The following is a 576,716-nucleotide window of genomic DNA, read 5'->3' on the forward strand; positions in this document are numbered from 1 at the left end:
ATACTGTCACTGCAATTGCATCTACAACATTAGTTATCTCCAGCCTTCTCAGCTATGAACTTCCTAAGCTTCCTGAACCAAATCCTACCCCCACTCTCAGAAAAGGATATTCAGAAGATATTGAAGGATGTCAGAGCAAGAGATAAAGACAAGAAAGAACTGGTTTGTGTTTCTTCTCCAGTGCAGAAACTACATTAGTGTTTTGCTATACCTGAAAAAAAGGAGCAACAGAGTGGATGAGACAGCTTTTAATGAGATTGTATGATGTAAAACATTATTTCAAGTCATGATTTTCCTGTTGCTAGACAATCTAACACACTTCAAAACATTTTAGACATTAAAACTGGCATTTCTTTCACATTTCTATCACTTACTTGATAAGAAGGCCAACAAAGGGATCTAAACTTTACGAGAAACACGCTTGAAAGCATTAGTTCAGGAAAAGCGGTAGAAAAAAGGACAGAGTGTCTACAATGTGCTGAAACTCAAGTAACAGGAAACTGCAGTTCGTGGACTTCTAAGTTTCCAGGGAAAAAAATATGATCCAGTTCAACTGAAACAAGCTAGTATATCTTCAGATAAGACAATCCGAAAACTTAAAAAGTCAAACAGGAAAGTTAAAGGAACATCTGGTATTTGAACTCTTGCAGATATGAAGATATTATGACACCATTTTTCACAAATCGTATGTCCAAATAAATCCTGTCCCTGTGTTTTGATAGTCATTACGCTAATTTCTGATATAAAAAGGGAATAAAGCCCAAGTTGCAGCATACTCAGAGTCTTCCAACACCTGAACATCAGACTGAAGTCACACATACAAGCGCAGGTGCCTTGGTGGTGCCTCAGCCCGTGTGTACTGGCACGGCTCCTGCCTCACTCCAAACCACCACAAAGCCCTTGAAAGCCAGCAGGAACCCGCTCCTCTCTGAGCCAGCACAGCTCACAACGATGGAATGACCTCTCTGTAACCATCAACCTCCAATATTCAGAAGTAAAATCCTCTTCTTTCCTTCTTTCCATGTGTGTTTTTTTCTTTTTTTTTTTTCCTGAAATAAATATTGGAACATTAATTAAAGGGCAAACTATTTCATTGATTTACAGCCTGTATGGTATAAATACAGTTCCAAAGCTTAAGGGGAGTTTGATACCCTTCTCACACTCACACCATTCTGACCATATGTGCTTCTACACCAGGGGTGAATGTATGCTATTAATGACTAAAACATTAAGAAATACAAGATGAGCAAATGAATAGCTACAACTAGGGGTTATTAGGTCAAATGTTAATTATGAAAGTTACAGCTCATTGTGTACTCATTTTTTTCCCCCAAACACATTTTAAAATATATACAAAACTTGTATTTTAGAGGCTTAGATATTATTTCTACCCCTCTGGTTTGCATTCCTAGGCAGAAATTTAAACACAAGCATCATCAAATCTATCAGGCACCTATGATGCTGATTTGCAGAAGGGCTCCACTCCCAACTGATATTAATATACCTTTTGCCCTGACAGTGCTATTTAGCTACAATCAGAAGGCACTTCTACTAAAAATACAAGTCACGGGGAAAAACACCACCACCCAAACCCACCACCACCAAAATACCAAACAAACCAAAACCCCACAACCCCAAACCCACAGCACAGGAAGGAACTCTGATTATGCTTTGATGGCTTCAAAGCGCACGCTGCTCAGTTCAGGAAGCAGATGTCCAAGCAGGACTTTCTCCACAAACAGCCCAAAGAATGAAAGAATAATTGGCAGGACTTCAGTGACAAGACTGCTTTGAAAAGACAACTATACAACATACACAAAAACACCGAGACCCAGCCTAGCAGTTTTAAAACACCTTGCAAAAAGCACATTTGCTCCTTCTCAATGTCTAATCCATCAGTTGTGCGTTCAGAGCATTGCACGATAATTCCAGTATTTCTCTTCAAAAAATGTGTTTATTGCAGAAGAATCTTTATCTGTGGTGCCAGGCTTGAATAGCCCAGCAGTAACTAGTTTCCCTTTTGAAGACAAGAACAGAGAAAGCTTTGTTCCTGTGATCGTACAAATAATTTAAAGGCAATTTCAGGGCTTTTTCTTAAGAAGGTTGCACAAAACCATTTACTCTTAAATTTAACTGCATAATATTGAGAGGTGCACTTCGATAATGTAAAGATCGTAGAATTACTTTTGGGCATGGCAGCCCCTTTCCAGCGAAAGCTAAAAATTAAGCAGAAGTATATCCTGTGTATTCCTTTTCGCCTTCAGGGTTCAAAAAGTAACTGGATCTTCAGAAGATGATTTCATCAAGTCTATTTATTAATGCATTTCAAGTTTCAAAAAAACCTTACATATCTTTGCACAATACTTTATTTTTTGCATTTTTAGTAAAAATTTCCAAAGTGAACAAAAAAGATACTGTATAAAACACAGTGGACATGAAATCGACAGTAGTATTCCTTTTCATTGTCTTGAACTTCCTTTCGGTTTTACCACATCTTGACTTGCAGTGGAGAGTTCAGTGCACATTTCTGTTTTCAGAAAACATTTAACTTAGACTTAAAATAAAACCGGGCAGCATTTATCTGCCAAAATCCTACCACAGGATAACATTACAGGCAAAAAAATTTACATGTTCCAAAGTCTACCACACTCAAGAAGTTACTAAGAACTCTTGCTGAATAAAAGTCACCATTTTAGAAATGCAAACCCACTTCCAATCTTTGCACAGTCTTCAAACAAATGTATTTAAAATGACTTAAAAGCAACTACATACACTTCTAACTAGTTAAGATCATTTAGAATTATTTATAGAATCTATCAGACTTGGGGTTTCATGTACAAAATTTGTCTCTAAACCATGTACAAAAAGCTGTATTTTGAAAAAGTTACCACATACTGTACAAGTTTACAAGGAAGAGATCTCATTATATTCTGTAATATTTTTGGCCTTGCTGGCTTGCGTCACATTATGAGAATGATTGTGTAAACCTTATACTCTTAAAAAACAAAACAAACAAAGGAAGCCTGTCCAACCCTTAGTAAATTTTCTCCTAAGCAAAGCCAGGAAAATTATAGCCATTTGCATCTCTAATTAGCTCGGTGCTTTTGGAAAACAAGCAATAAATATATCACAAGCTTCAACATTTTGTAATGCCCCCTTTCATCTCCTGCATAGCAATAAGCACCTTAAGACATCTTTTGTTGCCTCTTTCAAAAATGCCAATTATTACATTCGTAAGAAAAGCTTCGGAACGGGACATCGCGCTGTTGGACTTCGCTGCTGTTATAAAATGTGGGGAAACTGGTAGTCCTAACTACAGTTTTAACTCTGGCACAGTAGCTGGGCAAATCACTCTACTTTAGTGGTTATCAATCAACAGTATCATGCTGAAAAGTTATTCAAACATCTGATAAATTAAAAAAGAATATAAAAAAAAACCCCTACAGCTTCTCTTTCTTTCCACATCCCATAGACCACAAACTTAATTATCATACTGTAAGAATATCTGAACAGCCCGAATAAACTGGTTGTAATTTTCAAAACAAGTTGAATAACGGGCAGAATTTTCTAATACAGCATGGAAACATTTAATCTAATCCCTTGTTTAACTGAATAATCAGACAAATTAGAAATATTTATGCTGAGTTACAAGGAATGAGACACATATAAAATGCTTTTGAAACATTCTGGCATTTGCAGAGTTTGCAGAACACCTGTTATTTCTCCAAAAGACCATTCGATCTTGTATGCTGTGTCTTAGCAGCTGTTTGATAAAGATGAAATGAGTGCTTGAAACAACTCGGATCATGATAGAGAAGTTCGATTTGATTCGAAATTGCTGTGTAAAGCATCACAGGATCCTTGACCATCATCCTCTGTTATCCTGAGTATGTCAATTAAATGGTAATTTCTTCATTAATAGCGGAAAAGTTTTATAATACAAAGAAACATCCATATTGCAAATCTCTTGTTTACAATTGCACACAAGTACAGGTGTACGTTAGAAATACATGTCTGCATATAACAATGTATATACATTGACAAGTAATGTCTCCAATGCTGAGGTGGTCTAGCTTCCTGGCCTCGTCTGGCAGTTGAAAAATAGATATTTTTTTTTCAATTATTGAGTTAAAGTTTTACTACAGCCATATCTGCCTGCAAGTGAAGAAAATGCAGCAATGAAGAGCACAGAAGGGGGAAAGAATCATGATACTCTAAGGACTTTGTGCCACTAAATTAAAAATACGCAAGAAAAACACTTTTCTTCTTTTTGCGCTGGAAGATTCGCTCATTAAAAATGAGCCATTTCCACTTGTTTCGAGGGCATACAATGCTTTTTTTTCCTCTTCCATTTTTGACAGTTAGACTGGGGACAATGACTTATTAGGTTTTCTTTGGAGTGAGTTTTCCCATTGTAGGCACTAGGAAGAACCAAGGCAAAAAGCTGCAGTCAGCGTCTCATATGTCCCATCTGATAACTCTCTCGGGGCCTTTGCCGCTGTGGTGGCTGAGTGGTCTGTGGCGGTCTCCTCCTTTTTAAAGTGCCTGTTTCAAATAAAGGTACACATTATTAACATGAATAATAATTTAAAAATATTTCTAGAAAAGTTGCCCTGCCCACGCAAATGAAATATAGCTATTTTTCTGAAAGGTTTCAGATTTATACCCGCAAGCTTTTAAAAAGATGAGTACCTGCATGGAGTATTTACAGAGTACATTTTATTATCCAAACGGTAGTTCCTTAAGCAGGCTGATCCTTACAAAATACAGCACGGAATAAGAAATAAAAGGAACTCTGACTTAGAAAAAGCCTTCAAAGCTTTATTTTGATTTGCATATTATATTACAGGAAAATAAGGCAACAGTTACATTTTTATTAATTGTTTCACTGGCATGAATTCCATTCGCAGTTTCACAGTGCCAGACTAACAACTGTAGGTTGAGACACCTGCATTTTCCCTTTAGAATGAAACACCTGAGGATAAAACATTTCTCTACAAATGTAATAACCTGGTGTACTCACCTGGAAGTGGTTTATGAGGAGGCAACTTTGGATTACTGCTTGGAGTATGAACACTGCATATCTTAATGAAACCAGCCATTAACATGATCAAGGCAATTCCCATCAGCAACACTGCCCACCAATAAGCCTAAAAATATGGAAAAGTGAGTTTTTTGGTGTCTGGTAGACATGCACAAAAGACAGAGGTCACTGAAGACAGCTTTCGTTTGCCTTTTAAAATTCATCAAAAAGCTGTTCTGAAACATCGCTTTAAAAGACCATAACATTCTAAAGAAAAACATCCCCAAATAACTTCAGGTTCTTTCTATTATCAGAAGAGTATTTCATAGAAGATATATTGCAACAGAGCTATATAAGCCTAAAACAATTAACAGCTTACACAAAACTGACTATGCAGCTCTATAATGGTGTTTCACTGTAGTTCTCCTCCCAGTCTATTATTAGGAAAATGTCATCTACTGCAATAAAAATAAGAAATGCTGGAGATCAATGTATTTAGTTCCTTGAAGAAATCAGAGCATTCAAATATGAAGAGTTAAAGTAGGAAAACCCAGTAACTTAAAAATGTGAACATTAACACCAAAACAGACAGCAGAGTAAATAAAGGTATTAACACAGAATATTTACTTGTTTGTTTCCATTCTCTTCAATCTGTCAAACTTATTTTGCTGCACTCCGGGTGATTACAGAAAAACTAGTAAGACAAGGACTGATTGTACTTTGAAGAACGCTGAAGTACTGTGTATATACAGCAACACCTACCAGCTGTGATTAATGATTAACAAGAACATTTTCTATTAGTCTGCTAAGATAAAGAAAATACTTACCACAATCCATTCTGCAATATTTTCATATAGCTCCGGATTAAAAATGGCCTTCTTTAATCTAGCTAGAGGGCCATCAGCGTCTACCAGCCGACACCTCATAAACACATCACAGTAGCCTTTGAAATCATTACAAGGAGATCCAGGTTGCAATGTAATAGTTTTACGACCGAAGTGTTTCTCCCACTGGCTAGAGCCTGTACTTGCACAGGTAGCTGGGTCCACTGGAAAGTGAATACAGATCAATCAAACCATTATTGTATCAAAACATACGGGCATTAACACCTTGGTGTTCAACTGTTCAAAATGCTTTTGAAAATTTTCAAGTTTCTATTGATCTGTAAAAAACCCCAAATATATTATTAATTTCCTACAAAATACAATGCCTACCTCAAAATAAATATGATCAAAACTGCAGTACGCTCTCAAGTTAACAAAAACTAAAATATAAACACTGTGAGAAGATTAATGAGATACCTAGCGCTATGTTTACGCTTACAATTCAGACCAATCTTACTTTTTCTCATGCAGCAGACATGACACAGTTCTCTATCGTCCTTGCCATCTGAACTAGCACATGTACATTCTTCCAAGCCATACTTTTCACAGATAGAGCCAGCACATTGCTGTTTAAGACAAAAGCACAAAAACAGAAAAATCAATTTCACTTTTAAGCACACTAACATTAGGAAAGACATTAATTTTTAATAGCTGAAAGCATCACTGTAGGTCTAAAGATGCTTATCAATAAAAACAGTAGCTTCAATTTCTTCTAAACTTTATAAAACAAATGTATTAGTTATTCAGTTGCAGTGTTCATGCTCACTTGATATATTTTAAAGGTGATTTACCTGCTTTTTTTTTTTAATACTATCTGGTTTTAGGGTCTCAAAGTACCCTGCAAAACACTCATAGCACTGCAATTCACTCTGAAACCTGATTACTCAAAACCGTGGTTAAGAAAATAAATCAAAAGCATGTCTTCAAATATATCTTCTCTCAGAAAATAATAATAATTAAAATTAATGGAAGGAAAAAACCTGTGTTTAATTTCACTGTGGGAAGACCCTTCACATTTAGAAAAATCAGTGTATTTATAATCTTGCTTCAAAATCAAGTAACTATATAAAGACAACTCCTCTATATCTAAGATGACTCTAAATTAGCTAAAAAATTATTACATGCAGTATCATTTGATTAAAAACCTGGAGTGCAGAAAACAGAGACTTACAGCAACACAAATTCCAGCTCTTTAAGAGGATAACTTGCTTGTTTCTCCTTCCAAGTAAACATAGATCAATTTATAAGAGACTTCCCATCAATATTTCATAGTAACTGCCCTGGACTCTTTAACGCAGGGAACTAATGGCAGTCCAGAGTAATTCCATATGCGTGCACATCTGCACTACATGCACATGGGTGGAGGAACCACGTATTTTCATTAAGCCAAATTCAACATGTATTGACAGCATATCTAATTTTCCAAGCCAACAACATTACTTGACCAGGACTGAAAAAAACCAAACCCCAAACAAGCAGATGGAACTAGGAAGTAACACACTCTCATATTCCTGATTTTTACAAAATCTTTAAATTGAACTTTCTCAAATTGTAAAGCTAGCTTTTTGTTTGTTACTTGCTTCTTAATATTTGGTGTTCCTTCACAGTCACTTTGACTGAAACCAATAAATGGAATGCTCTTGTTGAACAACAGATTAATCTTACACTCTCCTCCGTTAAGCATTGAAACCATACCACTTCATAACACAGTGCCTTGCAATAAATGAGCGCGGTTGCATGCGACTGCAAAAAAACATACCCCATTTATGCAAACTTGTGTGCGTCTGTTGCAATCGGTGAAGTTCTGTTTAGGCTCAGATGGTGGGCAGAGAGCGCTGACCCCATTGCACATCCCTTCTCTTGCACAGTCAGAATCATTTCGACACTTATCAGTCTTCAGTTTGAAATTACACTGTGCAGTACAGCAGGGGCCTTGACTAGGGCTACGAACAAACAGAAAACGTGGATGAAAAGGAGAAGCGTGAATGATTCCAGAACTGTTCATGCTGCAACCTGCTCAAATACTCAACATAATTCTGATTTGCGCTAAGAAAAATGTGGATTGAAAATAAAAGGTAACAAAAGGTTACCGCACCGAATACAGATTTCTTCGTCATTGTGGAAACCAATTAAACTATTTGCATTATATTAGAAAAACAGTACATGCTTTAAATTAAAATATATAGAAAATGGGAGCAGAAGAGTGAAGAGCAAAGGTTATAAAACATAGTTAACTGCTTGACTAAAGCTAAGCCTCCTGAGCTCTCATCTCAACTGATTCTGTATCTCACCAGCCCTCACAGTGTGCTCGTTGGCACTCAGTGGACATCAGACCGCGCAGACCTGCAGGTCAGCATCTCCCGATTTCAAAACTATTGCATGGTGAGAAAAATCACTCTTCCATCACACATAAAAAAGTCTAAAATACATGTAAAACAGCTGGACAGGTACCACAGTTTTCTTAAAGTGTATTTTAACATGTCATTTATGTGATCCATTCTTAAACTTGGACTTTCTTTACATGTGTTCGGAAATGTCTTTCTACAGCAACATTTTTGATCTTAATAGAACTGGAAGAAAAGGGAATCCTAAATCAAAAATGATGCAGCAATTCATATTTAAGACTGTTCCAGCAAGACAGAAAGTCAGCGACAGTCAGCTAAGCACAGGAGAGCAAAGAAGGGGGGTGGTGGTGGCACCTGATGTACATGGAAACAGGTCCTCAGCACAACTGCAACATGGAATATAAAATCTCAGAAAGCACTTATAAAACAAGACAATGCAAGGCCTATATTTTGGCTGAAATAGTAAGAACTTGCAAGGTGTGGGGAGGGGCACAGAGACACGCAAAATCATTGCAACTATGAATTCACAGGAGATGGTCCTTCTACCATGTCTACACTGTCAAATACAATTTAACAGTAGGTACTACTTTTACTTCCACTCCTAGGATGACAAAGAACATTTTCTGGGCAGGAAAGCTTAATGAGAACAATATTGTGTATGTTGTATTAAAAAGCTGAGCTGGTTTAGACCTAAAAACAATAGTAATTTTCACTTAATTTTAGGCAAAGAGTCTAGCCAGACATTAGATTTATGTCTGTCTCTAGAAAGGAACAAAAGCTCATGCCTTTCATGTGAAAAACAAATCCACTTAACTTCTCAGATGAGGTAAAAATGTAACATGTATCTTAAGTCATGGAACTAAAAGACAGAAGTTGACTTACTTCACTGTAAGTCTTATGACCTTTGAAAGTTCCTCTTATAAATCACTATGTACACAACACTGTCAAAATACAAGGTGCCTTAAAAGCATAGTTTAATTTAATTTATAAAACAAGCATTAAAAAAAAAAATCAACTATATCGTTCAGTCATCTTCTAGTTAGGCAATGGCACTAGGATGGGATCTGATTTCATAATATCCTCCATTATCCTCTGGGCAATTAATACTTTCCAGCACCTATTGTAAAAACAACATCCTGGTCATGTTTTTCTGAATCATACAGTTTTTGCAAGACTTCTGCACAATACATTTGTAAGAAAGATAACAGAACTTCAACACATATTGTCTGCGCTATTATGGTACGTTAGCATTGATACAATCCAGCACCATATTACGTTTTTTCAAAAGCTAGAGAACAGTCATCTAAGGGAAAACAAGCTACAGTTAATACCAGTAACTGCACAGCATAACTGTGCTTATGAACTTCTCACACACTTTGAACAAAATGAAGACTTTAAGAGTAACGCAAGTAAACAGATTCTGAAATACCAATTATAACTGCCAATAAGCACCCCAAAAGAAACGTATTGTAACAGACACACACAATACCTGCAGTATTTGCCTGGTTTTAACTTGCATTTTTTATCTTCTGGTTGGTTTGCATCATAACAGCATTCATCTTTACACTGGTCACTGTATCCACAGTCACACTGTTCTCCTACTTCAACCAGTCCGTTACCACAGATGGGTTGACCAGACTCTGAAAAATGCCAGTAAATTATGTAAAAAGCAGTATAAAGAGCATGCAAAGAGCCGTGTAAATGTTAAAACTGACTTGCATCAGCATCCAGCTAATCGTGGCTGAAAACGCCTGGTCAAGATGGACTTCAGTCTAGGGCTCAAGTCAACTTACACGATTTGCTTCCCGCCCAGCTTAGTCACTTCTCATAGAATTTCAAGCCTCTGAGTAAAAGGTTTCTGCTGATAACAGCAGGAGTTTCTTACGTGAAGAGGAAATGAACAGTGATAAGAGGAAGCTCCCTGCTAAGCTTCCACTGGAGCAGCATCCTTTCTTGCACTCCTCCTTGTCTAGCAGAGTGAGGACCTTAAGGCAAAAGCTGATGGTACTGGGGTGAACTACTGCTACTCCAAAATACAAACCTACTTCGCTGCGCAATCTCACAACATTTGTGAGAACTCACACAAAGACTCCAGAAATAAATTGTCCTTTTTTTTTTTTTTTAATGTTTAAATAGATTTTCACATATTTTTATTTGTGCTCCTTACTTCTTATCCTTTCAGTGGCTGTAACTGAAAACAGTCAGGCCTCGTTTTCTTGATTCCCTACCCCCAGGCATTTATAAAGAGACACAAGAGCCTTCCCCACCCCAGCCTAAACAGTCTCAGTTCTCACAGCCTCTCCTCATATGTCAGATGCTGCAATCCCTTAATAATCTTTGTGGGGCTTTGCTGGATTCACTCTAGTACAGAATCACTGAATTGTGTTGGTTGGAAAAGACCTTTAAGATTTCTTGCCTGTACTGGGGAGTGCAGAACTCGAAACAGTACTCCAGATCTCAAACTCAATTCTTATAGAATCTTTCAGTAAACGAAAATGAGTAAAATACATAAAAAAGTGAAATAAATACTAAAATAAATTTCTAATCAAGCATAACAGCTTAGCCACTTTGCTATCAGCACAACTAAATACATACCAACGAAACAATTATTTCTCTTTTTCTCAAGAACTTGGCTGATATTTCGAATGCTACAGATAGAGAACTTGTTGTTGTTAAGTTTGTCCCCAGATGTGGCTCGTGCATACATTATATAATTGCCGTTTTCTTTCTGCCCCAAGTTCTTGGACTCTCCTGGAGTGCACTCCATTCCTGAATCGTGCTGCAAAACAAATATTTTAAAATTATTTCTATCAAGACAGCTTCTCTAATTTCTTGCTCTCTTCTATACATGTGCAAAAGTAACCTGTCTTGGAAACTTTAACATAGTGAGAATAAAAGATTCATAAAAACTAAACACTATCTTATACTCTAAGGTTTCTTGGAATACAAAAAGTATATAGAAAACAAAGGTGATTTTAATTTATTTATTTACCCCCCGAAACAGTAGCAAATATCTAATTTCTTAAGTTTCAGCTTATTTGCATTCTTGGCAAATGTGTAACCCAAGTGCATGTCCTGGAATGAATACTGACTTGAAAAAGTTGCCATCTCCTAAGAAGAATGGCTTTACGATCACCCAATGGTAGTAAGTATTCTGTGGAGTAAAAGCAGGAGTTAACTGGAATAGCAGTTCATTCTTGCTGCCTGTTTTGGGGGAGGTACAAAGAGATGTCCAGAACAGTGCAGCAGTCTGGTTCTGTCAGCCAGTGACCAGATCTATACAACAGCCAGCGTGATTAATTAAATGCATTACAGGTTGGCATACTAGCAATTAGCAGACTGACAACATACTAAGTTGTTAAGTGTAAGAGGAACTCTTACACTGTTCTCATGCATCCAGCCTTCCAGCAGTACAAACTATGTCTCAAAAGTAGGTACATTTAAAAGTTTTCAACATAGTTGCAAGAACTATATCATTTATTACAGTTTGGCAGAACCAAACATGTACTTTCACATACTTCCCTACAACAAATGCAACTTAGGAGTAAAATTAGAAGAATCATCTTCAAGGCTGGTCCAAAAGATGTTTCACTCAATGGGAGTGGTTTTTCAGTTTCATGTCCTCGTATTTTCAGTTATACTTGGAAGGCTTGTTCCCACTGAAAGCAGTGGCATTAGGGATTTTCTCAAGGCATGTGAAGAAAGCATTCACATGTGAACATCTGTTTTGGAAGAACTCATTCCTGTCATATCTTGATTTCACTTCACTTCCAAGAGTAGAAAGCCTGCATACTGAAGTTTAAAAATAAAAAAGCCAAACCAGAAAACTTTGTTCTCATCTCCAGCAAAACACATAAGCCTCACACCTTCAGCTTGCCACAACAACTTACATCCCTAAATGACTGGGAGACAGTTTTGCTCTAAAATATTGTTCTTGATACCTTAATCCTCTCAAGTAAATTTGTAATTGAACATAAAAAAAGAGCCAGCTGTATCTTTGCTTGTTGAATAAAGTGTCATCTTAATTTTGCATTGATTCTTTCTCCTCTCTAGGATAAACTAAAATATATTTAATAGGTGTGTGACCCTAGTCATCAATAAAAACCAGGGAAGTTTATAGGAAATAATAATATAGCCCCTCTATAAAAGACTGAATTAGTAGAAATAAAAATTCACAAATTCCACTGTTGCACCAGTGTTGACAAATACTCATAAAAGGGGCTCTGTTTGGCAATCTGCGCTTTGTTTGTATACAGTGTGAGCACACACACGCACTTGCAGTCATGATCTTTTTTTCTTGTTCATAAGAAGTAAAAGCACCATTTGCAAATCATGCACTTCAAAATGGCGTAAAGTGAGTTAACAGATGAATAGAGATACTCACAGGTGAACCGAAGTTATGCCCAACCTCATGAGCAAAAGTGATATGAGAAACCTTGGGAGGAACATGAGAGCCATAGTTCTGAACAGTGATGATCCCAGTGTTCAAAGACTTCTTCTTACCATCAGAATACAGTTTGCTCTTCTCACATATTCCACCAGAGCTCCCTGCGTTTAGACAAAAGTACAACAGTTAGTCATTCAAGAAATTACTGTGTTACTTTTCTAGTGACATTTAGAACAAGAAACAGCTTGCCTCCTCAGTAGACAGTTAGACACTGAGAGTTCTGTATAATTAATATTAAGCCAACTTTGAAAGTAGATTAGATTTATCCACACTAATGCTCTCAGCACGGAATGGATACATTCACACAAGTAGTTAGCTGTTCCAGAATAGCTATTAAGAGCTATTTTGGGCTTTCACTGCACAGACCAACCCTGATTTCACCATCCCTGTAGTACAAGACTAGCAGGGTGCAATGTCCAATACAGGAAGCTTCAATATACATCCCATTTACATTTCGCTAAGTAAAAAAAAAAAACCCAGAGTAAAAATCACAGGAAATCCTTTCTCACAGAAAGAGCATTCATATAAAATGGCTAGGATTAGCCATATATTCTTGTCAGCAAAAGTGACTCATTTTTCCACTGTACAAACTAAAACTGAAAATGCTTTCGATGTGTGGGTTAATCAAACCCATACTTAGAAGGTCAACAATCAAGTGCACCACTCTTACTGTTTGGAAAAGTCTCAGAATTGTGACTTCAAATTTCACCAATTTTTTCCACAACTTGAATTTGTACTGAGGCATTATCAACATTCTAAAATTCAGCTATTCTGTTGACAACATAAATGGTGTCTAAAAAACACTCCTTGCTTTCTGAAGTAAAATTTCATTTTAGTGAAGTATTCCACTCAATCTATGTAAGTATGTGTGTTAAAGATTAAACATAAATATATACAAATCAAACCGTACCTAACCAAAATTGTGAAGTGTTGGTTATGAGGTTTTTGTCTATTTGCTGGCAATTCAAATGACATTGTTTCTACCTTTCTTATTTGTACCTACCTACAATACTTTACCTCACAGTGCTGAAGGTTTGGACATAATTACCTGAAGGGGCTCCAACCCAAGCCAGACCAAGGACTCCATCATCAAAATCACGGTCTGTAAACACATAGGCCAGGCAATAGTCGTCGTGATTCTGTTCAGAGTTCAGTTCCAGAAACTTTTCCACACCAATGTTAGGAAATCTGAAGGGATTGGAAGAGTCCTTCTCATCTACGGTTGTATTAATCTAAAAGTAAATGGAAACAAACTCTAAGACACAATTAATTTTCATTTGACTTGTAAATACCAGCTAAGAGGCTTACGGTTGTAATGTCACCTTGTTATGTTAAATAGCTAAACAGGTTCCTGAAGTTTTATATGTCTTGACAAATTACCACCCCAATATTTGGAAAACCAAGTTCTACAATAAATAATTGCATTTGGGTAGTAAATCTCCACTCTCTTTCTTCTTCCTTTCCATCAGTACCCAAAAGTTTATATCTATTCTCTTAAATCATCACTTTTAGAAGGACCATTCAACCTGGATAGCCATTATCTGTTTCACTATTAAAGTTTTTGGAGAGCAATACAGTCTATTTGCCGCACAGTCAACTCTGATGAAATATAAGAAGTTGACTGCTATAAAAATTGACTATCGCTCAATAATGGAAGTAGAGGGTTTTTGACAATAAACACTAAACCCAAACAAATAAATGGGTTAGGGAACCATTTACTACAGAAATTACTAACAATAAATAGTTACAGGTGAACAGCAACGGGACTTTTGAAAAATACAGCATCCAAGAAATACGAGTGAAGCTAGAAGTATTTCAAAACAACTTACTCTTATTCGTTTCACCATGAAGCTGATGTTACGGATTCCTGAGAAATCTGTTGACTGGTAAATTGTGTCAATCGCTTTAACATGGCTGGAAATCTGTCAAAATTAAAGTATTTACAGTTCAAAGATCTATGCAGTACGCTATAGCTAATCTTCAGTAGCAACAACTGCAAGGCCTATATTTTTAACGTATAAGATATTGTGCCATATGAACTCTAACAGGCCTTATTAATTGAATGCTGATGGCAAATAATGGAAATAAATCACTACGTAACCTGGTCTTTACATTGTCACCATGCCAGATAACAGCAAAATATTTTACCATTTGCTTTTTTATAAACATATAATTTCAGGAACTATTCAGATACCTGTTTGTGATAGTCATTTGACTCATTACTATAAGAGAGCATTGTAGTTAAAATTCTATTCAAAGCACCCTTTTTTTTTTGAGAAAAAATTTACTTGTTACAGTATTATTCTGTATTTTATTTCTGGTAGGAAAAAATTGATCATTTACTTTTTCCAAGAGCACATAGAAACGCTAACTCATTGAAAACCCGATTTTGAAGGTGACTTCAGAATTTTGGAAAATGTTATCTGAATTGTGTATGTACAGTGTGATGAATAAATAGTAACAGTCAGATTTGCAAGTGACAGTGCAACTTAAGACTTCAAGAGAAGTATGTTAATGTTAACTAGTTATATTTTTAGCTAGTTATATTTTTAGGAATTTATCAGAAAAAAAAAGTTTTCCACCTAATAGCATATTGACAAATGAAAAGCATCTGCCTTTAGTTGCCATTGCATTTTTAGCCTTCCACTATATTTTTAGCCTTCCACTACATCAGACACTACAGGAACAGTTCTCAGTGTCATTAGCTCACAGTGTTTTGAACTAAAATTTCCAGCACAAGGCTATGTGAGTGTTAACACAGAGGCTTGCCAGGCTGCGAAACAGAATGGAACTCTTTGGGAAGTATCATTTTCCTGAGGAAGAACTGAGAAAAGTCGGACTGCAGTCTTGCTCAGAGGTGCTAACCAAACCACAGCTGCCATTATTAACTAAGGGAAGCACAAATGCCCAGGAATTTCGCCACAGACACATCGCATCTTTTTAGTGAAACAAAATCTGTTTCAATAATATCAAGATCACTGTAAAACATGAAACAAGACGTTCTAAAGTAAATAAGCAATAACATACACAAATTGCATGAAATTTATCACAAAAACACAAATAAAGTAAAACAGATCATATAAGATAAAGGGATTGAAAGTACCTGTGCAATTACAGCTTCCCTTGTTCCATAATGCTTGTAGAACAGATGATCGGTCTGGATATACAGCTGACAGGTATTTTTTTCAGCCTGAGTGGCACGCTTTTTTCTTAAAAGCTGTGGACCGTTGTTCTTGGGCTCTTCAAAAGGCTTCTACGTATACACAGGAAATAAATATAGTAATTTTTTAGATCTACATGCTGCACGAGATTACCCAAAAATAGCAATAGATTTGTCTATACATACTCCACTAATACAAACAGATTTTCATTCTTCCTTAACCCACAAAGTTTTATGAATTTTGAATTAAAACTAAGTGTGTTATAGCCAGTTTTCAAGTATGCATTCTGTTTTTAATGATACCTCAGTGAAACCCTTCTGTGCATTTCATTTTATATTACAAAAGGCAGTCGATGTGAAACAGATTTTTTCATTCATGTGATCTTTGGAATTTTTCCTTTTCATAATCATTTTCTAAGATGAACAAACAGTTTGTAGATTAGAAAAAAATCGCCAGTGCTATGGGACTTAAATGTACCCCCCAACACAGGTTATTTCACACTGCAGTTACCTTCGTTAGCTGTCTTGGCAAACAGAAATAGTAAAGCACTTCAGCATGGAACAAGTGGTACACTACACGTGAAGTTAAAATAATGCTCATTAGTCAGAGCAGTATCTGCTAACGCATACAAGGAATAAGACGTTATTACACGGATTTCGAATCAACATAACCCATTAGCCTGTGTTATACCTCTGTTGTTGGTTCTTCTATACCAGTCATCTGGTACTTCTGCATTCTTTCAAATACCGAGTGATCTGCACAACCTCCTTGTGGTCCATATTTATGTGGATATCCTAAAAAGAAAGAGGCCGGGCTGAGTTTTCAAATTCCAAGTGCAAAATACGGCTGTATCTCTGCAGTTTCTTCAGTGTGTCCAACACTGCTCATGTAGTTTGAGGGAAGCATTCTAACATTCCAGCTTTATGCAGCTGTCTGTTTTTATTAAACATTTCTACTAAGATACATCCTTAGTTTTACAAACAGAACAAAACTGACAACTGCTTCTTAACATTGTTTTCTTACAGACAGCAAAATAAAATACGATGAGCAACATCTGACATAAGTACAAGAGCTATTATTTACACATTTGTACCCATTAGCTTGATAATGAAAAGCTATGGGAAAATTAAATAGGTATTAAAAAAAAAAAAAAAAACAACCATATCCTTGGCATACAGGTAAGTTTAGTTCTGAAAAAAAACCCAAACCATTTGAGTTTATACTCCAAAATACCCAGAGACCAGATTCAGTGGATCCACTGATAAGCTTAAAAGGACTGATCAAGAAATGAGTCTTCCAACCCTCACTCCTCTCAATCACACATATTTACAAGTGTTTAAAGAGGTCACGTTTAACATCATTTTTAAAAAAACTAGTTAAACACAAATGAGGCAAAGTTAAACATAGTTAAAATGTTTTTTTTTCAAATTGGGTAATTTTCCAGGTACAAAATATTGTGCAGCTGCCTGATCACATTCCTCCCCATATGGTCAGCCCTGGCGCAGTGCCAGAAGAATGAAGAGAGACAAAAAGAGGGGGCAAAGCTCTTACTGTAAACCACCTCAGCCAACGTGATTAGCAATGTAGTGGAACACAGGCTTTGCTATACACGATATTAAACAAAAAGCACTGCTCATTCACTGATGAGGTCATTGCACTTTTGGGGATGCTGTTTACTAGCACTAGATTGGAGTTCAGAGCAAAGGATTATAAATATGATCCTTCCCTTTTCCATCTCCACCACCTTTTCTTTTCCTCCCACCATAGTATTAAAAAAGAAATCCGCTATATTTAATCCAACTAAAATTCTCATTACCCACCACCCAACTTCACATCGCCAACCACTTATCTCTGCAACAAAAGTACATTACACAAGGGTGTCAGGAATGGACACTACTGTCCCACCATCAGCACGCTTTATGTACATAAAACCATCATAACTTTAAAGCAGCCCCTGCAGGTGGTAACTGCAGAAATCCACAGAAATAACTGGAAACTGCACAGCATATTTTGCACCAGCACAAAATGTCATTTTCTGCTGTCATCACACTTCCATTCCTATCCGGTGGTGTTATGACAGTTGACAGAACGGTACTAGAAATAAGTGCATTACACAAAATAAGCAGTCTTTCCTCTGTATCTTGTTCCCTAAAGAGGTTAGGAAATCCCTTAATACATTTTTAATACTGATTCCCTGCAATTCAAACAAATATTTCTCACTTCAAAAGTAATAATCTGGTAAGAAACACCTTAAAAGCCTGACAGTTAAAATTACAGATAATTGATCAGGAAACAGTCTGCACCAGCAAATGCCAAAGTTTTGCACATGCTGGAAAAGATAAATCCCTCATGGACGGATTTGCATCCACCCCACTAAACACAGGAGGCAGGTAATACAGGATGGTTCACTTTGGAACCATGCCTGGCTTGCTGAGCAAGTTGCATGCAAAGCTTTCTTTTGCTAAATGCTGCAGCACCCCCAAACGTGCAGGCACTGTTCCCCCTTCACCTTCCCAGCGTTCTGTTTCCTCTGTCCCCTGTAGCAGTTCCATTCCTGGAGCCAAGCAGGAACTCCATGGGGGCAGAAGCCGTGGACGGTTTTGAACCACACCTCAGAGGTCTGGTCCGTGCTCCTGAGCTGGTTTTAAACAATTTGAGCGGTCCAGCCTTCTGCCGGCTCTTTGGGATCATGAGCTTCCCAGCCTGTCCCCACCGCAGCCCCGTGGCTGATCCAGGGGAAGCAAACGCCTTCACCGGGAAATTACTGTTTACAGCAAGTGCACAACTGAGGAAAAACTAGAACCCCACTTTCCATCAGATCTATAGAAGAAGAGTTTAATTACAGGTTCAATTCTGTAACTACAGAAAATCCTCAGGTGAAACACATATTTTATTTTTCTTTTCCTGTATTGCCCAGTTTCCCATTTTCCACTTTGAACTTTTGAACATCTTGACAATAATAGTAGTGATAACAACAACGAACCTAAAAAAGCAACAAAAGAAACCCTTGTCATTTCATACTTTGACAATGATATCTTATTGTAACCAGATGGCAGACCATTATGATATGTACAGCTACAAATGCTCAAAGTAATATTTTTTATCCTTTTATAAAGGCACTGCCTACCACAAATATACTCCTGATCACATTCATATTTTTCTTCTGCTTGTCAGTAAATAGGATGATCTGTTGAGCATTTAAGTTAACTACTTAATGGATACTGGATTTAGGCATCTGGGGCAGGGATACGACACCAAACTTCCATTAAAAGTGATGAAAATTCAGTTCTTCAACAGCCATAGAGATTTGCCCAATACTAGCAAAAGCAATAGTGCCAGAGCAAAATTAAAATTTCACCAGTTACAAAGAAATCCTTATTACAGGTTTCATTCTAAGCAGCCTGTCACTGTGCTCCCACGACAACTGCCAAGTAGACTTCATTATTAAACGGACAAACACAACACTAACACTAACACAGAAGAAACCAAGTTCTCACTAATAATACATAGTTTGCAGTGCTCAGTTCATTCAGCAAATCAGGCTTTGCAAAACTACAAAATACTTCACTTTCTGTTCTCAGTTGTACAGTTATTCCAACACCATAATGACAATTACATGACTGTGTTCGTTTTCCTGAAGGTAGGAATAGGATTTTCCTGCCTACTGGTGACCTGAGAAAACTCAGATTGTCTATTTTACTGTATGAACTCAGGGATATATTTGAAGCATATGTGATTTAAACAAACACAGTTCCAATGAAATCCTAATCCTTAAAGAAAAGTGTCCAAAATATTTTAATGAAAATATCAATGTGTATCTTTCTAGCACTAAATTATAAAACAGTTTAATTAACAGTGGCTTAGAAACTAAAATCATTCAACTTGTGTTTCAAGTCATGAATAGAAAGCTGCCTTCCACTGGTCACCACATCCACTGTAACAGACAAAAGCTGCCTTATGAAGTTGACAATATAATCCCCATTTATAAAAAAATCTTTTGTTTAACTACTGAAAAAGAACTCATTGAGATGCTAATCATATGTTGCATTGTGATTTCTGAAAAGCACCAAAAAGCATATTGTTTCAAAAGGCTGAAACATGGGTGACCAGAAATATCCCAAATTAAAGCAAACATGACTTCTTCCCCAGTCTATCCTTATTTAGAAATATGAGTATTTTTGTGGCTTCTGTCCTGTGCAAGACACTTGTTGTTTTACTCTGTTTCACAAGAGTTTGTTTTGGATTAGAGCAATAACAACAGATTTGCATGCCTGTTTTAATTTTCAAAGCTACTGTAAATTTTAGCTTTCTTCATTGTTTTGGGGGGTTTTTTTGAACTGCGGTTCAATGCGAAAAACAGCTCTCATGAGAGGCAAAACAATGTAGCCTCAAAAGCACTATTCAGGAAGTGGCAGCAGCAGTTCTACACTACAGATATTTCAGACCAGAGAAATCCTAGAGGCATCTTGGATACCAACGGAAGAAGTTAAACTGCACAACCAGCAGGCGCGCACATCAGGCTCTGCGCGGGCAGCGGCCTCGGCTCCAGAACGGCTGTTTGAGCCGCGCTCACCCCCTGGACGCTTCGGAAGCCACGCTGCACCACTGCGGCTTGCATGGGGCTCTCTGGAATAGATTCAGACACTCCTCTCTGATAATCTGATTTTGTTTCTAACTCATGGTTTTGATGCACTAGATTCAAGAGGAAAAACAGTGTAAGCCAACATACCATCATCTGAATAATTGAAAGTAAGACATATCCTGCTCCCAATCACTTTAATAAGTCATTAATATGAACTGATTCCATCATTCGCTTTTTCCAGCTCTCAAGTGATCAATTTACTCCCCCAGCAGAGATCATTTCTACAAAACAGCAATACTAACTTCCATAAAATCAAATTATCTGCTTCTTTAATGTAGAGTTCTATTTCTGTCATTAGTTTATAACAGTGAAGAGAGTATTTTTAGTCACCCACTATTTACAGCATCAGGAACTGGGACATGCAACAATCTTCCTGCTTGTCTCGCCCCTTGGAAACTGGGCAAATCGCTTTACTGCCTTGTGTTGCTTTTCTTTCTTCCTCCATCTCTTTTCTACAACAGGCTTAATAAACCCCTTTGTAAAGCAGACAGTGACTTGTTGTCTAGTACTCCCACTACCAAGCAGTGACTTGAACTGTTCAGTGAGACCTATAAAACACACTAAAGAACTTAGAAGTATGTACAAATTATCCATAGAAATGTTGTTATAGAAGACTTCTTATGGTTTTACACCAGGCTTTTGTGATTTTTTTATTACTTCCCCCTTCTGTCGCAGCAGCAAACTCTGCAATACTCTGACAGCAGCCAGCAAGGGAATCGGCCTCCTCAGACCTCCACCCGCAATGCTCTGTACAGCTGAAAACCCAATGCACACTGCAGCTTCTCTTTGAGAATCAAAACCAGTCTGTGGAACGCTGTCCTATAAAGTAACTTCATTCTCAGATATGGGTCTTGTAAGCACCAGGAAGATATATGTTTAGTCAGTCAGAAGACAAGCGTAGCTCCCCATGTACATAAAATTCAATAATTGTATTCATTCAGAAGCTGTTTAAAATTATGTAAATTCTATTTGATCTTGGGTTAGTAATCACATTTACAGAATGGGATAACAGGAAGGACTAACACATCTACTCGCTCACAATTTTAACATACTCAAAGACAGCCAAATAAAATAAAGCCAAATCACAAGTAGAGATTTTCCTCATCTATCTACCTATCTTTGACATTTATTTTCACAATACAATCTCATAATGATGTATTTTGAAAATGATTTATACATATATCGACATAAGAGTGGTTCAACTAATTTTTAGTGATCTAACCCAAGACTCGTCATTCAATTCCAAATGACATTTCAAACTCAAGTCTTCTAGGATTTGCACAATGGCCTGATGGGACAAGTTTTTAAATGAAGTTCCAGTTTAAATTGATTTTTAAGCAAGATTGATGTTTTACATAAAGTTCATTTGCAACACACAACTTGTTAGCTTCTTTAACCAAAAGGTAATCTTAGATGTTGGCAGAAAGTCACTTTATTTGGAAAGACTGAAACTTGGTATCACAACTTTATTGCAGCAGGTTTTGGGTTTAGCATAAAGTTACTTGAGCAGCAAATAAAACTGATTTTTATCACAGCTGAAGACTGATCATACATAAAAAGGCAGGTAGAGTGCAGGAGAATTCTGCTGCATCAGTTCTGAAGATTTAAAACTATTCCATGGTACTTTCTTGTCTTTCTGGGTGTTTAAAGCTAAACTTAGATTTCTGGGGCTATACTCTTCAAATTCAAGTAGTACTCCCTGTACACTTCCATCAGCTACTGTGTAAATTGGAAAATACTGGGTGCCACCACACCTTCTAAAGAGCTCTCTGAAGGCAGCTGCAACCTGTGCAAGCAGGGGGGGCTTTTATTTCCCCACGAGTACCACCTTCACTAGATGTAGGTAAATGCTGAGTGACTTGGACTTTAATTATCCTTTACTTCGCATATCACAGGGAAGAACAATCAGTATATTTTAAGAATTCATTTTTCAAAAGAAACATGTCTCCACTGAGAAAATACACTGCTTATACACTTAAACCTGACTGCTAAGGATGCCTTACCATGGCAGAACAAGGAAGACTCACGTTGGTTTGCCATAAATTTCTTTCACGCCGTAACTGTATATGAATCACCTCAGGACAGCATGATTCACAGTGCCATACACAAGCCAAAGTCACATTTGATGCTTACAAATGGCTTACAGTTTTTGACATTTAATACAAAAAATTATTTCATCTGTAGCACAAAGTTGAAGTACTCACTGATATCATCTTCATGATAAATGACAGAGTGGAAGGGTAGAGTTTTGTCCTTAATATATCTCTCTGCTGGCTCAATGTAAAAGGTCCCACTGTGAGTTTGGATGAATCCTTCAAATTTTCCATCAATAACAGATCCATGGCTAAGACTTCCCTGCTCACCTGTTAAGGAGAAAAAATGCATTAGTTTTTCTGTGACTTTCTAAAAGCTTTCAGTCCTCTGCTAAATTTCAGCTTACAATCTACCCAGGGTATTAAGCAGACAAAGCTAAAGCATGATACTTGACTAATTATTCTGATTGTGCACCAGTTTCCAATAGCTATAAACCTATATGAATTATACAGTAATAAGATTCTGGATAACAGCCGTAAGACATTCTTGCAGAAAGTTTGTGTCTGAATTTTTAAGACTAAGATTATTCAAAAGCAAGACATACAGTTATTCCAAATCATAGTTACCAAGTTGAATAGCTTCCTATTCAGATGCAAAAATAACAAGTTTTAAAAGCATACAATGAAGAATTCTACTCTTGTCCTGGTTTTGTTAAAAAACAAGTTTCTCTTTTAGTGAATTTGCCTGTCAGCTAAAGCTTCATTTTAGCTGCATTTTCCTGGAGAACCAGCTACATGTTTTGGTAAACACAGCAATGGAATGCAAAGTTATTGATAAGAACAGCTCTTGTGAGAGGAGCAACGAGAAACAGGTGACCAAGAAACTGACCAACGAAGTATAATATCCCATTCACATGAATATTTCATATAAAAGTGGGAGATCACGAGGATCTCATCCCTTTTCCTTTTGCTTATGGCTGACATTAGGAGAGGACCTTGCTAGTCATCCCTGTGAACTGAGGCCTGGTGAGAGACTGAATCCAGCTCCGATTGGCTGCAGAGTCCAGTCCAGGACTTTGGGTGCCAGCTCTGCAGTTGCTGAGTCTTTCAAGACTGGTTTTGTATATTTTGTATTATTTTCTCTATTCTTATTAGTAGCATTAGTAAAACATTTTTAATTTTTCCAAGTCTCTTCTCTCTGACCTTCTTTTCCTCCCGATCGCCTGTCCTGAGTGGGAAGGGGGGAGAGGGAGGGGCAAAAGGGGGAAGGGGAGGGAGAGTGGGTTAACAATATGTCTGCCAGGGTTTTATTGTCACCCCGCAATCTTAACCCTCGACAACTCTGTAGTTCATAGCTGTCACATACGCAGCATGTGATCCTATATCCAAGTCCTGTCCTTATATATCTCCTTACACAATTACTTAGAAAAACAAACAAAAAACAACACAAGAAACCCTCACAGTATGTATACTGAATTTTGAAAGCTTCTTTCAAAGATTTCCCTATATTCAAAACATCCATTTTTCTCTTCAAGCATAAGCTCCTTAAAAGTGTAGCTAGGTTTAAGTGTGGAATGGAGTGAATTTGAAACAGTCACAATCTGAAAAAGTCAAAGTGTCCAAGTTTAATCATTAAGAGCTACAACATGCAGCATCCTCAACAAGCCTTTCCATAAGGAGGATTAAAGATTACTAAAAAAATGTTTATATGCTCCTCACTGAGGAGGGTTCAGAATCCCACTATCAAATTACCAGAACTGAACTCATTCCACACCACAACAAAAAGCCCCACACACCTTAAAAGTCCTCTGACCTGCTGAAGTTGACTGGTAAGCTGGTCTACCTAGATGCATATAAAGTGCTAAGAGTGTATATTTTTCAGTTTAAAACTGTCACTTCAAGACTGTAGGACGTTACTAATAGAGATCTTCAGGAAGCAGTTAGATTCCTTTCAGAACCAAACAGACTGTATAAGAAAGGACAGAATAAGTCTTAAGCCTTTTCTTTTCACCTTTTAATTCCTTAAGTCTCCTTCCTTTTAAATCAATGTTACTTTCTGTATTTACTGAAACTGGGTATACTATGTTTAATGATGGTAGCTCTATATTCCTTAAATTCCTTTAAGCTAAGACCAGTTCCTAATTATTTTTTTAATGCAGACAGCTATTTTTTAAAATGCAGATGAGTATGCTCATAAACAGAGTTGAACTTCAAGTTTATGGATATGAAAATTATTAGGTAAAAGTACTCATTTGTTAAGTGTGACTGTTAAATGAGAATAAAAGCAGATGGAGTTAAAATGCACTAAGATGAAATATCAAAGTTTAGTAATGAAGATAACCTAATCACACATATATTAATTTTCTGCGTGTACAATTAAAAAAATCTCCGGTTTAAAATTACTGCACTTTAAGCCATTTTGAATGGTGTACTTACCATAAATGTGTCCAGTGTAAATATGGGAGGTATCATAATCAATAACTTGATTTGATATTTCTACTTTAAAGTCATCACTAAAAAGAGATGTATCTCTCTTCATTCGAAGGTTGAAGTGTCTAAAGTGAATAAAACAAGATAGTAAATTGGCTTTGAGCTTCAATTACAAGAGCACTAAGCTAAGCCCTTCTAATCAACATTTTTGGGTAAACAATTTGCAGACCCTGTAAAATCTATAGAAAATGTTTATACTGTAGGAGAATTAGACCATAGCCTAGAAGGATTTTCTCAAGCAACATTATTTGGACACTTTTAATACAAGTAGTTTGATTTACAAGATTTAAGCCAGAAACCAGGGTTAGACTCAAATGCATAAATCTAGAATTCCGACTTTGACTATACATTTGTTCCCATTCCTCCAGAAGACACAGATGTAGCTTAAGGGAACAAGCAACTATTTTACTCCACAGCACTGTGAAGCAGAAGAGGTAAGAACGAGCATCAGCTTATTTTATTTTCATTGCCAACATTTAAGTAATGTAAATGAAATGCAGATGAACCAATTACTGTTCCAACTGAAACTCAAAAAGTAAGACGGGCAATAACATTAAGTAAAATAAACTGGTGGAGTTCCATGCACAACTATGCAGACTACTCACTGAATTATCTTGTTCAAATTACAACACTACATTCTTTGATTAGGAGTAGGATTTGCATCTTTAGAGAAAACATATTACATTGTCTTTGTTCAAATTAAAAAAAGTTTGGTTCAGTTAAGTCAAGCAACATAACTGAAGTGTTTTAAAACGCCTGATTTACATGAATTCACTCCTGTGACAACCGTTAGCTTACTTTTCAGAATTTCATTTGGTACTATCTTAAATTTTTTACACACTGTGCAAATACAGATCAGTGAAGTTGATGAAACTTCAGTCATTCAAGTTTTACTCTTGATTTTCTTCCTATATTTTTCTCTTTCTGCACAACCATGAAATTGAAGGAGTATTATATTTATGTCAACGATTTGTTACACAAGAGTAACTGATAACAACTACATCTGTGTCAGTCTTCATCTAAAAAAAATGTGCCCAGTCTCTCAGTATACAAATGATAGAGTTTCCATAGTGAAAGCTAGTTTCCATTTGTGCTAAAAGAAAAATAACCAAAACACTAAGCTCCACAGGGTAAAGTCGATCAAATCTAACTACTTTTTAGTATACCTGAAGCATATATATCCTCAGTTTTCACTTCCACATTAAATAATAGGACACTACAGTTATAAGTACTTTGAAACAACTGTACATTAAAATTCAAGATCAAAGAAAAAAGCCACTTAAAACCTGGTAAGGGCTCTAGTGACTCATGTTGACTATTCTGTAACGCAAACCCTATTTCACAATCAAACTATATTTATTATTGTCGTCACAGTGTTAAAAAGCTTCAAAGTGAGTATCCTCCTCTGGTGATGCATTACTTATCTACTACGAGGTTATGAAATTCTGTGATGTGGTTGGTAGATGGGGAAGATTAAACTTCAGCAATTCCCTGTAACTCTTGTGCCTGGTGCCAAGCCAACCACTGCTCCTACCGTAGTTTCAGTACAGATGTATTACATTTGTGAGGGCAGATTCTCTTGTTAAAAGGGAAGAAGCAGTTCACTACAGGTGTGTTTGAGAATTGGAGTCAGGGAAGAACACACACCAGCAGTTAGTAGCTACTCATACCCAGACAGAAAGGCACGTTTTTTGATAGATAGCTAGTATTTATAATACACAACATAGAGACAGAGAATAAAAATTCTTCTCTATGTTAGTCTCTATACTAGCTCTGTAAAACTGTCTTTTTGGTAACATAGAGGTTCATGAGGCTGAGTACATAACATGAACAAGCAATCCAGAAAAACATCATAGGACAGAATGCTACAAGATTATGCAATACATTTTGCTATGAAAAACAACAACAAAAAACCCCAAACCAAAACAAAACCCACAAAAAAACCCCACAAGCAAACAAACAAAACCAAACATAACCCCAAAACACCAAACAAAAACAAAACACACAACAGAAAACAAAAGCAAAAAAGAGACTAAGCCACCTTGTGTGGCTCTTCTGTGCAGAAGTTAGAAATGAACGAGCAGAAAGAAATTAAGACCAGCATGGATAAGAATTTGAAGAACTTCATTCAAGTACTTCAAGAAGTTCTCCTCACTTTGGTCGTAACACCCTGCTCAAGCTGTTCCAGAGATTCAAACTCCATTTTAGTTGGAGTTTTCCCTGTGCCTGAGTTGCCCGCAGTTACTGTGGATGAATCAGACTCTCCTCAAGTGCATCGGAACTGCCGTTCAATGACAAGAGATATTAGACACTGTAGAACAGCTCTCCTCTCCTCTCTAATATTTGATAGAAGACTTCTTACAGCAAGGACTCTGCGATTCTGTCTCTGTGATGAACTAATCTGAGCAAGAGCACCTATTATGGTAAAAATTACATTTTCCTGGTAAGAAAAAGAAGTAGTTTTTCTGAAAAAAAAACCCTCAATCTACATAGCACTTTTCTCTGAGAAGTGCAAAAATGTTAGTTTAAAATCAGATTTTTTTGTTGTTGTTGTATTTATGTAACTTTCAAAAAAAAATGAGGAGCAATTACCATCTCTGATACTCAATTGTTTTAGGAATTTCTTTATTGTTTTGAAGTACACTATATAAGACGAAACAGGACTTCTCATATAGTAACTCCCATCTATGTCAGTGGAGTGGGGAAAAATCCCAGACTTCTATCTCAGAATGAAAGTGAGTGATTTACCAAGATTAGCCTAAAGTAACACCAAGCAGATAACTGAACCAGTCCTAGGCCTCAGTTGTGAAGCCATCCAGGGTATCCTGTCCTCAACTGCCAGGTCATCTACATTCTCACCCTTACAATTTGGCATGACATTCAACACTGCTTTGGACTACCGCTGTTGACCATCACATAATCGCGCTTTAGGATCAGTTTTGAGGTTTGCCCAGGCGGGCTGCTCCGCAGGACTGGGCTTCAGGAGCTCAGTAGGGTCTATCAAATCTGGGAATGGTTCTTCCTTCTGGATGGGACACCCTTCCACCAATATTGTCTTCAAACCGGACTGTTAGAAGCTCTATGTACCAAATACAGTTTCATTAATTTTCAAATTAAGACGCCTCTATTTATTCTCCTTTAATTTTCCCCCTCTTCTTCCCTCCCGCATTGGTATATAACCAACACTACAAATTCTAACCCATTATGTTAATTATCTATAAATAAAATTACCTCTATTTGCAGAATTAGAGAACTGTTTCAAATACAAAATAACACAGCTGTGTTTCACAATAATAATTCTCTGACCACTTGATTTCTTAATTTAGTTAAACTATTAGATAACATGATTGTCTCAGAGCTATTTTTAAACAGGTCTTTTCTTGGTCATTCAAACATGCTCGATAGGAACAGGATTATCTGGCTGGACTGTTCACCATTTTAACACTGAAAAAAAGAAGTGACAAATCCTCCTTTACTTGTCCCCCACCAAAAAAAGTGAGGGGGAATGAGAGGCGCATGCAGGGAACAAGCATCTATTAGTCTCTACTCCAAGAATTCACAACTTTAACAAATCAGCAAACTTTAAGCAATGGCAATCACAAACTCCCACGTATTACATTAAAAGGCACATGGCTTTTTCCCTTTCCTCAAATTGCTGTAACCAGTGGCAGGTTGAGCAGATAGAATCACTCAGTGACCACGGGAGATTATTGGGAAAAAAAGGAAAAAAGGCAAAAAGGAGATGGAAGAGTTACTCCACAGCTGGAAACAGCGGTTGGAAAAAGGAAATGGAAGGCGCTGGGATGGCAGCAGTGTGGAATGTGACTCCAGTACAAGGAGAATCCTTTCAGGTTCTTACTCTTTTCTTCTCAGTAGGAACCAGACAAATCTTTGCAGCTGTACCTTCATGAGCATCCTCACAAGTCAGGATCTAGAAGATACTGCTCTGCTTGAGGTGCAAGTCTTTTATACTTACTTCTGCCACTTCAGAAGTCAAAGACTTTCTTCCCTGAAAAATGGATGAGGATTTATAATTGGAAGGGGAGAATAATTTGAGCCCTTCTAACTGTTTCCACATGAGGCATCCCAAAGTCTAAACTTGGTTCCCACAGACTGTAAGACTCATTCCAACCCTGAAGTACATTAAATAGAAGACAGCTCAGTAACGTAATAGTGGATTTAAATTACTCACAATCTAAGACATTCTTACTTTTCACACTGTTTTCACTTACTATTAAACCCACGTAACATACTCCATCGTCATTTAACTGACAATTCCCATGGTCCCACTGCTGACACTGAAGAAAATGTGTCTTTGAAACAGCACATGGTGGGGTCTCCAGGTTTATCATTCTTTCTACTACCCACCTAGATGCAGATAGAGGGTATCATCCTCCAGTAAGTATTTATCTAAAAACCAATCTCTACAGCATGGCAACACCTAGCAAGCCAGCCAGACCGCTTGCAGCTCATGCTGGTTTTCTATTGGCACCTCTAGAGCAGCACTCGTGATTGTTCAGAGATTTCTTTCCTCACCTTCACAAGTCAGACTTGCTAAGCTTGTTAGTCTAGAAAGAACACAACTGAGGATGGAGCCTCCATCCTGAACAATTTGCCACTGATTATTCTTGATATCCGGAGTTGCAAACACATAAGCTAGCCCAGGTAACAGAAACCATCCAAGTAGGATTGCAAGTAGCTACATGTTGGTTAATTTACATGTGAGTCAGTCAAGTATCTCTGTCCTGAACACTATGGTTTGCAGATTTTAAAAGCAGAACAGTCTCTACCTAGGGTTGATTTTTTTTTTTCCTTTCAGTAAAACTTCTTTGGGAAGTTAAGTGCAGATTCTGTCACTTGGTTTCCAGTTTTCCAAAATAACCTTCTCATTTGTATTTACATAAAGTTGAATATTTATATGCAGCGCCGTGTTCTAACAATTAAAAAAAAACTTAGATCAAAAAAACAGATAAAGATGTACTAGAAAAAAAATCACAAGGCAAAGTTAGTACATGAATTCAAACTAAGAAACTAGAAAGATGCTTTCCTAATGAAACAAATAAAGACACAGAAACAAACCTGCTAGCTGATAATATGAGCACATGTGAAGCATGTAGCATGGCTTCCACTGAAGTCTACTGCTTTTCACTTTCAGAACATCACTTTTTGAGAACATGGCTATGCCTACTAAAGTTTGTTGGCCAAGGAGCAAAGTCGTATAAGCATTAATGTCAAGTTTAGCTGTGTGGCTGGGAAACCCTGCGCCCAGCAGGGCAGCCTCACCCGACCAGCACTGCAGGGCCGGGGTCTCCTGGACGGACGGCACTGAAACACCAAATGCCTTTTTAACCACAAGAGCCACCTGTATTCCAGCTCACCGTATTTAAGCTTATAAACTGCAAGACATTTAAACAACAGATCCAGACTCTAAAATATTTTTAGATGAAAACAATAAAAAAAGATTACAGATTACTATAGAACTGAGAATAAAAAAAAACAAACCAAACCAAAACAATATAGTTCATTAAGGTCAAAATTTTGTGGTCCACCCCGCCATTCAAGACTGTACTAGAAAGTTCAACTAATGTATGACAGATAGGTGCACAGAAAATCAATATTAAAGCCAATCAGCAAACAGTGCTTCACAAATTTGCCTTGTCAAATGGTATAGTGAGCACAGATTAAGACCCAAAGCCACACAATTTCACAATATACATTCTCATTGTTATAAAAGTTCCTCTGCTTAATGCAAAGCACTGTAGAAAGTAACAGAATACTTAATAACTAATGAAGTTCCAAATTAGGTGACAGTTAAAGCATTTTTACCTGGCAGCAGAATCATATGGTCCCTCTGCAACACATAGCTTTACACAGCATTTTCTTAATTATAAAGACATTGCAGAAAATTTGCTCCTTAACTACAGGAGACAAGAAGTCACATGCCATACCCTACTAACAGCAGTAATGAGGCTGATGCAAATGTTTCCAACTGCTTATTGATCTGAACGCCACTCTTGGCACTTTGACCTGAGCAGGCAGAACTGCCTCAGGCAGCAGCTTGTCTGACAGCAGCTGCCTGGCTCCTGGCACTTCACCTGCCAAGTTATTTGAAGTAATCATAACCAAATCTTGGCGCCCACTGGACTCGCCACATCAGGCACAGGCATACTGTTACCTTTTGATAGAACCATGAAGAAAGAACAACAACTCCCGCCTTGCCTCCCCCATACAAACCCAAGAAGGACTGGATAACAAGATTTTTCTCAACTTCCTCCCCTCCAAAAGCCACTTACTGCTGTAGTTCTAAAGCTAGAGAGCGGAGCTGAGTGTGTGCTCTTTCAGATACACAGCGGTATGCTCTTGTAGTCAGGCACAACAGTAGCAAGAACATTCTGGTAAACAAGAAAACGAGAAGGAAAATGTCTAATGGTCACCAAGGGCCAGTATCACTGATTTTTAATGGAGTGGAAGAAAAACTTGTTTTTTACCCTTGGTTAGAAGATATCCCAGTTTCTGACTATCATAATGCAAACTAATACAAGCATTTATGCAGACTGCTCTGAAAAATATAATAGCCCACTATATTTTGGCACACAGTAGAAGAAAATAAGTACTTTTGAGTCCAGATGAACCATATAAGGTGGTGGAGACTGAAGAATAGGTTACTCCAGGTGCAGAAACTGGCATCATCATCTACTGTTTACATGATTTTAACCCTACAGTGAAACAGTTTTTAAGATTTGAATATGCTCAGCTAAAAGCATCTGGATTTAGCAGCCATGACTTGTAAGCCCAAATTAAAACATGGAGAAGCATTTATTAGTGAAGCCCGCACTTTTAAACTATCTTGGGTTTCACAGAATAATCTAACAATATTCAACAGCTGAATGTTTTAATATTCTCAAGCATAATCACATGAAAGGTCTTTTTATTTGTACGGCCTAAAAAGAAGCGATGGTGCAAGCTTTCCATTAACATTTTTCTTACTATAAGGATCATGTATAGACCATATATTACAACACACGTCTCAACAACTTACAGTATTTTTTTAATAAAATTTTAGGCAAAAATCTAAGGAAAATTGTAGCTAAATTGCCAAACATTTCAAAGAAGCTCTCAATGCATCTTTGATTTAGTAATAAGCAGGTGTTATCATGTGCTCAAGTACCACTGGAAAACTCAACTGTTCACTCAAGTTGCATGGGCAGCTTTCCCAAGCGAGACTCATGGACTGATCCAAGAGAAAGAGTGACAGGGGGTGTGGATAGGTGATTAACAAGACAAAGTAAGAAAAATTTAGAAAGCCTAGATTATTAGGAACGCATTAAGTAAAGAGTTGATTGACAGTACAGTTTAATGCTACATTCCTCTGAATGCATCAGCGTCTCAGGAATTCAGAGTTTTGTCATTAGGTAAAAAGGTACAGTTCAGAGAACAGCAGATGGCACGGGAGCTTTTCAAGTTCTCTACTCAAAATCACTACGAATTAAGTATCCAGTGTATTTCTGACAATCTACAGTTGATAGGAGGAACTCAGTTTAAGATGGTCTATAATTAATATTTTGCAAATGTCTATACTGAAATGCCTATAGTGAAAAAGTGAAGAAAACTTTCCAACTCCTCTGCATGAGAAAGACTGTGTTCAGTAAGTGAACAAGTGCACATATGCATTTTGCCACTAAGTCAAAAGAAAGTATAAAATACAACGTCAGTTTTAGCGATGTTATGCCATATTAAATTCCTTCACCATAGCCCAGGCTTGTGCCATAGCCACTGCTCTTCTATGAATAATTCCATATATTTTTGTTTGGTTGGTGTGGGTTTGTTTTTCTGTGTCGGGGGGGGGAAGGAGGTTTGGTTTGTTGTTTTTTTTAATTGACAGGAAGAAGAGGGGAAAGAGCAGAAGCTGTGCAGTAAATTCAAAAGCTACTTTATGCCAAGAACTTGGTTGGATAATATTAACACTGTGCATTCATTAACTTTGCACAAACCTTCTCTGGACTCAAAGGGCACCTTAAATTAACTCAAACACTCAATAAAAACTGGCAGGTGGAAGAGCTATGATACATAACCAGGATTGTTTTAAAACTTCCTGTTCCTTCCAATTTGAAGCATTATAGAAATGAGTACATTTTGCACCACAGGTGCAGCAATAATATCGACTCATCTAAACACCACTCTCTATGATTTAGAAGAATTACTAGGTATTCATAGGTTAGTTTCAGCAATTTTAACTGCCCTATTAAGCTAGTGTTTTAGCATGGAATAGTGGCTTGTTTGGTTCAATTCAGGCATTGCATTGCATTGATCTGCCTGATACAAACTGTATTTTAGATTACCCAACAGAAGTTTTGAAAAATTACTGTTCTTAACAGTGTACTGTGTAGCATTTAACTTTCAGATGAAGGTTAAATAAAGCAGCATTTTCTAAACAATGATGTTATACACCCATTTGTAGAACTACTTAGTTTTGTGTGAAAAAAAAGGTAGCTTTGGGTTTAATTCCATTATTGCAGTATCTGTTTCACTATTAAACTGTTACTAGCCCATGATTAAAGAGCTACTTTAACTTGGTATCAATATATAATATTTCTATTAATGTTTTTTTTTCCTTTTTCAACAAAAGAGTGCTATGAAATATATTTCTTAAATCCAAACAGTCTACTGAATAGTTGCTACTTACAAGTTCACTGTCCAGAACAAGACTGGCAGCTATGAGTATTTTATGATTGTGTAAGTTTGATGAATGCTAATCTGGCATACATCAGCACTGCCACTGAAAAGGCATCTTCCCTCACCACTTCTGCTTATTCTGCACCCTTTCTTCTCGCAGCAAGTTTGCTTATATACAGAATTAAACAAGAAATGAAACTGATCAAAAAAGAACCACCCAAATCACTTTCCCATCCTGACTGGCCACGTGACCAACAGGTGCTTCCTCTGGCCCAGACAGAAAGATGAGGTTGATAAAGTCCACACTGGTACCAGAGTTACAGCCCAGGAACTGCTGTGGCCCAGCGAGCTGCACTGGGTGTTTCCAGCGCTGAAGGGCAGGAAATATCACATAGCACTTCCACTGTTTCCTACAGAACACAGACACTTCTGCAGAAGTCAACTCAGACCACAAGATACAACTTCAGTACTTACAAGTAGCAGTAGTTTAGTATTTTTGCTAAGGAGATGCAAGTGGGGCAGCTGTGTGCCAATACACCACTACACCTGGACAAAGTCCTAACTAACCATTCAGTGTAATATCATTTAAAAAAATGAGGTTTAAATCTTCAGAATCTCAAACCTCACATTGACTGAATGCCTTTAAGTTTCATCACCTGTATATAAAAAAACCAACACGTTAAGAGTCCATGGGCTAACTCTAAATGGTTTAAGTATTTTGCAAAAGCTTTACCTTAGCACAAAGTAATCAGAATATCTGACAGAAAGGTTTTAATGTTGTCATTCTCAGTGATGACAGATATTCACAACAAATTAGCTACAACTATAAAAAGGCAATCCTGTTTATACAGTTTTTCTAGCTGCTATACATCTTCAAAACTACTAAATAGACTGTATGAAGCAAAACAATTAACTTGATCCTTCCTAGTTCACATTTAAAGAAAAAGAAATATTTTGTAAGAACATACTCCGATGGATAGACAGGAATTTGTGGATTGAGTTTACAGGCTGTCAGCTACCCTCTCTTTGGCAGGAAGTGTTAGATGTGTCACAGGAAAACTACCAAAATCCTGAACTATGGACTGGTTTGACCTTATAGTAAGTTTCCATTCAGCTTCCTCAGTTAATGATGGATTTGTGCCTTGGAGCATAGGGACTTCAAATCAATTCCACATACAAACACCAACACTTTCCTTCATGAGTAATAGCGGCTGCTATCAAAATCTTTACAAACCTGTTTGTCTAAGGTCTGGTGTGACTAAGAGCCATAAAGCAATAGAGGAAATATTTTTTAGACCTCATTATCATAGGTACAGTTAACATTTTTATATGATAAGGATTTTCAGGCCACCTTATTAACACAGATAGAATGTACAGGGAAAGCTAGGGGCTCTGTTTTACATCTGAGTATTATGGGATCTTTACCAATGACAAGATGACCTGCTCAAACAGACTGCAATGTAGAGGGCTCCCAGAAAAAATTGTCTCCTCCTCCGTTCATCACCCCTTGCAGTCAGAGCAGGGCTTTTTGCGAAATAATTTTCAGCTGGATCAGTTCCCAGAGCCTATTCCTTCCATGGTTTTAAGACTACTAGTGCTAGCAGAAAGCTGATGCTGGGAATGCAGTCGGGCCTGTTCCTCTCTGCAGTAGTACACACTTTGGTAAACCAAAATTAACCATCAGTCTGCAGCTTACAAGTAGCAGCATTAGACCGAACCTAATCTTCACCGTCTTGCAACCTTCCTGGAGATTTCATTTAAAAGTAGAGAGGCTTACAATATGAGGAGCCTTGAAACACCATACTCTGCAGTCTGGTTTATTAGAACAATTTAATAGCAAAGACTAGAGATTGCCTGTGAAGCTACAGCAGACAGCAGCAATATGGCTCTTCTTTATATAATAAAATTCCCTGGACTAAAAAACCCACAAAATGTTACTTTAAGGACTTAGAATTCAGAATCTGGGTTGCAGTTTTACAGCAGTTACAAATACAACGCCAATGCTAACTTTTTAGAAGCATGCACTAAAATTCAGTCATTCTATTACACACCTCCGGTAGCAACTTTACTCCCTGAAGAAATTACAAGCTGGCACAGAAGCAGAACACTTACCCATAAGACAATGTTCCAAAGAGATTCAGAGGACCTGGTTTTACCTTAGCTCTGTCAAACTTCCTATGTTTTTATATATGGCTAGCAATTATTTATCAAGGTCTAATTATTTAAATTGTAACTGAAATAATTATAAAAGCAAGGGCACAACATATTCCTCAAATACATTAAGACAGTGGTGCTGCAAAGGAGGGAGTCAAAGAAACAAAGATACAGACACAAATATTTGAGCTTTCTTACTGCTTCTCCTCAGTTATACAGAATGCAGGAAATTCTGAAGTACAAAGAGACCTTCCTAAATGAAACCTACAAATTATACTCCAGTTGCTCACATTGAATATCTAACTTTTGTACTGGATCTTACAATCACATGACAAATGCAAGGCAAATCAAGCCTTGTAACAGCAATTATGCTTTCCCCATGTCAAATAATTGCTAAATTCCACAACAGAACAGAAAATAGATGGCTCCATTACACAAGAAGCAGAACATATTTTTTACCTACTTTGTAATTTCAAATACAATTTGAAATTTTACTTTTCCTCAATTGAATCTCCTCAGGCAGTCTGGCATTATAAACTCAGAACCAACTTCCATTCTGTTCCCAATATGATTCCACTGTTTAAGCTTCGAAGTGCACGAATAGTTACCACCAGAAGTTTGAATGAGTGATTACAAGCAACAATTTCACACTTATACTGGACTGTGAACACTTCATAGAAACTCTAAGCACTGTATTTTAGTGTATTCTAGCCAACATTAGTCTGATGACTGTATTTCACCATTTACATTCCACTATATAATTAAAACACATAAATGAATAAAACATTTTAAACAAATACCTTTAAAAATATTACTAACCTTCCATGAGCATGAAAATCTAGGCGCAAGAACTGATCTTCATGCGATACTGCTCTTTTGGCACGCTGGTGTTTTTGGTGTAACAGATCCACATCGTAAGACAATCCTTCATAATGTCTAATGTACTTATTCAGAGGATTTCCATACTGGCCTGAAAAGATAAAAAAGTAAGGTTTATCAAGTCTGAGAAATTTCTAAGGTTACAACCACACTACCAGGTATGGCAGACCTGTGGTGCAAAACAGTTGGTGATGAGGCCCCAACTTCCACATTATATGCAATTTAGCTCTCCTTTTTCTCCCTTGTACGCTTCAGATTCATCTACTCTGGTCCCACAGCCTGACTGCACACTAGCACTCAGTGTCTCAGGTGGACTCGGAAGGTGTCTTCCATTTTAATTTCAATCAAAATGAGTACAGTTAATTTAGTCTAAAACTACTTGGCAATGCAAACTACAACATCGTAGACAGGAATGATTGAGACATGTTTCAGAAATGCACTCCTGATCCAAACATGAAAAGTTCAATAGCCGAACATCTTTCTTCTGGTTCCCTATAAGGACTGTATTTCCAGCCTCACTCTGCACTCATGACAACAAAGCGTCTGCTCAGGTTGCCAAATATCGAGAAAAATGAAGAGCAAATCATGCCAGCCAGCAACAGAACATTTTGTATCACATGGAATGTTCTATCCCATGGAAAAGTTTTATTAAACATATATCTCCAAAGACACAGATTCAGTTCAGTCTATTTTGGACACTCCTAAGGTAATATTTCTAACTCACATTAAGAGTGCCTGACAGAAAAAAGGGAAAGATTTTGGTCTTCCCATCCTAACGGAGGAAGGGACACGCAGAACTGAGCAGACGCACTAGCACTTCAGAGCTTTTCACAGATCTATAATACACATACAGAGGACCACCGTATCAGCTCTGCATTTACACCAGAAATTGAACATTTCACTATAAGACAGTATTTTCCACTCCAAGGTCAGCATTAGTAGGTCAATAACAGGAGAGCAAATGCCTTGTGCTGCCCAGACACCTGTCAGGCACACTGCTGAGAGGCACTTTTGCCTACCAAACAGCCAACAGGACAGCAACTGCAAGAACTGGAACTGCAAAGAAATTGATATAGCACTATTTTCCTTCCGATGAGGAGCCACTATATGCGCTACAGACATTTGGTTAATTCTGACTTTGGTCACTTCTCCCAATTAAGTGCAGAGTTTTTAGCCAGGATTCATCATCTTACTAGTTAACACATCCCAAGCAATCATATAAATGTGTGCACAATAAATCGACAGCACCGCTTTTATTTCATGAGAAGGATATTTTCATAGCCTGATCACCAAAGCCTCCATCCCCTGACTCGGCACATTCAACACTGATGATCTTTTCAAGTCTTACCACATTTTTATCTTAAACACCAGTACTAGAACAATACGCACGAAAAATACTTCATCTACCTGCCAAAAGTAAACACAAATGTTATGGAAGGAATTACTAAGAGGAAGTGATTCAGCAACTGTGATCAGAAACCAAAAATGACAGAAGTTCCAACAGTAGAAAATAATGTGGATAAATAGAAAAAAACCAAAACACACAATTCATGGAGCAAACCACCGCATCTTTGCAGTGGAGACAGTGCACACAGTGTTTTACATACACAGTGAAAAATAAGTTTTAAAACAGTTTCTATTTAAAATATCCAACCATAAGGAATTAGTTTAGAATCTACAGTCAAAAGTGAGATCATTTCAGTGGTTCTGGTTTCAAAGCCAGGTTATATATGACCCAAATTACGTCATGATTCTTGATGTACCAAACATTTAAGCCAGTAAAGAATTAAAGATATTAAGTGTATAGTTTCAAAACTCCAAGGAGTAATTGTATGTTTTCATACATAACTTTTATCAGCACCTAGCATGCAAACATTCACCCTATTTGAAACAAAGCCTTGCAGTATTCTACACAGTTTACCCATAAAAACATCCAATTCTTTTCTCTTGTAACTCTACAGAAGCACCTGTTTGATACACAAAGTAGCTTCTGTAACAATCACTTAAAGGCAAACACCATCTCTTACAGTTTTATTATGCAAAAAGTCTAATTTTCTTTTAAGCAGCCTGTGACAGCAAGACATTGCCAAATACATATGGAGAAGGAATCTTTCAGCACGGTCAATGTTTAGTAAAAATTTCCATACAAATTCTTACCCACATGGCCCTTTGATAAAGCAGATTCCAAAATTTTAGGTGTTTCAGTGAACTATATGTTTTTACTGAAATATATCAGCCCTAACTTTTTAGTTCACCGAGATGCAATGTGGTGATACAAAGATAAACTCAGTGCAGCAAATGTATAATAATTTTTACTAGCTGTAACACCTCTTTCACAAAAAGGACACACAAATTCAACTGTCAACCAGTTCACTTAAGAAGAGACAGACCTGACATAAAACCAAATTGTCTGTTGAAAGGTGTGGTATACAAACACAATCTTATCTACACTAAGAATACAATATTAGAACACAGAACATGCAAGTTGCTTGTTTTCCAGTTACAGGTTGAATCAGTAATCTTCAGATGTGTCCTCATGAAGAGTAGAACATTTGTTTCCGTGTCATAGTAACAGCATTTCATAGTACTTACTACTACATTCAAGGTTGGGCAGCCACAATCAATGGTATAACACTGTGCACCAGTTCCTGTCTCAAGGACGTATGAACTTTTTGCCCTTTCATTTTCTGTTTCACTTTGTTACTTTTTCACTGCATGTTATTCTTACTTGATTGTACACCAGTGTTTGCCCTGTTGTTCCTGGCTCCTCACCTGGCTTCAAAGCCCTCCTTCCTCTACCTCCTACTTAAGGAAGGGAAGAAATCATTCAGTTCATGCATGATTTTTCAAGAACCTGACTTGGGTTATCATCTTTTTTTCCCCAAAAAGAAATAACAGAATGCAGCATTTGAGAGATCAAATCGAAAGTCAAATCTCCAATTTTCTCTAGAATTCTTAACTCTGTAAGAAAAAGCAGGATATCTCATAATCAGTGTAACCTCAGATCAATCTAAATGTGAGAATTTTGGGAGATTTCATGCAATATTTTTCTTCAGATATCTATACTGACAAGGTCCAGAGAGGCCCAATGAAAGACAAGTGTATCCCAAAGCTCTTCCTCAGCAGTGTCACATTTGTCAATGAAAAAAAATCTTGGTATTGTACCCAGAACACAATTTTGTAAGCAAAAAATACAAATTTGCCTTTCCGTGTATTTATTTTCATGAGCTTGTCTTTAAATTAACATCATAAATTTCTCAGTAGCCATTTCTTTTCAATGGATTTGAATGTCTGATCACCAATAAGCTCAATGAGCAACATGAAAGATCACTAAGTAAGTAAATTAATACTTCCAAATGCATCACTTGCATTTAGCAGCAATGTGCACAAGATGACACTGCCATATCTTTTTAAAATTCAAGTAATTATATACCGCAGATAAACCACATTCAAATTTCCTCACAGTACTGTAGGCTTCTGCAAATGTTGATTCTTCATCATCAACTGCAAACACAGTCCAATAACAAAATTTCATTCTAATTTCCTCTCAGTGTTCTTCTCAAAATACAAGTCCAGCTTTGCAGAAGCCTCCTAGCTGTCTTAAACATTTATAAAATTTGTGACTTACACATATCAACATAAATTCTAATCCAAATAAGACACAGGATGAATCCAAAGTTTCAGCAACCAGCATGAGGAACTGAGGATGAAGGATGTTGTCCTTCATCCTACAAAATGAAGCAGAAACACCTCTATGGCCCAAGAACTCCAATAAACCAAACAAGATTAGCCTGAGTCCACTGGTTATACCAGACTAATGCACAATATACATTAGCCTGACTCCATGTACATGCCTTTCAATTCCAGGTACACGACCCTGAAGTGGCAACATTAAAGCTTCAAAATTAACCGATACAAGTGAAACTCAGTTAAGGTTTTAATTTTAAAATTAACCTAGATCTAGAATATGATACTAGCCTTTACTAAAACTAAGGAGTTAGCATGCTGCAGAACGCGTAAACTTCTGTGCTCCATAATCCAAAGGCTATTTATCAAGTTAAATTATCTTCAACTTTTCAGTGGTAGGAGGCCTCTAATAATGTATTCCTTAAACTGCTATAGGCCATTTCTTTCTTAGTATTGCAAGGTACCCTTTGAACAACTTCAGGCACCTACAAAAAAAGTTGTAAAGCATGACAACTTTCTGAAGACCTAGTAATGCCTTGCACCTGATCCAGGCCTCATGACCATGGGAAAAGCTGGGAGACTGCACCCAACCGAGTCACAAAGAATAGTTCTTAAGTGCTAGCCACTGTGACAAGACAGCAGAAGACCATTGACGCTAAAAAGTTGTAAAACTGTTCTCTGCTAAACAAAAGCAGAGAGGGTTTTAAGAAAAAAAACTTGTCCTTAACCAAAACACGTATGCTTTCTGTGATCACACTGCCAAACAATGCTATCTCCTCTTTCTCCAAAACTTAACTCCTTATGCTTTAAGTACTCTCATAGTGAACACTTAACACGGACACCCTTGCTGCTCCCACCTTCCTAAACCCAACAGCTGCATAACACCTACAGGATATACCACTTCTTAGGTTTTCTAAAAAGGGACTTCAGACAGGGTTGAAATCAAGCCTTCAAAATTAACATTCACTTTCACCTCCAGAAGCATGTAGAACATCAACATGGCTATAGCATTCAAAATCTGCAACTGATACACAATCGCCTTCTAATAAAAGCAGCTACATATCAAAAGTTTTACCCTATTCACAAAGGTAGCTTAAAAAGTAACTCAACCTTGGTAACATAAGAATTTACAAGATTCCATGGTGAACATTTGTTAAACTGGAAAGAAGACTTCACTGAGGTACATGAAGCAGGTCCAACTGCCAGCTCCAGCTTTTGTAATTAGAAGATCCTGCATCAAAAAGGAAGAAGTCTACCACAGAAGCGGAGTAGTGCACCCCAATAAATCATTACAATAGCATGAACACAGTTCTCCGTGGCAAACTACTGTGGTTATTTTGTTGTCCCTGGAAAATTAGTGTGGTGGCTTTTTTAATAGAGACTGCAAGACAAATATATTTTGAAATAAGGATAGGACCAGGAAGCCTGCAGTAAAGAACATGGAACCATGAGCATCTAGATATAGTTTAAGGGAACTTCTCTACAAATTTCATGTATCATGTTGCCATCAATCAAATATCAAGGACAGCATCACACCTTTCCAAGCAACCTAGTGGAATAAGCCAACATTATACTTTTCCTAAATGCTACGCTAGTGGACAGGAATCCTTTAGGATACAGGCATCTAAGAGTGACAATAGGATGGCTTTTGAACCTGACAGCATAGTCTTCTAAAGACTTGCTAAACTACATGTGGCATTTCCTATGAAAAAAACCCTCCAGGAATGAAGCTTTATTCTCATGGGCTTAGAACCAAATACAAGGAAGGATTTTAAAACAGAATTAGACAGAACATTTAGGCAAACACCTGAAGGCAACAGTCCCTGTGAAAGATATTTGTGTATGACGGTTTATATCTCTTCAGCATCCCTAGAGAGCTGTAAATAAAGTATCTACAGTCGCTGTTCTGAACAGACAAAATCCCACCAGACAGGCAGGAGTCTGAGTTATACATTCTCACCTTCTAACAGAGCTTATACAAAGGGTAAAATGCATCACCCACGGGATTTTAGCTGTGAGCCTCCTGGCACACCCTGAGCAACTATATATAACAACTGTTTGACGAGGCAGTACCTGCAGCAGAGGAAATGAACACTTAAGCCAATTGCATATAGAGAAGTCCACAGGATCAGATGGGATGCAGCCAGTAGTGCGAGGGAGCTGGCTGATGCTATTTGGAGGCTATCACCTTTTTGAAAGGTTATGGTGACAGAGGCAGGTTCCTGACAACTGGAAGACAAACATCAACCCTGTCTTCAAGGAAGAGGGCCTGGAGACCTACGGGCATGTCAGACTAACCTCAGTACCTGGGAAGATAATGGAGGAAATCCTATAGGAGCTAGCTCTGTGCACATAAAGAAGACTGGCAATAAAGAGTACTGAAAATCTGGCAATGTAAATACAAACATCTATTAAGTTTATGCATATTGTTGTAAAAGATGACAACATTTAAGTTCCCATAAGAGGATAAATGAAGCATACACTGTTTTAAAAGGTGACAAAAGCAAATAGTTCCAACACAAGTCAAGCTTGCTAGGGGCAAAGAAAAAAAAAAAATCACAGAATATGTCTTGATAAACTATCAGAAAGTGTTCGGCAGCCAGGCTAACTTACCAAACAACTCTTTTTACTCCAAGTGTCTTTACTGATTTGCAGATTTGAAATGCCAGCATATGATAAATCTCTTTAAGAGAATTATTATTATAATTTAATTATCAAGGCAAGTTGTACTTCTTCAAGCTGTTTCCAATGTAGAATTTATTTATCTTAAAAAATGTTCCCTTTACGTGGGACACTAGAGAGTGTACACAGCACTCAGATTTAGCGCTTTTGTGCTTCAGTACACCGAAGGACAGTTACCCTACCATATAGCTCCCAACTTGAATTTCACATTCAGGTTGTAGTTTCATAATTGCCAGCAGAAGGGCAGGTCCTTTTTCATCCACTCCCCTTCTGCTCTGCCCTTGTGCTGGCACTGTAACTGATACAGCCGAAAAACAGACTTTCTCCACTGATCAAGTTAGTTTTTGGTGAAAGAAATACATGTAAACAAAAAGTCAAGGCAGGATCATTTCCATTCACTGCAAACTCACACCTAGGGCACAGTTAGGCAGTATGGCAGCACCAGTGTAAGCAGCACACAAATCTCCACCTTTTTTTTTTTACCCTCTTCCTCCTCACCCAGTGCAAGTCCCAGCTCTTCCTCCCCACTAGGCTTGGGTCTGCATAATAAACGAATAGAAGTTATTAATACATGTCAGACAGGAAATGATTAATTTCTTCTGCTTAAATTAGCAGGTTGAATTGGCTCTTCATGCCGCCAAACACCAGAAGCGGTGAAGAAGGAGAGGTGGGGACACATGGCCAGGGCAGGACTGCCAGACAGCAGTAACTCATTACAGTGGCTCTGCCATACTGCACAACTAAACATTTAAATCCATTTAAAAGCCCAAATAAACTGCAGTCTTAGGCTTCTGGGCAATGGCATTTCAAAGTTACTATCTAAACACTTGATTTTATTTACTTTTAACTACCATGGACATTTCTGAAACAACCATCTGACAGCTGCCTTTACCAGACACAGTCTCATAAAATTCGCAATGCTTTTATTTTAAACCCCAAATAAATGCTGGAGGCTGAGTGCAATGCTAATGAAGGCTAGTATTCTTCTCAATTTATAGCAAGGATGCAAACTAAATCACTCAGATGCTGATAGCTCATAAATGCCTTCCCAGAACTCCCCCATGTGTCCAGAAAAAAACAGAATTTCTCCCATGCTCTTTGGGAAATAGGTAGTTCAATATCCAGCAGCACAAGACACTAAGATACAACCTGCAAGTCCTTGCAACATAGGAGAGTGTGCTGTACCAGTGAAAACAATTGATCAGAGATTTGCAGTGATATTCAGCATCTGATCAGCCTAGCCAAAGTATGTTCACTCTTGTTAAATCCAAGATTTTTTGGGACCTCATTAGTTCTGTTTTCTGTATTTTCTATTTCCCTTTCCCCCTACCCCCCTTTTTTTTAAATGATGCTCAGGGAGAACGAAAGGTTTTATCAGTTATTTCCATTCCTCAAAGAACATCCTTATGTACAGATAATTAAGTACTGTTTAATATATCTGCATGCATCTCCATCATATGCAACAAAACACACTATTAAAAGCTGCAAATAATATTGCTCAAACATGTCAGAATTATTAACAGACCCAGCCAGTGAATAGATCCCTTAAGCCAAGCAATTCCAAGGATATTGGGGAAAACGCTGAGACTCGCTTTTTATTTTTAAAGAATTCTTAAAATTCAAGGCATTATGTACTAGAAGCTAAGATACATGCACCTACTTGAGATAAGTTCTACCTTTCCCCAATTATATTAGAAAAATTGGCATGGCTTTTTCTTCTCACACTATTGAAACTGTATTCAAACTGACCTACTGGGTCACTTGTTTTGTGAGGGCTATATTTATTCAGCAGTAGCAAAGAAACGTGTCTAAGAGCACCCTAAAAGTGATGCAATAGCAAAATCTGATTAAGCTTGTGTTTCAGGGCCTATTAGACCAAACTGCTGCTAACTTCTTTGTTTTAACCATAAACAATACAGTGAATTGTAAAGCAGCATATATACAGACATTGCAGTATACTTCATTAGTGCAATGCTAGTGGTCGCTTTTGATTGCATTCCTTTTACATAATTTTAAGAACAATACAGACTACAAATGAAAATGATTTTTTCTATCAAAACAAAGATATTTCATTCAGGCATTAAATCACTCTAATCCTTCTCCTCAAATGAACCATCTAAATTATGCTATACGTTAAAATTCTAAATTGTTTATTTTGTGATTCATACCTAACTGTCAACTAAAGGTACAATTGGGTCTTTTAATCTATAATATATCTTTATATCTAAAGTGTCTGAAGACTATTACAATAGAGTATAAATATGGTATACAGGGAAAAAGCCTGGCATAATTCTGAAAGCAGAGTTCAACAAAGAGGTATCCTGTAAAAATATTCCAATCATAGACTCAACACACAGAAGAGCATGTTAAAAAGTGTGGATTAATGGATTTTTCAGAATTATTACTATTTAATATCTATATAGCTTAAAACTAGACAACTTCACAGGTAAGTACGACTTAGCTTCAAGATTTGTGTAAAATTAGTGAGCACAAGATACACTTTACACAAATGAAACAGAGGTAACTAGCTGGGGATTTTTCAGTTGTTTCCAGATTGCGCTGCTCTCCCATCATCAAGAATCATGAACTTGCCCTTTTTCACACAAATACTAACGCCCGCCTAGAAGAAAAGAATGCAAATGAACAATTCTGTTTTTCAGTAAAATAAAAACATTTACAGTAATTAAGGAACTCTGGAAAGCTGAACACAGTTAAAATGAAAATTTTTAATATTAAAAACTAATTCTAATTCAGCATAAAGTTATGATAAACCTTTCATAATTATGTTGAGACTTCTACCAAAAAAAGTTTCATAGGATATTTTGGAGATGTGTATCAGCCATATTTTCTAGATTCCTACCCAGCATTATTAAGCTTTCTTTAAAGATTTATCTCTACTGCTAAACACCAAAAGACGCATGCTTCTGTTATCTGCTAGTGAGGTGTGCTTCCTAGTGCCAGAAATGTTGAAGGTGCCCATTCTTCTCTCAAGGAAAAAAAATAACAAGCATTTCTAAAATAAAATACACTTCATGAACTTGCTGCTGTATATCCAAAGGACTGCACCTTACATGCTTACTGTGATTTTAACTTAAAAGGCCTATTTGCCTGTCTAGAATTAAAGAGTAGAAACAACCATCACAACTGGTTAATGAATCACTTTGAATTAATTCTGTGCCAGCACAGTTCAGTTCAGAAAACAAAGAGGCCTTGAAAAGTATGCCAATAATTATGTCTGAAATATCTTGATTGTTTCCAAGAATTTATGACACAAAAGTCACCATCAAAATCTTCTGTGTGTTGCAGTCCTAATGGTATAAATAACAGGATGAGATCTAACTACAAAAATCAGCTCACTTTTTACCTCACAGCTTAGTCACAAGTACAACCTGCTGAAGTTTTCACGTACTTTAATGTTACTTTTTGAGAACGTGTAAAAGACCAGGACTTAGGGCTAGAGCCTTTGTTAATCTACCTACATATTGATGTACACAGGCATGGAGCCCAGATAAAGAGAACTGCCAAACGAAACAGAGGAATTAAGTCCTTATCAGCTGCTCCACCCATTCTTCCCCAGAAACACCCCCAGAAACCCACCTTTACTTATAGAAATTTGAAACTACTTCCCTACCATAACCTGACCAATTGAACATTATCAGACACTGTCAAGAAACTGCCTCAACAGTTCCCTAGGGCTGAAAAACAATCATAGAACGTTCTGAGTCGGAAGGGATCCCCAGGACATAACAGGAGCCGTTACAGAGTTAGACGCCCCCGGTAATTGTTTTTTCTCTGGCCTGGAGGAAAGCGAAGACCCTCCTTGAGGCCACAGTCACGCTGCAGGAGAAGCCCGGGCTCCTCTTTCATTTCCTTGAACTGAACTTTCCGTCAATCCGGGTTCCTGGTTTCGGGGGCAGGGCCGGTCTGTGCGCTCCGCGGGCAGCGGGACACCGGCGCGGGCACCCGCCCCCCGCAGCGCCCGCCGCCGCCTCCCCCTGACAGCAGCTCCCCGGAGCCGCCGGCGGCTGCTCCCGCCCGCGGAACGGTAACCGGGAAACGGCTCCTGGGACCGCGAGCAAAGTCCCGAGGGGCTGAAGCGGAGCTGAGAGCAAGGAGCTGGGCAGAAGGGACGGCCGAGCGCGGTGGGGGAGAGGGACCGGAGAAGAAAGGAGCGGAGAACAGCTGACTCGATCCTCAGCGACAGAAAGTCCCGGAAAGGGGTGGGGGCGCCGGGGCGGCCCAGGCGGCGGGGAAAGAGGGCCCGGGCAGGACGGTGAGGACCGCGCGCGGGAGCGGGCGACGGGAGGGAGAGCCCAGCCGGCAGCCTGCCGCGGCCTGCCGCCCCGGGAGTGGGGCCCGCCGCCCAGCCCCGAGCCGCGGCGGGGAGAGAGGGAGGGAGGGAGCGAGGGAGGTCGGTCGGCAGCCCCCAGCCAGGGCTGCAGGCCAGGGCCCCGCGGAGCCGGGCGGGCCCAGCCACTCCTCACCTCCGGCGCCCGCCGCACAGGAGCACAGCAGGATTATCGTCCCCGCCAGATCCATCTTCGCCGGGCCCAGGCCCTGCCACCGCCTACCCACAGCACATCCGCCCCAGTCGGCGCGGGGATGGGGAGGGGCGAAGCTCTGCACCTCCCTCCGCTTTGTCCCCCGCCGCTCTGCAGGACCGTTTCCGCCCGCGGCTCGGCCCGGCGCCCCCCGCCCGGCAGCGCCCCGCTCCGCTCCGCTCCCCGCGCCACGACTGCCCCGGCCGCCCGCCCCCGCCCGCGCGACGCCACCGGCGGGGCGGGGCCGCAGGGCACGCCCAGGACGCGCGAGCCGCCCCGCCTCCCCACGCTGCGCGCAAGGGGCGGGCTCGGCGGAGCAGAGTTCGGCGCTGCCGGGCGGGGACGGGGCTGGGGGCCGGGCCGATTGTGTTATGTCGGCAGCAAATCAGGGCGGGCCCCGGCCGCCGGCCCGCCCGAGGCACAGCGGCAGGACCGCCCCGGCCCGGCTGCGCGATTTTTCCCAGCTGAAGCAGCCGGCGCCGCGGCTGCCGCTGCCCTGGGGCTGCCTGCGGAACAGAGCGGCGGCGGCCTCCCGGGTCCCCGAAGGGCCCTGCCAGCGCCGTTTGCCATCATGAAGTCTTACGAAAGTGTAAACGCATCGCATCAGCTGGGTTCTTTTATCCCTTCGTCAGGTGCACGTTTTTCTTTGCAGAAACTAATTTACTTACTTTTCGAGTTTTATTTTAGGTCACCTATTTCTCTTGGTGCTCCGTGTGCTGCGAAGCATTGCAGTCCGCCCACGGAACAGGCTTTTCTCCATTTTGAGGCTGCCTCGAACAACCTTCACAAGTGTAAAGGAAAATCCTCCAATGAAGATAAAAACGTGAGCCGTTTAGACAAAATGTTTCATTTCGTATTTGCTAATGTGCTAATTTTTACATTCGACTATGATAAATATATTTTTATATTAAGGTTTGTGATGAGTTTCTCAGTTTATTGTCACTCCACTTCTATTTGTGCTTTTCCTTTCTGATTGCTCTTACAGCACAAAAACCCCTTACTCTGCTAACACTGTTACAGTAAAGTTGTTAAGCAAACACATACATAGGAAGCACAATTACAATAGTGGTACTTGGGATAAGGCTGGTAAAGTTGATGCAACTATTTACAAAGAGCTTACACGAGAGAACTGCTAAGAACAAAAAAAAGTTGAATTCTTATCTTCCCAAAACTGTACTTAAAGCTGAAGGTTTCTACAGAAGGAAATAGGCTCATTAGGTAGAAGAATAATATAACTGCATTAGTTCTTATCTGTTACACTCACCACGATCATGCTTTTATAACATAAACATCTAACAAACGGCAATGAAAAGCACTGAAAACGTTTAGAAAAGCTGCCCCCTCCCTGAGGAGCGCTCGTCACAGGAGCCGCCCCGCTCCCGCCGCGGCACTCCTCAGCGCCGGGGCACCTGCCGGGCGGGGCGCTGTCCACCGCCCTTCCCGCACATGCGCGGCCCCGCCCTCGCCACCTTCCGGCAAAACAGGCGGGCGGGGCAGTGTCGCGGTTTCCGCTCCGACTCCCGTTCGCGGCAGCCCCGAGCACCGGGGCGGGGGCCTGTCCTGCCCGGGAGAGGGTTCCCCCGGTGCTTGCGCCGCTTCAGCCGCGCGTCCTGAGGCGGCCGCAGCCGCTCCGCGCGCCCCGGGACGCAGGCACGGCCCTGCCTTGCGGCCGCCGCGCCCCGTGCTGCCCCTCCCGGGCTCGCGCCGGGCTCCGTACGCCTTTCACGCGACTCGCGGGCGCTCTCCACCTGTTCCCCGTCCTCCCGCAGTCACCGGCGGCCCCGCTCCGCTCACCGCCCCGCCGGCGGGTTCCCCGGCCCCGCCGCCCCGCCCTCGGGGCGCTCCCCCGCCCCGGGCCCCGCCGTGACCCGCGGCTGCTTCCCCCTCCCGCCCACACGTCCCCGGCGGGGCGGAGCCGTCGCTCCTATGATGGCGTCTCGGGCGCTGTTGGCGAAGGCTCAGCCGCTGCAGTGCCAATAGAGAGCGAAGGCGCCGGGCGGCCGGCGGGCCGGCCATGGAGAGCCTGGCGCAGCCCCCGCCGCCTCCGGGCTCGCTGAAGAGGGGCGGCGGGGGCGCTGCCAGCCAGCTCCTCCTGGAAGAGGCGGCGGCGGGCGAGGGCGGCTGCAGGGACGGGCCCGCGGCGGCTGAGGAGGGCGGCGGGCGGCGCAGCCCTTCCCCTCAGCCGGCTCCCGCCACGGCACCTCGGACGGCGTCTCCCTCACGAGCCGCGGAGGACAGCCCACCGGCGGCGGACGGCGCGGGACTGGCGGTGCCGGAGAGCCCCGAAGCGGCGCCTGCCTCCGAGAGCGGTCCCGCGGGGGCCGGCTCCGGGAGTAGCGGGGCTCCCAGCCCCCCGGGGGAGGAGTCCCGGAGCCTGGACTCGCTGGAGTCCTTCTCCAACCTGCACTCCTGCTGCCCAAGCAGCTCCGAGCTCAACAGCGACGCCGAGGAGGCGGTGGTGGCGGGGGCCGCCTTGGGGGGCCCGGCCCCGGAGCCCGCAGGGGACAGGCCCGCGGGGGGTTCGCAGCTCCTCTCCGCCTCCAAGGAGCGCTTCCCGGGCCAGTCGGTCTATCACATCAAGTGGGTCCGCTGGAAGGAGGAGAACACGCCCGTCATCACGCAGAACGAGAACGGCCCCTGCCCGTTGCTGGCCATCATGAACGTGCTGCTCCTGGCCTGGAAGGTACGGGCGCGGCGGGACGCCGGCTACCGCCATGGCGGGTGCGCGGGGCGGGCGGGGCCGCTGGGGCAGCGCCGTGACCTGGAAGCGCCGGCGGGGGGTGCGGAGAGCGTGCGGGGGCACCCGTGCCAAAGCCGCCTTAGTACACCCCTGGAAGTTTGTGCTGGTGAAGACGCAGGCTTGTTCTTGCTGTTCAGCACGTATCTCGCATAGGGAGCTCGGGAGAGAAATAAATAATGGTTTACAGTCTATAGCCAATATACTGTCTAGATGCTGCTGTATAGAGACTTTGTTGTCGCCTTAAAACAGAAATCAAAATCTAGACGATACTTTACTAAACGGAGCAATATATGGTTTGCAGATGTGTGCAGGTTTCGAGTAAGTAAACGTTACTATTTATAGCAGTGAAAATATAGGTGGTATTTTGAGAAAATAGGTTATTTTTGTGTAACAAAGTGTGTATGGAGTTGTACAAAATACAGACTTGTACAAGTAATTGCCTGAATAATAGTGATACATTAATGTAGTTATGTAGCATAGATTGTATTTAAATTAACGAGTAAATCAGGTCATGATCAGGTACAGCTTTGAGACCTGGAAGTTCTCGTATTCTGATAGCCATCATCGATATGGGCCTTCTGTACTCTTAAAATAATTCTTCTTTACTTTAAGTAATCAAAATATAAGGCATAATGTGATTATTAACATTTATATGTGAAAGGGATATCTGTTGGAGAAGAGCTATGAGGTTGTGTGCATTGCAAAATGAGGATGAGGAGTTACTTATTGAGAAATGCTGGCAATTCAAACCCAAAAGCTTGATGAGCTGATAGAATGGAGTCACAGAATAGGAAAGCTTTATGGGAATAGTTTTTGTCTTGTAGTATTAAGCGGAAGAAATTTGCTATTGAAAGAGTAGAAGGTTGTTTACAGGTGTAACAGGTGATGTAGGAAAGGGCCAAAGTGGAAATAATATTATAAGAATAAATTTGTTTATAGGAAGGTAACTTCCCAGAAGATTAATGATTTGTTTCGAGTTACAGTGTCTGTATGCTTTCCTGAGCAGAACAGCTCATACATCAAGTTCAGGAACACTGTGGCTACAGTGATGTAGCTAGTTAGCTATTGGTGAAAGCACTGCAGGGAAGTTGTGTGTGATTTTGAGGTATTGCCTCATGTAGGTTTTGCCATCGTCAAGAAGGTGTGAAGGTTGTCTTAGACTTCAATATTTAACATTTGCTTTCTGTGCTCCCTGTAACATCTATTGCTGAGTGTAAAGCTTTGGAGAACTTATTCCTTATTCCTTGTGCTGATGTTTTAAAAGAAATAGCTAGTTACAGGATTTTCCTTTTTAACCTTTCGTTCAATGAAAGCATATCAATGGCACACCGCTGTTCTTGTTATTTGAATTTAAGTTTTTGGAGGTTTTGTTCTTTAGCATTCGTCCTTTGCGCCTTAAATATGATTGCTTTCTTCTACTGTCCTCCATCCAGAATTTTAACTGGCATTCTGCTTTGATCAGGTATTACATCAGTGAGAATTAAGGTGATATCCAGTTTTATAAGTAGTTGAAAATCAGAATGCCTCTTGGGAATGCTCTACCGTGTCTTACTGCTACAATTACAGTATGGGTTTTCTGTAATTCTGTCTGTGTAAAACTTCAGCTGAATTTACATGGGTTGCAGACAAGCAGCTAAATTGGTAAAGCTGCCGTCACAGGACTTATTATTTATATGTTTGAGGGTTTTCCTGTTAGCTGGTTGCTTATAATTGGCTTATCCTAATTAGTGCCTCTCCAGATTAGCCTTTCTTTTCCACAGTTTGTACTCAAGAGCCATGTTGGCATTGTTTGGCATGGCAAGCTTATTGGCAGCTCATCTGCACACCATTGACGGTAGCTGGCTGCATACTGAGGCTGAGGGCGGACATCCACATCCTGACACTTCTCCTGACCCAAGATCAACACTAGGTTGGGTCAGGTAACTATAATTTGGCAACAAGGAAGCAGACCAATAAATTAAAATATGTGAAAGCAGAGGAAGAATACCATAGTTTATGTTGGGTGAAAAGAAGCTATGTGGCAGGGAAAAAAAATGGAGTAAGGAGAAGATGAGGAGGGGAAGTAAAATCACAACAGAGAATAAGAAGGTGAACAGTGAAGATTTGGGCTCTCTTCCTTTTCATCAGCCACCAACTTCCTTTCTCAGAACTCTGTCCTGACAAGGTTGAGAATTTTGGTCATTTGTAGGTAGATATGGTCTCAAATAACTTCAGAGAATACATGCAAGTACTCAAAGTTGAGGAACAGTAGTTACAACACTAGTTTTCAGGTTGTCATGAACACTTCCCTTTGTGTGGCAAATTACATGCTTCTCTTATTCCAGAATGGGAGTGATAACCTTGAGATCAAATACTGTGTATCAGCAGTGCTTGTGCAGAAGAGGAATGTTTGTTTATGAGAAATGGCACATAATCAATTTGCTTAGAATCAAAATCTTTATTTACTGCCTAGTAATAAGTGGGAAGCCTTCAGAGAGGGTATGTGAGCAATAATCACAGAAAAGTTTATGCATAAAAACTCAGATTGACATTTGGAGATTTTAAGGAGGACTCACCTTTTCAGGTATTTCAGCTGCTCAAGATGCAAGCTTCTTACCTCCATGCTAGAACATTGTTTTAACTATACTAACATTTTTGTGACCGCCTGTTTCTATGTTCCAGTTGCCCTCATTCAAAACAACTTTTTTTGAGATAGCCCTCACTGAGTAAAGGGAGACTATAGGTAGCTTGTTAATTTGCTTAAATGACTGCAATAACAAGAAGACTTAAGATGTACTGTACCTTAGGTAAGTGTGCACTCAAAATGTTTCTTTTTAGTGGTTATGAAAATCTTGTTCATTAATGGAGCAATATTCTCTGCTTGTAGTCATGATTTATTTTTTATTATGCCTTTTGGAGGTATTTTTTATATTGGAGTTAAGACCTGTATTTAGAGATACAGGTAAGAAGAGTACTTGAACAAATTTGATTCTTTTAGAGGGTATGTTCTCATCTGTGAGATACTGGTTTGGCAATACTTGGGCTTTTGGAAATTCTGAAATAGTAGCACCTGTTGGGACTCTTCAAATTCCTTTTTGATAGTACCGGCTTTTGAAACTAAACTTGTGATAAAACTTCTACTCCTCTACTATCTACTACTTTCAAAGGAGTCTGGACATATAGCTTTAAGTTGGCAGGTTATAGGAGTTGTGCTTCTAAATGTTACAATTATGAAATCGCTTTTCTTTTGAAGTGTTTTTGCAGACTGCCTGTATAAGCTTAACTTGCAGTTTAGCCTGTAGGCGATAGAGCCCAGGAGTTCCGCTTACAGGGAGATACAGAAATGTTCTTCTGAGTAAAAAGAAAACAAAAGCAGTATGATACCAACTTGAAAAAGTAACTTTTGAGCAAAACAATGTGGTAACTATTTAGGCTTCTGTGATGGAAATGAAAGCAGGAGTATTGAAACAAAATTTAAAGATGTATGTACAAGCATGGGTTGTCTCTTGGAGTAGCATAGGACACTGTATTTCAGCTTGTTTAAATATGAAGACTGCTCAGTTTTTCCTCAGACCTGTGGCTCACTATGTAATTAAGGTTAGCAATGCAAAGCTTGCTTTTCTCAATACTTTTTGTGGTCTTTCTTAGGTGTAGTTCATGCACCACTTTCTAATATCTTCCATCGTTTTGTTAAACTGTAATTTTATGGGGGTAACCTTTTTCAGGATGGACTCCATGGCCGCTATCAAATGCTAAAAGCTTAATAAGGGTGCCAGGTAATCCTGCTTTGTGTTTCGTAGGTAGGATGCTATGTCATATAGCTGAAGAACTCCATGTGCCTTAATGCACTGCACAGAAATTACGTACCTGAAATATCCAGGGAACAGAAAAAAACATTGTTTGGGACCATAAAATAAGCCTAAGAGAAAACATAATGTGATAGAAATCTAAATAATATTACTGTTGTCTTGAGAAGTGAGTGCATATGGAATATCTTGACTTTACAGCCTTTTATGTAGGAGAATAATCCCAGTAGTGTATTTGGCAGCATCTTTAAAAGTTTTTTCTGTCACAGTCCTCTCAGCCAATGGAAGGTTTTGGGAGCTGTGTTCCCTACGTGCCTAGTTCTACTAGAATTTCGGTAACTTTTAGAACTGCATGAATTACCTCTTTAGGTGATTGTAACAATTATGTAAGTAAATGTTATATAGACATTTATGCTTAGATCTATCCAAACTGAGGTGTAAATAAGAGGTAGTGTAAAAAATTTCTAGTTATAAATTTTTAGTTTGAGGTTATAATAAAAACAACTTTTTTTTTGAGGCACTGAGGACAGTATGTTCCTGCTGATATCCATTTGATTTGTTGGAATCTGCAGAGGTAGCGCCTGGTCTGAGTTCTGGCATTGGCTCTTCGCACGTGATCGGCCTTTTCTTGTTACTGAGCTAACCCTCCTTATGGCCAGAACTTGCACAGATTGCTCAGATGAGCTGGCTCAGCCTCCCAAGGTGAGCTGCTGCTGAGCGGCTGCTGAGCGCTCCGCAGGGCCTTGGCCCATGCTGCCCGGGCTGTGGGTGAGCAGCGCTGGCAGAGCAGCCGGCCCGGGCCGTTCAGAACAGGCGGCTTGCTCTGGGGCACCCAGGAAGCCTGGGTCGGGGGACAGGGCAAGGTTATCGCGTGGCAGCACGTACTGTCAGCCTATTGTGTGATAAGTTGATTAAGCTGTTCCCACAAGGCAAGAGGTAAGTATTTGCAGGGAGTATTAACTGTTTTTTGTCCAGAGTGCTGAATTCAGGGGAATTGTATATTTTAGATCAACATGTTCTGAGCCTATAAATAATAAGCCATTAGAAATTTGCATGGTCCATTTCCATATGCATAGTATTTTTTTTAAGTGTTAGCTTCTATGCAGGACTATATCACTTATTTTTTTTTAAGCCCTTCTGAAGAGTGGGAGTTAAACCAAACCCCGGAGATGTGAGCGCGGGATGGGGCTGGAGGTCATTTCCTCCTGCCTGTGGGAGTCCTGGCTTCCCTGCCCCAGCAGCTGCTGCACCTGATTCTCTACAGCCTCTTGCCTGTATGCAGGAGTTTTGAGTTAGAACTTGGTTAGGGGGTATAATGAAGGCATGGAGTCAAAGACTTTGCTGAATAAGGTGAAATTTTCTTAGCTAAGTGTAGCTACAGTTTCCAGTCTGCTCATCCTGGCTGAGCTGGTGCAGTGAGAACTGGAAAGTTGAGGGGGATGCTGGTGAGATGTTTTGGTAGGAGTAGGAAGCACTACGCAGAGAGCTGCAAGCAAGAGAAAACACTGTGTGTGTGTGGTTGATCTAAAATCCAAAATGCCTTTTTTTAACCTCTTCTTGTAGCTGTTGTTTAGTGTAGGTCCTGGGAAGGTTCTTGTCCAACTATGCTAATGCTCTTCTAAATTGGCCAGGCAAATGTGATCAGAAGAATTCTGTCTAGAAATACCTTATTGATACTTTCTAAGTTGTATTGTTTTGACGTTTTAAAGAGGATGTACTTTTGCTTTCACAGATTAAGCTGCCACCAATGATGGAAATCATAACAGCCGAACAGCTGATGGAATACTTAGGTTAGTCATTTTCAATTATATGTTATGCTTATTAGTGAGTAGTATAGGAGGACTGTTTTATTTACTTATTGTTTTATTCTGCTTTACTTGAATGCATGCTTCAAGAAAACTACTTACGGTATTCATTTACTCCTGTTTTTCCTTAACTGCTTTTAAAAGTTTTCTGTGCTGCTTTCCTAAGTGGTTAGTCTAGTGATGCAGTTGATATGGCTTAGTCCACCAACACATTAATAGATTTGAACTTATTTATGTCTCTTACAGTTTTTTTTGTTATAATTCAAATAGTGTAGTAAGTCAACTGTGCTTTTGTCAGTAGTAAGTAATCCTTAGTAGCATAACGCAACTAAAATAACAGGAAAAAGTTAACCTAGTCATCACAGTGATTTGGGCCTCATTTGCAGGTGCTACTCCCTTATCAGATTCAGTGTTTAGCAAAACTGCTCCTGTTTCCATCTGACAAGCCTGTAACTTCAATAGCCCACAATGATCTAGTTGCTAAAAGTGCAGTTGTGATAGTGCTTGAGCTACATGTACCACAGCCTAAAAAATAGAAAACATTTGTGGTTAATAGACTAGGCTTGTTTTTTCTTAAACAGGAGAAAAAAAACCTTACTATATTTTCTTTTTATTTTTTTTCTTGCCAAGAATGTAGCTTGTTCTTTTCAAAAGCGTGCCACTCAGTCTTTCAGTGGAAGAAAAAGTTAATTACGTAATTTCAAAAAAATAAGTCTTAAGATATCTCACTGTCTGTGTCTAAACATTTTGTCGTATCGATAGAATAATACTGCCTGAAGTCACTGCATACTCACAGTTGGCTAAATGTTTGCATTTTTTTCTTGAAGGTGTATATTAGCTTCTGAAATTACCTTATTAACTTGAATAACAAAACTACCATCTCAAATTAGTTAGGTTTCTATTCAGTTGACAGGATTAGCAGTTGCCAAGTGGTTCTTCTGCAGCTTAAGAAAATGAAAAAAGAAAAGCTTTTCAACCATTTGAACAATCTTAAAAGATGGTAAATTAGGAAACCTGAATTGGTATTTTTCTTGGAGTAGAAACTTTTTTTTTTTCAGGAGTGGAGCAAGGGAATTAATATGAAAAGCATTGAAGTGAAAATCTGAAAAAATTTGGAGAGGCAGCTTATGGATAGTAGTCACAAAAAATGCTATGAATCTTGAACCCCAGTATGCTGATTAACTGATTAATTGCCTTTGTGTTGTAGACATAGATGGAATACAAGCATTTCAGAATTATTGGTGTGTGGAAATGTTTGCCAGAATATTCATAGTATCATTCAAGATAAGTGGTTGCCTTTTTAAATTGTGTTATGCAGTTACTTATCTTATTGTGAACAGTTTGACCTTTTTGGTTTTTTATGTTGAGGCACAGTGGGAGGTAAATTTCTGACTAATTAAGAGATTGGTATGATACCCCAAGAGATTATGAAATGCTGCTTTACTAACAACATTGGCCATTTGCATTTTGCTTTTTTAATATGATCTTACTGTGGTTTTTATATATTTTAGTCCATAATTATAACTCAGGTTATAAAACAAAGTGTTCTCATTACTTTGATAAAAAATTTCAGTGGTTATATTTATGATCAGTCAGCTTCAGTCAGAAGTGTTCATAGAAGTGTTGACGCTTTGTGGAATAAACTTAATTTTTTTTCCACTTTTTTTTAGGAGACTACATTCTTGATGCCAAGCCTAAAGAGATATCTGAAATTCAGCGTCTAAATTATGAGCAGGTGAGGAACTGCTCCTAAAATGCAGTTGCTTATGTCTGAAGGAACTAAAACTTTTTCTTTAATGCTGTGGTTTAACCCCAGCTGGCAACTGTGTGCCACACAGCCGCTCACTCCTCTCCCTCCCCCTGCCACTGCCTTGGTGGGGTGGAGGAGAGACTAAGAAGAGTGAAAGTGAGAAAACTCATGGGCTGAGATAAAGACAGTTTAATAAGTAAAGCAAATCAGGGGATTCACTCACTTCCCAGGGGAAGGCAGGTGTTCAGCCACCTCCAGGACAGCCAGGCTCCATCACATGAATGTTCAAGTTAGTTTATTGGTTATGTTGTTGTTTAACAGATCCATTTATTTGTAAATTTCCTGCATTTCATCAGGTGCTTTTAATTTGGTAAAATAACTCATCACTATGTACCCCACTTAGGCCTTGTTGGCCTACTTAGCTCTTTAATAGTTTTCACATTATTCATTTTTTATAGTCAGTCATCCGTATTCTCAGTTTTTTGTCTTCCCTTATTGGTTCCATTAATTGGGGTACTTGCTGTTAACTGTCTTATCATTAAAAGAAGACAACACAGAGGCAACTGTCTCTAACAGTCAGTGCTTTTAGTCTGTGAGTCTCTTCTGTCTCCATCTCTGTTCCAATCTGTATTTCTGGTTTTTGTAATGCTTTTTTTCCCCCATTGTTGCAATCCTGAGCGAGTTCCACTTAAGCAACAGAATATTGCAAAAATGAGGAAAACAAACAAAAAGAACAAAACAAAATGAAAACCAAACTCGCCACTACTCCCCCCCCGCCAAAAAAAAAGGCATTTCAATTTCCCTGAATCTTTTGCAAATACTGCAAATACTTTCTGATGATACCTTTTGTGGATTCCTTCCACTTAGTGGAAAAACTAGTTTTCCTGCGTGTCATTTCAGGAGAACTGTCTCACAAAGCACTTCTTCCTTGTCTCATCTTTGCTTTGTGTGATTGGATCTTCATAAATTCATAATTCCCCTTAAGATTCCATTGGGATCACTACTATAAGAAGTGCTTCTTTCATGACTTGTTTCCACAGTACAATCTACAGGCCATTTAAAGATATCACCAAAATAAGATTGCAAAACTTCTCTTGTGAAACAGAGAAACCCAGATTCTTCATTGCTGTTCACCACTTGAAGTACTGAACCTTCAAATTAGGGTTGGCAAGTAGAACTGTGTAGATCTGTTGCTTCGTTTATTTATGTAGTGGCAATTACTTCTGCCTGACTCATCAGGCAGGACTTAAAAGGGGAGAAGAAACCTCAAGAGAGTCCCGTAGAGATTCCTTTATAATCCAGTTCTTCTTGCAAACATCTGGTTTGGGGCTGTGGTAAATAGAGCTAAAAGAAATAGGCGCTGCCTAAAAGCAGCTTAGGAGTGTGGAAGAAGAAACAATCAGATACAGCTGATTGGAAGGAGACTTATTTTGTAGATCTCTTCTGGCACAATGAGGATGATTAATTTGAATATGCACTGAAACAGTTGTTTAGCTAATTTCTGCTTTTATGTATTTTTTTTAAATGTTGGATTGATGACTACAAAATGATGAAGGGTTACAAGAGTAACCACCAAGTATACAAAGCTCTGTTTGGTCATCTGTGGTTTTTTTTGTTGTTTTTATGCTGCTTTCAGAATATGAGTGACGCAATGGCAATTCTGCATAAGTTACAGACTGGTCTGGATGTCAATGTGAAGTTTACAGGTGTACGAGTGTTTGAATACACGCCTGAATGCATAGTGTTTGATCTTCTTGATATCCCCTTGTACCATGGATGGTTAGTGGACCCTCAGGTAACTTATTTTTTTAATAATTCGAAACTATAAAAGTTATTTTGAATTTTATTGGGGGGAGGGGAGATACTTCAGAATTTTAACTGGAGTAAATAATAATAATAATGGATTTTTAAAATGGAGTCAGAAAAATTGGATTTTTCTCAGAGAGGGGTGAATACAGGCTGTAATGTTTTTTAGTGTGGTAGCTTTACAGAGACTATGTCTATAGTCATGCTAACTTTCAAAACCTTCTGTGCTGAATTTATGACCATGTAAATAAGAACTGCTGTTCTGAGGAAGGTAGGAAGTTGCCAGATATGGTGTCCCAGTCATTGTTTCTGAAAGCTTGGTAGGGAACACTTGGAAGGAATGCAAGGTTACTTTCCTCCTTTAATTTTGATTTACTAATCACTGCTTTTGAGAACTGAGGATGTTATTATAGAAGCAATTAGAGAGAACTGCATCTTTAACAAGCATATAATTTATTTTTAATGACATTATTTAATAAACAGTAAGCTGGTACTGTTTACTTAAAGAGAAACTGTCGAGTTTGGCTGGAATAGTCGTGCCTTAGGTTGGTTTTTCCTTTTTATGCCTTGTTCGTGAAAGTTGCTCTTCACTTATCCCCTTGGACTTCCTCCTGACCCACCTGAGCCAACTGATGCCCCATTCTCTCCTCTGTCCACTTCAGCAACAGTTTTTGATGTTAAGCATTAACTTAAGGATTTAAAATGAGATCCAAGACCACAAAATGTGTAATAGTGTGGGCTAAAACTTCTTGGCCTACTATTTCTAGGTTGATAATGTCCTCTCTTTGAAACTCTTCTTATTTTCTTATGAGTAAGTGCCATAGGCTTACAGTTGTGTGTTGTTCTTCACAAAGGTTAAGTTCTCTGTTTTGTGTGCTCTTCCTTCCTGCTCCAGGTTGCTGACATAGTAAAAGCAGTTGGTAACTGCAGTTACAATCAGCTAGTGGAGAAGATAATTTCTTGTAAACAGTCAGACAACAGTGAACTCGTTAGTGAAGGTGCGTAAATGTTTTCTATGCTTTATCAAAGTATCTTCCCTGTCAAATCTTAGTTACCTATTTTGTATGTGGGTCTCAACGTGCAGAGATACAAGTGTGAAAAGCTGCATTCTGTCTGCTGAACTTCTTTGCCTGGGCAAGCTGACAGCGCTGTGCTTGTCTTCTAAACTTCTCTGATGTGATTTCCACACCAAGGATCAGCCTCATTCTCTTGGTCCATTAAATACACTTTTTAAAAAGCTGAAGAGAACTTCCTTTTATGAAAAAGTATTACGGGCAGCATTCACATTTCTACTTTGCTATATGCTATCTACTATAATTAGAACGTGAGTTATATACTACATGACAAGGAAAAAATCAGTAATGTTAGAAGTGGCTATAGCCACTTATCTATAACGCTGAGGGTTTAGAACTTTGAACTTGTTTTGTCCTCTGAATATGTTGCCTTAGATTTGTGGTAATAAGGGGGCATCTTGGTAGGGAGAAGGTAGGAAAAATATTACCATTGTAACAAGATTTTCTATATTAGATGTATATAACTGTGTATTGCTTTTGTAGGATTTGTAGCTGAGCAATTTCTAAATAACACAGCTACACAGTTGACATACCATGGACTGTGTGAATTGACTTCAGCTGTCCAGGAAGGAGAACTTTGTGTGTTCTTCAGGAACAACCATTTTAGCACCATGACCAAATACAAGGTATATTCAACGTTTTTGTCTTGACTGTTGTTGTTTGCATTCTCATTTCAAAGCAAATTTTGGTTTTCACCTGTTTTGAAATACAAATTCCCGTTGTTGAATGTAAGTATGGCTTATGGTGAATGTAAGATCTGTAACAAGTGTTATTTGTGAATTATTTATTACAGTGTTTTAGATATTAGGATCCATTATCACTGTAAATCCTCATGTAGCTCTTCCCTTTATGTTCAGTTTGCTTCTTGTGTTAACTCCCTTTGTGGTTATGTATAATGACATATGTTTCTTACATGGTTTAAATTGACTTGCAGGTTGTGATTGGGAATGATAAGGTTAATGATTTTATTTAATTTCATGTTTCTCGGAATATTGAACTTTGCTTTACACTTGGGGCACTAGATGAGCAGCTCCATAATGGTGTACAAGAAACCAGACATTTGAAGTAGTTGCGATGAGCTGTCATGTTGGTTCCCTTTGTTAGGGAAGATTATTTTTAAAATCTGAAACTAGGGAAGCAAAATGGTGAGAACTGTGAAAGTAGTATTTACTTCAGGATATGAAAAGCAAGTGACAACTTGGTTAATGCTTCTGAGACTCCTTCGTTTGTGGAATGGAGAATCTGGCTTGGCAAGTTTACAGTCACAAAGCACCTTCATTCTGTGACAACTTTGCCTTTACTAAGATGACAGTGTACTTTTATGTATCTGACTTAGGTGGAAAGGGGCATGGCCAGATTGTCTCCTAAGATTTAGTCATTCCCTTGTCTTCAGTGATAAATGTGAATATCTTGTAGTAAACTTTTCATTGGCTTGCAATGTCACATCATGCTTAGACATTTCTCTCAAACATATGTATGATTTTTTACCTTTGTATAGAACTCTTGAAATTATAATTTGGTTATCTGTTATATGAACACTTGCATTTATGAATAGTGGTAATAAATGCAAAAAAAAGGGCATGTGTGACATACAAAAATGTTAAGGAAGCACTGTTTTTGCCATCTGTTATATGGTAATGTCATATACTTCATGTGTATTACACTAAGCTTTCCCTTTGGCAGTGCTAGTCCTTTTTTATTCCTCTGTTAATCCTGACTGTCAATGCTTATCTTCAGCAGTTTGAATAACTACCCATAAGCTGAGCTAAAGCTCTGAATAGTCCTGATAAATAGTGATCAACTCTACATATAGGTAACACATTTGGTTTCCTAATAGCTTCGTAGAGCACATCTAAGATTTGTTCTAGATCTATGTACAATGATATTCTCTTAAAGCAGTAGTACAGGTGAAAGGATCTTTCTCCACCTTCTGTTTAGAAAGCAGTTATGGAATATGTGTGTTTATGTTTAAAACTACAATTGTTATCCTTCCTGATGAACCTCATTATGTCACAATTTCAAGAGGTATAGTTTTGCTTGTCTCCATTTTTCTTAATTTAGCTCTTGAAATAGTTGGTAGTGGTTTGTCCTGTAGACTTGTACATTGTTTCATGGTTGCTTTCATTACAGGGCGGGGCTGGGGGAACAATCTCAAAAAAAAAACAACCCAAAAAGCCTTTGAAGTATTTATGATTTGAAACACAGTGTCAGTTTGAAAAGAGAAGATGTACTAACACTGGCAACACTTCATCCAATTACACTGAGTTTAGAGTGGCTTTCCACTGTCAGATCAAAGGATCTTTACCTTGGTTTGGGATTGCTTATTATAGAGGGCTGTTTTACTGAAATGAGAGTTACATGAAAGTGTGGATAAACAGTGCAGTATTCTGAATTCCTCCATCTGTGCCTTGAAAATTTTTTCATAGGGTGCTCTTACAAAATGTTGCATAGTGGCAAGAACCTCTTGGAAGCACTGGGTGTACTGGTGCCCAATGAGGTTGGTTGGTAGGCTGGTTAATCTGCTCACGCTGCCTTTGTGTCCAGTGGCTCTGACTCCAATATACATAGTTTTTTTTTCATGGAGAGTAAAGGAATTTGTAAGGAAGGGAGCTGGAGTGACTCCTCACAAACCTGTCTTTCTTTTTAATATTATTTTTAAATTGTTACTAAATTAACAATAATAGTGGGGTTTGTTTTGTTTTGTTTGTTTTTTTTACTCTTAAATACTTCTTGCAAGATGAGCAGTAGAATGGTTATGAACATACAGCAATATCCCAAATACGTGGAGTAGATTATGGAGGTATCAATGCTGTTATATACTGTAAGCAAATTCTTATTAATAGTCTCTTCTAGCAGGTATTTAAAAGGCATTTCTACACTAGTTGTGGGGATGAAGATATTAATAATACTTTGGGCTTTGAGTTGGACAATAATAGGAGAGAAATTGTATTAGAACACTTTCAAAAATATTTATTTTAGAATGTATTTGACTAATGAACAAGAGAAAGAGCAGAAGGGGAAAACTTTTTATTTCACTGTCACTGTATTTGAAAATATTTGTTACTGGTTTGAAATATTCTCATTCAATTTAACACCTGAACGCTTCTAAAAGGTTAATCTTCAGGCAGGTAGCTATTGTGCCAGTTTTATGTATCTTCCAAATTCCAGACTGTGGGAGTAAGAGTTAAATGGAAAGGGCTCATTCAGAAACAATTTATCTATTTTAGATACCACATTCACTTTAAAATTATGGAAGTTGAGGAATAAAGTGACAATAGAAGAAGAATGATGGCAGTGAGGTTTTTCAGAGATTACTATGAAAAGTTTTGAAGTAATCTTCCTCTAATGACTTCACTGTTGCTTTTTTTGAAGCTGCTGAGTTGATATCACAATATGATTATGAACATTCACAGACTGCGTTTCAGAATAGACCACCAGTTCCGTTTTAATTGTTTACTCAGTTTATATTATATAATGTAGTCTTGAGTAATTAAATTATTCCTCTTCTGAAAATTGAATGAAATTCGCATAATACAATGTTGTAATTTCTGTATTAGGATTGTGTTTATATTAAAATTATGTAACATTTTAAAATATTTCTTTATTATATATGAAAGAAAAGCAAATATGGCAGTTCCGTAATGTATTACACATCTGTTTAAGTATGGTCAGTGCTAGATAATAATGGCAGTTCAGTTATTATATTCTTAATATCTTTCACTATTCTTTGTCTGTTTGCCCAAGTAGACGTTTATTCTTTTTCCAATCCCTTTAGTTGCATATTAGTAGTCTTGGCTGGTGTGATTACACAGTAAGCATTTTCAGCAGTTAAAGATGTGATTTTTTTTTTTCTGCCTTTGCTTTTCACTACACAGATAATAAATACATGAAATGATAATTCCCTAGATCAAGGAAAAACAGGACTGTAAAGAGGGGATCAGTTTGGTAAGAATAACTTAGTTCAGTTGGAATGTTTTTCCCCACTGATGTGACTGTAATGCAACCTATTTTCTTTATCAAAAAGTAACAAGACACCTGTTTAGATTTTTAAGTATGCGTGTCGCAGTTATGTTTTCTAGTTATAAATGTTGGGTTTCCGTTCCAGAACTCAACACGGATTCTTATCCAAATACAAAGTATATTTCATAGCAATAATTGCACTTTTTCCTTGGGCATTTAAGATGATGTCTGAGTTTGGCATAGTAGAGGCAATGTGTTTAACTTCTTGAAAACATATTTAAATATTTTTTTTTCCATTTCTTATTGAGTGTCCAGTTTTTATTCTGGGGGGTTACTCTGTTGCATCCAATTGTGTGTACTTTTTAAAAAAATGCAGACTTTTCTCTGATGGCTAAAACATTCAGTTACATTAGACTCATGTCAAAATAATAGTGCTCATTCACATCAACATCAAACACCTTCATAAAACCCAAGGGGTCTGATCCAGAAGTCCAAGAGAATGTTTACATAGACTTTAAATGAAAAGGCTTAATCTGTTTGTCTTTACTGTATGAAGCTATTGGACAGGTGTTTGATTTTGCTTTTCAGTTTTCTAAACGGCTTTAAACTTGGTAATTGGCATCAGAACAAGTAGTTTAAAAGCATTAATTTTAATTACTTAATCTGGTCATTAAATTAACCCAGGAAAGGAGGTCTTGTAACCAGTAACATCACTGGCATCCTACGTCTGTTTGCATTTCAGAGAGGTTTCTTTGTGCAAACAACAAGACTGAGATCATTCTTCAGGAGAACAGCCTTGCTTTTGTCCTTGACTTTATCTCAAGCTTTTTATGTGTGAAACTATAAAATCTGGGCATTGGTCTGCAATATCTAGATCTTTATTCTTAGGATGAATAGTTATTCTTAACAGTTATGCACTTGAGACTTTTATTGTTTTACTCCCTATTAACAACAGTTATTAGTAGATATTATTGCTATATATTATGTGCTAGCATTTTTGGGGGCAGTGTTAAGCCATCAGACTGTGTGTTTTTCAAAAAAAAACACCCAATCAAATAAAGAACAAAACCAAAAAAAAAACCCTAACCGTTTAAAAACAAAAGATAAGCTGTTAGTACTGTAGAAATGCCCAGTTAGGATTTTATGAAGTTAGGAACCCATTTGTTTTATAAAGTATGGTATTGTTCTTGGCAAGGTGTACTTGCAAAGCGTACTTACATACAGTAAATTGCATGACCTTAGTGTGCTGATTGTCCTGTTTTAGCTTTAATTTTATTAATTTAATTCCTACTGATCTGTCACTCTGGTCCATCTTTCCCTTTCTGTCCCTGTGTGTTGCACTGTGTGGAGCTGAAGTGCGGGAGGTAGGCTACAAATGTGGTGTAAAACTGCTCGACTGATCCTCGTCATCTGGTACGTGCTGGAGAACTGTGCCTGGTTCCTGACACCAGGCGTGTTGGTACTTAGTGCAGCTCAAATTAGGGGCGGCATGGAGGTCATATGATAAACAGATTTTCTCATATCATAGATCCCCTCAGTGGAATTTGGGTGTGCCAGTGAATTTGGCCTGTGAGCCTTTCAGGAGACTGGGAAGAGAACATGCACGGCGTTAAAACACTGCCTGGAAAACCAGTCTGTAGATGTGGCCTCAGTTTGCTTGTTGCAAACTGTTTGCTTGGAACAAAACCGTTAAGGTTCGAGGAAGACAGATCTTTTGCAGGGATGAGTAGTGATATTGCACCTGATACAAAAAGGGCTGATTTGTTTTGTGTATGAAACTGGGAGTTGTCCAATTATTACAAAAAATTACATGAATATTAGCAATATTATGAGAGCCCTTGGGAATATGGGGTTGTTTTTTTTTTTTGGAAAATTCTATAAAATTATACCAATGTGAAGTAGAGATAAGAGGATTTGATATAAAACAAAAAGCAAAAGGTGACTTTGGATCTTTGATCTGTTTTTTCCCATTGTTCTTTCATTCCAGTAAAGTGCAAAGGAACTCTGTCTCTTTGCAAGCACTGAGGAGCCTGTGGCTGTTCGTTGATTAGGTTTTGTTTAAGTGAAGCAGTGTGATTTTAAAGTACACAATTGGCATTGGAATTGGGATGGTGATGTGGTGATACATAATGCAGTTTATTGCCTTTCATTAGGGACCTGTATTTAAATGGTGCTTTTATTTACTCTAAGACAACATTATAAAAATAAGTGTTTAGGTATAGTTCAACTGAGGAACTCCTAAAAACAGAAAGGAAGAATATGAGTTTTATTTAAGATTGAAACAGTTGTCTATTCAAACAAGTGTTAGCTTTAAAATGTTTTTGAAGGACACATATTAGATTCTAATCCCATCAAGGTAACAATACACTTCAATATTTGTGTGTGAAAAGTTCAGCTCACAGTAGTTGGGAGACAAATCATTAACATTATTACTAAGCTACATTCTTTAGGAGTTGTTTAAAAAGTAATTCATAATGTATAGCATAATATAGGAGAATTTGACACTCCTTCCTTTTTCTTTTTAGGTTTTGTTTGAATCAATGTACTGGTCAAAATAAAATTTCAGAGGTTTCACTTACTTTCAAGATCCTATGATTCTTTTTCTTTTTTACATCTTTTTAAAGACTTCTGATATATGAGATGCTGTGAAGTGGGTGTTCTGTGCAAATTGGAAATGTTATGGAATTATTTCCTTTAACTTTCTTTGGATGATTTTTAAGCATCAGAAGTAGCATTCAGTTCTTAGGCAGGTTTCTGAGGGAAAGATGGTTCCTTAGATCATGTTGTATGACTAGACTTGCTTCTCACTGTTGTATTTATGTCTGTAAGCCCACCTGTGCTGGGGGCACAGCCATTCCAAAGCTTGAACATATAGTAATGTCCTTTGTGAGTCTTTTATCTGTTCTTTTTGGCCTTTTGTATAAGCGCATCTTGTGGTATTAGAGAAATTGCTGCATGTGAATCTTCAAATAGTGTTTTTGTTATATTGTATGACCTACCAGCTGCAGAAGGGATGGCTGGAAACTTAGTAGGGCTCAAGAGATCAGATTTTAATTTCAGCATCTCTTATAGACAGTCTTTTAATGACTTGAAAGAAATCAGTGAGATGGTTCTGGACTTGTTGAATAGGGTCGATGTTTTCATTTTTTGCTTGTTCAGTCTATGAAATCATTAGCACAGGAACTGCCCCTTGTGTTTTGGCGCAGTTTGGCACATCTTTAGCATGGTCATCTTTGAGAACCCTTTCTCTGCTGTGATACAAATAGAAGGGTTTTGTGGATGTCACAATAAACCGCTTTGTGGTTTGTTTTTGTTTGTTTGTTTGTGTTTTTTTACAGCTAAAAAATGTCAACAGGTTTTGTGTTGAATATCTTGATTTGGCACATTCAGTAATATTAATGGAAGCTTCAGTCTGAGTGTGCTGTATGGCCGTTCTTGCTTAGTATAATTCTAAAAAACATTATAAAAAGGGTAAGATAAGATTAAAATAGAATTTAAATTGAAATTTAAACATGGATTTTTGTGCTGCTTTGCTCTCCCTCAAACATGCAGCACCATCTCTTGTAACTTGAAATCTGCTTTCATAATTTCCTTTGAATTCCAGCTCCTCTCCCATTCCTTCAACCTCAGCTTGTGTTTCGCCCTTCTTGTTCCTTGGCTTCTGGGCTTGTTGGTATGGTCTCTCTCACTGCCAGACCAGCCCATTTTATAATTTCAGAGTTTGCAATCAAGAAATTTGGCCTTGTGGAATTGTAAGAAGGCTAAAATCCAGCAAAAGTAGTTATTGGTGACAAGTGATAGCAAGAATATTAAATTCAGTTTTTTCAATTGAAATAAACCTCAAATTTCATCAAAACCCATTGTAAAACATGAAGTCTGAGATGCAGTTGTTTTGAGGTATTGCCTCTTGGATTATTTGGAAAGATCACCTTTGTCTCCAGATCTTGCCTTTGGAATTTAATGTGATTTGTCCTGGGATTTAAAATTTACATTGGCACTCTTGACATATACTCTTTGGGTATGTTTCCAATGAGTTATCAAGGTATATATTAATGTTTTATATGAATTTTTAGTCAATATGAACTTGCGTTAATAATGAAAAATTACAAGGTGGAATACAGAAATTAAGTGTGGTTATAATTTAGCAATGAATACTAGTATCCAGTGTTTTAATGCTGTATACTGATTCATTTAAATTTTAAACTTGCTAAAAAAATCTGAATTAATGTTTTTCTGGAATGCAACAGTTGTATTAGCCAATCATTTATGCTAATTACATCAGATTAAAAAAAAAGTTGTTTTAGTTTTACAGGTTTTCTTTGTTCTTCTGCATAGGGTCAGCTTTACCTGCTGGTGACAGACCAGGGCTTTCTTACAGAAGAGAAAGTCGTTTGGGAAAGCTTACACAATGTGGATGGTGACGGAAATTTCTGTGATTCTGAATTCCACCTACGGCCTCCGTCAGACCCTGAAACTGTCTACAGGGGGCAGCAGGATCAAATAGATCAAGTACTGGATTTCTGTCTCTCTGTTGTATTCTTCTGTTTGCTTGTGACTATATATAACAATTACTACTTATTTTCACTCATATGTATACTGAGACAGATGTGTATGTGTACTCATGCATATATAGGACTATAAAAAATTCTTTAGCTACTTTGGTTGGGGTTCTCAAAAGTGCTACTTTGAAGTGTTAGCATGATTTTAAGGGAGGAAGAGTAGGACCAACCATGAGTAGTTTGGAAAAGAACTCACTCAGGTAAAATGTCACACCTTGTATATGGAAATATTTTCGTAGCCGAACTTTGTCTTCTGATGCTCACTTTGCTGAATGTTAGACAAAAGACATAGCAGATTGTGTGTAATGGTGGTTATTTGTTATTCTTAACTACATATGGTAGTTTCTAGAAGTCATGTCTGAGACAGGACTTATTTGTACCAGTTAATGCGTAAGCACCTAGCAAGAAATCTTACATTCTGAATAAGCAAAATAAGTTTATAATAATTATCATTTATGCTTTTAAATATTGGAGGAAAAAAAAGAATAAGCAGATGCTTTTTAATAAATTCAAGCACTGTCTGGTTTGTGGAATAAAGAATCTGGCAGAGATAACAGGGCTAGTAATGTCTGGAGTTGTTCTCTGTTTGGATATTTCTGAAACTACACTTTGATTATTTTCTCATCTGTTTAGGAATTAGTGTTCCTTATTGATGTACTCTCAATACTGTTCAGTACAGTGGGGACAGATACTCTATCAAGCATAAATCAGTGTTAATTAGAAATAGTAAATTACAAAGAGACAACTTCAAAATCTTCTACCTAGAGCTGCTATGGGCTGACACACTGCTGCCTCAGTGATGGAATTTAAACCTGAAAGCAGTTTTTTTAAAAATCAGCTTTTGTGGTTTTGTGCTGTGTCATAGGCACTGTGCAAGGAGGAGTGTAAAGCAGCTGTTTTCAGCCTTTCCGCAGTACAGGTAATGAACAGGTTCTGAAACTAATTCCTGCTTTCTGTGGGTAAATGTTTTTGCTTTCCCTGAGGTCAGTGTATTTGAGGCTGGGGGAAAAGGTATGGTAATGCTGATAAATTCACTTGATGTGACTTGGCTACTTTCTATGTGAAACAGCATTAATAAACAAGTTTATTGTTTAGGATTATCTGATGGCATTGTCTCTACAACAAGAGCAGCAAAATCAAGATATTAACTGGGAACAGATCCCTGAAGGAATCAGCGATCTAGAGCTGGCGAAGAAGCTCCAGGAAGAGGAGGACAGAAGAGCTTCTCAGTACTATCAGGAACAAGAACAAGCAGCTGCTCAGGTCCAGGTAGGAAAGCATTATTACATAGTATGATCACGAGTTTTAGAGAGTATTAACTTAATAGTTACATAGACACAGCTACATTTGTCAGTGTTTCAGACTGATAAGACTGTTGTTTACAGCAAGTGACAAGATCAACATAGGAGTCTTAAGAAATACACTATACTGTTGGAGTATGTATGCAGATAGGGCAATTGCTGCCACTTTGATACTTCAAAGTGGGCCTAACCTTCGAAAGTAGGGTTTCATTCATACTTTTTAAATTGGAATGAGTTAATACATAAGGTTACAAAGATTGCATTAGCTAATATTTTACATTACTTGCAAAATAGAATTCAAACAAGAGCTTTTTGATAATAGTCAAAGTTTTGTCTTTGTCTTGAAGTTTGCTTTACATTTTTAGGTGTTTCAGTCTATGATATCATGTGAGTCCATTCAGTCCTGTTTCAAATGAGGAAATTAACAGTTTTTCCCAGTGTATCTTTCTGTCCCCTCTCCATTCCCATTAAGCAGTTGCATTCAAAATGCTGGGAAAATGTGCTTCATGTGCATGTACACAAATTGCCATATAACTAAATCTTCCGTGTGAAAGGCAGTTACCGAAAGTTACTGTTCTAGATTCAGGGAGTTCTTAACCACTGGAGACTTTAACAACTGCTTTTATTTACAAATATGTACAAAGTAATCTGCATGAAGACACTATCTTTGGCCTGAAGCAATTCAGAGCCATTAACTGATGTGCTTGTTTGTGGCTTAACCTCAGCCAGCAACTAGGACCACACAGCTGCTCTCTCAGCTCCCCCCCTGCCAAGTGAGATGGGGGAGAGAATCAAAAGAGAAGGGAAAAGCTCTTGGTTGGAAATAAGAACAATTTATTATTACAGCAAAGGAAGATAAAATAATAATAACAATAATGTGTGTGTGTGTATATATATATCTATATGTGTATATATATATATAAGTGAGACATAATGCAGTTGGTCATGAACATCAGTCCCATACAGCTGGTCCCAGAAGAGCAGAGATCCAGACAGCAGTTTGCACTTGAACACAATTGTGCCAAACAGCCAGTCCTGGAAAAGAGCGCACCCTGGTCCCTAATAGCTGGTCCCGCAAAGAGAGCAAAGTGGCCAAAGGCTGAGCCAGCAGGGAGCGTGAGACAGCTCATGGGAACAGCTCACTGGCCAGCCTGGGTGTCAGTCTAGCTGCTGTCCTGTTGTGCTCCCTCCCAGCTTCTATCTGCACCTGCAGCTGGAAAGTTGAAAAATCCCTTGGTGTCTCCTCCAGAACAGCCAAAACATCACTGAATTCTCACATTCTTTTCATGCCAACTCCAAAACACAGCCCAGGTACTGGAAAGGAAAAATTAACTCTGTCCCAGGGAAGATTCAACTATTTCCCATGGGAAGTTCAGTGTGTTATCACATTATTCTCATACTAACCCTCCCCCCCGCCCCCACCTCAAAGAGACTCTGCTAGCTCCTAAAAAGAAAGGACTCTAACTACTATGAAGAAAATCGATCCCAGCAAAACCAGCACAGCTTGTTAAGCATGAAACAAGAATTTTGACAATTGATAGTTGTGTTATTTCCGCTGCTTGTTGCCTTAATCAGAATCAACAGTAGCTACTTCTAAAACAAAGATTCACTACTGCTGGCTGCAAAAAGGCAGAAGGAAAAGAAGAACGTGCTTAACAGGACTGAACAGCATGCTCATTTGCAGCTATGAATGGGTAACAGCTGGAATGGATGGTAAAAGGTGCTTAGACAAGGCTGAGGGACATAGTTTAGTGCTAGAGTTGGTTAGGTTATAGTTGGCCTCAATCATCCTGAGGGTCTCTTCCAACCAAAACGATTCTATGAATTAACAAAACCCATGTTGCTTTTGTATACCAAATGCCTTGCTAAGTTCTTATCTAGTTTCTAGTCACAAAAAGCTGCTCCTTTGCCATATTTAGCTGTCAATAACAACACTTCCACTTGGTAACGTCTGTAATGTGGATTATGTTCTTATAAAACAAACAAGGAAAAAAATCCAGCACAGTAATACAGAAGTGGCAGAAAATGCTTGAAGACAAATTTTATTATTGAACCAACTAATCTGAATATGTTGACACATAGGAGGGACACACAGGACTTGAAATATATTTTTGACGGACTTTGTTTTTTAGAAATAAGAAATTTTGTGGCAGTTCTGGAGTGTTTATATTTACCTGAATTCTGCTGTTTGCATACCAGTTAAACTTTTGTTTGTGAACTTGAATGCAGAGTAATAATTCAGACTGCATCTACAATGCTTGCTTTATTCAAGCTGTTATTTTTTCTACATAGCAGGTGCAAGGTGCTGCCTCTCCTGCAAGTGGAAGACAATCTGGGAGTAACGAACGCAAACGTAAAGAGCCTCGAGAGAAAGAGAGAGAAAAGGAGAAGAATAGCTGTGTTCTCTTGTAATAGAAAATGGATTTACTCTGGAGCCAAGTGCATGTCCTCAGAAGCAAAAACAAGGAATACAAAGGAAGACAAACCTGTTACATGCCGCCTGTGCCTGATTACCCCATGGATTTTATTCACGTTTCAAGAGAGGATGGATGACTTTGTTACAATCATACAGACTTCTTTCAAAGTCATAGTGCGTGCTGCTCAAGATGGAATTCCAAATCACAGTTGGATGCGCTGTGCTTTGAGTTAGTCATAAGAAATACTGCACCTTGTAGCTGAACACACAAATCATGGCAAGTTTTGTGTCATAGTGACATCCATTACTCGTTACATCAGTTAGTAAGCTATTTTATCTTCTACTTTAAACAAAGGAGGCAATTGGTTTTGTGTAAGGCTTTTTCCTGAAGTCTGTACACTAGCACAACGGAATTCTGTCTTACTTACATGGTATGTAACTATATCTTAGGCTGGGTATAGTCTTCATGACATGAGAGCCCAAATAACAGCTGGGCACTGCCTCCTCAAAGTGTCCAGATTTCTTTGCTTCTGGATCTGGTATGTTCACTTTTTTTTGAACCCAGGTTTATACTGTGTTACTGCGATCATTGCACCTCCTGGCCAGCTCTCTTGCCCCAAGAAATGTGACTTGATAGGCATCATCCAAAAAGTTATTGAAAATGGGGCATTTATTAATAGCAAGATGAATATTGTCTGCTTTTTTGCGATTACAAACTGGGCATGGCAACTCAGATGTTATCAGGGTTAAACAAGTAATTTTATAGGTAACTTTTTCTTTTAGTATTTTTTCTCTTGTAGGTAAACTGGACCAGATAACTTCTTATTTATTGACCTCTCCGTATGACAGGTGAATGATGAGAGGAAATTAAGGTCTATAATAACTGTTATGCTATGTCAGAATGCGGAGTTAAAATAACTATCTGCCTTTTTTCCAGAAGTACCTTGAACTTTAACATGACTTTAATAAGTCCACTTGTATATTTAAGCAAGTGTACTGTAGTTAAAAAACACACTGTTTGTTTTATAAATCATGTATCCTTAAAAAGCACACTTCTGAAGGGTGAGAGAGAAGCTAGGCTGCTCTCTGAGGTTGTTTGGAAAGGTGGTCAGGTGTAACATTTTGGTTTTTAAATCACTAACTTAGATTTTTTGGAAAACAGACTTTTCTAATTTATGGGAACCAAATAAACACGTTGCGTCTTGTAGTATTTATAGAATACAGAAACAGAATACTTGCTGAATTTTGAGGGAACCACAAATCTTCCTCCACTTCCATTACCCCAATAACAATTACCTTCTTGTTGAACCTTTTTGATAAAAATTTCTATCTAGCAATTTGTAGATACTTTTCAAAAAGGCTGCTTTCAAAAAGCTCCTGGACACATGACGTATTCACGCTGTACGCCTGGGTAAGTGCATTAGTATACAGTAACCTGGGAAGCCTAGGGCAGCCAGGTGGAATACGACATTCCTGGTTTCAGGTGTTTGGAGAATGTCAGTAAGAGAGGGTAGCTCAACACAGGTCCACTGCTAAAAAGCTGCTTTCAAGTTATTTCAAGCAGACTTGCTGCAGTGATGGGAGCCAGTCATCACATAAAGCTGTTACAAGCCTAGGATGAAGTTTAGGTGGATAAAGGAAGAATGTCTTATTAAGTAAAGGGCCAGTTTGTATCACTTTTTTCTTTCATGCCTTTTTCTCCCTTTTTTTTTTTTTTCCCACTTTTGTTACAATTTCCCTTTTAAAATAATGAAGTAATGAATGGTAGGAGGGCTCTAATATGCAGTGTAAATTTAAAGATTTCTCTATTCTCTAGAAAAGTCATGCCCAGGAAAGTAATTTTAATACTTAATGTATAAAATTCAGATAATTTTCTATGTCAAAGCAAAGGTTGCCGTCTTTTTTCCTTTGCAGCAGCCTAACTTCTTCAAACAAATTCATATGATGGAGGATCACCAACATAATGACTTATCTACATTAAGCAGATCAAAAATATTCCAATAGTGTCAATAACAAAGACTTTAAGCCAGAATGTTGTTTAAAAACATTCTGTTACTAAGATTTTTTCCAAATTTGTGTATTTACATTTATTTATTGACCTTGAAAAATAAATATGTCAAGCTAAGTGTTCGTTATCTTATTATTTTCAGTGACAGTATTGCCACTCTAAATTCCTTTTTGAACAGATTTAGCTGGAGCAGGCGTTGTGACTATTCAGTATATTTTTTTGCCTGAGATACTTGCTCATATTAGGAGGATTCATGTAACATTTCCAGCTTCAGACAGGTGTGCCTGAAACCTAATATGCTGTAGTTACAGTAATATTGTCACTTGGTCACAAAGGAAGAAGAGTTAAATGTCAATGCTCATGGTGAACTCTGAACTCCCAGATAATTAATTGTCTTTCAATGGAGGACTAACAGGCCTCAGGTTATTCGAGATGCTATTCAAACATTTTCCTGTTAATATCCTTTTTTCTTTACAGGTTTTGAAGCTTTGGAAAAAAGGTAAAGAATTACTGAAATCTAGACCATTGTTCTGCATGAGTTGGGCTTGTTAGTGGCAAATGTTATAAGCAGATGAGCCTGTTGATAGCCAGAAGGAAATACATCTGGAAGCTTAATTTATACCCTACTATGACTAACCATTCCAAAAGCAACTATCACAGTTGGTATCTACGACACTATCTGAGGATCAAAAAAACCCCAAACAAAACTGAACAGAATTGCTTTTATCTGTAATAGTAAGCTTGGAAAACAATATTACAAAATATTCATGGAGTACCAGAAAGATGATGTCTACTTCTGACCATTTACTTCATTTGCCTCTTTTTTTTGAAGCTCGTGTTCTGCCGAAAGGGTACAGATTTATACTTTAAATCTGTGTTTACAATTTAGCATGCACATGCTTCAAATTCTTATATAATATATATGAAAGTGTCCAGAAAAGTAGCGCATAACTTGTTTTCCACTAGATAAAAGCTAGCACAGAAAACGGAATCACAGAATTTTTGTTGCTGCGTTGTAGTTATGAAATAAAAAAGCTAAATACAAGTATGCCTAAAATTAGCAAAAAAATTGAGCACTGCCATAGTGATAAATGTTTTTCTAAAAGACACTTTGTAAATACTCAAATATCCCACTTTTCTTGTGACAGTCATATGGACTAAGACCCACCAAAGCAGATCCAAAGTAAGACTGTAACACCAGAAGATGAAATTATCATTCCTGAAAATTCACTTAAACATAATGCAAAAGAATATATTTTGTAGCTAGCCAACTAGTTAATACAATAAAGTCCGTGTTCAGCTTGTCTTTACAGAGCTCTTGTGGATCGAGACACACAAGCTAGAGGTGAAGCACATGCTCTTCCGTGTACACTCGCTTGCAGTGCCAGTCAATCTCTGCACTCATGTGATATTCTGTGTTATTGTCAAATGCTTCTTCAAACTTGTATACGCAAGTTCTTGAAAAAATTTTCCAGTATGTAATAAAAGGAATTTGAATTCTTGATACTGAATTTTTTGGTGTATTCAGCAGGAAATACTTGAGTAGAAGGTAAAGCTGATGTGTTTTAACTGAACCTTTCTTCTTTCCTGCTCCAATAGATGTGTAACCCAAACTGGGTCATCACTTAGATCAGCTTTCTTACCATTTGGATGCTTACCACAGCCAATCGCTGAAGCTTAGACAAAGTACATCCTTAAATACAACATACTGAATTAAAAGCTGTATTTATTTTATATAAAAGTAGACTTTTAAAGTTTGTAGTCTTAAACAGCAGGTGACTCAGGAAATGCAAGTTAATTTATGCAGCATCCTCATTAGAAAGCATATTAGAGAAAACAAAACAATGACAAAAAACCCCCAACAAGAAAAACAAACAAACAATCCACTCAAGCCTTAGTTTGGTTGCAATATAATGCTCACTTTTTTTTCCATCTGTGTGATGGTAGCAAGAAAAATGTTCATATAGTCCCATGACAGCAAATGTCACATGCAAGAACTTGAACTTTGCCATTTTACCTTGTGATTCAGTGCAGTTACTTTTTATTTTTTTAAGCATAACACTGCCAGTTGTTTTGAGGCGGGAAAATATGGTGAGATGAATGAGATGTCTGTGTTGTTCATTTCCATAGTGTTTCCATATAGCTACTTCTTGTTCCCAGCTTGTCCTTGTAGCTGTCCGGTAGAAATGCAGTGTATTTATTGTTGTCCACTGGTCCATTTTGGTCATTATGTCAGCTCTATCACTATGAGCTCTCTTTACATGGAGAGTTTGCTCTAGAGAACTTGCTGATGCCTGAAAGCTTTTTCCTGCCTTCACAGTTACTTTTCTGATTTGTAGGATTACTTGTGCTCACGGGGAAGCTTCACGTGTTGAAATGAGCATTTCCTTGTTATTGTGAGGTTAAGAACTTTAGTTAATTACATTTAGAAGTCAAGATCCCATGTTTACCTCTACTTTGACAGCATAGAAGGATTTTCAGCAAAAAGTTGTTAGGTTTGGGAAATCCATAGGGAAAAACTGAGATTCGTTTCAGTACTCAAATTAATGGAAAACTTTGCTAGCTTAGTATGCTTGCAAAATACTTTATTGTGACAATATGATGAAAATAAAGGCATCTGTTTCTCTAAATGAGATAAGGTACTGCAAGTGCTTTCCTTGCTGGCTGAGTGCTGCGTTTCAGGAGGCAGGTGGTGGTGTGGCCAAGGGTCTTGCTGTGGCCACGGCTGAGTGACAGACGATTGTTTGGTACAGCCAAACACTAAGACAAATGTATATAGATCTTGAGGGTGGACAGGCACAAAACATCATGTTTTATATTTCTTTAATTAATCTCTTGAGAACTGTCCTTTAAAGTAAATTTAAATCAGCTGAGTCACGGGTACATCCTTGGGTTTTTGCGATCTCTTCATTTGAGGAACTCCAACGTTACATTATGAAAACAGACTTCCCGCCCTTTACATGAACTGGCCACATCTGGTAATTAATACTTGCACTGAATGTTTTTCTTAAGGCTTGCTTATGTGGTCCAGTGGGTGAAGCTGATGAGTTAATGTTGATGCCTGTAATCCAGTAAGCACTGCTGAGCTTTCAGACACTGACAAAATTGGTATTTACACTTAGCTCTGATGGTTTTAAATACAGGAGCTGTAGAAGAGTTAAAGTAAAACTCTAAAACCTTTCTACCCTTGCCAAAACAGTCTTTTTTGCAATGGTAAATGATAGAAGGTAATAGAAATTATAGGATGCTAGTGCTTTTCTATGTTGCATCCCAAGGAATGCAGAGCAGGCAGTTTTCCAGGCTGGGCTGCGTGCGGCAGCGGCTGCTCCGAGGCAGTTCTGGTTTGCTGCCCAGGTCCTTTGCTGCGGATGTCGCAGCTCATGGAGACACGGTGTAGCTGACCTGGACAGACCCGTGCCACCTTTGCCTAGCTAATGCCAATAATTGTAATACTGAGGACATGATATGGATTTACTTCTCCGTGTAATGTATGAATGCCAAGTACGTGTTGTCATTAAATTCATATTATCATCTATTATATGCGCCAGCTATAATAGAGCTAGCGTGATTCTTTCTGCTCATGCTATAAATGCACATACTTTCTGTGAAAGAAATACAGAAAATTAGGTGACTGCTTTCCTAATAGACTTTGAAACTACCTTGAAATGTTCTTTGTAATACTATTTTTTGCAGTTTGGGGAAATTAAAGAATGCACGACAGTTTCTGGAGAACTGTAATGATTTGAGACAATGTTTTTCTTGTGTTCTAGTACATATATATGGAATATTATAAAAAAACCCAACCACCTTAACATTTGATTTTAAAAGGGAATGTTGTATTTAGCTATATATGCTGCAGTCACCTTTTAGAACTAACAAACCGCATTAGTAGCAAACGTATGCTGTAGAAATTTCACTGGAAGGATTTAATAAATATCAGGAACAAATATTTCTAAACAAAATAATGTAACTTTATTTTTACTGTGGGCTCTTGCGAATTGCAATAGCGAGCGGTTCAGGGCTGCCTTACAGTAATTTGTGGTGGCTGAATGAGTCCTAGGATCCTTTTAAAGTTCCAGCGCCGCATTGCAATGCTTAACGCTTGTTCTAAATATTTTTCATTAAACGTCTGTCCAGTCCACCTCCAGACTACTAGACACAGCCATGAAGAGGAACATTTCAGTGTAGACTTACGCAAGCCAGTTTCATAATTCTGCGTAGTTAATTAGCAGTATGTATCAGCTTTGCAAGTACAGAGCTGGGAGAAACAACTGAAATAAAAGCCTGCATTTCAGCTGGAGCTTCTAAAGGGTGCAGAGGAAGCTTATGACCAATACTCTGAAAAATCTGACCAAATAAGAAAGCTTAATTGTGCTGTTTCTACCTTTTTTTCTTTTTAGGAAAGCTAGTGTTAGATTATTCTGTGTATTTTTAGAGAAAAAACAAACAAACCTCAGTTTTGAACTTCCCTGTGTCTTCAGATTTGCTAGCTCTTCAGCATGTCACCTCTTCTGTATTTTATGCTTATTTCCAACAGAACTTTGTTTTCTCTTCAGTATTTTGGTGTCAGGGCATCGACTGGCCTCTTAATTTTAGAGCTTTTGTTATTGCAGATTAACCACAGTCAAAAGGAGCTGGTTTCTATTAATTACTGGGTTTGTTTACAGATTGAAAGTTGACAAACAGGTTCTATGTGAGGTGAATAAATAACAGTATGGGGGTTTTGTCCAATTGCATCCCTAGTATACTTTACCATTGAGTTGTATTTATTATAGGAAAAAATACTGCTGTGAAAATAAAATCCTCCTTTTGCTTGGGAAAGTATAGCAGCTGGTCACCTTCAAGGCTGCAGTTGGATGCAGTGAACCAATAAATCTGCTCGTGAGTTTTTAAACTACTTAAAATTCAGCATTTGCATTTTTTATCATGAAGAGTTGCCATAATTACGTTTGCATTTCATATACTCGGTTTAGAGCAGTATGCTTGCACTTCTGGATTTCTTACATGCTTTCTCTTTCAGGCTGGCAAGCAAAAGTAAAGTGACCATAGGTACAATGATTTCAAGAGACAACTCTGTTATAGCAAGTGTTTTTTCACCAGTATCTTGGTAACTCTTGAAATGCCGAGTGCTGTTAGATTGCGTTGGGGAGTGCGACGGGTGACCCGCTGACAGCACAGACACCCCCAGCTCAGCAGGACTCCGTGCTTGCCAGAAGCCAGCAGGGAGAACTTGCCCAGGTGGCTGTCGGATTGTACTGGACAATGATGCCACTTGTGAACGGCTTCCTCCCCTGCGTTTTTGCGGTGTATAATCACTGCTGCCAGTTCCAGTCTCGAAAAATTTGCTAGTGGTACTAAAACTATAGTATAGTATCAAGTATTTTGTGGTGTCCCACAGAAATAAATTCTAAATCTGTTGCTATTTGCACAGTACTAATTCTTGCATAAGAAGTCACAGAATGTTAATACGTTACTGCTACTTTCTTTGTAAGGGGGTGAAAAATACTGTTATCAGTTCCCCACAATAACCTGGTAGAGCTTTAATGTTAAATGACAGAGTTCTGGTTTATCTTTCGTATTACAGCTTTCAGGGAAAGTTCTGTCAAAGTTTTCACATGTAATTTTTGATTATCCTTTTATGTGGTGAATAGATGCATAGCTGTGATTGCACAACTTTTTATAATCACCTTTTACATATACATGTAAGCTTATTCAAGAAACTACCACTGAAACTGATGAAACATACAGAAATGAATCCTACAGAAGTTGCCATTAATTCTCCAGTGTTATGTTCAATATTTGTTACCACATTAACTGTGTTGACTGAGTCTTTTTACAATGAAATGATATCTATATTTTAAAAAAGTATATATTTTAGGGAAGTTCCAAGAGAGTTCCAGATTAGTAACGTCTTCAAGATGCCACGCTTAGACCCACCGGATTTGTGCAATTGGTGTGTTAAATCAGTTCAGTTGTGAGGCTGTTTGTCACCTCATGTTCACTGTCATCTCTAAATCTAGTTCTAAAGGGTAATGCAAAAATAAAAGCTAATGCAAGCTATGGTAGATTTACAAGAAGTTAAAGTTTTAGCAGCTGTATTTTAAAAGTGCATGACATGATTGAATCTAGTCATGCAGTATTGTTCCTACTGTTGTACGTGACTGAAATCCTTTACATCATGTTACACCATTATCCAACGTTGTAATGGCATCTACACGTTCAACTACTGAATGTTTTGCATTTTTAAAGCCTTAATTGTTTATATTGTATTAATGTGTTTTTAAAAGACTATAAGGAAACAACATTTTCCTTGTAAATTGTTGAAATAATTTTGAACACTTAAATAATTTCCAGGTAAGTCCAGTTCTGTATCTCAATACCCCATTTTGTGTGCCACGAAAGAAACACTGTTAAATTCTGTTGTCTTTTAAAGTGTCTCCACTTATCACCCTCTCTGTAGTTTAAGATCTTTACCTTATTGAGATATATTTTGGTTAACAGTCTTCTGAAATTCAGTGCATGTAAATAAATTCAAGTGTGCAAACTTAAATAAACATGTCATTTAGGTATTTAAGTTCTTTCCCAATAATAAAGGTTGGATGAAATCTGGAAAAAAAAAGAAAAATCTTGCTCTGAAAAAGGATGGACTTCTCTGGATCTAAATATTTTATAAATTCAAAGTTTCTGGCAAATGGTTTTAATCAGATTTTTTCCGTATCATCCTAGTTTGTTTCAATATTTTAAGTGAAATATCTACACATGCACAATCACATTTTCATATAATTAGACAAAAAAATGACAGGAAATATTATTACCCTTACTAGTTGTGCATCTAGACCTGTTTACTGTAGGCAAGTTCTCAAGTCACATCTCAGGTTTTAGTTTGGTACCTCTTTAGAGCTCAGTCTTTCAGGTTAGACTTCCATTTTTCCCATTTGATCAATTAGTCACTACACATTCATCTTATAGCAAATCCTTATTTTATATGTTTTCTCACACCTAACGAAGCACAGACTGCAGCCACACAGATAAATACTTTCTCAAATGCACTCCCTTAACTTGTGCTTTTCTCTTCGAAACTCATGCAAAAAACACTCAGTAAATTGAATTTCTTAGGTTTTCCTTCTAAGAATTGAACAACATGAGCAAATTTATTAAATGCGTCAAGGTAAGCTACTTATTGGATAAATGAGTCCTGACACATTTGCTGATACAGCATATTTCTTTTGTTTAAACCTAAGTGTTTGTCAGTTGTGAATATTCACAAAGGATTAATTAGAGAAAATGCTGCTGTCCCAGGTTTGTCTCTCCTGCCATCTTTCCAGGAAGGCTACTGGCTGAGAAACAATTTAGTTTAGGTTGTTTTCTGCTGCTTCATCCCTCTGGCCCGCTGCAGGTAGGCAGCGGTTCTTCACTGCGGCTGGGGGGGGCAGAGATCCGCGGGCACCATCCGTAAAAACTTCCAGCTCTTATTCAAATACTACTTAACAAGTTGGGGTTTTTTTGAGTTGCTGAAACAGCATTGTAACTATATACTTACAAGTCTTGGACTGACTACCTTTCTGATCTGGCCTGGTCAAGAGAGATTTAGCATAGGCTAAACCAAAAGGTTTAGAAAGACACATCCCTTTTGCTTGAGAGCACATCAGTGAACAGCAGGGGGCACCTGAGCAAGACTGCAGCTATAGGATTCCCCAGCCACTACAAGCAACGTTCATTTGTGGTTCTCTGGTTTAAAATATGCTGAAAGTTCTGCCAGAGCTTTGCTAGATCTAAGGAGTGAACCGTGTAATTATTTCTTTAGGCCTCCCATGAGTGTTCCTGTATTTGTTGGTACTAATCTTCTTGTGCTATCAGAGGTGTTTCTCCATAACAGTGAAGGAGACAACTAAAGAAGTTGTAGTTGGAAGTTAAGGGCACTTGTTTTGATTTGCCAACATGTCTGTTTCATTATGTCTTCCTTCCCCAAGGACTTTCAAAGACTTACTAGAAGCTATACAGAATATGAAGGTTTATTTCAAAAGAATACATTTCCAAGAATACACATAAATGCACTCAATGTAACAGTACCTTCTGCAAAAATAGGTTACATAATACCCAGTTAATGAAAGAACAATCTTATTTCTCTACAAATTAGAAAGCAGAGATAAGAGTCTGGACAACCTTCCAAATGGAGGTTATAGTTGTGTATGTTGTGATAACTTTAGCTAACTTTAAAGCATGACACCACAGAGCTAATGTTGGTAAATCAAACTACTAGCACACAGCCGCAACCTATTCTTTTATACAGAATTAACAAATATTTTGGTTCCAATTTGTTTTTTTACACAGCTCTAGTGCCTCAGGGAAAATGCTTATCAAAGATACACAAAAAACTATCCAAAATTACAACGTAACTATTAAAATGCCTCCAAAATTGAGAGGAAAGTAATCATGTTAAATTAAAAAAATTTAACCAGGACTTCCAGACAAGATTTCCTGTTTTTAATCAGAGAAAGTTTACAAGAGATTTCAATAAGTTATCTTGAAACCAAGCAGCTGTAGATCTTAGAATCTTCGTGGAGGTCCACCTTCAAATGGCTTAAATCCTGAGCCACTTCCCCTCTGCATGGAATTGCCTGTGATCTGTACAACTCTATTAATTGGTGAAGAGTTACTGGAAACAAAGGTTTTAAAAAAGTGTTAAGTTACAATAAGTATCTAAACTCTTGGTGTACAGGTAAGAGCATTGTTACTTCTCAAATCACTTAACTGTTAAACTCTAAGTCTCAAACCAGACTTGAAACCATGCACAAACGAGACTTTGCAAGAAGTGCCTCACTTCTGTGCAGCTGAACAACACTGCCATGAGCAACGTGACAACTGTGGAGTTGTGTGCTGGCCTGGAAAGCTGTTTTTTGGATGTTGTGCAGCAGCAACCCTTCCACAGAGAGTCACGCTGCTCACACCGAGGCTACCGCACTTCCTAAACAACCACAGCTTGGGCAGCTCAGTAGGGAACGGAGAGGAAGGAGCAGTTTTTGTACCTTGTGTGTGGAGACATCATGCCACCTCCACGGCCGTCTCCCATTCTCCTTGTGTCGTGATACCCGCTTCCTTGAGAACTAGGTCCATGCCATTCTTTTCTTGGTCCAGTTTCACGACTGTGGCGTTCAACTACATGTCTGTCCTCATTATAGTGCTGGTAATAAAGCGACAGTCATTTTCAGAATGAAAAGCATATTTAATTATCAACAGGAAATGAGCTTTTCAAGAGAGCTAAGCTTACAGCTTATTTATATAACATACAAAAGTCAAGCATCTTTTAAGATTTCAGGCCATTGGCAGCTAACCCACGCTTACAAGAGTCCTATTCAAAATAACTTTAGGTAACAAAAATGAACTAATCTGCAATAATGACTGGGGGGCATGCAGAGAGTGAAGCTCCATGAACTCATACTTCATTCCCAGGTCTGCCCTGATCTCACATGATCACTGACAAGCATGTTCCATGCAGCCACAGGAACTTCTTTTTTCACGGCTCAGGATCTGGTAGCATGGAGCACTTAGTCTGTAGACTTCAAAGACAAGTCTTACAGAAGATTTTTCTCAGCACATCACAGACTAAAATGACCAACTGCACCAAAAGTAGCAGGCAGTGTAAGATTAAGACCCTGAAAACATCAGATGACAACAAATTTTAATAGCCAAATCAGCAACTCATTCAGGTGGTGTTCTGATCTACTTGAAAGACGCTAGATCTGAGAAGAACTGGGTATGTTTTTTGGAATTTCTTGGCTTACTAAAAAACTCAACAAAAAAGAACCTTTAAAATAAAGTAATTTGAAAATAGCCAGAATGCTTGCTAATGGGTTATGTGATGCCATGTGGTCATTTTTCCAGTGTGATTTTGCATTTTCCAGTCCCTCGCTCATGCACACAAACACAAAAAGATGACTCACTTGTCCTCCACCTCTTTCTCCCATCACGCCTCGTTCTCCTTCCCTGCTTCCATAGCCAGAAGCGCCGCTGCGGCTGCCGGGGGGTGCACCTCTCACGTGCCCAGACACTTCTCTTCCCGATCGATCTGGCCTCTCGCCTCTGTAAAAATGGCTTTGATCAAAATTTTGGTTTCAGTATAACAGAATTAATACCAAATCATAGCACATGTAGACTTCAAAGATTCCTTTTTGTTTTTCTAGCAACTTGCAGTCAGCTTCTTAGAAACATTATTTTACATCTACGCTTCTCTCTAAATAATTAAAACTTCAATGTTATTTGTTTACATCTGCATTCTTACACAAAAGCCGCCTTACTCTATATTGCTACACATGATTAAGAACAGACTGCTGGGAGTCAGCATCAAGTTTACAGATGAGGTTTAGCATATGTGACAACCTACAGACAATTTTTTGGTAACGCTTTTGGAAAGTGACTCTGCCATTCTTGAGGAGGCAATCTGTTTCCCTTTACACATGAGTTCTTGAGGAACTGCTGCTACGGGTAAATCCTACAAGAATCAGCACCTTCACTGGCTTGTTGGTTAGCCAGCAAATTTACCTGCCATCCCGTTTGTCCGCGCTTATGCTTCCCTCGCTCTTCCAATTCGTTTGCCTGGGTGGATTTGAACCAGTCTCTCGTGGATGTCGACCATGTGGTATTTCAGGTCTGTCATGAATGATCACTGTTCTTCTCTCGTCTCTGTCTCCTCGCACTTCTCGTCTGTCTGTATCTCGAAGTTCACTTCTTGGTTGTGGTGGTTCATTTCTTCTGGACTCACTGAAGTTCTTGGGGTACCTCTCAAACCCTGGCTCTTCTCTTCGTCCTGTCGGCCGAGCCTTTTTTGCTTCACCTTGGTTTACAAAACGTTCTCGCCTAAGTTGGTAAAGTAGGAAAAATCATTTCCTTCTCTCCCATTTGCTCATTTAAGCACACGCTGAGTATACAAAACTATTATTAATCTTTCTGTTACATGTTTATTCCTCTATATGGGGTATATATCTCAAAGATTGTTCCCATCCCAAATTATATTTATTTCTGCAATTGTAATTTTGAACTCAAGTTCTTACAGCCAGTTTAACATTTCCTTATCTATTGATCTGTTTGCATTTTGGTCAGTATAATGTAAGCAATTGTGGGCCTCCCTTTTGCTTATTATCAAGCAGAGGAAATACTAGATTTCTCCAGTCAGCTAGAAAATATCATTCTGCTTTTATGCTGCAATGAACTAGAAGTCCAGCACCTACAACTACGTAGCCTTAATGGTTATTGGAGATGTTTAATGGAAACATGAAGTTGCATCTGTAACCAACATTTACTGCACAGTTGCACGGACTCTGAGGAACGTGACTCGTGCAAGTAACACTCATAACTCATTATATCAGTTGCTTTTAGGCTTGCTAAGTTACCAAGTTGGATATATCTAATCCATTGGAACCCACTTATGACTAGATGAGAAAAAGGAATAATTGCAAAAATTATTTCAAAACATCACCCAAAAAATATCACGAGGCAGCTAATTTAAAGTCCTTAGAGAAAAGTGGACTAGATTCCATTTCATAAACTGCCAGGCCTGAAGACAGAAGAAGTTTCAGAACACTGCTGCAATTCTATTGCATCAGAACTGTAAAAAGCCTTTAGCACCACTTAAATTTTGATTAGTTAAGAGTGGAATCTACAGAGATGTTGGCAGGCAAATACCTACCATATCATCTACACTTACCTATCAAAAGAAGATGATGGAACAGAAGAACCATCTGGATATCGCCCCCGTTCTCTGTGATCAAAATCATTAAACCTGTTCTGCTGGCGACTGTAATCTGAACCATGACTAAAACGTGCATCTGTATCAAGAGCCATCTTCTTATTCTCATTCCAGTAAGGGTCATCTCTCCTTTAAGCAAAACAAATGAACCCTCATCAGTTACGTGTATCCAAATCAAGGTCTAATCTGCAGAAAATTGTTAAGAGTCAGCCATCAGTTTTCAAGGCAGCCATTTGACCTTTGGGAAGCCACCGACAAAGGCAGACTCTTTACAGAGTAGTGAAGAAAATAATTTAAGAAAACAAAACACCCCTCTGAAGTGCAAAATAAGGAGACAAAATATCAATGAAACATGTAATAAAATCCAAGCAATAGTTTATCATGTTTGGCAGTTTAAAAAATAGAAAAAAAAAGACAAAAATATAACTGTAGCGAAATTTTGTCTTGAAAACGGCCTTCTAGGAAAATAAAAAGCCTTTTAGAAAAACAAAACCAAGACCAAACAAACACCAAACCAACCAACCAAAAAAAAACAAACCACGAAAACACCCACAAACCAGAACAGCCTTCTTGGGAAACAATAATGTAGGAAACGTCACAGCCTTGCTCACTAGAAATGTTCAGGTAAAGAGTGTCTACGATAAGAATGTGAGTAACTAAACTGTACGATCAATAGCCTTGAAAAATGAAGCTGTTTCTATTCATCTGGTAAAGAAATACTAATGTTCTGCTACTGTATCTACCCTGACGACTTCCATTTACCTTCCATCATACCACCGATATGTTGATTTTATGGCTAAGGTCTCTGTCTTAGTCTTACAATCAAATAAAAATCAAAGCCAGTTCAATTCATGTGGCTCAAACAGCAAACAATAGATGTCATCAGCTTCAGTAAAAATTAGAAGCCATCACATTGACATCCTGAACCATCCATTTACCAGAAATGTGAATTCCTTGTGAAGTCAAAGCTGGAAATTTCAACCATGAAGGCAAAAGACCGTCTTTTCTCAGCAAATGCACTGAATTGCATTATGCTCTTTTCGTACAATAAGAATTAATGAGATGCTTCTTATTTCAAAATTCTCTTCTACAGATAAGGTATATTTCATGCTTGGCATAAACTGATGTCAAAAACCAAACAAATAGCAGAAATCCAGTTCTTTTGTGAATGCTTCTTTCAGGTACAAAAGCATTTTCAAGTCTGACGCAAGACTTGTAGCTGTTTATTTTCACTGAATGCTGTAAGACAATGGTTTGAGAATTAGATTACCTGTGATCTACATCACGTGGACGTTTCAAAGAATTCCTCTTTTCCTGTTCATAACGAAGCTGCTGCTGTTGTCGACGAAGTTCCTCCCTTTCACGAGCAATACGCTCTGCTTCTTTTCGACGTTCCTGCAATGAAAGGGAAGGGTGAATAAATACAACAAATAAAACAGCTCTTTATTAGAGATACTTATAAAACTGTTAGCAAATATACAGAACTAATACTTAATAGTTTCTATTAAAGGCCATCTGATAGAATTCATCCTTGGATAAGCATCTAAGATTAAAGAGCATAAGAAATACTTCTCTAAAATTGTAGAGAACAGATCTGGAGAAGCTATTGGCTGTTAGACAGCCAATCTCCAGGCAATTTCTTGTATTGCTATTGTACTTGTTGCCCAGAAAAACATCTCATTAAGTTTGCAGTGACATTCTCTAGGAAAAATCTAGTAAAATTATGGAAGACTAGTATGGGCAATATGATCTGTTGTACTTCCGTTTGAGAGACAGACACGTATAGCCAGAGCATAAACCAGCAGAAAGAATTTGCCATCAAACTATTCCCAAGTCAAGCAAACAAGACAAAGATTACTGTTGTTGCGCTTGTAGATTAATGTACTGTAATGTTTGGTTGGTTCTTTCATGGTCTGGGCGGAAGGGTGAAGAGAAAAATTCACAGCAAGTGCAAACTGGGTTATACTCCAAAACGATACTGCACTATTGTCCACAACGTAAATATACACACCTGTTCAATACGAACACGCTCTCTTTCCAAACGCTCCCGTTCCATCCTTTCCCTCTCTAGTTTTTGCCTTTCAATTTCTAATCGTTCCCTTTCTCTCTGCAAGTATTCTTCTCGCTCGTGCATTATCCGTATGCGTTCTCTCTCACGACGCTCCCTCTCAGCAATTTCTCTTCGCCTAAAGAAAAAAGGTAGCAGAAACTCATCAGAAAAAGGTTCTCGTCCAAAACTAACATCAGCCTAGGCACAGACATTAAAAAAAACTATGAGAGTAAGGTCTTGACAGAAGTCTGGTATCAGAAGTCTACTCCTTTTAGCCCCAAGCAGCCAAACTGGTTTTAATATATTCTACAGAACCATTTAAGCAGACAACAGATACTAGGAAAAGTTATATCAAGAATCATAGTTCTTTATGTATATAACGTATATACATTATATTTCTTTGTTGTCATCTAGCAGACAGTAACAACAGCTTAGCAAAGAATATGATTTGGATCTTAAAAGTACTTGCTATTTTAGCTCTTGCCCTCTTCAAGCTAACAAAAAAATTACTTCTTGTTTTCTGTTCAAAAAGAAGACAGAATGACATGGCTGCCCCGACTTGCACAGGTTCGGTACACCTGGCAGCAGCTTCATTTGGATTTCTTCTTCCCACCTCCTATAGTACAGTTTAAAAGAAGCAAGGAAGGCATTTTCTCCCTTAAGCTTTATGCTTTCTGGGAATTCCTTTGTTTAGGGAAATCCAGCTAACACCACAAGTCACTTAACAATCCTTTGCAAACTTTTGGTCGTATGAAAAGAGCAGAATAGAACAGTGTAGCATTTAGTCCTTTTATTTAAAGGGACAAAATTGTATGCTGCTTGATCTGTCATTTAGAAGACATACAACAGTTCTTTGTTTAAAACCAAACAAACAAGAACCCCCTGAACACTACTTTTGGCCACATCTCCTACTCAACTTCTCACCTTTCAAAAAGAAAACTGGCATGCAGTAACACCTATGAGATACATCCTCCCCATAACAAACACTAAGCTACGTGTGTACATATATGGCTATTAAAACACTAAACAAAAATTTTGGAGTCCATTAATTCACATAAAGATACTGTTAGGTAGAAGCCCAGACTTTAACATCTGAGTAAATGTTTGACAGAATGCATTCTAATTAGATTTCTAAATATAGTATCTGATCAATTAATGCATGAAATAGCCTTTAGCAAAAAGCTGAATTACTACCTTCGGAGTTCAACAGCTCGTCGTATTCTTTCCAATCGAACCATGTGTTCTCGCATTCTCTGTTCCTTCATCTTTTCAAAAGGCAAGATATCCTTTCTACTCCTGTATTCCCTGAATTTCATTTTATCTTGAATAATACGCTCTTTGTTCCTCAATATCTGTGGCTATAGATAGAGATTACAATAGTTATTTCAGAAGTCTCATTCCTTTAGGGAGATTTCTGGATGCTAAATTTAAATATCATTAACTACTTAGCTATCCCAAAGCATACAAAACTTCTAAGCTTAACAGTCTGCAAGAGTTTATTGACTCTTCAATTAAAATATCAACTGTAAGGTAGTATCAAACCAAATAAGGATTGCATCAAATCTACAGATACGTACTTTATCAAACCTTCCCCTTCTGACTGTCCTCGTGTGGCCTTGGTCTCCTTTTGTTTGGTCTAAAATTACAATTTGACCTGGGCTTCTACCACCTAGTAACGGGGGTGAAGAAAGGGGGCGGGGAAAGAAAGAAAAAAGAAAAAAGGTTTAAAACACACACACATCCCTATTTGCCTATTACAGATTTTCCTTGGCTAAATTTCTATATCTCTAGATTGAACTGGTAGGAGCATACCAGCATGTCTGCAATTAAGCACTGATATAAAATATGGAAACTTTAACATCAGCTCTGAAGTAATTACATGTATGTTACTGGAGTCTAAAAAAGAACAGGTGTTCAATTGTCTGTTTTCCAATAAGAGCAAGAACATGCTCCCAAAACAAGTCAGACACACAGATTCAACAGGAGGAAACATGGCTCTATTGCATACTTATTCTTTTCTTTTCTTCAGTTTTTTTAGTGGATTCTTGATTAGGGCCACTTGCTCCATTATCACTCTTCTCATCTTTACCTTCTGTTTTCTTGGCTTCTTTACTTTCTTTTTTTTCAGATTTCTCAGATTTTTTTTCTTCTTTTTTGGTTGATGGAGTTCTTGTTAGGAAAGAAACACACAAATGCAATGAGGAAAATTCACCTTAAAGGGTTTTCACAACTTCAGAAGACAAGCGAAATTTCTTACTTGCTGGCTTTATCACTCGATGCAGTCTTCTTATCTCCCGTGCTTCTACTCGAACTAGATTTCTCATCACTTTCCTTCTTAAACTCCTTTTTGGAGGGATCGCCTTTCACCTATAGTTGTTTCCAGAAGCAAAGAGGTTAATACAGATTCTTGCATAAGATGGCCTATTTTGGTAAAAGTTTTCATCTCATTAAACCTACTTTCTCAACAGAAATCTGCTGGCCGTGCAGCTCTGTTCGATGAAGGTGTGCAATACATCTAGCCACTTCTGTGCTAGAAGACATTGTTACTATGCCGTAACACTTGGCCCCGGGGCTTCGCGCATTAGTGACCACCTTTGCACCAAGCACCTACATAAACAGATAAAATGTAGGTTTGGAGAGAGACATTTCTAGTCAGGAAGCAAAAGTATTCCCATAATATTTCTACCTTAGTATATAAACACCAAACCAAACACCACCACCCCACTAGAAGAACTGACACTCCAAGTTTTGAAATGCATATCATTGCACAGCAGGTTGCAGCATTGAGAACTTTATCCCAACTTTCACATCAAGGCATATTAATGCTCACATCCTGTTTCGACCAGACACAACCTCATGCACATTACCTAAATGCTTCTTTTGACAGTTACTGTCAAAATTCATTCACAAAACCACCACTGATCTGAATTTGACCATTTGTCTGACAGATGAAGCCCCACAAAAAAGTCAGCAGCTGCGCATTAATGGCAGGAAGGTACATAGTTAATACATAAGACTACTTATGAGAGCCAGTTCTTCAAAGGCATCTAGGAAATGTGTCAACAAAGCAATTTTAGCAACCGGCTCTTTGACACTTGCTTCCCGAGAAGGAAGCTTTGCGTTCCTGCTCCTCACTAGAATTTCTCTAACCACTGTAGCCAGTCGAGTCCCTAAAAAAACAGACAATAACTGTAACTTTTAAAATTCATAAGCCATCAGAAAACATTTTAAAAACAGTCTCCCAAAGCAGCAGGTTTTATAAAGACTGCTTATAATATAATTTTACTAGTTAACACATTATCTTACACTCATGGTTAAACACAATTGCTGCGGAAGAACACAGCCATTGTTATTTAATTTAAAAAAAAAATTAAAGCCAGCCCTAACCAGTCATATTTGTGATATTTCTTTTGCATCTATCTTACCTCAAGAGGAAGAAAAATTTCTTATAAAATTAACATATGGCCCTTCCTGTAAGCATGCACTCTTAGATTAGATGCTGGAAGTACTGGGTTTTTTTAGATTACAGTGGTTAGACATTTCATCTCAGACTTTTATTTAAATCAAGCGTCAAATCAAATCTCTGTAATTGAATAGAGGAGAAGAAAGAGACAGACAACACATGGTATCACACCCCAGGAAATACCTTTCCGTATTTGCCAAAGAGATTTTTCAAGTCGGCAGCTTTTGTGTTGGAAGACAGTCCGCTAACCCACAGGTTCCTAGTTGAACTTCCACTGCTACCACTAACACTGCTTGCACTTCCTGAAACAAGTTTTACAGAACAGCCGAACAATTAAGGAGACACACATACAGTGAATATTGAACTAAACTGTTGCTGAAAAGAGAAACTTAGCCTGTTACCTTTAAGTAACTGTTTATCCGGTTACCTTTCTTGAAAAGCCTTCTATATAAAAAAAATATAGGCCATAAGATTTCATTCATTTAGCCATGTATTGAGACCAACAGCTTGGCTAACTCACACCCGAACGACAGAACTAGAAAAATCATACAGTTCTTTGTTAAAGGCATGCTTTACCCCTCATTCAGGTATGTACATTAAGCTTCAACTTCTGGTTCTTATCAGTAACTTCCATTCGAGAAAATATTTTTAGCACCCCACATTTGTTCTTCATCAGCACGTCTTTACACTACTCACCTTACCGAAGAGATGGCAAAAAGGTAAATAGAGGAGACTTGGTTAATCCTAGCCTCCAGAATTATGTGGTTCATTTCCACAACTCCGTGAAGCATCTGCCCTCCATCCAGAGCAGCTTTTTAAAAATGCTGCTGGATGTAGAACTAGATGCAACCCACCAAAATTCGTTCCCACATGCCAAGGAAAATACTAAAGAAAAGCTGGAAAAACATTACATGCCTTTAAGACCAACACACCACCACTTCCATATAGTATCTCTTTTTGCAACAACTAAGAACTCCAGAGATTAATGTGATCTTATTCCCCACATCTTTTAGCCTTATATTATTTAGTTCAGCTTGTTGTTGTTTGCTGCTAAATGCATAAATAGCTTTCGAGTATGTTAAAACATAGCCAGTCATAGACCAGAACTGGATCTCCAGCTAAAGAGCTGGAGAATCTGGCAGTATGCAGTTTTAAAAGGTAATCACCTTGAGGAAAAAAAGTAGTTTTCCTTCTTCAATGCATCAAAACAAACCAAGAGCAAAAGGCAACAAAGCTCAGCTGTCAAAAAGGGTTATCTTGATAATCCTAGATATCTTGATAACCATGATAGACTTAGAGTATCATTAAAGAGCCACTCTGCTGGCTTTGGCTACGTATTTTAAGACAGGCTTTTGACAGTTGCTGTTACAGTTATCATATATGCTACATGAGAGCAGATCTGCTGCATCTTCATTTAATTTCCTTGTAAGCATATAACCATCATGAACAGACATGCATCTACGGAAGACTGAATTATGTCTGTCACTAAAATTTCTCCTCAAAAATCAATTTATCAGGTCAAGTTCCATTCATTCATCAGTGATAGGCAAGAGACTCTTGCAACAAAGGTTTTTGACAGAGAGCTAGCAAGTAAAATAAGGAGACACATGAGCTTATACAAATGCATTTGTTGAGCTATGAAGCATCAGTATTAACTGGTGACATTAAGGTGCTCTTAAGCTCCACTCTGTGAATTTGTAATCATAATACAGGGTTTTATGGTAACAGACAGGAACTCCAAGGCAGACAAATAGGTCCAACTTTAATGCACTAAACAGCCACAAGCACAATTTTGCCAGCTGGCATCTCAGTTCTTATATTTTGTTAAGAATTTACTTTATTAAAAAATGATCTAGAATTAGGACAAAAAAATTTCATTTGTGTTATGCTTAAGTACTCGCAATTATTTTCTGCTTGTTCTGTGTATAACATCAACCCAAACCATTGTATGTAAGTTACAGCAGGCATATCTGAAAATTACACCTTCACATCAAAATAAAGACTTAGGAAGAAGTAGAATTTGCTCCCAAAAGTGTTTTGAAATAGGAGAATGTGTTGCCTTTGAGTCTTTAGAATAAGTAGTTTTGATCTTACAAAGAATCTGGCATAAGGAGAAAAAATACACAGACATATACATACAGCTAATGACTACTGTGCCTCTAGCACAATTCACTACAGATGGATGATTTCAATTACATCTGCCATTTTAGTGTGGCAAGCAACTTATCAAAAATTCTACCCTAATTTGTAATAGTTACCTTTCTCTTCCTTCGATGTTGTCTTGCTTTCTTTAGATTCCTTAGTAGAGCTAAAGAAGCAAATTAAAAATCAGAAGAAAATTGAAAATACAGAATTTGGTAAGTATTGCATTTTATACTACTAATACTAATAGACAAGTTAACATTTCAAAAAATAAAAATAAAAAAGGGCTAGACTGTTTATCGGAACAAATGATTCCCTTATGGATTCTTGCACTGATTTTCCCCAAGATGCCTGAAGATCTAGATTCTCTGACAACTCTATTCAGTGGATATATGGCAATCTTCTCCAGATTTCAGGACGGGGACTTGACTTCATTTTGTGTTCTTAGAACTGATAGCTGTTCATAACCATCATCACAAGGACATTTAAAAAAATCGTCAAATTGAAAAAAATAAATAAATGCTGACAATTCGACAATGCAATCAGTAGGACATAGTGTCTATACGAAGATCTTGAATTTTAAAAAGTAACTTATGGCGGTCAAAAAAAATCTATAGGCAGGAGCATAGGATACTAATTATAAGATTCTTGCTGCAACCCCCTTAATGTAGAGTGATCTTATTGAATGCTGGTACTCGGTATCGTAAAGAACTGACATAGAAAAACAAACCTCTTTGCTTGACCAGAGGCCCCAGTAGACGAGGGACCTTTCTTCAAAGTATCCTTTTCTTTGTCTCCAGATTCTGCTTTCTTTGAACCTTCTCTGGCTTCCTTCTTGACGGGATCACCCTTCACGCAGTCTTCCTTCTTACCATCTTTATGGTTCTCAGTCATCTCATAGTCCTTGCTTTCCTTCTCCAGGCTCTGTGAAATGGTATCCTGCCCATCCTTTGGCTTACTTGCTTCAGAATCTGTAATTTTCACATTTTTACCTGTTTCTAGGAGGTCATCACCATCAAAATCCAGAGTGATGGCATCTTCAGCCTGGATTGTAACCGATATGTTATCATCCTCAGCTTCTTTCACAGAGGTGTTAGCTTCCATCTCTTCGTGAGCCGTGTGATCAGCCTCAGCTAGGCTTTCTTCTGAAGGAAGACGTTTAGATACTTCTTGTGTACCATCACCAGAACCTGCTTTATCTAAGAGGATTTAACAGGAATAAATACGGCAAAACAAGAAGTTTAAACAATTTCAAATGCATAAGCTAGAATAGGACCTAGAAAATACAAAGCCAGTTATTAGCACCCATGGAAGGTTAGAAAAAAACACAAAGTGTATTAACACAAATATAAATCCTTTACCCAGGATCACTTATTCTTCACGGCAAAACACATTTTCTAGAGACAAGTACCAAACATTAGGAGGGAGAATATGGTTCCATCCTGGAGATACCCGTTCTTCACAAGAAGTAACCATTTTTCCAGTTTAGGATTTAGCGTTCCAGAAGAAAAGAGTTGCATTGGAAGCTCACAGTTTGACTGAATCCGTCTTTGAATCTTCCTGGCTCTAGGACTTCTAGTCTTCCCAAATCCAAAAGAATTACAGTCTTGGAGAATTTCAGTCAGTCTTCCGTGCTCGTGTTCCCTTTTGCTTTTCCTTTCTAAGCAGTTGTTTGGCAGTCAAGTTAGCTGTACAAGGGTGCTGCAGAAAATGGACGAGTGAGCTTTAATCCAGAGTTCGTAGACAAAGGGTTCTCAGTCTTCATCCACATCCACTGGACAGATTTTCCATCTCAGTCCCACATCTCCAACCGTTGGCATCTCCAGCCGTGTTCTTGGATTTGTGCAGATGAGACATTCCAGCCATAGGGTTCCTCGTAAACACGGAGTCTGTAATTTTATCCTGTAACTTCAGTAATGTGTTTATTCCATCTAGTGTGAAGTGATGGTGTTCCATGTCCTTTCTAGTCCACCATACACAAAATCCTTAAGACTTCTCTCCAGGAAGTCTGTTTGCCCAAATACATTGCATTCCTTCTATAGTTTCGCTAATGAGCACAGCTTAAAAAAAAAAGGTAGCCACTGCAATGGTTTCCATACACTTGTTTTACCATCCTATATACAACTGGTACTCCTAAGTGACAGTAAGCCAAGCATATGATGGTCCATACATTTTTGGGGTGTTCAGGTCCAGTGTAAGGGTGTATGATTTTGCTCAATTAAACATCAGTTACTGCAGTGCAAGTTGGAAGTTTTTGCATCATGACTTACCGTATATAAAAATCAGAGTCCTTGAATACTATGTTTTTTTCATTAAGAATCATAGTATTACAACTATATTATACACCTACCACAGTAACTGATAAATGCTGTAATAAACTCTTAAGAGTAAAATAACTCTTATGAGTGAGATAAACCCACTGACTGCAATGATTCCAGGTGCTGAGCTTAATAAAGAGACAACTGATACTTAGTACTGGAGACAAGCTTAATATTAGTAAAGAGATTGAATATTACAAGAGAAAGTTGCCTGCTCTAGCAGACTAAAGACCTCTGAACTCCATTAAACTTTAAACATACCTTTCTCGTTTTCTTCATCTTCTCCATTCTGCAAGAAAAGGAAGTCAACACTAAATATCATCTACTTTAAAATTTCAGGCAGAACAGTTCATACTTTCCACAGAATTTCTATCATATGAATGCAAATTAATGAACTGAAAACCGATAAAGCCTGTGCATCTCTGTTGTCAAATCACTGAAAATTTGCACAAATCTTCACTCATATGTATCTGCAACACTTGCGGTTTGCTGTTGGTTGGAACACGCAGCTCTTTTCTTCCCCCTTAACTCAACAGGACGTTTCTAAACCGTCCTCATGTCTTGCTAAAGCTTTGAGAATGGATATCATGCTGCTGATTACTACTTTCAATGAAATGCAAGCAATCCATTATTAGCTTTAAAAACTTAGGACAGAAGTGAGAAAGTAGGTAGACTTCCTCCACTAAGTACTTAAAAATGAAACTATGATTTTAATAGGTATTTACTTGTTTATCATTAACCTCACCAAGCAAAACATGCTGTACGATATGGCCTTTTTCAGACATTAACTCCATGTAACTCAGAATGAATTTCTGAACTATGTTACAGATATAAGCATTAACAATAACAACAAAAACACCAAACAACAAACCCCAAAATAACCAACATTTACCCAAACAACCTACATCCCCCCCAAAGGCAAATTTCTGTATTAAAACAGCAGTTCTAAACCCCTGTACAGGCTGTATAGACTATGTTAGCATTTGGCATGGCTCTCCTAAGTGTTTTTAAGAGAGTTTGAAAAACATACCCTGCTAAATCTATGCACTGAATACTCCCAAATTGTAGACAGGAATTTGCATTTAAATAAGACACCTTATTTGGTAACCACAATTATCAGCATTATAAAAAAAATATGAATGAAAGCCTCCCACACTGTTTACCTGTACTGTATTACATCATCTGACTCTAAGATGCATTCTGGAACACAAAGCCAGTCTAAAGTGATCTTTTCCAACTGAATAGACATGAAAACCAGGTTAACAGAACTGATTCAGAACTTACATGTACAGTTGGAAAAGTGTAATCTTCTACATCTTGGCCTTCATTTTCCTATAAGAACATAAAAGGGACTTACTCAGCAAACTATTTGTAAGACACTTAAAAATTCATAGAGTCAAGAGATTCAATTAACTCAGAAAACATCTTAGTTAACTGGATACACACTCAATAAGGTGAACATCAACGAGTAGTTCTCATGACTTGCATCTTTCAGTTCACTATTCAGATTACGTATGTCACTACCAGCACCAGGGAAGAGCACTTGGGAACTCTGCATAGACTGTGGTAGAATTTTACCAATCAATGCCATGTTTGTTTCAGGACTATTCAAACACAAGTCAAGGAGAACAGAAAGTAAAAAGTACCAAATTATCTTTTGGAGATAAGAAAGCAAGACAAACTGAAAAACTAGTTCTGACGGTCTAGTAAGAGACACACCAAGAAAAAAATGCATTTTGCTGATAAAAATGCATGTAAAAGACAACAACGTACCTGGCTTTCCAAATCCTTCTCTGCTTCTTCTGTAGTCTCTGCTGGCTCCAGGTCGTGGTATCTTTTCTTTTCTGCAGATGGCAGTTCTTTAGAATTCAAGTTCTCATCTTCAACAGATTCTTTAAAGTCCTTTAACTCATCATTTCCATCTTGATCACTTGCATCTTGAGTTTCCAATTCACTTTCCTTTTGGTATGAATAAGAAACACTTGGCATAACTAAGGGTATTAGCTATATTCTGAAAAATCCACTTCCAGAATCATTGCTTCTGCAAAATACTGCATCACATCCATTCACAGCATTCAAAAAAACCCCACACCTTCACACACCTAGGCATCACAGCTGTGATGCTCCAAATTTCCACACAGATTAGTGCAAAGAAAATGGAAGTAGTGTTTGTTGGGTTTTTTTTTTTTTTTTGTAAATCAAGCTAAACATTGAACTTAAATATAAACTGGGTAAAAAATTTACATACTTTTATTACCTTGACAAAGGAATCGTCTTCAACTGAAGCATCACCAGTCAGTTCATCAGCTTCTGGCTTTTTACCTGAAATGACAGAACATGCTAATGACTGGAGCTGTTAGGTAGAGCAGACTTTCTTTCAATACTGATTATATCTTGGGTCTTAGTTTATTATTCTCTATATGCTTTAGTTTATCTGAACTGTTTACTGTAATATAACCCTCCCAAAATTTGAGTATTTTTAAGGTGACGAGAAAAAATGTCAGCTGAGCAATCAATGCTGTTGTATAAACAAGCAGTTACATCCTGGTTAGTGATATTAATACAAATCCTTCTACTTTGAGTGATAATGGACTTCAGGAGAACATTCAGGAGTGTATTTCTAGAATTACTAGAGTTAACTAGACTTTATGATTTAAGACTTTGGAAAGGCCTTACTCTACAGGAAAATTAGCATCACTGGGCAATTTTGGTTAAAAGGGACCTCTAAAGGTCATACAGTCCACCCAACCTCTTGCTCGAAAGCAGAGCTAAGTCCCAAGTATAACCAGATTGCTCAGGGTTTTATCTAGTTGTGTTTCTGAATAACCGCAAACACAGCATTGCACAGCTTCTCCAAGCCACTTTTTTCAGTGCTTCTCATCACTAGAGGGAACGAGCAGCCAAATAATTGAGTAAGGTGAAGCACTTGGGTTTTCTTCATATTCTTTTATTTAGTAAGGGCATGTACCAATGAAAAATTCTGTTCTTCTAGCACATGCCCACTTTTCTCCAATGAGGATGGCTCTGTGGAGATCACGACTAGACACAGTTCCCTTTGGAACTCTATGCATTTCCTTAATCTTTTGCAAAAACAAGACCAAAGAACATTAGATATAAACATCCCCATGCAAACACATCCTTTGTCGAGCATTCTGTCTCTTTGATTCCTTCTATCACACGTTATCCTATGCGATGGTTTTCAGCAGCTCAACATACAAAAGCACTTCTGTTAGGAAGCAGCTTCACTGTCTTCTACTGAAACTCAGTGTCAACTCAAGATGCAAATGGGATGGCAGTCATTGTCAGCACTTAATGCCTTACTTTTTGATATCACATCCTCCCTCATTCCTTATTCCTCTAATGAATGGCTACCTCAATTCTATAGATACTCAAAAGAAATAGAAAAGAAAAACATAAGCCCAAATCTGATACATTATAGACATTTCTGCTACCTGGAATAGTCAATTTTTGTCAGCAATGGTCTTACATACACAGTTCTTAAATTGCATTTCAAAGCTGGAAACTGCTCAACTACAGGGCAAGAAGAGACACCACTGTCTTGGTTTTAGAGTCCAATTGATTTTACTCGTTTCACTGAAAGACAGCACTCTGACAGCACTCACTAGACTCCAGCAAAAGACACATGACACAAGTTATTTCTACCACTGTGAAACATGAGATCTAAACATTCGGATCCAAACGCATAAAGAGATCTAGCCACTGATTTTACTTCATTTAAAACAAACAAAACATCACTGGTTTATATTTGTAATGCAATAGATTTGTGAGATATTGGTACAAAAAGCCAGCAGCACAGGTGTAGTTTGGGAAGCTGCTTTCCTCAGAAAGAGGAGCACACTTGCACTGGAAAGGACAGGTTTTGATATGTATCACCACTGATGCCTGAAAGCAAAACTAATCCAAATTTTGTATTACTATTTTAGTATTCTGTGATAGAGTCTACAGCCACAGATATCTTCAATATAAGTAAAACAGTGAGACAGCAAGGACTTCTACACACATTCAACTGTTTTCTGTTTTATCACTCTCAAATTTTAGTTGTTCAGTTTGTTAAACCTGCAAGTCCAAGGTTTTCCTGCATCCCATATTCAGCTAAGCATACAGAGACAGGCAGACACCCAGATGCTAGATGTATTTAGCAGCTACCTAGTGTGTACTGTCATGAAAGCTGTTTAAATTCACTCATCTTGCCTGAGGCAATCTGGCAGGTGAAGTAGAGCCCAGACTTTATAGGGAATAGCCAAAAAAAAAAGTGACAAAGTTCCCTCAAGTCAGGCCCATCATTCTGCAAAGGCAGCTAGGGAACTATATTTTATTGACATGTCCGCATCAAAAGGAAGATATACCTTCCAATAATGAAGCTGTCCATACCACTTATTTGCTGTTAGATCAAGGCAGACAGAAATACATGTGTTCATTAGCATTTTTTCAGTCTGTCTTTGCCGTAAGTGCCATTTACTCTGAGTACAGAGGTATTCCATGGCATAAGCAGACTCGAAAAATGACCTTCACTCTTCAGCTTTGAGCCAGAAAGTGGTCAGGAGTTTGCTTTGCCTCTCAGTTCTGTGTTTTGGGTTTACTTGGATCTGGTGAGAGTTACATTGCTCAAAAGTGACACTTCAAGGTTCTGAAACAGTTTTCAGATGTTGGTACAGTAACTTGCCAAAAAGCCAGTGTCCACAAAAATCCAACACTTTTCCACACTGATTCTCATCCACAAAGGCATACTTGGCTCATAATTTCACACAGTTAAAGTCAGATTGCAACAAACACCTCTCAGAAACTGTTTCTGTGAACTTACTCAAGACCAGTAGCACTTTGAGAAAAATAACTGGCATGAAAAGGTATGTTAACAATTACAGTCAGAACAGCTGGACTTTCTGCAGAAAACAAGCATAGTAGGTCTCAAGTCATACAAATTGTCAATACATGATAAAATGTATGTACAGGTTTATCCATGCAGTGGCTACCAAAACTGTCACTGGAGTAAGCAGCACTCACCACAAATCTGGGTGCCTGACAACACAAATACTAATTTACCTCGGAATGATGGCACTCCTTTGTAAGTCATGCTCAATGCCTTTTCTGGCAATGGCAATTGCTACGCACCATAAAATTGCAATGGGCTGTTTACATAAAGAACAAATATTCTTCTGAGAAGCAAGTAGAAGACTTAGAACATCTTTAAAATGCTGGTTTAACATCATGCAGGTGTAGTTTTCATCTCATTTACAAGCCTTGCAGTAGCAAGAGTCCAGCAGAATCTAGAGGGATGTTTAAGACACAAAGTAATATGTGCCTAACTGGACTTAGAAACTTGAAGAGCAGCAAATAAACATCGTCACTAATATTAATGCTCTGAGGTTAAAATCGATTGGTCTAAAAGCTGGTTTTCATCCACACTGATTCCAAAACTCGGCGGAAAAGTAACTTTAATCACCAAGTTATGATGTTTTAATATGCTACAATATTTTTGATTGCAAGTACTTCAAATGAATGTTCCCATCACAAACATTTGAAAAATACTCCATGCTACCAGTAAGGTAACTTCCTCTAGATATCAGAATAAACAGCAGAATGTTCAGGTTGGAAAATAACAGCTTTTTGTACAAAGATGACAGTTTTTGGAAAAAGAAAAACCTGCCCATAGCCACTAAACTCCAGGGTGGGGAGGCACATCTGAGGCGATGAAAGATGGAGCACTTAGTATTTGTTCCATGTTTGAGCTTTCAAACTTCAGCTGGCAAAACCAACTGTTCTCTCACATGTATGGCTCTTCCGATTAACTGTTCTTCAGTTCTTCTTTACCCCAAATATATTTAAATAAACTAGCTTCTGGAAAAAGTGTCAGATTTTGACTAACTTCGCATACAGGATTGACTAAGGATTTTTGTTGAATTACAGAACCCGTCTGCAAGCATTCTTTAAATCTTGATGCAAAATACTCCTATTATGCACTAATCCACACAGCTCCCCCTGTATTATCTCAATTTTGGGCAAGTCAGTAAATGCCCTATTTTAAATATGACTCCTTTTTCATACAGTATCTTATGCTGCAGAACTCGGTATAGGCCATTGGCAAGATACTGTTTGTTTTAATAGAGAAAGAAGGTCTAGGTTCAAACCAGTTTAGTCAAGGCCTTATTCTTACACTCACAGCATTTCTTCCGTAATTCATAGCAAGTTGCCTTTGTATCGTCGTCAAAAGCTTGTCACAGTCCAGTAAAAATCTGCAGTATGTACTGTACTCAGTTGATAAATCAATTTATCAGGCCGCTACAAACCCCAGTTCTATGAAACTAGTTTCACCCTTAACCTCATTCCTATTCTCCTCCATTTTTGTCAACATACACACAAAAAAGTAATGAGAAGGAAAACAAAGATACCACTCACACACACTTCCCCCTATAATTCAGCCTATGCCAACAATCCAGATCAAGTTTTTTTTCTGACAGACAGTGTTAGGGAATTAGACATCTCACTTTTTCCACAGACCTTAGGAGTTGCAGTAAAACTGGCTACAAAACACATTCAGATCTAAAGCTGATAGCCATCTGACAAAGTTTTTTACTTTTTTGGAAGAGAAACCTCCTTCCTTCTTCCCATTCACCTCCCCCTGGCTGCTGTGAGGAGGTTTATCCATTATTCCCATTCTCTGGTCTTTTCTGAGGCTGTACTTTCTTCATAACTCCAATGAATATCTAATATCCCCACCTTCCTTTGTACAGCAATAGCGGCATGGGGAGAAAAAATACTGTAGGACTAGTAGTGCTGTTAATTTTCCCACTGGACAGCAGCAAAATAATTAAAGACCCATTACTATTAGTCTGAAGTTGTGGGGCTGAGGGCTTAGCAAAAGGCCCACAGCAATCTGCTGGCAAAATCTGTGAAGGAGGCAACGCCACTCATGGTGAAGGGCATGCACCAGCACAAGGAGGACCAAGATAGCAAATTTTAAACAAAAACTCAGTCCTACTCAGTTGTGTCAAGGTTTAACCCCAGCTGGCAACTAGGACCATGCAGCTGCTCTCTCATCCTCCCTCCACCAACTAGTATGGGGGAGAGAATCAAAAGGGAAGGGAAGAACTTGTGGGTTGAGATAAGAGCAGTTTAATAGGACACCAATGGAAGAGAAAATAATAATAACAACAACAATATATATATACAAAATAAGTGATGCACAATGCAATTGCTGACCAGCTGGTGACCAATATCTAGCCCGCTACCAAGCAAAGATGTGGGACACCAGTCCCGTGCAGCTGATCCTGGAGCAAAGAAGACCCAGACAGCTGTTCGCATTCAAACATGATCATGCTGAACAGCCCCTCCCAGAAGAGAGCCGTAAAAGGTGGCTCCGGTGATCTATGAAGCATGAGACCAATGGTCGGGAACAGCTCACTGGCCAGCCTAGGTGTCAATCCAGGTGCTGTCCTGTTGTGCTCCCTCCCAGCTTCTATCTGCACCTGCAGCTGGAAAACTCAAAAAGTCCTTGGTCACCTCAAGAACAGCCAAAACATCACTGAGTTATGACATTTTTTTCATATCAACTCCAAAACACAGCCCATCTACTAGAAAGAAAAAATTAACTCAGTCCCAGGCAAAGCCATGGGAAGTTCAGTGTGTTATCCCTCCCAAGAAGGACTGTGCTAGCTACTAAAAAGAAAAGATTCTAACTATGATGAAAAAAATTAACTCAATCCTGGCAAAACCAACATGAAGTGGCAGGCGTGCATCTTCCACATGCCTTTGAAAGTTTCCTAGGGATTCATTAGGAATGGATTTTTTAAGTGCTAGATTTTCAAGCTTTGAAGGATATTTTCTGGTTATTAGTAATATATTTCAGCAGAAAGCACCAGAGAGGGAAACAATACCAGAATCAGCAGGTAAAACATACAAGGCATAGTTAAAAAGAAAGAATACACTCTTTCTTACAGTTGGAAGTAAACCAATAAGACCAAAAAAACATTTTCCCTATATGAATTAGTGAGTTTTTCTTGTTCCACACTTGAAGATTAATACAGCACAAATCTCTCATACTGTTGGCACAAAATTTGCTCATAAGACTTGTAATTCAAAAAGTAATGAGGAAAAACTCCTGAGCTTGCAAAGCGAGCAGATAAGAACTTCATGAAGCTTGTATTTTACTTTGAGGTTTACCAAGAACATACATGTTCTATCCACAGAAGAGGTGGCAGGGAACAGCTAGGGCAGCCCTGCCTCAGGCAGCAGCACCACTAGTACACTAACTGCCTTTGCAGAAGCAAAATAAAATAATGAAACAAGAAGACAGTTCAAGAACATCATGCACATCATATTAATTTGGAGAACAGGAGGATGAAAAGTGGCATATAAGAAATGTGTTCATCACAGCAGAACAAGTAATCATTTCAGTTTCTACATGAAAAATTGGAGAAGCATTTCCTTATTCAGCTTCCATGTAGCTTTCTTAAGCATTAGTTACCTTTGCAGAGTAGGGAATGAAATTATGTCACAGAAGAAAATGAAATCACATCGTGAAAGTTTACTTCCTTTCACTTTTATAGGGTGTCAAAAGTACAGATAACTCATTCAAAGTTTCTAAGCAGATAGACTTTATTATTAAATTCCCCATTCAGAGCACCAGAGAAAAGCACTAATAATCGCTTCCACCACAAAATTCAGCCTAAGACAAGTGACAGTGGTAGAGGATGGACCATTTCCAGAACAGGTATCTAAAGCACACATATGAAGATTCTTAGCACATATGTTCAATGAAGAATGCTGTGCATAAAACAGACATTTACTTTCCCAGTATTACTTGACTATGGATGCTCCCAGAACAGAAAACAAAACTAAACAAAAATCCCTTGGAATCCAAATTCACAAAACAATATTTAAATACTTACGCAAAAGAAAGCAGACCTAACATATTCACTGCCAAATAGATTTGTTTAGAATCTAGGTAGTTATTTTTCACAACAGAAAACCAAAAGTCTCCTAATTAGACATTTCACGGTGAACACTCAGAGTCCGTTCACAAAGTTCGTATTTGTAAATCCTGTCTTCAGCAAAAAGTATGCAAATAAACCCACACAACACAGTCCTCTTCAGGTGGTGGTCCCCCTACACATATTACAGTCTACTCAGCACTAGTCTAGGTCCAGCACTTCCTCACAGCAAAAGAACCTCTCAGTTCTCCCTCTGCTGTTGCACAAATACTCTTGGACGCTAGAGAGATATCCCTGCCCAGCACCAGATCTGCCCAGCAGCTCCTATACTTGCTTTGCCCCTGTAATACGCCTGAACATCAGGATCTCTGTTAGCATAGCATATTCCAAAAATCTCACAGATCACCTACACAGCCTCAGCACACACAGCACAAGTCTACAGGATCTGCAGGCAGTACAGCCTCATAACACATCTCTTAATCCACTCATTTTCCATGTATATATCCAACATCCCTATACATTGCCCATACACGGTGACTGAAAACAGATGAGCAAAGCAAAACATCTTACATTACAGTAGTCACAAACAGGAAAGTCACAACTGTATCCGAACCACATGTCACAGTTCCACACTCTTTCTTTAAGGTGATATACACAACAAAAACGGCTTAAGAATGTAACGTATATTGATAGATCTTAACCTTTGCCTTTAGCTGGTTTCTTGGTGGGTGTGTCAGCTGAAACAGTTATTTCAATATTATCTGGATCACCTCCTTCCTCTTCAATAGCCTAAATGGGAGAAAAAATGAATTTTTAAATGGATTTCAGTGGGAAGCTAAACAACTTGACTTCAGAAGAAGTCACTGAGCCAAATTATTACTTTTTTCTGCCTCAAAAGTATCTTATAAAATACTTCGGGTTAAACTTTTCACTTAAAGCTGGAGAGGAGGTAAAGAACGCTAGTGATAATGGCAAGAATTTAACCTGTTAAAATGACATTTTCACAGGACAGCTTATCAAGGATCAGCACATTTCTCTTTGAAACACAACACCAGAAGGCAACTACGACATCCGTGATGACATTAAGGGCAGTGCAAAAACAGGACGGAGGGAAGCACAGAAACCTCACGGCAACACCTGGCCCCGGGGCTCCCCCGTAGGCCGCCCGACGAGCTCCAGCGCCCGGGGCGGCGGACGGGCCGCAAGGCCGCGGGGCGAGCTCTGCCGGCCTGGGCTCCGCCAGCACGGACACGGCCAGCTGGAACACCGGGCTCCGCCGGCCCGGACACCGAGCACGGCCCAGGCCGGCCGCGCCCCCAGCTCGGCGCCCGAGAGGGTTGTGCCGGCCAGCCAGGGCTGCCCGGTCCCCGCGGACCCTCACCCCAGCACCGGCGGCTGCACAGAGAGGTCCCGCCCCCCGCACCGGAGGCAGCCGGCGGTGTCGCGGGGGCCCCGCCCCCGAAGCCTGGCGGTCGGCGGCAGCGGGCCGGGCCCCTCAGCGGGCCGGTCGGGCAGGGCCGGGCAGGGCCGGCCCCCGCGGCCTGTGCCGGCCTCTCACCTGCTTGAGCCGGGAGATGAGCACGGTCTTCACGCCGGTGATGTCCAGGTTGCGCCGTTTCAGTTCCGATTTGAGGTCGATGACGCGCAGGTCGGTGATCTTCTTGCTCTCGGTGTGAGGCAGCGCCACGGCCGTCGGGGCGGCGGGGGCCGCGGGAGCCCGCGCGGCCGCGGGAGCCGAGGCGGCGGCGGCCATTTTAGAGCGACTGAGCGCGGCAGCTGCACGCACAATGAAACCCCCCCCGCCCGCCCGGCCGGGCCGCCCAGTACCCGGATGGAGGCTGCGGCCGACCTGGCGGCGCGGCGCAGGCGCGCTGCGGCTCACCTGGCCCCGGGACCTCCCCGCGAGAGGTTGGCGGCGGGCGGGCCGGCCGGGTGGGGGGTACTGGGCTGCGCCTCGGCCCCGCGGAGCCCGCCCAGGAAGGACGGGCCGGTGCTCGGCTCGGCTCGGGGCTGGGCTCTTGCTTCTGCAGGGAGCGGCGCCGAGAGCCATGAGGTGCCCCGGGGCGGTGCGGGCGGCGGTGGGGCCGGGCCTGGCGGGAGGCGTGGGGCCGCGGGGTTGCGCTGCGGCGGGAGGGGTCGCCGGCTCTGGGCCGGGACTGGCCTGAGGAGCCGCTGCGCTAACCGCGGTTGTGCAGGCTTGTGTCACAGTCCGCTCTTGGTTTCTCTTGAGAACTTACGTTCGGAGACTTTCACTTTATGCAGCTGTGGGCCTGTTCAGGAGAAAGTAACGTTGAATAAGTGTGAGGTGACTGCGCGTGTGCCCCAGCGCACCGGGGCGGTGAGCGCGGAACGGGCCGCCCGGGGGGCTGGGGCCGCCCCTCCTCTGGCGGTGCCCAGGGCCAGGCTGGACGGGGCTCTGAGCAACCTGCTCTGCTGGAAGGTGTCCCTCGGAACCAGGTGATCTGATCTTTAAGGTCTGGGAAACGTGCAGAGAGTTTGATCAAGTGCAAACAGCGTCCGGCTCCAGCGGGGCCTACACGGGGCTCGGAGAAGCTGGAGGGCGGGAATTTGCGACGGGTGGTTTGTTTTGTTTGTTTGTTTGGGTTTTTGTTTTGTTCTGTGGGTTGTTTTTTGTTTGTTTGTTTGTTTGTTTTATTATTTTGGGGTGGGTTTTTTTGTGAGCTTTTGCAAGCTTTCCTGAGACTTGTCTACTTATCTCCTGTTTTGGTTTGTTAGCTCTTTTAATAAAGTGTTCATTGGATTCGTGTCAGAGTAATTATTAGAATTTTATTTTTCTAAATAAAAGCAAAATATTTATTTACCTGTTATCGGTGCTTCGCCATTCACATTAACGAGTTGGGTCGTACCTTCTTGTTTGCTCTGGACACTGACTTTTCAAAGTTTAGGAAATATGCTTAAATAATTGATGCTGGTTTTACTAATTTTTCCCAGGTGAAATATTAGCTCCAATGATTTTAAATATTAGAGGAAGAAGAATCTAGGAAGAAGTAGATCTGTTTGCCTAACGGTTTTTTATTGGAAGTATTCTAGAAGTACAATACTAATGTTTTATATTGTTAACAAATAAAGTACTTTTTATTATGATCTATTAGGCTGTATTTGTACCAGGTAATGGAAGGTGCGACTTCTTAATAACTATTTCATTTGCTTTCTGTAGAGAACACTTGAAGCTATTTTGTCAATATTAGATGCTACAACTGCTATTAAATCTTTAAATGAGGCAGAATCTGTGAATTTAAGTATGTCTAAACCAGTATGAGTCACAACAATCCTCTTGTTCCTTCTCGTCTTTCAGAAATTGCATATTGATAAAAATGAGAAATTGAATGAGAGTTCTATTTAATAAATAAAAGAACCTTTTGTGCAAATCAGATCCTGAATCCTGCAAAGATTTGTAACACCATCCTCTCTTTTCAACATGCACTTGAAGTATTTAAAGAATACTTTGCTGAACTAGATATCAGTTAATAAAGACTAATATACATGTATTTAAAAGTTAAGCATGCACAGAAGTTTAAAATAAAACAGTTTGGACTGATAATTGCATGTATATTTTAGAAATATAATGCTGCTGTTGCACTTGGTACCAAGATTTTATTAAAATAATGATCTTCAATAAGAAATTAAGATAGTTTTTCCTGATGCTGTATTCTGTGATAACATTTGCATTAACATCAAATACATTTGAATTGACCTTCAAGTTAAATGAACTCTTCAGCTTAACTTTGGACTACAAAACCAGATTTTTGTGAGCGTTTGTATAACATTTCAGCATTGCATGAAAAAGTCTTAAGTTTAATTTATTTGCATATTTTGAGTTTGGCTGCACAACAAAGTCTCATTCAGGACTGTCAGTTTTATTGCGGTAAACTGTTGTACAAATACACACAAATCCCAATGATTGGGCTCTAGTAGTGGTGAAGACGACTTTACTGTGTCCAGGTTGAGGAAAGATGAGAGGGGTAACAAATACAGTGCTCACGCTGTTTGAGAGGGGTTGCTTGACTTACCTAAACCTCACTGCTTGTTGGTTGATGTCATGTAGATATGAAAGCTGTACATCTAACCCAGCCCACCCCCCAAAAAAAACATCAGCCAACAGAGCCAAAAGTGACCTTAAGTCTATTCTCAGTCGGCCTCCTGCCTCGAGGCACAATAAGCTATTATGAAAATAACCTTGATGGATGTTTGCCTAATCTGTTCTTAAAGCCTTAAACACAGATTCCCCTCGTTCCTCAGACAGTCTAGTCCTTACCTATCCTTTTTCAGATGTCTAGATTAAATCCCTTTTGCTGCAATTTAGCCTTCTTATTCAAAGTGAATGTAAAGGATTATTCCTTTCTTTTCACAGCATTATTTTACATAAACTAAGACTGTTACCATATTTTTGTTCAGTTTTTTATTTTTTGATTAAAAGCATGGATTATTTCCTTTTTTTAAATCAGAGTTCAGAAACACATGACCTTTTGTCGTTGTACCCTTCTAGCTCCTGACCAATCTTTGCATAAGTTCTTGAAGTTATCTTGGTGACACCACTTCCAGTTATGCATCTCAGTAGGGTGGATGCCTTTTTCAAGCTCATGAACTAGTTGACGTGTTCTGCTTGTGATCCACTCTACCAATTGGTTTATTTTCTGCAAGTTTATTATGATATCTCTTTTGTGTGCAGTTGATTATTTCTGGCTAAGTGCAGAACTTTGCACTTATGCTATAGAATTGTCCCACTGCAATTATTTCAAACTCCAGTCTTCAATTCTGCTCTTTCTAGTACCTTTCAACCTGGTGTCAGCTCCGGGTTTATGAGCATAGTCTCTAAGCCATTACCCAAAGATTTTACAATATTGAAGTGTATGAGGAATTTTATTTGATATTACTTACAGTTTGATAGTAAACTACTAATATTGATCCTCTGGGTACAAACCAGTTTTGCACTGGATTTATGTAGTTTCTATTCAGATCAAATTTCCTTATCTTCCCTATGAAAACATAGATGGAACAGAATGTCAGAAGTCTCAGTGAAGCAAACCTCTTCAGTTTATTGATATCTGTGGAACCATAAATGGAAATTCAAATGATTTGATAGATTGTCATGAACAAATGATGTTGGTCATTATTTATCACTTTGCTATTTTCCAGGTATCTACAAATAATCTGAATTTGTCCCGGAATTTTAATTAGGTTGCTGTTTTCTAATTTTGTGGGGTGTTTTATTGTTTGGTCTTTTAAAAGAAAAATACTCTTATTAGTCCTTTTGTAGGCTCTTGAAACATCTGCTATTTTTCAAAGAGATTGTTTTATACCATTAGGTTCTGAAATTTGTGGTAGAATTTGATCAGGAAATGGTAATAGACTTTCAAAGAGCAGAAATGTTTGGCCCAGATATTAATATTTAAATGGCAACAAAGAAGTCTGAAACTCTGCTCCTGTAAATTCTTTTTTGTCTGTGAGACACCTGAAAGTTGTAAGCATTCTTCAATTTTTAATGTTTTCCCCAGGGTTCTGTAAGTTTGCTTTTTTTCTGCATAGAAGATTAGCCCAGTTTGAACAGTGCTGACCAGTCTACTGCTAACCTCACACAGAAGCCTAATGGAGGACCAAACAATGGCTATTTTACCTCATTTACAGCTTCACACAGTTGGTATGCTCTTTGCAGTTTTAACGTGATTTGGCTTTGTAAAAATGCTGTGATATTCAGTGTTTTTAAAAGATAAGAAGCAGTTCTTGCCTTTTTTAAAATTTATTTTAATGTAAGGAAGCCTCCTGGCTAGGGCATTCACCTAGAGCTAAAAAGGCTGCCCCAGTTTTCTCCTCTTCTGCCCGAGGAGAAACATTGGTTTGAGGAAAGGGGAAGGGCTGGAGTGCTCGAAGGTCACCTCCAAATGAAGTACCTACGATTAGCAGGATCCTGTCTCATTTGATACGCATTGCTCTTCCATGTCTCTTTATCAGCAAAACTGTGTGCAGTTCTCTGCTTAACAAACTGATTTCTGCAATGTGTATTTTCACTCTAACTTTAGGCTTTTGTTTGTTTGCTTCAGAAATCCAAGTTTCTAGTACAGTATTTTGGGTGCTGACTCCATCAAAGATAGTTATTACAGCAATTAATGATACAATGACTCAGTTTCTTCTTGGATCTAACCACCTTTTTTAAAAAAAGTGAGACATTGAGCTGATGCCAAATCAACTGAAATGAACAGGAAGAATCCCTTTTACTTCAAGAGGTGCTGAGTCTTGTCCCAGTTCTGGTGTTATGTTGCCTCGTTACTACAATTTCAAACTTTCCTTTTAGTAAATCTTGATATTAATCTGGCTATATTCAAACCTCCAATCAAGCTTACGTTTAAAAATTATCAGATGGTATGTTAGCTGCACTATTTCCCTCCAGAGAAAGCAAGAATGAATAATGCCATTTGAGACATTTTCAGCAAATGCCTGACAATAGATATATTTTGACATCAACAGTCGCTGATAATTTAATATGCATGACTGCTATAAAAAATAGCTTTTTCCACTCCAAATGTATAGTTTTCCTTTTGATGTATTATTGATACACTGTATGATAAGCAGTCAGAAGAAGGTTGTAGAAAAGACTTTCTGATTTTTAAGTAGCTCTTGTTATAATTCTACAGAACAGCAAGGAGAAGAACATAAGCTACTTGTAAATCAAACACAGATATTTTTCTTTATTTTACTACTTAAAGTATATATGTACATGCTAGGAAATGGCTATTGAATTTCTTAGTGTAAAATCAGATCATTAAATGCAGGGTACTTTTGTTTGTTTTAAACCTAATTGCCCTAAAAATAGCTGCTGATTCATCATTAAAATGCAATAATCTGTTTGGCCTCATTATTGTACAAGCACTGAAAGAATACAAAGGAATATCTCATGCGATCATTCTATTAACAGATTGGTGACATACTTGTTTTTTGACAAGAAAAAAAAAAGAAAACATTAAAAATACCGTCAACAAAGTAGCTATTTCTAAGTAATTACATATGCCACGCCTACTTAATTATATGACAACTTAAATACTTAAAATATCATACTTAGAGTATCTAACTGCTTGAGACCTTAGTAGGGATTTGCATAGTTTCTGAAGTAATGTGTTGTGAAAATGCTGCTTCTAACCTTTCACAGTCTTGTCAGGCTTTACAGTGTGAAATAAAATGAGTGACTGGTGGGTCATTTCTCTATCTGTGTTTTGCTCTAATGTAGGGGTTTTTTTTTTGTTCTTCCGTATATGTTAAAAACATACAGTTACCTGAGTGGTGTGTGTTATGTTCCAGAGCTTTTGAAAGCTCTTACATTGGTCACATTAGAAAATTTCCAGTATTTATAATCATAAAATGTATAACACAACAGCTGTTGAGTTGTATTTTTTTACTCTGCAAATGCATCCTTTTTTTTCACTTCCTATCAGCAATTTTTCATGTTACAAATCTTGCAGCATTTTTTTCTCCTCTTCCCTATTTCTCCAGTTTTCACCGGTAAGATCTTCATCTGGACCGGTTTGAGCTGTGACAATTTTTGTCATCTGAATATCAATCTCACAATTTTTGTGATTTTTTTTATTTTTTTCTCCTGTATTACCCTCACAACATACTGCCATGAAAGGCTTTACAGTTTAATAATAGTACTAGTAATTTCAATGTGACTCAGCACTTACAAACATTTAAACATATGCTTAAGAATGGTCCATTTTAAGTCTACAGGACTACATATGACATAAATGTCAAAGAATGGGCAATTTTCATCTGGATTAATAACCTGGTTGCAAGTAATTTTGAGCTCTTGCGGTATTTGTGACAGGAGATACATACTCCTGTATATAGACAGAAGGTTTATAAGTGTATATGATCCATGCTGTCCTGGGCTCTACCAGACTTGCAGTTAACAGAGCTCAGAGTGAAGACATCTCCTTGTACAAGTGTGCCCCTTGCACCTTGCCCATGTGCCCGGTGGGATGGTGTCCCAGAAGCTGGTGTTGGCACCTGGAGAAGCTGTGCTGGCTTTCCTTTGTGGGCGAGCAGAATGAAACACTGCTCCTGCCTAGCGCTGCGTCCAGCTATGAAGCCGAGCTGCTGACAGTACCTCAGCATAGGGGTTTGCTTTGATTTTTGTCTTCTTGCCAAAAATGTAAAGTGCAGACTCCTGCTGGTTGCCATTATTTTGATCTTAGATAAGACAGCTGCTTCTTTATGTCTTTAGTTCTGCCAGGCCCTGGGGTACATATATAAATGGTTTTGTTAGGCTCTACTTAGAAGTCAAAGAGTTTAGTATGAATTGATGACACCCAGCCTGAAAGCTATTCTGAAATTTGCATTAGTGATTTAGCATTAATTTATTTAACCTTTTTGTTTTCTGTAGCTAAGAAGTGTGAAAAGGAGAAGCCTTTGGTTTTGTCCAAGGAATCAATAAAATATTTTCAAGACAGCTGTCTATAACCTAAAAGAATGGCAGAAGCAATTTTAATAAATATATCAAAGGGCACAGATAGAAGTTAAAACTTTTTTTTTTTTTTTTTTTTAAGTGAGCAATTCCAGGCGTTGAAGTGCTTTTTCTCCATCGCTTTGCTTTAAAAATATGTTAATAACCAGTCAATAATAGACAAACTAATTTCTATCAAGTGTTAATTTAAGAGTGACGTAGCCCACAACTTAGTAGCTTATTGTCAGCTGGTAGCCCATAGTGAAATATGAACCGGGAAATCATAGCTAGTAAGAATGCTAGGAATTCTACCTTTAATTTACCCAAGGAGGAAAGGTCTACCAAATCATATACAGCTAAAGCATTTACAAATCATCTGGCCACTCTGTCTTTGCACTGGGAGAAAATCAAGAATATCCGTTCTTACCATGTGTTTCTTTTTATTTTGTGAACTGAGATTTGTAGCCACTCTGTAGCCCTTGCTTTTGGTTTTTGAAATGCTCTTTATATGTCTTTCAATTGGTGAGCATAGAGTGGCTCTACATTTTCTCTGCCAAGAAATACCTTTCTGTCATCTTTCATGTGAGTGTTCAAAACAATTATTAAGTAAACAGATCAATACATAACTAGTTGGTGTATTGTTTTTATTGGTATTAGCTGCTGTTCAGCTTATAAAGAATGTTCCTCTGTCTCATTTCTTAAAGTAATCCAGCCAAATTTCATTAGCTTCCTCTCATATTATATATGCTATATTCCCTTGAGTGTCCTGTTTAGAGTTCATCTTTCCAGAATAAATTTTTTAAAAAGCTGGATAAAGTAGTTGTAAGAATACATCAGGAATAATTTTTACAATAGCATTGAAACCTCTCTCTCCCTGGAAAATATTTAGATTAAAATATTGTACAAGCATGTTTGATTTTTTTCATGTCTACATCATGTTGTTGACTGTTGTTCATTTTCTTAATTACATAGTTTATTGAAGTTCTCATCCTGCTGCCTTCTACCTGACAAGTATGAAATATATACCAAAACTTTTAGTCATTAGTATTTAAGTGTACATTATTTATATTTTACTCTTTTTTTCACCTTGCTCACATTAGTCTGGTCTTCAAGGTCATTCAGTTCTTCCCATGTATTATTTTTTTCCCCAACAGATGTTTATTCATGTATTTCACCTTCAGTTCCAGTCATGAATGAAAAATATTAAGATTGCTTACATGACCAAGCCATTCGTGACCTCCATAGAATCTGATGTGACCTTCTTTCCACTGTCTTTTGCTTTCTTCTGTTAGGTGGTTTAGGCATGTTTCTTTTTTTTGGACTGCTCCCCATTCTCTCTGGTTTCAGTGGTTATTTCATATGTGGCCCAGTGTCCTTGTTTCCTGAAGTCTGGCTGCATGAAACGTATTGTATTCCTTGATTTTAAAAAATAAATAAAACCAACCAAACACCCCCAGAAAACTGTAGAAAAAGCTAGCAAGGTAATGCTGGATGACCTGTATTTTTGTCTTCATTGGAAACTGAAATGAATTATTATTTTGGTTCTGGAACCACATGAAATCATCTGGGATCCTTTTTTCCACCTTCACTGTATGTGGGTCTCACTTTCTCCTTTGCTCTTGTGTTATGTATAAAGCTGAAAAACTTGTTTATTTTCATATAATTTCCATGGTCTAGCACCTTTTGCACTTTGTTTCTACACTTCTTGACGTATTTGGACATTCCTTTGCTTAGTAATCCCTTTTCCTGCCTCAGAAATGTATCTTCTTTCGAGTTAGGCATTTGTTGGAGTCTCTCCTTACAGCCTTTTTTCCGTGTTTGGGAAATAGCTTCCGTGTTGTTTTATCCACTTTTGCTTTAAGGAAATTCCATTCAAATACTCATTAAATTAATAGTCTCAAAATGCATTTTTTCCCAATGACCATTTATTTTGTAATGATGCATGAAGGTTGTTTACCTCCTCCAAAACGTGTCAGAACTCTTGTATGCTGGTGTCTCTCGTGGCAGTGTGTTCTGAGTAATATCTTTAGCTGCTGGTAGATCAGACTACACCTTTCTGCTCCTGAATCTCCCGTGTATGTATGTGTTGCTCACTGACAGCACACAGCCCTTCTCTGCCCAGTGTTTTAAGCTGGAAGCTCTGCTAAATGAGAGACTTGTCAAAGTCGTGATGCTCACAGTGCTGGTGCGTTAACAATGAGCAGGCACAGCCCTCAGCTGGAGGTCTCACAAGGTCTGACTGGCAGCGTAGTGGTAAGAAGAGCGGGCAGGCTCACCTGTTCCTGCATTACTGCGGTAAATGCAAATTAAATCCCTGTTTCTCGGGAGAGTAGATGCGATGCGTGTGCGTTTCCAGGCGGGACCCGGCAGCGCTGCCGCCGGGGTGGGCCGGCCGGGCGCGGGGATCCTTGTCCTGGCCGCTGCCGGTCAGCTCGGCCGGCACAGCTGGCAGCGCGGTCACACGGAGCCGTCTCGGGGCGGCAAAGCAACGCGTTTGCATGAGACCCGCATGGGGAAATGCGGACACAGCAGCAGCGGGGCTGGCCGGAGCCCAGGCAGTGTGCGCTGCCTTCCCCTCGGTCTGCTCGGGTCCCCGTCCCGGGGCAGCCGCTGGGGGCCGCGGGCTGTCCGTGCCCTGGGGATGAGGGGAGCCCCGCGCTGCGCCGCCGCTTCCGCCCAGCAGGGGGCGCGGCCCCGCGAGCGGCGCCTGACGGGAGGCGGGGCGCGAGCCGGCGCGGCTGCGCTTTGCGGAGCGCTGTAAAGCAGCACCGAGTGTCGCGCTGCGGCTGGGGAGGGAGCGGGGGCTGCGCAACAACAAAACGTCGCCCGCCTCGCGGCGTGTCACCGGGTCCGGGCGGCGGCGGCCAGGCCGGGGGCAGCGGGCGGCGGGGCAGGGCGCTGCTGAGCTGGAGGCGGTGGCCTCCCGGGCCGCGCCAGGCACCGACACGGGGTCCCTGCGCTGCCCGCCGGGGCCGCTTCCTCCCCTCCGGCCCTGGGCAGGCGCCGGCGGCAGCCGCTTCTTCCCCTCGGCCTCGCTGTCTCAGGTACGGGGGGCGGGGGCCGCGGTGTTGCCCGCACCCCGCGGGGCGTTGTGTCGTGGCGGGTGGGGCCCGCGGGGGCCGGGAGGGGGGCGGTGGGCTCCCTCCTCTCCTTTCCCCAGCCCCGCCCCGGTGGCGGCAGCGCTGGCCGGGCCCGGCCGGCTCTCCTCTCCTCTCCTCTCCCGTCGTCTCCCGGCGGGGCTGGCCCGGCCCGGGGGGCGAGGGGGCCGTTGGGCGGGTGGGAACTTCACGGTGGTGGTTTTTGTTTTTTTCCAGTGCCTCGTTGACGCGCAAAGCAGTATCTCCATTGCGGGAAGCCGCAGCACTCTCTTGGGTTTTGTCTTCTTGAAAATTTGTCACGAATTTTCCCTTACAATAGAGAATTTAGTTTTATTTGTGTGCGTAATAGGGTTTATTACAACGTAATTTGTTTTGTTTGCAAAGTTGGTATTCTGTTTCTTAACTCATATTAAAAAAAAAATCGTTGTCAGATATTTTTTTCCTAATAAACAAGGAAGCACCGTTCATTCAGAAATGTAGGCCGCTCTGTTCAGAGGTGGGTAGGTTTGTACCTTACTGAAATGGACAGGTGTTAAGGATCTGTGTACTGTTGGAAGTGTCTGTGTTTGGGTGATTAACACTGAGCATAGGTTTGTGGAATTTTTGTTTTTGAGTAAGCTCTTCCAGGGCTTGAAATGGTTTTGTGAAATTATAAGCAAGTCCTGGTTGCCTTAGCTGATTAAATTATACCCTTAATTCCTGATAGTCAATGACTTCTCCAAAAGAAGATATAATGCAAGACGTAAGATCCTGCTGTAATAGTCCAACTTTATTTGATTTTAGCATGATTCAGAGGCAGATATTTGACAAGAAATATAAGAATTGACTGCGTAGCATGGAGACCTTGCTAGCATTTATCATGGTGGAATATCTGTATTATAAACTAATAAATAAAAACTAGGTTTTCAGGTGGTGAATGAAGCCCTTACGTTGTCTTTGTTGTAACCAATAGAAAATTCCAAAAATAAATTCTGCATACTTATTAGAAACTTTCTTGAGGAAAATTAATATTTAAAGAATCGGAATAATTTTGTCACTCTTAAAAACAGAAGTGAAAGCTGCTTTTACTTCACGTACCTGTAGTCCTTGCTATCAAAGTAGTTTTTCACCAATTTAAATGTTTTTAGTCATGTTTTCAGCTTTCTGTTGGATAGATGGACTACTGGCGGGGGGGGGGGCAACAACAAAAAAGGCTGTTAGCCAAGATGATCACCAGCTCAGATTTGTATTCCAGCTGATGTGCAAGGCTTGATAGGGAAAGATGAGGGCTTAGTTCGCTTGATAAAGTGAACATCTGGTCACCTGTCTCACACTGTCATCCACAGTGTAAAATGACCTATTGAATTCGTAAGACAGGAAAGGCTGTGTGCAACATTTTGCATTTCACTTCAGTTAAAGTGCCTAAGACACCAAGCTTCCCATTTTAAGACTGTTGAAGTCTCGCATCTGTTTATTGATGATTGAAGCCCTGGCAGCCACGGCTGTGGTTATGTCTGGTATTAGGAGTCCGGGGGTGAACAACAGCTCTTAGTCTTTATGCATATTTCACATGTCCTTTCAAAATCTGGATGGGAGCATTCTGACCTTTCAGAACTGTGTCTTTTATGAAGCAATGACTTTTTAAAAAGTGTATTAAGAGTGTATCTTAATATGTCTGTGACTTGAATTTTATCTTCAAATTAATAATATTGTAGACCTGCGGAACCAGATCATTTATAACAGCTTTGTCTTTCAGTGGAGGTGGCCATGTTGTGATAACATTTAGCTGACAGCAGTTACTGCCTTTTTTTCCAAGATGAAGGGTCTTTCAGTGGTTTATATTTCCTCTAATGGTGAGGACATTCTTTTGGGAAGATCGAGGTAATAGTGCCCTCTCGCTCTAGTTTATGAACTGTGGAGGCTTAAATGTCAGGCTGTTGAGTAGATGGGGAAAAAAATTGCTGGAAAGGGTGGGGAACAGGATGATTTACTTCACATGTAAACAGTGGGAATAGTACAGAGAGATGGATTTGCCAAAGGTAGATGTTGTATAAAGATTTCCCCACAGCTTTACTAATGTGCAACCTCCTTTAGGTCAGTTTTATCATCAGATTTTTAGTGTTTTAGCTGTTTGTATGTCAGTGAGGTTGAGAAAGAGATTTAGAAATGTCTATGTTGAGTAATGTCGTATGGGAGACATGTACAACATAGGGGTAGGATAATTACTTCCAGTCGTAGTCTCTTAAGTTTTGTCAGTGTGACAGTGATCAGCTGCTTCCAAAGCCTGCAGTTCTCTTAAAAGAAACATAAAATATATCTGCAGCCAGTGTTACACTAGTGAACTTCCTTCAGGCTTAAAGTTAGATGAGTGATTTTCTTGGTGGGCTGGTGTCAGGCCTAACAGAGACCCCTAATGGAGCAGCGGGGAAGGAAGAAAGCAAAATGTTTCTTTCACTAACCCAAAATTTTGCTAACAAGATTATTTTGCTGGTTTATATAGTTTATGCTATTTGGAAAAGTAAGTATTGTGAATTAAAGTGATGTCTTCCTTATTAAGTGTTTACCAAGTGAAATCTGAGAAGGCTGGTTCATGACTTTACTAGCAAGAGACTTTCTTCTGTGGTGTGTTTTACCAATAAAGTACGGTCCTAACACTTGGCTGCTGTCAAGTAAAATGTTTTATTTTACCCGCTGCCACTTGGCTCTACAGGGTGAAGAATACAGAATTCTGCTGTGCTGTCCTACCCTCTTAAACTGGTAGATCTACTCAGTTTAGTATCTCAAAAATCCCTTACTTCTCACAGGTTTTCTGAAGAACAGCCTAAAACTGTCCTAATGGTTAATTTCTTAGTTCTCAGTTGCAAGGTTCTTGTTAGCAGTTGTGGCAAAGATCATCTCTTACTTTGCTGCTCAGAGCTTTATCAAGAAGTCTTTGCAAAATGACTCTGCATTAAGAACAGTTACATTTACCTCAAAGGTCAAAACTGCCAGGGGGACTAAGAAATAATTTTTTAAATTATTTTTGATGGCTCTTTAGCTCAGAACTTCCCTAGCTGTCTCTTGAAACAATACTCTTAAAGTTCGTTGAAGCAGAATTTGTAGTTAAGGTCTTGAGCCCCAATAAAAAAGTCTATTTTGCCAGACTTCTATAAAGCTACAACTCCTTATTCTCAAGTTCATTGCTGTTATGTTTGTCTTGGAGTCCACTAAAGCAAAAACATTCTTGGTTGCCAAATCATAATGCTTATGTCTTAAAACCGTGATTTACATAGTGTTAATGTAGCTAACTGAGTTTAAGCGTAGGACAGAGCAAATAAATGTCTAGACTGAAGAATGTGCTTGTGAACACCGTGTTTGTCACATCCACCTGCTTGCATCCATTGTGCAAAGCCAAACATTCCTTGCCCAGGTGGGGATGTGCACACTAATGCTTCACTGATGCCTGGTTGATGCTGGGATTTCTGTGGGTGCCTTATGGTCTTGGCCTGATTCGTGGTATATTGTGCGAGAACTAACTTGTTCGTAGGGCTCAATGCAGAACTGCTCTTAGCCTGCCAGCTCATCTAACTGAGCTGCTTCCAGCTGCGCGTGCTCCCTGCGTTCTGTCTGTCCCAGCTGGAGCCAGGCCATAGATGTGCTCCTAGGGAAGAGCTCTTCTGTTTGTAGCTGTTCTGTGCTGGATGTGAGAGAAAAACACTTCCAGTAGTCTCTCCATGAGAACACAGTACTGGTAAGTCTCAGAGATGAATGATAACATGGCATAACAAGGGCATTCTGTAGCTGTTCTATAGGTGGCCTGGCATTTCTGTTGCAAGATAATTGCTTTACTGATCTGAATTGGCTTATGCGTGAAGAAACAAACCTTGAAGGTCTCAAAGGAAATTTTTTTTCAGAGACAAAATTAAGGAGACTTTGCTGGTCCAGAAGATGGATACTGTTGGTTACAGTACTTTACAGTACGGTTACTATGGTCTGACTTACTTTTAAGATAGCTTTGCAAAGGTAGTACTGTACTTGAAATAACATTGTTTCACTGTAGGAGTAGACATTCCAAGCTGGTGATGGCTCTTAGAATTGTCTACAAGGACTGAGTAAGCCTGCCTGTATTGCTGTGGCTCATGTAACTGTAGCACCTCTACAGAGCACAAACTTCTGTCTGGGCTCGATGTAAGGGAATGTCTTTGGGAGACTATAGGCAAGAACCTGTCTTCAGAACAATGTCATGCAGTTAGTAACTAATACTATGGATGCTATTCTGTAATACTGTACCTTTCCATAGAGCAAAGGGTAAGTATTCTGCTCTGAGAATTCTCAGGCAATTTTGTCTTTTCAAAATTTGGAGTGTCTGTCATCGCTGTGGCTGCATTAAAGCAAACAAAGGAAATTGAGAGTGCTTTGTAATGGTATTTCATAATGTCCTGTGAATAAAGATGTGTTTGATACTACATAATATCAGAGCAAACATAGTAGAGTTTCAGTTTACCTTCTGATTGTTGCTGTTTTATAAAGATGCATAATCTTTAACTATCAATTGCTTTATTTTCTGGCAAAGATTAGAAGACCAATATATAGTATACTAAAATGTAGTTGTTAAGCTTTAAAAGAGCACTGTTTGTCTCATGAAGTGGTGAAAATGAAGAGCAACATAAAGTGAAGAATAATGCAATAAAGTTTCAAAGTCTGCACTTGTTTTGCTCCTAGTGGAACTGAATGTTGCATTATGCAGGTTGTCCCCTGCTTGATAGAAATGAAATGAATAGGGCATGGCTGCCCCTTTTAGCTGAACAAGTGGTGGGGTTTGTGCGCTGCTCAGTGAGTTCTTTATTTCCCTTGGAGCAGGGCATGATAGCACTGAGACTTGATCTTCACAGGGTTGTGTTGGGGGTGCAGCTTCTCCAGTGGCTCCAAGTCCTTTGTCAGCCTCCATGGCATCAGGGTCGCGCATGAGTCAGTCCTGTTTGTCTCTCTGCTCTTGAGAAAGGGAAGTAGTAGTATGCAGGTTATCTCACTTTTGCTGAAGGTCTTGTACAAATTCTGTAAGCTTTTTCTGTATCCCATTTCTTGTTATCTTGATTCATCTGATGGAAGAGCCTTGCTGAAAGAACAAAAATATCATTTTAATGAGAGGAAAGAAACAACTGTTGGTGTTCCAAAATACAGCTTGTGCGATGATTTCATTCACCGTTTCTTTCTTTGGGCTCTTGATAGCCATGTTTGCCAGTTCAAAAAGTAGTACTGTGGTAGGAACAGCACACACAATGTAAGATTTCTTTGTGCATACCAGACATCAACAATGAGGTTTTCTTATGAAAATAACAGTACCAGCTTTAGCTTATCAGGGTAAAAATAATGTTAGAAGTAAAATCTAATAAAAGCCATGTATTAGGGAAGGGAATTACTTTTAAAAGTTAGTAATGAGTTCAGTTGAACATATGCAAAGACAAGAAAAGTTAGGACTGAATAAAGAAACTACCAACGCAACTGATAGAAACTTCCTTTCTGAGACAATTGTAAATATCCTCTTGCCTGATATCTTTCCACATAGGGGCATTTGGACTGGATACATAAATGGTCTAAATAGCACAGAATTTTTGTGGAAGTGGAACTGCTGTGTTCTTTCTGAGATTATGATGACAGCATGTTCCGTAAGCTGAGCTGTTGTATAGGGAAGAATTGTTGATTGCCCTGGGCTCAGCGCTACTGGATCGCCAAGTTGCCTGTGAGTGTGTTTGGGGTCTGAGTGGTGGAGGGTGCATCAGACAAGGGGAAATTTCTGGGTTTATCATGACAGAGGAGCAAGAAATCAAAAATGGAGAAAATGAGAAAGTAGACTACTAACTGCTTCGTAAATGAACCATTTTTTGTTCACTGCTTTTCATCAAGTTGGCTTGAAGTCTAGATATTTGATGAATAAACTATTTGGCTAGCTGGGTTGAGGTGTGTGTATTACACTAACAGGACAGAGACCAGTAATTTGGGGTTATGTAAGAAACATGTGCCTAAGATAGGCATTTTCTGCGAAGTGGTCGGTTGGTCTTTTGTCAAAGCACTGTGTGCTTGCTGGAGCCAAGCTTGAGAGAATTGATCAAAGTGCTTTTTGGCACCTAAAACTGAGATTTTTTTTTTATTTTTTTTTTCTTCAGGTTGAAGGGAGTCAACTGTATTTTAAAATGTAACTGAAAATACATTTTCAGAGTAATGATGTATTAGATTACATGAATTCATCAACCCAGTTTACACAACAAAATTGAGTTAATGCTGTGTAATGAACCATTTCACTGTTTTATAGTGCTTTAATGCTATCATACTTTTTGATTGCTAGTAATGAAATTAATTCTTAATGACAAAATACTTGCTCTGTCTTATAACTCAAAGTGTTCTGCTTTTATATGTGGACATAAGCTTGTCTGCTGTAAAGATTTCAGACTTAGAGCCCGTGTTTTCGACTTAGCTATTTTGAGGGACTTCCCCAGTTTGCATTTTCTTGCACTGCTCTGCGTCTTGGCATGATTAATATCAAAGGTCTTTTATTTGTGACATAAATGGGTAAGTGTTGTGTACAGTTAATGATTCTGAAGCGAGTTACATGCTTCAGGGGGAACTTAGAATAATTATTTATAGTTTTCAGGTAGCTGTCTTAACAGCTATTCATTGAGTCTTTACTTATAAAGATTTAAAAGAAGATATTACCCCATTTTTCCACTCAAAGTCTTGATTTTGAAAGTTAATAGGTAAATGTTTTTATTGGGAAGGAAGAACACTAATGCTGAGTGAGCATCCTGCTGCTTTTTGGAAAAGCTTGAGGACTACTTTTAATTACAGGGAGATTTTGTATTACCTTCTAACTGTTTAACAGCAGATTATCTCATTCTAATGTTTTAAATATTTGCGTAATTTTGTAGTCTCTCTTAAACTTCGTCTTCTGTGTAAAAGCATTTGACTTTTATGTAGTATGGGTATTTCTTATGCCCAACCACTGAAAATACTTAAAATGGATTGGAATCTAGTTAAATGGTAAGCTCTTCCAGATTCTTTTTTGGTCAAGTCTTTTGTTCAAAGGTTTGTAATAGCATTTCTAAATAGTGAACAAATGTATTATTGCTGCCATTCACTTTAAAAATATACTCACATTTTAGCTGTTGTATAATTTTTCATTGGAAGCCAGCAGCTCTGCCATGTGTAAGGAGTCCTTCAGGCTCTCTATTCGTTAGCAAAAATGAAGATTTCTTGATTACTTTGTTGAGTTACTGCAGACTTTTCCATGGTTGTAAGACTGCAAATATACAAAATGTTTGGATCTGAGTTAACTGGCTATTTTATCTAGGCTGCTTTTTGGAATAAAACTAAGCTAGTAATTAGTGTTTTAAGTGCTCTGGTTAGTTTTCATTGTGTCATGGTTTAGTTTTTTGTCATCTTAAAGTAGTTTGAGGTTTCTCAAAGTGTTAAGTTTCTTTAATATTTTTGCTGTAACTTTCATAGCTCTGTCTGTATTTCAGAGCTTATACAAAGATAATCACATTCAGAATGCAGAACTTTCATACTGATTGAGATTTCCATGCTAGAGTTTAACAGTGAAACAGAGGGGAAAGGGGGAAGCACTCCAGTGAGTAGAACAGAGTCCATTGGAAACCAGCCCCTGGCTCTGCTCACATAATGAGAAAATGTTCAGAGTTTTGTTTCTTAAGAAAAGTTCAGAACTAAATATAATTGTTCCTTTTATTTATAATGTTAAAAAAATGGGATACTATTGTATGTAGGCTGGACACATAGTATATAATGTTATGACTCCTTGAAGACAATAAGCTCTATGAATAAAATAACTTTGTCTTTTTTTTTTCCCAAAGGGAAATACTTTGTGGATTTGGGGGTTTATTGTGGGAGGGGCTGGCTTGCTTTTGGACAGTGGAAAAGATTGATTAGGTGTTGCGTTTCTGTAAGACAGTGGTGCGTAAATAACAGACCAAAAATACTGCCTTAAAGGTGACCTTGTGAGGATGAGAAAAAGACCAGGTACTGCTTGTTCTCTGTGTGCTTGTAACAGGTTTGAATTGTGATTTCATGCCCTCGTTGTAAATGTTATAAAATGGAAGTCTCAGTCTTAATTTTCCAAAGAAAGATGGTAAATGTATGTGAGGGTAAGTGCGTGCATAGGGAGGAGCATGTGAGAGCTGGCTTTTTCCTCATGAGCAGAGAAGGGTAGATATCAGAATTCTACAGCTTTAATAGGCGCTTCTTTGTTTACTACGTAGACTTCTTACACTCTTAATGTTTATTCCAAGTTTTTTTGCAGTTTTGCAACTTCCTTTTTTCAGCCCTAGAAAATAGGGTAACCTTATATAGTACATTCCACTAAAACTTATTGCAGTAAACAAGTATATATATTGTCCAGGATTCAAGTGTCTTCTGTTTAACACTTGAAAATAAGAACTATATCCTGCTGCGGATTGTGCTCTGATGAAGTGAAAGTAAGAATCTGTCCTCTTGTGTTCACAGACAAGAGGAGGTTTAGTCCCAGTTGCATGCAGTTATTGACCTACTGATGTAAAACATACCTATCTGCTGTAATTCCAGTAGAAATCACCAACACTTTCTTAGTTATCACAGGGTATAGGCCTCACATTTAACAGCCGTTGTTAAATTTGTAGCATTATAGGTGACAACATTCGAATGGATCTTCTCTGTTCTAAGATCCACATGTTTCTTGATATCCAGAAAGACCTGGTGAATTTATGGCTTCTGTAGATGTTAGTACTGCAGCATATGTGCTTTGTGCCAAATTTTTATTTCAAATTATGTCACTTGAAGAATTACTTTAGTTTTTTAAGGTTAGGAAGAGAATGCAGTCTGCCAGGGATAATGCGTAAGTTTATACCCATTGCAGACTGAGATAAGTCATTCTTCAGGGCCTGAGAGGAGCAACAAGCTCACAGCTGCTCCTGGAAGCATCATCAGCTCGTGAAACAGCTTCAGAATGGTTGAGTTGACTCTGTTCTGTAGTCTCAATCTTATAGTGATTTATTCTCAAACAAAAGCTTTAAATATTAGCACCTGATGTAACAACACATTAGCATTTTGAAGAACTTGAAGGTACAGGCAGAAGATTATGGACCTGAGTAGGCAATGCTACTTAACCTGCCATAAATCCTGCTGTTTCTACCTTAGACTGATTTTTTTAATAGCTTCAAGCATATTCCAGCTGTGCTGCTTAAGGAGCCTCATTTCCAGATGAGGCGGAGTTGCATGCATTTTTTGTAAGCAGCCTTCTGATAGTTCAGCACAACCTGCAGTGAGCCAGGTATGGCTGTTGGTGTGCTTATGTGATGAACTGGGTTGGTGTCTGATCTGGTTGGGAAATTTGTTTTACATGGGTCAGCTCTGCATTCTGGTGCAGTGCATAAGCATTCTAGAAGAACATAGGAGGTGCTCCTTCGAACAAGTGGCGAGGGAGGGAGAGAAGTGGGAATACTTCTCTGTTTAAGTAGTAGAAGTGTCAGATGTCTCTAGCCTTATTCATCTGAGGCACCAAAAAGTGATGTTAGTTACAGTTAAAAGCGCTTCAGTGGTTATCACAGTAAGAACCAAATTCTGTTGTCGCTTTTGGGAATTTAAATGGAAGGCAGAGATGCCAGATGAAGCAGTTTGGAGGTGAATATGTTACTGAGGTTACTGTTGCCTGTGTCTCTCTTTGAGTAGTCTTCCAGTACCGAAGTTTTTCTCTGAAATAGTCTCTAAGGCTAATGTAGCATTGTATGTTGACAGCCTGATATTTTGACAGAAAGGGGAACCTGCCTGGTACCAACTATTAAGGAAACATGTGATATATCACAGTATCTGTTGCAAGATAAAGTCGGAAGCAGGTGGACTGAAAATAGTTTTGTATGCTACTCCATGCTGTTCATGTGTGGTGTTTTGTTTTGTTTTTTTTTAAGAAACTCAAGGTAATAGATGAGTTACTTTACCTCAAAATAAGAAGATTCTAAATCTTGTCTGTTTTATTTATTTTCATGTCAGAAATGAACCATGAATTCTAAGTAACTGATTTTTATAGCTCAGTTGTATCCATACTGTACCATGTATTGTGTTCAAGGTATTTACTATCCATATGTATGGCTATAGGGGAAGATGCGGGCCTTTTTTAGCATGTAGTTTAGTTGATGGCTATTGGAGCTATTTAGCTGAAACTTCTGTAACTTCTGTAAGCCTGTAAACTTCTGTAGCCTGTAAAACTCTCATGCTTACGCATTGGTAGAACAAGACATCGTCCACGTATTTTGCAGGTGACATACATCAATACTTGCTCTGTGAAAGTGATGATATTTTCACTGACTCTGAGTTTCCTTCAATGCAAGTTACAAGAGTTCTGTCTCAATTCCAAATTACATTGTCAAGCTGTAGTCTTAATATTATGAAACAGTTACTACTGTTTTGCTTTTCCCATGGGGTGGTAGACTTAGTAATAAATGGATTTTCTCTTATTTCAGTTTTGCTCTCGAAAAATCTGATGCTGCTTTTTATTGATGTGTATCTATTTTTATTTCTAGGCCTTTCTTAAAACTTCCCATGTCTAAATGGACTCCTGAATGTAATATAGTTTATACTCTAGAAGCGGATATGAAGAGTGAAGTTCCTTCTGATGCACCAAAGAGACAGGAGAGTCTGAAGGGGATCCTCTTGAACCCTGAGCCTATTGGGGCAGCCAAAAGCTTCACTGCAGAAGTTGAGATGATTGCCAGTAAAGTAGGGAATGAGTTCTCTCACTTATGTGGTGATTCTCAAAAGCAGAAGGACATGAATGGCAACCATACAGACCAAGACAAAGGTATCGTGGTGCGAAAAAAACGCAAGAGCCAGCAGGCTGGTCCTTCATATAGTCAAAATTGTCCTGATAAAGAAAGCCAAGGAATCTTAGGATTGAGACAGCATCTAGAAACACAGAGTGAAGACAATGATTCTTCTTTTAGTGACTGTATCTCTTCGCCTTCATCTAGCCTACATTTTGGGGACTCGGACACAGTAACATCTGATGAAGAAAAAGATGCTCCTGTAAGGCATCCTCAGACAGTGTTGAATGCTACAAGTAGAACTCATAGTGCAAGGTCACAAAAGTGGCCTCGGACCGAGACAGACTCTGTTCCTGGGTTATTAATGAAAAGGCCCTGTTTTCACAGCAGTTCTTTAAGAAGACTTCCATATAGGAAGAGATTTGTGAAAACAAGTTCATCGCAGCGGACACAGAACCAAAAAGAACGAATTTTAATGCAGAGGAAAAAGCGGGAAGTGCTAGCTCGAAGAAAATATGCTTTACTACCCAGCTCTAGCAGTTCCAGTGAGAATGATCTAAGTAGTGAATCTTCTTCCAGTTCATCTACTGAAGGAGAGGAAGACTTATTTGTGTCGCCCGGTGAAAACCTCCAGAACAGTACAGCTGTTCCTTCAGGTAAAGCTGAATTCCTGAGGTACTTTTTGTTAATGAGCTTTATCATGTACAATATGTTTTTTATAAGTGCTTTGGAACAGTTTTTGTAGAAGTTCTATTACAAATAGACTTGCTGCAGTCAATGTGAATGTTACACCATAAATTCTTGTTGGGAAAAGTATATTCAGAGCTTCCAGTAAAATTAAAACAATGTAGAATCTTTGATGTAAAGGGTAAATTTAATGGTTTCTAAACAATGTACTGGAAGATTGCTGAGTCTGAAAAGTCACATGCTGTGGAGTTGTTCTGTGGGTTTTTTTTAGCTGTCGAATTGCATTAAAAATTTTATCTATTATAGCTTTAACTGATCGTGGGAATACCAATTCTGCCTGCTTTCAGAATGTAGAAATACCTGCTAATACACAATTAACTGCGCTTGACAACTTATAAAGATAAAAATAATAAAATGGGTCATTGTGATAAGTGCCTAAAACAGGATTCAGTTGAAGGTAGCTTTATTGCAATAAATTCCAAGTCCTGAAGTTGTGGAAAGCACGGTGTTTTACATAGCAAATGTGTTACCCAGGTAAACTAAATGCAATAGTCTTGGTTTAGATAGGTGTTTCTCTAGTATGTCTTAACACAGTATTTGAGGACATGTTTGAATCTTTGGAGTGGGAGTTGTTTTTGAGTTTCTGGGTTTTTCTGGTTGGTTGGGCTTTTTTAGGTTGTTGGGGTTTTTTTGTGTTGTGGGTGGGGTTTTTTTTGTTGTTTGTTTGTTTGCGCCATCTACCAGTTTTCCTGGACTTCCTTTCATCTTAAACTTGCCAAGTGAAAGGCAGTCCTGAACTGGGATCAGTAATGTTCACAGTGTTGTACTTGTGCCTTCTGTTTATCATTTCGGCTTTTTAGAGAGCATAGGGAAGTAGACACATAGAATACAGCGTAGTGTTAATCTGTGCAGCCGTGTCTTTTGCCTAGTGGCAAGTGTGGTTTAGAAAGTAAAACCATATCTCAGGCTGTGCTGATCATTCCTCTAAGAAAAAATAACTGAAAACACGAGCACAGGTTTTAAAAAAAAAAAAAAAAGTGTACAGTTTCATGTTAGGGCAGGATTTATGCTTGAACAGAACCAGAGTACTAAATGCTATTGCTTGTTATCTACTGCAACAGGAAATAATTTGTGTGTTGTTCTGTAATGTACTGTTTAAATACAAGAAATAAAATTTGTAATGCAAAAGTGTAGTGGCTAGAGGTGCTTAAATAACTCTGAAACAGAAGAATTATTGCACAGCTTTAATTATGTTCATGCGTATTTGGGGTGTCAGATGTAATTTTTTAAGTCTAAAAAAGTTACATTTGACATGCATGTTCAAGTATATCAAAGGCTATGATTTTTTTTAAATTGTCTGGGGATATGCATACGTTCATCTTAAAAAACAGTTTGGGAAGGTACTGTGTTAACACTTCTGTTTCAGAGTTAATAGTTTCTTCTCATTTTCAGAGAGAAAGGATTTTTATGTAACTGTAAAATGATGTCAGACCATTAACAACTGTCTCTCCACACGGAGCACCATGCAATGGTGAAATAGGTGTATGGGTAAAAAAAGTGTAGGTTATGGCTTCTTGGGCAACCATCTGTTTCTAACCATGATAAATGCATTTAAAGAGGGAATTTTCAATATTTTTTTTTAGTCTACTTGAACTGTTAAAACCTACTGCCCTCTTTAAACACAAATTCAATTAATACCACTTCTGTGCTTGTTTTTCCCTTGTACCGTAGAACAAGTATTTCCATGGTGAGGCTTTCCATAGGCATTTCAAAAGAATCTTTTTGGAGAGAGATCTCTTTAAAAATTGATGCAATGATCAGTCAATGTTCAAGCTGTTCAGGTAGCTTCTGATAATTCAGTGATTCAGCTTGATGTTATTTTTATGGTAGGAAGACTGAAACTTGCAGTTTGTTTCATCCAGTTATGTGGAAGAGTGCATTATCCAGTGGGTTAATTTTTACACTACTGGAAAAGCACACTTAATTCATTTCTGTAATTATGTTTCTTCTCATGTCATTAATGAAAAATTGATTAGCTCTGCACCAGTTAATTTGAGATTAAAATACTGACATAATACTGAAATAAGGTAAGCTTTAAAGAATGTGTATTGTGGTGGCTGTACTTCACCACGAGCACTTGCAGCGAGCTGAGAAGTAATTCTGGCTTATAGTATGTGAATATTATGGGGTTTTTTGCAGTGGAAATATGTATTGATGAGAAGGTTTTGAGCATTTTATTTACATTGCAGATAAAGTGGGAAGCTGAGCAGACTTCCTGTATAAAAGTCTCCTATTTTTAGTAAGATAAAAGTATGATTAACACTTTATGTACCTTTCTGCAGTTACATAAGGCATTTCTGGTTCTTGAGCTAATGAGGCAGAAATGGGGCCAGCTAGAAAAATAGCTATGCAACTTCTCCATGTAGTGAGCAAGCATGATGGTGCTTCTTTATGAGGAAATAGTTGTATTGTTAGTAATGCTACGCTAGCCTGTTAGGGAAGGATTTTTTTGCTCTAGAGTGGCACTTGAAGGTTATGTATGCATGTGCTGAAATTACTGACTATACTGAAGGACAGAGAACTGCTAGGAATATGAGACTTGCAGCATATATGTAAAAGTAATAAAGAATAGACTTAAGAAAGGAGAATAATAATGGCAAAAAATAAAAAGTTTAAAAGATATGGTAATAACAGTGTTTGATAAGCAGGCATCAGAGTGATCAGTCTTGTAGCCTACTTAGTAGCCATTTGTGTTAATGATATGTCACAAAATATTTCTTGGCTTTGAATGTTGACATTTATCTAAAGATACTGTGCATTTAAAGAACTAGTAAATTAGTGTATAATATTCTGAAAAATGTTTCTTTCTGATTGCTGTGAGAAATTTAAGTAACAGATCTTTTTAACCAGATCAGTGTTTAGTTGGTTAGTGCTTGTAGTTACTAAAGCTAACTTTGCTGTTTCTGGGAAATTATATGAATGGAGATCTGTGTTGGGGGTTTGTTTATTTGTTTACAAAACCAGTTACAAAACCTTTATAAAAAAAAAAACTCCAAACAACACTATATCAGGTTTTTCCTCCTTTTCCTTTTCTATCAGGGCATCAGCTGTTCTTCTGAGGGAACATTTTGCTGTGCGAGTGGGAGAGTATTGAACAAGTACGAAATTGTGACTGCAAATAGATTATATTGTTTCACCGTTTGCCGTAAGAGGCTGTTGTCCTCATTAAATCTGGGTTGACCAGATGAAGCTCATTCAGGAGACAGAGGAGAGTTGGGGCATAAGGATGATGGTAAAACAGCTGTGTAGTTTAGTGATTCATTTACAGGTGAAGGTGCAAGTGCTTTCAGGGGTATATATTCCAATCTTTTGCACCAGAGCGCAGATTCATAAGCGATTTGTCTATTTTTGAAAATTTCTCCCATCATGCATGTCTACTGGAATGTATATTTCAAATAAGTCTCAACTACAGAAAAACTGTTACCTTTTAACCTGGTGTCACCCAACACTAAGGGGAAAGGCAGGTTCTTGTCAGGATACTTGGTAGAATGGTGATGGCACTAAATTGTAGTTACAATAAAAGTTTTGTTTCCTTAGCAGGATATTATGATTAGTATAGCACAGAATTTATTATTAGAGTGGCACAGGACTTTTACAAGGAGAATCAATATAGTACAATCTATAAGTAGCATAATACAGAATTTATAATTTAACTAATATCTAGTTACCTGGGCCTCTGTGGGTCAGGTCAAATCTTAATATGTGATTTGCTGTATCAACATAACAATAAAATCATATAAAAGAATGGTTACTCACTGGGTCCCTGGAGGAAGTGGACAATGGTGGGGGTGTCCCGGGCTCTGGGGATCACAGTTCTCACTATTCAGCAGTAGTTCTGGTCCAGGTTCCCACTTACGTTTTCTAACTGCTAGATTTTATAGACCGTGTTCTGTGTGCTGTTACGCTCCCACGGGAGCATCAGGAGCACCTGGTTGGCCAGGTGCCCATGACCTTCAAGGCCAGCAAGGAAGGGAGTAATCGTCCTGGCGCCCAGGAATCTTGAGTCTGATAGGGAGGGGACAGAGAAGTCTGTCTGGTTTGTCTGCCTGGTTCTCGGGACCTTCAATGCCTGAGAATGAGGGGAAAGAGAAAACGTACGTGACCGGCTTGGTCCTAGGCAATGGCTGCTTGCCTCATAAAATGGCATTAATGATGCTAACTGTATTACCAGGGTTGGGAGCGGGGGGTGCTGGTCACACCTAGTTCAAGAAGTTTGAAAGCTGAAGAAGGGAGTGCTCATTAACACTAGTAGGATATCATTATTTTATCCATTTCAAGCTGAATTACTATCCAGGTAATTAACTCACCAGCACAAGGTGCTGTAGAGGCACATAATACCGGCAAGTTCAAAAAGGGATTAGAAGCACTTACAGCTCTCCCTGAGCAAGGAATCAACCAGAAAGTTCTCTCTGACATCTGTAATATTGTTGTGGATGCTGGGTTGTGCGAGAGGCTTCAGTTACAGATTGTACCCTGAATTTTCTACTCCGACTGCATAGTTTTGCCGTTTTGCCTCAGCCGGGCCTTGGTCTGATCCAGTGAAAGCTTGGAACTCAAAAGAAGTCATCTCTGTCCCTGGAACTTGGCCTCTTACTTTAAATCTCTTCTGTTTTCACTTATGGCTTGGTCAGACTGTCTCATTTGAAACTGTGTATTTTAAACCTCCTTCACTATCTTACTTGTAATATTTAAACTAGTTAAACCCCAAGTTAATTGCAAAATAGGTGTAAAACATCGTTCAGGAAGGACAACAATCAGCCAAACATAAATTTGGATATTGTACTAGTGTTATTTATGCCCTTGGTGGGGTACTTGGGTTGATGATGATTGATTTAATCTCTGAGTTATGCCATGACCTTTCAGAGTTAAATAATAGTATAATTATATCTGTTATACACAGTATAATTGTATATATTATGCGTGTTATACTGTGCAAAGCTTAGTGTCTTGCTTATAACTTCTGGATTGTTATAAGTATTTGATTCTAAAACTTGCTTCCCAGAACTACATGTGGTCTGTCAACAGCACCTCGCAGCTATAGTTCTGAAATAATCTTACAGCTTTCTGGGGAAAAGATATCTTCGTTTACTGGTGTAAATATTGGACTACATTGTATTAAATTATCTTAAAAGTTATATTCTGCTTAATAAAGTACTTCAATCTGACAGATTTACTGTCTTTGTGATGTAGGACCTGGAGGAAGGAGTGTTTTGGCTTTTAAGGGATGATGATGATTTTGAGCATGTGTAAATTTGGATTCAAGCCAGTATAGTTTACCCCTTCGGCTAGGTTGATTGAGCACTTGGCTCTATCATAAACTAGGCCTTTAAAAGAGAGAAGCTTCTGTAAAGAAGTTACTGCTTATTACTGATTTTCAGCTATGTATAAAACCTAATTACTGACTGCTGTGGATGAGTTTCATTTGTTTGGATATGCAAAACTTGCAAAATAAAATACAGTGGTTTGCATGCACTATAAAATATTATTTGTGGATGTGAGTAGGGGAAAAAAACAAAATTCAGCAGAAACTAATAAAATTCTTGCTGTAATTTTCAGTAAAGGTTTTGTTTTTAACCAACTCGTTTAAAATGTAGAATGAGTCTTTTATTGGTAGCCCAAAGGCTAATTTAGTCACCAACAACTGGAGTATAATTTGCTTGTTGCATTTTGTTATTCAGCAAGATGAATAAGCTGTGATGGAGAGAAGCTGCGTGTACCTGCAGGAGGATAATTTTCTGTTTGTTTTACAGCCATAGGTGTTCGTTATGCAGAAAGTGGTACAAAATACTACTCATAGATCTGCATAACTGTTTTGCTGCCAACAGTCCAGTGACCCTTCTCCTTGAAGGGGAGATTACCTTCAGCAAGTGTAGGATTAGTGTAGTCTACAGATTTAGCTGTTCTCTTGCAGGGTCAGGCATTTAGATGATGCATTGATGAGTAAGGTATCCATATTTGTACTTAAGTAAGATCAAGTTTGCTTCAGGTTCATTCCAGATGGAAGATGACTGGTACATGCATAAAAGAAAATAAATGAAATATTCCTTGTCATGGTGGACTATATAAAAACATTCTGTGTGGTGGACCACAGGGTGAAAAGTCATACCAAGAAAGATGTGCAAGTATTCTGTCATCTGGTATATTCCTGGATTTCTGTTTTTTTGTTGTTGTTGTTTTTTTCCTTGGGTGTTGGTATGTTTTGTAAATTGTGCGGTACATTAGAACTGGGGGTTACACGAAGACCAAATTCTGTTGGAATTCTGCTGTTCTTAAGAAATTCACTTTAAAAGTGTGTAAATATATCAAGTGTATTCTCAGGTAGACCTAAAGGTGTAGGCACCTTAAAGATATATTCAGCTGTTTACTGCTAATGTGTAGCCTTGGATTCGCCAGGTGGCTCCTAAGACTTACATATGTGGTAAATATTTGAGGCATGTGAGTGCCTAGAGCAAGTATTTTTAGAAACAGTATAGCAAAACCTCTGAAAATCCATTTGTTTTACTTCTGCGTGTCAGTCGTTTCACTAAAGAAAGTTTCCTTCTGCTTTACAGGGTTGTACACTCTTAAAATTCAAGTCAACCATCTTGAACTACTCCCACTGACATACCAGTAAAGTTCATCTTCAGGCACTAACTTAACCCACAAAGTTACATTATGTGGAACTGCAAAACATCGTGGCTTTGCTAGGAATAGGCTTGAAGTAGTTTGGACCAGCAGACTTGAATTTTAAGTGTATTTTTCAGGGAACATTTTTCTTCTTAACTTTGGTACTACAGAACATTCGAAAAAGACATCTTAAATTTCACTAGTTTTTTAGTTTTGTTGCAGTTTTAATTCTTAATTGCCTTGTAAATGAAATGCTCTAACGCTAGGATAAATGCCTTACACACGTGCTTGCTGAAGTTTCAGGGACTCTCCTCTGCAGCCCTGTTGCTGCTTGGGTGCTGCAGCCCGTGTCTTCCTGTTGGCCTGTGGAGGGGGCTGTCCTCTGAGACCTCATTTTGACAGAGTATTTCAGAGACTTTTCTTTGGTTTACTACTATCCATAGCTCTGCTTTGGAGGAGCTTGTCTAAATCAGAACAAGCTGGTGTGGTTTTGTTTGTGATGTTTCAAAAACTGTGTTAATCTTCCTTGTAGTAAAGTATGAGGAGAGGCAAAAAAAACCCCAGTAAATCCTGTTGACAATGAAACGTTGGGTCTTCGTACTTAGTACTGCCAGCTCTGTGGCTGATGTCTGACTGTGCAAGAGCTGCTCAATGAGCATTACTTCAGTGTTGCTTATGCTGCTGAAGTTTTGCTGTTCAGCTGACTTTTTATTGTTCAAATTATATATAATTAAGCCAGTTTGTATTGGCCAGCTGTCTTAATTTGCATCTGCTGTTCTCCAAACTACTGCAGTGTTCTTAAAACATGTACACATAGATGTACTTTTCCCCTTGGCATGCTTCTGATAGAACTCACTTGAAAGCTCTTTGTATTTAATAGAGGGTACAAAGTTGTGTATGATCACACCGTATTACACTGCTAACAAAACTACAAATATCTTACTAAATGCCTTACAGATATTTCCATAGTTTAGAGGAGTTGTTTTTCTGCTTCATTTTGAAGTAAGTGTGTACTGTGGGCTCCTTGTATAGGATGAAAACCAGATGAGTTTGTGCTTTTGACTTGAGAGGGCGCTATTAGAAAGCATGAGTAACAGGAAGCAGCATACAGTTGACCTATATGTGTTAGATCCCACTTACAGCAACTTTGACTATTTTCCTAAAGATTTTCTTTCTTATTTTGGAAATCATAAAACCTGTTCATTCAGTAACAGTCATGATGGTTAATACAGTGAAGTTTGTAAAATCACATCTTGGCTAAAGATTTGCTTAAAGAAAGCTTTAAGTAAAATGAACTCTCAAGCCATGACAAAAGTGAGTATCTGAATAGTGTAGCTGTTCAGTTGAGAATTCCCTTTGGTTTTCGTGAGATAAGCTCATGTCAGAATTTAGGTAGAGATGCACACTGAAATTACGCAGCATATGATTTCTGTCCTCAAGAAGGTGCTGTTTATTTTGAGAAGTAATAATCATACTTAAATCTAAATCTTCCTGCTTTTGCACTTGTCATAAATTTCAATAAATATTGAGCCAGGGGACATGTGAACTCCCAGGAGTACTCTCAAACTTACTGTAATTCAGAGAGGCACATATTTAGAAGCACAGAGAGAGGGGGAAAATAGTAGTTCTGTTTCTTTTTTTTCTCTCCCCTAACTGACCTAGCTGGCTGCTTGGCTCGCTGGTTTTCTCTGAGCAGCGGCTAAGACAGTGTTGCGTAAAGAAGCTGTTGCTTATTTGCCCATGACTTGCAAGATGTCAGAAGCGTGAGATTGACATACTTCTGAGTGCGATGATGACTTTAGCTGCTTTTCTTTCACTTTGAGTACTTGGCCTCTCTGTATTTTCAATTTTAGCATGTGACTTTATTTTTTAGACACACAAACTTTTTCATTTTTTCCTAAAATTTTCGTGCAAGTTCTGAGAATTAATTTAGTCATATTACTTCCAATTGTAAGAACTTGGTGAATATCAATATTTGGAAGCATCACTCTTTCAGCTTTGAGGATCAGTCTCTCTGGGATCAGTATGACCAGAAACAAAGGCTGTTGGAAAATAAGTATTGCAACTTGTTTTTTCAAAATCTAGAGATGTTGATACTTGGGTGGGGGGAAATAATCTGCCTTACCTTGTCACTGGGTGGAGAACAGCTGAGAACAGTCAGTCTGTACGGGATGTAAGTATTGACTTGAACGAAAACAAATTCTTCAGGTACCTTTCTTGAAGAAATTTGCAAATCTCGAAATGGTAGTTTGCTATTTCTAAGCTGTCTAGTTCATTTATTTAGTAAGTTCTTTGGTGCTCTGTGGTATTGCTCTAGTGAATAATCCATAGCTCAGTTTCAATGTTCTAGAAAGCTCAGGTTTGTCACTGTCAGTATTACAGCTGTAGAAGTGTTTTCCCATATGTCTGGGTATTAGGCTAGAACTTTAATTACATATCCGAAGTGGAAATTGTTTTCTATCAGAACTTGTCTCTAAATTGATTTTATGGGGTTTTGGTTGTTGTTTTACCATTGATGGTTTCATTTTAACTTGCTCTGTCTACTATACAATTGTGAATGCCACTGAAAGTGTAGGTGTAAAGATGTTTATAAACACCAATGTATTTGTGATCATTTTGCTGTAGAAATAAAATGTATTAGTTGGCGCAACATTTTTATCCTGATGCGCTGTTTAACAAGCCAACACTGCTTTGCTAGTTTAAGTGTTTTTTCATATTAAATTATTTAATGTCGTTGGTGTTACAGCTAATAAAATTCACTGTAATTGCTTACAATACATAGTAGAATGCAAGCTTGAATACCTTCCCCCATCTTCAGTCTCCTTCCTTTTTTACTTGTATATTTACAGCACAATTGCTGATTTTAATAACTACATCTTTTATTTGACAGTTGCAGCTAAAGTTTTGACATAAACTATTAAATGATCTACCTATGTGTATTTTAAGTCTAGGAAAAAAATGATCTTTTACAATGAGAGCTCCTGAGATGGAGTATACTAACTTCATTCTTCCTGTTTCCTCATTAGGAAGTATCGATGAAGATGTGGTGGTGATTGAAGCATCCTCCACTCCCCAGGTCACTGCTAATGAAGAAATAAACGTTACCTCAACAGATAGTGAAGTGGAGATTGTCACGGTTGGTGAAAACTACAGGTGAGACTTGCATCTCTTTGTATTAATACGATTTTGCTTTGCTCCAAATTTGCCGCAAGTCCCAACCCAAACAAAAAAACCCCACACCACACAAACAAAAACAAACAAACAAAAACCCCCAAACCAAAGCTTTGCCAAAGCATGACAATTAAACTAATCCGGAATTGTTAAGGTGGTTGTAGTTCCTGTGTGACTAATGAGCAGAATTTTGCGGAAGCAAAGCTGTACTGAAGTGGAATTGAAGTGTAAGCCAGTTGAGAAGTGCTTTTTGCCCTGCAGGAAAATAAACTGATCTTGTGAGTTGCACAGATAGGGTTGAAGGGAATACAGGCAGAACAGAAATGTAGACTGATCTCCATGGTGATTTGTGCAGTGGGTTTTGTTTGTTTTTAGTGAAGTCATTCCCTTTTCTTCACATTTTTCCTCTTCTGAGTTTCTGAAGTCTGAGTACATTGTTGTTCCAAATTGGAAAATAAGAGCTGCTTGATTTATGTAAATACTGGAGAGGCCAAGGTTTTTGAGAGTGAACTGGTAAATACAGTACTGTAAAAATATTTTTCCCTTAATTAAAGACAGTATCCTCTGAACTTAAACTCCAAAGCATCGTTGATTTGAGTGGGTTTGTATTGCTAAATTGAACAGAATGGGTGCTAAGTGTTAAATCCTTGCCTTAGGTATGGTTGCAGGCTTGTGATTTTTCTCTCCTCAAGCCACATTTCATTTAAGTGTTGCATAAAGCTGTATTCTCAGAGGAGATGAGGGAAATAAAATTCAAGAGAGAAAAGTCCAGATATTTTGCACTTTTAGGACATTTTGGAAATTTTAATTGAAGTATAGAAACTATCTTCTGAAAATATTCTGTCACAAAATAACATGCAAAAAGAGCTTAATGTTTACAAATTTTTGTCTTTACGCTTCTGTCATCATTCAGACACCTGCTCTTTCACACTGTTTTGGAGACTCTTCATTTACTATAAACAAAGTTCAAACATAACATCAGATATAATTGCTGCCTGACTGCAGTTTCAGGGTTTGACAGTGAATTTTTTTTATAAGTTACCTGTATGTATTTAAAGGAACGTAGTTCCAAGACATTTAAACTCTACCTATTGGTATTTGCCATTGTTACCTGGTAAAGGCTGCAGTAAGGTTCATAAGTACACATCTAGTGAATGCAGAGTAGTGGTGTATTTCAACGTAACAAAAATGCTTTTCTAATGATAAAAAAAAAAAAAAAACACAAAACAAACAAACAAAAAAAAACTTCAAATAACTTCTGAAACAGTGAGGGGGAAAAATTAATAGTGGCAAAATGTAGGTCAATATTTAAGGTGTTACCTTTTTTTAAGGTCTCGTTCAACACTTGGACACACAAGGTCACACTGGGGACAGAGCTCCAGTTCTCATGCTGCACGACCTCAGGAACAGCGGAGCCGCAGCAGGATCTCCACGGTCATCCAGCCCCTGAGGCAGAACGCAGCAGAAGTGGTGGACCTCACAGTGGATGAAGACGGTAAGTTGCAGTTGTCTAAGAAGTCTCTTCCTTTTTCAGAAGCGGTATGATCACTGTAAGGGAAGTAAAGTTAATTGCATCAGTTAGAGCAGCATTCTGTGAAAAAGTCTCCATTATTAAAAAAAAAAAACCAATGTAATTTCCAAGTCTGTCAGAAAATCCTCTTGCAAAGTTCCTTGTAAAATAAAAAGCTTAGCCATTTCCAGTGGGTCTACTAAATCTGATTTTTCTTCCAAAACAGACTTGGGTGTGTGGTTGAGGGCTGACTCATCAAGCAGAAATTACAGAACAGGTTGGAACTACTACTTTAAAAATATGCACTTCAATACAACACTATAAAAGGAAAATCACTGCCTGTGCTTTGGAATAGCTGCTGTTCTTTCAAGCCTTTGAGTAAAAAAGAAAAAAATAAACAACCCCAACCTAGTAAAGTATGTGAGGTTCCTGAAGCTGTAGCCTTTCATTGTTTCCTAATCTTAAAACCTACTGGCACTTAAGTCTATTCCTGCTGAAAAACGTAAGAGCAGGTATGGTCAGTTGTTCAAAGAAGGAAAAACAGAGGTCATGTACATTTTTGGAGGTTTATTTTTGTTTGTTTTGGGGATTCATTGGGTGCATGCCACTGTTATTGTTTTATAGAAGTTTGGTCCTGTTGTGGTTCCATCCCTGAGTGCATTACAAGCTAGTGTCTTGCAAATATCGTATTATTCCAGTTGTCTTGATTTTTGGAGTGTGTTGGAGAATTGGAAGGGTTTGGAATTGGTGTTAGTTGTTTGATCTTTTTTAAGAAAGGGGATGAGTTGATCTACAAATTCTTTTCTGTATGAATTAACTGTGGAATATTGCAACAGCTGTATCATTGAAGGGGAGGAGGCTTTAATTTACTCTTTAAATTAAAATTATAGAATTTAGTCTTAAACTGAGGAGCCAAATTCTTGTACCAAAGAATGAACTTTTACTTCTATAATGTGTATATTTAAGACTAGCTGTTTCCTCCCGGCCTGAGGAAATACATCTTTAAGATGAAGCTTCCAGGATTGCAGGGTTGTTATTTTGTGGTTTAGGCATCATATTTCACACATGAAAATAAATGATAAAAATTCTGAATTAACATTGTCACAAGGCACAAGTTCACTTTATCATAACTTTATTGATGTCTTCGAATATACTGATCTTAAAACTTCGCTTAGCTACTTCCATGAGCCTAAGGCTCTTATCTCCATCTGTCTTCCTGGATTAATGTATGTGAAGTGTGTTGAAATTAAGTTTCTGTTAGTTAGGAGTTGGCAATTGACCAAGCATACTGGCTCTTACTGGTTTTGAGGGGGAGAAACAGAACTGTCTGTATTGCTGGTGGTGAGTCAACACAGCTCACAGGGTGACTGCGACTTGTGTGGCTGCAGTGCTGCATTCCGAACAGATCAGCATCCTTGTGCCTTGAGCACAGGGTGATCACGTATCAATGTATACATGTCCTATATACTTGCTGTTTTTTTTCTGAATTTAAACATTAATGTATTTTTTCCAAGATGTTTTCCTTTAAATAAAATTAGTGTCTTGGAATGCCACATTAAAATCCAAAGGAGTTGATATGTAGGTGATCAGATCATGGTTTTTTAATGTGATGAGTTGGAAGACTTTGAAGCAGGGGATGTATGTTTATTCCCTGGCTCACTGAGTTTCTGATACACCTTCTAGATATAGAGAGAAATCTTGAAAACTAGTCATATTTTATTTTGAGACAGTGTAAGAGAAGTATTTGAAGTGTCTTGATGCTTTTTTTTCCTGATATCCATGCAGACGTTTTTACTAAGAAAACCCGAGCTGTTTCTGAAGATATTCCCTTCTATGGTATCTCATCTTCCTAGTCATGTCATTGCCTTGTCAACAATTAGAGACATTTCAAACTTAGAGTCAAAGGCAGACTTTTTCAAAACTAAATATAAATTGTGCCACTAAGTGTCTTTTAAAATTTTCATCTGTTAACGATTGTGTAGTAGGGAACAAGATTTATCAAGTGTTTGGTCTATTTCCCTGGATCCCATTAAATACATTGCTGACTATTACCTTTACAATGTGCAAAATAAACTTGTATGTACTTTTAACAGGTCTCAAATACTGATTTAATTAATTTAATTAATTTAATTAATTTAATTAATTTAATTAATTTAATTAATTTAATTAATTTAATTAATTTAATTAATTTAATTAATTTAATTAATTGAGACTAGAAATCAAGTTTATCTTGCTATAGCCTTTAGTACTAGGTATCTATAATGACCCAAGTTTGTAAAGTAGTACTGCTAGTTTAGATGTTATTCTGTTCTTGGTTAGTTATCTGTAAGTTTTTCTGTGCTTTGGAGGCATTAAAAAATGGTAATGCTTAATCATAGAGTAGCTTGTGGATTTATGAAAGATTTCAGCAAGAGTTTTCATCATAAAGTACCAAAGTAATTTCATTTCTAGTAGTGTTTTACTCACTAAGTCAAACTTGGTATGTCAGATTTGATTACGAATTGATTTTATATTAATTCTTAAAATTTGAGTTGATTTAAAAAGAAAGAAAATTATTTTTTTTTCCACACAGGAGTGAAACAGAATTAAAGCTTAAAGAACATAAAGGCTTTTTGTTTTGCTAGAGCCAACAGTTGTGCCAACCACGTCAGCCAGAGTGGAGCCGCAGGTGGTGAGTTCTGCTGCCAGTAGCAGTGCTGGTGCGTCTACCTCAGCGCAGGCCTCTGAAGTGGCTCCCAGCAGCTCCAGCAGCCAGCAGCCCTCTGCAGCTCCAGACACTGCGACCAGTCTTCCCAGTGGCGGCTCTGCTGGGACTTCAGCTGGAGGTACAGAATAAGAGACCTTTCTAAACTCTTGTGTTGTGCCTCCTGGTCCAAAAGAGCTAGAGGGACTCTCTAGATTAAATGGCTTGTTAACTTTTAGTACTGAACATAACAGTAATAAGTTGAGAGGACAGGAATCTGGAAGAGATCATTGATTTCTCCCCAAAGATGAAGGAAATTGTGCTGGAGCTTTCTGCCTTTGCCACTGGAATGATTTGGTTATACCTAATGAACCACATCCTTGCTTTTTGAGAAGGTAGGATGTCATTCACAGGAAATTGTCTTCCATTGCAGTGTGTTACAGGGATAGGGTTTTTTAATGTGTATTGTAAGGAAGTGAAGGATGTATACAGATTTCTTGAACCACCCCTTGCAGATGACTGGAAGCACACCTATACAGATCTGTATAGATACTGACCTATAATAGAGCTGTATATACAGGTAGTATTCATAACATCTCTGAAGCATGGATGCTCTCCCCCGTCTGCAAGTCAGGTGTGGTAGAAAACAGCTGAGCTGGCCACAGTTGCACCAGGATTTGAGGTCTCTGCACACTAACTACAGGGACAGTCTTTCCTCCTTTCCCTGCTGATTGCATGCCTCAAATCAGTGAAATAAGGTAGGTGTCAGTTTATGGCCTCTTGTGGTTCCCATGAGTACATAACTTGAACCATTCAGTTTTGGTTCATTTGGCAGACATAACTAAATGTTCTTTTCTGTATCCAGTTTGTTTATTTTTAGTCTAGATCTGTTTTTCAATCAGTTAATTATTTAATCATGAAGTACTGTTTTTCTATTTAAGACACTGCTATGGTGATCAGCTTTACTGATTTCTTTCACTTCAATATTGTCTTTCTTTATCTTCAAGATGAAATAAGAAGAACTGCATCTAATACAACACTGGAAGCTGGCCCTCCAGCCATGCCAAGGTTACCGTCGTGCTGCCCTCAGCATTCTCCTTGTGGAGGACCTTCACAGACTCATCATGCCCTGGGGCACCCGCATGCAAGCTGCTTCCAGCAGCATGGCCACCACTTTCAACATCACCACCACCACCACCACAACCCTCACCCAGCTGTGCCGCTGTCTCCTTCCTTCAGTGACTCCAGCTGCCCTGTTGAACGGCCTCCTCCAGTGCCTGCACCTTGTGGAGCGAGCAGCAGTTCTGGCACCAGTTACCATGACCAGGCATGTTTAATTCTTGTGACTCTCCCTTTGCAGTTTCAAGTTGTTACAGATATTAGAGAATAGAATAGGATGCTGAATTGTGGATTATTTATTCTCTTGTTGTGTAGCAGGCACTATAGAAGGGAACTAAAAGGAAAATTTGAGCTATAATGTATGAAAACAAAAAATTGCAATTTTGAAAGTCATAATCCAACAAGTAAGCATTGACAGCTGACATTCTCTTGATGACTGTAAGATGACAGTAGCTGTTAAAGCAAACCAAACATAAATACCTTGAAATACACTCTGCCAAGCATAACAGTTTTGCAATGCAAATAATCGAGTTGCTTTAAGGGAAGAAAAAAATAATCTCTAATGTTCTGTTTATAAAAGGTATGAAAGAGTTGCTTTTCTAAAAGCATTGGGTTTTAAGATTCTTTAAGTAACTAAAATCACAGCTCTAAAACAATGTGGTTATAACTAAGAACAATACTGTACAAACCTAATTTACAACATGCAGAACTATGAATCTTTCTGGTTTAAGTGTATTAGGCACAACTGAAAACACTGAAGTGTGTTTCTTGCCTCCAAGTATTTCAGGGCATGTAGCTGTAATATATTCACTGATTAATGCATCATAGGGTTTTTAGGTTTTTTTATACAATCAGGTGTAATGAATTTTGTGTGTCTCACCAGATTCAAGAACTTAGGAGTACAAGCTGTTAACCATATCTAAAGTATCTTCCAAGGTTGAGCCTTAAAACTTTAAAATTTAGATCCCAGTTGCTTGTGATAGTATTTTTTTTTATCACATTATGTCTGAGGGTGACTTTGTTTTCAATGTCTGAAGAATTGCTTGAAAAAAGGATGGTTTGTTTACGCAGCAGGCATTGCCAGTAGACTTAAGCAGCAGTGGTATAAGAAGTCATGGAAGTGGTGCTTTTCATGGAACATCTGCTTTTGACCCCTGCTGTCCTGGTTCTTCATCTCGAACTGCAATTTACGGGCACCAGGCTGGTGCTGGCCCAAGCCAGTCAATAACCATGGACGGATACGGATCGAGCATGGTTGCGCAGCCACAGCCCCAACCTCCTCCTCAGGCATCGCTCTCCTCCTGTCGGCATTATATGCATTCTCCTTGTAAGTACTGCTGATTACTGGGTACCTGGCGGGGGGAACTGAAGCATCTGTGTGAAGATACTTTTTAAGATAAATTCAAGTTAAAACCTGCTACTGACCAAATTAAAAGTACCTGATGTTTTCATTGCAGATGCTTCTTTGACCAGACCTCTTCACCATCAAGCTTCTGCTTGTCCTCACTCTCATGGAAATCCTCCTCCACAGCCACAACCTCCGCCTCAAGTAGATTATGTTATTCCTCATCCAGTGCATCCCTTCCATCCTTCAATCTCCTCTCATGCATCTTCTCATCCTGTTCCACCTCCGCCTCCACCACCAACTCATCCTTTAGCCAGTGCAGCTGCTCCGATACCACAGCATCTTCCTGCAACACACCAGCCTATATCCCATCACATCCCTGCAACGGCACCTCCAGCACAGCGGCTACATCCTCATGAAGTGATCCAGAGGATGGAGGTCCAGAGAAGAAGGATGATGCAACACCCAACGTATGTCACAAATGTACTCAGAACAATATCTAAACATGTAGTTCGTTTCCCTCAGGTTTGTAAAATATTGCATGTGAATCTCAAACTGTTAATTGCTTGGTTAGGAACGGTTGGTATGTAAAGATTCTTCTTACTATGGTTTAATACTGTCAGAGTCACATGAGCTTTAAGACTGAGCTTGTTCCATTACACCTCTCAACAGTGTCTCCAGGTAAGGCACGAATGGGGCATGGAAGGGAAGCTGATGTTTCTCTTGCCCATTACTCATCCTCCAGATAACAGGCAGAAATTCCTCTTCCAGCTGGCCAGCCTAGAAAGTACATCATAAGCTCCTTTCAGATGTTTTCCTTGACAGTGTGTTTTGCCTTCTCAATTCTGTTAGGATTCTTTTTATCTAATTAATGCTTTAAAATGAAACAAGCAATTTATCATAAGAGACAGCTTGCCAGGTTTAATTCAGATTTAACCTTAGATACTTCCCTAGCTTTACTATGCCTTTATGTCTTTATAAGAGAAGGAAGAAGCTGAGTAATATCTTCATGAGAATGTGACCAATGTTGAGAGGTAGCTTTGGTGATACTGTTTAAAAGGCGCTACTGTTGCTGTTGAACTAATTTGTGACACTAGAAATCAGGTCAGTACTGGCTTGGTATTCAATCACGAAGTAAATGAAGCTATTTTAATTCTGGAGATAATGCTTTTAAATCTCCAAGAGACTTTCAAGAATGAGCTCTCTAGTTGTTGCTCCTTTTTTTTACTGATAACTAGCTTGAAACTGCTCCAAATTTTACTGGTAACTAGCTTGAAACTGATTTACAAGTTTATGCATAAACAACAGTTTGCCTTAAATACAACTTTTGAGGTGGTTTGTGGGTAATTCATAGAAGTATCAATAAGCAGCAACTTCTCACAAAGTGACGTATGACAGACTTTGCCCCTGTGCCCCAGGAAAGTCAGATATAACCCTGCCTTCTCAGTCGTTGAAGGTGTGATCTGAACCTACACCTGTTCTTTTGTTATCTTTGCTATGCAAATGGTATAATGTCCAAACACCCTACCCTGAACATACAGGCGTGCTGCCTATGCCCATGGTTATGTAGTCATACCCAAAAATTAGTTTTGGAACATTCAAGCCAGTGAATGTGAGAGAGGAAGACAGCATTTACCAGTTCTGGGAACTTTCTGGTTGTTTGGGGATGGGAAATGTAAATATTGGCATTCCTTAGCCTAGTGAATCTTATTTTGTTTATAGAAACTGTAGTCAAATGTTGATAATAAGTTCTTCCTTGACATTTTTTCCGAAGTTGCCCATCTCGGGTTAGACTATGTCCATTTGCTCAGTATGGTTTCTCTTCTATAGTTGTTTTGTAATCTTATGAAATTGTTCCACCCTTAGTCTTTCTTTTCCCCTTTAATCCTTATACAAATTACGTGCAAAATCAATATTGTTGGTGTCTTGGCCCAACCTCTTATAAATCAGATTATACTCTGACAACTGGAAACTTGTGTATATTCACTCAGTTATTTAATACACAGACGGAGACTGCCAGCAGAGTTGCAGTTCCTTCTGTTCCATGTTGCACCCTCTCAAAGTGTTCTTAAGATATTGTTGCATCCTTCATTTCTAGAAATAACATATGGGATAGTCTAGCTGGTAGACCTTCTGTCTAACAATGTAGGACTTTTTCGGGATTGGAAACTGAGAATGGTTAGAGTCCTCACTGTCATGTCTCAAGTGTGGGTACAACAGGTGTAATCTCCTTAGGCTCTTGAAATCAGCCACAGAATGTGCAAAAGGCAGTGTGTGAAGGTGCACTGCATTTGTATAGCATAGGAATTTTCTGTTTATTTCCAATCTGATCACCCACTTTATACTAGGATTGTGGGATAGACAGCCTAGGAATTTTAAATTCACAGAAATAATTTCAAAGGTATTTCTTTTAAATTAAGACTAATTTTAGGAAAAATGGGCCGATATGACATTCAGTTTTTATGGAACTATGGAAGTTGGTTTGCTATTTTTAGCAAAAAAAATGTTTTTCCCCAGAGTTATTTGATAAACTGAAGGGAGGTGAGACTGGGAGTAGGTTCCACTGATAGGTCTGTTCATATGTTGGTCTGTACTGCTGCAGAAAACTAGTAGTTCTGACAGAATTTATCCAGACTTCACAGATTTCTCTGGAGAAGTGTCAGTTTACAGTGATCAGAACAGTGTGCTGTTAAGTAACTTTTTACTTCTTTAGACATGTAGATTTGCAAAATGTCTAGTTCACTTTAACAAGTATTTTGAGGTGGTACTGAATCTGAAGACAGAGTACTGCTTTGGGCAAAATGCAAGTTTCTGCGTTGAGAAAACAAAAAAAACAATGACAACAAAAACCACACAACAACAACAAAAGCACGCTTTCTGTATTGACAGCAATGGAAAGAAAAATACCAATCCATTTCTTTCTGTAACTGAGAAACGGTAAAGTAACAGAAGTCGGCCAGCAGGTATTTTTTAAGATTTTTTCCAAAACTGTAGTTATTCTATACCAGCTGACATGAAAGAAACTGTGTGCTCTTCTTAGCACTTTAGCTGTGATACAAACATATTTCAGGGTCTGATTAGTGTATTAAATTTCCTCTAATTGTGTTTGCTAGTATAGTTTTACTAGAAATAAACTTCAGCAAGCTGTGAATGACTGTGGATCTCAACATTACTGTCATGTGGACTTTGCTTTCCTACCTGCAGTTTGAGGTTGGGATTAAACACTTTGTCAGTCCTTCTGTAGTCATGTCTTCTAAGTGAAGGACAGATCACAGTTGCTGAAGCTGGTCTTGTCTTTGAATATGAAATCTGTATTATAATTAGTTTCTGACTCATATCTAAAGTTGGAATTGAAATGCTCTATGGGGAGTTATTTTTTTTTTATTATTATTTTTATTTTAAATGCACTCCACTAATTCAGTCTGTAATGTTTTGATTATGGGTGTTGCTTTCTTGATACCAATAACTACATTAAATTAACTGTTGCCATTTTATGTTGTTTAGACGTGCTCATGAACGGCCTCCTCCGCATCCTCACAGAATGCATCCCAATTATGGTCATGGGCATCACATTCATGTGCCTCAGACAATGTCTTCCCATCCTCGACAAGCTCCAGAGAGATCTGCCTGGTTAGTTATCAAATACTATTTTAGCTCTTTGGGACTCAGGACAAAAGACCAGAATGTGCTGATCACGGTGTAGATAATGCTCGCTGTGATTTTAGGAAGTGCTGCATGCACCTGTACTTTAAAAGGTGTAGATGTTCATATGGGTTTGAAATACTGCTTTGAGTACTCAGTATCTTAAATATATTTCGGGGGGGGTTTATCCATTGCTTTTAGAGTGGAATTGTGTGTTGCTGACTCTAGGTAGTTATTTCAATAATTTATTTTAAAATAGGCAACTAAAACACTGCTGAAGACTCTTCCTGTATTTATGTTCTTTGTAAAATAGAGGTTTGGATTTGAGTTCCAACCAATTTATTCTTTCTCCTCTGTCTGAACTTATCTAAAATTGCATCAGGCCCACTCATGAAAGTTTCATTTAATTTCTGTATTATATTTTTTATTAAAAACATTTTCAACCATTAGGGAAGAGGTGCATGCGTGAGAGCTGCTGTTCCCACAGCATGAGCTACAGAGAAGGCTCCATACTGATAATTACTGGGCACAATAATGGTAGAGTTGTCTCTAGCGATTTATCATGCTAAATCTTCACAGCTGATTTTAAAACAACTTTTAGTTATAGTAGGATTAAGATTATTCTTTAGTAAAGTTTAAGTAAGTTTAAAGAAATTCTTACATAAAACTGTTAACGGTAGGTGCGCTGTGTTGTATGCTTTCCAAAGCAGCGGAACTGGAGTCAGGATGTACCTTTACTGTAATGCCACTTTCCTTCATGTGACAGGGAACTGGGAATTGAAGCTGGTGTGACTGCAGCCACTTACCCTCCAGGGCCCTTGCATCCCCACTTGGCCCACTACCACGCACCTCCTCGACTTCATCACTTACAAATAGGGGCTCTTCCTCTAATGGTAAGGAGAAGTGATGATCATTGGTCATTGTAATGATTTTGTTTTTCAGTAAAATTATTTTAAGGTTTACTGCATTTAATTTGACATGTATACATTGCTGGAAAAGTTAGTGGTTCAACCGAAGAAGAAAATATTCCAGTGTTTCTCTGTGTGTTGCTCCCAGATGGGGAGCTAGAACAGGCTCACGTCTAATAAGAGAACACAGTTTAAGACACTAACATTTCTAACTTCAGCTCTTGTAAAATGAAACCTATTTGAATTAATTTGTCACTTGCATTGCAATGCATTGACCCTCTGCATCTGATTTTTAAAGTTCAGTTTTTTCTTAAATGAGTTTTGGATTGTTAAAGGTACCAACTTTCCACCCAGTGCATGAGGATTAGCACTGGAGCGTTATTTTTAAGGTGTGTATACAGCACAGCTAGAATTCCATCTAGAGATTTGGTTGTTTTCAAATTATATTTGTTATTCATCAACCTAATTCTGTGTGACTATATAGTTTTGTAGCATGGAGTGTTACAAGCAACAAGAAGTGTGAGGGTAAACTAGTCTCTTGTTACACATGATTTTTTAAATCTACAGTAGGAAACCAAGGAAAATCAGCATACTTTCTGACTTTTATGGAGTATTTATTTTTGAAAGAAAGTTTTGTAGATTCATATAAAATATTCCTACTTTTGTCTAATGAAAATTCATAGAGGCACAAATTTAGTTTGATGGAGCATGTTTAGTGTTTCTATGTGGTATTCTGTATGGCTAATCCATATTATTTAACCCTCTTAAAGCTAGATAATCTAATCAAAACTGTGGGCTCCTCTGTAAATGAATGCCAAAATTGTAATTAAAAAATCAGCCTGCAAGTCTTATCCATCCAGAATTCTTCTGTTAGTAGCTAGAATTAACATCTAGGGATTGAACTGTAAATTTACAATCAAAGCTGTAATAGCTGTCTATAGTCTGGTTTTACATTGCTTATTCCTTGCTGTTTAACTGAGAAATATGATAATAATCCTCGAGTAATTTCCTGATAAATCAGGGCTGGTCATTCATTGATGCACAGTTTGCATACTTAACCGCAGACTTTCTAGAGCAGCCTGTAGAGTTCAGTATTTTAGTTTAGCCAAAAAGGTTCTTACTGCATAACCATTTCTCCTGTGCATAATCTATTTAAATTAAGATTTTCTTCATTCTTCTTCAGTTGGGTGTCTGTTTTTTTTTCAAGTGGATGAAAAATGGCTTGCCTCTCTTACGTTTATTTCATGTGTTGTACTGTAACAGGTAACATCAGTTGCTTTAGATTCTCAAAGAGAAAGGTCCCTCCTTAACAGTTCAAGGAACTGCAATTGCATGAGGAGGCAGCAGGTTGAACGTGCCTATTTTATCTCATTTTCTATCAGAGCTAATGAGTCAGTTATGGGATTTACTTCCACTACTGCTGTGAAGTTTCTGGAAATGTCAGCGTTCACCTGGTCTTTGTATTACAGTACGATGAGAAACTTTTAACTGGGTTTTAATTTTCATAAGGGTATTCCTGCAACTAAAATGTTACACAAACGAGTAGTTGGGACCCCACTGTTTATCTTCTTTTTAGCAGCAGAATGGAAGAAAGTTGTGATAGAGAATCTTCAGAAGTATCTTCTGAATAATAAAATACTTAAAGGGGTCTTGCCATTCTGCTCAGTAGCTGCTCTTACTAATTGATAAAGGTGTCAGATGGAACAGGGTTTTTAACTCTAGAGTTACATTTGTGTGTATCTAACCCTTGTAACAGTAATTCATGAATCGTTGGGCAAAATGGAACAGAAGTTGTTTGTATGTAGAGTTTTTGTACACACTATGCTGACAGTGTGTTTTGCAGCGTGCAGACTGCTGTAAGCAGCACTTCCTCAACTGTTTGGGGGCTGTTTTGAACCTTGCTGTGATTAGATCGAGTGTTGTGACTTTGGAGTTGTGTTCTGAGACTAATTTTAGTGTCCTCGTATTACATGCACTAGAAGAACATAAAGACAGGTTAGAGCACTGCTAGAAGTTACATATGCATTGAGTTCAAAGCATTACAGATGCCTTTTGATGATTCTGCCCCTTCCGTGGCAATAATGATAGCCAAAGTTTTCTGCATTTGCATGTATGTAAGAATACGGCAGATCTGTTAGAAAAATTGACTTTGACTAGAGACCAAGCAGTCAGTGAAGTTTTTTATCTAACAAACTTAACCGGATATTAAACAAAAGTACCATTTTAGTTTTTATTAAAGAGCAACATTAATTGCAGCTGTTACCTGGGTTTTTCATTGTAACTTTTGGAATATGGCCAGGGGAGAAGAGGCTAAGCTATGATTAGAGTCCCTCTGCTAAGTGATTAATGCAAGGAGGAGTGCTTTCTTCCCTTCAGTAAGTATGGTACTAAATAGCCATTTACAAGGCTCATTAGTTGTATTCTTGATGCAAATGTCATTGGATGTTATATTCTCCATTCTTTATTGTGGGGAAGCAGTCTTAATGTAACTCATGCAGCTCAACTAAAAAATTCATTTGTGTTAAATCCACTTTCTGAAATACCATACTGCCCAATATGCACTGTGCATTTTTTCTGTCTGTTCAGGAGTACTAAAACCCCTTCAAACTACTGCCAGACCATAAAGGGCATAATGGATTATTTGGGCTTTAATGGCACTGGTACTGTGATACATCAGTTTCAGTTTTTAATTGGATGCAGATGACCTAATCTTCATCTAGTCAGTGGTTGGTGAAGACTGCAGTTTTAACCCTCAGGAGACAAAATGATAATGTTGGGGGAGAGAATTAGTGTTCAGCAGCTTTGGCAGTCCAAACAGAAGATGGGGGGAAACAAATCTCTTCTTCTATTACCTTGGTTTAAGAAACATTCACGTGTTTAAATGCTGCTTCAGGAGGAATCCTAGATTAAAAACAGTTAAAAATAACTTTCTCCATAGCTATGTAGAGAAGCATTAGACTGCTTCCTTGCTTGATCTAACACAAATAACATCAAGTGTGACCCTGGCTTAGAAGTAGTTTGTGTTCCTGTTGTTATTACTTTCCTCAGCACATACATGGTGTTAAAGATCATCTGTCAAAGTGGTTTTTATGCTGGATTGTATTCTGGACAAATACCCATTCTGTGAACTTGAACATTTTTAGGAAGAATCAGCTGAATATCAGTGCATGGCACAACTAATGGAACGTCTGACAAGACAGACCCGGGAGACAGAGGCTTTTCTGTGCCTCTGCTCTGCTGCTGGTCCTTGTTCTTAGATGCCACTTTGGTTTCTGGTTACTCTGAATGACTCTGGCTGCTGTTTTGGCACTGTTGATGAAAGGCTTTTTGACTCAGAGTGCCCAGCACCAGTTATCACGTATAGGTGGACAGGATGGGAATTTCTGTGATGTAATCAGTTGAGACAGCTGTTGAAAGGAATGTGACTTTTTCATAATGTACTATCTACCAGCCGTAATTCTGACTAGCCAAATCATACTTAGGGCTGTAGCACATATCCAAGCAGAATTCCTTTTTTCTGTTACTTCAGGAAAGAAAAGGCATCTTAATTTGTAGTGAAATCTGGAAGCACAAAAGTCCAAAAAGAAAACTTCAGATGTTTCTAAATTTGGCGTGAGGACACCCTGAAGGTGTCCCATCCTCTGTACTGCCATCTCTACTGTGTCTCATGGAAAGTCGGTTACTTTTTGTAATTTCAAATATGATCTTTCTGACATTTTTGAGGCTTCAAGAAATAAGGAAGAATTATAAAGTTTTAAAAGTGCAGACATTTATTTAGAAATTGTAGTTGAGCTTTGAAACAGGAACTTGTTCTGAATATGAGTTTGTTACTAGGACACCGAAAAAAAAATCAGGGCTTTATGGTGTAAATCTGCTCTGCTAAAGAAAGTGTTCTTTTATTAATGGAATTTGTTCCTTTATGTCATGTAGTGGGAAGGGGAGTGAAAGGTTAAAACTAGAATGTCTTATTTCTCCCCGTAAACTGATAACTAAATTTTAAACGGAATATAGAACTGAAGTGGACAGCGTTCCCTTTGTGACTTTTAACTTAGTATACTTTTACTCTTGCTAGGTGAATAACAACTTGTCTGGGATTGTGATCATTTAGAACTTAACCGACAAAATTGCCACTGAGTATTCTATCCAGCTTGTAGTTTTTAAAGCATGCAGATCTGTCATATGTACAGTTTTCAGATCGTATTATGCGTAGTAGTGGCATTTGGTGATGGGTGGTTTTTTGGTTTTGGTTTGGTTGGGTTTTTTTAGTTTCTGTTTTATTAAAAATATCTTAAATAATGGAGGCTACCTACATGCCTCTCAAATTATTTCAGTTACCTGTTAAAGAAGCTCCTGGGATATGCTGTTCCAGTCTCTTGACTCCAGCTGCTTCTGCCTTTTTCAATAGTGTTTTATTGATTGTGGATTTCAGGGGAGGGAAATGACCTGGATTTTACAGTTTGCTAGCTACGGTGCAATGATCTCTATAGGGTGATCCTTGAGAAGTCTCCTTAGTTTATCTGTGAACCTAACTACAGCTTGCATTTTAAAAACAAAACGTTACTTATTGTAACTTAACCTCTCTCAGGTGTTATATATCCAGCTTTCATATGCTGTCCCCCATTTTTCTTCTGTTTCATAGTCTTACTGTTTTGTTCCTTTAACTCTTTAGTAATGCAGAGTAGTTGAGGCTGTCTTTACACTTAGTTGTGAAAATTAGGAGGGATTTGGAGGTACTGGCCAATAGGTGCCAGTCCATTATGGTAGATGTGTGCTGGTCACAATATCATCACTAAGAGTGCAGTTGTGTGGGCATCACAGCTCTAAGAGATGCAACTGTTCCATACAAAAAAGATAGCAGACTTGTAAGATATCTGAACATTTAGTTAGCTTAAAGCTGTAACTTAAAGTAGCAATAGTAGTTCAAGGGGAACTGGAGGTGTGAAATAGACTTGATTAGCGGCCTCAACTGCATTTTTCAAATAAGAAAATGAACCTTTGTAATGCAGCTGCTGCTTCTTTTCTTAATATCAACGTGAATCACTGTTTTCAGTTTTTTGTAGAATATAGGCTATTGTAGTGTGTTCATTTTATGATCCCCTCAGACACAGGTACAGTTAGCTTTTAGCTATGCAGAACGCATTACTTGTTCCTTCGCAGTGTCTCTCTATGAATACTGCAACTTTACCTAGTTTGAATTTGGCTTATTAAGATATTGATGAGCTTTACTTCTGCAGTATTGATGTGGACCTAAGCAGTTAACTGGATAAGTTTATTGTTTGGATTTGTTTTAACCTGTATGAAGATCATACTTCATGTGAACCATTGAATAAAAGGTTGGGGTGAACAAGATGAGTAATTGCATACAGTGCAAGAATCTCCTCACTGACTGTGGCAACTGAAAGGCAAAAAGGTCCTGGAAAGATGGAGGGTGTTTAAAGGAAGGTACCAAGGAAGAAGATCTTTCCTGCAGGTTAGTTGTTGGAAACTGTTTCAGAATGTTTGTGTTGTAAGTGGTTCAGCTTTAGCCTTGAATAAGTTGTTGCAAATTTTTGTGGTAGTGGGAAGTGGTGATAGAAAGTGTAAAACCAGAAACAGATGATATTTGTTCTACAGGAAACAAACACTTGGCAAACCTGTAGTGGAATTTGCAGGTTCAGACTATGTCACTTTAAAGTATATGTTATAATTTGACTGTGTCCAAAAGACAAGTACTTAGGGCAGCCTGGTATTACCTAGCTCTTTTTTTCATTAGCTTTAAGCTTTTTCTTTTTTCTTAGGTTCAATATGAAAACTTACTGAAAACACACATCTGTTTGTGTGAGAAGCTGTTTCAAGAGAGCTGGAATCTTCTCTTTGCATTTGAAGCTTGAGAGTAGTTGTCACAGGGATTTTAGTTAGACTGCTCTTATTTGGGCATTATTGATAGTTCGCTCTTGCCTGGTTTTGCTTTGGCTTGTAGTCACAAATTGAACTAGTTAAAATCTTGCTGTGTGAGGAGAAAGCTTCTATGCCTGCAGATTAAGCAATTTTTTTCTTACAGAGACAAGTTTTTCAAAATACAGTGTTTCACTTGGCCAGAAATGTAAGCTGCACTCTCACAATATCTTCTAGAAGAGCCCGTGCATAATGTATGTTTAGATAATTTTGCAGAGATGTTAATGCCATTCCCCATCAGGATAATATGAAGGCAAATTTATTAGCATGATAATGTAGTGTCCCACCCAGTATTATACCGAATCAATATATCGGCATATGTTCTCTGTGAATACACTCTGCGTGTTGCATAACAATGTAGATCTTTAAATTCAGACACTGTTGTTTTCAGCAGTTATCCTGTCTTGCTTGTTTCTCATCTCCAGCTCTAATTAGTACCAGGCCAAGAGATACTGAGGCTGCTTATGAGAGAGGCTCCTCCTGTATTAGGATTCTGGAAATATTCTGAAAGTTTAACATTCAGTTTCTCTTATTGTGGTTTGTAAAAATCTAGTACTAATATTGTGGTTGTGTTTGTGGCTTATATTGGCACTACATGGTCATCATTTAACAAGCACCACGTAAACTGCTTTAAAATAATTAGTTTCTATTATTTTCTGAAAAAAAAATATTTAGGGCAGAGAATTTTTGTCTGTCCCTGTCAGCTTTTGGTTACCAGACTGGATTTGAAAAATATAGAAAGGTAGCGTATTGGTGTGTTATGTCATGTGAGTAACTGTGTAGGCCTATACTTCCCCACTATGCATTCATTCAGTTTTACACCCTTATATATGTTAAGCTTGGAAGTGCCTTCTGGAAATATGAAAAGCCACCTGACTTGACTAATAATATCTGGAATGTCTGACTTGTTGACAACCTCATGAGATTAATTTTGAACTGTCATATATAGCAGCAGAGGTGTTACCAGCTGATAGCACAGAAGGGAAGATAATACTTCTCAAGTGCTTTATTTCCAAAAGCACTGCTGCTTACTGTCCTCATATCAGTGCAGTCTACATGTTTAAGTCAACTGAAGCTGCTGATCCTTGGAGGCTTTTTTAACCTGTTCATTAAGAATTGCTGCTGGCATGTTTCTGACAAAAAGTCAATACCATTATTCACTCATCTTTCAGGGGTAAAAGTACAACACAGGCCCTGCTGTGAAGGTGGTACTTAGTATTTTAACTACCTTTCTGCTTTCCTATATAACAAGCACTGGTGCTTTACGTGCCTGTAGAGTATATCTGTTGACACTGATATTTTGTTCATTGCTTGTATCTCTTAATATGCAAGGAAGGCAGTGGATGCTTGAATATAGAGTGTATATAGAGTTGCTTGTGACTTTAGATGCAAGTCTTGAGTGTATTAATCTGCCTCTAAATTTGATTATCTGCTTCTAAATTCAAAGTGTGTCTGAGGATGTTCAGTTGTTTTGGGTAAGATAAGGATATTGGCTGTTTTTTCCTGGAATGAGTGATAGCCTTGCTGTTTCCGTGGTACCAAAAACTTACATTTGAGAATCTATAGCAAGTCCTTTTCATAACTTCAGATGTAGCATTTAGATGTTTTGTTTCCAAAAATAAGTGGATGTTTATGGCACTTTCTACAAAGTGGGTTGAGATTTTTGAGACTTGGGAAGCGAGACCAAGCAATGTATAAAGCAGATAAGGAGAGACTATAATAGAGGATCTAGTCTCACTTCTGTTTTGCTTCTGGATGTGTTTAGAGAACTCGGAGTGGTGTTGTGTTACCCGTCAGCTGGAATTGTATGCTCAAGCTGAGGAGTGTAAATATTAAGTGATTCAATAAAAGCAAAGGGATCTTAAATTTTACAAAGTGAACAGTAAAGTACTGAAACTGTTCTGAATAGGTTTAACTTAACATCTGCTGTTTGAATAGGTACCAGACATGGCGGGCTACCCTCACATCCGTTACATTTCATCGGGATTGGATGGAACATCATTCAGAGGCCCTTTCAGGGGCAATTTTGAGGTTTGTAATAGAATAAAACTAGATATATGTCAAAATGTGTCATGAAGGGAATATGGGGAGGGTGTATGGTAGAGCTAGTTCTACATGTAGATATGAAAGAATCGTAAAGAAAAAGCCCTTTATTTATAGAATGACCTCACTATCGTAAACTGGGATAAAAGTGTGTTGAAAAGTCAGTCAATAAAAGGTACCCTGGACAGTGTAGGCTGAGGTGGTTATTAACTGACAGTACATCTTGCTCTGCACACCAGCCCAGTTAGTCGGATGTAGCATTCACATGATATCTTAGTCAAAGCCAGTGGTGTCTCTGAGTAACTGTGCCAGGATCCCCCTTGTAAGGGTGAAACTTGGCAACTTCAGCAGTGCTGTCCTGTTTACCTAGTGCAGGAATTGAAATGGAGAGAAGGAAAAAAAGAGAGAAAATAACATGTATCAGATGCAGAGAGTTAATGATCTAGTCCACTGAAAACATTTTCAGTGACATCTCATGGTTCTAATAAACTTATTGCTGGAGAAAAATAAATCAGTCATAATATTTCAATTTAAGCAACTTTTCTTCTAAGCCTTAATGAAGGCAAATACAGTTAGAAAGCAAATATCTACGTAGTGCATTAAAATTGCATTTTCCTCATTAGACACACAAGTACATGTGAACATAGTGATAACCATTCCGAGGTGACAAACAAATTCTATTTATTTTTTTAGTAGTAAAATAGTGTTTCCCTATAACTTAAAATACCAGGCAGTGTTGTGTGGGTTTTTCTACAGAAACCGAACACTCTTCCCACACAACATATTCTTTTCTGCTTTGCCTGTATTTGAATAAGTTGGGAATTGGAAGTTTGTCATTCTGCAAATGGGTTAGAATAAAATTAATATTACTCAAGGTAGCTGAAATAACAGTTCTTATACTGTTTATTCCTTGATAATATTTTAGGAGCTGATTCACTTGGAGGAGCGATTAGGCAACGTGAATCGTGGAGCAACACAGGGAACTATAGAAAGATGCACATATCCACATAAATACAAGAAGGTGAGGATTTCTCAAATTGTGTCCTGTCTGTAATATTTCTTTGTAATAACATTTATGTTTAGCTTCACTCTGCAGAAATGGCAGCTTCAATGTGTGCATGTTTTCTGTATCTTGCAATTTCAAGGACTGTAAGCAAAGCTTACCATGATACTTCTTTCACAAAGATAAAAATTTGGTCCCTAGATTAAGAGCTGCTCGAATACGATAAACAACAGTGTTTTGCTATGATTTAATAGCTTGTCCAGCAGCTGTGAATGGCCTTGTGAGAAATGAAATAACTGTTGGTAATAGCCATATTGTCAACAGACTTCAGTGAGAACTTTATTAAACAAAGTAAAACTTTAGTTCTGCAATAAATTGTTCATTTTGGTTACCTGCTTGGTGTGTATCATTTTAACCTGTACTACAATCACATTAGGAAGATGTGGGACACTAGGAAGTTTTGAATCTGTCACAGAGTTTTGGCAACTTGTCTTTCAGTTGGAGTTTATTATACTGTAACATATAGAATCCCTTCCACGTTTATGTGGTGTTCTGTCACACTTGATAGTGACTTAAGATACTGGGTTTGGAAGGAATTTTTTTGCCTCTTCATGAATTAAATGGAGATGTTTATACATCTACCACACATAAAAGGACTGGTTGCAACAATATTAATATATTCACAGTTCAGTAGACTTTTGTTATTAACAATAGCTAAATAAATCTGAAATGTCCTGTGATTTTGCTTCAAGTGCTAGTTAGTAATTCATTTTGGTTCAGATACATTTGAATAAATATTATGAAATGTTTTCAAAGTAGTATGTGTTGAATATGTATTAAAAACAGATTTTACTCAGTTTGTCAATAATGTCATCTCTACTAATAAGGTAACAACTGATTGGTTCTCACAGAGGAAACTGCACTGCAAACAAGATGGGGAAGAAGGAACAGAAGAAGACACAGAGGAAAAGTGTACCATCTGTTTGTCTATATTGGAGGAAGGTGAAGATGTCAGGTAAATAGTACCACTGAATATGATAATATTAGTGTTCTGGATTTGAGACCATACGTACTTGAACACGGTACTCTACTCTTTGCAATACTCCCTAGGTTAACAGTTACAATTAAAGACTACCTGTCATTGAACTAATAAATAAAACAAGCTGCAATTGAAAATACACGTTTTTTTAGTCTGTATTGACACTGAGTAAAATGCAGGTTATTTTCTTATGGTCTTCCATAAGTTGACTGTCTGTTTTCTAACATGAGCCCACGCTGACATCCTGAATTAATCAGGACTGTCAAATTTAGTTCTTCTGTAATATTGCTACTTAAGCCATAAGAGGTTTAAAACAATGTAATACAGCAGAAGCCAGCTGTTGCTTGACTTCACTGCCCATATCTGTTTCTTCTTGGGAGCAGACAAAATGCAGGTTCAACTGGAAAGGCTGGTGAAACTTGTGGAGAAACGTGCATGTGCAAAAAGCAAAACAGCAAAATGCACGTTACCATTTTTGCAGTGGGTATGTTAGTGTGGAAATGCTTTATTAATACAGATATTTTTCTGTTCTGATGACAGGCGCCTTCCATGTATGCACCTTTTCCACCAAGTATGTGTGGATCAGTGGCTGATTACTAACAAGAAGTGCCCCATTTGCAGAGTGGACATTGAGGCCCAACTGCCCAGTGAAAGTTGACACTGCTTTCCAGAACTCTTGTCCTCCCTCTCACTCCCTCTCATCCTTCCTGGTACTGCAGTCAACCAAAGATGGCATGACTTCCCTGCGCAGGTTTGGAAGCATTGAACCTAGAGTGCTGGCTCTGCTATATGGTACAACTAACGCTAGACCTACGGTTTGTGTAGAAGACAGTTGAGTTTCAGTGTATTTATAAAACTTTTTTTTAGGTTTTACATTTTTTCTTTTAATTCATTACTGTATTTTTGCATGGTTCCTTGTATTGCGTTTGTTTGCACATATTATGGGCTTTGTGACCCCAAACTTGCAGGCAAGATTAGCTGCTTTAGTAAGTAGAATTGTGTGGTCTGGTTTTTTTTGTTTGTTTTCCATAGTATCGAGCTTTGAAAGTATGATTTCACTCATTACTAACCTCGAATTCCTTAATTTAATCAATCGTATATTTTAGTTTAAATGTATAAAGATCATCTAGAAAAGGATAATAATATGTATTGAGACATTCCTTAATTAGGAAAAAATGGCTGCTGTATATTTACAATATCAGTTCTGAGTCAGATAACATCCTTAATACTGGGAACAGAATATGAACTGTATTCAGTTTGACTGATAATAGAGCATACTCATCACCGGAGTTATTGTCTGATCAGATTTTTGTGTTTGTTTTTAAGATTTCAGCACAATGCAGATATATTTGAATGTCAATATTAAACATTTAGACTGCTGTTCGGATTGTATTTATCATTTTCTTCCTATGTCTAGAAATTTGAATCCCTAACTTAAATATTTGCTGCTGTGAAACAGCTCTAGTGAACACTAAATGTTGATTTCAGTTAGCTGGATTGTAGATACTTGCAGATCGAAAGAATTATTAGGGAAATGGAAAAAGAGCTTTGAATCTGTTTGGTCTTCTGCTAACTTAAGTTGAAGTATCTGCGCACATTGAGGGTGGGTGGGTCTTTTGGTTTTTGTGGTTTTTTTCTTTGTTTTTTCATATGAAACCATTCAATAAGGACTTAGAGCTGCAGGGGTTTTGGTCTGGTTTTCTTTTTCGTGGTTTTTTGTTTTGGGGGTTTGACAGATATACATGCATTCATAGAACTTCTAAGGATTCCAGGCTTGTCTTGGGATTTTTATTAGTTTCAAAGTTAATAAAGTTAGCTAAATCTACTTGTCTCTTGTTTTATTTTTCATTAGTAAATGGAAAGCCTGTAAATTTCTGTAGAAATTGAGACACAGATTATGTGGTTACCTAGTTTTTGCCTTGATCATAGATTCCCTCTTTATAAATTACCAACAGTCCATCACTGATTGAAATATTTTCTATAGTTAAGATTTGCTGCATAATATAGTATATAGAATTAAGTTATAATGTACTAACATTTTGCCTTTGGAGGAAGTTTTAGTCCACATCAGGATTCAAATTGCTCATCAACATTCTTTCGCATATGATAGATTATAGTTTATTTAAATGTGCTCAACATTGCAAAATGCAAGTGTGCAAAACCATTCAAGACAGTATTACTGTCACTTTGGAAAAGATGTTCCTCGGGGATCATATATGCACATGTCAATAAGCTTGCATTAAGCCACCTGCTTTGTAAGTGGATTGAATAATGAATACCTTCAGTTTCTCTTGTATTTGTCTTTCATAAGCAGATTAAGTGTGAAATGGTTTACAGTAAACCTAGAAGATGAACTGTTGTGTTTACACTAAAAAAGTGATCCATTCATAAATATTACCTTACCTAATTTGATGCCTGGTTTTGTCTGGTTAAAGCTGCTTCCTTTTTTTCAGTCAGGAGTAGCATTTGGTAGTGCAGTGTCTATTGCTGGCAACAACCACCACCTCTGGCACGGAGGCTTTAAGTGGAGATAAATGTCATTCCAGAATGTGTGGTAAACGGACATTTTCAAGCTTAACTGCGTAGCTAAAACTGAACTTAAAACCACTTTATGCTTGTACAATGGGCGATATGGGAGAGAAGCAACACATGATTTGACTGCTTCAAAACCTGACATGGTTTTATGCTAAAGCTTCTTGAACATTATGGCTGTAGGAATCTGAAAGTGAGTATGAAGTTAAAGCTGCATTGGTAAAAATGAATAAAAATAACTGGAAGGACTGGACACACATGTTCTATTCTTCAGTGGCTGGTGAAAAGGAGGGAAGTTAGTTGACCGCTGATGCTTGAAGTCTGATACTCACTTTTAAAAGTTTCCAAGAAGGTACTTGAGAGACACAGGACAGAAAAACCCAGGGCCTCTGTTATACTCGAGACCCTGGGTGTGTGATAGAATCTACTTCAGCTTCCTTACAGGACAAAGAAGCACAGGTTTGGGGGATTTTTTTGTTTGTTTGTTTGTTTAATGAAATATTTTATGCACCTGATTTGGGTGCCTGGTACTAGAGGTATTTTAGTGGTCCATGAATTGACTTGTTTTATAACTGCTACTGATATTGTCTTGCTTTTAAATGTGTGCATAACATTGTAATGTGATGTTGAACACTTAGGTATGTGCCAGGAATCACAGTGTTCTGATCTTACTATTGCAGGGGCTAATAAAGCTGCAGCTTACTTCTATTCCAGAAAGTTGTGACTTAAGAATAATATTTAAGGGAAGGAAAAAGAATAGGCTGTTGATTATGAGAATTTCCACCACTTACTGTGCTTTATATGCTTAGATGCATTGCCTTAAGTTTTCTGCAGCATCTTTGACTTTAAAGATTCTCAACAGTATGCATCAAATTACTTTTCATATAAAATTCCATTGTCAAAAGAAATCCTTTTGTATGCAATAAATAAAATGTTAGACTGGTATCATTAAATCTGTTTTACGTAAGTTTGTTTTTTCTTTTGCCTTGTTTTGCCTTTCCAAGTCTTGATCTGTAAAAATTCTTTTACACGTGTATTCTTACAGATACTGCCTAAGGAACAATTCTCTCAGTGGAGGATCAACATTTAGCCACTATTAAAAATGTTGGCAAACAAAACCATCTAGAAGCTAGGAATCAAGGAAAACTTCCCTTAGGAAGGATATAAAAATATTAACTTGTGCATACGTGAGTAAACCTAATGCTTCCAAAAGTGCAGATTTTAGAATAGTTGTTATTAGACTTTTCTGTCAGTGTAGAGTTCAAGTTCCTGAGTCTCAGGACTAGTTGTTAAAATATTAGTAGCTCATTACTGGCTAGCCAGCATGCCTTCCTCGAGTCGTGTGGGAAGTTGAAAATAAAAGCTGTGACATGCATCTGCCGGTTTCCCCGGTGCACAGTGCGGCTGTTGCTCAGTACATGCCCCTCCTGAGCCGGGCCCGGCCTCATCCGCCTCCCAGCAGCCGAGCCGGCCGTGGCCATGGCGTGTTTTCGCGGTAGCCGGCACAGCTGTCTCGTTCTCAAGGTAAAATCTCTTGTTTTGTGGCCTTGGGCTCGTCCAAACACGATGTGAAGCACCTGCGGCCCCCGCCCCTCCCCTGCTGCACCGCCCCTAACAGGCCCTGGCTGGCCGGAAGGTCTTCTAACCGTTTCCTGCTTGGGAGGGGCCTGAGAAGATGGACCAATCGGACACGTGCATCCTACGAAGCTGCCCAATAGGGAAGCGGGAGCGGTTTTAAAGGGAATCGCGGCGGCCAGAGGCAGCAGTTGCTGGTTTTGCTCAGGCGAGAGCTGGTCTGTGAGCGGAGTTGCGAGTGCGTGTGGCTGCCCCCACTGCTCCCCGTGCCCATGGCGCTCCCGGTGACACGCCGTGCCGCTGTGAGTGCTGCTTGCGGGGCGGGGACGGGAGTCGGTGCGGCGGAAGGGTCGAGCGGGCGAGGGAAGGGAGCGGGTGGAGAGGCGAGGGAGCGAGAGAGATGGGATGAGGGAGGGAGCGGGTGGAGAAGCGAGAGAGAAGGGATAAGGGAGGGAGCGGGCGGGTGAGAAGCAGAGGGGGTGTAGGAGGGTGAGGGTGAGCGAGAAGGAGAGGGGGCGAGGGAGGGAGCGGGCAGGCGAGCCGCCCCGGGCCCCGCCGCTTTTTCCCCTCGGGCGGCTGAAAGGGGGCCGCGGGCCGGAGCGGGCTGTGCCTGCGGCGGGGTGTGCGGGGCCCGCCCGTGCTTTGGTGCGCGCGGGCAGCGGCTGAGGCCGCACTGACCCCCCCGGGAGTGGCGCTGAGGGGGCGCGCGCTGCCCGCTCCCCGGGCCGGCGGGCACGTGCACGGCGCTGCCCCCCGCCCTGCCCTGGGCTCGCGCCTGCCCTGGGCCGGCCGCCCCTCCCCCAGCGCTGTAGGAGCGGAATCCAAGAGACCGTTCCGCGCCCGTGTCCCGGCTCAGACTAAACTCTGAGAAGCTCTCGAAGCCTGGTGGTTTCTTTGCTGCGTGCCATAAAGGATATTTGGGGTTTGTATGCATAACGTAGTTTCTTATTTGCGTGGTGGTACCTGTGTAAGGAAGAAATTGCTGTGTTCATTGTTGTGGTTTAACCCCAGCTGGCAATTAAGCACGGCATAGCTGCTTGCTCGGCTTCCCGGGTGGGCTGAGGGAGAGAGCCAGAAGAATAAAAGTGAGAAAACTTATAGGTTGAGATAAAGACAGCTTGGTAGGTAAAGCAAAAGCCGTGCACACAAGCAAAGCAAATCCAGGGATTCATCCACCGCTTCCCATGGGCAGGCAGGTGTTCAGCCATCTCCAGGACAGCGGGCTCCATCTCATCGAGTGGTTACTTGGGAAGTCAAACGCCATCACTCTGAGTGTCCCCCCTCTCTCCTTATTTCTCCCCTAGCTGAGCACGGTGTCACACGGCACTGCTCATCTGTCCCTGCTGTGGTCCCTCCCAGCTTCTTGTGCACCCCTGTCCTACCTGCTGGTGGGCTGGTATGAGAAACAGAAAAGACCTTGGCTCTTTGTAAGCACTGCCTAGCCATAACTTAAACATCCCTCTATTATCAGCCCTGTTTCCTGCACAAATAAAAAACACAGCCCTGTACTAGCTGCTATGAAGAAAATTAACTTTATCCGAGCCAAAACTAGCATATGAGAATACTGCTATAGTTATTAAGTGTGTCAATACAATAAATAGCTCAGTAGCAGGTAAGCAGTCTTAATGTTAGAAAGTTGTCAGTGAGGAATATCGAGACAGGGCGCATTGCTTTTGTCTTGCAGCAGAGTTTCAGAGAGTGCAGTACTGTCTAAAACCTACGCAGCAGAGGCTTCTTCCTCTGAACAGTGTGAACGGGCAGGACATAAAAACTGGTTGAGTAACGGATAGCGTGCACAGAGGTACACTGGTACAGTGCTGGGAAGCGTATAATGGAGTTAGGCATCTGAAAATATAGCTGGTCTCTGACTCTTAACCTGCAATTTTATTGTTTCAGCTCACTAGAGGGATGGAGAATGCTGTGACTGACCTTAAAAGTAAAGCCAAAACTCACATTCCCGGCAAAAGGGCTGCTTTGGAAGAAATAGGAAATAAAGTTGTCACAAGAGGAACACATATAGCTAAGGTAAAGCAACATTTGAAATCTATCTATAAGGAAAAGAAGGGTTATGACCTGCGTACTAATAGTATTTGTTTTCACTTCAGAAAACAGAACCCTCCAAAGCATCCCTGAAGCCTACAGAAGGACCTAGTAAAATGACAAAAGTAACTGTACCGCCTAAACCTCCAGCGGCTGTGAATCGAGCATTCAAAGAAATTGATGTTCCAAAGGTAGGAAGTAATGATACTGTTCTGATTCTTTATTTGTTTTGCAACTTAGAGCTCTAACTTTGTACTAGTTTATGTGTAGATGTACTTCATTTCTCTGATGATAAAGGGACATATATTTCCCTGCCTCTGTACTGAGGTTTTGGTTTAATGCATGTTGTGCTTAAGGACTAACAGAAGAGCGGCAGAAGTAGCTATTGAAGCTAGATTAAGTTTGTGCTTTAACTGGCAATTGCTAGAAGGTCTTGTGATTTTTGTCTGTACAGCATCTTGGTGAAAACTTGCTGTGTTAGAATGTAAGCTCGGTTTCAACTTTTATCTTAAAAAATTGTATTGCTAACAGGAAGAATGTGGAAATGAAGCAACATTGCAGCTTAAACGGTAGATAGATAAATAAGCACTATAATCTGTTCCTTAGGTTCTGTCTCCTGTCCCTATGGATGTATCTATGCAAGAGGAGGATTTGTGCCAAGCCTTCTCTGATGTATTGCTCAACAATATAGAAGACATCGATGCTGAGGATGGGGGGAATCCCCAGCTGTGCAGTGACTATGTAAAAGATATCTACCTGTATCTGAAGGATCTTGAGGTATGGCATACTGAGCCTGTGCTTCTGCAGCATAGTGTTAATCTCGTTGCTCACACAACTCTCTCTCCAACAGTTGCAGCAATCGATCCGCCCACACTACCTTGACGGGAAGACCCTCAATGGGCGTATGCGTGCAATTTTAGTTGACTGGCTTGTCCAGGTCCACTCAAGATTCCAGCTTTTGCAGGAAACGCTGTATATGTGTGTTGCAGTTATGGATCGCTTCTTACAGGTAATAAGTTTTTCAACTCGTGTTTGGATGAGGAGGCTTGTTCAAAGACTGTGCTTTTAAAGGAGTCTAGGATTTATCCTTTGTTTATAAATCTAAGAACCTACAAAATGTGCTCTTTGTGTAAGCTCTGTATAATGTAGCATCTTAACTCTGAGGCCATAGTCCTCTTTGAGCCTGTCATTATAGAGGCACTTCTGACTTGAAGTGGAAAATCTCATGTTAAAAAAATGAGCGCTGTCGTAATGGTGTTTTAAACTGATTGATTAGAATGTGTTTATCTGGAGTTTGACATTTTGGGGTCTGTTTTTTAAATTCCTGTATTGCAGAGTCACCCAGTACCTCGTAAGAGGCTTCAGCTGGTGGGTGTAACAGCACTGCTTCTGGCTTCTAAATATGAAGAGCTGTTCTGCCCTACTGTAGCAGACTTGGTTTACATTACTGACAATTCCTATACCAGTGATGAAATTAAAGAAATGGAGATTGTGATGCTTAAAGGGTTAAACTTCGATTTGGGACGACCTCTTCCGATTCACTTTTTAAGAAGAGCATCAAAAGCTGGGGAGGTGGGTACTTGTACTCATCATGTAGACCTTTAGTGTATGTGTAAAGTGTTACCAGGAATGCTTCTGGCATTTTTATTGTATGATCTTACTTTTTGCTTAGACATGGGATCAAGAAATACAGGGTGTTTCAAAAAGATGGACTCAATTTGAAATGGCTGTATCTCTGCAACCACAAACCGCCCATGAATGAAACTCTTACAGTCTGTACAGCAGGTGAACATGGAGCATTTATAAAAGGTTACTAAAATTGGATAACTCATTAAACAATTTGTAAATTTTTGTGTAGTTGTAATGTATTTGGTCTGTCGTTTTGAAATGCCCTATATTCAGCTATGAAGCTCCACCATGTGGAGTAACATGACAATATCACTGTGGTGGCCGGTAGTGGTTCACATTTGTATTTACTGGGGCCTGTGTTCAGTCCTAGTGGTGGTGATTTTACTGTTAGAGTAAACTAAACATACCTGGAACAGAACCCTTGCTTTTAGAGTTATCTTTTGGTCATCAGGGTATTCCCTAGTAAAAGGGGAGCAGTGTTGCACTTTTTCATAATTTTTGGATGCAAATATTGTATTATTTAAGAATCAAAATACATGCTTTCTCTTTGACGTGGCCCTTTTTCCCCACCTCAGTAGTTACACTTGAGTGAACTGCCTGTGCTTGAAGTGGGCTTCAGTTTCCTCAGCAGACCACTAGGTGACTCTTGAAGTTAGCTGACTGCTTGAATAGGGATCTCCTAAGTCATTTTACACTTTTCCCCTCCCCTTAGTGCGTTACAGAGGTAGCACTTCTATCCCTAGTTGCGCACAGCAGTGCCTGATACTGCAGTTTTCTGTAAAATCCCTTGCTTGACTTTGTGTTTAAATCCCAAACGGCTGCTAAACTAGTCTGGTTTGGGCTCTGGTCTCAATTTTGAGATGAGTGCTTGTTACAGAGTATGGTCCCTAGACCTTAATCAAGAGTTTGTTGGCTGTGTTTGTTTTGTTGGTTAATAAATACAAAACACAATCCTGAATTATTATACAGTGAAGTGGAACTTTGTGGATTAACAAACTCTCAATCTGGTAGGCTGACGCTAAGCAACATACACTAGCAAAATACCTAATGGAGCTGACGCTGACAGACTATGACATGGTTCACCATCGTCCTTCAGAGGTTGCAGCTGCTGCAATATGCTTGTCCCAAAAGCTTCTGGGACATAATGAATGGGTAAGTACATTAATCAAACTTGTTGTGAGGAGCTTTTTATCCTTCAGTCAATTGAATTGAACCGTTAAAACAACTACTTCAGAAAATTGTATTTAGGTCTGTAATAATGCTGGTGAGGGAATTGAGTGTACTATCAGCAAGTGTGCTGGTGACACAAAGCTGGGAGGGGTGGCTGACACACCAGAAGGCTGTGCTGCCATCAGAGACCTGGACAGGCTGGAGAGTTGGGCAGGGAAAAATGTAATGAAATATAACAAGGGAAAGTGTAGAGTCCTGCATCTGGGCAGGAACAACCCCAGGTTCCAGTGTAAGTTGGGGATTGGCCTATTTGAGAGCAGTGTAGGGGAAAGGGACCTGGGGTCCTAGTGGACAGCAGGGTGACCATGAGCCAGCACTGGGCCCTTGTGGCCAGGAAGGCCAATGGTACCTGGGGTGGATTAGAAGGGGGTGGTCAGTAGGTCAGAGAGGTTCTCCTGCCCCTCTACTCCGCCCTGGTGAGACCACACCTGTAATATTGTGTCCAGTTGTGGCCCCTCAGTTCCAGCAGGACAGGGAACTGCTGGAGAGTGTCCAGCGCAGGGCAACAAAGATGCTGAAGGGAGTGGAGCATCTCCCATGTGAGGAAAGGCTGAGGGAGCTGGGTCTCTTTAGCTTGGAGAAGAGGAGACTGAGGGGTGACCTCATAAATGTTTACAGATATATAAAGGGTGAGTGTCAGGAGGATGGAGCCAGGCTCTTCTCAGTGACAACCAATGATAGGACAAGGGGTAATGGATTCAAACTGGAACACAAGAGGTTCCACTTAAATTTGAGAAGAAACTTCTTTTCAGTGAGGGTGGCAGAGCCTGGCCCAGGCTGCCCAGGGGGGTTGTGGAGTCTCCTTCTCTGGAGATGTTCAGAACCTACCTGGACACCTTCCTGTGTAACCTCATCTGGGTGTTCCTGCTCCATGGGGGGACTGGACTGGATGATCTTTAGAGGTCATTTCCAATCCCTAACACGCTGTGATTCTGTGATCACGTGACAGTTGGAGAGCCTGATGCATCGTTGTATGTAGAAATACCACTAAAATCTGATTAACTCTTTCTATGTGAACCCTGTTATAAAAGGATTTTTCTCCCTAAAATATTGAATTACAGAAGGCCACACTGTAAATAAATGTAGATTTTCCTAATTCTCACATTACACATAGAATAATGAAATCACAGACCATGAATAGTGAATTGTAATTAAACTAGTAGCTGCTCTTGCAAGGGTTGCTTTCTTTATCCTCTGTGCAGTGTAGAAATGTGGTTCTTGGCTTTGATTTGTCTGCACTAGTACTACACACCGGAAGTTATTCTGGATCTGTCACCTAAACTGACAGTATTACAGTTCTAGCACTCAGGGCTAGCGCCTGAAGCTTCGGGCATGTGCTGCTTGAAGTGATTGTGCTTTGAACGGTGTTCTGCACTCCATAAATCTCGCATTTCTTACTATTATGCTGCAGGGTACAAAGCAGCAGTACTACACTGGGTATACAGAAGACAGTCTTGTGATGACTATGAAACATATGGCCAAGAATGTGGTCAAAGTAAATGAGAAACTAACAAAATACACAGTAAGTATAACTACCTAAATATTCTTTTTGATGTTTCAGAAACACTGTTCCTGCATATTGTGGCTCCTTAGGTAAATGTTCTGTATGCTCTGTTAAAGTATATGCTGTTCTGACAAGCCTCTGAGATGATGTTGCATTAGTACTAAAAAATATATTAGACAGACTGTGCTCCTGCTACTTTGCAAGCTGGTTCCCTTCTAACCTTGCTTGTTTTCCAAGCAGTCAGACTAATTGACCCCAAATTATCTGCCTGAATTTAAAAATACTCTGTGTAATCTTTTGTAACACTGTTCCTCTACAGGCTATAAAGAACAAATATGCAAGTAGCAAACTACTGAGGATCAGCACAATCCCTCAACTGCGCGGCGGGATAATCGAAGACCTGGCTTCATCACTCTTATCATAACCCTGGGCAGCCAAGTCCTAATGGTATATGCACTTCATCCTCGCTTGTTGGGGCAAAACTACTGCTCTTTGTACATAGCATTCCAGCCTTACCACAGACTCATCAGACTCAGAAGGTGAAATTTTAAACTTGCTTTGTGATTCAAGTCTCTACCTAAAAATAAAGCTCTTTTTTTTTTTTTTTTTTTTTAAGGAAAAATGAGAAAAAGAAAAAAAAAAGGAAAAAAAAAGAAAAATAAAATAAAAAAATAGTAGTACTGTGACTGTGAATCTTAAAGACAACTGCTTAGACATGTCTGCAGTCTAATGTCAGAACTGGACATTTGACTAAATAGGTGATTGATGCAACTTGCAGTGAGATGTGGACGATTATTCTCAGTGGTTGTTTCTGATTAAAGTCTTCAGGCTTTATACTGGGTTATTTTAGTAACTTAAGAAAGCATGAGCAGACAGTTTGTCTGTTATTGGTGTACCTTAAAGGACACAAAATATGTACTTTATTTCAGTGCCTTGTCCCAAAGAAGTATACAGGAATTTCCTTTTTTTTGTAGTTTGCCTTAAGTTTGGGGCGAGTGGGCTGGCTGTGACAGATATTAGCCTGGTACATCTTTGTGTTTAGGTGAACACAGGACAATGTGTTCTCTGTCTTTGTGTACCTAAACAAAGGGAGCTAAGGTAAGAAAACAGTAAATCTCCTGTGATGCTAACCATTGTATGCAAGGGATGTGGGTGTGGAACTATAGGGATGAGATCTTTCAAACCATCTCAGCTCTTAAAACCTGTTCCACTTCTTAGACAAAATAACCCATAGCTTCTCATTGCCTGCTCACTCACACACATCCCAAAAATAAATCTCTCTACCTGATTGAATACAGTCAAAGCCACCATAATCAGATTCTTCCTTATCACGTAACATTTTGATTTCCTTTGTTTCTAATAAACATTGTTATGCATATGGTCAAGGAATGCAAGTATGTAAGTAATGTGACACTACTGCCTCAATACTTCATTTAAGCCTATTTGTTAACTTAGTCCTGTGTAAGTAATGTTAAGTTACAGACCCTCAGGTTTTCTCTAAGTTATCCTGAACTCATTACCCCCCTTCTCTCTGTCTCCTCTTCATGGGTGTGCTGGCCCTGATGTAGAAGGCAAGAATCCAATACTACAAAATTGGCCGAGACCTCAGTGCTCCCTCTGTGGGAGGAATGTTGAAGCTCCTGATTTTTATCTTCTCAAGCAGGAGACTCTTCTCTCCCATAGGATAAGTAAGCCTAGCACTTACTGTAAATGGTCTTTTTAGAAACATGCTTTATTCCTTTTGTGGGTATCATCCCCCTCCTCCCCTCAGATTGAGGCCCTAGTTTCTAGCTTTCTGAAAGAGCTGCTACAGTCAGTCATCTCTTCATGGAGATGGAGTTTAAGGGTGTCTAAGTTAGGCTTAGAAGGGGATTCAGGACTTTTAGATGGATCTTTAAGCTTATACAACTTAATATCAACATATGCAAGGTTTTTGGGTTTGTTTTTTTTTTTTTTTAACTGCTCTTGACAAGAAAAGATGTGATACACAGCACTTCAGCTGGGCACAGTGAAAATGGTTTGGTTTGCAGCAAAGTGATTCTTTTGATGTGAGTGCGGTAAAATCCAACAGACATTGTTGTGAAAGGATCTGTTAGTATATGTAACTGAAAACAAGCTGCGCAGAGAACAGACCTGTTCAGCTAACTGCTTCTTGTGTTTTATTTTATGGAGGTTCAGAAGGCAAAGCATGAATGCTGATAAACTGTATGGCAAGCAACAGCCACTCTGGTGTGGGAGGCAGTCAGACTTAAGCAGTAACACTTTTGCCATATAAAAGGAGTAGTGCATATCTGTAAGTACCGGGCATAAAAATCCTAGTAGAACTACTTCATGAATAAGAACAGTGGAATACTACATTATACATTCATACATATTTCTATCATGTTCAGTTTTTATATACAGTATATGATCTGTTTCTATAAATGTACAGCTCTGCATAAAGACACTTCTTATAACAAGTAGAGCATCAAACATAAATCCAACATGGGCCAGCCATATTATAATATAAATCTTGAAGAAGGCAACATTGTTTAGCATGTAGCACTGCATGGTTTTCTGTTTTAACTTCTTACAGTGTCTGTTGGAGCCCCTGAACACTTCAGCAAACATAAACCAGTTCCATTACAACTCTGGACACAATTACTTAAATATACCTTTACAGTAGGGTTTTAGATGGTAATATGCGCCTAAATCTTTTTGACATGTAGCAGCATACTTAACGTGTTCCCCAGAATCATCTTCATTGGAGGAAATGTGCATTTAACATTATCTTCAGTCCATAATTAAAAAGGTTACTGATATTCAGCTGAAGGCACTTACTAAATACACCCCTTTCAAAGTCCCTGGTCCCAGACTGCAAAGCACCTTTCTGTTTCAGGAAGAGAGTAGCTTTGAATATTCCTTACTTACTAGGTGTTAAAACCAGGTTTTAAATATAATAAATAATTGGTAGTATGTCCACTGCTGTGTGCTTCTGAGACAAAAGATCAAAGTCTGTACAGCGGGTACTTTTCTTCCTGCTCATATACAACTTTACTGGTGAAAATACTGCTGAGAATAGCAGATCTTGAACAGTGTCCCGATGGCAAAGGAAAACATCTTGAACCACTGGTAACTTCATGCAGATTTTTTTTTGCCTGACAGTCTTTTAAATCTTGGTGACATAATTGTTTGGAAACAGACCTTGTTTCCCTCGTAGTCTTCCTGTCCACCAGCCAGAAGGATCTAGTGACAAAGAAAGCAAAGTCAGTAGTGAGGTTCTGTAAACCTGTTTGTGTGCTTTTTTTGAGACACCCTTGCAAAGCTGTTTGACATGGTGAGAAAAAGCCTTCTTGTGAAGGACTGAGGAGAAATGGAGAACCTGAGCTTGAGGATCTTTTGGTAATGTCCCTGTGCCTTATGAGGTTGCTTTGGAGACTCAAAGAGTTGGAACTGCTTTATTTTTGGTTCTTGTGCTATAACTGTGTTTTAGGCCTATTTTCCACCAGAGCCAGGGATAGAATTGGTCTCTAATTAAATTTATAGATCTGCAGTACTAAGTAACACATAAGTGATCTGTCTCTGACATGCCTTTAAGTGAGCAGGTTTGACTGATGTGGGGACCTCTCTGCTCCCTGAGCTACCATAGAAATTTGCAAGCGTAATGAGGGAAGATAACTGGGGTGGATCAAAAAGTCATGTCTTATGACAGTGTACCTTCAAGATTAGTACTAAAGTAACAAAACAGTTTACATACCTTCTTTAATTATATCGATCACGTCGTTGGCATTAAAGCTAAGTTCATCTGTGTCCTGAGCATCGTATGCGTACAGTGCCCTGCACTGTGGTACCTGAGGCTTAGGTTTTGGCTGTGGTTTAGGCCTTCCTCCAGCTGGTGGGGGGCGGTTTGTTGTCTGCCTGCGAACACTAATGGGAGAAAAAAATGTTAATGTGCTTCAAAGGTTATGGCTTGAACCTAAGCTTTATCAACCCCTCTGTCCTAGTGGATTGATTTTAAAGCATATGACCAAACAAGGGAAAAAACTATTCTCTTAAATGTCACAACAATTAAAAATAGCAATGTAAGACTTCCCTGTGAAAGGCAAAGTTGCCATTTCTTTCCTACTGAAATGAATTATTAGGTACTTCGAAGCAGCAGTTCAAATGCATAGGAAAAGACATTTTAGTGTTCAGGGTGGAATGTAAACAAATGTGCACATGCAATTCATGCATATCTTGGCATCTGCACAGCTGATCTGTCTCTCCCCGTGCCCCAAGTTCAACAGGGATTTAGTTTGCAATATTAAAAACAAAGTTCTAGCTCACAGGCTTGCTACTTTACCATTCTTGTGACTAAGCTGTGAGAGAGACTGCATCTCTTTTAAGGTGCCTCAGATTCCAGGGCCGTCTATGGACTTGTTCTGTTCTAGTCAACTCTGAAGCAGCAGGGGAGATGCTGCACAAACTCTGTCACAGCTGTGACCACTCCAAAGATTAGGAAGGGGAAAGAGGGAAGAAATGCATTTTGCCAGCTCATCAGCTAATAAAGGCTGGAAGAGAGAACAGGTATTAGATGCAATATGTCAATTTAAAATTTATAATAAATGAATGCGCTGAATAACTAAAAATGTGGTGACGTGGAGGAGACTGAACTCTGATCATGTCAGGTAATGTCATGATAAATGTTACACAGCTCTTGCAGAAAAGGTTTATAGTTACTTTAACAGTCCTACACTTAATTTTTAAAGTATGTCTCTGTCTAGTTCTAAGTTTGTTTAGTGAACTGCACCAGAAAATCAGCTTTGAATTATGGGTTAACAACGTTCCAGTTCTACATTTATCTACTGGGAGAGACTATTTTTCTCCTGTTGTTGAGCATGTATTGACTTTGCTTTGGGATAGGACACATTGTGAAACCTAGACCTAGGTGTGGAAATGAAAGAATTCAGAGCAAGTCTTAAAAAAGAGCATTGTTTTTCTGCAACCACCTTAAATAAGATGGTTTGTTTGTGAGAGCATGATGTTTTTAAACTCAGGCTTGTATTGGATTGTTAGTGATGGCTAGAAATTAAAGCTGTGGTAGTACCAGTGCATCCTGCTCAGCAGCTTTGCTAAAAATGAAGCCAATTCTAACCCTTAAAAATTATATCTAGAATGGGTGTTTTGAAATGCTAAAGGCACAACTTTACTGAGTATAGTAATACTTTCTTTTCAGTACATTACTAAAGGCTCTCATCCTCCGTAGGAAGACAGCCTTGCAAATGTCACTTTTGTACAAGTACTTCCTTTGGTCTGTTACTGCTGTAAAACTCCTCTGGGATGTTTGTTTTTTGTAGTGGTGAATGTATTGGAGAAACTTGAAGATAGTGATGTTGGGACTGGTACTAAACAGGCAGAACCCCTCAGGTGTTGGGCATACCTGCCTCCTCTGACTCTGTTCTGGCTTTGGGGATTGAGCTATTTGAAAAACCATCCTCTACCTTGGCTAGAGTGGTCGGTTTGCTCAGTCTCTGTAACGCGCTTATGCTGCCGCTTGCAACAGGAACCAAAGGCAAAAGCAGGCCGGGCCGAGCCGGCTTGTGCAGTGCGCCCTGTGCTGGGGAGGGGGTGGTGTCATCGTCCCCCTCCTGTTTACCCCGAGGAAATGACCCTAGCTCTGTCTTTGCAACAGCTGTTCATAGAAGTTCTGCTTACAAAGTGATACTGTTGGTAGTGTTGCAATATGCTCTTTTGTGAAACTAGGCTATAAACCAGCCCTAGAAATAGCTACTGAGCTATGCCTCAGTAACACTTAGTACTGGTAAGGACAAGAGCCATGTCATATTAATACTATGGTGATTACAAATTGGTCTTTTGACTGTGTGCTCAGAATATGGTATTAGTAGTATTAACAAAGCATTTAATATGCTCTGTCAAAATACTCAAATTCCTAGACTAACCCATCACTTTCTGGTCACACAGATGTAAAATCAATTTATTACCTACTTGTTTCAATGCCTACCTGAAATTATCCTAATTGTAAAGCACTTTACACCATTTCTGACCAAAATACTAATTTACACTTTAGGAAACACAATTCAAAGAACTTGTGAGTTGTACCAGACAGGCAGCAACTTGTATATTAGAATTTCAAGGTCTAAGAAATTACTTTGCCAGGTCCTTTTTTAGATGATCCCTTACCTTACACATTAGCATCCATATTGCTACTGCATGTTGCCTTCAGCTATGGCTGTCTTTGAAAGAATAAAAACCAAACCCACACCAAAACAAACCAAATAACCCTCACTCCCCAACATCCTCTTCCCTCCCCACCTCTGTCCTCAGAATCATAAGCTATGTTACTCTTTTGTCTTAAGGCATCTTAGAGAGAAGCCTGACTTCCACAAAATCCATCCAGAGAGGAGCAATTGATGACTGTTCCCTACTTGTTCTTGTTGCAATTACTGCTGCGGCTGTTTGTAATTCTTTTTTACCAGTCTTGAGCAGTTACCAGCAGGAAAAGTCAAAATTTCCTTTTGGGTGTCCCCTCAATATTATTTGGACAGTGATATAAGGACTTTCCTACTTAGCAAGGAGGTATTTATCATGTATGTTTATTTGAAGAGCTGCAGACTATAGAATGATATCTGCTTTAGCCAGTACTATACAAAGTTATTACACTGTACCACAGTGGATTTTCATTCTATCTGCTAATGTAAATTTCCTTGTTGATTTAATATGCTCTTGGACAACCAGCTGTTACTGATAGAGAAATTTCTCTGAGACTTGGTTACATCAGAATTAAATCACACAAACAGGAAGTCATTAGCAAGGAGAAACACAATCTGCTTATTTAAAACCAGAGTATTTCTTTTTTTGTCTTGCTAGAATTGTGGAATAGAAAGCAGTCTTTGGCAATTAAGTGTCACTCAAATTCCACTATAGTAAAGATCCACTAACGTTCTATAAGGCAGTGGAATACAAGGGCTGAGTTAAAGTAGAAACTGCTCAGTCATTCAAAACCTTAAAATTCTATAAGGCCTTGAACATTCTGGAGCACTAGAGTCCCATAAATATTTGACAGAAGACTTCATGATTTCAAAAAATCAGAGCTGTTTTGCTTGCTTCTGGATTTTCAGTCAAGATCTGAAGCAGCTGTTTTCAGAGTCGAGAACAACTTGTTCTGCTTTACTAAGTCTCTGATTTCTTGGTTCTGTCTTTGCTACTTCTGGTGATTGTTTTGATGCTTTGGCTCTTGGCTGTTGGGAACACCTAGTTATAACCGTAAGACCCGCCCACCCCCAAATCTTGTAGGATTGTCACAGTAACATATCCTGGAAGGCTGCAGCTTAGAAGTCCAAATGATGCTGAAATAATCTTGAATGTCACACTGCCAAGCCTTCCTCCTAAAAAGAAGTACAAGTCTGGTATAGGAGTTCAGTGTCAAAGCTACAACAGAAGGACTACTAGCCAGCATTTCTGGGTGTTTCAGTTGCCATAAAGTACCACATCTACTGTTTATGATCTGTAAACCAGAAGTGTTTTAAAAACCTTAAGTAAAAGGTACCATGCAGATTTAAGATATTAAACTAGAACTGGTTCACCTTCATTCCTAAAGGCCTACAATAGAATATGTGTTTTGAAATCCTATGGAAGATCATGATAGCTTTGAGTGCAGCTGTACACAACATAAGTTTATCAGTCAGGAACAGTTTGAATGTGTGAGGCTATTTACAAAAATTGGCCCTTTTTTCTTAGATTTAATGTAAAATCTTACCCGGCTGCTCCTTGGTCAGGTACTTTAAGGAAATCCAAGCTTTCTGGTTGCTGTGAAATCTTGCTTGAGCCTCCTGAAAGTTGCCGTGGTAAAGTTGGTCGTGTCATATTTGCATACAGGTTTTTCTGACTGGCCCGTTGATTTCCTGAGCCCTGGGGAAGCTGTACGAACTGGGGGGGATTTATTACTCCGTTTAGCTGCTGACCTAGAAGTAAATAAAGTGTGAACACATTCAGTCCAAACTACAGCTCAATAAATGTAACCTCCTCCTTGTGTTGATGGCTCAGCTGTCAGTGAGACACTGCTGTCAAGGAACTTGAAAACAAATTAATGCTGAAATCTTGAAGTGTGATTTATACACAGTTTCAAGTCTGCAGGTGATCTGTTTTAGTTTCACAGCTTCAGGACTTGTTCTCAAGTTTGAGACACGTGCCTTTGAATGTTACAGGCAAACAGGAGGATCAACCTTATTTATGTTAGCTAGCAAGGAATCACCAAACCTCTGTTTAAAACACTGCATAGAATTTTATCCAGGTAAGAGTTGACATTAAGCTAGCTCTTAAAGTTCAAACTCCATCCAGCTCTCTGAATACTGGGTAGACTGTTTATACATTGCTATAAATGTCTATTTTAACAAGTAAGGTTTTTTTTTTCCTGTGGTTTTGTTTGGTTTGGTTTGTGGTTTGTTGTTTTTTTTGTTTGTGATGTGTTGTGTTGTGTGTGTGTTTGGGTTTGGAGGGTTTTTTTGTGGTTGTTTTTTTTTTAAAGCCTTGCTGCTACTTCGATAGCTCAACAGGAGGTTGAATTTTCCAGGTGATGACAAGGGTAAATGCCTTTAAATAATAGTTATGCCTCTAACAATTTAAAACAGACCCACCCATGCCTGAGCTAAGTGAAGGATTAGGGCCTAGGGAGTTCAGTTCTGCATACTTTACATTCCTAAACCTTCACTAAATGAAGTAGGAGTTATGCTTATATTGAAAATCAGTGGTTAATGCTGTGGGTGATCCTGTCCTTTTTTCCTTGTGAATATGCCTGTTGAAATTAGCAGAATGAATAGCTGTGCAGAGGAGAATTCATAATCATGATACTTTGAAAACCTTTGCTGCATTCAGCAGCTGGTCTTTGCTTCTGATATTCTCTTGATAATGTGGCACAGCTTAAGCAGTCAGAAACTCATACATAAAACTCACTTTGGGACCCAAGCCAGTATGGCATATACATTATGGTAATATAAGGTTTGTTTTATTCTGAACACACACATAACAATGTCTGTTCAGCTACTGGACCATTAATTTCAAAACAGATGTGAAAATAGAAGAATACATTTCAAATGATCAAGGATAACAGCCCACAGTGTTACTTCCCCACATTGTGAGAGCAGGGTGGAGAGAACTGTTTAAAGGAGGAACATGCCCAGATCATGCAATTGCCTCCTTGAAAGTCTCGACAATCTAACAGGGACTCTTTTGTAACATCTGTCTTCAGTCTTATTTTTCCAGCTATAATTGGCTACTTTACAAAAGAGTTTGAATTAAAACAAACATATTACAGGAATTGATTTCAGGTCTGTGTGAAGGACTTCTACTCACCTTTTAAACACGAAACCCTAACATGTAAGGGTCAACAGAGCATTTAACTTCAGTTGTTAGACTTACCCTGCCTGGACACTACAGTGTGGTTTCCCTGGTCCACGAACATCTAGTTGAGCTCCACAGTGGAATACATGGGAAATGGTGGGTCAGTATTAGAATATTGTTCTCTCCTCAGAGTTCATGGGCTAAATTATTTTTTTCTCTCTAGGGCAGAGGTGAAACACCCTGATGACATCAGTCCCATGCAGAAAGTTAGCCCACTGTCCTGCTGTACACAGAGGCATGCTCTTTTAATTATGACTTTCTGTTGCAGGAGCTGTTGTAAGCAGTGGGTGTTATATGATTACAAGAGGCCATGCTGCAGGCATGGGCATCCACTGGTGCCTTGGCCTTGCATGCAAATCTACATCCAAACTACCTTACCTACGTGAGGCAAGTTTGGGGTGGTCTGCATGCACAGGGCTTCTTCAGCCAATCATTTTGTCTTTCTCCTGTAGCTATAAAACTGCTGAGCTTTTTGAAAATACTAAAACAGACTTTCCTTGGTTTAACTTGTCCTGTATGAATATTTACTATCTGTGTTTGCAGACAGGTTAACTCCTTTAACTACTGTAATTTCATACTTTACTATAAGCAGTTCTTGCAGATGACACAGTCTTAGCTTGACTCATTTACTAGGACTGGGAATTGTCTAGTTAATTTAGTGACCAAGACGGGTTGCATACCCAGCTTGCACAATTAGCACTGTGCTTCTCACTAAACAGCAGCTGACTGAGAGAGAACCCTTTGTTAAGAGAAAAAAAAGTACTCTGGGACTGTAAGTAAAAAAAAAAAAAAAAAAAAAAGACCGGCACACACACAAAACAAAACAAAGCACACTTGGGAAATGTTGGATCAATGCAATATTGTTCTCCCCTCTGAGTTCACAGGCTAAATTAATCATATCTCTCAAGGGCAGAAGTGAAACACCCTAATGACATCAATCCCATGCAGAAAAAGCTGTGCTGCTCACTGGCACAGTTGATACTTCTCAGCATTCAGTGTACACAAAAGTTGATAAGCCACAGGGTAGGACAATGAGACATAAATTGCATTCTATTCTTTAATGGCACTGAAGCAGTTTCATTGCAAAGCATTAACTGTAGCTTGGTAAGTGTATAGTTTTTACCCTAGAAGGGAAAGTGAAGACTATGGGGTTAGTTTTAGCTTCCAGTGTCTTATATTAAGTGGTTGAATATGCCAGCATCCATGACAAACAGGGTATCTCTGGTGGAATACCAGTTTGATTGTCTGGAGAGTCCAACACTACACTTCATAAAATGCCTACAATGTATGGTTTCCTGACACAATCTTTTAAGAAGGATTTTAAACCTTTACTCTTGTCATCTGGTAATTTTTACCCATTAAAAATCATAGTAAAGTGAAAGCCTGAATTTGGAATTTTGTTTTGGCTAAGAGGACTTACCAGGAGGAGGCGGTGCAGCTCTCATAGGGTAAGTCTGACTTTGAGACCTGTTGGAATACTGTCTGCTTTGTGTACGGTTCTGTCGAGTAGGACCTAAAAGAAATCAGCAATATTTTATTACCCTTTCACAATTACATTCAGTAGGGAGATCATTCTGGCTGCCAGACCCCTACTCTGTGATCAGAAACAGCTGATCTTCAGGAACAGTAAATCGCACTCCAGTATTGGCCAGGCTGCGCTAAAGCTTTAGGTGCAACAAGGATGACTTAAGCATATTCTCCCTTTAGTGATCCAGTTCAGCTACAGTAAAGCTGTCTCAAAAGGCTACAAGAAATGACACTCAAAAGACTGTTAGCTTTATGAACTTATGAGCTTTATGACCATTAGCTTTATGAACTCTAAACCATGGATGGCTAGCACAGCACTACTTCTGACTATAATGTTTCTGATAAGCAATTGCTATAAGAAAAACGTAGAACATGAACTGGGAGGCTGGTATATTTGCAGCTCAGTCTTTGGTGATGTACAGAGGTTACCTCTTCTCGTATCACAGCCTTTCTTCATCAGCAAGACTGTAGGAACTGCAGGAGCTCAGAGCAGAGTGAAAGACTCTTCCCAAAAATGGTTGCCTCATTGTGCCCTTTGTATTATGTCACGTGATGAAATGCCCTCATTTCTTTTGCCACAGGACAAAGAATTTCAGACATTTCAGAAACAGTAGTGAAAGTAACAAAATTTGAGCATGACTGTAGTGCAGCAGGGAATTCTGTATCATTAGGATTCTGTAACTTGGATCTTCTAAGTGTTGCAGAATAATAAAGAACATGCTGAGGCTAGAGGCAAGCAAGGAGAGAAAGCATCAACCGTTCTCTAAATTTATAAACCAGTCACCAATTTCTAAAGGAAATTCATACTTACGGGAATTCTTTGGTAGCCCTGGTCCGATGCTGATCTGCAGCACTTTATTACTTGGCTTGAGAATGGCTATATCTCCTTGGCCTTGCATAAACTGCACTTGTCGAGAACCACCACTGCTCCAGGGCCCCCAACTCTCCTTCTTCAGCTTCACTTCAAGTCTAATATAAGCACATGAATACATGAATTAAAAAACAACGAACCAAAAAAAAACCCAAACTAAAAAGCAATTCCATGTCAAATCAGGACAATATCATTTGGCAGCAAATAACTTAGACATACAAAAATAAAAAGCTTAGATTGAGCATCTGTATTCCCTGAGTGACTTAAAGTTCCTTTGAGTAGCTCTACCAGGAAAGTTAAAATAGTAATTAAGAAGAACATTATTTTTAAAGCATGTAAAAGAGATTTAATTACAAGTTGCCCTGGAGAGGATGGAAAGTACAGCAAGCCTTGAGGAAAAATGTGCAAAGGTCTATGTGTCTGCCATCAAACATCACTGCCTCCGCAGCAGACTACTGCAGCAAGCTAGCGTGCTCCATTCCTAAACATTTTTCTGTATGTACCACTAGATGTATATAGATACATTAGATGTGTGTGTGTATATATATATATATATACACACACACACACACATATATACACTACAGGAATCGTCCTCCTCCACCCTTTCCAAACTAAAGTAATTTCTGTTACCTTTTATAATTCTTTCACTTTTTCAAAGGAAATAAACATACAAATGTAAGGCCTGCTGTTGCTACTCTGCTTAACAAGTAGGACTTACTTTAACAAAAGCACATGTTTGTTGGGATAGTTTCCAGCACGTCCTTACAGCTAAAATCCATATCAAACATTCTGTGGCTTTTCAGGCTTGTTTATAAAATATGTTCCCAATATCATTTACTTAATGAGGCTCCTTTAGAATTAACCTATTATCCTGCAGTCCCCTGTCCCCACAACAAACTTCAGAATAATCTTTCAAACTCTTCATGGTGACGTTTCCACTCGTAGGTCAAGGTTAAGGAAGAGGATGCTCCCTTCTCTTTACAGGAAGCAGCAGCCAGCACAGAGATGGAGAGCGAGCACTGCGGTTGCACATTAATTGTGCAGGGCCTGGCCTGGCCCTCGCCGTGGGGCCACGGCTGTGCTGGCACAAAGCAGCAGACCCTTGAGCCTCACACCATGTTCAGCAGAATGAAGGCAACTCCTCGGTGCACAGACAGGGAAAAGTGGCCAGCTACAATCCTAACCTATTACTCTGAAGAGCTAATCAGAAAGTCTGGTCTCGTTGCACATATAGATTTTTACACTGTGCTGCCTCTTACGGTTTTAAAACAAAGCATAGTAGCAGGAACTCGACAACTAGCACTCATTTGCCCTGGCAACAAGAACAAAGATTATTTCTACTTAAAAGTGCATTGAAAGAAAAAAAAAGCCATAACTCACGTATTGCTAAATTTCAGAGGTAGCTTTCTTTGTGTTTTCTCTTCGTATCGTTTTGATAAGAGGCTTAAAAACTCTGTTTTGAAGACCGATTCAAGCAAACTATCATATTCCTGTTCATGTAGAATGAAAATGTCATCCTGCATTGTACTGAAAAGAAATCAGAGCATATACTACTCAGATTAAAATTTCATCAGCAAATACAGCCAGCGTTATAGTGACATTTGCAGAGTACTCATCATTAATTTTTAAAAACATAAGAAAGTCCATGTAGCATTAATTATAGAGTCTTGCTTTCTGAGAACAGGTTTGGGTTTTTTCAGGACTTGATAATGGAATACCTGAAGCAATGCTTTTTGAAAGACAGGAATACTACTTAGTCATTTCACAGTAATTACTGCAACCAGAAGAACATGTGCTATTAAAGTTACAATTAAAGTCCATATATTGGGAAAAACTTGTGAACTGGAAACTTGAAGGTCACTAAGGTAGGACTGAAGCCCAAAGTAAAGCATCACTGTTTTCTGATCCTAATTACCCGGCAATCAACAGCTTTCCACTTTGAGCATGCTCCTGCCTTTTCCTCTCCCAGCTGGTTTGCCTGATTGCTGGCTCTATAAATCTGAAAGGAGGGGGCAGGCCTATCTTTCTGACCCTCATTTTGCATCTGGTTACTGAAGACCACAACTCCTTCTACAGACTGTGAGTACCTTTTTATGCAGAATCAAAAATACCTTCATAGTGCTGCTAGAGGTGCTCTTGGCTGTCATGTATGAAAATACCATTCTAACCTACTTGGGACCTTAGGTAAAGGATAAGTTTGTACACTGCCTGTTTTTCTGAAAATCTATCATCCACCTGTGCATTCCATAATCTCCTTTCAAATTCTAAAGTCTTTCTTATAGTTTGGAAAGGAGTGTATGAAACTACAAACTTACCTAAGTAGTATTAAAAATAGCAATAAGAAATCTATAAAAATAAGACTAAGAGCATGGACCTTCTTTCCTATCATCAAACAAATCTAGAGCCTCAGCAAGGTTCTCAGTGAGACATTTAGGAGAAGCCCAAGACCTACAGTAAATATTGTCCAGTCAGTGGTCTTATTTTTTCCGATTTGGTGAAGAGTCTGACTTCATGATACTGTTGGCATGTTCTGTGTCACTCCTCATCAGCTGAATGATAAGGCTCAGTTATTTATTTCTACTAAAAATACAAGAACATTTCCATGAGAGTGTGGGTTGTCATTCTCTGTACCCTGAACAAATTCCAAGTTGGGCATGTGCACTTTAAATTGTAACTCCTTCATCAATTTCAATTGTTATGTAGTGTTAATTGCTCTTAATGCATGTCAGTAGTGCTGATTATTCTGCCTTTAAGTGTATTGATACAAATTTACATCAATATATTGCACATGGGTTTCGTGGAAGATATTGTTTAGACAGCAATGCAAAAATACATTTATATTCTCTCTCTCTTCCATTTAAGATATATTTTATTTTCTATTGATTTAGTTAAAATTTAATAGTGCATGAAAAAATAGAACAAATAAGAATTGAAACTTTTAAAACTTTGAGAGTGCAATACAGAATAGAGCTAAATCTGTTCTGGATAAACTCCCAAAGAATGGTATTGCATTTCTTTTCTTCCAGTGTAGAGGTTTGAGATTCCCTTCAAAACTAGTCAGAACCAATTATCTTAAAGGTCTAGAAAATTTAAACTATAGAGACAACAAACTGGAGTTTTGAAAACACATCAGAGAATGCAAGTTAGAGCTAACACAACTTTTGCTTTGAGCCTGACATCTGAAAAGCTGTTTGCAGGTTTTTTTTGTTTTGTGTGTATTGTTCCCCCAACTCCCTTCCTTGCGCCAACAAGTAGGTAATACCTGTACTAAATAAAGGTTTCACTCTAGTTTTACTAATTGAGGACTATTAAAATATTACAAGCGCTAACTCTTGTCACAGAGATTATCTCAGATTCAACAGAATTGCTAACTTTTACAGCCTCTGCAGCCAGAGTGTTGTATTATTACTAAGCCACTTCAATATGGAGTTAAGAGATCCCTTGATTAAGACCCATTTTGAAGTTGGGCCATACTAACAGGGAAAAGCCCTCTTGCCTCCAGAGGTTTTTAGCGTTTAGTTTTGGAAGAATACCTGGACAGTTTGATAGTTTGTAATTCCAAATCTACTTTTAGCAGATACAAAATCAACTGTTTTTACAACAAAATGAAATCAATAGGCTAAATTTAAAACATTGTTACACATAATGCAATGTACATATTTCCTCTGAACTAGGCACCTTTGGTTTTGCTTCAGAAGGTTGTGTGCCACTGTTGTTTGTATGTGAGAGGAGTGCAGCAGCTCTCAGAGCCTTGGCAGGCAGCCACCCTTTCAGCGGGCTCCACGCGGCTGTGCCTCTGCAATGCCGCAGGCCCGATTCAGGCACCAGGCTGCAATCTGTTCAGGCTGCGCACAGCACACTGTCCAAGCGTGGAGCATTAAAAAGACAGGTTCCGCTCTCGTCTTCATCCTAGAGCTACGACAGTTATTTTCTCGCAACTTTGGTTAGAAAAGATGTATGGTAAATAAACCACAGGTTTTGAAAATGGTACTGTGAGCAAAAACATCTTGCAGACCTTTCCCTAATCTTGAAATGGCCATGAAGAATTCTGAAAAAATGTGAAATCTGCTGGTTTTTAAGTACTGGATACTGTCTGTGAGATCTCTGGCTATGCTAATGGGTACATTTTATAAGCATTTACTAAAAAACCTTTGCAGTGGCTATCAATACACAGTACTTAAGTGTAGGCTTGTATTATGTTAAAATTGTAATTTATTTCAATATTGAAAGTATACTTGTTGCCCCGGATCAGTATTCTTTTGTATTAAACTACACTCAGCTACCAGCTCTGATAAACTGCAGTAACAAATCCAGGTATCCAGAGACTTCGTTCACTCATCTTCAAAGGGAAGAAATTATATAGGCAAGAATCCTCTAGTCTTGTGGGTAGCTGCTTCCTGGTTTTCCTCACCTAACCTCAGGTATTTCCTGCAGTCTGGGATTGGCTCGACATCCAGTCAAGAGAAGTGATGTGAAATCCAACTAGAAATAAAGGTTTTAGTAGCTCCTCAGAGAAAGAATACCCCTTTAGGAAGAAGTGGACATGTACATGGCATACTTCTATAAGTAAGAATTATTTCTGGCATACAATCTTGAGCCAAAACTTACTAGTACCTGCTTGTGGATAGTGAATATATGCTTCATAGAATATACTTTGGGGGACACGATGGAGAGGTGTGACCCAGTACAAGATAAATGTTTTAACAACTAGTAAGAAAATGTGTGTTGGCTAAAACATAAACATCTATTGCTATAACACACTTACTAGGGCTTGGAGTGAAAATAAGGCTTCAGCTTTCTCTGTTTACATGATTCAATTAATATAGCTTAAGAAATTCACCTTTCATCAATCAACTCCTTTCCCCCATCCTACACAAATTTCTCTGTCAATGGAAAGATATTTTCAAGGTCCTCACCTTAGAGAAACAGAAAGAATTCTCTCCACTTCCATCCTTCGCTTTAAGACTTCCTTCACTTGGCCTTTCTCTGGACCCTGCTTTATCTTTTCACGCCCAATCAGGTATATGCACTTCGGAGTGAGGACAAGATCTCGCTTCACGCTCTGAAACACAAAATTGTTTGAAAATGCATAGCTACGTAGAGATCAATGCGCTAATGTTGTGATGCTGTTCCAAAGGTATATAATGTACTATGGTTTGTTGCCATACTGTTAGTCTTTGGTTCGAGTGAAAAGAATCTTGATGTGATTAATCACATGACCTCAGAGTCGGATTGCACAGGACAGAAAAGCAGCTTTGTTCTGCATTTCCTAACTAATGTAGCTTTCTGCCCAGCAAGTCCCATAAAACCTTCATCCTGGGACAACAGGTTTGACAATGGCAATGTTCCAACCACAAGGATGTATGTAATTGCTTCCCTGAAAGTCTTTTGGGACAAATACACTTTTTTCAAGCTGGTATGCTAGATGGTAAAGACATCTGTAACTCCCTAGCAGAATCATTAGTGCATGTTGCTCTTAAACCTACCTTAAACCGTCTATCATATTTAGTTACAGTGTCTGCAAAATCGATCTTCTCCCGTTTGCCCACAAACTGGCGTAGCTCTGGACGATCCTCCATCCCTATGTAATCTCCCACAAAATTCCTGTTAATGCTGTTCCGTCTTCTCTCTTTCTTGTTAAGCAATAGATCTGATGCTTAAATACAAAAAAAAATAAACATTTATTAATACTATTAACTACATTTTCTAAACTGATGATCTGAAAGGGAACTCTTTCAAGCAGAACTTTTTGGAAAGAAGTGATAATCAAATTGTCTAGAATATGGAAAAAACACCGCTACTAAGGACCCATGTGATTATTAAATCCATTCCTAGTGAAATATACTGATGGCAAGCTTAGCAGTTCTGATTAATTACAAGGACTTCTAGAACTAGGGAATTTTTCACTCATTGCTGGAAACTAAAGATTAACTCTTCCAAACTCAGAATGCTATTCATTCACATAACCCAGGTCACACATGCGACTAAGCATTACAGGCCTTGGATTGATCTATATAATCTATAAACCATTTATAGGTCCTGTATAACTGTGGGAAACTTTTCCTTTTTCGCTTCCCTGGAACGTCACTGATCTGTCCTACTGAGTCTGGCTTTGTTTTGAGAGCAAAACACTGGGAAGTCCTAGAAACCCCTGCATGCAGAGCAGCCAGCCTCATCGCTGGCACCTTAGGGCTCCAATAATTTGCAGTCATTCCTAGACAGTCATCTGCAATGCAATGGTTTGCTCTATGGAAAGGGGGATATTTCCTTCATCTCTTGTGGCACTTCCTGTTCCTGGAATCATCTGTGAAATATCTGTCATCAGAAGTTATGACCTACCTTCTTCTCTCATCTGTACGTATTTTTTCCTGGCCACGTACTTCCTCCATGCCTTCTGGATGGCCCTGGCATACCCGTCATACTTCCTCTCTCTCATTTCTTCTAACAAAAACAGCTGTACAAAGAGACAGTGGGATGGTCAAACATTTTACATGAGAAGTTCAGGAAAAAGCCATTTTTACTTTCAACAACTTTCCAGTGCCTTTCACTCTAAATCCAAGCTGGTGCCTGTACCCCAACCGTGGGATCTGGGAACAGAACGTTAAAGTAGCCTTTTCTGGAAGAAACATCTGATGCTTAAGTGGTTCTGACTCCTACCAGTCTACCCGTTGATCTTGATACCAAATGATGAAGGAAGAGGAATATGGATTCTCTCTGACATGTTCTACTGGTGCAACTCAAGGTTCTCCACTGGGCATTCACCCAGCCTCCATCTTCACATTCTCCAAAATTCACATTTCTCTTGTCAGAATGTTACTGTGTCTATGGGAATCTGTGCAATTTGTAAGACAATGCACTGTATTCGCATCCAACTTTCTTCACTGTCTGAATTTCATACTCGTGTCCACTGGCTCCATTCTTTGCCAGCAGTGAGGTTTGTTGGCTAGCTGCAGCATTTACAACTATGATCTTGTATTTCAGAATGACATAAGATTTTTGGGGTCTAAAATGCTGAGAGAAATCAAGAAGAAATGCTGATTTAACAAAACTGAAATGGAAGGTGCATCTCCATTTTTGAGAACTTCCCAGGTCCCACTAAAACATATGTAAAATTAATGCATTAGAACAACTTTGTAATTATTTTAGGATACCACATATTTCACTGTAGCCCTTTACATACTTCAAGTTAAATGTTTTCTTGTCTCACTAGAAGCACAAGAATTCGGCTGACTTTTACAGTACTACATCAGGTCACTGACCTGACAATATTTCCCTGTGTGTGTTAAATATTCATAAAAACATTGCTTCTAGTTTTCAACAAACATAAAATTAGTAAAAACCAGGTTCAGGCTCAAGAAGCAAACCTGGACCTTGGGACCCTTTTTATTTTAATTTGCTGCCTTAAACAATGCAAAGTTAGAAAAATACTGTTGTTCATATTGATCTTAAAAAGAAAACTTAGTCTAGTGCAGTCCATTTCCACAGAATCTCACTTGTTACTGTAGAGAGTTATTTATTCAGGTGTTTGATGGAAATGTAAATAATGAAGCCTTCTTTCTGCCACCTATAAGACCTTATTTCACAGTTGGCAACTTATTAAAACAACAACAACAAAAAAACCACACCAAAAATATAGACAGGGTTTCAGCACACAGGCATTGAGTGCTCCTGATGCAGAAGCTTCCTCAGCTTCAGCAGGGCCATGATCAAAACCCTCGTGCAGTTCAGGCTACACTAACAATATTGATGCTGTCTGTCATCAACACCTGTCATTTGTTTCTCTAACAATAATGCTAATTGCAAAATCTCAATGCAAAAAGTCTGTCACCTGCAGTTGAAGGTAACAATTAAGGAAGTTCAATGAAAACACTGAGTGCAAATATGGTTCATAAGTTATAAAATATATAAACAGAATAAATGCTTTTCTAAAATAAGTATTATGAAGCCTCCTCCAAGTATTTTTCATCTGATCAACCACAACAGGTGCTCTCTTTGGTGGCAGAAATAAACATTTTTGTTTATCACATAAAAAATGATTTTTCTCAAAAGTAATATAACCCTAGCCAATGCTTTAGTAATATAAGATGAGAGATGATTGTCTTTGATACTAAAAGATATAAATCAAGCTTTAGAATATCTAGTTCATAGAAGATTTTTCAACTTCAAATGAAAAAGGCCCAGACTATTTTTAGTACTTGTTTGAAAATGGATTTCAGGGCTTTTCAGAAAATAAATTTTTAAATAAAATGTAAACAGTAATTGAAAGCATAAATTTGAATTAAAATAAAACTTTTTTGGGTTGCATTTTATTATTGCCAGTCAACCTCATGTCTTAAATGGCAGAACTGCCCTTCAGTAAAACTCACAGATATGCCATCAAATGGCATATACATCAACAAAGACTTAATGCTACAAAAATGCATTAGAATGCGAAGATGCATCCATTGAGAAAGCGTAGTCTTCTTGGAAATGACCTAGTAGTGCCTGATTTTGAGGTACAGAATATTAACATCTTGGCTACTTCAGAGTGAAGGGGAACTAGATCCATCAAGCCTACACTAGCAAATTATTTCATTTCAAAAACAACAGAACAAAACAACCAGAATAAGACCCACCCACTGGCTGCTGAAGGGGCAAACATACCAAGCTCAGGGTATGTCAGCAGCCAGGAAAGGAAGATAATTCCTTATATGATTTATTACATAAAACTGAAAACGAAAATACTTTAAAAACTTGGATTTATCCGTAAAGTAGCATAACATCGAGAAAACAGCCACCACACAAAAAATATTTTGGTGTCTTCCCTTAATTGTTTATCTTCCAAACTGAGATTGCATTTGGTTCATAACTAACTGCAATGAATGGCAGGGATGCAAAATAATTTCACAGCAAAACCAAGAAAATCAGGTTTGCTACAGTGTAAGATAATGAACACAGGTCTGGAAGAGGTTGCTTAACTTACATGTGCTGGTCTCTTGTCATGGCAAGCAGCTAAATTGCCTGTATTAATTCAAATAGATACTTGACCAGAATGTGTACCTGCCACCACCCTATAATAAACTTGAGGTCATCAGTAAAAGGACTAAAAATCACAACTGTCATGCCATAAGAAGAGGTATCAAAGACATCCTCTGCTGCCCAAGTCTATTGCACTGACTTTGTAAGAAAAACCTCCTCAATAATCTTAGGAAATAAATCGTGGCCTGTGCTACAGAGGAAAGCAGATAAAGCTCACACTTCCTCATAACTGGCTGGCTACAGTGCCACTTGCAATGACTAAGTAGGATTAATCCTATTCCTGAATTTCCTGCTCTGGCAACATGCACTTAAGTATTCTAATAGCATCTTGAATGCTAAATGCTTTGTTATGTAAACACATCTCTCAGACAGCAGGAATATAAAGTCCCACTATTCCTGAACAGAGATGATACTATCTTACCCTATTTATGGTAGAAACAACACAATTTCTCTGATGATTTGGAGAAGTATTATCTTTTTCGCTTTCACAGAGATCTTACCATGTAATTGGGCACAGCAGTATCATTGCCTGAATTACTGTTGTTACACAGAGCAAAAAATATGTTTCTGGGAAAAAAAAATTATAGCAATACAAGTGTTCTGCTTTTATTTTTATACGTAACTTCAGGTAAAGCACCAAGAAACTACCTAATGCTCATCTGCAAGGTATGCTATACAAACTGAGCCCCATTGCTTCTGATAAACAAAGAATACATGGTGGTGAGCATAGTTTTTTTCCTTGACAATTTTCCTGAGTAGTGATATAAGAAATCTATTTTCCAACAGATTTTGTGCACTTTATCAGCCACAGGATAAAACCAGCCTGATGATGCCTCCCTAACATTCTCTTTGAATAGGATTTCAAGTTGTGGTCATTCTGGAACATTGATTTACTCAATGATACATAACACATCCTTACTATAACTGGGGACTATTCTGTTTTCATCAGTAGTTCTTGCGCTGAGAAGAGCACCTGTTTTCTTGGGCTAATGGTCATAGATGTGTTTTCATGCCATAATATTCCTTCATATGACAGATGCTCTGATGGAATGTCACAATGTGCAACCTGACACCAAAGTACCTTCATATCTCATCTTCTCTTCTTATGCATTTAATGCTCCTTGTATTAGTATCAAAATCATGCAGGGTCCTTCTGTACTGTGCCCATTATAACAGTGCCTAGAATCCCTGTACAGCCTTGAGGCACGTGACATAACTGCCCAGCTTGACTTAGATTCTTATGCTTCTCCCACCTTAGCAGATATCATGCTCAACTTCTGCATGGGCAGGCCATTTATTTCAGCAAAACAGTTTTGTATTTGAAGACTCACGTTCTGCCACACTTACAGACTCTGGAGCTTTGATGAAAACTTTGGATTTCCCAAGCTGGTACTGGTCAGGATCCATGTTGACTGACTGAAGCAGGTGGAGAACTCCTTGTTTCTCTTCTCCTTTCCAGGAAGGCCAGGTTGCTTTGGTCAGAATGGCATACCTTAAACACCAAGGAGAAGAGATTAAAACCTGACATCAAACAGCAGCAGAATACCACTGAATCTAAGTCAGTATTAACCTGGGGGGAGGGCTGACAATTCTGGTGGGACTTACAGAAGCTTGGAGTGTGGGAAGATGAACAGTATTAAGATATCACTTGTTTAGCAAGACCAAACAACTGCAATGAGAAGGGCAACAGCGTCCAGGAGTTGCCAGATGCTATGTTACTATTTGGAAACTGCAGTAGTTAATTACAGAAGGTTCTGCTCTCACCTCCTTAAGTTCAGGGCAAGCTCATTTACTAGCAATGACTTATGGTCCAGATTTAAGTACCTGCACACTTGGTATTTGAGACTCATTCCTAAATGTGTGGCCAACTTTCCACTTAATCCTTTTCTCTCTGACTTAACTCTTACAAAGGCCTTTTGTGTTTCCAAGCAAGTGGGCAGCTCATGCTCCTAACCCACCTGTTCAGCAGCTGCTCTGTGTTTAGCAAGGAGCCATTCTTGGCTTTATCACAGAAAGCCTTTGGCTTGCCCTCTGATACAAGGGGAAAGATACAGTGATGCTGGTGCTACCTGGAGGGAACACCAGAACCGAGCACAATAGGGGCAAGGGAAGGAGGCAGGAAGGTGCTATAATATCATGTCTTTGACAGTAAGAGGTGAGTAGTCTTCTGTCTCATTCTCTTTAAGCCTTGCAAATGAGGTGGATGCTTGGTTGCAGTACCTTTTAAACTTCACACTTTTTCAGGCTTAACTTGGGCTTTTGGAACTGCCAGGCTGGAGTTACAAAGCTGCCTTGTTCCCCTGCCCACCAAGGAGCACTGATGGGCTTTAGTGGCCTCAGCATGTCAATGGACAAGTAACCTCTCTAGCACAAGCTATTTAGATTCCTTTGACTATGAGACTGGAGAACAGCTAAAGATGTGACAAACCTCTCCCCAAAATGTTTTATTTTCTTTACTCTTGACAACTGTTTTTTAAGTGCCTTAAGGGTATTTGAGTTATACAAACTTCTTAGTAAAATTATTCAACTAATGAAAAAAGTATGTAGTTCAGTTTGTTGTAATTCCAAAGTTCTTGTTTCTTAAAAAGATTTAAGCAGTTCCTAATAAAATTTTCTCAAAAAAAACACACAAGGAATTGTTAGAAAATTAAGAGAATGGTCGTCACTCGTTCTTGTAATATCTAAAATGTTATCCAGCCAAGAAGCAGAAACAGTTTCATGCAACTTAAATAACAATACCACACAAAGAAAAATAGCAAACAGTTAACAGGAACACATCACACAAACCAAACAACTCTGAATAGCAAGTATATGAAAGGGAAAGTTAACTTATGAATAATTCAGTAGGATTCTAAAGGGTCTGCTGCTGCTATGTTTAAATCTATTAATAATTAACAAATGCTCAGGTACTATGCATGATGGTGTAACAAAGTAGCTCTTCTACCATGCTAAATATAGAAGTATATTATACATAACTATGTTTACAGCTGATGTGTATGCTTTTATTATTATAGCATAAATAGATGCAACCTAGTATGGAGTTGTAAATTCCAGTAAATCCCAACTTAGTTAATTAACAGCCTCTTTTGCAGGTTCACCACATACTGCCAGCAGTATAGTTGTACAGATGGGCCTAAGCAAGTCTGAATTTAAGGGAGCTGATGTTAAGAAAAGCATTTGAAACGGCTACCACCTTCCACACAACAGAATTTGATGCTACATTTCAGCAAGTTACAGCTCAGAAGATGTAGGAAATAATTTGTAAAGGAGGGCACAAGGAAAAACATGACTTAAGGCCTTTTAATATAAGTAAAGCTCTTGGGTTACAAAATAAGAATACATTTTAAATTCTCCTTTTCCATTAACTCTAACTTCATACGTTTTACTGGTGTGACAACACTACAGGGCAGAAGAAACAAGTTATTCTATAACATGCACCAATTAAGAATTTTACAAGTTTATAACATGACAATTCCATCATTTTTCATTGGCGTTTAGAAATAGCAGTTTAGTGTACTTACGCATGCTTCTCATTAAACTGGTCATGTCAATATACATATATCTAGGTTTTTCAGGCTTGTGTAATTTGATCTTACACAGGATTTCGGCACAAGTACTGTGATCTTAAAATGCTTCTGAAACAATTTCAAGTCATGACTGCCCCCCAAAAGTTACCTAGTATATATTTAGAGTGAGCAATTATGTCCTATGTCTAAATGTGGGAGTATGGAGTTGAGCTTTCAGACTGGTTATGCTCTGAAACACATAGGCCTTTTCAGAGACTGTGGCTTTTTGCATGCAAATGTAAACTTTGTACATAAAAGTACATAAAAGTCTATTCAGCTTCCACTTACTGGAGCTGCCAAGGAGCTCCCAATGCAAACAAGTGTCCAAGCATGCACTTCCTGGCCCTCCCATGCCTCAGCCCGTCTACTCACACTGACTCAGGCTGTCAGAACACAGCTTGTTCTGGATGCTACAGAACTGTGAATGGAAAGGTTGCAGGAAGAGTTTTACTCATAAAAAATCTTACATTTAAGAAGACTAATTTGAAACAAATGGATTAATTCCATAACAAATGGTTTCAGTTGCTTGTAGATGTCTACAGATAAAGCATAGAAATCTATTATGAGTACCAGGTAGCTTTCCTTTGTGCAGACCTCTCAGGCAGATATCTAGACCTGCACAGCCCTCACAAGCAGTGAGGCCTGTGGAGGCTTGACTTAATACACATTATTAACCTGCTATTCTGCATCACCAACACACTCTGTTAACTAATGCAACCTGAAGCATATAATGTTTATATGTCTGAGCTTGAAGATCATGAAGAAAAATTGATTTTAAATTGTTCCATAATTAAAATTGAGTTCACACTTGGAAGATATTTTAGGTCTGTCTATTGGTTAGAACTTTCTCCGCATTATAATGAAGTACTATCAATGGCTTTGTTCTGAGCTGTCTGATTAATTATACTCCATTCCTTGCAACAACTTATTGGGTTTTTTGTTTTATATTCTCAAACACAACACAAAGACTTCCAATGAAATCTGATTTGTCATGTAATTCCCCAGTTTGGGCATTTATTAGCTGTAGGTCTCAATTTTCTAAAAACCAGGATCTAAATGTTGTATAAATCTTGAAATTACTCTTATTTAAGAGGATTTAATTAGCTAGTGGAGGTAGTTAATCATCTTAGCAGCTGATCCTGAGATACTGAAAAAAGGATTGGTGGTACAGAGCTCTGACTTGCTTTCATTTAGTGAGCAGCTGCAGTGGTTTAAGTTGTAACCATTCTCAGCTGCTAGAACACCAGGGGAAGGACGTAAGGAGCAACTTAAGCTAAGGTCACTAGTTACATCTGAATGGCAGCCATGTTTTTCTTTACCTGTCTTCTGCCCTTGGGTGAGCAAGAGCAGTAACATTTTACAAAGGCTGGCAGCTAGGCACTCAGGTTCCAGGCTCTACAGCTCACAACTCTTAAGTTCCCCTAACTCTCTAACTTTGAGGAACCCTCCTATAACGCTACAAAAAGCACTGAGTTCTTATGCAGGTTTACAGAAATATGAAGAGACTTTCAAAGACATAAAGCCAATCTTTAAGACACTAAGAAATCTCTGTGTAACCTAGATTGTGAGCAAGGTAAATGGGAGAAAAAGGGTAAGTGGGAAATGAGAAGCTTTCAACACTTGCAACTTCTTGTTTTCCTCCTCATCATGTAAACAATTGTGCTGTAATAGTTCAAAAGGAGTATTGCCCTACCTCTGCAAAAACTTCTTGAACACCCGCCTGTAGGCATAGCCAGCTCTTCTTACGCGAATGTTTTCTTTCAGACCTAAGTATTCCACTTGATGTTTTACCCTGCGGAGAAAAACAGTGCAAGATTTACAATCCATTTTATTTCAGCGTATTTGTAGATTGAGGTATTCTTAGAAGTCTGTATCATGTTTAAAGACTATTGAGTTCTAAAATTCATACACAGGTACATCAATCTATTCTTGGGCATTACCATGCACACTGCATGGTAGGAAAAATATTAAAGGAGGTAGACTACATTACTGAAATGTATGTAGCAAGTTTAGCATTTTTATAGAGTTTAACTTCCCATCTAAGTTGTGTATAAATTTCTTGTCTATTATTATTACCCATAAAAGGCTAAATAACTACAACCTATACAATTACACCTGCATAGTTGGTATCTAAGGGTGCAGGAAATAGTTTCATGTTCTTCTGTTGTAGGTTTCACCTGTGTTTTACAAACCTCAAATATCAACAGTAGCAGACAGCAGCTCTTTTCTGTTTGTTCTGGAAAAGGGACCAAATCTGATGCTGGAGAAAGCCCCAGATGCCACACTTCCGTTACACAAAGAATGAGAAGGCCAGTATATTCCTGAAAAGCTAGCATTCCTCCTGACGTTACCATGCTGCACAGGAAGGATTTGTGGACAGGCACAAGACTGGCTGAAGCATGCCTGTAAGTCTGTCCATGGCACACTTCAATGACAAACACCAACTGAGCTGGTACCAGTCCCACAGAAAGAGGACTCTGCTGCACGTGTGAACTGAAACTTCCTTATCCCAACACCATTACAGTTCCCTCATGCAAAACATGTTAATTTAGGTTCTAAAAAGGGAACAAATATGCCCACATGAATCTCAAAGCAGAACAACCACAAGCAGAAAAAAAAAAGGCGGCTTCCTTCTGGCACCTTTTCCTCTTTCTGGAGCTGTGGTACATTATTTGATGTTCCTTCTCACATACCCTGCTAGTCTACTAGTTAATGTTTGGAGTTTTGATTTGAAGAATTTCAGTTTACTTCCTTAACAATGTATGACTCCTGCAGCTTTCCTTTGCATGTCCTTCATTTCCTCATCTAAGTCATGGCTGGAAGAGGCTATGTCAGTTTTTAACTGAAATGTGGTGTTCAGGGGCCTCTGCTGTTCTTTTAGAGGGCAAATTATAGAAGCTTTAGCTTTCAATAAGAAATATAGGAGTTGTTAAGACTTTGAGTTCTGCAAGTTTATAAAAGGGCAGTTATTTATATGTAATAGAAAAAAGCGAGCCTTACTATTTTGTGATTTTTACAAAAGATTTTTCAAATCCTGAAAAACTCTTGGTTAATTCAGTGTTATTTCTGTAGCTATTTTGAAATGTTACACTTCAATATGAAGTGTTTTGCCCATTGATTTTTTTTTCCCCTTTTTTTTTTTGGTTGAGACATTCTTTTCACATGACTCAGAGTATAAAGGGGAAAAAATTGAAATCCCATGCTGCAAATGACAAAAGCCCTTTAGTTATTTCCTTTTTTTTAAAGAGCAGTTATGAGAGATATTTTACTAAGTAAGTTATACCACTGTTTTAGCTTATAATAAAAATACTGCACATTTTAATCTTGCTGTGTTCAAGGAATAAAGAATATTTTGTACCCACTCCAAGAATTCTGGTACAGTAGAAAGTTGGTGGACAAAAATATATTTTCCTGTTTATAGCTTTCCCTCCTGTTCACATCTGGAATAATGCACTGGAGCAACAGTATTCCTCCCACTTTCTTACTGTCCTGCCAGTATTAGTGTCCAGCAACAGAGAATTTGAGACATTTTCCTGTTTTTCCTTTTCTTTCTGAGAAAAGGCACACTGAAATTCTCCTTCCAGGCATCAACCTCAAGCAGGTCAGGGTCTGGGAATTCAGCTAATGCAGCAATTTTGAATACAAGTCCAAGTGGCTGTGCCAGGACCTGAACAAAAACACATTTCAAGAACACCCTGATTTTTTGAATAACTAAGCTATTATCCAAGGTTTAAATATTACACAAGGTCTATGTTTCAGTGCTAAATATTATGGAATTATTCAACAGCAGTACAAAGCTGGAGGGACATGGCTTCTGTGAGCATGAAGTAAGACAGGCTTTGTGAAGGGTTTTTTTTTCCCATTTTCACTGTCTAGTAGCAGGCTACTACTACGCAGAGTAGATATACTGTGCCCATCACACTGGCTGTTGCAGTATTAAGTGATCACAGAAGAAAACAAAAAGCCCTAAACCAACATCCAGCAAAATATCACAAACTCAGTTTTTGTATTTCCCTCAACAACAAACTTTCTCACAGTTAAATCACAAAATGACAAAATTTAACTCAAGCTTCAGTTGTCATACACATACAAATTTCTCTTCCCCAGACATGTCACTAACTGTTACAGTGGTAGCCTACGTGGGGTCCCAGTATAACATATGGGAAATCATTATTTGAAATGGGAGAGAACATCAGCATTTTTAAAGAGAGATGAAGGATTACCATCATAAGAACTCCTTCTACTTGTGTCTGAGTTTGAGTACACAATCCTTGGTATTTCATTTGTTCTCAGTAGCTGCTGCATTTGCCAAATATCATCCTCATTACAGGAAAACGAAGAAGAAACCTTGCCCATTTTTGCTCCAAAAGGGGTTTCCTGAAAGCTGGCCTTTTCTCAGGACTACGTTTTTGTTTGTTTGTTTCACTGGTTTCCTAGCAACACCTTCCACAACAACTGGCTTGAATTCCAATATGTAAATGGTTGATTTTAAAAGCCCTTTAACTTACAGGTAAAAGTTTTAGACATACTTTTTCCGAGATTATTTACTTTCCTCTTTTGGTCCCCAGTATGGGTGGAGAATGAAGTGCTGCATAGTTGGATTTTTAGGGGTAGAAAGGCTAGAGAAAGATGGTCTGCGTTTACTGCCAAGACCCAAATGGCACTTCCAAGTGCAGCCCCAACTGCGGCTTCTGTAAGTGCTCTACATCTGCATGTCAAGTGGCAGGAAATGAATGCTGGTGTGGTGTTGATATGGTCAGGAATGCTTTTTATCAGACTTTTATCAGAGGAGTTGTTTCACTGTGATAAAATTAACCACTTGCTTTATCAGCACTTTTACTGATACCAAAAGTAGTTGGTAGATAGTAAGAATGTTATCTATATTAGGACCTCAAATAGTATACATACCATACTGATCACCTGCTTCAGTGAAAAAAGAGCATCTTTTTTCAGATAACAGGAATATGCTATAAAGCATCATGTACTTAAAGATGCCTCAAAACAGATGAGAGAAACCAAGCTGATGTTTTACACATCTATTCAATGTCTATATAACCACCTGATATGATATTCTAATGAATTCTCTTTGAAGAGCTGGCTACTGAAACTTAAAAGTCAACTGAAAAAGAAACCTTTTGCATTCTTGGGTACAGAGACTTTTTGGTTAGGTTGATACATAAAAGCAGATACAGACGTTCTGCTGGCTTTTTAGCTACATAAATAGAAGCTCTTTTCAAAGCATAAAGCAAAAGTTAGAATTGATATATAATGCATTTGGTGTGCAAATTCTACATGGAAGACTGAGTTTTTAATATACCCATTATGTTACTGTTAGGCAAATGTTGATTATTCATAACTGATACGAGAAAAGCCAAGAACTACATATACAAATTGCTGATTTAGACAAAGTGACCACAGCTTATCTTCAAAGTATAGGAGAGGTCATCCCAGATTTCATTTCTGAAGGTTTTATAGTAGCTAGTTCTGTTTGTCTGTAGGCAGTATGATTACAAATTAGGAATTTTTATGGCTTTTTTTGACTGTTTCTCATCACATACTCTGCTTATCCATACCTGCTCTCCTCCCAGTCTCGAGACTTCTTTGTTTCATTTGGTTTGATGCAGCGGATGTAATGGGGCGTACACTTCATCAGGGTGCCAACAAGGTCATTTGCTTGTTTCTGTAAAATAAAGGGAAAACAACAGGATCTGAGCTGGACAGGGTAAATCCTGTGAGAGAATTCTAAAATTATCAGCCATCTGCTGATGATTCACTTGACAGGATCCAGTTGACTTTGGTCTTTCTCAGGCAAAGTGTCTTGGGATAATATGCACCTCATGAAAAAACAATCTGTAATAGAAGGCACCGTTACCTCCAGCTACATAATACTATATAAAACTGTTACATAAAAACATGGAGTGACAAGGAATGCATCAGGTGGACCTGACTGTCAGGACGGCATGTGAGGAAAGAGGCTGATAAAATATCTATTTCCAAAGTCTGCAAATGTGTAATCTAAGAATATATTTTACAGCCAGCCCCCAAAAAGATGCTTGCCTTCTAACACTTGCTGCTTTATTCAAGGCACCTTATGGCCTATAGGAAGACTCCTGTTGACTTTGTGTGCGTTGGATCAGGTGCTGCCTCATTGCTGCACGATAAAGGAGACCAGTAGGACATCAAGTGGCTGAGTGAAGGGGCTCATTCGTTATGCACACGACAAGTACTGTTATCATGACTGTCAGTCGCTCATTTGGAAAATTCATTGCCGTAGAATGCCACTGAACAAGACATCTAATGGACAGTAATGCTGGGCAAAACACCATTCTAACAGCTGAAACAATGCATTGCTTCGCAGTAAAGACAGTCCTGATGCCTACCTTTACAAATGTCTGGACAGACAACTTTTATTTTTAGGTATCCACACAAAAACACACCCGCATATGCACATACTAACACAGCAAAACTAGACGTACTTTGATTTTACTGCCCGCAGTGGTAGGACGGCCCTTCTTGTCCACTTGAAGATTTTCAGGAAATAGAGCCTTTATAAAAGGCCTAGGGAAGAATCAATAAAATAATGTTGGCGTAGAAAGACAATTCAATGCAGGAATATCAAGGAATATGCTGTAAAAGTTGATAGTTGAGGAGAATATAAATGGCTATTTCTATTAATCTGGAGTTGTATCAAATCTATTTTAAGATTAGTATTTTCCATGAGCTTCATTACTCGTAGAGATCCCTTGCTATTTTAGTGAGCCTTGGAAGATGCGATACCAGACTTCTAGACTGGAAGAAACACGCACTTCTTAAAAAGTAATCTTCAATTAATTAAAATACATAACAACAAGATGTTACTTTATATGCTAAAACAGTGCCTCTTCTGAGAGAATGCCAAATCACTGATGACCTTGTTTGAGGCCAAAACAAATGGCTGTTATTACACACACCATTTGCCTGTGACACTGCAGTACCTTACTTTGTCAGATTTCCAGAAAATGAAGGTCAATATAATGCAAATGACACTATTCTACTGCAGCAATGCTTTATTCCCACTTTTATGCAAATGAGTTCACAAGTTGCAAAGGGGTGCAGTCAGGCCCTCTGTATCCATCTGAACTAACACGTTATTCCTAGCTTTAAGCAAGTTTTGCTTACGTACAAATCACTGCTCTGCATGAGTTCAATCAAGTCCATGAAAAGAACATCCCGATTTCTCTCGCAGAATCCATCCATATCATAAGATACCTGGGCCAAGGTGGAAATTGATTGTTTGTGGTAAGTTGAGAACCCAATAATTGAAGAAAATTGAAATCCTGTCCTCATCAGTAGCTGTTCTGAACGTTTCGGCTAGTCTGGTATAACCTAAAGATACTACAATGATCACTAAATCCTTGCATATATTATTAGTTAACTCTTTCACAACAAAGTAATCTCATCCACATATTTAAATTCAGTGAAAAGACTGTTATGGAGCTAGTGAATGAAATATGACATAAGTTAATTTAATATGAAATTTTATTGAAGAAAATTTTTTGCATATTATGGGTTTACTGTTATTAACTATATCTGCAGGAAATCATTAATAGTTTGAGAAATATACCCAAAGGAGACTGAACTGTACATTCTGTTCCCAGTTTTATTAGTATATCATCACCTACAGATCATCTTTATAACTGAATTCTTTAAATTCACTGCTAATATAACCAACAATTAAGATAATGAATAAAAACTAGGAGCATTTACTTATTACATTTAATACTAAGTTCCAGTTACTATGTTTGATAGCAGCAAGGCCCAAACTCATCTCTCCTAAGTAAAGGACATATGTTAGGGCATAGTTGTTCTAAGCTCCCTACATTGTGAAAGGTGGACACCATCTCCTGAGATAATCTGACTATTTGAAAGCAAACAGCCCTCTACATGGCTTCCCTTCCTTTCATTACTGTTCTTTTTCTTTATAAATACGTTACATAGAATTCAGTGATGATTTTCCGTATTACCTTTCCAGCATAATGATGAATGATAAATCCCTGGTTCCAGCTGTTGAAATGTTCATGAGTCCCAATCTGCATCTGAAGTTTCTGAAGCAGTGTTTGGTCAGCTCCTTCTCCCACTGCATGCATTGTAGCACACACATCATCTAAAATGCTCATAATCCCTGGGGGATTCTAATGCATTGGAAAAGAATAACAAAAACAGCAAAAAGTCAGGAAAAAATTATTATGCCAGTTTCAAAAACACTAGAGCAAAGTCAGAGCAAGAAGAATTCCCCCTCAGTGGAGTTCATAGTAGAGATTCATTTGTACACAGCATGCAAATAGTTTGAGACACACTACTTTTGTAGTGATAGTGACAGTAGGAAATGATGGAGAAAACAATGATTGCTGTTTAAAAAAACAACGCACAAAAAAAAACCAACAAAATGCCCAACATTTAAGTTTTTAATTCCTTCACAAAGCAACCTACTTTCTCATTCCACCAAAACATAAATGTATGTCTGAGGTAAGTATTTAAATTCACATGCTGTAGTTGGACAAATCTACAGCAAAGTATCTAAGATTGTGACAGAAAACCTGTCTTCTTCCTAGTTATTCTGATACAGGTAGGAGGTGGGTAAAATCTGAATGTGTATTCAGGCACAAGTCACTATAGTACTTGAGCTGCTGTTAAAATTATCTGGCCTACATGAGGACAAAGAATTAGCTGAAGAACAACCTACTTCTGCCCTAAAGGACAACTCAACATTTGCTGTCACCTCAAATTAGAACATAAAGACTTTAAATTGCAGAACATTCTGTGCAGCAGACACACAAAATTTCTTTTATCTCCAACACTTCCTATTGCTTCCTCTTCACTGGTTTTCGCTTTATTTGCAACAGTACCACAAAGGATGCCAGTGCTGTAGCTTCCCCAAACTGAAATATATCTTCCCAGGGACACAGAGAGCCTCATCCGATGTACAGAATATGTCGTGAAGTTCATGATAAATTTAGGTGGAAAAAAAGTTTAATTTCACTCCTTATCTTTTTTTTTTTAGTCACACATCAGTCATGCTATCTTATGCTTCTCTTTTTGGTCAATATCTTGGATAACATATATCTTAGAGCTCTTATAAGACATGTTATATAAGATTTATATATAGGCTTAGTATGACTCAGTAACTGAACAACAGTATTTGCATTTTTCCTATGAATGTTCTTGACAGCAAAGCAGTTGCCCAATTATTTTAAAGAAAATCTTGTTTTTTCCATCTGTTTGTTCTAAATACTTACCACTTTGTTCTCTATAAGGTCACACACGATTTTGTTGTTGAAGTAATCAATTGGAGTCCATCTAATTCCTTCTTGCACATATTCTTCCTGTTAAGTGAAAAGAAAGACACAAATATTCCTTTGCACTGTGGACGCAGCACTAGATTTACATGCACTACATACAGACGCACTCTGCGCTGCTTGTGTTCAGAAACACCTGTCAAACGTGTGACTGGGGGAAGGTGGAAGAAATGACCCTAATGATAGTTAAATCCAGCTCTCTGCTGCCTGAGAGATGAACTGGAATCCTTCTCCCCACACATTCTTTTGTCATTCATAGCCCTTGAGTAGTTACTAAGAAGAGCAAGAATATTTCAGCAGTGCATTCACTGTCAAAGCACTTTGCAAATACTAACAATGTGACTTTTACAGTATCTTGACAGTGCACTTCATCATCCATATCCTAATCTATTTTAAAAGTAACAATAGTGACAGGCGTATCAAGGGTCAGATCCCCAAAACCAATGTGTTTAGAAATGCATGTGAAATGGAGACACAACTCTGTATTTCTGTACACAATTATGGCAACCATAAAGACACCTAGACACTGTCTGGGGAAAAACATCATACTAAAAATTGATTGAACTGATGCACTCAGTTGCCTGCATCTAGCAGGTCATTTGTATGCTCAGCTGCAATCATCAGTTAGGTTTACACAAAGGCAATTGTGTAAGCGCATTCTTGAAAACATTGTCCTGAAGTTGGTGGCAGGCCTGAGCTCATGCTGTAGACAATGCCTCTGTCTCTGCTGCATTGTCTGCCCTCCCGTGCAGTAGCTCACATTTGTGTATAGTGAGGTTTTGCAGTAAGGCTATGGGCAGAGAACTGCAAATATTTTTGCAGAAGTATTTTTGCATTTGGCTCAGTAATCTATTTCATTCATATATCCATATATATTTTTAAAAAAGAAAAATGGTGTGGAGGAAATTAAGTATTCCCATTTAACTGTGTCATGTCCAAGAAAAGCACAGGAATGGAACCAAGCAGTTTTCCATTTCTGTCAATGAGTCAGACTATGCAGCAGTCTGGGCAGTCATATGACTGCATTAGTACGTTGTTTGACGGACTCACTTCTATACCACTGTATCACAGAATAAATGTCTGTAGCTGATGTGGTTTACAGTTTTAGGGTTAGCCAACAAAGGGGTTTTTTTTCTTTATCTTGCTTAACAAGGCAAATCTTATTGTTAATAGAAGATGAAACCTCAGTTTTTCCACCAACTAAAAAACTCATAGCTCACTTATGAATTCAAAAATAATAAATGTCTGGTTACCTGTTCTGCCTTCAGTGTCAGTTCAATAAAAATCTGCTGTAGTTTTTCATTAACGAAATTGATGCAGAACTGTTCAAAACCATTTTTCTATAGAAAAGGAAACAATTTAAAAATCAGTCTCATGCTTTATATACAATAATTCTTAGTTCTTATGCTGGCAATAAGCTTCAAAGAAACATGTTCAGTGATGGATGGGTTGCTGACTTTATGGACATCCTGTGTAATCTCAGATCTTTCTTTCAAGATCAATGACCTAATTTCTTTGAAGTTTCTTCAATAATTCATGTTTATTAAGTGAGACATTACCAGTGAGAACTCAATGTCCAGGAAGCTGGGTTGGGGATTTTTTGCTTTTATTCTGGCCACAGGATTTTCTTTTTTTTGTGTTTTGGATTTTTTCCCCTCTCTAAATAACAAAAACCTCCCAGGTCAGATGTGCTTAAACCCTGTGTATTGCATTGCCTTACCTGGAATATTTCAAAGCCATAAATATCAAGGACACCGATGTTATATTCTTCATGGTCCTTCTCCATAGCCTTATTAATAGACTAATAAAACAGAAACAAAATGTAAAACAAAGAGTGGTTTACATATTTAAAAGATATATTCATATCCTTAGATCTTTATATAAAAGCATTGGGTTTCTTCAAAAAGAACTTATTTGAATGGAATACAAATATATGTAATAGGGTATTTTACTTTCACTTTTAAATAAACTGTTATTAACAGCTAGGAAATGAACAACATACTATCCTGTTTCCCAGATTAGTGAGCCTTTGGGTCTACTGTCCTTTCTCCTTTGGTGTAACTGGCTCAGTTAAAGAAAAGGAGCCAACAATAAAGGTAACAGCTTTAAGTCTGATGCATTTTGCAGATAGTGCCGTGAGTCTTTTCACCCATTTCTGTATTACTCTACTTTGCAGTGTCAGTGCTGGTGCAGGCACACAGTGGTAATTACAGACCTGTCATGATGAGGGCGACTGTGCGGACACGCTGGCAGTGTCACCACAGAGGAGACTGTTCTGCTTCATCTGGCCCACAGCTGCGGCCAAAGGCGAGGTTTCTACCCCACCAGCCCAGCCCGGGGTCTCCTTCTGAACAAGAGACTACTTGAGCACGGACAATGGAATTTGACCATTTGCCCCAATGCCACAGCACTGGGATGCTGAAGGTGTTCTTCACAGGAGAGTGGGGTAAGAGAGCAGGGGACCCTAATTCACTAATTCTGCTCATCTGGAAATTCTCAGCTACATGAGACAACGACTCAGAGCAGTATGGATGCTGACAGGAAGATGTCATAATATCATATGGGACAGTTGTGGCAGGAGACTGAGCAAATATAGTGCTGAAAGCACAGCTCATTTGCTTCAAAGAAAGTGTAGCATTTGTCATACATTCAGTATTTAACATCTGTGGTCATGCTCCCACTGCTCTGCTCGGTACTGCTACTAAGGTTTAGGCAAAGAAACATGCTGGCTGAAAAATGATGGACAAGTAAGACACTGCAAGGAACATTCCTAGTGTACTTGTACTTGTTTTGATACCAGTAGACTCAAGCAAATCCAACTTACATCCACCAGGTAATCAAAAACACGGGAATGAAGGGCCTTGGCCAGTGCATCCCTGGTGTAGCAGGCTTGTTCCACATTTAACGTCACGTTGATAGACTCAGATTTGCCTCCCCACTTGCTCTCCATCTGTCTGCTGGTCAGTTTTTCTTTTAGGCGGTCCTGGTTAATTCCAAGGAGAAAAGCAGGAAAAGCCAAAACTGCAAGAAAAGTTGGAGTTGCTGGATTATGATTTACAGACTTAACCAATACAGAATGAAGGGGAAAAAAAATTAGCTGTATCTCTAATAACGACAGCAGTAAGGAACCTCATGGGGCATGCACCTTAAAAAGACCAGGGATTTATGTCTTTAAAATCTCCCTAAGCTCCCCAAAGACACTTTCAACTCTTTACTTACGTGGATTTCAATTAAGATAAACCATGTAGAAGCAAAATAATCAGCTATTTACGTACCTTCAATCCTTCAAACATATAAGGTAGCTTAGGTCATAGTTTTGAACTATGTGGTTCAAACAAGTCACTCTTAGAGGAGATAAAATAAAACATAGAGTTCAAACATTAAATAAAATTGAGACAATTTAAAATTCTTTGTGGAAAACATGAAAGGTTTAAAATATAATAATTTGCTATCTGCTTCCTAATATTCTTTACCTTTCTTCTTCCAAGTCAGGATATTGCAAAAAGTTTTCAATTGCCTTGCCATTTATTTGGTTTTGGTGGTTTTTTGTTTGTGTGACGTGCATTTTTTTGGTGTTTTTTGTAGTTTTGTTCATGGCTTTTGTGTGGGTGGGTGTGGGTTGGTTGGGTTTTGTGTGTGGTGGCATTTTGGGTTGTTTGTTTGGGGGTTTTTAAATCCCTTATTCTGGACATACTTTACAAATTCTGATTTCCCTTGTTTAAAAATAAAGCAGAAAAATACATCTATGCAATAAGCAGGCACAAGTCTAGTATTCCTTGTATTCATAGCACATGGTGCAGATGTTACCCGCAGGTGTCATACACCATAAGGAACAGAAAAAGAGAAACAGCTTGAAAGCACATGGAAATAGCTCCCAAGGGCAGCTCTTGGAGTTGGTGTTGCACCTCTGCTAAACCATCTCATCCTCTAACAATGTTTCCTCCATGTTCCATTGCTTTCACATCTACTTTACTGGTGTGAGGAGGATGTAAAACAATCACTAAGGCAGCAGCCCGTTGTGCTTTACACGTCTGTAACATCACAGCATGATTTCACTAAACCCTTCCGTACGTTAATCCAAAATGACTTTCAAAACTGCAAACAACTGTCACCTTTCTGGAATTTTATTTATTCCCATCAGCAAGCTGATTAAATTTACACTCTAGGATACTAGGAACCACACAATTAACCAAAGCTGAGTCACTGGCACCGTCTCTGCTAACTCACTGAGAACTCAGGTTGAGGAGCACATGAACAGGTCATATGCTTTACAATGGAAAAGAATGTAGGTAATTACAGACCATATATGCTCACATATATTGTAAAGATGCCAGAGTAAGTATTTAGCCAATACTGCTGTAAGAATTTATGAAGACAGTTTAATGGAATGAACCACCACGCATACCTCAGAAACTCTTCTTCACAGTGCTCGTGATTTACTGTAAAGGAAGAATAGCTGACACTATAGTAATTTCACATTCCTAAGATGCCTGGTTATTATCCCTGGGTAGGAACCATAGAGTTACCACCTAGAAACTACCATCAAGCAGGATATGCACATAACTGAAAAAATGATCCTCAAAGAGTAATCAGTAGCATTCTGTGGAACAGTTTCAAATACAATTGGTGAAGAAAAGCTGAAAAACACTAGGTTCACTTTGTTGGCTTTTGGAAAGTGTAAAACAGACCTTTCAGTACAATGCAAATGTAAAGACAAATGGCTCAAATTGTTTTCTGCATCCAGGAGAGAACAAGTAGTATTTCGCATAATTTGCAACATACAAGATTTAGAATAAATAATGACACTTTTTTCAACTATTAATATAATCAAGCACTGTAACAGATAATAATCACTAGCAGTTTTAAAGAAGTATTTGTCCAAATTTCTGTTAAGAGTGGGCTGTATGGATCTAATTCTGACTCAAAGACTAGAGTTTTTGGTGTCCTGAAGAATGGCCTTAGCTTGTTTTTGTGCGATTGACTATACAATAATAAGAACACTAGGGACAAAATTCTTACACTTTTTCTTATTTCCAACTTATGCAAAGCATGACTTATCAGTGGTCTTTGTGTTTTAGCTTTAGTGGCTATCCAGGCTATAAACTCTACTTAGTTAGCTAGGACAACTAGTAAACTGGGTGGGGGGAAGACAAATGGAAAGAGAAATGAACCCAACGTTCAACCTCATAATGCAGAAATTGTACGAGACATTGCTATTTCTTCCCTGGCGCCTTAAAAATGCAGCATGTTTATGAGTAAGTTCTATATTCATTCTGTCTGCTAATTTTTTCAATATAATAGTCACACACATATATTTAAGTATGGCGTACATGGCTCATCACAGAAATAACATTCACATTTACCAACTTAGTTTCAACTCGTGTCTTTTCAGTTTGTTACCTTTTCATACAACACACTCTGTATCTATCTTGTCTGGCTATTAAATGTCTTGATTTCACGGAAAGATTTAATGCTGTGATTTAAATGGAAGCACAGTAGCTCATCTGGAACCATAAGGCATATAAAAACTCCTATATTTTTATCTGGATGTATAAAATGCCACAAAATGTTTTTCTTTGGGTTCACTTACTATTCTCTCAAATTAAGAAATTAAGGTTAAAAATTAGTATTTTTATTTCCCACTTTTTTAAAACAAGTATCATACAGTTGAGTGGGAAGTTGAATACACAAGATAACTTTATTCATATTTAACTTACCTAAAACTAAATAAATGCAGTTTCCTAAACAAAAGGACCATTCTGACATAAGAGTTAAGAGAACAGACAGATATGTATAAGCTACTACATATGTTGTGCTTATCCACTCTGTCCTTAAATTATCAAGGTAGTATAAAATCAACATTAAATGCAAGTTTTATAAATCGTGACAAAAATGTTTAGAACTCAAGATCCTTTATTCTTTCAATGTCTTGCTGATGTGGGCCTAGCTGATCTAAGCCAGCAGCAACAGGTGAGGGTTGCAAGGTCAGTGCGTTGTCGGTAAGGAAATAGTAGATGTACCTAATGATGAGGTACAGGTTGAAAAATTAGGGACAGGGAACGTAGCAGTAGAATGTGAATTCTGCATTTCAATTCAAGTCTGAATTTCTATTTTCAAGGCACCTCTTCCATATACATATACATGTACATATACATATACAGCCTGAGAGCTGGCTGTGTACCTGAGACTGGGAAAACTCCACAAGTTGTTAGCTGCTTTCACATGGCAAGGAGGTCTAAGCACATAAGAAAAAGGTGCTTTTAGGAATGCATGCTGACAGACTAAAAGGAGCAGAGGTCAAGTTTGCCAAAAGCATTTCTCACTATTTCTATTATTTCATACGTAAAGGCTGAAAAATTTCTTCAATTCAAAATGCAAAATGGCACTCCTGTTAAGTCTGTGGCATTGAACAAGACAAAACAGGGACCTCAGCACCATTGGTTTTGGAAGAGAATCTAAATTAGCAGCCTCACACTGTAAGAAATGATGCGCTGTGTTTGGATAGGCAGCTCAGGATTGCAGTTCACCTTACACCATCTGGGTTTCAGCCCATTGCTAATTCTCTAACGGTTTCCAGAGGTACTTACACTCCTCACTCTCCACTCCTGCATAGTTGCCAACTTCTTTGAAGCTGATGTTTCCCAAATGCAGTATTCCTGCCACTATCTGCAGCACCAATGCCTGTTCCTCTGCAAAGATCCCAATCACACTCATTGCGTGCTGGGAAGAAAAAGAAAAAAAATGGAATCAGTTGCAGAACCTGTTCAATGACTCTTGTCATAGAAGTCCTTTTCAAATTTTGATGTTAAAAATTAGAGCTTTTCACAACAGTTCAAATACCTAAGGCAACCAAATTTTATTACAGCCTGGACTGAAGTTTCAAAAGGTACCAGATGTCCTACTTCAGCATTTTTAATTTTTTTTTATTTAATACAGAAGCATCTACACCATTTAGAAGATGTGTTAGCAAAATTAACTCTGGAAAAATTAAAGTTACTGAAAAACACGCATCTGCTCTGAAGTGTCACACTAATAATTAGCTAGAATACAACAGTAACTTTTTTTTTTTAGGCCTTTACATATGTGACATATATAAATAAAGGATGTGTTAATGTGCTTACTTTAAATAATAAATGGACATGACTTGCGTAAAGGTCACATAAACTGGCAACAGCAGTAGACAAAGATCCCTGATTTATGCTTTCTAGTCCCTTTCTCCAGCCTTTAAGTTGCACCATTTTAAATAGGAATGGAAGATGAGTCACCACTAAGAATTCAGCTAAAATAGGGCACTCTCTTATATTTTCTTTTAATGGAATTTCCTCACTGTGTTTGCATTTTCACATTTTTCATACTACAGATTATCTGCATTCAATTAAATTTCATTAAATTTGCACCCTTCTGAAAAAGAACAATCAGAAAACAAAACAACTTTCTACAGAAAGTATTTATCTACTTCAGATTGTTAGGCTGCAACACAGGACCTCTTCAGGGTAACATATTTAATTATATTTTGTGCTGAGGAGGAAGTAAGTTATATCTACATTCATTTCTCATTCTCACATTAATACATCAAGGTCTTTGCTACTAATGGACAGTGAAATGAACATACATCCACCACTGTGCAAATCATAGAGTAGAACACTCACCAGTGTTTCTTGGAAATCCAGTTTGTCATTGATGTCATCAACTTTGTAGGACCCAGAGAGACTCAGATAGTAATAGTAGTCCATACTGGTAATTCCAAGACTGCTTTTTTGTTCTGAGGAGGCCCCTTCAATTAGCTGCAGAATAAGAATCCCCACATTAGGCATCATACAACAGTCTTCAGGAGAGATGAAAGAGGTGACTGAGCCTGAAATTACTGGGAGGGACATGGCTAGTGTTAAACATATGTTAAGATATGGCGTATGTTAAGCAAGTTTTGAACTGCTTCAACACTATGGCTCAAATCACCCCTCTTTGCATCATTTAGGTCAACAGGGGCCAAGAATAAATAACACAGTAGTTAAAAAAGGTTCCGGTACTCTCTGTGATGCCAGAGGAGAGGATCCTCGGATCTGTGTGAAGTCTACACAGTTGTGCAATAAGAAGGAATGAACAAACTAACCTCAGAAGACTCAAACCCCCATGGTCTTTTAACCCCTGTGTCAAAATGCCTCTCCAAGCCACAGCAGGACAGTGAAAATTGTTAATAAGCCTCAGAAAAGAAGAACACACAGCTCCTGGAGCAATTCCAGCTCCAACTCAGCTTTCCATCCTGGCAGGGGCACTTCAACTTAATGTGAAGCTGCTTACAGTCACGATGCTGCCTTTAGTTTCATAGAGCTTGATCAACAGCACTTCAGCAGATACGGAACTCACATGTCAAGGACCAACAAAGGCCAGAAAAGCCTTCTGAAAAACTAAAAAGTGAGGATGTTTGTAGGATTCTATGAAGATATATTATCCTAAATGTCCTAGAAAACTCAACTGAGAATCAAATCTCTCTTTCACGAAGGTATAATTATACAGACCGGTTCAAACAGAAATCTGTTGGAAAGTTCTCATTTTCTATTATTGCTACTGGACCTTTCCATATAGAATTTCACACCGAATTTCCAAGCAAGGCCTTTGAAATATTGAAGCACTTTTGTTGTGGAGCTGGAAGGCAGCGAGGTAAGTCTATGTTGGATGGTGCCTCCACATGCTATCAAGCTTCCTTCCCACTGATATCCAGATTACCTTCTTGAGTATGCACCCAGTAATCTCACTGTGTTGAGAACGCCTTTTCAATCAAAAGGAAAAACAGGTCTTAGTTATTTTAAGTAACTCAGAAAGGAGCTGTAAACTTCTGACCTGGTAAAAAATGTGAAAACTCCTCTCTCCAGGATTCCTCATTACAACACGAGATTTTTCCAGTAGGAAGTTGGAGATTTTCCCTCCATCTGGTTCTCCACCTGGGCTAAACTGGATTTCAAAGTATTTCCCCTGCAAGAAACAATTAAAGCTGTTGAATGATTAGTAAACACAAATCTGAAATCCCACACTGGCACTGTATCTCAAGGAAGGTTACTGGGATGTTTAATCTTTGTGGATACAGTGACACAGCTGCCTCAAGGTATAACCTAAGCTTAGATTCTTGAACTTTTATTCTTTCTGCATTTACACAGCGCTAGACTCGGAATAATATGTCATATGTTAATGCCAACATAGAAAGGAAGTCAATGGCTTCTTTTCACTGCTGAGACTTTTGCTTAGTGTAAAGGAAACGATAAGGCTCACCTATATGGGAAGTCAATATATCAGATTTACCACCCACAGCAAACATAGTGTTCTGCTTGGAAGCAAGGTAAAGCAATTATCTTTTTCTTTCAGGGAAACGTTAATTGCATTAACATTCATGTTGGGTGAGGAACAATCTCAAATTTGTAAAACCTACATGTAACTTTTTGAAACAGACCCTTCAGTATGTTATCTAGCGAACTGTCATTGCGCAACATTATCTTGTGTATTTTATAATGACAGACTGAAAATAATTCCTGCCTGCTTTCTGTACATATTAGTAAAGGCATTTCCCATCAAACAACTCTAAGTATGGTATCATCTATTTTTTAAAAGCCTTTTTTTAAAAAAAAAAACACATCTATTACTGTGTATATTTTACTGATCTGGAAAACTGGACAGTTTGTTGCTGATAAATTATTTGCTTGCAGACTGAACATTTTATAAATTGTGACCAATACATATTTTAAGAGAAACAAACACACAAGCTATACAGAATGAAATACAGGCTTCTCAACATGTACTTTATGTTTTAAAACACACTTTATAAAGAATTTAGATTTACCTCATTTATAGTCAATTTATATTATACTCCTGAATAGTGTCTCTGTAACAGCACGGAAGCTGGAAGAATAAAGTAACCTCTAAGGTACAGGGACTTACAAATCTGCTGGAGTTGTTGTTCCGCACAGTTTTTGCATTCCCAAAGGCCTCCAATAAAGGGTTGGACTGTAGAATAATATCTTTAACATGCTAAAATTTTAGGAAAACAGGAGAGATTCAGAAATTGACATTTTAAGAGTTCTTACAGATTTTCTAGAAAACCACAACATCTGAATTATATATTAAAAAGCAAGAAAGCCTGCATCTGTAAGGAATCCTCTTGATTGGATAAGGAATAGAATCTAACCATATTTTTTAAAGAGCTTCTAGTTCCTGGTTTTTGAAGAAAATCCTACAAAATTGAACAAAATGCCTGAGGCTAAAACCTGGTCCTTCTGTTCACTGTACTACCAAGCAACAGAGCCAATAAATTGATTTGGTGTTTTTCATCATCTTGATTTTAAACTATTTCCTTCTTACACATGAGCATTTAAACCTTTTTGGGTCTGGAACCACAATCAATGAAGTCAGAGCAGCAGGAAATCTGCAAGTGCTTCAGCAACCTGCTGTGGGATCACTGATGCTGCAGCAAAGTGTGTTACTGTTGTCTCTTTGTATGGTCCTGGCTGCTGGAAGTGTGGGCAAGACAGCAGCTTTGGAATAAACCCAGTGCATGCTGGGTTGTGAAGATTTAGTTTTATTTCAAAAGGAATGCTCAAGGCAACTTATCAACTTCATCAACTGTTACTGTGTAATCACTAAGAATATTTTTAAATTTTGTACAAAACGCTGTAGTCTTTTAAACAAGCTATTTACTTATAAAGTATGATTATATTCATTCCCAAAATCACACAATGCATACTTTCTCTGGATCATTCTCTTGGTCACTGAATTATTCTCTGCAATGTTCCCAGTATCACCGTTGCGGAAAATTAAGTGGAAAGAACGTACTCAACATCAGAGACCGGAACGAAACAAAAACTAACAATAAGCCCTTAAAAAGAGTAAACTGATAAAAGCAGTTACTACGTACCTACCGCTGTCTGTCAGCCAGTGAATGCCGTTGTAGCCTCATTAAGAACATTTTTATGGCTAATTCGTTCAATAAGCTTTAGTTAATATGTTTCGGTAGATAGAGCAGACATTGCTAGTGTAGTTATTAACAAAAGCAACTATTTGTTGTTGCAGCTAGCTTGCAGATACTCTCATTTTGACAAGATAGCCTCATAAAACAAGCTGATGTTCCTGCTGTTGGCTCTCTGACAAATGCATACAAATCAGAGATTTAATGGTAATAATAAAAACGCCAGAAAGACAGTTCAGTTTTCAATAGATTGTCAACACAGGAGGGGAAAAACCCACACATCTACTAGAAGGAGACTGGTGGTTGTTCTTACTCTGGTTAAGAACAATAATTAAAGTACCTTTTACCCCTTAACTAAAAAAAAAAAAAAAAGGCCAGTAGACATAATTGAGCACGAGAGCTGCCAGACTTTCAGCACACAGGATTCTGGGTCTGTGGGTTTTCCCCAGGGCAGGTCCCCAGCCCCTCCAGCTGCCTGTGCAGCCGTGGCCTGTGGGCGTTCCCCGCTGAGCGCCTTCGGCAGAGCCGCGGGGCTGCTGCACAGACCCTTGTCCTTCTGCCTCTCTCGTACATCTTCAGACAATGCTTGTGCTCCAGTATTAACCTCCATCAACTCACCTGTACTTTAGGACCACCTCCTGAAATTTTTGAGACATAACTCATGATGTATTTAGCAGCTACAGTCTTTCCAGCACCACTTTCCCCACTATGAAAAAGAAAACACAGAAATGTACCTGTTAGTTTTAAAATAGTTCTAAAATGGAGTAATTTGAGGTTTATCTTGTTCAATTAAGACTAGGTACTTTAACAATGAATATTTTCTGAATTTTTGAGAATAAATAATTTTGAATACATCATTTTGCATGGACACCAGAGTTTCTATGGGACTTCAAAGTCAGAAAACTATGTAAATTGAGAAAGAAAAATATTTAAACTAAGATGCTCAAAAGAGAACAAGTGTGTTAAGAACTCAAAATTCCCATGTACATTTAGAGGAATTTCAGATCTTAACACAGAAACTCATCTGAAAGTCCAAGCTTTCAATGCCATGCCAGATACCTCCTTTATTTCAGGAGTCTTTTGGTTTTGGTGTTCCTGAATGAAATAATGAGACATTATTAATCACATCCTGAATGACGGAAGAACTTCCTTCCTGTTCCTGTGCCTCTTGACACAGGGTACAAGAAGTCTTAATATTCCATATTAGCTTTAACAATTCCATTTTGCTATTATAATATTTTACTTCAATGGTGAATAACATTTACAACATCAGTAGATTTGCCTTCTTGCAATTAGTAAGCTCTCAAGAGGGAAAGAAGACTGGCATGCCAGACAATCCAACCTCATGCTTTATTTCATACCTTAAAGCTAACTTCATTTCAACAGAATTCCTCCAGATTTACACCAATGTTGGTGCAAGTCTGCCTTGACCTTAATGAATTTACCTTGGCCTGGACAACAATACTAGTACATAAAAAAAACAACAGATGGGTGTTCGTTCAATGTCATAAAGATGCCTGACTTTTTTCCTTGTGCAAAATCTGTGCTCTCTTTAAGCTCCTGAATAATGTCAGTGAATGTTGTTGACTCTTCCATCCTGTGCCTACTTGTTCCTGGATATGGATCAAATACACATCTTTTCCTCACAAATTTAAGCTATGTTTGCCAGAGAAACATCAGCAAGTCCTGTGCAGGAAAAGGACTTGCTGAGAATGTCAACTCATAGCTCTTTATCAGCATGAATAATGGAGACGTTTCCAAAGGTTTAATTCTGAAAAAGCTCCCCAAACTGCCAGGCTGCATTTTACACCCTTAAAGCTTCCAAACAGTACACACATACTGAAAGGTACGTTTGTTTTTTTCCCCTCAGAAATGTGTTCACGCTTCTGCCTTCTCCTGACTGCAGTTTTACAGATCAAACAGGAACCTTGAAATGGTGAAAAAAAACCCAAAACCCCACAAACTTCTTGATCTCATCTGTGAAGTGTGGATTATGATTTTTATTATTCCAAGTCATCTTTTCCTAAGCATCAAGAAGAAAGCCTGTATTATTGGCATCTGCTGCCTTCACAGGGACAGACAAGTTTGCTGGATGGTAAACTGTTTTCAGAAATTCAAATCAGCAACAGTACGATAATTAAAATAACATTTCTTCAAAATTTGCTCACAGTAAATTTTCTCATCCTGTGGTAAAACGAGACAGACAAACCACTAACTGAATCATCCTCTTGAATTTCTATATGCAGTTTTCAACTGAATACAAAAGAGGATCCAGGGTCAAACACTGAATTAATTTCATCAGAGATTATATATCACACAATAAAAATTTAACACCTTTCTGTAAGATTTTCTTTGATGGATAAATTATCTTTATCCTGTTTGTTTAAGTTAAGGGTGGCTTATATTTCTCATTCTATTAGTGTTTGCCACAGAAACTGACCTGGAGGAATATAGTTCCATTTTAGTCTCTGTTTTGATCTAAGTGGTCCTTTATAGTAAGTTAACTTGGCCAAAAGACTACCTTTCAGAGTTTGCTTTAGAGTTGCACATGCATACATTTTTTCATTTTTAGGATTTTATTGATCGGGGATGAGTAAATTGTCCCAATTAAACTAGAATAAAACATGATAATGCATTATTTATGAACCAAAGTAACTTTATCTGATGGGATGGTATCTTGTCCCCAGTGAAAGCTCAGGTAGTCAGCTCTAGCAGGGAAATTATGGCATTCCTGCCAAATTATTCTCATACTGAGGCTTTTTCACATACATCTTACTGCTCTGCTGCTATTAAAACTATTTTAAGGAGAGGTAAGAACAATTTCTAGCTGGGTAGGTTTAAGAATGTTGGAAGTATAGAGGTTTTCGAAGGTTGAAAAAATGATTATAATGGTTTAAAGTAAGCAGGTTGTGGTACTGACAATTTTCTCAGACTTTTCTTACTAAAAATAGAAACAATACATAGTCTCAATCAGTAGCAAAAAAGATAATGCCTTGAAAGAGGTATTGTTTCTTCTAGCACTACTTGCTACTTCAGGAAAATGACATTTTGTTCAGCAAAGTCACATTTTGTTCAGCAAAGTCAATTAACACTTAGCTGAAATCAGAATAAGACTACAAATACAGAGGGAAAAGTTTTTGCTCCTTCCTTCCCAGAAGAAATACAATCAGCGATTAGAGAAGCAAGATGCAATAACTAGCCTCATCCTTCCCCTTAAAACTAATTTTCCAAGTGATGTTTAGTATAGAGTCCCTGGCTATAGTACAGTACCAGTAATACCTATGTACATCACCAGGACAATGTCGAAATTTGAATAACAAATACTTATAAAGAACTCTTGGTTCTGCCAGTAAAGAGCATTGCATATGTAAAATACTCTGATGTGTTTGGATAAGCTTTTTAGTTTGTTTATATAGCAAATTCACTTTCCCTAATTATGTTCGAGGAAACCTCAGTCGCAGAACCTCAGAGAAATGTTTCTCCCTTCTGAAGCGGAGACTTTAGCTCACTTTGCCTACGGCACTAGATTTAGGTTTCTGCCACCTCTCCATTAAAATTCAACCACATTTCCAGTTGGATTCTCTACAGATGTTTTAGAACAATCAAGTCATTTGAGTCTTCTGTAAAGCTGAGATACAGAACCTGACTAGAAATCTCACATTAAATTCTGAACTTAATAGACAAGATAGATGGGAGTTGTTCACAAAAAAACAGTTGGGGCGGTAAATGATCTTTCATTAACATATATTTGCAGTATTTTAAATGTATTGTCTTTTCAGGTATGCAGTCATCATACACAGCTTTACTGTACTCAAGCACTGCTACATGGATGTCAAATGTAAACTAAAATTACATATAAGAACTGAAAACCTGCTTTAAAGAAACTGCATCATCTCCTGGCAGAGATTGCAGAAAGAAAGTGAAAATAAAGTCCTCAACTTTATAGAAAAGTAAAAGTTTAAGAACACTCTGAATAAACACATTTATTGCTACACAACAGAAAAATAATAATCATAATCTCCATTCTCTTAATTAATGGCAATGATAGTCCAGAAGAAAGAAAAAATCACAACAGACAATCCTTCATAGTGAAAATCCTGTCCTTGTGGACAGTTTGCGAGGGCCGCCATTCCAAGTGAGGAAGAAATGTGAACACAGTCTGCTGTAACAGACATTTATGAGCTTGTTTCAACAGAGGTTTAAATATCACACCCCAGTAAAGCATAAACTTAACAACAAAATCATCTCCAGTCTAACTGCATTACTCATATGAGTAAACTTCCTTTGTAATTCTGCTCGGTGCCACGAAAGGAGGGCAGACAACTGCGGGCGCTGCTCCCTCCTCTCGCCTCAGCACACGCTCTGCACCCGCGCCCAGCCCGGCAGAGCCCAGCCTGGCAGAGCCCAGCCCGCCAGAGCCCAGCCCGCCAGAGCCCAGCCCGCCAGAGCCCAGCCCGCGAAAACCTCACTGTTGGCACCACCAACTGCCACTCCAAGCAGCTCCTGGCTCCTCAGCCGGAATTAGACACGCGTACATGTAATTTTTTTCATGCATATACATATACACTGTTGTTACTCTGCTAGTGCAACAGACTTCCTTGGCCCTGGAAATGCTGTTTGGTATTATCACCTAAAAAGATGAGTTCTGGTTGCTATCTATTCAGCCTTTCAGAAAACCGTATTTTCTTTTGAATCTGCTTTCCAGTTCATTCACTGACTTTTTGAAGATGAGCTTTTTCTATCAGTGTCTAAATGTGTTATTTAGAGTTCTGAAATTAAACGATCCTCACACACACCCAGGGTCCCGACTGCAGCAGGATGATGTGGCAGGAGACATGAAGCTAGAACAGCTACAACGTTCATTTCATTCAAGAGCGGCAGAACCTTTGGAGCCTCTAGTCTGCCAGCAACTTCAGTGCCTTCCGGTCTATGAAATAAAACGTAAGCAAACAAACCCCAAACTTCAAGAACTTCACTCTTATGCCAGCTCTAGTTGTTAGAAATAGTGATGACGTTAAAATCAGAAAATACAGGATGTCTCTAAAAACAGTTTCAATTCAATGCGGTCAAAAGGATTAAAGTATCAACCAAACAAAATCAGTTTTGCAAATGGCTGAGTTACTTGATTTTATAAAATAATTTCCAAGTGTCCCAAAAAATCAAATACCATCATGAAAACTACTTGTCAGTCTAGTCCACAGTTTTTACAGTGTTTGTAACAAGAATAATCATAGGAAAAATAAATGTGCAGAAAGGAAGAGGAACTCTCTGAAATGTCACTGGCAGACATGATTTTTCTTGTTTTAATTTTGCAGTAGATTTCAATTAACTCCAGATTTTGTATAGGCTGTGCACACACTGAGAGAAAATTCACTCTGCATATACAAAATGCAGACACTCCGAAGAACATGTCATCCATCATTCAAGCTCAAGAACTCTCACGTGAATTTAAACCCGTAAGTCTGCAGCTCAGATCTGCATCTCAGGTATCTGAACATGTGATCCTCTGCATTCACTGCACTTCAAGGCATTTGCAATGGATCAAAAAATACTTTTTTTAATCACAGTTCACCAGATCTTAAAGGCTTTTACTATGAATTTAGCTTCATGTGAAACATTCCAGCCTCTGGGATGTTACTTTATTCAAAAAGCAAAATAAAACCCAATTTTATCCATCCCTACTAAGTCTGAATTTGACTAAACGGGACTAGTAACTTCAGTATGGAAACAGGCATCCGTTTTCCAGAAAAGACAACTGAGCTCAGGGAACAATTCAGATCTATGACAGACAGGAGTACAAGCATCTTGTTTCATACGGCACCATGCTGTAGCCAGGGGCCCAGGAACAGGGAGGCCCTGACAGCAGTACAGCTCAGCACAGCAAACTCTTAATGCCTGGCTGACCTTCCTACATGTAAAATCAACAGTCTCCACATACCTACATACACTTGGCTGATGCTAAGAGGGACACACCTGTGCACTTTTCCACTGTAACATGTCACCTAGGAAACTCTGTCTGCACAACCCCCAGGTACAGATTCAAAGGAATAAAACAGTGAATGTAACTTTCAAACAATTATTCCTCACAAGCTTTCATGGCAGCTCATCAGTGAGATATATTAATATGAAATCCATTTTCACACTGGATCATTCAGGAGCGTACAGACACACTTGCAGATGGAGCACCGCCACAAGTAGGACCCACATACTGAGCCCAGTTCTTTATAATACCCCTGTGACAACAACAAATTAGTAAGTGGCTGCTGCAAGGACATTTAAGTTTAAACATCAGTGACCACACACCGTTTCCTGGCAGGTTGAGCCCAAGGGACTGGGCGCACTAGGTTACCTGCCCCTGATCGCCACTGCCAGCCTGCTCCCTTGGGCTGTGACACTGCGGGGCACAGAGCCACCGGGGGAGGAGACCAGACAGGGCCCCTGGACAAAGAAAACATTCAGTCTTGACATCTCTCTTTTGTTAAATTCAACAGCAGTTACATTCATAGTGCTGCCTCTCGGCATGACCCACAGACAAATGATGGGAAGCATAAGAAAAGCTGGTTTTAATAAAACAATGACACTTTCCCTTCAAAATATTTTTTCTTTTTCTCCTTCTCCCCGAGTCCTTGGAAAAGTCTCATAGGCCAGTGGCCTATGAATGCTTTTGATCACCCACGCCATTAAAAAACATGTTTGAGCACACACTCCCAATTCATGTACGCGATTTCTCTGTTTATAAATTACAGACATCTACTACTGAAGGTCTAATATTTTCTTCCCACATCCCAACGGATTTCCCTGCACAGCCCCTGTGATGCATGCACCCACCCTGGCCACCTCTGCCGCGGGTGAAGTGCAGTTCCAGGCGCACCACAGGGAACCTCTCAAGTTCTCCATGTAAGAAGGAAAGTCAGAAGAGGTACAATGTACCAGCTCAAACATCCTGCAGTTCTTGCTCTCTGCCCACTTTCATTATTATACTCCATCTGTAAACCCACAGCTGAGAACAAAGCATACCTCCACCCAAAACTCACTTTGTGACTTAAGTAATGCCTGTCATTAAAAAAGTTCAGTAATAGTTCCACAGTGAATTCCTTCCACCTAATAATTAAAATAGATTAATAGTGAATACAAAATTATTTTTCCTCTATCTCTCTCCTTTTGTCTCTGACTGAATGCAAGTAAAATTCCAAAAGGATCAACACTACATTTATTTTTAACAGGGGGGAAAAAAGAAATAGCACTAAAACCAGAGTATGGTAAATGCCGTCCATGTGAGAATGTTTGATTTAACAGTTCCTGTGGCTGCTATACTTGTTAATCCATCTCTTTCCTGTAGCCACTCAAGCTATTGCAGTTTTGGTTTGGGGCACGAAGCTGGCTATGTGACTAAGAGATTTCTTGTGGTTAAGCTATCGTCAGGATTTCACTGGAAAACAAAAGCGAGGGTCAGAAAGTACTTAGCTGCCCTAGAAAACCCCAAAATGTTCAGTGGGCATGAACACAATATTTTTATTGATATAACAAAAAATAAACTTTTCTGCTTTTTGAAGTTAAAACACCAAAGGAAGATGAAAAACATTTTTTCACAGATCTTTTTCTTACCTAATAATGACACACTGATTTTCTCTGTCAATAATCATGTTTCTGTACATGCTGTCTGCAAGAGCATAAATATGTGGTGGGTTTTCATATTGTGCCTAGAAGGGGAAACAGAGAATTATTTTTCAATACAGCATAAAATAATGCAGAAAGACCAATATAAATTTTTATTTCAACTGGACTAATTATTTTCCTGGAAAAACAATTCTGAGTCCCAATTTATACTGATTTTTCCCCAGGAATTTTTTTGTTTGTTTAATAAAAACAAATCAAAGTGTCTGGGTTTTGTTACTGATCTTTCTCTCATGCATAATTTTCTCCTAAAATGTTGTAAACACCCTGTCCTAAAAATGGTCCGTGCTTGAAATACATTACTTGTCCAAGAGAAACTCACATAATTTAAGCCTATTCCACCAGCAGTCATATGCTAACAATAAACTGCCCAAACCGCTCGGCAGAGCCTGCTGCTGCAGGTCTCACTTTCATCCAGAGCCCACCAAACCAAGCAGTTTCCCACATCCACAGATATGCCCAGCTCCAGCAGAGTGGAAAGCTGACTTCTAAAGCCCCCAATGTCCTTGTCCTGAGCCACTCTTCAAGCTGTATTTTCAAAAGTGGCACCTAATTTTGGCATCTCAATTTTTTAATTCTTCTTGTCCAGCTAGAGAGTTCTCAAGTCATAGTCTCCAAATGCACTAATGGCCATTTTGTATTGTGCAGCACACTTTAAGCATACAGTAACGTAAAAATGGCCTCTGCAGGAGGAGGGGTGTGTCAAAGACAGAAACCTGATATGGATTAGAATTAATCAATACGAGTATTTTCTTGAAATAATACTAATCCTGTGATCCAGAAAATTCAGTTCGAAGACCCACTATATGGTAATGGCTATCAGCCAAATCCTCCCAGGCTACTGCAATGCTACCAAAACCCAGTAACAAACGCTTCCAAGAGTTTAACCACGTAGAAAAATATTTACACGTCCCCGAATACAGCAGTACATTTTAGACTGCTTTACTTACTGCTCCTTGGTACATTTCAATTTCCTTTTCCCCAAAATATGGCATTTGCTTGAAAGGATTCACAGAGATTAAAACAGAGCCAATATATGTCTGTATTCAAAAGAAGTTAAGGTAACTACAGTTTCACAAACTATTATCTTACCACAAGTGACTGCCAAATAAGTTTTCCATCTGTTACATAACCCAGCACAGCTTCAAATGAAAAAGTAAAAACTCCACAGCTTACAACAATTGTTAATAAAAATGAAATTAGCAGGCTTGCCAGAATATAAACATATCATAAAATGGGATACTTTCATATTCTCAAAATATTTATTTTAGGAGAAGCTAAGTATAGAAATATGTATCAGAGGCCCAAACACAACACACCTTGAATCAAAATACAGAAAGGAAACGGCATATTTAAACTGGTTTGGTCCTTTGTAACTGAGGATGTTGTATTGTCAGTACTAGAAAAGATTGTTTTGACCTTTGCAGCACACAGTACAGTGATGAATTCTGATCTCATAGTCAGAGCACTGAGCACACACAGTGGATGGAAACAGCCACAGCTGAGCTCAACTGGACAGTCACTCAGCTGCGTGGGGCAGTGGGGGACTAAGGGATTAGGTAATTCAGTGTGTGGTGTTATTTTATGAGTGTAACTATTAACAGTCCCTAGAAGTCTTATCCTGCCGGCTGCCCTGGAAGACACTCAGTTTCAAGCCTTTATTAGTCACAGAAAGCTTTTTTGCAACATTTTGAATGTTCGTATTTCACTGTTCTGCATTCAGCTGCACATGTACCCTCAATTACAAAATACTTTAGAAACCTGTGGAATTAGAATTGCGGTGTACATACATGAAGCGACTGATGAAGAACTGACAGGTTCTTTGAGCTGGGAGTCAGCAGTGTGCCCACGCCAATGAGTGCAAAACACTTCCCTGCAGCTTTCATTAAACAATCTGGAATTGTTCACAGGCAAGCTTACTATCCAAACTTTCCATGCAAAAGCAGGAAAACTAACAAATTTATCCTGCTGGATTATCCACCATAAGAATCTCTTATTTTGGTGCTACAGCACAACATGGTAACATATTAAAGAAGTATAACCCAGAGAATATAATTTCTGTATTGTTAATTTGCAATGCTTTCTTCATACATTTTTTAATTTAATGCAAACAAGAGTGACAACATCTGGGTCTCAAATATAATAAATCAAGCATTCATTGTGTCAGTATAAACATCCGAAGTGACAGTTTTCTGTTGGTAAACAATAGCAGCATTTTCTGGGATGATTTGGTAATCTCTCTGCAATGTAGCACAGAGAAATGTTCATTCATGGGTGGACATACAAACAACTGAAAGATTCAAGAGATGATCTCCATTTTAGAATGAAAAGCCTTCGCAGAACTGCAAAAGGAGTCTTTTCTCCCTACACAAAGGAATTATAATGCTTTAAAAGAAGACTCTGATCCCTCAATGCGACCACAAGTACCCTTGGAAAACAGACTCATTCCTGCTTCAGTAGAAAGACCATCTCAATGTTAATCTCAGTTATTTTTATAAGAAAAAAAAAGCATAAAGCCATTTCTTCAGCACAGAGCACTGAAGACTTTGTGAATATACTGCATTGAAGATGCAACATTCCACAGGGACAAAAGCATTCGTGTTACTAACAGAAAAGCACTACAGTTTGCCCCAGTACTACAGTTTGGCAAATATTGTGCAACTTTACCATGTTTCTATAAGGCAAATTTAATAATGGCGTGGTCCTTTATTGAACAGAGGGTCCAAACCCTTGTGCACATGCACATTAAAAACCTCTGCAGTTTGGAACGGCAATGTTAGTACAACTGCAACATTAATTTTTGTCTATCAGTCCTTGCTAAATTGAGCTGCTACTTAGCTCTTAACCATCTGAATATATGGAAATAGCCAGATGTTATATTTCCTTCCCTTTCTGCTAAAAAAAGTTAAACTCGTCAAGGAAACTGTTCTCCAGAAACAACTAGGAAGTATGAAAACCTGGCTACAGCAGAAGAAGAAACAGTATCACTTTCTAGTGCACAATCATATTAACTAGTGTTACCAAATTCATTATTGCAGCACATGCTACATTGTGAAAGCTAAAAATGAAATAGTAGCCTTCTTATCTCAAATAATTCCTTTTATATGAAACAATATGAAAAATACCAGCAAAACTTTGGTGCTGAAATCTGATTTTCTTCTTAGGTTATATGTTCAGGTAATTAAATGTTTCATTTTTTCATTAATCATAGAATAAAAATGTCAAGTGTGAACACTGTAGATTTACAGATGTCCACCTGTTTCCACCAGCCCGTGATTCACAGTATTAACAATTCCAGAATAACTTGTAAATGGGGTTATGTCACAGAAGAAATACTATTTTGAAAAGCATTAGAATTTGGGAGGTATGGAAGACAACATGATCTCAAGACACATGTATACACCCTAAACCTATTAATTCTTGCTCTTAGAAATAACATTACTGCAGTAGCTTCAGGGGTCACATGGATATATAAATATATGGAGCTAGAGGCCTATCTTCAACAATGAGAAAAACAATTCCATATATCAAAAAGAATACTTTAAAATAATTTTTCAGATCTTAATTTCAACCCTCATAATTAGCTCAGTTTACAAAGCATTTTGTGTAATCTCGGGTGAACTGTCACATAAAATGCTCAGCATTTTTGAGAAATCTTCTTAGAGAGAATACACACATATAATTAATTTCTCACTGGCTCAGCAAGTCCACAGGGCCCCACTAAAAACAACACCATAAAGGATACAAAAATATAATCATCCATGTATCGTTTCTTCAAGTTCTCCACTATGGAATCCTCTGTGATTTTGGAAAGAAGGACCATATCGTCCACACCACTGTGCTTGACATTGTGGCTCTGCCAGTGGTATCTGTAGTGGCCTTTGCTGCCCTGCAAGAAAGCACAATAAGCATCAAAAAGGTTACTATGTTTCTCATTAGCATTAAATAACCAAACCAATCTATTCAAATTCCAACTTCCAAAATATTTCTCTTTCATTGAATTCTATTCCTTGATCCAGGCATCACACAAAAGCATACAGAAAATATGTCAATTGACTTGCCTCTGAACTACTTAAGAATCGCACTGCCCTCAAACATTAGAAGGTAATTCCATGGGGTTTTCTGAATGTCTGCACACAGAAGGGATTTCAGATGGCAGACACTTCTAAATCTAGCAGGGAAAAAAACAAATAAAAAAACCCAGCCAAACAACAACAACAAAAAAACCCAACCACCACCAACAAAATGCCACACCACAACCAAACAACACAACTATTCCAACTGAGATGCAGTTACTGGAAGTTAAGGATGCATAAATTACACTCCTACAGTGCAACTACTAGTAATGAGGATAATTCCCACTTAAATTGGGTACAGTGGATTCTCCACTCTTCACAGTCTTTTAAGTGAAACCTGCACAAATGGCAGCTGTGAGCCTGATCAGTAAGTATTCCATGACGTTCTGCACATTATGTTATACATCTTATCGGTCGCTTTTGATGTTAGTCACCATCCTTCACTGACATCAAATTAGATATTCTCTCTCCACACTTCCAGACTATTTCAGGATGCAACTGAAAACTTGTGACATTTCAAGCTCTATCACTTGAAATCAAAATCTGGGTGTTTTAGTGTTGTGGTTGGGGTTTTTGTTTGGTTGGTTTTTGTTTGGTTTATGTATATATATATATATAGAGAGAGAGAGAGAGAGTTATTTTTTTCCCGCAGCTGATTTGAATAGGAGCTAGGTTCTACGGATACACCAACAAACAAATTTAAATCCAGCCTAGATCAATGCTATTAACCGTCCTGGCAGATAATGCTAATGGAGTTCGACCTTCTTGCCTTTTTATATTTCAATTTTTGTTTACACAATACTGAAAATAGTGATGCTGGAATTAACACATTTTACAGTGAAAATTTACCAAGTACACTGTTAAGGAAGATGTGACCAACAAAATGACAATTGCGTGTATTCCCCTAATTTTTTAATACCACAATTTCAAACAATGTGATTTAGCTACATTGCTCTCATGTATGTTATGGGATCAAATCATATTCAGCAGAATACAAGAAATCTTAACTATTATAAAGTAGTTTGCAGAACAAAATAATGCATAATTTGTTACAGATTAAGTAAGAAAACACAGGTACTCTAAACACTTAGGCTAGACTCAACTATTTTGAAATGGGACATCAGTAACTTACAGAGGTGCAAATTTCCTGTGTACACACTTCCTATGCAACTACTAACGCAAAAGTGCATCTGCCAAATTGTTTCCTCAAATAAATAGCCAAGCACTTGCACCAACACCAGGCACAAGAGTAAGAACTACAAATGGGGTCAGGGGAGCACAAGGCTTTTATTTTAAGCTGAGTTGGCTAAAAGTGTTCATTTAACTAGCCTTGGACTATGTTTTTTCCACTGAACTCACTGCCCCTATTAGGGGGAAAACCCAACAAAACCTAATGAAGACACAGATTTAATGCATACTGTATTTGCAATATTAATATTAGCAAATAGAGTCGGGCCTATAGGTTAGCCTCACTTCAATGTGACTGACACACAAACCAAAGGCCAACTGGATTTTTATCTCAAGTTAAATTAACTTGCACTAAACCCAGACCATTTTACTACTGCAGACAGCACAGAACTTGCAGACTTTACATGTATTTTCTATGAAGTCTCCAGCCATTGCTACCACTGATGCAGCTCCATCACTGCAAACGACACTGTAAATTTTAATTAAAAGAATGCTTTTAAATATAGTATACCAGAATATATGTCTGAAAACACATAATCTCATCAATTTTCTTGAACATCCACAACCTTACATGAGTTTTAATAAAATAATAATCTCAAACAAGCTTAGTCTGTGTGAACATTGTCAATTTCATATTTGCACAATGGAAGCAGTGATCTGGAAACGCTGAGAAAATGAAGGAACCAATTAATGTTTGGAAATAGTTATAAAACATGTGACTGAAAGGAATCAGTTGAAGGTTGGGTTATTGGAGAAAACGGAGATCCAACACAGAGGCATTTCCTTCAGTGTACTCATCAGCTATTTGTGATATTACACTTGGAAAAAGGAACTGGCAGGATGGACAAAAAGATACAGTATCAATACAGATACAGTGAATTGCATTTTTCACAAAGCTCAACAGAATGTGCTTTGCTATCAGATAATAGAGTAAGCTACAGAAAATGGTAGTAAACGAGAGTGGGAAAACAATCAAGCTTCCCATTGGAAGCTACAGCATTAGACCTAGTAAATTCAATGAAAAGAGGACAAAGCTCACAAAGCCACGGGATCCATGGAAAATGTGCACACAGTCTGCAAAACAGCAGGCTTTGTACCAGTCAGCGGCTGCTGCTGGCGGTGATTAAGACACACACGCTGCCGGGCCAAAGGGTTCTTCCCCAAAGCCATGCCAGCGGGCACGCCAGGGCAGCGCCAGGAAACCTGCACTTGCCCCAGAGTGGCTCTGCCCCCCGCCCGCACACCGGTACAGCCCGCCCGCACACTGCTACAGTCCGCACACACACCCCGCTACAGCCCCCCCCAGCACCACCAGTACAGCTGACACACCACTACAGCCCTACAGCCCGCACACACATCACTACAGCATGGCCATCCAGGCTGAGTGCTGCAGGGTCACACACAGCTACATGGAAAAGGATGCAGAGAGATTTAATAAAAAGGCAGCAGCCTAAATATCCAAAACAGCAAAAGCATGGAAGACACCTGAAAGTGGTAGCACAAAGTAGTTCACATTAATATTCTATCACAGCTTAAACGGCAGTTGCCATCAGTAACTTGGGACTACAGTTTTTTCCCTTACAGCACAGTCTTATGTGCAAATGCACAGAGAAGCAGCAAATCCTCACCACATTATTGTCACACTTCTCCCTAGAATCTAGAAATAAGCCCAAGTACCAGTAGTGTCTCACTGCATCTGTGGTTAAGTTTTGCTCTCACTCTTGTTTCTCCAGGAACCTAACACCAGTAGGATGGCCTCACACAGTGGCTAGCACCTTCTTGGTCTGGGCAACCAAACAGGAAGTGCTGTTTCTACAGGATACCACCTACTCCCAAGTTCTTGCTCCTCCAAGCATGAGTGATGACTACAGAGTCTAACCTGAATTTATCAACTTCAGTCACTTTCAACTGGTACTATAACCATGTCCAGCTAACAGTTAACCAGGTTTTATATAGTTTTGAAATAAAAAGAGAATCTTCCTATCACAAGTCATCTGAAAAAAACTCCACATTATGAAGAGTTGTAAAAGCAACTCTATTTCTCCAGGTTGTGTATTTCCTAAAGGTCAAGGACATATGCTTAAAAATTACAATGCTTTTCAGTTACCCACATTGCAAACACTAATGATTTGTTCATATTGGATATTTCTTCAGAATTTAACCTTTATTTTAACATACACATAAAAATGCAGTACTCTGATCTGGAGACAATTTACACCCGAGCTAGTTACCTGGTGTCCACCTTAACTTGAACCTCCTTTGCAGGGGGGACTCAGACTAATTGAGTCAGCTGCTAATTGCGCTCTGTTGCCCTTCAAACAACACACTGTCCCGTCCACCTGCTCCAGGGAGAGGCTGGGTCTCCTGGGGCTCCCCCAGAACTTCAGAGCCAGCAGAGCAAGGGCCGGTGGGGATGCCCCATGCCAGCGCTGGCCACAGCGGAGCTGGAACAGAGTCCCCTGTGGCGTGGTCAGATCTGGGCACACAGAGGCTCGGAGCTTGTGGTCTGCACAGTTCACATGTCAGCAAACAGCAACTTAGCTTCTCTTAGCTTTTCTCAGGGAAAGATGTGGTCTAACTGTACAATAAATAAGCAAATGAAGTCTTTGTGTCAGCACCAACAATGCCCAAGCAGCTGAAAAAAAGATGAGCTGGGCAGATTAGGAAAAGTACAAAAAACAAAACCACAACAGCCGGCTAAACGCCACAGAAGTGGAAGCACGGGTGTTGAACAACCCGGCTGCCAGGCCTCCACCAAGCCTCCTATGCTCCCAGCCCAGCACCCAGCCTCACGCAGGGAACGGAGGCTGGGCGGGCCGGCTGGAGTTAAAGGCGTGTACTGCACTGCTGTCAGCTGTTATTATTCATTCGGTTGCTGTTTTAGGCTCAAAATCAGATCTGCTTTGCACTGACAAGAATAATATTTATGAGTCACAAGCTGACCCTGCAGGCTAGGAGCCTACTGTTTCTGAGCAGAATGGCTTCAGGAGCACACAGGCACCCTCCTCTCCACCTCGACAACTTCGTTATCTTCAGCGTCGAAACAATCCAGACTCTAAAGAATGTTAAAAATTCTACTCTCACTTTGTACATCTCCCTAACACCCACTCATTAACAGACTAAGACAATTGCTACATTAATACCAAGAGAGGGAATGTAAAATGCTTCCTATGTACTAAATACTGTCTATACTCTCTGTACTACTTTTGGTATGATATGGTTAAAGCATAATATTGTTTCATTTGGAGTCAATAATAAATATTAATGAGACTTTTTTTTACAGAACATTTTTGCTGCCCTTCACCTTGTGTTACAATAGCAACTGCTGGTTTCTTACTTTTTGTCTTTATTATTGTTAGTATATTTGTACATTATCCTAAGCAACACATATTTGATGTGGCTATAAAAAGATTGAGTCATGCTGTGTCACAACAGGGTTTTCTTTAAACTGGAAAAAAAAAAGCAAATATTTTTGTATTTCAAGCTGTTTAAAAATAGTACGTCTAAAAATAAAGGACTAAAAACAAGGGATCAGAAGACACTGTATATATTCTGTCCCTGAGAAAGAACCTTGTTTCTCTCTCTCCATCAGAACTCTGTCTAAACTATGACAACCTACATGCCATAAATAATCATTTGTGGTTCCCAAAAGGGGAAAAATTGCCATCCTGAATCTCTGACAGCTTTTTTCGGTAGCAAACATCAATCCTCCATCCCAGTGCAGAACGGATTCTCAGCCTCCACGAGGGAAGTAAGAGTGTCATATGATCACAAGCATGAGCTTTTACTTTTTTCACTTATGACAACATATTATTGCACAAAATCCTTGTAGTTTTGGAGGCATGTGTCTATCTACTCAGAGAAGTATTATGAATACAATACTAAAGGATACACAGCTATCATCTTAACCGAAGATGTCACAAAACGGAAAAAAACACATATCAGCTACTCTACACCTGACATCAACGCTTCTACCAATGGCGGCATATCACTAGTGTCACCCGTGCATAATTGGTATCAGGTTTTCCATCTAACAAGAAAAAGAAACACAATTTTTTGCAATGACATAATCCATCAAAATTGCAAACTTTTATAATCCACTTACGGGAATCTTTCATGTATTTCTATAAAGTTGGAAAGTCTGCTTTCTCAGTAGAGGATACATCAGAAATATTTAACGTGGTTTTTGGTCCTTGACTGGGATAATCAAAACTGAGAAGACATAGTAGACAAAAATACTCTTGTATATCTAGTGTTAGAAAAAACAGAGATATTGTCTGCAATGATGTGACCATATTTCAGAAAGAAATTAAAGGAAGATAGCAGAATCAGCTAGATCAACAAAGATAGAGGGCAAATTATTTAAATTTAACATGACAGAAATATTAAGGGAGACAAAAAGCAGAGCTTTAAGTTTTCAGGAAAGAGCAAAGCAAAAATACTGAGCATCTAGCAGCAGGACATTTTATACAGAGAACTAAAAATACCAAAATTGCATTAAGGACTGGAAACTACTAGCAGGTTAATATCCCCAAAACCACAGCTAGGGAAATAAAATACTTAAAAAATCACCAGTTCTCAGTGTTTGCTCTCGGAGCAGAGTCTGCTCAGGCCCCTGTGACAGAAGGGCTGACTGCCCAGCAGGGCCAGCGCAGGCAGGTCCCCACGTCACCCCCCGCAGCCAACGCCAGAGCAGCCGGGGCCGCGGGAGGGACAGGACAGAACCGAACCCAGAGCCTGCTCACCTGGGCAGCAGGTGCATGTTTGTAACTCAACACCAGCTACAGCAATGGGAGATGCCTACAGGCTACACACATTATGCTCATGTTCAACAGTCCGGGAAGATATCAGGATTCTTGTAAGATAAATGCTCTATGTAAGAATGTAAGAACATGACCAAAATAAAAGTTACTGCAGTGTTTCACTGTGAGGATCAGGTATTGCATCGGTATTTAATTTTCACTAGTATTTTTGAAAAAGGCACAGCTACTTGACAGAACACAGTAAGGATGGGAATGAGCTTAAGAGCAGATCATGCTAACGTGCACACGTTTCTGACACAACGTACAGAGAAAGTGGGCCGATAGCCGAATGTAGTTAATGAACTGTAAATTCATATTAACATAGCCACAGCTTTTTGGGCAGTTGTGGCCTAATGTTCCAAGAAACAATCTTCTCAAGGAAATGCAATGCTGCTATCTACTTAATGTGCTTGACTTGCTCTTAGACGTGAACGGCCTTCCTCAACTTACTGAGTAGTCTCCAGAACGGTTCTAAGTTTGACTTCTTCCTTCTCACACGGGTAGCAACATTTTTGGTGACTGTGGTGGATTAAGGATAAAACTTGCAATAGCAACGTTTAGTTGACGAGTGTATCTATATAAAAACATACACACATACACACATACACAGACCCCGTTCCAATTATTTAACTGAGCAGCATCTCTGCATACTAGCTCTTGATCTGTAAATTGTATATACAGTTTGCATCTTTATATGCGTATTGTGCAAGTTAAGGAAATGCAAGACAACAATTACAACAAACAAGTTTCACCCTGTCTATATCAGTGCTTAATGTATAATAAAGCTTTTATATCTGTCACTCTTCTCCACTAAAAACAAGTTTCAAAGAGGTTTGTACAATCATACATCTTACATGTAATACTACAAAATACCATATGTTTTAACCCAAACTTACTATCACAGTTTAGCTATAGAGTATTAAAATTCTTTTTGGCGTTTGTTCTCTACAATACAGGTGCATGTATGGGAACTTTTTCGTCCCTCTTTCATTGTCATTACAAAAAAAGGCTGAGTGATGGTTCCCCCTTCTGACACCTCCCTGGAAAAGATATGCTCTGACATTATTTGTATACCACCTTCCCCAAAATACAACAGAGCAACTAGATGAGAGGCCAAATATCACCGGATTTTCCACAGCTGCAATGCCCCCAAAGTCTCCTCCACCTCTTTGTGAACAAGAACATCATATTTTTTTTTTTCTGGCTGTTGTTTGTTTGTTTGGGGTTTGATTAGTTTGGGTTTTTTTCAAACAACAGGAAAAAAATTGTCTATGATGAATTTATTCTGAGTATTCCTCTGTGTATTGCGTTTACAGAAAAAAAAAATTGTTACGGTCTTTAATTATGTAATTTGAAAACTCTATCAGTAAATTCAGACAAAACACCGCTGCCTCTCCTACAGCATCAGACTGAAAATATTTTTCCTTGATCAGCCTGAAACCAAATAAGAAACTGAAGTCAACTGTGAGCTTATTATCTGGTGTCCAGAGAGCAATCTCAGAACAGGCCGACTCAGAAGCTCAGACACACGGAGCAGCGTCTCCACAGGCACTGCCCCAACACAGCGTTTTGATGCTACGCTGGTGCCAGCTGAAGAGTAAATCAATACATTTTGCAGGTATTAAAGATGTAGAAACCATTTAAGTATTTGTAGAATTTCAGGGAATAAAACTGCTCCTGTGAAATACCATTTGGTTACAACAGTTACAACAAATCCACTGTCTGTATCTACTGAATCAACTTCCAATTATGTCATTGGCGCTTTCAAGTGACTGAAAATATCTCATTCCCAACAACAAATGTCTACCTAATCAGTTCAATATTTTAATTATTAGCAGGAAGACACTATAAAATACTTATAGCTCGTATTTTTAGTTACATTCCAGTAAAGCGTGACTTGTCTTTGAAAAACATGCTCAGTACTGCCAGTAATCACAAAGCATGATGAAAAGAGATGCCAAACTATTAGAGTTTTGAATCTTTCCTTGAATTTAGTATAAAACTTTGTTAACCCTAACATTATTCTTGTAATAAAATATTTACTTTTCAGCAAATAATTTTATTGAAATTGCATTACCAAAGGAAAATTTTACATAATAAAATGAGAGTAAGCATCTTATATAGTGTATTGTACTGATTAAGAACTTACTGCCAGTAATACTTTTGCTTTGATTTTTTATTACGATCATGATATACCTGTACGTGTTTTAGCACACTAGATCTGTTAAACTTGGGTCATAACCTATTTTCCCCACACTGTTATAGCTTTTGGGTTATTTTTTTTTCTATTCTGTTTCAGCAAACGCACGAGATAGTTCTATTTTTTCATTAAAAATACTACATCAGTTTAAAAGCTTCATGAAATCAGAATAATCAAAATCTAGTAATTTACGTTCAGTCTGTAGTCCGCTAATTTTCAAAGACAAAGTAACTTTCTGTTACCGGTTAATTGATAGCAAAGCGGTTCACGCCAAACTCGGAGGGCCGGGCGTCAGGCAGCGCAGCCCTGCCCGCTCACCATGGCTTTTATTTCCTTTTTACGCATTCTAAAATTTTACCTCAATATGGCTTTTTTAAAGTCCCTGGGTATTGAACTCTGACCTACAGAAACACAATTTTTTACTGCCTGATCAGTCCAGTAAAAAAAGCATTTTAAAACTCCAGTTTAAACACAGCATACCAGCTCTCGTACACAGATGGCAGATTGTTTTTTGTTATTACTATATTACTTTAGGAAGAGCAAAACTATCTTGAATAAGTAAAGAAACTGAAACAATCTCAATAAATGGATTATTTTAGTTGGCTTAGACATTTAGTTAAAAAAATAAAGACATCTATGCCCCAACATGCCTACTTCATTAACTTAACAATACACTGCCTAGGGAGACACTATCACCTACCTGTCACCCTAAACCTCCTGTGTTTTCTTCTATATGCTTAGCACATATTCATAAGAACTCCAGATACAAAGCAATTTAATTCCAATGGGATGCACTAACACACTCCACAACAAAAGATGTTATGAAACGATATTATTTTCTCCTCAATAAAGTGTTGAACATCTACAGTTTTCCTGAGTGTATTTGTCCTCATCAATCGCTAATGGATCGTGAGTAAGACTACAGCAGATTGGCAGATTATAGAAAGTGGCGTGAACCTTTTCTTATTACTGTTGTTTTTAACCAAGAATACCAAACTACGTGCTTTCATGCCAACTGCTTCATCTAGTTGAGTAAAAGTATGTAGCGATTCCACAAAAATTGAGAGATTGATTTATAAAATAAGCACATTAGCTAAATCATCCCCCTGAATAACATGTAAATTTAAAATAATTTTGAAAAACTAAGTTGAGACTGTTGGTTTGCTTGTGGTTTTTTACATGTACTCTGTTTTGTTTTCCTTTTAGGTACAAATATAGCCATTTTCTGAACTGATATTCAAACAAGAGGGAATACAATCAGTTTTTGCTTTTTAACTGAAGCTTGTCATGTAGTCACATGCCTGTGGCAGGTCAGAGTGAAGAAATAAAACACGCTCTATTGTAATAGGCATGATAAACCAGCAAAAGCTGCAACACAGCAGATAACTGTGGCCAGACTGATTTTTCAACAGTATGTACCAGAAAGCACCTTTGTGCTGACACCACAAAACTTTATTAGTGCAATGCATTGCTCAGAGTTATAACATTTAACTGCTCAAATGCCAAAAACAAGACACACAATCAACTGCTCATTTAATGCAGGCACTGGAATGGTCATTGCTTTCAAATTTGAGATATCTGCTGGGATCTTCCCAAATGTCAGAAGAGAGACCTGCCCTCCTGTGTGCACCATGTTGTTTTGACTGGGATGATAAGAGATAATTACTGCTGTGTTGGACCAGGGTGGTACCCCATGATTACTGTTGATTTGCCAAAGTCCTGCTTGCAGAATCTCAAGGTATACTGCGTGGTTTATCTAGGATTTTCCTTATGAGGCGGCTTCAACAATGTCTACTTTCATGTTGGATTAAAGAGTTACATAATCTGTCCTTGGACTTTGCTCAGGTGTAGAGCTCAGGTGTCTGGATTTCTCGACAGGTCACTGTTGTGGGAGAACTGTGTGAACAAGGAGTCCTGCAGCAGGGGACAGCTCTGGCACTGGGAGGTGGGACATGCAGTGAAGAGCTGAAGAGATGTTATTGTGGTTCAGGGAGAAGCAAGAGCGCTCCCCCACATCAGTATCCCCAGTTCACACATGAGCTGTCAACTCCTTTCACTGGTGACAGCGGATGGAGAAGCTTCTTCGGGGGGACAGAAGGAGTTCCACAGTGGGGGAGGTACTAATGTAAAAATTGCTTTCTATGTTTATTTTAATTTCAGAGAGCGCCGAGTAAGCAGAGTAAAAGCTTCAGGACTACAGCAGTTCCTGTTTACCTGGGCAGCGCTGACTCACAGCAGCAGGGGAATGCTCCACCAGGGAGTGGTGTTACCATCCACAGCAGAGCCCACACCTGGGTGGCAAAATGCATGTGGCTCAACCCACACATTCCTTTTTATTAGCTGTCATGTCTTGTTATTCATGCAAGAAATCAGATTTTACTTCAGACATTGTGGTAGACAGACTATTTGATACATTGATTAAATCTTTAATTTAACTCTTAAAAAAATCCAACTTTAATATTAGATATAACTGCTTCCTTGTGTAATTATTACATAAATACAAACAACTCCTTTGAGCATTCCACCTCAGATATTAGTTACACATCTTTCCAAGGGATCAAATCTTCATGTTGACATCAACTCCCCAAAAGCGGCTATTATTCAAAAAGCAACAGGAAGCAAAGTCTTGAGAAAAGCAGTATACATTAGACCCAACAAACCTCATGCACTGTGTAGGAGACTCAAACAGATACCCCTTCACTTTCTCAGCTGCACATTCACCTCTGGCCTGGTCTGCAAAGTGCTTACTATCCGCTTCCAGCATAACGGTTGAGGATGGTTGCACAACTGACGTGCAGCTGAGGAGCACAGGGTTTCCAGAGCTGCCAGCAGCCCCCTCAGAAAGCACACTCCCCACCAGTATGACAGTCTCATTCCTCCCTCATCCTACAGCAAGGATCTAAAGGCCCAATACACAACACTTTGCAGACCACTCCAGGTTTTCAGTGATACACACAAGCACTAAACCTAAATATCTGGTGGCAAAGAGATCTTTCCACTGCAAAGCACATGGTGACAGCAGGAAAAGTCTAAACTACTCAAAGATACAGAATTGGGAGCTCAGTGAATGGCTAATCAAAGTGGCTTGGGGACAATTTCATGCACAGGTTCATTCATCCTTTGTCAGGGTTTGATTTTTACTTTAACCAATAATTAGACTATGCCAGGGCAAGCGGGTCTCATTGAGTGTCCACAAAAGAAGACAGTCTCATAACCAGATTATCACCCACATGCACATTATGAACAAATTTAATATTTGCCGTTGCGCTAATTTTCTAACAGTTTTGATTACCCATCTCGGGGCAGCTTTGAGAAGAAACTACATTAAAAATACAGCAGGTAATACTTTGATTGTATAGAATAACTGGCTTATTTTCATTTAATGTTAGCTTTACTCCATTGGCTTTTATTACAGTATCTTTCCAGTCGATATGAGAATGCTATTCTTTGAACATTTTTCTAAATAACCCAGCCTATTTAAGGTTTCATGAAGCAGTCATATCTTCTTCCTGTCAGACCCCACGCTTCATATTATTTACTCTAATTTGTATTAAGCTTGTATCCTGGTTCTATAGACTTTCATGTTTCCATAATAATTCATAAGGCACCCAACAAAATAGTACTACAAATTCATATACCTGGTCTCCACTGGCGAAGTAGCTGACTGCATTCTGCAAAGGAAGCTGATGGCCCAAAAAGGTGGTAGCATAGAGATACACTGGGAATACAAAGAGTTCCTTCTGCTCTAGTGGAACACCATGGTTATTAGTTGAATTACATAATGGAAGTGTCTGGCCCAACATTTTTTAATATAACCTTCAAGAGCTGGGAAACTGGGTCTTCATGGGTATTGTGCAGGCTGCAACAATGCCTGTGTGTGACTCCTGCATCTGTACTATCTTTGTTTTATTAACTATGGGCGTAAGTTCACTTAACAGGTAAAGTGATAGCTCTTATTAGTCTACAAAAGACAGGTTTTAGCATGGAAACAGTTATTCCCTGCTCCCTGCTTTTAAAAATACATTATATTGTTTAATGTTAATGTCTAGCATTCAAATGATTTCTGGAGCAAGAAAGATAACTGAAAACCACTTCAGACATCTAGCTATCTTCATAACTATAGGCTTTTACCAGATATGTGAACAAGCACGTTCACTTGCAAACTTCATACATTTGCTATAAGAAACTGATAGTATCAGGATATTAGATTAAGCGTCACAGATGATGCATTGGCATAATTCTGCTTTGCAGAGAGATGCCAAAGAAGCTCTGAATGCACTCCAGTACACTTCAATTGCTGCTGTTTCACAAACCTGTAATTTTATCACTGATTTTGCAGAATTATGCAAAAGACCATATTTAAGTGCCTGTTACAACTTGTAATTCAGTATCAGCATCATAAATAAACATCAGTTTCAAACCATTTCTGTTAAAAGGGAACCAAGTGAAAAGCTAAGGGTCAGCTTTGAAGAAAAACTGCTGTAAACCCACTGCAGATAAGTTACCCTGATTTTATTTAAAAGAGTTTCTGCAGTGAAGTGTGATGCTACATCTGACCCTGGCTTCCTGTCAGAAAATTATTCACATTTTCTGTTGAAGACACCTCATTTACCTAAAGGTCTTTTTCATTTGAACACTCAAGAATGGTGCTAATAGGACACAAAGCATCCAAAAATTGAAGCCCAGTCCAAATAAGCATTTCTCTCCTTCCCAACCATATTGAAGCAAATCTGTATTCAACATGACTTTACATTCTACATTGGGTTCTCTTCATCACCATCATCTGTATCTCTATCAACCCATACATCTCATGTATGTCTTCAAAGACTTCTGTTAGAGAACTTTAAACATTATGAATCCAACTACTTGTTTATATTCCATAACAGTAAAAGTTTAGCATTTTACCTCAAAAACAGAAAGCTAGTTAGCTTTTATCTTATGCAAAATGCTAAACTTCATAACGAAAACTCAGAAGAGGTGACATTCAAGCTAAATCACAATGGTCTCAAAATTGGGGGCAGGAGGAATTAAGAAAAAAAACCCTTAAGTCTCAGGTATTAAACCATGGCTGAAGACTTGGGATTGCAAGGCATCAACATAAAACCACATTAAACTTAAGTGTTTGTGACATACCTTGCCTTCAACCTCTAGGCTCATTCAAACTCCAAGATCCAAGTCAAACCAACATAAACCAAAAAAATAATTTTAAATGTAAACTAAAACCAGCTGAGTGACTTTTAATCTAAGCATAGCATTCTGATTCTACCAAGACAGCTGTTCAGTGAATATTGTTTCTTTCTCTCCACTCTTCAACAATCTGGACACAAAATGGATGCTCAGATCACCGATATCCTTTAACTTCGAGCTGCTGCAATTCATTACACCATTGAATCACTTAGAGGCAGCTTAACCTTTTTCTACACTCTATACTACAGCCAAGACTTGCAGTTGTTTAAAAATAAAGATCTGGCTCAAAACCCAACCTGCACTCAAGTAGCTTTCCTCTAAGCTTACATGTCATCTATTCCTTATGACCCCATCACAGTTACAGGAGTGGCTGTCTTTCACTCTAACATGCAGAAAACAAAAACAATTTAAGGTGATGTCCTAAAAACGTGACCCAAAGACACAAGCAGTAGCTGTACCCTTATGCTGTATCAGGTCAGTAAGAGTGTGTTCTGCCACATGCCCCTCAGCTGTGAGCCATCATCACCAGCGAGGCACACACAGATATTCCAGAAATACCCGTTAGAGTCCAGCTTGGCATTACTGCCAAGTACTGCATACAGGGCTGTCCTGAACTTTGACAAACCTTCCCAATATATTTATTCTTCCACACTGGTTTCTTCACCTTCCTCACACCTGACCTAGAAACACCATGGCACCTGTAAGTTAGATTGAGAACCATAAGGAAAAAAATAAAAGTACAGGAGCATTGCAAGAGCAATAAAAATAATAAAAAAACCCCACCACACTGCTTAAGAAAGAAATGTTGACACTTTCCACAGACTTCCCTGACGCTAACTAATGGTTCAGCATGCTGTATTAATCTTTGGATAATCCTAAACCTGCAGGTCCCCTTTCAGGGCTTTCACCACAGTTGCTGGAAAAGGCATACTGTCTAAGATCAGCCTCTAATTCTACTACTACACATCTACCTTGTTTTGTCCTTTTTCCTGTAAGCAACACTCAGCTGACGGGGTTTCTGAAGCAGATGCCCACAGCTCGGCTGTTCTCAAGAATGGTGCAGACCAGGCAGCTCCAAGCCTGGTGAGAAGCAGGACAGACTTTCAACCTCCCGCCCCTTCAGACAGGCAGGTACGTGCAGCAAAGACACTGCCGCTGGCTGCAGGCCACAACTACTGCATATTTTGTGTTTTCCCTAAATTTCATCTCAATGTGATTATGTGAGATTATATTAGATGACCAAGAATTTAAGTCAATGCCATAAACTTTTGGAGCATTGACCTATGATGTTGGAATGCACATGAGAAGATTCCAAGGCACTGATGCAGTACATGTTTCTATATTTATGAGACTATTTTCATTAAAATCTATTTTCTGCCTTTGAAAAAAGATTTAGATATGAACTTAAAGGCAAATTCTTCTGAGAAATTCCAGGTGAGATTTTTTTCCTCTCTATTTAATCTCAGACAATTCCTTGTGCCCTGTAGCAGCTACTGCATCTGATAATTATTCAGAGAGAACTAATCTATTCCTTGATACTACCATGAACCATCACTCTAGCATGGTCTGAAGAAGTCAGCGCTCAGAAAGTTTAAGGACAAACATCATTTTAACATCTATGAATAAACATTCCAGCACAGCTCATTTTCTAGTAAGCTGCTTGTCCTTGGGCATAGCATCCATATTAACCTGAAAATAAAGTGCCCTTACAAAAAAAGAAAAAGCCAAACTGGAAACAAATTTAAAGTCTGTTGGAATGTTTTTCGGGGGGGCAGAATCAAATGGGAAAGATTTGGGCAGCCCTCAGAATTCAGTGAGGAGGCTTGGCATAGCACCAGTCTTTATGTAAATTTTTCTAAGATTTTGGCAAGATAGCTGTGTCTAAATGTTGCTATTAACCAGAGGATAATTGCAAATAAAGGAATGCAGCAAGCCTTCTTTTCATCACTTGCTTAAGGTTCTTTGGTACCATAAACAATGCGTAAACAAAGTTTAGCATTAATTATTCAACACCTAAAATACTGAAACTCTCTGAGGTTTTCAAAAACAAACTACTTCTAATTATGAACATGTAAATAAAGAACAAAGAACCATGAAATATCCAGTGTTTGTAATAAGTTGCCAACCTATTCTTCCAGTTTTATTTATGCCTAGTTAGGTTTTGTTGAAAAGAAAACCATTCCCTTCTTGCTTCTGCAAGAAGTATCTCGGCCAATTAATAATGTTTGTCCCTGCAGGACTGTAAGGAAAGACGATTCTGAGGTAGCCTATCCATTTTTATAGATAGTGTCCTCTTTAAAAATAATAATAAAAACCCCTCACCACACACACACACACACGAAAACACACACAAAACACCACAACAACATAACCTACAGATCTTAAGTTTTCCTCCTTGTCTGTACATTTCTGGTTTTGGAAAATGAGCTGAAAACTTAAGTTACAGATTCCATCTAATCTGTCACACAGAAGTGACAGAAGTGTGTTGCTTATGGAATTGGAGCTTCAAACATCCTCCGAGGTAACCTTTCAGAGATACACACAAGAGAACATCAACAAACCTAAGTTCAATAAGACCAAATACCACAAGACCAGAGTAACTTAAACACAGATTTTTTTAACAAGCAAGATGTACAGCCTGCCAGCAACTAAACAAATCAGCAAATTTGTGCTATTTTGCTATTGATAATAAAATTTTTAGTATTTCATTGTTAATACATCCCATTAACAAAAGCTATTAGAATCATGTACAGTAATTAAGGAAAGCCTCGGGGTTTTTCTTTAGGTTTTTCAAAATGAAAAAGAACACATTAGTACAAACTGTTCTTTAGTAAAATTTGCAAGTTTTTAATAAGAAAAACAAAATGCCTCCTCTGTAGGTTGTATTGCATTCAAATGCAGAATACATGCATCTAAAAGCCTTTGTGCACTAGAATGCCTCATCTAGTTAAGTTTTTAAATACGCAGATGAATAACACACTTTATAGTTTCCTATTAAGTTATATAAACAGTACCATAAAATCTCATTCTATCACTTCAGATGTCTATTGATTTAGCTTCAATTTAATTTCTTGAAAAACTGTTAGGTTTTAACACACATTATCTCACAGTCCTTCAGTGTGTGGAAGTAGCTGCAGCCCTGGAGTGGGGTCAGGCAAGAGGGCCCAGTTCACAGCCACGGCACATCCCGCTTCTAATGCCGCTGGGGACAGCACTGGTGTTGGTGAGCGGGCACTCACCCCCACCACGGTCACCCGAGGGCAGCGTGCTGTCCTGTGATATGGCAGATGATGGAAAAGGGAATAAAGGCAAGGAATGCTTTAAGCATTTTAGCAAAGAGGTGGGATCATTGGATGGTCATTTAGTGATGTAGATTTGGAATTCACACTCCCACTCTCAAAACCCCCACTGATGTCACTATGCGCCTTGGTTTATTTGAAGTACAGCAACTGAGAGAAGCTTGTTTTCTAGAAGGTTCCTTTAAGATGTACAGTTCTATGTATCATCTAGTGAAGCAATAGTGGAAAAATACATCACACATCAGGCATGTGATCTTTACCCATCCCAGCCCTTTGCCTGTGCCTTTTTCTTTCCTCCGCAAAATGTTAATCCCAGAAACCATATGAAAAACTATGTTGTGCAACTAAGCATGCCTCATCCAATGAATGAAAGCACTTATTAAAATCTGTAGCTTAAGTAATTAAGCTATCAGATACGCAGATGTGCTTCTGCACACTCCTCGTGCAAGGTCTGACTGACAGAATCATTTTGTTTCCACCAAAACACAGTAAAGAACAGGAGGCAGCCTGCAGCTACCCTGCTTTGCAGTTTGCTCCTGTCAAATCTCAGTGTTTAGCAATGGTTGATTTACATAGTGGTTGCACAGGACAGCATCAGTTAAAGCCCAAATTTCTAAATAGAGCAAGACTAGTAATTCAGTCACAAGTCAATAACAGCCCAATGGTTCAGCAGAAGGGCTATCAAAAGGGACAAAACCTTTCAAATAGTGTCAAAGAGGTTTCAGTTATGTGTAGTGATTAAAAGTGCCGTGGAACATTTTGCAATAGTTTTTTTTACTCTGGACTCCACTTCTAAAGTAGTTGTATTGCTTTTAGGTAGTGTTAACAGCAGCTTCAAAAAATACTCTGCATTTTAAATCATATGATAATAGCTAAGCATGACAAAAGGGCTTTCCTGTATCTTTTAAACACACACGCATGGTCTGTGGTATACAGGCAATATCTAGCACCAATTATACCATAGATTCTTTTTAAATATTTACCCTCGGTGTTCTGCTAATTTAGTGGTAATGCATAAACTGAGTAGTGTATATATTTCATTGCACTCCTAAAAATTCATCAACACCCTGTAGCAATAACTGTAAGAAGTACTACAAAGATAAAAATTAATTTTCAATCTACTGTTAGTCACATGTTTCATATTATTCTAATAATAACATGACTTATTTATATAACCAGGTTCATGAATGGAGATAACATTTGTACATACATTTTCATCTCCACCACCTTATTGCAAAGTCCAAAATAGAACTTCCTTGCCTTTATGCAATGTATTTCATTGCAAGTTTCCATTTAGTATGTGCTAACATAGATAGCTGAACTTTAAAAGGGACCAAAGAAATGTTTCAATGTTTACACACACCATTTAAGAACCATTGTCTGGGCAAGGCTAAATCATTTAGAACTACTAGTAAATGCAAAATTGCACATCACATTACATTACATAGTATTACGGATAACATTTAAGTGAAAAAACTCAATCACACTGTGACAAAGTGAACATGGCCTTTGGGATTTGCAGCTGCACACAGAGGACCTCGGTGAAGGCTTGCTGAAAGTAGAGATGTAGAAGGGAAAGCTTGTGGAAGACAACTGCAGAAGCTAAGAGGTAAGACCACAGTGTCAGGCCGAGTATTTCAAAGTCACATGGCTGATCAGTGCCGAAGACGACAAGCAGAGGCTTCCTATACATAAGGTGTCACACACTGAACCAGTTCCATCAGCAATATTGAAGGCTTATGAACAAATGAAAAGAGAAATAAGGTACAACTGAAGGAGCAAAACTTCACATCAAAATTGGAAGCAGCTTTCCTGGATCAGGCAGCTCCCACCAACTTGCCAACCCAGACCATCCATCTATTCCCTCTTAGATTTATTCCCCTTATTCTCTTTCTTATTTGAGAAAGTAGGGTCTGTCACAGCCTATAGCAAACCAAGTCACACTTCCATTATGGAGGACACAACGTAGTTTGGATATACATTGTCTGTCAAAACCAGCATAGGATTCCAGCCCTCACACACTACAGATTATTTAGGCTCCTAGGAGAACTCCACAACAGAGTGACCGTGGCAGCTGCTAAGAACATGCCCCTTAGACATATTCCTCAGGACTTCCTTATTAAAATAGCAGCAGAACAAAACAACACCCACAGAGAGATTACTGAGGCTCTGCACAGCTTTGGTACTTCAGCAAGGTTGCCACACACTGTCACACTAGAGACTGGAAGAGAGCAACAGGAATAAGGGGGAGAATATTACGTTTTATTACAGCTACAGTTGCAAATGGATAGAACAACAGAAAGTACTCTCCCACCTGCCAGTTCTATTACTTACATGTCCTGACTTGCCCTGACCAAAAAAAAAAAGAAAATAAAAATAAAATCTGAGTAGTTCCGTTCTTAAGTATACTCCCAAGTCTTCAAAAATACCAATAATGAAAAAAGTTACTAGGCATCTCATGAAGACATCATGCCAAAAAAGTGGGTTCATTTAAATGAGGTAGACTTCTACCCACCTCAAGAGTTTCAATTGGTCAAAAGTAATTGCAAAACAAGCCCTAAAAGGACACATTTAGCTACAGAATGCAAAAAACATTCTTCATTGTTCACTGTATCCTGTTACCAGCTTGAACATAATTTTAGCTACTGAATGGGTGCTTTTTTGTTTTGGCAATCAAATGCTATTAACTTCCCCTTTTTCTTTTCCTGTTTGTACACCTGCACTCTCAATGAGCAAACAGCAGCAGGATTAGTATTTTAGAGTTAGCCTACCACTCCACATCTGTAAAGAGCAGAGTGACTAATTACTTTCAAACTCCAGGCGGGGGAAGGGAATAACCTTGACTTCTAACTTTCAGATCTCAACTGTAGTCTCCAGGTAAAATAATTCTGAAATAAAAATGGATATTCTTTCAAAATACTGTCTGCTTCAGATGTAAAATTCACAACCATAGCTACCTCAACAGGTAGTTAACAGTCCAATTACTGACTCTCCAGCTACAAATTTTGAAGTGCAGACTAGGAAGAATGCCACAAAGTCTTAAGTGCAGTCTAGAGCAATAGAAAGTTACCACTGATATTTTTTATTAAAGTCGCTTTTCCCCCATAATAAGTTATGAGCTATTTAACTGTTCTTGAGTATCAGAGATCCAGTACAAACCACAACGGGCAGGTTTACAATCAAACTTGCTTTGTCCCCTGCAGTCCCAGGCTGGATCTAGCCACACTCAGCACAAAGACAATCCCACCAAACAGTAGCAGGATAAGCCTGCTAACTGCTTTTTCAAGTTTAAATGTATTCTGGTCTGAGAACAGACCCACGTACTGGACAAGTCAGGTGAAAAAGTTACCTAATGGCCTCAGGTGCAGAAATGCCTCAGCCTCTACCATTAAGAAATTATCTGAACAAAAGAAAACCTGATTTCAGTAGGTGAACACTCTCCAGGTGTGTCAGGCTAAATAGCTATTCATGACTAATTCATTAATTGTGGTAACAACATGCTTCTCTATTACATTCAAACTACTACCTTCAGTACAGGTTCATCAGAACATCCTTCGCAACAACAAAAGTTTATGACGTATCTGCCTATAAACTAAGGGTACAGGCTGTACTGTCAATACAGCCAAATATATAATACTTGCTTCAGCACCTGTCATCTTTCACACAGTTAAGACTGTTTTCAGAATAAACAGCTCTTAAATTGCTTTCCACAAAAGCAGCTTTCAGGACTGGAAAAGACGTTAAGTCTATAAACTTACCCTATGTCACTGAAACAGGGACTTAAGAGTTTTGTATTATGTTCTGCTTCTCTGGGTGGTTTTCAGACATTTCTTTCCCAGCATGGGAAGTTTTTAGTTGCAATACTTAAGAACAAGAAGAGGTCAAGCTCAGGACTTCTAAACTGAAGATCAAAATCTGCTGTCACAGAATTAATTTGTATTTTTACAGGTGAATTGCACAGGAGCAGGTAAGGCAGCAGGAAGTAGGGAGTACATTTCTAGTAAACGCAATGCCTTTCTGAACTACATTGTATTTGCCTCTCCCTCAGTATTTATTAGTGACTGTTTAAGAAATCAGGTTTAGGCTTCCTCAGTATTTATCAGTGACTGTTTAAGAAATCAGATTTAGGGCTTGGGGTTCCCCTCCCACCCCCAAATCTGCACTGGGAATACAGAATACAACATGAGCCCATTCTAGTACAGGTCTCAAGAAAGAGAAAACAATGAGCAAGCAAGGAGGTGCAGCTGACATTGGTGTTCTAGTTGTTCTGCCCTCTTCCACTATCAGCAATTAAAGGATCAGTGTTCTTTTCACTAGAAGTACTTTGTAACCTCCAGTAATTCCAATTCTTTACACACCACTACTAACGTATAGACCAATGGAAGCTCTGCTGTAGAAAAAGGACTTGTAGCTATTTAAAGACAAACCTCTAGTATTGTGAAGCTGCAAGCCCACTTATTTTAATCCATTCCATTAGTGCCACCTAACTGCTTAACATCACTATAACTCCATGTAGAAAACTGCACTGGACACATCTACAAAGAAAATAGACCCCATCAAGATTAACCCATGGTTTGAAGAAGGTTAAATTGCCCAGAAACTCTGTATCATCCCTCGCTTTTAGTGAAGAAGGATGTTCTTTTTGCCTAGAACAATACCAAATATGGGAATAAGTAGCCACTGTTGTTCTGCTTCCTCTCAAGTCTTCCTAGAATGAAACTATGCCAGGGTGAAACTACTCACACACTTTGTTAAACATATTCCCGAGACTGATGCCAAGGGCAGTGGAGACTGGAGTAAGTTCTGCAGAGAGTACATACCCTGTGTGTTTGAAGGCAGCTTTAAGTTAGAACAGATTAGTCGCCATTATTGTATGTACTTTTTTAAACCACAACAGAACCCATTTCAACTGTATCAAATCAAGTTTTGTCAACCACATAGCATTGTACATGCAGATTAAGTTGTTATTTAAAGCAAGTATCAAACTGGTCAAGTTCTTATTTTCTCCAGTACATTGGATCTAGTCCTTTATTGCCATGCAGATATACATTATTACATAGTGCTGTAAGGCAAGACTGACGGTTATAGACAAATATCTAAGCTGCTTCAGAAGCCAGACTTAGTTACTAGCAACAGGTACTCAACATATCTCAAGTTCCACATATTGGATATTCAGGCACTGTCGAGTCCTCTTTCACTTGGTTAGATACACTTCTAATCTGCCTTGCTCTGCTAAAGACCTACCCCTATCCTCTCATCTGAAAACGATCATGCCTTGAACTCTGTGGTTGCAACCCAATGCTGAGACAAAAAAAAAGGGACACAGCAAAATAGCAAAAGCAGTGGCTCGCCTACAATGAAGTCATTCTCCCTTCCCCCACAGAACTCTGCTTTAAATGGAACTCAGGTTGCTCATTGAAGGCCAAATCTCAAATCAGACCTCCACAGACAAAAGCAGTGTCAAAACAGGATCTCCATTTGTTACAAAAAACACTCAAGTTCATTTTTTCCCATGTCAAGCCTAATTAATCTTAAAAAAAATAAAATAGCATAGTTTGTAGAAGTTAGCACAACACCAACTTTAAGAGCAAAGTCTATTTGCTGACAGCCTATCCCTACAACCTTGGTTCACCAACAGAATGGGATTTGGGTCCTTAGAGGATTCTGAAATGTTGTTCTTGCAGAGACTTTGCCTTCAGCTGTTGGGAAGCAGAATGTGACACTGACTGTCAAAAACTAACACCAAGGGGCCCACTGGGTCACATCAATTTGCTGGAAGAAAAGTGTTCTTCCCCATACAAGCCCTGTGTGCTTATGCCACCCCTTGATAGCACAGCTAGAAAAATGTGTGCTTCAAACAACTGTAATGAGGAACTCTTGGCTACCCGAGGAAGAAGCAGAAGAGATGCTTTGCAAAGCCCATGGCCACTGCAGAGCAAGTAAACAGCTAACGCTTTGGGCACAGACCAGGGGAGATTTACGCAATTTTAGCTCTTTTGCCACAGATACCTCTGGAGGTTTAAGCTGCAGCAGTAGGTCTGTAGTGCCCCTGACACCAGGGCTAATCCATTCCAAAGAGTCACGTTTTTCCAGTCTATTCAAGTCCTACAGGTTACACAGAGAACAGCCAGGATACCCTCCAAAACAGAAAACATCTGCATTGCCCTGCCCTGAGAAGTTATTTTGATTTTTCCACCACAAAGACCGTGTTTTTGTAGGAATCTTTGGTTTGCTGAATCTAGCAATTATTGACCAATATAGTAGCTCCCAGTGTATATTTAATGTTGAGGGGAAGCACTGAAAAAGGCTTTGGAGACTACCAACACTACAGCATCAAGTCCTGGAAACATGACTGTGCAGAAGCATGGGTCTCAAGTAGAGAAGAAAAAATCTAACTAAAGTAATTCTGTTCTCATTGGACTGCTGTATTTTAATTGATAAAGTCAAATATTTGTTTTTGTGGATTAAAGCACTTCAAAATTCAGGAACTAATCAAGTTTACACAAGAACAGCGTCAGCAGGATATTATATGGTATTCAAGCTATATGTAATAAAAATCATGCTTTATAATACATCAGTTTCCACACTAGCCACATTTTAAATTCAAATTATGGTAGGGAATATATGAGAAGTTTCCTGACATAAGTACTTTATCAGTCTAACTTGCTTCCATAAAAACTGTACTATCAAGAATCAACAAGAATTCTAGAACTAAATATGATACAATCATCTAATACAACTATGGATTCTTGTGATTAATTAGCTTGTTTCCTAGATTATTACATCCTTTCACTAAGTCCTTCTAAAATGTGATATATATTTAGATAACAATTTGTAAGTACCAATATCAAGACACATAATTACACAAAATCCATGTTTCATTTGCCTTACCATAAGATACTGCAGAATTATTTAGTAATTCAGACTCTGTAGCCAGCCAGTACCACTGTGCTCACAAAGCAACTAGCTGGTTTTGTAACTTAATCTCACCAAGTTTAAAATCGCCCATTGAATTTAATTATACCTGTACTGTGTGTTCAATTCCTGGTATAATTACTTTTGTATATTTCCCTTTCTTTAGGTATGTACTGCAAACAGTTGTGGACACAGTACAGGAAAACAAATTCTTTCATGACTGATAAACACACAAATTCTTCTCAAATACTACAAGAAGAAAAACAACATCAAACTTAAAAGTATGCATTTGCTTTTGAATACCATGAAATGGCCTTTAAGATCGGGTTTAACAAACGTGCTCCTTCAGTATGCCTCAAGAGCACAGTGCTTTCACTTAGCAAAGTATTTTCCAGTTCATATACCAACATCTGCAATAAGATACTTCAAAACCTGAGTGATCAACAGGTGCTCAGTACATGCCAGAAGAACCGTAACAGCTCAAAGCCCAACAGTTAACAGAATGCTAATTATGTACATATACATGCTGATGAAAACCAGATAAACTTTTGTCCTCAGAATCTTACTACTGAAGAGCTATCAAAGTGTACAGGGGCCACAATGCAAAGGATTTAAAGAAATGTGTTGGTAGCATTTGTTAAAAGCAATTCAAATACACTTTTTAGCAGTGTACTTCTTCACAAAGTTGGGAATAACATAGGGTTAAGAGTTACTGCAAAAGCAAATTTGGAAGCACTTAGGCATTTGTGCAGACTTGCATCCTTCAAGGCAGTAAAAAGAAGAAAGAACATACACAAGATGAGAAATTCTTGACTACTGCTTGGCACTGCAAATGTATTACTGACAAGCAGTCCCAGCTTCCATTTTTCCACATTTCTGCTATTAGCAATATACAACTCAAAGCACAGGAAAAGACATAAATCACTGCAAAAGATAACAGCATGCACTGGTAAACTGCCTAGAATTTAAAGCCTCACAAGTGCTGTGGAATGTCAGATTGGAAACAGAAGACTGTCCTAGGTGCAGGATAAAACATCTGGCAGCATATTATTTCATAAGACAAGCATGAAAGATTGAAATCCTGAGTGTTAAGAACATTTGACATGTTTTAGAAAGGATATCAGGCTGCACTGCTCAGACTCAAATACGACTTCAACACTTAAATTAGACAAGGCTGACCAAGAACTGGTTACAGACTCAGGCTCAGCTGATGAAGGTGATTCAGTGAGTGGTTCTGAGCTGGCAAGGAAAACCCCTCACGCTTCCTGTGCGGGGACAAGTGCAGCCAGTCACTGCAAGACTGCTAGAGCTGTCTGAATGACGCCAACAAAAACCTCACATTTAGACTTCAGACTGCTGAACAAAGCACCAAAATAGCTTCTAGAAGCGCATTCTTTTGCATAAACCATTTATGTTCCTTTTTTTGATGAAGCAAGCTAAAGAAAAATCTATCATCATCTCACCCCAAGAGCATTAACCCATCACCTTCCCTGACCATCCTGAAGTGGCTTTTGCCAGAAACACTTCTGGCAGCTGAAGAATCACCCAGATGACCGGAGAGAAGAACACCCGACCTTTTTTATAGTCCTTTTTACACTTCCATAATGGTGTTGATCACAAAGCATGCTCAACATCTGCTAGCACCTGACTTCAAAGTTCACATTTAGTTCTTGATATTAGTAAGTTAGGTTAGTAGGTAGTTATCTGTACTCAAAAGCACCTCTTAAGCATGCTTCCCAATAAGCACCACCTCTGATGATAACTCTGACTCATGATCCCATTACCAATACTGCTTTCCATGACAGATCTCCCATTTGTTTTATTTAAAATGACATTTTCAGTTTCAATTAAAAAAAATCAGAATTTTTTTTAGAAATACACTTTACAGTTTATGAACCCAAGTAACCAACAGTTTTAATGCAAATTAAATGCCACTGTGTCTTTGGAAAAATAATTTTGAGCTTAGATGTACTTGCTGTTGTACATGAAGCCAACAAACTCCAAAGCCATTTAGATATTTGTATGAAGCATATATAATAAAATAGGCAGAAAACACCTGCAAGGTTCAGTATGTGGAAATACTTTAGACCACGAAACCTTTTCCTACAACAGTAATGACTTAGTCAAGCAGAGAAAACAGATCTCATGCACTGCCAGAACATGACAGTGCACCTGGTCTGCCCAAGGGCTATTCTTGCATTTTTAGAGAGGTGAGGGTAGAAGAAGGGGAGGAAATCAGTAGGTGGAGGATAGAAAAGCTGGAAGATAAGGTGAGTCAGGAGATGAGCGACAGCCGTACTTCCTGGGCAGGTCAGTGATTAGCATCTCAGGAACGTGGGGAAGGGATCGGGAAATGGGAAAGACTGGCCTGAGCCCAGGAAGGTCTGACTAACTCCAGCTCCTCACACCCAGGCTCCCCCAGGAGTGCAACAGGAGGCTGAGATTGCACAAGAGTCCCAGTGATTGGGTGAGGTGAATGTCTAAACAACTTGCCAGAGACAGCTCTCGGTTCTGATCTTAAGCTGGGAAGAAAATTCTTGTTTACTTTCTGCCATATTTCTCTAATATTTGTAAATACTTTCACACCCATATAGTAGGAATAATAAAAGCCAAACAACATACAACACCTAACAGAATCCACAGTGCTTCCACAGAAGCACTGGAATGCTGGTCATCTGCTAGTGACCTGCAGCCACCAGAAAAATCTTCTTGGCAGACAACAAAATAGAGAGGAAATTAATGACATCCAACAGATGAGAAAATGTGTAAGAGAACCTTCCCCCAAAGGTTTCACCTTTTACACTGATGTAAACCATTGTTGCTCATATTCAAGGTGAGACTTTAGATAGTACAAAGTGGCTTAATTCAAAAAGTTAACAGCACAAGGTAACCCCTTCTTGCCAAAGCCTGGTGATTTCTGCATTTGCAAAGGGAATGAACTATTTTCCAAATCCTTATTTTTGTCAAACAAACATATACATGCACACTTCCCAGTTCTGAGAACTGCTGCTTTGATTTTACTCCTCCTGCTCTTGCACTGTTAACTCACAGAACAAAACCTGTTTTAATTAGGTGCAAAATATCTTTCTAACATAGCTCTTAATACTTTCCAGTAGCCATACACCATCTAGATCTAGAATCCAGCTTCCTAAAAAAAGCAGAGCCAAGTATTACATTACAATAGTGTTTTAGGAAACTGAAAAGCAGGTCAACTGGTCACTCATAAACCATGTTTTGTGGTAACAACCAGAATAAATGGATAAGCGAAAACCTGACAACTTACAGGCCAAGACAGTAAGCCAGATCCAGGCTAGTCTCTGGCAGAACAACAGCGATCTGCCTCAGATCTCTTAGTATTACCACAGTAAAGCCACTCCCAGGGTTACCCAGGTCCTTGGCAGAGCAATTCCTTAGGTTGAAATCGGGGAAAAATACAAAAACCTTTCTTCTTTGATATCACTTGGATAGAGCAGTGCATGACCATTTAGATCAGTCACTTTTACACTAAATCCAGGAAGAGATTAAGCTGGTATTTATGAAGGAAAAAAATACTTTAAATTATCACAAATGGAGCTGAGAAGACTTCTCTAAAGAGACGTGCAACTTCTTAAGGTTTCAAGCACAAAAACATACTTTCCATGTCAAGATGAAAATATTACTAAGATTTTACTGAGAACTCAGTAAAAGCTTGACTAGATTTCACTGGCTATCACAACAGCTCCAAAAAGCTTTTTGTAACTTCTCCCATTACACATATGCAACAATGTTTTAAGATGAGGCAGTAAAACTAGGGCAAGTTATCCCTTCAAGTTAAGAAAAAAATGACTGCAAGTAGTTTAGTTAAACTAGTAATAGCACTGTCACCCCATTTCCTTCACAAGCAGATAGTTAAGTATGGAGGGGGAAAAAAACAGTTCTGTAGGGCAAAAGAAATTATAAGAAAAATGTTTAAGATGTACACACGTACAATCATATGTTCAGCTTTCAGCTGCAAAAGCTGCATTTGGGCAATATTCTGCATATGCTATTGTTTTCTGAAAAAGTGCTGTAACATGCCCAATATATCCATAAACCATTCTAGAGGTCTAAACTATAAAGAAACAGAGAAAAGCATGCACACAATTCAAACATAAACAAAACACATCAAGTCCCTTGCTTTGCTGTTTAACATGCTACTGCGTTTTTTATATTTTATGTATTGGCCAGACAGAAACACCATATAGCTGGAAGATTTTTCCATTAATGCACCTCTAGACATAAATGCAAAGCACATGCTGCTAACCTCCCTACTATTCCACATTTGGCAGAGAACAAGGTTTAAGCTTATGCTACTGTCTGCAGCACCAGACAGAAAAGCTCCCTTCAGATATAGAAGCACCCATGTCTTCCTTGTGACTTTCTTGCAGAAAAAAACTTAAGATGGTATAAGGTCTCAGCTCACACCACACATTAGCTATTTTAGGACAAAATCCTAAAGGCTAGCAAGTCCTTCCAGGCTAATTGAGTCATTTTCATTTCTGCAGACTTTCACAGACACTACATGTAATCAAGAAATCCCTAGCATCTTGCTGGATTGGGCCATAAATATCTGACCTTTACTGATGTCAAGTTATGTTTAACTGCTATAAAAGGTTCCTTTTTAAGACTCAACCTTCCATCTTTGTTGTCGAGGTGGAAACATGAAGACACCAAATATGCCCAGACAAAATACTGACTGCTGTGCTACAAAAAATGCTTAGCATTGAAATGCTGGTTAAAGGCAACATATGAACACTTTATTTTCTTTTCCTTAAGCAAATTAGACAATCCTGGCTTGCTCAACAATTTGAGAGTTACTCCAGATACAGATGAATCTGCTTTCTGTTGGAACCTTCCCTCTAGAACAGAGATTATGCAAAAGCAGGCAAAGTTTATAACTGATGGGTTGTTGGAGTGTTTATTTGGTTTTATGTTTTTGTTTTCTACTTTTTCTAATAAATATGGTGCCAGTTTATGCCTCAGAAATAGTATTATGTTTGCTGATTAGTGTTCGATGTTTTACCCTTTAGAAAGTCAAAGCCAGCTGACAGTACTCGGGGGAACTATCTTTCACTAAAGACTAAAGAGCTGCTTTAAACAAAAGGCTGAAGATCACATTGTCATGTTACCGTGACAAGATTACTTTTGTAACATGATACAAATTCTCTATCCAACTCCACACAAGATCCTCCAGTGCATCTCCATGAACTACTTAATGACACCACAAAGGTCCAAACTCACATAATAAAAGCAAAAGTTGCATAAAGTTCACCTGATCTTACTTTTCACTCCAAGCAAGTTTCAGCTTAGTTCTGCTGAGAGGTCTCCTGAACATCAAGGACCCAGTCTTGCACTGGAGCGGTACTACTTTACACTTAGATAATACACATTTTGAAAGACTTAAAAGTTACAGCTGAACTATTAGAAGCTCTGGTTATTTTGAATGTTAAAAATCTAAATGCAAAGTTAATAAAATGAATGCAATTCAAGAGAAAAATTTCAGATATTGTATTTTTTAGAACTGGCTGCTTTAATGCAGTTTTTGCCCCACTGATGCTCATTCCCACCTTGTACTGCAGTGTATAGCCACAAAACAGCCCACCCATTCCATGTCTGCAGTTCTCCTCCTGAAACCACACTGTTAACCGGACACAGATCTTGGTCTGGATTAAAAATAAATTAGCAAAAAAGCACAAATGTATTGCTAAGTTGCACAGATCTGCACAATCTTGCCTGCAGACCTAAGCAAGGCAGCGTGGCACAGCTCAGAGGCTGGACAACGCGGCACATCTACACCAGCATCATCTTTATACACTCTGCTGTATCAGACTGCTTCAACAGCATGAAACAACCACAACCGACGGCAGCGTTATCTCAGCACTCTGCACTGTGGACACCATCAGAACAGGAAAAATTCACTGTGAGGCCTACGGAGATGATATGGCAGAAAAGACTCAATTTAGAGAACATAAAGCACACCTATGACATTCTGCTTCTCCATGGAAATCAAAATTGTCTAAACAAAACTAAGGGAAATCACGTGAATTTTGCATACAGAGAACAAGTATAAAGTTTCGGGATATCAGTAAGTTGACTCATGTTCATAAGAAGCCATTGCAAGTCCCACCAGGCAACCCTTCTGCCAGCTTTCTAAGTTACAAAATATTACCTTCTAACAATTATCAAACAATTGTTTGTGCATAATCCTTACAAAAAAAGCAGTACTTTAAAAACAGTCTTTCCTGGGTTTGTTGTAATCATTACTTTCAGACAATTTTAAGAAATAGAGTTAACACCAGCTTGAAACCTCACAGCGAAAAGATTAATTCAAGACTACTTCAGTAGCAAACTAAATCTGGAGAAATAACTGCCTGAATAGTTCCCTGGAAATTACATCTTGTGGAAGAAACTAGTTCTTTGATAACATAAAATTCATCTTGTATGTTACCAACTAGTTACGTATATTTACAATAACTACATTTTGATTAAAATCTTCCATTAAAAGGGAGTCAATGGAGTCCACAGCAGATCAACTAACAGACTCACTGATCTCCAAGTATTATTGTTAAGAGGCAGACATCTCAGAAGGCTCTGCACCAAGGACTTCAACCCCATTTCACATGGCAGCAGCACAGGCAATGACACAGTCTCTACCAGGAAGTCTGTAAGTGCCACAGGTGTGTGTAACCCAGCAAGTACTGAGCAAAGGTTACGGTTGAAGAGTTGATTTGAACCACCTGGCAACTCTCGGGGAACAGATGGACCTATCTTATTCAAAGCTCCTTACCAATAACAGGGCTGTATGATCTGGTAGTATCACTATCCCTGACTGTGACAGAAATTTTAGATTCCTAACCTCTACAATGCTTCATTTAAAGCACAGGCTTGTACTCAACACAGGTGTTAGCCAGGTACAACTGTACTTGCTGCAGGAAGTTGAAGCCCAGACACTGGTAATAAGATGAGCATCCTTTAAAACATACTGGGATTGAAGGGCCCAAACTAACATTCCACCTAAGTCAGCAAAGCTCTGAATACACATGACCTAGGTTGATGAGTATTTAAAACTTAACCTTAGTTAAGCTTCAGTAGGAATAATGCAAAAGTTTTCCAAGTTTCTTAACTCTCAAATCTTTAGCATTCCACTTTGGAACAGCTTTTTAAATAAATTACTTATTTAAAGGTTATGGATTTTAGCCTAGTTTATTACCACATAGGATTTTCCACTACTGACTCTTGGTTCTTGTATAACAGGTAGTCATAACTATTATTTGGATTACTTCAGAATGAAAGCTATTTTTTAATCATCAGGAGTCAATTACTAAAGGTAAACCAGGATCAGCCTAGCACTCATGTGTTTTACTGGTATCACACCCCTTCATCACACCAGACATTTAACAGACCCAGTATCTGCAGTGCCCAAATTCCCTGGCTTCGGTTGCTCGTTTGCCGCGCACCCAGTTTCCGTGCTGCCCGCCGCAGGCGGACCGGAGCCGACCCCGCTGCTGGGACGCGGGTGCCCGGGAACAGCAGCTCGGGGGGCGGTCTCACACAAAACCCCCTCCAGAAGGGGTCTCTGAAGCGGAGACGCGTCACCTGTTGTTCAACAACACCGTCGCGTTACCTTCCCACGAGACGTTTTCTCCTTGCGGACAACACCACGCAAAACCTCTTCAGACCCCAAACGGCGAGAGACGACGGGAGATGAAGCTTGCGCTCCGCCGGCCCTGCCCGAGCGCCGCGGGACGGGACAGAGCCCGGCCAGGGCAGGCTGGGGACGGCCCCGGGCTGCTCGGGACGCCACTGACGAGCGAAGCCGCCGTGCCCCGGCGGCAGCACCCGCCCGGGCTCCACGGGGCCAGCAGCCCCTGACCGGCTGCGCCCCCGCAAGCGCCGGGCACGGTCCCGCTCCCCACACGCCGGTTGCACAACCCCCCCTCGCCGCGGCCCCTCTGCAGCGCGGGGCAGGGAGCGCTGTCCGCAGCCCCTTCCCGGCAAAGCATGAGGAAACGTAGCAGACGGGCGCCGAAGCAGCTACGCTCTCCTCACCGAGAGCCTCCGCCGGGCGCCCCCCACCCACTCCACTGCCCCCCGCTCCGCCCGCGAAAGCCGGCCGAGCCCCGGCAGCCCCGCGCCTACCATCGCGGCTCCTCGGCGCTGCGCTGCCCGCGGCTCTGCCCAGACACGCCGGCGCCCCGGGAGGGACGGAGGGAGGGAGCGAGGGCGCGAGCCCGCCCTCCCCGCGCGCGCAGCTCGCGACCGGGGCGGGGCGGCGCGAGGCAGCCCCGGCGCAGCGGCCCCGAGCGGGCGGGGCGGCCCCGCGAGCGCTGCGGCCGGGCCGGCGGGAACGGCAGGAAGGAACGCGGGGCGGCTGCCCCGTGCCCATAAATGGAGAACTCGCCGCGCCGCAGCCAATCGCCGCGCGCCGCCGGGACGTCATTCCCTGAGGGAATCCCGTGCGCGCGGCCTGCGGGGCCGGTGCTCGCGACATTCCCCGGGGCAGCCGCAGCACCCCGCTCTGCCCAGCCCCCGCGCGGGGGTCCACAGCCCGGGCACGGGGCACCCGGCACCCGGCAAGCTGCTTCACACACACAGCGCCAAGGTGCTTCTAATGCCCGGCAATACCGGGCAGTACACAGCATCTTGGTACCAAACCGATACCGAAACCAGTCCCAGCTGTACCGCACAAATGAAAAAACCAAAAAGGTGCCTGGAGGATGGCACCTGCTCCATGTTGCCCGTATCGTCTTGATCAGAATACAACCAACATGATTTCCAGTGACTGTGCTTTCTGAGGGATGCATAAATTTACGAGACTGTGATAAAAAGCAGTGAAAAAACCTGTAAGAATCCAGAGAGTGCATATAGGCCCACAAAAGAAAGATAATCTCACAGGTTGTGTAGGTTTTTCTATTTGCTTTGTATGCGGGTCTTTTTAACGTCGATGTTCATTTTCCGAAGACATATATTTGTATGTGTGTTTACATAGAAAGAAACATCTTTATAACAAGTTGTGAAAGAAGTAGAGAAACTAGGTTGTGGATGAAGAGTAAAAAAAGTGCATTCAGACAGTATAACTAATTGAGAAACTAGTCCCGAGTTCACTGCATTTTATGTGTGCTACAGGGGCACATCTACTCTAGATGGACTAGAAGATGACCTTCAATAAAAATGTTAGAGCTGAAGGCATCAGTGCTCCGAGTCTGCAGGAACCTTTGCTAAGCACTGTGTGTACCAAGCACAGTCTAATTCACAATGAACTCTTTTCATGGTTTTAAACATAGTCGTTTAATTCTGCTTATTTTAATGATAAACATCTAATTCCCAAGCAGACTGTATTAGGTGAATGACACTTATTCAACATCCACGTCAAGAAGGAGGGGAAGGCATTTCCCTTCGAGTGTCAGCGGTGGAGTGCCTGAATGGTCTGCATGCCCAGCTCCTCCTGCCAACATCTAACAGTCACCTCTGAGAAAGGCAGAACCCACATTTTCATCTTGAGGAGCTCCAGCAGGGTAAAAAGGAATCTTTGTATTTTTAAAGGATGCACAAAACTTAGAAATGGTGACATTTCTGTCATAAAATTCAGATGGACAGGTTACCTTTAAGAGACCTAACTTGAAAATATCTAAGAAAAATTCCCAACATCAAGAGCTTTTATTGTTTTTTTTCAGTGCATGTATTGTCTGATAGTGTTGTGTTTGGTTAGTAACATCTACCAGCTCCTGCACACAAGTGCTAACATCAAGCATTGTTATAATTTTGAGCATTTATCATTTTGAGGATATTTTCTGGCTGCAAGCAGTTTCAGAGCTTGATCCTCCTGATACTGATCACTAGTGCTAAGCTTCAGCTTAGCATTTAAGGATGAGCTTCACTCCAGTGCCTGAGGAGGTTTATTGACTCAGCACTTGGGACTGGTTCAGAGGTGGGTTCAGGCTCCGTGTTGACCAAGTGATGACGGCCTCTTTGCCATGCCTTGATTCAGCACTTGGCAGCGCCACAAGGGAGAAGCTGTTGCCTTCACAATGCGTCTGGTAACCCACACGTGTGTTTCCACCTTCCCATTGACTGAGTGACACCATGTGTGACACCAACAGGCACCAGGCTAGTGCTGAAGTGTATAAAGATTAAACTGTCTGAAAAAAGAACATGGTCCTTACTCTGGAAGTACCACAGAGTACAACTTTCCCTTGCTCTCCATTCTAAAAACATTAATGTGGCTTCAGAAAGAAACAAGTCTTTAGAGAAGTCACTGAACCTGGAAAAGACTACGAATTTCAATGAAATAAGCACTGCCTTGACTGCTTTCTAATTGGTTAAAACTGACAGCAAAGGAAAAAATAAGGCATTACTGCTTTCCTCTTACTTACAAAATACATTTAGAATAAGTTTTATAACCCATATATTTGTCTTCTATTGATCAGAATAATTTAATTAATAATTTAATGCCTGAAAGCCACTAAAATAAGGCTTACTACCCTTAACAAGACATCACACTTTTAGTTAGAAAACCACACAATCTAGTATTTCTTAGAAAGATGAAGGACTTGTGTCACATAAAAACAAACAGTAGAAAATTAAGGAAACTTTAAAAATTCAGTTCAATTTTTGCTGTATCTTCTTTCCAAACAATAAACAGTCATTTTATAACCTTAATGTTTTCTGCTACAATGCAGATGGTTACATTCTGCCTTCAGTTACACTTGGCAAATGTAGAATTCTACTTACAGAAAATAAAAAAGGGATTCAGCCATTTCTACTTGTGAAATGTAGGGAGAAACACAAAGACATATAAAACAAAGGCAGAAGTTTATGACTTAAAAGGCGATGAAATCACTTCAATGATTAGGACTGTTTTCCAGTTATAGAAAACAGTATAACCATTTTAGCTTTCTGCCACTCCCTTTTTCTGTACCTGACACAGCATCTTCCTTCTTTCCTCTCTCGTTAGCCTTAAATTAGAGAAGCATACCTGTCCATAAAACATGCTTATTAACAGGTTCAACATGTCCATCTAAAATGCCACAAGAGTAAAAAGTACAGTAACAAAGTCAACAGCCCCTTTTCACCCACTGAGGCTGTTTTGAGGAAAAATAGCATGTAGCTCTTTTACTCTGGATCTGATTAAGAGAAGCCTCAGACGTAAAAGATACTCAGAATTCATGGAGTTGAATTTTCTCCAACTGCAACCCAGAATGTATGAATAATGTTGTTATTTGCAAGGCTGGTATAAATCTGGAAGAAGTCCACAAGGACTTGGTAACCGAGGAGTTTTGCCTCCTGCGTTCCTGTGACTGACTTCAGTTACGTTACGTAGGTTCACATCAAAAAAACTACAAGGATTGTATTTTTTTTCCTCAGAGGGAAATTTTTTGAAACATTACACAAGCTTTTAAGATTAAAACTTTATGTTATGATGAGCAACCTGATCTAACATCAACATTAGCCTTGCTTTGAGCAGGGAGTTGGACCAGATTCCCTTTTGAGCTCCCTTCCAGCCTAAATTGCTCCACTCTGTACTTCTATGATTATTTAAAATGGGGCTCCTTTCATGAGTGAGACAGTTCAACACTCCAGAATAAATAAACATTATTGTTAATCCTGTGCCTTGATAAGAAAAGAGATCTGAATTTGCCTTTAAGACCTCTGATGAAGAGAGTATCTGTGTGGGTCAAATCAAAGACCATCCACCTCCATACCCTGTGTTGGCCAGTGGTCAGGATGGGTACCTGGGAAGAGTGGAGGAACAGACAAGCACTTCCATGTCCCCTCCCACCTCTCAGCCCCCACCATGCTGAACGCTGTTGTCAGACAAGGGACAGGGAGCGAAAGCAGACCAAGACCTAGTATGGAGGTACCTTTTAAAGTTAATTTCAAGACTGCAGTAGGACATACAAATGGTGACCTGTTTTAAAATTAAAAGAACTTTAATCAATTTGCTTTAAATAAAAATTTGCTTTCAAGCCCCACTCCTGCAGATATACATTCTCAAGAAAACACTGAGTATCTGAGCAGTCCTTTAGAAAGGAAAATCACTTGACAGGTGTATGAAGTTAGTCTAGGTATTTGCTGGGTCAGAGAATCCAGCTGTGTACAGCAACAAACTAGAGCATGTTCAGCAGAGGCCAGTGGGCCCTCCCTGAGGGGAGGCTGAGGGAGCAGGGCTTGCTCAGCCTGACAAAAGCAAACTTTGCAGGACCTGACAGGAGCCCCCAGTACCTGTGAGAAACTCATCAAGATGGCAAAGCTGGACTCTTCACAGTGGTGCACGGGCGGAAGACAACAACAGAAATGCAAACAAGAGAGGTGCAGGCTGGGTACAAGGAAAATGTTCTTCCCCCAGCAGCCAATCAAACATGGGAGCAGGCTGCCCCGAGAGGCTGGATAGTCTTCATCCTTCGTGGTTTTCACAAGCAGGCTCTGTAACACTGCAAAAAACTGCATTTGGCCTCATCAATAACCTTGCTTGGAGCAGGAGGTTGGCCACGTGTCCTCCTGAGGTCCATTCTAACCTGACTTATACCACAATCCTATGACTCTCAGCTTGGTTACGATCCCATTTTGAAAGTACTTATGGCATATTTTGTTTCTGGCCCGATCCTTTGATGTGGGAATTGTTTTAAAGTAAATAGGTCAATCAGAGTGTGGATTCAGACCCCGCCTTGCTTTTACAATGGCATGTGCATGCTATAGTGCTTGTGTCCTTTGCATCTGCCAGATACCCAGGCCTGCAATAGTCTGCCTATACAACAGTGTGAAATGTCTATATTTTAAGCAAAATCAGAGACAATCTGCTATTTCAGATTGAACTGATGCAGTTAAGTTTGCTTCTGATTTCACTTACCCTTTGTTTACCTAAGGTGGTTGTACCAAAGTCCAAAGAATGACACAAGGAGGAAACAGCAGTGAAGGCAGACACACCCTCGATGGACTTTGTTTTTCCAGTAATACTTTCTCTTAGCTCATACGCCTCTGCTGTGCAAAGGGACAGATCATCCTTTATGTGATACATGAAGTTTTACTGAAGCTACGCGCTAGAACTTGCTTGAATATATAACCTGGAAATCTTACAAACAAAACTATTATTCACCATCAATTTTAACAATCTTGTATTCTGCCAAGGTTTGTTATATGCTCTGGAAAAATCCATACTTTCAGTCACACTCTCAGCTCTTCAGCACCATTAGAAATTGAGAGTAACCACTGTTTTGCCAGCACCAAACTTTCTTTTTGGAGGCCAACATGTGGGGTGAGGGGACTGCAGACACGGCCCCTGCCCCGCGTCCCCATTGCTCATCTCCCTCGCCGCAAGGAACGCCGCTGTTATTCGAGGGGTCCTTCCCTCCCTCCCAAGGAGCGGCCCCTGCTATGAAATACCTGCGAGGAAGCGATGACAACAGGGGTTTGCCCCGGCGGCCGCTAGATTCGCCGCCCCCCTCCCAGGGCTGCCTGCGCGGCGCTGGCCCCCGCCGAGTGGTTCCCATGGTGACGGCGTCCTGGCAACCGCGCCCGCTACCGCAGCCGGGCCTGCGGCCGCCCCGCTCCGGCGCAGCGCCTGCCACGCCGCGGACGGACGGACGGACTGACGCCCCGGCTGCGCAGGGGCAGCCACGACGCTTCGCAAACGGCCGCTGGAGCGGTGGCAGCGCGCTCAAGAGCGGGGCCCGGGCGGCCGCGGGGATGCAGGGGAGCGATGGGCAGCCCTGCCCTGCCCTGAGCCAGCACTGGTGAGTGCGCGCTGCGCCCCGCGCCCGCCGGACAGCCTGTCCCAACAACGTCCCTCCGTGTTGCATGGCCATAGAGTGGTGTCTGCGCTGTCATGTCCTGTCAGCTTTTGTATACCCCATGTTTCTACAGCCACCACCGCGTGTACCGGTGACCCCTCCGGGCTCCCGGGCCCGCCTGCCCGGCAGAGCCGCGGGCGCGCCAGAGCAGCTGGCACGGCGGAGCGCCGGTGCATCCACACGGCACAGCCCGGGCACGGATTCCAGCTGGGCTCTCAAGTGCTGCAGAGCTGCATTAGCACAGTCAAGCACCTGAGCTGATCAGACCTGTTTCTGCAGAGGACCCTCAGCCTGGGCTCGGCAGGCCGGCACGGTGACCGCTCCCTGCGCGGAGCCTCCTCCCGCACTCCACGGCACACCACGTAACTGTTCCCAAACGCCACAGAGCACAGAGGGGCTTTGCACGGCTTTGTTTCACACGACTCACTAATACACTCGGGTTTTGACCCATCTTTTTGCTGAGCTGCAACCCAGGGACTTTGGCACTTACTCCAAAATGTTGCCCCAAAGTGCCTCAGAGTAACACCAGGACCTTGCCGTTCCTAGGATGGCACCGTCAGATGCTCCCTGTATAGCAACCAAAGTGGTTTCTATTTTAAGAAGAAAAGAGTGATCAAAGTGTTTGCCTGGGCAGGTATTCAGTCTGCTTTGATTCCCGTGTGACTCGTGGCAAGTCACATAGTCCCACTCGTGCTTCATCTCCCTACCAGCAACAAAAGGAAAATAATATTTTCAGGAATAATAACGCTTTCCTACCCCACAGGCATATTGCAAGGATGAATGTGAAAAACGCTCTGAGGTGCACAGACATTAGAGCAAGTACTAGATGTAGGTGATAATGGAAGATGGAGAACTGAACGCTACAGATGCAATTATCCTTCAAACCCGGAGAAATGGAGAATCTGCAGAAAATAAACATGCAAGGCAGTCTGCTGAAGTGGGAAGGGATGCCACAGTACAAATAGCAAGGAGTGAACTTTGCATTGCTAAAAGTGTTTTTTCGGCATGTCCCATGTATGATGTTTTTTCCAGCTTTCACATGTCTGATGTCAGTGACTTAAAGAAACGATAAAGAAGTAGCCTATGTTTGCACGGAACAGCTGCCTTATGTATCAAGTGAACTGCTATTTTTGGCAATTGGGCATACCATTTACAACAGGGACAAATCTTTACCTTGTCAATGTGACAAGAATAATTGGAAATTCAGTAAATTAAATCAATCAATAAAAATTTACTGGGTTAATATATTATGATTTAAGTTGCTATAGCAGTATCGAGCAGGAAACAACATCATTTAAGAAGAAAAAAAAACCCCAACACTTGAAGCCAGTATTTCAACTGCGATCTAAGCTGATCCTAGTTTACTGCCACTAAAATTTGAGCTATGTGAAATTACATTCTCCTAAATCTAGGCATTAGAACAACTTTTTCTTTTATTTTATACTTATTAGTCTAAATAGGTAGAGAGGGAATTTGCCATTAGTTCCAACACCCATCTATTATTGTTTACTGAAAAAACCTGCCTCCAAACTGCAGAAAAGTTTTGTACAACTGCTGAACAAGATCTTAACATGTCCCTTCTGGATGTTGGATCAGATCAAGAAATCCGATAATTTATATTTCAGTGTGTACCGAGTGATGTGCTTAAGTTAGCAATAATGAACAAGAAGTCCATCTGTGTAACTTTTGTTTCATGTGCACAGTTTCTTCAGACATCTGCAATTAGCTGCATGTCTAATGGTAGTCTGGCAGAAAAAGTAAAAACCTCAAACAATCCTATGCTTACTCTGCTCCAAACAGTTTTTTCAATTGATAATAAATGGATAGTGTAGACTGTAAAATTAAAATGCTTGAGTGGAGGGGGTTTTTTGTTTGTTTGGCTGGTTTTTATAAATTGTATTTCAATAAGATACTGCTAGATGTACCTTACTTTAATTTGTTCTTCATTTTTCTAGGTAGTGTCCAGTGTTACGGTGCTGTGATATGCATAGCTCTTCTCAAATCAGTAGGATATTCTGGGGTTTACAGTTAAATTGTACTTAAATGCTTTGCTGCATGAAGATTAGAATATGTTATGGCCCAGAGGATGAAGAGTGAGCAAGCTCAGATGCACTGAGAACTGGGTGCCTGGGCCCTGTCTAACCTGGCGGTGCAGCTGGGGACAGCCCGCTGAGCGGGGAAGCAGAGTGTGAGGAATGGATTGCAGCACTGGACAGTCTGTGTCTGTGCAGGATTTTGAACGCAGAAATCATGATAATGATACCCAGTTCTTGTACCGTGCTTTTTACTTACAGGCATGTAGGGAAATTGAGTCATTAGAAATGGAAATAACTTGTCCAAAGTCATCAGGATCAGAAATCGAGCAAGGAATTAGAATCAGACCTTCTGAATTCCAGTCTAGTGTCATTGCTGCTCAGCAACCCAGTTTCTCTTAAAACATTTTTTTTTTTCTAATTTGTAGTTTCTGAAGCACTGTGCTATAAATAGAAGACACACACTGTGACAATGTTTGCTCTCTGCTTTTAGGCAGGGCTTTCATACATTTCTAAAGCACAATCATGCTTCACATTTCAAGATCTTGGAGGATGGCCCTATCACTGCTTTACAATCAATATTTGACTATTTTATTCCAATAAGTCTATTTTTCTGCTTCTATTTGTACAGTATATTGCACTGGATTTCATCAGCAATTGCAAAATTTTTTTCCTAGATCAGCCTTCAGTTTTTAGACTCCTTCAGATCCTTCAGATTTTAGGTTCCCAAGGAATTCAGGCTCAGGATATGCTCATTCATGCCATCTCTATCATGAAAAATGTTTTATATAGAGTGGAATAGCTGGATTTGATCGAGGCTACCATCTTCTTCATAAATTTAACTTCTGTCAGAGGACAAAGCTACTGAGCCAGGTATTGTTCTCACAGTCAGATATCTAAAATGTCTTTCTGAAGCTATTTAACAGTTATCCTGCTGCAACGTCTGTCACAGTCTGGCTGGCTATGTCTAAAAATTAAAGACAGAATCTATATTCTTACCACAGAAGAATTTTCTTAAAACATAAAGTGCAGTCATCTAGACTTGAAGACAAATTAATAAAAGACTCAGTTTTGCTAAACTATGCTGATGTCTAACACATTCTATTTATGTTTCCAACTGCCAATGCTTTTACCTGAAAAACACCTCACTGCTAACAATCTGCTGTCGTGAAATATTTTTATTTAATTCTCTAGCCAATATTTTCTTAAGCTTTATGATAATACTGCAGATTTTACTTTTTAAGTCATAGATTGATGATGTCTGAGGCCAGTAGACCAACTGGGGACAAGAAGTTTGTTTGCCTTTGTCCTGCCAAACCAGTTCTGTGGGTCCGCAGCAGATTTCAGTGTCAAGGCTGTCAACCTTGCCTTTTTTTTAGAGTATCATTTTCACTATAGAAAGCTTTCTACCAGTTTTCAGTTTTCCTTCTTTTGTTCTTTTGTATTGATTTTTATTTGCCTCTATTCTATAAGCAATATTTGAACTCCAAGATCAGAGCTGTCAGCGTAATCTTAAACTTTACTTAAAGGTTCACTCAAAGCAGAAGCATTAAGTTATTTCAGTGCCAGATATAAGCTATTAAATAATTCAATGTGTACTTTTTCAACAGACAAGTTATTGACCAGAAAATGGCCCAGCGAAGCCCAATCTTCCCAACTCTTGCCCCTTCTGAAAGGTACAGTTTGGAATGTAAAAAATAAAATCTTCATATTGCAGACTATTATGTGTCTCTCAGTTTCCTATCTATTGTAATGCTGTGACTTGGGACTTTGGCATTAGTATGCAAAGCAAAGTGAAATACTGTAGACTCATTCAAATCATGGCCCAAATCACAATTCCTTACTCAGCTTTTACTTAACCCTTTCCCAAAGAAATTAAATAGCTTAAACTGTAACTGAGTAGAGGTCCAAGACTACTATACTTTAACCAGTCTTCTAATAGCATGGAGTAAGGGTAAATACTCAGGGTCAGAAGTGACCTTTTTAGAGTCCTCATGCATCTCCATCAATATCACCATGGTGAAAATAAACTGTTAATTTGGCTCATCAACAGGAAACAAAATGGAGAATACATAGTAAAAGAAAAAGATTTTTTTCAAAGTGGGGTTGAACTTGTATGTTCCCTTCTGCTTCTGAAAAATTTCTTTATTCTTTGCAGAATATAGTGGCAGGAAAAGATTGCATGCATTAGCAGCCTAATTTTTTTCCTTTGAGCACCCATGAGCTCGCTTGCTTTCCATGGAAGCTATGCAATGCAGAGATCTCTTGAAAAATCTAGACAATCAGTGAAGGTATCCAAATGCAAGCTATTCTGGGGGGAAATTTTGACTACTAAGATTACAAGAAGCTTGTCATGATTTTGGTATCTCCTTATTATCCACACCTACGTATGCTCCTGTCTGTTCCATGGGAGGACAGGCTTCTGTATGGTATTACAGGATAGCTGTAGAAACTGAAAAAAGGAATGGGCACAAGCAACTCTTTTTTAATCTTGGTCTGGTTTCATTTAATTTGCAACATCTACCTTCTATATAGTTACTGCTTTAAGCCTGAAAACTGTAGAGACAAATAGCAGTACATTTCAAACTCAGTAAAGGGGTTCTGAATTTGGATTCTTAATCAAATTATAGGTCTGAATTGTAACTACTTTGGCAATGCTAATGTCCTTTTCTTAAGATCCTACACTTTTGTAAGCTTCCTTAAAGAGCCCGTCTTGTCTCTGTACAAGATACGCACAGTAGCAAACACAGCACCCACTTTTTTGTAGCAGGGGGCCCTCCCGCTGTGAGTACTTTGCTGCTTCTCCCCAGTATTGCTACTAAGACAGCATTGCACTGTCTCCAGGGAAAAGACATTGTGGACTTTTGTGTAAGACCTTCACAATATCTGGATATTCTTCTCCACTAGACGGGTTCGAAACATCCCGCTGCACAGCCAGGCGTTGACAGCGGTCCCGCTGGCATCTGCAAGCCTGGTGGATCAGCTGGAAGACAGAATCCTAAGCCATGAAAAAACAACGGCGGCTCTTGTGGAACACGCTTTTCGCATTAAGGAGGACATTGTTTCCACTCTGCACAGAATGCAGAACAAAGGGGGGGGCGACCGGTTGGCTAGGCAACTCTTGGAAGAACACATCCGAAACATAACGGCGATCGTGAGGCAGCTTAATCGGGACATCGAGGTATGTTAAGAATTTTTCACAGGACTAATGCCATTTAGGCTACTTATTCCTTCTAATTTAGTAAGAAAGTTTGCCAGAGGATAAGTAAAGGTCAGACAAGGTCTGAAGATCCTGTAAGCTTATAAATTGTTTTTATAACTTGAAACACTGTTCACAAATTACATAATTCCTTAAGTGGCTGTGAAAATAGCACAGGATGTCAGCATGTAAACACAGAAACTTTGTGGTACTAATAAGCTTGCTTTTAAAAGCTGCGCTGGAAAACCCTGAGAAAATGAATTAATGCGACACTAATACCCAGCTCAAGTTCAGTCCAAAGGCTGTCCTGTATAAACACTCGGAAATGCCTTAGATCTATAATAAACTTTCTTGCACTTCCGACTTACTGACAACACCAAGCAGCCCAACCCAACTGCTCATTTTTATGACCTAATCGTATGCAGATACGTACTTCATGTCTGACCTCTGCTGCAATGAGCAACAGGGGTGTGGTGGGGAAACCGAAAGGATAAAAATTAATATTTAAGCTTCCATTCGCTTGGCAGGTTATACTTTGTACATATTATGGTGTTTATGTGCAGACTGGATACTAAGAATAAGAAATAATAAATGACCTAAAAGTGTCTTGTTTAGTACAAGAAAAGGTTTTAATAAAGTAATAATCAAATAGTACGTGATGTTACTGAAAACAAACATGTGACATTTTATATGTACATTACACGTGACATAGAGTTTATATTTCCATATGAATGCTTTGTAGATGCTGCAGGAACAGATCCGTGTCAGAGACAATCTCAGCTACGGAACAAATTCTACTCTCAAGAGTCTGGAAATGCGGCAGCTTTCTGGCTTAGGGGATCTTCGGGGAAGAGTTGCAAGGTAAAAGTCAACACAGAAGTATGTTTTGGGGACTGGCTAATATTGCTGTAATCTTGAAGTATGAATGTTAATGATAATGGGCTTAATTCAACTTTGGCAAAATTCCCAGGACAATGTTGCTCAGTGTTTTCAAGAAAATGAATAATAATCTTTTGCATTCCAGTATTATACATTAAACTTAACAATATCACCCTTAATTCCTGAAATTAGTTTTTAATAAATTACCTCGGATTCCTTATGAATTTGGATTTGGTTCAGCTTTGAAAAGTGCTATGGTTAGAGCAGTCTATCTTTGAAACAAATTAATTAGCACAATTATAAAGGCAGCATGGAACAATCTGCACTTGTAAAGAACAGAGTAGCTGCACATTTTTGCATATGTTTTAGAAGTAAAAATCTGTGCATTCAGTAATTAGTCAGCCATATTAAAAAATAAAAATAGGTTACCTGACACATCAAGGAACAGAAATCTATAAACCAGAGATTTCATAAGCTACTTGAAACTCCAGATTACAGTTGTGGAACTACACAGACTTCACGTTGTGCCATTAATGACACATTTACAAACTCCAGTACAATAATATTTGCTTGAGTGTCTGTACAGTTGAACACAAAAGGTAGAGTATATGTACAGCTATAGAAAAATGACCTGATCTGGCCTACAGCAGCTTGGCTAAGAGCGTCAGTGGAATTATACTTGTCCTGAATTAGATCTATTGTCTATACGGTACAGATTTTTTTTTTTGGTACTTTGAGTGATTTAGTGATAACTAAAGTAAAGTTTTCTCACCAATTATTTGATTTTTGAAGTTTCCACTGTAACTTTCATAGCCAATTTTGTAAAGAATACTTCAGAGAGATTTTACTTATTTTTTTTTATTTCAGCTATGCACTGTCCTTAAGTAAACAGGAATGGACTAGACAAGCTTATTTTGTCAAATCAGAAAATTGATTGAAATAATATAGAGAGAGTGATATACATACACATTTATACCTATCTCACTGAGAAATCCCTGACAAGTGCACATGCTTCGATCTTCCTGCTTCTTTATATAAAAAATCAACTTTGAGTTCACAGGACATCCTGACAGAGGTCTGCATTTGGAGCAATAGAGTTATTGACACCTTGTGAAGCAAAATATAATGCCTTTGCTTTTCATAACAGAACTCAAGTGAACAAACACGTGCCAGCATGAATTTGATAATGGGGCCTTTGCCTGTCCCAAGTATTTGGTGTGGGGATTGGGAGGATTAGCACAGTCTGCAACAGGATTCCTCCTTTATTTACTGAGAGCAATGCCCTTGTACTGTGACAGGCTTGCAATTTATCTGACAATTGTAGGAGATTATACTAATCTGCCTTATGTTAGATTGTGCAATGAATGTTGGGTATTTGTATTCATTTCCATAAGAGAATCAGTTTATTGTCTTTTAATGGTTACTTTGATTCAACGTTATGTTCTTTATGGTAAATTTTCCCTGAATGAGGAAGAAAGTAAGTCTTCCTTTATCAGAAATCAAGTTAAAGCAGTGTTCCATGGAGAAAGCTATTTGCCTTCATTTACAGACATATTCTACTTTGAAAATTAGTGTTCCTGTGAATAATGACTATAGTAATATCTGGAGATCCTGGTCAAGCTGGCAGCTTGTGATGCTGTTGGCACTTTACAAATACTTAACCAGAAACTTGCCCTGAGACAAACACCTTCTGATTACTCTAGCCAATGTTCCTTAGAGAAAATAAGTAAAACTCACCTAATATAATCTTAATTTTACATCTAGTCCTGCTAGCTTTCAGATAAGTTCAAAGAGTGAAACCTCAGAAACACGACTGAATTACTGCAGGTTGCCAACTTACTGCACATCCGCTCTCAGCCACAGCCAAGGGATGGTGTGTGGCTCGGGCTGGAGTGACAGTCGGCTAATTTAACTCCAAGTGCATCACAGTAGCTCCAGGCTGGAAGTGTGCAGCTGGACAATCAGTGTCCATCAGTTTCTATATGACACATGATAGTAAATCACCTACTTCTGAGCCTTTTGGTCGTGTAATAATTTTAACATCGATCTCAGGATTCTGGCCAATTTTCAGTTCCAGTAATTACAGGCATACTAAACATCCTATTCAATTTCAATATTGGAGAGAGTGGTGTTTATTTCCCGATACCAACTGTTCTGTAACATGTCAATATATCATTGAACGACTGCCTCATTATTTCTTGAGGGCTGCTGCTTTCACTGGTGAGAGCAGGGTTCCCTACACGCACACACAGTTCTGAAGCACGGCTCCACAACCACGCTACCAACAGCTCTGGAGCAGGGAGATCACAATAGCCCTCACACTAAGCTCACCTGCATCACAAAATCAACTAATATCCCTAGCAGAAGAAGACTTGAGTACACATTACAGCTCATGTCTCTGAACCATTTCTCACTGAGCATAATTTACTGAGGAATTTGTAAAGCATGTTCACCATGAATGATGCTGTACATTTTCCTGAGAATCAGCATTAACTTTAAGAAAAATATTACCTCTATTAAATTCAGTAACACATTCAGCAGAAAATTAGATACATGCCAATAGATCCATTACTCCAGCCTCCTGTCCCTGATGTCTGCAATTTTACATAATGCAGATTTACCAGTTCTATTTCTAGCGATATTAGATCATAAAGCTCACGAGTAGTGCCCTATTATTTATTTACAGAATAACTTGTGGACTATGATAATTTGTCTGGAAAATTTAAATACAGCAGCCTGGTCAAAACCATAGCAGTAGCTGTCTCTAGAAGCTTCCTGATAGCTGAAACATCCAGAGAAATGGCAGCTATGCATGTTCAAATTGGGCCTACTTTGCATATATAGATGCATTACATTATAGATCTGATTCATTCCAGACGCTCTGGACTCATTACATGTAGGCAGATTTTCCTACACTGCACAGAAAATGAGTCTGATGCATCTGGGATGCAGTGCATTTATGAACCTCATCGGCACAACGGAAGTGCTGCACTCCAGCTGCGGAGGAGCCGCTCACACGGCCTGACTGGGAGCCCGCTCCAGGCTGCCCAGAATCCACCAGCTCTGCTGTCGCTGCCCACTGGGTCCCCTGAACACATCAACTTGCTTTTCACTACTTGTTCTTCAGCTACTTGTTTTTCACTGAAACACTGGTACTTTAACTGAAAAATCTCCTGCTATAATAAAACAGAAACATTAAAAATTTATATGTACCTTTCTACCGTATTTATGTAGCATCCTGTTGCAGAGTATTGGTGTAGTCATCAGCTTTATCTAGTACTTGGCAATACTGAATAGAGCAACCATTGTGTATTTATTTCTCAGAGACTGAAGGCAACAGAAATATTCCTCAGCATGCCAGAAAAATAACTACTGCTTTTGCTTACTATGACTTGCAAGGCAGCTGTTTGATGAATTCACTGCTTATATTAAACATTACTGGTTTATATTTCAGAATTATACTGTATTCTGAAACCAAGAATGATACTTGGCACTACAAGATCTCTCCATTTATTTGTAATTTCAGATAAGTACACAGCTTGGCAATCAGACCTTTCAGAAAATGTCCTCCAGAATCAAACAGAAGTAAAACGAACACATTCTAGTGCATCCTTGGCCCAAATTTCAATAGTGCATATGTGCAACTGCACATGAAAAACCACACTGGATTGTTTGTATGACCAGCTTCAGCATTTCAGATGTGAAGACAGAATTATTTATTGTGCATTTCCTGATAAAACATGGTTCTATATAGAGCTCTTATATTTTTAAACTAGTGTTCTTCCTAGAAAACTTAATGTTTGAAAAAGTTGTTTTCAACTTCTGTCTTTATATCCATAGTCCATTGGCTTCCTTTATATAGACGGTCTGATTAAATTACCCAGGAACTTAAATCCAGTGTTCAGAAACATTTGGTTCTATTTTTAAGAATTCTGGTATCATTTTATCATGATATTATAAAGAAGTATCAAACCAGGACTGTCAGAGGAAATTCAGTGGGGATTGCAGTGTGCCTTTTTTTTCTCCTCCTTTAAAAAAAAATAAATTACAATTAAATTAAAATTTTAAAATATTTTAATTAAAAAAAACAAGGAAAAATTCCAAACTATGATGTGCCCTTTCATTTAGATTACTGATGTTCTTCTGACCCACCATGCAGTAGAAGCCTGAATCAATAGTGGTAGAAAGCCCATGGTTTTCCATATGTTCATCTTATTATTACCTCCCCATGCATTTGAAAGCTAGTGGAAGCATGGACTAAAGTTATTTAATTGTTGTAAGTTTTTAACTCAAAATGCATATTCACATGATTAATATCAGAATCTAATTTGTGTCTGGAGCACTCTAATATTTTCTTCCAGGTCAAAACTAATCGGGTGTATGTACAATATATATAGCAAAGAGACTTCTCTTTGATTACTTCAACATATAGAATACTGTTTTTAAAAAAAGAATGAGGTTAAACACTGCATAACAACAGAAAATGGAATTTAAACTTTATTCAAACTTCGTTTAAAAGGGTGAAAATTTAATATCCCTGTAGAAAAATGAAATATTCCGATTAATACATACCAAGCTGACACTAAATTAACATAGCCAGAATTTTAATGTTTCGGTTACCATGCAACTCTATGGCCTCTTTGATCACGTAACTGAGTTCTGCAAAGAAGCGAGATCAATTGTGGTTAAACCCAAAACATTAATTTGCCTTAAAAACACTTGCGGATGCCTGCTGTTTACATTTGCTGCAGTACTTTCAAAGCTCTTGCTTTTGACATCTTCTATGGTGCCTCAGAGAAACAAACTAACCATTTTTGTGAGTTCATAGGCTTTTGGTGACTAGATGCAGATGATTTCATTCCTCTGATTCTCTCTGATCACAACAACATGAAGAGATTTGGCTTCTCTCACCTTTTAAAGAAACTGCCTGATTGTAAGAGCTACAAGTATGGTTCACTGCTACGTAAACCATAGTTGGTCTTTCTACAGATATTACTAAATCAGTCTTGCAATGTTCAACTGTTAAACTATAAATTATTTTCCACACGTTTTATAATTTCTTTGTCTTATTTTGAATTACTGATTATTTTCATGTTGAACTTTTACCATAATACTAAGCAGATGCTGTGTTTGTCATTTTAGCTGTTACTTTCCCTTCACGACTAATGATAATGGTAGTTGCTGTAACCGAGGTGATGAAAATGTGTGTGGCAATGAAAGCCTTCAAACTGAGATCTACTAAAAAGAGGTTAAAATGTGTCATTGGTTTAGGTAATGATTTAACGTGCCTCAGCTCATTCTTCCGTTTTACTGCTTTTTTCTGCCTTAAATTATAACTGCTATCTGTTCCCCATTGGTTTCATAGATCAAATATGGTAACATTGCCGATTACGTATTTCCCTTAACAAAAAAATATACGTGAGTCATACTTCACAGCAGTCTTACTCTTGAAATTACAGTACTTATATTTTACAGCTCAGTTAATGTCCTTATTGTATGTAGACGAAACTGACCTGGCCGAAGGATTTTTGAAATGTGGTAGAAAATGCACAGATTCTACAGCACATTTATCCTGAACAGTTCCAGATCTACAATTCATAGTCTTTTGTGAGACATTGCTTTCACAGACAGTTTTACCTAAATAAAGACTAATAACCGTAAAATTTGCCCCGCATTGTTTACTATACATTAATTGTATACTGCTATTTCACAAATAAAAAAAAAAATAATGTAAAACTCAGAACATAGCTACAATAATGAAAAAACAGTCCTCAATTATTTAGGCTTCTTATCATGTAGGTGAAATCATGCACACGTTACTAGATGTCTTTTGGAGTATGACAAAAATACAAGGTATTGAAATTCTGCATCTTTGCATTTCTAATGTGATTTTCCTGACTGATAACAACACAGTTTATACATATCGCATCAGTGCCAAGAAAAGAAGAATGTATGTGTCAGACTACTTGACTTCCAGTCCCATTTGGGTGCAGTTTGCTGAATACTATGAGATATATCACCATTCTTATAGTCTCATAAGACATTGTTTTGCTAGACAGCCAGCAATTTCACAGAACTGCCTAGTCTAAAATGAACCTTGTATTCTATTCAGCTGTTGCTTTTGTCTTTATTTTTTCAAACAGATGTGATGCTGGGTTAGCCAGACTGTCTGCAGAGCATAAAATTACATATGAAAGACTTCAGAGCCTAAGTAAAGATCAACACACCTCCAAACTGATCTTAGAATCTAAAATCAAAGAGGCAGAAATACAGGTATGGTATTTGGATCAGAATGATTCATGTACGGGTGAGAGTTGTAGTCTAATTCACACAGACTCCATCACTGCTAGTTATTACCCTGGGAGGTCACACATTTACAAATGGAGAGGTGTATGCGCTCACAGTCCTTATTAGATCAAATATTGGTACACAGGTGCAATATTGCACTGGTCTAACTGAAAAAAGGCCCTTAATTTGCTGCTTTTAACGTGCTGTGTAGAAGGGGATAGTATCTAAAGGCACCTGAAAGTGTCCAGGAATGAAGTCAGTGATTACTGAACAGCTTCTTGAGGTTGGAATGTGAACATGACATGGATGCTCTGCGAAACCAACACAACAATGCAACATCAGTGCCTCTCCCTGCATGTTTTGGGCTGCCCAGGATGATTTCATATGTATTTGAACACAATAGTGAGCAGTAGATGCAAGCAGAGACTTAAAACACTTAAGAAAAGTATTCTTCCTATCTCCATCTCAAGGCCTCATTTTTGGGGGCAACAAAATTATTTTACATCTTCATTTTGTGCTAGGTGAATGGTTAAAATCCACTTTGTGTTTCTCAGAAGACTCAGTGTAATGCATCAGCATGCCAGGAGCATATTGCTATTAATCTTGTGAAACAGAACAGTCGGTTTTGTAAAACTGGGATGATAGTTTTGGTGAGAAATATTTGCTTTTAGTAATGGCCTATGCCCAGTTAAATCCAACAGTTTTATCACTGCAGTAGCCATTATACATGAAGTGATGAAGAATATTACTCAGTATTGGTGGAGTGCTTTGCCATTCTTTTATTCTGCTTATAGGACAACATAGAGATGTACGTATTATGCAAATTCAGCTGTCTCAAGGGGGAAGCAGGCAGATGCTTTCAAGAGAAGACTATTAAAATAATTTATGGCTGAAAAATTACAGTTTTCACAATGTAGATACCTTCATCTTGTGAGACAGTATATTTTTCATGGTCAAGTAAAACGTGCAAATTCAATAATTTTTGAAATGTCAGCAAAAATAGCCCCTCTTTAAGATCTCCTCTACTGGTATGAAAACGTCCCAAATGAGACTGTGACGAAACACTGTTGAAAAATAGTAAATTCTGAATTTTGTTTCAGATTTCTCATCTTCTGAGCAGAGTAGAGCAATCAATAATGCAACAAGAAGCAAAGCTGAAGATTGCCTACAAAGAGAGCAACCAACAGCTCCATCTTCTGGATATGAAGTGAGTGCCAGGAAACCTTGCTGCTCCGTTTTCCAAGCTTGGCTGTTGTCGTCTTCAGGTTTACAAAAGCATGAACCTGTTTAAATACATATGTGTGCTCAAGAGTTACTACAAGAGCACAATGGTCTGTCAGGTAGGACTCGCTTTCAACAAGAATTCTGCCCCTAATGTGGCGAGACCATTTTGAAAAGCCCATTAAGTCCCTAGTTAAGTATCCAGGCAGAACTTGTATTAAAGAACACAAGTAAGGATTTTGGCAAGAGTGGCCTGGTGCCTTTTTGCAAGAACTGTAGAAAGCAACAGAGGCTGTTGAGAGCAGGGCAAGAAGTTCAACTCAAGGAACCCGGCAGCAAGGCACAGCATTCACAAAGTGTTATTGCTTTAAATTGGCTTCAAATATGAATAGATGACTCAAATACCTAAATTATTAACGATAAGCTACTCTGCTATTACTAGATATTATACAGGGATACATTCAATTTAGATACTAACTCGTCTCCAGGCATTTCACTCAGTGGCAGTGCCGGCTTAAGCCATCCACATCCTTACCGCTTATTGCCCTCCTCATTTAATCCCGTCAGTTACACCAGTAAAACTATTTGCAAACCAGATGAAAGAATACATCCAGATCTCAAACATTCACTGGAAAAAAGACTGTCTAAAGAAACACTTTCAGTGGCACACTTGGTTGATGTTAACTTGAGGTGGGTATAGGCAATGCAAATGGGGCTATATGAACCAGCATTGCCACCAAAATAAATGGGTACTAAATCTTTGTTCAGATTTAACACCTATGGAAAAGAAGATTATAATCTGCATGGATGACCATAGTCTGTTTTCAGTGCTGCAAAAAATTTGCATCTCTATGCCTCAGTCTAGTAGCATTAAAGTTCAAAGATTCACCTTAATATGCTGCCAAGAATGTATTAAATTGTCATGGATTTATTTTTATGAACATATTCATAAAGTAAGTCACTGCTGAATGACCAAAAATTCTGCTCTCTGATATCTGCTCATTTCTATTATGCTCTTAGATTAAAAAATGCTATTGAGGAACTGAGCAACCAGATTTTGTCTGCACGTAGCTGGATGGAACAGGAACACGAAAGGCATGAAAAAGAGCTTGTCCAAAAAATTGACCAACTCTCATTGACTTTTAAGGAAAACACTGTAAGTTTCATTCAAATGTCCTAATAATATCTCTTGGGAAGTATTCAAAAGCATTACTAATAGCTAAGATGATGTAGTTGAGGTATTATTTGAGTGAGATTTCAGACCTCCTCAATATTTGTATTTTCACTGACATCAAGCACAACATCCCCACAGTCTGAGCACCTTCAAATCTGCTCACTTCTAAATAGATCAGTATTTCAGCCTACAGTAATCAAGCCAGTTTAAACCATTTTATAAAAAGTTATCATTCTTTAGACCTTTGAATTCCACATAAAAGATGATAAATTGATGTCTATTGCATATTTGGGAAAGACTACTGCAATTTCAGATGCAGAGTAAATAATCAAAACTATTTTTCCCGGCTCCAGGAAATGAGTGAAAGAAATATAGAGATGAAATTCAACCAAATGGCAGAGAAAATTGACAAAATTGAAGAAATACAGAAGATAACCATGGAAGCACATGAAGCAAAACAGTCAGAAGAAAAGATAAATATTCGCATTGGCAAACTTCAAAATGAGATAAATGAAGATATAAAAGAAATGAAAGCTGAAGTTAATGCTGGTAGGACCATAGTTATCAAGTTCTTTATTCTGAATTGTGGTAACAATTACTGACCCATAATAATATGCAAAATGCCTTTGCTTGTATCGAAGTAGACTTTGGGGACAGATGTAACGGTTGCACCTGTGACATTAAAAAGGATTTTTACTAAGTGTGAAATTCACAGTGAGAGGTGACATCTTATTAGCTTATAAGTGCTCTCCCCACGGCATGCATAGGCACAGCCTGGCTGCCATCGGGGGCATTTCTGCCATCAGCACACAATTACAGGCCTATTTTTCTTCAGAACTTCTGTTATATTCCTGCTATAAAGCAGAGAGAGCATTACGGTAGAAAGCACATTCTGATAGAAATTATGCGATACTCTTGCTTTTGCTTATTAACTAATTTAATTCTCACCTGCAATTAGGATTTGCAGCTATCTATGAGAGCATTGGGTCTCTACGACAAGTTCTAGAAGCAAAAATGAAGCTGGACAGAGATGAACTACAGAAGCAGATCCACCAAATGAAGCAGGAGGTTCCCACATGGGGAGAGGCTGGGCCATGACTGCAAGATTTTGCCTGAGAGATTCATGTTTTCCTGGCTAAACAGGCAGACCATAATCTTGTTCCAGCCTGTAACCCAGATTAAGTGCATGTACCAAATGACATGCTGCTGTTGCGCAGGTCCGCATGTTTACTCTGAGCAGTAAACGTCAGTTCTTCATAGATGAACTGACCACAGGCTTTTACGGGCTGAGGTGCTGATTTGCCACTGCACTACTCTAGTTGCTCTCAGGAGATTAAGCACCATGTATAACTGGAGTAATATATTGGTAAAGCTGGCACCTAACTTGCTAAAGGCATCCCAGTGCTCCCCAGTTTTGCAGGCTTGATCAGGAAGGTATATGCTTATATATGGAAAAGCGCCTGCACACACACCTCTTTAAAAACAAACAAACATAAGGAAATGAAAAAAAAACCTCAACTAAAACAAACAACAAACAAAACACAACAAGTTTATATCATTTGTTTAGCATCAGATTGGCAAGGCTTTCCACCTTGATACAAATCACTTAATTGAAGTCAAGAGACACTTTTACAGTGACTTTCTCTACTATTGACTTCCTGGGGAGACAGAATTGGCACTGAACTGACCAGTTTTCAAAATCAAGATACCATCAGAAAATCTTTGTTTAATTTTGCAAATATCTTCTGTGTACGTGTGTAAACTAAGTAGTGTTATATAATGTAGTTGTAGACTAAGAAGATTCATGCATAACGTAAAGACTTAACTCACGTGGTCTTAAGTATTGTGACCTTTTAAAATTAATAACCAAGTGGAGGTGAGACAAGGTAAAAAGTGTATATAGACTATTTTATATGTGTTTCTGTGACTTGTTTCATTATATTAATAAAAACTTTGAAAGGTTTGAAAACAAAAGAGAAGGTGATAATCTAGCTCAGTCTGGAGAATGTAATGTAAAATAAAATGCAGTTTATTATCTGCTTAGAAATTTTTATTGAAGTAAAACAACTCATTCTTCGAATTTAAGTAGACTTTAACAATTTAGCAGATTCAAATTGCTAATTGCATTCACGTTATTTGCAAATAACAATGGTACTTGTTTCCATTCCCAGAATGGATTACATAACAAAAATCAGCACCCAAAACGCATCTTAATCTAGACAGGGAATATATATTATGTTGATTTTATATCTTCATTCATAGCTTGATAATGCTCCTCATGTCTGTGAGTCATGCAGGATTAAGCACTTCATGAAAAGATTTCATGCAGTATCCTATTAATTCATACTATTAACAGTAATTCATATACACAAATGCTATTAATTTACAAATAATTACTGTTAATGTAAATAAATTACTATGATGTCTCTGCACTGTCCTTACTGGACCTTTCTTTCGGCCAGTATTGCAAAACCATATTCCTCTTTGGGAAATCAATGGCAAATTTCTCATCACTTTCATGAAAGAAGGTTTGACCCACGGAGTCACCTTTTAAAAAAAAGAAATATAAATTTTCCAAAAACTTAAACTCATTAACTTCAGTAGGACAGTGTTAGTGTGTAAGAGTCGAGGAAATGCATACATTCTTACAGGATTAGTACCTAAGTTTATGTTCACTTCCTATAGAGTTGAAAGTAATTTAATTTATCAAAGATACATGGAATTTTTGCAAGTCTGGCTTCCAATGCTTTCTGATAACAAAACCGCCTCTGCTATTCCTATCTTGTATCATCCATGTGCTGTGAAATGTATTTACAATGGCAGCTAAGGGGAAAGCCCAGTTCACTAAAGGGAGACAATGAAACGCTTGCAAGTATTTCTTAAGAATTGTCTTTAAAATTCATTCATTCTTCATGTTTGTATTCTTATCTATTCTTAAATATTTAGCCACGTGCAGCGGAAAAGCTATCACTGGTGTTTTATAAAAAAGAACAAAGAAAGAAGCAAAAACAGACAGAACAAAAACCCAATAATTTTTTTCTTCTGTAATTGGAAATCTGTACCTGAGAGAATCTGGTATGATATGAGGAGCATACAAGGAATCAGAGAAACAATTTATATAGGACTTTAATAAAATGGTTCTCTTGTAAAAATCTTGTGTGATTCATCCAGATATAAAACAACATATAAAACCCCATCCAATTTTACTTTTGCTGTTTTGAAACTATTTTTTCCCAAATCTCAGATAAGGCAAATAACTAAAAGCCCAACTAAGCCAATATTGAAGTACAAGCTACTGTCAAGCAGTGCCTTATGGGGACTTGTATGCTGGGACAGACAGACAGGGTGAGTGAAACCTGGCTGTACACACGGACACAGAGAGCTGCAGCACACCTATTGCCCACGCTCTTCTCCCAGTGCTCCAGAGTCACTTGCGGGAGGGAATCACGTATTCCAGACCAAGAGAGTTCCGCAGAACAAGTGAAGAAAAGCCAGAATAGAAAACAGCAATATGAAGAAAGATTGAAAACTCTGGAGAAGTAACAGAGAAAAAGAGTCAGAAGAGTGGAACAGTGGAATGGCAGCTGCATGGGCAAAAGCAAGGAAGAGCAGCTGCCTGCTGAAGCACAGAACAGGCACGCAGAGTTTAGAAGGAACCAAAAGTTACAAAAAATAATATATTTGACACAAAACACAGCATCCACAAGGATGGGAACATCAATTGATTTGTCACAATTCACGCTCCCTACTTACTTGCCTGCTGCATTTTACTCCGCTCAGTTGGAAACACAAATTCTTTGGGTCTGTTTTCTCTCAAGTCACTTTCCTTTTTGGTTGTGGTGGGGTTTTTTGTTGAAGATTCTTTGTTAAGTTTTCTGCACAAAACAGGTCAACAATGTCTAGCCTGTCAGGGAGGGCTCATATGTGATAATTAACAGCCGAGTTCTTCAAGGGAGAATTACACTCCCTGTATCTTTCAATCATCTTAAAGTTGTATGGCAAAACCCCCTCTTCGGACACATGGTATGAATTTTGGGGTTGTCATATGCAGAGACAGGAGCTGGACTTGATGATCCTTGTGGGTCCCTTCCAACTCAGGACATTCTATGATTCTACGACCACTGCTCTGCCACCCAAACACCTAACTTAAGTGGACTCTTGACAGGACAAGATGTAATGGGATTAAATTTCAAGCACAGAGGACACAAAATCTAATTTATGACATTCTTTCCTGCACATCCATTAATTTTTTAAGCAATTTGTGTTTTACAGAAGATTCAGATGAAGTTTCACAGGAATTTTTAATATTTCCTAAACTTTTTTCTTCTTCCTACTTCTCTAAAAAAAAACCAACCACAAACCAAACCCAGCCAAACCCAGACCACTTCCTCTCCTGAAGTTCCCAAATCTTTCTTTTGTCAGCTACTTAGCATGCAGAAGGCTTAAACCACTTGCCGTGTGCAAACCACAGTATTCAGTGAGCTGTCTGAATGACATAGCAAGTGTCAAAGGATAAAATAATTAAACTATTTTAAGTTGGGTATATGCCTTTGACATTAGTATGTGAGAACACATTAGAACTATAGTGCACTGCAGTGAAGTTCCTAATTGTGTTATTTAGACATGTATTCCCGTAATGGAAACATCAAATGAGAGACATGACGAGTCGATGAAGCTCTCCTATGTGCACAGGACGGATTCCTCCCGTGATACTCCCCACAGTGTAAGAAATTCACAGGTGAATTTGAAAGAAAACAATGGAAATTCAGTGCAAAGCCACTATTGAATGGGCCACAGGGTGTCACTGTTACTCTTGGCAAGCAAAAGAAGCTGCTCACTCTGTGTGATCCACAAATGGTGCAGTACCACTGAGGTGGGTCTGGAAATATTTAACAATATTATGCATTCTGACAACAAACAAACAAATCAACCACCAAAAAACCCTCACAACATTCTAAAGACATCACTGTGTAAAATCTCAAGAAAGCCAGATGCTTAGTTAAGCAAAAGTCTCTGAGGGTGATTGTGATGGTCCTTCTGACAATGTGTGAGGAATGCTGAGTGGGAACCAGAGCTTGCTGCTACCTTTTGTCAGCAGAACTTGGGTCAACACAAAGCATTTAAAAAAAAAGAAAGCAAGGAAAAAAAGGAAAAAAAAAAGAAAGGTTCTTCTCCCCACATTGCCTCCCTCTCCAAGACTGACTCTGGCTGAAAGACCACAGGATAATCTGAACAGTTACTACCCAAATGAAGCTCTGGGCCTAGGACAAAAAGCTGCTTTTAATCCATGCAAGGATTATCTCAGTAAATAATATAGTGGAATAGCCTCAAACATTGCAAAATATCTGGGAGAGCCATAACTTTTGCTGGCACAGATAGTGAAAAAATTGTTTTGATCTTAGCAGAGCATCAGTGATGTATACTGAACTAGGACCTCCTTTAAGAAGAAAACTGAAGTAGTAATTGTCATAAAACTAAAAGCTGAACTGTATGAGGGGATGAGAAGGAACTGCTGGTGAGAGAAGAGAAAGGAGATTTGCTTCTTGCAGAGCGACAGGAACGAAAATAACATGCATCACGCACTGCTGCACATCCTCCAAACAGTTACTTTCATTAAACCTGACTTCAGTTTCTGCTAAGAGTCATTTTCAAATGCCATCAGTAAACAGGCTTCCATTATACACAGCTGAGTTAAACCAGCCTATAAATGAAGACCGATTTTACTGGCTTTGCCATATCACTCTTGTGCTACCATCTCCTGATGGTATGGGGACTGTGAGGTAGGCATTCACTTTGCTAGGTGGCCTTTGTCATCTCACTACCTCCACTGAGAATAATTTAAACAGTTCACTAATAGCATATCAGAATATACATCTGCATATATAACACTGAATTTCCATGTGTGCCATGTTCTTTTCTTCTTTACTAGTCTCGAGAACTGTCATTTCAGTACATTGCGAGTATCTTATCACAGATAAACTATGAAATTCTAGGAAGGTATAGCACCTCAAAGTAGAGCTTTTAAAATGCAGAAGTTAAAACAGATTTTATGTTACCACCATGCTTTGAAAAGATAAATGCTAACCTGTTTGCTACTATAAATAATAAAGCTTATTTACTTCGCAAAGACCTTATGGGGATTGATCACTTTGTATCTTACACAAGTTTGAATATGTGAAGTGCTGTGACCCAATTCCACATATGCTTTCCTTTGAGAGATTAATCTCCCTAAAATGAATGTGGCAGCTCACAGCATACAGTAAACTGCTTGCTTACCTCTTTGCATGTATAATGTTTTATGTTGCAAACTGAAAGGGATTGCTGGTCTCTGTTATGGTCTCCTGGTGTCTTGCCACATTAGCAAAATCTCAACCATAACTGGAAACCCAAAATGTTAAGTAATCATGGGCTAACGAGACAAAAAATGAATACTGTAATATTATCACAATTTGTAGTAATGTTTTTTGATTATCCAGAGTGAGGGGAGACTAGAAAAATCCAAATAATACTGGCACCAGGAGACAGAGCACAGTGGTGAGATACTGGATCTCCTGATGGATTTGGGGCTAGTTTGCAACCATTATCTATAGCTCTGTGCCCTTTATTTCAGTGAACTACCTAGTGGTAAATTGATTATTTACATTCATTAGGTTGCCCTGTGGCTGTAGTAACTCCCACACTACATTAAATTAAAGAAAAAAAAAAAAAAGAAAAAGTAAGATTGAGTACTATTCTGTCCCAGAGGCCCTCCTGCCACCTGATGTCACTGTTCTTGTCAGGTAGAGGCAGGCAGGCTGCATGTCTGCAAGAACTGACAGCAGGTAGGGAAGTCATACACTTAGGAAAGTCATACAAATTATTTTGGTAAGTCAAAAGATAATGCCTTATGGAGGGTAGTTGTTAAGACAAATCTATCAACCAAGACAAAAGAAATATTCAGTTAACTGCCAGTCTCCCTGTGGCCTGCTGGGCATGGGCTAGGACTGCCTGACCCTGGTGCACACACAAATGGGCAGAACTGCACATGGCAAACACGGCCCAGGGAAAAACCCTCCTCCACCTGCACTGCCATGGCTGCCTTCCCAGCAAAGCATCGTGAAACAGGAGAAACTCCATGAATAAGAAGATAGTTATCTGACACACAAGACTTAAGTCCAAGCAGAGACCAAAGAACCTCATACATTTCATGATGACTGTGAAGCTTTTCCTGCTTGTCATTGGCCCTGAAAAGAGTCCTTGCCAAGTTGATGGGGAAACAACTGAGGATTCAAGGTGAGATATAAACAACGAGGACAAGAATGGAATAATCTATGCTACAGCAAGGTAATCATCTGTGTTCACATCTAGCAAAGATAATGGAATATTATGGTATTAAAAAAAGAAGAGCAAAATTTTCACTGAGATATTTTAATCATTTAGAAGTTTAAGAAGGAGATATAAATAAAATGCACAGCTATGCTCATTTGAGAACCTTTCATGAGCAGCAGAGAAACCACGAAAGGCCTGTTGGAACAGCAGCACAGGGTCTGGCTCTCCAGGTCTTCTCAGTCCAAGGCTACACATCATCATTAATTTCAAATGATAAACAAGCTCAATTGTTAGCTATATTCTTGCTCACAGAAGCACGCATTGGTTAATACTGAATTCTTTTCTATAAGGTACTCCAGACAGATAGGAAATGGACACCTTTGGCACACATGGAGAGAGAGAAACACAACACTTAAGCTCTGCACGGATGCCCAGTATTTCCTCAGCACTCTGCCTGGGGTGGCTCTGTGCCCGCACACTCTTCACAGAGCCCACCCCACATCTCCCACAGGTACCTCCCAGCACTTGAATGGGCCTGGAGACCTTGCATGGGTAGTACCACAGCTTTCTATAAATCTGCATTCCTCATTTTAGCTCCTGGTCATTAAACCCATGGACTTTCAGTTAAATTACATAGTTAAACATACATTGAAAGATGCAGCTAAGCCCTACAGGCCTAAGAAAGTAGAGATTCAGCAGCGGAGCTCTGCTGAGTATTTTATCATACTTCAATTTGGTTTGAATTTAATGGAATTTTCCCAAAGAAAGACCCTCTAGAATCATGTGACTCTAGCAAGACGTTCAAAGAGAAAAATTCAAAACTTACCTGGCTGTCATTCTCTTCTAACTTGCTTTGCATCTCAGCCTCATCAGCTGGACAACGATATTCTTGTCTTCTTCATGGTCTGTGCAGTCCCTGTTGAAGAAATCAAATGCATTGAAAATATCTCTCTAATCCCCATTGAATTATGAATTACAGAAGAACATTTCTCAAATAATTAACCTGAATGTGTGCTACCACCAACAATAACATGCTCTATGGATCCCAAGACTTCATTAAAAATAAAAAAGAAAAAGCCCCAAAACCACCAGTTCTACATTTACTCACTTTCTTAACAAACCAAATGTCATATTAAAATTTCATCCAAAATTCGGTTAATCCTTCCACTAGAGGTAAGACATATTGGTTAAGCAGATATCAGTTCAATTGAAATAGAGAAAAAAATATATAAGTATATAAAGAGGGAAAGTGAGCTACCACTGTAATAACGCCAGTGCTCTCAAGAGAACACATCTGTCCCTCCTGCTTCTGTCCGTAATCCTAAAATCAGTAAGCCTCCCTCAGGTGGGAACCCTCTCAGCACGCTGCTCCTTCTCACCTGGGCACTCCCACATTCACACAACAACCCTATTTCCTCTGCCTGGAAGGAATCCTGCCATCTCCTCCTAAAAACTACAAAAACAATACAATAAAACTGGAACGTGGGGCTGAACCTACCAAAGCAATGCACAAAACTGCTACACAGGGATAAAGAAGCGGCAGAAAACCTGGAGCAGCTCAGAGCCTCTCAGGAAACAGAGGGATTTGGTGCGGTGACTCAACTTCAAACCAGGTCGGCAGTGAGGAGACACCTGTCACAGGCAAAGCGGCGCTCAGTGACCTGTTGGGATGGTGCTGGGAGTTCCAGCCCAGCACAGATCGCCTCCAGCCAGCAGCACAACTCGGCACCGCTGCGTGGCCACACACCACACGCCAGCTCAACTCCACTCTGCGACGGACATCTGGGGAGACCCTGTTCTTCTGACACCATTCATTGGGGATTTCTGGGCTTTGACATCCAGAACTTTCAAGGTCAATAATTTAAATGAGTTTGTTACACAATATGTGAACTTTAAATACTAGTATTTTCTAAAATTTCTGCTGATTTATTATTTTTTTTTATTCCTAAGAATAAAAAACCTCAGCTGCCTGCTTAGAAAACCTGCTCTTAGGCCTATAAACTCACTGGGTTCCCAAAAGACTTAAGCTCCCAGGTGATCAGAGTCTCTTTTAAAAGTATGGCACAGGCTTTACATCACTGAAATGCTTTTGAAAATGGTACTATTATTAACATATTCTATCTTCATCATAATGTGAAACCATTGAAAGGTTTGGGTTATAAATATCAGTACCACAGACAATGCATCAGCAAACTGATAAATTAAATTATTATTTAAAATATTTAAGCCGTCTCAGCTACTTACAAGCTATCCTTGCAGCCTGGCATTAGCAATATCATTGCTGCCTCTAGCCTGCCACATTGCATTACCTTCATAATTAAGTGGGAAACCAGAACAATTTTGACCATGATAAAAAGATAGCCTTGAATTACAGTCACTAAAGAGACCCATGGCATTCTTATTTAGGCATCCCAGAGGATTTATTAGGAGCAATAGCCTCAACTAAAAACTAAGGTTCACTTATGTCAATTAGCAAAAGCAGGAACACTGTTTTAGTTAGGTAGACATTTTATGTATAGAGCAAAAATAGACAAATCTCAGAAAGTTTAATTTCATTAAAAGAAGTCTGGGTATCCAAACATCTCTAGGTAAAGAAACCAAATTGAAATATGAAATCAGAACACTTTCAATAAGCTCCCATAAATTTCTTGCTTTATTTGCCTGACTCAGGTAACCATGACAATTTTTCTCATGATCTAACGACATACCAAATGGATCAAAATCAACAGAGATACAAAATGAGAGATTTGGCCTCTTATATCTGCACTAGCAAGATATGCAGAAGAAGAAAGTCCTACAGCTCTGTGAAACTAGATTATTTCTGATGGTAAGAAGACATTTCAAGCATGTTCATCTAACTGGTAGACAAATTCTAGGTCAGGTTTTTAGTTTATTTTTATAATATATTTTATTTTATAAATAGTCATTAAAACAACCAGTGGTCTAAAATTCCTCCTGCAAAACAAACAAAGGAAGCTTATCCAAGCTTGAAAAATCCTCCAACTTAACTAAAATCACTGCAAGAAACAGGCAGTTCCTTCCTCTCTCTGCTTTATGGCCCCATATTCCCCTTTTTCATCCTCTCTGTCATATTAAAAGGAAGTTTTAGAAAAAATTGTCCATAATAACTATCTGAACTAACCTCAGTCTTTTAAATCTAGTTCAAGAAAAACATGCTGAAAGCAATTTGCATTCACTCATGACTAACAAAACCCTTTTGATGTCACTGAAAAACAGGGAAATTTTATTTTGAGACCCAGCTATCACTAAAATCAAAGGCAGGTTTATTACTGAAAAGTCTCTCCTCAGTGCATGTGTCTATTTTCACTGCTACCACGCAGCTTGCTCATAAAATGTTGACTTCAGATATCTATGCTGGGACCATTAGTCAGTCATTTATTCTGTCATGTTCTTCAGTGCTGAGGAGATGAATCACATATGACTAAGGGCTATATTTTCTACGTTTTACTTAAATATCTGATTGTAAAATACCCATTCATTTGCATACAACATCCCCGCACTGGTGATAACCCATCTCTCTGGCACTAGCTGTTCAGCAAGGCCCAGTTTTAGTCGAGAGCCAGGTAGTGGGGGCTGATACACATGGCTTTAGGCTTGATTTTTCACTTCCATTGACAACAGCCAGAACTGCTCGTGCACACGCCTCTGCTTCATGATTTATGCTGCTGACACCCAGTACTCCCACTTACAGTCCCTGGCTTTGCAGTCGATGTGATGAGTAGATTGGCTGGTCTTTCAAACCAGGAATGAGTAGGGGAAAGTCCCACTCACTTTGTCACGAACGATAACATCACAAGTCCAGCTGGAAGAGGGACCCGTGACTCCCCAACCAGTGGCTGCGCCAGGCAGCCCAGAGCCAGCAGGCACATCTGCGGCCGCAGGGGAGGCAGAGCCAGCTGCTCGCTGCCGTGTGCCCATGCGGAAAAACACAGCCTGCGCTACCCAGCCCAGCAAAACCACCACCGGCCTTCGGACACGCAGCACCTAAGGCTGTATTTCTCTGTCTAAGGGACCCAGAAAAAACAGATCACATCTAGTGGTTTCAATTATTTGTAATGAATTTTCCATCGAAACACGTATTTAAAGTGGTTTCAGCTCCTCCCATGGCTCTTCATCGGTGAAACAATCGGATAGCTGATTCAAGAGTTCCTTTGAGTCCAGGGAGGAATCTCATTCTGAACATCTCCCTGTCTCTGAGGGTTCCATGGCCTCCAAATATGCTGTGTTCTGACAACAAAAACGGTTCATTTTTTGTTTCCCGTCTCTGAATGCCACCATTTGCAACACCTTCCTTGAAGAAGCTGTCACCAGCTGTTTGGAGACAAACAGCATTTTTCACGGAGCCACGACTGGCTGCCATTACACAGAGCCAAGAGCGAGAAATTCCTCTTGTCTCCAGTGCCTCACCACAGCATTTGTCCCTTTGTAGCCTGTGGTTGGCATCAGTACGCTGTGCTAGTCTAAGAGATGCAATTACAGAGAAAGGACGAGATCTTATTTAAAACAGAAATGGGTACATGATGTTTGTTGTTCCACATGTTTGAAAAATATCACCTTCACCTCCACCAGTGATTAGTTAAAATAAATCATACATGGACTGGACTGATTTACTTTAGGAGCGACACTGTGACTTTGCAAGAGAAGCTGGGAGGGAATATTAAGGAATGCTGGTTTTATGCAATGTAAGAAATACAGTTGTACATCTGCAATTTGTGCATTCCAAGACAAAATGCAGAGACAAATAAGAAATTATTTCTCCCCTCAGCCACATTAAAGCTGTATGCATTTGATGAACTGAGACTTAACCGTTAGAATTCTACAAGACAAAATGCAGTATTCTCTAGCAGAAAAGTACACCATGACTACTTTTCTTTTCAGAAGACTGACTTGTATCGTATCCTCTGCCTCAACTACAACTCCAAAGTTTAAATGAATTCACTCTCAGTTTTGAAACAACATTATTCAGCATTGCCAGGAAAAAAAAGGTTTCAAACACTTCTGTCTTTGAAAGGATTAGAAATTAGCTTTATGGTCAAAGGCCTTATTAGCACAGCCCTTACAGATCAAATGACCATTTTGTGGAACTCATGTTAGTTATTTGAATTGTAGCAGATGGTAATTTTTTCAGCAAAGAAAAACTTCTAGTGTGTTGCTTTAGGACAAGATAAATAAGGTTGATCTTCAGATGCTTACAGCGAGGATCTGTTAAAGCTGCAGGCCTAAAATGCAGATTTCTTGTCAACTTTAATTAGCTTCTATGAACAGTAAATTATGTAGTTATTTAAAATTAACCAGGGTGAAGAAAAGCAGTTTTGCCAACTTTCTGTTGTTTACACTCATGCAAAAAGATAGCAGAGTGACTCTGTAATGCTGTGAATTCTGTGTCAGTGAGAAACCAACGCCAAGCCTTGGAATTACAAAACGACTCAGAAGGACCTGACAGAGGCTGAAATGAGAGGAACAAATAATTTCTTACACAAAAAGTGGAAATGTGCTAACCATGATGTCAAGGAAAACCCGTGACACTTTTTGACACAGAAAAGCACCTGTAGGCTAGATATGCTGCAGTTGTTTCATTTGAGATATTTCATTCACAATATCACAGTGGTGTTACCACTGCTGTTTAATAACTATGCCCACACTTTAATGTGAGTGTATGCTAACAGTAATAAAGACAGGAATGAATTTTGAAAGATGTTGGCATTATAGAAATTACCATGGCCCTATTTATTAGTTACACAAATGCATTAGGCAAATTTTAAGCAATCAAGCAGCAGAGCACTGTTCAGAAATGCTCTCTCTGTACTTTTTACAAAGTGGGAGAGCAGAAGCTTTGTTGATTTTAAGTAACAGAATCATTTGTGCTCTTCTTTATCCTTCCCAACAAAAAAACATTTGGGCAGTGGATCATTTTCTGCAAATCACATACTAGTGCAGGAGCTAAGAATTTGGGAAGAGGTTATCTTTGTGAACCTCTGTTCAAGACTGGATGTATAGAATATGAAGTTTAATTACAAAATTAACCAAATTTCAGATCACTAATTTGTCCTTCAACAGAAATCTCAACATCAAAACTACCTGCCACCTCTTGGCAATCAAGAAGCAATATATTATTTCAAGACATTTTACAGAAAAAAATCAATGCCAACACATACACGTTCTCCATCACTAAGACTAGTAGTTGTGCAAAATAAACAACAGAGAATAACTAATAACAAGAGATGCAATTGCTACGGCTACCTAAAAAGAATTTTTTAAAAAGGTAACAATTAAAAAGGTAATTAAATTCTAATAACATGCAAATAAAAGTGCCTATGTCTCATCTAACATATGCTGTATGTTGCCATTTAAAATCCTAGCCTATGCTACCACCTTGTCTAAAAAGAAGGAAAAGCAGATTTTTTTGTTGATATGGAAGTGCCAGGTCATTGCAGTTGCACAATAATTAGATCCAAGTCAGAAAGTGCTGCAGTCACTTGAGTTGCATATAGACGGTCACTTCTGCACCATCAGCCTAATCTCAGGGCTATTTTATCATCTGCCACAATTAGTAAGGTGCATGCTTTTGCTCATCTGTAAATCTCTGCAAAGAGAAAAAGAGGATATTCCTCACACTCCAGGATATTATAACCTCTGGACAACTGTAACACCTCCTAATTAATGACTGCACGAGTCATTCTGAATGTTCTTCAGCCCTTGGTTCTTTTAACTGACCAATGTATGAGATTAGCCTTGTAAAGGAAACTAGGAAGATACTCTTTGGGTATAAACAAACATCTTACAATTATGATGAGGTTCCTCTCTATAGACACATTAATTCAGAACCCTGTAGCTGTTTCTCTAATAGCTCTGCGCCTCACTCAGACTACCAAAATAGATGCAAAATACTACTCAGGTGAGGATGTTTGCCTTTTGTACAAGGCTATATTTATGTCTTTGCTTACCAAATAAAGGAACAATAGACAGCACACTGGTATTAAATACATACTATTACCACAAACAGTTTCTTATGCTTGATCTTCATGTGAAAATGTGTGATCTGTGCACACTGTTATCTCCGGGAATATATTGGGTACTCATAAACAGACACACAATTGGCCATGTCTGATTACGTCCAATGTATATGAGAAACTAAGGGCTTGTTTATATCCTGGCAAACACCCAGCCATGGGAGGTGAACTGGGAGACCCACAATAGTTTCTACGGACTGCAATTGTAAAATGAACTTGCATTGATCATTGTGACTAGAAAGTTATTAGCTGGAGACGGGAAATAGCTGCCTCCAAATCACCTGGCTGAACAGCACACAACAGGAAGAAGAATTAAAGCTCAGACAAGAGCAGGTCATATTTCTGGTGGGCACTGGAGGCAAAGAAAACAGCCTGTACAGCTCACTTTTAAGCTGTAAACAGTAGACTTTTACCAAGGTAACTTTTGCCATAAATGAAAGCTTCAGTACAGTGTTTGTTAATGTTTCTCTGCTAGTGTCGAGGCAATCAACCCATATAAATATTTGTGAAAGTAAATTTTATTAGCCAGGATGTCTATAGAAAGCAAACGTAACCCTTTCTTGCCCTTTGTGTGCATTCACACCAGAATCTCTGACTAAAAAGGTAAACCCTCTAGATGGAATGCACCTGATTGAACACAGTTTAATCAAGCAGCTGGGCTGCTGATAGCTATTAAAGAATACAAAAAGAGGGGAATTTCTGAAGTGCCTAGAAAATTCAATCTGCTAACATCAAAAACAAATGAGACTACCACAAACAAAAAAAATAAATCAAGATTTATCAAAGAAATAGTAACGAATTATGCTTTCAGTGCTCATGCTACTGGAATTTGAGGTTTCAGCACCATCCCCTGAAGGCTTTACCTTCTGAGTCCTGTAACAGAGCTTTAGGAACCTTGGGCTGTGCACACTTCTGACCCGGCCACCACCACTGGGTGAGCTAGTTGTCAACAAGGCAATGTGCACAGCAAAAAACCGAGCCAACAGTAGAGGTCAGCCATGACTTGTAGATTTCCTCTCCAGATTTCTTGCCTGAAGAACTGATGCTGTTTACTGTACAGCCAGAAAGATCTGGGGCACCTCTGCCAAAGCACCAGTGGATAACAGGAGCAGAAGGAAAGAAAATTAGTTTCCTTCCCAAAATGAGACAATGCACAAATCTGGGTACCGTAATAAGAGCATTGCCATGGTAGGGTTGAAGTATTAATACAAATAGAAAATAACACTGGTTTATCTGCGAAAAACACACAGCTCCCCTAGCAACTTGCTCCTGTCTGCTAGCTGATCCAAAAAGGTCAACATCTCACCGAAAAGACAAATAAACAAAACAAAACACATAGGAGAGAAACAATAAGCTCAACCTAGTTTTTTTTTTTTAAAAAGGTACCCGAGAACTTTGACAGTGTATGTCCCTACATCCGCTGTGGCTTGGCTTTTGGAGAGTTATCATTGCCACTTGCTGGTTTCTACCACCTCTCCATAAAGTTGTTCAGATGTTGTTTCATTTGCAAAGGGGAATGTTTCAGTCCTCCTGGACGTTATGGCTGAAACACATGATGCATCAATGTGCTGACTACTTGGTTTGCCCCTAGTTTCCTCTGGTCCTGTGCTCAACATTTAAAAATACTTAAACAGTGGCTACATAAATTAGTTCAGTGCTTCAGCCAAAACAGATCACTTGGATTTTTAAAGCTGAGAATTAACATGGACTAATAAACTGCTGTTTGCTGGGTTATTTGATAAACAAGCATTTAGTTACCCCTTGCAAATGAGCACACTCTTCCATACCATTTTTCCTCACATGCAGCTACCTAAGACATTAATTTAAGGCAGCAACTGGATTTGAAAGGCAGGGATTTTGACTGAAAGAAATAACCCATGCATGGTCTCAAAAATGTGCTTTAAAGATGCAAATGGAAAACAATCAACAAAATGCAATAAATGTTTTAGGCTTGCTTTCCAACTGCGCATCTTTACATCTACGGCAGGCAGGAGCTCAGGCATCATTTTACTGCGTCGTGTTTGTCAAGCACTAAACACAGCACCCCTCAGCTATGGTTGTTTCTCCTATATCTAGACAAAACATGTGGCACCTGAGCCGCCAGCTCTGCATCTCTGCTGGGGATTTAACAGCCATGTGTGCAAATCATTCTGCCCATCTCCCACTTCTCCCAAATGTGACCGAAGCCCAATTCCTGGCTAAGGCCAGCAGGGACTGGCCCTTCCCCGGATCCCCACCCTGCCCAGGGGACCCTGCTGCCCTGTGGGCTAAATTCCTGCCTTTCACAGCAGCAGCCGCTGCTGATGGCAAAAAAGACCGGCCAAGCCCCTGGGCGGAGGAGGGAGCTGGGAGGGCAGCTCCGTGGCGCTCAGGGACCTGATGCCCTTTGGCTTTTGGGCAAGCGCGGGCAGGGCGTCGTCCCCGCGGCCCCGGGCACGGGCGCTGCCCTGCGGGGAGCTGGGCTGAACTCTGCCCCGCCCGGAGCCGCCTCCGCTCTCAGGGACTCCGTCCCGCGGCCGGGGAGCCCAGACTGCTGCGGGAGGGCGCCAGCTGGCAGGGCTCGGGGACAGGCCCCGCGGAGCGGGGAGGGCTGCGGGGTGCGGCTGCCCAGCAGGGGAGGGGGCTGCTCCCGATCTCCTCCCTATAATGCCGGGACCGCTTTGCCCAGCGCAACGCATCGCTCCGGCTGCGGTAACAGCCAGCGAGCGGCTTCACCCCCTCCCCTCCGGCCCGGGGCCGCTCAAGGATTAGGGAAGAGAGGAAAATCCATCAGGCGGAGAGTCAGGACGCGGAGGCGGGCCGTCAGCATTCCTCCGCTCCGCCCGAGCCGGCAGCGCCGTAGGGCGAGCTCTGGTGCGGGCGCAGGAAGGGGCCGAGCTGCCCGAGGTCCCCGAGGCACCGGCGGCTCCCAGCGGCGCCGATCCGCGCCTCGGCCCGCGCCCCAGCCCTGCTCGGGGCCGGCAGGGCTCGTCGGCGGGAGAAGCCGTTGCTGCCGTCACCGACCCCGGCCGCGGCGGCTGCCCCGGGATGGGCCTGCAGGGGCTGGCGCTCTGGCTGCTGGCGGCGGCGGGACTCGTGCGCGGTGAGTGACTCCGCGCTGCCGCGGGCGGGCGCGGGCGGCTGCCCGGGAGCCCCCGCTCTGTCCCGGGCAGCTCGGTGGGCTCGGCAGCGCTGGGAGCTGCCGGCAAGAGACACAGCGATGGGGATGGGGGAGCAAACTCCGGCAAGAAGCTTAAGTGGTAGCTGCCCCAGGGCTGCGACTGTGGCTTTCTGTGGAGGGAATTCAGGGCTAGAAAATAAGAAGGGAGAGGAAAATCCGTCTGGAGGGGGGTCAGGGAGGGCTTGCATCCAGGGGACCTGTTCCTACCCTGACCCAGATTTCCTTTCCTTCTGACACTGCTCTGCTCCATCCATATGGACCTGCTCCCGTTCCCTCCATATAAAAATGGCAGAATAAAGACCCTCCCTAGATTTGAAATGTAAAGAAGACAGAAATCCCTGATTATTATCACATATATTAATGTAGTGCCTATCATCTCTGCCAGGAACCCTGTACCCCCACTTTCTTTGTAGTTGCATGAACAGAGAGAACAAAGCAGAGAGCACTTGCCCCAAAGAGTTCTTAGTCTGAAGCAGTCTCTCAGATTCAGTCTAACCTGTGGCCATTTTTCTACCGTTGCCTTGCTGATGCTCTCTGCCATATCTCTGTTCTGCTTTCCTGGCTATAGCTGTACCAGGACAGGTGTCAAAATACGGGCAGTGTATTTTCCTCTTAATCACTTCTTGCTGCTGCACCAAAGGGTGCATATGTTGACAAAGCATCATTAGCATTTAGAATTTATTACTCCTGGCCAGCCAAGAAATTATTGAAGAGGGAATTCTCCTTACAGACTGATCTGGAAGGGAAATGATACATTTGTGATAAGATTTTGCTGTAGTAGCTAATGTACTATATTAATTATAGTGGCATTTCCTGGGAATGCAGCAGGTAAAATAATAGATACAGAATAGCAGGAAAAGAACATGTGTTCTAGCTTTACTTTCTGCTGTAGAATCCTAATTATTTATCTATTTATTCCTGTGCCTGAAGAGTCCCTGCAAGGAGAGTTCCAAAGGAAGCTATATAAGGAGCTGCTGAAAAATTACAACCCGCTGGAGCGACCAGTTGCAAATGATTCCCAGCCGCTCACGGTCTATTTCACTCTCAGCCTCATGCAGATCATGGATGTGGTGAGTCTGTAACCTTCTAGGAAACTATTTTAAAGGGTGGATTTTTCATTCCCAGAATGGAGATTTGTGATAGCAAAGGAAGACAACAAGATACTGGAAAGCACAAATAATTCAAGACACAATGCCAGGTTTTGACTGCCTTTTGAAAGAAGTAAACTTAAAAATAAAGTTTTTTTCCACTTTCTTACATCTGTCAGTATTTCCCAACCTTCTTAGCAGGATGAAATATTTAAAGTGAAGCTTGAACTGCATACTTTGCCTTTTGAATCCCTAACTGTACTTAGAACCAACAAGAAGTATAGTCTAGGGGGGATATGTAAAACCAAAGTTCTTGATTTCTGGTGGTCACCGAAGACCTAATCATTTTGGAGATGGAGGAGAACTGAGAGGAAGGGGGTATCCTGGCCAAAATCCAAGTGGTATTATTTCTTATCTTATTTAGACAACATTGCTAAATTCTTTCTGCTTAAATTTTACCTGCTGTATTTGCAGCCACAGTTGTTTGGTACATCAATAGACACTCCTGTGCAGTGCTTGACAGGCTGTAGGATCTTTTGGGTTCAAATATGAGTAATTTAAGATTCACTCTGTCACTGTGGCACAGAGCTCAAACTCTACACATAAGTGGGTTTACAGTATTCACTTTTACTAAATTCAACTAGCTATGGTCACTAACAAGTTAATTACTTAAAACTGGCAGTTAACCTCGAAATGCATTATCTTTCCATCAGATGCCTAAAAGTATGAGGCACAACAAAATTAAAAAAAAAGGTGGGATTATTCACGACAAATAGCTTAGTTTCTGTTCTCTTGCAAGCTGCCAGTTGCCAAAATCCAGATACTCACTGTTCATTTAATATCTAAAGGTCAGCACACACACACAGAACTCTGCAGGTTTCAATGCTCACAGTTTCTCTGCACATTTTTTCAACTTTTAGATTTATTAGACCTAAGGTAAAAACTAGGCTGTGTATTTCCAGTGTGATATTTACTATTTGCTATAGTGAGAGTAGGCAGTTGTAGTCAGTGAGCTGTTTCAGTGTCAGTGCCACTAAAGCCAACCAGCAAAATATGTCAGTTTTATCCTTGTCTGTGCACCTGAGGTTTTAATATATGTGATACCAACGAACAGAATGGAAGCTATATGGAGTTCTATATTCTTTGAATGATGGCAAGCGAAAAATATGCGTTATGCAGAGTGCAACAACTTCAAAAGGTGCTGGCAGATGGATGCAGACTGCAGCTGTACTGCACGGGCATCAGAGAGCTAGGCGAGGACAGCCAGGCACCACACCAGAACTTGGGTGTGATATAGAAGCCTGTACCACAGGGCTGATACAACAGATGACACTAACTTCCCACTAACTGTATGTAGGCACGCTGTTGTTACTAATGATGTTTATTATGGATGGGCCTAGAGATATTGAAAAAAGGGAATCTCCTCACACTGAACACTCTGCAGGTAGAAGTAGTAGGTGACTGCTGGCACAAAGAGTCAGTCTAAATAGACAAGTAAGCAAGAATGCCTTTGGACAATCAGAGACAACTGAAAAGGCGTAAAAGTGAGAATGCAAAAGGAATAAATGATACTGTGTTAATAAGGGATATATTAATGTAATGATTCATCTCCTCATTGGATTCCTTTAGAATGTGTCAAGGTAACACAAAGAAAGAAGCATTAGAAGGGCAGTGGGAGTCATGAGGACAACGCAGGTCAGAGGAAATTAAGCAAGCTGAAGAGAACGAAGGACATCATGGGCCAGGCAGTGCTTCAAAGGTCTGAATGCCTGAAGGTCCCCACCGGGGCTACTGCTGCAGCTGTTCTCACTGGCTCAAACCTTCATGGGTCTCTTGCCATGGATGACAGGGCAGAAATTACCACTTGGTTCTCTTGGCTCCGTATCATCTGTGTGATGGAGCTTTGGTCTAGCTCCTCTTTCCAATGCATCAAGCTACTTAGTGGCTTCTGCAGCAGCTCCTACTGGCTCTAGTTCCCAGCTGTAGTTACACATTTTGTGCGTCTCTGACTTGAATTAGATTTTTATCTTTGGTAGTAACAGGCCAATATATTCAGGAAAGCTTAGCCAGTCTGTTCAAGGCCTGGTCAAATTGAGCACCTGAACAAAACTCCACAATTGAATTTATCTCTAGAACTCAGCACAGTACATGGTGCTTCAACTGAATCTTAAACCAGACTTTAATAAAACCCCTTACCAACTATGGACTTAGTTGAAAAGGCCGCCTTCTGCAGCTCCCTTTTGGGAAATGACCTCCTGCCACATATGAGCGTTCTCATGGCTACTGGAGGATCTCCTGCTTTGGTAGAGGTCAGCACAGTCCCCTTCATAGGATTTTTGTATGACTCTGTGTTCAGGAAACACTTCTCTAGAGCTTAATTTATTTTGATAACCAGGATAAAAACCCTGATGCTGTGGGGGTTTTGGTTAGGACTACATACCATTAATTTCAGAGGGCTCAAAAAACCACTTTGATCCTAAACAGAACAGGGCTATGAACAGACTTTTTTTTTTCCTGGCTTTCAGAAACTGCACATTTGGTGTCATTCTGTATAGACACATTTGGCCTGAGTATGCTAACCTAACATGGTTTTAAGTATTAATCACCCAGAGAAAGGTTTGTTGTATGGCCAAATCCTCCTATAGTGATGACACAGCTTACAGAAGCCTTCTTTACAGCTCTCTCTTCTTTACGGCTCTCTATTCGTTACGGCTCTCTGTTCCCCACACTCCTGACATGGCCATACCATGTTCTTGACTACTGGATGAACAGTTGGCTGTTGGAGACACAAATGCCTGAAGGCCAGCAAGCAGTCAACTTCACACAGTTACTTTCTTCCAGAGTTGTCAAGTGTAATTAAAAACCATACAAAGTGAAGGGCAAATATCCACACATCACTAGCCAATCTGTGCACAATGAATGACTGGCAGTCTTAGGCAATATGATTCAAAAGGGAGTTTGTGATCCTATGTGCCTTTCAAAACATCCCTTCAAAATCAGCAAGAAGCCATATTTTTTGTACTGGCAGTTCAGTTACAGATCATTCTGCTTGCTATAAAACTGACTGCATTTCTTTCTCAGAGATCTGGGATTGACAGGCAAAGAAAGAAACCAACCATGAAGGAAATTAAGCTTCACACTATAAAATAAATGTGTTTTCTTCATTGTCAACAAGAAGCAAATGCTGGTGGGAATGACATCTAGTTGCAATAACAATTACTGGTTTAACAAGCTAGAAACAAAACATGTCACCATCACATTTTCCTGTAGTTTATGTGTTCACTTTAATGGCTTCTCAGCTGATACAAGCTGTACTGGGAGTCAGACCTATCCAGAGCAGATCTGTCAAATCCCTGGCAGAACAGACTGAACCAGGCTGGATCCTGGCTGCTGCTCTTGCCTGCCTTACTTGAGGTCTCTGCCATTCCGCTCTGACAGAAGGAAAATCTTAACAGACAAATACTAAGGGTATCTGCATACCTTAGTGGCAGGAGAGAAGGGGGACTTTAATGGATGGTCTTGTTTGGTCAAGGTCATAGCTTCAGTACAGTATCAAAAAATAAGGGACATGATGTAGAGAAGCTATATATTTTTCTCTACAACTCACCTCATGGAAACACCACTACCTGCACAAAAAGCTAGTCTTTGGCCTATGCCTGTCTAGTATTTCAGTGTTGTCATGGAGCATGAGCCTAACTTACACTTAGGAAAAACTTCCAGCATATGCATTTGTGAGAAACAGAATCTCGAAATATGCTGATGCTATACAATGTCAACACTGGATACAATGAAAGCCACTTTTTAGAATACTATGTGGAGGCAAACACCTTCTAAAATTCTTATTTTCTCTTGTAACATCCATCCCAATAGTAGCATCACAGTAGAATACGCAGCTGCCATGTGCTGGGGTTCAGAGCAAACCCCAGGCACAGCCACAGCAGCAGTGCTGCTCCTGCTCTGCTGCATCTCCTGCAGAATAGTGAGTGGCATAGAAAAACAAATTAAGTGGTCATGCAGATAAAAATTTTGCGCCTAGCCCGACATTTTTACAACAGACATGTTTGTATCTACTGTAAGTTAACAGAATTAAGATAAATGTATCTTAGGGAATTCCATCCTCAAAAATCAGAAGATGACACTCTAGAAATAATTCAAAATGATCATACATTCACACTGCTTAGATACACGGACATGAAGAACTGGAATACATTGAGAGATACATTGATGGTTCAAACTCCATTTTTACTGCTATCTAAACAAGTAGAAGAATCCTACAGTCTTATTTTAGTTTGGAAGAGGCCTCCAGGGGTCATCTAGTCCACCCTCCTGCTCCAAATATGTTTAAATAGACCACATTACTCAGGACTGTGTCCAGCCACAGATGGAGATTCCCTGGGCAACCCGCTTCAGGATTCAACTATCAGCCTGCTAGACTTGTTTTTCTAACGTCTAAGCAGAACCTCCCATGTTCCAACTTGGGAACAACACTAAAAACACTTATAGAAAAATGAGGCACTTTTCCTTCTTCAACAAAATTGAGTACGGCGCATAAGATACTGTTGGTAAAACCAGATTTCTTGACTATTTGCAGCAAGGTACATATTTTGACATTACAAAAGCCTTTCTGAATAACATTCTTAGCAAAAAACTACAGGATAAGGCCTTGGTAAACCCACCCTTTGGCTTGCCCGGTGCCTCTGGGACTGAGCAGTTAGCTGTACCCATTTTTTGAGTAGTCATTTTTCAAGATGAGCTGTACTTAGTTTGGACTTAGATTAGCTGAAACGGCTCACAAATCCCTACCAGTGGTTCTTCTTCAATTAAAATCTGTCATATACTTAGCAAAAAACCAAGCTAGCTCCATCTCTATCTGAGCCAAATTGCTAAACCTGGGAAAATGCTGGATCAATGCTATCCTGGCTTGTGACTGCTGTAGTGAGACTGATGGTGACAAACATTTTGGTGGGTATGAATCGGTCCATTTTGGTTAACTCTGATTTTTTTTTTTTTTAACTAGCAGAAGAATCAACAGTTAATAATTTATTTAAGAAAGTTGAATTTAGTTATTTATCTACATGAATATTCAAGTTCTTACATTGCATAACACCATTTAGTCAGAAATCTTTCATGGCTCCTCCAGACATTTATTAGCTAATTAAATCATTTACTACACAACAGTTTTTGCTTATTTACCAGTTTCTCCTGCTTGTTCTTTTTAATTACTAGTTAGAGAAAAAGAAAGTGCTGAATAGTTGTTTGTACTGGTGAGCAGCAGCAGGATCTCAAGAGAAATCGTGTTCCTTTAGGCTCTTCAGCTCACTAATGCAGACCAAAGGAAATATGAAAGCATGCAAACTTTTTAATGTTTATCTGAACTCAGTCAGTTTGCTCATCCTACATTGCCCTTGGTTACTTGTATGACTTAGGTTTATATATTCAAGGGCTTTTGTTCTTGTTTCATTTTACATAGTGTGATACAGGTGACTTCAATGACTTCCATACAGTGTTTAGCAGCAAAGCCTCTGCATAAGAATCTGCAACTCAGTATTTGCAGCCAAACACCCTCAACCCACCGGGCAAGAGAGTAATGTGAAATAACGTGACATTTTTGAAAAGGAAATTATGCTGGTAGTCAAAGAAGCAGAACAGCTTCTGTAAAGAAACAGACTACAAACCAAACATCCCCCCGCCATAAAAAAAAAAATTAAATCTGGAGAGACGAATAAACGAAATCAAGAGGATCATTGAGAAATGGTGCTAAAGAAGTTCCTAAGCTGTTTATCGAGCCTCAGCAGCCTCTTTGCAAACAATGGTTATGGCAGAAGCTCATCAAATCTGCATTATTATTTTAATTTTTAGCATCCACTTGTGTACATTAGAAAAAGTCTCTCCAAGCTTTATTTTCCTCTCACTTTGCTGCTCGATCTTTTTCCCTCCATGCTAAAGGGAGAAACTATTTTCACTTTCATCTTGCGGCCATTTCTATTCTACCATGTTTTTTTTCTGAGAGTTTAGAGAACTGGAACTGTGCTGATATGCTTTCCGATATTTTTAGTTAGTTTAATACCTATGAAAGTTACTGCATTATAACAGAAATAAGAGCATTCTGCTTCCCCATGAAATATGAAATAGAGATATTTTCAAATAACAGTCTAAAATATTCTGATAATTGATCTATTTAAACAAGCAGATGACACCTCTCCCTGTCCTGCTAGGGTGAGATACTGATATATTATGAGAAACTGCAGCCTTCTTTCTGTCATATTTGTCCTGTGCTTCTAAATATTTTCTGTATCTTCTGGCTTTTTTGACTATTTTTTCCTTCAGCATTTCTTTTGCCTAGTCTTCTCAAGCAGTATTAGATCTGGAAAGATACTTTAAACACAGTCTTTATTCTGCAGGATGGAATGGGAAGCAAGGAATTTAATTTAAGGCAGTTTGCAGAAAGGAAAAAAGAACTGACTAAAAACTGTAAAAAACCTCCTGATAATAGGTAACAGGAGGACATTAGAGATGTTCATTTTATGTGAACAACAGAGCTTCTGTTCTCATTTCTGGTTCCACAGGAGAGCTCTTTGGAAATGTAATACAAGTCACCTGGGGTTTTTCTGTTTGTTTGGGCTTTTTTTTTTTTCATATGAGTAAAGCAAAGCAGTTTCTCTAACATTTTTCTTATCCTTTGTTACACAAATAATCAGCATGAGTCATAAAAGCTCAGTACTTAATTTCTTGGTTTTCTAACGACATCAGTACGGATGCGCCAATAACTTAAACAGTGAGTGGACCCCTACTGGTATGCCACTTATGATGAAGGAGGTTTGCATCCTTACTGGGAAAAGTATGATTAAGGTTCTAGAAAATAAATTCTTTTGTGACGGATTGCTCTAGAGTACAGGCATCAGAGCAAAAAGCTTTCACATTTTACACAGGACCTCTTACTAGAACAACAGATTTTGCAATCACCATCTAGTAATCCTTACTATTCGTCAGAGATCAGCTAATAAAACAAAATTACAGCACAAAACATAATTTCTGGGAGCCAGGTCTGGCTAACTAATACTTGTTCTTACACAAAGCTTTTAATTTGCAGAAGTTTGGGTATTGAAATGTCTGTAATACTCAGAATTGTTCCTTTTTTTTTTTTTTTTTTAAAGACTATATACAGTTAAAATGACATTATTTCTGTCATTCAAGTAGTAGACAATACATGATGTCCCTACTTAGCACCCAAGTTCCTATCTATTTCTTTTCTGGGAAGGCTTCTAGGAATGCTGTGGGCTGAATTATCAGGGGCTCTGGCCCTTGAACAATGCAGCAGGTAGCATTCTCTTTGTGTTCTGTTTCATTTTAGGGCTGTATTCTTGGATGTGCAGATACAGTGCCTGCTTTTCCCTCAGAAAAGCACACACTAGAAAAAGTTTTCAGTAATTTACAAATCTAATAGTGCTGACAGTAGTTGAACAAAGTCAATAGACCAATCCATTGTCAATGGATTGCACACAAACACTTTTCTATCTATGAATGGTGTATTAACATAGAAACATTCAGATGTTAATCACTTCAAATTTAGATGATACAGATGTGAATTCTTCCGTTTCTCCTGAACTCCTCACTCTGTTCGCCTGAATAGACTACTAAACAATCCAACTGTTCCCAATCTAAATATATCTCTGAGTTACAAAAAAAAGGAGATGTCACAATGGGCTGGCAGCAGGGAGCATATATGTACAAGCACTTAAACAGAAAAAGAAATTTTTTAAAGTTAACTTAGAATTTTAATTACTTAAATAATTCAGTTTTAATGTGTTAACTAGTTTATTTTGATTTTTTTAAAATTTAAAATTAAAAGTATTATTTTTCAAAAAACCACATAAGTCTGAAGTAAACTTATATTCAGATTTAACCTTCACTTACGCTTTCATGTCCTTGCCTGTTATTTAAACTGGAATTCAATTTGTAAAAAGCAAAGGCTGTTAACATTGGCTTCAAGAACAGCTAACTGGGAAGTGCTAAGGGCATGGCACGAGGCCATGTTCCTGCTCACTGGCAGCAACATGGGAATATGATATTTATCCAGTTCACCTCTGGTAGCGGTGAAGCCATATTTGGATGGCCTATAATCACGTCTCCACATTGCTTTTATGATCCTGATAATGGAGTAGCCTGAAGGGAAGACAGTCAATGACCATGTGCAGAGTTGGTGGACCCACACACGTTTAATTATACAGCGCTACTATTTTGGACTTTTAGCGGCTTGTTTTCTGTGTTCAGCCACAAGTATTAACATATTTCTGTGGTTGGCATCCCCATAATGACTCTCAATAACTACACAATTCTGCCAGTTAAGTATTTGAGAGCAAAGAAGCAGGCCTTTTACCCTCTGCCACCAATGCTGCCACATGCAAGAATGAAGACAGTAAAAATAACGAGCACTGCTAAGCCTGACTGAACCACTCACTGAGCTAAAGAAATTCAAATAAGCATTTTTTATGGATTTTGTAGCATTCACTCCATGTCTAACCCCACCAGACAGAAGTGTTCATTTCATAGGAGAGAGTTTGCTCTTTTGTGTTGCAGAAAACAGCAGCCTGAAGGACTGTGTAGGTGTTCTGACATTTCAGTCATGACGCTTGTTGCATTTGTGCAGAAAGAGACACACAGTTGATTTTCATCTCTCTATTTCTCTCAGTACCTTTCTCAGTGATTCTTCACAGGCATTAAAGAGAAGAGGGAACTGTACGAATTTTTAGAGAAAGGTGAAAATAGAGACCTTGTAAAAGAGGACTCTCGAACCTGTCTCTCAGAGGATGTAGATTAAGGAATAACTAGAATTTCTGTAATGCTGATTCATGCTCTCTTCCTGAGTTATTAAGGCGCCTCTGTAAAACTTCTGTGGCAAGAGCTGCAGAGGCGTTCAGCAGGATAAGCAGTGTATTTTGTGCTATACCCTTCTCCAGGGCATTTTTTAATTGCCATGGTGATGTCTATGCTCTATCCTAGATTGAACTGAGACCCCAAGACACCAAGGATAATGGATTATGTTACATATCAGAGGAATTTTGGAGCTACTCCTTGTTTAATTTGCCTACACTTGGAAAGATGGAGATGAGACAGTATAGTTAGTGAGTCTGTCTGGGATGGGTAATGGCACTTTACTAACTGGTCCTCTGGAGCCAGCTTTAGCCATGTCCATGTGTAGTGGACAGAGCTATTCCGTGTGGTTGTGTCCTAGTCACATGTTGGCTCTGGTGTTCCCAAAGGTTCTGCTGTTTCAGCTGTGAACTGATGCTAAAACATGGACAACATGCTCTGGACGGGTGTGGAAATTTCTGTTGCTGTTATTCACAAAAAATAGGATAGAAGAATGCCAGCAGCAGGCTAAATATACATGCTATAACAGCATTTCCATATGACTTGTGACCATTTTGAGGAAAAAGACTTAATAAAAAGTCAAATATGACTTAAAGGTGGGTAGCAAGAACAAAACCGGAGTCAAATCCTTTGATACAATACTGTTCTGGCATTACATCTGAGCATAACAACGTAGCAGTTCAACTTCTACGTTTTGCAGCTAAGCTCTAGGCAAACAAATCAAGTTCAAAATCTTTGATTGCTTCTTGTTTTAATGCTGTCTAAGGAGTGGGACTACAGGGGCTCCACTATTCCCTCTTAGCCTGAGAAATGGTTGGTAGTTCCCAGATCCCAGTGCGCATTCAGAGCTGGGAAGCCTGTGTCAGACTGACACTGATAATCAGCACCTAGAGCCAGTATTTAACTCAGGGTTCAGTCCTCTCAGTGGGAGTCTGCTGCAGAATACAATGGAGTCAAGAATTGTTTGTACATAAAGCAATAGAACACAGTTGTTACTTTGCATGCTTGCAATAAATGTAACTGCACTTTAAGGTCTATGCTATATTTAATAATTGAACTGAGTGAAACCTGAAGTGAATAATGGGAATTCATAAGCTAACTTGAAAAAATGCAATGTCTCCCTCTTACTCTTCACAAGAATATTTTTTTCCACACAAGGTGTGCGTAAATATGTTATTAGCTATGCTGTATTCTGCTCATTTCATACACACAGTTTCCTGCTTGTCTTTGCAAAGGTGAATGTGTTCAAATCTAAATACAATCTCTTGTTAGCAATGATGTACTAAAAAAAAAAAGAAAAAAAATACTGCTATTACAATTTTGTCCCCATGGTAACAGAAATGGTACATCATGAGGCTCTTACACATATTATAATCTCGCTTATTTTCTGTGTAACTCAGTGAAAATACATCTCAAGCCCACAGCCAGGACAAAGCCCTATTACAGTCAATGGCAAGCACGACTGTCAGATCTCGTCAGAGCGTATATGGAAGAGAAACACATTCCCCCATTTTAAGGAGGCTCTTTGTGCAGATGCTCTGCCCACAGTTAAGATGGCTCTTCTATGGTCTTTCTCCAGCAGTTTTTCTGCTGTGTAAGATTTGCATCCACCTGGGAAGACCTGTATATTTTGAGCAAACTCTGCCTTTCTTTTGAAGTAAGATAAAGTAGTTGGGGAGAGAGCAGATGCTTCTTGCAAAAGCACGTAAGATTAGTCGGTGTGGAGAAACCAGAATTTCTCCTGAATTAAGTTAAGCAGTCAGACTCCTCATCTCGCACTTCAAACTCAACCTTAACCCAGGTAAAATTCAAATGACATTTTTCTAATTTTTATTTTTAAGAAAAAAAATAAGATATTCAGAAGGCCAAAAATGAGCATCTAGTCTAGAAACTCTTAAACTTTCACAGAACTTCAGCTATAAGCAGAAGCATACTTGTCTGTTGTATTCAGGTTTACTTCCTTGCTCCTTCGTTTCTCTCCTTGTGCACTTGAGCAGTGCACAGGTCAGGTGCACTGTTCAACATCCATGCAGAACACATCTGAAAATCCCAATTTTTTTTTACTTAAACGTAGGTCAAGCTCTGAAGTCACTAAGTGTGAATTGTAACTGGGGTAAGCTCATAGCAAACCGTGTATTAAATATGTGCTGGCTCAAGTGTTACAGACCAGAACTGTAGCTAGTCTGGCGCTCAGGGCATTTTTCCACCGTTCACACCAGGACATTTCCTTTCCTTCCTCCCAGCTCCTGGATGCCATTTCCCACCAGTATTGCCCAGTGACCTGCAGACCATTCTACGGGTTTCCACATTAAACCAGGAGCTCACGATAATGGCCTTCACCATGGCTAATGTTTGCACCTCTGCAAAACCTGCCCCAGGGCCACCTGCTTGTTTTCCTTCATGGTGACACTCTGTGCTGTTTCTGCTCTGTTCCTCAGTCCGTCTCTTCTGCTTGTCCTTGTTACCACAAACAAACATCTGGAACTAATGTCAGCAGATGTGGCAGTCTAAGCTGCTACACATTGAGCTGTATAACTGTGTGCAAAGACTGCACTGCTAAGGATATTTATAGCAGTGCTGAAATCTGTAATGCTGTGTAACAGTTCTGTAGCAGTATTCTACGGGATTCAATACACTTTACTCACTGTATCACAAATGAAATGGGGGCTGGGGAGAATGAGGAGGGTGTGTCCCAACAGGCAAACTCTAAAAACTTCAGTTAGTCCCAGAATAGCCATTTATTGCCTCGCTTTTCTTTGAATTTAGTGGCCAAAGTCAGCCCTCTTAAAAAATAAAAACGGACAGTGGCAGCAACATGTGCCAGTCCAGCAGCAAAACTCCCCTTTCCCCCGTCAGGAATCATTCTACAGAGCAATTCTTTATTTCACAAAGACCTTGAGCATGTAGAGAGTATGAAAAGCAATTAATATGCCATCCACCACAAGTCTAATAAATCTAAGAGCTCAATACAAAAAAGGTTTTCTTTTCAAATTTCACTTCAATTAACTACTTACAATTTGGTTTGCCTCAAGATTTTAATTCTTTGATTTAAAAAAAAAAACAAACTAGAAAAAAATAAATCAAAGATCAGGAAGCACACAAAGTAAGGAAGACATTTTGAGGATGGATTTCAGAGCTTTAACTGCAAAACTCACCTTAATGCTACAGGAGATATTTAGCTAAATCCTGAGCGCAGCTACAATACCTTATCCCTGAAGGTCTGAAAGAGCCAGAGAGAGTCTAAGTTGGAAGGTGAGACAGTCACAGAGTCAGGTGTCATCCCAGCAGCCACCCTGCTGCAGGGCTGAATTTGCCTTTGAAGTGGAAAGTGGAAGAAAGGGTGATGTCCTAAATGCCTTCAGCTTTCACTAAGGTCACTTGCAGCATGGAGCGGCTGAGCATAAAGTAATGAAGACCAACTTTCAGGAGGTTTTTCGCACCAACAGAATGAGGGCAAGTTAGCAGCTGCCGTAAAGAGAGCTGGCCTAAGGCAGGCACAAGCCCACGGCCAAGTCAGGCAGAACTGGCACACCATGCTGACTGGGCCGTGTAGTACAACATGTCGCTTAAACTCTGTTTAAACAGTTCACAACAGCTGCTGTAATTTGGAAGGAGTGTGGCTTCCCAGCAGTAGGCTGTACCACTACAAGATGAAGTCATAGATGTCAGAGCTCTTTTTTTATATAAAAATCTCACTGATAGGGCAAAAGTCAGAACACCAGATACAAATGTGTGTTTAATTTTGAAGTGGTCTTGAGAAAAATGCAGTGAAACAGTGAAAACAGACTTATGTTTTCCACTTCTGACTTTTTATTGAACAGTTTTGCACTTTTTGCATCTACTTTCAAGAAAACAGAATCACTGTGTCCTGTTCCTGGTGTTGACCCTCACGTGCTGGATCATGCAATATTATTATTTATGCACTGGCAATGCCTGTTTATACAGCATTTTCTATATAATTAGAAATATGTGCTGTAGGCACATTTTACTATGTTAAAAGGTATATTGCTGACTACTGGAGAAGTGAAAGGTAACTGCACTAACCTATTCCTGTTGTGGTAAAAGGGAAGTCAAGTGGGGAATCGCTACCAGGAGTTCAAATCTCTTTCATCTCACCAATCCTGTACACTGCCTTTTTCTTCATCTTTATGATACCTAAAAAAGCTTTCACATTGCCAACTCTGTCTAGCTCTTCATTCCTATAGTCCCCCTCCTCCCAAGATTCCTTAATTCCATCCAAATTTGCATTTTAATTAATCTTGCCATTTGGCAGGTGCAATGTAGGTGATGCCTTAGGCATTAGGGTAATGAATGAGCACCCCTTACAGGGCAGCCAGACTCTGCACCCTCTACTACATTTTTCAGAATCAAGACTTGCTGCAGCTTCAGCCCCCACCGATGGACAACTAGAGGCAGTCCTTGGCCGGCAGCTGCAGTTTTCATTTCAGTGTCCTTGCAGAAGATGACTTTTTTAGGTAACTGATTTTTATCCTCACCCCTGAGATGGAAAAATTCAATTTTGTCTGCACTACTATGAGCCACCGTCAATAGAAAAGTTTAGCACTAACCTTGGCACATAAGGAGGGTAATTGCAATTGCAATGAGAGGCCGCTATGGTGTTTTTGGATGTACTCCAGGAGGGTGAAGCTGGACCATATGCTGCTCTGGCTTCTCCTGGAGGTTGGCCACACAGCGTGTTGGTGTGCACCAGCACCATGGGCAGGAATGGAGAAGTCCAGCCCCTTCACTACTTTCCATAAGGTTCTAGGAGCTCAGATTCATCTTATTACTATGACTGCCAAAGATACTGGCCATAGCATCAATCTTTTGTCACCTGGTGTTTTTATGAGTGCTTAACTCACCCTCCAGCCCATTCTCTCAGTACTAATCCTGTAAGAATTTGGGCTTTTTTTACTTTACACAGTTCAGTGAGCTCAGTGCATGACCTTTAAAAGGAAGATGAAAAAACCCCAAGCTGTGTAAAGCAAAAATTAATCATAACAGGGTTTTAAATGACGTGGGGAAAAAAACGTCATTAGGTGCTAGCAATTTCACACTGTAGATCAGAAGATGTTGAGAATATTTAATGAGTTAATGCTGAGACAATGAGATAAGAGCTAATGAACTGATTAACCTGCTGGTTTCAGTAGCATAATATTCAAGCAAACAAAAGTGAAAATCTGTATAGGAAGTGCCTGACATGTATCTCACTGGCTGCCAGCCCATTTTTAACTTCAGACTGCAATTACTAACATCAGTCTTGCTACGAGGTACCAATCAGGAACCTAGCAGTATTGCTATAACAACAGATGTCTTTAAATGTTTCTACGAACTCTGTTATTAAGGTTCATAGTAATTGAAGCCCAGTTCAAAGAAGTATTACTTTTTCTGTAATTTAGGTGAGACTCAACCATATAAACATAAAGAAACTGGATTTGAAGTACAAGAACTACAGCTGATAGATTTTAGTCAGTACATCACTTTATGCAGGTCTTCTGAGAGGTATGTCTCTTGCTAGGTGCTGCATGTCACCGTCTGCATGCCAGTCTATAGGCATGCAGGCTTATTTTATGTCTTTTTCCCCTTGCTTTTTGTTGCATGTATTTTCTAGTGGGGATGCTAGATGCACTGACATCCCTTTGAGAGCCAGCAGATAATGTTCCTTACAAAGTATGTGATGTCCAGGCTAATGCCCTTCACAAAGCATTGTCAATTTTTTTTCTCTGCTTTATATATTCTGTTGAACTCAGGGTAAGGGAAGGATAATGTGAGGATCTTATATTCTTCCTCCAAAGGTGATCGGTCTGATAGACTTTTTAAATTGAAAAGAGAGACAAAACCAGAGATAGGAACTGGAAGAATGGAAACAGTACAATTCCCTTCAATAACTTCCAGAAATTGTTAACTCTACCCTCAAAAAATGGAGGACCATTCGAGTCTTCCTGATGTCAGCTACTATCCCTTCATTAAGTGCACTGCCATAAAATAACGTGATAAGCAGGCCAGCAGCAATTTGCCATCTGCCCTCACAGATCGTGACTACAGTTCTGAACCAAGTAGACTAAAGGAGCCTCCCACCCACCTCCCACTGCACGACTGGAACCCAGCTCCTCATTAACTCCGCTGCTTGGCCAGCACTACCCGACCAGCAAGCAACCTAAAGTAGCTGGTATGGGAAAAAACCCACAACAATCCAAACAACATGATGTAGTTTCTGGTCTCATTCTCTGACTAATTTTCCCAGCATCTGAGAATATATTGTGAAGTCCTTTTTCTCTGCTCTGTTATAGTAGAAGGGGTTTGTAATAGGAACTACCTTGCTTTTGTGTTCAACCTTTTTTTCTGTAGGTGTTTACAAAATATTGCAGAGTGACAAAAACTGGTGAAGTTCTACAAAGCATTTCAAGCCCACCCATGATTTTATGGTGAAGTACTGCACAACTCTGATGAAAAACAGTGTTAATGTAGTTTGCTGTGAAGCTTTTAAAACAGTGTCTGAGAGAGTCCCCTAGCTGGAGAAAGCCTGCAGGATGTGTCCTGCCCCACCCTTCACCAGCTTCACTTGGGACCACAGAGAGGGCAAACCCTCTAAAATCAGAATCTTTCCTCTAGTGATGGCTGAGTCAATCCAATAATGACCAAAATGCTGGAAGCCTTTTGCTCTGACCCCACCATTTATAAACCAAGTCTCAGCATGCAGGAAGGTTTTTATAGCTGAAGAGCAATGATGGGATTTACAATTCAAACACTGACGGCACCTTAAATATAGTGACCCACAGGGGAGTTATTTTGTTCAAATATACTCTTTCAGGCTCCAAATGCTTAAAACAACAGTAAGAAACACCAGGAAAGCAGCATGGTCCTTCTTTGCTTAGGCCTTGTCTTCACTGTACAAGTTACTTTGAGTTAATACTCTTTGGATCCCCTCTTTGAGCCAGGTTTGAGTGAAAGATCCCATTGTTGGCTTTCAGAAAACATCTGCAGAGTCTCCTGCAGGCAAAGCTGTGGCAGCTCTGCCATATGCCCAGCTGCCCGGCAGTGTGGCCAGCAGCCGAACCATTCTGTCAGCAGCACAGCTGGATTAAAAGTCCCCCTCAGCTCTGCCAGCTCAACTGCTCCATAGTGGCTCTCTGGCCTGGTTCTGTCTGCTGGTTGATAGTAGACCTCCTTTCTGCTACTCCTAAAATAGTTCATCTGACTCTCCTGTGGGCTCAGGGCTTCAAAATAAACCCCCACGGCATATCATTAGCTTAAGCATCAGCAGCACTCCAGCGTTAGTAACATCTTTTCCTACTACTGAAAAGGCAGTTTTGAAACATCTAAGGCTGGGGCCATTCATGCGTAGAAAGAGATCATACTGGGAATAAAATGTGAGTTTAACTCAGAATTTAACCATGCAGAAGTACATGCCATTCAGTTAATAGTCCTGAAACAAGCTTTCCACAACATAATGGATTCTGAATCACTCTGCACCTTTGAGTAGCCAGTTGTGCCTGTGCAAAGCAGCACAACCACTGCCTGCCCTGCAGAGAAACCACGCAGCAGAGGTGCTCTCAGCTTTGCTCGGGTGCAGCAGGTGGGACACTGCGTTACAGGAACCTATCACGTTCATCTGGGACAGCACACAGAGCTTTGAGAAGATGCTATCAAACTTTTAATAATAAGGTATCACTTGTGTTATTTACATCTGACCTCAAAATGGCTATAATTAATAGAAATGTATTTAGGTTTTACATGTCCTTAATTTGAAACACTTGTCTGTAGACTTTAGTTCATGGTGATATGAGTGATTTCTTAAGGATTGTTTCTTCATTCATGAATTAAATACCCCATGCAAACTAGTTTTGCTGTGCTGTATCACTATAAGCAGGTTGTTGAGAGAGGCACCAAATTAATGTTTGTTTGGTTAGAGAATAACAGCTGCTATTGCAAATTAATTACTGCTTTGCCTGGCTGCATCTTCAGCAATGCCTTCAACATGCTAATTCAATGCAGCTTAATAATGTATTTCTGAAACCAAAGGGTTTTTCCCCAGGATGCCATTTAAATTAGTTGTTCACTTGAGAGTTTTGAAAAAGGTTCATGGAGGTGATGAGGCAGAAAATAGAGAGGAAAAGTGCTGAACCTGTGCAACCTGTGGCCTGTGCTGCTTTATATTTTTTACTTCACTTTTCATTTTAAGGGAAGGTGGGAATGTGCATTTGAGGGCAGACTTTATTCATGCACTATACCAATCTTTTCCTAAAATCTTTTTGTCTGTATGTTGTACATTTAGTTGTGATTATACATGACTAGTAACACTGGCATACATTTACTGATGCTGTTCCTCAAAAGGCTTCACTTGCTTTAAAAATACAATTGTCCTTTGCACTGTGTTTGATTTTACATGCTGTGTAACTTCTTTTTTTCCTATTGTCCTGCTCTAAAATGGTCTCAATTAAGGGTGTCTCAGGACTTCTGTTTGGTTACAAGTCCACCAAACAACAGCAAAAGAATAAAGAGTATTGACCTTTAGTAAAGAGTATTATGAAATAAATAAAGCCCAGGGAAGAGTCTGGCAGGATACCCTCAGGAAACAGACTGTGGTAATACAAAATACATTAAAAAGTACCTGTAAAACTTCTGTTGCAGTAAGTTAGAGGCAATGATTCCCTTTGCTTTAAAAGGTACCTTAGCACAACTGGCTATTCTAAAATAATAAAATATATTTACCAGTATTGTTTTAACTGTATGATTTTAAGCTGTAGTTTGTTTTTTATTTCTTCCTCTCAGGATGAAAAGAATCAAGTATTAACAACAAACATTTGGCTACAAATGGTGAGTTCTGAAACAAAGCATGTTCTTTTTTCCCCTTTGGTCTTTGAATTTAATCTGGTGAGGGGTTTGAATTTTAGGAACCTTTCAAGCTTTTGTTTTATATCATGCTACATAGTGGACAAAGCTAAACTGAATGGAAAACTGTGAAGCTGAGATTTAGGTCTTGATGTTGTTTCAGGTATTTCTGAAAACTTTTAATAATTGGAGTCACTACATCTAAGTAAGTTACTAACTCATTCTAGTTGATTTAGTCGTGCTAAACTCTTGATTGTAATAAGATACCAGTGTCCTAAGAGTCCCCAGTAGAGTAACTGGAGGTGCAAGTGCCTTATCATCCATTTTGACAAATCCATTATGTTGTCATAAATAATTTGATTGTGAAAGAGAACTATACATGCAAGAAATGCATTTCATCTGTAACAGCTGTTCTGATCAGCACTCTGAAAATGGAAACATTGCTCCAAAGAGGTTCGTTATCTCCTGAGAACTGCTGCCATTGTCCCAACTGAATGTCCCTGCCATCCTACTTCCTTTGCTGTCCATCTCCTTAAGAAATGCAAGAGGATTTTAATTAAAATGGCTATGCTATTCCCATGTTGTTCGAAATATTGTTTTTCAAACATAGGATTTTCATCAGAAGTTAACTGTGAACATGAGAGGGTTTTTTAATGTTACATCTCCAAATTCTGTCTCAGCTACATGACTAAGTAGGTATTGGATCATCCATTTCCTAATGTTCAGCTAGGAGCAGTATACTTTTTCCTGATTTCCCAGTTCCTTTTGCTCACGCAGGATGTTCATTTTTCAAACAGTGGCTTTATTTTACCTTTTGTTGCAATGTTCAGTTGCTACAGTTGTCACAGAATTTCACATCCTCTCTTATTATTTAACCGTAATTACTCCTACCATTAGATAGCACAGCAGAGAACTTTGCCCCCACTAACTCATGGCAGGTGTTGCTGGGCAGGAGTAAGTTTGACTGCCTCTTTAAGAAATGGAACAGTTAACAGAATATTCAAGAGGGAGAGTATTTTGACTTTCTTTTCTCTGTAAAGTTAACTAGTGAGAGAGCTGCAAAACTAAGACTTAAAATGAAGAAGATACTTCTTACCATGCTGAATACTGTGGGCTCCTGATACTTCCACAAAACATTTCTACCATCGTTTTGAGCTTTACAAAGACGGGGTGATAAGGGGAGCTTTCTGCATATGATAGCAGCTAGGGTGAGAATTTGCCATTAGTTTTATTCCCATCTGTATTACCGAAACTGAACTGTTTAAGTAAAGGTTTACAGAAGAGTTAGATTATTCAAGACAAGCCTGCTGCTTCCACAGAAACTTCACACTTTTCAGTCTCTTTCACCAGCTCATTCAATTAAAATGTAATTTTTCTTTTATTGTAACATTTTTTGTACAGCACCTCTCTTGTACTGTGGTAGGCCTTACAAACAAATGACCTGCGAAGGATAGCTTGGCTATTCCATTTATTCACAAAGAAAAGTTGACATGGAAGAAGCATTCAGCTCATGTTATTTTACAGGTTTGTTGTACAGTAAGATTAAAACTGTCAAATATCCTATGTTTTTGACTTTGAGCTACAATCACAACAACTGCTATGATTTCTTACCAGGAAACAGATGGCAATTCTTACTCAAAAATCTATCACTTATTTTCCTTCTCTTTTATACTTCAGCATCCTTGTAAAGACTTATTTTCCCTAAATAAATTCCTGATTCTTTTATATATTTTGTATTTCTTTTGATTTATTGACCTTAGCACATACTGTATGTGGAGTGTGTTAAAATTGTAAAGAGCAGATCACTTGATTACTACAAAAATGGAGCCACTCTTCATCACCTCTGTATATATTTAAAAAAAATAATAAATGTGTTTCTGGATTAACTGTCTATTAATGGTATACTAGACATATTCAAAGCATGCTTAAGGCAATTATATATCATTTTATTATGCTACATGGTCTGAAGTAATTTCTTCCCTGAATATCCCTCTCCACTCCCTTTCTTGATATACATGTCTGTATAATCTAATCATCACTGAAATACATAAATATAAAAACTAACCTGTGAGAAAGGGGAATATAAATCTAGTATTTATATGTGCATACTCTTTGATCCTGACCACTATCTCCATGGCAATGCTGTTCAGTATCAAAATCTTACACTTGATCTAAGTTACAGCAGGAGCCTTGCCTAGTCATACGGATTAATACTAACGCAAGTACCCCAAGCTGTTGGCTGTTTTAATCCACATCAAATGTACTTCATCTACAGTGGAGATTGTAGCTTTCAAGTCAAAATGAGGCAGCTCGTGTCCAGCTGGATGGGAAGCACTTTGTACACATGGCTAAACAGAGCAGCCACAGAATCTGCTTAACATTATCTCTAATACAGACTTAAATTTACTGTAAAAATTGATGTAAAATTTCTGAAAAAAAGAGATGAGAGGCTTATAGAAGCTGTGTAGAGATGAGCGTGGGAAATACACATAGTTTAATTAGAGAACCATGAATGGAGCAGACAGTGAAAAGAAAAATCTATGAACAGAGCTAATCAGATATTCTGATTTAAGATTTATGTAGAAAACTATTACCTGTAAAGCAAAACGAAAAAACAATGCAAAATTCAGATCAATTGTCCAAGTTACAAGGTGCTACAAATTCATAGTAAAAAAGGAACAAGATAAATATGGAAGAACAGCTATTTTCCCTGTCAGTGGAGGCTGTTGGCTGCTCCACCTCATGTCTGTCATCAAATTATTACAACCTGAGAATTTCCAACAACAGAAAACATAGTTGCCTATGAAGATAAACGTAATTGAAGTTAATGTATGAATTGTGAAAGAAAATCTGTTCTATCCCAAACTGGCACCTGAGACAGCATGAACAATAAAATACAAGCACCTCAAATCTTCTTTTAAAGGCTGTTATGTGCACTGCTGTGTGAACTGAAAATGAGATTTTTAAGCTTTTCATTGAGCTCTAGGTGGCCTAAGTCACCCCTTCTAAACATTTCACTGCCTGAAGCTAAATAGTGTCTCTCTAACAAGAGAACACCTATTGTTTCAGGCTATCCAGTCTCTAGAGAACTACAGTCAATCAGTGCATGAGATGACCCAACTTTCTGTATTTCTCAGTACTGGATAGATCATTATCTACAATGGAACGTGTCTGAATACCCAGGAGTGAAGAATGTCCGTTTTCCTGATGGACTGATTTGGAAGCCAGATATTCTCCTCTATAACAGGTAGACACACCCTATTTTTTTTTCTTGGGAGAAAGGAGGGAAGGCTTTAAAAGACTTTTCTAAAGCTTTCTAGGTTTTTAGAATACTGGAAAATTACCAGTCTCCTGTTACACAACAGAAAGTCATATTTACAAATACTTCATATAAACAACATCCTGCCTACCACCACTTCCAGTTAGGTTTTGTGAGATGATTAAAAAATGAAACTTTCCTGCCCCTGTTTAATGGCACAGGTAGCAATGATTTCCTTGTAAATTACTTGTTTAGTCTAAATGTTTACTGGTGAATTCAAATCTGACTTTTGACTGCTTGCCTAGTTTTATGGCTTGGGTTTCACCAGAGGCAGGACAGGTAAATGCCAGTGAGCATGTTTGCATTTTCCCATGTCCAGTTTTGGTGTCACTCTGTCTTCCTGCTACAAAAGCAGCTAGAATATTTGCTGCTCTCATCTTCAAACTACCTGTTCTGAGCTGGACTTATTTCTGGGACAGACAGGTTGCCATCAATCCACTGCAGAACCTTTGACTGACATTGAGAGATTCTTTGGCTGCACTATTATATGGTAGTTCCTATTGTGGAATTTAGTTTAAAAAGATGAAGTGCTGAGAGCTGTCTGCTCTTTAACAACCTGCCTTTTTCTGCAGCTGTGGGCCTATGTGCTATTCACCATGTACTGGAAAGGCCTCATATCTGCTTTGTCTATCTTGAACTGGCTCTTTTTTGGTAGCCAGGGTATGTTGTTATTTTTTTGTTCATGCAGATCACATGAACCTTTTGTCTTCCTGAAGGCTTTTTTCCCTCTGCTTCTCTGCCATATGACTAGTAAGAAGACAGCCCTGCTGTGTTTATCGACCTGATTCCCCCTCCCCACAGGAGCTGCTTTTTGTTGCAACAAGCCCTAGAGAAGAGCTGTACCCAATGTGTCAGCTGCAGTTATGCTCCCTTTTGCCACTTGATGATCACTTCTATGATCAATGTCACTGTCACAGGTGTTGTTGAATTGTCATGACGTGGTAACAGCAGGCAGTGACAGCACTTGTCAGCTCCTTAGTGCCTCTCCCCAGGGCCTGCGTTCCTGCTTGGCTCAGCATGCTGCAGTGCTCCTCTCAAAGGTACAATTAACACTGAATGATTCAAGGTGATCTCCACTGGAGTTCACCATACTTATGGTAGCTGCCTGTCAAGATTACTTCTTGTTTATGTTTAAGCATGGCAATTAGCACTTCAGTTGTCCACACACCAGCCTAAAAAACCTTTCAAAAGCTCTGTACACAAAATGGAGCAGCATCCAACCTGGACAGGTGTTCTTGCAACATTAACCTTGCTTAATGTATTTTTCAATGCAAATTTGTTCTCTTGAGCATTTATTTCTAGCTAACTTGATTCCATAAACAGCAGCATTCTTGGGAGAATACAACAAACACACCCCTTTCTGGTTTTCTGCTGAATAACACGCTGTGTATGCCATGAAATTGGTAGTCTACAACAGCGGCTCAGAGCTTTCCAAAAGAATAAATTATGACAAGATTCTTGCTCGCATACATCACATACCTGAGAGACACTTTCAGTGTGTCTTAGGATTTATGCTTGATTTAAGCAAGTATACCCAAAATAAAAGGGGTTTTTTATTTAGAAATTAGTAATATTAATACATACATGCTAACTGTAGGTGAAGCGCATTATAGAATGAGAAGGGTAACTTAATAACCTGAAAAAAACAAAAACACTAGCCTTCTGTTAATACAGGTTTTTTAATCTTGTGATTGTAACTATGGCAAAATCATAAAGCAATTATGCTACAGTGTTTCTATTTCAAGCACATATTTAATTAAAAATTTTAATCAGAGTTTAGTCAGATAGCAAAGCTATTTTAAACAAATTCTTAGTCCTGAAAGAAATTGGATTGGGAATGTTATGGTGTTCTCTTATAGCGTCATCTTATATTGAGATAGATGCTTTCAATTTCTATACACTTCATTAGCAACATGCATCTGCAGTTACAAATAAATTAATGAATTCATTTTTCATTTTAATGAATGCATGTTTCACTATGTCATGAGCCTTTATGCATCTTGCTGCAGCCTGATACAGAGAAACTAGTGGCAGCTGTATTAAGTTTTAGAACCAGTCTATTGTGAAGAGAGCGGCGCCAGTTCATCTGTAGTTTTCCTAAGGGAAAAAAATCTTGGCCTGTGTACAAATTCTAGGATTGAGTTAGTGTCATGTGTGGCCATCTTCCACTTTGTTACTAAAAGTCCTCATTTCTGGTGGTATTTTCCAAACACCTATATAGTGTCCAGTACTTTATGGAATAACAACAATTCTGGTAGTTATGTCTCATTTAGCAGTTTTATTTTTTCAGTTTCATAAACCTGAGATTCTCTAGATTGGTCCCAGTGGGATTATTTCTGCTATGTACAGCTTTGTCATCTCAATGTACTGCAGTCAATATATGCTTTTGAGTGGTTATATCCTGAAGAAGAAATGTAGCAGAAATGGTTTTCTATCATTACATTTGAGCACAGAGTCTCATCAAGCAAAGGCATAGCTACTTGGTGGATTTTAAAAACAATAAGCAGCAACACTGTAGAAAAAGACATGCTCCTTTTTCAGAAAAAATCATTTGATATTTGATTCTACGTACCTCTTGATATTCTTTCAAGAATGTGTTTTCTTAGAGGCAAAATCACATGGCAAAGAAACCTAGGTTCCTTGGTCATTCATGTCCTTTTGAAACTAATTTTTGCCAATTACCAGGAAGAGTAGCAATGTCTTAGAAGCAGCCCCGATGCTGAACTGCCCTCTGCTCGTGGGGAAGAAAACAGACAGAAACTAGCCTAGGAGGCTAAGAATTTTGCTTCTAGTCATTAATTTATGCTGTACAAGTAATTTGTGTGATGTGGATATTTTTACATCCTAGATTTGACTACTCGAGTTTCACCATGTAGCCCTTACTGATTTCAAGTCAAAGGCATTACTTGTCTATGTCTAATATAGAAACCTGTTGCAGGACTTTAAGTCTGTTTTTCCAAGGAAATGAGACTTACGGCTCTGTGTGTGTGCACACCTGTGTGGATATATGTGCTTGTGTATGATCTTGCTGCTTCTTTCCCCGATATCCCCTAAATCAGTTTCTGCCAAACTTAGCAGTGCAATCAGTAGAGAACTTAGCAGTATCAGTTTCTTACAAATGTCATGAAAACAGGCAGCCAGGATGAGGGGGTAGAACAAGTAGTGCTCCAGCTGGAGGAGAAGCTGCCCCCTGAGTGCAGAGGGTCCAGCTGTGTGAGCTGGGCAGCTCTAGCAGAGCAGGCTGCGGCAGCTCCACTGCCTCAGCTCAGCTGCCTGCTCCCCTCAAAGTGCTACAATCCCTTCATGCGATACACACACTATTTAGGCTTTTCTGCTTGTCTTCAGAGTTCAAATTAAATAGTTGCAAAGATTTTCAACTCTGTGAGCCTTCTGCTCGCCGCAGGAAAGTGCAACTGCAGGTGGGAAAGTAATTACTTGGATTTAGTTTTTTCTTGTCTGCGTATTTCACAGACCACTCCAGATATTATTTAAATGTAATTTCTTACAATACATAAGATGAAAATAAAATGCAAAGTAATGATGATTAAAATAAAGATTGCTTCATTTTAGCTCGTGAGATACAAAATTTGCATCAGAATAGATCAAATATTAAAGTCCTCTTTTAAAAATAAATATTTCAGTACAGGTTTTCCTACTGGAAAAATATACCATTAGTATACTTCATTTTCTGCCAGAATTTCAAATAGTTCGCTTTCTCTCCATCTCAGGTTCTTACTTTATTTTTCTGATGATGTTTTAGAAGGTTTTTAGAAAATTATGAAACGCTAAACCACTAATAGGCAGAGACATCAGAGACTTTTCATGCTCAAACCGTCCTAGAGACAAGGCAGAAAGCACAGACTGCAGCAAGAAGCCAGACCCTGAGGCTCATGCGACCTCCTTTGTCCTGCCCCAGGGCAGCTGGCACTGGATTTGCCTCGTGCACCAACCCATCCCCACAAGGTGACTGTTGGGAAACTACAAACACCACAACAAAGTGCAACAGCCTGTATCTCATTCTGCTGATCCCCTGCACAAACGGAAGCCCAAGAAGGGAGCCTGTGTCTACAATCAGGGCCAACAGCCATCAGACGTGACCCCAACTCGGCAGTTCCTGAATTAATTTTGAGATGCAAAGATCACGTACTGCTAGTACCTTGCCAGTACATTCTGTGCAATTTAATCTAGACACCAACTTAAATAGCTATGACAATTTCTTGAATACCTAGGCCCCGAAATTTAAAGGAGGTATAGATCAGAATCTGAGATACCTTATCACAGAATCCTGCAGTAGTAAACAAGAACTGTAAAATAGAGCACCATGCTATATGAGTGTATATCCATAGCAAAGCTAAGTAATCTAAACATCTTAGAGTGATTTAAGTCAGCAAACTTACTAAGCTTTTCATAGGAAAGAGTCTTTATTTCATCATCTAAATGTTTGAAAATAGGTTGTTTCCCATCAAGAGGTTCTTAACATGTTAATGCCTAGTAAATTCCTGATTCATAGTGTCAGATAGGTAGTTGAGATATTCCTTGGCACTAGCTGTCAGTTCATGATTTGAAGCACTCTCCAGGTAACATTATGAACGGCTAGCACCACTACACTGGCACCTCTAGTAGGGTTTCTTTTTTTTGCTGAAATCAGTTTGTGGTTCTGAAGCAGATAATGAAGGCTGGAGCTGCATTAAACAGTCTTACGTATGACATGTATTATAGTAATAACATTCAGCCATGCAGATAGGTAGGATGAGCACTGGAGTATCCATCTCCTCAGTATTCCTTAGCTGCTGTTAATGTAGACAGCAAGAGAACAGATTTCCCTGTACGGTTGCTTGAGAAGTTTGCGAAAAGTGCTTACTTTGCAAATGGAAATAAGTGGAACCACGGCAGTGTAAAGACTGCAGTGGCACAGGTGAGCAGCGAGAGCCAGGTGGCTCACCCTCACCGCTGCTCTTCAGGAACAAACCCAACAGTATCAGGCCAGTTACTCTGAGGTCACAGAGAACTGGTGACAGGAGAAAAGCTGTCAAGTTCTGGGGGAGAAATAATCCTTTTCTGAAGCGCAGATTTGTCTCACATATTCTTAGCCAAAGAGCATATAACCCATTTTGTTTCTTCCCTGTTCTAGTGCTGATGAAAGATTTGATGCAACATTTCACACTAATGTTCTAGTCAATTCTTCAGGACATTGCCAATATCTGCCACCAGGTAGGCTGTTTGCATGCCATAAATTTTGATAACTCAGACTACTTATATATAGTGAGGTTTCAAATTTGACATCAATTGTCTGATTTTTTTAAATTTAACTAGCTATTATCTTACTGATTTAAGCCTAGATGCATCATGAATTACATGGTTAACACTTCTGTAAAAAAGCACCGTGATAAATTTTTTATTGCAATTATGTAAATTCTTCTGTAATGCACTATTTCAGAAGTGCGGAAGTATAAAAGAAGATAAAAATAAAACTCTTAATATAAAAAAGATCTTGTTTATGAAAGCCGTGGCAATACTTAATTAAAAAAAAATCATTAATTTGGCTGTTTCTTCTACTAATATGTGAACTTTATAGTAAGATTCTTAGTAACATCTTGGATGTATCTTCTATTGGAAATGATTCACTGGATGCTTCATCAAAGTAATTTTTAGTCTGAAAGGAAAGTAGTCTGTGTTTGACATTCACGTGATATCAGGAATACATCACTGACTCTCTGGATGTATAGCAGTGAAATACTGTTTCTGGTCCCAAACTCAATTAGCATAATTCTTAGAATTAACTGTTCCTAGAATCTGAATTTTAGAAACTACAGCAACAGAGCCAAGTGCCTTCCAGACAAATGAGGTTTTCCATCTAAGATCCCCAGAGGATTTCAAGGGTCTGCCTGTTCTTTTGATTTAGGATGTTCCATTTGATGGGGGGTTTTCAGTTCAATTCTGAAAGCTGCTAAATGACAGGGCCTGACTCAACAAGTGAAAAATAAGAAGCTAGCTTTCCTGAATAAATCAAAATAATGTAAAAGATAGACAAAAATCTTTCAAGATTTCTTATTTTATTCAGTAAAAGAAACAGAAGAAATGGACTGCATATTCTGCTTCATCTTTTTCTGAAATATAGTATCTAGAAAATCTGAGCTCTCCTCTAAATATTCTCCCAATATGTGACAAAATGGAAATGTAGTTCAAAAGTAGTTTATAAAATCAGTACCTTAATAGTGCAGTTCTTTCCCTTTTCTGTGCCTGACTTTTGCTATTTACAAGTCAAGACACAACTGAGATTAAATACGCTTTACAAGTAAAAAAACGAGGGCACAATGTAGAAAAAGGTATGGTGACAAAATGTACGTAGAATTATGTGGAACAAGCATTTGAATTAAGTGGTATTTAAAATCCAACCTAGGCATATTTAAAAGCTCGTGCTACATAGATGTGCGCTGGTTTCCATTTGACGTTCAGAAGTGTAACCTCAAATTTGGATCCTGGACTTATGGAGGCTGGTCCTTGGACTTACAAATGCAAGAAGCAGATATATCTGGCTATATTTCAAATGGAGAGTGGGATTTAGTAGGTAAGCTCTTGATTTCTTATTTACACTGTGAACTTGTAACCTTGTCTCCACCGCTGAAATGGATGGAATAATGATTGGGAAGTGAAGACAGAAATTAAATTAATAAATGACCTAGCTAGTGACATTTGAAAGTCTGAGAACAGATGTCAGGTGAAAATCAACATAAAAAGTAGGTCACAAAATTGCTGCTTGAATTCACTAAGTATCTTTTATCCGATTTTCCTTTATTATCTGACAAAAATGACTTAATTGGGATTTAAGCTTAAAGAAGTTGTTTTACCTATAGTAAAACTTAGGAAGCTACATTTATCCTTTTTAAAAATAATCACTACATAACATAATTTATTCACATTAATTTATGCTTTTCTTCCTTTTCCCTCCTCCACAGGAGTTCCTGGGAAGAGAACTGAGAGTTTTTATGAATGTTGTAAAGAACCTTACCCAGATGTAACATTCACAGTAACTATGCGACGTAGGACTCTCTATTATGGACTCAATCTTCTTATTCCCTGTGTACTGATATCAGCACTTGCTTTGCTAGTTTTTCTGCTTCCTGCAGACTCAGGAGAAAAGATCTCACTAGGTAAATCCGTAATAGGATATTTTAAGTATGACTGAACCAAAGGAAGTCATCCTTTTCAAAGTTTTTTGAACAGTCTTAGTAGGCAAGGAGGAATAGCTTGTGTGCCCTTTTCTGGCTCATGAGCTATTTTTACCGTTTGATGCTGAAGCCATGTGATGTTTAAGCCTTCCTAGGCTATGCTGAAGTTGTGAAATGGAGAAATTCCAGCCAACCGAGCAGAAGCACAACAATTCCTGACTGCCTTCCTTAGGAAGCAGGGCTTCATTTTTTGATGTTTATCTGATGAAAAATCCCATGTTCACTGAGTAAAGCTTAAGTTTACAAATGTGCATTTGAACACTTTAACATTAAATTCTTAATATTTCTTTTTAATAGTGGGTTGTATTAAGAGCCTAAAGTGCCTTCTCAGAAATATTGATTCTAACTGCTACTATTCTAATTTTTATAGCAAATTTTAACTACAGTATTGGTTCATGAAACAAATCTGATGACTTGGCCCTTAAGATGGAGGTTAAATATGTAATGAAACATTTTGCCTCATACAAAACTGTAGATACACTGGCTTCTACTAAGTGAAAATAGCTGTTAGAAGGTAGAAACAGAACTGACATTTCTCCAGAACATCCTTTAATTGAGTAATAGCCTCTCTAATCAAGAAGTCCCTCTTCATATTTCAAGATTCTTTGTCCCTAAATCCTTTTCCACCTTGCAATGACTTATTGTTTGAGACCAGTCCTGAGTGAGTTCTGTTCCAGAAAGATGGGAACTTGTCACTGAAAAGCAGAAGTCAAACTCCAAAAATCAAACTGTCAAGACAGCTTGGGCATAGCCACGTGCAGGACCCAACAGCTAATATCAGAAGATATCAAAGTCTGTCCAGGAGAGCAAATCTGTTTTTCAGGAATTTTATGCATTACACCACCTGTAGCTTCCCTGTCAATTAATCAAGTGTCATACGTTCAAATACTCAAAATCACACCATGTTTCTAAAGCAAACAAGAAGCAAGAATTACTTTGAATTACCTCAGCTAATTAGCAAATGGTGATAAAAGCTGAACAGCTACATGGGCCTAAAAATATATATGTCTGTGCAAGCATTGGTACTAGTTTGGCAGCACTGCTACCCTGAACTTGAGGTAATACAAGAAAGGACAGGAGCACTACTAATTTGCTGGTGCAAGGGTAACTGTGGGAGTGTATCTTGCAAAGAGCCTGCCTTCAGGTTCATTTTCTGCTTCTTACTGCCTTGTAATCACAACCTGCTGATCTAATTTCATACTTCACGTTTATCTTTCAGGTATAACAGTCTTATTGTCTCTCACTGTCTTCATGTTGCTTGTGGCTGAAATTATGCCAGCAACATCTGATTCTGTGCCCTTAATTGGTAAGCTAACTACAGCTTTTATTCACTTTTATCTTTTGTCAAATGAGGGGCAGTGACTTTACCAGCAGTAAGGCAAATTACTACCTTTACAATGGCCTACTGCAACTGAATTAGAAAAATGTTGCCAATTGATGAGAAGCTCTGATAGGTTGATTCCCTATACAACTTCCATGCTTTCTGCTCTGAACAAAACAGAGAACATATGTGTATTTTGGGAAAGCATAAAGGAGTCAGTTAGCCATGGAAGAAGTTGTTGCAGTTTTGACACAACTGACCAGACATTAGGAATACAAAGCTAAACATGATTAAATCTTCCCACTGTAACTGCTCAAACAAAGATAAACTTCTCAAAAGAAGTACTAGCCAGTCCCCACAATACTGGTGAAAGAAAACTAGGAGGACAATTGTTTTCAAGGTTGCTTAGAAAAGGCAGGTGCTTAGTTCCACGAAGACAATTACTAAAGACTGGTCTCCTCTCAAGTGACTGCTGCTCTGTCTGCTTTTGAGAAATGTTTCACAAATACCTAAAGCAGCATATGTATCACTACACTGGGAAAAGAACATAGCACCATGTATGTATGTATATGAATACCTCTTATAGCTACAAAGCTGTATCAACCAAAGTATATTGCTGTAATTATCTCTTTATTTTGCAGCTCAGTATTTTGCCAGCACTATGATTATCGTTGGTCTTTCTGTTGTCGTCACTGTTATTGTTCTACAATATCATCATCATGATCCAGATGGGGGGAAAATGCCTAAATGGGTAAGGTTTGATTTTCATTCACTATCCATTGCATAAATGTCCAGTTCAAGGATGTGATAGAGTAGCTAGTGACCCATGTCTACTTCTTACTGTTAAAAACATAAAAATCCTTCCTAAAGGCTTTGTTTTGAAAAGTAGTTTCACCAGAAATGAGATGGCCAGATACCTTTCACGTGGTTTGATTCCCAGAGAGCATCTATGTGCAAGAGAGAGAATGAATATGCCTCAACTTGCTTCTGTATTCAGAATCTCCTTCACAACAGCTAGAAGTACCTCAGGATTTTGCTAAAACCTACATATATAAGTGAAGGTGATATTTTAATAAGCTGCAGATGTCAGAAGTGAAACAAGTAGAAGGAAAGAATAAGGTGCTGATGGAGATTATAAATGCATGAAATACAGTAGCCTCAAGGTTCAACTGTGCAACTGCTACATATTTAGCTGCTGTGCATACAGACACATCAGGAGCCTAACAAACACTTGTTAAAAATGGCTGCTAAAGTGGAAAAGAAACTTGCTCTGAAAATCCTCGTCTTTACACTTGTTGTCAAAAACATCTGTAAAGTGTGAAGAAAAATTTAAGTCTTTTCCTAAGCACATACAACTTTCTTTATACTATACTTCTGCGAGTGGTTGTTTTTACAGAGAACATTACACTGATATTGGATCACAAAATATCCATGAGTATTATCAGCTAACTGGCCACTCTTCCTGACTTCACCCAGCTCACGGCAGCATCAGGCATTACTGAAGATGGAAAGACCTTTCTCCCTTTTTTTCTTCTCTCCAGAACAATGAATTATTATTATCCTGATTAGGCAAAAAGAATGTACATACAGCAGTGCCCTGCAGTCAGGAGATAATGAGATATTCCCTGGCCTATTCTGGGTTAGTGACTTTAAAATAAATTTCAATGAATAAAAGATATATGTTTAGACATGTGTTTGATGACCTGAAGGGGACCAATGTTTAGTACTGAGCCGGACATCCTCAGGAAACAGTGTACTTGAGGTGGACGAGAGAGCTTTAGTGTTGAGAAGCTGAAGTCCATGAAACATTATTTGGATAGTGGCGGATTTTGGATCATGCCCTAAGTTAATGGAATATTATCCTTCTTGGTAAAGCCTCAGAATGTAAATAGAGTAACAGGGCAAGATCTGTCTCTGGTTGGGATGTTTGCTTGGATATAATATCTACTCCAAGTAGCAATCCACAGTCAGAATAAATGGAACAAATCTAAGATTAATTATAGTGTAAGATTTTCACATTATATGAGACAATAATATTTAATTAGTTCTCTGGGAAAGAAACCCTGGAATGAGCTCTTAAAATCTGACAAATAAATTACAGAAGCTTGAATCTGAACTGGAACAGTCTCTGTCTTGTCTGCACTTTCTGTAAGGCTAGATTAAGGCAACGTGGAAAACAATAAAATGGTATACACTGATTAAATTTGCAAAATATTTTTAAAAAATCAAAATATTTTTTCCATCTTTTCTCCATGCTATATCCAGATCTGTTTTCTAAACTCTGCAATCAACTGTCATGAAAGCAACGTGAAAACAGAGCTCAAACATTATAGAGCTTGGTGGTTCAGTCCAGGCCAGTATGGCACCTGTTTTAGCAGCCCCCTCCAAACAGTAATGTCATGTGAATTTAATACTAGAGCACAAATATAAGTCAAAGAATTGTAATTATTTATAATAAGACTATTATAAAGTAATTCTTCTTCAGGAAGTGTTTGTGGGGGTTTGTGTTTCGTTTTGCTTTTTAATTCATGGTTTCTAGTAAAGATGGACAAGGCTGCCATATTGCAGTTCAAGTGCAAGGAAGAATCAACACTGTGGAGACTCCCATCAGACAAGGGGGGACTCCCAACAGTGATCAACAGCACTGCTAGAATAAGAAAGCAGCCTCAGTGATTGGCAAATTAATCAGCTGGAAAACTCTGGCACCATTTTCCAGAACTCCTGTGCAGGCCAAGCAGAGACCACGGACCAGTCACCCAGGCTGCAAAAATACCAATACTAAAGACGGTGGCTGTGTCAAGATGTGCTTATTCTCAAAAATTTTCTTTCAGACAAGAATCATCCTTCTCAACTGGTGTGCTTGGTTTCTGAGGATGAAAAGACCAGGGGAAGATAAAGTGCGTCCTGCCTGTCAACATAAACAGCGTCGATGCAGCCTGTCCAGCATGGAGATGAACACTGTGAGCGGACAGCAATCCAGTAATGGGAATATGCTGTACATTGGGTTTAGGGGGCTGGAAGGGGTCCACTGTACACCTACCACTGATTCAGGAGTGATCTGTGGGAGGATGACCTGCTCACCAACAGATGAAGAAAACCTGCTGCACAGTGGGCACCCCTCTGAAGGTGACCCAGATTTGGCAAAAATTTTGGAAGAGGTCAGGTACATTGCAAACCGGTTCAGGGACCAGGATGAAGTGGAAGCAATTTGCAATGAATGGAAGTTTGCAGCTTCTGTAGTGGATCGGCTCTGCTTGATGGCTTTTTCAGTCTTCACAATCATTTGTACAATTGGTATTTTAATGTCAGCACCAAACTTTGTAGAGGCTGTGTCTAAAGATTTTGCCTAACTCCTAACTACAATCTGATTCTCTGAAGTATGATATGTAGCAAATAAGAGTGTGGGTTTTGTTTGACCGCTTGGTTTTAACGAGTATGCTGCCTCTCATTGTCCACTTTCTTTTGCCCCCCTCTCTGGTCCCGAGTTCCTTTCAGAAAAGCAGCACCATTGCAGAGGGGAAGCCAAGGATTCCCCCGGGCTGCCCGTGCACAGCTCCTCTGAGCTGTCTTCCGTGGGAGATGCAAAGCGGCTGCGAGCCCCTTCAGAATGACACGGTATCGCACCACTGTCTCTTACACATTTTTTGAACTGCCTGTTACAGAATAACAGGTAGGCGATGCCAGGAATGTCACTTCTTCAGACTTTGTTATAAACAATAGAAGGTGGTCCATCTTAACTGTTTGAAAGAGTGACTGTAAACACATTTAGGAGAGGATTAAATCCAATAGATGGAAGCCCAAACAGCAGAGAGAAAAGGGAGAAAGAGGTTGCTTTTCAGTTACTGCTTTTTCTTGAGTTATGGTATGCAGCTCTTCAGCTCACTCATAGCCAGTCAGACCCATAAACTTCCACCATGCATTTTACATAGAGCACACGGCCTTTACAGCATTCTGAATTTGTCTGAGACACCAGAAACCTGAAAATTAAGGTGATACATCACATAACTTGTCCTTTTATATCTTTCTGGATTTGACCTAGAAGTTTGGTCTGAATCCTTAAACAGGCTTCACAGTAATTTTTGCAGGGTTTACTACTTCTTCCTTCTCCCCAGAAAGACATTCTTTCAACTCATGACCTTTTAACTATCAAAAAATTACACACACTTGTCTCTTTACTGTTAACCAGATTCCAGTGTGGAAAAAGTAACTCAGTGTCTTTTACAGGCTTAAGCATAAATGAACAATCTAAAGCAGAAGAGAAGCCATTAAATCCTGAGATTAAGATTTTAATTTAAAAATCAAATGTTATATGCTTAGCTCTCTATAGACTTCCTTCTGTTGAGTCACCATAACATGTTTCTACAAGAAAACTTCACCTTCTCTGCTCAGTTTATCATCTGGAGAGCACTAATGAATAATAAAGCTTTCTTCAGTTTGATATAAACTATGAACTGTATAAATATATATTTATATATACACACTTCATATATGTCCAAGGAAAGGTTAAGACTTAAATACAAATTATCTTGTCTACACAGACATTTGCAAAGACAAACCTAATAGTTCATAACTTCATTTTTTCTGATTCTGAAATTCTCCCATCAAAATCTGCTTAGTTTTCACGTGACTTCGATATCTCAATGAAAAGGGCTGAGCTGAGAATACCAGAAAGTTTGTGTCTACAAACAGCTGAGAATCAGCCTGTTGCTGACACACAGTATTCCTGACCAGTGATTAAGTGGGAAAAGATGTGAGGGAGCATTACTTTAGCACTGACTGCTTGCTTTATCCTACAGAATCCCAAATTATTGGCTGAGGTCCTCGGAGACACAAATGGAGGCCTGTTGTTGTACCATGTTTTTACTATGAAATTAACTCAAGGCCTCAGTTTCTCTCCTAAGATGGGTTAAAATAAAGTGACTGAAATGCACATTCTCCCTAGGTAACTATTTCCTTTCCAGAGTCTGCTCCCCTGAAAGCAGGAGAATCAAATTTAATGTAAACCAAGCCCAGAGTCACCACAGGTACAGTCCATCACCTGAGTGAACACCTTGGTCGAGCACCTTCATGCCTGAGAAAGGGGCAGGAGGAGTGAAAGGAAGGCAGGGTATTTCTCACAGTTTGTGAATTCTGTCTTCCTCAAGGTTCATTCAGAATCTCGCACAGCAAAGATAGGAGCAAAGCATTCCGATCCTTCTTGAAAGCTCATCTTGAAACTGTGCCTCAGATTATCTGTGAAGAAGCTATACTTTCAGGAAGAATTATTAAGAATTAGCCATGCAATAATTCCTGCAAATAGTTTCTAGTTCGTAGATTGCATATGAATAGGAAACTATGAGTCCAAAATTGGAAATGTAAGTTTTGTTCATTTGTGAATAGCTACACATATCATGTGGCATGTGTTGCTCTTCTGAGTATTGTTTCTAGACTAGGCTTCCTGATGCGAATGTTGATTTGCATTGGTATTTTTTCCTTCTGCAAGTATTCTTAAGTAGCTACATAGAATGTTCCATTTAGTCTTTGGGGTCCTGTTGGAGAAGAATTTTTCAAGAAGACACGAAGACTCTGGGGACTGCCTTGTGCAATGGGACACAACTACCGCAATCACAATACAAGATGCATGTAATATAAAAAGCATGAGAGTCCCCCTCTTTCCACCTGAATTCATTTACAGTATCTGTAGAAATCATCTTGCTAAATACAGAGTTCTCTACAGAAGGATGGAAAAAGCAATTCACAATTTGACAGTAAACTTCAATATCAATGACAGACACACCTACGCTTAAAAACTGGAGACTGGTATTTGGCCTTTAGAGGAGTCCTGCCAAAGCCTAGCACAGAGCTTGTAATACTGTCAGTGAATACCAGCTGTGAGACACCAGCACCACGCCTACACTACTGCCTTTATCCTGGGCAGGATTAATGAAAAGGCACCAAGGGGACAAGTGAATCCTAATTTTCCCACTGTTAACACAACCTGTAAACATTTGGTAATAAGATTATTATAAATTTTAAAAGCAACAGTGACAGCTTCTCAGTTACATTATTTTGCATATAAGTTAATTTTTCCTGTAACTGAGCTGAGTAAATTTGCTATGTTTCTTGTCAAATTGTGTGCGTCTTAAATATATGTGCGTATCCACTACACAATATTTTGATCTAAATGCTGAGAAAAATACTTATTTACAGCTCTGAGCACAGAGATGAAAATTAATTGCTGTATACAGTATGTGTATATAATATAGGTGGTAAGGGTTTCTTATCATCTTACAAGTCCAGAGAGAGGATAAGCAAGTGGTTCACCACAACTAAGCTATGACTTGTTTGACAAATTCAAAAGCTCACTCTAGAGCTCAGCTGTCAGGTACAATTCTATGTGTGAACAATGTATATTACTTCTTCTGTTTTTATATTGAATTGTATTAAATATTTAAAAGATTTTTTAATATTTAACAAATTTTATTTAAGTGTTAATTCCAAAAAGTTCCAAATATGAAATTTAAATAAAGATAAATTATTTAAACAGTATTTAAAATATTAAATTATTTTATATAGCAATTGATAATACTATTTAAGACTTTTTGAAGGTTTCTTTAAATTCTCTTTGCACTCTTGCTAGCTGCAGGATTTTATCTGAACTCACCTGTGACAATTCAACTTTTCACCTTCTCTAACAGGAGAAGAAGGTAAACCAAAGTCCCAGATTTTCCTTCCTTTCGTTATACTATTTTTTACATCAAGAAACATTGCATAAAGGGCATTAGAAAGAGATGTTACATCTGTCAGGTACTGATTGTCATATAAGTAATTCAATACCTTTTCAGTCCAGTACAAATAAAATATTTAGATCAAGAGACTTTTGATTCTTTCTCATTTTGCTAAGATGGAAATAAATTCAAGTGGTAGAAAACATAAATAGCCATAAAAGAAAAAAAAAAAAAAGTCTTTGGATATTTCGATTCAGGATGACAAAGGTCTTTGATAATTAAAAATACATTAATATCCTCCTAGTACACCAGTCCCACACCAGACATCTACTACTTCAGTCTTACATAAACGATCAAAGTTAACTGAGTAGGATGGGAATACCATACAAGTTTTGGACTGGCCTCAGTGACAATATTAATTTACTTCTTGAAGTTTAGCACAGAAGACTTAAACAAGAGAGGAAAAATAAAAGCATTCCAGCTGAATAAACTGTTGGTTTTGCCAGCTGCAAGTGTTTGTTGACTACTGCTGAAAATGCATCTAATCAGCAGAATATCCCCCAAATGGAGGAAAAAAACCATGTCAGTAGATTTTGCAGACAGAGGAGTTGTGCTGCCCACATGCTGAAACAGCTTCCTGAAAAGCCTTCTCTCCCTACAACATCCTGCTGAGCATCTGCCAGTAGTGAAAATCAAGGGTTGCTGAATGCAAGACTTTATTCTCTTATTACTTCCAAAAGCTTGTAAGGAACAGCTGATGGAGAACAGTTTGGTCAACACTCCAAGTCATACAGCGTGCCATTGTTACTGAATCCAACCTGTCTTTGGCCAAGAGCTGCCAGGGTCACAACGTCAGCTGTTCCGGTGAGGCCATGGTGATGGGTGCCCACTCCTCCAAAGCCAACACACCCACCCCCTCTTCCAGAGTGCTGACAAGCAGTACACAGCACGTCAGACTTAGTGCTAGACTCCGGCATGGTCAGACAGGCTCAGCTCAGCACACACCAGGCCATTTCCTGGCACTGCGTATAAACCTGCCATCACACATACAGCTCTGAAGCACCCGAGAATGGGGATTAACATCAGGCTGCTGTATGCTACCACTCTCAGGCAGCTGGCTGGTTAACATCAGACTGAAAGCTGCTTTGGTGTAGGAGTTTACACATGAACAGACCCAACATCACTGCCCTGTGGGTGGCAATGTCCATCAGAGCACTGGGTCCTGTGGCTATAGAGAGTAGTAGTATCAGCCACCTGATTTTAATCCTATAAGGACAATCAGAATATATTTTCTCTTCAACAAAATTATTTCTTAGCCTAACCTCATGATATTAAAACACCAGTAAATCTTAAAAGGCTATAAACAGAGCCTGCATGTTACAGCAAATCTAACCTGGTAATCAAACAGGACCTTAGAAGGACCACAGCCACAAATGGAAGTGTTCCATTTTTCATATTTTTTTTTCCACATTGCTTCTGCTGCTTAGAAGAAAATTTCAACGTTTATGTAACATTTATTTGTGCTATTAAGCAATTTGCAGATGATGGTAGAGAGAGAAAACAAACAACAGTCTCTCACACTCCAATGACCACATTCAAAATTGCAATTTATTAACAGAACATGAAAGTATTCAAGTCCAAAACGTAGCATCAGTGTCTTATCTATACCCTCACTGTAAGCCTATTACTAGTAAATCACTGGGTTTTCAGAACTGCTGTGCTTTGTCCCTGTAATAAAGCTATACAGGAATAGCAGTTTAAACTCCAAAATCATTTGAACAATGTGTATATTTCACCTGAAAACAAAACCAAACCAAACCCACTCAGTAACATCCATAGAGGTTTTCCTCTTGACTAAATAATTCAGGATACAATCCAGCACCTCAGTGCCTATAAAAAGTAGAGAAATCTTTCTACGGATTCTAGAAGTCTGGGATAAGGACCATATTCAGTCCAACAAACCTCACAGTTATAAGTTATTAGTTAACAAACATTAAATATTTATATTAAATCAACTTCAGGCTTAGAAATAAAAAAATCTGCATCCTAGAGCAAGATATATACACAACATCCTTCAGACAATATTGCCAAGTAAAACCTAATTAGCAGACTATTTTGGTCAGAATAAATGTTATAGGACCAAGATTCAGGAAGAGTAAGTCTAACCTTTGACCCAAGAGAGACTGTAGTCACAAAACTCGACATTATCATGTGCACGAGAAGGAATACGCTCCAGTCACACATTCAGGCCTGTCACGGCGGAGGAGCCTTCCCAGCTGCAGCAGCACACCTGCAGGGCAGAGCAGCCTCGCCACTTCCACTGCGCTGCATCAAAAGGGAGTAAGCTCTGCTGGTTCTTCCAACTATGCTCTGTACATGGGTACAAGATGAATATACTGTCCCCACTGGTTAGTGCTTAGCTCTGCTTGTAAGATAATTCTTTCTTTTGATGAGGTAATAATGTAAGTGACTCGGAAGTGATGGGTTGCAGTACATTGCTCAATTGATCTTTTCTTAAGACTACCAGAAACTGGCTTAACCTGGACTAAGCTGAAACCACGTTAATGATATGCACAGTGGCTATTCCTTCTTCACTAAGCCAGTTTTAAAACCTATTGAAGTTAAACCACTGTGACTTTCTTTGCAGTGGAGTTTAACACTCATTCATTATCCTATCTGCAGTTAGCAAAGACCTGTTGTAACATTGCTTAATGATATTTTACACACCATCCATGTTGTTCATAATGGAAAGTATCTTGCAGTGAAGAGACCAGAACCAAGGATAAGCTGCTGCAGTACTGAATCTTCTAAAACAAGCTGTACAAGGAAAAAGGGCATAAGAAAGACTGGTAGAGAATGGTGGCAAGGCAGGTTTGATATCATCCGCAACAGTGAGCTGTGACATAGGGCATCAGTACCACAGCTGCACAGCCAGCCATAGGAGAGGTTCTTTACTACCAGCAGCAAAGCAACAGCCTGTGCTGTTTGTGGCAAGTGGGGGCTGAGAGAGGGCAAGTCCACACTGACTGGGGACAGACCTGTCACAAATGGCAACACTTCAGTTTGGGTCTTTCACATATATGTGCAGAGCCTCATTTGAGACAAATGATCTGAACTGCACTCCATTTCATGACACACATGTGCAAAGATCTAGAGCTGGTCATATCTTGAAGCCCTCTTGTCCCTTTTATCTAACTCAGAGAACATGTCTCTGCCCTCCTCCTGTTTCTACAGTACAAATAAAGTCTGCTTCTTCAAGGAGACAAAGTTAAAACAAAATATACTCAAAGATGTAAATAAAAACTTGAAAAATAATCTGAAAAATATATGCAGAACAAACTCAAAATCTGTATGATTTCAGTTGCTAAAGATACACTGGAATTCATAGCTTTCCAGTAGTTTTTCAGTTGCAGTAATATTCCATGGCTTTTAGAAGGCCAGCTGACAAATGGGATGGGTTAACAACCTTCCTGCTGAAATTTTGAAGCAATCTCTGTGGGCAGAATAGGGTATAAGGGAAAACCCCCACAGCCAGCACAGCTTTTAGCCTTAGTGCACTATAGCCTGTCTTATAAAAAAGCTCACTGTTCATTTGTAATCATTTAATGGATTGCTCTGCGCACACAACAGAAGCCAACCTGTAATGAATGGCACTGCGGAGATCTAAAGCGTCCAACCTCAGTTCTGAAAGACTGGATCCATGCCCACTAAATACAGTAATAAAAGCCCATTTATTTTCTTATGCACTTTCGCTGGTGCGCTGGAAAGGTCCTATCTACTTGCAGCAATATAAAACCTGCACAGTGCAAATTCTGCAGTTTGCATCTCCGGGCATTGGCTTTATTATATTTTAACAGTAAACCTACCTCAGTGTAAACATCAGGAGATTTATCCCAATACTATATACAAAACACACCTTCATTTGCAACTTCTGCAAGTTTAAACTCTTCTGCCCATGCTCCAAAAGCCCCAAGAACAGTGGTACCGTGTCTTTGCTCAGCAGGCAGAATAATAACAGCAGCAGAAAGATGCTTTCTCAGAGCTAAATAATGTCAGAACTTTTTACACAAAACCAGAGCACTTTCTGAATTGCAATATTTGTCATCTTTGATACATACACCTAAATTTAGACCATTTGGGCTCAAAAGTAACTTAAATGATTTTCCAGTTCTTTGAGATAGAGATGGCATTTTTCATGTCCCTGTTTTCTCATTAGTATGCAGTGTTTGGTCAAAGAGCTTTCATTACTGACAATTTCCATAAGGGGCCTTCCCCTCTAGAGAGGGTGCTAAATGTTTTCTCTTAAAGACAGGTCAGTGTGGAAACTTCAACAGTCCTTCTGTAATGCCACGATTTGTGTAATTGATTTGGAAAAATAATCTGTGCTACAGAGCATCATGAGGATATGGGTACCCCATGCTATTTTTCCCCAGACCATAGCAGCATTGATTTTCCCATTCACCTGGCAAAAATTAAAACACTAAGAAAAGAACTCATCCTTCATGTTACCTGACACACAGGCCTATGCCCCAAGCATATTTTCTTTGCTTAACTTTGGTACCATGAGTGAATGCAAGAGATTATAGCCCAAAGTGGAACTATTATTACAGGATTTTGTTTTGTTTTTGAACACTCCTCTAGCCTAAATGATGAAATCACAGAGTAGCTAGAACACAACATATGTGATAGCAGACCCAGGCCAGGAAAGCAGATGTACTTAAGCTGGTGAAGCGAGATGTGTTTGTCATCACAAGAGTGGCTCAAAGGAAACTGTAAGGCAGTGAACTTCCAGCTCCCACACTGCTGTTCTCTGACAGAGCCCAGCACGAGCTCTTGCTGTGTCACAAAGCTGCTGAGGATGCGTGAGCGTAGAAATGCTGGTCTGCACACAGGCAAAGCGTGTCATAGAGTCATTCGATACAAGGCAATAATCTGCAAGGAAAAGACTAGGCAGAACTTCAGAGAAGGAAAACTGCAGTGAAGAAGTTCAACCCTTTCTCCAAGAGGTGTTCCTCTTTGCCTATCCAGCTAACAAGCCTGTCAAAGTCTGTCAGCACGTATGAAGAACACTCTATCACAGTGTATTTGGAAAGATTTATGTACTTTTTTTTTTTCTGGCATGATTTTATGTGTATATTTAGCTTTATTTTTTTAAAAAGGTATTTTCTAGATAAGGTGTGAGCAAATTTTATTTATTTTATTCACTTGCTGATTGGCAAGAACCAGAGCTGAGGCAAATTTAAACCTTTAATGTCTTTTACTACCTAAATATTGAATAAAACTTTTATCCTCTTTTTAATAATTAATTTTCTTATCTAAATTGTTACAGCTTTAAGCTTTTCAAACACATAGGTTTTAGGTAATAATTTAAAAGCAGTTAAAATGCCTAAAGAACCTCAGCCCAATTTTCAATCAGATTTGCACATTTAGCCTTGAAGGGCTCATATTCTCAGAGGCAGCTGAGTGCTTTTAATAATTCGGATCAAAAACATTACAAACTAGAAGTCTGGTGAACATTCATTTCCACTATGAAAGTCACTACATGAAGCGTACTAAAGAGCTTAGATGGAAAGAAGCAAAGCTCACATAATCTCTGGTGGTGGTATTTATTAGTGCAAATGTATAACAGTGGTGTGTGATGAACAGAGCTGGGCAGCAGGCTGGTACTGATGACACACTGATCTTTTATATTCTGACATTAATTCCTCCAGCACAAATGCTAGTGGAGGGTATGGGTAACAATTTCCCTGTAAATGAAGCTGGTCTTTCAGGATAGCTCAAGAATTTCAATTTGAATGATCCACGTCTCTAAGGAGACAAACTGCATTTATTATGATTGCAGGTAAGGTTCACAATGCAAAGAGTTTCACTATTTTCTCTTCATTATTATTTTTTATCCATTATAAGGAAATGAGCTGAAAAGGTCAGGGAACTGCAATAGAAAGGAAACCTCATTACTTATTACACGATCCCGAACAATTTTTGTATGTTTCGCAAAATCCTAACATGCTCCTCTTGTATCCATGCCCATAGTATTTATTGCACAGTAATATCTGGAGTTTATAATTTGTGAAATGCAAAACTTCTTGGATGTAACACTGTCCATTCCAAAATGTCTTTGTCTTTTCAAGTTCAAATTTATCAGCTTGTAAGCAGCCAATGCTTGCAGTTTATCACAAGTTCCCATCCTCAGGGTCCATTAAAGAATTCAGAATTTATTCCAAAACTCATTGAAAACACTGTATCTGTCTATGGACTTCAACTTCTTTAGGTTTTCAGAAAAGTTCTGCTTCTGAAGCTTTCCAGGCAACTGGAGAAGGGATATACACTTTTATCAAAGATGTCAGTTTAAAACTGCCTTGACAGGGAATGTCATAAGCCTGGAAGTGGCCTGCATTTGGGAACTGCAAGAAGTAAGGTAATGTTACAGCTTTTTAATTTCTTTAAAACCGTTATTATTTTGGGCATGAGGAAATAAATTAGAAAGAGACTTATGTGGTCGTTTTTTTGAAGAACCAACATTAGATGCTGCTCTGTAAATTTGTAAATACAGTTCTGAAAATGCATTCAATTCACTTTATAGCTTATATATTGACTGAATATAGCTATATACGTCATTTTTGCATTTAAAAGGCACCATTTTATCATATTTTCAGTATCACAGCATCATCACAGGAACTATCTAGACAGAATAATTACCTTATTTCAAACCCATGATGGCTACTGCAAGGAGTATAAAAGTAGTATTATCTTGAGACTTTATTGGAAATTCATATTTTAGCAAACGTTTTTTAAATCCACTATGAAGCTTGCAATGCTAACCTCATTCTGTCTTCCAGAAGGGTATTTCCCTGGAAAATTGCATAATCTTAAATAGCAGATGAAAAAAGCAAGCCAAGTAAAAAAATCTTTGGAGGGATTCAGTTCGTATACTATTCTAATTAAAAATTTTGCAAGCAGCTTAAACAAAATGTATAGTGAGTCTCAACTGAGAGACCCACTTTGAAGAAGGAAGTTAATTTAAAGATGAGGAATAAGACTGGTAAAAGGGTTAGAGGGCACAAGACAGAATTTATACTTGCAGTAGGGTTAAAAAATTGACCACAGGCTTGAGATAAAATTTGCTGAAGCCACTAACGCTGAAGACTCCCACTGAGTCTAGTGGAGTTTGGATCCATCTCTGTGTAAAACAAGGCAACCTCTTACACAACAACTTCATTCTCAGTACATGCAATGCTTCAAACCATTGGAGCCATTTGAAACAAGGCAAAAGTTGGCCCATAATGTGTTCATGCAGCAGTTGCTGTGGAGAACACAAAGGAGAAAGTATGCAGCTTCATCAGATTTACCGGATTGGTAGGCAGGAAAAAAAAAAAACCTCAATTGCATGTCTACTGCGAAGATCCTACAAATGACTAAACATAGGCTTAATGTTTTCCATTGCCATCTTCCTATTTCACATGTGTCAGAGCTTCGGTGATGTCTTCTGCCCTTTGCTCACTGCTTCTCTTTCTGTCAGTCTTCCAAGCAGGGTTGATAGTCCTGATAGCACTCCTAAGAAGAGGTCTTATCAAGGAGGGATACATTTAGACTCAATTTCTACACTAAGGGACTGAAAGAAGGAAATGTGAAGAAAAGAGAGAACAGGAAAAAGCACACAAGGCAGTGACATTCTACTGAAACTCCAGGATCTGAATCCTGCAGATCTACAGAAATTTAAGTCAAGCTGAATATATACTACTGTGTGAAATAAAAGGGCGGATCCATGTATTAGCTTCACTGAGACATCTGCACCTATCATACCTTCAGGAAAATAACCTTTGAATATACGTTGAAAGAGACATTTAATAGTATATATAAAAAAACCCCACAACAAACCACCACCACAGATATATCTAATAATAAGAAAAACTACAAAGACCATCAGTGTACTAGTCTGCATGATTATACATTATTCTCAAGTAATATAAAGCTCATACAATAATTATCAGATATAAAGAATAAAGTCACCACCTGCAGATACAGATTTTCATGATTAGGGAAATATAAATGAAGGTGGTGTTACAACATCGTTAATTTTATAGTTACTTCATGACTCCTGAAAGCTTGGGGAGATTAATTATTTACAGAATAATTATATGAAGGTGTACACCCACGTATGGGACTTCCTTTTTTTTTTGTCAAGACAGCTTGATATGAAGGTATTTCCTCAGGCAGAAATGAATAAGAAGCCTACCTGTGCCTGCTGTTTTCCTATTGCTGTATTTACTGGCTTGAAAACCTAAATGCATAAATGGAGCATGGGAACCCAGCCAACAGTTACCACTGGAGGCCTGTGTATGCTGTTGGGTCACATTTGTTTTCTCCTTCTTACACCAGCAATGGAAACAATTTGTGAAGACACAGACTTCACACAAATGAAGAAAAGACCATACCTTTTGGGACAGCAAACATAGAAGACTATGTTACAGAGATACATGACTAAGTACAAACGGATTGAGAAGCAAATACCAAGAATAATCATATGCTTCAAATTCCAACATCCTTTTGTCTGAATCAACAACGCAAAATCGGGGATAATAAAAAAACCACCACAGTAACAGGCTGCGCTCCCTTCTTTGGATGCCTGTCAACCATGAAAAACATCTTACGGCTCCCCAGTTCCAGATTAGCCTGTCTGTACCTGTCCTGAGCAGAAGCAAGGGAGTCAATGCTTTCAAGTTCCCACTCATACATGGATGATGGAGTCTGCTGTGAAGTCTCTTTTGAGGACACAGTGGTGTGGCAGTCTCCAAGGTGCAGATATGCTATGCTGCAGTTACTTTTTTAATTAAGTAAACACCCCCCCCACACACACCTTTTTTCCACTACAAGTGTTTCTTTCCTAAAGGACTGATGTATCAGCATCAGAGAAGCAACAATCATCATAAGTGTTTAAAGAGCTGGCTGGGTGTTGAACTTCTGCACCTCACTGGAACAGCACATTGTGCACTGGGGGCACAACATGTAGACTTTGTTCTCTACAGGCTATTGCTATAGGACTGGGTTACTTGTATTTTTTTTAATCTACTATGCTTCCTTTTTTAAAATCTCAAGTGTCTGCAGTAAAGAATGAGAGGAATCTGTTGCATGATTACTTCTTACTATGGAGAATTAGAAATTATGCATTTTATAGACATGGAATAATCTGCAGCAAAAGATAATTTTCAGGTACTTAATTAAAAGACTCCAGTGCCTCTCTGCAGCAGTTGTTCAGTAAGCTGCAATTTTTGTGTAGCTGGAACGATGAAGCTATGGCTGAAATTAACAGCTTTTCAGCATTACAAACAAGTTTGCTGGCTTCTTCCTTTTAGAGATAGCTAAGGGAACTGTATTTAGGAATATTTGCTTGTGGTTTTGCTTGTTTTTTAAACACACACAATTCACATCAAGTGTGCTAAAAACACAACTGAGGATTTAAATGGCAGTATCAGAATGACAGGCTACAAGTCAGAGTGTTTAAAGCCATAAGGGTCACCCCACCACACCACTTTACATTCTGTATGTTACAGTAAGTGACAGTGAAAAAAAAACAGAAAAATGAAATTATGGTTCAGGAGATAAGCATCCCAGAACATATCACTGAAAGAACACCCCTACAACGTAACTCCCACTCACAGCATCAAGCTGTCATTTGTTTCTTTTGGGCAATACTGAAACTGATTGGAACTGAGTGCAAGATGCACTCACAAGAATAAAATATTTGTAAACAACAGATTTTTATTTCATTATAGAGCAGTCAGACCTGGAACACTGGACAAATTCCAATCTGTGTAATTACATTCCATCTACCTAAATTCTCTCTGCAGCATTAATTGGAAATGATGCTTTTCTTCATTTCCTCTCCTACATTATGGTGCCACCACAGAAGTATCTGCACTTGAATTAAGAGACTTTTTATAGTCAGCATAAAGGACAACTTGGGATGCAAGGACAGAACAGTGTTGTTACAAATGTAAAAAGTGATAGAAAACTTTCCAAGTGATCATTGTAAGGACCATTTAGACTCCTATCAAGTGAAGAAAAACAGGAAAAAGTATGCTTCTCTTAGTATGCCTGAAATCAGTTAAGTTTTCTCTCTGATTTTCTAAATACATCATCAAGTAAACTCTGAAAACCATATTCTTTCTCTTGTTGAGCGCTAAAGCAACTATTGTTAACCTTCCATACTGATACTGAAGAATTCACACTTTATTCTTACTGATCTCTTTATTGTGTGTGATGATGAATTGTATTAAAGTTAAAAATTACACACAAAATCTAAAAACCTAACCAATCTCATTCTTAGTAAGTAACATATGACTTGCTAATATTAATATTTAGGTAAAACTAGCAATAAAATAATCTTACTCTGAATCTTCCCCTTTTCACTCCCCTCAATCTGAAATAGGTGGCCAAAGCACTGGTTTACTTCACAGAAGTTACACAAGGAGACTGAGGAGTGTTCTCGCTCACTAGTAATACAGATTTTCAATAACTTTTTTACATTAGTTGAAGAGAAACTATTGAAAAGCGAGGCATTCCCATTTCTTGGTGAGAGGTCACAGGAGCATATTTGCATATGCAATCCCTGACATTCTCCTAAAGCTCAGAAAGAAAAATTGCTAAATCAGTTGCTGTAACATAATGCGTATCTTTGCACACTTTACAGCACCCGGCAGTGTCAACTATAAACAATTTACTCATTTATTACAAAGCTGCCAACAATGAAGCAACAGATTTCCCACAAATCATAAAGCTGAATGTTTCAACTCTCTTATGCTATCGATATATGTGTGTATGTTTATATATATAAAAGAATATATGAATATATAAAAACTTGTCACCATTAAATAGTCATATAAACTGGAATATATGTAACTGAAATGTTAAACATAAGCATAGGAATTTTAAAAATGGTTTAAACTCCATGCTACAATGTAATGAAAAAGCAAATTGATGGAAGCTTTCTTCACTTAGCATTCATACCTCTTCATAAAATGGTATGATACAGTTTCTTTAATTATGTTAAAGAGCTGATTTATGAGAAGGTCTGGCATTTCATCTTGCAAGGGCACTTAAATCTTACAAAATGCTCACTGAGACTAAACAGACAATGCGAGTACAAGGACTTCTCTGTTTACAGGGTGAAAGGACTTGATCTGACTGCAGCTACTGCAAAATCTGCCATTGGTTACACTAATCAATGGAAGAAAGGAAATGATCTTTTAACAAATATATAGAAAGAAATAGGAAAAATAAAATACAGTACACTTCAGCTTCAACTAGATTTGTTGCCCTTAAAACCACAAAATTCAAAGACTCAGCAAATGCAGAATAACTTGATGACATATTAAACAGAACAGAATCACAACATTTCCTTGATTGATTTATAACAGGCATTCCAGTACATCCCAAATTCTCTGTAAACACATCAGAATAAAAATACTAAACAATGAAACTATAAATACCACTCTTTATTTTGACTCAATATGGTTTCAAGCACCACAGGACGGTAACGCCTCACAAACATGAATTCATTCATACTCACAACATCCCTGAAATGTTCTCCTACCTCAGTCTCACCACTGCACTTCTGGGAATGTCACCATTTCATCAAAACACAATTCAAGGCAGCCAGCCTGTGAATTAGTTTGTACTTAAAGTGTCTGCTATCCACCATTACCACTAAGGGGTCAGAAGCAGGCCAGATGATCACTCTTTTTTGCCAGCATTTAAGATGAAGCTGGCCTTAATCAAGGTTAACAGATCTCTTTGAAATAGTGGGAAAAGGCAGAAAACATTCCACAAGGATCTGTTCAGTGTTTTTGACCAGACAGGATGTGGTTAGGACACAGGAACCCAAGGAACAGCTTTTCAATAAGTGAATACAGGAGTCCCAATCTCACAGCACTGCTGAGCCAGATGGCAACTGCAAAGAGTATCCAAGAACTTCAAGAGAAAATGAAACTCCATTGCAGCTGGAAGCAGGTCTACAGAGAACTAGTGTGAAGGCCAAAGGGACAGTGAAAGGTATGGTTTTCGTGAGGAGAAAAAGGACCTTTGTTGCAGTAAATTATTCAGCACTTCAACCCAGCTTTGTTCTATTTTCTGTCTCCTCCAAAAACTTCAACTCTTTGGCATTCCTCCTGTATGTGGGGTGGCCTCCTACTTACCCTACTAAATTTAAAAAGCTGACATAGAGTAACTAACACAAAGTACCAGAAATATATGCTGCACTTTTAAATGACAGAGAAGGGTATAAACTTCAAGCATAAATTATGCAGCATAGTGAGCAAATCCAGATAAGTGCTGGCTTCATTAGGAACAATATTAGCATATTGCTACTTTAGACATAGCCTCTGCCAGCACATTAAGAGTCCCCATGTCTGCTGTCACAGCCATCTGCTTGGAATGGCTACATTTCACAACATGTAAAAACCACTAGATCCAAAGAGAAGAGTACTACTGCTAGGGTGGAATTCTGTAACAGAAGAGAGAGCACTGATATGAGAGTTCCTTTGCTTTTAAATATCAAGTGGCCATTAGAGACCTTAGAGGATATCAGCAGTCAGTCTTATTACAGAGACCTCTAAATCATTCTGAATTATCTTAAGAGTCTTGTAATGATTATGTAACCAAAACACCAACCCTTTCACTTAACGTCCCTGCTCCTCATATCTAACTGAAGATTCAGCTTTCCATAAGTTTAATGTTTTCTGTCTTATCTCTAATTTATCACTATCTAAACACCATGATGACAATTAATGCAATCCTACATTTATAATACAGCTTCATCGGAAAAATCAGCCAAAGTTAAAGTAGAAATGACAATTATTTAACATGCAATGACTATTTATGCCCTTAATCAGAAATGCAGTTCCGAGATAGTGGTTGGTGTAACAACATTGACAATTAATAAAACTAAAAAGGATTATAATATCCAAGAGAGTTAACTCTGATTTCCAATGCCCAAGGCCACAGCTGTCTGCCACCCTGGCTGTGTGTTGCCCAGACAGCCACCTGTGTAGCACAGCTCAGCTGCTGCAGATGCAGCTCACATGACTTGATGAGTATGATGGACTTGCTGTGGGGTATGTGACACTTAGTAGTATCAGTATTTGGTATCAGAACTGCAAACCATGACCTACAAAGCTGCAAATGAAGATAAATTCATTTTAAAGGTTCTTCACTTAAAACAGAATTCGAGCAGCTAAGCTCTCCAAGACAGCACCCTGCTAACTACAAATTAATCTGGAGATATGGATCCAAGGTCATCATGTTCTTTTCATGACCTGAACTCACCAAATAGTAAACATTATACAAAACAGCACAGGCCACTGCTGTGATAAATTACCAGACTATTCTACTTTGATCAGCGTGGGGTCCCATATAATTATATCAAAGAGCTTAAACTTGTTTATCAGATTACATTTATATTAAACACAGCTTCTCAGCTATGCTGTCACTGAAACACTGTAGTGTCACACTTTTTTCCCCCAATTAATTAATCAATTCCCAAATGTTGTATTTTGAAGCTAGAAAGGATAATTAAAGTTGCTGCTTGCATAGCCTCTTAAGTTTCTGTATCATCTTCTCTCTGTGCTGGAGATCAAGCAGGATCCTCTCCCCATAGGTAGCAAGGCTGCGGAAAGGACCCATTCTTTCTCAACTCACATAGCACTTGGTCACAAGGGCAGAAGGAGCATATTGGCAGTAGTGGTGACTGACTTCTGATGGCAGGGCCACCGCTGCCTGCGAGGGTGTGGAAGGCAGAGAGGAATTTGTATTTAGCTATAACAGCTTCTCTTACTCTAAATAAACTTACTTCAAACACTGGAAATTTGTTGTGGTGTTTAATGGAGATGCTATGGAATTTGGATATCTTATTTTAATAAGCAACTTTTCAAAGCATACCTGCATCTAGGGATTTTATAGAAACCATTTGATTCCGAATTTACAGTTCCCTTATTGCTGAATAATTATGTGTCATTAATAAGCCAATAAACCACTTTGATCCTGATCTGATTTAAACCGTGTAAATTGAAGTTCCTCCCCTGTGACGAGTAGCTATATACCATCAACTTCTGAGTAACACTCTTGATGGCCTCAGATTAATCATCAACGAAAAGAAGTCACTAGGAAGTGAAAATCCTCAAATTAAGTATACTAGTAAAGACTGGACTTTGGTTGATGAGTTTGGGAACTGAGATTGAAAGATTGACCTCCATATTCTTACAGTTAAATTATTTAGTGGCCTTGAATGAAGTGAAAGGTTATTGTTTGTCCTAATCAGAATTTTGCCTAGCTTGTGCGCTACTAAACCCAGACAATTAGTTCAAACTTTTGTGTTAATGCTGTATTATGAAAACCATGTTTGCTAATTCTTGCCTGCAAATGGCAGTTGCACACTACAGATGCTGCTGAAGCAGCAGAAGCCCTAGTAAAAGAACATCGAGGTTTCCTGTTCCAGCAAGGCTCTTTGCTGGATCCCAGATTCAGGAATTAAATACTAAGGGAGGAATTTTTAGATTTATTTTTAGATTAGAAAAAATAACCAACCAACCCCCTTGGCCCTCCTAACTTGTTACTTTCAGGACAACAGGTATCCTCACCTCCGTCCCTTCACCTGATGGCTGACAGCAGGCAAAACTCTCACAACCGCTTTTTCAAGGGCTGCCATTCACGAATGAACATGTATTTTATTTAAATCCCCTTTCCAATTACGATAAGTAGACAAAATGACAAAACTACGGCCTATCTAAAGTCCAAGTGTCACTGAGTTCATTTACAAATCATATTGATTTGGAACAGATTTTTTTTTCCAAATTCTACTCAGTTTTTCAGTGAGCAGGTATGTCTTTGGAGAATCAAAACAACAGGTCTTTGAATCCAAAGGAGAATGCCAATACAAATCAGAAGGCAACACACAGGTTTCTCCAAGTAATGAGTGTGGCCAAAGCTGCAGATAGTGCCTGAACCTCTGGAGTTTAATGACAGAATTCAGGCAAAAGGGCCCACTCCTAAACTGAAAATGTATCCATGAAAATATGTTGGTGTATTCACATTTTTAATGATTTACTATGAATGTTATATAGAAGCAAGTTAATAAATTCACAAATGCTTCACAATTTCCAAAATTTGTTCCTGAGTTAAAATTGAGCAATTATTTCCATGTCATTCAGGTCTGTATATACTTATGTTTTATATATATGTGTATATATATATATATATATAGGTTGTATTTACAGCATTCCTATGCAATGAGTTGCAGTACTTCAAAGAGCATTTATTTACCATTCTCCAAATTCATAAAGCTACTTCAGATTATTTTTAATGAAAAAAATTACAGCTCAGATAAATTTTCACCATTACAGAATGAGTCCACCTACCTACCATTTAACATACAATTTGACACCCGTAATGATATTTCAAATTGCCAAAGGAGAAGAGCTATTCCTCACTGTTACTTTGGAAAGCAAGTATCTAATCTGAATTTCTGCCAGATAATACTAAAATTGGCTGTTTGTGAACAGCAGATAATTTTTAATTAGCCCCCAACACTAGATGAAGCTGAATTCTTCTTACACATTTCTAAATAGGTCTGCATTACAGCCTCAAAAACAAGAAGTGTGATCAGAAATCTGATACCAGCTCCTTAAAGAGCAGAACAGGCTACTTAATATTCTGGTGCTCCTGCAGTTTGATCTAATCCTCAATGAACTGTAGGAATGACAAAATATTAATTATGGACATATTTTGTTTCATTATTTATGCTTCATCCAAAAGGTAATGTTTAAGAAACAAGCCCTTCATGCTTAATTCTCTGTCATCTTTTCGCTAATTACCACAGCAGGAGGGCTCTGCATTTAAACCAAGTCAGTTGTCTCCTAGTGTTTGCAGCCTCTCAAACATGTGTTCTGCCTGTAAGCTGTACTTAAAGCAGGTATAAAGGTCACATTTGCATAAACTCACATTCCTAACATGGAAAAAAAAAAATAATTTTAATTACAACCTCTCATCTGGATTTAACATGATTATAAATGAAGTCTGCACGCCCTCTCAATGGAGGAATCTTTCTAACACCCTTCTCTGTGGAAGCGTCTATCCAGGGTGTCTTGTTTTGTACAGAATGGATAAGTCCATAGACACGTATTCAGGAGACACTCATTCACCAGCTAGTGCAGCTACTCGGCAGTTGCAATGCAAGGCTGAGCTTCTCTGGGGAAAGCTCAGTACAGGGGACTGAGTCATCAAGATACTTGGAATGTCCCTTGAAGGAGGCTCTGTCTACTGCTTCTATAGCATGCTATGGAGACCAGATTCACAACACAGACCAGTAAAACATGCTCAGTCTGTTACCGCATTTACACTTTCCTCCAAGCATAGACTGCCTACACCTGGGCACAAGGACTCTGTGCACTGAACAAACTATCCATTAAGTGAATATAGCTATTGATTTAGACCATAAGGATAAGAAATCTGACTGGAAATGGATAGGAATATCCATATAGACACCGATGAAATGGATGTAGTCCTTTTCCTAGCAATTATCTTTAAGCTACTTATACAAAAATCTTCTCTTTCTTGAGAGCCAAAGTAACAGGCCATGATTTTAGAGGTGAATGACAAAGCACACACAGTACAGCAAAATTCATCCCATAATATTAAATATTTTCTTTAGGGAACAAGAAAGCATCAAAGAAATGAACTAACAATACACCAGAAGCACGAGCAGCATCACATCATTTTAACACAACTGCTGTATTTCTTAATTGGTCATTAATTCCCAGTTGAAACATTAATGCTTTTGCTCCCCACTGCTGTAAAACGTAATAAAGATTTTGTTTCTTTTCTTCCCTCTTATAAATATTCTAATTATGTATTTGCAGGGACATTTTGTGAAAAGGTCTGCTTCATTCACAGCTATCTGAAAAGGCAAATAAGTAATAAAGGTTTGATTTTTTTTTTCCCCCCCTTGGTCAAATTAAAGCAATCATTGCTGTAACTTTGAACAGTACCCTAGCTTCTTTACATCTACCTGCTTGCAAATAGTTGGTGGAGACCTGTCAAAATAATGTCCTTGGTTACTGAAGTATACTGTTTGACTGCAATAACTGTACATAATACAAGTGGCTATCCTGCCTCTGCATCACTTCAAAGGAAGTGGCAGAAAGAATTCTTGGCTAATGCTTGCAAGAACTTACTGGGTGTGATAGGCTATCCCAGAGCCCAAGACAAAGTTCACAATGTCTTTTCCCACAGAACAACAGGCAACAGATGTAAAACAAACAGAAAACCTCACACTACTTTTTCCAGAGAGCATCCAGCTGTGAAGACAGAGATGAAGATTAAAACAAAATGAATTCCTTCTAAACAATTAAGCATAAAGAAACCCCATGATATGGTCAGAACTGCTGAATGGCAGTTTTACAATATTGAAGTGTTTTGCAATTATTCCTGTGGAAGAGTACAAGCTAAATCTTTAGCTGATATTGATGCATACATGAGTATAATTTATAAATTTCCCCTGAAAAGCTAGGAGAATTCTGCTGGTTGTTTATGAAACATACTCTGGAGCTTTAAACTTTACACTTCAACAGCAAAGAACAAATTTGTATATGTATGTGTACATATTTATGCATGCATGTATATATATGTATAAAATAATACATAAACATACATACATTGGATATTAACTGCCCTATTTGTCTGGCTGCATATAAATACATTTCTTTTGAAGCTTGTATCCAAGCCCCTCAAGCTGCTGTTTTCTGTCAGCAGCCAGCACAAACAGGCACACACAGAACATTTCAGCGTGATGCTATAGATTTGCACTAGGGGAACACGAGAAAAGTGAAAAGTAGTATTTTCTTTTCCTAGTAAACATGTTATGAGTGTCTTCCAATATTCCATAAGCTTATACTAAAACCAGAATGCATCAGATAGCCTTCATCTGCCCTAGTTAATCATCTGCAACTCTGAAAACACCAGCAACATTACTAACGGCATTAGTATTATGTCTAGAGAAAAAATAACTACAACGTATTTATTCTAATTTAATCCTTTTGTTTATATCCCAATCTTTCCATTTGAACAACGACTTTCTAAACTCTCTGCCTAGGTAAGGTGTATCATACAACCAACCAGACAAAGCACCTGGGTGAAAACCAGCAATTTCATTGTTAACGTTACAGTGGTCCTACAGTTGATTCTCTTATAACCTACACACAGGCAAAACACCACATGTTTTTGCCCTATTCTTCCTAATAGCATTATGCTGTATGCATACAAAGTCAGGCAAGTCTCCCTTTTGGAGTTTCAGCTGTTCAGTGTTGCTTTGTGAATCTCTTGTATTTGGTTTGGAAACAACTCAAGCCTACCTGGCTTGGAAACTAATGGAAGCTTGAAGCATATTCTGGGTTTTGCTCTGGATGGTTACCAGAGAGCCATGATTCACAAGAAGAGACACAGCATTTAGTGGCTGTAAAAAACACCTGTCACTGCTGAAGCATATGAGAAGATCCACATGTTCACAACAGCCACTATCTAGAAATAATGCTATAGGTGTGATAGCTGTGTTCCACTCTGCTAGTTCAGTTGCACAATTTCGTCTGTGGTTTAAAATTATCCAGTCCTTGAGTGTGAAACTTATGCAAACAAGGATTTTTAGTACCAAGAGTTTCAGCCTCTGAGCAGACTACATGAGCTATGCCACAGGATGTTAATATGCCTTGGTGAGATATTGAGAACTGCACTGATGGCTCAGGATTGCAGAGCACAAACAGATCCCAGAAGTCACCCTTGGAGGGTGGGGTTACGTGGCAATAAGGTTTGAAAGGGGGCAGGGGGAGGCAGAAAAAAATTGCTACATCACAAATAAAGTCTGGCATAAAAGTGGCTCCCACTCCAGGACTACCCTCATTAAATTGGGATATCTGGTCACCCTATTCATGTCACCTGTGCTTCCTCCCCCTTGATCCTTATAGAAGGTCTAACACTGGTTTATTTCTGCCTGAGCAGAAGCAGGAAGCTGTGGAGACAATTCCCTTCACTTTTAAGTGATAAGCACCCTACATGATTTAGCAACACTTTCACTTACGATATCATTAACTTTTTCTAGAGAGTTTCACTGAGTAACATGAGCTCCTAAACACTCCATAGGTATTTGCTGTAAAAGGCTCCCAGTCACCCAAATTTATTCTGATTCTGTGCTATTAACTCTGGATGCATAGTCAGAAAGCACATTCCTGCAATATATGTTCCATGTCATCCTCTGCAGAACATGGTTATAAGGGTTATATAAACATGGTTATAAGCAGTTAAATATGGTTCTATAAATAGGTTCTAATTATCCATTATAAATCAACAGACAGTACTGCACAGTGGAAAAACATTAAACTATCACAGGGGATGCATACTTGTTTTACACTTGAATAATTACTACCATTTAAGCCATGAATAACATAAGCAAAAGTTGTTAAGTAAAAGCTAGAAATGGGTCTTACAGCTTAGTGGGAAACAGAACACCATTACTGGCAAACAAAAGAGGGTCACCATCGTGTCTTTTACAAGGTTTCCTAGTGAAAAAAAAAAATAAGGAAACACGACACTGGTAATAACACTGCTGTATTCTGATGCATCTAAAATTGCTGCCATGTCCAAAAAATAGTTAGCAGAAATCTTCCAATGCAAAAGTGGTGATGATGGCATCATCATAATCACTCAATAACACATTTATTGGCAGCTAGAAACAAAGTCAGTCAAAGAAAGCAATGAGCGATATTTATTAAGGCTGCATCATAAAAGTGACAGAAGCTATAAATGAAAGCAAGCTTTAAAAATTTTTTCAAGCTGTTTCTTTTCTGGAATGAACAGACAACAAAGGAAATTGCAGCCATCGGCAAAGTGAGACTGGCAGATGAAGAGTCTTGTTTGTTTACTTGGAAAAAAATATAAATCTCCTTCAAATGCTACCAAAATGCATATTTGCAAGAGTATGGTCACAATCATTAATCCAATAAACAGAAACTGATCACTACTATGAAAAAGTTGATGCATTGCTAAAGCTCCCTCTGATCTTCTATTTCAGGTACTTGTTTTAAGAGAGGAAGGTCAGACAGGGCTCTTTTAAGCAGCTGAGCTGAGAGATCTGATGGGTGGCAGGTATCTGGGAGAGTAAAGTGGGGACAAACACTGCAGAAGCAGATTTATGAACAAGTTGTGAATGAAATGAAACAAAATAGAGCATTCTTACCATTTCATTCAGCCATGACAGAAAAGGATGCTGATGTTCAATGGTGCTTACTGCTGCATTAACAGCCATGGAGAGAGTGTTTGTTAAAATGAAAGGCTTAATTCTTTAGGACCTCAATATCAGGTAACACTCACATGGGGAATGAAATCTGTCTACCAGGATGGCCAGTTTCTGTCTGGAAGGCAATGGGAGTCTCCGTTGCCAGGATACTTGCAGTGTCATCTTCATCTGGATTGTGAGGGAGTACCCAGACCACTGTTCTGTTCACATTCTCACAACCCAGCTGCCCCACAGCCCAACCTAACCACTCCAGTACATGTGTAATCCACCGCTTTTATCTTAACTATATATGACCATTTTCACACCCATAGGAACAGTTTCTATAGACTAAATACAAATGTCTTATCTATACTCAATCTATATTCTGCATCAGGGACTCTCTGAGACACTGCATCCAGGGCAGTAATTTAAGCATAAAAATTGCACTAAACACAGCAGGAGCAGACCAGAATTCCCACCTGGAAAGAAGCTGTCCTGTCAATCACCCAAATGCAACTACTCCATTATCTCCCCTACACAGACGATAAACAAGGGAATTACTGCATCCCCTGGATAACCAATTAATTACTTACAAGCGCTGAGTATGCACACAGGCACAGTCCTGATATCCAGTTACAACACTATTATAACTACAGACCAAACTTAATTTTCATACTTTCAACTCAAGTCCCACAGCTCTTGCCACACTTACTACCTCCAGTTCCAACTGGTTTCAATCAGAAAGCTTCACAGAGAGGTCATTCAGTACATTCGCATTTGAAAAACTACTATGAGGAGTAACCAACCTTTTAAGCTACGTGGATAACATGGTAAGATGCATATACTCCCTTTAAGGCTTACCAGATTGTGAAGGACCTTGATTTTTTACTAGATAAACAGTTTTAGAGAAATAATCAGTGTTCCATCAGCCACAGAATAAATACAAGTGTCTAATACAAAAAATTTTGTATTAGTCAAAAATTATTTTGCTTGTGCTCAGATCAAGTCTGCATATTAATCCTAAAGTTTAACAGAGAGAGGTCAACCTCAGAGGTGATAAATGAGGGTAATATTTCACAAAATAATGTCTCCCTCCCAAATAGAATAATAGAGGAAAAGCAATGTTCTCAAGAAAAAAAGTTATGGCTTCTCAGAAGAGTCCGTACATTATTTCCAGTGAGCACAATATTAGTATTTCCAAAACTATTTTTTTTTTGTTGGGAGAAATAAAAGAAATGGCTGCTTCTCTCAGTTTAAAGGCATAGCTACATAGCTATGCTCTTCAAAAAGTCACTCAAACTCACTGGACCAGTGGTGATAAAACCATGTCACGAAACTGCTTTTCTTGCTCTCTAGTAAAGCAGACAGATAGTCTGGAGAGATTTCAATTCCTGACCAGCAGAACTTAAGCTATTTACATACTCACCTGCTTTTCCTCAAGGGTTGCAGACTAACACATATGACATTTAACAGATATGTTTGTAACCATACTCAAATAGATTGCTTCTAAACACTGAAAATAAAACTGCCCTTTCTTCAGGGTGTCAGGCATTGTCAGAAAGTAAAATGCTGCTGACTGCAATGAAGGGCCTGATATTGATCTCTTCTGCCTATCAGAACTATAAACCCCTTGAGATGAACGTAATTAGTATGATTTATTGTAATATAAAGAAAAAAAACCCACAGTCTCTACAAGTTACTGAGTGTACACAGAGTGCAAAGGACATCCAGGGTAGCTAGATGCTAAAGACATTACCCTCAAGGAGTCCTGATAACATTTAAATACAGACTAAGCCTTACATTTGCATTTCCTTGTGTGTATTGGATGATATTACCAGCTGAATATAGACTAATTGCAGTATACTGCATTTTAATTAAAGAGATACAAATGCAAATTCTAAATTAAATGAATAATTATTCAGTATTACTATTCATCAGGAACATTTACTATTCTATTTCACTTGTTATCTGAGAAGTATTAAAAATGAAAAGCCGTGGAGCCTTGCACGGTAGAAATACCACAATCACATTTTTAACTAATTCAGAGTTCTCAGCTGTCACATAATCACCAAAAATCCTAAAATTTTTAATTAACTTATAGCTCTAATTAAATGCCTGTTTGCAAATTGAACAACTTTTCCAAAACACATGCTTTCACATGACATGAAAACAAAAGTACTATTTTAATTAGTTTTTAAAACTATATGACATTTAACAGATATGTTTGTAACCATACTCAAATAGATTGCTTCTAAACACTGAAAATAAAACTGCCCTTTCTTCAGGGTGTCAGGCATTGTCAGAAAGTAAAATGCTGCTGGTCAGTGGTCAGTGACCATGAATGGTGACATTCATTGTTACTGCAGTCACCTAAAATGTAAGCCCTTCAGCTTATTACTCCTTGCTCTTTGATCTCAATGAGAATGGAGTTACACTCTATGCTTGGGTACTTAGGTCAGTCAGGCTACTCAACTGCTTCATCATGAGCACATCAAAACCTGTTTGTTGCCTAAGGTCGCATATGTTGCTGTCCCAGTCACTGACAGATACACATTTCTAAAATTGTAATACTAGAAAAACTTCTGTAGGTAGACAATGATGCACAGCTGCCTAGTACAGGCTCATTTATAAATGGTACCAATACATATTGAGAGATTGCTGCTGTGGTCTGTAAATCACAGTGACACAAAACACACTGTTGTTAAGACCTAACTCTGAGTAGTATTATCCTTACAGCAAGTAAGTCCATTAAAAACATGCTTTGATTTATTCGGAACACTAGGGGATAATTACTTCCCTTTCTTATTTCTTATTCAAAAAATGGTATATGCCTGGGCATTAGGCTGCATGTTTATGTGGCACCCAAATGTGATGGCAAAACATAATGCTTTAGTCCCCCTCACAATCAGAAAGATTAAATCACAAAAAAAGAAGTAGAATTCAGCTCAGACATCTATTGAAAGGGATACTTCTTGGGAAAAAAAAAAAAGAAATTAAAAAAATGACTAAGTATGAGGAAGAAGCTTGTAGTCTGTAACTGTAAATACCTTTTGGAGTGAGAAAGTGCATAATGTTTATACTTGGGTCTTTTCAAAATGATGTACAACGTCAAGTTAAATAGGAAGATACTGTGCAATCTGTTAACAAACATGTAAGACTAGTTATTACAGAATATACCTGATGGGGATAATTATCAATGTCAGTGATTCCCAGCACAGCTAAGTCACTTGTTTATACAAATCTTTTTAATTGTATGCTCAGTACTGAATATTTTAAGTGAAACCACTGCCTCATCTCATTTATATTGTCCCTTGATCCCAGTGAGGAGAGATTGTGTGTCAAGACAATATGTGGCCTTTAATGCACATCCCAACAGCAACAAAATCCCCTGATGATGAAACAGATGGCTTTCTCTTGTACCTCTGGACTTTCTCAATATATTTTAGTGAACAGTTAATGATTTTTTTGCATACGTGAGGAAGAAAATGTGTGATCCTACATATAAAAGTCTCACATGGGGAGTATGTAGCATTTGTTCCTAAGTGACAGAAAGGAGGGAAGGAAAAAAAAAAAGAGAAGGAAAAAAAACCCACATTGTGGAGTTTTGAGCTTTCTAACCTTTCCTATAACCCACTTAGAATCATGCCTTTGGCACATGTTATAGTCAGAACAGCAGTGGAGCAGACAGGATGGCACATAACTCACACAAGTTCTGATTCTGCTGAGGTAGTTACAGCAACAGCCTTATGATTAGGAAGCTCTCTTCACTTTTTCATTTGCATTAATCGTCATCTATGTTTGATTTAGTGCTTCAGTGATACTTCTAATTTGTCACTACCCTTTGCCTGTCTGATGCTGTGGCTGGATCTACAGCCCATTCTCAGCGATGCAGAGGTCAGTACCGGTGGGGGGGATGAAGCTGGTCCTTCCTTTGCTCTGCTGCTCTCCCTGCTCACAGTCACACAGGGAAGCCACTTGCATCAGGCTCTGCTCTGCTTTCTGCTGTTTAAAGCACCCCACACTGCTTTGTACAGAATACTGCTTACAGGCTTTTAAAAAATGATCTTACTGAATTTGTAACACTTTCATAGGACTAATTTGCACCCAATTTGTACAACACTGAAGTTCTCTCCCATTCTTACCTCCCACTACCTTGGATAACTGAGAGATGACAAAGTAGTTCTATTAATTGCCAAGCATACTAAATAGGTTGAACTGTTGCTATAAACAGGCATCTTTTCTGCTGTGAAAATGAAAAGGCTGCAATGCCTTTCCTAAGGGTTTTGGATTGACAGGTACACTTTTCTTGAAGAAGAAACCCCGCACCTTGAAACAAAGCCTAGAGAAGCAGATTTAGCAGAGAAGTGTCCAGAGCTGCCTTCCTTCCTGCCAAGAAGAATGAGGCTCCCTGGTTGTGTAGTTTGCCAAGCAAAAGAAAATGGCTGGCAGATCCACATAGCATGATATTCCTGATTCCTCATTGTTAGTCTTAATACGAATTAAAAGATCTGAAATGCTGTCAGAAGGGCATGTATTACAAAATCTGTTCCTCCTCTGCCCACTTCCACGTGTCTTGTAAATTCTGCTTCCTCTGCTAAGGCAGGTCTGGCTAGAAAGTGCTTTAATGCTAAAATAAAAATTCAAAACTTTGCTTGCTAATGCTTTTTTTATTGGCACTAATTCATTTAATTCATAGCTGTAGAGACATTAAGTATGGTCTGCCAAGAACAGATCACTGTATACAACATGATTTTAGAGACATTATTTGTACCTAAAACAGAAGAGGCTTTATGTCTGAAGAATTATCAGTCTATTGAGCTCATAGTTGATTGAGCATGCAGGCTTTTTACAATAAAAATGATCACCCTGTATCAAACCCACTTCCCCAAATTCTTTTGGAAATAAAGTATGCATAGATATCTTCCAATGCATAGGGCACAGAAAACCTTGAGTGCAAACTAAGTATAATGGCATGCTGGCAGACAATTGAATCACCTAGAGAGAATTCATCCAATGACAACACGTGAGCTGCTTACTCTTTGAAACATAAGTACAGTACTTTCTAATTCCATATTGAGAACACCACTTCAGGGATAACCTGAACATAAGTCTTTTCCTGAATTGTATAGATGCTTAATCAGTATATCAAGAATCATATGCCACAGTATTTACACACACAATAATCCCTAATAAGAATTTTATTACAAGAAAAAAAAAAAGGAATAGACTAATTTTGAAAATGATTAATCAGAACCCTGAAAACTGGTATACCAAGTCTCCCAGCTCCTTACATAATCCTCCATCTTCCCCTTTTAACTGATTTTCTGCTACACTCACAAGCACAGAAAAGATCGTGTCATTTTGTTTAGGCTTTTACACAGGCTTTGCACAGCCCAGGCAGCTGTGTATGTTTCCACAGCTATACCTACTCAGCACACACATGATTAGATCTATCAGAATTGCATTAGGCAGTTCCCAACATAGAAACTGATAGATTTAGAAAATAAAAGAAAAGACAAAACTGGGAAGGCACTGAAGGTCACAGCAAGAGAACACACCTCTACTTATGTGTAGGGGAAGGATATATTGTTGCCAAATGAAATTTTGAGGTAAGACATGTGGTCACTTCTGGACTCCAGTATATTTTATAGTTAACTGTATTTTAACTACAGTACTTGGACTTCGGAGCAAATCAGCTGTCTTGCTATACTCTAATCAGGTCATCCAACCAAAAGCAAGACCTTGCTGAAAATCAGATGCATCTGAAAGCAGAACTTTCTGACTACACAAATAGAATAAAAACATCTTATACAGGGCAGAATATTAGATTAGCATTTTATTTTGAAAATGGGCACTGTAATATAAAAAATACTTTTTATTTTCTACTTGTCATTTTGCATTGAATTGTAATGATTTCTTTGCATCATAAGACACTGAGCTACATTAACCATATGGTGCTAGTTTGAATCACATCCTACAGCCCTCATTCTCACTACCTGACACTTCAAGATAGTGGCACGCAAGCAAGCATAAAACAATATTTTTGTTTGATGGCCTTTTTTTGTTTGTTTTAAACCCACATCTCAGGCATCTGACACTTTGTGAATTGAATGTCAGGAGAGAGCAGAATCTGACACAGATTATGGTCAGAAAGTATAACTGAATAAGTCATATAGCACTTCTCAATTAGCCACTTAAAAAAGCAAATTTAAAGAACACCCCTGTGATCAAATGTTGGATATCTGCTTAAGTGTTTTGGATGAAGAATTAAGATATTGTAGTTTGAATGAAATTTAAAGCCAAACTGTGGGTGGATCTTGATCTCGGGAAGACTAAAAGGACTGCATAGGAAGAAAAATAAGTTCAAAGGGAGCTAATTTAAAAATATGTTTAACTAACCATTGGGAAAATGCATTAAGAAAAATGTTGTGGGTTTTTTTTTCTGTCACTTGCAAGCTTTACCTCAGGACAGCAATATCTGTAAAACATCTATTCAGTTAGCATGTACTGGTGTATGGACACGTAATGAAGTAATCAGAAAAATCTTCAAACTCTCTCTAAGCATATGAAGTCTATGAGAAAATTAAATCAGTGATTCATGCAGACTATGTGCACTATGTTCACAATTTCCACATTATCTGTATGCTTTCACATCACCAAAAGTAGTGCATTTTTCAAGATTTGCAGCAGTGTATTTGAGGCACAGCATATTAACTTTGAATTCACTGACGCCAACGAAATGGAGCTCCCGCCTTGCGCACTTAAGCTTTGCCACTGGGTCCAGTAAAAGCAGCATTAATCTCATTATTAGACAAACCAATATTTGGCCATTTAAAAAGTGGTCTGTGCTTCAGTTGCTGAGGAAAAATAGCTGATTTCCAAAAAGCCCTGTCCACAGATTAATGGGAATCTATGTTTAATTGGAGCAACACATCACTCAAACTCTGGATGGATTCACTCAGCCCACGCTGGCACTCAGGATCGGGAAGAGCACCACGGACTAGCTCGCTTCTCAATCTTTCCAGTACCCTCCCGACGGTTGCACAAGCCAGTCCATGCAATACCTGACTCACAACTTGATATTCAAGTATCAGACTATCAATCAGAATAAATTGCTCATACTGATTTCAACTTGATTGAAAAGCTGAACTGACGAGACTGTTGCAACATCAAAATGAAAACAGCAATAGTTAGACACCAGGAAAACATGCATAAGAACAATATATTAAATATACCTTCCCAAATTACAGGGCAGGGCCATGGAATTAAAAAAAAAAAAAAAAAAAAAGGCAAAAACCTTACACCTACCTTTGTCTCTGCTGGGACATAGATTCTTATGTTCCCTAAGAACTGGTCCGTGTTACTATGCAATAATACATCTTCAGAAGAGGTCATGTTCTCATGAGCTCAGGTGACCTGGAACAACATTAATAAATCTAACCTTGAACTGTTTTATATGTGCCAGATTTCAAACTCCAAGTATTCTCTGTGTGTACCAACCGGCTTTGGACTTAAAGATATTTCAGTCAGAGGTTCTTTAAATTTGTGTATTTTTAAAGTAAAAACAACTAGTTTTGTCAATAATCTCACCCAAGACCTATAGTAAAAAATGTTTGTTGTTTTTTAAATCTGCACAATATTAAAATAACTGTATTCTTCTGAAAGAACTGTTTGCTTCTGGAGTATTCAAACAGCTCTTTTTGCATTTTTGTTACGCTAGTATTTTCAAATAAAACCTTAATAGAACAGGCTGGATGGTTTTCAGCATTAAAAGTAAAATTTCTATTTGAATGGAAATTACTAGTATATTCATATATAGTTTACACAGCTGTAGGCTAACAAATATTACATTTACAGAGTGACTTTGGTTATTTGTGGACAGTAAGTGTTCCCAGAAAAGATATTTCAAGACTGGGGATCCACTTAAGCACTACCAGAATGAATAATGCATTTCAAATAGATGTATTTCACACAATGGAATGAGCTGGTTCTTGACTATCACAGCTGAGAGGAATATGGACATTTTAATTTGCATCATAATTTTTTTATTTCATTGAAACAGCCAGTGTACCACACCTGAAAAACCCTTCACTCTTTCTCAGCTATGAAATATAATTTAATCACAGATGTTACAAACTTTAAAACAAGACTATTAAACAGACTATTAAAACTATCATTCTATATATAATAAATATATGCTCTGAAAGACCTTAGTTTTGAGAACATAAATACAGTACAAAGATCATAGGGCTTGTAGAGCTCATTCCAAGTCAAGAAAATGACAACAGATGATCCAAGAAGGCATTTCAAGGTTTCTCCTTGTGAGTTACACTTAATGAAATAATCCCTGACAGGACTGATGTTACTTTACACCAGGGGTTCAAGTGTATTTGCTTTACATGCTCAAGGCTGATGATTAATTTTAAATGCTGACTTTTATAGCACATTTCAGTGTTCAATTGGACAACAGCACACAACTGAGAGGATGGACTTTAAATCACACAACTGGAATCCAAAAGAGGGCATTCACGTGCAAGTATTATTACATCAACACAGAAATTTATGACAGTGAAGATACAATGGCATTTCTCTACAAATTGCACAATATTCACTGTGCAATCTATAGTTTTAAAGATATTTAATCACCTACTCTACCTTTTTTGCATCCATTCAGAAACTTTCCTTCTCACTCTTTTTCTATTTCTTTTTTTATTAAGTGTCAAAGTGACATTTTAAATACAAAAAAAATAGCAATTAATTGGTCTAACGTATGTGAGAAGCAAAGGATTCAACTTTCCCTGCCATTAAACCTATAATCACACATTCTAGGGGACAAAGCTCAGTATATTTTATTACAGAAAGGACAGCCCAAGTCCTCAGAACTCTATTTTCTTTTTTAAATAAATAAATGTAACAGTGAAGTGCTGAGGCCATAAGCATGACTAGTGTAAACCACTGAACACCCACAGCAAACCATACAATCTGTTAACAAGCAAGCAGATGCTCTTAGCATAGCTTGGCAATACTGTCCAACTTGCATTAACTAGAAAGCCACCGTTGTTAAAATCCAATTCATTTTTTTCTACCAAGACACAAGCTGTTTTATACTGAAAAATTAATGAAAGCATCAGCATAATTGACATAATTCCTGTTGAAGGGGAGATCTTCAATTGATTTCAACAACAAGCGGTTCACATCTTTAGAGAGGAAACCTCTGTAAAGCCATGGACAAGATTCCAAATCTGTTTTACTAAATCTTAATATATATATATATATATATATATGTTAATGCCTTCCTTCACCCTCTCAGACTGTAACAAATCAAAAAAGTAACTTAAAGTGCATACCTGTATTTCAAGGTGAATGGTACTTAGACAGACTTTGTGCAAACATTAAGTAGTTTTAAGTAAGCCCCATATCTATGCTAATGAGAGGACAAAGGAGACTGCACTGTTAAATACTGTACCCGCACAGCCTGTAGCACAGTATTGCTAGTACATTAGGAAGTTAACAGCCTGAGTGACCTTGAAGAACATTAACACTCACCAGAACAGCACTGAGCCAGCCCCTGTTGCAAAACTACATTTTAAGTATGAACAAATCTGTATAATAGATTGTATGTGCCTGAAGGAAAGGAATCTGGGGGTTGAAACTCTGGGTTACCTCTGCAGTGAAACCACCCTGCACATCAGTAGAGATGTGCTGCACAGAGACAAGTAGCTTAGTCATGCTTTCACTCAGCTGGTTCATCTTAAAAAGTATAAAAGTAGTTGTAATTTGCATCTGTTCTTAGGAGAGAAGAAGGGGGAAGAATATAGAGAAGACAGGTGAACTGTTATCAGAAGCTGATTTTGATCTTATGAACAGCTTACATAACACTGCAGCAGGCGCCTGGGAAGCCCTGCAGGAACACTGATAAATAATATGATAATTCTACAAGAACAGATTACTGATATGATTCATACAGAAAGACAAATTGATTACACAGAATACAATCAGTATGAGAAAGAAGTGAAGGTAAAAAAGTATTAGAAAGTCTAACAATATAGAGTAGTAAGGTCACATGAAATGAGGAATATCGTGAGGTTTGTTTTTCTTTGGGAGCTTATAATTGCCTCTGATGCTGAGACAGACTCAGTTGCCACTGAGGCGCCTTTTCTTTTTTGAAGAGTAACTTGAAGGTTATGGCAACCCTCTATCAGTAGCATCACAGCCCACATACTGCTGCTCTTACTATTAGGAAGTCTGAACTGTAGTGAAGATTTTTGTATAGGAAAGACAAAAGAACTTAAATGACAGGCCTTGTAACATTGAAAAGTCTCAGTCTAAGTACTAAGTACTTAGATAAGTACTAGATAAGTAGAAACTAATATCCAACAGGAATTCAACTATAATATACTCTACAAGGCCATGTGCCATTTGGTAAATACCACATCAAGAGTGTGGATAAATATTTACTTTGTAAAATTATTTAAAGGAATGCATTACCCAAACAGCTCACTGACAGGAGTGTAACGCTGAGAATATGAAAGGATCTGAACAGCAAAGCAAACATAAATTTGTACAGTAATAAAATGATAATGGTGAAACAGTGACTTAATGTGACACAGAGATGAAAAGACATCCTGTCATCTCAAACATTTATCTGACAAATGCAAAACATCCTGTCATTTTTCCATGCAAATATAAGTTTTTATCACTTTCCAGAGCAATCTATGAACTGCAACATAAATTATACGTGAAGTGTAAGCTGTTTATAAGACTCGAAAGAGTAAAACACTAACAGTAAATATAATTCATTTGTTGCACTAACTATGCAAGTATATGATCAATTATCATATGTATTAGGTCTCCTAGTATAAGCACATAGCATACTGATTGGTAAGTACTGAATTTGTTAAGAGAGTTCTGACCACTTTGAAAGGCTGTATGAATTAGTTTGCAGTTTATCTGTTTTTCACTTTCTCATGGCTTTTCTTGTTATTCAAACTCATTTTGTGTCCTCAGTGGATCTCTCTCATAGATACTTCATACTGAACTGGCACACAATAAAGGTTTTACTGACTATCTTATGGTACCACTTCAATAACTGCTACATTCTGTTGATAATATCTTAGCCAGCATTCTTCTACCTTAATCCAGACTGTATTTCACATTTACTTTATTAATTCATCCTGTTTTTTCCTCTGGCCTAGCTTACAGGGTTGTTTGGTTGTTAGGTTTTTTGGTAAGTTTTGTTTGTTTTGGAGTTTTGGTTTGTTTTTGTTTCCCCCTATGCCTTCCTATTACCAAATCGACTTTCAAAGACTTGAAGAGGTAAAAATCTGCTCTTGCCTAGAGCATCACAGATTGAACCTGGCAGTAGTTGAGCACTGAATTACTGTTACAGAGTAAGAACACACCTGTCACCTCCATGAAGCAATTTCAACACCTCATTGATGCCTGAAGCTCTAAACTTGACAGTTAAGTAGTGAAGGGTGCTAAGGAGGAAGGAGACCAAGAAACAAGAATGAGCACAGGCTCATTAAATTATGACTACTATGCATTTTTGTAATTCAGATTCAACAGCTCAAATATTTATGTGTAGAAAAATAATAAAATATACTAAGATAAGTGGTGAATAGTTTGAAATATACTTCTGAGCAACCACTGTGTTGTGATTAAAAACAAATCATTAGTGCCTAAGAGAACCCAGAACCTGACAAAATACAATTATTCTAATGAAAGCACATTTCCATGCCACTGCAGCACACGCTGAACTGACTTCTAACACTCCACAAGTTTTGTACACAAAACTGATGAAGCAGTTTAGAATAGCTTTGAGCTTTTCAGGGTCTCAAACACACTGTGCATATCTGGAAATATATCTTCTTACCAGCAGTTTCTATTAGCATATTAATGAACATTCACCCTCAGAGCTGTCTACGTTCAGACATTCAACCAAGCAACTTCTATTGAGTACAGCTGTAGGAAGATTCATCCTTTTGCTTTCTGATTTCAAAATACAGCAAGCAGAATAATCTTACATGCATATTGTAGTATTTGTATTATCAGATAAAAGAAATTATTGGAAAATTACAATTTAAAGCCCCACTAAGGTATACAAGGGAAAACGCTTTCAAAATCAGAGAAGCAGCTCTGTATTTTTACAGACAGATGAGGAATTATGTCTTAAGAGACCATTTGCAATCCTTGAGTACAGTGTGCTTGTGCTCACATCAATAAATAGATTCAAGGCTAGTAGACACACTGCAGCCTAGAGTGCTCAGAGCCTTAAGGATAATGTCGTAAGATTTAATAAATGATAAAAGGGCAAGGCTGCCCCTGGGTGATGAATTGGAAAGAACAAGAGAAGATAATGAGCAAGTTTTGCTTGTGTCAGCAAAGTCATATGGATGTGTCCAAGTAAAATAAATGAGTGACTGTACAGACTAGCTGTTCTTGTCAGAAAAAGACAACTACCTGCTTGTTGGGATAAAATTATTTAAATTAAATTATACATCAAAACCACTTAATTTGACATACTTCCCCTTATCATTCATCAGTGCTAGTCAACAGTGATTTTCAGATAAATGATGGTCTTTCCTCCACTGCTGTCACATTAAAATATAATAACCTACATTTTATTTATTAACTTATATTGATATATGTTATAAAGGCAAAGAAAGCAAACTAAAATGTCAGTTTTGTTTCTGCAGATATACATTTCCAGCAGCTTCCGCGTAACACCTCTTATAAAAATCAAGACACTAGCACCACATGGCAGCTCACCTGCAGAGTTACAGAAGAACCCAGGGCTGGCACAGCATCTGCCCAGGGCATTGCCAAAAGACAACACCATTACATGGGGGGCCCAAGTCCATCTGTCAGCAGAAAGGCTGTAACATTAATAACTATAGTACGACACAAACATTACAGATGTGATGGAGCGAGCTGTAAGCCTACTAATATGTATCTATTCTGAGATATTGAAATATTTAATCAATAACTTTCCACATCCATTTTCCTTCAAACTTGTAAATCAACTTTATTCTGTGAGCAGTAACAATCATTTTTTAATTATCTCCTGAATTTTGATCTTTCTACTTCTAACAGCTTAAGCACACTCTCCCCATCCTGCCCCAAGCCCCCTGCCAAATTAGCAAGAAGGCTAAGTATATACAAAAAATAAAGACAATTCAATCTTATTTATAATGTGTAAGATTTTGTGGACACTGAAGGCTAACAACACAAGTTTGGAAAATTTCTATAAGTCCACTATGTGTTTCTGACAGATAGTTTCCAAAATACACCAATAGTTTAACTAATCGTATTAGAAAAAGGAAGACTTGCCAACAGCAAGGTTAACATCCCAAACTAAACAGCTGGTTACTTCTTATTGACAATAAGAGTCAAAAGGCCCTGGCTAGGACACAGATAGCGAGTTATGCCACTAATAGCTAACATGATTATTTGTTGTTTGTTTGCCTGCAATGTCAATGTTAATTTAAAAGACTGAGAGATCTTAACAGAACACATTAGAAGACAGAAAGTCATTATCTTATGAAGGAAGAGTACCTAGTTCAAGATAATTGTACTGTAACAGCCCTTTGGCAATTTTCATTCCCTGGGAAAATTGCCTTCCTTTCATAATATTGTAGAACTCTATCTGCTACTATTGCTCATTTGTATTTTAATTTTATGAGGAATGCCTTCCCGAAACCAAACACCAGAGTTTCTTCTTACAACAGGAATGGAAGGCCTTAATGTCAGAAGACATAAATGACACCGACGTTTACATAAACTCCAGCAAATTCAGCAGAAGAGTTGAGCAACACTGCACATTAGGACTATGGATACAATGACACAGGCAAGAAGACAACACATTCACAGGTGTATTTTTACTGTATTGTGCAATACTGAGGCAAAAGTATAATGTTTTACGTGTGTGTACAATAATAACTAGAGGATTAAGTAGCAACGTCCAAAACTAGAACAACTTGTACTGTGGTCACCTAGACATACCTAGAGGCCTACTTATGACCTGGATTGTAAACTGTCACATCGGTGGATACACACACACAGAGGTAATGCAGCAACATGCCTCTTTTTTTCCAGGCGCTTTCAAATCACTGCCATGTCTCCTCCCAGCTCTGCCATGAGAAAGCCTCCTCTTCTACTACTGTGAAACTCTGCATCTTCTGCCTGGTCAGCAAAATCAGATGCAGAAGTGGCCCTACCTCACTGGGATTCAGTGTATTTGCTCCCAGCATTGATGGGCAAAATAAAACATTTTCAAAACTACTTTACTTACAAAGCCAAATGAATATCTGGGAAGAGTGGGGAGGTGGGGGGCAGAATTAAGAAAAAAGGCAGTCAGAATAATGTTTTTCTGCCTAGCCAGCTTCACATCTGGTACTGTTTTCATTCTTCTGCTGCGACACAAAAAGTAGTGTGATAAACTAGCTTTCAGTAGTTTTCTCTAACTGCTAGTTTGTTTTTCTGTGTTTATGAAGGGGGGGAAAAAAAAACTCCTTTTTTTTATTTAGTGGCTACTGAATATAGTTAAAAACCAGAATTGTTCAGGACACCAGAATGACATTTTGAGATCTGTTTCCAGATGAGTCATCATATGACATCATATGATGCCAATAATTTAAATTCTACCCATTAATTTCCTCTCTTGCTGGAAATGAGGACACATGCTACACTTTCCAAAACATATTTACAATATTAAGACTGGTTGCCTATTCTAGTGTATATTTCCTATGTCTAACCGTTTTGTTCGCCTCAAGTATTCTAATCTCATACTGTATTCAGAAACACATGCAATACCCTGTTCGCTGCTGATCTGCACAGGCCCCCAAATTCTCATTTAGAACTCTGCAAGATTTGCTGCCGTGCTCAAACAGCAGCAGTACCTACCCATATTTTTCTCTGCATGCAAAACTAGTATAAAATAGAGGATAATTTCATGCTTACTTAACATTCATGTTTAACGTATGACTTATATTCAGCTTGGCATCGTTATAATGCTTCTGTAGCACATTTTATACCCAGCTTTTTTTCAAATATTCTCGTCTAATCATCCATGAGTCATGTAACTGGCTAAAGACTGAGTCCCACACTCTGCCAAGTCACTGAGTGCCGGGGGTCAGACAGAGCACGCTTATCAAACCAGCCCACAACCATGCAATGACATTCCATGCATCTTGTATAGTTGTAGCTTCTGTATTCCATAGTTGTTTCACATGCTATGTTGGATGTTCCCTGGCTCTGAGTTCTTTTTTGTGACTCTCCCAATTTGATCTACTATTGTGGTGACCACTGCACCATGCTATTAGTTGCATACTCTGAGCAATATGCATTTTAATTATATTTTTATATATTTCTATATAAATATTATATATTTAATTATAAACACATTCTAGGAAATTGCTACTGGCACACAAGGTGCCAAGTTACAGAAGTCTGGCATGTCTACCTGTATCATGAAGTCTGAGTAGATACTACCTCTAATTTAAAAAGTTCTGAAAAAATGCATCTCAATAACTGTTTTTCTCTTCCTCCTTTTAAAAACTGTTCGGCCAGGTCACATCTCTTTCGCAATTGCTACCAAGAACCATTGAACTTCTACAGAAACAAAATTAGGAGAGTTGCTTCAGATGCCTAAGCAAGTGTGCAGCTTCTAATGTAGTAATAACTCCAACGCAAAACAAACTCTCTTATTAGTCAGTGCAACAAACAAGTGGTTTCTAACCTCTTCCAAACATACAAACAACAAGGAGAAAGGATTTATCTCTTAAATAATTTAAATTCATCAGCTGTATCTCAAGGAACTGTTCTCAAAAATAATTATGTGCAACTGTTTAACCCAGATAGATTACATTGCCAAGTAATCTGTCAGTTGAGACATCTAATTTCCCATTTCACAATAGATACTTTACTGAATTTTGCATTCATCTGTCACAGCTGTGTTCAATGATTTGACCCCGGTTAAAACTCAGACAGTCCCCTTCTGTGGAAATTCTTTTTGATATCCCATTCATCTTCACAATTTCAATAAAATTGGAATAAAAGAGGAACATTCTAGCCTCTGTATACTGTATATATTACCAGTTATCTGCAGACCCTTGCTACAACAGTTCAGCAGAAGGCTGTGACTGTGTTAGATGCTCCCCACCTGCAGAGTCTTTCAGGAATGAGATGAACTCAGCAATAGCCCCAGCTTCTACTTGCAAGACCACATGGAATGCTACAGGTGAAATCAAAAGCTTTAAAACCCCATCACATGGAAAATAATCTTCTAACCAGACTGTGAGCCAAAATGGAGGACTTACGACTGACAAAGTTGTCTAGAACAACTAGAAGGTCATTTCCGGAATCTGTGAAAGCAGTGACTTCTTACTGAATTACAAAGCTTATCATAGCACCAGCAGGGAAGAAAACAGGAATGTAAGAATGTCCAATGTTATCATTTAAATAGACATGCTGTGCCTGCCCGACTGCCACCTGCATGAGTTATCTTTTGTTGGTTTGCTCAGGAAAAAGATTACCCACGTGTAACTGTGTAATACATTAAGGTAGGAAGAAGACTGAACCAATACTTCCACTCAAATGAGAGCTTATAGCATACGTTCAATTGCTACAACAGCTTATTTCAATGACCTGATCGTATTTGGGAAAAATGCAGAGAAAGAGGAGGAAAGGCTTTGGCAACTGTCAGAGTGAATAGAAAGCCACTGGCTAAAGCTGCTAACTGAAAGATAAAAACTGATTTTGTAAGTAAACAGCTGAATATGGAAAATAAATGAAAACACACCTGAAAAAGAAAGTGAGAGCCAACTGGAAATTGGCCTGAAGAGATGGTATTAGATTGACTCCTAGTGCCAAAGCTCGAAACCATCAGGCACAAATGCTTCCTAACATAAGGGAAAAAATGCAGTATGGGTTCTTGAGTAAAAAGCAAAGATAGTAGAGGCTTTGAGACAAGATTTATGTTGAAAAAAAGGATAATTTTATACAAAAATGTGTATTTGACTAAAATTCCTTCACATCACGCTATTAATATGCCTCCATTTGCTGTCAGTATTGCAAGCTGAAAGCACGCCAAAACCAATTAAATGGTGACAAATACAAACAACAAGGTCACCGGCTAGAGTGCCTCAGAAATTTTGCAAATGCAATGGGATAAATGAATGCCAGTTTAAGAATTTTCATGTCAGTGAATGTCTTTCCATAATCTTAAGCAAAGGATATGACACATCCTCACACAGAAAAATTTCATTGTAATTTCACAGGATTCTTAGTTGCTGCATTTTCCCCATCCAGATCATAAACACTGCAGCCCAACAAAGCTACAAAGAAGAGTGGTACCAAGAAAACACACAACATATGCTGATGTTTGGATAAAAAAATCCAGCTACCATGAGACATGGTGTTTGCAACACCACATTACTTGAAGCCAAGAGAGAAAATGAGAATTGCTAAATGTTGTGATACAGCTGCTACCCCTAAGTTGTCTGACAAACACAGATGTAAGAGACTGGCAGGCACGCCTGCAGGAAGCTGGGCTCCAGTACAAAGCAGGATATTACTGGCAGTAACTGCCCTGAACCACCAAGGCAAAGGCACAGCTGTACTTATTAAGCTAAGGCACAGCCCTGCTTGCCTTTTCCTTTCATGCAGTTGCTTGGGATAGGATGCTGATATTTCACCTCCTTGATAATGGACATGAATTTCTTAACATAAAGCCAAGTATAGCATAACAAATTCATACATTTTAAAAGCTCCGTTAAAAAAGGCACTGGCCAAGAAACCAACTGTAACACTGCGCTGACAAAATGACAATTAAAAGAAAACAGAACTGCAGTAAAGACCATGAGATGATCGTTCGCTTCTGACTTTGTTCTAGGGCTTGAATTCAGATCAATGAACTTCAATCGCTTACTGCAGAACAGAAAAAGTCACAGAAGGCAACTAAAATGATAAAAGGGTAAACGAAAATGAAATTTACCACCAGAAGGAATGTTGGGAAAAAAAAAAAAAAAAAAAAGAAATAATGATGAGAGGTAGTAAGGTAGGTTGCTTTAGTCTAACAGTGCCCCCAAATAAATAAACCAAAACAATAACCTACCCTTGCATGTTCTAACAAAATTCCATCAAGGACACAGAGCAGTGAGGTGCCAGTTGTTTGTAGTCACAGGAAAGCTACTCTGTCAGAAACTTATTAGGCCAAAGAAAGGTTTATCCTGTAATACAACCTTAGTTTCTGCAGTTTCTTTCTCTCTATCAGCCTTAAACCTATTTAAGTTGTCCAGCTTTCCTATTCTACAATGTTTCTAGTGATTTTCTCCTGACACAGTGGAATCAATACACACAGGTTCCGAAGAGCCTGTTTAGACTAGTTATATATCACAGGTATCCTTTGTCTGATGTGGGCTGGTTTGTGCTTCACAGCTCTCTTGATTTGCGTTCCAGTTCTCCCTCCTTCAGCAATATTAAAAACAGCTGATACTCAGGTATTCAAATAATCTTTGGAAAAACCTTTGCCACTTTCCAGAAGATCATACGTTGGACATCCCTCTTATCTCATCTCTAGAATAAGTGCAATATTTTCAAGAGACTTTAAAGTTTTTCCTGTTTGTACAAGACTATAGCACAATAATTTAATTTATAGCTACTTTATTTATAGCTATATACTACAGTTTAAAAACAGCATAATATCTATAAGAACAAAAATAAAGGAGGAAAAATAAAAGGTCAGAAAGAGTTGGGCAAAAAAACCCCAAAGCCTTAATCTTGTGAACAATATGTAGGGAAAAACTGCATCTAATTAAACTGCAAAATGGAAACGCAAAAATTCCTGGTTTTCAATAACAGATAAACTGGAAAATAGTCTGAAGAAAAAAAATATTCAATTTTTGGCTGCTTCCCTTAATTACCCATAATTCTTCCCTGACACTTGCTGATTTAATTCAGCAGCTACTTTTTCACAAAAATGCCGGCAGAGCCAACTCATGGAGTAATTTGTAGAGAAGGACATGTCTGGTACCTGCCACTTCTTTCATGCTCCTTCTAAACATGTGAAAGTCAGGTGAAGAATCACACCACCACCTTCAACAGCTGGTTCGAAAGAGGTAAAGCTGTCCAACACACTAGAAGCTCAGCTCAGCAGCTCTGCAGTGTAATATAGTTTCCACCAGAATTTCAGCCAAGAAAACACATTTCTCCTTCATATTCTGATTACAGCATTTCTATGGAACAGCTGAGCAGAACCACTGCTTAAAGCAGTTGATGTCCTTTCTCACTGGAATGTGACAGGAAGATAAGCCATTTCAATGCAAACATCACTCATATATTACCTTGGCCGAGAACCAAGACACTCCTGAATGTAAGCTCTAGACAGCACAGAAACCTGAGCAAAGAATGCAAGTCACAGCAAATAAAGCAAGGTTGTGGTTCCCTAACAGAGACATTAAGAAACAAGTACCTTCTTGTGATGATACTTGCAAATACCTCCTGGGAAACAGAAGACAGAAATGTCACTTTAACATGTAATTCACTCTAATAAAGCCCAGATTTTAAAGCAGACACAAACTGAGTTAGGTGGCTGGGCAGTAGCTGTGTACACAGGTCTCCTTATGGAGCAGGCTCCAGCTTCTCACTCATTCCTAATGGAAATTGTAAGTTAAGAGACTCCTCAGCTTTCAAACATCTCTCCATTATATTTATTTTGTTATTTGTGGGCTAAATCAAGGTAAACACCCTGCTAAATATTTCTCTTCAAAGGGTAAGTGATCCGTAACAGGGTCTCCAATAGCGTTACTAGACTATAAAGTCTTTTCTCAAATGATATGACACACTTGAAACAGAAGCTTTGTAGATGAGAATAAAACATGCTTGCCTCTTCTTTTTTATATCGGAGGCAGTCCTGACATACCATTTGCTTTTGCTATTTATGAACTTGTATAAACCACTGAGGAATAAATGAGATTACATTATTTGTTAATTCTGTTGACTCATCCAGAATGGGAAGGTTATTACATTAATTTGGATTTACATCAACTAATACCAGTTTACCCCAGCCCACTTGCATCAGTACCCCAAATGATAATGGCTGGTCTTAAGCAGTCAGGCACACAAATACACTCTATTTTCATTTTAATTCTATTATACTGATACTAATGGCAGTAGCAGGTCTAAATTCAGTCTTGTTGCAGGTTTTCTATAGTTTGTCAAACTCTGATTACATTTTGGTGAAAGACAAAGCTACCTGGCATTCATGATGGTAAATCATTATCATCAACATCCTCTGCACAACGTATTTGTCCTTATTTGCCTCCCTACTTCCAATATCATAATAAACACAAACATAATTGCCCTCAAAGCTTCATTCACAAATAGAAAAATCACTCAGCAACAGTTCTATCAGCTATACTTGGAAAAATGGACGTAAGCAGCAGTAAAGTCATTGGGTTTTGTTATATAAGGAAGAGAGCATTCACAGAAAGTGTTCTCTATAGTGCAGCCGTGCCTGGCATGCTCAGCTCACAAAGCTTATGCAGCAGTACTTTAAAATGGGAGGCTTTTAAGCACCAGTTTTCGACTGCTCCAAGAAAAACAAACAAAAACCAACAAAAAACAAAAACCACCACTAAATCAACAAAACCCCCCTCACAACCTGGAAGCATATTTCAGCTAATTGCTTTAAAATGCTAAGCTTCTAGATTCAAAGAATCCGTACAAGTCTAACAAAGAATTTATGTGCATGTACACATATGTGTACACAAAGCCTCACCCCCACAAAATTAATAGATATTCCTGGAAAGACATCCTGTTGGAAGCCGCTTTGAGGCTAACAGCTTCTTTATTGATCAGAGTCTCTGACATAATTTGACACACAGCCAAAAGGCTCAAGCATTTTGCTGAAGAGGAGTTTGTGCGTGTAGATATTTAATATGCATATCATGGGTTTTGTGACCCTTCTGGACTGGTTGATTTTTAAATTACTTTTCCCCACTTTTGTGTATTAGCCTTTGTTTCCAGAGAGGTAGGAATTAATGATCCTTTTAAAATAAGGTAATAGTTTAAAGAACCCTGTTTATCACTCATAATTTCTCTCAACACGCAATTAATTGTGAGGTTCCATAATGATCATTTCTCAATACCTGTAGTTTCTCCTGTTCAGTCTACAGCATGACTTCTTTTTTTTCTTCAGCTGTTCTGAAAACACCTAAAGCCAAGCCACATTGCTCCCTTCTCAGGTGCTTTCAAAAGTCATAAAGATTTACAGGTCAAATTACAACCTCAGTAACACCTCAGCAGTCCATTATTGATGACAAGCTTGCACCAGTGTAACAGAGCAGGTGTGTAAAACTTATCCCACAATAAAGCCACAGGAACAGACCTGCATTTCACTCACACTCAGCTGTACTGGTTCTCCAGTGTTTGATCAAAAAGAATATGAAGATGTATTAGGGGAAAAAACCAAAACAAAACAGAACAACACCAAAAACCAAAACAACAAAAAACCAAACAACCAACAACAAAAAACACCAACCAAAAAAAAACCCCCACAACACCACCAAAAAAACTTTAAAGCGTCCAAGGAATAGTCCTTGCACTCACCACATAACAAAAAAGGTCATGGAGGGATTATCACAGAACTGGACACAAAGTAGCCACTGGAGAGGCAGTGCAGGCTGAGGGCAGCATGGCCAAGGCTCAGAACAGGACAATGGGTGAAGTCACACCAGGAGACAGTTGCTCATTCTGCAGGGCAGTGTATCACCCCTCTTCTTCAGCCCTCCCTGCACCCACAGCTGCTGCTTCAGGTAGGATGCAGCTTCCATGATGACCCCTTGCATGGTGTTCACTCACACCTTGGGATGCACTGGGATGAGCTATTAACAGTCATCTTTGCATGTGATAGGTCTGTCTTTAGAGTTCCAACAATGCCCCCATGTCAATGAGCAGGAGGTGCATCTTGGTATAATTCTAAACAAGCTTTACAAAGCTGATGACATTCAACCTTTACCATACTTGGAAATGGGTGGAGTTGATTTGGGAATGTTTGAGGACCATTTGGGATATCTACCTTAAAGGCTGTTTATTTCATTTATTCTTAATTATCTTTTATTTACACACAACAAAGAATGCAACATCTATGTTTGGAAACTGAATTTTATTTATAGTAAAAAATTCGATGGATGTTAGGAACTGGGACTGATTAGGATGCAACTGCTAAAGCCAACTTATTGATCCCAGCATTACAAAAGAGGTATTGAATTGATTTTCTTTACAGATGCTATTCAATCTGTTCAACTGCTTAGCAATGTTAAATGGCAGCAATTGACTTGCATGGAAAAGATAATTTGCAAAGCTCCCAAGAGAGACATCAAGGGTTTCTACATGTAGAAAAACTCAAATTTAAAAAATGGCTGAAAATAGCACAGAGATATTATTTTGGTGATATCTAGTCAGAACATCTCCCTGATTCCATTTTTGTCACTGCACTTCTATTGATACCACGTTTTGCTTTTGCTTATTCAAGCAAGGAAAAATGAAAAACAAATCTATTGCATCACAAAAGTGTCATTACAGAAAATGTGTTCAGCGCATTGCTTGGGAAAAAGAATTTGATCATAATTATTCCCATATAATTGATGCAAAATAAACAGAAAGTGTAGTCTAGTAAAATATCAGTTTCCATGAAGGAAACGTAACAGGACCACATCTCCTCAAATTTCAGACTTCAATGAGAACAGGCTTATGGCTTGGTTTCACCGCTTTCCTTGGGATAATCCATGTCGCAATGTTCATACATTCTAAATATTAAAATTATAGCATTGTTAAAATACGATACATTCCTTCTACAAAATTCAGTTTGTTCATTTAAAATCAACTTTACCTGTATACTAAATAAATGCAAACAATCCTTAGTTACTTATACAAGGCACATTAAAGATGCAAAGTCAAGATGCTGTGCATATACAGATGTGGCTGGCAGATCGTTATGGCCCCTTTTCCTGCCAAGGCACGAATATAATATTTACAAAACAACAACCCCAAAACAAACAAACCCCAAACAAAACAAAACACACCACCCCATAAATACGCAGTTCACTCCTTTCATAGCATTAAAAGGACCTCATGATCAGTGTTGTTAATGAAATTTTCTATGCTTAATTCTGCTCTCATTTAAATCTATACATCTTACAGTAACTTCATTGTACGCCTCATGCATCATCTGAGCATAGAAAAATTGATCAGGAAAATGCCTTCCTAGCAAACCAGGACCTGAGTAATAGCACCATCTAGGGGCATCAGTCTCTGAAGTGACATTTAACCATAAATTATTTGCATAGAGCTATTTTAAAAAGCTTTATCCTCATTAGATTATCATGAAGCAACCTGAAGAACTTTGATTTCTCTTGCTATCCTGTTCAGACTGTTGAAGGGTTGAGGGTTTGTTTGTTAAAGTTTTCATTTCTGTGTTGTAATATAAACCCCAGAAGACAATAAATCAAGAAATCAAACTGACAGAAGGAATTTAGAACCACAACTGAGCAATCATAACTATACCTGACACACGTTATTGCAATATTACACAATTATGCTAATAGTTTTTAAAGTTAGTTATTTTTGTACCATTTAAATTTCAACAAAGAGAACCAGACAGCGCATTTGAAGCATTCTTAGTAAAATTACTGTAGCTCTTCACTTATGGCAACACAATATTCCCTAGCAAAGGCACTGCTTCAATGCAGAGAACTAACTCGATCTGCTTCTTAAAATTTTCAAGCTTGGAAATATCAGGCAAAAAATACACCTGCAATACAAAGCAAGTCAGCTCCTTCTCACACTGTACGCTCCTTTCACTAGAAGAAATCAACTTGATTCATATAAAGCCCATGTTACTGGAATCGAGACAAACAAACTGGAAAGGCATTATAAGAAGATATAGCCATTTATGCAACTGGAAAGGATAAGGAAAATAAATACTTCCGCATTGTGACAAAGACTCCTGATGTCCAAAACAGACCAGATGGCACTTTAGTTTGCAAGGTCTCAGCCAACATATCTGTCACAATAAATTGCAAAAATCCCCTAGTTTAGCAGCCAAGAGATAGAGCTTTGAATCGTTCCTCCTGGGACTTGGTGTTCAGACCTCAGAGGCATCAGTTCTTATTACCACCATCACTGAAATAAATAATTTTGCAAGTGTCAATGTTTTTATGGTAGCAAAATATTTCTATCTGTAGTAATGAAAGCACCCCTGTAATAACAAACTTACAAAGCGTTTATATTCTAATACTTGAAAAAACACTATACTGAGCTTTTCTTCTAAAAATAAATGAGAAATGGTGTTTGATCCATATCATAATGTATATACTTATATGAGAAAGGAACTTCCTTCTCCAGTGTTACTCTATAGTAAATGTGAACCAGCTTTTTTCCTAAAACATTAAAGTCTCCTACTGGTGACTATTACCACAGATGAAAACCAGCAAATGATGGACTGAAGACACACAAGCACACTCATATCACTATACGTTCTCAAAATTGTAAAAGCATTATAAATTCTAGTACATTCATTTACTGAAGTGCCGTAATCTTTTGATCAACTCACTAAATATTGCTATCACAACATGTTCCTCATTAAATTAACAGGAGTTTATTGACTGAAGCATATGACTGCAAGCTGTTTATCTCCCAGAAGGGAGTAGACGTTCAAACACAGCATTGGGTAGGTAAACAAAATAGTGCCCAGTTCTCTTCTGATGTAACTTAATCTCACTTTGCTATAGGAAAAAAAACAACATCCTTTAACTGAAGAAAACAAACAAAAAACCAAAGGAGCTAAGTGATGTAATCAGAGTTAACTGTAATAGAAGCTAATGCAGGAAAATCAATGGGAAAAACTACAGGGTAACAAGCTCAGGTAAGTAACTCAACAACTAAAGAGTAAGTATTCCAAAGCATACAGCATAATTGTGCCTACAAGATAACTACACAGCTTCATTATTGTTTTAAACCAGAAAGACTGAAAGAAGGAGGTTCTCTGAAAATAGAGAGTCCTTGCAAACTATCAGCAGCGCCCCCAGAATTACTTACTCAGACAAAGCTTTTCTACCAGTGCACACTTGGGATTCTTTATTCCTCACCCCTGCATATTTTTGAAAAGTGCGTCTTAACACACGTATGTGTGCATATACATACATGCAAATTCAAATATTTGAAGCAGCTGTGACTGACACAGGGCAGCTCCCAAGCCCCTCCCACAGAGGTTAACCCTGCACCACCCCCTGCTACCAATCCCTTGCCATTTATGCCCAGTGCCACAGCTGTGACCTCCAATACATCACAGACTTCCTTGACCTGTACCTGACTATTTATCCCTTGCATTTTTGCTTGTCACATATTGCCAAGTGAAGGAATTTCTGAATGAGTGCCTCTCGTAATGAATCTCTAGGTTGCAGCTTGTTACATACCAGCACGCAGACCATCTGTCAAAGCAATGCAAGCCCTTGCAATGAACCTGCCACAGAAATACTGACAACAATAAATAAAATAATCTTAGAAGCATTTCACCTTTCTGGAGACAAGCAGACAAGCTGATTGTAACTCAGATTTGCAATCCAAACTTACATTTCTTGCTGTCAGTGTTTCAAGACTGCCTAATCAAGGCTTCTCGACTGTAACATTGTAAATCATTCCTCCCCTTTCCCTCACCCTCAGGACAACCACAACCCCTAAGAAATTCTTCCGGACTTGCCATAAATGCTGTATGAAAGAGACAAACCTCTAAACCCCAAGTACATTATTAAGTATCATATATATCAGTGGAATTTACTGAATAACTGTAAAATTATGCTCCATCTTTTTATATTACTTTATTAAATTACTCTGTGGAACTAATTAATTACAAAGTACTTTAAGATGCAAAAAGGGAACAGCATACGTAAATTAATGTTGTAACTACTCTTTACTGAGAAAGAAAAGCATATTGTGCTAAGTTCATCTGTATTGACAGACATGATTCAGACAAATATCACTGAAAAGGGATAAGAAAAAGGGCTGGATTTGCTGTTGGAGAACATGCAATTTCCATCAGAAATTTTCACATTCTGCACACACTATTGTTTTGTGTATTTTAATCACCCTGTTTTTCACTGAAGAAAAGAAACCAAATGAACATTCTGTGATTCTGTGAATCTCTCTCTAAAATATTAATAATTTATCCTAAACCAGAAACAATTCTAATGTTTCATGAGAAAATGGGCCTATGCTGTTTCTGTAAATGGTCTTGACCTCATACTGTCAACAGCTGTGCTTGGGCAACTTTCAATCAGAAAAATAGAATGCATAGTACCCCGTTCCCTATTCTGTGACCTTGGCATTGAAACCTTCAGATAACCCTCTATACTACGCTAAAAAAGCTCTCCCATGTTTTGACTGGCATTTTGACTATTAATCCTAACAAGCGGAAAAAGACCCACCAACATCGCTGCCACAACCAACGTAATAATAATAATTCCACCGCTAAAAGAGACAAACATAGTATTCAAGTTCTTCAAAAGTTATGTTTCTTCTGCTAGAATCATAAAAATGTAGAAGTGAATTGAGTGCAAATGGTTCACTGCAGCATCAGTATTTACCACAGCAAGGGAACAGGACACTGGGCTAAACAATCTTTCCTGAAGGTTTAATTCTGCTCCTGTTTGAAGTTCTCAGATACTTCAGGAACTCAGCTATCAGCCTGTTACCTTGGTCCTGGAAAGTCTGCAGCTGCTTGATTGCTTACGTTAATGTTCAATGAATAGCTTCTAATTAATAACTTCTAATTTTCTGACATTTTGTAGTGCCTAAGTAGTCAGCTGCTTGGGAGCTATTTTCTCATTCCTTTCCTTTGAGGGACATTTTCTCTGACAGCCTCACCTGGGGGCTCCCTCCACACCCCATGCAGGTGGGCCCAGGGGCTCCCCTTCAGCTTGGCCCACTAGTCCATGCCTGGGCTCTCACAGTGACCCCTGTCTCCAGCACGGCCGCTGCTGTGCCTGGCCATGAACCCTGCTGATCAGGATCCAGGCCTGCGGGCCCATTGCCCAGCTGGACCTTGACTCAGTGTCATCACCATGGCAACGTCCACTGATGACTGGGCTGTGTCTGATCCTGCTTAGCATCACCAGGAATAATCCTGATGTGCCAATCAACTTTCTAGCTTGACCTTGGACCTGCCTCATCACCACAAATTCCCCTGGTGATCTGGACTTCTGATTTAACACAGCCACTATGCCCACTCCTGTCCCACCTGCCTTGGCTGGCAAAGCCCTCAGCCCTTAGGGAACAGCCTGACAATGACAAATCCATAATTCATTTATATAGTTTCATTTTTAAAGAGACTGCAAACGCTACTTAAGTGTCTTTCAGAAGCTTGTGAGAGGGTCTCATCTGTTTTATTATGCATTATAAAGGAAATAAAATGGAGCAAGGTTAGGATTTTTCTCCAAGGCTGTATATTGTCTGCCACCAACAAAGCTGACCTGCAGTGTTGCATTCCTCCTGAGCCCCAGGGCTATTTCAATAGAATGTGAGAAGCAACTTAAACAAAGATACATGCTTGAATAGTATTAAAAAAATCTGAAACCCTGCAGCACTATGTAAAATTAGAAGAATCATAGATAAAATGCTTCTGAGGTCTAGATATGAAAAATGAGAACCACATACTTGCTAATATTTGTAAATGCTTTGCTGGAAGTCAAAATTATCTAATTAATCACTGTTGTTCTAAAGAACTGTGAAATGCTTGACTTGACTTCATAATAATATCATGAAGTCATTATTGTACCATTTCACTGATCATCTGATTTTCTGTTTCATTGGATCATGTTCCCCAAGTATTTATAATAATAGTAAGAATTAATAAGTGCCTTCAACAGAAACTAATTAATTTCAATTTCAAGTCATATCACTGCTACTCAGGTTCTTAACGAGAAAAAAATCCTGCATTGCAGCCAACATGAAATATTTTCCTTTTAATGTTCATGGCTGATTCAACATTGGCAAAAGATTTTTATGCTGAAGCTAATTTTATTTTAAAGTTTCCAACATATCTAGATAAATACTCAAACAGAAAACAGACTACCAAAGGAGAGCTGATGATTCACCTTGATGCTGAGTCGATACATTCTGATGCTGAGTATCTGCTTTCAGAATAAAAAAGGACTTCTTCCCTACATGGCCCTGAAGATGCTGAATAATGTACAAACCAGTTTCAAAAGATGAATCACAGACAGAAAAAAAAATGTTCACTGAAGGAAACTCACATTGCAAACAAGACATATGCATATTCTCCCACTGTGAATTATACTTGCTAGTAAGAAGAGCATGCATTATTTCTGAAACACAGGAAATATCCATCTTGTATTATATAATTTCTACTTTCTGATTGTGAAGTATCTTTCTATTTTAGTCACACTCTGCAGAGCCATTAAGTGGCATCCATCATTTCTTGCTCACTGAGTCATTATATGCAGGAGAGAGGAACACTTAAAATGATTTAAACCAAACTTAGAAAGACTCTTGATGGCTTTTGAGTCTCTTAACTTCCAATAGACCTTCTGTCTATAAATAAAATAAAATAAATTAAGCAACCCTCACTAAAGCCATCTTGCAAGTTATTGATTTAGATCACTGGCTTCAAGACAGCAATTTTTAAGTCACACTGGAAAGCTGAAATAAAGGACAAGTCACCCCTTAACCCCTACGCACATTTTTACCATTTAACTTGCTGTTTGTTCCCAAACTGCACAATTCAAAATCATGTCATAACTATAAAAGAACTTTTATCACCTGTTATATTTCTGTTAACATTAGCAGTCACTTGCCTTTAGAATTTTCACTAAAACTAAAGACATCTTTGGTGGCTGTCCTGTTCCCATTCACCGAAACAGAAGAGCTTTTAAAAATTCAAATATATTTTTGTCCTGTGTCACACATGTGCTGTACATAATCTTACACCCAGTTCCCATGGCAATATACACCTACAAATAATCATAAAGATGAAAATATGAAGACATCAGAAGTTCGGGAAATTATTTCTTATTTTTTTAGCACTTTATGAATTCTTTGCATTTGCATTTACTATTAGCATAACATGTGCCTTGCGAGGAACTTCAGCCATAAATCAGGATCCAGATGTACAAGGAATCAGAAAAAAAACACAGAACAGAAAACTTCTCTGTACAACCAGAAAACATCTTTAGTTTCTTAAAATTTAAGTTTCAGGGAATGTTTTTTTCATGGAACACAGCAATTCAAATTAACTAAAGCAAGACCACAGCTTTTGAGATGCATGAGACTCCCTGTATTTTCCATTTACTGTATATGCCCCATCAAGGTGTTTGAACACTCCAAATGAAGCAACACTTTGGCACAACTATATGATGCAGAAACAAATAATCTGCTGGTTTGTAGTCATTAGTTCCTTCCATAGATGCCGTGTATAAAAACATTAAAGAAACCAACGGCAACATGAATGTATAGCATACAAAAGTCTAGAATGGAGCAAAGAAAGGTAAGCACCTACAACTGAAACTGAATGTTATTGTCCAATGATCACAAGCTCCACATATACAGGACCAATTTCAATTTTGTTCGCAGTTACCCAGTTCTGAAAGCACAATCTGGTAACATGGCTGTAAGGTAACAGACACACAATTAAAATTGCAAATATATAATAGCAAAAACATCTGCAGAATCGTTAATGATATCAAGGTTTATTTAATAAGGATGGTGTTCCCAGAATTCAGAAGCAGGCATCTTGGCACAAGAAATCTAATTTAATGTCAGGCTGCTTTAAAACTTACCACTACATCATTAGTTTAATTTAAATGGTTTGCAAATGAATTGAAACTCCAAATGAAGGCTGCAAACATATTCCCCCTGAAAAGAACTTAGAATACTGCAATGTTAGGCTTTTGATTCATTTCTGTGAAAGGGTGAAACATAGCTCTCTAGTATTCACATTACAGTCAGCATATCTAATTAGCTATTTAGACAGGGTTTGGTTTCTTTGTTTTTTTTATGGATTGTGTGGTTTTGCAGTTTGTTTTTTTCCTTCTTTTTTCCTCTCCTCCTTCATCTGGAAAATTCACTTTTACTCAAATCCTTCCCAAATCCCAGTTAGTTCACTGACACCTTTCTGATGGTTTCACTTATGACTGTTTGATCAACAGTAAACAATCACAGATTTCAGAGCATCTTCACAAAGCTGCCTTTTATCATATCAGAGCTCCACTGTGTCTTAAATAAAACTCCAAATAAATCTTATTTTAGCAAGAATTACACCTTTTCTGCCTTAGAGAACATGAAATTCTCCCACTGTTATCCCCTACATATCCATCTTTCATCACTTCAAAATCCTAAAAAGAAACTGAAGTCTTTCATGCTCACCTTTCAACAAAATCCCCCAGTGGGTGAGTAGGAAGGTACAGTATTTGCCATAGTACTAACTCACAGCCACCTAAGCTTAAGAAAGACACTCTACAAGCAGTAAGTCAATCTCTGCCATTTGATAGTTAAAGACTCAGAAAAGGGGAGGGAAGATGTGGTACTTTCCTGCCACAACCTTCACTGCTGTATTTTCTAGAAGAAGAATAGAAATAGTACCAAGAAATTCAGTAAAAAAAAAACTAAACAGAAATCTATTTTCACTGTAGTACCTCATTCAGGAAGAGTTCTTTCATCATTTTCTAGTCCACATAGAAATACTATCCCACACAGGTCCTACGCCACTGCCTTCTGGAAGCCTAGAGGCCATACTAGAAATGAGACTGCTGGGCCATTTGCTTTTTCTTCTGTTTCAAGAACTCATTAACCAAAACAGGTTCATGTGATTCTCTACATAGCATGATTACTAAATTGAACAAATCAGTTTAAATCAGCTGCCTTCATTAGAACTGATTTGATTCATTCTAGCTGAGAACTCTGGGCCACTGGTCTTGTTAACAAAATTCTAATTTTACTTTCTGTTCAAGGGTCAAGCTTTGAAGGTAATTATTGGTATAGGCCTGCTCACAAATCTGGACAGAGTTTTTTTTAAAAAAGCATATTTTTCTTTTGGAATAATATAAAGTCCAAAATTATATTCTAATATTCTAAAGTCCACCATTATATTCTACAAAATGAAAGGATAGGCTTTTTCAGGCACTGGAATAGACTCATGCCAAAGGAAATCACCTACAGTACCTCCAGAAATGCTCTCCTTGGGAGCTTTGAGAACCTTTGAGCTCTAGCTGCACAAACATGGCTTAAAGGCAACACGTGATTTAAGATTTATGTAAATATTCATTTAATTTAGGATAAAATATTCAATGTGATGCTTTCCAATCACCAGCTACTTCAGAAGATGCTTCAGAGTCACCTAATTTACTCTTCCATCCCTGGAGACACAGTGCTTAGTATTCTAGTCTTATACTTCCCAAACACCAGACTGCTGTTCACTTTGGTATGCAAATCTTAGGAGTCAGGAAACAAGAATATCCAAATTAACAAAAATTAGGTGGCTAATTATATTTCCTATTTACACATATCAAACAACAACAAAAAAGGGTTTCCAAATGTGTTTCTGCAATTGCTAAAGCAAGAAAATTTCTTTCATAGATAAAATCCTGTTTATTCCAATTTCAGTTTGCTTGCAAAGTTGACCACTGCCCCCATATATACTTTCAGAGATGCCATTTCAAATTCTGAGCCCTGCTTACATTTTATACATGTTAAGTGGTTCTCTGATTGATTCCTTTCAGGTAGGTTAAGCCCCTGTAGTATGCAGATTAACACATTATTGTTCTCAGAACACTTACTCATATTGATGTGACAGAAAAAATAGGTCATCCTTTCACACTCAAGCTCTTCACTGTTAGGACTCATTGTTTATTCAGCTGAGTCAACAGGCCTGAACTGCTAGAATTCCTGCAACAGACTTCTATGCAATAAGAAGAAAAAAAGCCACTAAATTTGCCAAAAAAATATTAATTTGTAATAGACTTGAAACAACAAGCTCAGATTCAGCCCAACTATGTGTCATGCAGACTGAAAGTAGAGATGTGTAACTAATACTCTCATAAAGGCCGTGCTTCCACAACTGTCTGGAATAAGGTGAAGAAACTTTGTAAACCACATTAAAAAACCAACCCACCTTGGTCTGTTGTGTCATTCTCCCAACTACGGCCCTGAACTGAAGCCTGCACAGAACACCCACCCACAGTCCGTTACAAATACCATGAAAGTCTGGGTCAAGATTTTTCAAAATTGAGAATTTTAAGCACTATATAGGTATATAAACTTAAATTACTAACAGCATATAGATTAAATACGCAATTAAAAGCTTTCACTGCTTTTAGATTACTTTTTTCCCTTTGGGATAACCATTTGTGGAAATTTTACTTTCACACAGGACAGTTGTTAGTTTCCCATGATTTGTGATGAAGAAACTATAACAACATTTATTTTGATAGCATTTGTATTAGTTTGTCACTATAAATGCACTTCTCAACCTCTCAAGCTTTTGTTAATTTTCTTAAATAAAAACAAATATTCTTCAAACAGGATTTGATAGCAAAATATGAGGAAATCAAGCATAGTAAATAAGCTAAAACTGTACAAACATGATTCCTGGCATCTATTACATATAAGAAATACACCTGCATACCAAGAAATATATATTTAATCTTTGCATATTGCAGACAACCTGACTGAACAGAAAAAAGGGAAAATTATCCATGGGAACATAAAGAATCCCAGCTTTTTTCACTCCTGGAAATATTGTCTAACACCTTCCCTTAGATCTGTTTGGCACCTAACATTTTATTTTACTCAGATTATTGTATGAACACATGCCAGCCTCCAGAGAAATGAAACCCAGCTGAATTGTATGGTAGGACTAGGTACCATTAGCAAACTATACCCTTCTTCACATCATAATAAAGCAACTTAAAATTATCATTGGCACACCATCTTTTGTGAATCCCTGCCTCTCCTTTGCCCTGCCACACATAACTTACAGCCTTGAGGCAGTTTCAAAAACTATCTGTGCTCAACAGATCTAAACACAAACATGTTCTGTATCTCATTACATTCTTACATGTCTGAATACAAGTACAGAAGCTTTCATCAACTGCTGATGGCTTCCCTAGATGTTCCCTAGATGTCTAAATGTTTTCAAAACGTGAAATTTCCCTAGCAGCGTTCACAATTTACAAACCGAATGTAAAATTCCTTGGACTGGGCCAGATAGGGCACAGAAGAAAGCAGCTGTGTACAGATGTGCCAGTCTCATGTGGACCCTCCTCCAAGACCCTCTGAATATGAGTTCAGTGTATATGCTCTTTTATGCCCTCTGTGTAAGCAAAGAAATAGGAAGTAATGTTAACTGGTGTAGTCCTGGTATTTTCAGAATGCTTCACAGCCTCCTTTGTTTAAGAACATTTCAGCAGTAAAAAGTCACTAGAGTTGCAGGGAAGATCAGAAATGTTCACGGCAAAGGATTCAGCCACTAATGGGAATCACCCAATACCCTTGATACGTATTAGGCAGGCACTGCATTACAAGTACAGTCTTCTGATAATTATTTTCCAAGCAAGCCCGTCTGCTACAACCAGTGCTTCTTGACTTACTGATCCATAAAAGATCAAAAGATAGAACTAAAGTTAGAGAGTAAATATACGAAAAACAGTTTTATCAAGAAACTGGTATGTACTGCAAACACTTAAAAGCATCCAATGGAGGGTAAAAGTTTATCCTCTCTAGATACTTCAATGGTAGTATTTTCATAGATTAACACTGCAAAATTTACTGTGAAACCTGCAACGCTAGCAATACCCAAGCTAAAAAAGCACTTCTCTGCAAAGTACTGTGTCTTCCCTCTCCATCCCCCAAACCCTCAGCACAACTCCATTTGGGTCACAATTATTTCCACTTTGAGAAAAATCTGTGTGCTTCATGTTAACAGTGAATAGGAGTGTAACAGTGGATCTCCTGGTTATGTTAATCAAATTCAGACTCACTCAAAGCAGAGTCCAAATGTTGGAGAGATATTAGCCTTTGATGGAAAACCTATTTTATTATAATCCAGATTAAGGATCAAGAAACAACAGCCACATTCTTATCTACACTCCTGCAAATGATATCTAATGGTGCCAGAAGTGAGTTAAAATTTTACTAAAATGTTAAAAAAATTCAATTAATTTCAATTATTTCCAGAGAGAAACTTACATATAACTTGATCTCATCTGAAAAAATACGTGGGATTCCTACTAAGTTCACATTTAAAAAAAAAGGAAGAAACTGAAAAATTCTTAAATTTTAAAGACTTGCTTGTTTGTTATCTACCCAGAGAGTTGTCTGCTAGGCAAGGCCACTGACTCATCCAAAAAAGAATAAAAATGACTCAGCTGAAAAAAGGAATAAAAGATACAGGAACCTAGAAGATAATACATTTTCCAGATAAATAGATCAATTTTTACAAGAATACATACTTTTTTTTCTTTTTAATCTAATAAAAGAAAAACTTTCAATGAAAAAATGGGTAAGCTAACAACCCTCCAAACACTGACTTTAAAGCACACAACAGACCTGCTGCACAAAATTGCTCCAGCACCAAAAGAACCACAGATGGGGCTTTTCCATAGTCAAATAATATCCAGTCTTTTAAACCAAAAGTCACAACAGACTTCTAAATCTTGTCCAAGTGTAGAAGGGCAAACAAGTCATATTTAAAATGTCTGGCTTCTGTTAAAACATAATAACTCCTGAGAAAATAAAAAGGGTACTATGGTATGCATGTGGTAAGAGAATTCTTTCTGCAAAAGGTTTTGTTTACCCTTGAAAAAGTTACAGTCTGGTCTCTTTGGCAGATACCAAGTCACGATATTGTTCCTTCAGTAATGACAGTTATTGCTGTGATCAAATCGAGAAAGCCAACAGTAATCAGAATACATTTACGCTTGAAAAAGTGGGAAAGTTTGGTCTTTTGGACATTATGGGATTCTAAAAATTCTAATGAAGGTTTGTTTTCCTATAGGAGCTGAGGACATTTGTGTTCTGGTACGCAGAAAGAAAAAAGCTGAAAAAGCACTGAGACATGTTATCGTCACAAGTCCAGACTTGGATCATGGCAGTTAAAGAAAAGGAAAAAATGATTGTCTTCACTTAAGCTAGTAACTAGTTACACATCTGCCAAAATCAGCTGATGCTACACTGGCACAAGAGGCAAATAAAAGATCAGAACATAGTCCATTGTTGGAAACACCTGCCTTCCACTCTGCGGGACTAGACAACCCAGTACTTTCAGTCCAGAGAACCAGTTCCAGGGGAGCATACCTCAGATTCATAAATTACTTACGTAGGCATTATCATGCCAGTTAATAGAATGAAATTCCTTTCCTCCTTGCAAATTTGCCCGAGGCAAAGATGTGAGCCAATTTTCATCTCAAGTGTTCATCTGCATTTATTATCATCATAGCCTTTTGCTATGACTTCATTCTTCCTTCTGTTTTAATTTCTAGAAGAGTCATCTGAAAGAAATTTCCATTATCTACTCACACATCCAATCCTCTGGACAGGACATTCTGACTTCTTGTTTTTAAAGTTTTTTGTCATGCAGGGATCACTTCTTATTTTATTCTCAGAAAGCGGGAGCATGCACCTCCTCAGCAAATGGATTACAGATTATTTCACTACATATTGATATAACCTCAGATTTAAGGAATGTAATAATTTTAAATCCATAATATCCTGAGTAGTTAAAAGTTATTAACAACAAAAGGGAGAGAATTATTTTACACAACTGTTTAGCCACCTGCAATTGCCATCTGCTACTCAGTACATCTTCTGTCACCACCACGTGTTCCAAATTCCTGAGGAAATGCAAGATAACAAGGCTTAAGAATGCAGAAGTCTGTCATTTGAATTACTACTATACTGCTGTTTGTGACTAAGAGCCCTAAGAAATCTAATCAGAACTTCTACTTCAACGCAATATGTTTATTAGCATGAGTAAGTTTGTCTCAGACTGTGTTCTGTCGTTCATATTATAATCCTGCAAATATTTATATATTTTAAAGAGAAAGACACAATTAATTCATGAATTTTGAAATGAACATGCAAAAATGTGGAGGCTTGGCCCCAGCTAGCAGCCAAGCACCCACACAGCCACTCTTCCACTAACCGGACAGGGGAGAAAATAGGAAGAACAAAAGGGAGAGAAGTCAAGGGTGGAAACAATGACAGGGAAAAAAAATTGCTTACCAATTACTATTGCAAACAAAACAGACTTAATTTGGGAGTTTAACTTAAGGTCAGTTAACACATTAATTACTGGTTCACATATTCAGAAACAAAGACAACAAACAGTTAAATAAACACTTACAGAAAACATTCCCCCTCGCCCCCCTCTTGTCTCTCCTCCCCTGTCTAGCCTGCCTGTTGCACTGGGTCCCTCAGGGGCAGTACCTGCTGTGCTGTGGGCCATCCGTGTGCCACACTCCCTTTGAGGCTCCTATCTGCTCCACCATGGAGCGCCTCCTACTACTCTGGCCTTATTGTTTCTCTTGTTGGGCACTTGCTGGCCTTTCTTAAATATTTTCTTGGAGAGGCTCGACCAGCTTCACTGGCGGGCTCACACAGGTCCTGCAGTGGGTCCACTGTGGAGCCAACTGCATCAAGCACAGGGCACCCTTGGCCTCTTCTCACAGAGGCCACGTCTGCAGATCCCTCCCCTCCTCACCACCACCAAAACCTCGCCATTTAGGCCAAACAAAAAAAACTATTGAGATAAAGTTTCTCGAACTCTTCCTTACAGTTAATCTGTATGATTATTGGTTAGAATCTTGGAAGAGGAACTTACATCTAGAGCCAGCCGCATTTACTCTCTTGGCTCTCCCTGCCTACGTCCAGGCATCATTCACTGATATAAGCCATGTTCTCTGACTTGCTTCCAGCCCATTTGCCCTGCCAAGGACAGCAACGCCTAAAATCCTACTGAGAAAAAAATGAAGTATGCCTCTATATTCAAGAATCCCCCACTCCTAATTCCAAATTCTGATTTCAAACAACCCTTAATCATTTACCATCTTTCTGTTAAAGGAATGTACCACATAAACACTCAGAAAATCTTCCTTTTGTAATAAGCCCCTGGATTTACTGATCAGTTACTACACAAATTTAATATCAATCCATTCTTCCCCACCATTTTTTGAGCAACATCACCAGCAGCCTACCAGGGAAAAGAATCTTTTCAATAGCTATGTAATAAAGGTTAAAAAGATTCTGATTACTGTTAGTGCTCTGAGCTCTACGGAAAAACACTGCAAAGAGCAGCTCTTCCCCGAGCATCTGTACTCCACCAGGGTCTATAGCTAGGACATGTCCTATAAATACTCACAAACTGAAGTTCATTTCCTGACACATTCACACTCTGAAAGTCCCCTCTACTGACCCCGCCCACAACCACATAAATGGCAAAATTATATAATTCCTAATTAATTTCTTGTCGATATAAAAGAGGCATTTTCTTCATGCAGTGGTAGGGATTTTGTTGTATATTCACTGCACTGGTGCTTCTGCCTGACCACAGAAGGTATTCCTATATGCTTGTGGAATTAGTTTTATACTAATCCACAATTCCACACTGCAAGAAAAGAAAGCAGAAGATGCTATATACATTGACAGGACTCAGCCTGAACGTAACACTTGTCACCTTTCCTTTCCAGGGAAGCCACCACAGTCAAAGCCTACTAACCACATAGCCATTCTATGACTTGTCACCCAGCTTTTGTGGTGCTACAGCAATAATCAGACAATTAGATTTCCTAGCACACACATAACAAAGTTGACTGATGCTTTTCCCTGACTCCTCTCATCAGTTCCCTTAGTGCTGTTGGCAAGTCTGAGCAGAACCAGATTAGAGATAAGCACCTGTATTTCAGATCGTCTCAAAGAAAGCAGATAGCTATTGGAGCTTTCTCTTTAAGTTTTGCTGTTATTCTAAAAATGAAAATTGTTGAAAACTAAATAAAGGAAACATTTGTTTCAAAGAGGCATGTAAGACTTCTTTTCAAATATATATTCTATATACCTTTTGATTAAGCACAGTAGCAAGGCATAATTTTCTGGACTTACTTAACAAGTAGAACTGACACATTGCTCCTTTCAGACTTTATCTCCCACACTTCCAACAGGAACACGGTGAGCCACACCAAAAGGTACTGGCAGCCCAGCCTCATTTTTACAAACTCTGCCTCACTCCTGCTCCCTATCCCAACCCCTCTCTGCCCCCCATCAGAAAACAATAAGCTGAAGGAAAAACAAAATGAGACATCATAGGAAGCAGCATAAGAAGACAAGGGCTGATACCAAGTATTTCTGAACCAGGGTCCAGTTCCAACCATTCAGAAGTCAGAGACCTTATGAACCAGTCTCTAAAATCACTCAGTAAGTTTATTTTTCATGAATTTACTTAACCTCCAGTAGATTTTTCAGCATTTGCACATGCTTTGGGGAAGCAGTTTTCATAGCTTACACATCATTTAAAAAGTATCATCTTATCTGTTTGAGCTTACCACATGCATTGTACGTTCTCTCTGTTACAAAAATGTACCAATTATATCCTCTTTCCATTATTTCACAGACCTTTATCAACATCTCATTGTAGTCATCTGTTTTATAGCCTTTTCAACTATCACGTTGTTCTCTGTTCCTTTCCCAACAATTCCAGACATTTGCTTTTTACCAGTGCACGATGTTTCCACAAAGCTAACATTACTCCTGAGGATTTAATGGTCAGCTCATGGTTTCATACACAACATTAAGATTTCCCCATCCACGTGGATCACTTAAAATTCAAAGTAGCTCAAAATAATCTCACATTTTAGCATCTAGGTTCTGGAACTCTTCAGCCTTTACTAGTGTAAATTATTTAGTATAATCAGCACTTTGGATTAAACTTCCACTCCTTTACTAAGCCTCTTACACTGATATTGTATTCCCAAACTAGAGCCTTTGAGTTCAGTCACTAACATACTTTCAAAATTCTACAAGACAAACTGTCCTTCCTTATGAGCCTATATCAATACTCACAGAACTACTCAGTCCCAAAGGCTTGTCTGAGCTTAATGTTGTAGCTGATTCAAGGATTAAAGCAAACTCACTAAAGACAAAACAAAGCAATTCACAGATGAGATATGTGGGTTCAACTGCCACAAGCCCTGTAGAAATTAAGAATGCTGGTGTATAAGTCACACTTGGCACAGTGTGATAGGATCATTTTTTGCACAAACTAACCTGACAGAAAAAAAATATTTCTGAGATTAAAAATGCTCAAATATAAATGATGAAATAAAGTAGTCTATCATGTTTGTCATGAACCATAATAAAATTTTTGCACAGGAATACTGTTCAAACAGGACTTGCTGTAAAATCGGTTTGACTGTAATCAGTTCTAGCATGTCAGAAACACAACCACAGATGAGAAACTCAAGTTAGATCACCTACCACAATGAATTGGTCAACTTAGGCAATTTACATGCCAGAACAAGAAAACCAACAGAACTAGATTAACAGTTTTTATAAACTTAAAACCAAATCAAAACACAGGAAAGCAAAAAAGCCCCTAACAGCACTTTTGTAACACTTCCAGTCAGAAGCAACTCCAGTAGGAATGTTTGTACTTAAATGGCCATAGACAGCTGCAAGAAAAAAATCACTGAAGCGATTCATAGTTCATACTTCAGAAGAAATAAAGACTACCAGTGCCAACTGGGTTCAATGGGGCTAGGCTGCAATGGAACCAAACCCCAAATACTATTTAGCAGCTGGCATTAAATGCTTACTTGAGCAAGTTTAGCTGCAATTATCAATATATAAGTTGCTTAACTGCAACTATTATTGCTTTCTGCTTTCCATGGCACATAAGGGATTAGACTACATTACGAATTACTTACAGATGCTATACCTCTTGCATAAAAAACTGAGAACCTTTAATGGCAAGGTATACTATGGACAATTAGTATTTTACTAATTTAAAATCCTAAAGGTATTACTTCAGCTTTCTCTTTTTCTAAATCAAGATAACAATGTTTAGGTTTATTATCATGACTGCTCTGCATTCGCAAAGGAAGATCACAACAATACACTTTTAATTCTGTAGATAATAACACAGCTGCAACTCATACCGGTTTGAAAATGTAGGCATTGTGTTTGGTAGTAAACTCATAATCAGTAGGTAGCATGTTGGAAAGAATATATAAGTAGCTTGAGATAGTATTTTAGGAATATCACTGTGAGTGCATTCAGATACTTGCCATCAATTGCAGCTACTTCTTAAAACATAACAAAAACATTATGAAAAAAATGCTGGTAAAAAACGCCAAAACATCTCTGGACTAGGAATTTTCCAGAACCTAGAGAAAGAAACCATTTTAATCCTTGAAATACTGATGTGCATCTATGTGCTGTACCTTACTGTATCTGAAACATCTCAAGAATTACATTACTAAACTGTGGTACTTGCCTTAAACAGTGTCAGAATATTCACTGTAAACCAAAAGGAGAAATGTTGCTAAAATAATCCCACAAAAGCCAACAAAAATCAAACACAATTATTCAAGTACATGCTGGCTACAGAGCCATCTCTACTTCAGAACTGAGAAAATGGCCAGCAAGGAATCCGCAGGAAAGGACAAGAAACCTCTGCGGTAGGAAGTTACAGTATTTATAGAAGTTGCTTTTGCATCATTTGCTGTGGTGAAAGACAATTGCACGCAAAGGCCCAGCCCTTACATCTTCTTTAGAGGCTCCTGTGGTGTGTGTGCTTGCTGGAGACATGGCAGAATTTTTCTCTGTATAATCTGGAAACAGAGTTAAGCTCTCACGATGCAATGTATAATGCAGCAAGTTCTCATCCCTGAGTATACATCTTCTGAGTGTGTCTGTACACAGCTTCAAAAAGTCAATTTTTTCATTTAGTTTTCAAACAATATTCTCACCACCATAGCTGGGAGGCAGGAATTTGTGAGAGAAAGAATAGGTAATAATTCCTATAAAAACCTCGTGAAAGGGAGAGCACCTTAGAGATACAGATTTTTTTCTTTTCTTTTGTGGGGGCAGAGGGGCACAGTGTGTGTGTGATATTGCAGTGTTATAAATCTGACTCAGACTAGTACAATTATTTATGTACACTGGGAAAACACGCTATATATTGGATTTCTATGTAGAAAAAAAGTGTTATTTTCCCTTCATTATTACTGTGTTGGGAGAAAATAGAAATCAACCACCTAATCCATATCCCTGCTCAGAACCTTTCCCTAGCAAAAATTATCTAGATTAGTGGCAGAGAGGGTTTTCTTTAGAGCTTCAGTACTCCTACAGCTCCTTGACAAAAGAACTACTACAGGTCTCTGCCACTACTCCAACAGAACTCCTTGTGAAGTCTCTTCACGATGAAATGGGCAAGGTACTGTTAAAGAATTTGTGCTCCCAAATGTCCAAATTTTGGAAAGCATACTGCAGTGTTCTGAAAATGAAAGGCACTGTGTTCACACTGGTATTAGCTGTAGTTACTACTCATTGTCATTTGGCCTTCCCTATTGTGAGGCACCTTCCATTTCAGTTGCAGCTAAGATTTTCTGACTAACAGGCTACAAAACATATGCCAACAGAAATCTGAAGTAGAAAGTTAGAGAGGAAACATAATTCCTATCTTGAAACACAATCTCCATTCCTTCTGCTCTGTTAAAAATCAGAATTCCAGTCATGGAAACCACTGTTTTTCTTAACTGCATTAAGTTAAATTAAAATGAGTGCATCAAGTTTTATTTCAAAAATCTCCTAGCTTTGTTTCAAGTGCCTGCAGGCTACATGCTGCCTCAGACTGTATCGATCTACATCAAGTAAAAAGGAAGTGACCAGCTCATACAGGTACTCTGTACGAGTAGACACTCTGAAAGTGAAAGGATCTAAGCTTTAGAATTAAATACCTACTCAACTTTTCTGTTGTTGGTGGTAAGTGCAGAAAAAAAAAAAGGTTGTGCCCAGAGAGCAGACAGAGTTTGAGATGTATTCAGTTCAAAGCATATTCAAATGTTACCATGCAGACTATTAACACACATTAAACCACAAAATGTGGGCATCTAACTGAAATGCAAGGTTCCATGATGCTAAATATATCTAAATGAAAACACAGAAAATACTTCAAGCCATTTTCAAAGAGTAGCAGAATGTCATTTGCAATAAATATGAATAAATTTAAATTGAAAAAATAAAACTGTTGTCCTTTAGTAAAAAGTGGCTCTGCATCTCCTGCAGAAAACTAAGAGGAAGTAGAGCCAAACTGAAATAAGCAAACAAGCTGACAACTACTTTCAAGTATTTTATTGCATTCTTATTTTGAGCGATAAAGATAAAAAGATGCAAATGCTCTATCACCGGCAGCTATGCTGGCATTATTATCAACGAATCTAAGAAGACTCATGCTGAATTATACATCTTTCCAACACTGGACTGAAAAGATGCCAAATGTACTGATATTGTGTTAATGTGGAGAAACCACTACTTTAGAGCTGGCAGCAGGAGGAGGGAAAGGCAGTCATTCCCTCTGCGCTTCTGAAAACAAAGTCACCAGTTTTTAGTAGCAGAAACTGAAAAGGAATGGCAGAAGCAGCAACTGAGGCTTAGAGCACTCTCAGTCTGATAAGTCATTGTTCACATAGACAGCCAAGTGCTTCACCCTTTTTGTTAGAAACACACATAATCACAGTGGATTTACTGTTAAATTTCAATGTTATTGAAGCAATTCTAGGAAAAGTGACAACTCAGGAACCATAGGACTATGCTAAAACGTTGAAGGTCCTGATATTGCAGGAATCTCTCAACAGAAAAGAAAGTCTGTATTTTCACAGAAACACTGTAGAAATTCACACCTAAAGAGTGGCATACCCTAGCAATTTGTGACGATATGTTATTTAAGTGAAACAGCTTTGGCTTATATTTATCTTACTGTTCAAGAGGAAGTTTCTGTGGACTGAAAACTCAGCCTGCAAAGGACAAAAGAGGCATGCAAGCAAATGACAGGAAGAATAGGTGACAGAGTGGCTTTAAGCAATACAGGCCTTGGTTGGAAAAATAAATACACTTAAGTAAAGCTTCAGCCTGTGGTTTCCCAGGCCAGACATGCGAGCTTATCTCCAGCATGACAAGAACAAGGGCTTGCGCATAAAAAGAAGCAGAGGTCTCCAGAAAATACAAGACTGGAGGATCTACTTTTCATAACTAGAGAATGCATAAAAGAATGCACTTCATATGAATACATATTTCAAAAAAATATTCATTAAAAAAATACCAAAAAAACCCAAACAAAACAAAACCAGCCAACCAACCAACAGCCCACCTACAGAAAAAAACCCTATATCCTGAAGTGAATATGAATCCCCAAACAAAAATACACCCCTGAAGTGGGATATGAATCTAGCTGAATGAGAAACTATTGTTCTGTAGCACAGAAACAAGTACTCAGTTCATAGCTCATTAAAACCAAAAGAAACTGGATGGTCTCAGCAAGGGGAGGTTGTATATAAATTGCATTTACTTACCGACTTACTCCTGCCAGATCCCAAATCAAAACAACAGTCTTTTCTGTCAGCATTCCCCCCCTCCAAATATGCCCGTTTCCGAAAATTAAGCACAGCTTATTCCCTATTTCACAGCATACAGAACACCAAATATAAATAGAATCACTTTATTATTATCATTATTGCTATACTGTACAGTCAAGAAGAGAAGTTTCAAAAGACTGCTTAGTCCACCTTCCTGTCCTGAGGCAAGATTCAAAAATAGACATCTGCCTAAACCATCCTTATCCTACCGCAATTTCACTATATCCCTCCCAGTCAGAAAATAATTGTGTTCTTTACAGATGGTAAATGCAATCTTCCTTCTTCAAAATCAAATTGTTTTGTTTTGGGTTTTTTTTCCCCATCCTTGCAAGACTCTCTTATTGATCACCAGCCTCCTAATGATCAAAATAATTACATTGAAAAACCTAAAAAAAATTCACACTGTGAACTGTTAAATCCATGTCCAGTTTTCCTCTTCTAGAATAAACAAACTAATTCACTCAAAAATTGCTCATAGTGGATAGAGGCAAACATTTATTTTGGTTTCCCTTTTCCAAACTCCTTTCAATGCACCAATAATACCTTCCATGTGACATCAGACTTCAGTATAGATCTTGTCAATGCTATTGAGAGAAAAATCATTACTCTTGCATGAACTCAGGCTGTCCAAATACAGTCACTACTGGAAATGTTACCTGTAATTGTTCATTCAGTGTGACTTTTAAAATGCAGTTATTATCCAGTTTGCATTTAATAATTTAATTTCATATTCCAAATGCATTAATTTATAGAGTAACGTAACCTTTCTCTATTTTATTTCATCTTTTTGATACCAGATTACAGCTACAATTCACGATTTGGCTTTCTGATCTTGCTATCAAAAGTGCTTGCATAAAACATGGGGATAGCATATGTATGCATGGGAGTATACATCAGCAAGAACTGACAAGAAGCTGATGCATTGTCTGCATGTCTCCCACACACAGTGTCTGTTGTCCTCATTCTTTACTTATATTAACAACATTAAAATTATTTTATGTTCTGCATCCAAGCCCCACAGGCTGCACTTACTGACCTGGTACAACAGCATAACTTAGCAATTTATGTCAAGAAAACACAGGGCAATTTTTAGTGGTTTGTTTGTTTGTTTTAATACTAAGGAAGATTACGCCAAATTAAAAAAAAAAAAAAGTTTTGGGGAAGGAGAATCCAATTATTACAGTTTAGTGTAAAAGTGATGTTTTAATGAAAAACAGTAACTGATGCACTAATCACATTTTAAATTAAAAGAACTATGTGTCAAATTGCTACAGCCAGAACACCATTAAAAATGGACACTGTGTTCCAAGTGTTAGAATGTGAAGTATGCACAGAATTTCTCTCTCCTTTTTTTGGAAGCAATCTTTCAAATAAACAGCTTTTTCCAACGTTATCTACTAACAACTATAGAAAAGTTAGTAGAACATTTGCATGTACATTTTTCCTTTTTCTTTCCTTCACTACTCTGCTGTTAAAATAACATAAAGGTTTACTGCTGCCATAGGCTCCCAATTCTTCAGATTTTAGAGTTAAAATACATCAGAAAAGTCTGTCTGCAAACTTGTGCACTCACACAGCTGAGCGTATCGATCACCAATCTCTAGGATGAAACTATGAAGTATTACTACATTTTATTCTCAAGTCTTAGCCAAAATTCAGTGCTGAGCAAGTTGGTTCAGTTACTAAGCAAAACCATTCCTGGTTCTGTAAACTCTTATTACCGATTTCAGAGTTTTCCAAAGTCAAGAAGAATACTTTCACAAAGCTCCACAACAACACACCTAAAGGGTTGTTTCTTGCTGGCAAACTTTGCTTTATTCAGCCTTGCACCACAGGGACATGTTTACAATGCAACAGCAAGCTAGCAACTTGAACTGGGCAGTAGGAACTGTCTGCATGTGTTCAGCATTACCAGGGCCTGAGCAACACAGACAGTAGCTGCTACCTCTTCCTCACAAGGGCTGACTTGTAGTCATACATCTTAATACAAAGTAAAAACAATTACCTGATGTAGGCAGTTCCCTATCCCAAAAAGCTCTGGCTTCCACTGGGTTAATATAACGCTGCTATCCCCTGCCATTCAGCCGTCTGACTTAAAGTTCAGGAACTACAACTAGAGATGCTAAGGTCCACGTAGCCATAATCCACACAATTGCACAGGATCATTCACTAAGTTCTGTGGTGGTTGGTTGGTTTGTCTTTAAACACATAGAGCAAGAAGACCAAATTGGAATGCTGGGGAATTATATGATTTGCATTTATTTATCAAAAGAATTTGCAAAGGTACAGTTCATTCATACAACTGTTGGATTCCGGCTTACCTGTCACACTGAGGAAAGATGACCTGTGTTCCACACAGCACTTAGTCTAGTGCAAAGTGACTAATGATTTTACAGTTGCTGGACACCAATTAAATTGAAAGCACACAATGTGATTTTCTTGGTAATTACTGGTATGCTTCTTTGATACATTTGCATACATATGTCCCAGTAACAGCAATTTAACTGCAGATGTATTACATAAATTTCATATTCTGTGCACATTAAATATTTACTTTTCTATGCCTTACTCAAAATTACACAATTAACAAGCAGGAATGCACCATGAAAGTTATTTTAATATTAAATTTACTTTTGGTTCCTGATATACCCTATTGGATTTTTCCTCTTTTGAAAGTCAGAGTCTTCCTTCTGCAAATATTCACTTTTCTTTCAACATAGCCTAACCAAAAATGAGTAACAGAGAACAAACAAAATAAAATAACCCAGTGCAATGAAGGAAAGATCTACAGAAGTTATCCAGTCCCCAAATCTCTGCCAGGTATTTACCTACATTTATTTATTTCCCCTCCTCCACTCAGTAACTGCTCCAACTCTATAGCAAAATTTCTGCTTTGGATCTCAAGACTGCAATCAAATCTTCTCAGGCACATCAACTTTAGAAGTCACCTGGTTGAAGACAACACAACTGATGTTCCAATCTTAACATTCTTCACAGTTCAGAGAAAGAAGCTATGGAGCACTTCCCTCCACCTTTCTGAAGACCACCAACAGGAACCAGCACTCCAGACTCTCACCTCTTACGCTCTGCATCCACCCTACTTCAGTATGGCCTGGACATTGGTCCCTCCACAGAAGTGGAGTCTGCAGACTGGAAGAACTGATGACAGTGTCAAGTTCATTTATACTTAACATGTATCTGTTCTCACTTGCAGTTTTTCCATATCATTCACTAAGTCTTTAGAAATCACCACATTTCTAAAAAAAATCATAGATTTCTAGTAAAATAAAAGAGCAATAATGATAAGGGATTGTACTACAGCTTTTTTTTCTCCCCTCTTACATAAATTACATAGGGAAAAAACATTGAGAGAAAATGCCCTGCTGAATAGTAATCTGTTCTTGGTAAGGAGCAGTAACATCTGCCAGACTTAATTAGGCTATGCCTCCACACCACCAGTGAGGAAAAAAAATCCTTCCTTTTTAGAATCACTGGAGTTAATGGACCTGCTTTTCTTCTGCCAGTTGAAATAGATTTAAAGATCTAATACAATTCTACTTAGGTCTTATTTTCCTTAGCAATCCACCATATACATTATCTGAGTTAGCCAAACATTGAAGTGTTCTCAAATTTGTTTAAGATAAGCATGGGGGGAAAAAACCTCTATTAAAGGCAAGTTCAGCATTTATGGCTGCAAGTGTTAACCCGCAGAAAAGTCAGCAGCAACTAGCCACACCCCTGATAAAAGTCTCTTGCAGTGTTTCACATAAATGCCAGTTTTCAAAACCAGAAGACCAAGGAAGATGTAATTTCCCTCCTCTTCTATCAATATCAAATCTAGTAGCAGGATTCAAAAGGAGACACCTTGGAACATATCAGAACTATTGACCTGCATCTAACCTACTGCTCAAGAAAAGACTGACTGCTGATACAGTGAAGGAGGTGCACCTTGGAAACCAGAAAATGAAAGCTCAGAACAAAGAGAAGTGGTGTTACAGTATGGATACAACTCATAAAGAAGCTCAAATCTGAGACCTTAACATAAAAATTATCTTTTTTTTTGTCTCAACATAGAGAAAATCCAAGATTCTTTTCAATATTTGGAGTACCCACCTGATAAAAAAGAGTTAACATAAAATGGCAATAAAATGTATTTTGTAATACAAGTAACAGCTGATGAACAGTAACTCAGTCAAACGAGATTGAAACAGCATAAACAAGGTGTGTATGTGTTTTTAACAAGGCCTCTGGGAAGTTCTAAGTAAAAATTCATTATTGTTATCATTAATAATAATAAAACTCATTATCTGTAACCAAAGCCTGGACTGCTAGCATATGGCCAATTATAATAAGAAACACAAAATCAGCCAGAGAAATTTTAAAGAAAAAAAAAAAAGGCAAGTAGAAGAGATACTAAGAAGGCTGATGGATTTCAGCACTTAATCACCAGGCTGTTAAGCACGTTTTAAGTACATTTTTTACATTTCTGCTGTCTTCATTCTGAATGCTTTTTTCATCACTTTCTCTTGTGCTAGGTACAGCAGTTTCCCACTAGGCAGATTATATTACATCTTTACAGAGAATAGTATTTTGTGTGCAGTGTCCTGGTTGGCTCACTTAAAATATAAAAGCGTAAGTCATCAGCATCACTTAAGTACAAGGATCTATCCCAGTACAAGACAGAGACAAGCTTAGCAGAGGAAGTCCAGTGAAGGGTCGCAGAGGTGATGAACGGACAGGAGCACCTCTCTTACAAGGAGAGGCCGGGAGAGCTGGGACTGTTCCCTCTGGAGAAGGCTCAGGGGGATCTTATCTATGTGTATAAATACCTGATGGGAAGGACTGAAGATGACGGAGTCAGGCTCTTCTCAGGAATGTGCAGTGACAGGACCAGAGGCAACAAGCACAAACTGAACAACAAACGGGAAATCCCACCTGAAATTAAGAAAACACCTTCGGATGATATTCAAAACCTGACTGGACACAGCCCTGGGCAACCTGCTTGGCTGACCCTGCTTTGAGCAGGGGGGTTGAAGCAGAAGGTCTCCAGAGGTGCCTTCCAACCTCAGCTATTCTGTGAAAGCTTCACATTTTTTGTGGATAGCTGTTATGCTACATTCTCTCTCTCTGTATACACATATACAGCTCAAAAAACAACCACCCAAACCAACGGCAGCTGATTCTTAATCAATGCTCTGATCAGCGTAGCTATTTTAAAAAACAGAACAGGAAGATAGCACTGACTTTTCTGTATTTATTCCTCATTGGAACTTGCATCTATGGAGAGGCAAAATTAAGTTTTTGGCTTCTTTTGAGAGCAATTCTTTTATTTTTTACCTCACCAATAAGCTTTCAATAATGGTCTCCTTTGGTTCCCATTTCCTTTTAAGACTATGTGGCTAGCTATAGCTACATGACTGCTTCTTAAGAATATTCTGAACCGACAAATTAAAAGTGTAACACGGGAACATGTTTAGCACCCAACAATTAATCAATATAGGGTGGCATACAGCTTACGTAATTTGGCTACATCCTCTGTATTTACCTTTACACAGGTCCACTCTGCACAAATCACGGGAACCAGTGAACCCACTGAAACAGGCGACATCTGGTAATAAAAAATCCTTCTCATGCAACGCAGGTCTGAAGGCTCCAACAAATCACCACATTGTCATGATCACCTCACTTCTGAACAAAGGTGAGAAAAAAAGAAGTACTGCATCTGCTACAGGACTCCTCATTTTACACTGAAATTTCATTTTAAAGAACATGTGTGAGAAGAACAAGAAATTTATTAACATATAACTTTATGGGTTAGTAATTCAAGTTCCACTCTTCTTTAAAAAAAACAAATGTCCATTTCGCACAGACACACATCAATGGCCCAAGCGCTGGTGTCCCGCAGCCGCAGGGAAGGCAGCACAGGTGAGCCCCGCTCACCCTGTCGGCACACACGGGCGGGGGGACCCACGTTCTCTTCACTGACGGTTGATGATCTCAACGGTCGTTTCCAACCAAAACGACTCTATGAGGCGAGCACACCCGCCCAGACCCGGCTCGGCTCTCCGCTCCTCTCCCCTTTTCTCTCTCCTCAGGCAGCGCGTTCCCGCCCAGCGGCCGCGGCGGCGCGCGCCCGCACTGCTCCCGGGCCCGGCTCGCGCCGCAGCGCCGCGCTCTGAGCGCCCGAGGCACGAGGCGGCGCCTCGCGGCGGCAGCGCGTGCTTCACCGCGCCCCCCGGCCCAGGGCGGGAGCGCCCGGTCTGTCCGCACACGGGCGATCGCCCAGCGCGGAATGAAACGCAGAACTCAAAATACCGAACGGTGCAGAATTTCTCATAACAGCAAAGGTGGAAGGTCAAAGCACATTAAGTTATCTCCAAAAGCGTTCAGGTGTTGTTTTTCTCCCTTGGAGTTTCACTGATTTATAGTGAAATTATAATGAAATTTGTAATTAACTGCCTATAGGGCTGGCCTGGGGATGCCAGAGTGGGGAAAAAACGGTGCGATCCTTCATCAGCTGCAAACAGAAATCCCACCCAGGCCCTGCGCGCTCTCTCAGCATGCACAATACTTGTTTTACCGTAAAAACACACTTCAGCTGCATCCACACTTAGATTATTTTGCTGTTAATCCTCATGTTCCACTGGCAAAGCACTAACTGAAAACCCGATGTAATTGCAAAGAACTGCAAGATTCCATGACCGCACATGGCAGCTCCAGCAAGACACTGCAGGCTCCGCTGCCTCCCGCAATACAAACCCCTCCTTCGCCGCGTCCCCACGGGGAAGCGACAGAGCCTCGTCCTGCAAATGGACAATACAGTTAGGAGTATACTGGGAGCAAACCTGCCGAGGAAATAAGCAGAGCCCCGGGAACAGCCGCCGTTCCCCCTGCAACACCGACACGTCTCTGAGGGGCAGCGGTCAGGATGCGACCATCAGCTCTGCCAGGCTGGCACACCAGAGACACGGCCTTTGGGGACATTATATTTTGGCCACTCCTCAATTTGAGTCAGGATTCCCGTAGTGTGCCATGCCCTTGATGATACTTGAACTATCTCAAGAAACTCTGGAAGAACATTTCAACCAAATAAGAAATAAATCATGTCACATCAATTCATCTTGAATTACTTTATTTTTCACAATAATAAAAAATAAATTAGTCATAAACAAAAATAGTTAACATTTTTCCATCAAAGAGAAAATGTATACAATATGAAAAGGATGCTGTACAGTTCTGGTTCAGGTGCTTCGCCATGGATACATATTCCTGAACGAGTCAGAGAGCAATTTGCCTATACTTTCCCCCCTTAATTCATTCAAGGAACTGGCTAATCAGAAAGTTTAGAAAATTGTATTATGGATTTACAGTATGACATATATACAAAAATATATATATGTAATACTTGTGCTATAAAATTCCCTAAAAAGCTGGGTTAGTATAATGAAAGAGCTGGACAAAATTTGAATGGTATATGTAAATAAATACATATTAGGTCCCTTTTAATAAAAAAATCTGCCTATTCTAAATATTTGAAATATTTTGGTGCAGTGGCTTGTTACATAGACACAGCTCAGAATTACATATTTCCCATAGACATCTTGTATTTACAAATAACAACAAAATAAGTTATAATAAAGTATATCCTTCTGCCAATATCAATTATGAGGGTCAAGCAGACCATTTTATACATATTAAAAACGTTAGGGTTTCTTTTGTCTCCAGTCCTTCCTGATCCTCTGTGTAGATCCTGAGTGACTACAATGGGACTTCACAAGTTCACATGTACCCAAACCCCTGCCAAGGCCACTGGTCTCAAGAGACCCAGACGCAGCACAGACCGCACAGTTCAGGGCAAGCAGCAACCACAGCCTGTCGCTGGAAGGGAAAGGATTGCTCAAAATTAAGCTCCCCTCCTCTCCAGATATCGCGGTAGTTACATATAACCCATTAGAACAAATGGGAATATAGAAGATTGGGAATAAGAACTGGTTGCTAAAAGCTGAGAAGCAAAGAACTGGGCTCAGGTCAGGTGTGAGTTCTCTTGAATGGGATTTTCTCCCTTTCACCAGGTCTGAGTTTCACCCACACTACTGAGATATTATAATGATGATAAGTTTGCTTTAAAATGTATTGAAAATGCTTATTGGATGATTTTTCATTTCTGATATAGAAATAATTATTTTACTCCGTTTTCCTAACAGCAGCTAATGTATCCTCCACAAACATATTCTGTCAGTATACAAATAAAGGCAGTTTATTTTCAGTGTTGAAAATGTCATGTTTTATATTCCAATTACAGACATGCACTTGAATTATCTGCCCAATACACAGAATAGCTCTTAAAGAAGCCTGGGACTCTGCGTAAGTCTTGAGAAAACCAGACAGACAGACAGTTTTTCCTTTTTGAGCATGAAGATGATCATTATCCTTTTTTTTTTAATGCAAGAGATGTGAGAGTGAAGAGCCACTACATACCTCAATAGCTGTGCAATCACAGGTTCACTGCACAGGAATTAATTCAGTAGGTACTTCAATTCTATGCATGTTACCCCAGACAGACACACACACTTTCTCTCTCTGGCCTGGCAGGAATAGATCTCTCTTCATAGCTGGGCTTGGTTCTAACATAGACTCTTATCAACCAAATGGCCAGTTCAAAATTTTCAGTAATTCTGGCTAAACTGAATATTGTCATCTAGAGGACAAAGGAACGGAGGTGAGATAAAAGGAAGAGGAGAATACTTGTGGGTGTGAAAGGGAGACAGGTCAGGATGAGGATGAGGTAAAGCAAGGCCCTGAAAAGCACATTTTACTACTTACAGTGGCATACATTAGAAAGAGTGGAAGAAAAATATTTTCCTCAGGAAGGCAGAACCCCCCCTTTACTAGCCCTAAGCTGTTTCCAGCACCTACCTTCTTCCTCCCTCAGTGGTGACCACTGGTGCTTTCTAGGTCTCAGACAAAGTCCAGACAAAGTCCAGGCACTACTGCTGCCCCACGTGGTCTTTTATTCTACGAGTTTCATGTACACACTTCAGTAAGGGCTATACTGACCACTTTTATCAAGTGTGTGAACAAGTAACCTATAATACGTCCTGTGTTAACATTTAATTAACTTCAGATGTTCTGCAACACATTGGGGTTTTTTCTGTATAAAAGGACCAAACTCTGAACTGCACCGTATTGTCATAAAACTGGGATCTAATCAACAAAATCATGTCAAACACTGCTTTACTCATACAGAAAGTTCTCCTTCTGCTCAAGTATTGGAAAAAAAAAAAAATAACCCACAGATTATGTGTGTAGTGAGGAAGACCCTAGCTCCCCGTGCAGGGATCCTGAGGTAGTCCTGCATGGGGTTGGTGGGCACACACTCTGGCTGGACTCCAAGGCGAGCAGGTTTGCAGAACACCCATGGCTCCTGCACTCGCCTGCCGGCTAACGAGATCTTCCCTAGTTCAGAGCCCTGGGGACTGAAGGTCTGAGACACTAAAGCAAATGCTAACACTGCCTCACTGCTGGGCAAGGCAGACACAGGCTCATTCCCAGAGGAGCATCCCTCGTGCTTCCACACCACCTTCAGTTCTCTCAGTGAGCGAGAAGGGAGAACTCAGTGCTCTCAAACTTGGCATGCAATTGCTATACACAACCAATTCTACCTACATCTGCTTGGATCTGACGCTGTGCAGGAGCTGGCAAACCCTGATGGACCTTTGATAACTCAATTAACTGCACCAGCACTACTTGAAGGAGGGTGCTTTGAGACACAGAGCCTGCCCTGGATAGAGTCAATTTTGGCCAGCTGTGTGTCTGCAAGACATGCTGCATGCTGATTTTACCCCAATAAGGAGTTAAGACAGCTTAGACCCTTCAATTATCCACAGCTCCTATACTTACTCTGGTCTTACTGGATTTTGTACATGAAACTCTTTAAGGCAAGGAAGCATGTTTTCTTTCCACCATTTTGCAGGATTTTTACCAATGTTAAAATATCAGAAAAAGAAATTAAAGCATTCCAACTCAGAAGCCTGTATAATTTCTTTCTTTATATTGGTACTACGCCTGCTCTAAGTCTACTGCATTCATTAAGGCCACCTCTGATTTACAGTGAAAGTAAAATCGGGCGCTCTGCAGGCATCATCCTAAATTTGTGCACTGCACTATTCAAACAATCATTACTGTAGTCACAATTTCAAAAGTGCACTTTGCGTGATGGTGAAATCTTAGCATAGCACGCACTTTGTGTAGATAGTATTAGTACATTAAAGTGCTGAAACACGGGGTTCATCAGCTCATTTTGCAGGAACATCTATTTTGATTATGCTGACATGAGAAGAGATGATAAATTATTAAGTTCAGCAACATTCTGGTAGTTTCCTTATCATTAGATGGTTAAATAGGTGAAACAATCTCTTTTGTTTCATCTGGTACATCTGAAAACTGTCCCTTTACTAAAAAAAAAAAAAAAGTACAATTTGTATAACTGTAACTCACTGCCTTCAATTCACAAAGCTGTACAGCTTAGGCATAACACAGGGCTATACTATTATGTGTATGTATATATTCCTTGATATATCTTTCAGCTCCCACCAATTCTCTTTATTTTAGTGGCAGCTTAATGTAGCGTACAGTATTATCATCTTTGTAAAACAACCCAATAGCCACATATTCAAGAGGAAAATAACCTATTTTCTAAAAGACTGGGATTGCCTGTCTATGTGCTGAGTCACTGACTGTCTCACAGGCAAAAGTATGTGCAAGCAGATTGTTTTCTATGAACTCATTGCAAACATGATTACCTCTCCGCATTTCATTTGCCTTGTGGTTTTCAGAAAGGCTTTATACGGAACAGGTATTTCCCTCAAGCTAACGGGATACACTTCCTTGGGACAAGAGAGACAACAGCAAAAATTATATACTGTATGTCAAGATTTGCTGCAATGAGATATCCAGATGAAAATATGTATTTGCAAATACTGGATTCCAGAGCTGTTTATGCAGCACTTTCTCCATATAATTCTTTGGTCAAGAATTTGAGTGATTTAAATGATCATCAATCTCTAAGTTATCTTCATGGATAAATCTTCGCAATACAAGGGAATAGGACCGTGAAAGATTCATGAACTCAAATTACAAGTTTTCTAATTAGCATTTCTGTTTCTAGCAGCTTTATATCAATTAATTACAGTGAAAAAGGTCAAATTGGGGTGCACAGAAAGAGCCGATGACATTACTGGTTTACTACAAATTTTAGGGGAAACACTTTTTTGTTTCACTTAGCCAAACAGTAGTAGTCCATCATAACCAAAATCTATTTTTAACGAGTGACCACATAAAATCTACGGTTTGTCTCAATCCGAGGCAGCTTTTAGACTACAGGAGTTCTACCTTCCTGTGGCTCCCAGCACACCAACTGATGTGACTGGTCCCACACCAGCAGGCTTTGCCTCCCAGTGCCCCATCCTCTCTTCTACACCCTCTCCACCAAAGCCGGAAGAAGGAAAGAATACACCGTGAGGCTCCAACGTGGTTCTTCAGCAGCAGCAGGACACCTTAATCACTGTTATTTCACACCACTGGGAGCGACTTAACATAGATCATTAAAACTGTTTTTCAACTGGGACAGCAGGTACCTTAGAAACAGACGCATAGTTGGGTATCTCTAATTTACAAGCAGTATGCTGTAATAAACAGCTGACTAAGCGGAGGTGTTAATTTTTTCCCCTCAGCCTTATTTACACATTTGAAAGACCTCTCCTGTAAAGGCTAGAGAATAACACAAAAACTTTCATCTGCACTGCACAGCACATCCTGTTTGCTGTTAGCAAGTCCCAAGGCTGAGTATAGTAATGGCAGAAATGAAAAATCACCACCTAAATTCATCTCTAAGTCTGGAGCGATTCTTGAGTAGCAGAAAACGAGTGATATGAATAGATCTGCGGGATGAAACACTGACTGAAAAAAGACAAGTATGTTGTAATAACGGATCAAAACCTGAAGAATGTCACTAGCTAAAATGTCCTTTTTTACAGGTACTTGACTACTACGCTCCTCCTGCTGCCTGATTCCAAGAGCAATGGATTACTATAAATCACAGAGACCTGCATCCTTTGGTGGTTGTTTCAGAAACTGGTGACATATCCAGACTAGGTCTGGGCAAAGTACTTTGGTATGGTAGTTGTTAAGGAATAGTGCAGAGACAAGACATTAGGCAACCTACCAGTTCCCTGAAATAACTGCCCTACAGGAAAGAGAGCTTGCCAATGGAAACAATCACTTTTTTATACCAGCAAAGGCTCTTCGCCTTTCTGGTAAATGTCTCACTGACAGCTGCAGTTGTTAAAGACTTAAAGGGCTAGAAACTAGCGGCACTCTGGTAGGTAATGTATTTTAAAATCCACATGAAATTAGAAAAGTGTAATTTCCAGAGTTTATGAATTAAATATAAAGGCACTTTTTGGCAGTCAAGTGTATATATATTTGCTGCCTGGGGACAGGACGTTAGTTAAAAGTACAACTGAGAAAACTTAACAGTGACTGTAATTTATTATGAATGGACTGAAGTAATTAAAAATACACATCAGGGTGCTAAGAAACTGATGATAAATTGTTCTTCAAGGGTCTGGTTCTTTGTGAAGTACTTTTTCTCATGTGCATGTTTCATTGATTTAGTCATCTAATTTAAGGCAGTCCAAAATACCAAGTAAGAGTAAGCACTTAGAAAATAATGCAGCAGCTGCAACCACACTGGTCAAATATCTCTGGTAATTGCCTGTGATTGATTTAGTTTTTACTAATTTCACAATACTAAGGCTGGTATGTTCTTTAAATAATTATCTGATGAGCAGGTGCAAATAATAGTATCATTTAAAATTAATGCTTTAAAAAGATCATGGTTTTACAACAAACATTTAAAAAAAGATAACTGCACAATAACTGTAACTGAAAGGGTGTGAGATTTAACCACAGTCTTGATGGACTCAGTAATATAAGAAAACCATCTCTAAGAAGCTAAAACCTGCTGTAGTCAAAACAGTAACACTGTTCAAGCTCCATCCGAAGACTGACATTGCCATGTTGAGCAGAGGAGTATTTGTTATCTACGTCCTAGAAACCCTGGTTGTCTGTTTGCCACACGGGTACAGGATGCACAACAGGCTGTTTTGTAGTAGGTGTAGACACAGAGCCGGGCCTGAACCACCACATTGCAGTTGTAGTATTTGTCTTTGCAGTTCTCATCTGTGGACAAAAAGGAAGAGAGAAGAAACGGAAGAGTATTAGAGGAACAAATATCCAATCGATTTCTTTGTACCATGTAAAATCCCTTGGACCCATATTTAAACATTCATTGCCAGGTTAAAATGTACTACCTGTGCAAATAAGTTAGATTATTCAAGATTTTCTGCATTTAATAAAAAGATGCATAAAAATGTGGAAGAAATGCATCTGTGTCCATTTATACTTTTGTGTGGTTTTGGGGGGGGGGGTTACTGTGCTTCTTTTTTTTGTTACTACATATTTTGTCTCGAATGCAGATGATAGGAAGTCTCCAGTATTCTTCACTCAGGTATTATGTCCACTTCATTTTCCAGTTCACAGGTACTAATCTATGTGGCAGTGCACAGATGGCAGCAGAACCTGCAAATGCTATTTTCAAGTACTGATGAATCTAAGTACTGGAAAATAGTAAACCATCTCCCTCCTTACAAACGTTATGAACAGTTTAAAATAGCGACATGAAAAAAGACAAAAGTTGGTGTTCTTAACATTCCCCATTTTTCTAAGCTGTTAGGATGTGGTCTGTTCACATTTTGAAGTTTTCTTTTACAATCAACAGGGTTAGAAATACTTTTAAAGTGACAACTAAGATTTTCATACGATCGTGTATGTGACTGTGCTGTTAAGAAAAAGACTGAAGGACAGAAGCCTAATAGCAGATGTAAAAATGAGCAATTCCGTACAAGCCTGTTTTCAATAAAAAATAACAACACCAATATAATAAAAATATGAATCCTATTGCTATACCAGGATTTTTATATAGTCATCTTAAATTATGTTGAAGAATAATTCTCAATTGAGAATTTAGACTCTAAGACTTAAAACTGTTTCTAAACACTTGCATCTTCCTTTCCATAGTCATTCTCATGATTATTAAAATAAAATCTGTATGTGATGAATGACTTAAATCCAATGCCAAATTATGTGTATGTATATGCTTATTATATATAAAAGAAAATTGCTTAATCACTCTTAGTGTCTTAGTTTAATGTTATTGGTTCTTATAGAACCTGTTACCAAATTCAGTATATCATACATTATTTTTTTGTTTGTTTTCAAGACTCTGTCAAGAGAAACGTTTGACAATGCAAGGAGGCTGCGTAAAAATACCCTATATGTACCATTTTCACAGAAGCGCATTTTTCACATTCTCAGCAACTTTAAAAGTGAGCTCCTTCCTTACATGTTACAAGGAAAAAGTTTTTAATCAGAAATGAAAACCTACTCTGACACCATAAAGAGCTGTATTTTGTGTAAAAATGAAACCCTCAACCTGATAAAGAAAATATACTCTAAAACCTCTGCAAGATTATTAAATATCTTCTCCACTAGATGGAGTTCCATCAGAACAGAAGCTGCTTCTTCCTTACCTATTTCAGGGATACAATCTTGTGTGTTACATGGTTCTTTTTCTTCAGGTTTAAGCTGTGGATCACACTGAGTACTGGCTATCATGTCATCTGATAGACATCGTACCTCTCGAACCCGAAATCCTCCTTCACAGGATTTGGAACACTGAAACACAAAAGCTGAAGTTCATGAAGACCATATGAGATGTGCAAATACAGCAAGAAAAAAATGGGAGCCCTGAAGCCAGACCAAGGTATCACTGTAGCCGGTTATCAACTTCACCATAAAGTCCTTATGCATACAGGTGCAATTTTGTTAAAGGTTCAAATACATTTTTTATTATGGAGGCAATAACTGGACAAGTAAACATGGTAGGCACTGTGCAACTGAAAGCACACTACAGTATTTCCTTTTCTGAATTTATTAGTTAGCTGCTTGCTTCTCTAATTAGTCTTGTTCTTCTCTGCTTTTTTATATGTATCTCCTAAATGTACTTTTTGCACAGTGTTCACATTTCTTACTGTAAGAATTTCCTGCACTGAACTGTACTACTTGACTGTACTGCCCTCCACTGCCCTTTTTCCTTCCTCTATATACAATCAGGAATAACTTTAACTGCCTTTTTTCTAGTGCTCAATTATTTTTCCCTTCTTGCAGCACAACAGTTTTTCTAAGCATTACAGGTCTCTTTGAGTTTCTAAAGAAAATATTTCTGTGCTCCTTCAAAGTCCATTATAAAGACAGACACTTCTGTGCTTGCTTGTCATGGTATTTTTAAAGCAAATTATTACACATTTCTGCCCATTCTGAAGCAAAACCCCTGTTGACTTCAAGAATTTTGAGGTCTTTGAGATTTGGCTCACTGTCCAGTTTGACCTAAATGCTCACAAACTTAATTACATCTGGGTCATTTATAATGACTAAAACCTTAACAGCCCCAAACTAGTACGAATGTTTTCTTTCTGGCTTTTTGGATGTGATTATTCATTTTCCTAACATGGCAAAAACAACTTATCACTATCATAAAATCAGATATTGTAGTAAACTATCTGAAATAGTCTCAATAATATATTCCTAAATTGCTGTTTCATCTTTAAGTACAACCTTTCCCCACCTTAGAAAAGACACAGCCCTGTGGTCACAGTCATAGAACACTTGTGGGTTTTCTATAGAATTACTCTTGTTACATGGCTGTATAGAACACTGTACTTATTCCAAATCCAACAAGAACTTCAGTTCAGGTTTGTAAAGATCTTACGCATTTAAAATGGAACCAAGACAGAATTTAGATGTTACATACAGCACACTATACACAAACCCTTCTATCTTCTTTTCTGCTTTCTCATGCTGCCAGTAGGCCAGTTGAATAATAGCATTCAGTGAAAGGGAAAAACAAAATAACTCCTCTTTCATGTCATGTGGATGAGGTATTTCCAAAGGTTCCTGACTAAGGGAACTCAAGCTGAAGGCATCTGAGGTGCTTCCACATTTCAGTGCTGTCGCTCTGAAGTTGATTTAAGGCTCAAGGAAAGGTGTAAGTTACTGCATTAGATAGGATGTCATCTAAGTAGTTTTCCCATCATTTTTCATTCTAAGACAAGAATGAACTTCCTGATTTTCGTTTAGGAGAAAAATGTAGATTTCTTTTGTATAAATCCAAAAAGCTTTGTCAGGTACAGTAAATGATGGAAAGACAGGCGAAACCAAAGCACTTTGTGACACTGGTGAAAGCAGCTGATCCATTTCCAGGGGAAACTGAACATCTATGAAGCTCTGTCTTAAGTTGTCTCTCAGCAAAGTTCTAAGTATTATAGTGAAGAGTTTACAGTAAAATATTATGGTAAAACTGAATACATCCCTCAGTCTTTGTTAAATGTTCCTTAGTCTTAGTGAAACTAGAGGTCTAAAAGAACTTCTTAGTGTGCTACATAGTGCACTAAGGGGCAAAGCAACTTAATAAAACAGAAAGTGATGAAAAGACAGCCATGCAGTGTCTCCTCCTGGTTAAGATACTTTTTAACTTTGCTAAATTTCACTGGGTACTAAAGAGTATGCTTTCTGTTTAGTATCATTCCTGAGCAAGATTAAGTCGTTCTTGTGATCAATGGTTTTATCCCAACGGTTTCCCTTTCAGTATACACAGAAAGACACATGAAACAAAACCAGATACAGAAAAGCACGATAGACTTACTGTGCTCCATTCTGTGTGAAACCACTTAGATCCACAGGGTTTGAGGTAGCAGGACTGCTGGCTGGGCGGTTTTTCCAAATACGAACATTCATAGGGATTCAAAACATCAAAACTGCCTTCAGTTTTCTGAACACAAATGACTTCTCTCTGTTGAGTTCCACTGCCACATTCACTAGAGCACTGTATCAGAGAACAAAAAAAAGTGGTGGAATTCATTATTCCACTCATGTCCTTCAACTTGTTTCCAAAGTAACGTGTTGCTCCACGTTATTTGTTTCTAAAATAAAATAACACACACACATAACGCATATATACTTGCATTTTAAATTAACACTAAACCAGGTAAAGTTATGCTTACTCCCTATTCTTGGACACATACCTAGACACTAACATCCAAAATCCATTTTTGTATGAAAGAACTTTTGTATGTTCTTTCCTCAGTAAAATAAACTTACTTGTATCTTTCCTTCCATCACTGGCATGTGAATGACTTGAAGAGAAAAGGGTGAAGTATTCCTTAAGTTCCTGTAGTAAGGCTTTTATCTCTCAGAACCAGAATAGTAGCCTAGATAAACCTTGGATTATTTGTATGCAGTACTAACATAGTAGCCAGCAGTCACAGTTAGGAACCAGGACAAGAAAAGGCTGAAGGATATAGTAATGACTTCATTCATCACCTGACTACTAAGTGTCAGGTATTACATATTTAATTTTTAATCTTAAAAATGGTTATAGTGCTTAAAACTGTACTTGTGTGAAGTCCAAGTTTGGTACCACAGACTCAAAACGTATTTCTGATTATTTTTATGGAGACATATGACTGTAAGTGTGCTTTTCAGAGAAATCTGAAGTGTAGTTTTACCTGTAACTACAGAAATAAACTGGTATTTATTTTCCTAATAAAAAGAGAAGCATAACTTACTTTCTCCATAAACAGTGTTAGTGCTTTTTGCTGAAGCAGGATTGTTGGCACTGCACTGAACCTCTGAGGGTTACAAGGTTAGAGCACCGTTTTGCAGCTTTACAAATCCCCACATTCTGTGTGGCTTTTAGAAAATGCCTTGATCTGCCAGGGTGTTCTTTTCATGTTTGCAAGTATCGATGTGATACAGTGTTGGTTCCAGTACCAGAAAGCAAATTTGACTCACACAGATTCTTATTGCCCATTTAAAGGTTAAATACACACACAATACTGTTCCTGGCACTTGTAAAAAGGTTTTTATAGAAGGTGATTCCAGCAACATATTGGTTTCTACTTTGTGTAAAGGACTATGATTTTCAAAGGCTTTTTCCAGCCTAAACCAATTAAATGTTATTAAATGCGGGGATTTCGTTAATATTTTGGGTGGAATTTTTTATCCCTTTACCAGATACCCACAAAAACCTTGAGCTGAACTAAGAACCTTGAGATGAATGCGCCCAAATAAATTCTACAGAAAAGACCATAACTGCACTTTCTTTAACACTGCACATCTCTCTCCCTTCTAACGGCTCCTTCAAAAGACAAAACCTTAATATTCAGCCTTAGCTCTAGTGGAGCATAATATGGAAAGTCATCCACCAGTGCTCCCTCCTGCTCTGCTGACTGCCAGCTCTCACTTTGGTGTTTACAAGTCAGGATTTGGCCAGCAGAATAGGTGTTGTCAGACACTTTTTTCAAATAACATACAGCAAAGATTTGTACCCTTGATATGCATCAAACAATTCAATCTCATGCAAAGAGAGAAGGTGAACGAGCTTATAAGAACAGGAAATTGTTAAAGACGGAAACTTTCTTATTCCGAACAGAAAGGGGAGAGTTGGGATGACCTCACTGAAGGCTTCTCTCTGTCCTAGCAAGCATGGATATACAGTTCTTATTCCCCTGCATGGAGAGGTGTCAGTAACAAGGCCCAGACGTTATCTGTCATTAGAACAGCAGCTGTTTTAAATCTGAATTTGTTATTACTGTTGTACAGTGCAAATAATTGTCATTTAAAAGCATTAGCATAGTAGTAGCTGTACCACTCTAATTCTCAACTCCTTATTACCTGGAGGAATCTCAGAATCTGAAATGCAGTGAGTTAATAGCACAGCCAAGAGACCTTTCCCTACCAGCTGGATGAAGTGCTGGTGCCAGCAGTCCCGAGGCTCTCGAGGCTGTTTGAGAGGCCACGCAAAGGGACAGAACTGTCTGGGCACCAGCTGACAGCTTCTGAAATGGTCATTTAGAACGAGAAGGACTATTGAGATGTGGATCAAGCGAAGAATTTACCTTGAGGAAAGAGCATCAGGATAGAAGCCACTAACGAAATTTTGTTCTTTTCACCTATTATCACGAATTTCAGCACAACAATACTGAAGCTAACTTTTGGGTTTAGCCACTATTTTTGTCTTATTTATATTTTGGAAATTCTCTCGCTATATATATATATATATATCTGCAGGTATGCATGATCACAAAAGCTAAGCTTGAAAAGGCAGAAATCTGTTCCTTTAGCAATCACCTGAATATGCTAAGCAGCTTTCTGTTATCTTTCATTTTATAAATACACTGGGTCAGTAGATGAGAAATAAAAATGAAGGTACAGAGGAAGACACAAGCAAAATCTTATTTTCATCAAAGTAAAAAACCAGCAGGTGCTGAAAAGTATTGAACATCAATCCAGCAAAACACAGAAGAAAAAAAACATCCAAGTATTCCACAGAGAGGTAGAAATACCTTCCGGCACACATCTTCATTGCACAAAAATACATTTTAAAAATTAAACTACCAGCAGAAAGCAAACATCTGTTAGATATAGAGTTTACCTGTGTCCAGCCCCCAGCAAACCACTCCACTTTACCAGCACAGGGTCCATTATCACAGGGAGTTGTTTCTGAGGGTCTGTTATTGCCGCAGCCTTCCAGAGGCAAACTGCTGATGTGGTTCGTCATACAAACCACTGAACGCGTTCGGACTCCAGCACCACACTCTGCAGAACACTGGGGAGCAAAAGCGAGAACGTGTTCACCCGTCTGTCCTCCAGACTGCAGTGACATGAGGAGAAGCAACAATCATGAAATTACAGTAATTTATACAAAGTCAATTATTTTTACTTGTAATTCAGCTGTAGCAAATCATCTTACAGTCTCATGCATTTGAATACACTACAAGTAGTACCTGACCTTTTACGGTCACAAATGAAAGAAACTGAAGGATTACGGAAGAAAGGAATCTATTTTTTATAGCTTTTTATTAGCCTTCTTACTTTTCCTTCTTCCTGTCTGTAAATTCTTTCAGTTTTCATTTTATTCATCTTTTTGCATACCAATTAATAGATTTGAGAAAGGATAATTTCAATAAGCAGCCATATTTCAGCCTTTGAATTGTTCTACAAGTTTCTCCTCTGACTGTTCCCGCTGTCAGCCAGGTGAACTCCTACACCCTTTAAAAGGACACGGGGAGGAAGAGGCGGTGGCTGTAGAAGTTTATGTAAATTCAGTGTTGCTTTCTAATGATATGACTTCCCAGTAACTAACATTCACCATTCTCAACTTCGAATTGCTAAATCGTGAAAGATCTTAATAATCTGTGATAGGCAGATTCTTATGTCACATATCTGGAGACAGGATGCATGTCATCCATAAATCACGCAGGATAAATTCCATTTATGCCCTTATAGTTTGGTCATTCATCTACTTCAGTGGGAAAGTCTTCAATATTCCACTGTTCTGGGCAGCACCCAACTATTGACATTTGAAAACCAGAAACATGCCAGGGAAATAATCAATTCTTGTGTTAGACTGTTTTCTGTTGTTTAGTTCTTTCTTAATCTTAATCTTTTAACATACAAGGTAATTAGTTAGGAGAAATTGTGTATTGCTTCCACAATGAACAGTTCAATTCTTGTGAATGAATGAACTCTATTGGAACATTAAAAAAAAAAAATATTATTGAATAAAAGTAAGAAAGATTCAAAGAACTGGTAATGAGACACAAGATTGACTAGTTAAGCTTCTCTGAAACGATGCCTATAAGTAACATCATGAACTTTTTTTTTTTGGTGGAGCACAACAAAATTTTCTACTTCACACAGATATGTAAAATATACTTAACTCCTCAGCAAACCATATTTGATGGCTAATGAAGTCTTTTCAAAGTAAAAATGGCAAAAACTTGAAAATACAAAAGTGATGTAAGTTGTGCTAGTAGCGAACATTTTCCTGTTTAGGAAAACTAAAAGTAAACTAAGCCCATTTCAAACAGTCCTCTCCTAGGTAAACTGTTCAGGTGAACCCCGTCAAATGGCTTCCTTTCAAGCCCACTGTACAGAAACACATTTTGTGGCTGTTAATATTTTACTCTCGGCAAGTATGTTCAGTTATATTACGCATAGAGAACTATGCATATAATCTGCAAATACCTTTCTTATTTCTAAGTGATTTTCATTTGACAATCTAATTTGCTTTTCTGCTTCACAAACCAGAGCTGGAAACAAGTTTAGTCTATAAAGTCATCCAGAAAATCTCCATAGTCTTATGTTTTAAATGATTATGCATGAACTAGCCTGACATATCAAATAACAAAGGAAATACCAAATGGGAAGGTATAGGGGTGTCCCACCCTCTGCTCAAGATTTTACAACAGATTAACTGCTCTCAAAGGATTTACAAAGCAAACTTAAACCTGAATGTTTCTGCGTTAAGTATTCGGGTTTTCATGTTTTTTTCTTCCTTTCAGTAAAAATCTTCCACGTGAAAGCCATGATTTCCAAGGCCCAAGGCAGGGAGTAGGAAGCGTCTGGATAATGAATCCTTTTGGTTTTCACAACTGACACACCCACTGCTTTCAATTTTGTGCCATTGATTTGTTGCGTTAATACACAGTAACTGCCATAAGCTAACACTGTATGACATGAGGAACTTTCACAAGCTGCAACTTCTCTGTTCTGGTCCTATTATTAAAGATATTTTGTTTCACTGTCCTGTTTTAATTGGCAGAAACTCCTCAGAAACCTTAGTCCATGGAACACCCTCCCTCGTTTTAAGGAGTATGCCATTTCTCCTCTTCCTGAGGTCCTTCCCTCATGAGTTCAGTTTCAGAAGCTTTCCATTCCCATTAAAAACTAAAAATAAAATTAAAAAACCCACCCTAATCCAGTGCTCTGATAGCTGTTAGAAATCAACTGTAACAGCAGTCCAGCAAAATAAGGCCAAGTCCTGCAAACTTGGAAAACTGCAAGTGGAAGCCTGAATTTCAGTCACAGCCACAGGGCACGGTAGCGAAAAAAACCCTTCAAGAGTGCCAGGTCCCTTTCACTGAAGTGCCAGGCCTACTCATTACCCTCAGCCGGGGCAACAGAGCGCGAGAGAGCCAGCAGGAAATCTATCTGAACTCCAGAGTCCTTTCACCCAGGTCTCAGCAGCACTGCTGCCCTTAATTACATTTTTAAATAACAACCAATTGAGTTCCAGTAAAACATGCCCACTTGCGCAGGATTTCTGTCTACCACACTTCAACCTTCATCTTCTTAATTATTCCCCACAAGACAGTCAAGTTTTTTTATGAATCATCCTGCTGATGTTACGCTACTGCAAAAAATAAAAATGCAAATCTATGTTTGAAACACATTTATGAAACTCTTTTGCATTACTTGACCTACTCTGAGAAAATCCCTTTCAGCAGGGATTTTAGAAGGATTATGTAACCTTTGTTTTCCCAATAATAAACTAAGAATTGTATTTCAGAAACTCAACTCTGTTGCAGTTCCAAGACTGGGGGCAGATTTTCAAAGGACATAAAACTGTTGCGAGCAGGGGGGCTAGTCAGAAATATCCTTATGTATTGCCAAAACGCTTTCTGGTATCTGGATTTAAGTTATTTTCCTTTAGAGTGCATCTATGTATACAGTAGATGCTGGATCAGAAGCCGAACTATCCCTGTATTTAGTCTAGCAGATCCATAGTATCCTTCCAAGGTAACAAAAGTTTTGAAATATGGTCTTGAGAGTTTTTGGAAATCTCAGCTGGATCATGATTGCTTCTACATATGCACTGTTACTTTCTTTATATGTAGTTGGTACTTACATATTACTAATGCTCTCTGAAGTAAGTAACATTAGGAAACAGACTTCTTCACTACTTGGGCTCGCACAATAAATATCACTTCCCTGAAGAGCTAAGGGACTTTTTTTTGTTGTTGTTAAGGACCCAGGAGATTTTACATGTGCCATCCAGATGTAAATAAAAACAGTGAAAGAAGAGCATGAGCTACAATATTCATTCCACATCTGACTAGTCAACCCACTTATATCTATTAGGTAATGCTTTAGGATTGTGAGGAATAAAGCGTTTATTTTTACAAAGCACACTACGGTTCTCTAATGGAAGATGTTACAAAAGCATTGCTGTTACTCCTTTTAATGAAGAGTGAAATCCAGAGCATGGGTTTGACCTGTTTTGATTTTGTTCCCTGATGTGCAGCATTTTTTCTTCTTCCCAAGATTTTATTTTGGCCTCAGAATCTCATTAACATCTAAGAATTGTTTGTATTTTGGCTTCTTTTCTAAGTATGCTCTAAACATAAAATGAGAAACAAATGAACAGAGAAGATGGCAATGAGGAATAAACAAAAATGCAAGAGGGGAATGCTCCAGTTAGCTGGAAGGAAACACTGGTGAGTCTCCCATTGCTGTAGATCAGGAGAATGCAGTTTCCCACTTCTGACCCATAAGAGAAGAAACTTTCCAGCAATTAGAGCTGTCAAAGAATCAGTCATGTGAAATGTTTGCAAGAATCTCATCTGCTCCCATCAATCCAATTTTTTTGTGAAGTTCACTAAGGTTCACCAGCTTTACTCTACTGCTTAATGGATCGAGTTTGCTGGGAACACCACCGTTTTAACACAGTCTGACATCTGAAGAGAATTATGAGATAAGAAGCCATCATTCTACAAAAGCATGTCAAAATATCACAAAAGTTTGTCCAGACTCTGTATAATCAAATGGGGTTAAATACCATGTAGAAGACAAAGCCATGAAACTTAATTCTCTTACTTATACTCAAGACAGAGCAACAAATGTAAAGACAGTAAGATGAGTCTCACTTTGCTGTAACTTTTAACCTGTAATCTGAAATGAGTCAAAATTTATGTTTCTCTCAAGATTGAGCCTGGGGGATATCAGAATATGGTGTTTAGATCTACTTTAAAGACAAGTAACAGAGCATATACTTTTCAGAAAATAAGAGTTTATTTCTTAAGGATGATTTGTTTTCCTTCCTTCCTTCCTTTACATGTTCCACCAGTGTGCAGATGGTGGCTGTACAACTCATGAGCTGTGCAGGTAAAAGCGTGTGTGTAACATACATACAATGGACTCGGATACCTCTTTATCAAAATAAAACAAGAACTGTACTGCTTTAGGAACATGGAGGGCTTTTAAAAATTACTTAGGATTAATTATATGTATAAAGAATCAATCTGCACAGAAACTGAATCCAAGAAGGTCAATGCCAGGAGAGGAAACAGGTGGGCCTAAAATACATAATACATTCTGAGACAAAAAGACAGGAGAATATGGTGAGAAGGCAGCCAAGTGTTATTTACGGAGTGAAGGGCCATGGAGCCCACCCTGGGAAGGAGGCACAACTCATACACACAACTCTGTAAGTACTTTGCAGGTTTTTAAGTGCACGTATGTTGTTGTATTGCAGAAATTATATTTAGGGAAGTTTAATGCTATAATCTTTGAATTTAGAACCAGAACCAGCAAAACTATTAATGAAAATGAAGGCAATTAGCATGATTTTGCATTAATTAAAACTCTCCAAGGTTTCAGTAAAATAAAAAAACCCCAAAATCTTTCTGCCAATCCTAAACTAGATCCTGTCCTTTTCTTAAAACTCAGATGTGACTATTCAGCTCTTCCTCTCCCTGTGTTAAAGAATACCCTTGTTGAATTCTGCACAAATATATATCGCAGTTATCAAACCCTGAAATTTAACATCTGTTGGCAGCAAAGATAACTGTAATTTTTATTTTACTGTGCTTTTTCTGCATGTTTCGCTAATTAACTAAGGCTATATTGTAATGCCCCCTACATTACATAAATCCAGGCATGGAAGTTTGACATATCCCTTGCTGAAAGAGAAAGCATGTGCCTAACCAACCTCTGACAGGCCTCTGGAAATCCGTACTTGCTGCATGTGCAACAGTTCACATTACGTGTTTGCAAATAGGGTTCAGAAAAGTACAGGCCAGGCCTTCTCTTATGGCGGTAACCAAGTTTGAACTCAACCATTTCAAAGTTCCAGCCTTCTCCAAAGTTATGATAAGTTCTTTTACCTCTTATTTCTAGCCACGGCTGAAATGTCAAAATACAATGGGAAAGACTGTTCTGTGGTATTTCCAGCTGGGACTTGAAGTAGGCATGTAATAAATCTCACAAAGAAGGTCTGTTCTTGTGAGATTTCCACCACAGTTCTGCGGACTCAAGAGGTTTGAACAAGCTTTCTTTAAGCATTTGAACTTTGGCTGCTTACTTGAACCACATAGTTTAGTGCCAGTGTTAGGTTAACGGTTGGGCTCGATGATCTTGAGGGTCTCTTCCAACTGAAATGATTCTATTCTATGATTTGTGGCTGCCCATCACTGATCTATGCTCATTGCTGAAGTGTGGCTTGGCTTACGGTACTTTTTAAAGAACTGACTGGGGAAATTACACATGCAAAGTCCATATACTTGGGAATGCCCATTTCCATTCCATTCCATGACAGAACTCTCCTCTTGTCTTTCAACAGAAACACACTTCTCTACAAAGGAGGAGAGACTTCTGATCCTAAAAAACAGCGCTTGCAAGGCACAATAAGAAAGCTAATGGCAAAGGCCTGACTTGGCAAAGCCACTGACTGCTCCTGTATTCCACTGACTTCCACTGGAATCACTGCCACTAAACCTCTGAACATCCGAGTTATAAGGTGTGTGTGAACCTTAGAAGATTCTGCACATTGTAGCCCAAACCTACTTTTTTCCTGAAATAAACCGTTCCTTCCATTCTCTTTGTGAAACAAACTCCAAACCCATTGCTGGCAGAAGCGCTGGTGAATAATGCCAACTGCAGTAGCAAGCATTTGGAAGAAATTAATTTGTACACTTACATAAGCTGAGAAGGTAACAAAATGAATTATTTACTCTCTGACCCTAAAATGTTTGTGGTAAGAAAAAATTCCAACATTTCCACATTACCTGTTTCACTTCTCATTTAATACATACAAATAAGCATATTAAAATTCCACAGTCATAACCTTCAGCTACAAAAACTACTTTTAACTCTGCAGTGGACAAAATATTAATGTAGAACAATGAAGAAAACACGGATACTAGAGTCTTCACTGGAGTGTGTGAGCTTTATGTGGTGGAACAGCACCAGCTGATGGTAGCTGGGCAAAGCTTTTTCAAGAAAGATGTCCTTGAGGGTAGAATTAATTTTCTGTCTTACTTGTAAAATTTCACTTTAATAGCACTGTACAAAGAACGGCTCTATAAGCTTAAAAATAAAACCCAAAACACTGCCATTTCCCCTACAGCAAAGACTTCACCATTTGCACTTATACCTATACTTTACCTGATAACTTCCGGTCTATGCTATGGAAGAGCACACACTGCGTGACTAGCAACTGGAAAAACAAGTTCAAATGACAACAACAAAGTCTTATTAGTGTATAATTTCTTTTTCTTTATAAATATCTATTTGAGTTGTCTAGAGGCTGAAAATTTTGCCAGCTTTTAATTGTAGCAAGAGTCTGATCAGCCTTTTAAAAATTACATGACATACCAGCTACCTGTCCTATTTGTGAAGTTCATCCACCGTTTCTGCATCTAAAACATGGAACATCTGTGTCCAGACTAATGGATTATCTATGAGCCAGACATCCCTAGCTTTCAGAGATACTACCTGAAAATCATCTAAATAATGCATCAACAAAGTTATGAATACAATCTTACAGCTTCAATTATACATTATATTATTTGCCTGTCAAAACAACTAGTCAAAGAAAAAGGAGATGCAACCAGGGCTTTACAGACTGTAGCCTCAACTTGTCTACAGATGAAATTGATACTCACGCATCCACACAAGGGACCAAAATACAGGGTTTTCTTAGCCCATGTTTGTAAGCCTTTTAATGAAGGTGTATAAATATCACTACTGAACAACAACTCTGAGCTCAATCATGAAATGAGGTAAATTCCACTGTTTTTATTGCTTTCATATGGAGAATCCAACTCATTGCAAAAAAAAACAAACCAAAAAACAAAACCAAACATCCCTGTTCACAAAGTACAAAAGCCTGAATTAATTTTGCCTGAGTTTATGAAGCTGTTCCCCTCTTTTCACAGCTATAGAATAATTGTTTTATGGCTTGAACTTAAACCTAGACACCAGGCCTCAAACCTCCATCCATTAAAAATAGCAGTGAAACTCTGAGTCTGAATCTCGAAACTCACGGCTAAGCATGGCAGAATAATAAATCTCAGTACACTTGATATTTTGGCATGTTCAGACACAGAACCAATTCTAAATCCAGATGTTTGGTCACGTACCCACACATTTCCCCTTTCCATGCATTCTTGTATCTAACACAACTCAGGATGCCCTTGGGATAATGATTTTTTGTTTGCTCTTGCCTGTTTCACAGATAAAGAATAAACATGGAAAATAAGATCACTCCTCTTAGAGCTGTACAGATGTATATTTTTTAATTCTTATGCACCTAAGTTGTTTTAGAAGATACGGCAGCACAAAGAAAATGAGAAGCCTTACCCTATCACTCCACTCCGTGAGGAACCAGCTCTTAGCACAGGGACCCATGTCACAGTTCTCAATATCATTTGGCCGCAGCTTCATGTTACATTCCTCATCATCAACAATGTCTCCAAGGTTGCTGACGCACTTCACATCCCGGGTCCTCTGCCCCACTCCACAAGGCACTGAACACTGTAACACAAGGGAGGTTGCATCAGGGCTCTGTGCGAGAATAAATGTGGTTTATCAGGGAGCTGGGAATGTACAGCTCATTAACTCCTGCTAACACATCCACAGAAGCTACAGAACTACTCTAGATTGCTAGGAATAGGGAATAAAAATGCATTAGTAGTTTTAAATGATATTCTCAGCCTGTAGTATTCTACAGAACACTCTGCAGATACATTTGGAAAACATAAAATTAAACCCTGTCTTCAACAGGCCATGCTGCTCCTCATCAAAATGAACTGCTGGTATTTGAATAGCAGTCTGACATATTCTGCATTATTTTGATCTTGACCTATAAGCAGATACGAAGCAAGAGAAATGCAAAGAAAAACAACTTCTGAATCCCTCTTACAACAGAGGACTGCCTTCTCCTGCTCTCTTTTCTTCTACCTTAGAGAATGCTGACAGCTATTGAGATCTTTGCCTGATGTAAAGCATCCAGATTAAGAAGCAAGAACGAAACCATTTTCTGCTGTGTATGCATGAAATGTTTAGATGAGTCCTCTAAACACTCTAGGGTTAAAGGGGAAAATCCATAGGAATTTGAAGATTAAACACTGCAGCACCTGCCTACAAGGGTACCCAGCAGAGCTTCCAAAGGCAGTCTCATTGTTTTTTCCTTGCTTTCAAATCCTTAATAATGTCTGCTACCTTTACAGGTTGAAGCTATTTACCATGCCAAATATATTCCCTACAGTAAGATACCTCGCAGACTTCATCTTCAGACTGCAGCTATTTCTTCAACTGTTCACTCTGTTTTTTGAGGTTTCATGCCCCTCATTAATCCATCATACTTACTGAAGTCCATTCTGTCCTAATCTGCCATTCACTGCAGATCTTCAGCTGGCAAGTGCTGGTTGTCTCTGGTTTCTCCAGGTGATGACAGCGGTACTGCTGAACTGTCAAGGTACGATTGGCGTACATTTGCCGGCATAAGATCTGTCGATGCTGCATACCAAGGCCACAAGTTTTGCTGCACTCAGACCACTCCCCTATATCCCAGCTAAATAAATTTGAAAAAAAGGGTGTTTTTTTCAGTAAAGATTTCTCTAATACTAATCTTGACAGAACCCAAATGACATGATTCTGATGCTGGTAGAGAATCTTAAAAAATAACACCTTAAACCTCTGCATGCTTAACTTAATCCTTTATGAAGACACAGTTATATACCTGTAACAAATCTACCTGTAACTGTTAATAATAAGCATGCATACAGATTGAACAAGTCATGGTTTCATGACATATTACAAACATTAAGCCACGAATACTTGTTCTTTTTTTTTAAAGTATCTATCTATATTATTGCTCTAATGACACTTCCCCAAAATTTAAGATGTGTTGCATAGAAGTTTTCTGCAGAAAAGGCTCTAAAAATGAAAATACCACAAAGATCATGTAATGCACCCAGGCATCCATTCATCATTAAACTGAAATAGCAAATTATAAGCAGTGAGTGACATTTAATTTTAGAGATGAAAAAAATCCTTAGATATATGCTTCTCATTCCAAGATTTCACTATATTTATTTAGTCACTTTTGTATAAACATGTCATTTTCCCCTTTCCGTTCTTATTTCAAGCATGAAGGCATACACAAACAAGGGAAGTATCTGAACCGTTGGCAAATTTTATTTCAGAACTCTTTTGGAGAGCAAGCAACACCTCCCTGTTCTTTTTAATAAATATTTGCCTATCTTTGTTTATATTCTTGACATTATCCTGTGTAAGCAAATGAAGCTGAACTAATACAGCTATTAGAAAGAAAAAGGTGAGAATAATGCTTGGTGTGAGAAGAAAATTCCAAGTAAACAGCTTCAGAAGCTCCTGAGTATCTAATATAGCCTAAAAAATTGCTTTGCCAGGCATCTCTAACACTGTTACCAGCACTTAGACCACTAGAAACTTCCATGGGATAAGGAGTGGCCACTTGCTGCTCTAAAGAGAACTGAAGAGATGGAAAACACAGCTGCTGACCTGAAATAAAATTGCTATCATGGCAACTGGGTTTAATCCTTTTAGCTTCTTGGTATATACCCTGGATGAACTGACACTTTTTTTGCCTATTTAAAAGAAGTTGCTTAGCCAGTTGTAAGTCACAGTCTCCTGATGGCAAGTGTCTTTGTAGAAGGAAATCACACGCGAGCTGGTTGTGTGAGTGTGCTGGAAAGGAGGACTACTGCTTCCGAATCCAGGCTTCCAGCTGAAGAAATACTGAATTCCAGGAAAGGGAGATGACGTTTATGAGGTGGCTGTTGTGAGCACTATCAGCCTAATCTAATTTTTAAATACAACACCATGGAATGAACAGATGGGTACTAGAGCACACTGATCCAATGTGGAGTGATACAACCTACACAGCCTCTTCGTTAGACACGTATGTGTCAGTTGAAAAAATGTATGCACAGAGAGACCATATATAGCGTGCATGCCTGAACAATCACACACATTTTGAGAAATTACTAAACTCACTTTTTGCCAACTTCCCTTTGTCTTCTCCAAATACTATTGCTCCCTGTGAAGGGGAAGAAGGTCACCAACAACTAAGGAAATATATCCACTAAGCTTTATGACACAAATGCATAGTGCTTAGAAGTTCAAACTAGTTTCCTACTGAATAGCCTCTTCCACATGCAAAACTTCAATGACATGGGCTTATTTCACTTGACTTAAATTGTAATATCTTACAAAGCTGGACATGGGAAGAGGTTGCAGGCCTCCTCTTCTGGAATGGGTTTGGTGCTGCTGTCACAGTAACTCTCAGATACCTCTTCGTGAGTCTTTCTATTGACGCAGTGAAAAATTGGGTACTGTGACCCTGAAATGAAGAAGAAAATTAGATGATGTATTGCAAAAGACTCTGCAGTATAAGCCATAACAGTAGCATCCAACACTGATACAGAAAGGAAATGCATAACTTAACAACATGAAATACAGACTAAGATTTTATCCAAAATTTCCAGATGTAAGAGCTGAATGCTGTACTCTTTACACTGTAGTATTAAGAGAAGTCCTTAGGAAACAGGAAGTACAGCATGGCGTTGTAGGAAAGGCTCACTAATTGCCAGTCCCTTTCCATCCCTCTTGCTTCCCACTTCTCCTCTATGAAAACCTCAGTTTTCTAAAGTCATGTTATTGCTGTTCCAGCAACATCCAATGAGGCAAAGATATGGCTGATGGAATCCCTGTGAAACCTTCCCATAAAGATCAGAAATCTGTTGACAAAGACAGAGCAAGCACTGAAGGTGTATATGATAAAGATGGAGAGGCCAAATGGAAGGATAAAGAATGCCAAAGAATGTTGAGGAAAGCAGCTGTGTATTAAGGGTGTGAGAGCAATTTGCCATAAAATCTTGAAATATTTCCTTTCAGAGGCAAATGCTGTAAATTCCCTTTTAATTTACATACTGTGTATTTCACATTTTAAATGATGTTGTTTTTACTGATTTAAGTACTAATGTAAGCACACATAATAGTACTGACATGTCTTTTGCTTGTAAAATAACAGAAAACGCCAGGTCCAGCAATGCCTTGTGCATCCAAGAGCTGCTGAATAGTCAACATGCTGCTTCCCTCCCACGCTGGAACCCTCCTGTCTGCCATTTACTTTCTGTTGCATGGTGTATGAAGCGCTTACCTTTCCCACATGTAGTCGTGCACTCAGTTTTCCCAATCTGTTTCCAGTTGTGTTCTCGGTTTTGTCTCGGTGGTTGCACAGCAGGCACCTGGTGCTCGGGCTGATGGGCGGGAAATCTTCCTGGCTGAATAACTGGAAAAGTTCCAGCGGACTGTGCAGAAAGAGTGTCTGTCTCCCTACGCAAATCCTCATCCTCATGATTTGTACTTTCTGGCATTCCTAACTGACCATTCAAGGGCTCCCCTGATGATGGACAATAACAAAAAAGTAAAATAATGGGTCTCAATTGCAAATATCAGTCTTTGTTTTCAAACACTAATTATCACAACTGGAGCATTGTTAAACTTCAAAGCAGCTTTAATCTGCTGTGCAGAGACCTCCTAATAGTGTCCTGGGAAGATTGTGTTGTTTTAAACAAAGATAACTAAGTCTCAGCTTGCAAATACATTAAAAACTGGAGAAATCTCCAACCACACTGTAGAGTCAATGCACCCAGTGTCAAAATTTCCCAGAGCCTTTTTTTTTTTTAACCATGCTCTGTATTCTGTGCCTCTGCATGTCACAGCACAGCTGCTTCTTGTTATGGAAAGAATACAAATGCACTTAGACATTTGTAAAGGCATGTCATGAACATTAAAGTAGGATGAAACTCGCTTACAAATTTTGTACTATCCTTCAGAACTCCACACCAGTACACACAGCACATACCCACGACTCAGGAGCACGAGCTGTCCAGATTCTAGCTTGGGAAGGCAACAGTTTTGTGTTTGATCCTCTCCAGGTGGGAGAGAAAAGAGAAACTGTGAATGGCTTGTTTTAAATTACCTCAAACTCTGACGAGGAAAAATCATGTTCTACTTCATTTCTGAGGCACAGTTATAACACTCCAGCTCATGCAAAGTCATGGTTAACATTTTACAACAAAATTGTTACTGGAAGTAGAAACATGTGACCAGAGTCCCTGCTGCAGTATAAATAATGCCTGACAACATTAATTCACAGAATTATCTATGCAGACTTCTCTTTCAACATGTAGGGTGAAATTCTGGGCCTCTCCCACACAAATGGCAGCATTTACACTGAATTTAATGGTATTCATTTCTCTATTAGCTTACTGGGTAACAAAATATGTTTAATAATAGGAAATAGTGGCATTTTACCTGGCCTCCTGTGAGCAAGCAACTGAGGACTAATGACATTGTCTCCTGGAATGATATACTCATAATGTATACCTGGGTTAGGCTGCTGATGTATCATCTAAAAAGAAAAACAGCCATATATTCAGTTCTTCCACTTGTTATATTACTAATACTTATATATGCACTTGAACTGATCAACTATGTAGCATTATGTATCATTGGTCAGGATATAAACAAGGGTTAATGCCTGCCTCCAAAAAATGCCAAAAAAAATATACTTGTTACTGGAAAAAATAAGAAAATACAGGTTACTGCCTTTGCAAACTGAGCTAGCTTGTGATGGCAGAGGATCTGTTTCTCTAGATCTTTCTTGAGAAATGTAAAGCTGACACGCTCAGGGCCAAGGTGCAGCTATGGGCTGCACCAGCCCTGGCCTGGCCTCTGGTTACACCAGCCTCAGCAGCACAAGAGAGGGTCCTGCGGTCACCAAAACATCCTCAAACAGAAGGAGCTTGACAGATACCTTTAAGGAAACATAAGCAGAGAAGAATGCATACCACAGAGCCTAATCTACAAATCCAGCCAACTGCCTTTTTTAAGGTTTATCAGCTATGCTTGGATGGAGCACATGCACGCAGCACATACATGTTTTCTCTGTGTACTGTCTCACAAATCAAACTGTTCCTGTCATCACCGTGCAGCTACCTCTGCAGGACTCAATGGAGGCTCAACAATCAACTAGCTGAATAACTAACATTGTGCCACTCTCACCATAAGCAGTGCTCAATAAAGATCAAGTGAACAGATTACAAAGACCCACAAACTGGTTACAGCAGCTGAAGGGCACCTGTGCAACCCTCCTGCATCCACCCATACTAATTTTCAACTGAGTGAAGATGTAATATAAGTGCAGACAGACTCCCACTGCTATACAGCTAGCAACTACCACTATGTCAAGGTGTTTGTTGTGAAACACAGGCAGGAACCAGAAGGTTTTCTCCTTTAAATGTGAAAATGAAGCTGAGTGGTTCCACAATGCTGCTGTGCAAGGCCATGTGAACTGCCATGGGCACACTGCTGAAAGTCAGTGTCACTTCTGGTGTGCCTGTTTATGCAGTCAGGCTTGAGCAAGATCTGACTTATGAAAACTGTTTTAAAAACTGTTAGCAGCACACTCCATACCCAACTGGCTTGTATAATGTTATGTTGCTGCTGCTGAGAACCTGAGCATACTCATGCTAGAAATGCTGAGATGCCATCAGCTGCTAATTTCACTTGTTGAGCTTTGATTATTTCAGTACTGCTTCTACTGACACTGCACACTGCTGATTTAGAAGTTCTGAACTCCTTGTGGGGATTGGTCTGGTAGAAGCCTCAGATTACGCTTAAAGTACCTTTTGAAAACAAACAAACAAACAAAACCCCTCACACACACAAGATCAACCACCAGAGCTTGTACGAGCTCTGCGGTTCTGACAAACCATGGGTCAAAAAGAAGAAAGTCATACTCTGCCAATGGCTTTATGGCCCAGCAGAGCACACGTATGTTTCAAGGTTTCACCAAATCCATCACACCAATCAACACCAACTACAGGTTCAGACCTTTGTTTTTCCTTGTGTCGAAATAACTTTCTCCTTGCCAAATATAATAGCTGTTCCTCAAAACTCTGTCCCTCAGAGATCACTCACTTTTCTGAACCATCTAGTAACACATTGCCTGTAATTTTTTTTTTTTTTTAAGGTTTGGTCCTTCCCATGTAACTTTTTTATCCAAAAAATACACCTCTTTGTGTTTGGTCCCAAGAGACCCGAGCACTGTGAAGCTGACTTCAGCAGAACCAGGACCCTGCTCTTAAGATGGTTCCAGGAACAGCTTTCCAATGGTTCCCATGTTTTTTCCATCACATTTCTCAAAACAACTGAAAGGCACATGTTACAAAGAGCTTAGCTGATGAAGTCCCTACGAATATATTATCATAGTTTTCCTGAAGAGAAATACCTGGAATTACACAACAGTTTTGCTTTGAGTTAGTGGACCTACGTCTTTGTAACAACGTATACTTCACACTTAGACAAAACGTGCATTTCTTTTTATCTTGCTAATTATAACCTGCTCTAATTTAGAGAGCTTTTTCCTCTCCATTTTTAGAGTGGAAGAAAGATAGCATTATCTCAGGAAAAAGGAATAGAAAGACATTTGGAATTCCCATCTGCAAAACTCTTCATTTTTCCACACAGAGCATAAAGATGGTGAGTATGGATGGAAAGAGAATTACATGAGTCAGGAACTGCAAGGCAAAGTCTGAAAAAAGACATCTGTATCCGCATAGCTACAAATTTCAAAGCCATAAGAGACACTGAGTTATACTGATGATCTAGCACTATCCATTTTTATACTTCCACACTACACTGAAAAAGACTCTAAACCATCAGCTTATAATGAGTTGCAGTATTCCTCATACCTACAAGAAACATCCCAGGTAAGAGTCCAGTCAAATTAGAACTGGCAACCCACAGTAGCAGCCACAGAGTAAAACTGCTAAAGCTGTGCCCATCACACCAGCCTTCTTATATTCTTTGCAAAAGAAAAAAAAAAGATACTAAGCCTAAATGAAAACATTAAAATATGATAAATCATTACATATTAGGCATCAATCAGCTGACAATAAAAACTCAAAACCAAACCTCAGCTCACAGCATCCTACTCAATGACACACATATTTTAAAAACATGGAGTCTGCACCGCAGAATCTAGGAGCACAAACATTTAATCTTCCAGGCTTTTGCCAGTCTTACATTGCAATCAATCAGAAACTACAAAAAAGAAGTAATGTTTGCATAATTATTACATTGCTTTATTAATACACCATATAGGAGATGGAGAATAACTCTGCCAACATCTAACTTTTTCCAGCTGAGTAACCAGGGTACTTACTATTCATTTTTCTATGAAATAACCCAGCACACTCACTTTAGCACTGCAAGGCAAAAAACCCTGTAGTCGGATAAAACAACTATCTCACCAGTTAATCTAGCTTTTTCAATGAATGGACCTCCCCCTGTGAAAGTGTATAATCTCAGAATACACCATTTATCTTTGAATAAGTTGTAATCAGCTCCAGTTATATTTTTTATTTCAACATGATGCAGTAAAATCTGTCCCACGTGACGTAAACAGCTTTTTCAATTTGATTCCCCCCTCTTAGTCACAACTTGTCTTCTCTCTTCCTTTCTCAAATGCCTATTATCTATGGTCTCCTAGCACAGTTTTGTATTAAAACTGCTTGGTTTCAAATCCCACATTCTATAGTTTTTTGGACTTGTGTTTCTTTTAAAGAAAACTGGAACAGTATCACTCCGCGAGAGGCCTTGTCTGATTTAGATATTTGCTTCAGTTCACTGTAAAATTAAACTAAGCCAAATTTTCTTAAGCAGGAAGGTATCCTGAGAAAATCCAGTTCAGCCCCCCCGCCCCCCCAGGTATTTGTACGCTTATCTCTCTTTTACCAAACATGAAAAACTGGTTTACTTGATCAATGAAGTCTGAGAGAAAAAGGCTTTATCATTTTTTAGGTTTCCTATGATCTGGAGCAAGATGGGAGCAACAGCGAGCAACAGTATAATATCAAAAATAATGTCTCAAAATGAAAGGAACAAACCAGTAACAAAATATTGATAATGAATGCAATTTTAGAGTTACATGTTAACCATGAACTGACCTTTTTTTTTTTTTCAATCAAGAAACTTACATAGACATCAAGGACTTCATTTGTTGGACCATCAGCTAAAAACGACTCTCCTGCAGTGCTGGAGATTTCATTTGGGCGTTTATAAGTGAACATTGTCCCACCACCTTCATATCTCCCAGGTCGATCAATTGCCCAGTTTCCATTGATGATGGACCGCCCTGATCGACTCCGCAATGCTGTAGAGGATGGGGACAGAAACAGAAGGACATTGATCAGAGTAAATCGCCTTCACATACCGGTGCCAAATCAAATCCTCAAAGCTGCATTACACTGTTGGGTGTTCTCTGAGGCCAGAGGACAAACCTGTGTAGCTGTTGAACAGTGTTATGTTAGTACTTGAGAAAAAAAGGTGTAAAAAAAAAAGCTTAGAAAACTTTGTCAGAACATTTAGTATGTTTATGCTGCAAGAAAAGAAAGAAAAATCAAAGACAGCTTGGCAAACTTTCTCGACAGTTTCCCATAGGTTGTTGCGTGCCCTTCAGCCAGGCAGCAGCACACGCTGACCATAGGGGGACCCAAGGAAGTCGCTTTCCCCTCCACTTCCTCTCCAGTGAATTGACTATTTCATCATTCAGACAGAACAAAACACAGAGGTGGATATAGAAAATCAGTACATTATACAATGCAGAAGCACCAAACAATCCGGGGACACATGAATATCCTGGGTTGCCAAATACTCCAGTTATTCTTCACAAAGCCATTTGGCTAGTCCCTCCATTTCCTTCTCAGAACACAACTTCTTTCCCAGACCATCTGCAGAGCCCCAATCTGCGGCACTGTTTGGAAAGGAAAACTCTCTGAAAATGCCAGAAGGATCTCTTGTGTTAGAAAAAGTGACTTTGCAGATCATATACTAGTCAAGGAAGCATAAAATCTGGATTCAATATCCAGTTGTGCAGGGCATTCCCTTTGTCATCATGGGCAAGTCATTGATTTCTAGCTGCTCCTGTTCCTTCTTGTTCCTACTTTGTTTATCTATCCGACTATAATTTTAAACCCTTAAGGGCAGAAACTCCTGCCACATACATGTGCATAATTTTATGCAATATTACAGTTATGTATTCTAAAACACAGTAATATCTTGAGGGTGAAACCATATCAGACATTGTTTAAATACACAGAAAAGACACGACTTTCTCTAAAAGCTTTACTTAGACCTTCAATTTTACTACAATAGAATTTGCTTTTAAATACAGACTTTAAAACAGACAACTAAACATACTATCATCCTTGGCTGTATATTGCTTGGCAATTTACTTTTTAATGCAAATCCAAGGCATGAGCTTTGAACTTACAGAAATTTACGGTCGAGGACCTAGTTATTCTAGAGATTGTTTCTTCTTTGTTCTGTCACAGCAACTGTGATACTCAGTTAAAATGCTCTCAGCATTATACACAACTATTTATACTGCTGGGAAAAACTTTAAAGGCCTACACACATGGCCTAAATGATGGGAAATTAAATTTGTGCCATTAATTCTGAAGTAATACATATTAGAGAAGAAATTTAAATTGTTCTTACATATTCCAGACATCCAAATTAACTGAATTAGCCAACAGATGCAGTCTTGCTGCTTTTGCTGCAGGCCTCTCAGAGAGGAACATCCGTGTGACTGCATGGTGAGAAACAGTCACAGAGCAGCAATGTAAAGGGGCAGTATGTTACGATAAAAAAAGACAGCAGCAGAGAACCACACTGCAGCAAAATACTGCAATCAATGTAATCTCTTTATTTCATGATGGGTCTGAGATCTTCCTCAGAGACAGAAGCTTAATCTTGCTCAGACTCTCTAATGTACCTGTTCTTACAGATAATCCCACCATAGTTTTCAAAATAATCTTTCTTTTCTACCTGCAAAAAGAAAATACTATTTACTTGCTTAAAGGTAAACATTTTACAGTTAATCTTTGCAAACAGAAATGCTCATTTTCTGCCACTGCAGCAGTCAGTCATTTTCCTTTTGGAGTATTCATTAACCTGTTCCTCTCTGATTGTCTCTTGCCAATGCATCTTCCTCTTCACTCAGTTCTGACTGTTTCTTCTTTTGCCTCTGACTCCAAAAGCCACGCTGATGCATCAGCAAAAGGAAAATGCGGGGACAGCAAATCAGAACAGGTGATTAACTAGTGCTGCAGCAAATACTATGGGCTTTGAGAAACAAAACTGATTTATCATATAGCCATATGATCTATTCAGGCACAGACACGGCAGCGGGTTCAAAGTCTCGACAGCTTCGATAAAATCTCCAAACAAATTTCAGATTTAATCTGCATGTTACAAAAGGGCATACATCTTCAGAAGATCATCCAGTATTGCCCCATGGTTTTTAATACAGTCTTCTCCAACAGGTATTAGTAATAGGCAACTGAAAGGAGAACACATTAGCTAGTCTACCCTTCCTCTTTTGTTGGATCTTTTTGATAAGATGAGAAGTAAAACGACACAGACACACTCTCCAACTACAGTATTCTCACACTTTGTCTTCTAATACTCTGGCATATATGAGTTACTGCAGAACACGCATACAGTGATATATGACATGATATTTGCAAAATATGTGATTATATGGCATTTATTGTGCTTCAGTATCACTATTGCTCAGGCACACAGACTCAGTCCCACTGGAGACCAGTGTGAAACAATGAAAATCTAACCAGAGACCTTTTGAAAACAGATATAAACAGTAGTGATAATCAACCAGAGAATTGCTTTACATCCTTTTACTCACCCAGCTGCTAGAGAAAAACTGTAAATATATGTCTGTATATGGGCTGGAGCTTTTTAAATAGGGAGTTCAGGAAGCAGATTAGATGATGCACCTGAAAAGGTTAATTAAAGTAGACCTTCAGCATTTTGGCAAATCTTCCACTGCAAGGCATAAGCAGGCCTTATAAATTGCTTTTTGGGTTTCATTTTCAGGTTTTTTTTCTCTTATTGCTTCCTCTCTTTAAAATTACTTTAATGAAAAGCCTTTTCCCATTTTTCAAACAGGTGTTTTTGAGTGACTGATGACTTTTGATATTATTATTCATAAGTACAGAATTAATAACACAGGATTTCCATGCTTCCACAGGGAATAAGTTACACAGAGGCAATACTGCCAGATGTTGAGATATGACTCTAACTAGCTCACCTAGAGCACACAATTAGTTTCTAAAAGCATTTATTGTAGGACACGCTAACATTAAGGGAAAAAAGCAGATAAAAGAATAAGAGGAAACAACAGAGATGATGTGTATCTTTACAGTAGTGTTAGGTTTACAAGGCCTCTAGCACAAAAATAAACCTGCTTAGTCCTCTTTAGCATGATAGGCTTTATTGAAGTCAGGAAAGCGTGGAGGCATTAATGGTATGCTGTTAACTATATATGCAAGTGTTGCGTGTTGGGATCTCAATAACCACTACCACAATTAAAGATACAACAATCCACTTCTGCACCAAGAGTGTTTCAATTCCCAATTTGTATCAAAGTGTACAGACTGCAATGAGTAAAAAAATCTTGTAAGGAACGACACGAGTCCTAAACAAAGTCATTGTATTTTATGAGTAGTACATTTCAGTCCTCTACCCTGAAGTGGAAGTAAGGGGCAAGTTATCAAAAGGCCAGCACAGTATTTGCTGAAGGTAAGTATCATCCCAACAATTATGGGAAATGAGCAGGTTTCCTATTATTCTGTGAATGAGCTCAACTAAAAGGACTTACACAATTACCTACACAATGATAGTATATGATAAAGAATGATGAGCTTTTAGCTTATTTTTACCTAGCCATTCCCTATAATTATATACCTCAAATACACTTTAAGTACTATTAAAATAATCTATAAAAACCTCATTCTCTTGCACAGAAATTTCCCTCAATTTGCAAGGTTGGAAAAGGTTGGAGGATGACTGAATTCTCAGTTCCACTACAGTCAATGTAAATATTCTGCTGTTTCCAATGGTATATAATTTTACCCTTGTTCAGGTTGGTCCTGAAAATACTGAAGAGTTAGTACAGAAGAGCTGGCACAAAAGTAGACTGATATGAAATTGGGAGAATATAAAAGACAGCACTAAAAACCAGAGGAACAGAGTAAGAATCACGCATGTCTTGTATGTGTAGATAAACTATGTTAAATGCATATGCAGTTGCACATATACTGTTTTAGGAAACACAGCACCTCAAGGGAACTGTAGTGGTTCAAAAGGACATAGGAACTGAACAGCATGTATGTAACTTACAATTGTAACTTGTAATTCTTTTTTATAAAGCATTTCAAAAAGTCTTTTCACATTCTGACTTACACATCCTTAATTTCTTTCTTTAAATAAGACAGAGCATAACTAAGGTTAAAGTTTCTAAGTGGAAGTCTCAGAACTTCAGCTCTTATAAGGCTTAACAAGAATTTCAGTCTCATCCCAATGAAATAGTATGGCTTGAATTTTTAGCTATGTATTTCCTATCATACCTCAGTAACATCGGGAAATACTCTTCACTGGCAATAGCTGTAAAGCAAGTATTTAGAAATAACAAACAACATTCGGGACTAGTAATCTCCAGGAGGGATATGTTTCCAATGTAGCATGTGATATTTTAGCTATGCAACTCCCACTGAACCTGCAGATTATAGCATTTGGCTTAGTTACACAATTTCAGTTAGAATCTGGTTCTTATATTTTAGGAGTTGATCAGACTGGCTGCTAATGGCTCTGAACGTGATGGCTGAGCCTTCTGGCACCGTGCAGCTGCACATTACTTAGCCCAGCACAGAAACTCAGCACATATTTGGAGTAAATCCTATGGGTGGATAAATGCAATTGAATTATCTTCTGAACTAGACACTACCTCAGTCAGAAGGGCCAGAGCAGTGAAATGCACACGTGCAAATACCCAGCTCTTCTCTCCAGCTGGCATAACAAAAAATGTTTTGTACCTACTAGCACTCCTGACAATTGCCAAGAACTGGAATAGTTATTAGACAGCTAAGTTAAAACATCAGATTGTGATATCTCTGCAGAAAAACAACACTGTATCTCATGAGAATCAAATGCTGAAGTAAAAAGAATTATAACTGCTTCTTATTTTGCTACATAGCTTTAATTCCTTGCAATGAAAAACTGGAGCTAATGGATATTCCTAAGCTGTTTCGAATTTCAAGTGGAATTTCTCAAGAATTTTGGATGCTGTGCATGGTGAAGTTCAATACCGTAACTCAAAACACACAGATCTGTGAGCCACAAAGCACTGCTGGGTCCCCTAGCTCAGACATCCATTCCTCTGGCTCAAGGTCTGTCACCCCACTCTCTGGAGGCCTTTAGAACCTCCTGTCTGATTTCAGGCAAGTCTGACAAAGGTGTTGAAATCTCAGACACAGTAACACGTGAACAAATGCTGACGACAGGAGAGACGAGAAATGTAAAACAGTTTTTCCCCACTGAAAAGCAGGTTCCAGTACGAGCCCCCAGCGATCTGTAACGCCAGGCCAGCAGCGTGCGCCCAGTTTGGAACCAGGGCTGGGACACTAGGCAGATCTGAACAGGGCACTGGCACCAAGAGAGACCAGAGGTTATTATGGGTGGGAGATGATTGGCTTTGATTAATTCAGTTGCCGTTACAGTAGGGACACAGGCCACAAACTAAACGAGACAGACAGACTTAGTTCCACTGTCTATGTTCAGCCCTGAAAAGATGTTCAGTTCTTCACCTACTCTCTCTTCCAACAAAAGCTGACAACAGCATAGTAAACCTCCATCTTCAGCTTAAAACAACATTAATTTACTACAGATCCGTCCAAGCATTTGGCTCTTGGCAAAGAAAAATACTATGTGCACTAGTGAAAGGCTGTCTGCATTCACCTGAGAACACTCTGCCAGAAGATGAATTCCTGGCACAATAAGCTGGGTGATCAGAGGAACGCTGGAAATACAGCAAGTCAATTCAGCATCGGTATCTATTTTCTCATACATTATTTTCTGGCTATAAGGGCTTGGGACAGTCTTACACACGTTATCGTTTGTGTTGGTCTGCACATTTAAACATCTAAAAGATGCTCTGGGACTGAACTGATTTGATATTTATTTGGCAAAGCTATCAAACCATGTGAAGCACACAACTGATACCTGGAGTTAAGCCCAGAAACGTATAGACATGACAAAAATGGAAATAATCTCATTTTAATGATGATTTTTATAGGGCCAAGAACAATGAAGAATGACTGAATTATTTAATGAAAAGCATCATAGGATTATCACTAATACAAATCATTTCAGTGTATCGCTTCTCATTGTGTCATTGTTCTTTATCCCCAAGCTAACCTACAAAGCTAATGAAACAAAAATTTTCCCTGATGAAACTTTTCCATGGAAACATGGAAAAAAAAAAATCATTAATTCGAAAGTTGTGGGTCTATCCCCAGATCACTAAGTAAGTCTGGCTAATTAATGGCAGTATTTTGTCTGCAGCATAGACAAAACGGTGGAGTCCAAATTCTGAAGAGATAATAGAGGAAAATGAGCAAAGTATTACTAGTACAAGCCACATAATTATTTTGCCATTAGGAACTAAATAAAGTTTTTCCAAGCATATGTGGGAAAGAACTTAAATAACAAGAAAGCTGGGTTTTTTTCTTTTACCCAGAAGTCCTTTTCTCCAATCCACGCTGTGCAAGTAGATCTCTTGCAAACTGCTCTGAAGACAGCTGTTAGTATTTCTCAAGTTTGATTTCTAGACCTTCTGCTTCCAGTCCCATAGGTCTCCTGATGAGGACACAGAGCAAAGACTGTTACACACGTACCCTAATACAAACCCAGATTTTCCAGAGGAGCTCGGGGAATCTCAGTAGCAACAACAGGCCAAGTTCATGCTCCTAAACCATGAAATATGACCACAATGAACTAATCATGCTGAACATTACATATTCAACATTTCAGAAGCAATTTTCTTACTTCTTTACAATTCCACCTTAGAAAATAAAAATCCTTGCCTTTATGTCTTTTATTTAACTCAGATTAAAGTTTTATAAGCTCTATCTTCTCCCTTTAATGGAATTTCTCAAGTATCACCTATTCAGAGCTATAAAAAGTTATAAGCTATAAATTATATAATCCATAATCTATTTTTTCTGCATTTCAGACAGCATTTTTCACACCGTTTAGGATTGAAGCCCCGAGGAGAAACACTTTGCACTATTTCTATGCACATCATATTCCACTGCACAAGTACCTGAGAGAGCCCATCCCATTCCCTCATACACTAACAGAGCAAACCATCACTTCTTGGACGGTAAGCTGTTTATCTGCATACACTGCGATACATAAATGCCTTGTGGTATGATTCTGCAAACAAATCTGAATTCAAGTGTCATTCTGGGATCGAGTGCCACTCCAGCACATTGGTCCACAGTCTAGAATCCTGCTGGCAACATACGGAGATGGCCAGAGTGGCTAGAACTGTCTTGGTCAATGTTCATGTTGCTTCAAGGAGCCACTGCCAGCGCAAAGCTCGACTGCACTCTCCTCCACAATGTCTCACCAGGGTACAGGCATGCTGGTGGTTTGCCTTCCAGCGGGAAAGGGCATGGCTTGGGAGAAGCTCCGCTGCACTGCACTGTAAATTCCGCTGAACAATCCTCTTTCCTTCCTCCCTCCTCCAGTATAGTTTATAGCCCCAGTGACCCAGAATCAAGGGTCTGAGATCTTCTGCTCAGGCTGAGCTCTGCCTGCACAGCGCTGAACATTGTTTCTCAGGCGACCCTTTGTAGCACGGAGGTCCCTGGCACAGCACTCCTCAGCTTCAAGAGGAAAAGATTTCACCCAACACATACATTCCAACTGCAGCTTTTTTATGCTTCATAGCACTGATTCCAATAGTTAATCATGTGAGCACTACTTCAATAGCTACTCTGCTAGCATACTATTAATATTAATGATAAAGCATCACCGAAAATTTGTTGACAACCAGGAACTATAAGCTCAAGTAAACTAAAATAAACTTTTTAAAAGAGTAGTTTTCTTTATGGCTCTTACTTCTCCAACCAAGCTTGTTGTGCGGCCTTCATTTAATTTCAACTGCTAAACTGGAAGCATACAATGGATCTTCCAACTCACCTCTTATTCCTGACCAATACAGAAACGGTGTAAATACTGACCAAAAAATGAAGAACACTTTTTTTTGGAGAGAAGAAAGCCAAAGAGGGTCAACTACATAAACTTAGGAGAGGCTCTAGGATCCTTTAGAAGATGGGCATGTGGTGTGCAACTGCTTTATATACCACACAGCACAACTGGTAGTAACAGCCCATGTTCGCACACCTTGTATGGTTATTATATAATATAAAGCCACTGTATTTGAGAAACAGTCATTCAATAAAGCTATCGAGTCACCTACATTTAAAAAAACTGCACAATATAAGTCTAAACTATTTAAGTGAATCAAAGAAGTCTATATCAGAGATTATTATTACCAATCCAAGTAAACAGCAAACTACAGATCCTTTGATGACTTTTGGTAGTTATATAAATCCAGGTTAAAATTCTCCCTAGCATCTTAAAGAATGCATTGGTAGAGTGAGTTTTTGTTTGAATGGGTTTTAGCATTTCCCATTATAGTCCCTTTCAATTAGCATCTTCTTTACTTTCTCTACTCCTTTTGTTTCTTTCCTATTTACTCATTTTTTGTTTCAATACTAGCTGACAAAAAAACTCCACAATCTAAACTCAAACACAAGCCCTGCCCACCTCATCCAAAGAAACCATAACCAGCTGATCCAACATCATCTCTTTCACTCAAGCCAATAAAGTCATTGCATACATCTGCACTGACAGTCTCTTCTGCTCGAAAACGCGAAACCACAACCCAAAATCACACCAAACAACCAAACAAAGCCAAGGTAAAAAAAGACACAGAGTAATACCACGAACCACTGCAACATAAATAACGCACTAGCTGAGCAACACACACAGCCAAAAAGCAGCAAATACCGTTCTCTGAACAGGGAAATTCTCTGAAGCTCAGAGTCACTGCCCATGATGAGCTGATGGAGTCTTCTTTTTTTCTCAAAGGAGTTCTTCAATACTCTTCTCAAATACATGATGTAAATACACTGTTTCTTCCCACTTCTAAATGCATTGTGAAGAGAAAGGCTGCAAGCCTTTATTAGATGTTTTTTCAGTTATTACATTCCAGAAAAGATGGATGCTAGGTGCCTCATCAAAACGGAGCTACATGTCAGTCACTCTGGGACACAGACTGTCACCACCCTGGAGCAGGGCAGGAAGCCCAGCACTTTACCCAGCAACTGAAGCTGCAAACAGCTCAGGATCTTTAATCCACCCATCAATGACCAATAATGGTTTCCAACGCTTACTCAGACAGGATAGGATATTAAAGCAGCAGAAACAGGACAACACACAATTGGATTAAATTTCTAGAGAATGAAGATGATCTATATTATTGCTCCAAAGCTGTAGTCTCTGTGTTTGTGGCTGCATACATACAGGTCTGGGAGTCGCCAATATGTCCACATTAACACCTGTTCAAAGACAAGAACTATCGCTGCACTCTGAGCTGTCCACAAACCCCCTCATGGTCACCCTAGCTGCCAAAGACCAAAAAAACCCAATGTTACTGCAACCTCAGCTTTATGTAACATACCAAACATAACAGACTAATAATATATTCAGGAGCTCTTCTTCCATCTCTTAGGTTCATTTCTGTTTACACTAAATAGGAAGATACCATAAGTCTGATACTGTGAAGGTAACATTTCTCATTTAAACTGCAGACTGAAAGACATATTTGTCTGCCTTCTTTTAATCAATCCCTGTTTCAGTGTTTCCAAGCTGACAGCCTACTTAACTAACAATTAGTTACTTCTAAACTAAATATCACCTTCACACTATTTAAGGGCCATAACTCCTAGGGAAAATATCTGACCATGAATTGACAATGTGAAGTAAATATTAAAGATTGTTCTGGGCAATATTGATCTGTGTATATTCCAAGTCCAGTGAGTTTCAACGCTGCATATTTTTCACTTATAATCCCATCAAAAATCCACCCAGTAACTTCAGTGATTAAGAGCATTTCCTGATTAACTTCGGAGAAGACAGAAACAAACCCCACCCTAAATACTGAAACACATATTGGTTCCCTTTACAATGACTTACTGTCAGATAGAGTTTAGGATAACGGTCACTTGAGAGAGAAAAGAATTTTTGGTAATTCAGTGGAGAGATAAAGTATTTTCCATTTTCATACCAGGATAGTTCCACAAACACAGATGACTTTATTTTGTTTTGCCTTTCTTTCCCATTTGTCTAATGCGTCTTTCTCTTGACTCTGTCTCACACAAAATCTATTCCATGTGTTTGCAAGTATATCTTCATTATAGGTATTATTACCACTATTATTATTAAGTTTTAAAGCTCTTTATTCAAATCAGGTGTTACTACATATTGCTTTACTTCCCAGTCAAAGAGCCAGGTTGTTCAGCTGGCTGCAGCAGCACCGTTGCAATGAAATCAATGGCACCATTGTGATTCCCGGGCTGCTGAGGATCTGCCCCTGCTTGTTTGAACAGCAGCTTTGTTACATCCACAAGCACGTAGACATAGGAGTCTGCCCAAAGTTCAAAAGCATTTTTAATATTTGTGCACTTCTTTTCAAACACTTTTAAAGTTATTTGGGCAGTAGAAAAAACACTTTATCCAGCTAGGCTCCAAAACTGTTTAACACAGTTAATTGCAGTAGGGGTGCTTAATGGGCATTTTCAGGCTGCTCCTTATCCTGTTCACAGGATCGCGAGGATCCAATTAATTAATGTCAGAAAAACACTTTGAAGATAAGAAGCACTTTCTGTGACAATTTTCTCAAAGAACCAAGGAGCTTTTGTTCCATTAGCCAAATTCTAGATGGAGGCATGAAATACAAACCCCTACACCAGTGGATTTCAGCAGAAACCATCAGCGAGAGAAGGTGAAGGGAGGGCAGCCTTGCACAGCAAGAACTTTTGGTCACTGTTCCCACCTTCCCTCTGGAGCCATTTACCATGCTGAGTAGATTTTAAGCGCTAAACAGCTGCACTAGTATCTATTATTAACTTTACAAGGCAGTGTCTTGACATACTTTTGGAAAATCTTAATGCTCTATTGAAGTCTGGGAGCCTTTCAAAGAACGAGAAATGTAGGCAGCTCTGCTTGTACACTTAGGCACTATGTATGCAAAGCCATTCACAACATGAAAGGTCTGGCCCCTTACTGCATTCCCCCAGAAGGTCAGTTCTAGGACTTTTCATATACTGATCTGGACTCTATGAAAGCCAGATCATCGTGACAGTCAAGAGGTCAAAAATAAATATTTAACTTGAATCCACTATTATTGCTGCTGGGGATGCAAATATGCACCCCCACTTTCATCTCTGTTGTGAAACCAAATACTTTGCAGAAGATCAGTATAATTTATCTGATGCGCAACATGCTCTGTCACTGTATTCCTTTGTTGCACTGCACAGCACTCTCAGTTTTGCATTCTTACCTTGCAGCCTAACAGATAACCTATTAACACTAATACTAAGGAGAGTTGAGAGTCTCTAAGCTTCTTTAGAGTACTCCTCAGCACCTGCAGAATTAAGGCCAATGGAGATGCATCTAACTAATTCTGAAGGAAAGCTGGGTTCCAACATGCCTGGTTTTGCTTGGACTTCGGAGGAATCCTGACCATATTACTATTATTTTCTTCGTAAAAGAAGCGATGAAGCTAATGGGCTGGAAAAAGCCTTCATTAGTTTACTTCCAGAGAAGTGTTAAATTGCTATTGCTTCATCTGCATTGGGGATGATATTGAAATAAAACACAAATTATTACATCCTATTCTGCACTTGCTGTTTCTTCCTCCTGAATCTTTAGAGACATTCCAAGGTGGGAACAAAACTCTTCCACTTGATTTCACCTTTGCTTCAAAAGTATATGCAGTAGAGACCGGGATGCTAAAGACAGAGCACACATTTTAAACCGAAAACCAACAGAGAACAGTGGATTTTAAGATTCCTTATTTGCTTTGTTTCTCAGTTTAACTTTCAACTTCAGCCAACAATATCTAACTCAGGAACACAACTCCAGCAGGACAGAGTATCACACATCCTAAGGCATCAGGCTCACCTGATTCTCAGTAAATACAAGATAATGTTCATCTTCCAACGTGCCTACTGAAAGTCATACTGCTGTTTTCTTAAGTGTGTGAATTGCTGAAATAATTATCTGGCTTTATTTTTACAATAACACTGTGTTCTACTTGTTACCATGCTCATTTCACAGTCTGTTAACTGAAGACAAATAAAGGCAAAGAACAAAGATGCAAGCTGCACCAACCTAAATAGCTTGTGAAAACACTACTTCTGTTTGTTGTATGGTCATCAGACGTACTTCTCCCTGGGCTCCGGGTAAACACCTCTCCTGACTCAATCATCACATGCAAAGACCCACCAACAGCACACTGTAATTTAAGGTTAGTCCAAAGACATTAACAGAATTTCCCATGTTTATCTTTTTAAATTATCTACCAGGTTCATGGCAACATACTACATTACAAATACGTGACACTTCTTCACAAACTATCAAAATAGAACAAAATCCTGTATTTTCTTTGCAGTTATCCAAAATGTATCTCCTGCACCACTGCTCACAATTGAGCCCACACTAAGAGGCATGGGCAAGGAACCCTCTTTTTCATTCATAAACCAGCAAACATTTGCTTATAAATAACTAGCAAACTTTGCAGTTTCAATGCACAGTATATCTCCCTCTGATAGAGATAACTGTTGGTAGTTAACAATAAACTCTGTTGCTCATTAGGACTGTATGAACAGTTTCAAAACAACTGATGAAGAACTGTTTTGAACTAGAGACTCAAAAGCTTTACAAATAAAATATGAGGTGCTATTATAAGAGATATGGGATATAGGAAAAATTAATTTCTCACTGTATCAACAGATATACAGTCTGAAGAAACCTCTAAGTTCCTAAGATTACACGCTTTTGATGTTGGAAAGTTAGACTCTCTTAACACAAATTTAAGACTGCAGCATGCGCTCAGTCTTTTTTTTTTTTATTAGCAGAAGACAACTGAAGAAAGATGGTGTCTGTTTACAATGTAAATTTAAGCTCAAATCAAGCCCCATAGCTTGGCCTTCCTCTACAATAATTAGGCTTCTGAAGGAAAGAAAAAGTATTTTGTAAGGACAATAGAAAAATCAGAGGGAACTATAATTCTGCATATATTAATATATAGCAACCTATCCTAGCTCTGCCAGATGCTTAAGGAAAAAAAATCAATCCCCCCAGTCCCTGGAATATTAACCTAAAAGAGAATGATGAAGTGTTATGACAGAAATTCAACAGTAAACTTATAATTCCACTTACTGAGGAATCTTTATTCTGCAGTCTGACTGAACATCTGCAGACACATTACACACTAAGACATTGTTGCCTTAGGTCCTTACAAGCAATTTACAAGACAAATGACGGGGCCTCTTTTTGCCAATAAAAATATATCTCTTTCCCAAGTTTTCCAAAGCTCTGGTATTGCTTATCATTTAAATGTTCCCATGCTTTGGTTAGAGTCCTCCTGCTCAACAAACAGCCCTGCTCCTGCCCCTCCCTGAGGTTTACCTCCCATAATTCCAGAGGAACTATTACACAGAATTCTTATTTTAAGTTACACTCAGATGTTCCTTGCTCTATATCAACTCCAGATCAAGAGTTTTATAGGTGCGGAGGAAACAGCTGTAGCCTCCCGCCACAGCACTCACGTACGCCAGCTGACAGCACGCTGGCTCAAAGCTCCGTGTTATCTTCAGCAGACGTCCTGGTGTAGGTGGATGAGATGGGCTGAAGTATTAACCTCTTAATGCAGATTAGCTGCAGCTAGACTATCATGCCCTTCATAAATCCCTTTTTCAGCACTTTGTGTTTACTGGTGGTCAACAGACACTCAGTTTTTCTATCTCGGGGTCCCTAAGCCATGGCTAGATTAGCAGTGTGAGCTGGTAACCTTTGCCAAGTGGCTCACTGAAACCAAGTTCATGTTCTCACAGCAGACACTCACCTGACCCAGCCACACTACCAACATTTTCAGAATCACAAAAATCTGACTATAACACAAACATATAAAAGAAATGGAGCCACAACCGTGGGGTAATTACTGCAGCCATGGGTACAAATACAAAAGGAAGATTGGATCCATAAGGCTTCTAAGCAACCAAATTTTTCTGACACAAAGTGTTTGAAGTAATATTCAATAGAAAACAAAGACACTGGGCAGGTTAAGAAATAAAGGATAAAGTTTAATCTCCCTTGACTAACTTAATCACACAGTCTATAAATCAAGTTTTAAATCCCCATATATACTGTGTTTAAGAAAAGACTTGGATTTCTTATGGAATTTAATGCTGCAATATAAAAAATATTCTCTGCAGATGAAATGTCTTTATTGGATCCAACCATGAAGCCACTAATCATGTAGAATTTCTACTGGGCGATTATTTTACTAGAAGAAATTTCTGAAAGGCTAAGAAACAAAAATGTTGAAACCGAGAAGTTCAAAGGGAAATAAGAGAAGCAACAGAAAAAAAAATGATAAAAATATGTTTCTTTTACAGAATCAGACAAAGATGTAAGAACATGTTCTATCTGACTAGATCAAGGGATGCTTAAGGAACAAAGAAAGGGTTTTTTGCTATCCAAAAGAGAATTTTGCTCAGAATAAAATAAGATTAGGGAATCAAAGAATGCTGTACAGAAATACCTATGACAATTGAAACCAGGTTCCCAACCATTTTTTCTTAAGTTTTGTTGTGTAGCATTTGAACAGCTATTTAAATTAGTAACAACCTCTTCTCTTGGCAAGCAAAGGAAGAGATGTGTCTTCATGTGATTTGGGAATTTGCCTATGCATAGTTTATGAATTGGACTGATACTAGTAATTCTTTATGTATAGCTAAGTCAGAGTACAAAACTCATTTTGAATTAAAATGTGTAAGAAGAGAAGTACTGTAAGGTAAGGTGACTACACCTTGATCATAACTTTAAAAAAGAAAATCCTTAGTCAAAGTAGTGTTTACTCCAGGTAGAAAACAACAGAGCAACAAATTACATGTGAGGGACTTTAATTACCTCACAAAACTAATGACTTCCAAGGAGTATGTGGCACTTCCAAAATGGTCCCTTGTTGGTCATCTTAGAGACAAAGGAAGAACAGAGGGAAAGCAGAACATCAGTTGCATTAGTGACTGGAGAAGCCATGTTACCGAATGCTGGTCAGTGCTGTGAAGTGTGTGCATCACAAGATACTCGATCAACACACACTGTTCAGATAGGCTTAGATTTTTTAAGAAGCCTTGAACAAGCCATGTGTTGATAGTCCAAACATTGTGCACTAAGACCAGCATTAAAATGAGTATTTTTATGCAAACTACTTGATGGTTTGGCATCAACTGGACGACAAGAACAATCTAAAGCTTTGAGACCTAAGAAGTTCATACTAATTGGGTTCAGATTAATAAACACTGTTCAAACAGTCCTCTTTCATTTTTTAATACATTTTCTTTGAATTTTGCACTCAAGTTCCTTGGTTCTGTCCAAAACTGGAAACATAAGTATAATGAAAACACTGTGAGAAAGGCTGAAATTAAAGAGTTTGGGGTCTGACAAGAAGCAGGAAACACTGGAAATCTTGCAGAGTCAGTTCTCCAGAGGCTGCTAGGCCGAGGGGGTTTGCAAAGTTCTATAAAAGCAACCAGATTGCTGGGTGCTTTACAAGGCCAACTGAACAACAAGCCTTTCCAAGTGTCCTCTCACTATTTTGCATACTTCTCTTTATCCCTTTCCCTTCCTTTCAAAACAATCTTTCCATATTTCAAGAGGAGGAAAAAACTGTTCCTTTAATACAGAACTTATGAAACAAGCACCTCAGTGAGACTCATTGCTCCTGGCTGTTGTTCAGATGATGTATTTTGCAGGGCACATCATCAAAGCAACAGCAGGCTTCAGCTAGGGCACTGCTGTTGTGATAGCTGCTTTTGTAAGAACTTCGCTTACAAACAAACAGTAAAAAAAATAATAACACCTCTGTCAATTGATGACAGAAGCAAGAAACACAGGAAACGAAATCATGATTGCTATGATGTCCAAAACTGGTCATAACCACTGTCATCAATGAGCAGGTATGAGCCAAAAAAAAAAAGCCTAGCCAATGGGTGCTAGAAAAAAAAAAATTATATTCTTTAAGATGCAAAAAGAAAGAGGAAAAGGCCCAGAGACTGTTTACCTGGAAAAGCAGCAACAGGGAGAACTCTGCTTAAGATCCAGCCACCAGTCTCTCCTGGGCCAGGCACCCAGGCTTCTTGCTCAGCACCCACCGTAGGGCTCTCTCTCAGCAGACCTCCCACAATCAGCAAGCAAAGAGAAACTCCTTTAGAAGACGATAAGTGAAACCACGGATGGCAAGTGACATGCAGAAGACAGATTTGTAAGACGGTGGTGGAAAGTTGTGATACATAAGTTATCTCAGCATTTAAGGCTTAACCACTTGCCTGAGGCCAGGGGAAAGAGTATTTCCCATCACCCAGATGAGTAACATCGTCCACCTTTTTTAAGATCTGCCATCTGATATACAAAAAAGAATAAACCCACTTTTGAGAAAGAACTTCTTTTGTATTTTTCAAAATGTGCCTGGAACCCTACAGACCTCTATATAGAATGTTAGATATTAGCTCACTGTTTAATGAAGCCAGAAGGGAAAAGGTCACCTTGGAATTCCCTATAATAAGATAACCTAGCCAGAAACCCTAAAGTGTAATTACTTAAGCAACAGCAGTACTGAAAAAATATATAGTCAGCAAAGAGTAACGTCCTAAATATATTCTGGTTCAACTACAGGTCATTAGACTAGGTAAGACTCCTGTGCAACTTCAATTCAGTGGAGCTGAATTCATTAACACCAGGGTTGAATTTCATCCAAAGTCTTAACAATGTCAAGGGGTTTAGTAAGTGATCACCCTAGCCAAGTAATACATGTTGGCTACAATACGATGAAAATGTGTCCAGTGAAAGAAACTCTCCCTGCAGAAAATCAATTTGAAACTATTTTAAGGACAATAATTCAAAGGATATGTAAATGTAGAGGTGTGGGCATGAAGAACCAGGCATCCTAGTGATGAACTTCAGGTAAGAAGTGTTAGAAAGACAGCTATTGCACATTTTTATCTGTCTTAGTATACTACCTCCTATTACTTTTTAACTCTTTTGCATTAGAATCAAACTTGTGACAGTCTTTATTCTCCTTGGCAACCTATCTACACATGCATTATCCTCAAACATCGGCTGAACTTCAAAGGTCCAATACTGATACCTATACCTTCTGTGAAGCTGTCTGACCATGTGTCTTCGGTTCAGGATTTTTCTGGTTTGATTCTTTTAAACTCGATGATAAGCTCATACTGTTTTCAAAAATCATTGTCTTGTAAAGGCTTTTACAAGTGAAAGATCCTACACTCTCCCTGGCTTTGTGTGTCCTAGATGCTTATCTAGCACCACAACAGGAAAGGCCTTCCAAATTCCAGAATGGACCAACTCACGTGACAACACATGTGTAACTGGCACCAGCAAGCATAAGCAGTAATCTCAGTTGTCCTGTAACCTAGCATTACCTTGTAGGAAGGAACAGCTTAATAAATAGAATATCATCAATAATGCAATTAGTATACAAAAGAAAGTACAAAGACTGTTAAATGTAACACAGTGAACATTTCATTCTAGCTATGACTTTTTCAATAGGGAAAAACCACGCTCATTGTGACACGAATATGACGCAGAAGGCAAGATCCAAACCCAGACTAACCCAAGCATTCTTGACATAATACGGTTCTAAGTTTTCTGTCTTCTCCAGGCACAAACCAGACACCTCATGCCTCTTCACCATTGTCTTGAATCCTCCAAACGCAACATGTCAGCCACCCCAATTGTGTTCAAAGTAATTAATTATCATGACCCAAAATAAGAGTAGATTGTAGGCCCTGCCTCCACTGAAATTATAGTTTGCAGAAGACTGTGAAATGTTCGAAAATCACTCATGTAAACAAGTTTTGACACAAACAACTAACCACAACAATGTACTTACATTTGGCTTAAAGAAATGCAACCCATTGAAAGTCTCAGGCCAGCATATGTAGTCTAAACACAAATTCTGAAGTGAATCTGTCAGCAGTATGTGTAATATTAACTCCTGAGCACTGGACTGGGTAGTTGCTTAAAAATGCATTTTTGTCTGATTAGTCTCTGAGCATCTGTGCATAAAACAGCAGTCATGGAAAAACATTTTCCTGGATAGGTCAGCATTCAACACTTCAGTACTGAGGCTGTTTGTACATCCATGTTGAGAATGACGATTCTCTTAGTTCACCTGCGTTAGTTTTGAATTAAAACATGTCCATGCAGACAGCAATTAATTCAATTAATTATTAATTCAGATAATCAATACACCTACAACTAACTAACCAATGCTAACTAAAGTGACCTAAGCGAAGTGGAAAAAATCAGAATCTCCTCTGCTCATCAGATCTTTTCTAAAACTGACATAGAATTGAACTTTTTGAGATGGCCAAAATTGGTTAAGCTTCTATTAATGGCCAATTTTGTAGAGTCAGAAAACTTCTAACCAAAAGCAAAATCTGAAGCCCTGCAGGAAAAGACTGAGAGTGAAAACAAGGAGATAAGGCATGAAAGCAAGTAAGTAGTTATCGATATTACCACATTACCATAGGAATGCTTGATTTTGCAAACATTTTCCAAAAAAGCAAGTTGTTCCTCTTTCTATGTAGTATTTCCTGACTCTTCAGTTCAGTATTTAGGAAATAACTAAGCAACAGATTTGTTAAGATTCCTAAACATAAAAAGCATAGTTTAGGAACATTATTCAAAATGTTCTGGTTGAGTTTACACAGAGATTCTAACTGCCTCTTCAGATATTAATAATTTACTCTGAAATTTCCCTATGGTTTGAATTTGCTGTGCTTAATTTCAGTTTATTTAAGAAGTGATTCTTTAAATCTTTTCTTCATAGTTTGGAGCACATCATCGACTGTAGAAAGAAAGGTCTTTGTTGCTTAATTCCAGCAGAGAACACGCAAGACAACCAAGGACAAAAGGTAAAAACCCCAGTTATTCCAGATTCTGTAATTACATAGTTTATGAGTAATGCATTCAGTAAGCTATACACATGAGAGAGATACTCCAAATCTAATGAACAAACTTGACACATATTGGGATGCACTCAATGAATAACACACACCATAGGAAACACAATGTCAAAAGTCCTTGTGGGGGTTTCACAAGTCCATTACAATAAAAAAAGAATCATAGAATTGTCTAGGTTGGAAAAGACCTTTAAGATCATTAAGTCCAACCATTACCTAACACTGTCAAGTCCACCACTAAACCATGTCCGTAGGAACCCCATTTATGCATCTTCTAAACCCCTCCAGGGATGGTGACTCCACAACTTCCCTGGGCAGCCTGTTCCAATGCCTGACAACCCTTCCCGGGAAGAATTTTTCCTAATATCCAATCTAAACCTCCCCTGGTGCAACTTGAGGCCATTTCCTCTCATCCTACTGTGTTACTTGGGAGAAGAGACCAACACCATCCATGCTACAACCTCCTTTCAGGCATTTGCAGACAGCAATAAGGTCTCCCCTCAGCCTCCTGTTCTCCAGGCTGAACAGCCCCAGTTCCCCCAGTCGCCCTTCCTCAGACTTGTGCTCCAGATTACCACTGCAGAGACCACAGAGCAGCACAGCTTTGGGTTGCAGCACTTCATAAACGCTAATGAAAAAATGGCAGATTTTGTTTCTGAATAGGTATGTAAGAATTGTCAGTGATGCACTGGTACCTCTCACTACTTACCTGGCACAGCCACTGAATGCAACACACACCTGAGCACTGTACCACAAGTTTACTATAAGAAGATCCCTTGAATATAAAGTAACTGAGAAAATAGAAAACTTCCCTCCCCTGGCATATTTGTGCATGTTCATTACAAGCCCTGAAAATTCAAACACATATCCTCTCTTCTCCATATTATTATATAGTATCTGTTGTAACTTTTGTGCACAGAAACCCTTAATCTTGTATAATTAAAAAAAGATAAATCATTAGGAGCAATTTTTTAAAATGTATATTTTTATAGTCTATTAAAAATGGATATTTTAAGTCTATTGATCTAATTAGCACCACATGAAGGAAATCAATGAGTTAATTGCTAATATACAAATTATAAAACTTTTAATATTATCATGTGATATAGCAGTGCTTCTAATTATGTTCATCTTCTAAATTCTCTGTTGTAACTCCTTCATTTGCTGTAACTCTGAATCTCTAAACTGATTTCAAAATGTTATTTTAAGCTCAAGAGCTGCTAACAATATCATCCTGAGACACACTGTTTGAATGTTATTTGCTGCAGGGAACACTGAATCAAAGTATTTTTTAAAGAATCTTTTCACAGCATCTTTAGTATCAGCCACTGTTGTTTTCATATGATGAATTCCTTAAATCCACATTCATGTTCAGGCAAATCACTATTCAAAAGAATGCTATTAACATCTCTTGGACTGTGGACTTGGTTTAAAAAAATGTAAGTCCTATTTTAATCACAAACACTGTATACTGGTGTGTGCTAATAGAAGATGCTAGAATAGCAGAGTACCATTTTGCAGAAAGCAGGGAAAATGGATTAGATCCAAGGATCTCCCTATGTCATTTAGAGACTGAAATAACTTAATTCCATGCAAACAACAACTGAAATACATAACACAGTTCCCTGAAGGAACTGTAAACAGCTTTACAATTAGCAATGAAATAATAAATTCTGCTATGAGACATCTTTGTAGTAAACAGCACGCAGGTAAGGCACAAAATGTTAAGAGAATTGCCAAAACTCTAATGTAGATACTTTCCTTCCATGAGCTCTCTCATGAACCCCTCCTGCCTCCGCGGCCGGCAGCGCCCGGTCCCATTTGCAGAACTGCACCTCAGTCAAACGACTCCAGACTCAGACACCTGCTCTACACAGAAACTGTTGCTTGACTTATAGAATATTACCAGATTCTTTCCAAGTAAGAATAAATGCATTACACAGGGTAAGTGTATTTCAAAACTAATACATTTTCAACTGTTTTATCTTCCACTCCTGTATAAAGCTAAAATTTAATTATTATTGATACCTTGCTCCTGTCATATTGTCTTGCTGTTGAGGCTACAGATATGGATAACAACAAGCTTCTTTGAATCAGGTTCTCAAGATTCAACATGCAAAAAGCACTTTCTAAATAATCACTTCAGATACCTGTAATTTGACTTAAAAACTTTGCCATTATCTCAAATCCCAATCCCAAAGATGCTAAAGTATTTATACTCAAACCCACACGTTTTGCAGCTTAAGTGCTGTAATGTACTGGTCCCATTTAAGGTATTATGGTCCTACTTAGTTCAGAGGCAAGCTTCCCATTTCAGGGTATGAGAACTGGCCAGCTGATGATTACCAGTGGGATAAAAAGTATGTCTGTCTCTTTCTGTACAAGACCAGCACGTGACAGAAGTGCTTTGCCAATGGAAAAGTCTGTCCAAGGTCAGCAGTTCTGTTGCTGAAAGGTCTAACACATTAGCCAGTAGGAAAATATTGCCGAAACCTACTTGGAAAAGCAAGTAGTTTTGTACATACCTCAGGACTGTACAGCCTGTAGCATTGTTTACACTTTAGACAGAGTCTAAACCCAAATTGTAATACATAGCTTTTGCTTCTTACTGTAAAAAAATACTTGAGTAAATACACAGACTGATTATTACATTATTAATAGCTATTATTTAGCAGTCCCAAACTGGAGATTGCTTTCTTTCTGAATACACACACGAAAAAATACAAGGTGTTTCCCGGGGAATCTCTGATCTGCCTTATGGGTCTATTAGAGGTAGTTCATTTTGGCTCATTAAGAAATACCAATTAAAGTCACAGGCCATTATCAATTTGACTGTTAAAAAGTTTTCCTTTATCATGTTGATACTCTCCCCACTGTAAAGATCTTCAAGAAACAGAAAACCTAAAGGATTTTTACCGCATTGGCATGAGGGAGGGGGGGAGTGAGAATAAAACATTATGTTTGTGCTGCAAGAAGTTAGTTCATTTGAAAACAGGAGAACAGTCAAAAAAACCCACACCACTAACAAAAAAAAGTAAGTAAACCAAACCATGTTGTAGAAGGTTTTTAAGGTATACACAAATAAAATAGTATCGATCACTAGATGCACAAGAAATCTGGTTGTTTTGGTGAGAAGTTAATTACAAAGTTACATGACCAGCCAGTTGAACAACTGAAACAGTCTAATAATCTATTCTGACTACTCAGATAATGACATGTTCCAGAAATGTCATTGTTTCTGGAATTAAAACATTTCATATACCACTGTCATGTTTTTTCTTTTAACAAAACTTCGTTGTTTTCAAGTAGCAAGAACTTAAAAATTAAGTCTGCAATCATTCCAGCTTGTGTGCTAAACCCAAAAATGTCATACTTCAAGTCGGTGAAACTTAATAAGCTACCATCATATTCAGCATAATCATCAGAACCATGCTTCTATGCTTTTTATGAGGGTCAAAGGTTTTGCAACAAGGAGCAATAGATCACTACAAAATAGTTTACAAAAGCAGTATGGAGAAGCCTTCAAATGTCTGGATGACTTTCAGTTGAGTTTGAAACTCTTTGGGCAAGAAGCCTCACATTCTTGCCTGCTTTTTTTCTAGAACCTCCTGATTTTACAGAAATAATTCCTTGTGGAAACATACTTTCCTGGTTGCTCATTTGCTTAGTGCTTTTGGCAAAGCAGTGAAAAGGTGTGGAGCTTTGTAAAAACTGTGTCATGAAACCACACAGAACTCAAGACTGAACAGAGACAAACAGGATAACTCGGATTCCCAGAAACATCTGCTGTCATCTTCTAATAAAAATTTAGTGACCTTGAGCTGACTTATGATTTTGCATTGAAGAAACCGCAAAATGTGCAAACTGAAAGGAAAACCAAAAGCACTAACTTCCAGTCCTTGCAACAAGAAGAATGCTGCTTACAGGCAGCTCTGATGGCTACAGCTGGATGATGACAGAACATGGACAGAACACGAACTTCAGTTTTGCAAAGCACTCAGCGACATGCTTAAAGGAACGGCTGCTGGGTTGTTTTTCTTGTTGCTGCTGCAGCATAATTATGAGTTTAAGATTTTTTAAATTATTTTTAAATTTCAAGACTTCTGCTTATTACTATAGAGAAACCTGTAAATACCAGATCTGAGTTTTCAAGCTTCCCAGCTCTGCCAGTGTTACGTGCTGTATAAAAATGTGCATGTCTACATACTGCCGCTTTATCAGTGAGAAACTTGTGACCACCAGTATGCCAAAAACCAACCTCCCAGTTACCACTTCACTTGTTCAATAAATTGCTTGATACATCTTTCTCTAGTTTCAGCTTTCTGATCTGTTAGAACATGTTCATTCCTGTCCCAGTACAACTCACCTGCCTCAATAAAGCAAGTTTATTGTGTAACAGTGTAAGCAGAGAGGCTGTAATCCTTCTAGTTGGAACGACAGCCTCAAGAATTCCTAACACGGGACGGAGCTGGTAAAATTAGCAAACTAAATCCATACCAGGAGCTTTAAAATGAAACATATGAAATGGATAAAAAAAAAAAAAAAAAGATGATAGCATAAACCAAAAGCTCAGGGAACAAGGAGAGAAGAAATAGCATGGGAAAGAAAAGCTTTGCCACTTTCCCATACATGCCAACAGCCTGGTTATTTTTAAGCAAAAAATGTTTTCTGTCCAGCCCATCACAAAAATGTTCAAGTGGCTCAGGCCATTTTCAAATAGTTCGGGGAATTTTTCTGCCAGCTGTTTTCAGATGCTGGCATGTAAATCTGACAGAAAAATTATATTCAGCTACATGATTTTATTTATTAGTAACACATCTACTTTCACTGTCCTGTCAAGTAAGTTGGACTCTCACCCATTTTCTATTAAATATACATCTATGGAAGCTCTTTACTTAGAATTGCTGGTTTATTTTGTCAGCAAACAAGTCAGTGTTGATGGATGCTATACAAACTGTTCACATGAAAAATGAATGTTAGTATATATAATGTATCAAAAATGCATTTGGGTAAAACCAGGACAAATTAGAACTGATAAGATCCTGCTACAGCGCTTCATTTTCTTGGACTGTGGGTAGCTTATTTCTTCACCTTTGAAGAGTCACTTTTTTCGTTAAATGTTGGAGTTTACAGGGTATTTCAAAAAGATGGACCTAATTTGAAATCTCTCTGCTTTGTAATGGGGTCCAATTTTTTGAAACACCCTGTACATTACAGTTCAGACTGTTGCCCATAGAACTAGTTACAGAACTAGTTACAGCTCCGGCAGGAATTAAGGAGAAGATTTGTGACCTCTCAGAGAAGTTTAACAATGTGGGAAGTATATTCACCACGGTAGAACCAACTAAGAGGAAACACCAAAAGCCAAGTCAGACAGACAGGGAAATAGATGGTAGTAGGTCTATGGTGTTTGCCATGCAAGATCAAGCCAAAATTATAAACTGTCAGTTAGTTCTGATCAAAACGTTTGTTTAATGATTCCTTCCGCCCCTTCTCCTCTCTTGTTCTTGACATCTATTTCATACTGTTTAGAAGGCCTTTCCTGGCATAACCTTCCCTTCCCCAGTTGTACTAGCGCACAAAGAATGCTTTATTCACTGAGGTGCAACTTACCCAAATAGTTGTTGCTCTTTGACATCTCAGTAATGTTGATTTTAGTAGCTCCTTCCGGAATTTCCACTATCTTGTGGTAGCCCAGATTTGTTAGTGTGTGTTTGAAAACTCCAGACACAACCTTGCAAGCAGTGTTGTCCCCTCCACATATTCCACACTTGTCAATCACCTTGTCTGAACCCAGATAGTCGTCACAGCCAATGCTCTGCAAAATAAAATAAGATTTCTTTTTCCAAGATCTTGCAACTGCAGACTTCAGACATAACAACAAAGGACAGCATGACTTTCAGAGAACCTTCAATCCCGAAAAGATTTTGTGAATTAGCATTTCAGCAGTTTCTCCCTTGTTCTTCAGTATGCAAAAAGGCAATAAAACCCAGAGGATTCACAGACTTGGGGATTTCAAGTTAGCCTACAGGTTTTTACAGACTGTCAGCAAAAATACAAATGCAGTAAAGAACACTAAAGCATTGATCATTGCTGATTACACCCTCTTCAGCTGAAAGAAAAAAACAACACAGAACAGGTAGCTGCTAGTCAGAAAAGAGGTGAGGAGCTGTAATTTTGTTGTGATTCAAAATGGGCTTCTTAGAAATGCAGAACTACTTTACATATAAAATGTTGTCTTAACCTCCTCTAAAATTGAGCACTGAGGCTGCTCTCACCAAGAGAGGTTTCTAAAAAGTCTTTCTACTGCACCAAGGCAGTTACTGCATCTAGACAATCCTCCTGTTCACTGAGTAGCTAAATTTTCAGCCCACTCAGTAACACCCACTTGGACAGGACAGTTTAAAAGAATATAAAATAATTTAAAATAATGTAAATTAAAGGGCAGAAAAAAATGTTACAAATTTGACACAAGCCAGAAAAAACCCTTTCCAACTTACTGCACTCTAAAAGTGCACATACAGTAGGACTATCTCCTCTTTTACAGAAACATTTTTGTCCATTGGTCTTGCTGGTTTGTATTTATAGACTGAAGATAACATTTATGATGAACACTTACAATTTACCTATATGATTAACTGGCACAGGCAAGAAAGAACTTTTTGTTCTTATTCAGATAAGAATGAAATATTACATGAGCCAGCAGAACAGAATCCTATCAATTATTTTATAAAATGTAGTAATCTGATGGAAAATGTTCAAAATAAATGACAGAGTATTGTTCTACTATTTCAAATTGTCAAAAAAACTTGCAAATTCCTGCAAAATTCTGGATGAAAAAATGGCTACCAATTTCTTTATGGTCTTTCCTGGAAGCAAACATCCAAGTAAGAGGGGAAAGAGAAAGAGTATTTTGATACCACAAACTTGCATCATAGGGAGTGTCTTGAGCCTTGTCATCACTCTATTTCTTTCCTATTCTCAATATTAACTCTTGGTTCTTGCTGCGAAAAAATGTTCTAATGTGCAAGCCAGAGTCTGTGTAGTTCCAATACAAATATTTAACACCCAACATCTTTTTAATGACTATCCAAGAAACACAAATAAAAGCATCTAACTCATCACTGCCAGGATCATATGAAGCCTGACAACGGTACCTGTTTGTAGTCAGGAAGCAAGAGGATGAAGAAGATTCCCCAGCACTCTTTGTTTCACAGTGCGATAACCTGATAACTACAAATCTGTCCACCCTGTCAAATCCAGTGTGAGCAAATTGTTGTGTGATTTCAAAGAGATTTTGGATTCAGACAGGAACACTTCATTTAACATCTTGCATTTGCGTTGCTTGGTAGACACCTTAAAATCATGTACAAGTTGTATTTTTGTGTTTTGCCTCAAAATGCATTTTATTGTTAGCAAAGTAATGCATTTGCTTAAACACAGGAACTACACGTGTCACTATACCAAATCACAGAATATTATTTCAGACCTGCTAAAACAATTTGAAAAATGTGAGCGATCTAAAATTTAAAACTGCTGTACCCAGTGACTGAGTAATCTCTGTGCTAGTCCTCCTGGAAGAATATTTTGCTGAGAGTATTTTCATTTTCTCTACCATATATTTTTTGGATGGAAATGTAGTGGTACTTAGCATCAGCCTGTGTTATACAGTGACTTTCAGGAAATTTCCACTGCCAGCAAGTTGTTTTATGGAGGAAATCCTTTCAAGTATGAGGTGTTATACAATATGAATTGCTAGCATAAATGGTGGTCTCCATCATTACCGAGTCCAACACAAACTAATACAATTTTCTTCCTCTTAGCAAATAAAAGAGTATAGAGAAAGTTGTGTTTTATTCATTCAGATCATAATGTGGAACTAGTGTGGGTCAGTCTGAACAGAACTCCTGTTCACAGAAGAAACACAACCGATCACTACAAATGGGTTTCTTGTGGGGGGAATAAATAGCAAACCTGTTTTAAACTCCCACATCTTTCTTAGTCAAATGTTAACTGACATATTAATAGAAAACGGCTGTCAATCTCTGGCTGTACTACTTGGAATTCTTCCCATGTAGGGTAAAAGGAGCCTGTGTCACAAAAAGTGCCTGTAATGTTTAAATGCTCTTTCACAGAAACGACTGAGAAAGATACAAAGAATGAATTACTGGAGACAAGGACCTAATAATCTGAAACCACCCACTGACAATGAGGAAAAAGCCACAGAACCACAAGTACATAAGTAACATAAATAGTAATACTATAAGTAAATAACACAAGATAATTTATATAACAAAATAAGTACTATATAAATGGTCTAGATTATGCAGAGTGCACTCCTGCATGCATTTTACTTACCAACAGAACAGTTATTCAGCAATAAATTACAATTTGGCAAAGAAAAACTAATTTTTCCTGGGGTGTTTACTGAGGCTTCCATGGAAAGTATGTGCTTTAAAGATGAATACTGCATAGGTTTCAGAAGAAAAGGCCAGTTATAACTAATATATTCTAGAAAACCTTTACATTTGCTTAATACAGTTTAAGCAGACATATACAAATGACTGTGTACTCTCTAATATTTCCAGATCCAGAAAGGATATCACATAGCGAGCCTGTGTTCCACGGGAATCTCCCTTTCTAACTGTATGAAGCATAGATTTCTAGTACTGACAGGTCATGACATACTGGATCAGACACCTACTCTGGTCCAGGACTCGGTACTTATGATATCCTGGGCCTTGGTCCAGAGTCATTTTGGGAAGATGAAAGAAACACCTTTCTGGCAAGCTGATTCTGTTTCCTTTCTGCTTTTAAACAGCTGCTTGAAGCTGTGCAGAGGTCTGGAATGGTAGCCATCCTTGTAGAACCAGACTGGTAAACGGAATTCACCCAAATTAACCAAAAACATAGAATCCACGTAACTGTACTGAACAGATAATTCAGCTTCCCCCCCCCCTCCCCGTTATGGGTATAAATTTAAGAAATATCACCTTGCTATTTGGCTAACATAAATTCATATAAAAATATGAACCAACTTCTAAATTCTCTCATGATGTGGTATTAGTTTTGTTACATTTAAGCATATGTGTACACAGCAAACAAATTCCCTTACCCCATTGTGTAATACACTGTGATACACCAGCAAGAAAAAATGAGATTAAGAGTGATACAAACTGGAACCCACTGTGAGTTTTCCTTCCAATTCTTGCTGTGGAAACACAACTAAGTCTTAACTATGTCAACAGATATAAAAATCAGAAGTTTTGCTAGATAAGCAGATAGGTCTGAGATCTCAGACTCTCTCCTTGTACAACTCTGCAAGCTTGAGATGTAAAGTGGGTGCCAAATAAATTAACATCCAACCCAACAGCCCAGTAAACCCTCACAGTGGTGAAATGCAGCCTCGGTCAAAGAAGAATTCAGAGCTCTTTTTCCATCATATAATACACATTTAAGGAATCCAAAAGCAGATACTGCTTTTCGAGCCACCTCACCTACAACTTTCCTACTATGAATGTACAAATATTAGGACTGTGAATAGGAGATGAATGAGAAGACAAAGGTAAATGCATTCTGCCCACCAAGTGGCTTTGGACAGGACTACTGCAGTTCCTTGGCTACCAATATGAAGAGGTCAAGAACACATCAGTCCCTCTGAACATTTTCTTGCAAAGTGTTGTTTCTTAGAAGAGGTACTTTTGACTTGCATTATCTACATGTTTTCTGTATTGCTCAACTATTTTGCAAAGTGGTTCAAGAAACTCTAAGTTACTAGTTAGCATAAAATACACTGCTCAAGAATTACAGCCAACTGTATGCCAAAATTAATTTAAATAAAAACTCTTGAGAGAAACAAGGGACAATCTGGATGAAATATTCAGTGGTGGACTTAATAGGGATTTCGGACTATGTATACAATAGAACAGGGCTGGTGCCAGGCATCTGAAAACATGAAGTGCTGATCCTTGAAATGGAAAACAGATGCTACAATTCCAGTACTAAATGATTCTATTAAAAATTGCAATTTATGTGGTAGAGTGGCATAAGTAATAAAACATGACAATAACTCGCGTCCGTTGCTTTAGCTGCTTTGTATTATCAGGTAGGAAAGCCACAGCTCTGAGTTGCACTGTATTATCACCATTAACTTCAAAAATTAGTTATATTGACAGTTAGCTGCAAGTTACAATACATAAGTAATCTGGAGCCTAGGCATCCATGGGGCTGGAAGACAGAAGAATAAAAAGTTTAACAGAAGTCATACATAAGTCAAAAATTCTAAGAAAAGGGTCAGGGCCAGTTATGGACATACCACAGCTGATCCAGCTGCTAACAAACATGTTATAGTTATATATGCTAACAAACATGGCCTAAAGCACCACTAAAGACGTGGGTGGCAGAAGAATACCTGGCTACTGGTAGGACATTTGCTTTACCACTGTATATTATCAATAAATCCTAGTTCTACTAATTGCAGAGGCTACTGCTAATTAAGTTTTATATGGTACTGTCCTATGAAACAGAGCTTCTTGGGACCACCATACCTGCTGTTCAGCTTGAGCAATACTATAATACATCTCCAACTTGGTATCACTGATTTAGCCACCAAAAAACACACACTCTTTCATCTGCTCTGTAGGATAAACAGAACTACTGAGACTAAGTATTAGCATTGTGGGTGATTTCTGGGGGTTAACTACAAGAGATGATGTCTTTATGTTACTGCTTCTCCACTCTATGTTCTGACAAACTTGGTACGTGAGTCTTACAGCATGGTATAATGTAACAGTATCAGAACTACTAATACTTCCTTTCTCAAACTTCTGGTCATCCTTCCAAAGTAGTTTAACATCCTTTGACAGTGAATCCAACAAAAATAATGAAACACCAAGACGATTAAAACTACCTTTGCTAGGAGATAATATCTTTTCAGTATTCTAATTTGCATTTTATTTTTTCCCTTCTATAACGTATCATATTGTTCACGAAAATATTTTGAATATATTAGGATTTAAGCTTTTGTTGTGGTTTAACCCCAGCTGGCAACTAAGCCCCACACAGCCACTCGCTCTTCCTGCCCGCTGAGGTGGGGGAGAGACTCTGGAGAGTAAAAGTGAGAAAACTCATAGGCTGTGGTAATGACAGTTTCATAGGTAAAGCAAAAGCCGCTCACACAAGTAAAGCAAAACAAGGAATTCATTCTCCACTTCCCATGGGCAGGCAGGTGTTCAGCCATGTCACAGTAACATTATTCTCTTCTTGTCAGAACTCATTTAAACAAGCCATCTACAGAATCAATTCAGAATGATATGATTTTTTGAGAAGATATTTACTAGGACTCATTTAGGATTTTGCAAAATTTAAATTTAGGCTTCTCATTGACATTCAGATAAGGAAAACGGATTGAATGGGTTCTAACTACATGTCTTTGTTAATTAGGTATCACACACTCTGATCCAAATGTCAGGAGTCTGGCATTTCCACCATTCATGTTGTAAATCTGCATATATTGCACTATAAAGAAACATAAATTTAAACCAAGCCAAGATAAAGCACAGTTAAAGACAGACTGGTACTGAAATTATTATTTGAACTTCGTCCATTAAATGATGCAGAAAAAAACAATGAAGAGAAAATCCTTTAAAGCTGACATGTGAATAGACAGTAACTTCAAGGTTATGTGGTAGATGACTCAAACATGGTTTTCTCAGTACATAGATATTATTTTCTTTTTGTGCTTCTAAGATCCATGAAAAGACTTGAATCTGTTTTTTAGAAATCTTTTGGGTTTTTTCTGGGTATCTTGTTATTTCTGTAGCTTACTGTATTTTCTTGCAATTGCACCTGAGTAATCCATTCCAAGGATGCGCACTAGCAACTTCCAGCAAAACAGCAGCACAACAGAAAAAAACAAACAACAGTTATTGTGCTCTTCATCCATATAAACAACAAATGGAAATAAACAAAATGTCTGTGTTTGTGTCTACACAGCTACACACCTGCCCTGAAATGACCCTTATTCTGTCATGCCTGCACTACAGGCTAAATAGTCTGATTTCTTTCCTTCCTAAAAGGAGGAATTGACCCATAACAGATCAGCAGTGATACACGTGATGAGTTGTGCAGTTGCAGCTTAGTTTCCGTTTGCAGTTAGTTTCATCTGGCTTTTCCTTAAACACTAAACATTCTCCTAAACATGTTTATTCAGGTCTACCAAGAATATGCTTGTTCTAGCACAAAGAAATCATTCCCAAAATCTGGGATCACGCTAAAGCTGAAGGTCAGGAAAGATGTCACAATAAGCTAGAAATACAGCAACGATTTAACAGAAAAAAGGAAAAAGCTAAGACTCTTAAGAGATAACTAAAGTGACTCTTAGAGCCACTTACAGTGAAGTTGAAAGGTGGTAAAAGCACACAAACAAGACAATTTCTCCACTATTCTTGGTTATTTCTACCAAATGCTAGAGCCTTACTCACTCCTGCTCTACATCATTAATGGTTCTGCTGTTAAGAGAATCATCTTTGACCTTCTTTCATCCTCCTTTTAATAAACAGTTTCCTATATTCTAGCCAAACTTCTAAGGCAGTCTGAGCTTTTCTTGCTATGTCAGATATTTTCTCCATATACAGTCTGATGTTTTTACTTGCCAAGCCTTTCAAGCAGGAATGGGAAGATGTTATCTTAGTTCAACCGGTAATGAAATGGACATAATAGAACATGCACATTACAAACTTAGTATTGCCCCCAGGCCACTGGGGTGAGGTCACCATTTGTATGATATGTAAAACATGCTCCCAATAGCTGACATGCTAACTTAGAGACCTCTTCACTGACCAGGAACATAACTCACAACACTCACAACAAAGTCCTAACCAACACAGAGATGACGATTAAGTTGTTCAAGAGCCACAAATTAGTCACCCATGGACACAGAAAAAGGGGTGTATAAGCAGCCACCTTTTCACACTGTTTTTACATTTGGAAGGATAAGATTCCTAGAAAAACCTGCAGTCACACTGGAGGTCTGTGGAAGAACCCCAAACTCCTGGCAGACCTAAGTCCCAGACCACGCCTCCCATTATACCACTATTTTCACTTGGCATCCTGTATCCAAACTTGAGCGGCTATTGATGTGTCACTCCTCAAGGAAATTCTTTTGCAAATTGAACCAAGTTAGAAACTCTGTTGATGCAGAAACCAGGAAAGAAGTCTCGTTTTCCCTAGCACTGTAGGGCCAAGATGGTTATGGGAATGCAAGACTAATTCCCTTCTGGTTTGTGCATCAACTGGATTATTAACCAGACTCCAACTGTAGAACAATGACCTGTATGAATGACACTTCAATAGCAGCTTCACTACATTTCTAATGCTCCTCTAGTAACTTGTATTTTCTGCTTCTACAAACATACAATGAACAAGATAAATTTCTCTATTATACCTTACAGAAAAGGCAATGACAAATACTTTAGAGGAAGCTCTCCTTCCAGTATTTAAAGCTCAGAACACGCTATGTAGATTTCTGCTAAGTTCACTGAAATCTGTAGGAATCTTTGGAGCTGAAAGAGTCCTGAGGAGGAACAGTCACCTAGCAGCCACAGAGCTTCCCCTCTCAGTGCTCTCTTGATCCTGAGAACATTTCATTGTACACTCCATTTTGCCGCTTTTTTCTATAAGCAACATCTTGTTTCTCACTGCATCAGGGGTAGGGTGGGAAGAAATGATTCAGTCGTAGCTATTCCTTTCTTCTACCATTATTGCTGCTCGCTGATACACTAACATTCTTGAAAACACTAACAGCTCAACAGTGTTCCTGCTCTTTTCTTTCGGCTGCTAATGTAACATTTCCAATGGATACAGAATACAGGGTGATCTAGTTACCACAGCTTAGTAATGTTTTTGAATATGTACACAATCTTTTGTGTTTACAGAAAATACCTGAATCCCACCATTCAAACTGACTGCAAATGGTTACAGAGTGGCTGGGGTAAAGGAGAGGAAGACAATGAGGAAAAACGTAAAACAGAGCCCAGATTTAAGCTAATTAAACTGCAGTTTCTTCTTTGTGAATGTAATTCTCCTAATATTTGCTCAACTTAATGTATTGGTGAAACAAACAATATATGCTTCCTTGTAGTGCAATTGTGCTAAAAGATGATGCATTACCATCATATAATACATCTCACTTCGTGACCAAGGTCTAGACACACTCAGGTGAGCGAATGCAGCAGGTTTTTGAGCCAAGAATACCCAGGGAGCTTTGAAAGGATTAGTAAGACTGTTTTCTTCTGCATCTCTTCTAACCTCCCCTTCTCCCTCCAGTTTTATAAGCATAGTATATGCGCAGCAAGTGGTCAGATATTCCAAAATTTGTCCAACAATATCAACTTCATGGAGAAACATATCTGTATTATATTAGCTACTCAGTGAAATCAGTGGAAAGGCTTCCTTTGAAATCAGTGGGAGCTGGGCCTAGGAATTAGCTCTAGTCTCCAGTGAAATGCCATCTACAAAAGATACATGAGTAACTATAATTTATCGTTCTTGATTAACCAGGAATAGCTTGCTGGAATCACGGTTTACTTCATGGCCCTTTGTAAGTATGGAGGATTTTCAACTTCAAGTTGTGGGATTCATAGTACCACAAATGCAGCATTATTAATGGCCTTGCAGAGCCCTTTCACCTCAGACAATAACTCAGGAGGTCTCCTTGGAGACTCTTTGTCTGTATCTAGTCTTATAAAGGGTTTGAACTCTGAAGGAATATAATGGTGTCCATTTTCTAAATTGGTTTATGATTCTACTGTTCAGTCCTCAAATGTCATCTTACATTAAACAAAACTCAGCCCTACCCGGAAACTTCAAAAAGCTGGACAATACAAAGAAAAACAAATGTCAGCGTTGTCACTGATAGCCCTTTATACTCAGTAATTGCTTCAGATACCTGAATCTCTTTCACTTCTGCCGCTGGAAACGGCCACTGCCGTTGCAGCCAGAACTACAAGATTTGTTTTATCAGCCCCAGTTTACCTAACAGTTTACCCACCTCAATGTTAAATTCACACCTGCAAACACTGTTATTGACTATTTAGCAAAGCATTTAGTATGCAAATACTGTTTTTTGCTGCCTGTGACAGATGTTTTCAGGCTAAAGCTGTAAATATTTGGTTTTCTGGGAGTTCTCTTACACACCAGTCCCCTCATGTAGATCTAACCTTCAAAGTTTCTCAGAACCCTGCCAGCGTTGCTGTGTCAGAGGTTACCTGTGCCTTCCCTCGCTAAGTCTGAGAAGCTTCCACATGTGTTTTTAGCAATGATAATCTGTTCCCCTTTCCGACACCTATTCATAGAACCGGTTTGCAATTTTTGAAACAGCAGTCAGCACATGTGCTCCTGAGGCCAAACTGCATATTGACTCTTTTATTTGTTATTTACAACATTTTCCCACACAAACAGAACTGTACATAACTACAGGATTTCTCTCAGGAGTCTCTAAGAACTGATCCAAAATTTAAACTAAATTAGCAAACACTACACTCACCCTTAGAAAAGCATGAAATAAGAACACAAGCGTTGCTGCTTTATCAATCTGTTATTCACCCATCAAATACCCATTTGGGTAAGACAACATCTAGATTTACACATGTAATCCAGTTTAGCCTTTTGACAAAGAGAAAGACATTTTATACAATAAATAAAAATCCTCAAAACCCCAAAGAAAACTCAACTGATGTCTCTCACAATATCTGAAACCGAATTTTACTATCCTACCTCACCAATTTATGTCCTATAACAAGATACACTGACCACAAGGTGGCACTTACAATCCTTGTGTAATCAAAATGGAGAAGGTCCATGGAATAAAAAGTTAATTTCTTATACCTAAACACAAAGTTTGTATTGCTTATATTTTCAAATTAGCCTCAACTACGTAAGTAACAACTACTGCTATTTTGTTATTGGTAATATGTTCTTAAAAATTATTAGTGAATTCAAAGATTTCTTTTGGTTTGGGACGTATTTTAAGCTGAAATAAAATGTTATACAAAACTGAAACGAAGGACAAACTCTCGAACTGATACTACTTCTACCTTTGCCTCCTACAAAAGAAGACAAGTGAAAATACCATTAAATGATACAAAGAAATGTGAAACCACAAAAAAAATGAATGACAATCAAAACAAAACAATACCAGTTATCAGCTGTTTCCACTGGACATCTCATAATATGATCTACTTCACCTCCTTTTCATATTTTCTGTTCCAAGTTGCATCACCAGCTAGCGGTGGTTCTTTCTTATCTCGTATTAATTCCATTTACATTTATGTTAGTTTTACAAGAAGTAGCCATTGCAGAATAGGCAATAAACTTGATTAGAACTGGCTAGATGTAGACACCTACATTTATACTTTCAAGAATTAAGGTTTCCTTTATGCACTACTATTAAAAGCCACACCATGTATAAGCTAAAACAAATGTAAAGCAAAGATACTTCTGTTCTTTCAGTACCAGATACCTTTTTCTAAAGCAAGCCGTGAGTATCTTCAGAGCATGATTTGTATCATGGACATCTCACAGAAATGCAAAAATTACTTCAAAATAATAAACTCAAATTTTAAACAGTAAGAGAGGCCAAGGATATTTGGCAAGAACAACTTATTGCTCATTTTCTCCAGATGAATATTTATGTCTAAGAGCTCCTACTTCTTTTATAACCAAGCAACACCATAAAAATATTTTTCCCCCCAAGTCATTGCTATGTAAGTAAATGGCTGAGAAAAAAAATATAAACTTTAAAGTATGTCCCTTTTTATCACTATAAGACTCTATTCACTTGAAACTCCCAACTTCTAGGAGTTTATATTAACATAAATTCAGCTGCCTTATTTCACTTCAGGTTGTACCCCACAGAAGATCTATACCTCTCCCTTCATTTGCACGTGCAACTTAACGTTGGTGCATTGTTTCCAATGGCTCAAATTCACAGTGTGTAGTCAATACACCTTTACAAACACCAAATACACCCAAATTCAAACAAGTAAACCAGAAAAACTAATAAGAAGCAGTAAGGACTAGTTATGAAAAATCAAGCTCAAACATTAAAATACGTATCTGACAGAGTTTCAAGCCCTGCTTGAGTAATTTGAATCTTCTAAATTTCTCAGCGTGATTAAAAACATTTGATGCATGATACTAAGGAAGAATACAAAAAAAAAAAACAATTTTGGTACATAAATTATTACCTTTATCTAGGTAAAATCTGTAGGATAAAATTTAACATATATGTTAGTAAAAACAGATCTTAGGTACACCAGAATGGTTGAAGTACTTAGCTACCACAAAATGGTGCAGCTCTGTCTATGGGGCTCTATGGCAATGCACATTATGAGTATGTGACACACTCCAGAACGTATTTTAATAGTTCATCCACAAAGTCATTCATAATATTGGTCTGGAGGGGCTAAATAAGTCATTAAACACCTGCAGTATTGCTTTAGTTTGGTACTTACATTCTAGGCCCCCTTCAGAACATGTAAAAGGAAGCTTGGATAAAGAAGGCATCACAAGAGATACTAACAAAGAAAGTCTCAACTTTACTAATCTAACTCAACTGGAACTCACAGAAGTGCCGTTCATTAAATCCCTTCCTTCTAGGCAGGAGGTACATTAGATTAGATAGATATATCATTAGATATATCATTAGACATATTGCTTTGGTATCTGAAAGCTTTGCCTCCTCATCTTACAGAATTATGGTTTGCACTAGTGGACTTAAATTCCTTTCCCAGACAGCCAGTTTCTGACACCTCCTCCCCAGCTCTTGTTTCTTGTCTTTGAGACATCTCTCTTCCTCTCCACTAAGGAGGACCCTGATTTTTCTGTTTTACTTTTCCCCCCAAGCCTAAGCAAGGCTGCCTAAAGACTGGCTGGATGACACCCTCCTGAACATGTTTAGAAGCTAAGGATAACAAGACTGGTTTTCTTTGGCCACTATTACGACCTTTGACCTTCACGTATGAACGTACAGATTTAGCTCCTACAGTTAGATGAAGATTATTCCTTTCAGTGCCATCTGTCCAGGACAGGTATTAAATGAGATGCCAATGAAGATTTTATGACTGCTAGAGTGTAATAGCTCACACATGCCAGTACATTGCTTTCTTGGTGAGATTCCCACCAAACGTCCAGCTCATTCACCAGAGCTACTGGAAATGAGAAGAAGCATACAGACCTCCAGGAACTTCTTTTGGGCTGGTCCCTGAGGGAGGCAAAATGCACATGCTTCATGGCATTCTAACAGAAGAGCAAGCAAATTACACCAGACAGCTCTTTAAGCATTTTACCGTATGAGGTACTTAACGTGCACAAACAGAAGCGTGAGGTTCAGTGGAAACAAAATACACAGGGTGTTCAACAGTGAGGAACCATGCCTGTACTTGTAGAGCAAGAAATACCATCAGAAAGCTTCCAAAGGCAGAACACAAGGAAGTCAGCATAACCTACTTGTCTTACTTGAACGTCTCACATGTCTTCAAGGGTGCAGCCTGACCCTCATTTGCTTTACAAACCAAAGGAGCAATGCTGAGAATTTACATTCAACCACAGGATAACAAACAACATTCTAACAGCTCTCACGTGATTTGTGGTTATCTATAACCATAATTTTTACCCAAACATTTGATCCTGCTTTGGCTTTCAAATATTTCCTGCTGCCCACAGACCTAATGGTCACAAATCTTTGATGCTATTTACAGGCCTTCACAAACAGATTGTGGTAACATCCAGATGCCATCTACTTAATTAGTCACAGGTTTTCTACCTGCACAATAGCTGTTTTCATTACCTATCTGTGCTTTATGTTGAACTTAATTTTGTCAGATAAATTTCAGACAGCAAGAAGAAACAAACTATTCATTTTTGACAACCTTAAGAATACAAATGACATTTATAGTATCTAGATATGCAGCAGTTTAATGAAAAAGAAAAAGCTACTCACATAAAGACATATAAAGACCCTTTCACTACGACATTCAACGGTTTCTTGTTGGCTAGAGAATTACTTGAGAGAAAAAAAGGTTCTATTCTTGTTACAACGGAAAAAGTAAAGCCATCCAGGAAAAATACTAATGTGAAAAGATAGTCTTAAAGATATCAACTAGTAACAGCTAATAAAAAAGTATTAAAAATATAAAGCACGAATCTCACACTGACACCTCTGACAGTCAGCAAAACAATTTCTCTCACATTGTTGTTTTCCTAAGGAAAGATACTATATACGGGACTTGTAGGTCTGTTATACACAGAACCAATTTAAGGTGTATGAAATCAAGCTAATAGGCAGCAGTACCACAGCAATAAAGAGCTGAAATTGAAACGCACCATAGCTGGCTATCACCTTATCAAAGTAAGACAGCTATTCAACTTTGAGATGTCTACAAATAGCTTATTAAAGCAATTCATTACTCAAGTGTTTTGAAGTGGCCTTCTTAATAACACTGAAGAGTGAAGAAGATTACGATGACTCATAATAAAACCATTCCACTGGAAACTGAAAAACATGTATTGAAGGTGGGTGCAAGGCCTGTAGGCCTTTTTCTACATTTGATCGTGTACAAGTTAGTCAGCAGCACTCATTTCTGCCTGGGTTACAATAAATCTGTCTTAACCATTCAGGAGCCTCTAAGCACCGAATCCTACCACAAGCACATGACCACAATACAGGAGACTAATTTTAGCACACCTGGACCCCAAGGTCAGTCTGTTCAAAGGCCTATCTGCTGCCAGAACATTCAGGAGCACATCTCAAGCCCTGCCTGGGCCTTCAGTTTTGTATCTTCACACTTTCAAGTGGATCAAGTTGCTCACATTCATTAAGGACAGGAACACTGTGATAGAAAAAAAACCAAACACCACAAAACAACCAACCAACAAGTACCTGACATTCAAAGTTTCACTATTTTTTTCATCTGAACATTACACTTGCAACTGGAAGATCCATATCCAAACCAGTTGTAATGCTCAAGAGGTAAAACAGGTTCAAATTATGTGTGCATCTCTGAAATGCACTAACTGCTTTTGCACTTCAAAAGCTTAAAACCATGAGGATAGTAAAGTTGCTTTAGTCTAAGACCAGACTAAATCTAATCTGAAACAAATATTCTAAATCACATATAATGAAGCACTCATATCTGCTTGAATATATTGATCTGTTGCAAATATGCCAAATTACTTGATATCATAGATTCGTCAAGAGTAAACAAACTATGCTTTTATTTATACAACTCGACTGGAAATGCAGGAAACCATTGCATTATCTAAGGTCAGATACCAACTCCACACATCGTAATCCTTGAAGAAGGGTATCTTGTTTCCTAGAATCTGTACACAAAGATGAAGTATATGTTTATGATATGGATCATAAGGCTAGGGCCTTCAAAACTGCAGACAGGGCTTATATGTACAGATGTACTGAATCCAGTAACAGTGCAGTCTGAAAATTCATGAAACAGCTCTTAAAATCTAGCCTAATTTAACCTTCTTGGCAATGACAACAAACAGTTAAATAAAATAATGCCATTTATGTCATTGATGTTAACTCTATGCCATCTTAAAACACTTCTTATCTAAATGGCTAAAGCTAATGCATAAGCCAGCATCACCCTGATTGTATCTCAGTATTATTGTTGGCAATATTTCAGGATTAAATGAAAGGTCTCCGTAATTCTCTTCAAAAGCTTGATACTTTAGAAAACAAGTATAAACCACAATATAACCCATCCAAATATACGGTTGTTACCTTGATATCACGCACCTACTCCTTGCTGGCCTTAAAAATTGCTTTTTCTCCTGCAGTCTTACAGTACCTACCATTATTATTTTCTAGTTCGTGAGCATCAGAGTGTAGACAAACAGTAATAATATTTGAAGACAACATCAGGAAGAGAGCTGAAGGGCAGTCTCAGGTATGACTGAAGTTGAGAGTGGCCTCCCAAGCACCTACAGGCAAACCTCTGTCTCTGCCCACCCAGCCGCGAGAGTCCCTGCTTCCATGGCAACGATCTCATTGTTGGAAGAAAGGTTCTATGGCGTCATGACCTCTATGATGCTGTTTTTATCCTGTCATGTGGACTAGCCATCTGAGTTACCTGTTCCTTCTGAAAACTCAGACATGGCAAAGCAGCCACTCCACAACACAGCAGACAGCCCCAGCATCATGCAATCCTCCATTCAATACAGTTCTATTTTCTCCATTTTCTTGAGGCTCAACAGCTATATAGTATCCTCCCATTCTACATCCATTTAAACAACATGCGTGATTTTGCACAAATGCAAATGCCTTCTCTTTATGAAGAAACTATATACTACACAGAGCTGTTACTGGGATATTTGAAAATAAATCTTTCAAACTTACACAGGTTCAAGTTTCCTACTTTTTAATAAAAAAAAAAAAACACCTAAATTTTATCTTTGCAAAGCTCTATTTGAGCCTGCACTCCTAAAAAACAAAAATTCTGCCTGTCCTATAGGAAATAAGGGCCCTTAGAACATTAAAAGGGGCAAGACGTGGGGAGAGTTATTGCAAATCTGCTGCAAGACAAGCAGAATCTAAAAGCTTTGGAGCTTTACATACTCCTGTTGACCAGAATTTAGGCCAGGAGGCAGTGCTTTGTACTGTAGTATACAATACTGTAATTTTAGACAAAAACCAGTCCTCCTTCTCACTTGTTTTAATAGACTGCTTATATGGGACTAATCAGTTTACATCATTACACATTTTTCATGCTCAAACATTATCAAATAATGACATTAATGTTTTAAGTGACATTTAAGTGACAGCCAGAAATCAGGAAATTTGGTTCTTCATAATTGATTTGTTCTTTTCTTTGATCCAGTGTGGTTCTTAGGATGCTGATTTTCCTCAAAGGTGGAGTTGTAGACCAAAATCCCTCTTTCTAGGCTCCTAAACCTATTCAGCCAACAATGAATCAATCAGTTTCTCACAGAAAAGGAAAACCTAAGAATACTCTTTCTAACGATAATGGCATTGAACATGCCAAGTTCCTTTCTCAGTTACCTCTGTATGCAACTTCATTAAGTTTGCATAGGGATTAGATTTAGATGCTCGTATTACAAAAGGGTTATTCTTGAAACCTAAGGATTTTTTTTAGCTGATACTTATCTAAGCTGTTTCAAACATCTCAAAGTAGACATGAAAAAGAAATACTAGAATTCACCGTGAGGAGACTACTCTATCACTAGAAATTTAGAATAACTACTTCCAAACCAAAGAACACCTATTTGGAGATAGATAGGTTAACACTTGAAGTATCCCGGACAATATAGACTACATACAAATTTTCCACGCTGTTATTAAGTTCTTGAACAGCCTTAACTGGAGATGCAAAGCAGAGAGTTGTCCTGACACTCCATCCTCTTCCCTCATCAGGGTAATTCAAGGGAAACATACTTGCTTTAAGAGTAAAATTTGGGCACAGGGAAGAAAATGCTCTCCTGTTCGCTTGTACTAAAGCGGTTACAGGAAGAGCCTGATTCAAACAAAAAGACTCCTTAATGATGCAAGAGAAAATAATCCACACTTAAGCAAAGTCCAGGTCTTAACTGAGCTTTGCTTGGTCTCTTTTTTCACTTGTCAGTGCTCTTCAAAACAAAATAGAACCAGACAGCCAAATTAGACATTGAGCAGTAAAATACAGTTTAACTTATTCTCATAGGCTCGTCATTCAGGTTGTAATTTGTTGTTACAAAGGAAATTAACTACTCCTTGCCTCCTGAGCTGTGTAACTAGAGAGTATTATTGAGTCTACAAGATTCTGCAAATGGCTTCTGCTGACCACATGGTATTGAATCCGGACTATTAATACTAACAACAGTCTTGACACTTTCAATATACAGTTTTTAATTCCCTTCAAAATTTTTAAACATTTTCTTATATTCTAGTATAATTTCTTGATATTTGCAGGATCAAGTCAGGTATAAGCAAAAGCTGTATTTAAATCTTGATGTATTTCAATGCTCCAAACATCCAAATACTTTCATCTCTGTTAATCAGAGAGAAAAATTGCAAAACATCAGTGACAAGGTCCCAAAGTAACAGAAAACTGTATAAGTTTGTTTTGATTGGCATACAAATAAGGAAAAAAATGCAGCCTAATGCCTGCCTCAGATGACTGTGTTCGACTTCACCATCATGTCAACAATATCTTCATCCTTCATTTGCACTAGAAGTTCCTTGTTCTTAGTATTTTCTTACTAATGTGAAGATATTCAGGTTAGCAAAAAAGCCCAAGTATGAAGAGCTTCAGAAGAATCTCAGGGCAGTGAATGATCAGGTCCTTTGAATGATTAGATTCAACGACCAAAGCTCTTCAGCTATAGTATTAGAAATGTAAGAAGGTCATGCCAAGTCAGACCAAAGGTCTGTTATTCAAAGGCATCTACAATGGATGCATAGGAAAGATCTTAAAGTCAGGAAAAACATATGCTATTTTGACAGTATATTTTTCCAGGTTGCCTTTATATCATTTAGTAGTCCTTTATTGGATATGTTTAGCTTCCTTCCTAAATTTTAGCACCCTAATTCCTATGTCAGCAAGTTCCACGGTTTAACTACATCATTGTTTTATTTTGAGACTAACACTAGGTAACTTCTGCCAATGTCTTGTAGTTCTGGTAGTGAGGAAGACAATGACTATCATTTCCTCTTCACATTTTCTATGAACTCTCAAGTTTTATGGACTTCATTCAATCATTCTCACCCAAGTTACCTTTTTTCCAGACTGAAATGTTCAGTGTTCTTCCTGCTGAAACACTGCTCATGCTATTTCATTCAGTTGTCATCTCCGCTGGCTTAACTGCACCTACTGCAGTTCAAAATGGTTTTCTAAAGTGTTTTCAGAAGGTAACCAACTCCCTTTGCTACTACCTTTCTTCAAATCACTTATGAATGCTGGATCTCAAACACTGTTTCCCTGTTGCAGTGGAACTGTTTCTCAACATCTTTTTTTCTTCTTTCTTGGATATCTTGACAGATCAAAATAGACATGAAAACTGCAGGCAGTTTTACAAGGTGAAATCCTTCCCCAGAGCATCATCCATTTGGAATGCCCTGTAAAAGTCACAGCCACAGCATCTGGATTATTTTCTGATTTTCAAGGTAGCTAATTTATCTCTTTTCCCAGAACACTTAGGTTCAAAGAGCTGCCTTTAGATTCATGCAGTTCTTCAAACAATTACTGTGCTATATGAAAGGTTAACAATAACAAAATTTTGAGCTACACTATTTCATTCAGATTCTATATTCCAGTTGTAAATGCTGAAGAATGCACAAGCTGCAGCACACAGTAACAGGCTATGCCTGAATGAGAAACAAGATTTGAAACTATAATGATTTCAGATCACAAATGCAACCCCAAATTTGACTCAACAGCTGTTCAAATACTCACACCTGAGTTTAAGTTTTGTTGTGACAAACATTATCTGAATTTCAAACACAGATATACATTACTGTAGAACAGGAAAAAAAGTAAAAAGGAATGTAATACTATGTGTCCTACATTACTAGAAAATGGATAAATATGCAACAAAGGTTGGACTTCAGGAAGTGACTTGGTTTCTTATTGCCCGTGGTCACTACACAGTTACCATGTACTTGCTACATCCTTTGTATCCCCACCACTACTTTAATACAAATCTCGCCACTAGGATAGAAAGAAGTTTAATTTGTGGATGCTTCCTATAAATACATTACACGAGGTAGGATTCACACTACAGGTATCTTTTTAAGGGTCAAACAGAATATATGAAGTGTCTTCACACTGTTTTTCTGGACTGTCCTTTACCCAGTGCATCAATAGCTCACACAGCTGAAACAAGCTAGGGCAGCAACATTAAGTTGCTAATAATGATGAAAACAAGGCATTTGTTTCAAATTCCTTTTAAAATAATGCCTTCACAAGGCATTTATTAGTGAATTCTTAGGGAATGTGTGGGTAAGTATTAATAAACAAAAAATCAAGATTAAAAAAAAGTAACATTGCTGAGGTCCAGATGAGAGATGGGCCTGAATTTTACTGTGCAAGCTCATAGCCAGTTTTTATTTTATTTAAATACTTATTGCAGTCTGTGTCATAAGAGTGTTGATTCCTCCTGATTCAGTACAGTCCATTCCACTGATAAGGAGAGATAAAGGAATGCCAAAAGTCTCTCAAAAGCAGCAGGATTTGGGTTAGAAAGAAAATGTGCCTAGAGGCAAAGTATAGTCACGGCTAACCTGTTTCAATCCTTTTCTCTTTTACTGAAGAACAAAATAAAAGTTAAACAAACATAATCTCTTAAAACAGCAATTTCCAGTTCTAATAGGTAACAGTTTGGTTACCTCATCCAAGTTCTCAGTGCACTGAAGAAACTCAAAATCCCTGAGGCAGATACTACACTGCACGAAGTTTATAGACAGGTAAACTGAGGACAAAGGAATTAAATGATTAGTTTCAGCCACTACTAGCATTGCAACTCTTGTGACCTGGTCTAACATACAGAGAATCCAACTCTTGCAAGCTTTTTTTTTTATAGAAAAGAAACGCATGCAAACTTCTGCAGAATCCAATTCCCAGTTAGGTACCACTGCGTGCCAACCCTGCTCCCCTGAACACGCAGCCTCTCAAACCTCTCAACTGTCTCTGTTCTGTAACAGCAGCTCTACAAGGTCTACCTGCTTGGCATGTGTAATTAACTGTCTATGGGTACACTGTATTTAACAAATACTTGCATGTTTTGCAATTTCAAACTTAAAAGAAAGAAATAGTCAATGTTTTCTGAAAAATAACAGACCATATATAAAAGTGACCTAGTGTAACATTCCTGTAAACTTCTGTCTCTTCCATCCTGCTTAACAATACAGAATTCAAGAACAGAGACTCTGTGAGCTACCCTTGAGATGAGGCAAGTTAGATTCACTGTCTTTCTAATAATTCCCAACGTGAAAAGGACTCTGGTCATTGTCAGTAGACTAGTCCCAACTGGCTTTATACTAGGGTTATGTTTATTCAAGTGTTCTCCTTTATGAAAGAAAAACTTGGCTTTATTTCAAGGTAAAGAAAAAACCTCCAAGCAGCAAAATATTTTAAGGACAGATGTCTGATCTTGAAACAGCAGCTAACACAGCCAGAATATATTTGTGCAATAAACACTTCCTCATCAGCCCTCCCTTTCAACTGCATGTATTTCTTTTTATCCACTATGTTGCTCACAAAAAAAGCAGCACAGAAAATAGTGTTCTCCATTATCTCCCAGGACAGCTTTAATTAATTATTCTAATAAAATGTGAAATCCCATAACGAGCATTGCCTTCTTTTAAAAAAAAAAAAAACCAAACCTCTGGGGGCTTAATTATGCCTATGATACCTTGAACCGTGCTGCTGAGAACAATGAGGTACATGGCCCAAACAGCAGCAACACGCAGGAACTCCACGCAGAGGGGATCTCCTATGAACTCAACCATCGCTTTGACCTTTCTTCACCCCGCTATGCTCACTGCTGCTTGGCTTATGTCTTTAGTTCCTTTCCACCTTCACGTACCTACTTTTGAGACCATGTGCACTGATGAAATTTTACCACAGCAATCTTGCAAGTTACAATTCAGCTTAAAAAAAAAAGGCAGAGCTGGTAACTATAGTAACAGGTAATATTTCTGAATGCTTTCCAATAATATCCCTGTTGCTTTTAGATGGTTATAGCTCTGCCAAAATTTAACCCACACTGAAAATTTCCTTGAAACAAGCTGAACATTTCTTTTCAAATAAAATAAACAGTAAAAATAATTCTAATTTTTCAAAAAAAATAGGAGCACACAAAAATTTGTGTTTTTTAAAGACCACATATAACTGGTTTACTCAGAAATTCTTGTACTTTTGTTGCTTAAGATCAGGGGCTCAAAACTGGGAAGCAGGCTGATAAAAATCAAGGATGTGCTCTTTCATCCTCTTAAGAAACAATGTCCATGTCTAGTCAAGATTTAAACCCCTGAGTATCACCATGGCATCTAGTCAACACAGACTTTGTTAAGGATTGGGCAGCACAACACTAAAAAAATACCCCAGCCATACAGTGCACATTCCAGAGTTCCAAGCAAGGTCAAGAGCTTGCCTGCCGTTGCTACTGTCAGGAAGGAAAGTGCATGGAAACAGCTTTCTGTCACTGAAGCATTAGGAAGCACCTCAGAAACAGTGTGTTTTACTGTACGGAACCAAAGAAAAGACAGGCGGTGTGGGAAAAGGCCAAAAAGAGAAGCTGGAGCTCAACTTACAGGAAGCGTATGTATTCTCCCAGCACAAGGACAAAGGAGGCGAAGGCAAGTTTCAGCCAGAACCTGCAGAAACTATAGCAAAGGATCCCGAGTCTTAACACTTCAGCTGCTCGGTATATAGCTGACATCCAGTGGCTTCTAAACACTTGCTGGTCTCTGTGAGAGCCAAGGTGACTCCATCATGGAATCTCTGGAGAGAGCGGGGGTTTGCTGCCTTCCTTCTTAAAAAAAAAACCAACCTCCAAGGACTGTTCTGAACACATGAAAATGACAATATTAAAGCGTACCTTTCAATATGCTCTCAAACTCTCCTTATGCTCCCCAAACTCCATATTCATTCCAAAGGTGAGACTTCAAGAGCTAGTGGTGCTCCAGACCAGAGAGGTATAGACATACCCTGACACGGCACCCATACCGAGTAGGTAGGGTGGCACCATCAGGAAGTAAGAAAAATTCTTTCTTAGTAAGAAAATGCTACAGATTTTATTGAAAAGTCTGGCTTGCCACTTTTGTGGTAAAGCATTCATAAATGCTCTTTTGCCCCAAGGCAGTACCAAGTCTAGGCTTCAGAGTCTGAGTTTTAAATCGGGCAGCATGCAGGCAAGCAGTATTCTCAGCTTCCTCCTTATTTCTCATTCATGGCTGCTCCAAGCTCCCAGTCATTTACAACTGGTTTTCACAGCGGCCCCTGGACTGCTCTGAAGGCCTCACAACCATGTTCATGTTTTACAACAGTACTAGGCCTGTGCCTGTTGGGCAAGGAGGTTGACAGACACCTCCTAAGGCTTCACCTCAGCCCTCCTCTGAAGAAAAACGGCAGCTCTTTAAATACCAGAAAGTCATACACAGTCCATGGTAGGAAGAGGGATCTATTTCACCATGTTTTCACCTTTAGTCTGTGTACATATATCCAACATCTCTGTCCTCACTGTGGTTTAATGAAGTCACAAGTTGCATTACCGACCTGCAAAGCCATCCTAATACTCAAGAGCAAGGGACTGAATCCAGCATTCTCCCTGCCCTGCACTGGAAGTGGCACCCCCCTGACAAGACAAAGGAAATTTTAACAGTACTCCTATCTGCTTTGATAGCACCCCAAAAGCCAAGGGATTCCCTAGCACTGATGTGCTGCAGCAACAATAAGTGAGCTGTTCTTTCAGAAGGTATTTTCCTAGCTTGATTTCCACACTATAAACTGAAATCGATTGTATTTATCATGCTGAAAGCCCAATAAAACGTGTTGTACTTTACCTTCTAAAACCGTTATCTGGGTACTGAACTCAACAGTGATTCTGCTACTTCATTTATTGAAAAAAAAAAAAAAAATAAAAAGATTTAATAATCAGGCAAACTCTGTGGAAAAAATGTATCACTTTTCCATAACATTATTCAGCAACAGCTAATGAGCTGCATGTTCCACATAGCTAAATTTCCCAGTGCCTTTGGACTGCAATTTATTAAACTGGTCCTATGCAACCAGCAGGCACTCTGATTAATATTTAGGCTGGTATAGCAATTCCAACTCTCCGATGTAAATACAAAAGCCCATCACAATATGAACAGCGCAAATTCTCTGATATCAAGCCAGATACCCCAGACAACTGTTCTCCTGTCCAAGACTGTTCTGCTTGCTCTATCTTCTAGAAGGCCACAGCTCCAAAACCCTGGAATTATTTTTACGCTATTCACCAAAACAGGATTAAAATCCATTTTGAGCGAAACTACTCATCTAAGCTTTTACTGCACATACAGTTGAATGAGAGAATGTAGCTTTTGTATCCCTATCAGATTCTAACTTGCTTACAGCTTCTCTCTGAATTTGAAATAGTATTCAATTTCTTATAAATGTTATTTAATTATTATTTTCCTAAACATCTGCTCTAATGCCCGCTGCGATATAACCACTGGGCAACCATAGAGACATAAGACTATCAGGTATGAAGAACAAAGATATTTCTGACATGTAAAACCATCCAAACACCTTGGAGAAGCTTTCTCTGAGGTAAGGAGCTCTAGGAAGTGGGAAAAACAAAACCTTACTGAAAATTAGTGTCTTAGACTAAAGCACATGAGACTTGCGTGGTCCCAAATAAGAACACTTCTGCTAAAGAGTACTAAGCTGTATCTTGTATTTTGTTATTTTAAACTAGGAGAAAAGAAAAATCCAGAAACAAGACCAGCTCTACTTACATGGAAGTTAATATTATTTGCTGAGAATCTGGTGGAAACTCCCATTGCTTAGAAAAGCTTGTTTCAGAAAACAGATTCTACATAAAGAACAGAGGGGACCTAAATTCTACTCTGTTCCTCTGACTGCCAAATAAATTGTCAGTACCCAAATGCAAAATTAATCCATAGTCTGTGCAGATCTCTAGGATCAGTTCAATTAAAGGAATAGTCAGTATTTCAGTCACTGAAATTAAGTATTTTCTTTTAGACCAGGCAAAACTGAAGAAGTGGGTACGTTGCGCTGCGCAGACTTCAACCTTTTGAATGACAGTGAATTTCGTAGCCTATCATTTCAAAGCAAAATACTGGCATACAGATTATTACATGTCCCCTTCTCCAGTGCTTTTTGATTACCACAGAAATTCTAGTCTAGGTTGAATCAAATTCAATACTAACTAATAACAAATAACTTTAACATAGAAGCACGTGTATACCACCTCATCCTGGTTGTGTCAGTTTAAATACTGTGCACACATATATGAAATAGAAAGTAAAGCAAATTATCAGAAGGTCAAACTATGTAAACCAATACAATCATAGTTACCAATATCCACAACATAAAATATATGGTGACTGCTAATAAAAAGCATCACTTGTCTGGAAGTTATCTCAAGTGTCCCACATATTGCAAATATTTTATACTGTTCCACATGCAGAAACATATGAACTATTGCTGAATAATAACTGCTAACCTATGTTAATTCCTATAGGATATTTGCTAAAACATTGGTTAAGTAGTCAGGGAAATTGCAGGCAATGGGATAATTACATATACTTTTTTTGTATGATGCAAAACAAAACCTTTAGCTTTATGTTTAGGTATCGTTTCTGATGAGCTAATACTCCACTTCCGCCAGGCTTATGTGCTTACTGTACTCTACGTTTCTTAAGCAGAAGACATTCCCCACTGATAAAGGACAAGGCTTGCAAGAGAAGATGCAGAACTGACCAGCCTCATCATCTTTCCAAGGGTCTGTAACTTTTTTTGCATCTTTATTCTTAGTAGTGCTTAAAATGCTAGCCAGATGAAAAATAACAGCAGTAAAGAACAGAATGTTTTTCACTACACAGCTACTTAATGCTCTGGCGACAAACACATTCTGTTCAGGCTTGCTGAGCTTAACTAGACAGTCACTTGTTTGCCCAGACTCACTTGCCACACACACACAAAGTGGGTATAATAAACTCTGCTCTTTTCCCCAGCACAAACCAAATAACTACAAGAGCAGGTAGTACAGTGCCAATAAATTTTCTGGCAAACTTAGGTTCCTCCAATTAGAGAAAGAGCCAAAAAGATAAATGAAAACAGCAAACAAAGTAGCAATGGCAAGCAAGGAAAGAACCAGCCAAGAGAACATACAGTTTGGTTTCCTAGCTGAGGAAGCAGAGAAGGAAGAGAGGTGAATTTCCACCTGGAACAAATTCATAAAGAAGTCTAGAGCACGGAGTTCTGGCAGCTGTATTTGCTGCTCTACTGTATCAATAACCTGATCAAACTTGCCAACACACATGCAAGCATCTGTTTTCTGCATTCATACGTATGTAAATATTCAAGACACACAGCTCGCTCCTAGGCAAAGCCAGCAGCCTGCGTACACCAAGGAGCAGAACTGTCTCACCGCAGAGGAGCCACGGCAGGTAGGCCTTCCCAGCAGCTCTCTGCACGAGTAAGCAGAGGGAACAAAATTCTCTATTAGTGTGCTACCCGCACACAATCTACATGCAGAACCATTCACAACTAACCGTGTCCACTGTTTCACCAGCTGTATTACACAGTAAATCGATCATACGTGCACAAAGCAGCACAATGACTGAAAAAAAAAATTTCTATGCATCTAATGATACATTAAACATACATTATTTCAAAAATGTGTGCAATAATACAACTAAGTATTAAAAATCCTGTAACAAACTAGAGTTGAAAGAAAGTACAAGCACAAAGGAAGAAGAAAGAAGGGGAAAAACAAATTCATCAGTAAGACCGTAGTTATAAATAAATTTTAAAATAATAGTTAAATGCAACTAATACTTTCAAAACATTAAAAATTACAATTCCACACAATCTGGGTCTTCACTTCTGCAAGATTCACCTGAACAAAAGAGCCCACAGCAATTGTTTCTGAGCAGTTTTATTTTACAGAACTTTGTAACCAGAAAGTCACAGGATGATGCGCTCACAAGCCCTTAAAACAATCAGGGAGTTCTATCAAAACACGCAATGTTTATGCCAAAATATCTGAAGGGTTATCTAAATTGCCGACAAGAAGCCATCACGAATTTGCTGAAAATCATTATTCTAATAATAACTATGTTATTATGCAGTATATGTTTGCAGTCACGCAATACAGACAACTCATTGTATATGAATAAATGTGTTTCCACATGAACACTAGACTGCATTTGGGTTGCTTATGTCTACATTTAATATCTATATCATTAACAAATTAAATAGGTGAAAAATTTGCCTGATAGTTCAGTTCACATGAAACTCCAGAATTGTCATAAAAGAAATAGTACAATGTTGTTTTAATAAAATTCACTGAAGCCAAGAATCTTCTTAAAAAGCGTAAAGGAATTAAAAGTATGTTGCATAATACTACCACACTGTGTTTGTAGTGACAACAGACTGGCTGTGAAATTAGAAGAGTTTGTAAAGACATCAGTGCTGGCTGAGGAAAGTCAGTGTTAAGATAAAAAGATCAACTACAAGATTAGCAGTTAGATCAGCAGAGGATAACATGAGAGAATAAGCAAACTGCAAAGACTAGTCACCATTCTGGTGCCAACTGATGGCTTGCAAGTGATTCTATTCCTATGGAAAATTTTCAATTAATTGTCATTAGTTTAATTAGTTATGTCTAGAGAATGCACCACAAAAACTCTTACAACAGCAGTTTATTGAAATATTCCAAGAGACAGTAAGACATAGAGTGTCTTCATAATATTTTCAGAGATGCAGACCATAATAACAAATGACTGAGTGACATCTTCAAAATGGCACAGAAGCCTGTGTAGAGAATGGTACCCAAAATATTAAGATTGGTATGGATGAAAACACATATAAGCTCCAGAAGCAAAGCACCAGTTTAAAAAAAATGGCCTATGTTGATAACAAAAGACCCTGTTCATTGCAATAAAACTGAGGAATGTGATGTTTATGACAAGACCAGAACAACTCACCAGCGGGACCCTCTGCACTCTGGCAAAAGCAGGAGGGCAAGGTGGCTACAGCAGGTCCCGCTGACCCTTCCTTTTCCTGTTGGTACAACAGAACACAGGCTCTTGCCATGAATTCCCAGGCCTTTGCAGGATCAGCCCAGATGTGTTTTTGTCAACGTCCCTCCAGCTCAAGAAGTGAGGCTGAGCTATATGGTGATGGGGAGTGTTGCACCTGTCAGACCATATAACCAGCATGCTAGAAAAGAAGGCTCCATATTCCAATGTCAATGCTGAACAAACTGCTTGAAGTGCAAACTAACATGAAGCAGAGCCAGAAGTTTCCACTACTCTGTACTCTGTACATGAAGTAGCGCCAAGCGTTTCCACCACCGTAGCATAAGAGCAAATAGATATTCAAGCACACAGTTAACAGAACAGGAGGAAAAGTAATTCTCTGCTCCTCTACTACACTGAGCAGGATCAATGACCAGGAAATTCAAGGAGTTTATGCAAGGAGCACAGGCTTGCAAAACGTAGAGTCAGGAAACTTTATGAAGACCACAGAATTTGGCCTATTATGTACTTACCATATTATTTTAAAAATATTTTCTTTCTGAAGAATTTATCCCAGATTCCATATGAAGCTGTAAAAAACCCAATACATGATGTTTCCTACTATCTATTTATAAAAAACCTCTATGCACAGATGAGAATTCAAAGAAATCGGGACGTTCAGTCTGTTCGCCCATATGCGAATAATAGTTTCCAAAAGAACAATTCCTATTATTCTGGATATAATGCACACAGTCTCAGTATAAAGAGAAGTCATATTGTAGAGAATTTTAGAAACCTGATGCTAGAATTAGAAAGAGCCTAAATATTCTACTCCATACCCTAGAGCAAAATTAGCAGCACTTTGAAGTTCTGACACATAATCTTCAAAGTCTGCCTAACGTTAACAAATAGTTTGGGTTGACGTACACTGTTTAAAAGGGACTATGAAGTCTGTAGGCCTGAATAAACTATCACGGTTTAGGATCCAGCCCTTCCTTCTCCTCCCTACAGTCCTGTGTGGCTCCAGACCTTCCTGGCAGACTTCCCTTCCTCCTCCTGGCTTTGGCCACAGGATACACCGCAGGATTTATATCCAGAGGCAGGGTTTCAGAATGCCAGGGTTCAGCATGAGGTCTCATCACCGCTTCCCCATTCTGTTTCCACATTCCTTTATGTTCTCCAGCGCTATGCAGAACACCACAGATGAGACCTACTGTGGTACCTAATCTAACCACCACCAAATACAGCAGACAAACTGCTCCTAGAAAAGCAAACGCTCCTGTTTAATTCTTGATCACCCACCACTTTGGCCCACAGTAACATTTCAGTGGGCTGCATTTATGATGTACCTGGCCTCTACAAGCATGAGAGCACAAAAACTAATTTCACATGAAAAACTTCAGTTCTGCTGTACAAATACCTAGAAAGATGCTATTGCCACATTTTTGCTATGTAAGTACTCCAGGCTTGCTTCTCCAATATTTCGCATTTTGCTTGAACAGAGGCATGAGCGAAAGGTATTAAATGCTAATGATTTGTTAATATTTAAAGCTTATTTTGCACTGCTTATGTAAAAACTATATGCTCATCTTGGTATCTGGGCAGCAAATACTGTTATGATGAAAACTGTTCTAACTGCATTTTACTGCACAAGCTTTTAAAACAAATTGTAAGTGGTAAATAATTTTAAGATGGGCTCTTTGTATATTTCTTGTATTAGGTAAATAAAGTTTCCTGGACTTGGTTAAAGTTTTTCATATTTGTGAGGTATTTGCCCATCTTTGTTTTAAACTTAAAGCAAGAGAAAGCAAGCACACTGTTATATTTCACAGAACATCTACCCTGTTACTGTATAACAAAAACACTGATCATACTAATACTTTAATTCATTGACGAGTATCTCCTTAAACTTGGCACTAAAATACAAAGAATTTCAAATGTAATTCTTAACATCCCCAGCCCCAGACACTGGCAGAGTTTAGAAGCCAGGCTTTCTTAAAAGGAATGCTTTTCATTTAACATGGCTGAAATTACTGTATTTAAAAAAAATCTATTTCCTTTTTCCTTCAAACACCCACTATCTCCTGTGCAATATGGCCCAAGGTTTAGAAAACTCTATGTTCTAAGTTTGGTGATCCAAACCCTTCAGTCTTTACTTAGGCAAAACTCCCACTGAAGTCACTGAAATCAGAGGGAGTTTTGCCTGAGTAAGAACTGCTGAGTTTGGCTCAGAACATGCATGGCTCTGTAGGCTGAGGAGAATGTGAGTGAAAGTCACTGCTGCATGTAAGTAGCTCACTTTTCCAGCCACAAAAATCATAAATTATTTTACAGTATACAAATGAGCATCTTAATTTCATTTTATTTGCACTACGTTGCAGAACACATTTGACAAAAGGAATAGAGAAATGCTTGCACAACTGCTGATAGTGACCACAATAACACTAATGCTGTGCTCAGTTACAGCTTTTCAGCACAACTTCTTACTGAGCAATCAAAAAAATACAAACCTCCTTGAAAAAAGGCAGGCAATGATTACTTGAACATGCAGTTCTGCTTAGAGCTGCATACCTCATGAAGGGGAAGCTCTGCTCAAAGCTGTGTACCTCTTCTTACCTGTGTCCTATTGTAACCCCTGGGACACTTCAGTATGTCTCATAGAAAACTGTGGGCTATCTCGGAGAGATAGGAAGACTGAGGTTCAGAGAAACATTTCACAGAAAACAAAACACTCTGTTACTTAATAGGTAGAATATCCTTGTTGTGACACGTCCATTCTGGGTCTTCAAGGCATCTTAGCATGCTTGCACTTGCCTCATGAAGTATCTTCTCTCTCACACATATGTATCTGCAATCTGTGTGAATTCTGTCTGTGTTCTCAGATTTGGACAGCCCTAAACACCACCAGTATTTGTGAGAAAAGAGGTGTGGGGCCTCCAATAATGGTTTAAGAGTGAAAACTGTTTCAAACTGAAGTGAAACAATTAAAAACTACAATGAAGCATTTATTTTTTTAAACCAATTTTCGCCAACCCTCAACATTCCACAGAACTACATTTTAAGTATCATGCTTCATTTTTTATTTGCTTCTGCATGCTTTTCTTCCCTACTTTTTAGCTTAAAATTCAAATTCATAAGTAGGTTTCCAACCCCCCTAAAAACTTTTGTAAAATTAAGTAACTGAACTGTTTTGCTCACTTAGAGCATGACATCTTGATAAAACTGCATGACATAACACTATCAAAAAATATAACACCTTAAAGTTCTGCCTTTTGACTTTTTTTTAAGTCTTACCCCTCTGCCTTGCCAGTATGCATGTAAAACAGCTGGATCTGGTACCTGGAATTAATTATCACAGATATTTAGACCTCTCCCTTGCTCCTTGAATGGAGATTTAAGGATTCAGGCTCCACCCAGGCAGCAGAACTGAAAAAGTAATAGGAAACAGACATAAATCTCTCGCATGCTAAGTTTCCACCTCTCCCCAGTATTCTCTGTTCTGCACCTGTAAGAAAGCAAGACAAAGCATTCTCACCTGTGTGTCAACCACACACAGTATTTTTCAAAAGATTTATTTAAGCTGCAATGCTCTCTACACACAATCTTCAGAAAAATTAACTGGTTTGCTAACTGGTGGAAAGTCCTCAATTCATGCTCAAACCTGACCCCTTGTGACATCCCAGGCCAGGCTGGATGGGGCTCTGAGCAACCTGAACTAGCTGAAGATGTCCCTGCTCATTGCAGGGGGGTTGGACTAAATGAGCTTTGAAGGTCCATTCCAACCCAAACTATTTATGATTCTATGAAGCTGTATGTAAAGAACTCTGAAAAGTTTTAAAAACAACTTTTCTCCTATTCAGTACATTTCAAAAGAAAGTTTAAACCTTTCTAATGTACTGATGGAACTAGAGGAACTACACACAAAACAGTATGCAGTCTTGTTCCACTAGATACAGAACTAAGATTATTTAAAAAAAAAAAAAATCCCTCTGTAACATTTAAGACCTAAAAACTTAAATAATCCATTCATTTATTCTCTTGTTCCTCCCCAGCAGGCCCATTTCAATCTGGATTTGTAGGAGCACTTTGGGAGACAATTGCATAGGACAAAAGTTGTTGCTGGACTTCACCAAGAGAAGCTTGTGGAAGACAAGAGGGATTTGCCAGGGGGAAGGGCAGGCAGGCACACAAGCCTGCATTCCAAATATCAAGAAGCTACATTAATGGAAGAGTTGCTTGCACTAAAATCCTATGTCTCAAGATCAGTCAGCAAGTGTTCTCACCATCCAAAACCTCGGAGCACAGGGCTACCACCTGACAGCCTTCACTTCCCATGCTGTTCCTACTGCAAGTCCTTCAGGATGTGTAGGAAAGGAAAAACTTCAGCTTCCCCATCCAAATAATATTCTTCTATATTCTTGTATCAAAATCTAAACTAATTATATTTAAGGGAGGAAAAATGGATGCAAAACAGTATTTCCAGAAGAGTTCAGATCTGTAACACAGGCATAGATTCTCATCTTCCTCACACAAGAAGTTGTTTTCAGTAAAAAGAAATCTGTCGTCTTTGTATCCTTCATATTTTCAGGTAACAGGAAAATGGCTTCTCTCCCCCAGGTTTATCTTAAAGAAGCTAACAAACACATTGATGTTCCATTTTGGAAGGAAGCCACAGGTGGCAATCTGGTATGATGCTACTGCTGTACTTGCCTAAAAAAAGTCTGGGTGAAGTTGTCCAAAATTAGGCAATTTGTGAAGTCAAATGGTCCTGCAAATGGACTGCATGCACAGTTACCATACACCAAAGCAGTGAGGACGGTTTTTATCTGGGAGATTAAGAGGGCAAGGAGGTATCTGCTTGTGCCACTTTACACAAGAAGCAAGTTTTAACCTCCACGGCACTTTTCTCCTTTTCTTTTTGCCAGACTGCCGAACTATGCTGCAGCAGATACTCCCATCAGTTATGTCTCCACCTGTTTTAAAACTAGTAGAGGAACTGAACTCTCCACACTGTTGATACAGACCAATGCATTTCAGAAGAGACAAAGCTTACAGCAACAGGAAACAAGTCAGAGGCCAAATAAATATTACTGCTTTAGCCATCTACATAACTGGAAACCACTAACTCTTCAGATGAAAAATGGATGCTGTTCTGCCAGGTTGCCATGATAGATCTTAGACACACACAGACAGTTTTATGGTCTTGTAAGTGTTCTTCACTGAAAGGGAAACTTGGAAGTAATAAAGCATTTTCTTACAACTGAAGCCTGACCGCAACTGCTGCCAATTCAACAGTAAACTGGCTTCAAGTATGTGGAGTTGCATGGTTTCAGCTTCACCACGACAGGGAAACCAACTCTGTAGCCTGGCACATCCACCAGCTGGAAATGTGCCATGATTGTGCATTGAGTTAAGCTCCAGACAGACTGTAAGAGCTGAACTTTAAACCATTTGTATTTTTAACGTACACAAATAAATTTATAGCAGCATAAAAAAGTCATGCTTCAGGGATTAACCTCTAATAACCTCTCTTGCTATGTTAACAAAGACATTTAAAATCTGCCTCTGCAAGTTACACAGGACTCAGGTTAATGAAGGCAATTCAAAAAGAAATTTTAGAGCCTCATTATATCTAATAAGGGATTAGTGACACCAGCAATTTTTAAGAACATTTGTGGACACTTTGATGCTGCCCTGTGGCTTGGGACTCCCTCATTTCACCTCAGGATTCCCAGATGAAGGTAGGTTTGGCAAGGTGAACCTTAGAGAAGTGAGTGGCATGTAGGACTTGAAAGCAGACATAATTTTCAGAATGTCATGACATACAGCTTCCATTGTAGGCATTCTACCATCTAACAATTTAGTGTTATCTCTCTTTAACAAATGAGAAAAGTAAGGTCCACCAGGTAACGAACCAGCCTTAAGATTGTAGTTGTTCTCATGAAACAGAGTTTACCAAGGAAGGACACCTATGGCAGGGCAGTACTTAGGTGACACTAATGCAGCTACAGACACTACCTGAAGTTTCCTGTTTCTTAAGTCAAACAGAAGTAAGACCAGAATTATATGACAGAATAGGGACTAGTCTATGGGACGTTTTAAGATCAGAACAGTTTCATGGCTTACCTATATGTTTGAGACAGGCACCACAGTTAATGGTAACAGGAGATGGAAAAGAAAGTGATTGTACAAGCACTGCCACTCAGAAAAAGTCAACAGTGTAAACCAATCTTACCTCGGCTAGAGAATCCATAAAGAAGTTATCTGTTCTGAATGTCACAACTTCAGAAAAGCTTTATTTGGAATATCTGAAAAATCCAACAAACTAGACAACAGAGGATCCATGTAGGAAAGACCCCTTAAATCAGGGTTGGCTTGTACCATCAAACCTGAAGCAGCTACAGAATTTAACGTATTGATAGGAAGAAAGTGAAGCTGGCAAAACAATTCTGATGACATTCCAAACAGGAAAAAAAAAACCAACCAAAAAGACAAACACACACACACACAAAACTAAAATCAGTAGCGTGCCTTTTCTCCTAGTTGCTATTATAGAATCATTTCCAAAATCACTCAAATTTTAAAACAGAAAATGCAAAAGGCCTTACTGAGATATTAATGACTGTACATATTTTCTGGGAAATTGTCAAATATTCAGAGTACCCAAGTTTTGTAGGCTTATTTCAAAACAAAAGGCATATTACTAAATTTAACTACTTATCTCAGAACCTTCAAGGACAGAAGGCAAAAAACCCAGGAACAGCGATGGAAATTGTCAAGTTTAGAAGAAAGATCATAAGATGACCTGCAACAGAAAGCTGGACATGCTTACCCACAAGGACAATTCTAATCTTGTATTCCAGTATGACTATTAATGCTTCTATTTCTCGTCTAGACCAAACAGTAAGAATACTTAAAAGTGATAAATGGCAAAGAGAAAATTCGGTTACATTTTTTAGAGCTTCAAGGACATGATGTTGAGTTTGACTTCTGACCATAAACTATAAGGTTTCCACAGGCTGTATTTTATCTGAAAAAGTTCAACAAGTCCCTAGCAGAAGCCAATCCAGAGGACAGATGTGAAAAAGCAAATTAAAACAAACACTCCCCGCAAACCAAGAAAACCCCCAACCAACCAACAAAATAAACAAACAAAAACCAACCAAACAAACAAAAAAACCCCACCCCACAACACAAAACATCAAACTGCTAAAGCCATCCATTCATTCGATAATATTCTACAACTGCTACAAATCGTGTAGACTTAATTGAGAAGCATTATTACATTACATTTTCTAGCCAGAAGATGCTATAAAATACAGTTAAAAGGAGTCGCTCACGTTCACTAGTATCAGGGACACAATAAACACCAATAGCACATCAAGGACACTTTGTCAATAACAACTCATAGAAGAATGCCTGAAAAACAGCTTTTGTCTCATTCAGGAATTATTTTTCCTGACGAAATGCAGAGAGGCCACAAAGAGACTAAAAGCTTGCACTTATAGGTACAGCTAAAGATGTTTGTAAGCACATGGATAATTTTTTTAATAGAAAAACAGCTGTTACTAATTTTCATGGTTTAAACATCTTCAATCTCAGAAGTTCATAACTTATAAAGAAAGTTAAAAACAGACAAAATGGAGAGATACACAAGGGAAGTGCACCTCTATGCAGACATCCCCACAGGCAACCAAACAGAAAATCTCCAGCAAAATTATCTGTTTGGAATAAATATGAACTTACAGAAATTAACTGAGAAAATGTTGTAGGCCTACCTAGATGTCATTGCAATAATCTACACTTTAAAGCTTAACTGCATGTGTATGCTCCAAGTATTTTAAGATAAAAGTAGAATGTGATCAATAATTTGAATTAAAACATTACAAGGCTTATAAAATCTGATAAATGTAATAGTTATTATCAGTATTCCACTTTCATTATACTTCTATTTCGTTTGAATCTTACTAATAAAATTGCTTGTTATTAAGCAGAACACATGTATGAAAAGTTGTTATACTTAATCCCCTCCATACTACCTTACCTTTACCACACAGCCACAGAGCTACATTTGATTGACACTATCTCTTCATATCTGTAAATTTACCAACTCAGTGTGGGTTGTGGTTAGGTTTGTTTGTTTGCTGGGCAGGGCAGAGCTCAATGAGGGATGCAAGTACAAAGTAAGTCATTTCATGAAGGTAGTACTTTATAATACCATGACAGTGACACTAAGGAAACTATTGGACAAATTTACAAAAAAGTTGCATCTTGTTTATTTCCTTTTTTGGGTTAGGCTTTAAATAATTGAGACACATTAAATACCGACATTAATACCAACAGTTTCCAACAAGGCTGACTGTTTTTCAGGTAATTTCCTTACTTTCCTACAGATCCATAGCCAAATCCTCTCAAATCAAACAATGTTTTATGCAAGTGTTCACTTAAATGTTGCCAAGCTGTTTATGATAAAGTAGAAATTACTTCTGACTGGAAGCAGAAGTATTAGCATTTTCTAGCAACATCAGCTTGTTATCCAAGAACAAACCTCTTATCCTTTATAGGGAGATATGTAAGTTCTACACACTTTAACTTGCTTGCTAGGTATTGCCAGCTTTCTCTTCAACAGAGAGGTTGGTCCTGAAACTGAGCAAGAACAGTGCTATAGTGCTGTAAGCAATGAAATTTGTTCTTACAAGTTCTTCAGTGTTTCTCCTTTACTAAAATATAGCTTCACCAGTTCTTTAATGCTAATTTAGCAGCTGGAAACAACTGCAGATCTCATCTGCTCTCAATCACTTCTTAAAATGAATGGTTGCATACATGGCTGGGGCTACACCAACTGCCATTCTTACCAAGGACTAATGGACTTCTGTGCATCACAATACTGACTTCTGACAAAACAGAAAAATGCACTACTTTTTTCCAAGTATCTCCTACTGTTTAAGTACACTGTATCTTGACTTGTAAACAGATATTTACTTATTTCTCTTTCCTAAAATTACCTTCAGGAAAATCAGAAAAGAATTAGACATCTCTTTTCTCACAAGCAGAATCTACCGCAGTGAGAATGACAAAATTAAAATTAGCCTAATGACTCAATGTATCCACTACTAAAGCAAAAAGGATGGACAATAAAAACCCATGCTTAACAAATAACATCTATTATCACCTTTGAAATAGAGTGGTATTTGGGTAGTTTGTTAGGAGAACAAAGAAATCAGAACTGCACTTGATAGATTCCTGGCCTCACTAGGGTTCTCACCAAGATTACAGTTCCTTTAAAGCCTCTTGGTATCAACACAGCTATGTGAAGAGAAGTTACTGCACATAAAAATAATAATCTTTCTAATTTCTTCTGGATAGGTTATTAGAATTATTTATGTTTATTTGAACCCTAAGCACAGTTTTACCTAGTTATTAACCTTTTTAATGTGGTTAGAAATCAATTTCTTCTAATACAAATTAAGCATCATGTATTAATTGTCACTCCTAGCATTTCTCACCCTCCATTTGACAACTAGAAGTGGCAGTCATTCAGAAAGAAAAGGCAGCACACAACCCAGTCTCTGCTAACTTGATCTCACCAGAGATAAGCCTCAGCAGCCACACGACAGCATTAGGTATTTTCTGACTTCCACTATCAGAATGCTCTGCTAGTGGAGTTGCTTATCATTTTGCTTTGCTTTAGCTTTCTTAATTTCCTGGACCATAATAAAGCAGGTGAAGAAATATCTCAATTTCTTACGTTATTTGTAATTATGTGTTTCTTTGGTAATGCGCTGTTCTTCTGAGTGCCACCGTAGCACCAATTACCAGGCATCTCAATAAATGTAACATGTTACTAGCATTTGGTATACGCTCTACCAGGCAGCCCAAGGATAACACTGAATAGTTAACGCATATGCTGTCCTCAGTGTCCCCGTTCCTCCACAGTACCCAGAAAATCTGTGCCTGATACATCAGCAAATACCTAACAAACTTGTCTTCAGCTCAACAGATTTGCTCAAACAACATAATTCTACCATTTCACCAAAGAATTTTCCATTTAATGAGGAAATAAGAAAAGTCATTTGTAGAGTTATTCTGTGTCCTTGTGCTTTTCTAGAGGATATTGGCTCACAGTTAACATCAAAACAGTTGGTGCCCCTGGCTAGAATACTTCACTATCACCTGTTCATTCGAGCACTAAATAAATCTCAGTTTTCAAGTACTTACAAGCAAGAGTCCAGCACGTGTTTCAAATGCTCTATTCATGTACAGATGTTAATATACCCTCCATACATGGAATGTTATCAAATGTGTTTCTGTTGTCTCTGCAGCAGTTACTTAAAACTCATTTCAAAAGTATAGTGAATTTACTACATTAAGAGAGAGAAGAGATATTTCCGTAGAGGGAGTAATTTCTTATGGTAAATGTTAGCTGCTTGAGATTACAAAGCAGCATCCCCACATGTTTTTACTATTGCTTCTATAATTTCAACTTCCAAGGATCAAGAAGGTAATCTTCTATTAAAATACCAAGCTTTCTACTACTGTGTTACCCTTTACCTGTGATGATTTACATATTACCTGGTATCTTTTAAAAAAACAGTTCTAAAAATTTTTTCAATGAAATAAGTGGTTTCTAACTGATGTATTTTAACAACAAAAGGATTTTTTCCTAATTAAATTAAAAAATGTAAAAGGATTTATTCCCACCACGACATTTTGGGAAGAAATCTCATGAAAAATGGAAGCAACCATTATGCTGCAGTCAAAAAGCAGGTACAGTTGGAAAAATTAATTTATTGACTCCTAATTCACCTCACTCCCTGTGTCTGTCAAATAGATGGGAGTGGAAATTTGTCAAAAACTTCTGTCTCTTGATAAAACCTTCTTCACAACCTACATGCTGGGAAAATAATACCTGTAACCCATGAAGAAACAGATTGACAGCTCCAGGCAATCACATACACAGGCAAACCTTTAATTTAATACTCTCTGATGCTCCACTTTCATGTCTTTCATTTAGAAGGGGTCTTTAAAGAGAAGCAACATAGCTGCTGTCAGTGATATAATTGCCATGATGGTGCCTTTGGGTCCTTAAACACACCAGCAGATGATGTTTGATCCCTGCTCTGTTCTTTTGGCAGCAATGAATACTTAAGTGACATGGAAAGAACAACCAAGAAAGCTACAGATCAAGTAAGGATAGGGCTATGCATCACAGATACCAGCCCCCTTCTATCCAATGCCTGCAACCATGAAGTGAAAATTGCCTTTATATTCTTGATCACTGCATAATTCCCTCTGACTGTCGACTCACAGGCTCTGAGCCGCAGCTCAGTGAGCACTGCCAGTGATCCCTCTCTAGCAGTTTACCTGCAGGAAAGCCTGTGGCAAAATTAGAGTCTTGATTTCAAGAGCAGGGCATTTACTTAGTTCCTCAGCACAGCCTCTTTGTGTGCCAGCTCTCATTCCCAGAATGGCCCTGGTGGCAAGAGGCTGGGTAGCTCTATTAATCGGTTTCCTTAAAACGTGTACATCATCCACATACAGCACATAACAGTGCTGCACACAAAACGAAAGATAATCTCAGATGCTGGGAGGCAAAAGAAAAAAAAGTTTTAAGAAGTGATATTACTTAAAGGCAACTACCAGGAGTTTACAAGAACTTCCATTCTTTTAATTAAACATTTTATGAGTCTTGGAACACATTCCTGGGCCCTATTATACATCAGAGCACTTTAAAAAAATTCAGAGCCTTATAACTTTACCATAAAGAGATAGGAAACCAAAGAAGTGTTCTTTAGAAGAAAGATCTCTCTATACAATGGCTGTTCTGATTTAAAAACCATTATAAGGACTTATCTTACTTACTAGATTTTATTCCCCCCTTTTCTGCTGTTTGTGAATGCAGGTACCTTTCAATACATTCTAACATAAACTACCCACCTCCTAAATTCATTGCTCCATTTATATGCTCAGCACATTTGGAACAAATATTAAAACGCTAGGAAATTCAAGATAAACTTGCTGTGCCAGAAGAAAAGGCATTTACATTACAGTGATAAAAATACATTCATTAATATTCAATTTTAAGTGAATTATTAGTTCAAAAAGCAAAGATGGAAAAAATATAAAGAAAGTGAATCGAGAGAACTGATACTGATAATAAAATACAATAAAGAAAGTATTTTGGGAACTGTTAGTTTCTAGGTAAAATAGCATTTCCAGGTGTAAAATTTGCAGTGAATTCTTTAAAACATATGTCTACCTAATATGGAATCCAACAAGTTTCTAGGACAGCTTTCCAGAAAATGGTCTATGAACCATGTCTAAGAAACAAATTAGCTCATCCATCACACGTAACCATTTATTTGGTAATGACTTGAATTAATTTAGCTTAACTATGGTATGACTGAGCATGATGCCATAATTACTGTGGGAATTACTGTAGCCCTCAATCTGTCTTTTAGATGTTTATAGCATGGAACAAGAAATTCAGCTCTGCCTGAACCCGAGCCCAAAGTCAAGAGGCTTTGGATCTGGGCCTGTGATCTGAGACCTATTAAGGAGGTATCCTTACAGGCTTCTGCCAGTACACACCGCTCTGCTAATATTGCAGTCCTGTCTTTCCCACAAGAATAGGCAAGAATACGCAGGATAAGAAGAACTAAAAGCCCCACAAAATCTTGAGAAGAAAACTGGAAGAACATTTATTCCCCCTAATCACAAAGGATGAAAGAATACATTTTGGGTCATTTTGCTAGAATGTAATTAACTTTAAGCAGAACATCCTACTACACCTAGTTTACATCAAAGTTTTTAAAGCAAAATAGGTTTATGTTGCTAATACTGCAGTTGAGACAGACAATAAATCTAGGAAAAGGGGGGCAAGAATGCCAGAGGTCAAATAAACCTGTTCTGTAGTACTTACTTCAACAGCAAAACAGAGCATATTCTTATGATTTGGCCACGTCTGTGGATATTTACTTGACAGGATTATTTTTCAGCTATGGTATGTCTCACTTTCAGATGTTCTACTGGTGATGTCAGCCACATGTAAATTACCATCTGTTTTTTCTAACTCAGAATAGGGTAATTTTAAAGTAAACCCAAGTAACTTTCTTTTATGTATGCTAAATAAATAAATGGTTCAATCCCTCCTTAGTTACCAGTCCACAAAGGGTCTCAAACATTCTCATGCTTCATAAACAGAAGGGTTAAAGGTAATGTTCTATGGGAAAATTTAGTCAAGGTGACATAGCGATTTCTCAGGAGAATCAATGGAAGCCCTATTAACCTTGGCTCGCAGATGGAATAACTCAGGTATAGAGATGAGAAATTACTTTTGTCAGTATGTCAGTAGAAGAAATTATGTTTTCTTATATGCTGGCCCCATGAAAGTCAGTGATCGAAATGCTTGCTTTATTGGGTCATATCATGTGCTCCCTGCCTATAATTGCAGAAGGTGCACTGGTAACTGTAGCCTGGTGGCTGAGCAGATGGAGGTTAACTAGTTCATTTCTCGGCCATGCTAGGATACATGCTAGAAAGCATGATTTGTCAAGCGTATCTAAAAGCTCTTCTTTTTGACAACTGTTTTGAGCTTCTGAATGGTATTTTACCCTTGTGGCCCAGGAATTTTTCTTCCACAGCCCAGTAGAGTACAGAATTAATTCTATTCATATATACACATGTATACACACACGAGAAGCTGTAGAAGGAAAATCACAGCTTGAAGCTTACAGTAAGGATCGGAGGTCTTTAACAAGGTAGAAAAGACAAAAATTAGTTACAGGAGAAATAGTCCAGGTCTAATAGAAACTCTCTTTAGTCTTGTTTGAGACCAAAACAATCTATCTTATTTTTAGGCATGAAATACAACCATTTACCTACAAAGACTATGTTAAAAGTATTCATTTTCACATAACTTATTAGTACACTTTTGGCCAGAAAGGGAACCTTGTCTCTGAGTGCCAAAATGCATATATATCTTCTAAAGTTTGTCATTAATTCCTTTGCCAGTTTTTCAGTCAAACATGCTTTGGACCTGTAAATGTTCTTGCAGTGGTTTTCATTTGTACAGTGGGGATTGTGACACCTGAACCTGTACAGAACTGAATGACCTTTTAAAACACTGACATGTCTGCTTTGCTCCTCTGGTTCCTGTGGCCAAGTGACACGCTGCAGAGAGGACAGCTGCTGCAGAAGGAGACCTCATGACAACAGGGACCTCTGCATTTCTGTGTGTTTTTTCCTGGTCTTGCAACTTGGGACAGCATGTAAACCATATAAAGACTCAAAGTTGCTCGGACTCCCTTGTGCATTTTAGCAGGTAGAAGGTGATGTTTTTACCCTCTGTATGCTCAAATTCCAAAGGGAAGCATTTTATATCTGTGATTAAATAAATGCTGTGTTATAACACAAAATATATTAAAATAACCTTACAGACATTTTAAAGTATATTCTACACTCATGTTAAGTGCTCATATTCAGATATTCTTAATAGTAAATAGTACACATTTTGTCAACTAGAACGATTTTTTTTTTCTAAATGATAATAGAAAACAATAAAATCATATGCTTAGGAAGACTTGAAAATATGTCAATAGGCTGTTCCTCAGGAAGACTCTAGTTGCTCAAAGATTCCTCAAGCCCAATGTGTCTGGTCAAACTAAAGACTTTCACTCTAGAGATGATTCCAAACCACCAGACTAGAAGGGGGAAGAAGGAAACCCTGATTAAGTATTGTTTTGAAATCAGGAGTTCAGGCTTCATGCATTCTGCATAGTATCACACATGTTTACCCTGCTTCATCTTCCTCATAACAGGTTTCCCACCTGATGCCACTTTAGCCTGATCTCTTTCTCACTCCCAGAAGACAGCAGTACAGTCTGGTGGTGACAACAACTGCTCCTGGACACCTCAGACAGAAGGAACCTCAACTCTGACCCTCTAGCAAGGCTGCTCCTGGAAGGAGGTACCAGGTAGAGCTTCCAGCTACAGATGAAGACAGTCATGCTCATTTCCTAAGAAGCACGCAAAAGATATTTTGGTCTTGACCACTGCAAACCTGGTGTAAGCTGCAAAGCTATATAATCTTATTTCCCTCCTGGATGGAAAAGTAATGCAATGCAGTTTCACTGACTTCATGCCAAGTCAATCTTTAACTCACCAACAAATGAAAAGCAGAACATAATTATACACACATTAGAACAAGTGCTAGGCGTTCCGTATGAATTAAAAGGGTAAAAACATAACAGTTGGATTTTTGTAACTGTTTCTCGAACAGTCAAAATTCTGCAGCATTAAAATACAAAGAGCACGAGCTGGCAAGAGAAACATCTTCCCATTGACTTTATAATCTATCACAAACTGACACTTTTATGAGCAGAACTTTTGAAAATACATACCTATAAATCAATTAAAATATTCAGAGAACTAAATAGAACAGCTCAAGAAGCACAAAACTACAATACAGGTTCCTTATAAAAATGGCTTCTCATTTATTTTCCCTGTCTGTCCATCACAGGAAAAATCTTAACGGAGTAATTTCCTAGAGAAATAATATTTATGTAGCCAAGGTTCTGCAGCTGGAGCAGGGAAATGCACAATATTATCGGGTGGTCTCTTACAATACAGGACAAAGAATTACTGTATTAATAATAGTAGACACAGTATATTTTTATTGCATAAATATCAAAATTAGCCATGTTAACATAATAAAGGAGAGAATTTCTCACTACCTACTAAAACCTACAACCTAAGACTCATTGATAAAGTAACAGGCCATTTTTCATATTCTGTCTGCTGTATTAGTTGAAAAACTAAGACCAGTGCAGTTTCAAGTACTTGGCATATGGATCACAGTGCTAAAACATTCCACATTGCACTTTTACTGCAGAAATTCATTTCCAGGTAAAAACACAGCATTGCTTTTATTTTACTTGCTAACGAGGATAATTGGCAGGCAACACTGCTGCTGCTCTAGATTTGTTCTTTATATGGATCTCTGAAGTCCACATGTGCACACAGTGGTGACAGAAATATTTTCCATATGAGCCACCACACATTTTAAGGCTTCTCGGTGTGCACAAGGTGAGTCCATCTATCATTTTCTGTGCTCAATAACAATCATCCAGGAAGTTAAAAACTCAAGTGACAACTAGAGGGCAATGATCAGCTTCCAGTTGCTCTGATCATCAATCCATTTAAATTCCCTGAGTTTCTGCTGAGAACGTTTCCCTGCTTTAATTAGATCAAAGGCAGCACAAGATTTCACGAAAATACATTTTCTTGAACCAAAACTGTTACAACTTTGATTTTTAAAACAGCCTGAAAGCAAAATACAGTTTAGGTCTAGACATATGAGCTACAGAGAGTGTCAACCACACACTGTTCGACAAGGTGTTTTTTCCAGTTCATTTCCACTTTCTTTTACCAGGGAAAGTAATTGCTCTGGACTTTATTAGGCTACTATAAAGTTATGACAGGGCTAAGAAAAGACAAAGCTCTAAAGCAGAATCACTGTTTTCAGAAGATTTACTTCAGGAAGGCATATTATGGAACAAAACTACCCAGTGACTCCTTTAAAATGCATCACTATACATGTCATTTCAGTTAGAGCAAGGCACAATGTGTATCACATGTGTTTTCGGCTAGTAACTTCATTAGATGGAATATTTTGTATCTAATGGTACTAAGCTTGATGAATTATTTCCTAAATGACAAATGAGTAGCAGAAATTTTCTGCTTTCGTATGAAATAAGAACTTGATGAAAAACTGCTCTGATGAGAACAAAAATCTGGAAAACTGCTCTTCGTAAATCAAGTAGCGACTTTTCAGAGCACAGCAAGAACTGTTCTATTCCATTACTTCAGATTTCTCATATTAAGAATGCATAAAGTCCTTCTTTAGTGATATGACATACTTTTTTTTTTTTGTTAAATAAAGACCTTTCTGTCCTACCACATACTAAACATTGCACGTATTTGCCAAAAAGAATGTTAGTAAAATAATGGAGCCTAGAGTTTTTACATATTCACACCCCCAAACTATAGCCTTATAAAAAGTTTTTGTAGAAAATCTGAACAGAACACTACCATCTACTGCTGCAGAGTATTGTATTTCTCTGTATTTTAGTAAAGAAAAATCCACAAATTACAGTCATCTCTCTCAGAAAGTATACTGTATATCAAATCAAAAGAATCTAACTCTCCTTTAGGACCTACAGGCTTTTGTAAAAAACAAAACAAACCTCACAACAAACCCTCAAAACTAACCCAAAACAAAGCAACAGCTTTTTACACATGAAACAAACAGGGCAACAAAAATCATTCACAATCTGTCTTAATAGATAGGAAGAAAACACAACTCTGACAACACGATTTTTGACAAGACATTATACTTTGCTTACCTCACCCCCAGGTCTTGCTAACCCTGCTGTTTGAAAGCAGAGCAACGTTAGTATCAGGTAGCTGACAAACATTATTACCCAAAGTGAGAGCTACCCTGGAGGAGAAAGCCCTCTGCCAAGTACTAACAGCTAGCAGATGCACTTGTGTCTCAGTATCACAGCCCTCAGATCTTCTAGGTCCGACTCCGTCTCCCTCTCCCCCTTTCTAGCGCAGTCCCTGCACGACCAGGAGCTTTGCTCTCGCCACTGCTCTGAAGACAACTGGTAAGTTGATCTCTTCATGTAATGACTTCTCCCTGCTGGGGGAGGGGGCTCAGCCAGCAATGGGCTGGGGGGCTGTAGTTAGTAGAAAGCAAAGAAGGGGAGGGACAGAAATGGTCACTGCCAAGTTATGCATCTGCTGTGATTCATGGAACAAGCTAAAGGGTAACCTTTAAAGCACAAGGAGGTTTGGCAATGCGTTATTGACTTAGGCAGGCATGATTGGAGAAACAGGCTGAAGCCGCTTGCAAAAGATGCCTGTTGATGGTTAGACAGCATGTGCTACTTAAAGGTACAGCACCTCCTTTTACTGAAGACATTTATAAGAAATAAATCATAAATTAAAATCTAATCAGGAAGCAGCCTATGGTTTTACAGTCAGCCCTACATCAGCACATTTCTGCAGCCTGAATGGCCTGATCCTGCCAGGGATTCGGCCAGAATCTCCTGGCCCACAGGGAACCCAACTGTCCATTCTCTCTCAAGAATCTCACAGCTGCTTCCTGCAATGGTCCCATCCGTTAGGATAATCCTGGAGCAGGATAGGGATGTAATCTCTCTTTCATATTATAGCTGAATATATGAAATTTTGATTTATAACAGTCCAACACATCAAATAACCTGCTTTGACTTAAGCAAGCAGAAGTGCAAGTCTTTGAAAATGAAGTATTTTCTATTAGAAAATGGGTAAGACCTATTTTCAAGCAAAGAAGAAAGCAGTATCAAAAGCCTGATACAGAGCTGAACTATTAATATTACATCTCCCAAGCAGACCACTGTGTGTTTGTCCCCAAAATGAGTGAAATTGCAAACAGAGCTATAAAAGTTGGAGGTCTTCCCTTTAGTTGAGTATGCCTGATTGTAACCTCTATGCAATAGAAATTTTCTTACGGTAAACTAAGCAACATAGACATAAAAATACAGGATATAAAAGAAGCTTTGAACCCCAATGAACCATCACTTTCAACAACAGAAGAGAACAACTGTTTTATAACATATACGGGATGTTCCAGTCCTGTACCCCCTTTCCTTCCTTTTCTCATTTTAAGCAACTTCTAGCTTCACTGTTGTCTAGTTAAGTATTTTATCATGGGAATACGAGACATTATGTCTTTCTTAAAGTTCCAACCCCTGAAGTCAAGAAATCATACTATATTCTCATCTTTCATGTAAATACATATTTCTTATGCTTATGGTTGCAGGGGAAATCTCAAAAATATGACCCAAGAATAACCTTGTCTCATATGTCAGACAGTAAACCACATGAACCCAGAATACAGGTACTTTAAAACATATCAAGATTTTAGGAGGTGGGAAGTAAAATTTTTGGTGAAACTGAGAAGCAGACCATTACTATGTATTAGATTTATTTTTGTAATTTGGAAAGCTTTGTAAATACAGCTGAATATGTCAGACTCCTCACCATATTTTTAAACTAGCTTTACCAGCCATTCTTTTCCTCTGCTATGAGAGGTGAAAAGTTGCAAATATTTTCTGTCTTTTAACATTCAAACAATTCTTATCAACTGAAGCCTTTCATGTATTAGAGAGCTTTCACAATTGTAATTAAATACAGTCAAACTCCTAAACCAACATAGAAATATTAGTATTCCAACTGCTGCTTAAAGTCCAAATTCTGCTGTATTTGAATCTGGGTATCTGATTCTCCAACATAGTAGAATCTGAGCTATATTAACTAGACATCCTTGTCACTGCGCATCTACTCTTCCAGGCCTTTCCTTTTACAGACTACTACTATTGTCCAGAAAGACAAATGTCTTCTCCTGCCTAACCAGACTCATTGTGTCTCTTCTACACCTACAGAAAAACCTGTCCTTTTCAGCCTCTCAAATCAGCAGACCACCTATCACAGGTCAGCTTTTGTTTTTCCCCGTGGTTTTACAGCCTTGCAGCGCCCTGATTCTGGCAGCATCACTGCCGACAGCGAGGGCATGCCTGGCGAGAAGCCGCACAGGGCTCCACGGCAAAAAAGCCCCTTCAGCTGACTCCCCTCAGGGGAACGGCACAAGCCTGAGAAGATTTCAAAGGCCAGAGTGAGAGTTTCAGTACGGAGCTCAAGAGTGGCTCTTCTGAATGATCACAGGCAGCTGGCCAGAGAGCTGAAAGAACAGGGACTGACAGCCAAACCTGCAGTTTTTGAAAATTTGACACTATAACCTTAACAGTACTTTCTGACAAAAACAATCCAGAACACTCTACTACTATGTTAATCTCACAAATACAACACCTTCCTTCAAGACTTAAATGAAAAAAGAATTTCCCCCCTTTTTAAGGCAAGCTGAAGGTTTGCAGATTGTACCATTGTGCTGACAGCTAAATGTAGAGCTGCCATTACAGGTACTTTGTACACTGGTTGCCTATGGCAAGGTTTCTGACTGAAAATGTAAAGCCAAATAAACTTAAGGAAATTTTCCATCAAAACTCTGTCAGGGAGCCAACCTGTCCTTCCATATTTTTTTAAATATCTAGATGTACCACAAAAGGAAAAAGGATAGGGAGCAAACTGCCAACTAAACCAGAGTTCAAAACACTTCCAACAAGAGAGCTCCAACTATGATACTTAAAACTACAGTTTCAGTGCTTGAAAAAGTTTAAAAAGAACAAATACACCATTCAGATCTTGCGGGGTGTAGCAGAAACTCCAATGATTAAAGTTGCCTTACGCAGATTGACTTCTGTTTCCAGCTTTGTGAAGAACTGCAGAAAAAGGCAAAGTTAACTAATTTTTTGTGACTAAATATACAGTATAGGCACAAAATTGCCAGTCCTCTCTTTCTTAATGGCAGATAAAAAAAAAAACAAACCTAAAAAATTAGGAGTAACTGTGTTTTTAGTATTCTCTCTGCTAATTATTCCAGAAAGCAGCATATCTTCTGTAAATACTAATAAACCTTATCAAAGTCTATCTGAATATTATTAGGTTTCTGAGCACAGAAAATTGTGCCACATTCCCACTTAATAAGTTGTATAACTAACGATTTCCATATGCATTTCATTTTTCCTCTACAAAAACATACAGGCAGAATTCCCTGAAATCCAGAAGCTGGTGTTCTGTTCTCCATATTATGACAAGAGATCTGTCCATACCTGCTACTATGTTTTCAAGCTTCATCCAACTGAACTGGATGAATTGTGCCTGTTCACAACCACAGCCTTTCTTTACAGCACAGAGTAACTTGAAACTTAACACTATGCCAAACTTGCACTGCTGCAACCAAGACCAGAATTTCTCTCCAAACCTCAACAATCACCACACTAGAGATTACAAAACCAGCAGTGGAATAGGAAAAAAATGAGCTTATGACTGAAGAGCTATATCAGATACAAAGTTCTGCAGTAGCAGATAGAGAAACAAAAATACCTTGCAATACTAAAATTAAAGAAAGGAAATAAAATATCTCTGATTTCAACACAAAAGCATCCCTGCTTTTACACAGAAACATACAAACAAAGCAAAACAATACCACAACTATTTTAGGTATATAACTTAAAAAGAAAATCCGATTTTTTTTTTCTTTCTAAAGCCACAGACAGAAAAAGCCATCAGAATCTTTTTAGGAAAGTTCATCTCTCTTACTCTCAGAACTTAAACTACACAATGGATCTCTAGATAGCATAGTTCTCATTTAAAAAGTACTGACTTTCATCTGTGAACAAATTAGCTGTCAGTCTCAAGAGGGCTGTAAAAATTGATCAGTTTATGAAGTTTGCTTACTACCTACCTCCTGAGGCAATCGCACTTAACTCTCAAACAAGGACAAGTTTGTTAAACTTAGCAAAGGCAAGCAATTTCTCTTCCAGGTCTCTCAGCCTTGCTGTAATTCCATGTGTAACCATGAACAGTATGCTCAGGTAAAATCACTCACAGCCACTTCTTTCTGCAAAAGGTGTATTTGCATAGAAAGTTGACCAAATTCCCTGTACAAAAGTACCAGTAAGAGGAAAACATGAGTCAAACATTTTAAAGACTTTCTATTTCCCACAGCTTTAATGTTTGTAGAACTTAAATCACAAACCCTTAAAGCAAGATAACATGAAGTAAAAGTAGACATTTCAGGCTGAATCACTTCAGAAGGGACCGATGACTTCTGTGACTTTCAAAGTATTAATACATACAAGTGAAAATCAGTCTAATTAACGTTTTGTCGCTTCAGGTGCAATGTCAATGCCACTGAATTTGGGAGGAAATGGGGGGTTGACTGAATATGCACTGGTACTCAGCTGAAGCATGTAAACTGATAAAGTATTTAAAACTAAGATAAAGGCTGAAACAAGTCAGCTGTGTAAGCCATGAGCCTTTTAACTGTTTCTTTAAACAAGTATTTAAAATAGCATCCTGATAATTTGCTTTGGCCAGACATCATTTTCCTGGAATTACTAACAAGAAAAGCAAATTAAGCAGACACTGCATTTCTATTATTACTTAAGGTGTTGTTTATTTATTTCAATGTTCCATGTAAAGGTTTAACGGAGAAGAAAAAAGGCTGAATGTACAAGAAATTTAGTACAAATGATGTAAGAAGTTGATGAATAACAACAGAAAAATGAAATGGAAAAACAGACTGTAATTTGGTTTTATTTAACTGGTCATCTTCCTGACCTAGTGATATACAGGCTACTAACAACAAAAAAAGAACTCAAGTTTAACAGAGAAGGTCTTACATGCTTGACAAGTCACTGGTAAAGATGGCTGCTTTATTCAAAGATGTCAAATAGGTATTTCCAATAATGATCTCATTGCACTGTTTCCAGGAAGCATTACCTTCTGAATTTGTTATTCAGAGATTTTAAGGTTAGAATAAATTACTGCTTTCCTTTAGCCTGAACCACTGAGAGACACTGGCCATAAAACTTCACTCAAAATTTCTCTCTGAGTTTTCTTGATTTTTAAAACCAATGCTTGTGTTTAATTTAACACTTGAAACAGAGAATATTCTTTTGCCACCCTATGGCAATTTAGACTGCAGAAAGAACATATCTTCCTTGCAGAAGAAACGGTGTGCTGAAGAGGATGCATTTAGAAAAATGCCACCTGCTGCCCTGCCTTCTTGTGGTCAGGAAATACTGCAGCTGAATCACAAAGGGATTTCTTTATCCCCATGGAGGCTTTTTCATCCACTTCACTCATTTCTCCATGCCACTGGCCAGACAGAGTGAAGAAAGAGGGCAAGAGATTCCCTCCTATATTCTCCCTTTCATAGTTAAAGCACTTCTCCTTGCTATTGCATCCCTTTTGAAAGAGGCATTCTCATACACTGAATCTAAATTATATCAGCATCTCTATCTTTGTTGGCCAAGAACAGATGAAATAACAATAGGTATAAGAGGGACCAAGAAGGCATATTTCGACTTTTCTACATGCCATGAAACAAACCAAAACCCACACAGCTTGGGAAGGAAGTCAAAGTGTGAGCTGTGTATTAAGTATATGGAGCCCAATGAGAGCAAACCCCAGACACAAAGCAGTTTGGAGGAAACAAGTCCCAGGGCTGCACATGTGTTTCAGTGCACCTCAGCATTTCTTCTTGGTTGAAGTTTTCACTCAAGTATTTCAGATACTAACGATTTTCCAGGTAACCCCCAATGTTTTATTTGTACCCTTTTGCTTGATTTTTTTAATTAAGAAAGCATCTGACTTCACATAATTTCTTGTTCAGAGGAACCTTTAAGGGAATAATTATGCCCATAAAAGAATTCCTTCCAAAACTGAAATACTGACTGGCTACCGGTATATACCACTGCATGTGGCAGAATGCCTTCCACTATTAATTTACATAACAAAGCTAGGGATATTCTTATCTATCTGTATGTCTAATCTGTTTCTGATCTCACTGTACAGTTATGGAAAAGACAAAAGGATGCTGTGGAAAAACGATCTTTAAAGAGTTGTTAATAAATTATTCCATACAGTTGCTTTGTGCCCTAATTCTTTTACTAACCACTTTCCAACTTGCCTTTTAGCTTCTATTCCTGTTTATTTTCCTTTCTCAATGGAACAATCCTCATTTATCCACTTGCTTCTCATCTAAAGTCACTTCAAGTTCTGGATTTTCCTTTGTTTCTCATATTTTTGTTTTCTTTGTTGTGAGGAAATAGAGATATGATCAGATCAGTTTGGAAAGTACACCATGAAAAAAGGTACTGCATCCTGTGGAAATGGCGTTACAAAGTGTCAAAGAGGCATTTGTATATAATTAGGTCAGCCCGGCTTACCTTACATCACTAGAAGTGTGCCAGTTACTTCAGTTAATAGCATGTTAGTCTTCACTATCATCTTCTGTCTCTCCTCTTTCTACCACGGTACTGGCAGTGCATGGTGCTTTTAAGCTACACTGAAATCCTGAAAAGGAAATACGAGCATTTCCTTCCTCTTCTCCCTACTCTTAACTTCTTAAAGCTCAGACTTTTGGTTACAAAGCCAGACTTTACTGGAAATGTCCACCTTCAAAGAACTGAGTATTAACCTCAAATGGATTTATCATCTTGAATCTTTCCTTCAATACTAAATCTATTATCCCTTTCTCTTTTCTGGCATTGCAATGTGATAGAGGGAGAAAAAGACCCTTGGTTGTCACCTGCCCAGGGCTGGGCTAGAATGCATATTTTTCATGGCCATATTCCAGCTTTCTGTATTTTGATGACAGAATTCTGGTTTATATCCCAACTTCTCAAAGCACCTCTTTGCCTCCCCAGACAGCAGTTGCATAGTGCAAGTAGAATAAGACGACATTTATGAGACATTCCTTCCTTTGCCCAACACTACTTTTTGACTTCAAAACAAGTGGACACCATGCTTTGCACTTTTTATTTTAAGAATACCATCCATTTTGTGACAAAACTTTTTCTCTCTGCGTTTGTTAATCAATGCCTTCTGTTTTCCTAACAAGACATGATTTTTAGCACCATATTCTGGTCCTCCTCACACTTAATTTTATTTTCTTACCTATTTTCATAACACATGACCTAACATGTTCCATGCTGTCTTCTACCTCTTACTATACACAAAAAAGTGGTGAAACCAAAAGGAAAATACTTCTTCGATGGACCGTATTTAATCTCTGTATGCATAAAAAGCAGACACGGATTTCTAGAAAATTACCTCTCATCACACTAGTTCCACATAAAGCATTTTGGTCTGTGTTTCATGCTGAAGTGTAGCACGTGAACAGCCATATAAAAATAGAGATGGAAGGAAAAAGCATGCCTTACCCTTCAAAATATTTGAACTGGTTCCTTCACACCTACTATAAAACTGGAAATATACTACTTGGTACCACTGCTATATTTGCATACTTCATGTAAAACAAGAAATGGGACTAGGCCTGTATGTCCTTTAGAAAACATAAATCTCCCTAAAAACATTAAATAATAATTATAAATTACACAAATAATGCATGTCTATACCTGTTGAAAGTAAGCCTACTCCTAGAGAAAACATTCCAAGTATAAATTTGAATCATGGTATTTTCAAATTTTTTACTTCTTCATGAGTGATAAAGGCTGATACTTCTAACTCTACACGTAGGAAATATTTTAAAGATACAATAAGGAAAGAGGTGAGGCCTCTGGGTCATGTAAGTATACTTACTATTTCATAAGGAAAACAAATAAACAGAGTTCTTGGCAAAAAAGCACCAAACTGCATGATCTAACAGGCCATGACCTACACTGGGAATCCTCCTATGAAATCAGAATTATAAAGGAGAGTCTTTTTTCAGGTCCAAAACTACAACACATTAAAACTAGATCTCAGCACTAACACACATTTTCCCAAGTGTCCAGCTGACAAATGACAACTACATCAAACATGCCATCATAAAAACAACTGAATAAGCTGTCTCCATGAGAAAACTAACCAGTTAGGATTGTGAATGTAATCATAATTTTCAGTTTTGCTTGGAAATGTTCTTGAAACTCATTCAGAGGAGGAAGCCCTTTTAGAACATCTTTTCATGCATATACTTGACCTGTCCTGTTTTTTTCTACATTGGTAGAAATCTCAAAGCCATAATGATGTTCTTTTAGACTGGGGAAAACAGATCTAGAAAGAAATTTGAAAATCATTGTGAGTCCTCCTCAAGAATGGATCAACTATAGCACACACTAGTCCAATGTGCAGGCAGGAAATGTGTAAAAAATACTGTGGTAAAACCTACATTTGCAAATTAGCATCATCTCCTGCCAACTAAGGATGAAAACAAAGCTCTTCAAAAGCTAGCCAACATTTTTCATGCTTACTATTTAACTAAAGCAGTAAAACAGTATCAGTCAACCTTCAAAACCCCTGTCAGGGAGCAGTGACAGCTGGCTGCACCCTAAAGAGATGAGGATGCAGTTGTCAAGCACGGGTAGCAAGGCCTTCACTGGCTAGGACTCCATTCCACTGCCACCATGAGACGGAGCAGTGCAGATCAGAATCACCAAACAAGTCTGTGGTGACAAGGCAAGTCCAACAGACAGTCAGAAGTTGGTCCTTGCATCAGGGAGCAAATCAGCAGCGTGCACAGCCAGGCGCACACACGGCTCAGGCAGTGTTGCAGAGATGCTGCCAAGGTAGCACCAGCAGGGACCGAGGGCCCAGGGCTGAATTCTACTGGGGCTACTGGTCCCATGAACAGAGACGTGGGGTGAGGCCTGCCAGGGTGAGGCTGGTTAGCATAATAGGGGCCCTGAAAGTCTGTGCCTATGCCAAAAATCACATTTCTAATCATGTGTATACAGGGCTAGTAGAAACCAAGTAAGGAAGAGGATAAGAGACTGTATCAGGCAGCACGCAAAGAGTCTTGAAATAGAGGTAACCTTGAGAAAGGAGCCAGTATTGCACACATTACACACACTGTTTAGGGGACAGGACTAAGTTCAGCATTCCTCCCAACAAAGAAAAATAAATCTCAGACCAGGAGTCATACAGCTGGAGCACCAGAGCCAAGGACAGCTCTGTAGCACAGGCACCTCTGTTCTCTGATGTCACAGGGGTACTGAACCAGAGCTTACTTCAGATCCAAAAGAAGAATAAAGGATAAAAAAATCTTGGAAGACTTGTATTGATGATCAAATTGTATTTTCTGTAGCATATGGAAATACAGGCTTCTCTTCTGACAGGAAAATGAAAATAGCTGTGTTCTGCCAAAGGAAATGTATATACTTGGCTGAAGACTTGCAGCACTGATCAAAACACACTGGATTAAGCACTCATCCTGAAATCAAATACAGGAAGAAAGAGGAAGATTTCCAAAGCCAGACAACCCAGATACCTGAAGTGAGCAGAGAGAACTCATCTCATTGTAATGTAACTTACACTTCGGGCAGCAACCACATCCCAACTTCTCCCATTTAGTTACAAAACTCCTGAGCCAAAGATGCAATTATTCCTTACCAAAGTCTCTTCATGTTCTCTTTGATGTCACCTTCCTAATTCAACCCCTTATCCAGTAAGACCATCTGATCTAAGCATATTATAGCATACAACCTGCCCTTAGTTGCACTGCAAATTAAAATAATTAACACTAGTTAGGTCAAAATCTACCCTGTTGATAAACTAAATGCTCACTCTTCATCATTGAAGTCCATGTCAGGTCAAGAACTCACAGCACCAACAGGTCAATTACACTGCTGGTGCAAATTAGGTACAAATTAGAAGCATAGCTTGAGTGAAAAAACAAGGCTTCTCTTTCTCTGCAGATATATACCATATAAAAATGAATGAACTCTTTTAATTAAAAAGAAAATGTGTACCTTTACTCTCTTCATGAAAATAAAATTCTGAGGAAATCTGATTGTTTACATAATAGATTTTTTGATAGTTTATCTTATAAATGTGCTTGGTTTTAAAGCAATCCCATTAAGCACACATTGCCCATTAGAAGCAAATTAACTATCAGTGTATGTGGAGTTTTCCAGCTGCCTGGACTCTGGAAAGTGGTTCCACATGCTTCAAAGTCTGGGAAGCACATAGGTAGAGCAGATACCTGGACTTCGCTCTGTTTTTCTAGGCATCTTGCAACCACACATGCCATTTACAAAGAGAAAGTGGGCAATTCTTGTGCATGGTTGATTTCTGCAGCACAGGAAATTGGAAACGTAAATAATAAAGCTACAGGTTATGTTAAATCTTAAGCCACATGTCTTGTATATGAATTCTGAAAATTTAACAAGGATCTTAAAATAATTATGCATTCTTCTGTCTCAAATATTTCATTTACTATAGGATCAGCAACTCACAAAACTGATAAATCCTTGTATGAACAGCTGATAAGCCTCTGAGTACCCAGAGCATGTCCAGTGTAATTACCCTGAAATGTGTCCTCCTGAAAGAGACAACTGAAACAAGTTCAGTCAGTACTGTCGAATTTTCTCATGGGACAAATGGCATGCCTAAATTCAGAAACAGTTTTCTACTATATAAGGAGGAAAGTCAGGCGCAAAATGAGTGCATGAAATAATTCAATATTCTGAAAACATTTTTTAATGTTTGTTAGCATGGCACTTTATTTTTAAGCAGTTATTTACAATTATTAGCTACACAGCTTAAACTATGGTATACAGTGTAAAATCTCAATATAATGGCACAAAATCTGGAAATACTGTTTGCTGATAACGAGTTGTAAATACATCTGAGTACTAAGAACAACAACAAATAAAGGAACTTAAGAGGCCACATAGAACAAAGAAAGTGAGAAAACATTCTCTACGTATGTTTTAAAAGATGCAAATGGTGCCGATTACTTTATCCCCATACTCAGACTGTCTACATGGGTTAAAGCTAGCAATAACACCAGTTCTAATCTTAAAGGTCCGCAGAGAGACATAAAACTTGACTGTTTGAGAAATCTGGTTGTAAAAGCACATCTGTGCAGCCAACACCATCACACGGCTGGAAAACAATCAGAACTGCAACAAAAAGCAAGTGAACAAAACCACAGAAAATTCCTCCAGTGTGGAAGGAAGATTTCCTCCTGAAGATTTCCTGCACAGTTCCAAGCCTTTTCAATACAGTAACTTCATATTTATATGGATTGTGCCTTAAATAATTTCCAGCCAATGTTTCAGGGAAGACTTCCTCACAATGAACTATTTCTCAATGAATATATCACTTGATATTTATATACAGCCCCACACACTAGCTCATGTTCAATGACACAAATAACAGTATTCACCAGTTAGCTTTCTTCCTAGTCTAGCAGCATTATAACCCTGCTGTTCCATTGGTAGCATGCTTAGTTTAGACTTAGACTTGCCTTTTTCATATGTGTTTCGCAAACCAACTATCACAGCTGTTTCATATACACTGTCAAGCACAAGCATCCAAAACAGCTGCAAAATTAAAAACTAAAAAACATCTTCTCTCCCATTTTTAAGTTTTCTTTTGTTTGCTCATTTGGAGTTCTTGGGGATTTTGTTTAGTTTGCTCATTTCACTGTGCATATTACTGTAAGAAAAGAGTGTCACATAACAGCCAACAGTCGAGAAAGTTGGAGAGGCATTTCTCAAGGCGCCAAAAGGACACAACTGTCCTACAATCCAGACCTCCAGGCTATCCCAACAGAGCTAAGACAACTTCCAGTAGTTAACAGTGAACTTCCCAAGAGAACTCATGAACTTGATCAGAACACATAGATTTATAGTGTCCCAGTCTAATGGTCCAAATTGTTAGTGATAGGAATTTGTCCAAGTTACTTTACCTCAAGATGAATGATCAGTTACTCAGAATCACAAAAACACACTAGCCAGATGCACATTACAATCATGCTCCAATAGGAAAGAAAATGGCATCTTAATTCATAATACATAAGGATCTGCTGATCAATCCAATTGCTGATGACCTAAAGCAGATATTTCTACAGATATTTCAAACTTCACCTCATCAGACAGAAGCAATTCCAGAAAAAAACACATCTCAAAAAAAAGACTGTTATTTTGCTCTCTTCAACTGAGAAAATTTCTGATACCCAGAGGCCTGCACATTAGCAAGTAAGCCTGTGGTATAACACAGAACTGAATTTTCTTTTAAATAGTCTCCTAAATTCAAAGGTTAGCAGTCAAGCCAACAAGGCATCATTCATGCCGGCAGTCTGTCCAATAATTTAAGAAATAATTACTCAAAGATATATAGCAACCCAATGGCACGAGCTGGTGCAGGACGGTAAGCTATTCTGCTGATGTATTTGGAAACCACCTGAAACGGAGAGCTTGCCATGACACTAGACAGCTCCATGAAGAATGCTATTTATTATTAATACTCGCCAGCTGGAAAAAGTGTACACAGATACTACAAATGGGCAAACAAAAAGAGAACACCCATTTCTACACTGGCAGTTTTGTCTATGTAAGTTTGTCATTACTACTTTTCGAAGTAAGTTCACAATTAAGTAAGGTCATCTTACCCCTTTCCAAGGAAATACATCAAATAAAGTGTAATGCTAAGGTTTTCAGCTATGTTCTTTACCCACACACAATAAGAAATACTGAAATAATGTTTTGAACTGTTAGGTGTAGAATCTCTTCCTTTTTGTGTCCTCAGGCCTGCAAAGTAAGTGAGAGTTTTATATTTAACCAGAAAAGGTGGGACTGGCTGGAGATTGTTTGCTTCTCTTTCAATCTCAGTAAACATTTCTTTTGTTTTTAAAGTACCACAGACAAATTTTTCTCTCCTTTTTACTAAACATGAGTGATAGTCTTCTCTCTTATTAAATGTTTCTCAGATAAAAAATCACAGTGCAAACTTCTACACACCATGCTAGAATAGAAGCCTAGTTCATATAAAATATGTATTGTTTCAATTTTCTAAGTGCATTACGTGCAAGTAGGTAAAGAGAATACTTTAGTATACCTGCTAAAATGTGATGGTAAATGGCATTACACAAATTCAATCTGACATGGACCACTGGAGACTACTCATCCACAGCCAACATAGACAAAGATTAAATCAAGCATTAATCTATGAATTAACGTATTTCTTGTGAAGTATTGTCATGGAAGACTAGGCATTCATCTTAAAAAGGCTTTTAAAATCTCATTCTTTAACTTTCCAAGCATTCCTTTTACATCAAACAGATTAACGCTAATCTAACTGTAGTATTTTCCATTTACTTTTTCGCAGCTTTTGCAATCTTTAACTTCCATGTTCTCAGCTATCTTTCTTTCTCTGATGTCATTTTCAAGTAGACTCCTCTGGAATACCCATTACTAGTTCTTGTTTCTTCACCATTTCCCAGCTTGATTGCTAACATCAGATAACGAAAAAGCTACTGTGCCAGTATCTTACAGGGAAATAAAAATCACTGCTTCCCTAACAGATACTTGTAAACAGCCTTGGCCATGGTCTTACAGGTGAATACTAAGCTTAAATGTAAAACATTTAATGTAAGTGCCACATATAGCTTATTTTTCTCTTATTGTCATATCTCGTGTCATTAGTAGAAAAGAATCAGCAGATTCTATGTGAACTAATTCTTAGGACATATAATGTATTGCCACTTCCGAAAATTTTTTGCAACCTAGAGACACTAAAAGTGTATAGTAATTAGATTTCAATTTGTAACCCTTCTCTCTAGGAAAAAAAACAGGCCTTTTGCTTTCCTCTAAAAAACTAACTGCGAAGGTTTCAAAGCCAGACACTGTACTTAGTTTTACTTATTAAAGTAAATATTCTGATGCCCATATATAGAAAATGATCAATATATCTAAGAAGAAAGAAAAAAATCCTAGAAATCCTTATCCAAGATCACTGTTATATGTATTATTAGGGAGAGTATAATCATCTTTAAGTGTATTAAGAGATCACCAGAGAGGTTCTTCAATATCTCTATCCTACAACCCCAACACTTGCAATCATTGCCTTTTAAATTTGCATAGGAGTCACAGACTATATTCCCTTCATTGTAAAGAAAAATAACAGTATGTATATATAATTCCACATCTAGCCTTCATGCTATTCACTGCCAAGGTGGTTTGGCAAGCAGTGAAGCTATTTCAAAGGAAAACATATAGGGCCTCACTCAGCCATATTAATGCTCCTTCGCATTCCTCTTGCAATATTATATTGCCCATAGGCTTATTTAAGTACAAGAACATCCTCAGCAAGCAGGGCTTTCACAATAAAGACCTGTGTGGAAAATCCAACATCAGCACCAATACTTGGTTTTCACCTTCACACAACAGCCATATTACTAAAAGAACTTGTAGCTACATTAGAACAGAAAGTGATGTATACGTTTAGAATTGAAATCAAATCAATCAAACTTTCCCAACAAATTTTAAAATTAAGGAAGTCTGCTGAGGTCGCCTGGTCATTTTGCATCAAAATTAAAAAAAAAAATAATCACAAAACCCTACAGAATTAACTATATAAGCAAGCATCCCACAGCAGCACTGCTGAGAGTAACTCTAGACAAAGAATTTTTCATGGGCATAACAAGGAGAAAGTAGGGACTGAAAAAAATAACATTCGGACACCTCTTCCCCAACAAATGTCTTCTCAAAAGCATGTTTATATTACAAGTAGTCTAGCACATTGTTTTAATTGGAAGTATATATAAGTTTTTAATCCAAAAGAGAGTAAACACCCATTATGCTTAATTTAACAGTCCTTTTACAAACTGAAAACCAACAGGAAAATTTGATCAGTTACAGTATGGTGCATCTTACACTAAAAGGACAAAGAAATTGTCAGAACTATGGTTCTGAAAAAAAAGTGCTGAAAGCAAAATATCCTCTTGCATTTAGATATGTAACAAAAAGCAACTAACAATTTGAAGCCAAACTCATAAATGTAATTCCTAAAGCATAATGAGAAAAGACAGCAGATAACAGCTGCTGTGCAATGGCTGTTGCTAGTTTATCAGTCATGATCAGAGTTGACCATAGAAGAGTTCAGAAACATGTTTTAAGATAGGTTTGTTCTTACTTTGGTTTTAGTAAGACTAGACAGAACATTTTTGTAAGAGTCAGACTTTTGAATGTATTGCATGCTAGACCCATCCTGGTCATAATTTGTACAGTAAGTGTATAATTGACAGAATCACAACTATTTTCCGAGCTGGAAGTTGCTTTTGAATTACTTTCAAGTTCAGAAAAGTGGATGGAATTATGTTTAAGAAATACAGTCATTTTGTTTTACACAAAATTAAGTCTAATGAATCTGCTTAGAAGAGATTTGTTATGGAACATATGCTAATTCTGCATCTAATTCTGCAGTTCTGCTATAAATTCAATCGGGCTTCAGCATACCCCCAGTTCAACACTGCTATTGCTACTCACATCAATCACACAATGCTTAATCTGAACATACATGGGCTTAGCCTGTGTGGACACTCTGTAATACAGAAATTCCCAGGAATAAATTGAGCATACAAACCTACCTATTTAAGGAGATTAAACCCACTACAATAGTAACAGAATATACACACCACTCTTCTGAAATGGACTGATACTACTTTTTGCTATCTCTTGTCTCACACTTTTGCTAACACCATTTTAAGATTTTTAGACTAGTTTCATATAATTTCGTATAACAGGCTATGAAGTCTTAAAAATGGACCTAATTCTGTTTCCATTTGGAAAATAACACAGCAAAAACAAATTCTTGAAAATGATCTTACAGTCCCTCTTTGCAGATAAGCAGCTGGTCAGGGAATAATCTTGCCTTTTAACAACTAAAATTCCAACCCAGTCCATGTTTAAACAGATACTCAGAAAAATTTTTGTGAAAATAAAAATATTTAACTTCTATCTATGATTAATTCTACTTTCTTCTAATAATTTATGTCAAGGTCCTCCTTCCAACTTACATATACACATCTCAACTGTTCTTTGGTGAGCATTATACCGTTTAATGGGTACACACGATGCACAGAGCTTTCTTTAGTTTATTAAAACATGTGCTCATTACACTCATCAGCCACACGAAAGCTGAAGAAAAAAAGCTGAAGTCATGATCATAAGTAACTTCTTTAGCCTTCAAAATAAAAGCATACTCAGGGATGCTCCACTTAGGATGTAAACTACAACAGATACAGCTACCAAACTCAAATAGCACAGGACTTGATACAGTGTCAGCAGAGAGGTCAAACTGTGACCTCTGTGAGCCATATGGAGATTCAGCACTGGCCTTCGATTTCCTGGTGCTATTTCCAAATCTTCTGCCTTTCTGCCTTTTTTGTTTGTTTGTTGGGTATTTTGTTTTGGTTTTGGCTTGAAAACTGCAAATGCACAGCACCTCTGGGGTCTGTGCCTTGTTCAACTATGGCCAAACAGCCATCCATCAATTCACAGAGGATCTGACCAGAATGACTTGACGTATTCTGGCAACTTTTATCATCATAGGCTGTCCTCTGGCATACCTGTTTTACATCTCAAAGTGCCTTTGCCATACATGTAAAAAGGTTGGTGTAAATCTGTAGCATTCACTAGGTTGTAAAACTGAACATAATACATTATACAAATACACAAAAGCCTTTAATTCTCTCAGGTCAACATTTCCAGGAAGAAAGGAGGACATATTTTAGAGGAAGAGATGAGGCCTGAACATATGCTTGCTATAACCAGTGCGGTATAAGTTAATAAAAACTGGAAAGAAGAATAGGGTACTTCATCCAATTTCTCTTCATGAATACATCTAAAACACACCCTTAGACACCATATAAACAAAGCAAAATATCATACACATAACAGGCCTGAAGAAAAGGAGAAATAGAAAGCCTTCTGCTAATTTTCTAGCTAACAGCAAGCGCAATATTCCCCTTTGGAAAGGGAGCTGGAGGCCAGTGGCAAAACCAGAACAAATTAGCTTTATTGGCCTGGGAAGTTTATGATTAGCATGGGAGGTCTGAAGCCTGTTGATGACTACAAAAATAACATTTCACTTTGATGCACATCTATCAACTCTCACTATATTAAAATGTTTTCCTTTCTAAATGTGGGTTTCAGCTGCTGTGTCTGGCCACCATGTGGTATTAAAGTAAGGATCTTTAGACTATGTAACAATGTTTTTCTATTCAGTATTTTGTATAAGATAAGTTAGCAAACACTGAATATTCTGAGTGCTCGTGTGCTTGCAGGGATTTAAAAAGACTTTAAAGTATCATGAAATATTAATCCTTGAAAACACATACTGGAATGAGATGCACAGGCGAGCCACTATAAGCAAGGTATTTTATGAAAAACTGAGTGGACAGTTCTGATTTTGTTTAAACAAAACTATGGAAAAGTAGACAAAATCTGACTGCATAAAACAAGATCAAAACTGCACTGTAAAAGTGTGTGAACTACTAAATGTTCACCATATATCCTCTATCAAACATATTGGAAGGAATTAGTTTGCGTGTTGGCAGAAGTACAGCATCTTGAGAACTTGTGCAATAAAAATGTCAGACACAACAATCAGACTTTATGATACGGTATTCTTCTTGAGGGTTTTCATGTTTGTTATAAACTGATATATAAGCTAAATCTTTCTTTGCGGCTGTCTTCAGTATCGTTTTCAGCTGGAGGCAAATGTGCCAACTCAATCTCTGACTTGAAGGTCTGCAACTGGCTTCCCTGAAGATGAGTTGTCCTAAATTAGATGAGTTGTCTTAAATTAGGTTTACAGTAAGACAGAAAGAACCAATTTAGGAATATATGTCTTGAGAAGGACACAAAGACATTCACATAACTGCTGGAAACTTATAGCTTCATGTTTTGTTGCTTTACAACATGTAAATCTCCCGCTGTCTCCTCTTCATTGTGAGGTGTGGGAAGGGTTAATGGAGGTCTTGTGTCTATGGCAACAGTCAGAGACTCTGAAAAGTTGGTCTTACACCTAAGCACAATCAAGTGGGCTGCCCCTGTTTCTACATGGACATCCACATACAAATATAAACCAAAATCAAGTTTAAATTTTAAGACCAGCACTGAATGAGGACCAAACTTCATTATTTTGGAGAAATTAGTGAATTTAGAGAAATTTAGAGAGATCTGACATAGTCAGAAAAACTCCTAGGCTGAACTGTGATATACAGATGCAGTTCCAACCATCACTTCCAAAATTGTAATGATTTTACACTCAACATTCCTTCTGGCCAATTCCTAAATGAACAGAGATGAGAAGTAGAATGTTTAAACTTTCCTAGATCCCACATACACACTGACAGCTTCCCTCTACCACACTATCCGTGCAGTTGTTGCCAAGGAAATTACAGAAAGGCCTCTATCGGCATTTACTGTTTATGTCTCTGCCTTCTTATTAGAGAGCCATGCAAATGTCCTTGTCACTTATCTGTGCAATATTCTTTCAGCTAGAGGAGGCACTGGCCTAGGCATTTCTGCAAGGTTCTCTTCTAGGCCAATAGTTATTTGCAGGGAATCACAATAGTGACAACTCTGCAAAGAGTTTCTAAAAAGTAGGAAAAAATTATATAACACTTTAAAGTATTTAGAAGGCTTTGAGTATTAGCCATCTGCAATATTCTTTGTAGCTTCTTTCCTAAAACACTTCTGGTGATCCCCAGTACTCTTTTTATGCAGACACATCTTCAATCCTACACAGAAATTAACATAGATTCCAAACATTCAAAGCTGACAGCTTATATGTGCAGCATAATGTATGGGTTACAAAGGTGATTTGGTATTACAGTTGAAGAGAGTATATACTATACAAACCAGTAAAACTGAACAGATTTAAAATTCACATTAGACAGCTCAAGATAAGCTTCTGCTTGAACTATTTGGCAAGAACAGCTGACATGATTCTGTGATCAAATAGCTAGTGACATTAGGGAAATTAAGTATACATACGCAATAAGTTGGAAATTATTTTATACTGCTGTCAATTATGCAAACAAAATGAGAATTAAACAGAATGTTCTTTGTCATAGTTGAAAAAAGGAAGGGGACATTTCAGACAAATGTAACTGCATCTCTACTGAATCTGCTTCTACAAAGATGATATTAATGACTTTAATGGGTAACTAACTGGCTGATGTGAATTCATTAGTAACTTTTTGTTTTCCTCACTAGTCAGATATTTGTGTTCTTTGTGTTATGTTTTCTGTTCTACATTTTCTTGTTCAACAAACAGGACAAAATCTGGCACAAACATCAGTCTCTGCTCAACTAGAGAACCAAAAGTAGACAAACTTTCAACTGAAGTCAACAGGATTACCCAATGTCAACAGAACACTGGAGTATTTGTTGATTTGATGGAAGAAGCACGACACTGCACATTTAAGATACTTAACTTTGTTTCATGTGAGATTAAATTCAGTTGACTTATCAAGAAGCAAAGAGCTCAGCCATGATGAGACTTAGAATACCGTGGACAGTTTAGCATCTACTAAAATTTTAAGACAACTAAGATAAAGAAATGACATACATTGTCAAACCGATAGAGCGAATGGTTAACTTGAACACATGGCTTTCGTTTGCTCTAATCCACTCTGTTTGGTCCACCACATTTAAACTTTTTAATGAGCATTTCCCTGGCCATATTTTCAAACCTTTGACTTTTCAAAAGATTGTTTCTAAGGTGTGGACTAATGCTTATAAAATATGGCCTTATACCAATCAGATTTCTGCTTCTGGCTATACAGTTTTAATAGCTATCTGTAGTTCAATTCAGTTTGCAGCACCATAGGTCAGAATTAAGACGAAAGATATACAGAGCAGGAGAGCAGCTTATAATAGCAATTAATGCCATAAATTAATTCAGGAAGACGTCTTACTGCTGTCTTACTGTTCATATAAGCACTGTAAGAATGCAAAAAATGTTAGACATTTTAAAATATTTTTAACTGAACTCTTAAAAGAGTGGGAAAGTTATTGTTGGTCATAAGCTAGTAAAAATGTTGCATTTTAATTAGGTGTGATCTAATCACCTTTTACTGCTCCAATGAAAAAAAACAAATGCTTCATTTTCATGAAGCATTTCATTTCATGCTTAATCTAACCTTTCCAAAGTCAGGTTAGATTAAGATATTTTATATATTATTCCCAGTGTTGCTTTGAAGTGAACAGGCTAGCTGTCTATGTAGTAATTACTTTTTAACCAACATCATTACATAAAAATATCATCATACAAGTATCCGCTGCCCATTCTCTGACACAATATACCCTGAGACAGAAAACTCTGAATAAAGGGAAACTTGGAATTCTGGAAAGACAAGAAGGCAGTGCAGTTTCATTAGTAAGTCTGTGATTATGAGCATTCCAGCTGAATCTTTGTGTGCACAGAAAAGGGCCATTAAAAATAGCAAAACAAAGGATGATATTATTTTTGCATTATGTTTTTATTCCCTGTGCAGACTTCTTCTATCTGTGTGGTCCCTTGCTTAAAATGAAAAACATTCCTGTAGGACTCTCAAAATAGTAATGATGAGGAATATGGAATAAGGAGAGGCTAGAGAATGACTACTGAAGCAGGGGCTAACTCCAACATAAACACGGAGTTGATACAGAAAAGGAAGAGGCTGATGATGGGAAGATGTGTGCTGAGTGAAGGAGGAGTCAGACTCACACTCATGATTAAACTGAGATGAGAAAATGAAAACAAGTTTTATGATGAAGTGAGAAAAGCACAGGGGCCAAATGGTTTATGGGTAGAGTATCAAGGCTTTAGGATGAACCCATGGATGAGGACTTACTCTTCTCAGGCAGAAACAAGCTTTTTAAGGAAAGTTAGGCTGTTCAATCTACTTCAGCCTTCCCATTTCTTGTAATCCTGACCAGCTATTTGCCACCAAAGAAATAAAACTTCTGTTCCCTTCCTGCTGTATTCCAGCAAAGGAACTCGAGGATAGAACATACGGACAGTGCCTGCTGGAACTTCTGCAAGCTATAAAACCAGGAAAATAATCTGTTCTGTGAACGGAACATTAATAGAGAATGCCTGAAAGTTTGTCATACACATTAAAAAGATCCTATGAAATAAGAAGATAACATCCATCTAGTTGCATATTATTAGCACTTCATATCCAAGTGAAGATTTAGGAATAACACTTTTGAAGTTATTATCTTGGGAAATATTGAAAAAGATTATATTATAATCATTCAGGTCACAATATAAAGTGTGTGCCAAACAGGCAGCAAGGACAAAATAGCAGTGAAAACCATCTCACACTCAGCTTAGGTCCATCTTAGAAACAATAATGAACAGCAAGTAAAACACGCTTTATTAAAAAAAAAACCAAACAAACCCAAACAAACACATTCCAACAAGACACAACAGCTGATCCTACTATATAAATAACATCAATGGTCCTTGAGAATACAACTTCAGCATATAAAGAAGACATCATAAACTTCTGCAGAACAGGTTGTAGAGGAACAGCAAAAATCTACACAGGCACCACACACACTGACAGGGCTAAACTACTATAATTTTATCTGGAAGACTTGTTGTTCCTCATTGAATGTGAAAATTCTATAATAAAATATAGATCATTCATCTAACTATTGCAGCATTTCAATTTTAGCTAACCATCATTTGAAAATTTAGAAGTACAGGACTTCTACACACAGCTAAAAAAAATTACTAAAATGGAAAATTAAAGAATATATGTAAGAATCACCCTTCATAAAACAATAAAAATGCATACTTACAAAACTCAATTGAACCCCTTAAATTAGTTATTACACATGTAAGAATATCTAATAGAAAAGCTATGAGCAAAGCTCAAAGATCTTGGCCAACCAGAAACAACCTAAGCCAGGTTGTCCCTACTCACCATTTATAAAAAAGCTTTTTCTCTCCATAAATGACATAAGTACTGTACCAGTGACATTCCATTAACATTATAATAATTTATTACTTTGATCTGCAGTTTGTGGAGTAATTAAAAATTATATGGCTTTTCCATTATTTCCCTAAACATTTAACGCTTTCCTGACAGGAACTATTAGTGGCAATAACATTTTCGCTATGAGGTAAGGCAGAGATTGTAGATGCAATGCCTACAGAAAAAGGCATTTATAAACATACGTCAGCTTTCCTATAAATGCCTCTCCTCTTTGGTGAGCAGAGGTGTATCAGTGTCAGGACATGCACTTCTGACCCACAGGGACACCGAGAACACTTCCTTCACAACCCTCCAGAGATTCTTCTACAACAAAGCTTGCCAGCGACATTGAAGATAAGGGTAACTAGAAAACTGGAGCTCACTCTGTGAGATCTGAGTCTCTTCAATTCACTGAAATATCTGCTCTTGAAATATGGCACTGCTGCAGAAGATTTCCAAAGGCAAAAATTGATCTAGAATTTCACATTCAAATTTGAATAATGAATCTTCAATGCTTAGCAAATCCAATGAAAAGCTGATTAAATCCATTTAGTCAAGAAGTAACTTTGCTTTTAGGGAAATTTTCAAAAGTACCTGAAGAGCGATAGAACCACAGATCCTACAGCAAGTCAACACTTCTATTGTGTTTATCTTTCCCAGTGCTTTGAGAAAATCTCCTCCATAAATCAAGAAGAATGTAAAAACATCTCTAAAAGCATTCTTCTCACTGAAATGACTGTTCCCTCTATTCAGCATTAGACTTCTGCTACGTTTCTGAGTGTGCTAACACCTTTTTTTGATTTGGAGAATAATCTTGGCATTTAAAATGACAAATGGATTTTTAAACTATTTTTCTAGCAAGCAATCTAGTAAAATATTCCACATACTGAAAAAAAGCACTCAAGAGTAAGTACTTGCAACACATTTTCTAAACAAGGCAACAGTGACTTCAGGACTCGGTGACTCCCCAGTTGCCGATGGTCTTAACTAACACGTGAATTGCTGTGCAATGCAAAAAAACTCAACTTAGTCTTCAAGAGATTTGGTTCAAGTACAGAACATAATTTAGCTGTGACCAGGTAAACCAACCACCGCTGAGTTAGGTCAATATTGCCAAATAGCTTCCACCATTGCTCCAAAATGAACATCTCCAAAAATCTCAGGCATTTTATACCAGGGGTGTCAAACTCATTTTTACCGGGGGTCACATCAGCCTTGCAGTAACATTGTAAAAGAAATGCTCAATACGATTAGGAGAGAAGAGTTTGTGCAAGAAGTCTGCAACTGTTATTAAAAAGAACTCCTGATCACATTTTTCATTTCATATACAATCAAATTCTCATTCTTTCTTTATCCATCAAAACAAAGAGCTTCAAAGAAATAAAAAAGATCATCAGGAGTCTTCAAAAAAAAAAAAAAAATAGAGGCAAGCAGTAAATGCTATAGGGTCAAAAATTTGAAAAATATCTGGCTTTCTGTTTTCTAATATACCCACCTTACGAGTAGGCTTCATTGCTTTCCTTAACAATGTTCTTAAAACTGCAGAGAACACATGAGCCAATTTCCTCCTGCTCTGGGGTAACTGTAGCCCCAGGAGCTTTTAAGCTGGCCCTGTAAATAGTGCTGTAAGTTACTAGTGCTGGAATTGCTCAACCTGAGCTCTATACAGCTGTGCCAGCTCCGCGATACATAATCCTTCTGTTTCAGGAGTCAGATTTCTCCACGCAAGGTTCACTGGCACTGGTGCCAAGGAATTAACCAGAGACTCAAGTCACAGTGGGTTTTATATGATTCCAGAAAAGCCTGTCTGAACACAGTAAACTGTAAACTACTAAATAAGGCTTCTAAAACCTTATCATAGAAATTAATCACTCCTGAGCTGAAGGCTGGCATGCCAAAATGTTTTCAGAACCATAATATTCTCTAGATAACTGCCCTAGGCACAGCTGCTGAAAACAGTCCTCCACATGAAAGCTGAGGTTTACTAGTAAAACCTTCCACAAAAGATGTGCATAAATCAGTGCAGCCACTCTACACGGACACCACAGAGCAACATCCAAAGACACCTGCTTACAGTTCCCCATGAAGTTAGCAGAGCGCTGCTTTACAACTTAACAACTAAACATGGTAGGTTTCGACATTTTTTTCATACACTGTTACTTCTGAAGAAATGCCTACATGACATTTTGGGGGCAGATGCAACTCACTCTGTCCTCCTTCAAACTGGCCAGACAACAACTCTGCACAAAACAGGCGAAGGGCAGAAGGTGTAAAGCTGTAACAGTGTTTGGTGTGACTGCACTTCCTTCTGAGAGAAAGCACCAGCACCAGGCATACCCAGCATCAGCATCACATGCTTACAAAGCTTCTGGATGGCAAGAAGCATGAGCTAAGCAACCTTTTATCTGTCTGCCAAAAAGCATGGCAAAAGATCACTTCAAAGCAAGATAGAAATAAGATTATTTAGGCACATGAGGCTTTTGGATGAAAATTTTTGAGTGGATGTCACATGCATACTTTAGTCTCAGGGATGCTTCTTCGATGTAACTATTATCTCACAAGAGACTGAAAGAAGGGAAGAAAAAAATAAAAATAAAAAATTAAGGTACATTAAGGATGGAAATATTCTAAATTAAAACTCTCTGCAGAGACACTACATCTTCTTGATAAGGACAATACAACACTCAAGACATTAAATAGTAAAAATATTTTAAAATGAAGTTTAAGTCCAAAGTTTCCAATTAGAATTTTGTACACTATTCTGAAAAAGCCAAGACAAATTACACGTTCCAGATGAAACTTTTTGATTTTGGGGGTGCTTTGAGAAGCTGACCAATAGTAAGGCTTTTACTGCAGCCCTGTTGAACAGTACCTTTGCATTATCTCAAGGACATAAGTCACAAATTATACATAGATGCAAAAGAGCATCATACTTTACACTGCGGGAGGCAAAAGCAATTGTGGTGATGAGTTTTCCTTTTCTGTTTATGATCCTCTGCAACAAAAGGATGCAAATTAATGCCACCAATGATTTAGGGTTGCTATTTTGTTGTGGTTTCCAGTATTAGGCAGGTAAATCTTAGGAAGGTATGAGGAGATAGAAACTAAACCTCATGAACTGGTGACAAAAGAAGGTAATAACTTAGTAATTACATAGGTAATTACATAGCTAGAAAGTACAATTGTACTACTCTGTCACTATTAAAAATGCTTGAAGTAATGAGTTCTGATGCTATGTGTAATTCCCCAGAATAAGTGTATTTATAATCTATTAAAAACTACATGAAAGTGATCATTATATTAATGAAAAATAACATTGTTCTCTCAAGCATTCGGGTTGTATCCTATTAAAGACTGGGTAATTGCTTATTTTCTGATGTGTATTTCTTTCTATCTTTCCATCGCAAAATCCATTACAAAGCCAGAAAACAGAGATTACAAACAGCAAAACGTTAGATCCAACCTGATAGCTCCTGTAATTCTCAGAAGGTTACGGACTGTCTCTTAGAATTAAATTCTGAAAGCTCTCTAGTGAGCAATGCTGGCACCCATAACACGAACTTGGTAAGACAGACTCTTCAGCAAGAGGCACAAGGTGCCAGCAATTGGCCTCCATGACTGCCATGCCCAGGCAAAATAGCAGCTACAGAAATACGTTCTTCCCTAAAGGCTCATCAGTGTAACACAGTCTGACAGAAAACCAATAAACTGTCAAGTCCAAAGAAATACACATCTGTATTCTCTGTTAGCTTGTAAAGAAAGAATATATTTTCTGAAATTTGAAGGTGCAGCACTATAGGCATTTTTTTTTCTTTTCCATCCAAGTGCTCTTCACCTGTATTGTCACCTGTACTGAAAAAGTATGCTTACATATGCCTACTGACATTTTCCTTATATTTTAAATGGCATCTAATAAAAAACAAATAGCCGTAGCATATCTAGTTCTCCTCTAGAACTCTAGCTATAGTAGTAAACAACAGGCAGTGAAGTCAACTCAGTGACTCAGTTCTCTGCTTAGAGGAGCACTCACATCAAACTATCACCGATCATTGTGAACAATCTACATGCCTTACAGACTCCAGAACTCTCCCTACTGTGCAAGAGTCGGTGCAGCCAAAGGCTGTTTCTCTCACAGTGTTCCCCCACATAACCAGCCTGCACTCTTTAAGAATGGACCAAACTCCACCACTCCTGTAGTAACTACGCAGCTGTCGGGCTTGGATCTACAACTGCTATGTAAATTTCCAACAGCAGCCATTCTGTATAACCTTTCCACTTAACTTTTTTCTGGCTTCATAACAATAAATGTTTGGAGACAAAACAATTTGTAAAGAGAGCTTTAAAATAAATTCAGTCCATAAGGTCTTCTTTGTGTCACTCCACACATACAAGCAAGCCATTACCAAGATGCCAACATACTTTGGATTTTAAAATATAGTGTCCATTCTTCTAAAATATGGAAAAACTTCTCCAAATATAAACACTCACTGGGTCAAAAACCACAGTACAGAAATAGTTTTTGTCAAAAGTTGTTCAACAATTCTTTCAATACTATGCTGAGTGTAAGAAGAATATTACAGCAAATAAGCATGTATCATTGACTTCTGGCTTGTATACTATCCACTAAATTCTGGAGGCTTCTAAAGCACAGAGGCTTATTAAGAAGCTCACCACTCCTGCACTATTGTTACACCACTCATCCCCATTCTTCTATCTCAAAATGGCTTTACTATATGTCATTGAAGTCAGGCATGTCATAATGTGGGTTCCACCACACTAGGTAAGGCTAGTATGCAATACACTTATCTAACGGTATTCATGAACTAAAGCACATTACAACAAATAGATTGAACACAGGCTTTCTGAATTTTCATCAAAATCATCATGAATGACGGTGCAGGAAGCCTGAATATTCCAGTCCAAGAGAAAAGGCTGCAATTATTGGATCTGAATTACTGAAAAGCTCAGAAATCAGAATATGAAGACAGGAGACATTTATAAAGACCAAGTAGCAACACTGACATCACATTACTCAGCTATTGGGCCAAAACTATCAAATTCCTTCCCTTCCCACCCTAAGAACAAACATTAAGATTTTCTCTCTTACAAAGGAGGGACAATGAAGCATCTTCAGGAAAAAATGATGTGCAGATGAATGGAGAAGACAGCATACAACTTGCTAAATTGTTTCACATATTGTTGAAGGAAGGAAATCCAGTCAGAATAGATGACCACTTCCAAATCAAAGAAGGCCAGAGGTGACTCAAATAAAACAGGTCTACCACTATGTTAAAACTAACTCAAATAATAAAAAATAAAAAAGCAATTCAAATATGGAATTGTCATTGCAGAAGCTCTCAGGACAGAAAAAAAGATATTTTCTCCTATTTGGGACTATCATCTGGCTATAATGTGACTGCTGGAAACACAGTAATATCTTCAAGGAATCTGACTGAATCTAAACAAATTAAAGATAAAGCCTTCTCATACTAGTGATATTCAACTGTCAGTGTGGTACAGTAAAGCCCACAATGAAACTTGACCCCTACTGACATTAAATAAATAAAAGGTGCCAGAGTTACCAACTACAGTGAGCATAAAACTGGATTGACGGTGGGTTAAACCAGAATGACATCGCCCTTATAAAAATGAAATCACATTGTGCTAAAAATATTACCAGAAATCTAACCCAAAATAGTAAAAAAAAAAAAAAAAGCTCCAAAAGGAAAGGCTTAAAGTGAGAGTAGTATACACATTCTAGCAAGTCAAAAAAGCTACACACGTAAATACTGATTTTTCTTGCAATTTTATCTGCTCTGCAAGTTTTGCAGCACAAATACATGACACAAAATACCTAGGAAAATACTATTAAATCTATCAGCTATGCCAGAACACAGAAACCTAGATGCTACATTACACTGAAATTCGACGCTACTTAAGTTACATTTGCAAACCCCACTGTTTTAGATTAATATCTGGCACTATTCTGTTGGGATCATGTGAAGGGATTAATATCTGCCTATGTTGTTATACTTACACCTTTAAAATTCCACAAGTATACAGAAACACATGCAAGAATTTGTAAGACACATTATTTATTCTTTACTGTACATAGAATTCAGGCGTGCCACCATTAACTCCCAAAACTTAAATTTATGCATTTCCCAAACTTCTCAAGTCCCAAAGACAAAACAAAAAACCTTATATACTCACACCCTTATTCCCTAAGAAAAAATTCAGTCAGAACCAGCAGAAGAGAGCAATTAAAAGTATCACAGCATTCCGTCCATTTGGGGTCATTATCTGCTAGTTTCAACAACTCCATTATTTGAAGTCTGAAAACAACTCTATGCTACACCTGGGAAAAAACCTCCACCATTTGGCACTTGAAAAGCATTCAATTATATAATAATACCTGATATTGTCTAAAGCAGATGTTCTCAAACTACAGCCCACTGCCCTCATGAGATTAGTAAAGGACTTCGAGGTCTGCAAAGTTCCTTGATTTTGATGGTAAAGCCTGTGAAGTTACCTAATTGGACTTGACAGAGGGAGGAAAGCGTCTCCAGAAAAAAACAGTTCTTCAAAGATTAAGAGAGGTCCTCTGATGCTCATGTAAGCTAAGATCTGAACAGTATTTATTTTGACCGTGCCATTGTAATGGAAAAAAAATTGGAAATAGAAACAAATCTCTCATCTCCTTGTTCAGGGAGTTATTAAAGCAACTTGAATATAAGAAGGGGTTTCTCCCTCACCTGTCCACAGCCTCCTTCTGGCACTGTTGCCGCACCTGCTGGAACTCAGAGAGCAAGAGAAGAGACAGCAGCAAGCTGGAGTGATCAAAACCTGTCTCGTTATGGCTTTTGGCCTTCCCCTCCAAAGCAGAGTCAGATACTTCTCTGACACATGCAGAATCAGAAAAATCATGTGAAACTATGTCAAGGTCAACAGACATAGGTCAGCTCCCAAACTCTGAAAGTTGTGCGTTTACTATTAGGCAAGGCCTTGGTCCAAAAATCCGCAAGCATGGGTGTAACGCTGCAAATGAATGCAGCCTTGCTAACTTCATCTTACTATCACAGTAAATGCCGATCCCTAGACTGCTGTGAGATCTCTCTCAAAGGCTCCAGTTCAGAAATACATTCATTTGCTTCTTAGTTTGCATGAATTCCATTTTTGATGGGAACAGTCATGGCATTGCTTTGTTTGTTTCAATACAGCTTTCTGATTGGGAATCACTGAAAGCCAAGGACAGCTTTGCATTCATAAAGTAAGGTCATTCAAGGAAACTGCTAGTTCGCAGGAGTCCAGTAAAATATTCAGAGCCAAAAGTCCTGTGTGACTAAGACTTACAGCTCTTAGAATCATGCTGTTCAAGATATGATAAGCTACTCGCACGGTAACTCTCTGTATTAGATGACGGCAATTATTTCCCATGGATATAAAATGCAGCATATGCTCAACTTCCTATTTCAGTACAACAGCAATGCTATTCGTTCACGGTTCTGTGTCATTAATTACTAACTTTTTCATCTAGTGTAACATTTTTCCCTACTAAATAGGTATTTCTGATTCTATCCATGAGAAACATTAGTTAAGCATTTTCATTAATATATCTGTGCTTAGTAAAGATTTTTTGTTACAATACTCAGTTGGTCAGTAAAGCTCCAACTCATTGAAGCACTTAAACCTGCACCTAACTCCAAATATGCACATAATCCCATTGACTTTAATGGGACTGCTTACTTGCTTAGTTAGGCATGTGTTTAGGAATCAAGGCCCATGTAAGTGTAATTGTGCTCTTTGGCCTGGACCCAAGCTCTTAAAAAAAGAAATACGCAGAATGGAGAACAAATGTTCAGTAAAGTCATAAGCAGGCACAGCAGCTTTCTAGGGAACATGCACAACATCAAAAATAATTTGTTTAACTATCTTTACAGAAAATTCTAACAATTGGATTTAACTGGAAATCCAGTTATTGCATTCCACCAAGATATTTTCAAACCTATACTGAGTATTTTGAAGTATATTTATTCAACGAAGGTGTTGGAAATAATAACTAAATGAAAAGCTAATACTGGAGCCTACACGTGTTTTCTCCAGGTGCATTTATGCTGCTTCACTCAACTTATCCATTTACTATGTACCATAATTGTCCCAATGCTGCCGATCACTGACACTTCTCCCTCTTTTTATGGGCTGAACTTAATTTAAAATATTTTTAGAACAACATATGTTAAGGCTAGATTTGGAATATAATTTCAACTAGGTGAACTAATGTAATCAAGGGTTCAGTCCTGCAGCTTTAACTTCTAGGAGAATCCAATGCCACTCTGGGTTTTATTCAGTGGGGAGCTTTATAAATCCCTACGTGAATGAACTGGTTGTACAAACTTGGTCAAAAAATTGAAATAAGTTTGTAATGCTAGATGCTATGATGAACAGCAAAGCAACATGTGGAGTCACAGAGTTTTAAGTCCTTGTTATCAGGTAATTTCTTAGAGTCAGATACATCAGCCTCTGTTGTACTGGACCAACAACTAAAATTTTACTGCCCCTTCTACTCTTTTTTAATTGATTACAAGTTCTCTGTCTGCTCCACAGAAATGCAAAAAGTAAACGGTTTGGATCAATTTAAAAATAAGCACAATGCCTTTTTTTAAAGGGAAGAAAGGGCCAAACTAAAATGCATTCCATTTGATAATAACCATTTCATTTTAAAGCACTTGAAATAAAAGCAAAAAAACCAAAAGGCTAACTTAAAACATGTACTGGATACTGGCAGTGACCTCCTCCTAGTACTCCTCAATGAGCAGAGTGAGGGCACATGCCCAAGATGTGGAAATTCCAAGATCTAGCAAGACTTACCAAAATTTTCACGTCTGTTCTTAAGCAAATACAGCCAATCTGAATGTGAGATAATGCTTTAAATTCCTTGGTGTTTCCTGTGGGAGTTACTCAATGCTGAGGCAAAGAACAAGAAAGGTTCAACCACCTGCACTGGTTACTTACCTGGAAGGTGGGACTCCACTCCAAGTAACAACCGTAACTTCTGTAGGAAGTGGAATAGCTGCCACAGTATTGGTGAGTAACACCAGGCCCAGTGTATCAAGCAGTGTGGTGATTGGGAGAAGTCTCAAAGTGATGGGACATAGCTCCAAATCCCACTGAACTCGCTACAGTTTCAAAACTGGACAAAGTTTCAACCACCTTTAAGGTTCATAAGAAATAGAAGATGCTTCAAAAAATACCCATTTTCAGCATTTTCCAACAGAATGTCTTGAAACAATTGTAGCAACAAAATATTCTAATTTAATTTGCATTCACTTGCAGTTTAAATGCTACAGACACTCAAATGCTGCAATACTTTATTTTGCCAAAACAAGATACACTACAAAATCTTATAAACACTGTTTCTCATTTCTAAACACAGCCTCTCTCATTGGAATCTGCTTTACGACAGGAACATTAAAGCCATTATTTAAGAAACTAAGAGGTGCCTGGAAGACTTACCCAAGACAAGGCCATTTTGCATCTAATTCAATCTAGAAAATGGAGTTTAAAAAAAAAAAAAAAAAAAAAAAGGATGTTACATTCCTTTTGGTTTGTTTGTTTTTTTTTTAAAAAGCAAAACAACAATTGCCCTACATCAATGTCTGTGAAACCCAGGAACTGCTACTGCCAGGCCACGTTCATTCTTGCCACTGCATGGCAAGTTAAACACAGAAAATCCTGACAGCTGGAACATAATGCACGTGGCAAAACTGAGGACTTAGACCTCTTTCCCTTTGTATCATTGATGTTCAGAGTAGAGTGGTGGCAAAGGTAGCAGAAGCCTCCAGTATATGAAGTGGCAATGGTTTTATTTATCTTATTAGGATTATTTGAAAAAATGACATCAAAAGCTTTCTATTTAAAATGACTGGAACAATTCTCTCTCTCTCTCTGTCTCATAATGGAACTTAAGACTCTTGACAATTCAAATGGCCAAATACCTGACAGGTAAGTTTTTTATACTTTTTTATAAAACAGTTACCAGAAAGTTTAACATGAGAAGAATAACTCTACAGAAAACATTTTCTGAGGGCCGTGGTCCCAAGTTTCAGTTATACTTTTCTCAGCAAAGATGCACTGCAGGAGAAAATAAATAAGATGAACCCATCTCTTAACAATGACTCATAGTGCAAAAATTAGCCTGAAGCTCTTCTTAAGTACTGTTTTCACTGGCTGGTTCATACCTCAATGTAGAATTTGAATCTAATAGAACTATGAAAACACAAGGCTTTAAGCTGATAATACATTAGATTCACAGAAAGTACATTATGGTTTGCTCATACCAGCTCCTGAATAATACAGAAATACACACTGCTTTAAGTATCTGGTACAACTGAAAGGTTAAGCAACGACAACTGGAAACCTACATAAATAGCACTGTATAGCAGAAGTCAAGCATCTTATAGTCCAGCAAGATCCACTTAGTTAACATTGCTGTTCATCATAATCAACTTTTGTGCCATTTTAACTGGTTAGGTCCAGTACCTGGTCTTCTGAACTCTCCTTATTAGGACAAGTGACAAAGACAGTAAAGCATCCATGAAGTATACTTTCCACAAAGCTACTTTTAAAAGCAAACACAACTATAGATCTGCAATGAATCTGCCAGATCATCTTCATGTTTTTTTAATGGGGGAAGAAACACTGCACAGGCACGTTACTTCTGGAAAATCATATGCAACAAGCAATGACATTTATTTTGGATATGTAGATCTACAACTCCATTTATCACTGGAAGGAGAGAAGAAATCAAATGAGGACTGGAGTAAAAACCGAGCAATTAAAACATAAGGAAAACAGAAACAATTATATCCTAATCTATTTCATCCCATTTGATTTTGCTGCTGAAAACAGCAATGAACTCAGAGCTGTATGGAACGTGGAAGAATATTATGTGCAAAACAATAACTTTTTTTGGATGTCTTGCTCTCATAGAGAACAGGAATTAAAGCCTTGTAAGAGTATCAGAGCAGGGGAAACAAACCTACAAAAGCAATTCCAAGCTCCAGTATAGGCTTAGTAGCTGTACAAATTCATTAGTGTCCATAACAGAGGTGACTGACCTTGGCGCCGTCTTAGAGTCCACTGCAAACATTCCGGAGTTCAGAAGTCACGTCCGTCACTCTGTGACTTTGTGTTGGCGAAAGAGCTCAACAAACTCCAGGCACATAAGATAAACTGCATCTGCCATATACAGCCAACTCTAAACAAACAAATCTTGCAGTAATAAAATTTATTTGTTTTAATAAAACTCTATAGGCTGTAAAACAATATCCTTGTGCAGGTAGGATTTCCACAGGTCAAAGACTTTTCAGTCATGCCCCATTTCTTGAAATGTGAGCATAAACTGCAACAATCCCTTTAAAATGAAGGCTTGCCATGGTAGGAAACACATACAATTATGACAACTATTTTCCAGTCTTAAAGAATACAGACATTTCAAGCTGTTTCCACGCAGGCTACTCTACCTATTTAAGGGTTTAAGTGCTAGGTATTCAGACACTAATATACTTTCACTGTATACATATTTCTTCCATTCAAAACAACAATAATCTGATGGAAAGATCATGGTACTTTGTAATACTCAAGGGATGCACAAGGCCACCTGAACCTATTTTAAAAGTTGTTTCCACCCTCTCAGCAAACACTGAGTTTAATATTGTAAAACAAAGCAGTCATCTGGCCCAAAATTTAGGGTCCAGTTTGCCTGCATTCATATTTTATTTGAATAAGCTTTAGTGAAGGCATAACCCCTCAAATCTTTCAATATTCCATATTCAGTCCTTCTCCAATTTTACTACGGAATACACCTTGAGACACCCTTTTCTCTACATGAACTGTTTATGAGAATCTTAAATAATGAAACAAGAATATTTAGTAATTGCATAAGTGTGTGAACTTTTATCTTTTAAAAAGTGGAAAAGATAAGCCAAGTTCTTCCTCAGCTTTTGCCACAGAACAGCTACAATAAAATGAGATTAGGTCTATATCAACACAACCCCTCAAAAGAGATGTTCTGCAATGTCTGAAGTAAATTCAGACATACTGGTCTTCAATTTACTGAAAATTATGAAAACTCGAAAAAGTTTTTCTACTTCACACACACAAAAAAACTACACACATTTCATTCACTGAACGAACTCTAGGAGTGAAGTATAGCAATACAAACAAAGAGCATCTATTTGAATTTAAAAATCCAATTTACCTTCAAAAACTACAAAAGCCCTACCTGTATGCATGTGTGGTATATCTGGCTTGAAGAGTCTGAAGAAAAATGTTAGAAAGACAAAAATGTAAAATTTTTACTTCAAGATCATTCAACTGCTGGTCGAAATTGCTTAATTTAGTCCCTAAAACATAAATATATGCCCAAGTAATGGAGAATCATACTTCTGACTCTCTCCAGATTGCCACCTAAACTTCCAGCATGGAAGTGTACTGAACTAATTCATTGTAGCCTAAAATAGGTTTCAGCAGCAATGAAATTGCTTAAAATTGCTCCATTTGCTTCTGAAGCTGTTGAGACGCAGGCCTAGGTTCTCTTCTCACAACTCTTTTTACACAATTTGCCCTCTACTGGCTACCTCTCTTCTTCAAGGGAAGAGTGTCAGTGCCACTTGCTCATGTTTCGGATCATGTAAGCTCCCAGAAAAATTAATGAGCTAGTCTGAAAGATAACATTTTTTTCAAAAGGTTATTTTCTTCCAAGAAAATTAATTTTCTGAGTAAAATCAATATTCAAGCTACAGTTAGTTACTGACATTCAATATTAATGCAGATGAACAGAGCTAAAATAATTGTATAACCCTTTGCCCATAGAAAATGAAAGGTAACGTGATTATCTTGTCTGTAGTTGCAGAAATTCCAGGCTGCATTATCTCTTACTTGACATGAACAAGCATTGTCACGGGTGGTTACTCGTTTTTAGCTAATCTGCAATAATGTGGTCTTGCATTGAACCCCTAAAGTACTTCCAATCTTTAGCAAACATTAGTTCATTTAAAGCCATGTTTTCTTCAATCTATTTATTGTACTGCGTATGTATGTGAAACATACACATTTCCTTCCTATACTGCCCCAGCTGTGTAAGACTTCCAAGTCCGCCATTATGTCCTCTACAGAATGTTCTTTCTTATTGGTGTCACTGCAAATCTCTAGCAGACATTCTAGATTTGGTTCTGCTCCAATTATCGTTATTATTATAAACAGAAGTATCAGGTAAGCTACAACTAGAGAATCCCAATTCTTGCTTTCATCAGACTTTACTCCCTACTAAACTGGGTCAAACTATGGGTGCTAAAGAGAACAAATTAGTGATACAGCTGTGGTGCAAAACAACTCTTCAGGAAAGCAGGACTACAATCCTTTACAGTAATCATGTGTCAAGAACAGTGTTGAGGAAGAAGCATCTGCTTTGTAAAAACATGCAGTTAACAACTATAGCAGGAACTTAGTCCTCTTCAAAAATGTCATACTAAGCAATTCTCCCACCTTGCATTTTATAAGGTATCACCAATGCACACTTGAAAGATCTACATATGTTTATTAGGTGTGCGTAAAGGCTCACACCTCTCTACAGAAAACAGCTTGGGATACAGAGAATAAACACAGACAGCAAGGGAAAGAAAGTGCCTCTGTCATAGAGGACTGATTCTAATCCTAATTAGTTTCTGAAGTTGCTCACCAGAATTCTGCAGATATTATTTATATTAATGTAGGAACCAAACCAATAAGCACATTCCTGCTCCTGTCATCATAGTTCCTTGTGGTTGTGAGCTTGAGAAGAATAAGCCATAATACATATTCTATGAATAGCATCAACAGCCCAATATCGGTAACTAACAAGTCTCTGGAATTTCTAATTTCTGTAAGGTCAACACAGTGGCAAATGAGAGTTATTAAAATCATAGGCACAGCTCTAGAATGAAAAGGAAAAGGCAATGTCTGTAAAAACACTCTATTTTATAGAACATACTTTTGCTTCAAAGTCATCTCTCCCTGCTATGAGATACATACATACTTATGTTTCTAATTTCCACTACACAGGGTTTGTTAAAACTACACACAAGCCAAGCTATACTAAAATGCTGCCAGTGAACGATTAGGATTGCTTGACTGCGGGCACAACAACTTTGACCTTGGCCAAGCTTGCATTTCACAAAATGCACTTAGATGCCAGGTTAAGCTGCCTCAAACTACACATCTAACAATGTAATGTAGCAGAAATTATTGATACATTTAAATGTACCATTATTTAAAAGAAAATCTATCCTGTTTAATGCATGTGCTCAAGTAGATTTTTACATGAGACTCTGAACAGATCAGGTGTCACTGTTCACTACAAAGAGAGAACAGGAAGTTATTCACAAGCACTTTGAGGACTTCTCTGTTGAGCGTGGTATAAATATTCTTGTTCAAAAATACCATATTGTTGGAATTCCAGGAAATTGGATTATCTCATCACCAGCCACAACATAGTATATTCCTGTGAGTAGAGACGAGCTGCAGCCATAAAAAGGATTAAATATGTCAATCTTTTGTAGTAAGATCAATTTTGTTCTGTTCAAGTTTTGCTGCTATTTCTGCCAAGCTGAAAAAAATGTTTGGGGCCCCAAAATAGGGCACAGATTTGCAAATCAACAGAATTTTTAATAAGGGTTTAGGACTCACCTCACCGGTTTTGTGAAGTCTGAGTCATTAAGCCTATGATCTAGTCACTTTTTTTTATTTTTCTCAGCAACCACAGAAGTTGGAAATTTACATTACTTTAAAAGAAAATGATCATACTTCATGTAACTCTCATTTGTAGGACTTCAAGAAAGATCTACTACCATGGCACTTGTGAGGATTAAAAGAGAAAGAAAGAGAGAGAGAAAAGAGGGAACTGCCACTAACAAAACGCCAGTTTCACTGTGAAGCCACAAGAAAGTCTGGCCAATTCTAGGTTCAGTTAAAAATTCAATTTCAACCAAGTTTGAACAAACTCATTTTGGTCTAGCTGTATGCCATTTTACAATCTCTGATCTAATCTTATTAAATTTCACAGACTGAGGTGGTACCAGATGACATCCAGAATACTTTTTTATTTTGAGCTTTTGAGAAAAGCTCAAAACCCTTATGGGAAAACTTAACTAATGTGAAATTTAAACTGAAAGGAACTGTGCATAGGTTCCTGTGAAACTAAATTGTATCTTGTAAACATCTTGTAAACATGAGCTTCTGCATCAAAATTTAACCTCTGGTCTCAGAAAAGGATTATGACTCAGATTCTTGCTCTCCCTGACAATTTCTCCCACACCTTTGTTCTGCTTAAGGGCAAAACACAGCTTCCTGAAGATCAATGTAGTCAAAACATATACCAAGTACACAGAAACCTGTTTGCTACAATGAAGTGCAATACTTTGCTATTAATCCAGTTCTTACATGCCACTACCATTATGTCCCACACATTGTATTTATCCTATAAAACAAGGATGTGCCACACTATTTCTATTTTTGAGACAGAGAATCTAGGCTTTAATAGCACGTTTGGGACAAAAATGCATCATACTAGCCACCCAAAGGAGTTAAGTCACAATAATATTGGGCTCCACCTCGGTTAAAAAAAATTGGCTCTTAACAGGGCTAGAGTCTGAAAAATGGCTTTTGTGCCACTTTGCCCATTCAGCATACACTCTGGTATTCTTATGCAGTGCTATATTAACAATAACCAAAGAGGTTAAATCCAGGCTCACACAAGAAACCTACTGCAGTACAGTCCTCTAGTTCGACCAGAACAGGAATCTGAATCCACGCTAGATCTTAGGCGGAAACAACCAGCCACTCTGCATAGTCCGGTGACTTCACCCCTCCATTAGACACTGGTAAGGCCTGAGCTTCCCTGCTTTCCAAGTGTCTCTTCTTTTACACATACACTACCACAAATTTAACGTCTTTCTATGTTCCTTTTTTCATGGCTGTCATTTAATGCAATAAGAAAGATTTCAAGTAAATTTTAAGACAGAACAGCTCCTTAACTATACATAACCATGGCTGCATCTATACGTGCATGTGCAAATGCCTGCATAAAAAGAAAAACGTACAGGCACACAGAACTACTATCTATATGTACCTCCCTCCCAAGGATTTATTTATTCATATGACAAAGTTACCCAACCCAGTCTATCAGAACTGTAATTTTTGTTTTAATAGAAGTGCCTAAAAACATACTGGACCCTTTCCAGGCTCTAAACTAATATCACAATGTAGTTAAATAAAAACAAAGCCTAAATACTTAATTTCCTGCAGACCAGATTGCTTTTCCATTTTCCTGAATAAATAATAGGTATTTTTGAATATTCTGTTACAGTTCTTGTTAGTATTTTCAATTTGCTCCCAAAACACCACCAAAACAAAATTAAGCATTTACTTGCTATTTGGCTCCTTAGTACAAAACAGCTTAGGTCAGACAGCATTCTGCTGAACTGACACTGTGTTCTGAAAATTCTTTTACTTTCATTAAGACCTCTGGGTTATTGGCTCCTGAATAGTATAATTTCTCAGTCATTTAGTAATTAATAAATAAAACCCCTATAGTGCCTAAATTTTAAAGTTTTTGAAATGACTGAACTGTAATAAAGCCTCCATTTTATCAGTAATTTTATCACTAGTAACAGTAATTATACTACCAACACTAACCCTTGTCACTAGTTGGTATATTAGTACTATAAAACATTATCAATCCTTTAGCAATAAACATACTTTCATATTGTATTTCTAAGAACTCTGACGTGAAGATAAGCCCTGAAATATCACTAGTCAACTGCATAATAGCTAACACTGCACTAGTACAAAGGAAGTGCAGCCACAAACCAGCACAGGGTTATCCAACTGGGAACAAAGAAAAAATCTAGTCTCTAGACTATGGACATCATAGGAGACACCATGGATTCAAACTGTCAGAAGAAGCAACAAGAACAACAGAAAAATCAAAATGAAAATGAAAATATTAATTCCATTTATTGTTTTGAATTATTGTTTTAGCACCTCATAAATTCTCACACGTGCCTTTATTTTTCCCCATAAATGCTCATAAAGGGGCCTCCCCTAACTTCATGACCCCATCTGTCACGTGAACATTTCAATCTCTAATAAGCTGTCTCTACCATACATATACTGCCTTTTTGTATTTGTAATAACTTATAGTAGCCTTATTGCACATTCCAACCCCACTCCACGTTAAACTCTACTAACAGACACTCAGCAAGAAATCAGGGAGAAAATAAACAATCAAATGAGGATTCTCACAAAATATGTCATACCATATCAAGCCTGCTCTAAGACTGTTTGTTCCACTCCTCCCTCCCCACCCCAGCTTTCCTTATGTTTATCATGACAAAATCATTTTTGGTTGTTCACAGCGACAGTCTCCTAATATAAACTTCACCAGACAACAACAATTTCAAGAACACAGTTTCTTGATTTTTATTTTTGTGCATGAAACAAAGCCCACCCTGCAGCGAGAAAGTTCCTCATCCAGCATTTCCCTGGGACAACGGCACAAAACTGACGCAGCCCAAACCTGAACTGACTGATGCATAACATCCTCTACTGACATAAATACAAAACATAGGCAATAAGCCAAAATACCACTCAGTCTACTGGATGACTACTGACAATGTCTAGTTTTAGCCATCTAATCAAGGTTCCAGGATCTCTATCCATTCTGCAGAGATTAATCTATAAGCCCTTTCTGGGAATCCTAACCTAATCACAACAATGAGATGCTGAAAGTCACATAGCCTGAACATTTCCAAGCTCTGATCTCTAGCATAAGAAACATAATCCAGTCAAGTAAGAGAGAGAATTCTCTAATAAAAACTACAGATCAGGTTTGTTTGGTTGGGTTTTTTTTTGGTTGGTTGGTTGGTTGTTTTTTATGGTAACATTTATAATTTAGGAATAATTGTCAAGTTTTCATCCCTGTTCTAAATAGGAGAACAAGAACAAATATGCAGTCAGTCCTCTTCTTAATAGCTTTCTCCCATTGCTGGCCTGACCAGGTGTTAAACAGATCCCCTACATCTGAGTTTTGCAGCATTATTTCTGGGGCAGCTCTCTTTGTTTCTTTGCAATAAAATCTAAATTACTTTGTTTCCTTTTCCTATTTAACCTCAGAAGAGGGGTCTTCCACAAGCTACAAGGTTCCCTTTTACAATTGCTTTCCCATCTCCCTCCAATGAATTTCGACTGGTTGAAATTTCTCTCTTTTTTTTTCCTTTGACGTGCTGTAATGTAATGCAAAACAGATTTTGTTCTCCTGGTTACTTAAAAGGCATTAACTATAAACTAGTAATTCCTGCATAAGAGACATCATATAAAACACTTCCACTTCAACCACGGTATAGAGTACAGAGTTCGCCATCAGTTTGCCTCTTTTGTGAATGCAGTATGACACTGCAAGCTATCTTACTACAGGCTATCACAGCTTCTTTTATTAGAATACATTCATTAATAATCTGTCAGGGACTGAGAAAAAGGAATAGTTTTGAGATTATTTTTATTTTGTATTTTTATCCATAGTCCATTTTTCTTATCTGCACTTAATTTCCACAACATGGGAGAAAAACAGTAATTCAGAAGCAGAACCAGTGATCAAGAGCACAAGTTTGTTTATGAACAACCATGTGGAGGGACTGGTGTGTTACTGAATGTTTCTTAATAAATACTCTCAGCATCCTTTGGCAGTGGCATATTAGTATATTGGAGGACTTTATCATGTTTCTTTAAAAGCATGTTAGGTGCAGACTACGACTCCAGTGGGATGATAACTAAATTGCAGGCACTGCTGTTTGTAATCTGAACTCAAAACAATCAAGATCTCTCTCACTGCCAACCCAGCAACCGCTGCCAGTTGTAGGTCTCAGAAAGACATTTAAAATTACTATCAACAGCTTCAAGCAAAAAGAGAAACTTCAAATGAGAGAGTCAGAACTAAAATGACTGTCACTAAAAAAAAAAAAAAAAAAAAAAAAAAGACTGGCGGGGAATTACAGAGGCTGGTTTATTCTTCAGCTGTCCTGGAGTCAAAGGCTGAAGAAGAGACTATATACTCAACCCTAGACCCAGAGAAAGTCAGCAGCACCCTGGAGAGATCATTTGATTATTCCAGCCTAAGAAATACTGCCAGATTAATAAACAAACCCGGGTTCACTTGCAGCCTGATATATATCAATCTGTTTAATCAGGGGAAAAAAAAACAAGGCCCAACAACATACAATATTCTTGTTTTCTATATCATTGATATCCCCAGCATTCTTGAAAACTTTTTGTTTTTTTTTTTTTATTTTGGATTTATTTTAAAAATACTTTATTCAGAAACTAGTTCAGAGAGAAGAGTACTTCAAATGTACTATGATTCCCTAATTGTGTCACTTAATCATTAGAGATAATAGCAATTTGCCCACAGAACTGCTTTTGTGCTGATGCACTTCAGCTCAAAGCTGGTATCTATTTCCTAACACTGTTATCCAACCTATGAAGAGAGCTGCAGACTGCAGGCTAAGGATTACATTCTGTCTTTTGAGGAAGACACCTGAAGCTGCAAAATAATTGTTAAGAAGAACTGCAGATATAAGAACAAATTAAAGTTACATAGGACTCCTTCACTTTCCTACATCTCAAGCTCCTTCAGATAGGTAGGTTACATGTTATTTCTACATTCAAAAGGAAAAAAACCCAAAGATACAGAGTGGAGCATAAAGATAATCAGAATTTACATTAGTCATTCTATGGTACACATCAGCAGCTATTTCTGCTCCAAACTCGAGTAAAGCAATACGCTATCAAGAATATTTAAAAGCAGCTAAAAATGGTTTAGATTTAAGACTTTCTCTAAAACCATTTATGTTTGTTTGGTTTTTGTTTGGTGGTATTTTTTCCAAATTTTACAGTTTTACCTTTATTTTTGTATCATTGCTTAATACTAGAGCAGTAAGATGTGACTGAAAGTTCTAGTATTTTATTTTTTCTGTCTTCAGAGTTACACAAGGAAGCTGTTTCCTCTTTGACATTTAAGAACATTATCTAGACAATTTGATCTAAAAGAAGGAATATATTTTGTAGAATTATAAGCATCAGTTAACTACACATTCTATTGATATGCTATGGAATTTGAAATTATAAATAAAATTTTACAAAGCATTTAGTTTTTTGAATTCTGATAGGGACATTTTTCAAGACTGAGATTTTACCTCAGGTATTTGACACTGTAACCTTTTTATAATTTAAGAAAAAAGTCTCTCTAATCAGGCTTTTTCTAGTATAACTATTTTATTTTACTTTTTCCCAGCAGATCTGGTGAAAAAAAAAATTAACATATAGTGATAACATTATTCTCCAGTACTTAGAGCTGTAAGACAAATTTTAATGTTATCCAACTATGTTGTGCCTCTTCATAAGTTTCTTGACAGGCTGTAGTTCAACAAAACAGTGAAATCTCACTTTGGGGTTCCAAGTGCTGGAGAGAAATAAAAAGCATTATGTAAACAATTATATAAATTCACCCTCTTTCAATTAAATTTATTTTAAATGTTCATGCCTGTTTAACATTATTTGTTTTATTCCATACCTATAATGTGTCAACTTTAAGTGAATCAAGAACAGTTTGTCCCCCCATAACTGGCTTAAAATTGGAGAGGGGGAGGAACCCAAAACACAGCACTACGATAAATAAGTTAAATGTCACTGTAAGCAACATCTGACGCTGGTAACATCTGTATTACTGGGTTATTTACAATGCAACTAAAGTGTGCAGAATTAGATTCAGATAGCACCTTCATGGAAGAATGGGGAGCTCCATACTTCAGTTTACTATGTCCTTCTCAGGAGAAGAAGCTGACAGACAAGAGGAGAACAACAAATACACACATCTAATGCTTACTCAGTTTGTTTGAACATAATGGACTTGTATGCTTTGCTATTCGCAATTTCCTGTAATCAGATTTTACATCAGTTTTAGCTCAGTTCAAAGGCAGTATCTTTCAGTATCTTTTACCTGCAGTGATTGCACCTGCTGTGTACCAGCTATCAGAAGCAACTTAAATTAGGTCATGGCCAAAGAACACATGCAAAAAAAAAAAAAAAAAGAATTGTAGCTTTCCTTTATAAATGGAGGTAGGTAGAAAGACTTTGTAGAAAGTGAGGTCAAGAAACCTTACAGAGACTCACTCTCTGTAAAGCATTTAATAGAATACTATGCAAACAAAGTGAAGAAGCAGCAAGAGGAGTTATTTCTTAGCTCCCAGGAACCTGTTTCTTCCATTAACACCTTATTCATGCCAGGCAGGTGTTTCATAATGACTTGCTAATGCCAAGCATTGCATTATGAAGAGAAGCAATGAAGAGTCCTGTTTCCAACAGCAAAGTAATTGTAACAGTATATATTAAAAGGCTAACTATAGTCTTCTACTTCTATGGTATATTTCACAGATGAACCAGTTTCTCTTCAAAGAAAAAGCTTCCAGAAGAGGCTCCATACACAGGATGAGCAAAACTAAATAAAGATCTGGCAAAATGCTGATTTTTGCTTCTTTGAATGCATCCTATCTACTCCTTGAATAGGTCTTGAGCTCAGAGCACAGTGCTCTAAACTACTATTGATAGAAATCAAGGAAAAATAAGAAAAAAATAAAGCCTTGAAGACTAACAAACTAGAGATTTAATTTTCATTTGATTCTGAAATGCATTTCAGCATCTGAATGCCATTAGGCTCCATAACCTAGTTCTCCACTTCCACGGAGCACATCCCCTGTGTGATCATATCCTGGGCAAAGCCTTGGTGACAATTACCTGCAGCACACGGCAGCTCCCATGGTAAAAACAACATAAGTAATTCACTATTTCATGGCCTTCTTTTAGGATAAGGTCAAACAACTAGAAAGAGTTCATGACTCTGGTCCTCCTCAGATACAAACAATGCCTGACACCCATATTCACTCACCTTTGTGCTAGTCAGGCTCATACCAACGTGCTGACGGTGAGAGCATGCCACTGAGGGACAGACCAATGTTTCACTTGGCACAGTTTCTGAGGCTGCTTTCAAAGTCTTCATATCTCAAAACACAGAGCTTTACAAAGTTCCTGTGCAGCGAAGAATACAACCACCTCTTCTGAGCAACCAAGCAAGACAAACATGCACCCAAAAACATTTTGTCTAATTCAGTAGAAGGACATATACAGATATCCATGTGCCCTCATTTCTGCTACATTAATCCAGGTCTTAGGTTCTTCCATAGATTATTTTTGATAAAAAAATGAAGACTAAATGCCTAAAGAACAAGGCGAAAAGCTTCAGAGAAGCTAGCGCTGTACAGACTACTTGCTCGGAAGAACCTAAAAACTAAACAGATGAGGACAGAAAAAGGAGAGAAGTCTGGCTCCAGCTTCAAGAAAGCGTGCACACACACAAAACCCCCCAAATCCTCCCCAGACCCTTTTTTCCAGTATAAGCAATCAATATTCTGATCTGTTACTCTGATCCTACGGTCATTAAGACTTCCCTAACTTAAAACAATAATGCCACCTATAGTTGTTACCTGCACACTAGTGCCCATCAGCAGAATTCTACATGGGAGCTCCTTGCCTAATCATGTTATTCTGATGGACGTTTCGCATGCTTGGCTATGCTACCTGTAACTGACTTAATTCCCTATCAAGTTTGCAAGGATTTCAACATCTGATGCCTTTTTTTTAAATTTAAAAGTGCATGTAAAATCTCTACTGCCAGTCATTTCGCTACTGAAGTTACTCCCTGTGTGCATTTTAAAACTGCTCAGATATTTTCAGTTAACTTCAGAAATCAACTGGAAGATTAAAATAAACTACAATGCAAGAAAAAATGTACTATATAAATCAGAAGAGATACAATACTTGGTTCAGGTACCTTTAAAAGATATTTACAGTTCCCACTCAAATAAGTTTTATCTAAAATGCTAAATAATACTTTTGCAAAGTGCGCCACTGCGTGGTAACTAACATCTCTGCAAAACCAATTTCCTTCACAGCTCACAAATATCCTTTTTTTTAGTCTCCAAAACTATAACGAGTCAGTGCTTACACCTGCCCAAATATTGAAAAAGACTTCTACCAGAAGTATCCTAAATGAATGTAAAAAACACGCATGCAACATAATTCCCTATAGGTACACAATTAGTAAACTACGGTCAAGGCCGAAATTATTAAGAACATTCTTTCTTCATCCTTCGCTTTGTTTTTTAAAATGGCCTCAAATTCTACTCTTTTTCTCCTGATCTTAAAAGTTACTGAATAGGATGATCCCACTGGCTCCAGAAGAAATAAAAGGATACATTGATTTAAAACAAGCAGGAGAAAAAATCTCAAAACAAGAAAACTTCTGGCTAAATCAGGAGCTGAAAAAGCCCCATTTGTAGGTATTCTTTAACTTGACAGCACTGTGAAATTTTAGTTAGGAGAGGGAGAGCAAATGTATTCAAACAAATGACACATACTCAATAGTACTGAAACACATTCAAAGCATATGTATTAGCAATAACCAGCTATAGCACTAAATCAAAATTTTGAAAAAACAGAAGTGGAACTCAATATGAATGTCAATCAAAAACGTTCACTTTGCAAAATTCATCAGAAAGCACATTTTTCAAATGTGCAGAAAAAATTCCACACGAAAATAATAAAACTGATTATCCAGATCCTTGTCATACTTCTTTCATCTGCATAGGTAGAATATCACAAGTTCTTCCTATTTTGCCTAGTTTTATTTTAAAATTATTTAATTGCTTTTTAAAAAAGTTTCATTTCATTAGAATTAAGAATCTAGTCTACACCATGAAGTACATGATAATTTCAGTTATGGATGAGCTTTTTCTGTAGTTCTGGCATTATTATGTTTGCCAGCTATTGTAATGTTGCAGACAACTAAAAAAGTAAACAAAAAAATATTACAATATTTCATCATAAGAGTATATTAAGTTTTCTTTAAGGACTACATCTGAAAAACAAGCTTTTACATATCATGTGTGCTGCTGGAAAAGTTATAAAGTTTTTACATCCAACTCTGGGGGCTGGTTGAACAAAAGAGCAGCAGTGAAAACAGACACGCTCTGGAAGTAAGGAAATAGTTCCTGGGATGCTGTTCAGGGGTACTCAGAGGCACACTGTTGTTCGAACCCTCATGCCTGATTTGGCCACAACAACCAGGCCTTAAGAAGGGCTTTTGTACATACTACTTTTTAAAAAATCTTCTCTTGTGCTACAGTTGGTCTTTCCTGATAAGACTGAACAATACTTCAATTTTGAAAGGTTGTTGTATCTAACATTGGTTAACAACTCAAAAAGGAGAGGATCAAGGTATTAAGCAATCTGGTTTTGGAACTAAGATAAAACTTCTCTTTCATGAATTTTCAGTGTTAATAGGTGTGACTGCATTTTATATCTTGAGAACTTCTAATTAATATTACTTGTGGTTGTTTTACGTTTTAAACGGTTAAAAATTGTGAACTGAGAAATACATGTTTAAATCTTATTTCAGATGAAGGTAAACCTGTCTCTATTGTATTCTTTATTCTGTTTCTAAGTAACTATTATTTTTACTATAGCAATGTTTTCCATCCTTTTTTTCCTAAGAATAAGTTAGACTGAAAATACTAACCAGAAACAATGGTCTTGGGAACCAAGGATGTTATTATTCTAGTAATGCAGCAAAATCTCCAACAGAGGGTGATAGAGACCACAAATTCATTAGATGCTTACATTATGAGACTTAAAAAACAAACTTAAAATAATGTGCAATCAAGAAATAGCTACCTACTAGAGAGATTTGAATAAGCCTCATTGCACAAGAAACATTTTCAGTTAACTGCAAATGCTGACAACTTCTCAGAAAAAAATACTCAAATATCTGACAGTACAGAACTTAAATTATTTGATTCTCTGGTTATTACATCCTTCAGCTACATCTATGCTCACTCTACAGTGTATAATATCAGCATTAAGTAAAATTATTCTATTTATTTTTAATAGTTTATCTGCCTATACAAGTAGGAAATGAAGTCTCAGAGTCCAAGGAGACAGGCAATATATAAAACGTAATATTCATTTGTGTATCACACTTACTCATCCTTACATCATAAAGAACAAGATAAGTAATTTTAATACAGATTAATTTATCCTGAAACATAAAGTACTGTTAAGAAGAATGAAGCATATTTCATCTGACATAGCACTATAAACTTCTTTCAAATGCATGCTATTGACTATTTAGAGGTAAAGTTTCGCCAAATACATAGCACTGACTTTCTAATCTTGAACCATGGAAAACACTGAAAAAACAATAACTGAGTCGATAGTGACAGCGCTTCCAACCACTGTAATGCTGTAATACTGCATTTCCCTTTAGTTTAACATCCATATCTCTGAATACTCCCTCAAATACTAACTCAAAACACTGAAACAAAAGTAGCGTGTGGTTTACACACACACACATAAAATCCCAGTGTAAGTATTGCATGGGTGAACGGGTTATCTCTTTCAGCTGATGCCCACCATACCATTTTACTGAGGTTGCAAGTAATGAATAAGGAGTAAATTGCTACAGACCAGAAGAACTAATCACAAGATGGTAAAATCTCTGATTTAAGTTCCTCTTCAGAAAAAAAATATGAACCTTTCGTTTTTTTCACTAGATGCATCTCTCAAAGTGTTCAATCTTCAGCCTTCTGCACAAGTACAGTTAATACTACTGCCTATGAAGACTGTTGTTAACTCCCTCAACTTCTCCCAGCCCATGCTCATTCTACTTTGCTGTAGTGAGAACCACTACAAGTGCACTGAATAAGTAGTACCTTTACCTGCCTTAGCTTAGCTTTATCATGATAATTTTTTTCTTATAAGGCACAGAACTGGTTCTATTTTACTCTTTGAGAATGATAGACTACATCACTTCACCAAGCATTAAGTAAGCATCACTGAGGAACAGTTCAAATAGACAGAGATTCTGATTTTTAGTTTATTTTCAATACCATACAAAAATGAGAAAAGGAAAAAAAAAAACAACAAACACACCACCAAACAAAACCACTACAACCTAGGATTCCTTACCCTTAAGAGAAGGCTATGGGAAGATCTTATGCTGTCTACATCTAATGGGAGGGTAACAGAGCAGATGGAGTCAGCTTTTCTGAGACATACAGTGCTAGGTTGAGAGAACAAGGGCACAAGCTGCAATATGGGGAACTTCAATTGAAATCAATGAAAAAGATTCCACTGTGATACTGCTCAAACACTGAACGGGCTCAAACCTCAACCTGGGAAAGGCCACAGCAGCTGCTTGATACAGCGGACCCTGTTCTGAGGAGGTTGTTGAACTAAATGTCCTTCCCAAGTATCTTAAAACCTGAATTATCCTGTAATTCTATGAACCCCAAGTTACATATTTACAGTAACCTGTTGTTTTTTATATGCAGCTTTAGGAAGTGGCATTCTACAGAGGCAATGGGTGATCTTCAGAATTCAGAACACTTACGTACTAGGCCGCTGAATGCTGTCTTTCCTTTCTATACGAGACAACGCCTGGTATACTAAATCTATTTTTCACTTTTCTGAGTCATAGAGCAGAACTGCAATTGAAAATTTCTGGTGCTTCCTGAAATGGTTTGAGATCAAGGAAAGCTTTAAAGAATAATCAACTTCACCCAGATCTATCATCTACAACGGAAATTCAAAGATATAGCTTTCCTTGTGCTAAGAAATAGAGAACAGAAATGGCATTGTCCAGATGTGCACAAGTAAGAAGAATCTGGACACGCAGAGGAAAAGGTTGTGTCCATAAGTGATTTCCTCTGGCAAACCAACTATTTAAACTGAACTTGACCTTTCATTATTTGAGTTAATGAGTTACATCTGACCCACTTTTGCTTCTTTTGCCAACATATATTGGAAACATCAGCCAAACATCAAATGCCCCTTGCTAGAAATTTATTTCTTTCACTTACCTTACTTGAAAGATTACAAACAATGTTTATTTCTAGACATGGAACATTGTGTTTGAAATTGCTAGCACCTTGCAGAAAGCAGTGTATTTATTCATTACAAGGTGAATCTATACAGCAGACTGCAAAAAGTAATCACAGTGGCTCCTTCTGAACGCTTGAAAAACAACCACTCACTCAATTATTTTCTAAGAAACCGTCATTGTTGAGTTCTTCAGGACATGGTTTAGAGGTGGACTTGACAGTGCCAGGTGAACGGTTGGACTCGATGATCATAAAGGTAATTTCCAACCAAAAAAATTCTATGATTCTATGATAAATGGACAGCCAGTAAGACCCGATTCTTAAAAATGGCTAACATGGACCAAGCAGAAAAATTGCACTAACATCAGCTAAAAAGCAATGAAAATAAACACGTAACCAAATAAACCATTATGTCGCAGAAAAAAAATCTCCACTCTAAAGTTTAATCAAATAAAGATATTGTATTTCTTTCTTATTTAAGCTTCCAACCTTTTTGTTCTGATTCTTTCATAAAATCTCCTCTAAGTATGTGGAAAAAGCTCCCTGGAAGTCACCTTAATTGTGGCTAGAACACTTTCTGAATCCAGCCATTCAGCATTCCACAGTTTGTTCTCAATAGACAGAAACCATAGTTAAGAAATAAAAGCTGTAAAAATACGAGTTAACACTTTTCACATCTACTTAGGGAAAAAACAAAGAGAGACACGTTCAAAACACCATTTCTCAGGTCCAGTTGTATCAACCTCTTGCAGAAATTTAATATGACATAGTCAGCCTGCAGGCAGACTCACCAGAGACAGCAGCCTTACCTTGCACTGCCCAGCCACACAGATTGAAGTTCCATTTTGGTCACAGGGTGTCCCATCTATCACCTTTTCAGCTTGTCTCACGTAGAACCGGTAGCCAATCGCACGGCAATTCAGCTCACACTTCTGACTGCCCTTCACTGTGGAAAGAGACAAAAGTCCCCATTATAAAGACCCCAGCAGTAGTTTTAAGAAGGAAAAGCCCATTAAAGTAACACTGAGGTCTGAGAGGAAGAAACAAATAGGCAAACTGAATGCAAAGTGACTACATCAAATGAATGGTGAGGAAGAAACCAACTTCAAGGTAAGCATTCCAGCAAACCTTATGAAAATTTAAACAGTATCTCAGTTTTTAATTACAGATATTTTCCCAAATGACCAAGAATATTTTTAGCTTTATAAATAATTTGCCAAATTTAATCTTCTTAAAGCATAAAAACATGCTACAACATTTAGTAACTAGTATCTCTAAAATTACACTGTAATCAGAATGATGTGCATCAAATTAGCCTCAAATATAGCCACTGCTCAGTTCATATCAAATAATCATACTAATATTTAGCATTAAGAAACACATAAAACAAGCTAGATGCAAATTTTTTAAAAAAATCAATTCTTTTCCTTTTTATTTCTACAAGTTGCATTTCAGTGGCTATCTCTTAGTTTAAGAGAAAATTGAGCAAAGAACAAAAGCATACAAAATGTACCATTATTCAAAACCTCGTGATCTCTGCTGACATGCAAGCATCAGAAGGAAGTCAGTCCACTGAACTCTGGGTGAGAGGAACACAGAGGACAAGAAACACTTATCTCCTCCTGTGAAAATCTGTTACTTAAACAGACACAGCCTAACACTCCACATATCTTAGGCTATCAACTTGCTACTGCATTTATGTAGTCTATTTCAAATCATATCACGTTGAAGTTGCCCACAGTTCATTAGCCCTATCTGCCAACTGAAATAACAATACCTTCCGTTTCTTTCCAACCAAGAGCAGCACTGTTACCCAGTGGTGGTGAGATACACGCAGAATACCCTTTTCTTTTGACAATGCTTACTGCTCTCATCAAAAACTAAAACTCCCCTGACTTCACCATGCTTCAGCTCATACCCTGTAGCACAACTGATACTCACTATTTAATGTGACAGAGATGGCATAAACCTCAGTCAGCTGCTACAACATGATATTCCCAGGATTCCAGGATTTTCTACTTAAGTGTATTTTTGGATCTTTAGCTAAGACATAACTTTTGACTATTTAGCAAAAAAGAAAAAAAAAAAAAGAGTGCAATTATTTCAAATATATATTCAACATATGTTTTCTGTAAAAGTAAAAAACTCAAGTCACTCCCTGTCCAGACACAGGACTAGTGAAGACCAATTGTGAAATCTGCATCTTAGATTTCCCGTCACACAGCTATTTAGCTGACACTTGTATACATCATCTCTTCAATCTGGCAATCTTTTGATAAAATCCTCAAACACCTCTACTAATTTTAAGTGAGGTTAAAGATCTTTTTACCCAGTTCCCTTTTTTGCAGAAGCTATGCATGCCATGCTCAACTAGGTAATTTTTCCATTGGCTATTTTTTCAAGACAGATTCACTATTTTACCGTTCCAAGGAGTTCACTAAGTTACTAAATAAAAAGTGAGGTATTTCCTGCAGTTCAATCTCCAAGTATAACAGTTAGTTTTAATGATAAACTGAGCATTATTCTTAGCAGCTTTGTCACTTCACACATAACTATTTTCACAATTCTCAAATAAATATAATTCAGCTTCAGTGATTCATTACAACTGAAAATAACTTGTCCTCTTCTCTGTCTGAACATTCCTATTTTTATAGCCCACCACACTAGCTATCAAGCAGCACCTCTGCAGAGTACATTTTCTTATCTTCCCATTCCCTAAAATCAAGTCAAACTAGCCATGTAGGGTTTCTGAAACATCCTTATCTTCTATGTTGATTCCCCTTAGTTCAAAGTATCCTGAAGCCTCACGTTCCCGTATGCTTCCTCCTCCTCCTACCTCTCATTTGGTTTTCATCCTTTGAAATATTATTGAAATTCTCAGTCTGCCTTCTAAATCCCAAGTTTTGAGCTACTCAGAAAGATCAATAAATTAACTGCTGAAGCATGGTGTTTTTTCCCTACACTTCTCTCTTCCCTTATTTATTATTTGATAGGTGATGCAGCCTATTAACAACCACAAGCAGACTGAGCTTACTTACTCTGTAAAATATGACTCCTATTTCATAACACTTGTCTTTTATTCTTTCTTTTTAGGAACTGTTCCTGCTCATACCAAAAAACAAAACCAAACACAAACACAAACAAACCAAACCAAAACAACCCAAACAAAACCATGACGCACTGCCCGTGCCCGGCGCTGCTGCCCCGATGAGGCGGCACCACAGGCCGGCACCTCCGGGTGAGGAGAGACCGCGGTGCTCACTGGAGCACACGCCACAGCACGGCGGTGCCCGATCGATAAAGCTGCTGGACGGACATCAACACGCCGACACACAAACACTCCCTGACAAACCGTGCTCTTCTTGCGGCCAGGCTCCGCGAGCACAGCCCCGCTCCCGCCCGCGGGGGCTCTGAGGGCGGCCCTGAGGGACACGAGCGCCCCCGCGTGGCGCAGGGCGGGTTAGGCCGCGGGGCGGGGCTTCGGGATGCCCCGCCCCCGCCTTCCAGAAAGTTCGGTCGCGCGCCTGCGCAGGGCCCTGGCGGGCACGAGCGGCAGCGCGCGGCCGCAGAGGCGGCTGGGCCTGGTCGGGTGGCGGGAAACCAGCGCAGGGAAGGCGGCAGACAGACCGTTTCACCGAGAAAGCGCGTTTGCGAACGTCCCGGCTGCACGGAAAGGGAGCGCTCCGGCTGAAGTGTGCTCACGCCTCCCTACGGTGAGCTCAGGGGCACACGGCACAGCCCCCAAAGAGCAGCAACCCGCAACTCGCTGGTCACGGCCCACGCAGACCCTGAGAACGGGCGGAACGGGCCGGGGCAGCCGGGGGCACTGTGCCCTTGCACTTCATGTCAGCTGTCCCCTTCTTCCAGCTTCCTCCTCCAGTGCACCGTGCACCCTCACAGCCTTGGCCCGAGGCAGCGTGGTGCGGGGACTGCGGGCACAGCGGGCCACGGCGGCCGCAGAGCTGCTCAGCAGCCAGCTGGAGGACGTACAGAGAGCTCAGCAGGCAGCTTGCCAGTGCAAGGAATTTCAATCTAATGATATTCTTAGGAAAAAATGTTACCAGAAAGAGCATTCCAACTGCAATACATTTGCTAAATAATGTATTCAGCTGTTCAAAGGGAAGTAAAAATAGCCACAGAACAAAAAAACCCCGGGAAATAATGTGCAAATCAAATCAAAATGCAACTGATCAGTGACCTAACGACATTGTGCACAGCCATACGCTGACTGCCCTTACAAAATGTAGTAACTTCCTTCCTGTTGCAGCTCCTGAAATCGAAGCTGCATGCACGTTCAATCTGCTACCACAGACAGTGCTGTAGATGCCACCAGAATAAATGATACAACAAAGACATTTCACATTCCCCATGCTGTGAGGTAGGGACTGGAATGTACAAACTCTCCTCGATGGTTCCTCAGTCCAAATCTGAATTTAATGTGAGATCCAGACTCCCCGTTGTTATCTATGTAGCAGTTCTAGTTCTCCGCAGAACATTACAGAATGCTTTTACCATTTGTCAGTTTTTGTAAGTTTGCCTAAACATCTAAAAATAGTTAATAACAACCTCTGCAATTTGAGAAACATGCCTTGAGGGTGCCATAGAGAAGTGGCATGCACACTCTTGGCAAGCAAATATCACATTCATGCTAATACTACATTATGGGATTAAGCGAATTTAAATTAGGCTTAATTCTCTGTGCACACTGCCTTGTAAAGTCAACTTCAGTGCTTCTCCATGACGAGCCAAGATACACTCATCCACCATGTGTCAGAACCGATTGTTCCAGGAACAAGTTGTCTCTGCATAGCTCAGTTATTTTCAGGGCCCAGCTTGCCATGGGCTGTAGTTCAGTATTTACGATAAAAGCCATGAATCTGCTTTACAGGAAGCGTAATGGGGCATAGCAGACACGCTCATGTCTACCCATCTAACATCTACTTCAGTTGAAGCTTAACAATGCTGTGGGATTTCAGCAATAGGTTACGGACATTCTTGGTTATCCCATAGACACCCAGATGGCAGAGGAGGAAGGAACGGTAGGAAAAGGTGCCTGGCAAGTCTCAGGCTTCTGTATCCACCATACTTGTCAGTAAAGCTAGAGTAAGTCTACAGGCTGATGTAATCTAAAGAAAAGCTGTGATCTCTTCCATTCAGAAGATGTAAGTCAATGAGTACTGTATCAGTAAGGCAGAACTTACAGTTTTGGGAAACCAAAGTTTCTGTTTAAAGGTTTTACTTTCATATTGTGAGTGCTTCAAGATACGTGTACCTACAGGAAAGCAGAGACAGGTCCAACACGCTACCAGCAGAAGCCTAGTCCTTTGCATACCGCTGTGGCTGTGAGCCGACAGTCGCATTGCAGACCCAGAGTGATGCACCAAGGCAGACGCTGACCAAAATGGGACAATTCCACGCTAAAAACCATCTGCCAGTGATCACCTGTGGAGCTCAGTGTGGATTACAAGTGTTGCTGCAGGCAACTTTGTTTATGCAGCTTCCTATACAAAGAAGGAAAATGTGTAGGAAACAAACAATACCACATTCCCTACAAGGCTTTCGAGAAAGCCTACTTTATTTAAGGTTTTGCTGTCCAGGACAACAGACTATGTTGGCTGAGTTTTCAGTACCAGAATGTTAGTGCAATAGAGCACTGAATGCTACAGGTCTGTATCAAGAAGTGGTCCCAAATCAGGCTGGTTTTCCACTGATGGACAGTTAAAAGTTTTTGAAGTGGCCAGAAAAAATAATGCTTTGTACAGCAGCTACCTGTTGCCAGATTCTAAATAACAATATGCAAACATTTTCCAGGAAATAATTATCATGTAACTACATTTGGTCTTTCCAACAGAAATACTCATGTGGTGTGATCTGTTTTATTTGAGTCTCTTTTGATACTTTGTCCTTATTAGGCTTGGGAACATCTCTTCACAATTACCAGAATGAGTTGTGTTTATGTTTTACTTTGTCCCTTTCAGTTTTGTTAACTTCTTACAAAATTTTATTACCATGGCTCAGCTTTTTTTGCCAAAATTATTTTCCATTCTTCATTCCAGTGATGGAGAAACTTTTTTTTTTACTTCCACTTTTCATTTTCTCATGTAATAAAGATGTTTATTACTTCACCTTGTCTCAATAACTTTATATATATATATATATATATATATATATATATATATATATATATATATATATATATATATATTTTCTGCACTGGGGTTCAGATATTAAGTAAAAAAAAATAATAATTCAAGCTTTTATAATGAGACTGCAAGTACATTTTAACAAATATGGAGCCATAACTGAAGATATTGGTCAAACTTCTCATCTTTACTTGAATATACCACAGTTTGTTCTACTCCCAGATCCTGTAAGTCCTGTGTTAGTCAGGGGGAACTACTGTGGAGTAGATTAAGTGAAGACTTTTCTTCAGTGAAGTGAAATATTTCTTAAAGGCCCTGATGTTCCATAATCTTGTGCTCATATTTAGTGTTTATGGCAATAAGAAACTTGCAAACGTTGTCATTTACTCCAATTTTTCTAGTTTCTCTGTTCCTCCCAAATCCCATTGCTATGGAAAAACTATTAATGATACCTTATAGATTTACTGTCATCCATTAGAAGTACCTGGAAAATTAGTTATTATTCCCCAATGAAATTAACAGAAACAAACTAGACACAAGTCATTCATAAAAAACACTCATATTCAAGTCTCTCTTGACCAGCTGGACATCTGTAAATCAGCAACAGGTGTAAGTTTGATGTGCTTTTTATGAAATTACCATTTGTTCTGACAGCCTAAAAGTTTGTCCCAGTACAATATGCATGTTCTACCTGGGTCCGCTGTAAAAGGAGAGGAATGTAAGTACTGGGGAAGTTGGGATGTTTAAATGTCCACAGTGAGCTCAGTCATGTCTGCCATTTCAAATTACTTCTACAAGAGTGATAAATCTGAAGAGCTGCCGTAATAACCTTCAAAGGTGTTTGTTGGGGGACTTTTTGGTGTAGAGATAGGATACCTCATACAACAGGGGATTTTGCACAATAACAGTGGCATAACTGCTCTGTGACATAAACATCAGCTGTTTACATTGTGAATGGCAGAGAATCATTATAAGAGTATGTACTTTTCTGCTCTGGTTACAGCTTTTACAGGCATTGGGGAAATCCCACAAATATAATCATCGAGCCATAATTTGTTAATTATAATTTTGTTAATAATAATTTTCTTCAGTCAGTCCTCAAAACTGAGTTTTTCATTTGAAGTTTAAATCAATACATTCACATTTGTCTATAAAAACTTTAAGATAACAATTTAAATCTAAACTGTCGATGTCAATGCGCTGTTGGCCTTGCTTCAGGAGAGCACTTAATCAGTTGGTTTACATGAGTATGAGAAGAGTAAGTACTGTGGCCTTCAGCAGAACTGCTGCAGGCTGTATGTTTAACAGTGGCTCGAGGCCAGTATCCCTTTAAGTGACATGACCAGCTAACGTAGTTTCTTCTACAGACCTTAATTTTTACTGTGTTGCATTTGGAACTCTTTTCTTCTTTCCTGAATTTAAAGAGGGAAAAAAAAACCCTCCTAAAAATGCCTTTTTTCACATCAGCCTTTCATTGGTTAGGCAGGCAGAATCCAGAATCTATTTGTCAGTCACTGAAGACATTGGCCACTGGATGTCTCCACTGCCCTATGCAAGTATCGATCAAAGTTCTCTGTCAGTGAAGAAAAAAAAGGCTTTTAAAAAGGCATTTATCTGTATTTACAAGCCATCACCTACACTTTGCACACAGTGCACAGCAGCCACACAGACTTGCTCTCTGGCCCTCAGAACAGCCAGGAGGTGGCAGTTTCATGTGGGCTGCACTTCTGGTGAAGCTTTGAATAACAGCTCCTGGTATGTCAAATCAAAATTATGAAAATGCTACTAGAAAAGTAAAAGAAAACCGAACAGCGGTTGCTTAAGCTCAGAAGTTTTTGCTCCCCTTTATGTCCACCAACAGCTAAAATTCTATCAGTAAAACCCTCATAAGATGACAGGTGAGGGACTATCCAAAACGTCAAGCACGGGTTTTCTCCTCACCATTTTACGCTTTGCTGGCGTAACTGGCTAATTGATGTAAATCTGATTAAATCGACTATTTAGTAATTGTACGGTGTGACATCCCCTCAAAACTGTTTGTAGAAGATAGATTCCTAGAATATTAGGATTTCATGGAAGATGCATTGTCTTGCAGGGATATTGTACAGAATTTATTAAAAATAAAATATGTAGGGAACATATTAGTGAAGCACAAACTACAGAAAAAAAATACAACTATTTTAGACAACCTCATTTTCCAGCTACATATCTTTTTTTGTCTAAAAATTCTGGCACTAATCAAAGAAAACCTGCTACGTGCAGTGCAGTTTCTCATCTGGAAAACACCATGAAGTGCTGGCTGAGGGAGTCAGAGAACTGTCAGTCCCAACTGCTGTTATCTTGGGATGTTCCGAAAGGAGCTTAGTGCTGCTTTCCGTCTGCCTTCAAAACCTGAAAGCACAGAGTATTTCTGTTTGACTCTGTTAGAATCTTACTGGCCTCTGGAATCTCAGCTTGCATCCAGATCTGTGTTTCAAAATATTATTCTATCTCCATCAGCACACTCGTACCCCAAAACAATTTGCAAAGTCAAATAATGTAAAAATGTATAAAATCGAAACTTTGGCAACATGAGTAAATATACCTCCAAATCCTGCCTCCAGGCTTTCCACAAAGCGCTTGGCCATTTTTATTCAAATCAGTTCTAGTGAAGAAGGGCTTGATGTCACACTTCAGAATAATAAATGCCAAAGGTAGATGGGAAGAAAGGAGATGCAAGTTCGGGCTTGTGAAGCCCCCAGCAACATTCCAGACAAAAGCTTTCAGTCACCTCTTAAGGGAGTATATTTATGCTCACAAAGTTAAATGTCTTAGAAGTCTCTCTCCTATAAAAAGTTAACTCTGTATTTGAACACTAAAAATTCCCAAAGTAATGCATTTCATGAAAAGGCCATGCATGTACTACCCAGATCTCTGGTGTTCAATAAAGCTCCGAACAAGGAGCCGCAGAAAGTCTCGCCTCACATTTGCGCACCAGTGGAGTTTTCCTGCGCAGCAATGGCACAGCTTTGCATCTGTCGGAATTCGCTCCGCACTGAAGTGCATCCCAGCCTTCCTTTACGTGACACCAAAAATCACCTCCCGAGCTGAGAGCAGCGGGAGGAGGGAACACAACACTGCTGTTTCTTGCTTTCAAGCTCCTGTACCAACTGAACCAGCTCTCACTGACTCATTTTGTTGCATGATTGGCAACAAATTTTTCTTTGTTAAACAGAATAGTACAGATTGCATTAAAGTCTAAACGCTTCCTGAAGTTATGCTTCTGTTAGTTATTTAGCTTGTGAGAGGAAAAAGAAATCGTTTGCCTTTAAAAATAAAAATTGTTACATCATTACTTGCAAAAATGATAATACAGTATCTTTTAAAAATTAGTAATCAACTTTCATTTTACTTTAATTATACAACTCAGAGACGATAAAGTTTTCCGTCATTTCAGTCCACAATGTGTTTTAGCTTCTTTAAGCAGACTGAATTTGCCAAAATTTCCCAGCCAAATCATTTTGGATAAACACAGAAAAATCCTCCCCTCTTAACCCCGCTTTCTGCAAGATGAGACAATGACTCTGAAACACATCTTTTTTCCACAAATCCCATTCCTGGGCTGATCAGCATACTGCAAATCATGTAGTATCTCCCTGACCGATAACCTCATCATTTACAGTTTTCAGTGCTGACATGAACATGGCAGCTTTGATGAATACAGGCTTCAAATCCACTACCTGTGCTTGTGTAAACTAAATGAAGTTACAGTTGATCTACACAAAGTGAGAATAAATTGCATTTTTAAAATCGTAATTATTACAAGTTTGCTTTATTGAGCAATATTATTTTCTTCAGAAGCAAACTGTTGATAAAATAAGCTTTTGTGAAAAGCTCCAACACCTAGAAGAGACTAGACTGTCATTACTGAGAAAGGATGGCATGCAGATTCTTTAAAAGCACGCGTCTGTGTGTGCTGATGAATAAATAAAGGAAATAAAACACAAAGAGATTTAAAATTGAGGGGCGAGTCAAGGAAGACCCAGTAAATCAAGCTGATGGGCTCAGTTTCAGAGTCTACAAAAAAGCACTCACATTATTTTGCTTCTCTGTGATGTCTGTTGTACTGTTGGGGACCGCAGACACCACGTACTCCTGATCCAACCATGCCGTTCTTGTCACTAAATGCATTGCTGTTATACCAATCATCTGTGTGTAAATGAATGCAAATATAAATATGTATAATGAACTATTTTTTATGTCTATCCAGCTGCTCCTGTACACTCAAATAAGCAGCTCCGTAAATGACTGAACATCCTGCAGCCCAGATTGCCACCGACCCAAGCACACGTTCCCATCTCTGCTCCTGAGAGGCTGGTGCTGCACATGACAGCTTTGGACCTGAAAGCAAGCATCTGCTTTCATACTCTGTGTACAGAGGATCCTTAGCACGTGCATGTGTCAATGGGCACAGCAAGAGAGGAGAGTAAATCCCTTTTTTAAGGGTTTCTAACTGAGGACTCTGCTCTGAACACCACCAAGAAATTACCACCTGAGAAGCCACTGCAGAAAGAACAAAATCAGAAACAAGCAGCAGCTAAAAGTCAGCCCCATACTGACTGTCACTGTCCCTTATGAAATACATGTCAATGTGTTGTGACTGAGCCTTATAGACTTAAGGATTGACTTAAGTGGAAAACAAAACTATTACAGGGTGATGAGTGTTTCTAAAATACTAGAAGAGACTTATACTTATTTAAATATTAATATAGCTATTATTTGGTCTAAAATGTCCTAAGTGTATTTCTGTGGCCTCCTGCCACAGTCATTTAACAGGCAAATAACTTCTTAAACATTCTGTGCTTTTATCTACATACTCAAAGATATTTATTTCCCACATTCTCATAAACATTAGTTAAAAAAATGAATGTTTGTTAGAACAGTGTTTTCACTAGAATGCCAGTGATCTGGAGCTCAGTCAGCTAACTTGAAAGCTGCTCTCCCTCTGCTAGCAGATAAAGTCCCAGATATTCAGTGTTTGGAGATTTGGTTTCACATTACATTTATTTTTAAGACTATTATATAAAAGACTATAATGATCATTGCTGAGACTCAAGATTTCTTAGGAACTTTGTTTCTAATTTTTCTTTAGGTTTTCAAAGTTTTCATGCTTTGATTGCTAGATGTTGACAGTCCTGCAAAAAACTGAAAGTTACCAATGCAGTGGGCTTGGATCTGGGAAAATGTAGCTGGAAGGCACTGGGGAGCCAGTTATTGCTCTCTGATGGAGGGAGCTGGTCCGTACTACCTCTGACCCTGGCACTACCAGCCTCCGTGCTCTTAACAGTCAGACTTCAAAATATCAAAGATTAAGTTCTCTCTTCACCTCCTGCATCTCTCAGCTAGGGGGAAAATTATAGTGTCATTACATGCAGTAAATAGAGCTAGTAAATGCTAGTAAATAGAGCTAGATGCTCTAAACACAACTTCCACCTCTCGTTCCCTGTATTCTCCATAAGAGACAGAAATATCATAGAATGAGCTGATGATGGAGGTTTTGCCATCAGACCCTCAAGTGGTCAGACAACAGGCCATGTCACCTGCAGATAAAGCTGGAGTACCAGAGCAGCTGAGCCTAATGGACTCAGCCCTGGGCACTTGCAGGAATTACTGAAGCAAACTCAGAGCAGTTGTTATCTTTGAGAATTTGGGAGGGTGTGTCAGGTGACAGAAAACTAGAAAGAGACAATTTCTGAGCTGCAAAGTGCAGGCAAGAGGGAACTGAGAAATGCTGAACAAGTCAACTGAGTTTCATTTCCTGGAAAAATTCCGCAAGAATTCAAACCCACTGTTCATAAACACCTGTAAAATAATCAGGGCAGCAGCAGCAACCAGTATGGATTTGTCAAGATAAAAATCTTGTCAAACCCACTTAATTTCCTTCTACAAACAGGCTCTGCGTGTGGGAGAAGTGGTGGCTGCAATTTAGCTTGGCTTTTCTAAGGTGTTAGACACTTCTTCATGCTAGGAAAACACCACTTAGAAGAAGCTGCTATAAGGGATGTGCAAAATTGGTTTGAAAACTATACTCAGTAGTTCACTGGCTGGGTTTTGGGATCTATTGAGTGAGAACTGGCAAGATCTTCCCTAAGTAGAGTTCCAGCTTATGTTTTCATGCATGAAGTACATGATGCAATGGAGATATGATATTCATGGGTAACACCAAGCTGGGAAAGGCAGCAAGAATATTGGAGGGAAGGATTAGAGTTCAAAAAAGATGCTGACAGCCTGGGGAAGGGTCTGAAAGGCAGGATAAAATGTAATGGAGATTGGTGCAATATCCTACATTTATGACAGAATAACCACCTGCACAAACACAAGCTGAGTAATTCATGAGGAAGCACTAATTACACATGGAAACTGGAGCGGTGACAGCAGATCTCATTTAACGTGAGATGTCAAAAGGAGTAAACTTAACAAAAAATAAGCAAGTATCATACAAGGAGGTATAAACCAGAAGGTAGTCCGTGAATCACATCAGTAACTCCAAGATTCAGCCAGCGCGCTACATCCACTTCTGGACACAGGTCCATGTCCATGCGCAGAGCATCCAGAGCAGTGACCAGCGCTCTAGAAAACGCGACCAAAGACAGAAGACTCAAATCATGGTGCTGTTTTGAAAAACGGAAGGGATGACAGTCTCTAAGTGGAGACAAAGTACAGAAGGGAATAAAAGTATTCCTATGTGCACTGTGAACAGGACAGGAGGTAATGGGCCAGAGTCGGAGCATGGAAGATTTATATTATACTTCACAGAAAAATCTCCACTGGAAGGAATAATTAAGCACCATTTACCTCTGGAGACTGCAGAATCTCCACCACTGGAGACTGGCACTGGGACAAACTGAATGAAGTCCCTGTGCTCTTTGAAAGGGTTCAGTTCCCTAACCTAGGATCCCCAGAGCACACAAGCCTTCCTATGTTTATTGATTGACTTCTTCTTTCTTCTGTAATGCCTAGCTATAATACTATAATAGGTACAGCAGTAGCTTGCATTCAAAATATTTCTGCTGTCATACAGTCAACTTTGAGATGCTGCTGTTTACCATCAAGGAAATCATTACCATTAATACAAACAGTTTGCAGCAGTTTCTGCACAGTAAACTTCACACTGTGGATTCTCCCCAAAGAAATGTAAATATTCGAGTGCAGTCCTAGATACACATATGTTCAGAGTTCACAATGAAAAAGGAGGAAGATTTTCTTGCACCTGGCTGGACTCCGTCCCAGAGAATTGCACCAAGGAGTATTAGCCCTTAATTGTAAAATTATTTCTCAAAGGTCAGGTTTTTTCTCTGGAAGGCAGTAAATTGTGAAATTTCAGGGTCTTGCAAATCTTACCTCTAGCTCTGGACTGCAGCAAGCATCATTAAAAGACATAGCTTTCTGTCACCAAAATTGTACATGGAAAGCATTTTCAGCTTGATCAGTGTACAGCTGTGAATCTATCAGAGTAGCAGCGATGTAAGTACGAGTGCTTAAAAATCTTTATGGAAATATTATCACCATTATGCCAAAAATAACCTATACAGTAACTACTGCATCAAATGCCTCGATAACATCAAACACATATGTTTGGGTTTCAGGCTGTTGATTTAAAAGCTGCTGTTCATAATTTTCTTACTTTATAAGAAAATTACTCTTAAATAATTAAATATGCTGCAACTACTTTAAAGCATCTTACATACTCTGAAACACCTTAGTTTCTATCAGCCTTAGAATCGGCCCTTCAGCCATCCCAGTGTAAATGTCTTAATAGGATGCTGGAGGTCAAACCATGAATCTCTAACAACGAAAATATCAGGACGATAACCTGGTAGGTAAGTACATCCCTCAAAACTAGAAAAATCCTTCTCTTGAATGGTAACATAATCATTACCATCATAAAGCAGCAACACAGAGCTTGTTAGTTTAAAGCTTCATTTTTTAATTTCCCCACCACAGTAGCCAACAGTTGCCTGTGTGTGAAAGCATCAGAACCATTTCAAAGATCTGAAACAATGAAGTTTCTCACTTTTGTGAAATGTAATTTTAAGGCGTTAAAGCCAGAATTTATAATCACCTTACAATGAATGTGTGAGGCACACCAGCCTACTGCTTTTTGTCCATGCAGCCAGGCTACTAGACACCAACCAATACAGAATTTTAGTGGAGACGTGGGACATTGCAAAAATGTTTCCAAACCGGCAAGAAAGCTAAGTTAATAAACCGTGTCCAGCCTAGTTACATTCATTCTTCCCAAAGCAATTAGGGGGGAGAGGAAATGAATGTTTATATGTGCAAGTCGTTTTTAAATGTATCAATTAATGCTTGTTAACATAGCATAGAAAGAGGGACACACATTAATACAGCTCCCTTACAATTCGCTAAAGCTGTTGAGCCGCTACCTCAAGTTGGAGTTGATGCAACATAGTAATGCAGCAATCCTTTCAAGTTTGGCAGTAAGACTACAGCCAAATATGTTAGCTATTCACAAATATTATCCAAAAACTGAGGGCAAGCACAGTTTGTGATTTAGGGTTCACCTGGTACAGACCTACGGATGAAGAAACTGTGTTGAAATAGCCAAGGTAGCTTTACTAACTGTAAAGAATCTGAAGGGGGATGAAGGGAAAACTTCAGCAAAGCACTATTGTGAAAAATAATGAATCACACTCTCAGACTTTAAATATAAATTACCCCTCTTTTAGCCAAAAAGCAGCTGTACAAAGGCTGATGTTAACCATTATCCATTTTCCATTGAAACCGTTCTGTACTGACTGGAGCACTTTACATATACATACAAGCTTTCAGCAGCTCGCCCTCCCCCTTCTGAATTACTGCCTGCTCTCTGGTGAAAATAAGCTGGTTAAGTCCTCTAAGCAGCCTACTCAGTGTGACGCCCAACCCATAGTGAGTAATCAAGGATTTGGGGAAAAAAATCCACTGCTTCTCTTAACAAGAAACACAAGAGGGTTTTGCACTGTTATTCAATATCCAGACTAATAAAAGCAATTAAATATCCCTCCTGACTCAATATTCTCTTAGGCATTCTCCTAAATTCTAAAATATTCTTCAAACAGGAGCACAGACATGAATTGGCACTACCCGATCATTGCAAGGGAACAGCAAAATTGTATCTAGGGCCGTGACTGCTTCTTCAAAGGAAAACAGAGAAAAGACAAAGAGAAAACACACCATCTCTCAAGTTGCATTAGCTGCTTTTCCCCTGGAATTAATAATTACTGCACAAGAGTTATTGCCAAGCAAATGACCTATTCAGATAGATTCTGAGAAGGAGATTACTGATGAAATAAATATTTGGAATTTTGCAGCTCTCTAAAAGACCAGTGAGCTTCAGTTACAATATACCCGTGGATACTGACCCTACCAAGTATTTGTGCTAGATAAACCTCACATATGCTAACACTCAGCTATTCCAAAACTTATTGTCTGTATCTTGACCAGCTTATACACAACACATATGTATAGCAAAATCATATATTAAATTAATAGCATACTCTTGAGAACTCCAGTGAAGACACAATATAATTCAAAACATATGGAGGTATTTTCCTTGACTATGGGCTATACTAAATAGGAAGACGTATTAGTTACAAGTGGGAACTGCTGCAGACATGTATCTGCCACAGACATACTGCATGATATTTAGCATTAGAGCATTTACGGTGTACATGAGGGCCTGATCCAGACACTTGCACTGCCATGGCAGGCACAGATGCATCAGGAAAATTGTTGTGGTTCCTTCATTACTAAAGACAGCCCTTATCCTGACTCAAACACCTTCCAAGCTTTATGTTATGCCACTAAGTAAATGCCGTAGAGTAGCATGGCTTGTTATATGGGATGGAGAAAGAGTCACAGCCAGCCCTGGTGCTCTAGCTGGCATTTCTTACACCAGGCCAGGTCTCTACCCGTGAGGTTTGGCTGGATTTCAGTTTCTGTACGCTACTTGTACAGCACAGAAGACTCATACCTAGGCTGTCTCTCCAATTCCAAAAATAAATACACGATATAGTAACAAGCTAATTCACAGCAATTGTGATCAATTGTGTCAGTTTTGATAGAAATTATAAGAATGCAGTTGGAAGGGCCTACAGACAGACTCATCCATATAAACTCAAAAAAAAAGTAGAACTGGTAGAAGATTAGATGCAAATGTGTAGATATTTAACTGCATTTTACAATACATATAGTCATTTAAACTGCTTTATCTTCTAAATATTTTCCACCTCTCTTGAACCTCCAGTCTGCATGTGTTTGGTCAGGTTTTTTTTTTACTGATGCTAGATGTCCGTTTCCATTTGCAAACCTCTCCTTAAGTACAAGGCCATGACTCCAGTCTGCAACGGGCAGCAAATACACAGGCACAGAACGTTCCCACAGAATCTCTTTAACTTTGGCTCCAAGTCCTTCAGAAGACAATAATGATGGCTCATGGGAATGAGATGTGAATGAAATGTATTTCAACTGAGCTAAGCATGTTAGAAGATAATTGGAGTCAGAAAATCATTATTGATCTAATCTTTTATTTCCATTGAAAGACAATCATTTCTATTTTGGTGGTGGTTGGTAGACGGAGCACTGATGTTACTGACGTGTGGCTTGGCACAATGTAGTAGTACTAGAAATAGGAAGAAGGAGCCTGCTGATATTATATCTGATGCAATATGCTTAATTTAGTATCAACTAGCTAACAGTGAAGGTGAGAAATTAACAATATTTTTCTTTTGTATTTACACTGAAATCAATTGTGATGGTTTCAGCGTAATTTCCAAAACACAACTCCTCCTCATCGGTATTTCAACCAAAAACTAATTTTTAGTTGTAACAGTTAAATTAATAATGACAATTATTTTCTCGTTTAATGGCATCAAGAATGATGGATAATAATAGAATAAATAGCATTTTAGGAAGGATGGTTCATATTAGATCCTGCCATAGCCAAGAGTTGTTTATTGCATTGGACAAAATACTCACCAGCCATGTTCTATGAATTTCAAACTACAAAATCAGGATAAAGCTTCCCTTCTCACAGAAGTACTCCCATAATTACTGGGATGATCACATAGTTCTGTGACGAGAGCCCCACGAGCATCCAGATGGGTTGAGTCTCCTGCTCCCCAACATTGTGTAGCATCGTATCTGACAGATATCACTGTGATCAAAGCAGATTTCTGTTCAGAGTGAAACAGCATTCAGACTGAGAAAGCATGACGAAATTGGAATCTGGGTCTTCAAAACAGGTGTAGCTTTTAAAAGCAAGAATACCTGAGAAGGAGCACGGCACACAAACCCTCACCTTCATGCAGCACACACAGCATCAATTCTGTCTGCAGCTGTTTTAGGCAGGAAAAACCAACCCCATAGTTTGGATATTATTGCAAGTATAATCTGACCTCATTTTAAGCTGGATTTTATCCAGTGTTCCTGCAATACCCCAAGGAGACTTGATCCACTGATGACTTCTAGACTGATTTTCATAGAACAGATCCAACATTCTTCAAATATCTTCTTTAATTTCCCAGTGACTAAAGTTCACAGTTTCCATCAAGATAATGTTTTATTCTAGTAAAGAAAACCAAAGCTTTTCATTTAGTAAGTCCACCTTCTTCCTGCATATGCTGCATCTTCATTCTGTTCCCAGCTCCCACACCAAATAAAACCAGAGCTTGAGTCACAGAAGGGCCAAAGGTGTCGATCCAGCTAACCGTAAGAACTTTCCTCCTTGCCAAATGCACATTTATGCAGCAAAAGCTGTTGTCCCCAGACAATAGGACCTTTGACATTTTAAAGTTAAACTTTCCAATTTCGCTATTATCACTTGAAAAAAAGTTTAAATTTTTTCTTTAAAATGAGGATGCTGCAAACATGCTTGAGAAATGACTGAAAACCTTTTCTATATAACTACCACTGATTTTAACAGGACCTACTCAAACTCCATTGTGGTTGACATTCTCCTCACCAAGTTCACATATACACATGAAAACAAACATGCTGGTTTTGACTTATTCAGATTCATACACAAAGTATTTAAATATTGCTTTGGTGAACCAGTAACTAGCGAACCTGTACAATACCCGAAAGAATTTGGTTATTTCTTCCTGGTTCATTTTGCTCACACTTTCCCTGTGCTCCCACTCTGGAATGGGAACCCAGCCCCCGTGCATATCCCCCTTGCACTGCCAAAGACCACGCATTGCTAAGACACTTCATCCAGCCACCACCCTCAATAAAGAAGTCCCTTGGTTATGCTGCAAAGATCTGATTTAAACCCTCATGCTTCCTCTACAGATCTGATGCAAAGGAGAACGCAGTCAGGCATGCCATCTCATTCTGTGCACAACAGGCAAGGAGAAGACAGAGCACGGGTCACTCACCCCACCCCAGTCCCCAAGGTGAGTAGCGGTAGCCAAAGGAACGCTGTAATTCCAGTTTCTGCCAGTCCGGACACTAAATAAATAAATAAGTGAATGCTGCAGAGTGATCTTATTGAAAACCCTCCAAATTTCAGTGCAGCAACAATCTCTTAATATTCTTTGAACACAAACCAGAGATTGAATGTTCTGCAATAAAATTTCTGACAGTGACGCTAACAAAAATATTCAATTTCAGCAATATGCTGACTTTTCAAAAACAGACATCTGTTTATATTTAGGTTCTTCATGTGACTATATTGAATAACAATGAAAGGATGAGAGCACTCCTTCCCCCAAATCCCTCCAAAAACGGTGGGTGTCTACCAAGCTGATTAAATTGAGACATGGCAGTGAAGGAAATCAAATCATGCATTCCTTGTTCAGGGGAAACTCTGTAGTTAAAGGGAAGAGTCTGAAGTTCAAGTAATTGAAATCATTTGATATGAGTAAGGATTGCTGGAGTGGGCACAGGATCTGTGAGGGATCATCCACTGCCCTTCAGTGTCTCTCCATCCTTATCTTCTGAAACCTCCCTGGTCCCGGGGTTTCATCAGCTACATTGTGTTGTGCCATGGCTTTGAAATGTGTGAAAGCAGAGGCTTGCTAGAGTTGAGAAAGTCTGGGTTCACATGTGAACCACATAAAATTTAAACCACAGGGACGAAAACGCTGTGCTCTGCTCTACTCTGCTGTGCTCTGCTCTACTCTGCTCAGCCCGGGAAGCAATATCAGATCACAGGGGTGGCTGTCTCTCAAATCTCTGCCCTTAGTGCCACCACAGTCCCAGCACTGGAGGCACAGCAAAACCCGCCAAGCAGAGCAGCTTGCGACACCTGCCAATACCACCTGTCTTCTGTAGGTGATTTCTGGTTTACTGTTTGCACTTCAGACCAGGCTGCTTTCAGTGAACCCACACCAAAGATAGCGACAGTTTTCTAGTAGGATTTCTGCACTCCAGCCATGAGTACCAGCCAACCACCTTGCCAACCACCTGAGTTCCTTGCCAACCACCTGAACATTCACAGCTGGCAAAGAAAACTTGCAAGCCTCAACCTTGGCATGTCGGGTTACACTGCTGTAACCCATCTCAGGGGGTGACTGAATATTTTTGTTCTAATGGGAAATTTTAAAGAGCATTTGATGTCATTAGGAACAGAGACAGCCAGTTTCCCAGCACAGTTTCAGGTCACATCCAGGATGCTACTGCAAAGAGTGCTTGAACTCGGAAATGAGGAGACGTAGACAGACACAAGGCATTAGGTCTGCCTGGGAACAAATGAAAAGTGTAAACATCGCCTGTTGTTCCCATTAAGAAATTGGTATTGGCTTATTTATAGCTACTGATCTCCTGGTTCTCACACTTATTTTTGTGGAGATAAACACTGTTGGCAAATTTTCATAATAATATAAATATAATATACATTAAAAATGTATGTTTTCACAATTATCAATAAAACAATTATTGACAACAAACTAAATTAATACTGACAATTTAGTCTGCATTACTCAAATAAATTACTTCTAGAAATAACTAAGATTTTTACGCACTTGAAATGTCAGGAAATGGAGAAAACCACAGTGAGATCAGACTTTTTGTTGTGTTATGCAGGTATAAACCTGAACTATTTACACTGAAGATCTGAAGTGTTTGAGCAAAGGTTAAAAAGCTGGTTCCACAATTTCAAAGCAAGAGATGTGAATAAAACAGATTACAGTTCATAATCCACCCTGTATATTAAATACATGTCAGAGGGTAAAAAGGAACCAATGATGACACAAAACTGTAGGTGCTTTTACTATATTTTTTATGTATTACTTTCCTAGATTACCATTTGAACAAGTTATACATAAACTCTACAGAAATCTGGTCACTCAGTATTCCTCTTTAAAGCCATATTTTCTTACAGAAGTGAAAGGCAAATGCAACTCATTTCCTTCGTTATAAATATCTAGGAATATACATTTCCAGCAAACCTGCTAATGCTCACTAATATCATGCTTTCAAAAAAAAGAGCTAGATTCCATTGTACTGCCACTTAGGTAATACATTGATCCTTCCGTTGTGTGATCTAGCATCTGCTTGAACTTTTAGGCTGAATGTTTAAACTGGGTTAGGTGAGAAGCACAGATTTACTTCAGAGATTATTTTGAAATAGTCTCTTGTTAGTTAAGCCTTAGTTTTTGCACCTTATGCTGCTCGCAAGGATGTTGTTACCTGATTCTTGTTAGTAGTAAAGTCACCTTCAGAGGTTTCTGTCATATCGCCAGCTTCTCCCCTGTCACTTGTGGGAATAAGTTTCAGGAGACAGGGTCATCTTAGTTTGGTTGCACTGCCAAATCCAATGACCTGTGTGGTCACACTGCATTGGAGAAGAATGGGTAAGAAACTTTACAACACCCAAAGACTGGGATTTTTCCTGGCTATTTAATGTGGAGTCAAATGGTCCTTCAGAAAGCAAATGATGCAACTACCTGAGGAAAACATCTTCTATAAAAATACAGAAAACTTCAGCCACCAGCCGTTAAATATCAGGCAAATACAAAACAACGAAAGAAGGTAACATTACTTCAGGATGGTGGTTGTAATGTTCATCTCTTCCCTCAGCCTCAGAAAGGTAATTTTAAGTTTAAAACATTAGCAACAGTGCCATTGGTTCTGATGATCAGTGTTGACGGATTTGATATTGGGTGGAGCCTGCCTACCTTCTCAGATTTCAATTTTGGATCCTGTATACTGTGGGACTGCGTCCCCTCCCGATGGTAAGCTGAGGTGGCCACACTTAGCCAGTGCGTAACCACAGGAAAAGCCATAAAACAAGAAAATGAGATGGCAGTAAGGCTCATTCAGTTGTTGCTGGTTCCCCCTCTGAAATGCCAACTGAGACTTTGAAGGCAAATCAGAAGAGGGTACTCCACTTTTCACATGTCAGCTACCAATAAGGAGGATCAGACAATGACATTTTTATGCAGGTCAGGACTCCTATTACTGCATGCACTAAAGTTCAGAAAGTCTGCAGATCAAAAAAGTATCTCCAGTTTGGGAGTTCCGGGTTTTTAGGCTAACCTGTAGACCTCACATTTGGCTACTGGGAGCAGTCAACATAAAATCCTAAAGTAATCAGCACTCTGATTTATTTGCTGCTTTATTTTTAGAGTTTGATTCTACAAATGTATTTATACATGCTTAGTTCTAGAACATTAACAGTCCCTCATTTCCTTGGAATATTTATCTGACTAAAGTAAAGTACAGAGGAGGGTAATAAGAAACATTTACTTTCAGTGGCTCTTGCTTTTGTTGTTGGGATGCCCGCAAACTCAGTTTTCTTCTCTTTCCTCTGTGGTAGATTACCAGAGAAATTGCAGTTAAGTGACAGCATAGTGCTTCAGCTTGCTTTTTTTGCCTATTTCCATTTACTGAAGCTCACAGAGATCAAGTTGATTGACCAAGGTCACATGGGAAGCAAATGGCTCCACAAGGATTACAGCTCCAACTTCCCTCCCTCACGTTCCTGCCATTCCTTATGCTGAATCACATGGCAAAATTAAATCTTCCTCCCTGAAAGCTTGCTCAATCTCTCCCCCATTCTTCTGTTTTACATTGCTTCATTGCTTTTCTAGAGCTTGAAAACAATATGTGACTCAGTGACCTTTTTTTTTCTTCTATTGTATTTCTCAATAATAAGAATTACTGCATAATTAAACTACATCTTTGAGTATTTAGTTACTCTTCTTTAAGAGCTGCCCCTTTACAAGAGCCTTTGGAAGTCTGAGAATGAACTGCTTTTCTCTACTGGTCATTTCCTTTTGAAAAACATGGGTTTTTTTCCTCACAGTGAATTTAGTTGGTCTCTGTATTCGTGGACTAGTTTGACTTGGACTCAATGACCTTAAAAGTCTATTCCAACCTAAATGATTCCATGATTGTGGAAGGCTCAGCTGGGATTAGCAACCAGCATCTACACCAGAAAGAACAGGGGCTCTAACCTGTGCTTAAAAATTACCCTTATGGCCCTTAAAAGGATACCAATATTAAAAGATTTCATATGCACTTACTGACAAGATAGGCATTCCGCAAAATGGTTACTTCTTGCAGCTTACATTCTTAGGCTGTGAGCCCATCATTGCTTGTATGTAGGTCATTTGTCTGACATAAGTTTTTACTCCTTTATTTGAATTGTTTCCTTCAAAGAAAATACATGAATGCACATGGAAACATGCAGCACCACAACACTAAACTAAAGGTAGTGCAAACCTTGCAGACAGACACCTACGTAGCAGAAAAAATACTGCAGTCTTAGAATTAAATAAATCCCGATCTGGCCTTCAGAGCAGAAGTGTGCATGGGTAATCTAGCAATTCAGAAAGCATTTCCAGCCCACTGGAAACACTTCCAAATAGAGAACAAGTGAGGCAACTCTTGGAAGAAGCTGCAATGAGCGATTCACGTCTTTCTATGAGGTAAATTAGTCATTTCAACTTGTGATTTATTAGAAGTATTAAAGGCAAGCTATTCACTCTCTGAATCTAAAGCAAGATCATATTCAGTAGAGATTCCACTTGCTCAATAACTTAGATTTGTGTAACCATCTAGATAGCATCAGAATTCCTGATAATTGTAACCACACCAACATATTAATAAACTGAAGGGTTAAAAAGATACAACAGGACAACAGGACACATACAGCATTACTTTTTTCTTTTTGTTATTCACAGGAAGCAAAAAAATATCACTCCATCCTTCAAGATACTGACAGCCCACAATTCTCTTGCATTTAGAAGAAGAGACAAGACTTTCCCTGTCTTGATAACAAGAGACAAAGGAATTATTCATATGTATGTTGGAGATATCTAGTGGCCCTTCACAAAACTCCTTTCAGGAATCACAGGTGCATGGCTGACTATGCTATCGAGCTCCAGTTCCCAAGGCCACCTGAAGACAGAATGCATTGCCAAGGGATAAACCATCATGAAATACAGAGCTTGATGCAGCTCATACAACATCTACAGGAAGCCTTCTCCCACAAGGACTACATCAGGTCGCCAGTGGGACACAAACGGAGTGTTTCCTTCCCCTAACACCTCTCTGGCCTGCAGGGACAGGGCACGCAGCCATGCAGGTGTGTGGTGACGGACACGAGTGCCAAGGCTGGCTGGATGCAATCCAGGTGTCCACCTACACCGTACGGCACGGTAGCATGATGAGGTGAACTGATATGCATCCCTCTATTGCACAGACTAATGAAGTCAAGGCAACTGTTTAGCAAAACACAAATGTATGTATTTGATATACATAAGCTTTCTGCATATAAGGTGTCTTCGAAAAAAACTACCAGCTTTCTGTGGTCCCTCACCTGCTCCATGCTTGGCTCTTTAAGCATTTTTTTTTGGTTTTTCTTTGAGGCCTTACCAGAAACTGACCTACTAGCCTGAAACATCCAATTGCAAGGTCAAGGAACACATTTAATTCCCTTTTTTCATGAATTTCAGTGTAGGATATATGACAACAACGGACTATTCCATACAAATTTCATAGTTCTACAAGCCAGCACCTAATGGCAGTAGCATGTGTTGCCCATCTAAGAAAAAGGCAGAGGAATCACTTATCGATATATGACTGAGAGGGAACCAAATTATTCTTCCTACCTAAGGAGGAGTGAATCCACAGGGAGCCTCTTGATTCCTCTGGTAGGTCACAGAGCGAGTCTTAAGTCCAAGTAATAAATTAA

The 576,716-nt window shown here is 38.6% G+C and overlaps 9 protein-coding genes and 1 long non-coding RNA gene across 43 annotated transcripts in view; 5 read left to right on the forward strand and 5 right to left on the reverse strand.

The window, feature by feature from the left end:
* Positions 1–2,294: 2,294 nt before the first annotated feature.
* ADAM10 (ADAM metallopeptidase domain 10) lies at positions 2,295–47,805 on the reverse strand. Its single transcript, XM_065076013.1, is given in 17 exon segments — positions 2,295–4,459; positions 4,462–4,545; positions 5,024–5,150; positions 5,851–6,071; positions 6,365–6,473; positions 7,667–7,850; positions 9,742–9,892; positions 10,848–11,031; positions 12,637–12,800; positions 13,748–13,931; positions 14,529–14,621; positions 15,803–15,952; positions 16,551–16,654; positions 22,707–22,865; positions 24,972–25,090; positions 36,672–36,822; positions 47,585–47,805. Coding segments are annotated over 17 exon segments (2,277 nt in total). The 5' UTR covers positions 47,640–47,805; the 3' UTR covers positions 2,295–4,421.
* A 1,254-nt stretch (positions 47,806–49,059) lies between these two features.
* MINDY2 (MINDY lysine 48 deubiquitinase 2) lies at positions 49,060–81,413 on the forward strand. 2 transcript variants are annotated; one of them, XM_005511138.3, is made up of 9 exons: positions 49,064–50,324; positions 55,899–55,956; positions 57,642–57,706; positions 59,358–59,516; positions 60,423–60,525; positions 61,084–61,226; positions 68,896–69,069; positions 70,215–70,388; positions 72,713–81,413. In XM_005511138.3, exons 1-9 carry the CDS (start codon positions 49,656–49,658, stop codon positions 72,830–72,832), a joined length of 1,665 nt encoding a protein of 554 aa, XP_005511195.2. In that variant the 5' UTR covers positions 49,064–49,655; the 3' UTR covers positions 72,833–81,413. The 2 variants fall into 2 exon arrangements, with proteins under 2 accessions (XP_064932086.1, XP_005511195.2); XM_065076014.1 differs by lacking the exons at positions 70,215–70,388; positions 72,713–81,413 and adding an exon at positions 69,985–70,189 and having other exon boundaries at positions 49,060–50,324.
* Positions 81,414–82,838: 1,425 nt separating this feature from the next.
* On the reverse strand, positions 82,839–107,291 carry SLTM (SAFB like transcription modulator). 6 transcript variants are annotated; one of them, XM_065076012.1, is made up of 21 exons: positions 107,067–107,291; positions 106,210–106,297; positions 98,818–98,882; positions 98,334–98,519; positions 97,845–97,892; positions 96,822–96,849; positions 94,973–95,441; positions 94,359–94,408; positions 92,284–92,402; positions 91,095–91,244; positions 90,895–91,004; positions 90,646–90,806; positions 90,215–90,306; positions 89,832–89,995; positions 88,599–88,773; positions 87,858–87,982; positions 86,546–86,716; positions 85,384–85,698; positions 84,786–84,924; positions 83,871–84,025; positions 82,839–83,500 (listed from the first exon to the last, which is right to left on the reverse strand). In XM_065076012.1, exons 1-21 carry the CDS (start codon positions 107,259–107,261, stop codon positions 83,392–83,394), a joined length of 3,114 nt encoding a protein of 1,037 aa, XP_064932084.1. In that variant the 5' UTR covers positions 107,262–107,291; the 3' UTR covers positions 82,839–83,391. The 6 variants fall into 6 exon arrangements, with proteins under 6 accessions (XP_064932084.1, XP_064932080.1, XP_064932083.1 ...); XM_065076008.1 differs by having other exon boundaries at positions 84,786–84,936; XM_065076011.1 differs by having other exon boundaries at positions 90,727–90,806; positions 98,809–98,882.
* A 41-nt stretch (positions 107,292–107,332) lies between these two features.
* Positions 107,333–163,053, forward strand: RNF111 (ring finger protein 111). Of its 14 annotated transcripts, none has more exons than XM_065076000.1 (14): positions 107,333–107,416; positions 127,579–128,474; positions 138,198–138,324; positions 139,674–139,837; positions 142,477–142,677; positions 143,543–143,862; positions 144,726–144,981; positions 145,112–145,469; positions 148,504–148,629; positions 149,408–149,534; positions 157,422–157,514; positions 158,452–158,547; positions 159,441–159,544; positions 160,109–163,053. In XM_065076000.1, exons 1-14 carry the CDS (start codon positions 107,340–107,342, stop codon positions 160,224–160,226), a joined length of 3,063 nt encoding a protein of 1,020 aa, XP_064932072.1. In that variant the 5' UTR covers positions 107,333–107,339; the 3' UTR covers positions 160,227–163,053. The 14 variants fall into 14 exon arrangements, with proteins under 14 accessions (XP_064932072.1, XP_064932073.1, XP_064932074.1 ...); XM_065076001.1 differs by having other exon boundaries at positions 107,378–107,416; positions 144,729–144,981; XM_065075999.1 differs by having other exon boundaries at positions 107,399–107,416; positions 159,417–159,544.
* A 729-nt stretch (positions 163,054–163,782) lies between these two features.
* CCNB2 (cyclin B2) lies at positions 163,783–171,463 on the forward strand. Its single transcript, XM_005511131.3, has 9 exons — positions 163,783–163,977; positions 165,572–165,700; positions 165,781–165,906; positions 166,322–166,492; positions 166,566–166,724; positions 167,051–167,287; positions 168,356–168,496; positions 169,986–170,096; positions 170,398–171,463. The coding sequence occupies exons 1-9, from the start codon at positions 163,948–163,950 to the stop codon at positions 170,500–170,502; spliced, it is 1,209 nt and encodes a 402-aa protein (XP_005511188.2). The 5' UTR covers positions 163,783–163,947; the 3' UTR covers positions 170,503–171,463.
* A 751-nt stretch (positions 171,464–172,214) lies between these two features.
* Positions 172,215–286,846, reverse strand: MYO1E (myosin IE). 7 transcript variants are annotated; one of them, XR_010475240.1, is made up of 29 exons: positions 262,306–262,335; positions 226,144–226,287; positions 223,349–223,438; positions 222,330–222,424; positions 215,343–215,430; positions 213,701–213,790; positions 212,612–212,743; positions 211,423–211,557; positions 210,361–210,493; positions 206,598–206,794; positions 205,494–205,574; positions 205,027–205,113; positions 203,714–203,800; positions 202,442–202,609; positions 201,601–201,686; positions 200,915–200,996; positions 200,012–200,118; positions 196,132–196,230; positions 192,220–192,364; positions 188,194–188,308; positions 187,341–187,510; positions 186,771–186,916; positions 183,235–183,381; positions 181,792–181,949; positions 180,874–180,966; positions 177,814–178,018; positions 174,400–174,607; positions 173,815–173,984; positions 172,215–173,303 (listed from the first exon to the last, which is right to left on the reverse strand). XR_010475240.1 is itself a non-coding variant. In XM_065075992.1 (29 exons), the coding sequence occupies exons 1-29, from the start codon at positions 258,945–258,947 to the stop codon at positions 173,227–173,229; spliced, it is 4,050 nt and encodes a 1,349-aa protein (XP_064932064.1). In that variant the 5' UTR covers positions 258,948–258,962; the 3' UTR covers positions 172,215–173,226. The 7 variants fall into 7 exon arrangements, 6 of the variants coding, with proteins under 6 accessions (XP_064932064.1, XP_021155078.2, XP_064932060.1 ...); XM_065075992.1 differs by lacking the exons at positions 174,400–174,607; positions 262,306–262,335 and adding exons at positions 241,401–241,407; positions 258,232–258,962; XM_021299403.2 differs by lacking the exons at positions 174,400–174,607; positions 262,306–262,335 and adding an exon at positions 286,799–286,846.
* FAM81A (family with sequence similarity 81 member A) lies at positions 263,574–284,794 on the forward strand. 2 transcript variants are annotated; one of them, XM_065076020.1, is made up of 10 exons: positions 263,574–263,813; positions 266,581–266,776; positions 267,514–267,579; positions 268,811–269,084; positions 269,845–269,963; positions 276,125–276,254; positions 277,370–277,476; positions 278,511–278,646; positions 279,018–279,213; positions 279,623–284,794. In XM_065076020.1, exons 3-10 carry the CDS (start codon positions 267,533–267,535, stop codon positions 279,760–279,762), a joined length of 1,149 nt encoding a protein of 382 aa, XP_064932092.1. In that variant the 5' UTR covers positions 263,574–263,813; positions 266,581–266,776; positions 267,514–267,532; the 3' UTR covers positions 279,763–284,794. The 2 variants fall into 2 exon arrangements, with proteins under 2 accessions (XP_064932092.1, XP_064932091.1); XM_065076019.1 differs by lacking the exon at positions 266,581–266,776.
* An 8,592-nt stretch (positions 286,847–295,438) lies between the features above and the next one.
* On the forward strand, positions 295,439–333,351 carry CHRNA7 (cholinergic receptor nicotinic alpha 7 subunit). Its single transcript, XM_065076998.1, has 10 exons — positions 295,439–296,085; positions 297,094–297,233; positions 314,895–314,939; positions 318,092–318,201; positions 323,405–323,484; positions 324,674–324,841; positions 325,230–325,424; positions 326,722–326,808; positions 327,465–327,574; positions 329,655–333,351. The coding sequence occupies exons 1-10, from the start codon at positions 296,031–296,033 to the stop codon at positions 330,171–330,173; spliced, it is 1,509 nt and encodes a 502-aa protein (XP_064933070.1). The 5' UTR covers positions 295,439–296,030; the 3' UTR covers positions 330,174–333,351.
* A 71,299-nt stretch (positions 333,352–404,650) lies between these two features.
* THSD4 (thrombospondin type 1 domain containing 4) overlaps positions 404,651–576,716 on the reverse strand; it is a 310,710-nt gene continuing 138,644 nt past the window's right edge. For 6 of the 8 annotated variants that reach the window (XM_065076051.1, XM_065076050.1, XM_065076048.1 and 3 more), the window contains exons 7-18: positions 553,199–553,335; positions 458,714–458,918; positions 433,871–434,046; positions 430,143–430,239; positions 428,983–429,225; positions 428,034–428,163; positions 426,147–426,351; positions 425,139–425,312; positions 417,148–417,321; positions 414,358–414,537; positions 412,187–412,331; positions 404,651–410,777 (exon numbers count right to left, since the gene is read on the reverse strand). In XM_065076051.1, coding sequence (XP_064932123.1) covers positions 410,635–410,777; positions 412,187–412,331; positions 414,358–414,537; positions 417,148–417,321; positions 425,139–425,312; positions 426,147–426,351; positions 428,034–428,163; positions 428,983–429,225; positions 430,143–430,239; positions 433,871–434,046; positions 458,714–458,918; positions 553,199–553,335 — 2,009 coding nt within the window. In that variant the 3' untranslated portion in view covers positions 404,651–410,634. Of the gene's footprint in view, positions 410,778–412,186; positions 412,332–414,357; positions 414,538–417,147; positions 417,322–425,138; positions 425,313–426,146; positions 426,352–428,033; positions 428,164–428,982; positions 429,226–430,142; positions 430,240–433,870; positions 434,047–458,713; positions 458,919–473,971; positions 474,874–503,272; positions 504,079–553,198; positions 553,336–576,716 lie in introns of those variants that run through there. The other 2 variants (XM_065076053.1, XM_065076054.1) reach the window with 2 other exon arrangements.
* Positions 574,476–576,716, reverse strand: part of LOC135580501 (uncharacterized) — a 16,761-nt gene continuing 14,520 nt past the window's right edge. The window contains exon 2 of the long non-coding RNA XR_010475261.1: positions 574,476–576,716. This exon is cut by the window's right edge and continues 311 nt beyond it. This is a non-coding gene — a long non-coding RNA (uncharacterized LOC135580501).

The sequence above is a fragment of the Columba livia genome, chromosome 11 (assembly GCF_036013475.1).
Source record: "Columba livia isolate bColLiv1 breed racing homer chromosome 11, bColLiv1.pat.W.v2, whole genome shotgun sequence".
Taxonomy (NCBI): domain Eukaryota; kingdom Metazoa; phylum Chordata; class Aves; order Columbiformes; family Columbidae; genus Columba; species Columba livia.

Bases quoted from the DNA above. Each gene is read 5' to 3' on its own strand.
- MYO1E (XM_065075992.1), bottom strand. From the start codon at position 258,947: ATGCACTCTCTGGATTCTTACAGGTTTTTTCACTGCTTTTTATCACAG. The intron at 203,801-205,026 runs GTAACCAGACAT...TTCACTTAACAG, and splicing joins TGACACTGAAGGCAGAACAG to GAAGAATATGTGCAAGAAGG. The intron at 200,119-200,914 runs GTACGTCTAGTT...TTTATTTTACAG, and splicing joins CTGCGGGCAGTAAAATCAAA to AAACAAGCAAATGACCTTGT.
- CCNB2 (XM_005511131.3), top strand. From the start codon at position 163,948: ATGGCGCTCCCGGTGACACGCCGTGCCGCT. The intron at 166,725-167,050 runs GTAATAAGTTTT...CCTGTATTGCAG, and splicing joins TTATGGATCGCTTCTTACAG to AGTCACCCAGTACCTCGTAA. The intron at 168,497-169,985 runs GTAAGTACATTA...ATTATGCTGCAG, and splicing joins TTCTGGGACATAATGAATGG to GGTACAAAGCAGCAGTACTA.
- MINDY2 (XM_005511138.3), top strand. From the start codon at position 49,656: ATGGAGAGCCTGGCGCAGCCCCCGCCGCCTCCGGGCTCGCTGAAGAGG. The intron at 50,325-55,898 runs GTACGGGCGCGG...TTGCTTTCACAG, and splicing joins TGCTGCTCCTGGCCTGGAAG to ATTAAGCTGCCACCAATGAT. The intron at 70,389-72,712 runs GTAGGAAAGCAT...TTTTCTACATAG, and splicing joins AAGCAGCTGCTCAGGTCCAG to CAGGTGCAAGGTGCTGCCTC.
- CHRNA7 (XM_065076998.1), top strand. From the start codon at position 296,031: ATGGGCCTGCAGGGGCTGGCGCTCTGGCTGCTGGCGGCGGCGGGACTC. The intron at 324,842-325,229 runs GTAAGCTCTTGA...CCTCCTCCACAG, and splicing joins TGGAGAGTGGGATTTAGTAG to GAGTTCCTGGGAAGAGAACT. The intron at 325,425-326,721 runs GTAAATCCGTAA...TTTATCTTTCAG, and splicing joins AGGAGAAAAGATCTCACTAG to GTATAACAGTCTTATTGTCT.
- RNF111 (XM_065076000.1), top strand. From the start codon at position 107,340: ATGGAGGCTGCGGCCGACCTGGCGGCGCGGCGCAGGCGCGCTGCGGCT. The intron at 107,417-127,578 runs GTTGGCGGCGGG...TTTTATTTCTAG, and splicing joins CCGGGACCTCCCCGCGAGAG to GCCTTTCTTAAAACTTCCCA. The intron at 158,548-159,440 runs GTGAGGATTTCT...TGGTTCTCACAG, and splicing joins ATCCACATAAATACAAGAAG to AGGAAACTGCACTGCAAACA.
- FAM81A (XM_065076020.1), top strand. From the start codon at position 267,533: ATGGCCCAGCGAAGCCCAATCTTCCCAACTCTTGCCCCTTCTGAAAG. The intron at 277,477-278,510 runs GTGAGTGCCAGG...TTATGCTCTTAG, and splicing joins CTCCATCTTCTGGATATGAA to ATTAAAAAATGCTATTGAGG. The intron at 278,647-279,017 runs GTAAGTTTCATT...TCCCGGCTCCAG, and splicing joins TGACTTTTAAGGAAAACACT to GAAATGAGTGAAAGAAATAT.
- SLTM (XM_065076007.1), bottom strand. From the start codon at position 107,261: ATGGCCGCCGCCGCCTCGGCTCCCGCGGCCGCGCGGGCTCCCGCGGCC. The intron at 94,409-94,972 runs GTTTGTTTTTCT...TTGCTTCTTTAG, and splicing joins GCCTCTGGTCAAGCAAAGAG to CTCTACTAAGGAATCTAAAG. The intron at 89,996-90,214 runs GTACGTATCTGT...CTCTATCTATAG, and splicing joins GAAGGGGAAGGTTTGATAAA to CCACAGATATTGAGGAACAA.